We start from the raw sequence: 491,667 nt of genomic DNA, 5'->3' as shown, positions 1-491,667 counted from the left end.
ATAAGTCACAGCTGCAAAATACTAACATGAATTCTTTACAGATGAATGGAAAAACTAGTAGAAGCCAACCTCAGGGAAGATCAGTTTGGATTCCGTAGAAATGTTGGAACATGTGAGGCAATACTGATCCTACGACTTACCTTAGAAGCTAGATTAAGGAAGGGCAAACCTACATTTCTAGCATTTGTAGACTTAGAGAAAGCTTTTGACAATGTTGACTGGAATACTCTCTTTCAAATTCTGGTGGTGGCAGGGGTAAAATATAGGGAACGAAAGGCTATTTACAATTTGTACAGAAACCAGATGGCAGTTATAAGAGTCGAGGGACATGAAAGGGAAGCAGTGGTTGGGAAGGGAGTGAGACACGGATGTAGTCTCTCCCTGATGTTATTCAATCTGTATATTGAGCAAGCAGTAAAGGAAACAAAAGAAAAATTTGGAGTAGGTATTAAAATCCATGGAGAAGAAATAAAAAGTTTGAGGTTCGCCGATGACATCGTAATTCTGTCAGGGACAGCAAAGGACTTGGAAGAGCAGTTGAATGGAATGGATAGTGTCTTTAAAGGAGGATATAAGATGAACATCAACAAAAGCAAAACGAGGATAATGGAATGTAGTCGAATTAAGTCGGGTGAGGGTGATGCTCAGGGAATTAGATTAGGAAATGAGACACTTAAAGTAGTAAAGGAGTTTTGCTATTTGGGGAGCAAAATAACTGATGATGGTCGAAGAAGAGAGGATATAAAATGTAGACTGGCAATGGTAAGGAAAGCGTTTCTGAAGAAGAGAAATTTGTTAACATCAAGTATAGATTTAAGTGTCAGGAAGTCATTTCTGAATGTATTTGTATGGAGTGTAGCCATGTATGGAAGTGAAACATGGACGATAAATAGTTTGGACAAGAAGAGATTAGAAGCTTTTGAAATGTGGTGCTACAGAAGAATGCTGAAGATTAGATGGGTAGATCACATAACTAATGAGGAAGTATTGAATAGGATTGGGGAGAAGAGAAGTTTGTGGCACAACTTGACCAGAAGAAGGGATCGGTTGGTAGGACATGTTCTGAGGCATCAAGGGATCACCAATTTAGTATTGGAGGCCAGCGTAGAGGGTAAAAATCGTAGAGGGAGACCAAGAGATGACTACGCTAAGGAGATTCAGAAGGATGTGGGTTGCAGTGGGTTCTGGGAGATGAAGAAGCTTGCACAGGATAGAGTAGCATGGAGAGCTGCATCAAACCAGTCTCAGGACTGAAGACCACAACAACAACAATAGGATTTATTTAAATATAATGTCAGTTTTTTCAGAGATATACACTCATTGCTCTGTAATAGTGTATAAGCACGATTATTACTGAAATTTGAATTAGCTTTTTACGAAATTACCTTGGGTGTTTATGTTTTGTTTCTTTTTTCAAAGCCAAAAAATGTGTCAGGCTTATTGAGTTTCTCAGAGCGTCGAGTTATCGAGTGTCCAGTTTTCGGGGTTCTAATGTTGATCATATGACTCTAAAATGCATAAAAAACTTAAAAACTCATTATTTTTCATCTAAAATTTAGAAAATTACCTGAGCAAGACCCCCCCCCCCCCCCCCCCGTATGAGCCCCCCCCCCCTCCTTAATATTTTTATAAGTCAGCGCCCCTGTTAATGTTCATCGGTGACTGTTGGACTAAATGTAATATATCTATATTTAATTCTTAATTTGTAGATGTAGCATTTGCTGCCATTGTAAGGAAGCAACTATTCTATTTGATAGTCAACTATTTCAGTTTTTCTTTTTTGCTGCCATAGGAAGCTCTCCCACATTTACCTAACAATCTTCATTTGTTTCTTGTTAGATAATGTTTCTATTGTTTTTGCTGTATTCTCATTAAGTTTTGCTTTCTTCTCATTTTACAAGTGTTTAATTTTTTCATAGAAGAATGGTGAGTTTTATTATAACAGTAATCTTTCAACTCTCAATTAGAGTCTGTACTCTGAGTTGAGTAAAGCTCGCTCTTCATTGCAAGATATAATTTAATCCCAGGTGCTACCTATCTCTTACCCCTGGTTTGATTAATAAATGTTATGCTTTGTCATCTTCTAATGTAACCCATACTTTATATAGGAGTAGACGTGGTTTTGGAATATCAGGAACAATAATAATAATCATAGTAGTAATAATAATAATAACAACACAGAGTACATATTTTACAAGAGAATTAATAAGTCTAGAATTAAGAGTCCTTTGCATCTATTCTTAATTAAGTGGCCCTCAAGGATATGGAATAATTCAAGAAAATTAAAATATTTTAATTTATAAATAATGTAATAGTTGTCAGAAACATCTGTAGACATTTTATACTAAACTACATATAATGGTGTTATAGCCAAACATCATCAAATGAAGTCAAAATTATGAAGGTTTGCTGTAGTTATCATATTACTGCACTTACAATCCATAGAAGTTGAATAATATATAACACTCATGTCATGTGATTTAATAATTATATTTGCTGTAGTTACATTACTACACTTAAGATCCACAGAAGTTCAATATTACATAACATTCACGTCATGTGATAAATTATTAATATATACATCAATAAGTTCTGTTAATAAACTTGTTGGGAGAGAAGAAGTTGACTGTCAATGATACCAGCAGCTCTTCTTAAACTATGCTTTATTAGTTTCTAAACTTTTTTATCGTTGCTGGCAAATTCTATAAAATGTATGTTCCTGAATAATGGACCCCATTTTGGATCAATGTAAGTGTTTTTGAGTCTTTATGCAAGTTGTTCTAGTCCATACCATTTAATTACTGAACATATTTTTGGGTTGAAAAGGATATCTATTAAGTACAACAAATTTCACCAAAGAATAAATGTCCAAAAAGTATATGTTAGTATGCCCAATTCTTTGAACAGGTTTCTGCAGGATGTTATTGAGTTCACAGCACAAATAATTCATATCGCATACAGTACATTTGGACCCATAAAAGTGTTGGGTGACTTGAAAAGTTACCCCAAACTATAATTCAATTAAACATGATGTAATGAAAATAAGTAAAATATAACAGCTACTTTATTTTCATGTCATCTGTATCTTACAAGTTATGACTTTTTTAGGCATTTTAGCAGTTATGTGGTATGCTCCCCTTAACCATTTTTATATACCCATGTTTATAATCCCAAGAGTTTAGTGCCAACTTATTTACCTTCATATTGGATGAATAAGCCAGTAGCATATAAACTAGGTGGAAATTCGTGACCAGTAGCATATAAATGTGTCTTTTCAAAGTTTAATGACAGTGAGTTGGGACAAATTAACTATAAATATCTATGCAAATTTAATTAAGAGCCATTTATGAAACTGGGTATTTATAGTATTATAATCCAGAAACAAAACAAACTACACATCTGTTAATGTAACTAACGAAGGGTCATATCCTGGAACCTTGAGAGAGACCAGAACAATTGCTCCCATGTCTATAATTTTTCAGATTGCTACGTAAAGTTATTCTCTTGGATAACATTAACTTTAATATATTTCAACCGAATAAGAAATTTTGAAATGGTGGAATGATTGATTAAATAAATACTAACTTAAGATGTTACCAAACTCACAAGAGCACTTCTTCATTGCCACGGTTGATGTTTTGTCATAATCACTGTCATGTTTCAACAAATGAAATTCTGTGGTGAAACAATACAAAAAAATGAGAGAAGGCAAAGACCTATCTGCACCTGATTGACACCTAGAAACCTGTAAAAGCAAGTTTACGTAATTAGCGTGAGAAGCATCACACAGTTAACTTATCATCTAATGCAGCCAATTTTCTGACAAGAATAATATATGGAAGAATGGAAAAGAAAATTGAAGGTGTGCTAGATGATGTTTAGTTTGGCTTTAGGAAATGTAAAGCCACCAGAGAGGTAGTTGTGACTTTGTGCTTGATAATGGAAGCAAGAATTAAGAAAAATCAAAAACACTTTCATAAAAATGGTTGACTTAGAAATAACACTTGAGATTGTAAAATGGTGTCAGATGTCTCATACTCTCAACAATAATAATAATAATAATAATAATAATAATAATAATAATAATAATAATAATCCCCGTAGAGGCCCGGCAAAAGAATAGGCCTCCGGTATGTTCTGCCAGTCGTAAAAGGCGATGAAAAGAACAAACCACTAAAAGGGCTAACCCCCTTTTAATGTGATTAGTTGGTTCAGGACACAACTAAAGAAGCCTTGGACAAGCGCCGTCATGGTTGGGGACGACGCTTGAACCCTATGCCCGCCCACAATGGTAACGACACTGCTAGCCAACTGGAAAATGATTTAAATCCAAATAGAGGTGTTTTGCAGGATATGCTTCCTGCAACCACCCTAGAAGGAAAACAAAGACAGAGGATGACATGGTCAGATGAAGTTAATCGACACCTCATGTTCTGTTATTACCAAGCAACAAACCTAGGAACCAACACAACTGGATACAGATCACAAGTATACACAACATTTATTACCAGATACCCAGAATTAAAATTTTTAACAGAACAACGACTAGCTGATCAGATCCGTGTAATAATAAAAAAATAACAGGATACCCCAGTCAGAATTAGAAAACATCAAACAACAAGTACAACAAATACTGGAACAAAATAATGTGCAATCAGAAGAAGAAGAAAATACAGTAATGGACTCACACATTCCAGAGCAAACAAACAAAGAACAACACGCATCAATTAAACAATCAGAGGAAAACGAAATCTTAAGACTGCCACCAGGACAAGTACAAATAGAACACGAAGTGACACACATGTTAGATATAGAAGAAAAATTTCAGCTGACATATATAGAATACAAAGACACAAATGCAGACATTAGACCATTCTTGCATAGACCGCCAAATAACCCACAAGTCGAAACAACAATAAAAACTATCAACACAATCATATACAACAAAATAAATGAAAACACAACTAGGAAGAGTTACAACTACTGGTTTATATAGGAGCACTCACTACACTAAATATACACACTAGGCAGAGATCAGAACCAACCAACACACAGAAGAAACCCACAAAACCAGCGTGGCAACACAGGCTACAGATCAGAATAGAGAAACTGAGAAAAGACATTGGACAGCTAACACAATATATAAGAAAAGAAATATCAGACAAAAAATGAAAAAGGTTAGGTAAAATCTCACAACAAGAAGCGATAGAGCTATTAGATGAAAAGAAGCAGAAATTACAAGCATTGGCCAAATGACTTAGAAGATACAAAAAAAGTGAAAATAGAAGGAAACAAAACCAAACATTCAACACAAACCAAAAGAAATTTTACCAGACAATAGATAACACACACATTAAAATCCACGAAACATAACAGACATGGAACACTTGTGGAGCAACATATAGTCAAACCCGGTACAACATAACAGACATGCACGGTGGATAGAAGCAGAAACAGACACATACAAGATGATACCACAAATGCCTGAAGTGATAATTTTGCAACATGAAGTCACAAAAGCAATTAATTCTACTTACAACTGGAAAGCCCCTGGAAAAGATAAAATAGCAAATTTCTGGCTAAAGAAGTTCACCTCAACACATTCACATCTAACTAAATTATTTAACAGTCACATTGCAGACCCATACACATTCCCTGATATACTTACACATGGAATAACTTATATGAAACCTAAAGATCAAGCAGACACAGCAAACCCAGCTGAATACTGCCCCATAACATGCCTACCAACAATATACAAAATATTAACTTCAGTTATTACACAGAAATTAATGACACATACAACAAGAACAAAATTATAAATGAAGAACAAAAAGGCTGTTGCAAAGGAGCACGAGGATGTAAAGAGCAACTGATAATAGATGCAGAGGTAACATATCAAGCTAAAACTAAACAAAGGTCGCTACACTACGCATACATTGATTACCGAAAAGCTTTTGATAGTGTACCCCACTCATGATTACTACAAATATTGGAAATACACAAAGTAGATCCTAAATTGATACAGTTACTAAACATAGTAATGAAAAATTGGAAAACCACACTTAATATCCAAACAAATTCAAATAATATCACATCACAGCCAATACAGATTAAGCGTGGAATATACCAAGGAGACTCTTTAAGTCCTTTCTGGTTCTGCCTTGCTCTGAACCCACTATCCAACATGCTAAATAATACAAATTATGGATACAATATTACTGGAACATACCCACACAAAATCACACATTTGCTATACATGGATGATCTAAAACTACTGGCAGCAACAAATCAACAACTCAACCAATTACTAAAGATAACAGAAGTATTCAGCAATGATATAAATATGGCTTTTGGAACAGACAAATGTAAGAAAAATAGCGTAGTCAAGGGAAAACACACTAAACAAGAAGATTACATATTGGATAACCACAGCGACTGCATAGAAGCCATGGAAAAAAACAGATGCCTATAAATATCTAGGATACAGACAAAAAATAGGAATAGATAATACAAATATTAAAGAAAAACTAAAAGAAAAATATAGACAAAGACTAACAACAATACTGAAAACAGAATTGACAGCAAGAAACAAAACAAAAAGCTATAAATACTTATGCTATACCAATATTGACCTACTCATTTGGAGTAGTGAAATGGAGTAACACAGACCTAGAAGCACTCAATACACTTACACGATCACAATGCCACAAATATAGAATACATCACATACATTCAGCATCAGAAAGATTCACATTAAGCAGAAAGGAAGGAGGAAGCGGATTTACCGACATAAAAAACCTACATTATGGACAGGTAGACAATTTAAGAAAATTCTTTCTAGAATGAGCAGAAACTAGCAAAATACACAAAGCAATCACTCATATAAATACATCGGCTACACCACTGCAATTTCATAACTACTTCTACAATCCTTTAGATCACATAACATCAACAGGTACGAAAAAAGTAAATTGGAAAAGGAAAACACTACATGGCAAGCACCCGTATCATATAACACAGCCACACATCGATCAAGACGCATCCAACACAGGGCTAAGAAAAGGCAATATATACAGTGAGATGGAAGGATTCAAACAGGATCAAACAATAAACACCAGATGTTACAGCAAGCATATTATTAAAGATCCCAATACCACAACAGATAAATGCAGACTTTGCAAACAACAAATAGAAACAGTAGATCACATCACAAGTGGATGTACAATACTAGCAAATACAGAATACCCCAGAAGACATGACAATGTAGCAAAAATAATACATCAACAGCTTGCCTTACAACATAAACTTATAAAACAACACGTTCCCACATACAAGTATACACCACAAAATGTACTGGAGAATGATGAATACAAATTATACTGGAACAGAACCATTATAACAGATAAAACAACACCACATAACAAACCTGAGATCATACTCACCAATAAAAAGAAGAAATTAACACAACTAATCGAAATATCCATACCCAATACAACAAATATACAAACGAAAACAGGAGAAAAAATTGAAAAATACATCCAACTGGCTGAGGAAGTCAAGGATATGTGGCATCAGGATAAAGTTGACATTATACCAATTATACTATCGACTACAGGAGTCATACCACACAATATCCACCAGTACATCAATGCAATACAGCTACATCCAAACTTATATATACAACTACAGAAATCCATAATTATTGATACATGTTCAATTACCCGAAAGTTCCTAAATGCAATATAACATATACCATAGTTAAAAGGAAGTCACACTTGATCAAGGTCTGCGTCACTTTCTACTTTTGACCAGACATAACGTCTGAGATAAGAAAGAAATAATAATAATAGGAGTAAGCTACAGGAAAAGCAAATAAGGGAACAAGGCTCAAGAGGAAACAATTTGAATGGAAGAAAGAATAAAGAGGTTGGATTGAAAAGAGTGTAAGACAGGGATCCAGTCTTTGTCCTCTTCTGTTCAAAATAAACAGAAGCAGCCATAATGGAAACAAAAACAAAATAAAGGAGCAGGAGTGGGATTAAAATTCAGGTTGAAAGGATATCAATGATAAGATTGCCTGATGACATTCCTATCCTCAGGGAAGTCAAGAACTGCAGGACCTGTTGAGCAGAATGAACAGTCTTTGGCCTTGTGTTTCAGTCTCATTAATAACAGTACGTCATTCTCGAAAGCACAGAATTATTTTCATTACCAACTGTGAAAGTTACAAATCAATGAGAATAAAGGAAACTAGAGATCAACACACAGAACTCATAGTGAAGTGGCACAGATCACAACACACAACATGTCAGAGATATTATTTTCCTAACCTGCTATTCTTACAATGCACAGGTACATGAAAAAGTGTCACTGCCACACAGACCCAACATCTTGGTATTTAAGCTTGATCTGCTGACCAGCTCTTGTACAAGTCAGATGTCGAGGTGCAGTGACATTATCAGATGCAGCGCTTGTATGTCCATTAGCTGTGGAGATGGGTCAGCTGCCATGTGAGAAGCATAATTTGTGTGCTCTGGACTGGTTGTGGCAGGCATTCTGGCAAGGCATCTGAGGTTATTGTGGGCAATATCCTTACTGGTTCGATACATTCAGTTGATACTTTCAATGGTGTGCCTTTTCTTAATGTCTGTGGTATATACACTTTCAATTATTTAGTGTACAAGAACCAAACATTGTACAGATGTCATACATATGTCATTTTGAAGAAAAACACTGAAAGTTTTTCTTCATGTATACCACCACAGCATAGTTTGATAATTTGCCGATAGTCAGCACTAGCTGAACATGGAGCTGCCACATCGATGGATTGGCCATACAGAAGGGAACAGCTGTTTCATGAAATGGCCTAATGGCCTCCACAATCATCAGATCTCATTCCAGGTGACTTGTTTCTGTGGGGACACATTAAAGATCTGGTGTATGTACTGTCTCTACCACGTGATGTAGCAGAGCTCTGGGACAGAATAAGGGAAGCGACTGCCACAGTTGCCGACACCATGCTGGGACAGGTATGGCAAGAATTTGATTACTGTATTTATGTCTGCCGGTTCACTCATGGTTCGCATATTGAATGTTTGTAAAAAAAACTTTCAGAGTTTCCCTTCAAAATGCAATATTTATGACATCTATACAATGTTTAGTTCTTGTGCAATAAATAATTGAATGTGTTCCCAGACTCTATGTACATGCTGTGTTGATCAGCCATAACGTTATGATCACTGACCTACTATCAATATAAACCCATCCAATCAATAGCAAGATGAAACCATGTCCAGAAGTTATATGGCTGGGCAGCCACCCCTCATTACAGATGTTGGATGCCACAGGCTGGGCAGGCTGGTAAAACAGGACAGGTAGCGAATTGTAGCAGAACTAACATCAGACTTTAATGCTGGGCAGCATTTAAGTGTGTCTGAAAACATAGTGCACTGAACACTTCTAATGATGGGTGTCTGCAGCTGATGACCCATGTACTGGGTGTTTCAAAAACGACTGGTATATTTGAAACGGCAATAAAAACGAGCAGCAATAGAAATACACCGTTTGTTGCAATATGCTTGGGACAACAGTACATTTTCAGGCGGACAAACTTTCGAAATTACAGTAGTTACAATTTTCAACAACAGATGGGACTGTAAGTGACGTGAAAGATATAGAAGACAACGCAGTCTGTGGGTGCGCCATTCTGTACGTCGTCTTTCTGCTGTAAGCGTGTGCTGTTCACAACGTGCAAGTGTGCTGTGGACAACATGGTTTATTCCTTAGAACAGAGGATTTTTCTGGTGTTGGAATTCCACCGCCTAGAACACAGTGTTGTTGCAACAAGACGAAGTTTCCAACGCAGGTTTAATGTAACCAAAGGACCGAAAAGCGATACAATAAAGAATCTGTTTGAAAAATTTCAACGGACTGGGAACGTGACGGATGAACGTGTTGGAAAGGTAGGGCGACCGCGTACGGCAACCACAGAGGGCAACGCGCAGCTAGTGCGCAGGTGATCCAACAGTGGCCTCGGGTTTCCGTTCGCTGTGTTGCAGCTGCAGTCCAAATGACGCCAACGTCCACGTATCGTCTCATGCGCCAGAGTTTACACCTCTATCTATACAAAATTCAAACGCGGCAACCCCTCAGCGCCGCTACCATTGCTGCACGAGAGGCATTCGCTAACAATATAGTGCACAGGATTGATGACGGCGATACGCATGTGGGCAGCATTTGGTTTACTGACGAAGCTTATTTTTACCTGGACGGCTTCGTCAATAAACAGAACTGGCGCATATGGGGAACTGAAAAGCCCCATGTTGCAGTCCCATCGTCACTGCATCCTCAAAAAGTACTGGTTTGGGCCGCCATTTCTTCCAAAGGAATCATTGGCCCATTTTTCAGATCCGAAACGATTACTGCATCACGCTATCTGTACATTCTTTGTGAATTTGTGGCGGTACAAACTGCCTTAGACGACACTGCGAACACCTCGTGGTTTATGCAAGATGGTACCCGGCCACATCGCACGGCCGACGTCTTTAATTTCCTGAATGAATATTTTGATGATCGTGTGATTGCTTTGGGCTATCCGAAACATACAGGAGGCAGCGTTGATTGGCTTCCCTATTCGCCAGACATGAACACCTGTGACTTCTTTCTGTGGGGACACTTGAAAGATCAAGTGTACCGCCAGAATCCAGAAACAATTGAACAGCTGAAGCAGTACATCTCGTCTGCATGTGAAGCCATTCCGCCAGACACGTTGTCAAAGGTTTTGGGTAATTTCATTCAGAGACTACGCCATATTGCTACGCATGGTGGATATGTGGAAAATATCGTACTATAGAGTTTCCCAGACTGCAGCGCCATCTGTTGTTGACAATTGTAACTACTGTAATTTCAAAAGTTTGTCTGCCTGAAAATGTACTGTTGTCCCAAGCATATTGCAACAAACGGTGTATTTCTATCGCTGCTTGTTTAGTTTGTATTGCTGTTTCAAATATACCGGTCATTTTTGAAACACCCTGTATGTGCCAATGTTAAAACCACGACATACTGATGACTGGAAATGGGCACATAGCCATCAGCTCTGGATGTTGGCACAGTGGCAGAGTGTTGCATGGTCTGATGAATCCCAATACCTTCTTCATTATGCTGATTGTGTAATTGGGGGGGGGGGGGGGGGGAGGTGGGCGTGAATTCGTCATCTTTCAGGGGAACAGCTCCTTAACACCTGTACTGCGAGACGGAGACAAGGTGTCAGAGGCTCCTTTATGATCTGGGGAACATTCGCAAGGGCATCCATGGGTGCAGTGGAGCTCATGCAAGACACCATGATGACCAAGGAGTACCGTTCACTGGTTGCAGGCCACGTACACCCCTTCATATTGATCATTTTTCTTGAAGGCAGTGGCATTTTTCAACAAGATAATGCACTGTTACAAGGCCAGGGGTGTGATGGAGTGGTTTGAGAAACACAGTGGTGAGTTCCAACTGATGTGCTGCTCCCCCAACTCCCCAGGTCGGAAGCTGATCGAACATATCTGGGATGTGACTGAATGTGGCATCAGAGCTCATTACCCACATCCACTGAATTCACGAGAATTAGATGACTTGTATGTGGAGATGTGGTGCCAGCTTCCTCCAGCGACCTACCAAGGACTCATTGCTTCCATGCGATGAAGTGTCACCACTGTTACCCGTGTCAAAGGTGGACATACCAACTATTATGTGAGTGGACATAATATTCTAGCTGTTCAATGCAAATGCCTCTGCTCGACACTGAAAAGGGTGTTGTGGCTGTAGTGGTAACTTGATTGAGTCTGTAGGTAGCATCACATGTGAGCAGCTCTGCATGTCTTTGTGTACAAACACCTGATGGTTGCTATGGCAAGAAGGAAGCAGGCAATGTATACTGGTGTGGCAGTGCTTTAACTACTGCATCAGCTATGCAAGTTTCTCTGTTTCTGGCACTGACACTGGCACTAAATACTCAGCTGGGATCCACAGAGTTTTCTCCATAAACCATTTCTGCTGTGAGTGCCCTAATGTCGGGTTTATATGCTGTTTGAAGGCCTACAGCATTAACCATAGTGCGTGTGTCCATTTCTCTTGGTAACCCATTACTGACGCTATCAATGTTCTGTGGCAACATTGTACCTTACTATTACTGCCAGGGTGGTAGCTGGTTGTGTGGTGTCATTGGAAACCACACAGTCTGACTAACTCCAGAAACAGCGTGGATTCAAACTGGCATTTTTGATCAGTCATAACATAGAGCAGATGGCCGAAGCATGCAATTATTGAACACATGAGCGTTTTAGCTGCAGTTTCAGCTAATATTAGTGTTGCTTCCACCCAATTTGCACACCTGTCTATGGCTGTGAATAAGTATCTGTTTCATGAACGTGAGCATATGCACTTTGAAAGTTGCTGATATCAAGATGTATCCAATACCCCACTTTACTTTGTCGGCACAGGAAGCAGGCACCAGCCCATATGCATACGCCTCTCTTCACAGAAATCTATACAATATGGTCTGTAAGTAATTTGATTGTAGTACTGGCTCCAGGATGAGAAAGGCTGTGGAAATGGTAAAAGTCTGTCTTTCAGAACTTCGAAATTTATGGTCATGGTTGCCTCGAGGAACACTGCATTACAGCTTCAACTTAAAGAGTTGGGTACTGTAATTTCTTTGATTTTTAATCCTGTAGATGAGTCATTTAACAGTTGTTGCAGCTATGGGTCCTTAGCTTGATCCACAGGAAGTTCTCTAATGTCTATAATCTCTAACACTGTAAAAATGATCAGCCACTAAATTATCTGCCCCTTTTGCGAGCTGAATGTCTATTATAAACTGTTTAAGAATTCAGTGCCTGAGAAATGTCTTGCTAAGCATTTGTTGCTGATATTCTAGAACAATGGGCTTATGAGCTGTAAAAATAGTCACCAGTTGAGTTTCTATCTGTGGTTGGAAGTATCTGACTGCCTCATAACTCACCAAATGTTCACTATCAAATGCACTCCACTTCTGTTGGGCTGGTTGTAACTTGTTAGAGGAAAACCGTGGTTGCCAGTGTTTATCTAGTTGTTAGTGGGGCGTTGCACTGATTGCTGACTGCCTTGCTTCTACAACAATAGCCACTTGGGTGTAGGGAACCGTATGAGTGAATAGCACTGCCTGACTTAAACGCGCTTGGAGGTAGCTCAATGCCTTGCTTGTCTCTGGTGTCCACTTAGCAGGTCAGCATCCCGTGGAGTTATATCCCCTGAGTATATCCGTGTGTGGTGTGTGACCTCTGCTGCTGCTGCTGGAAGATGACATCAGTCAAAATTTACTATTCCCAGGAAATGCCTCAATTCCAGGAAATTTATTGTTTTTGGCAGAGACTGTGGTGGTGTAACTTTTATCTGCCAAAGAAGAGAGGATGCCTTCAGCAGAAATGGTATGAACAAAGAAGTTGACTTGAGTATAGCCCAAGATGTGTTTGTTTTCATTTAACACCACCCCATAGACAACCAACCATTTGCGTATTTGACACATATGTTCATGCATTTGAGTGTTAGGAAGGAACATTCAAATACCATCTAAGGAAGTGAAACAAAATGGAAGTCCCTTGAGTACCTCATCAACGAATGTTGCCATGTCTGGGTGGTCAAATAAACATCGCTAGTTGTTACTGGTATCTGATTATAGGTTTCCCCCCACCCAGTCGAGAATGCTAAAAACCTTTGTGCTCACCAGTGCACACACGGAAGTCCTGTATGTTGGGCACTGGGTACCTGTCTAGAATTTTTCTCACAATTAAGGCCTGATAATTTGCACAAGGTCCCCACCATCTTTCTTGCAGACTAAATGTAAGGGGAAAGACTAACTTGTGCGGCTGGTGAATATCTTTTGATTGTGACATTTCCTCAAACATTTTCCCTGTCTCTGTCAGCATTTTGGGTGTGATTCTGTGCACACGCAGCAAGATGGGCTGTTCTGGAGTTATGTAGCACACTGTATTGTGTACGATTTCATTGTCTGGCCTTGCTCTTGTGACACATTTGCTAATTCTCTTGAGCATTTGTCAAGACTTCCATGTTTCAGCTGCATTATTTCACGCTCAGTCTTATACATAATTGTAAAATAATTTCAGAAAAAGATAAAACAAAAATCTTTCTTAAAATTACTATGTCCATTCTGACTTCAAAAGTAGATAAGAGATCTTGCAAGAGCATGGAGGACCTAAGATCATCATCATTTCTGCAGCAAGAAGATTAAGTTAGACTCGTGCACACAAAAGAACAGACCGATAGTGATTGCATTTTAATCAATGCTTCTTGTGGAATTTCATTGTTGGTGCCTCCACTGTGTGTCTCAACTTCTTGATCTTGTCTGCTCAATGGATATTGCAGCCTGATGCCTACACAGTCTGGAGATCTAGTTTGAGTTGGATTTGGCTGACAGTGATCGATTTCTTTCGAAAGGTCCAATGATATCATTACAATTGTTGCAGTTGACTTAAGTTTTACATAGACCCTACCTGAAGCCTGCACTAATCTGTTCGGTAATCTCTCCTCATATATCGCCAATTCTGTTCATACCTGAGCTGGAAATTGTTGCTGCTAAATGTGTAACAACAAATTGTCAGACATTGCTGAGCTGTCTGTTAACTTCTCCAGGTGCCGTCAAAGCTCCCACGTTGTCCTGTCACCTTTCTACTTCTGCCTGCTCATAGGCCCAACCACAAAGAGTATGTTATCCAGGCAGTCAAATGAGAGTCAGGTATCAGTGCAGGACAGGCAGCCCTGGCATGTGGTACATCTCCAAGTTTAGAATGGAGGATACTTTACAAGCATCTCACGTATCTGTCGTTTTCAATATGTGCAGGGCCTTTCACCTACTGGTCACCTGACATGGAAGAATTCTGCTGATGGTTTGCAGCACAAATGACCAATTTGGTGTTTGTATCTTTAGTTTTGTTTACGAATGAGGTAACATTTACAAGAAAGAGGACAATAAATTTCCACAATCCACACATATGGGCTGATCGCATTCCCCATCCTACAGTACAGACTAGACATCAGCATCAGTTTAAGATTAATGTATGGGCTGGAACTGTAGATAACTGACTGGTAGAGCCATATGTACCACCAGCACGTCTTATAGGCGCCATCTGCAGGGCCTTTATTCAAAACACCCTCAAACACCTAATAGAAGATGTGTCCCTCCAAATAAGAAGGAACATGTGGTTTACGCATAATGATGCACCAGCCCATTCCAGTGTTCAAGAGGCAAGGGCTGCTATCTACCATGATGGATAGATAGAGTAAGACTAATTCCCTGGCCTGCACATTCACTGGCCTACAATCTTTTGAACTGTCACCTCTGAGGGCACAATAAATAATTGGACTGTGCAGCATATCACTTGGATGCAGAAACTCTTCTTCGACATGTCACGAAAGCCTTGGGAGTATTTGAAAGGGTGCAACTGTCTACAATTCAATGAATGCATGTGTGTTTAGAATCGAGAGGAGAACATTTTGAGCATTTCTTGAGTTCATGTATTGATGATCTACAATCATCTAATTTATAAAATTTCTTTAATAACTCAAAAATGGATTTCCATACACATTTTAATATTCACTTTTTCTTTGTTTTTGTGTAAGGAACCTGTTTGCAAAGTTTGAAAAGTTTTTTGAAACACCTTGTGTTTCAATGTCTTAAATGCTGGTCAATTTCAATTATTATACTGCATAATTATAAGCCAAATACAATTGTCCTCACAGGCAAAATAATTCTAACGTGATGGGCTAGTATGACTCGCCGCCGCCGCCCCCCCCCCCCCCACCCCCCCAAAAAAAATCATGTATTTTCCAGTACATGGGAAAACAACTCAATAAATGTCTTACTCTCTCAGCTCTTACTTCAAAACAGATCAAATCTACAAGTCAGTAACAGTGAGTGATTGAAGCTTGACTAAATGGATAAACGAGAAATGCATAGAAGTATGTTTTGTCTTAATTTAATTCTTCAAAACTGTAGTTGCATAAAGTACATGAACTGCTCCATCCTGGTCATCATCAACCATTCTGGAGTAAAAATAATAGTCAGATGATTTATGCTGGATGAGAGCAGTCAGCAATGGCATCCTGCTTACTTCAATGCTGATCACAGAGTGAAGAAGCCAATAACATTACTCATTGACATCAGACAAAAAGTGAACAAGATTAGATGAGTGATACAATAATTAAGTGTTTAAATCCATATTTTTCTTATATTGTGTGTAAAGAAAGATTTACAATGTCTGTATGCAAGCACAATAAAACTGAACCAATTTTAATAAAAAAACACATGGATTTTGACATACAGTTCACCAAGTTTGACATACAAATTTGAAAACTGACAACAGTGTTCTGACACTGGCAGAATGACAGGCAAGCAGGGACATAGTAACAATAACAACTACTGTTGCAATTTAGTTGTGCTGAAGAAGACTACTGCAGAGACAGTAGAAACACTGGTTGTACAATGACCTCCTCCAGCTAACCTAGGAGGCATGTGAAAATTGATCAATAGTTGGCTCAGTATGTGTCAGATTACATAAATGAAAACACCTGTCATGCACATGACCCACTGAAATTGGTATAAACACGCCGGGTACAAGCTTTTCCTCTTTTCGCATCTGTGATGTTCGCCGTGATTGTCTCCAGGCAGGATTGTGCTCTGCTTGTAAAGCTGTATTACAAGAATGATGACTGTGCACACGTCGCTCTGCGGACGTTCCGGTGACTGCCGTGGGTCTAGAGAAAACGAATTCGAAAAGACTGGTTCTTTTGGTGAGCAACCTGGTAGAGGGAGGAAATGAATTGATTCGAAGCCAGTGGAAGCAGTAGCCACAGCAATGCAGGAGGAGACAAGTGGTGGTGTGCAAATGTGTAGTGCATAGAGAATTGCCCGAACATTGGACATACATATTAGCACAGTGCATAAAACCATACGAAACATCCTTCTTTGCTATCCATTCAAAATTACGCATATGCACGAGTTGCTTCCTGCTGACCTGCCGGCAAGAGAGACCTTTGCTTTAGAATTTCTTGCTGGCATGGAAGTGGACAATGATTGTCCATGGAAGATTTTGTGGACAGACGAAGCCGCTTCCACCTGACGGGATATGTCAATACACAGAACTGTCGAATATGGGCCACAGAAAATCCACACACAAATCAACCAGTACCACTTCATCTTGAAAAGGTCACGCTACGGTGCGCGTTTACAGCATCATTTATCATAGGGCTGTATTTTTTTCAAAGAGACAGGTGCTTCTGGTCCTGTTACCTGTACCATCACTGGTAAGCGCTGTGAGTCTTTTGCGCAACCACGTCATTCCAGCTCTCCAACAGCGTGGATAGGAACATTTTTATGCAAGATGGTGCACCTTCGCACATTGCAAATCCAGTTAAGCAGCTGCTGAACCCCATTTCTGAAATGCTAGAATTATCAACCATTTATCTGCAGCCTTGCTGCCCTGATCACCTGATCTTTTTCCCTGTGACTTCTGGCTGTGGGGCTATCTTAAAGATGTTGTGTTCGAACTTAGCTGCATTGAAGGCATGCATTGTGCAACACATTCTGAACGTTACCCTGGAAACACTTCGATCAGTTGTGGAACATGCTGTTTCTCAATTTCAACTTGTAGAAAATGTTGGCAGCATATTGAACACATTTTGCACCAGTCACACAGAAATTAATCATCCGATTTGATTTTGATTGATGCACTTTGTGTGGTTCTTGGCCTCAGAACAATTAAAAGCCTATTTTTCCCATCTGATGTGATATGACCTTGCCGTGGTGGATGGGCTTACGTAACCAACAGTATCACACCTGTACATCCATGCACACTGAGTATTACAGTTTGTGTAACGCCAAAATACACCTTATAGGCATTGTTGTACGATTTGTCATTTGTAGTTGACTACTGTTAAATTATGATGCTTACAGCACCAACTATTGCTACATTTTGTAACTATATTTTTCTTCTGCTATACGATTCCCCCTTCTCCGATAATATTCTGTTGCAACTTGACATCGTTCTGACCACTGATGTTATTTCTACAGCGTTTTGAAAGTTTAACTTCAGTTATAATCAGCCTGTATTTTGTTGACTTTGAAACTTGCTGTGGAAGCCTATGAACTTTCATACTTCATTTTGTTCTGTCAAACAAAATAAATACATAAGCCAATAAATTTGGGTGTAATGTCACAAAATTATTGACATTAGCATTCATACTCCCACCCCTTGTGTAATCATGTGTAATGTACAATTTGACTGTGTTTTGTTTAATACAGTGGTTCCAAACCTCGAGGTAATTATCCTCTGAAGGGCAAAAAGAAATTTTCTGTGGGGTAAAAATTAAAAGATTTGATCCTGTTTCAGTCATGAAACTAAATTATTTTCAAAAGATGACTATGATTATCATCACAATTTTGTACAACTCTAATATTGGTTAGCAATAATTATCTTTTCTCAATTAGTAACATTAATCCGGTGGAGGTTACAGGTTCCTCAGTCGACCCACTAGACACATATGTTGCTTTTTATCCCGTACATCACAGATGATGAAAGTGAGACATACGCGTAACAAATACTAAATACCTCAAAACAATGACTTCTCAAAATTGTAGATAGTACCTGTAGTAGTCCAGAAACTGTTTCTTTACTCATTTCAAGTCAGATAAATGAATTAATTGACAGCAGACTCAGTAGTAACTACATTAGGGCTACTATAGTGATGTGCACAGTGTTTATGTTTATTATTATTGTTACTATTAGAGGCTGTGGTCAGACACAAAAGCATTAACAGCCTGAAGCCTTCCAATTTCTGCTCGTTCAGAAGTAAGAAGTGCAGCAATCAAGTGATTTATAAACAGTAAGTATATCTTGGTTGATTGGGGCTGCAGTGAGCAGGTCAAGCAAGTGCTGCATTGAAGAGCAGTACTGCAGCGAAAGTATGTTCTGTAACAAGTGTGTACCATCACGGAGGATAGTTACTTTCGTATCTGAGGAGGAGTTGTGGGTAGCACTTGCAATGCACCACGAATTCTTTCGTCATTCATTCTAACAACCCTGCCGCCACCCCCCCCCCCCCCCCCCCCACACACACACACTGTTGGCACTAAAGTGGAGTGGGAGGGGGGGGTACTAGCTAATGCCTGATTGCATTTCAAATGTGAGTATGTAATTTTTGTCGGGGAGACTGAAATACGACAAAATTAATCAATGAAGGATTATCTGACTAAACAGAGAATTTGTAAAGTTTGTTGTTATACTTGTATTTCAATGACATCAAGAATGTGAGAATGGGGTATCTGTTATTGATCACTCTGGCCTCCACTACTTAAAGATAACTTTGAGACACATACATATGTTTACTGCTAGAACAGTTTCCAGACATTACACTTTAGTAATTAGTTCTGCAGCCACACAAAGTTTAGTTCACTGCTTATACATACCTTAATTTGGTGTAACTCTGAGTACTAGATACAACCTTGAATGATCTGCAAAACAAGACAGAAAATCTAAAGGAACTGAAAGACAAGAAAATAAGGTTTAAACCAAAAGTAGATAAAGGACACACAATGAAAGGGTATTTACAGATGAGAAAAGATCAGAACAAAAGAAAATATACTGGGCAGTTAAGAAAGAATGAAACATGATGATGATGATGATGATGATGATGATGATGATGATGATAATGATGATAATAATAATAATATGAAATCACTTATTAGATACAATTGGAATTACAAAACTTTCAATGATTGCCTCTTTGGACAGAATTTCATTAGGGTGTTGAAAATGGAAAATAAAACAAGGGGTTGCTTTATTTCAAGTAGTATGCAGGTAACTTGTGAGGAGAATGGTAGAGGGTTGGTGGGAAAGGCGTGTGTGTGTGTGTGTGTGTGTGTGTGTGTGTGTGTGTGTGTGTGTGTGTGTGTGTGTGTGCGCGCGCGCGCGCGCGCGCGCCACTTCACAACTTGTGTCGCAGCAGTATGTCAGTCGCAAGGTGGCTTTGGAACATGCAGCACCGTGTTACCTGTCTTCACAGTCATTACAAAACATGGAAGTGCAGTATGTCTATTGATGACAGTTCAACAGTGGTCATCACGGTCATGAACTGTCTCTCAGTACCATATTGACACGAGTGAAGAAATCTGAATAAATTGGTAGCTAGCTAGATATGAAGCACGAAGCTCCATGAACAGTGCAGATTCCAGAGCATCTGCAGACAGTGACAAAAGCTTTTGAATGCAGCCCTTGCCATTCACCATGTCTGCAATCTCACATTTTAGGCATCAGTAGTAGTAGTAGTAGTAGTAGTAGTAGTAGTTTATACATTATATCTTAGCAAAAGTAACTATTACAGATGCAACTACAGAAAGATTTGTTCGTTCACCTCCGTGTTAAAATGATTTAGGAGGAGGAAGAATGGTATGCATTTTATTTGAATTTCTGTAGTGTTATGATTATTTCATTGATTTTGAGAGAACTGTTTTACTCTGTGCTGTACATTAGGAAAAGAATACAGTATTTTCTGTCTTGGTGGGAATTATAATAGTTGATTTATCAGTCTTTTCTTCATGGCAATGATAATAACTATGTATCCAAAATTTGTTTTGCAATACTAGCTTTAATTTTCTGCACAATAGTTTGTAAGAGTGTCACAGTACCTATTTTTTGTGAAATCAGTGCTCCGTATTCTGTCTGTAAATGTTTCTCTTAAAAATCTGTGACAGTTTTGTAGTTTTAACACTAGATATGCACTAAATTCTAGTAGTCACAGGTAAATATTTTATTTAGTTTCATATTACGGACTAGGATGTGACATATAAGCCATGAAGCTTGTTCACTGTGTCACTGATCAAAGTTAACACCTAACATCGCAATTTTGACTTTATCCAGTAGAAATTTTTCATTGGTGGAAATAAAATAAATTCAAGATAAGACAGCCTCAGCAGAACAATAATATGTCTTGATATCTGAGGGTTATGGACAAACAAACAAGAAGAAAAACTGACTGACTTTTCTGTAAACTTACATTAACTCAGCATGGAGCTCATCAAAATTAATGTCCTGACTCATGGTGACTTTATTCTATCTCTGAAACACCTTAACATATAAATCAGTCCATGAAGAAATGGAACCCCAAAACAAGAACTGCACGGAAGAAGAACTTGGTAGTATTATTACATGTTGGGGAATAAAAAAATTAAAAATAATTAACCCAAAATGTTTTGACAGTATTTTGCAACAATCTATAAAACAGATTATTAGGAATCAGGACAGACAACTGAATACAAGAGCAGGAAGGTGTTATATTCAGCACTTGTTTGCTTGTTAGTTAGAGTAACTTTCCTGAAGTCACCTTGCAAATGCATTTTACTTATTGGATAACTGGTCATACAATGATCTTTCCAAAAATTAAGTATATAAGCCTATTAATGGACCACTAAAATTCTGCAGAAGCAGAGCAAGAGGAGCTAGAAACAAAATATAAAAAGTATATTTATAACACCTTTATTTACATTTATACATAATTTAGTATGCAAGTACAGGAAAAAAAACAGTTCAAAGTTTTATATAAATTGAAAAATAAAATGCTATGCTTAAAATTCATTTTTGCCTCATTGGTCTGTACTAATTATTTACAGTTTTCGGTGATTATAAATGTCCATAAATTATCTATATAAACATGATTCACTACGTCATGGTATAATAACTGCTATATGAAGTAATAAAATACAAAAGATAAATACAAAATAAAAAATACAAAAGGTAATATATTACAATGTATACTTGTTATACAAATTTCTTCAGATCAGCTACTTCGAAGTAGACATGTCCTCTTTGCCTGAGTTATTGTTTCAGGCAGTGTTTTTGACCTGAAACATTAAATTTACAATGAAAATATTTTAGTAATTTGATATTGCACAAATAAGAGAAAATATCTGCATAAATATATACACATAAAAAATAAAACTACATTAAGTGTGCAACTGAACCAAGACACTATTATACAGAGCATCTTAAGAAAATGTGATTGATTCAAATAATTTTTGATTTACAGCACCCAGTAAGCTATACTGCAAACTGGATTTTTTAGAAGTTGAAGTAACATTGTGTGTGTCACACAGAAGCATTACAGGATTGCTGATATCCTCAATATACATAAATAATTTACCATGTATGGTCATTAATTAATGATATTGTCTTCAGAAAAGCATCTTCAATTAATGGCCATTAGTTAATGTAGAATGATTTAGACAGTATTTCCACTTTATGTACTGAATGAAAAATCAATGTGTACAATGAAAGATACCGCTCATAACAAAAATGCGGAACCCAATAATGTCCGATTAAAAATTAGGGGTCAATTTCTGAAGCTGACTTCATTTAAATATTTAGCGATTCTTCTAAACAAAGTCTGTGGTGCTCCCAGCCAGTTGCAACTATTTTGATTTGACACCACTTCAACAGCTGGCTTGCAGTTGCACTCAGAATACTGCAACCTCTCCACTTCAGAAAAATCAATATGTTTCTGGCAATATAACACGGGCTGCCTCCATGATCTAGTGTTTAGTACTCTCAACTATAGAGATCAGACATGCAATAGTACAAACACACAAAATATGTAATACAAAGTGAATAGAATATTTAAACTTGTTGGTAGGACAGTAGAAAAAAATCACACATGTCAACCCATAGAATACTGCTTCAGAATTTGAGTCATCAAGTAGGCACGACAGCAGACATCAAACTTCAGAAATGTTCACCTAAAATTTTAATAATTCAGCACTGCCTTGGAAAAGGAGAATGGACACTTCAGGTAATATTTTAAGGGAAATCTTTAATCTCACAAAACACTGCTGCATGAATTTCATAAAGTGGCATTTTAAGAAGGCTGCAAGCAATCCTGATTTCTCCTTCGCATAAAATGATCTACATCCTCTTAGACTGTGAAAATAAGACAAGTAACTGCAACGAAACAAGGCATACAGAAAGTCTTTCTCTCTCTCTCTATAAATGCAATTGAACAGGACTAAATTGATAATACTGGTACACAATAACGTCACATGTACTGTGCTGTGGCATTCTGAGTATATGTTGATATGAAGAAAACCTTTGATTTTTTTCTACACAAGTTAAAAGGAAGATGTAGGCACAGATTTAAATAATACTGGAAAAGTGTGAGAGATTCGAGTTTAGTCGAAGTAGGCATCTTCATGGTTGGCAAACCATTTCTCAAAATAAACTTGGGACAGTCTTTTACAAAGTTATTCTTCTATTAGCTACAAACATTTGGGGAAAAAATACACCTCATAAAAACACATTACCATGTGATAAGGCATAACAGTTTTCACACTGCTTTCTATGTAACTGATTATAGGTGTGAAGACCTAAAAAACATCTCAAAATGATTTTGTGTGTATTTATTAAACAAGTTTGTGTCACAATATTATGTGAAACACATTGTCAACTGTTTTATTTCTGTTTTATGACTAGCGCATGAAGCAACATTCCAAAAGCAGCTTCTTCATTACAGCAGGCATATATGTCTTACTAGAAATCACCACACTTATGTCATGACAAGTGACCACACAGCATTGCAGACCTCTGACTCCACTGAGTTAATTAAAATTTAACTGTAAGGAACAATGAATAATAAAAAAACTAAGTATCATGTCACATGTCAAACTGAAGTTTTTTACTTCTGTATCAGTCTTTCTCAATAACAGATGAGAATATTTACTGGTGACGGAATTCATATCATATATGAAGACGTTAATGGATTTATTGAGAATTTAAATTCAAACCATGGCAATAAATGCTTAAATCTTTATAGAAGCAAATAATGATATTTAATTTCATTAGGACAACTTACCAGCACAAGTGTCTCAAAGGTTCAAAGAAAACCTCTAAATATAAGTTCCACATATGTAACAATGAATACATCTTTATTCTTCATGTGGCTACAATGAACCTGCAAGATGGTTTAACTACTATGTAACAATGGGGGAGGCAGATGCAAACACCACACAAATTCAGTCAGTGTCTGCCTGCCTGCCAGCCAGCTCATCCAAGCTCTGATCTGCCTAGCAACTTTCATTGCCTTAAATTTACTTCAAAATTTACACTGCACAATTCATTACTGTGCTCTCAGTCACTGAATTCAATGGTATCACTGAAAGAGCATCTGTACATTTTCTTCAGGTAAAGACAACATCACCACCTCATCGGAAGGTAAGTGCCACCACTCAAAGCAACACCAGAGAGCAATATCAACACCTATTACTTACGGAAAACCTTAAACTGATTAACAGAGGTTTACAGCGTAATGGACTTTCAACCACAGTACAAATCAGCTACGAAATTACATGCCAAACTTCACACAGTTAGAATTAAATCAAAACAAAAACAGCTACAGTTCAAAATGGAATAGGGTAACTTTTCTAGTTTGAAAACTTTGTCATTCTCTTACAAAATGGGCAAAACTGGTTATTTTAGTTCTGTGGAATGTCATATCGGCATTCTTATTACATTAATGAGATATATCCGAAAAATAATCTCCATTAGACTATAAATAAAATACCACAACAGTTGAATTTATTAAAAGGTATCTTCACTACATAGTCACAATTTAGATTTATCCTTTTATAACAGCTATTATGCGGTCGACAAATTCCCTGGCACAAAGTTCTGCTGCCTGAGACTGTATCCAGATAAATCACTGGGAGCCAAGAAATCACTGAAGTCATGACTGCAGGGTGAATTTTCATTATCTCCTGGGCAGTGTGCGTATGAGCGACAGTCTAACATACACTTGTGGCAGAACACGCACATAAAAGGTTATAATTAGGCAAGCTTTCAGAGCCAGTGACTCCATCTTAGGCAGAAGGGTTGAAGGGGAAGGGGTGGAAGGAAAGGGCTGGAGAGGTCTAGGAAGAGGGGTAGATTTTGGGAACACTGAGCACCACAGGTCAGGGAGGACATTCTGAACAAGATAAGAAGGAAAAACCAATTGTTGAGGACTGGATCAGACGAGATTTGAAAACCTGAGAGCTTAAAGGGAGACAGGAGAATATGCAAGACAGAGATAAGTGCTTAAACATCGTGTATGAGTTAAGAATGAAAAGCTAAGTCCATTGTACATAACAGATTTTTCCTTTCATCCAATCTTTTTTTCGCTTATCATACAGATCACTCACTCATTACCTCTTATTAACCATTGTCTGTTCTCACGATTTCCATAAGAATTTTTCTGATTCCCCCTTGTTTTTCTTCCTTTTTTCATCTTTTATCCTCTCTCTGTTCTGTTTACCTTTTTTGCCACTTCCACAATTCCTAACACTCCAAACTGTCCTCTCTTATCATGATTAATCCCATCTCCTATTACATCTGTTCTTTCCGAAAGCATGCCTTTGCATTACCAATACTAAGGTCCTACATTCTATTTCTTGAAACTCCAAAAGGCAGTGAAAGTCTCCGTTTCCAAATGTAATCCTACTCTACACAGGCTCTTTTACAGTTTCAGATACAGCAATCCCCTGCTCTTACAGGGATAATCTGTGACCTATATGCCTCACCATGCAACACCTGTATTATCTAAGATTCTCACTTTCAGTCCTAAACCTGCATTTGATCATGCTGCTTTGCTGAAGGACCTACTTTCCTTCACACATAATGTCAACTGGAAATATCACTTTGCAACCCATTCCCAAAATCTTTCCAACAGCAAACCTGACGTTAAACCCTGCCCTGAACAGTTCCAGCCATGATCCCAACTTGATCCACCATCACAACCTCAAAATCACCCCTTACAAGCCTTCAAAGAATTCCTCACATCCACTATTGCTTCACAACCCTTTCTCAACTCCCTAAAACATGACCATAACCTGTCCTCTGCAGACCTCCAGGATCTAAGTTCCCTAGAAGCTAATGACTCCATCGTTATCCTCCCAGCAGCCAAAAGATTTATCACTACGGTAGTTGGCCGAAAAGAGTATGTTAGTGAAGGTCTATGCCAGCTGTCTGACCCCTCTACATACAGTGTCTGCCATCAAAGTCACAAATCCTTTTAATTCGAACTGACCTTCAGTTCCTCTGTAAAACCTCAGCCTCCTCCACAAAGACTAACACCTCAATCCGTAGAACTTCTCGCCCCACCCAAACCACACACCCTCACCTCATAAGATTTACAAACCCACTCAGCCTGGCTGTGCTATGGCTGCTATTTTCAACACACCCACTGAACATACATCTGCCTTAGTTGATGAACACTTGCAACACACAGTACAAAAACTTCCCTCCTATATCAACAATACCAATCATTTCCTAGATTGTCTGAAATCTGTGCCCTTGCTTGTCACCACTGATGCCACCACCTTCTACACCAACATCCCCATGCACATGGTTGATCTGCTTCTGAATATTCCCTCAGTCAGCGCCACATGATTCCAGAACTATGACATCCTTCCTATTCACCTTAATCAACATTATACTCTCCAACAACTACTTCATCATTAAAAAGCTGCCATACAAAGAGATAAGGGGTACTGCCTTGTGAACGAGGATGGCTCCTTCCTACACCAAACTTTCCGTGGGTTGCTTGGAGGGGGCTTTCCTGGGATATATAAGTCTTCACCCCTAGTTTGGTTTAGATACATTAATGACATTTTTACTTTATGGACTCAAGGTGAGGCTGACTTCTCCTGGAATCTCTGAATACCTTCTCCCAATTAAATTTCACATGATCCTCTTCTGAATCCTGTGCCACTTTCCTTTATGTTGATCTCTTCCTCGCTGAAGGCCAGCCCCACACTTCTGTCAACACAAAACCCACCAACAAACAACAGTAGTTACATTTCGACAGTTGCTATCCTTTTCATTTCAAACGTTCCCTCCCATACAGCCATGGCATTCTAAGCAAATGTATTTGTTCGAATGCAGACACTGTACAGCAATATACCACTATTCTCACCCCAGCCTTCACCTGACATAATTACCCCCCTCCCCTCCCAGCCTCATTTGAAAGCAGATATCCCAAGCCATCACATACAATCCTGGTACTGTGGATCCCTCCAAAAAACAGCTTCGGAGCACACTACTGTTCACTCAGTATTTTCCTGGTCTGGAATATATTATTCAGCTACTTCGACAATGCCACAACTTTCTAAAATCATGCCCTGACATGAAATTAAATTACTCAGATTTTTCCCTCCCAATCTCTACAATATTCTGGTCAGACCATATGCTCCTTCTGCACCTTTCTTCTTACCCTAGGGCTCCTTTCCCTGTGACCATACCCGATTCAAGACCTGCCCTATGCATCCTCCTACTACCACCTATTCTAGCCTAGTAACTGGCAAAACATATACTATCAAAGAGAGACTCACCTGTGAAACAACACGTAATATACCAGCTGTTATGTATACATTGTTCAGCCTTTTACATTGGCGTGACTACCACCAAATGTGTGTGCCTTTTCTGCCTGCATGTAAATCAGCAACCAACCAAGTCACTAGTGTGTGTAGGACGTCACTGATCTATGGACTGTACTGAGTGTGGCTTTCTAAATCTGCAAGTATGCTGCACACTGCACATGCGCAGAAATGGGCGCCTGCTAACATTAGAAATTACCCTATTCTGGCCGAGCTTGCTCCTATTATAGAAATGGATTTTATGCTTTCATGTCTTCTTAATGTTTATTCTGCTGTTTGCTTTGTTTTCATGACACAATGAAAAGCTACACAAGGTCTGGCATTTCTTCCTACTACTGGTCTCCTACAAGAGATGAAATATCTGAAAGTGAACAGGGATTTATGTTTTACGGAGAAAAAAGCCTATGCTATGGATAAATAAGAAAGTAAATTGACAGCTGTGTTTTAATTAAAATTATTTCAACAGTGAAAAATTAAGAATTATTTGACGAGAAAAATCATTTTCTACGTTATTTGGCACTCAGCAAGAAGATACAAAGGACAAAGCAAAAAAATGCTATTTACTAATTTCTAGGTATTCTTTGGCACATTTATAGGTGTATATTTTCTAAAGCAAATAAATGCATCTGATATGAAATGTTTGGAGGACAGTTTTCCTATTCTTTCAGTTCTCAGGAGTGTAACGAATTTACCAAAATACCTTTGACAAGAACTTCTACTACGAATTCTGCATTGGTCATTAATAAACACTATTGTCATTGTTTGTTCGTACATTTGTTACTATATTTTAATTTTTTTCATACAAAGGATAATTTCTAAGAACTTCACTTTCACTCTTCAGATGTCAAACCACCAGCAGACAGCCCTCAACACCGGTAATTTTGGCACTGGCTTGTAAATGAAAATGACCACTCAAAAGGATTGAAACGGCTGGGGCGCTGCTGTGGACTCATTTTTCTCGAGTAGGCTACTGGGACAAGATAACCAGCTGTGTAAAAGGGGATTTAGTTGATGGAAACAAGATGAAAGTTGTTAAGAACAAAATCAGCCGCACCAAATGTTGGGAGAAAGTGCTGCACCACATTTGTAAATGAAATTTTGCAGTATACTGACATCAACTAAGCAAAGCTGACTTATATCGAGACTCCAACCACGTGCGGCCAGCGCATTGTGTACATGTGAAGTTTTCCACACTGACTGATCCTGTCATAGAATTTTTTGCACCATGAAACACGAATCTTCAAATTTTTTGGAACAGCTTGTTGCTCATTACTCCTCAAACATCTATTTTATCGGAAAAGCAAAGTGAATTTGCAGGTCAAAGCAGCAAGAATGGCATATGGTACAGGTCAAGTGATGTAAGCATTCCAACATTAGTAAAACAAGTTTCCACATGACTTTCATTAAATTCACTATGCACTGCTATGGCATTCATATTGGTAAAGCTATCCATTAGAATAATGTCCCTAATTTTTTTTTATCTCTCTTAAGTTGACTTTGTAGGGATCCAAAACAATGGATGAGTATTTAAGAATAAGTCACGAGGGGGTTCTAAATACTGCAGTTGCAGACACTATACATTTTCTCAGACTGCATCAAGCAAACCAAACTTTTCTATTTAACCTTCCTGTGCCTTTCTTGCATAGCTCACACTGATTCAAAAAATTAGTCTGAGATATGATCAACTCCAAAATATCGCTAACATAGTAATAATAATGGAGTTTTTCTTGAATTAGTAACAATAACTACACAATACTACTTTTGTACAAAAATTACTTTGCTGGCAAACAAAATACTGATTATTCTCTCTAGAAGAACTTCTCATGTTCTATACAAGAGTGTTCAGAGTGCCCGTAAATATCCTCCATCCTTTTCTTCTGAGTAACACATTTTCACCCAAGGTAATAATAGGGCTTCAGCAACAATGTGAAAACTTGGAGTAACATATATACACTGCTCAAGAGAAATAGGGGAATAGGAGTTCAGATGTGCCATATTTCACTGAGCAATAACTGAGGACTGATTATACCTTTATCTCCACAGATTAAGTATGCAATGAATCATTGTTACGTTCTTGACCATTTACATAAAAAAAATTGAAATGTTAACCGATGTCAAAAACAAGGTGGAAACTATCATTCATCTCATCATCCTGGATGCGGCTCATTGGATTTTGAGAGCTTGAATAATGTGTGTGCCGTCCACGAGCAACGCCTGTCAACTATGTGGCCTGCTCCATGTAAGTCTACGGAGACCACACTGCAGGATCCATTCTCATTCTACAATGGGAGCCCATGGGAGTTCTTTACGAGTCTGTAGTGAAACAGGATGACCACGAAACAAATCTGCCAAGCATGACCCACACAGCACAATGGTGTTTAGATCGGGACTCACCGTCAGTCATTCCATTACTTAAATGTCCAGGCTTTGCATGTGAACCTTGCTGACACCTGTCACATGGGCAGTGGCATTAGAAAGAATTAGAGGCCATCATTATGTGCAACAGCCACCACATGGCCCAACAGGACCTGTTCAGTGTACTGCCTGGTAGTAACGTGACTAGAGACTGACAAGATCCATATAGCTATCAACAATGAAGCCTCTCCACAATATAAAAAAAACTAACATTTGACTGTCTCCGCACACAGAAATGACTATCATCTTGTATCAGAGGATATCTGGACTTGTTGGTGAGTAACATATTTTGCCAGTGACAAATTTTAAAGTTGACATATGAATGGCAGAACTATGGCGAGCTTCAAGATGATGCGTCAAGTGGGGGTATGCTAACAGGAGTCTGGGTCATATGGTCCATCTCTTAACCTGTTCATTATATTCTGATCAGACATGGCAGCTCCAGTGACCTCCTTAGATTGTTTTGAAGTGCTCTGGCAGTATCCGTATGATGTTGCAACATAGAGATCATCAGATATCTGTCTTCACATGGTGTTTGTAATGTCTCTGTGGCCTTGACCTGTCTCCATGTAGTGTTTCCACAACCTATTGATGACATGGAGAGGCATTATCATCTGCAGCAACACAGCCAAAAGTCCATCCTTTTTGGATAAACAGATTGTCCTTGCAACTTTCACCACATTAAGGTGGCACACTGCATTTGCTCGGTTGACAACAATGTCTTCACAGGGTGACTGCCACCTGAGTACCTCACTGGGAAACATTGGGACACCGGTGCTCACTTTCTTCTATGGAGTCACCTGACACTAACGCATAACAAAGCCAACATATGACAATAGATCTCACACAGTGGATGTTGGTACACGTGTTCCCCTAATTCTTTTGAACAATGTACTATGAACATATTCTACAGATGTGGCACACTACTAAAAATCAGTTCGTAAGCTAACAAGATTACACTCATTTATCCACTCCTACAATTTTTTGTATACCTTCCAAATAGAGAGGAACTCCGTGTAACAGAAATTGGGGTTTTCTAAATGTGTGCTAAAAGTGACAGAGGAACTAATGATGCACCAGCCGATGAACTGTAAGTGATGAAATATAATCTCGTGAAGCGTTACAAATCAAAAAACCTACATAAATTGTGAAATTTTCTTACTCTGCTTCTTAGAAATTTGAACAGCAAAATAAGGTGTGATGAGGGGTAAGACATGATTTACATAGTTTAAAGTACACTGTGCTACTGTCTACATATCAGTGGTTATTCCATATCATAAATCTGGATTACTATATTATTATGTCCTGAATGAAATTGCAAATATAGTTTGATCAAATACTGCAGACCTTAGTAAGGCATTACTGAATAATGACTAGAGGCTACAGCAAAGAAATTTAATAGGGCTAAGAAAGTGAGAGCAATCCCAAAAGGCACTCCCAACACAAAAGTGCTACAGAAAAATAAAAATCAATGTAATGTGCGCTGCCTCTCACAAACGAGCAAGTTTACATATAATAAAGGCATTAAAGACAGATATTAAAGCACATGTTTACTCATTGCATTGTAAGTATAAATTCATATTCCCCACTTCTTATTGGACTTCTGATCCTCTTACTCTTCGTCACAACCTTTGTATTTATACCACGTTTTACAAAACCTGGATTCAGGCTAAGAGCTAAAGTAACTACTATACATAACAAAAATTACCCATAAATGCAGTTTGGCGGCACACTGACGATATTTCTGTGTCTGCTAGCTGCAGGTTTTACCACTTGCTGGTGATTGGCAATGCCTAAAACACAAATATTTTTCTTTTATTATTCAGTTTTCTTTACTTTCCAGAATAAAGTATTATCAGTTTCAGAATAACCTTACTGCATTAATTTATCATCAGTAACAAAGACTAATTGGTTTTGGCAATAAGATATGAAATAATACAATAATCAAAAATTAAAGAAACTGAAATTCAGTGAACAGAGTTATGCATGCATTGTACTTAAGCAAACGTAAAAATTGTGGTTCCAGTAGTGGCGGTGGTGGTATGACTAAAAATAAGAAGCCAAAAAAGATTTTCTGTTATTAGCTCTCTCTTAATAGACTTCACGATGTTCACTTGGTTTCAGAAAATTTTTGAAACGAGGTACACTAATGACTAGTTTTATTTCTATTAATTCCCCATATGTCAAGTTAATAAATGGAATTAAAAAAAACTAACTTTGTCTATCTAGTGCATTCTACAAGTAACTCAGCTGCAACACTGAAGGCTTTAAGAGTAACTACAAATAAACTGGGTGTAACCAAGAAATATTTCATTTCACTTACTTTAAAAGGAAGTATAAAACAAGTTCACGTGAAAACAAAAATGAATACAGCAGTTTAAATCACGAAAAGAGACAGAGTTCTTTGCAAAGACAGATCCATCATAAAGGTAGGCAAACTAAATTATGTGAGTTTTAGAGGAAAAGTGTGAACATGAAGTTTGCGAAACTAATCATACTATTAATACATAGGAGAAAGCCAATAGCTGTAAAGTGGAAAATTAGATGCTTCCACCAAGGGTAAGAACTGTCAGCTAACTTGACAAAAGAAGAAATGGATGCTGAACTAGAAGACATAGTGGATCCAGTATTAGAGGCAAAGTTTGGCAGAACTTTGAAAGACTTGTGATCATACAATACTGAAACAACATAAAATTCATTCTGAATGTGGAAGAATTGGAGAACCTGTAAAGGAATGAACAGCTACTGTGCATAAAGTACAAACCAAGCAAACCACAGAAAGACTGAAGTACTGAAGAGCAACAGCAATGAGATTACCAACAATCTTATAAAAACTGAGGTGCACAAACTGAAAGATTTCTGCTACATTGGAAGTAAAATAAGAAATCACGGATGAAGTGAAGAGGTTTTACGAGAACTAGAATGCCACTGGAGAACACATCATACTTCACCACAAAAAATACTGAACATAAGCATTAAGTTGAGACAGAAATTTCTAAGTCATTAAGACATCCATAGGCTTTGCAAGAGAAGATGTGTATAGAAAAGATTAACTATGAGTAAACGAATGGACAGGATGACAGAAAATGTGTCATAACATTGGGAAATAACTGATACTAGAGGGAACAGTAAAAGGCAAAATTTGGAGGACGAAGACAGACTGGAATAAATACAACAAATTACTGATCATGTAGGATTCATGTGCTACTCTGATGAAGAGATTGGCAGAGAAGAGGAAATCGTAGCAGACCACAACAAACCGTACAGAATAAGTGTTTAGTTATGCAGTGTAAAAAGTGAATTAGAAAATCTCATTTTCCCTGTATTAGGACATATTGAGGGACAGAACTGGATATTGGGTCATGATCTTCTGCTAATGAAAATGAAAATACTCGTTCAAGAAACTGTGAAAACAAGAACAACAGGCTCAGCGAAAGATTCAATTGTTAGAAAGCATATCGAAAACATTATACAAGGATAATCCCAAACGTAAGTTCTCGCATTTTTTTATATAAGTACATAGACCTGTTTATTTCCACAACGGTTTACATCAGTTTACAGCTTGAACATTTAGCTATTTTTCGACATAATCACCATTTCTGTCAATGCACTTTTGTAGATGCTGTGGGAGTTTTTGTACGCCCATGTCATACCAGCTCGCTGCCATGCTGTTCAGGAAGTTATGAACCTCTTCCTTCATCTCGTTGGCAGCGCTGAATTGCTTTCCAGCCAAATGTTCCTTTAACTTAGGGAACATGTGATAGTCACTGGGTGCCAAGTCAGGACTATAGGTTGGGTGGGTGATTATGTTCCACTGAAACTGTTGCAGGAGAGCAATGGTTTGCCAAGCTATGTATGGACAAGCGTTGTCATGGAGAATGTGTAGGCCCTTGCTCAACATTTCTCTTCTCCAGTTCTGAATTGCCCGTTTGACAGGTAGTGTGAGACTCTGAAAAAACTCGGAGTTAATTGTGGTCCCAGTGGGCATAAAGTTTGCCAACAATACCTCTTATCGATCCCAAAAAACGGTTGTCATGACTTTACCGGCAGACTGTGTTTGAATTTCCGCAGTTTTGGCGAAGAAGGATGTCACTACTGGTGTGATTGTTGCTTGGTCTCAGGTGTAAAATGGTATGCCCAGGTTTTGTCACCCGTGACAATTGAGTCCGGAAAGTTGTCCTGTTCGGCTGCAACGCGGTGAAGAAATGCGCAGGAAGCATCAACTCGTTGCCTTATGTGGTCCTCAGTCAGCATACATAGCACCCATCTTGCGCACGCCTTCCGGTAGTTCAATGTTTCTGCTAAAACCGAGTGGTGCTTCGGGAAACCTCAGGAAGCAACGTGCAGAGATCATCCAGGGTGATACGCTGATCTTCACACATGGTTTGCTCAACCCTCAACACTGTCTCCTCAGAAATTGACGGTCTCTCGCTCCTTTGCTCATCGTAAATTTTCGGTCTCACCACCTGCGAACTCTCTACATCACTTACGAACATTTTTGACATCCATGCACGACTCACCATACACTTCTGTCAATTAACAATGGATTTCAATCGGCACAGTGCCCTTTGCATTCAAAAACCGAATAACTGCGTGCAATTCGCACTTGTCAGTAACATCTAACAGGAGCTTCATTATCAATGGCTACCAAGCCAAGACTGAGTGCCTCAGTGTGGTTTGCGTGAAGCACTCTTCATAATAGTGTGACCAACTGCCACACAGAGTTCTGTACTTAAAGAAAAAGAGAGAGAGAGAGAGAGAGAGAGAGAGAGAGAGAGAGAGAGAGAGAGAGAGAGAGAGAGACCTTACTTTTGGTATTACCCTCGTAGCTTGTTAAAGACGTGAAGAAACATGGAACACTGGTTCTGTGATACTATCAACACACACACACACACACACACACACACACACACACACACACACACACACAGTAAGCCTGTTGAACACAAAACGCATGTCGATTACTAAACACTTATACAATTAGTTAAGTGGTGTCCTTTACTTCTAAATTATTTAGATTCTGCCAGAACTTACCTTACTGCATTCACTGCAGGGCTAAACTTTAGATCACACTGTTACCACACATGTCATTCATAAAATACTATCTCTATACCTAAATACATACTCTGCAAACCAATTAAGTACATGGCAGATAATACTTAGAATTCTCTCTCATGATAAAAGTTTCTTCCTACCATAACTACATAAGGAGCATTGGGAGAATGAATGCTTCTTTGTATGTGTGCACACTGTAACTAGCCTAGTCTCACCTTTGCAATATCTGCAGGAGTAATACGCAAGGAGCTGAAACAGAATTTTACACTCTTCACGTAATACTGGTTCTTGAAGCTTCAAAATAGGCTTGCATGGGATAATTTATGTTACATCTATCTTCAACCTCCTGCCGATTCAAACTTTTTAACTGTCCCATGACACTCGTGTCAAAAAACCTTGATTACCTTGCTCTATGTTGCTGCACCCAAAGGATATGTCCCGTTGGTAGCCAGGGCGTCTAAAACATTTTTCGAGAAATGATCTGTCTTACTGTTCGTTTGAGGCAGTTGGTTAACAATGTTTTCAGTATTGTCCTAAGATTGTTCTGTCTTACCACAAGTTGGTATGAGGGGTGTCCGTAAAATAAGGTACCTTTCTTTTCCACAGTGTAAAAGATGTTTATTTCATGAATGCATACTTTTTTGGAAAGTCCATATCTAAACTATTTTTTCTACATCATCGCAACCGAGGTTAATATATTTTTGCATACGATGTATGAGCTTTTGAATGCCCAAGTCAAAAAAAATCAGACACCAAGCCACACAGATACCTGAGAACCGCTTTTTCCAGCTCTTCTCTGTCGCCGAAATGCATTCAACCGAGGTGTTTCTTATGTCGGGGAAGACATCGTAGTAACTTGGGGGCTAAGTCCAGGCTGTAAGGTGGTTGTTTGACAATACCCCATCCAAATTTTGCGATGAGCTCATTGCTGGCTTTAGTGATGTGCGTCGAGTGTTATCCTGATGCAAATGCACCCCCTTTGACAGCATACCCCCTACTCTTGTTCTGAATTGCACGGCACAATTTTTGCCGTGTCCCACAGTACCCAGCAGCGTTGATTGTTGTTTTAAATATTACTGAGGATAGTTATGAACTACTTTTATCTGTGCTGGGCTTAAGTGAATGGGATCAACTATGGCTAACAGTACAAAGAAAAATGACTGTATTTGTATTCAGAGCCATAAGAAAATGCAGAAAATTTTGAAAGTAGTCAAATTAGTGAAAACAATACTGTAAAATTGGCCACAACAATGCCAGTTATCCAACCCATAATTATGTGTGAAATCATTAATAGAGGCACAGATTCAGGCACTAACAATTTCCAAGTTTAAATAAGAATATCAATGCAGGAAATATACCCAGGGTGCTGAAACATGTCACTTCACGGACACTCCCAAAGTGCTGTAAAGTCGGCTATATTACTGAAACAAGTGAGGAAAGTGAGGTGCTGCATCTTCTGAACCAGTAACAGCACCGAACAAAATGGTTCTAGTGTCAACACTACCACATTGCAAGCTAAAGTGTAAACATTGTATGTTACTGTGCAAACACCTTCTGTTGTGTTGTGTTACCACCTCAATTACAGTTTCTGTTTATTAAACAATGTCTCTAAAACTATGTTGTTCACCAAGCGACGATCCATTGCACTGTGGATTGCCATTAAATAGTCAAGGTTTCGAATGGTTATGAAGGACGCGCGAGTTTTGCGAGCAAGAAAAAGAATTTGTTTCTGTTAATGGGCATGTGCCGATACCTGCCGATCAAGTTTCAGAGCATACCTCGAAAACTCTAGAACTCAGTCAAAGAACAGTTATAACGGAAGGGGTGCTACTTCAAGACTTACAAGACACTGAAGTAAACAGCGTGGAAGAAAGCCCCTGTGAGGAAAAAACTGTAACAGGATGAGGCTACTTTCTTTCCTTTCCAGGAGTACATAAACAGATATTGATTCTTTCCAATCTGATGCAATTCACCGGCACATATACAGATACGGAAAGAATACCCCACAATCGCCAAGTTGCTAATTTCTTTAAAAGATAGTGAACTTTTTCAGGGACAAAATCAGCACTTAAGATAGTATTAAAAAGTATGGGATTTCGTTTTAAGAAGTTAGATGGATGAAAACTATTACTTGAGAAAGCTCCTCAAGTCATTGCAGCTTGTACCATTTTCTTAAACAAAATTGTAGGAAAGGACATAAACTCAGTCAAATGGTTAGATAAAACCTGGGTCAACACTGGAGAATCAGTTGAGAAATGCTGGACAGATGACACTGAATAGCAGTACTCATCAGCCAACAGGAAGGGGATCCTGATTAATTGTGGCCCATGCAGGATCTTCAAACAACTTTGTGCCTGAAGAACTTAATTTTTTGATTGATAAAAACCATTGACTATCACGAGGATATGAACTACCCACAATTTCTATAGTGATTTAAAAATCTGTTGTTCCAGTTTAGTGTTCTGACAGTGTTTGTGATGGACAATGCACTGTAACATTCCCTGATTTTAGATAAAACTCCCACCACTAGTGACCGTAAAGAAACTATGGCGCAGATGTTAGAGGCAAGAGACATTGCTGTGGACATGAGCACGACAAAGCTGTTGTTATACTCACTCATTAAACAAAATAAGACTGTGATGCCTAAACACCTTGCAGATGAAATTGCAAGTGAACAGGGTCACTTGGTAATTAGGCTACCGCATTAACACTGCCATTTTAATCCAATTGAATTGGTTTGGAGTGAAGTCGGGGTATACATTAGAAGTAACAACAAGACTTTTACTATAACGGAATTGGAAAGACTGCTATGTGAAAGGCTTTCTACTGTAGACACTATCTCATGGAGGAAGAAAGTAGACCATGTTGATAAATTCTTAAGAGAAGCAGATACTATAGATGGCATTATAAATGAAAACTAACAATGATTTCTCTCAATGATAATGATGACAATGGTTTTGGCACTGATTCCAATGATAGTGAAAGAGAACTTGTTGGAGCTGCACCATTGACATCACAAATTGGTGAGTGTACTGAATACAGAATTAATTCTTTCCCTCTGCAATCAAGTAGGCTATGCATGTTTTGCTTTATTTCTTTCTACGAGTGTGAGTAGCATATTATTCGGTATGCTTAGGTTTACATTATTATAAGACTTTTACATGCAGCTATTACAGTAACCTTTTGGAACGAGTTTTCATACATATTGTCGTTAACTTTGGGTGTTTATTTCCCAGTTTCATACTATCAAATGCTTAGTATATGTTGTCATTATCTCCACTGATAGAAAAACGTAATTTGTTGCACTCACATTTAAATGTTGATTGTAACTTACATTTACAAAACATACTTCGGAGTTGTGGGCGTATGCGGTGGCAACTATTGCAACCCCGCAATTTCAGTATAGCCAACTACACGCAAGCTATCAAGTGACGTTTTTCACTGGTCTGGGTATAACCTCCTTCATAAAGTATGGGATGAATTGAAACATACAAAAAATGAACTCTTTACTTAATTTTGCAATAGCGTGGAGTGCTCAAGGCAGAATTTCATGGTAATTGCTATAATTTCGGGGTAAAATCATCAGTATTAAAACACAGTTCAAAGAACAAAAGGTTGAGTGTAAAAAAAAAAATAATAAATGCAGCTGGAGTGTCTGGTTTGATAAGGGAGTAGAAATAAGGACTTGCTAATATATAAGCAATAGGCACTGAGAATGCAAATGCTTTGTATTTTTGACACTGTGCAATGAGTTTGTACACCACAAGTTACTAACACCAGCACAGTGGCACAATAGTGTTAACAATATGGCAAAATTTAATTGCAATATTTGGAGAATGAGATTAATACAGTAGTCAATGAATGAAAGAGTGAACTTGTTATCACAGCTGGATTCATCATGTGTCACAGTTTAAAACAGGACTTCAGGAATTCAAGCCAGTTCATGAGATATACCCAATGATATACATCAAAACGTTTTGAAAGATTTTACCTGAAATATGTTCAGAAAATCAGAAAACAGAAAAACCATTTAAAAGATGGAGCTCATATATGGGACAATACAGCATTGGAAAAATGTAAAACTTTTAATGAATTTCAAACAGCTTTTGGGAACTAATACTGGTGACAAAAATGTCTGTGGACCATGAAAGCATCATTTTTTTTTTTCATTGTAATGACAAGCTTGATGCCATAATAGGCCATATGCTGCAATACAATGACTCAGCAATGACTCATGGAGTGCACCATGTGTCACCCTCCACCTTACCATAACCAGGGAGACGACATGTGGTACTTATAACTTCTGTAGCCGCTACACCACAAGTCTCGTTTTAGAACGAATAAATACTGGCCGTGTGGGCACTAGTTGAAGCAACAAGTTTCAAGAAGTCAATCGTTACAGTGGCCTCTGCCATACAACCACAGGCACTCTGCCTTCTCTGATAGGATCAGCTCTCTGGAAGGGGGATCCAGTCACTGACTGATGGGCAGAGGGTCGCACAGAAATCCTTCTACCCATTAAGCCACTGTGTCTTGTCAATGGCCGTTACTGCTAGCCAGGTGTCTGTGTCGCATTCACTGCCTGGATGTCAGCACATTTCACTTTTGATGTCCTTGTGGGCTCAGCATCCCACACTCAGCAGGTAGTGCAACCTGCCACATGAAACGTGACATTGGTATGCCACAGGACTGACTATACAATGACACATCAAGCCTGGCCACACTAAGCTGCTGGTGCCTTTGCGTTGAGGACTAACTTCCAACACTGCCTGATGTGGCTCCAAAATGTACTATGAACTACTATCTATAACAGAAGATTATAGAGCCTTCTGGCGGTTCCCGACTCTCCACCACCCTCCACTAAGGCATTCCCACAGATTCTACAGCAAGACAAAATTCAGGGAGTACCTGTTATGAAACATCCTGGGAGATTAAAACTATGTTTTGGACTGAGACTCAGGACCTCTGTCTTTCACTGGCAAGTGCTCTACTGAATAAGGTACCCAAGAATGATTCAATCTGTCCTCAGAGTTTGAGTCTCAGTACAGGGTACAGTTTTAATCTGCCAGGAAGTTTCATATCAGCACACCTTGACTGAAGAGTGAAAATTTCATTCTGGAGTGTGTGTCATATTGGATAACATGAAGAATATTTATCAAGAAAGGAGCCAACATGATTGAGGGAAATTTGGCAGGAAAAATTGCAAGGCACATCTTTTATCACATGAAGATAAATTTCAGAGAAATTATGGACCACAAATCGTTCTGATAGAAGAGAAGATGATCCTCACAGAAACACAGATTACAGATCCTAGTGTTCCACACCAAAAGTTATCCTGCATCATATGCAATGCATGTTGCTGTAGATTTTGAAACTAAATGAGTGCAATGATAGAATATTACTGAAATGTCAAGACAGCACAAGTGGTTAATAAACACGACAGATCTATCAGATTGGCATCAGATGCAAGTACAGTCAATAAAATTATTCTACCACAAAGGGGGAAAACAAAGTTTAAAGGAATAGTTATGTTTTAAAAGTGCCAAAAATTGTACCAGCTTCGATGTCATGAGCACTTTTTGCCAAGCAGAGCTAGAGGATGAAAGAAGGAAATAAACCACCCTTTTGTATAATTGAATATTTAGCGGTTTAAATTAATGTCATATGGATTGAACGCATTTACGGGACAAATTATTAAAGAAAATCATCACCTACATGGACGATTTATTAATCAGTTCTGAGTCAGACAGATTCGGATATAATTAATGAAGTCCTGCAAGCTTCCAGAAAACAGGAGTAACTGTCGATTTGGAGAAGAAGTAATCTGTGAAGAATTAATAATCAAAGTTTTTAGGATACATAATCACAAACAAGGAATCGAGCCAGATTCTGACAAAATGGATGCAGGAAAATAATTTTCCTGATATACAGATTGGTTCATGAAATTTCATGTGAAATGCTAGATACCAATAAATTACTGCCACAATATTTTGACACAGTGTCTCCTGGACATAAAACACTCTCTCTCTCTCTCTCTCTCTCTCTCTCTCTCTCTCTCTCTCTCTCTCTCTCTCTCTCTCCCCCCTTTCTTTCTTGGTCTACCCTACTCCTTTTATCCAACATAGTTCTGCAACCAATTATATTACTTTACACTATATCAGCTACATTGTCACCAGTTTTCAATACATCCTCCTACTACTAGTTAGTGCTATAAATGCTAACTACCTGCATATGCATCACTTCACCAGTAGAAGTAGCAAATGGTTTCAAAGGTTATTAAATTCTGTTACTATTTTTATCATCACCACATTGTAATGACTACATTCCATCAGTCTCTTAGGAGTATTGAGCAACAATTGAGATCACTTTGAGCATCTGCTCTAAGGCTGTGTGTGTTTTGTGAAAGGTGTCCAGTCACACACATTGGTAATTTTAGTAGTTATTTCTGTCCTATGGGAGGCAATTATTAGTAGTCATGAATATTTTTGACACATCTGACGAACAACTGTTATGTTCAACTTTAAGAAAACTGTAGTTATAGGATGTAAATTGTTAAAGAAAGTATATCTACAGCACTACTGGGTAGTTCTAAATTAAGAAAATGCATCTAGACCCAAATCAAACGCTCAAACTCAATTATTGTTCTGCAAAATTCTATCCATTGCACTAATTTGGGTACCATAGTTCAACTGTATTGAATGTGCACATGTCATACATGTGATTATTTGCTGCTATACTGTCTTCCTTAGACACACAGTTTCTATCAAAAATATGTATAGGATGAAATTATGTTAGACTTTTTTTTTACTGTTAGTACACAAGGAATTGCACTGTGGCATACAAGTGTGAATTTTGCTTCACCCAGAAAATGTTGATCATCTTTATGCAGAAGATTTCAATAAAAATATTACACTATTTGTATACTTACCACTACACGTAACAGGTGGTGAGACTCTCCTGGAGGGAAACATACTTTCTTGATTCTTTTTCACAGGTAATTTCATACTGTCATTTCTTTTTATTTTCCTTTTTGTGATATTGGGTGTATAAATGTTTTCCTTATTTAAAGTGTTGTTTTGCACTGATGGTGCTTTAAGTGAATTTTTCATTTTTCCCGTATTATTCAAATGCTTGGCATCAGAGTGACCAACAATGTCTGTAAACAAAGAATGTAGTGTAAGTATTTTTCAGAAATTTCAAACTATCTGTTAGTATTTTCTAAGTGTTTTATTTCAGATTATTACTACAACAAATTCATGTCTTAACAGTTTTAAATGTGTATAAATAAAATAAAAACAACTATTTCCACAAATAAATATTTTATAACTTGTCAGAGCTACGCAGTAAACAGCACACAGCTGTTATGGTTATGACTAAAACGATATTACAGTAAACTCTCGATTTTATTATTATTTATTATTGTTTTTGCTGCTAAAATTGTTCTTTTATGTGAGAGTGGTCACCACTGAACGTAATTTAATGTTACAACACGATTGTGGTAAACAATGTGCTGCTCAAACATCTCAAGTGCTAGACTGTATTGTAACAGTGGATACTGTATTCATTTGGTTTCTGTTACTGTACGTGTTGTACTGATGATACACCAGAAACTGGAAATAACACACAAACTCAAAGATGACAGTACTGATTATAGGGAAAAGTAGTGAAGAGTCAAAGTGAATGAATAATCAAAATAAACACTCAGACTAAGTCAACAAAGTAAAGTGAATAGCAGTGCCTCTAAGAAACAAAGGGCAATGGTGGAAGTGGTACAGGAGTTACAGACATCTGCTACTTTTAGTGTCATTTTCTAATCTAATTCTATGGGTATCAGAAGACTGATTTCAATTACATTTCATAACCACTGTTTTACTTTTGATGGTTTTCATCTTATCTCTTTTCAAGACACTCAACTATTAATCCATTGCTGCCTCTTTACAGAATTACGTTATTGGCAAACCTGTATTTCTATTGCCTCTCCAACAAATTTTAATTCTGTTTCCAAATTTACCCTTTGTTTCCTTTATAGTTTCCTCAATTTACAGATCGAGTACAGGCCACAACACTGCCTCACAACAGTCTCAATTTCTGCTTTCAGTTCTTACGTGCAGTCTAGCATAGCCCACTCTATGTTATTAGCAGCTTTCTCTCAATCTACAAATACTATGAATTTACATTTGCCTTCCTTCAACTTTTCTTCTAGGATAAGTCATAGGTCAGTATTGACTCCTGTTCTTGCATTTCTCTAAAGCCTAGACCAATCTTACGCGAGATCAGTACCTACCAGGTTTTCCATTCTCCTGTAAATAATTATGTCAACCCCATCTTCTTAAACTATGGTTCAGTATTATTCACACCTATCATTAACTGCCTTCTTTGGAAAAGGAATTATTGCATTATTCTGTAAGTCCAAGAGTGTTTCACCCATTTGATGTAACTTGCAAACCATGTGGAATAATTTTGTAATGGCTTGCTCTCCCAAGGGTCTCCATAATTCAGAGGGACTGATGTCTATACTATGGGAGCCTAGTTTACACTTAGGTCCCCCAGTGCTCTGCCGAATTCTTCTTGTGGTACCTGATCTTCCTCTTCTCGTTATATACTTATCCCCTCTTTCTGTAACATTAACTTCAACTTCGTTTCCCTAATATAGACACGCTACATGTTCCTTCAACCTTTTCCTTCTTTCTTTAGTAACAGCTTTCCATCTGAGCTCTAAATATTTTCCTCTCTCCAAACATCTCTAATTTTCTTTCCCTAGTTATGCAAGTATATAATCCTGTGTATTTGTCCTACAGCCTTTCCTAGCTATCATTTTCTACTTTCTGCCAATTTCATTTTTTAGAGATCTGTATTCCTTTCATTTGTTTCATTTTTATATTTTCTCCTGTCATCAATTAAATTCAATATCACCTTTGTTATGTAGTGATTTCTACAATGACTTGTATGTTTACTTAAGTGATTCTCTTCTGTCTTCCCTACTTCATCTCTCAAAGCTACAATTTGTATTCTATTGTAAAACATTTCTAGAGGCAGATGTGGGCTCTGACCACAATCTATTGGTTGTGAACTGTGGACTAAAATTTAAGAAACTGCAAAAAGGTAGGAATTTAAGGAGATGGGACCTGGATAAACTGAAAAAACCAGAGGCTGCAGAGAGTTTCAGGGAGAGCATTAGGGAATGATAGACAAAAACAACAAAAAGAGACAGAAGAAGATACAGTAGAAGAAGAATGGGTAGCTTAGAGATGAAATAGGGAAGGCAGCAGAGGATCAAGTAGGTGAAAAGACGAGGGCTAGTAGAAATCCATCGGTAACAGAAGATATATTGAACTTAACTGATGAAAGGAGAAAATATAAAAATGCAGTAAACACAGCAGGCGAAAAGGAATACAAACGCCTCAAACATGGGTCAACAGGAAGTGCAAAATGGCTAAGAATGGGCGGCTCGAGAACAAACGTAAGAATGTAGATGCATGTATCACTAGGAGCCAAGATGGATACTGCCTACAGGAAAATTAAAGAGATCTTTGGAGAAAAGAGAACCACCTGTATGAATATCAAGAGCTCAGATGGAAAACCAGTCCTAAACAAAGAAGGGAAAGCAGAAAGCTGGAAGGAGTATATAGAGGGTCTATACAAGCATGATGTCCTTGAGAGCAATATTATGGAAGTAGAAGAGGTCATAGATGAAGATGAAATGGAAGATATGATACTGCTTGAAGAATTTGATAGAGCACTGAAAGATTTACGTCGAAACAAGGCCCCGGGAGTAGACAACATTCCATTATAACTACTGATAATCTTGGGAGAGCCAGCCATCACAAAACTCTTCCATCTGGTTAGCAAGATGTATGAGACAGACTAAATACCCTCTGACTATAATAATTCCAATCCCAATCCCAAAGAAAGCAGGTGCTGACAAGTGTGAAAATTGCTAAACTACCTGTTCAGAAAGTTACAGTTGCAAATTAGTAACACGAATTCTTTACAGACGAATGTGAAAACTGGTAGAAGCTGACCTCGGGGAAGATTAGTTTGGATTCCATAGACATGTTGGAAGACGCGAAGCAATACTGACTGCATGACTTACCTTAGAAGACTGGTTAAGGAAAGGCAAATCTATGTTTCAAGGATTTGTAGATTTAGAGAAAGCTACTGACAATGTTGACTGGAATACTCTCTTTCAAATTGTGAAGGTGGTATGGATAAAATACAGGGAGAGAAACACTATTTACAATTTGTATAGAAACCAGATGGCAGTTATAAGAGTCAAGGGGCAAGAAAGGGAAGCAGTGGTTGAGAAGGGAGTGAGACAGGGTTGTAGCCTATCCCCAATGTTATTCAATCTGTATACTGAGCAAGCAGTGAAGAAAACTGAAGAAAAATTTGGAGTAGGAATTAAAATCCTTGGAGAAGAAATAAATAACTGAGGTTTCCCGATGACATTGCAACTCTGTCAGAGACAGCAAAGGACCTGGAAGAGCAGAACATAAGATGAATATAAAAAAAGCAAAATGAGGATAATGGAATGTAGTCGAATTAAATATGGTGATGCTGAGGGAATTACATTAGGAAATGAGAAAGTAGCAGATGAGTTTTGCTATTTGGGGAGCAAAATAACTGATAATGGTCGAAGTGGAGAGGATATAAAATGTAGACTGGAAATGTCTAGGAAAGCATTTCTAAAAAGAGAAATTTGTTAGCATCAAGTATAGATTTAAGTGCCAGGAAGTCTTTTCTCAAAGTATTTGTATGGATTGTAGCCATGAATGGGAGTGAAACATGGATGAGAAAAAGTTTAGACAAGAAGAGAATAGAAGCTTTCAAAATGTGGTGCTACAGAAGAATGCTGAAGACTAGATGGGTATATCACGTAACTAATGAGAAGGCACTGAATAGAATTGGGGAGAAGAGGAATAAGTGGCACAACTTGTCTAGAAGAAGGGATCGGTTGGTAGGACGCATTCTGAGGCATCAAGGGAGCACCACTTTAGTACTGGAGGGCAGCACGGACAGTAAAAATCGTAGAGGGAGACAAAGAGATGAATACACTAAGCAGATTCAGAACAACGTAGGCTGCAGTAATTATTTGGAAAGGAAGAGGCTTGCACAGGATGGAGTAGCATCGAGAGCTGCATCAAACCAGTCTTTGGACTGAAGACGATGCCAACGACAACACGAAACCTTCCTGTCTCCTGCATGCATACAAGCATCTTGCACAATCCTTAAATCAAGTGTTAGCAATAATTAACTTGCGCTCTGTGCAGAATTCTACCAGCTGGCTTCCTCTTTCGTTCCTTTGTCTCACTCAGTCCATGTTCTCCGACTTCTTTTCCTCTTCTTCTTCTTTCTACTGCCAAGTCACAGTCCCCAATCACAATTAAATTTTCTTCTGCTTTATTTATCTTATTTCTTTCATCTCATCATGCATTCTTCCAGTCTCTTCATACGCAGAGCTAGGTGGCGGCTGTGGGTGTTGGTTTTGTCAGTAACTTGGCTACAGTAACGCATTTGCTGTGGTATTCATAGTAGCTTACCCACATTCTTATCTTCTTATTCATTATCAACCTAGTGCTGCATCACACCTATTTGACTGTGTGTTAATAACCATGTACTGTCCTGGCCAGATGTATTTTTCTGCCTGTTGCTACACTTCACTACATTAATTCCCATTACATCTAATTCAACCGGCCCATTTCTCTTTTTAAATTCTCTAACCTACCTACCAAATTGAAGGATCTAACATTTCAAACCCAAATCCAAATAATGCAATTTTTGTTTTTACTTATGACCACATCCCCCTTAGTGGTTCCCACTTTGTGATCCATATAAGGAACTCTTTCTTTAGAATATTTTACCCCAAGAGGATGCCATCATAACTTAATATTGAACATAGAGAAGGAGCTGAATTTTCTCATGAAAAATAATGGCAGTAGTTTTCAGCCATTCACAATACTAGCCCCATAAGGTTAGGCTACAAGGCCAGAGCAGTCAATCACCCAAACTATTGACCCTGCAACTGACAAAGGCTGCTGCCACTCTTCAGGCACCATATGTAGGTCTCTCCACAGATACCGCTCCATTGTGGTTGCACTATCCTTATTGCTGAGGCGTGCAGGCCTCCCAACTCAACAAGGCCCATGGTTCATTGGGGGCAATTTAGTGCAAAACTGAACTTGAACTAGGTGATTTGCAAACTAGTAGAAAACTTACAATCTCCCGTAAAAAGCAAAGAAAAATGATTATATGGGGTTTTGGGAACATGTAGGGATACATATCAGCCACCATCATTGTCACTTATTACTACAATAGTCGCCAATCTTGTCACTATTTTGACATTTCCTTGCCAAAAACAAAAATGATACACTATTGCTGACAGCTGCCATCAACAAGGATGTTTGTACCTGTCAGTTTCACAACAGCTAATTAATCTTTTTGTAATACCTAATGACACAAACTGTCTGCAAAGTAAATTCTCACATTCAATCATCTCAAATTACTCACTAATGCCATTTTGTTTGACCTAATTTCCATTTGAATCAGCACAGGTATATGGATCTGCAACCTGTCCTCCCTAACAACCATCTATGCTTTTAGGTCATTACTAATACTGACTATGACAGTATCAATAATGAACATTAATACTATGGTGTAACAAACTACACCGATACAATGATTTGTAACCCTACTCCTACCTAGCCAACAAATGATGCTCGAGATCACTGAAGCCATGTAATGGTTTAGTAGTTAAGAATGGAAAGCTAGCTGTGAATTCTTGTTATCTGTGTTGTATAGAAAGCTTGAACAGATGGGCGCCATGTCTTCTAGTTAGGACAGCAACTGCAGTATTACCACAAGTTTCAGTATATGCATGGGGTTTGTGTAACCTTTGTGAGTTGGCATCCTTGTTTGGAGTAGTGCAGTGCACCATGGAGAAAATGCACATACACTGTGACAGTGCTGAGTGATAACATGGCAGAACAGAAGAGGTAGAGAGAAATGTCAAAATGTCATTAACTGGAAGAACTATCTCACACTGTAGGTATGAGCAATGTTTTAATACAATAAGTGATCGTGCAATGGGGTGCAATACAAGCATTTATTAAAAGAACAACATTGTACACCTTAAAAAAATTTAGAAGAATGGTGAAGTTCACCACATTCTAGCATAGGCACAATTGCAGCAGTACCAAGGCCCAGCAAAGCTGCTCTGGCACAGTTTGAGAAGAAAGTTTAAATTACGAAAACATCAAATCTGAATCTAAACACCAACATAATGGGAATGCTGCAATACCAAAACTACCCATTGAGTTATGGCAATCCCTCTTCCACTTCTATTAGATAAAGATACTTCAGTTACTAACCTTTTATTATTTAACAGAAAATAACTTACCTTTTTGTAATGTATCTGTGGTGTTTCGATTAGAGAGAATATTTCTTTTCCCTGGAGTTGCAGGTGACAGAACCTTCTTGTGTTGTAGGAAAGTTTTGTTAATAACATCTTTACACTTTCCTGTAGTTCTTTTTATTACAAAAGATGAATCCGGAGATAATTTCTGTACAGATGGTTTTCTCGTAGTGTCAACATCCCTAAGCAGGCGGAAGGTAGAGTCTAAAGTTGAAATATGACTTGTAGGTTGCACTTTCCTAACACATTTAACACCAACTGGTCTCACGAAACAAAATTCTTTTTCTTCTTTCTTAGATGTCAAAGGGCCAGCACAGGTGGCTGGATTACTAGATGTAACCTGACTTCGTGTCTCACATGAGAATGTATTGTTAAGATCTGACTCAGGGACACGTTGCAATATGTGGCCCTCAGGTTGTTGTCCTTTAGAGTCATGTGGTGAAGGGAATGCAGCATCACCAGTTATTGAATCACCACAGTCAATCTTAATTTCTATTTTGTGTGAAAACGTTGCATTAAGATCTGGCTCTGAGGCAACCTGTAAGATACGGCTCTCGGCATGCGCTTCCTCAGAATCACATTTAAAAACTGGTGTCAACAAATTCATCTTCCTTTCTTGTGTCTGGTGTGCTTCATCCCGAGTTTTACAAAGTGCTGAATTCGTTATTTTAGTAGTTCTCATCTCACATGAGAATGTATTGTTAAGATCTGATTCAGAGAGACATTGCAATATGCGGCTCTCAGGTTGTTGTCCTTCAGAGTCATGTGGTGAAGTGAATGCAGCATCACCAGTTACTGAATCACCACAGTCAATCTTAGTTTCTATTTTGTGTGAAAACGTTGCATTAAGATCTGGCTCTGAGGGAACCTGTAAGATGTGGCTCTTGGCATGCATTTCCTCAGGATCACATTTAAAAACTGGTGTCAAATTCCTCTCCCTTTCTTGTGTCTGATGCTCTTCATCCTGAGTTTTACTGACTGCTGAATTAGTTACGTTAGTAGTCCTTGTCTTGCATGAGAATGTATTATTAAGATCTTTTTCTGAGAGAACCTTGGGACTATGGCACTCTGATTCAGTTTCTAGTAATGCAGAGCATATCTTTTCAGCTTCACATTTCAAAACTGCCTCTTCTGCCTCGTAAGAATGTGTTCCAGTTTCCTCTGTGTCATCACAGCATAGAATTCTCCTTGTGTCTTTGGAAAATTTTGTTCTTACTGTAATTCCCATCTCATCTGTGTAGTACAGAGAGCATTCTGGTGAGCCATTTTTAAGTGAAAAAATTTCGTCATTAAAAGGAGAAGTTGTGGTACAGCCTTCTTCCATTGGCCTTTCTGAACTTACTTCATTACAATTTAATGACAAATTAAATCTTCTTGACTGTTGTTCTGAGTCTTCAGAAATTAAACCAGATGAATCCTTCCTGTTCACATCCCGGAGTAAACTTCTTTCACTGACTACAGGTGCGTTAACACAAGCAATTCCTTCTTGTAAAGCTGCAGAAAGCCTCATAATTTCCTTTAAATCCATTAGGTGATCATTTTGTGAATCTTCCCATGTTATACCCTTAATTCCTACCATCATGCGGACAGCTTGCTGCAACACACAAATCATTTTATTAATTCAGAGATAAAACATAAGTTGAATCACAGAAAGACACAACAAAAGGACTGCGTAACAAGTAAGGTTTTGGCTGTCTGCCTCCTGAATTATACAAAACACACACACACACACACACACACACACACACACACACAGTCTGGCCTTGGCAGGTGTGTTGTGTGCGAGTTCCATTTGTGTGAATGCATGTGTGTATATGTGGTCTAATTCAGAGGAAGGCTGAAACCTTACTTGTTTAGAAGTCCTTTATTTGTGCCTGTCTGCAATTCACCTTTCCACTACATGAAGGGTAGCAATCTTTTTTTATACACTGTAGCTAAACTTAACTTAGCAGAGTAAAACAGAATGCCTGTATTACATTGGAATTTAAAGTATACTGTAACTGATGGCATTAAAGAAGTAGTGTGGGCACATGCAAATGAAATTCTCACCAACGAGTTAAATATGCTAGCTTCAAATTAAAACCCATAAGAGTAAGTTAGATACTGTAACACTTAGTTAAAAGTAAATGTAAATCAAACAATTATTAACTTTTATTTCATTGTCCAAATTAAATACTTTTAGTACACAGAACTGACTACACTCATTTTACTTTTTGTGTTTCTTGTAATTTAACACAGTAAAGGTTTTTTTTTAGACGCAATGCGTTATTCTTTTCTAGAAAAAAAAATAAATGGGAGAAAGATTTTTTGGACAGTTAACATTGGGCATGGTATTGTCATGCTCATGACTTAACATAACCGTTAAAATTGGAGAATTTAAAAAGAGAAATGGGCAGGGTGAATTAGATGTAGTTTTCAAAAGCTTAAGAGTTTTCACTGCATTTAATATTATTTTGAAGCAAAATTCTTAATTTCTTTCACGCATTTAGGGATAAGCAGAAAGGTTATATTTCCTAAGAGATGCCTATATAAGCAATTTTAACTACGCTTGTCTGTGCGTATTTATGTTTATTTTGCAAGAAAATGTTTTTGCTTACTTATTTTATCATTAGGGTTCCATGGCTCAATCTGTAAAATCTGAACTCAGAGGATTGCTTAGTTGTCTGCTTGTCTGTCTAACCCTTTTTCTAAGAACAGGTAGGCATATCGAATTCAAATTTATGTCACATATTAAGGCCCATGGTCCCTTGAAGGTGTAAAAATTTTAAGCTTCAAAGTCACTTAAGGATATGGACATTTATGTCATATTTTGATACTTGCAAACTCTTTTATTGAAACCACTACATTCACTATACGTAGAAAGCATAATACACTAACACTACTAAGCACACATATAAAACTTAAGTTTTAGTTAAATTTTAGTTAATAAATAAAAAAATATTTTATTAAAGTTTCTCTCTCTGCACACATATACACTAAACTGCCCTACTTGTTTCTTTTTGCATGTACAGGCTAACCTGAGGACCTACAGTAGAGAAAATCGAACAATGGAAAGCTGGGGATAGACTAAAGACATTTTTATGGAAAGGACAGACTGCTGTTCGCCATACAGTGCTAAGCAAGCAAAATTTTGGCCAAATGACCTTATTTTGAAGGAAGGAAGGAAAGACACACACACACACACACACACACACACACACACACACACACGGAAGGAGAGAAGTAAAACGACTGTGGATGTGTTGGTAGAATGAAGGCTGTGTCATGCTAGAGTAGGAACAGGAAAGGGTATAAGTAGTTTAAGGACAGCGACTAAGATTGAGCCCCAGGGGGCGGCGGGGGGGGGGATTACGGGAATGTAGGATATATTGCAGGGAGAGTTCCCACCAGCGCAATTCAGAAAGCCTGATGTTGGTAGGAAGAATCATCCAGATGACACAGGATGTGAAGCAGTCAATGAAATGAAAAATGTTTTGTTGGGTCATGTGCTCAGCAACTGGAAGGCCCAGCTGTTTCTTGGCTACAGTTTGTCATTGGCCACTCACGTCGACACATAGCTTGTCAGTTGTCATGCCCACATAGAATACAGCACGCACACTGGTTGCAGCTTAGCTTTCAGATCACAGATGCCTTTGATGGCATACGCGATGCGTGTGACTGGATTGGAGTATGCAGTGGTAATGGGTGTATGGGGCAGGTCTTGCATCATCGCTCGTTTCCCTTCAATAGACCTAGGTGCAAGTGGTTCACAGTAGGGACAGAGTAGGGATGGAAGATGATAATGTATTGGTTTGGTGGGCAGTGGAATACTACTGTGGAAGAGGTTAGAATGATGGTGGGTAGGAGATTCCTCATTTCACGGCATGGCAAGAGGCAGTCAAAATCCTGGTGGAGGATGTTACTCATTTGCTCCAGTTGTGGGTGGTACTGAGCCACAAAGGAAATTCTACTTTGTGGCAGGATGTTCAGTCTTTAAAAGGTGTTAATGATTGTAGAAATAAGGCAAGAGAGATCAGAAATTACCCTCCCAACCGTATACAGAAATAATCTGTGAAGGCCTCCGAGACCCTTCGTATGTTTCAAGAGGGACTGCTCTTCACTAAAGGTGTGACAGCTGCAGGTGGCTAGTGTGTATGATGTGGAATGTGCGGCAACTGTTGAAGTGGATGTATTGTTGGTAACTGGTAGTTCTGATGTGAACAGAGGTACTGATGTAGACATTTTAAAGTGGAGGTCAACATCAAAGAAGGCGGCTTGTTGGGTTGAGGATGACCAGGTGAAGTGAATAGGGGAGAATGTGTTGAGGTCTTGGAGGATTGTGGATATGGTGTCCTCACTCTTAATCCAGATCACAAAGATATCATCCATGAATCTGAACCAGGTGAAGTATTTGGGATTCTGGGTGATTAGGAAGAATTCCTCTAGATGCTCATGGGGTTACTACTGTTCAGTTTTACCTTTCCCAACCCCCAACAGATTCCAAACCTACAACTTCCTCCTGATCACCATGACCAATTATATCCTCACCAGTAATTACTTCACCTTTGAAGGAATCACCTACAAACCAATCCATGGCATGGCAATGGGCACCCACATGGCACATAGAGGAAGTTCAAAGTAAGACAGCACGCTTTGTATTATTACAAAATAGGATAGGAAGCATCACTGAAATGATACAGGATTTGGGGTGGACATAGAACAAAGGCTTTTTCTCTGTGGCAGAAATGTCTCATGAAACTTCAAACACCAATTTTCTCCTCTGAAAGGGAAAATATTTTGTTGATGTCAACCTACATAAGGAAAAATGATCATCATCATAAAATAAGGGAAATTGGAGATCACATGGAAAGATAGAGGTGTTAATTTTTTTCTGCATGTTGTACAAGATTGGAATAATAGAGAATTATTGTGAAGGTGATTCGATGAACCCTCTGCCAGGCATTTTAATGTGATTTGCAGAGTATCCATGTAGATGCAGATGGCCCAATCTTATGTCAACCTATTCACAGGCCATCTAGAGGAATCCTTCCTACACACCCAGGTTCCCAAACCCCTCACCTGGTTCAGATTCACTGATGGTATCTTCAAATCCTGGATCGAGTCCTCCAGGACCTCAACACATTCTCCCCCATTCACTTCATCTGGTCCTCCTGAACCTGACAAGCCACCTTCTTCATTGATGACCTCTAACTCAAAGATGGCTAGATCAGTATCCCCATCCATATCAAACCTACCAATTACCAGAAACACCTCCACTTCGACAGCTGCCACTCTTTCAATACCATACAGCCTAGCCACTTGTGGCCATCGCATCTGTAGTGACGAGCTGTCCCTCTCGAAACATATAAAGGGTCTCACTGAGGCCTTCACAGATTGAAATCACTGACCCAACTTCGTACAGAAAGACTTCTCATGCCTTATTTCTACAGTCACTAACACCTCTGAAAGACTGAACATCCAGCCACAAAGGAGAATTTCCTTTGTGACTCAGTACCACCCACAACTGGAGCAAATGAATCACATCTGCCACCAGGGTTTCGACTACCTCTCATGCCCTAAAATGAAGAGAGTCCTTCTCACCCCTCCCCCAGTGGTATTCCATCACCCACCAAATCTACACAATATCCTCATCCATCCCTACTCTACCCCTGCTCCGAACTCCTTGCCTCGTAGCCCGTAAACCTTCAATAGACCTGTATGCAAGACCTGTCTCATACAACCACCACCACCACCACCACCACCACCACCACCACCACCACATACTCTACTCCTGTCACAAGCATCAGCTATGCCAGTAAAGGCAGCGCTACCTCAAAGCAGTTGTGGTCTACAAGCTAAGCTGCAACCAGTGTGCTGTATTTTATGAGAGCATGACAACCAACAAGCTGTGTGTCAGTGTGAATAGATTGTAGCCAAGAAACAGCTGGACCACCCAGATGCTCAGAACATGACCCAACACAACATTCTTCACTTCAATGACTGCTTCACAGCCTGTGACATCTGGATCCTTCCTACAGACATAAGTCTTTCTGAATTGCGCAGGTGGGAATTCTCCCTGCAATATATCCTTCCTACACTTTTGTACCCCCCCCCCCCCCCCCCTCAATCTTCATTAGTCACTGTTCTTCATCCAGTGACACCCCTTCCCTTTCTCACTTCAGCAGGACACAGCCATCATTAAACCGAAGGACCCACAGTCTTCACTCCTCTCCTTTTCTGCCCCCCTCCATCTAACCTGCCATCCGCACGTGCCTGTAATATCCGCTCCCTACATCTCTGTATGCTCCCACAAGCAGCAATTCACCACCTCCCACCCCTACCCCACTATCTAATTCTTACCATACCTGCCCCAGCATGGCATCGTTGACTGTGGCAGTCGCTTCCTGTATTCTCTCCCAGAGCTCTGCTACATCAAGTGGTAGAGGGGGTGCATACACCAGACCTTAAATGTGTCCTCACAGAAAAATGTCACACTGAGTGAGATCTGGTGATTGGGGAGGCCATTAGGCCATTTCATGAAACAGCTGTTCCCTTTTGCAGCACGGCCGATCCGTTGATGTCGCAGCTCCGTGTCCAGGTACCCACGAACTTCACGACTGCAGGACTTTCCACACTGTCATTGGAGCCATTTTGAGTTCATGGGATGCATGACGCACTGATTTCTTTGTACTTCTTATGAATATGTCTCGTATGCGCTCCACATTCACTTCGTTCCCACTTTGACATCTGCTTCTCTTTGACGGGCACAAGCAACCTGTCTTAACGAATTTGTGTCAATGGCAAATGGCCTTCCTTATTGGTGGCTTCTTACGGTACTTGCCTCTAAACATACATTGAACATCTGTAGCACACTTGCTTTTGTCAAATTCCAACACACAGTAAGCTCACTATGCCGATAGTCAGCGCTAGTCACAAACAGGTGCAAATTACCAAACTATGCTGTGACAGTATACATGAAAAAGAACTTTATGTTTGGTTCTTAAATAACTGAAAGTGTTTCCGGACTTTATGTAAACCCTGTATCTTCAATACAATGAAGCACGAAAACACACATATCTACTGATGAAATGCCCGATGCATCAGGGCAGTGCTTGTGTAATGCTGCACCTGGTCCAATGAAATCAGAGAGCAGATAATTTCTTCTGTATATATAAATACTGTGTTGAGTAAATCACTCCACTCTCACCAAATTTTCCAGTAACTTGTTAGCTTTCCTGTGACCAGAAGGGGTACGGTATGACAGTTATTTCTCAGTGATTCTGCTCCATGTATCATTAAAGCAGGAACTGGATTAAAAGGCCTTTACTCTAAATTAGTTCTCCACATCTACCTTGTTCATGGGTTACATTGTGTTGTTAAAACTGTCAGAACTCAGTATAACAACATGGATCATCTTGTTTCTAGTGTGAAGAAAGTTTTTGTCAAGTCTCCAATTATAATTCACAAATTTTGTGAACTCTGACTGTGGAGATAAAGCCAAATTTGAACAGTTTTAACTACGTGGGGAATGTGGTTACAGGATACATCATAGTATGACGAACATTTAAGTGCAGTGAAAAATGTTTTTACTACCCTAAATGCAGAAGAGGCAGTCAGTATTGCCACAGTCCACAAACGTTTTACTAAAATAGTAATACAAGGATAGGTACAGTACATCCATAATAATGTTCTCCAAAATACCTGATATTTTACAGCAGCTGGAAGCTTTAACTAATTCCCCGGAACATTCATCTTCTCTGATAGACAAAATTTTATTGACATTGTCGTCAGAAACTCGTGGGATTGAAAAACTTGTGTTTGGGAAGCTGTGTCAAATTTTTAAATATCTTTCTGATGACCAAGCAAATAATGAAGAAGAATTCACCAAAGAAGAGCTCTCGCACTTTCCACATGCACCCGAGATGACATGCGACATCTAAAGAACGTGTTCACTGCACAAGCTATTCTTCACTGAGATGCAACAGTTTTGTTTTTACACATTAAAATCTCTGGAGGATTTCTTTGTGTACTGCAACAGCTTTCAATAAGGTGAGAGGGCTATGAAACTTTCTTAACTGCGTGTATTCACTTTTGCTTATTTTGAAGCTTTTTTTGCCATTGTTCTGCTGATTTGCTTGCTTACTTTACTTTTTTATTGTGAATAGAATTCCAGGCTTTAATTATGATAACTCAAGACCTAATTTAATGGAAATATTCTTTTACAGTTTAGTGGTTTATGGATTTTCATCATACACATCACCCCCCTCCACGTGCACACACACATCATTTTCTACAGACAGTGGTAATTATTATTCTACCTGATAGCTTTCTTTCATTGCATTGGTTTCTTTCCCAAAACCTTTAAGCATGAGGTAGTAGTCTTTCATCATGCAGCAGATAGTCTTAAACATTATATAATGCCCTTCCATTTCATTCTGCTGCAGAGTGATCAACTTCTTCAGATGTCGTGACTTTATCTCTGCATTCTCTCTCTCAATCTGAAAAAAAGGAGTGATTAGGAAACACAGCCAAGCACTTCGTTATTTAGTAATTATAGCTTTCCAACATGGTTAAGTGCTCATCTACCTGCTTTGTAAGTATAACGTCTTCCTAACATTCTTACCAAGGAAAATTAATGGTTGGAGTTAATAAGGTGAAGAGACTAATGCTACAAAAACATCAACCGATTCACTGTGTTTTATTATTTTTATATGAATGAAGGAAGAACGGGCAGAAGGAAAAATTTGAGGCAACAAGTATCACCAACTATACAACAGATTGGACTAGAAAAATCTGCACTAGATGTAAGAATTAACAAAATGAAAAGTGCATATTGTCTGACCAAAAATACTTACAAGAAATGTATATCTAGAAAAATTAAACTAAAACACTACACCACAGTGGTATGACCAGAATGTTTATATGGATCTGAATGCCTAACAATGAACTGTAAGATAGACAAATTAAAGATACTGGAAGGAAAGATTTAAGAAAAATGTCGTCGTCTTTTTCTTCTTCTTCAGTCCTGAGAATGGTTTCACGCAGCTCCCCATGCTACCCTATCCTGTGCAAGCTTCCTCATATCAGAGTACCTACTGCAACCTACATCCTTCTGAATCTTCTTAGCATATTCATCTCTTTGTCTTCCTCTACGATTTTTGCCCTCCATGCTGCCCTCCAATGCTAAATTTGTGATCCCTTGATGCCTCAGAACATGTCCTACTAATCGGTCCCTTCTTTTTGTCAAGTTGTGTCACAAACTGCTCTTCTCCCCAATTCTATTCAATACCTCCTCTTTAGTTATGTGATCTACCCATCTAATCTTCAGCATTCTTCTGTAGCACCACATTTCAAAAGCTTCTATTCTCTTCTTGTCTAAACTATTTATTGTCCACGTTTCACTTCCATACATGGCTATCCTCCATACAAATACTTTCAAAAACAGCTTCCTGACATTCAACTCTATACTCGATGTTAACAAATTTCTCTTCTTCAGAAATGCTTTCCTTGCCATTGCCAGTCTACATTTTATATCCTCTCTACTTTGACCATCATCCGTTACTTTGCTCCCCAAATAGCAAAACTCCTTTACTACTTTACGTGTCTCATTTCCTTATCTAATTCCCTCAGCATCACCCGATTTAATTCACCTACATTCCATTATCCTTGTTTTGCTTTTGTTGATGTTCATCTTATATCCTCCTTTCAAGACACTGCCCATTCTGTTGAACTGCTCTTCCAAGCCCTTTGCTGTCTGTGACAGAATTACAATGTCATTGGCAAACCTCATTTTTTTTTATCTTCTCCATGGATTTCAATACGTACTCCAAATTTTTCTCCTGTTTCCTTTACTGCTTGCTCAATATACAGATAGAACAACATCAGGTAGAGGCTACAACCCTGTCTCACTCCCTTCCCAACCACTGCTTCCTTTTCATGGCCCTCAACACACTGCCATCTGGTTTCTGTACATATGGTAAATAGCCTTTTGCTCCCTGTATTTTACCCCTGCCACATTTAGAATTTGAAAGAGTATTCCAATCAACATTGTCAAAAGCTTTCTCTAAGTCTACAAATGCTAGAAACGTAGGTTTGCCTTTCCTTAATCTTTCTTCTAAGGTAAGTCATAAGGTCAGTATTGCCTCACGTGTTCCAATATTTCTACGGAATCCAAACTGATCTTCCCCAAGGTCGGCTTCTACCAGTTTTTCCATTCACCTGTAAAGAATTCACGTTAGTATTTTGCAGCTATGACTTATTGAACTGATAGTTCGGTAATTTTCACATCTGTCAACACCTGCTTTCTTTGGGATTGGAATTATTATATTCTTCTTGAAGTCTGAGGGAATTTCACCTGTCTCATACATCTTGCTCACTAGATGGTAAAGTTTTGTCATGACCGGCTCTCCCAAGGCCATCAGTAGTTCTAATGGAATGCTGTCTACTCCCGGAGCTTTGTTGCGACTCAGGTCTTTCAGTGCTCTGTCAAACTCTTCACGCAGTATCGTATCTCCCATTTCATCTTCATCTAAATCCTCTTCTATTTCCATAATATTGTCCTCGAGTACGTTGCCCTTGTATAGACCCTCTATGTACTCCTTCCACCTTTCTGCTTTCCCTTCTTTGTTTAGAACTGGGTTTCCATCTGAGCTCTTTATGTTCATACAAGTGGTTCTCTTTTCTGCAAAGGTCTCTTTAATTTTCCTGTAGGCTGTACCTACCTTACCCCCAGTGAGATAAGCCTCTACATCCTTACATTTGTCCTCTAGCCATCCCTGCTTAGCCATTTTGCACTTTCTGTCTATCTCATTTTTGAGACATTTTTATTCCTTTTTGCTTGCTTCATTTAATGCATTTTTATATTTTCTCCTTTCCTCAAATTCAGTATTTCTTTTGTTACCCAATGATTCCTACTAGCTTTCATCTTTTTACCTACCTGATCCTCTGCTGTCTTCACAACTTCATCCCTCAGAGCTACCCAGTCTTCTTCTACTGTACTACTTTCTCCCATTCCTGTCAATTGTTCCCTTATGCTCTCCCTGAAACTCGGTGTATCCTCTGGTTCTTTCAGTTTATCCAGGTCCCATCTCCTTAAATTCCTTTAGAAAAATAATGGGTACAATAAAAACTGCAGATGGTTGCAAAATAAGAAGCAATGAGAAGATCTACAAAAATATGGAGAAAGTATCTGAAGTAATGGCTAAACGAATATTAAGCTTTTTCGGACACCTCTACCGAACAAATGGAAATAGACTAACAAAACAAATACTCCTATATTTCTGGAAGAAGAAATCTACAATGGCATGGATTACAGAAGTAAGGAAAGATCTAGAGAGAAACAACTTCAAAGAACCAGAAATAGCAGAAAGAAACAACTTTGAAAATAGTAAATTTGGAAGCCTTTCAAAGCAGAAGAAATAAATTGGAAACAACATGGACAGATGAAAGGAAGAGACTTCATGGGGAGAAAAATGAGGGAATACTGGAAAAATAGGAAACAACAACATTAAAGGAAGAAGATGAACTGAAGTTGTCAACATGATCCCAGTTGGTCAATGCAATTGTAAAAAAAAAAAAAAATCAACACGTCTGATCTATGTGCTTTTTTATAAGTGGGGGGGAGGACACTTCCTAGGATTTTACTACTGCACTGTCATCATATATCTATGTTGTTACAGTGGAAAGTTTCTGTGATCAATAAACTAGTTTAGTTTTAAAGAATATATAATAGAGTCATTCCATGTCAAACCAACACACTTTAAATAAAAATTTTACCTCACCCTCTTAGATTTTGTTGAAAGTTGGTATACTGCTGAAACTAAGAAAAATACCTAATTTCAATTTTTTACCTCAAGCCATTCCTGAAATATGGTCATGTAAACTTTTTGAAAACTGACCATAAATGTGTGAACGGACTTTTTTTAAAAAAAAATTGCCCTAGGATCTGAGCTAGATAACTGGGAAAGGTGTCATTTTGCAGCATTTTTGATGCTCTCTCCAGTGATAGACAAAAACATAGCTTCTAATTAATAACCTTTTCTAAATGGTAATTAATATTTTGATTTAATTTTTTTACAAAAAGAACATAATTAAACATTTTCAAAATATTTCCATAACTACTTCATACTGTTGTAAATCACATGGCAAAATATAAATGTGGGATGATGATGGGTTCATCGTTAAAAAAAATTATTCCAGACTCTTGTTTTTCACCAACGGCCCTAGTTCGACCAAACTGACCTTTAAGATAGTACGTCAGTGTTTTGCAACCCATCATCAGTTGATTGCAACATGGGAAACTGAATACTGCAAAGGAGAATCTGTAATACGTAAAATTTTAAAAAGACTCTTTTCATGAAAACGTAATTGAAGAAGTTGAGTTCCAACAGTGGATGTCAGTTGACCAATGTAATCTGGAAATTGTTCAGAAAACTTCCGAAGAATTCATAGATTTATTTTGTAGTAAGATGTCGACTTTGATTCGGCATGAATTCATTGCCAAGCAACAACGAACATTCCTTAACTCCACAAGAGAAAACCTTATGGAATCTGAATTTGTTGTCATATGTGATTTTTCAGAAAATTATAGTATAGTTCTAGAAGATGAAGCTCAGAGTTTCCACTGGACAAGACAACAGATTACCATTCATCCTTTTGTTATGTATTACAAACAGGAAAACAAAATTTAGCATATGAGCTATTTCATTGTTTCTGATTGCCTGGAGCACAATACAACTGCGGTTTACATCTTTCTAAAGATTCCAAGAAAGATATACTATTATTCTGACAGTTCTGCCACTCAGTACAAAAATAAGAAAAACTTCCTGAACCTTTGCCTTCATGAGGAATACTTCAACATAAAAGCTGAGTGGCCCTTTTCAGCCACGTCATGTGGGAAAGGGCCTTGTGATGGTGTAGGGGGTTCAGTAAATAGACTGGCAGCTCGTGCGAGTTTGCAAAGGCCATACCAAAATCAGATCCAACCACACAAGATCTATTTGAGTGGCAGTAGATAATATCACAAATGTTGATTTTGCATATTCCACTCAAGCAATTTCACACTTTCATTCCCAACACTACATCAAAATTAATAGTCAAATACTTCTCAGGTGATATGCAGAGTTGGGAGAGGGAAGTAACTACATCACCAGACAAACTGAAGTTACAAGGTGTAGGGGGTACACCACTGTGTATGGCAGAAACTGGTGACTTGGGTACATTTCAGAAAAAAAAGAACTTGATGAAGTGAAAATAACTTTTCTTCATCCATGTGGACCAGCTAAGTCATTCTTTTATCCTGCACATGCAGATGTCCTGTGGGTGTCAGTTGTGGATGTTCTCACAAAAGTGAATCCATTTACTCTGAAAGGGAGAACATACATTCTTATTGAAAGTGACGTAAACCAAACCCACTCAGCTTTATTAAAATGTAATCAGTGAAGTTCCAAGACAATTTATTGGGAAACTGCTTTCAACTCAAAACTTAATTTTTGTCTCAGGTTAGTGTTAATGTATATTTTACAGGAAGTTGTTCCAAAATTATTGTTAGTACCTATTGTGTTAAATTCAGCTATGTACAGATACCTGTTACTCAAAAACAACCATTACGTATTTAATTTGTTTAATAGTTCCATTCCAAACATCATGGACCACAGCTGTTATGTAAATACTTTTACTTATTTATATTTTATTTCAGTTTGTAGTTAAATGCTCAATTTCTTGTTTTTGTTATATCGGTTAATGTACTGTTAGTGAAGTTTTATGAAATTAAAGTAAGCAATCAATTTAATTATAAAATATGCTAATTGGTTTTGGTTTAATAAGGTCAGGTTTTGATATTTCTAATACTTTTTTACTTGCCTTTCAGTATATTTTAAAGAAATTCCTGTTTGTTAAAGGCCAATTTGTTTTTCACCAACAGCCGTAATTTGACCAAAGAGTCTGGAATAATTTTTTTAAACAATGAACCCATCATCATCCCACATTTATATTTTGCCATGTGATTTACAACAGTATGAAGTAGTTATGGAAATATTTTAAAAATGTTCAATTATGTTCTTTTTGTAAAAAAAAGAAAATCAAAATATTAGTTACCATTTTGAAAAAGGTTATTAATTAGAAGCTATGTTTTTGTCTATCACTGGAAAGAGCATCAAAAATGCTGCAAAATGACACCTTTCCCAGTTCTCTAGCTCAATTAGGGCAGCTCCTAGGACAATTTTGAAAAAGTCCGTTCACACATTTTTGGCTAGTTTTTGAACAGTTTACATAGCCATATTTTAGGAATGGTTTGAGATAAAAAAAATTGAAAATTCGTATTTTTCTTAGTCTCAGTGCCCACTATAAGTACACCAACTTTCAGCAAAATCGGAGAGGGCGAGGTAAAATAGATGTTGATTTGACATGGAATGACTCAACGGTGCTACATGTCCAAAAATAAATTTGTTAGATGGCTAGTAGAAAACAGCAGTTTCCCTACCATTAAGTCATTTACTAGTATTTCCTCCTTTAAAAATTCAGAAAAACCAGCTTCCTCTATTAACTTCATTGTTGAATCAATTTCTCCTCTGTGTTTTTTTTCCTGATTTTGAACAGTTTGGAGAACGGACGCATAACTTTCTTCTCTTGCTCTGTACTGCTTCTGCGACATTTCAATCCGGTCCACAATCTGCAATTAAATATGACATTTAGTAATGTATAATAGTAAGTGAAGAGTAGATGTCCTTATGGCAATTTTAATTGTAATACACTATATGGCATGTTTACAGCAACAGAACAATAAATCCCAATTTTTTTGTTGAATTATTTTCACAATATACAGCTTTGTTTAGGTACAAATGTTGGGGCACACAGTGAACTGGATTACCAAGAATTAAAGATAACATTCTTGAATTTCAATTTTGCAAATGTTCTACATGCTATAAATTCATAATTAACTACTGAAATCAAACAAGAATGGAGATTAAAATAGTATTACGGCACCCTCAGGTGATCTTACACTTGTGATTTTACACAGAATGAGTGCACAGATCTAATATAATTGTTTCCAGAAGAATTTTGTATCCTTTACTGTGTTGGCATTTCAATGATTTAAGACGAAATTTGCACAAGATTCTGTCTTAAAACAATCCAGGAATACTTGATAATGTTCAAGGAATACTGTGGAGCAGAACAGAATGAGCATTGGAGCTAATCCACACTTTTCAGACACCAACCTTGAACACAGAAAATTGCATGACAGGAACATCCATCCAGGAAGACAGGATTCATATGAACAGTTATTTGTATAAAATGATGAAATTTTATGACTCAATGCAAGACTGTCAAATGTTTCTTTGATAATAACTACAAATTTAGTGGAGCACCATTTAATCATGGCCTACATCATCATAAAAACTGCACCACTACTAACAGGCATCCAATGTCTAAGCTTCTTTGGATGCCCATTACACATAAATTTAAGGTAAAGTGCACTTCAACTTATTACACCCTTAAAATTACTGCTGGAAAATTTTGCTACTTGCATTCTGTTGCCATATTCCTTGAAATGATAATAGATAAAGGGAGTGTGAGTTGACCACAGATTTTTATGGTATGCACAGATCTGACTTCTTGTATAATTACACTTTTAAATATGCTCATCAAATTTTGATACTGTAGGCAACTGCTGACCATAAAAAAATTGAAAAGTGAAAATGCAAGTAGTACATCATTTATGGTCTATTTTAAGTGAAATTTATCCAGTAGCCATTGCCCTCACATCAAATATGTTTGTGAAAATTTAGCGTAAGAAATTACATAATGAAAGTGTGTTAATAACACTTCCAGATTGTTTTGATTCAAACTACTGTTAGGAGGCAATTTAGAAATTTGTGTCATTTTCAAAAGCCGGCATTGAGACAATGTGACACAAGTTCGCAACCTTAGTAACATTTTTATTTATGAATAAGTTTTATTCAGTTTGGTGTCACTGAAGAGCTGAAGGGATTAGATACAATATATTTATTAAAAAAATAAAATGGTGGAATTATGCTTACAAATATTTACAAATCATAGTGCAAGTCATTTCTAAATACTTATGGATATTTTACAATTTCTTTCCCACCAAAATTACAAGTTTCATCACCTTAATTTTTGTAATTCTAGCACCTGTAGAAGACAGCGAGGCATGATGTTGAAATATCATGCAAGAACGACGCGAATATCCAGCTGGATTCCCGAATACCCAAGATGTCACCTTAATTCTTGTTTAACATAATGCCTACTATCATACTCTTCAACAGAAGAATGTTAAAGAGTGTTTTTTTCTTTCTAGGCATATCTCATACTTTTTTAAAAATAAAGCTCTAACAATTGTTGCTTCAAATGGCTAAACAACAATACATGGAACAACGATGAACTTGACAGGTCTTTAATTTTTTTTTTTACTCTGGGCATGCTACACGGATATGTCTATTACTCCATATTTTAATTTTATTATTTCCCTAACCTAAAGGTTAGACCTCACATAAAGCTGTCATTAACTTTTTCTTGTTTCCCTTACAAAATCTTCATAATCTACATTTGCCTGATTTGAATGCGAGAAAAAAGATTTTACAGTCCTTTTCTGCAACACACACACACACACACACACACACACACACACACACACACACACACACACACACACACACACACACTATCCTCCCCATGAACCGTGGACCTTGCCATTGGTGAGTAGGCTTGCGTGCCTCAAGATACAGATAGCCGTACCGTAGGTGCAACCACAACGGAGGGGTATCTGTTGAGAGGCCAGACAAACGAGTGGTTCCTGAAGAGGGGCAGCAGTTGCAGGGGCAACAGTCTGGATGATTGATCTGGCCCTGTAACACTAACCAAAATGGTCTTGCTGTTCTGGTACTGCGAACGGCTGAAAGCAAGGGGAAACTACAGCCATAATTTTTCCTGAGGGCATGCAGCTTTACTGTATGATCAAATGATGATTGCGTCCTCTTGGGTAAAATATTCCAGAGGTAAAATAGTCCCCCATTCAGATCTTCAGGTGGGGACTACTCAAGAGGATGTCGTTATCAGGAGAAAGAAAACTGGTGTTCTACGGATCGGAGTGTGGAATGTCAGATCCCTAAATTGGGCAGGTAGGTTAGAAAATTTAAAAAGGGAAATGGATAGGTTAAAGCTAGGTATAGTGGGAATTAGTGAAGTTCGGTGGCAGGAGGAACAAGACTTCTGGTCAGGTGAATACAGGGTTATAAACACAAAATCAAATAGGGGTAATGCAAGAGTAGGTTTAATAATGAATAGGAAAATAGGAATGCAGGTAAGCTACTGCAAACAGCATAGTGATTTAGGAACCAGGTTTTAAACTGTAAGATATTTCCAGGGGCAGATGTGGACTCTGACCACAATCTATTGGTTATGACCTGTAGATTAAAACTGAAGAAACGGCAAAATGGTGGGAATTTAAGGAGATGGGACCTGGATAAACTGAAAGAACCAGAGGTTGTACAGAGTTTCAGAGAGAGCATAAAGGAACAATTGAGAGGACTTGGGGGAAGAAATACAGTAGAAGAAGAATGGGTAGCTTTGAGGGATGAAATAGTAAGGCAGCAGAGGACCAAATAGGTAAAAAGACGAGGGCTGCTAGAAATCCTTGGGTAACAGAAGAAATATTGAATTTAATTGATGAAAGGAGAAAATATAAAAATGCAGTAAATGAAGCAGGCAAAAAGGAATACAAAGGTCTCAAAAATGAGATCGACAGGAAGTGCAAAATGGCTAAGCAGGGATGGCTAGAGGACAAGTGTAAGGATGTAGAGGCTTATCTCACTAGGGTTAAGACAGATACTGCTTACAGGAAAATTTAAGACACCTTTGGAGAAAGGAGAACCACTTGCACGAATATCGAGAGCTTTGATGGAAACCGAGTTCTAAGCAAAGATGGGAAAGCAGAAAGGTGGAAGAAGTATATAGAGGGTCTATACAAGGGCGACACACTTGAGGACAATATTATAGAAATGGAAGAGGATGTAGATGAAGACGAAATGGGAGATAAGATACTGCGTGAAGAGTTTGACAGAGCACTGAAAGACCTGAGTCGAAACAAGGCCCCCGGAGTAGACAACATTCCATTGGAACTACTGACGGCCTTCGGAGAGCCATTCCTGACGAAACTCTACCATCTGGTGAGCAAGATGTATGTGCAGGCGAAATACCCTCAGACTTCAAGAAGAATATAATAATTCCAATCCCAAAGAAATCAGGTGTTGACAAATGTGAAAATTACCGGACCATCGGTTTAATAAGCCACAGCTGCAAAATACTAACGCGAATTCTTTACAGACGAATGGAAAAACTGATAAAAGCCGACCTCCAGGAAGATCAGTTTGGATTCCGCAGAAATGTTGGAACACGTGAGCATTTGTAGACTTGGAGAAAGCTTTTGACAATGTTGACTGGAATACTCTATCAAATTTTGAAGGTGGCAGGGGTAAAATACAGGGAGTGAAAGGCTATTTACAAATTGTACAGAAACCAGATGGCAGTTATAAGAGTCGAGGGACATGAAAGGGAAGCAGTGGTTGGGAAGCAAGTGGGACAGGGTTGTAGCCTCTCCCCAATGTCATTCAATCTGCATATTGAGCAAGCAATAAAAGAAACAAAAGAAAAGTTCGGAGTAGGTATTAAAATGGAAAAGAAGTAAAAACTTTTAGGTTCGCCGATGTCATCGTAATTCTGTCAGAGACAGCAAAGGACTTGGAAGAGCAGTTGAATGGAATGGACAATGTCTTGAGAGGAGGATATAAGATGAACATCAACAAAAGCAAAACGAGGATAATGGAATGTAGTCGAATTAAGTCGGGTGATGCTCAGGGAATTAGATTAGGAAATGAGACACTTAAAGTAGTGAAGGAGTTTTGCTATTTGGGGACCAAAATAACTGATGATGGTCGAAGTAGAGAGGATATAAAATGTAGACTGGCAATGGCAAGGAAAGAGTTTCTGAAGAAGAGAAATTTGTTAACATCGAGTATAGATTTGAATGTCAGGAAGCTGTTTTTGAAAGTATTTGTATGGAGGATAGCCATGTATGGAAGTGAAACGTGGACAATAAATAGTTTAGACAAGAAGAGAATAGAAGCTTTTGAAATGTGGTGCTACAGAAGAATGCTGAAGATTAGATGGGTAGATCGCATAACTAATGAGGAGGTATTGAATAGAATTGGGGAGAAGAGGAGTTTGTGGCACAACTTGACTAGAAGAATGGATCAGTTGGTAGGACATGTCCTGAGGCATCAAGGGATCACAAATTTAGCATTGGAGAGCAGCGTGGAGGGTAAAAATCTTAGAGGGAGACCAAGAGATGAATACACTAATCAGATTCAGAAGGTACTGGGAGATGAAGAACCTTGCACAGGATGCAATAGCATGGAGAGCTGCATCAAACCAGTCTCAGGACTGAAGACCACAACAACAACAACAATCATTATTTTCAGGGTTGCCACGACTATCCCCAAGTGAAATTCCCTAATATTTCCCAGTATTCCAAACAAGTTTTACCATTTTTCACTGACAAATTTTGATATCTTAAGGCTAAGTGAAGACATAAGTTGACAAAAATTTTAACAACTTCTGTATCTCATCCCCATTTTGTTTTACAGCGGAAAAACAACTAGGGTCATACACACCCATGTCAAAACTGTGAAACGCGAAGACAAAGAGAAGAATTAAAAACGACTACAAGTCAATCTCCAACGATGGAAGAGAAGACAGCTAAAAACAGGGATGTAGAGAAAGGTCTATAAAATACGCAGTACAGAAATGGGTTTATAGAACTAAACATTAAATAGCCTTCACCATGTTGTTACGACTGATGAAACATAAAACATGGTCGACAGCCCAGGTTTATTCACTAGGACGGCCAATAACTCAGACGGCAAACCCAAATGGGGATGTAAAAAAAGGGGGGCATTCCATCAGGAAATGGTTGACAGTTAATAGTTGGGCGCAATGTGCACAAAGTGATGGGGAGCACCACTTACATGATGATGGCTAAAAAAAGTGCCTAATACGTAACCTAGTTAAAATGACCTCCTCACGATGGGAGAGCCGAGAGGAGGTTATCCAAGCTGCTGGGAGAGGCTTAATAACCCAGAGCTTATTCCCACGATGGGAGGGCCAGTAGTGATGCCAAAGTGACACTACTTCCTGACAGACGGCAACACAGAGCCCATCAGAGGGAATGTAAGAACTAGCGGGCTGAAGTACAAGGACTGCAGCCTTGGCAGCAGCATCAGTAGCCTTGTTTCCTGTCAGACTGACATGGCCAGGAACCAACATAAATATCACAGTGGTTCCATCAAGGGTGAGTAAGTGAAAGCTTTCCTGGACCCACTGCACTAAGTGACGGACGGCGTACAGCGCACAGAGGCTTTGAAGGGTGCTGAGAGAGAGAAAGTGAGCAGATGACAATGGAAAAGCCTGTGTCGCCAGGTGTACTCTGTCGCCTGACACAGCATGAAGAGCTCTGCTGTAAATACTGAGCAATACTGGAAACCAAAACTGAAAAATGTCAGAGCCAACGAAGAAGGCACACCTGGCACCAAGGTCTGTCCAAGAGCCATCAGAGTACACAAAGGTACTATCACGAAATTCCATGCGAAGGTCGTGAAACTGAAGGCGATAGAACGAGGCTGGTGTAGTGTCCTTAGGTAGCAAATGAAGGCCAAGGTGAACACGGGACGCCACATGAAGCCAAGGTGGTGAAGGGTTCCCACACACCGGGAAAGTCACGGGGAGCATGAATTTAATATGCTGGAGCAAGAGCTGGAAGCAAACCCCAGGAGGTAACAGAGAGAAGAGGGATGTACCCCATACCGATGATCAAAGGAGTCATCAAAAGAGGCTGCATAGGATGGGTGGCCACACATAGCAGACAAACTGCATGCACCCCTGCTGGTGAGAAAGTCACGGTGATATGACAGCAGTAGTTCAGCAGCTTCTGCATACAGAATCTCAACTGGGCTAGTGTAAAGAGACACTAGTGGCCAAATGTAGGCCACAGTGGTGGATACTAGAGAAACGGCTAAGAGGGATGGACGTGAAGATGCGTACCAAAGCACATATAGTGTATTTTCAAACAGACAAGGGATCAATAAAAACAGAGGAGGGTGGATCGATCTTCACCCCATTAAGTACCAGTGAGGACATGTGGGACATTGAGCGACCGCTTACAGTGGCTGCCAGGTAAGACATATGGAAGGACCAAGAGTGTTTCCTATTGAACAGGTGCCCCAGCAATTTTGTAGTTTCAGTGAATGGAAGAGCAACAGGCCCAAGATGCATGAATGATGGGAAAAACGAATTGCGCTGGTTTAGTCAGTAGAAAAACGAAAGCCATTATCAATGTTCGATGAGTAAAGAAGCTTGAGACATCACTGAAGATGTTGCTCAATGCAATAAGCCCATGAAGAACTACAATACATGGCAAAATCATCAATGAAATGGGGTCCGGAGATGCCCAATGGGAGACAGGCCATTATAGGGTTAATGGCGATATCCAAGAGGACGACTATCAGGACGGAACTGCGAGGCACAATGTTTTCTTGGATAAAGGTGTCCAACAAGGCAGAACCCATACATACATTGAAAACTCTGTCCTTTACAATTCCTATAGGGAACAGGGCAGGCATCCACGGAAGCCCCACGGGTAGAGTGTATGGAAGGTACCAGTTCCTCAGCAGGTGTCTTAGGCTTTCTCCACATCAAAAATCACGGATACAGTCTGTGATTTCTGTAGAAAACCATTCATGCCACAGGTAGACAAACTCACGAGATGGTCAAGTGCAAAACAGCGCACTCTAAATCCACACTGTGAAGTGGTTAGTGAACTATAAAATTTGAGCCACCATACCAGTCAGGCACAAGTCATACGGTGGTGGTGGTGGTTGTTGTTGGGATGTTTAAGGGAGACTAAACAGCTAAGGTCATCAGTCCCCCTCGAGTCATACGTTCCATCACCTTCCAACACAGCTGGTGAGAGAGGTATGGGGGTTGCTAGAAGGAAGGTGTTTGTCCTTACCAGACTTAGATAAGGGTACGACAATGGCTTCGTGCCAGCATCTGGAAACGTGCCCTCTGCCCAGATGAGATGGTACACATTAAGCAGAAAGTGCTTGCCCACACGAGAAAAGTGCAACATCTGAATGCAAACAGCGTCTGGCCCTGGGCAGAGGATCAGGATGAAGTGAGAGCATGATCTAGCACCCTCATAGTGAAGGCACCAATGTAGCACTCAGATTCTGAGAAGAGAAGGGTAACGCCTGAGCCACCTCCACTCGTTTGCAATGGAGAAAAGCAGGGTGATAGTGGAAGGATCTCAATATTTCCACAAAATGGCAGCCCAAGGTGTTGGGAGACAGCAATAGGGTCATCGATGACACTGTCTGCTACTATCAGGCCGGAAATTGGGGAATGGATCTTGATTCCAGAGAGTTGTTGGGAGAGGAGGAGGGGAGGAACTGTTAAAAGAACTAGTGAATGAAATCCAGCTGCCGTATTTGTAATCCCGAAGAATGCGACTACACTGTTCACGCATCTGTTTATAATGAATGCATTTTGCCATTGTAGGATGACAGTTAAAAATACAGAGAGCACTTCTCTGTGCAGGAATTGCATCGTGCACTACTCAGTCCACCAAGGAACAGGGACTAGGCGTGATAAAGAGGAAGGGCAATGAATGGAACGTTCGGCAGTGGTAAGGATAACATTTGTACGATATTCCACCTGGCCATCACAACTGGGGAAATCATGTTCGTCAAAGTTCGCTAGCGAGAGGTAAAGCCTCCATTCGGCCTTAGTACGCTGCCATTTGGGTGTGCATGGAGGTGGGGTAAAGTCAGCAAATGGATAGGACATGGGAAATGGTCGCTCGAGTGTCGGGAAGAATGGACGATGTAAGACAATGGGCAAGATGTGCAGTGCATAAGGATAGGTCCAAATAGGAATAGGTGTGCAAGGAGTCTGAAAGGAATGTGGGTGCTCCTATGTTAAGGCAGGAAAGGTTGAGTTGATTGAAAAAGTCAGCCACGAGAGCGACTCTCCAACAGGTTCTGGGAGAACCCCAAATGGGATGATGAGCATTAAAGTCACTGAGCAGCAGAAATGGTTGAGGTAGCTGCCCAGTAAGCTGGAGGAAGGTGGTCCTGGTGACATCGAATAATGGAGGGATGTAAATGGTACAAAGGGAAAAGATCAAATGAGGAAGGAAAAGGCGAGCTGCAACAGCTTGAAGACGGGTATCAGGGAAATGGGTTGACTATTTACATCATCCCGTTTGAATAGCATGACTCCCCATGTGATGGAATGCCGGTCTCGGGCGGAAAGTCAAAATGGACCAGGAAGAAATTCAAAAGCTGAAAGTGGTGGTAAGGATGCAACTTTGTCTCCTGAAGGCAGATTACAAGTTGACACTGCAATTCTAAAAGAAGCCATAAATCATCTTTGTTGGATCGAAGGCCGCAAATGTTCTATTGGAGGAGACTCATGACAAGGAAAAAATGAAGGTTTGTCATCTCTTCAGCTGCCGAGTGACAGTCTGCAAAGACTCGCTGCTACAGGCAACAGAGACAGGAGGATCCTGCTCCATGAGGTCCACAGAAGTGTTCTGCTGTAGGGGTACAGAGTCCAATACAGAAAAATGGTCAGTGGTGTGCACCAGCAACACAAAGGCCGGCCAGGCGAAGGTGTCATGTGACGACACCGTCAAAGAGGATTTTCAAGTCGGCGAAGGAGAAGACTGTTTGCCTTGGTTAGACTTCTTCGAGCCTTTCAGATTAGTGGAGGAGGACTCCGGTGTTGGTCGGCTGGAGGGACGTAGGCATTATTCCTTCAGTCCTTTCCAGCCTACCGGTTGTGTAGCTAGTGACTTTGCCCTGTGAGGCGAGATAGTGATGGCTTGTTGCACAGCTGGATGTGGTGACTGTGATGCTACAACAACACTGGGCGATTTCCCAACCTTAGAGCTGAATTTGAGGTCGCGTGTCTATGTGGTCTTGTCCATCACAGAGAGAGATGTAACAAGAACAGTACTTCAAGAGCCAGATGGTAGAATGCACGGTTTGCGACTAGCCAATACCTCGCGAATGAGTGAGTAAGGAAATTTTTCCTTTATCTGGATCACATGGACTTCCCACTCATCGATATACACAGAACAATCTCAAAAGGAGGTGGCACGGTCGCCATTACAGTTCATACAGGAGGAAGGAGGCGGACAAGTATACCCCTACCACAGGTTACACATCTCGCCGGGTGTCGACAAGACATTTGAGTGTGGTTTAAACCATGAAATTTGTAGCAGCACATAGTGTTTAGAATGTACAGTCAGACGGTGAGAACCCCACAGCCTGCTTTGATCTAGGAAGGAAGAACCTCTCTATCAGAAGAGAGAAAAGGAGAGTGTGTGGGCACTACGGAGGCACCTACCTTTTTCATCACCCGATGGACGAAAATGACACCCTGATCAGAGAGGTGTGTTTGGATTTTGGCCTCAGTCAGACCATCCAGCAACCCCCACGGGAAGAATTCAGAGTTCTGTGGGTCTTGACACGAACAGGATAGCTATAGACAAGTCAATTGGCAAGCAGTTGCTGTACTTGAGAATCAGAAGTAGATTCCAAAAGCAAGGTGCCATTCCATAAACAAGAGCAGGATTTCACAGGGCCAACAACTGCATCAACACCTTTCTGAATAATAAACAGATTTACCGTTGCAAAGTACTGACTGTCTTCAGTACGTGAAACCACGAGGAACCGTGAGGCAGCAGGGAGGGTCTGAATCGTTAGCCTCATTCTGTTTACGTTTTGTAAACAGCTGATTGTGAAGACGATTGGCTGATTATGAGAAAGTCTCCAATGATTGCCAGCGTCTGTGATGGTGCACTCCCTCCAACTGGGGGGCCCCTTGACAAGGGGATGGACCCCTTGTATCACAGTTAACACCTCAGGTTACACCTCCCGAACACTTGACACAGTAACCAATCAGCAATTTGGAGAGGAAGCAGCTCAGGCAATCACCCCTCCCTGGGCCTGACCTGGCCTGTACCTAGGGGGTACACGCGAACCCTATCTGTCAACCTGTGGCTGGGAATTATGTATTACCCAGTCACCTGTTACATGTCAGACGCTTGGACCAGCCTTCAGGAGCACACACGGAGGAAGAAGAAAAAGAGGAGCCTCAAACACCAAAGCAAAGGAAAGATAGGAGAAGGTGAATGGAGACAGGAATGAAAAGCAGAGGTGTGACTGTTCTTATGTCAGATACAAATAGTGTGGAACATTCAAAAAACACCCCAGACATGTTCTCCAAGGGAGGGGAAAAAGAATAGCAAGAGGATAGACATGCAACACAGAAAGGAAAAGACGTTGCTATGGCTGGGGTCACATAGTAGATTTCACCCTCATGTGAGCATAAATATTAAGTACTAACCTCAACATCTTTTGTAATTAACTGTTTTTAGATGGAGAAAGCAAGAAAAACAGTATGTGCGTTCCATTAAGGCCACTGTTATTTTATTTCAATAAAACTAAATGCATTTGTGACAAAAATACGCATTTCCTTTGAGTCTGAAAACAGATTTAAAATACCTTCACTGATTTCAGAAATAACATCAGAAAAAAGTAGGCCTCTTGAAAGAAGTGTATAAGGCAGGGAAGAGCTGTGCAAACCAACACTATATGTGACCACCAATAAAATGTTGTTCTACAATGTTCGTCATTGTCACGTATGTTATTAGTCACTGTGTTATATCTATTTTTACAGTTTTAGTGCGATTTTTCTTTTCAGACACATCAGTACATGGTGTACAGGCCGCCAGTGACTGACACACAGTTATCTTCTTACCGTCGATACTTTCTAATGTATAAATTATGGTCCAAGTGCCAAAATGTACTAGAATAAATAAAATGTCTACAAAACGCCAAACTCTACAATGTACTTGCTGCGAGACAATTGCAGTTCCTGAAACTCGTCAACCATGGCCTCTGGCCTGCCAAGGAGCACTGCAGTCTTGGTTCCTTGAAGAAACCACAAAAATCCCCCAATTTGAGGTAGTTTCCCGAATTGATAGACCACAAGTGTCCCATATCAAACTGTTAGTCTCAACCTGCTACCTCAAATGACCTACAAAAACTATGTAAGCTACAGCGCATGCGTAACGAGTGAGTTTTTCCAACATTCTTGTGCTCTCTTCACACAAACCATTAGATCTAGAGAAAAAATGAATACGGCCTTTTTTGTAGAAAATTTAATATAGTTTAATTTTGTACTGTAACACATTTTTGCTGGAGGGTACGGTTTTCTAGTTATTCAAGAAAAATGTACAAAAGTGATACGTTAATGTGGAGTTTAGTGACAGCCATAGTACAGTCTGGCGCACTTAAAAGGTAATTTCAAGTATTTAGTTTAGATCAAAAGATTCTGTGATGAACTGTAATGTACAACAAGCTCATATAGGACTTAGAACATTTGGTGCTCGGTGTTTGCTGTAGAACCTGCTTCAATAGCACAGTCAAAAAGAGAAAGTTTTCTCTGCTAAAACAAACTCATTTCACTTGCAGACAATAATCAAATGACCAAATGCAAACGGCAGTATCCCAATTCAAGAAGAACCTACAGAAGTTTTCTTTCTCTTACATTTCAAGCATTTTACAGGCAACTGCCAGAGTCGGCTGCTGCTGCTTCTACACCATGAGAGTAAGTTGTCTACATGTATGAAATTGCGTATGCTGTGGGAGTAGTCAATGCCACTATGGAAATTGGTATTGTCCTTCATACACAAACAGACACTACACGCACTAGTTCAATAACGAGTTTAATATTACCATCTTAAGAGCATTAATTTCTTCTTTTGAGCCACAATATTATAAAAATGGCTAAAACATGACAGGACCTAGGAGGAGTGAAACAGACGCTGTCCAGTATTTCATGACCAAAACCAGATTAATACACGATCATTCAGTTATATGTATTTATTGTACATACTGCGATTTGTTGTGATAAATGTGTATTTTATGTTATGTATATGTACTGACATTGTGCCTCATGTAATTTCATGTACGACTGATGGAATCATTTTATGTGAGCTACATCTGACATCAGACAGCCATGACAATACAGGTCCATCACATATGAACTTCATGAGGTTCTACTCTGCAGTTAAGGCAAGCACAAAGATGACATGCTAACTCATTGCACACATTAATCGGGTCTTTGTTGATAATGACTGGGTTAGGAATATTTGTATATTTAGTTATCATACGTTTTAGTATATGCAGAGTGATTTGTGTTTTTTTGTTGATTGGTAGCCATAGCTACAGAACAGGCAAATGTAGTGGCTAAAGTAACAAATCTGACCAGCACTGAGCAATTTAGATACAGAACAGGCAGAGTTAACTGAGAAAGTAAAAGGTATAACCAATAAAGTGAACGAACTGCCCATAAGGGAAGATTCTGTTAAAGTATTAGCCGATGTGAGTACTTTGACAAATGAAGAGACAAACCAAGAAAAAAAATAAACAACATGAAGCAAACCCACAAACAATTCCTGATCAAAATAAACAAGTAACATTGAAACCATGCAGGGGGAGAACAAATGGTAGGAGTAGAGGTACAAAACCTGGCCTGAAGAAAAGCATCTGGATGTGAAGAATGAATGGAACAAAAGTTCCAAGAAAAACCCAGCAGTTTAATCTATGATTAGACTACTGTGTGGTGACTAAGGAACAGCAAGTGATATTGTCTGTTAATAAAGGTATCAAGGAGGTGGTAGAGAATATAGTGAGTGAAGGCCTACCTCTACCTCGCCAAACAGATCAAAAGTTAAAGGAAGTTCGCAAGCACATAGGAACCGAGTTCCAAAGATGGAATGGAGAAGTTACGCAGACTTTTAAAACACGCAGTCAAAGGATAGAAGAACTGCGGGCGGTGGCTACAGCAGAAAGGAAGCCAGCCCAGAGTGGAGATCTAGAGGTAGAAATCAGGGCTCGATGTATAATTATGAGGTTGATGTGTAGTGCCCAGATACAAGCCCAAAAGAACAGATGTATGGAAGTATGTCACCCACTAGTGATTATACCAAATCTATCATGGAAGAAAAAATGTTAAAGCATAGGCAACCCCAAATATTTTTTCCAGAAAAGAAGACATTAAATCCCATCACATTTATCGAACGATTCAGAGGAGTGTTACCACAAGCTCGGTCTGATTGACAGAAAATCAAATATTTATCAGGTTACATCCAAGGTGATGGTAGCCTGTGGTGACTGATGTAATAGACAAGTGTCACACCTACAAAGAATTTGAGAAGGCATTCCTCAATAGATATTGGTCAAGAGGCATTCAGGAGAGATTGAAGAAAGAAGTACATAACACAGAACCTTCTCTTACCAAAAAGGAAACTTAAGGAGATAATTTGAAAAATATTTGACTAAAGCAAGATACCGGTATTAACTAATAGATCACATTGTGATGATAATCATCAGAGCTCAGCTTCCAATGGAGATCAGGAGAAAACTGCTGCATGTTTCAGAAGATAATCTGGAAGGAGGGAAAGAAAAAGGCCAACTCTGGTTTTTTCAGAGAATTATACGAAAGCATAGCTCCCCTGTAAAGAAGACCGCATATGTAACACTAGTGCGACCCATTTTTGAGTACTGCTCGAGTGTTTGGGATGCCCACCAGGTCAGACTTACGGAAGGCATTGAAAAAATTCAGAGACTTGCTGCTAGATTTGTTACCAGTGGATTTTATCAACATGTGAGTTTTATGGAGATGCTTTGTGAACACTGATGGGAATTTCTGAACAAAATACAGATTTTTTTTCTGCAAAAGACTACTGAGAAAATTTGGGGAACTGATATTTGCATCTGACTGATACATTTCACATAAGAACCACAAGACAAGTTCATATAAATTAGGGCTTGTTGGAGGCATATAGGCAGTTTTTCCCCTCTCTCTATTTGCAAGTGGCACAGGACCAGTAGTGGCGCACTGTATCCTCCAATACGCACTATATGGTGGTTAGTAGAGAACGTATGTACATTTAGTTTATAGCATGTAGGCATTTGTCTTCCGCTTAAAAGGGAACAACGACTTTGTGCGCACCATACATCCCCCATGGAAGAAAACCCTCATACAAATCTTTCGCAGTATGTTCATTCTATGCTAAGATTAGCCACCATTATCCAGTTAGTGGTTATCACACTTAATATACACAGTTGGCCATTATTTTTTGCAACATTAAAGTGGGATGGGAGAGGGGTGGGGGAGAACCACGTTACTAAATGCTTGGATATGGAAATGATTAGCTTTTCAGTGCAACTGCACAATGTAGGTATGAGTAACAGTACTGTACCTCTGAGGAGGTCTCCCGCTGTCAGAGATGAAACGTCAGGGGAGAGTTTTATACATCGACCACGGCCTATCAGCCCGGAAGTTTTAAGTGAAGACAATACGGGCCGTGAAAGCTTACCTATTCTGTTTGGAAGGACAGATTATACAGCGGGTTTCTTATTCAGAAATCATTTTTTTATTTTGACTGGTTATGAGAAGATCAGATAACATGTCTTATAAAAAAGTGAAGTGTGTCACCGTTTGCTGAAATTCAACAGCATCAATATCCTGGAATCGAGATTGTAGTTATATCATTCCATACTACTGCTGCTTGTATTGGTCAGGATCCCACAACCGTCATGACAATATGAAAACGATGGGTTCATGAAGGCCACACACAATGTGATGTAGCTCAGCAGGACCACATGCCTAGCACCCAAAAGGACAGACACAGTTTGTCCAACAATGCAAGACTGTAAAGCCACAACACATACCTGTATATTGAATCAGGAAACTGTACTGCTTGGAGCAATAAAGTGTCCACACCGACAGTGCAATGATGTCTAGCACCACAGGCTGTCAGCAGTGTGACCATTGTTGTACACACAACTGACTAAAGGAAATCTACATCATGAGGACAGTTCCCTGTATAGAGGCTCCAAAAGATACCCAACACTGCCTTACTGCAGGGCTGCTGCTGTTCGTGGTGGTGGTGGTGGTGGTGGTGGTGGTAATGCCTTTGCCACCGTGTTCTCCAGATCTCCCTACCACTGAAAACATATGGCCGTAGGTTGCTAGTAGAACAGATGTCAATAATCACCAGCGATGTCCGCCCCTGGTAGCTGAGTGGTCAGCACGACGGAATGTCGTGCCTAACGGTCCGTATTCAATTCCCGGCTGGGTAGGAGATTTTCTCCGCTCAGGGACTGGGTGTTGTGTTATCCTTATCATCATTTCATCCCCATTGACACGCACATCGCCGAAGTGGCGTCAACTCAAAGACTTACACAGGCAAATGGTCTACCCGACGGAAGGCCCTAGCCACACGACATTTCCATTTTATCACCAGCAATCACAACTCATAAATTCTGCCAAAAGTTGCAGCATGGAATAACGTCATTCAAGCTCAATCTGACTTTAAATTCTGCTGGGTTAAACCCGTAGTTGGTGATGCCAGAGATTCCAGCTCTAAGTACTAAATTTCATATGATGTACACACCCAAATTGCCTACAAGTCATGTTTTCTTACTCATACTGTGCATGCATAATAAATAAAATTTCATTATTTTTTATTTCTCTTGGAATTTCAATTTTAATTGCCAACTCTAATCATTATGAGTTACTTTTATGACTAATTTGATACAGTTCTTTTGTTGCTGAATTTCAGGTACATCTATTATGCTACATATATTTTTATAGAGGTCCGAAGAGGCTTCTTGTGATGGCATAGAGTGCAAGAGAGATCAAACAAATGTTAGATGATCTAAACACAAAATTAGAAGAGTATGGAATGAAGATTAACAAGAAGAAAATGAAAAGCATGATAATTGGAGGAAAGAGAAGAAAATAGATCAAGTGAATAACTTCAATTACTTGGGAAGTGTAATAATGGATGATATGTACTGCTAAACAGAAATTAGGAAAAGAATTGCAATGGCAAAAGAAAGATTCAAGAGGAAACACATCTGAGCATCTTTTCCATACAGATTTTTTAGTGTGTTAAATAGTGTGCCATTACATAGTATAGTATAGTATAGTATAGTGTAGTGTAGTGTAGTGTAATGTAACGTTATGATTTATAATCCGTTTTCCTCCTGCTTATGTCGTCTATATGGAAGCTTTCTTCTATTTTAAATTTATAATAGAGGCTTTGGCTGGATATTAGTACTTTTAAATCTGTTTCAATTTTAGTTGGGCGATACTTTTAAGCTATTAAGTAATTACCTAATGTGCTATGGGAGCTGTTACTTTTTACAGCTCTGAGGTGTTTAGAATATCTTGTTTTAAGCTTCCTGCATGTTTGCTCTGGACATACCGAATTGTCTGAGTCAGATATTCAGAGAAATAGTACGACACAAGGGCCAATGGTTGGAGCAGAATGAGTATTTCTGGTGTAGCTCAATGATCGCTGCAATGAAATACCCATAACTTGCACAATCTGCAACATCATTTCACTATGTTGCAAGTATGTGTCTCAGTCGTTAGTGGTAAAACACTGTAGGCATGAAGGGACGACTCTGATCTGCAGTGAGGCACGACCGGAGGTGCAGATTCCACAGAAATGTTAACCATTGATGAATCACGACAACTCTGTCTGAGGCCTGTCCTGGGGCAGTGAGCCTTGAGCAGCCGCTGGTGAAATATCAGTGCATTAGCGAGTTGCATATTTAGCTTTCATATTTGTTTTGTAGTTCGATTCTGTATTTCTTTCAGAGCGTTTGTGAGCTTGCATATTTAATTACATAAAATCCTTGTGTATTCTCGTATTTGAGAGGAGTAATATTGCCGACTGATAGCCATAGAGTATAAATTTGCGGAGTTGTTAGATTTAGCAGTAGGATGGATAGGTTGTGTGCGTGCTGTGTGCGGGCACAGGAGGAACTGGCCCGGTCAATCGCCTTCAGGCTGCTGCCTCGAGGTGCAGTGACAGCGGAGGGTCTGGTGTGTCGCTTGAGGCACCCCAGGTATCGCTTGCTGCGTCCGCTAACTCAGCCGCGGAGACATCTTCTAGTCTACCTCAGGGTGAGTGGCGGACTGCAATGGGTTCGCGTCTCTCGGGGCGGAGGGTAATGTGGAGGCTGTCCGGCTGGCCTCGGCCATTCGTCCTGTCAGTGGGCAGGTGGCCACTTCTTCAGCAGGGCCCGAGCAGGTACGCAGGGGCAAAGGCTTGCTGGTTATTGGGAGCTCCAACGTTAGGCGGGTGATGGAGCCTCTTAGAGAAATAGCGTACAGGGCTGGAAAGAATTCCAACGTGCACTCAGTTTGTCTGCCGGGGGTCTCATCCAAGACGTGGAGGCTGTTGTGCCTGCAGCTATCGAGCGTACAGGGTGCAATCGTCAGCAAGTAGCTGCTTACGTCGGCACCAATGATACCTGTCACGGGTTCTGAGGCGATCCTCAGTTCGTACAGGCGGCTGGCGGATTTGGTGAAGACCGCTGGCCTCGCACGTGGGGTGCAAGCAGAGCTCTCTATTTGCAGCATCATTCCAAGAGTGGATCGGGGTCCTTTGGTTTGGAGCCAAGTGGAGGGTCTCAACCAGAGGCTTCGTCAACTCTGACTGTCTTGGCTGCAGATTTCTAGACTTGCCCTATTGGGTGGGGAATTGTAGGACGCCCCTAGATAGGACAGGGGTACACTACACAAAGTAAGCGACTTCTCGGGTAGCAGAATACTTGTGTCGTGCAAATGGTTTTTTTTTTTTTTAGGCTAGGCAGTAGTGCAAGGTGTCCTGATGAACACTCACCAGCTGATATGCTCAGTGTAAAGACACTTCAGCTATCAAGATATTAGCAGTAACTTTCCAGAGTGTTCTGAATAAAGTTCCAGAATTTACTGCCCTCCAGGAAGCGTGTGGTGCGCAAATTATTCTCAGGACTGAGATCTGGCTGAACCCTGAGATAGGAAGTCCTGAAATATTTAGTGAGGGTTGGAACGTGTATCAGAAAGACAGATTAGACCCTGTAGGTGGTGGTGGTGTCTTCATTGCACTTGACAAAAATATTGTATCTACTGAGGTTGAAGTAGAGTGTAATTGTGAAGTTATCTGAACACATTTAACAGGGCTAGGGGAAATAAACTTAATTGTTGAGTGTTATTACCGGCCACCAGGTTCCACCGTGACAATTCTAGAATCATTCAAAGGGAGTCTACATTCTGTATCGCAGACGTACCCAGATCATGCCGTATTAGTCGGAGGGGACTTCAACCTACCTAGTATAGACTGGGATGTCTATGGGTTCAGTAAGGTAGTACAGACAAACCGTCGTGTGAATTATTTTTGAACACATTATCCAAAAAGTGTCTTGAGCAGCTAAATTGACAGCCAACGCGTAATGGAAATATTTTAGATCTGGTAGCCACAAACAGACCAGACCTTATCGACAGTGTCAGTGTTGAGACTGGGATTAGTGATCGTGATGTCATTACGACTATGGTTATGAAAGTTAAAAAGTCGGTGAAGAAGGCTAGGAGAGAGTTCTTACTATAAAGAGCAGATAAGCAGTTGTTAGCATCCCACTTAGTAAATGAATCAACTTAATTTACTTCCGGTATGATGGAAGTGGAAAAATAATGGGCAAATTTTAAACACATAGTAAATCACACATTCGACAAGTATGTGCTGAAAGTGGGTTACGGACGGAAAAGACCCACTGTGGTTTAACAGTGCAATTCGGAGAATGCTCAGGAAGCAAAGGCAGTTGCACTTGCGCTAAAAGAAAGATCGGGAGAATGAGGACAGGCAAAAGTTAGTAGTGATTCGTGCTGCTGTAAAAAGAGCGATGCGCAAAGCATGCAACCATTACCACCGACGTACCTTAGCAAAAGATCTTTCTGAAAACCCAAGGAAATTCTGATCTTACATAAAATCGGTAAGCGGGTCAAAGGCTTATATCCAGTCACTCACTGATCAGTCTGGCCTGGCAACGGAAGATAGCAAAACGAAAGCTGAAATTTTAAATTTAGCATTCGAGAAATCTTTCGCGCAGGGGGATCATACAAACATACTGCTATTTGAGTCTTGTACAAATTCCCATATGGAGGACATAGTGATAGACATCCCTGGGGTTGTGAAGCAGCTGAATGGGTTGAAAATAAATAAATTTTCAGTCCTGATGGGATTCCAATTCGGTTTTACACGGAGTACTCTACTGCACTGGCTCCTTACTTAGCTTGCATTTATCGCGAATCTCTTGCCCAACGTAAGCCCTGAGTGACTGGAAAAAAGTGCAGGTGACGCCTGTGTATAAGACGGGTAGAAGGACTGATCCTCAAAATTACAGACCAATATCCTTAACATCGGTTTGTTGCAGGATTCTCGAACATATTGTCAGTTTGAATACAATGAATTTCCATGAGACAGAGAAGTTGCTGGCCATGCATCAGCACGCCTTTAGAAAGCATCACTCCTGCGAACCACAACTTGGCCTTTTTTCACATGATATCTTGCGAACCATGGATGAAGGGCATCAGATGGATGCCATGTTCCTTGACTTCCGGAAAGCATTTGCCTCAGTGCCCCACTGCAGACTCCTAACTAAGGTACGAGCATATGGGATTGGTTCCCAAGTACGTGAGTGGCTCCAAGACTTCTTGAGTAATAGATCCCAGTACATTGTCCTCAATGGTGAGTGTTCATGGGAGGTGAGGGTATCATCTGGAGTGCCCCAGGGAAGTGTGGTAGGTACACTGTTTTTTTCTATCTATATAAATGACCTTTTGAATAGAGCGGATAGCAATGTGCGGCTGTTTGCAGATGATGCTGTGGTGTACGGGAAGGTGTTGTTGCTGAGTGACTGTAAGAGAATACAAGATGACTGACAGGATTTGCGATTGGTGTAAAGAATGGTAGCTAACTCTAAATATAGATAAATGTAAATTAATGCAGATGACTAGGAAAAAGAATCATGTAATGTTTGAACACTTCATTAGTAGTGTATCGCTTGACACAGTCACATCAATAAAAATATTTGGGCGTAACATTGCAGAGCGATATGAAAAGGGACAAGCATGTAATGGCAGTTGTGGGGGAAGGTGGATAGTTTTCTTCAGTTCATTGGTAGAATTTTGGGAAAATGTGGTTATCTGTGAAGTAGATCACTTATAAAACACCAATACGACCTATTCTTGAGTACTGCTAGAGCCTTTGGGATCCCTGTCAGGTCGGATTGAGAGAGGACATAAAAGCAATTCAGAGGCGGGCTGCTAGATTTGTTACTGGTAGGTTTGATCATCACATGAGTGTTACGGAAATGCTTCAGGAACTCGGGTGGGAGTCTCTAGAGGAAAGGAGGCATTCTTTTCGCTAATCGCTACTGAGGAAATCTAGAGAACCAGCATTTGAGGCTGACTGCAGTACAGTTTTAATGCCACCAACTTACATTCCATGGAAAGACCACAAAGATAAGATAAGAGAGATTAGGGCTCGTACAGAGGCATATAGGCAGTCATTTTTCCCTCTTTCTGTTTGGGAGTGGAACAGGGAGAGAAGATGCTAGTTGTGGTATGAGGTACCCTCCGCCACGCACCTTATGGTGGGTTGCGGAGTATGTATGTAGATGTAGATGATAATTTTTTTTTTTTTTTCACATTTGTAATCTTATCTGTAACTTCCAATTGAATCTCAACGTTGAAATTTATACTGAAGTTTGGTATCATAAAGATGTATTAACTGTGAAATTTTCTGATTTTTATCTGGTCCCCCAAAGATATTGCAGGCCACAAAATTGAAAAATAATTTTTTTTAAAATAGTGTATTTTTTTAAGTGTAAGCTGCTCACCATTGATACTCTATAAAAAGTAACTATAATATACAGAGTAATAGCAGTAAAAATATTAAAGCTGAGAAATTAATCTTTCTTTGAAAAACTTCTGTTCAAAAATTGAGTTTTTTTAAATTTGTGTCTGATAACTTTGAACAATTAAAAATATATTAAAGAATACATTCAGCTAAGTGATGATGATGTTAATTTGAAGCCCAGATTGTGCTCAACTAAATGCATTTTATCTGAAAGGCATTCATGCTGACAGCTTGTTTGTTTCCATGTCTATGTAGAAGGCAGTACACTGGTTGCAGCTCAGCTTTTAGATCACATGACTGGTTTTGCAGGCAGCCCTGTCTTTAATGGGAATTGGTGATGTTTGTGAATGGACTGGCAAAGGTGATGGTAGAGCTGCAACAGATCTCGCATGCAAGTCTATTACAGGGAAATGAGCCATGATGCAAGGGGGTTGGGAGCATGGGTTGTGTAGGGATGATTGATTGACTGATTAATTGAGATGGGTTATGGGACCAAACGGCAATGTCGTCAGTCCTGCAATTCCAAAGTGAGTCACATAAGAAAGAGGGCCTGCTAAAAGTGGATGGATCCAGTGAAAGGAGTCAAATTATAAAATAATGATCATTAAACACACACAGTAAAGGCATAAGAGGTGGGGGTGGGGGTTGCGGTCATGGTGTCACAGACCGAGAAGACTGTAAAAGAAGTCCAAACCACAACCACCCTGCCCCTGCACCCCTGCTCCAAGACTAAAGCACAACCTTATATCTGAAAACGAAAACCACTTTCACAGAGGAAACCAAGGGCCAGTTCAACCATCTGTGGATCGTCTGCTAATACAAATTTAAGGAATCAGCAAGATTATACTCAACACAAAGGACCAAAAGAAGGGAACATTCCACCAATGTGAGATATCGTCAGTCTGGTTCCCAACCACATTTGGAGGTGGGACATTATGTACGAGGAAACAACGGGTGAGCCAGGTATGACTAATGTGTAAACGGCATAAAACAGTTTACTCCTTCCGAGGGGAGTGGAAGGGAAAGCGCCAAACTGCAGTAGAATCCTTGATTGTGCAGAGTTTACTACTATGAGCAGTAGTGCACCAGATGGCATTCCACATTTGAGCAAAGAGAGATTTGACACATATCTACAGCTGGAATCAGGAAAGAAAATGGGGGTTATGTATCTGCTTCTCTAACTAAACAGTCAGCCAGTTCATTCCCTGGGGTGTAGGGATGGAAAAGGATATTGTGTAGGTTTGGCAGGCAGCAGAATACCACTGTGGGAGGAGCGAGAAGTATAGTGGGTAGGATCTAGATGCAAGACCTGTCCCACACATCCTCCCATCACCACCAACTCCTGCCCAGTTACAACCATCACCTATGCCATCGAAGGCAGGGCACATGTGAAATCAGTCCTGTGGTCTACAGACTAAGCTGCAACTACTGTGCTGCATTCTATGTGAACATGACAACCAACAAGCTGTCTGTCCGCATGAATGGCCACTGACAAACTATGGCCGAGAAACAACTGGAGCACCCTGTTGTGGAGCATGCCACCCAACAAAATGTCCTTCGTTTCAATGACTGCTTCACAGGCTGTGCCATCTGGATACTTCCCACCAACACCAGCTTTTCTGAAATGCGCACAAGGGAACTCGCCCTGCAATATATCCTACATTCCTGTAATCCTCCTGCCCTGAACATTTGCTAATTATTGTCCTCACCCACCTAACCCATCCATGTTCTCATCCCAGCAGTACACAGTCCTATATTGCACCAATGCACCCAGTCTTTTTACTTCTCTCCTTTTCCACCAACCCCTCTCCCCCACCTTCCCGCTAACCTCCTGACTGCATGCTCCCAGCAGCAATTTACTGTCCCCACCTCTACCCTACTATCCAACCCCCTCCCCACCCTCATCCATTGCGACTCAACATCTTGCAATGGTTATTTTGACACTAGCAAACTTGTGCATTAAGCTAAACACCCCATCTGGCTTCAGAGCTAACAGTAATGACCTGAAGCTTGTTTCCCACAGAAAAGAACGTAGAAAATTTGCAGACAGTAAATAACAAGCAAAATAAATCATTTTTCCACTTTTTATTGTTTTCAACTTTTCCACAACAGTACTTGTGCAGCAAACTTAGCAAAATATGATGCAGAGCAGAGTGCAGCAACATATTTTCACAGCCTTATAGTGAACAAATCTGCAGAGCAATTTATTTCCACAGCCCTATAGTCAAGAAATCCTATCAGTGCATTTTTAATCATCATATATGAGCAGAAGCAAAAATATACACCACACAAAAAATAATATTAAACTGCAGCTTCATGATGATAAAATTCGAAAGTATGTGACATCACAATCTAGTATCTAGGATGACAATTTTGCAATTATGATACTATATTGAATTGAAGACTAGGAATGCTACAGAAACAGATCCTCTTTATTCATAAATTAATAAACTTTGAAATAGCAATTTTTATAATGCTGACTACTTGTAGTGAGGATGTGACAGTTTACATTGTCCCACAAATGATGTACACTCGTGGCATCCAATATTTACAGAGTCGCACTGAGTTCTGTAGTACTAACGAGACAGATGGTTATTTCTCAAGAAATTACTGACTGTAGACTAAGGCTGCAGAGTCAGTTTTAAACACTGAAATCTTCTCAGATTACCTTTGTGGAGATTACAAATCAATACGCTCTAATTCCATTTTTTTAATTACAAATTGAAGATATTTGCATTTATAATACAAAAATGAATGTCTCGTTTCCAGTTCAACAAATCTGCATCAGTTATTTCTAATACAAACAGGAAAAAGCATAAAAGTCAAATCTTATAAGTATGCATAAAAATATAACTCAGAAGAAATCTACTGAGAAAACACTCATAATAAAATATGTCTCAAATACTAGCTTATGATAACTCACCTGTTTAAGCTGTTCACTGTCATAACAAAGAACTTCGACACGAGTAGCAGCTTGTTCTTTAATGTATGCTCTCCATTTAAGTATTTTTCTCTTCATTTCTGCTAAGAGGATTTCACTATTGAGCTTCTTTTTAATTTTATACATTTCTCTTAATTTTTTCCTCCAGTGATGTATCTCATCACTCTCAGTTTTCTCTGTAGACCTTCTTTCACTTACTACATTTGATTTCAATTGTTCTTTTAGTTTACTAATTTCGTCGTTCTGTGCAGCTACTTTGCGATTTAACTCTTCCACAAGCCTTGCATACTGTGACACATGCATTTCACAGTTAACAATATTGCTTTTTACCTGAAACCAAAACCACATTTTTAATTTAATTCTGATATCTTATTTTCAGATACATAAATTTCCTGCACATTTAACAATTAGAGTAAATTTAGCAAACTACAGAAATGTTAGGATACTGACATTACTCAATTTACATTTAAATAAACCATAAATATTCAGCCAATAAAATCCAGGGACGTAAGTCTGACAGGAAGGAAATCATGTATGGGGTTCTCAAGGCTCAATCTTAGGTTCATTACTGTTTCTCAAATACGTAAATGATCTACTGTCTAATGTAGAACAAGCAGGATTAGTTCTTTTTGCAGATGACATCAGTATTTTTATTACTCCCAATATACATACAGAAATGGAAGAAACGATGAACAAAGTTCTCAAAAGTATCATTGACTTGTTTTCTGTGAATGGTCTCACCCTGAATTACACAAACACACATCATATTCAGTTCTGCATCTCTAGGAGTATTGCACCATTGGTAAGTGGGGGTGATGACAATGACGATGTATAGTTTGTGGGGCGCTCAACAGCACGGTCATCAGCGACCGTACAAATGTCCAACCTTTGCTCAGTCCAATCTCCCCACTTTCATGAATGATGACGAAATGAGGAGGACAACACAAACACCCAGTCATCTGGAGGCAGATGAAAATCCCTGACACCGCTGGGACCACTGATAAGTGTAACACATGGTGATGAAATAATACATAAGGGGGAACTTCAAAAAATTCTTAGGTGTCCATATTGATGAGAATTTAAATTGGAAAAAAAAAACATTTTGTAACTCCTAAAACAACTTAGTTCGTCACATTTGCAGTTAGAATAATAGAAAATTTTGTGGTGACGGAAATCAGTAAGTTGACATTCTGCTTCTTTTCATTTAGTAATGTCATGTGGAATAATGTTCGGGGGTAACTCATCTTTAAGAAAGAAGGTCTTCATTGCCCAAAAATGTCCTGCAAGAATAATATGTCGTGCTCACCCATGATCATTTTGTAACCATCTGTTTAAGAAGTTTGGTATTCTGACTAATGCTTCACAGCACATTACATAATTATTATACCAGAAAAAAAATGACATTCATTACTCAACATTAAAGGCTGTCTTTAGCACAGAAAGGAGTGCACAATGCTGAATCACAAATTTTTGACCTTTTACCCATTGGTTTCAAACATCTGTTAGACAGCAAGGTAAAATTGTAAAATAAATTGAAAAACTTCGACACTGTTTAAGAATTTCTAAATTTGTAATGTGTAAAAGTTGGTGAGTAGGAATTGTTAACTCAATCTGTGTATCTTGTTTTCATGTTGGGGGGGGGGGGGGGGGGTAATTATATGGTGATGTTTAGAGTACAAATTACTTTGCAATATTTATGTAAAATGACTCGTTCCACATCATGATGATTTATCGTACAAAATGATCCATGGAACATTAAAGTAAATAACTAGCTAGCTTTATAAAGCAGTGTGAAAAACACACACACACACACACACACACACACACACACACACACACACACACACCACACGGGAATAATCAGACATTTTCAAATTTCCCATCAAAATCACCTCAACACACTATAGCTCATATCAACTGAATTGACAATAAGAACTCTCTCTCTATAATGTACATGCCATTTTAAAAAAGAATCGAACTCCAGAGAGTTTTACTACAGCACTTAATAGCTTTGTCAAAACAGCAGATGTTTAAAACTGTACAACAGAGGGTGGCCGGTGTGCGATTTGGAAGCAGGTAATGTAGTGGAGAAGAAAATATAGACATATGAAGTAATAAAGAAAAGACGAATGAGTTTTAAATAACTACAGAAAGACGATAGCAAAGGAAAATGGGTACGAAATGGAAGACACTTCAACCACGCTAGACTTTTAAAGGAATTTCTTCCCTTCACTCGGTCTCTCAATGGAAATGTTTTTTGCCACGCACTCCACTGACAAAACCCAACCAAAATCTCATGCAGAACCTTGTTTAAAACAGTTGCAATCGCCTTCCAACCACAATCCTCCTCCCTTTCCATCCAGTTATCCCCTGGTAAATTTTCAGGAATTCCTTGTTTCTAACCAGGCACCATCTTCCTTTCCTAAATCCCTCCCCAGTGAGTCCAACATCATTCCCAAAGAGCACAAAAACCACATAGCTGCCAACATTGAAAAGAAGCTGTTAGTAATCACACGATACAGAGGGGCCCACCTCACATGTTTGCTACTGGTCATCTCACTGAGGCTAGGAACAAGGCACTCTCAGAACAACCCTCAGCCTTTGTTGACCAACACCTCTGTACTATTGTCCATAACTTCCCATCCTACATTTAAGACACTGGCTTTCAAGAGTTCCTGCCAAGTTACCAATAGATTCCTTATCAGTCACTGTGGATGCAACATACTATGCCCCAACGTCCCCCATGCCCACAGCCTTGTAACCATGGAACACACACTTTCCCAACAACGTCCTGGTACCAAACCCACCATCTCTTTCCTAATCCTTTTGGTCAACCACAACCTAACCTTTAATTATTTCACTTTTGAAGACCAAATCTGTGGTGTCACCGCCAGACACCACACTTGCTAGGTGGTAGCCTTTAAATCGGCCGCAGTCCGGTAGTATACATCAGACCCTCGTGTCGCCACTATCAGTGATTGCAGGCCAAGCGTCTGCCACACGGCAGGTCTAGAGACTTCCTAGCACTCGCCCCAGTTGTACAGCCGACTTTGCTAGCGACGGTTCACTGACTGCTACGCTCTCATTTGCTGAGACGATAGTTAGCATAGCCTTCAGCTACGTTATTTGCTACGACCTAGCAAGGCGCCAGTATCCGTACTATTGATATTGTGAATCATGTACCATAAAGAGCGACGTTCATCATTAATGGATTAAAATTAAGTATTCCACCAGCTACATCCTTTTTTCTCAATTCTAATTCCCTTGCCACGTTCCAGACCTCTTGCCAGCCTGCGTGAGCTAAAACACGTGCATTTCTGCCTCCTTTAGTAACCCAGTGTCGGCTCTCCTGCCAACCTCAATATTGGCGACGAGAGTAAAAGTGTTCTTATCTAAATTGCCCTGATTTACTTGTGTAATGGCTTCGCCACAATCTGCAGATGTACTGTCCGAATTTTGTCGCTTACAGAATCAGCGGACGCAGGCCTTACTGGATGCCCTTGGACAGCTAGTCCAGGGTCAACGTGCGATGCGAAACGATGCGGCAGCAGCCGCTTCACCGCTAACGCAGCCACAACACGCCGTTGCACCCACTTTTCGACCTTTTGATGCTGCACTGGAAAGCTGGACGGAGTGGTCACGCCAATTTGGATTCCATCTCACCGCCTACAGAATTCAAGGTAATGAGCGGCAGCCTTTTCTCCTTTCGTCCATTGGGGTGCAAACGTACCGTGTGATAGTCAAATGATTGCCCCGACGCGACGTAGCAACTCTGTCCTACGAAGAAATTTTGTCTGCATTAGATGCATATTTCAAAGTATCAGTCAATGTAGTTGTGAAAAGGTATACCTAATTTCGTACAAAACGTACGGCAGGTTAGACTAATCGGGAGTGGTTTGCAACCTTGCAAGGCCTTACTAGGGATTGTGCTTTTGAGTGTCAATGTGGACTCCCTTATTCAGATACTATGATATGTGATGCAATTGCACAGAATGTTTCTGATGTTCGTATAAGGGAACAGATTTTGAAACTAGTCAATCACTCCCTTCAACAAGTGATGGACATATTGGATCGGCAGGACACACTTGACTTTGCTCAGGAATCATTTGAAACTTCGCCAGAAGTGTATCAGGTTAACCAGCCCGCTGGGCGAGCTGCACGGAGCAGTAAACAGCCGTCGTGCCCAGCCCCGCTGCTGCCGCCAGGCTCCCAGCCACATGTGCCGCGCCGGCAGGCTAATGCAGTGATCAAATCATGCCCGTGATGTGCTACTAAACATTCGCGAGAGAATTGCCCATCACGCCAAGCTATTTTGCTTTTATTGTAATAAAAAAGGACATGTTCACAGTGTTTGCCAGAAAAAGCTCAGATCGGAAGCTCAAAACCATTCCAGGCCCTTTGCTTCGCGCCACAATCGGAATCGAACCAAGGATACTCGGGCTCGTGAAACTTCGCCCATGGAAATTCATGTAGTTCATTCCACTCTGCCCAGTGCCACTCTCTCTAACAGTGACTGTGTTTGCCCCAAAAATATTGTGCGTCAACATCATCGGGACTCCCGTCAAGTCGCAAGTGATTATGTACCAGTGTCAGTTCACGTTGCACGAGACAGTCGCTCTTGTCGTCAGCAGGACAATAAACTTTTTGTAGACTTGGACATTAACGGCAAAGTGATACCATTCCAGCTCGATACCGGAGCTGCAGTTTCACTCATCAATCAAGACACTTACAAACTGCTGGGCACACCTCCGTTGCGTGCCGCAAATGTTAAGTTAAGTAGTTATTCGGGTCAAGGTATCCCTGTGTTAGGACAGTGCAGCCTTCTTGCAACATACAAAGGACAAACAAAACTTGTGTCGTTTTACGTCCTTCATTCTTCTTCTGCAGTGAACTTGTTTGGTTTCAATTTATTTCAGTTGTTTAACTTGTCTATAGTAAATCAGGTCCTCTCAGTGAACCACACTGTGCCTTCAGACAGTGTTTCTTGCCTGTGTGAAGAATTTGCAGACATTTTTGCGCAGGGCCTCGATTGCGCTAAGAACTATAAAGCACATTTGGAACTGAAAGTAAACGCGCAACCGAAATTTTTCAGAGCGTGCAATGTTCCCCACGCATTGCGTGATGAGGTCGCAAAAACATTAGACGATTTGGAATCACAAGGTATAATTGAATGTGTGGTGCAGGCTTCTCTCTGGGCATCACTCTTAGTAATTTTGCCAAAACCTTCCGGAAAGTTGAGACTTTGTGTGTACTTCAAGGCTACAGTGAATCCACAACTAGTGATTGCAACTTTTCCTTTACCCCGCCCGGAATATCTTTTTGACAAACTGTGCCCAGGTAAATATTTTTCGAAGTTGGACCTCGCTGATGCGTACTTGCAAATACCGGTGGACAAAGAATCCCAGCGCATTTTGGCAGTTGACACGCATCTTGGTTTGTATTGATTCAAACAACTGCCATTCGGGTGTGCATCCGCCCGTGCATTGTTTCAGCAATATCTACAAACTGTTTGTCCGTCAGTCCCTACTGCAGCACATTATCTGGACGATACTGTGATCTCTGAAAAGACGGAAGAAGAACATTTGGCCAATCTCTGAACATTATTTCAGGTCTTGCGACAAAATGGCCTTCGCTTGCGGAAGGACAAATGTGTGTATTTTGCCCGGGACTTGCCATACTTGGGACATGTACTCAATACCCAAGGTATACATCCCTGTTCCACACACCTTCGTGCCATACAAGACTTGCCATCACCGCAGAATTTGAAGCAGCTATAGAGTGTGCTGGGAAAAATTAATTATTATCACCGTCATATACCGCATGCCTCTTCCATTTCAGCTTCGCTTCATCACTTACGCCGTAAGGGTGTTCCGTTCGTCTGGACGACGGAATGTGACCGCGCCTTTAGCCAGTTGACATCAGCGTTGCTTTCCAATACTTCCTTTACACCATTTGATCCCCAGAAGCCCCTTTTGTTGCTGGTGGATGCATCGGATTTCGGGATTGGTGCTGTGCTTGCGCACAAAGATGAACCGCACGATCGCCCTATTGCCTTTGCGTCCCAATTGCTCTTGTCTGCTCAAAGAAATTATTCATAGATCGAGAAAGAAGCATTAGCTCTCGTATTTGGTGTTACGAAGTTTCACGATTTCTTGTATGGTCGTAACTTTACCATAATCACAGACCACAAACCTTTGACATCGCTTTTTTACGACCAAGCCTGTACCTCCACGTACAGCGCAGAAATTCATTCGCTGGTCTATTTTCCTCTCGCAGTACCGCTACGAAATCTTTCATCGGTCCACTGCTAAGCATGTAAATGCCGATTCATTGTCCCGCTTGCCTGTTGCTGAGGATAGGGCATTCGATTCCTCCGAACTTGCTTGCATGTTCATGGATGCGGAAACCGATGACGTGGTCAAATTGTTTCCGATTGATTTTCGTCGTGTAGCTATAGCCACAGCTGCCGACCCTGTCCTTGCTCCCATTCTGCGTTTTGTTGCTACACAACGGCCCTTGTCAAAGTCACGGATCGGGGACCCGTTGGTTCGCCGATTTTTTTTGCTGTCAAGGAGAGACTTTTTGTATGACGTGGTGTTTTGCTGTTGCGTTCTGATAATGATCAGTCCAGGGTCGTGGTACCATGTTCGTTACAGTCCTCTGTCTTACAGCTTCTTCACCAAGGACATTGGGGTGTAGTAGAACGAAAGAACCTGCTCGTCAGCACTGTACTTGGTTCGGAATCGATGCCGCAATTACGAATATGTGTTGTTCTTGCATGGTGTGTGCCGAGCAACAATCAGCACCACCGTGGAAATTCTTTGCATGGTCAAAAGCCACTTCCCCTTGGCAACGCTCACACATAGATTTTGCTGGTCCATTCTGGAATGTTCGATGGTTGGTTGTGGTAGATTCATTCAGTAATTTTCCTTTTGTTGTTTGGATGTGTTCCACGACGTCATCTGCCACCGTCCGCTATCTTTTGCATTGAAGGTCTTCCACAGACAATTATTTCCGACAATGGCCCACAATTCATGTCCGCAGAATTTCAGTCTTTCTGCAAGGCCAATGGTATTCAACATTGGATGTTTCGCCACAGTCAAACGCTGCCGCTGAACGATTGGTCAGGACTTTCAAGTCACAGATGTTGAAGTTGAAAGAGTCACATTCTCGGGAGGACGCGTTATTGTTCTTTTTGTCCTTTTATCGCTCCCAGCCCCGAGATGGTCGCTCGCCGGCCGAGTTGCTCCACGTTCGTCATCATCGAACCTTGATGTCTTTGCTACATCCGCCGGATCAAGTTCCTGTGCCACAGCAGACACCTGCTTTTGGTCCAGGCGATGTTGTCTACTATCGCCACTATCGAGGTTCACGGAGTTGGCTCGAAGGGCGCATTCTTCGCTGCCTCGGACGCGCTATGTATCTGGTTTTGGGGGCCTCTGGTGAGGTGCGCCGCCATCTCAACCAGCTGCACCTCTGTCGTCGCACGGGATCTGCCGCTCGCCGTCTGCTTTCAGCGACGGTGCCGTCCGTTCAGCGCCCCGGGGACCCATCTACTGGCTCGCCTCAGCCCCAGGTGTTACCGACGCTGCCTTCCATTTTGCCCCATGGCGACGTGCCGCCGCCTGTTCTCCCGCCGCCGACGCCCGCAGTAGACGCGTCGCTGCAACCGCCGGGCACCTCCCTGGGTCAGGGGCCGCCGATCGCTTCCTGTGACCAGTTCTCCTCCGACATGGAACTCTTGCCCGCTCCGGACCATATGTCGTCTTCGCCCGTTGTGTACCCCGGCCCGATGGAGGTCGCCCCTTTGGCCCCTCCTGTCTCTCTACGCATACACCGCATGTTGGCGTGCACCCTGGAGCAGGTTTTCAGGCGTTTCCTAGCTCCCCGCACTCCAAATGGCAGGGTGCGGGTGGCACAGCCTCGCCTGTTGTTAGGCTCCCCACCTCGTCGCATACGTCAACATGGAGTCCTCCCCACGGCGGGCGGTAGCCTTATGCCACAACCGTACACCGATTTGCACAGGAGGAATGTGGTGTCACCGCCAGACACCACACTTGCTAGGTGGTAGCCTTCAAATCGGCCGCGATCCGGTAGTATACGCCAGACCCGCGTTTCGCCACTATCAGTGATTGCAGGCCGAGCGCCGCCACACGGCAGGTCTAGAGAGACTTCCTAGCACTCACCCCAGTTGTACAGCCGACTTTGTTAGCGATGGTTCACTGATTGCTACGCTCTCATTTGCCGATACTATAGTTAGCATAGCCTTCAGCTACGTTATTTGCTACGACCTAGCAAGGCGCCATTATCAGTACTATTGATATTGTAAACCATGTATCGTCAAGAGCGACATTCGTCATTAATAGATTAAAGTTAAGTATTCCACCAGCTACATCCGTTTTTCTCAATTCTAATTCCCTTGTCATGTTCCAAACCTCACGCCAGCCTGCGCGAGCTAAAACGCGTGCATTTAAGGCCTCCTTTAGTAACCCTGTGTTGGCTCTCCTGCCAACCACAACAGAATCTATAAACAATTCTGTGGTACTGCCGTGGGCACTTGTATGGCATCACCCTCCAACAACATCCTTATGCGCCATGTGGAGGAATCATCCAGTTGACACTTAAAGCCCCTCATCTGCTTCAAATTCATTGACAACATTTTCACAATCCAGACTCATGGCAAGGACAACCTCTGCTTTTTTACTCAATAACCTTTACATCTACTTCCAAATCCACTTCATCTGTTACTTCTCAACTCAATGAACCACATTCCCAGATGTCCCTCTCTACCTCTAAGCTGGCCACATAAGGACATCTGTTCATATCAAGTGCACCAACCAACAGTATCTCCACTATGACAGCTGTCACCCACTCCATGTCAAAAACTGTGTTCCTTACAACTTTGTCAGGGCACTGCATCTCCAGTGACTAGCTGTTGTCAAAATATACTGATAACCTTACTGGAGCCTTTATTGACGAACAATAACCAATCCAGGTCACCCATAAACAAGTTTCCCATGTCATCCCCTCACCTGACAACAGTAAATTTGTTAACTATCAACAAACCAGCCAGTCTTAAAAAGCTCGATCACGTCCTTCAACTGAGTACTTCTCTTCATGCCCTGATATGTGGGATATGCTACCCAAAATCCTATTCACCTCACCAAAATAAGTGTCCCACAAACACCCAATCTATAGAATATCCTTGTCTATCCTCATTCAAATCCTGCACTCCATGGATCACATTTGCTCATGGTCAACATAGGTGCAAGACCTATCCCACACACACTCTCATCACCACCTAGCATCATCCACTCACAGACATTTCTTATGCTACAAAAGAGGGCCACATGTGAAAGCAGCCTTGTTATATGAGGAGCAATCAAATGAAAACCCAACACCCATCACAAAGAGATCATGAAATACGTCCATTCAAAAGTAATCGCCACACATCTTACAGATTCAGGTTACTCATAAAAGGTGGAAAAAAAACGAAATTTTTTTTATGACTTATTTCCTGATTACATTGATATACACATTATAAGGTTTCAAATTAAAAATGACCTATATATTCCAAACTTTAAAGTTTGGGTCATGTATGGCACCATGCCCCCTTTATTTCTGTTACAGAAAGCAGTTTTATTTCAAAAAGAACTGAACTTTGTTTCCAGTGATTATACGTATGATACATTGTATAAGTTGGTAACAGTGCAGGTTTCTAGTGTCTGTGAATGATTATATGCACCAGTATTTACTTTTGTTTTGCTGAAGCAGTTTGCTCACGTGTTACTGAATGTTTGTTGCCCAAGTGCTACATATATTTGTGGAAGTACATATCCTTCAGTGTGCAATAAATACAAACTATGCCACACATCAAGAAATTCAATAAAAGGAAATTCCATGGTAACCGGTCCACAAACAAAGCAAGCCACACTGTTGAAAGTAACCTATGTATCAGTTCTCCAGGGAAGAAACTCCCACATGGCACACCTCCTTGTGATGGAAATTTGTGTGTTCACAATGACGCTGTTTGAAGTGGATTTTTTTGTTGTTGATGTGGGCATCTTATCTTCTTTGATAAAGGAAGTGGCAAAATGTAAATAATGTGATGGTGTAGGCTGACTGGAAATAAATGAACAACGAAGTAGTAGGAAGGGTTTAGTGTCAAAATTAGTTGTTCCGAGTAGATCCTGCAATAAATCTACCTCAAAACTGACTTCGAACATTGTGCATAATTCATATAATAATTTGATGTTAGTGTATTCAGTGCGTGCGATAGGAAAAGGAACAAAGGCTGCTCAAACATTATGTGGCTTGAGGGACCTTCCTTCTCCTTCCAGTATGTTCAGCAAGTACATAAAAATACTTTTTGGTGCCTGGTCGGTTGTGTCTAAAGAATCTATTAAACATGCAGTAGAAGAAACTGTAAATATTAATGGAACCAGGGACATTGCTGTTGCACCTGATGGGACATGGCAATGTCTAGGACATAGTTCCTTGAATGGTGGTGTAAGTGCTACTTCTCTGGAGAACGGAAAAATTGTTGATGTTGAGTGCTTATCTAAGTACTGCCACAACTGCCATGGTAACACTGAAGGACATATTGAACATCAGTGTTCTAAGAATTATGATGGTTACAGTGGATGTATGAAATGCGATGGAGCTCTAAAAAATTTTCAGAGGTCAGTGCCTGTTTATAGCATTAGATATGCAAAGTACCTAGGTGAGGGGAACTCTAAAGCTTTCAATAAAATTAATGAGCTCAATGTTTATGGTGATACCTTGGTAACAAAATGGGAGTGTTGTGGACATGTGCAGAAGAGGATGGGTGTTAGATTGAGGAAGCCATGAAGATAAATTAAAGGAGAGTTGCCATATGATGGAAAATCTCTGCCTTGCCGAGGCAGATTGACAAAAACAGAGACCTCCTACAGAGTTATTATGGACTGGCCATTAGATGAACTGCACCTCTGAATGATGTTACAGCAATGAGAAAAGCTGTAAGGGCCACCTACTTTCTTAAGTTGTCCACAGATGACCTTCCTGTTCATGGCCTTTGCCCCTAAATGAGCAGATTCTTGGTGTGGTTACCAAAAACCAAAAGAAAGTGGTCAAATATACCATCATAAGCATTCTCTTTCTGAGCCTGTTATGAATGAAATAAAATCAATTTTTAGAGACCTGAATGACCCTGTTTTGCTAAGTAAATGTCTTCATGGGGGCACTCAGAATACAAATGAAAGTTTCAACCATTACATGAGGGGAAGATTACCCAAGAATATTTTTGTACAACTAAATACATTAAAAGTTGGTGCACTAGATGTAGTGATATGTATCAATGCTGGAGGGATAAAATGTGGCTCTAATATGGAAGATCAATTGCTTGTGTATGACAGGCAATGTGTGCATGAAGCTGAAATATTCACTCTTCAAGTTACCAAAGGAGCAAGGAGTGCTAAAAGGAATACAGAGAGGAAGCTTGAAGATGATGAAATGCTGCAGGATGAAGACTGTGCTTCATGTATATTCTGAGGCACAGCTTAATTGGACTCATATCTTCATTCACAATTTCCTCCAAGTTGTTTTTTCAGAATTCAAGTACAAATATTTTCTAAAGTTTATAAATCATTGCTCTAATTTTTTTCTGTAACTTGCAATAGTCCATACTTATGTAGTAGACCTAAGCTTTATTGCAGAATCAACTAAATTATAAAAAAGTAACATTTTTATTGGGAAAATAATTATAAAAATTAAAATGTAAGATGTGTTATTTTTTATCCTTTTAATAGGTGGAATTCAATGAGTCCAGTACCTCAGCCATCATGTCATGCATATCTGGCAAAAATTTGGTCTCCTTCAAATGTATAACATTGGGTTAAATGATACCTCAATTTAAGGAAGCATTTTGGACAAATTGCATCAATTTCATTGTAATTTTTTTAATAATCCTAAGTAGGTTCAAAAATATTCAAAATACTTCTAATTAGTTTATAAAGTGTGCTGCATTACCTAAAATCAACAAAAAATCTGTAAAACATACTTTATGAACAGTGCCTGAAAGATACAGGCACTGATTTTTACATAACATTGAGCTGGAAAAGTACCCTGTATCCTTAAAGACATTTTTCCCACTGGGAGACTAGACGATCCAATTCTCGTTTCAGAGAACATGGTCGCTCGCTGAATGATTCAAAACTGCACCCACTCTTGCACTTCCTTGTCTGCCAAACCAAAATCACTTTGTGAACGATCTGGGCTGTACAGAGGATGTTACAGTGTTTCCAATCAAATCGCTAACGCGTAGCCTTCGTCCAATCTCCAGTGTGCGGGTGGGCATTATCATGCAACTTCGACTGCAAGGGGCCCCTCTGCTTGTCGATTTCCTTGAAAGTGGAAGAACACTCGATGCACAGCACTATGAAGACACTTTGCAACGAGGGTGACATGCCATAAAGCCAAAATACCCAGGAATACTGTCTGACAATCATCCTGTTGCATGATAACTTCCCCCACACTAACAACTGGATGACTGCTAAGCTTCTTTGATTCAGTTGGGAAACATTGCAACACCCCCTTTACAGCAATGACGATTCACCACAATTTTCATAATGTTGGAAACTAGAATACAGACATGCACGGATGTTGGTTACAGTCAGACAAGGAGGTGCAAGAGCTGGTGCTGTTGTGGATCAATCAGAGGCCAACCGTGTTCTACAAGGCAGGAATTGATCATTCCGTCTCTCAGTAGGATAAATGTTAACATGTGATTTCTTCTGAAAAGAACCATTCGATGGTCTCATTGTGCCAGATATTTGGTTTCCATTGTACTGCTCCTTATGTACGAGATTCACTGCAATTACTATACAACATTCTCTGTGGCCATGCCAAGTAACCAACTATCTACTCACATGAATGGCTACCACGAAACTGTGGCAAATTGTAAACTCTCCCATTCAGTTGCTGAGCACACTGCACCCCACAACAAAAATAACTTCAGCAGCTTCCCTATGTGTGCCATTTAGATACTCCTTTCCAGCAGAAGTTTCTTTTTCTGAACTACAGAAGTAGGAATTGTCTCCCCAGCATATTCTGCAGTTTTGCAAACCCCCTAGCCTAAAACCTCCACTAACAGGTTTGTCACAACCCTTACTGCACCCTCTCTCTTCTGTCACTGTTCACACCACTCCTCTCCCCACCCACATTATGTGCACAGGGTTAAGTAAATGTAATGCTGAGGGCACTTCTGAACCATGAACCACACTCCCGTAATCAATTCGGGATTGGACAAGGGCTCTGCAGCAGTGTAGAGCCATGTGCAACCAAATTGGTGTTGCTAAAGCAATGGAAGGCATTGAGGTGCTCTCAGTACTTTTGCTTAAGGTGACAAAGATGAGGAAGCCAAGTCAATCAAGCGTCTAAAACCAGTCCTAGGAATCGATATGGCTACACTACAGTGAGTGGATCATCATGAAGGGAAAGTTCTAAGTCTGGACGAACGGTACGCCGTCGACAGGAGTGCACGACACATGACTGGAAGCTGTGGGCTAGAGCCCCTGACTGTGCCTTGTGGATGGCTCCCTGTAGGCATTGCTCAGCAACACCAGTACTGGAGCAGCAGTACAAAATGCAGAAGTCGTCTGCATACAGAGAAGGTAAGACGGAGGGCCCGACAGCTGCTGCTAGACCATTAATGGCCACTAAAAATAGAGATATATTCAATACATAGCCCTGCGAGACTCCAATCTCCTGGATATGGATGGAACTAAGGGAGGTACCAACTTGGACACGTGAAGTACAGAGTGACAGAAGTTTCGCTTAAAAATCTGGAGTGGGCCCCGGAGACCCCTATCATACAATGTTGCAAGGATATGATGTCACCAGGTCATGTCGTATGCTTTATATAAGTCAAAACAGACAGCAACCAGGTGTTGGCATCTGGAAAAGGCTGTTTGGATGGCAGACTTGAAGGACATAAGATCATCAGTGATATAGCAACCCTGACGGAAGCCACACTGACATGGAGCCACTAAACCACATGATTCCAGGACCCAACCCAACTGCCGACACAGCATACGCTCCAGCAGCTTACAAACAACGTTGGTGAGGTTGATGAGCCATTAGCTATCCACATCAAGCGGGTTTTTACCGGGTTCGAGCACCGAAGTGCTGGTGCTCTCCCGCCATTGCAATGGAAAGATGCCATCGCACCAGATCCGGCTGAAGATGACAATGGTATGTCGCTAGTAGTCAGATGAGAGCTGTTTAATCATCTGTCTTTGGATCCGATCAGTCCCAGGAGCTGTGTCGGGGCAATGTGCAAGGGCACTGAGGAGCTCCCACTCTAAATGGGGCTTATAGGATTCGCTGTCACATGTATTGAATAAGAGGACTTTCCCTTCCAGCCACCGTTTGAGAGTGCAAAAGGCTGGGGGGGGGGGCTAATTCTCCAATGCAGATGCTCAAGGAAAGTGCTCGGCAATCGCGTTTGGGTAGGTAGATAACACGCCATTTATGCTAACACCGAGAACACCTGTTGGGATCTGGTACCCAAAAAGACGTTTGATGTGATGTATGGCACTCAATGGTTGAGACTTATCTCGACCAACACTCCTGCTTCCATAGTTTGATATGTTGGCAAATGCGGGCACGGAAATGTTTAAAGGCTATGAGGTACTCCAGGGAAAGGTGCCGCTTATGCTGCTGTAGCGCTCACCGACGCTCCTTAATTGCTTCAGCAACTTCTGGCGAGCACCAAGGGACTGCCTTACGCTGGGGGCACCCTAAAGAACGAGAGATCGCGTTTTCTACTGCAGAAACAATTGTGGTAGTCACCTGCTCACTCAACCATCACATTGATGTTACCATGTGGGAGAGATTCAACAGTGACAGCAGAGGTGAAAGTTCCCCAGTCCACCTTTAAAGCCATGCTGGGGCAGTGACAGGAAGATGGGGGGAAATGGTCACTACCACACAGATCATTGTGTGCTCTCCAGTGGATAGATGGGAGAATTCCTGAGCTGCAAATTGATAAATCAATGGCCGAGTAACTACCATGAGCCACAATGAAATGTGTGGCGGCCCCAGTATTTAAGAGGCAGAGGTCAAACTGAGACAGTGAAGTTTTGACATATTTGCCTCGGGCAGTAAGCACGGTGCCACCCCACAAGGGGTTATGGGCGTTAAAATATCCTAAAAGTAGGAAAGGTTTAGGGAGTCGATCAATCAGTGCAGCTAATACATTCAGAGATACTGCACCATCTGAAGGAAGATATACATTGCAGACAGTTCTTTCCTGCGTCGTCCTTATTCTGACAGCCACAGCTTCAAGACGGGTTTGAAGGGGCACAGTGTCACTGCAGACAAAGTTCAGGACAAACACAAACTCCACCCAACACTATTATAGTCGCTACGGTTCCTGTAATATCCCTTATAGCTGCAGAGGGCAAGGGTCCGCATTTCCGGGAGCCAGGTTTTCAGGAGGGCAATGCAGATAGCAGGTGTAAAGCTCAGCAGTTGAGGTAGCTCAGCCAGGCACGTGGAAAACAATGCCGCAATTCCACTGGAGAATGTTGTCATCGTGAGGCTGGGAAGGCATGGAACATTCAATGAGGCAGTTTATGCCTCAGTCACCTGCTGCCACCAACTTATTGCCTGAGCAGTCTATATCCATTGTGTCTGGGGGTCTGGCAAGATCTAGGTCCTAGGTAGACACCCCACCCTCAGAGGCAGAGCTTGTAGGTAGCAGTGGTGTGGGATCCACAGCTATTTCCTTGGTCTTGGGGAGCTTCTTTTTGGATTTCTCTCTCTGCTGCTTGGGTTTCCCTGGCTGGGAGGATTTCACTGGCTCAGTCTCCAAGACTGAGGATGAGCGTGAAGCCCTACAATCAGCTGCTTTTGACCTCTTCAGACACTGGTGGGTGTCTTCTTTCTCACAAGCAGAAACCTGGGAAAGGAGTGACCCAAGGGACACTTTCCTGGTGGGAGATGCTGAAGAAGACTTACACTTCTCCAGCTTGGAAATGGGGACAGATGTACCCAATGGTTGTGGGGGAGGGGGAGGGAAGGGGGGGAGGGAGTGTTGCACCCAAAGTAGGTGGTGCAGGAGCAACAGGGAGGGAAATGCCCCCATCATGAAAGGGCAGGTGTCTTCTGGCTCTGAAAGGTGACTGGGGATGGCGGAGCTGATGGTTCCAGAACCGTAGTAGCAGCAGTGTAAGCTGTCATACATACAGGATGCAGGCTTTCAAATTTTCTCTTAGCCTCAGTGTAGGTCAGCCAGTCCAGGGTCTTTTACTCCATGATTTTCATTTCGTTCTGGAGAACCTTGCAGTCTGTCGAGCAAGGCGAAATGTGCTCTCCTCAGTTAACGCAGATGGGAGGCAGGGCACGTTGAATATTGGGATGTGACGGGCATCCGCAATCTCGGCATGTGACGCTGGAAGTACAGCGGCAAGACATATGGCTGAACTTCCAGCACTTAAAGAAACACATTGGGTGAGGGATGTAGGGCTTTACATCACAGCGGTAGATCACCTTGACCTTCTCGGGGAATGTATTACCCTCGATGGCCGAGATAAAGGCACTGGTGGCAACCTGATTATCCCTCAGACCCTAGTGGACACACTGGACGAAATGGACACCTCGCCGCTCTACATTGGCGAGCAGCTCATTGTCAGGCTGCAAAATAAAGTCCCTGTGAAATATGATACCCTGGACCATATGTAAGATCTTATGGGGCATGATGGTTACAGGAACATCCACCAGCTTGTCACAAGCGAGTTATGTCTGTGACTGGGCAGAGGATGCTGCTTTAATCAAGACTGACCCATATCATTTTGGACATCCCTCCACCTCCCCAAACTTATCCTCTAAATACTCAACAAAAAACAGAGGTTTATTCTTCATGAAAGATTTCCCATCAGCTCTCTAACATACAAGGTACCGAGGCGTCCGCTGCCATCCTTAGCCTAACGTTCCTCTCATGGTGTGGCCAGGGAGGGGAAGGATTTGGGGTCATACTTATGTGCGTTGAATTTAGCTCGTGTTTCACCACCAGCAAGAGATGATGGACTGCACTTCATCGTGTCACATCCGCCCCGATAACCCACTTCGACTAAGGGCCCTCCCCACAGGCACCACCCAGCCACAGCAAAGGCCAGCTGGCAGGATGGCCATTGCCGAGAGTCCCGGTGCCCCAGAGGGATTGTCATCTATCCCTTGGCATACTTGGCAAGTTAATAGCGCAGGTATCAGCAGAGCGATCCTTGTGTGGTCAGGGAATTACAACCAACAGGGTACATGGCGGCCCCACCACAACAGACTGGCTACCGTGCTGGATATCAGGTGCAAAGAATTCCACAATCATCATCAACACAAAGCGACACTGCATAGTGCATGGTGGAAAATGCACCCAGAAAGGTGTCTTCGCCCAAGAGATGGAGGATGAGCGGGACTGAAATGTGACGACGAGAAAGTGGGCTAAAGATCTCGATGCACGATGGACACAATGCACCACGTGATGTGCTCTTCCCAATTCGCTTTCTCTTCAGGAAAATTTTGAAGAATGGAGCTCTACGGGGAGTATTTCAAAGGCTGAAACGTGTTAAGTCCTTTTGGTCACTTCTTATGACAGGCAGGAATACCTTGGACCTATTCTTACCCTGGACCTGCTGGGGAGGGGAGAGGGCGTAATATTTTACCTACGAGGATGTAATCAACCTGCAACTATTGAAAAAGACTGTTGCCCCTCTTTAGGAACCACACTTTTGTCTGACCTCTCAACAAATACCCCTACATTGTGGTTGCTCCTACTGGCTATCTCTATCACTGCGGTGCGCAAGCCACCTCACTGACAGCAATGTAAACGTGTGTTTACAGTATTTCGTTGACAAGTTACATAGTATATATATATGACGGAAGAATAATCTGCCAAGAGTAATGAGTATGACGGGCAAATAATCTATTAGGCGCACTACGAATGTAGTGGTGTGGACATGTTGGGAATGTGGATCTCACAGGGAATGTCCAAGGGATAAGTCCTCTGTGCCCTCAGTGGCTCAGATGGATAGAGTGTCTGCCACGTAAGCAGGAGATCCCAGGTTTGAGTCCCGGTCGGGGCACACATTTTCAACATGTCCACAATGAAGTACATCAACACCTGTTTGCAGCTAGGATACCCATTTAATTATCATTTCAAGTTACATAGTAACTTATTAAAGTGCATATAGGAAAATTGGTTCGAGTTTATTATAATTTAGTTTCTTAGTATTTTACTGTTCTCTTTTTCCTTCCTTTTCCCAACAGATCTGATAGTGACTTTCTAAGAAGTCAAAACCAGGTATGATACATTTTGTGAGCCACAAGATGGAAAAACCCAATAACAGAATTTGTTTACTGGAGTGTCAATGTGTTATCCTGCAGGAGTATGCCTATTGTGTTGGTATTTTGTAGTTCTTTGCACCCAGTTTTAAAGGTTTATGTTGAAACATCATCTGCCAAAACAATTTTCTTCATTTTTCTAATGTCTCTACACAAAGTCCATGCACATTAATGCAACCAGCATCTATGTTCGATGTCAACATACAATAACCACTCACAATGGCAGGTAGAAGCATTAGAAGTGGAGGGTATATAAAATGTGTCAGGGATGCGGAAAACAGTGCCGTCATTGTCCTAATGCGGAAATGAAGTGATTTATCTGACATCCAAGTGGACATGATGATTGGATTTTGGGCCGAGGGTGGAAGCATCTACCAACAGCTTAGTTTCATATAATGTTCGCATGCCGCTTTGGTTAAAAAGTATACGATGCATAGTAAAAATGTGCTATCCAAAATCAGTGCCTTGGCAACTGTGGTGCACCACAGGCCACAAATGACAGGTTGAATGATGGCTGTGGAGATGTGTACATGCAACTGTTTAACAACTGACTACCCAGATGAATGAAGGGGCTAACAACAGGGTCTCCTCAACGACCATACAGCGAACGTTGCTGCATATAAACCTCCACAACAGATGCCTAGTTCATACACCCATGCTGAGTACTGTTCCATCAGCGACAAAGGATGGAATTTGCACCCTAATACCACACCTGGATGTCCACTGAATGGTGAAAAATGGCCTCTTCAGATGTATCACTTTATGCTCCATCGGACAAAAACATCTGAAAACAAACATCCTGCAACAATCTTCGTTAAGGCCCAAGCTGGAGGGGGGAGCATTATGGTCTAGGGAATATTTTTGGCATTCTCTGGCTGATCTCATCATTCTGGAAGACACACTGGATCAAAAGAAATATGTATCTAGCATTGGGGACCATATCCTCCCATACATGCAGTTTGTTTTTCCTTGGCACGAAGACATCTATTGGCAGTACAATCCAACATGTCGCACAGCTCACAGTATTTGTGGTTTGAAGAGCAGCACAATGAGTTTACGGTAGTACCCTGGCCACCAAACTCCCAGAATCTGTGGGACAACCTGGATCAGGCTTTATGCGTCATTGATCCTCGAACAAGAAACTTGGAGCCGACAGTCACAACACTGGAGTCGGCATGGCTCCACATCCCTGTCTGTACCTTCTACATCCTCACTGACTGAAGCATTCAAATATAACAATGGTGCAGCATTCTTTGATTGGCAGTAACTGAAGTGGCTGAGAAGAAGAAAAGTAACAGCAAATATCAGTCTAAGGATTGCTGATAAATTTTTGGAGGTATATCTGTGCCACAAGCCAGAATGCACATTTTCTACAGTTTATGAAAGAATTCACTGAATCTGGTGTGTTTCGGTAACAGCAAATAGCATGAAAGTCTATTTTGGACTATTATTCTAGTCATGGAACAGTTTGAATACATTTACTTAATCATATAACTATAAGGGTTATTGTTTTGTTTTATAATCCAGGTATTATCTCAGGTGTGAAAGCAATGAGTGAAACAGGATGTTTTTCAGTACAGTAATAGCTGAACAAAAATGTTATGGCCCACCTAACTGCCAGGTACTTATCTGACCTAAGGTATCTGGGCATCCGTTAGTGAAAATTAATGCGGGATGTATCCACCCTTCGCATTTATGTCAGCTTGAACTCTGCTGGTGACACTTCCAAAGAGATGTCAAGGTCTGTAGGAATGGCAGCCCATTCTTCCTCAGCTGAAACCAGAGAAGGCAGTGATGATGGATACTGGTGTCAAGTCAATGTTCTAACTCATCCCAAAGCTGTTCCATTGGGTTCAGGTTAAGGGCCTGGATAGGCAAATCCATTTTAGGAATGTTATTGTCCACAAACAGCTGCCTTGCAGACACTGCTTTAACACATTGTGCATTCTCAGGCTGATACAATCATCATTTCCAGACCGTACCCCTACTGTATGCAGGACACGATGCTGTAAAAATTTGTTTATACCCTTTTGGATTTAGTTTCTTGTTAAATGCAATAAGGGGGCCACACCCTAACCATGAAAAACACCACCACACAGTAACACACTTTCATCAGACTGCTACAGGGCACAGGGTGATTCATCACTCCACGTAATTTGTTTCCAGTCATCTACAGTCCAGTGGTGTAGGTCCATATGCAAGCATCACTTAGCAGTGACTACTGAAATGTGTGGATTGTGTGTGTCTCAACCAATGCACCACATTCTTTTTCACTCCTTATTCTCAGTCATTGTGCTAGCACTTTGAAACTCATGATTGAATCTTTCCACTAATTGCATGCAGTTTGTTACAACCATCCACTGCAGTTGACAAAAGTCTGTGGCTGTCAGTAAAAAGAGGTCTCCCTGGCCTTCGTTTAGCTGTAGTTGTTTCTTCCTGTTTCCACTTCACAATCACATCACCAATAGTTGACATGGGCAGCTTTAGTAGAATTGAAATGTCCCCAACACATTTGTTAACTCAGGTGGCACCAATGACTAGTCCACATTCAAAATCACTGAGTTCTCCTAACCACTCATTCTGCTGTTACTGCTTCTCTACTGACAACAATACTCCCACCCTCTTTTATACCTGTGGTCCACGTCTCGTTCACCTAACGCTCAATTCTGGATTACATTGGGGGGGGGGGGGGGGGGTGCCTGGATACTTTTGATTAGTGTAGTGTATGTACTAATATTACCCTACGAGACCATTAATAAAAGACGTAGTAGTGTTTTTATTGCACTACTTGACATTTTGAAGCAGGAAATGAACAATAGCTAATTTTGTTTAGTGCGCTCACGCAATATTGTATGCCCTATGAGAATATAATATTTGAAACTTCCTGGCAGATTAAAACTGTGTGCCGGTCTGAGACTAACTCAGGACCTTTGCCTTTCGCAGGCAAGTGCTCTACCAACTGAGCTACCCAAGCACAACTCACGCCCTGCCCTCACAGCTTTACTTCTGCCAGTACCTCGTCTCCTACCTTCCAAACTTGGCAGAAGCTCTCCTGCGAACCTTGCAGAGTGAAAATCTCATTCTGGAAACATCCCCAGGATGTGGCTAAGCCATGTCTCCGCAATATCCTTTCTTTCAGGAGTGCTAATTCTGTAAGGTTCGCAGGAGAACTTCTGTAAAGTTTGGAAGGTAGGAGACGAGGTACTAGCTCAGATAAAGCTGTGAGGACGGGGCGTGAGTCGTGCTCGGGTAGCTCAGTTGGTAGAGCACTTGCCCGCGAAAGGCAAACGTCCTGAGTTCGAGTCTCAGACCGGCACACAGTTTTAATCTGTCAGGAAGTTTAATATCAGCGCACACTCCACTGCAGAGTGAAAATTTCATTCTGGAATATAATATTTGGTCTGACATTGCACAGTCAATAATAAGCTATGCTAGGTCTATGAACAAATGTGTGAACTATTTAATATCAATTACTGGAGGTCACTTTAGCCGTGTTCATCAATGGCGAGCACCCAAGTTTGATCCACTTGCCATCATTTTTCTAAAAGAACTTATTAAAAAGTGTTTGTGATCTTCTGCTTGAATAGCACAATATAGAACATGAAAAGAGAAAGCATATGTACCTGTAGTTTCTGAAGAAGAATGGAAGATATTTTAAGATTTTTACTGTTCCAGTATTGACACAAAGAAACTCTTCCTTTCCACAGCCAATTAAATGGCAACTGTTTTTAAGACAATATGACATTCTACTTCAATGATGCTATACAGAGGACATCAAATGAGTGATGTCAGTGAATATGTCAATTCATTCTGTAATGAAAAATTCAATTCTTGAGGAGGTTATGTTCATAAAACAATATACCAATAATCTGAGTAATACAACTGTATGGGTGTTCGTCCCTTACAAACTAATGACCAAACATGGAAGACTGCTAGAAGAGAAAGAACCAAGTATGAATATTAACTGCAAGCCTTTTAATTTAGGTAGAGGTGCACAATGCAAGCTACTTTCCTCAGTCAATTAAGATGACATACACATTCGGAAACTGCTCATTTCCCACACTGATTGAACTGAAAATAGTAAGCGACACATTTAAGGTAAAAATGACACATTCAAGTTCCAACCACAAGCAAACAGCCCCAAATGACAGAGGCCCTCAAGTGCCACACAAGGCAGAGTTCGAGAGTTCCAGAGTACAGCAATCAGATGTTCCGGCCTCTAATTATCGAAAGCCCACAGTGGAGCCCATGTGAGTAAGCATTACCTGCAGTTAATCTCGTACACTAAGAAACACATGCAAAAAGTTTCTCCTGTACGTATCTCTGGTCTAGGATTATTGGATTCCACTGCACATTTGTCTATGCGTACTTAAGAGGGCTGTTCAGAAAGTAAGGTAACTTTTCAAATTGCGCGGGCAACGTACATTCGATCATCGATCTTTTTCTTGTTATGATGGTACACATGTATCAAACATATGTTCGGAGATTCAAGTGTACAACACAATTTGTTTTTGACAGATAGAAAGGTTAGACGTACTTTAGTGTGCACTGCGATTTTGAATTATTATAAAATATGGAGCAAAGAATTTGCATCAAATTATGTTTGAGAAACGGAATCAAGTGCTCTAAAACACCTGAAATTTTTATAGTGGCATACAGTGAGTCTGCTCTAAGTAACAAAAATGTTTACAAGTGATACAAGATCTTCCAAGATGGCTGAGATGATGCCAATGGTGAACCTTGCTCACTGTTTTTTTTCCAATTATCGCGGCATAGTGTATCACGAATTTTTGTCTCGAGGTGGTACAGTCAATAAGGAGTATTATCTTGATGATATGCGCCATTTGTGAGAAGCAATATTCAAAAAACATCCGCAATTGTGGAAAAACAATTCATGGCTTTTGCACGATGACAATGCACCTGCTCATTCATTGTTTCTTGAGAGAGACTTATTGGCACGACAATCACGCCTCAGCCAACATATTCACTGGATTTGACCCCCACACAACTTTTTTCTGTTCCCCAAACTGAAGAGACCTATGAAAGGGCAAAGACTTTCAACAATTGAGGAAATAAAAGCTACATCACTGAAAGTACTCGAGGACGTACCAAAAAGTGCTTATGAGAAGTGCTTCAAGGATTGGAAGAAGCATTGACAACTGTATTGTGATGAGCACTTCAACCAAAGGGTTTTTTAGAGAAATGGAATTGGGTACTTCCATAGTTCATTTTCAGTAGTAGCAGACATTACTGTGTATACCTGAATCCTAGTTACAAAGATTCCAAGACTTACCAAGCGGGAAAGCGCCGGCAGACAGGCACAATGAACAAAACACACAAACACACACAGAATTACTAGCTTTCGCAACCGATGGTTGCTTCTTCAGGAAGGAGAGGGAAAGACGAAAGGATGTGGGTTTTAAGGGAGAGGGTAAGGAGTCATTCCAATCCCGGGAGCGGAAAGACTCCCCTTAGGGGGAAAAAAAGGACAGGTGTACACACACACACACACACACACACACACACACACACACACACACACACACACACACAAGCTGCTTGTGTCTGTGTATGTGCGGATGGATATGTGCGTGCGCGTCTGTGTATGTGCGGATGGATATGTGCGTGCGCGTCTGTGTATGTGCGGATGGATATGTGCGTGCGCGTCTGTGTATGTGCGGATGGATATGTGCGTGCGCGTCTGTGTATGTGCGGATGGATATGTGCGTGCGCGTCTGTGTATGTGCGGATGGATATGTGCGTGCGCGTCTGTGTATGTGCGGATGGATATGTGCGTGCGCGTCTGTGTATGTGCGGATGGATATGTGCGTGCGCGTCTGTGTATGTGCGGATGGATATGTGCGTGCGCGTCTGTGTATGTGCGGATGGATATGTGCGTGCGCGTCTGTGTATGTGCGGATGGATATGTGCGTGCGCGTCTGTGTATGTGCGGATGGATATGTGCGTGCGCGTCTGTGTATGTGCGGATGGATATGTGCGTGCGCGTCTGTGTATGTGCGGATGGATATGTGCGTGCGCGTCTGTGTATGTGCGGATGGATATGTGCGTGCGCGTCTGTGTATGTGCGGATGGATATGTGCGTGCGCGTCTGTGTATGTGCGGATGGATATGTGCGTGCGCGTCTGTGTATGTGCGGATGGATATGTGCGTGCGCGTCTGTGTATGTGCGGATGGATATGTGCGTGCGCGTCTGTGTATGTGCGGATGGATATGTGCGTGCGCGTCTGTGTATGTGCGGATGGATATGTGCGTGCGCGTCTGTGTATGTGCGGATGGATATGTGCGTGCGCGTCTGTGTATGTGCGGATGGATATGTGCGTGCGCGTCTGTGTATGTGCGGATGGATGTGCGTGCGCGTCTGTGTATGTGCGGATGGATGTGCGTGCGCGTCTGTGTATGTGCGGATGGATGTGCGTGCGTGTCTGTGTATGTGCGGATGGATGTGCGTGCGTGTCTGTGTATGTGCGGATGGATGTGTGTGCGGATGGATGTGTCTGTATGTGCGTGCGAGTATACACCTGTCCTTTTTTTCCCCCTAAGGGAAGTCTTTCCGCTCCCAGGATTGGAATGACTCCTTACCCTCTCCCTTAAAACCCACATCCTTTCGTCTTTCCCTCTCCTTCCTGAAGAAGCAACCATCGGTTGCGAAAGCTAGTAATTCTGTGTATGTGTTTTTGTGCGTTTTGTTCATTGTGCCTGTCTGCCAGCACTTTCCCGCTTGGTAAGTCTTGGAATCTTTGTTTTTAATATATTTTTCCCATGTGGAAGTTTCTTTCTATTTTATTTGAATCCTAGTTACGTTTTACGTCACGGTACCTTTTTGTTCCATTAATTTAATGGAGAATCTAGTAAGCCTCCCGTATGTTTTCATGAACTAGTATTTCTGCTCTTTTGCATGTTCACTGCAAACAAGCGAAGAAGCAATAAAATTCAGACTAGTAAACCAACCCAGAGTCTCATTTCCGCTATCATCTCCACAGCTACCTCCTCAGCCTAACATCTAAGGATTTCTGTACTGTCTCCAACCACAAAGACCTGATAGTCTCAGCCCTGACCCACTGCCATTTCACTCCTGTATGCAGCTGCTTGTGTACAAAAAAAACAAATGACCTTAAATCCCACATCACAGCTGGTTTGAGTGTGTGAGCTACCAAGTATGTAACCCACATCAGGTTACTACATAAAACTGGCGCCATGTGTTGCGGTTCAAGTTCCAGTTCTTGGCCGAGTACCTATACTAAGTTGCCTTAGAGTAAGCGTGCTAGGATTTTCTCTTAGGAGAACCAGCAAGCTCCCTCTCAGGATGAAACCAGTCTGAGCTTTCAAGGTAGATCAATCGAGTACAGTGCACAGACAGAGCAGTCCTTTATAGTGTACAGCACAAGAGAAGCAAAAACAAAGGTAAAATTACCATCCCATGTTGCAGAATTATGAGACTGCAGTGAGCAGGCTAAAGCAGTAAACGAGATCACGCCTTTCACAGCAGGGCCAGCGACAGGTGATCAGCGCCCCACTTGTGCAACTGCATCAAAATTTCAACCTTATGCCTGCATGGGACATCAACATGGCACCATCAACTCCCACCCGACAAATGCGATGAGTGAAACAACATAGTATGGAAAGAATGTCTACGAACTTCAAAAAATGACAAAGAACATCTAATATGAATCTGGAAGATAATGAGATCCCCACTCAGCATATAGGATTGTCTGACATATTTAAGTTAATTTCAAGAGGTTTTCTTGTAAATAAATGTGAATTTGGAGAATTCAGACAAGTGCGACTTAGCATTCGAACTAATGCCAAGCCATAGTTACAGTATGCTATTAAAATTTGTTAAAACCAGAACTGTGTATGCAGATCAAAGTAAACTACTTGTATGCAATTTGACAGCAAATTGAGCAGATGTGAAGGGAATTTATTGTGGAACTACAAGTCAAAATGGAAACTGGATCATCATGTGTGTTCATAATTCCATAGCATACAGACAGTGTAGACAGTACAGCTGATTGGTGCTGCAATATATCAATGTGACTAGCCCAATTTCGAGAAGCTGTCCAAGGATGACAAAGGAAACAGACGTCATGGGTAGCCATGCTCTAACTGGGAAGCTGGTGCGAGCAGCATTCATACTGGGAATCAAAGATGAGAGGATTGCAACAGTCCTGAGAGCAAGAGAAGAGTATTTAATGTTGGCACAAACAGAAGATTTGGCATTAACAGAAGCACTGTCTATTGCATGTTGTAAAGAAAAGTTCCATAAATCCAGTCACCTGAGACTAGTGTTTCAGACATAAGAGAGGAGGCCATCACGAAAGGCAATGCATTATGGAAAGAGATGTCAGGAAAACAGATTTCATGCGGCTGAGTTTTAGTGAAGCAGAGAAACAGACAACATCCTCTGTCACCAACAAGATGATCCAATGAAAAACGGTGCGTTTCGTCAAAAGATTGTTCATTTGGCACAAGAGGGTTACCAAGATGCACAACAAACTCCACTGGCAAAAACAGGACTGTTCTACATCATCAAGATGCTGGGTACTTAAGTAGAACTCCAGGTCAAGTTGGATTCTGATACGACAACAGAAATGCATGACCCGCATTTTTTGTAGGAGCTAACTGGAAGCCATGGGAAACATCCCATGCACAGGCTTGCCGGATGGCACCTTGGAGCTGGCACTCAGCAAAGGTGACCGAGTGGGAGTTATACCAAATGCATAAATTGTCAACATACAATGCAGGAGAGACCAGTGGCCCAACAGAGATCACTAGCTCATAAATGGCAATAAGAATAACACACAACATAGAGCCATGTGGGACGCCATTCTCTTGGACCCATGGGGAGACGAGTGAAGTGCCGACTAACCCGCAACACACAGTGGGATAAAACCTGATGATAAAAATCAGTAGGGGGCCCCGAAAGATCATGGATGGAGAGCAGACTGATGACGCCAAATGCTGTCATACGCCTTATGCAGGGAAAAAAAGGACTACACCAAAGTGTTGGTATCAAGAAAACGCCTCTCAATTGCAGTTTCCAACCTAAGAAAGTAGTCAGCTGTGTATCAGCCATCTCTGAAACAACACTGATAAAGGCATAAAAGGCCCTGAGATTCAAGAATCCAGCATAATCTGCAGGCAACCATTCTTTCAAGCAGCTTACAGAGTCTGTTGGTCAGGCTAATAGGCTGATAACCACTATGTGACATCAGGTTCTTGCTTGGCTTACATATTAGGACAATCATGCTAGCTCGTCATTGCGTGGAGAAACATCTTGGAACCAAAGATGGTTAAAGACTTTGAGGAGATGTTTCCTTTGAGGACCATTCAAATACTGGATCATTTGACTGAATTTAATCAGGGCCTGGAGATGTTTTGTGAGGTGAGGCAAGAGCCTGAAGTAGTTCCCAACTGAAGTATTCATTATAGGACTCAGCTTTGTGGGGAATGAAACATAAGGGAAGGGCTCCAACTCATCGCTTTTGTAGTAGAAAGGGAGTCGAGTAGAAAGATGACACCAATGCTGTATCAGAGGCCTTCAGAAGGGGAATAGCTGTTCCAGCAGCATGGATGATCACATAAGAGATGTCCTGCACAACATCAATAGGATCTGACGGAGATGGAAAACAGCAGCAGACGCATGAAAAACTCCGTTGACTCTGAAGTACCCAATGTCTTAGTTAGTCCGTCTAGCAGTGGCAATGAAACAGGATCACCTGACAGCAGTCACTGCAGCAAATATCATCATATTGTGATCAATGCAGCAAAGCTACTACATTAGGGGAAAAAAAGAGACAGAGATCAACAGCTGAAAAGGTGCTATGGGCAATGGGCAGCACTCAAGTTGACATGAGATCCATCATTGAGGAGGCACTGGTCACGGTCTGTGGAAAGCAATTAGGAGGCACCTACCAGATTCAACTTCCCCAAATTTGTCTTGCGATGAAAGCATTCCTATCAGTCCAAGTACTGACCAAGTATTGGGCGACGTATTTCACTTTACACGCAAATCTTCCGACATGGTACCAACTACTATGTACAGGGTCTCCCCCCCCATGGGTGTCACCCAGCCACAGCAACAGCTACAGGGCCAGTAAATGATTTTGTAATTGTAACACACACACACACACACACACACACACACACACACACACACACACACAACGCACACACGCACACACACACGCACGCACGCAAGCACGCTTTATTGTGGGAATCAACACTGAAAGATACAATGAGCAGTAATTCCAAATGAAGGATAAAACTTACATGGTTCACTAATGAGTAACAGACACACACATGGAACTGTGGTAACACTGAGGATATATAACAATGAGCCTGTGGACACAAGTTTCATATAGTAGAGGACAAGTCATGTGTCCCGTATGAAGGAACTTTGGGCAGGGACTTATGCAAGATCTTAAAAGTAATAATAGATTGGGCAGCAAAGACACTGTGGGTCAAGAACAGACCAGTATGATTACAGACAAAACAGGAGCCAAACAGTCTAAGCTTGTGAACCAAGAGAGAACTCTGACGAGAACAGCAGTGTCCCACAGAATGGACAGTTGAGAGAAATGGGCAAGGGCAATTGCACGGCCAGATGCATTAGTAGGATGTCAGGTAGGATCAGGCAGAGTTGAGAGAGAGAATAGAGACAACCAAAGCAAGGAACCAGAAGAGATAAAAAGCAATAGGATGGCGTGTCTAAGGGAAATGAGGAACAAAAATGAGCAGCAGTTGGAAAAGAAAGAGTCCCTTGATGTTGTATGAATAGGCTCAAGAGAAGGAAAGGTTTTAAGGATTTAAGTGCACAATACAGCTCTGACAGACACAATAACGGAAGCAGCAGTTGCAAATGGCAGTACACTTGCCAGCAATATTGGTGAACATGCAGAGGTATATGCGTTATGAGTGTTGAAAATGCTATGGAAGAGGACATTATGTTAGTGAAGGCAAGGAACACTGCACACAGTTTCCGTGGACTAAGAGACAAGGTCGTAGATTAGCAGATCAAAGGAATTTGTTAGAGTGGATAACTTAAAGAAGAAAGGACTTTGATTATTGATTTGTGTATTGCATATCATGACTAATTTCACTTGCACAGAGGTAGATTAATCTAAGATGGTGAAGAATGAGATCAGAGGTGCAAAAGGAAATCCTCTGAAATGAAATATGTGCAACATTAAGAGAAGGTATCATCATGCTGAGCACAGGTTGGTGAAATTTTCCTTTAATATGATCCCACAGAAGATCGACACATCCAGAATGTGAATGTGGAGAATAGTCGTGGGCTTGCAGGGGACTAAATGACAGCTGTATTAGTACTGTATTTCCACTACCCGATATTATTGAGATTTTAGATAGCTTAGGGAAAGCAATTTGCTTCATAACTTTTAACTGTAAGAAGAGTTATCACTTCATACTGTTGAATGAGGATGAAAGAGAGAAAACAACCTTCTCTATTTCAGAAGAGATGTTACGAATACAAAAGATTACTGGTGGGCATAACAGATAGTGGAGCCACTTTTCAGTGACTGATGAACACATTACTAATCGCACTACAGAAACACATAATTCTCGTGTATTTAGATGACATGGTCATGCTTGGGACTACATTAGAATAGCATAATGCCAGATCTGGAAAAGCATTTGGGAGGCTCTGATTACAGAACTTAAAATTGCAGGCTGAGAAGAGCGAGTGTGTGCAATAAACAGTCACTCACTCAGGTCGCATAGTTACCACAGACGGATTAAAACCCGACCCACAGAAGGCAAGTACAATAAAAGAGTATCCAAGACCCAGAACCACAAAGCAGTTACGGAGCTTATTAGGTATTGTATCACTTTATCAAGAACTTCAGTTGGACAGTGAAGCCTTTGCATGAATTACTGAAGAAAGAAGCAAACTACTAGTGGCCAACTCAGCAGGAATTTAAGGAGAAAATAATTAGCCCCAATCTTACATTACACTTATTTTATGAAGAGTTCATAAATACAACTAACACTAGCAAGCGGTCTATTGCCTCCTTATTGAGTCAAGGTGAATTACACCAGGATTTACCTGCGCCTTCGCATCCAACACTAAACTGCGCTGAGAGAGAATATAGTATGACTGAGTGACAGCTCTTAGCCACAGCGTGAGCGGAGAAGCACAATCAAACTTATTTGTATGGAAGAAAATTCATTTTACTCTTAAAATAGTTAGTGCATAAGTGATCCGTCATCAAGATTAACAAAAATCAATATTATATTAACTGCATATGACACTATAAAAAAGTGATCACAAAACAGAAACAGATGGATTGTCATGCACACCAGAAGATCCAACTGCACCCACTAGGAATGCGGAAGTGGTTAACACAGTAGAACAAGAAGACCAGCAACCAGTAATTAGCAAAGATGAGAAATGAGGCATTCTGAAGCAATTTCATGATTCATCAACAGGTGGGCAAAAAGGAATCATCTGCATACATTACTGTATTTGAAGTATGGATCATGGAGAGGTACGAAAAAGGACAGACTACATTCAAAAATGCAAGAAGTGTGACAAGAACAAGATTACACAGAATAAGGTGAAGATGCCGTTACTGCTCACCAAAATACCTAACCAAGTATTCGCTTGTGATATCGACATAGTTTCAGGATGCTCTTGCAAAATTCGTTGCAACAAGAGCCTATAACCCAACAGGATGCTGATACAGCAAAGTGAGTCAGTACACAGAGTAATTTGCAACTACAGAATACTGTCAGTATTATTGAGTGACCAAGGAACAAACTTTCTATGTGACATCTTAAAGAGAACTTTTCATTTACTGAATGATCAACAAGATTTTGTCTCGCAGATACAACCCACAAATGAACTCAGGACTCAAGAGAATGCATCAAATGCTTAAAGAGTGTCTAGAATATTTATGTCATTATGTGAAATGTGTTTTATTCATCTCATAATGTACACAGTTACAGAACATTTGTCTGATGTACAAGAAACATGTCAAGGTTTCAATTTGCTTATTTAAAATTTTGTCACACTTACAATAATACTTTGTGGAGCGTTTACTTACTTGCAATTTGTCAAACTTAACAATATTTACACCTACTATAACTATCAAATTTTTATTCGATTTTAGGGATCCAGCTCAAAGTATCACTTTGTCCTTCACGAAATCTTCACAGAGTAGTAGCATCATTCAATTAGAAAATCATGTAATTTGCTTTTTAAAATATTTATCTTCATGTTCATTATGTCACATCCTTTTATTGTGTTGTGAATTTTCATGGCTATATACTGAGGAGTGTGAGCCCACATTTTTAAGCGATGAGAGGTGAGCATAAAGTTCTCTTTATGTCTTGTCATTTGCATGTTCAAAATGATTTTTTTAAATAGATCAGCTGTGCTGCATAGGAAAAGAACCACATCAAAGATGTATAAAGAGGGGACAGTTAATATTTCTAGGTCTTTAAATAATGGTCAACATGATGCCCTTGGCTGTGCAGAGCACATGTTGCGAATGATTCTTTCTTGCAACTTTAAAATTTGTGTAACATTTCTCGAGTTCCCCAAAAAATTATTCCATATCGAATAACCAATTCAAAGTAGCTATAATATGCTATTTTCCTGGTTGCCATATCATTGTTACAGGCTAAAATTTCCACTGCAATTTTGACTGAACTATGTTTCCGAGTTACTTAACGTGTTCATGACACAATGTAGTATATTGTCAGAATTTTCATTTTCAATTAGGGCAGAAGTGCCATCTGCAAACAAAGTTAAATGATTATGTATATTGAGAGGCAAGTCATTTACATAGAACAGTAATAAAATGGGTCCGATCTTGAGGAACACCTTGTGACACATTTAAACGTGCTGCACCCTACATTATTGTGCACTGGGTTTCGGCTGCCTGGAAACACACCAAAACCAGAGATTGTAAAATCATTCAAGAAATGTTGTATTTCAAATACCCCAGATGCAAGTGAAGATTATGTGCTCTGGAACGACACCTAGGATGGTGGGATAGGAGGAAATGAATCTTATTTCTGATGTACGCTCTTCTGAAGATTACAGTAATGACTATATTAATGAACAATGATTAGTAACGCCTGTAATTTATAAAATGTTTCTTTGTATGTCATGTAGGTAATCAAGTTCGGCTTTTATTTTAATAATGATAATGTCACTTATTACAGTAATGAGTAACTTAAAAATAAATTATTGTTTTTATAGTTCATGTATACATTCACCATTGTTTGAAATAAAGTTATAATTGTAAAATAAATTTCAACAATACAAAAATACCCTACCAACGATGTGCCAAAATTCCTCCATTTTATTAATTAAATTTTTCAAATTGGGGTGCACATTACATTCAATGGCGCATTAGAGTCTCTTAAATACAGTAATTTAATCATTTCAAAATCATGTACCAAGGATGTATATGTGGAGGAGACCAGGTGGGTTTAGGTTGCTCATAACAGTACGGCGGATTTCAAAACTGTAAGGCATTTCCAGGATCAGATGTGATCTGATCACAATTTATCAGTTATGAACCGTAAGCCAAACATTAAAAAATTGCAAGAAGGTAGGAAATGGAGTTGGATAAGTTGAAAGAACCAGAGATTACTGTCATTTAAAGGAAGCATTCGAAACAGAAGAAAACATAGATGACTAATGGATAGCTCAGAGAAAACAGCTAAAGCAGCAGATGATGAAATAGGTAAAAAGTCTCAAGGCCTCTTAGATATCCTTGGCTGTTAAATTCCATTGACAAATGGAGAAAATATAACAACGCAGCAAATGAAGCAGGCTGAAGAGAATACAGATATATATAACAAATGAAATTGACAAAGTCCAAGACAACTAGGGCTGGGTAGAGGACGAATGCGTAGAAGCACGCATAACTAGGGATAAGAGAGGTTAGTACAGGACAGTTAGAGACTTTTGGAGAAAAGAGAAGCAACTGTGTGAGTGTCAAGACCTCAGATGCAAGCCACTACTAAGCAAAGAAGGGAAAGGCGTGATATGGAAGGAACCAACAGAGGGTCTATTATTGAGATCCTCGGGAGAGTGACCAATGTCAAAATTACTTTACATAGTATGCAAGATATACCAGACAGGTGACATATACACAGGTGACATATACTCAGATGTCAGAAAGAATGAAATAATTCCATTGTGAATACTACTGAACAAGAGTTTAATAAGTTATGGTTGCAAAAAACTTTCACAAATTATTTACAGAAGAATAGTAAAACTGACAGAAGCTGACCATGGGAAAGATCTGTTTGGGTTCCAAAGAAATGTAGGAACATGCAAGGCAATAATAAGCCTATGACTTATCTTACAAGCTATATTTATAGGATCTGTAGACTTTGAGAAAGCTTCTGACAGTGTCAACTGGAATATACTCTTTGAAATTCTGAGGGTAGCAGCATGGTAAAATACATGGAATGAAACATTATAAACTCTTACAGAAACCAGACACCAGTTATACAAGTCGAGGGGCATGAAAGAGAAGCAGTGGTTGAAAAGTGAGTGAGACATCCTTGATGTTATTCAGCTTGTACAATGGGCAAGCTGTGAAAAAAACCAAAAAGGAGAAATGTGAAAGGGAATTTAAGTTCATAGAGAAGAAATAAAAACTTCAAGGTTTGACAATCACACTGTAATTCTGTCAGAGACAGCAATGGACATGGAAGAGCAGATGAACAGAAGAAAAAAGGAGGACGAGCATCAATAAAAGTAAAAGAAGAATAATGAACTGTAGTATAACTATATAATGTAATAATCAGGTAATTATATTAGGAAATGAGACAATGTAAATACTGGATGAGCTTTGTTATTTGGGCAGCAAAATAACTGACAGTGGCTTAGAGAGGATATAAAATGCAGACTGCCAACAGCACTAAAATCACTTCTGAAAAATAGGTCCTTGTTAATATCAAATACCAATTTAAGTGTAGGAAGCCTTTTCAGTAGGTATTTGTGTAGAATGTAGCCATGTACAGAAATCGAACAAGGACGATAAGTAGTTCAGACAGGAAGGTAATAGAATTTTTCTCAGACTTTATTGCTTTTTGAATCGACAGCAAAGATTTGTTAATGTGAAAAATGCCAAGATACACCATGATTTTAATGCGTGCGCACACAAACACACACACACACACACACACACACACACACACACACACACACTTTTTCCTGCTTGTGTCTGTATTTGCGGATGGGAGAGAGAGAGAGAGAGAGAGAGAGAGAGAGAGAGAGAGAGAGAGAGTGTGTGTGTTTACCCTCTCCCTTAAAACCCACATCCTTTCATCTTTCCCTCTCCTTCCCTCTTTCCTGAAGAAGCAACCGTTGGTTGCTAAAGCTTGAATTTTGTGTACGTTTGTGTGTCTATCGACCTGCCAGCGCTTTTGTTAAGTCACATCATCTTTGTTTTTAGATATATTTTTCCCACGTGGAATGTTTCCCTCTATTATATTCATGTTAAATAATTCAGTTAGATGTGAATGTGTTGAGGTGAACTACTTTAGCCAGAAATTTGCTATTTTATCTCTTCCAGGGGCTTTCCAATGGTGAGTAGAATTAATTGCTCGGATGACTTCATGTTGCAAAATTATCACTTCCGGCATTTGAGGTATCATCTTGTACGTGTGTTTCTGATTGTATTCACCGTGCTTGCCTGTTATGTTGTACCAGGTTTGACCATATGGTGCTCCACAAGTGTTCCATGTCTCTTATGTTTGGTGGATTTTAATGTGTGTGTTATCTATTGTCTGGTAAAATTTCTTTTGGTCTGTGTTAAAGGTTTGGTTTTGTTTCCTTCTATTTTCACTTTTTTGTATCTTCTAAGTCGTTTGGCCAATGCTTGTAACTTCTGCTTCTTTTCATCTAATTGCTCTATCACTTCTTGTGAGATTTTACCTAACCTTTTTCGTTTTTTATCTGATATATTTCTTATAAATTGTGTTAGCTGTCCAATGTCTCCACAGTTTTTTCTATCCTGATCTGTAGCCTGTGTTGCCATGCTGATTTTGTGGGTTTCTTCTGTGTGTTGGTTGGTTCTGATCTCTGCCTAGTGTGTATATTTGGTGTAGTGACTGCTCCTATATAAACCAGTAGTTGTAACTCTTCCATAGTTGTATTTTCATTTACTTTGTTGTGTATGATTCTGTTGATAGTTGTTGTTGTTGTTGTTGTTGTTGTTGTTGTTGTTGTTGTTTCGACATGTGGGTTATTTGGTGGTCTATGCAAGAATGGTCTAATGTCTGTATTTGTGTCTTTGTATTCTATATATGTCAGCTGAAATTTTTCTTCTATATCTAACATGTGTCACTTCATGTTCTATTTGTGCTTGTTCTGGTGGCTGTCTTATGGTTTTGTTTTCCTCTTTTTAATTGTTGCGTGGTGTTCTTCGTTGGTTTACTCTGGGATGTTTGCACATTATATTGTCCCAGTATTTGTTGTACTTGTTGTTTGATGTTTTCTAATTCTGACTGGGGTATCCTGTTATTTTTGATTATTACACGGATCTGACCATCTAGTCGTTGTTCAGTTAAAATTTTTAATTCTGGGTATCTGGTAATAAATGTTGTGTATACTTGTGATCTGTATCCAGTTGTGTTGGTTCCTAGGTTTGTTGCTTGGTAATAACAGAACATGAGGTGTCGATTAATTTCATCTGACCATGTCATCCTCTGTCTGTTTTCCTTCTAGGGTGGTTGCAGGAAGCATATCCTGCAAAACACCTCTATTTGGATTTAAATCATTTTCCGTGTGGCTAGCAGTGTTGTTACCACTGTGGACGGACTTATCTGAGGCTTCATTAGTTCTGTCCTGAACCAACCAATCACACTAAAAGGGGGGGGGGGGTTAGCCCTATTAGTGGTTTGTTCTTTTCGTCGCGTTTTACGACTGGCAGACTTTTTGTTATTCAATTGCTTTTGTCTTATTAAATTTACTTATATCTTTCCCATCACCAGCGGATTCTCCATTTCACCTAATATACAGGGTGATTCAAAAAGAATACCACAACTTTAAAAATGTGTATTTAATGAAAGAAACATAATATAACCTTCTGTTATACATCATTACAGAGAGTATTTAAAAAGGTTTCTCTTCACTCAAAAACAAGTTCAGAGATGTTCAATATGGCCCCCTCCAGACACTCCAGCAATATCAACCCGATATTCCAACTCGTTCCACACTCACTGTAGAATATCAGGCGGAACAGTTTGGATAGCTCATGTTATTTCTCGTTTCAAATCATCAATGGTGGCTGGGAGAGGTGGCCGAAACACCATATCCTTAACATACCCCCTTAAGACAAAAAAAAATCGCAGTGGGTAAGATCAGGGCTTCTTGGAGGCCAGTGGTGAAGTGCTCTGTCACGGGCTGCCTGGCGGCCGATCCATCGCCTCGGGTAGTTGATGTTCAGGTAGTTACGGACAGATAAGTGCCAATGTGGTGGCGCTCCATCCTGCTGAAATATGAATTATTGTGCTTCTTGTTCGAGCTGAGGGAACAGCCAATTCTCTAACATCTCCAGATACTGTAGTCCAGTTACAGTAGCACCTTCGAAGAAAAAGGGACCAAAAACTTTATTGGCTGAAATGGCACAGAAAACGTTCACCTTTGGCGAGTCACGTCCATACTGAGTTGTTTCCCGCAGATTCTCAGTGCCCCATATACAGACATTGTGACTGTTGACTTTCCCGTTTGTGTGGAAAGTTGCTTCATCACTAAACACAATCTTTGAAACGAAAGATTCGTCTGTTTCCATTTGAGCAAGGATAAAATCACAGAAATCTATTCTTTTAATCTTATCAGCTGCAGACAGTGCTTGAACCAATTTCAGACGATAAGGTTTCATAACTAACCTTTTTCGTAGGACTCTCCATACAGTTGATTGTGGAATTTTGTTGAGCGGTCGCTATCTTAGCGTCAACTGACGCTGACGCCTAGTCAACAGCGCCTCAAGCAAACAAATGTGCAACTAAATGAAACTTTATAGCTCCCTTAATTCGCCGACAGATAGTGATTAGCTCTGCCTTTTGTCGTTGCAGAGTTTTAAATTCCTAAAGTTATGGTATTCTTTTTGAATCACCCTGTATTTCCACACAGCAGTGCAGTGAGTCTTTCCTTTGACACTTTTCCTCAAATGCACTTTTCACCTCTAATTGCTAGCGATTTTAGAAGAAGCACGCGATAAAACAGTCCCGTTTCATCGACACTGAACACTTCTTTCAGATCATAAATCACAATTACGTTTGACAGTATTGTCTTCCATTCTGCTGCTACACTTTCTTACACATGCTTAGCTTCCCACACACTTCATTCCACAAAATGTTGTGCCTGTCCAGCCATCCTGTGCATTCCTTAAACTATGTAATTCCAAGCTCTTGATTTTCAGAGCCCCAGTCTGCAACATGGGTCCAGATAAAGGTAAGTTATTTGCCCACGCACTTACAAACCATTCCCACACTATTTGTTAATTTCTTTATTTCTGGTTTTTCTTTGACTCTTTTCATCAGCCCGTTCACTCTCATCCATTTGTCCCGAATCTTACCTTTGTTTCTTAAAGTCTCATAAATCTGTGTGTGACTGCATTCGAAATGCAACATAATTTCGCACTCGCCTTGATTACATTAATCTTCTTGTTAAATGTTAACGACACAGATCGTTTGTTCAACATCATGTTATTGTATCTTTTAAAGTGCCACAAGTCAACTAAAACTGGCAGAAAATAATGACCTTGCCGGGTAAAACCCTTGTTTAATGAAACAATACCCACCTCTTTCACTGCGCACGTTGCAGAAGTGTTGGTAAACACGCAACAATGTTCCTGTATGAGCCGGCGTGCGTCAATGAGGAACACTAGAAAGCAGACAGAGCACTGACGAAGAAACTTTTGTTAGATGTAGTGTATTTACACTGCGTGTAACTTAATCGTTGTTGCACAGAGCCTCGCGGTTTTAGATCCACACAGCAGCACCACGCTGCGATGGACCTCTTCTAGGTTTTGTGGTGCTTAACAGAGGTGTTAAAAGTAATGTCTTTGTAGAGTCGTGAATAATTAATGAACTGTAATCGAGTAGCAGTGTATAGGCTCTTTTCCGCATTATACGTGAGTCACTCCAAAAGAAATGCACACTATTTTTTTTTAAATCCATCCAGGTGCCACTCACAGGAACAGGTTGAACTAAGTTTGAAAACAAGCGGGAAGGATGTATCTACACACTGTGAAACTTCCACATATGCAGAGTGAAAACTGCATTTTTACAAAAATAGTGTGCATTTCTTTTGGAGTGACCTTTGTACAATGACTTGTTAAGTATGTTCTAAGATTTACTTTCTGTTTCTTCATCAGGCACGTTCCGGTTCATACAAAAATGAGTATATAAAATTGCACTGAATGCATCTGGACTGAAATACTTGTATGGTTTGGGCAGATTTCCAAATTATACATGTGCCAATTTGAGCAAGTTTTAGTGTATGAACTATAATTTTTTTACAAAGTTCACAGGCAAGAACCAATGACTAATTTTTCTTGACAGTTTACAGTAGCATTATAAACAAGCTAACTAACCTGCCTCATTTATGAGTGTGTGAAGTTTGTAGCTAGCCACAATGCTGTACTCCACAATTTTAAAAGAGAGAGAGAGAGAGAGAGAGAGAGGGAGAGAGAGAGATTGAGATTGAGATTTTAATTTACTCACTGTGGACTTTATTTTCATCGCTCTTGTAGCATATTTTAAAGTATTCTGAGTATCTTCATACGATTTGCTTGATGGTGATATATTCGCTATCATTACAGTGTAACAATTGCCTCCAAGTGAATCTTTTAGCAGGCGTGTTAGCTTTGAATCACGGTACGGAATATGCTTCAAGCCATCAGCCAGATTTGTAATGCAGTTGCCTGGGAAAAGACAAAGTAAATATATTATATTTGCTAGTACACTTAATACAAGAGCAACTTTTTTTTTTTTATCAAAGAATGAACACTTAACTACAAAGGACTGTTTTCTATTGCTCTGAAGTTATATTTAATTTAGAAGGAATAATAAATGTGATGCAAAATGTTAGGTTCTATTTTTTTTTAAACAAAGTAACTCTTGCTATTCAGATTGTGGTGACAGCGGGATTTCTAATTATATAGAAGGTGTGATCAAAAAGCGATGGGGATTATTTTTAATTTCGCAAGCTTTCTAAATTAGATTCTCCTTTTTTTTTTAATTAAATCTTGTTGGTACATATGTTCCTGATGTACGTTTAAGTTTTCAGCTGTTTTAAATACTCAATTTATTGTTGACAGTTGAAAACACTACATGTGTGAGTGCTCAGCTAATTTTTACTTTTGAAAGATTGATCAAAGAACCTGCATTTAATTTTGCTTGAAAATTGAAATTAAGTGCAGCATCACATTGAAAATGTTGACTGCAGCGTTTGGCGAGTCTTATGAATAAGACAAGTGTTTACAACTGGTACAAACATTTCAAAGAGTTCTGACTGGTTGGTGTTAGTGGGAAGTATCCAGATAACTGACAGTGTAACACTGTGCCAAGATGTGGTGGCCATGCACCAAGGCACGTTTAGCCACAGTGTGATGCTCATTACCAACAAACACTGTCTGCCTGTGTCCATTCATGCGAATGGACAGTTTGTTGCTGGTCATTCCCACATAGAAGGCTTCACAGTGTAGGCAGGTCAGTTGGTAAATCACGTGGGTGCTTTCACACGTGGCTCTGCCTTCGATCGTGTACACCTTCCGGGTTACAGGACTAGAGTAGGTGGTGGTGGTAGGGTGCATAGGACAGGTTTTACACCGGGGGCGCTTACAAGGGTAGGAGCCAGAGGGTAGGGAAGGTGGTTTGGGGATTTCATAGGGATGAACCAAGAGGTTATGAAGGTTAGGTGGACGGTGGAAAGACACTCTTGGTGGAGTGGGGAGGATTTCATGAAGGATGGATCTCATTTCGGGGCAGGATTTTAGGAAGTCGTATCCCTGCTGCAGAGCCACATTCAGAGTCCGATCCAGTCCCGGGAAGTATCTTGTCACAAGTGGGGCACTTTTGGGGTTCTTCTGTGAGAGGTTCTGGGTTTGAGGGGATGAGGAAGTGGCTCTGTACCAGGTCGAGAGGGTAGTCGCGGGATGCGAAAGCTGTTTTCAGGTTGTTGCTGTAATGGTCCAGGGATTCAGGACTGGAGCAGATTCGTTTGCCACGAGGGCCTAGGCTGTAGGGAAGGGACCCTTTGATATGGAATGGGTGGCAGCTGTCATAATGGAGGTACTGTTGCTTGTTGGTGGGTTTGATGTGGACAGATGTGTGAAGCTGGCCATTGGACAGATGGAGGTCAACATCAAGGAAAGTGGCATGGGATTCGGAGTAGGACCAGGTGAATCTGATGGAACCAAAGGAGTTGAGGTTGGAGAGGAAATTCTGGAGTTGTTCTTCACTGTGAGTCCAGATCATGAAGATGTCATCAATAAATCTGTACCAAACTTTGGGTTGGCAGGCTTGGGTAACCAAGAAGGCTTCCTCTAAGCGACCCATAAATAGGTTGGCATACGAGGGGGCCATCCTGGTACTCATAGCTGTTCCCTTTAATTGTTGGTACATCTGGCCTTCAAAAGTGAAGAAGTTGTGGGTCAGGATGAAGCTGGCTAAAGTAATGAGGAAAGAGATTTTAGGTAGGGTGGCAGGTGATCGGTGTGAAAGGAAATGCTCCATTGCAGCGAGGCCCTGGACGTGCGGGATATTTGTGTATAGGAAGTGGCATCAATGGTTACAAGGATGGTTTCTGGGGTTAACAGACTGGGTAAGGATTCCAGGCGTTCGAGAAAGTGGTTGGTGTCTTTGATGAAGGATGGGAGACTGCATGTAATGGGTTCAAGGTGTTTATCTACGTAGGCAGAGGTACATTCTGTGGGGGCTTGGTAACCAGCTACAATGGGGCGGCCGGGATGTTTGAGTTTGTGAATTTTAGGAAGTAGGTAGAAGGTATGAGTGCGAGGTCAGGAGTTTGATGGAGTCAGGTGAAAGATTTTGTAGGGGGCCTAAGGTTCTGAGGATTCCTTGAAGCTCCGCCTGGACATCAGGAATGGGATTACCTTGGCAAACTTTGTATGTAGAGTTGTCTGAAAGCTGACAGTCCCTCAGCCACATACTCCCGACGATCATGTACCACGGTCGTGGAATCCTTGTCAGCCGGAAGAATGATGATGGATCGGTCAACTTTCAGATCACGGATAGCCTAGGGTTTGGCTGTGGTGATGTTGGGAGTAGGATTAAGGTTTTTCCAAAAAGATTGAGAGGCAAGGCTGGAAGTGAGAAATTCCTGGAAGGTTTGGAGAGTGTGATTTTGAGGAAGAGGAGGTGGGTCCCGCTGTGATGGAGGACGGAACAGTTCCAGGCAGGGTTCAATTTGGATAGTGTCCTGGGGAGTTGGATCATTAGGAGTGGGATCAGGATTATTTTTCTTCGTGGCAAAGTGATATTTCCAGCATAGACTACGAGTGTAGGACAGTAAATCTTTGACAAGGGCAGTTCCATCAGATTCACCTAGTCCTACTCCAAATCCCATGCCACTTTCCTTGACGTTGACAATCTGTCTAATGGCCAGTTCACACATCCGTCTACATCACACCCACCAACAAGCAACAGTACCTCCATTATGACAGCTGCCACCCATTCCATATCAAACAGTCCCTTCCCTTCAGCCTAGGCCTTCGTGGCAAACGAATCTACTCCAGTCCTGAATCCTTGGACCATTACACCAACAACCTGAAAACAGCTTTCGCATCCCGCAACTACCCTCCCGACCTGGTACAGAAGCAAATAACCAGAGCCACTTCCTCATCCCCTCAAAAACCAGAACCTCTCACAGAAGGATCCCAAAAGTGCCCCACTTGTGACAGGATACTTCCGGGGACTGGATCAGACTCTGAATGTGGCTCTCCAGCAGGGATACGACTTCCTAAAATCCTGCCCCGAAATAAGATCCATCCTTCATGAAATCCTCCCCACTCCACCAAGAGTGTTTTTCCGCCGTCCACCTAACCTTCGTAACCTCTTGGTTCATCCCGATGAAATCCCCAAACCACCTTCCCTACCCTCTGGCTCCTATCCTTGTAACCGCCCCCGGTGTAAAACCTGTCCTATGCCACGTGTGAAAGCACCCACATAATTTACCAACTGACCTGCCTACACTGCGACACTTTCTATGTGGGAATGACCAGCAACAAACTGTCCATTCGCATGAATGGACACAGGCAGACAGTGTTTGTTGGTAATGAGGATCACCCTGTGGCTAAACATGCCTTGGTGCACGGCCAGCACATCTCGGCACAGTGTTACACCGTCCGAGTTATCTGGATACTTCCCACTAACACCAACCTGTCAGAACTCCGGAGATGGGAACTTGCCCTTCAGTATATCCTCTCTTCTCGATATCCTCCAGGCCTCAACCTCTGCTAATTTCAAGTTGCCGCCGCTCATACCTCACCTGTCTTTCAACAACTTTGCCTCTGTACTCCTGCCTCGACTGACATCTCTGCCCGAACTCTTTGCCTTTACAAATGTCTGCTTGTGTCTGTATGTGCGGATGGATATGTGCGTGTGCGAGTGTACACCTGTCCTTTTCCCCCCAAGGTAAGTCTTTCCGCTTCCGAGATTGGAATGACTCCTTACCCTCTCCCTTAAAACCCACATCCTTTCGTCTTTCCGTCTCCTTCCCTCTTTCCTGAAGAAGCAACCGTCGGTTGTGAAAGCTAGAAATTTTGTGCGTGTGTTTTATTTATTGTGCCTGTCTACTGGCACTTTCCCGCTTGGTATATATCTCTGAATTGTAGTAACATTACTGTTACACTTCTGTTTGAACTAATAGTGTGTATAATTTTTGAGATCAGTAGTTTCCTAAATTCTTACCAGTTATTTATTGAGAGACCTTTTGTTACTATGTGTTTAATAGCCTGAAATGGATTCTATTGATGGTGGTACTAGAATTCCTTCAATTATAGTAGACCGATATTTTAATTAATTTCATGTTGTAATTTTTTGAGGTGTGGTAGTTTTTTCATAAGTGACTGTTTTATTTGTCAAGTTTTCATGTTTAAAGGTATCAAATAAAATGTTCGGTGCAAGTCGATGGCGATTGCCTGATGTGTTACTTTGGTCCATCCTACAGCCTATTGTGCCGAGTATGTGTCGTTGCGTGAAAGGTGGAATTACATGTTGTCCCGACACTTCAGTCCTCTGCTGCTAACTTAAAACTATTTTGTCACATTTGCCTACATTAACTAAAAGTAATTTTAAAAAATTTAGGTCCTTTGCTACATAACCTACACATTTTCTCCTTCGTTGTCCTGGAGCTCTTCAAACATCCGGGTATTATTCTACATTGATATTTGTAACTGTCTTCTTGCTGTCATTGCAAGAAACTACTTAAACAGGTAAGGTTAGAGAACTGCATAGGGCAGCCAACAACGGGTATCAGTTTTCTTAAAATGACGTTCGATATCACCCTGCATAATCACAATAAATTAGTTTGTATTGGTGAGCTAGTGCCAGCTTTAATATCTGCAAGTTTTCCCCCATCCTGTTTATTTCATTACAATACAGAATTCAATTTCTACAAATTCTAAAAGAGTTCACTAATCAGGTCAAATTTTTGTGTAGCATTATCTTTCACAGCCCAACACTGATGAAGTGCATCAGCAACTTTACAGAACAAAGGAGTGTGGCACTAAAATCTAATTTCACTTCATAATCTTTCAGTTTCCCTTTAATAGAGTAAAGAAAGACCAGATGACGTGATATTCTACGTGTTTTCAGCATCCACACAGATTTCCACACCAACCCTGTTCAGTCTGCAGGTAAGTAATCACACTTAAATAAGAGGATACCATAGGCAAAAAGAAGCCATGCCACAAACAAGCAGTGCTGGAGAGAAATTGTAAATACAACACACATAAACTCGGTAAAATAAAATTAAAAAAAAAATAGGTGTCATATCTCAATGAGCAACTTGAAACTTTCAGCACAGGACATGTAGAGGAACTACAGCCCAAGTTTAAAAGAACAGTTGACCAGGCACTGGTTAGACATGTACCCAGTAGGACAGTTCATAACGGGAGGGACCCTACATAGTATACAGTCACTGAAAAGAAACTTCTAAAGGAACAGATATTACTGCATAATAGGTGTAAAACAAAGCATGCTATACATATTGAGATATTGAATGAAAGATGTTGGCTGTCAAGAGAGCAATGTGTGATGCCTTCAATGACTAGCATAGCAGAAAAATGTCAAATAATATTTCACAATACCCAAAGAAATTCTGATCTGGTACCAAGTTAGTGCCAGCTCCTAGCAAACAAGATGGGAAGTGAAAGGGCAGCAAAGCAAAAGCTGAAATGCTTAATTGTTTTCAAATGCTCATTTACAAAGAAAGCCCCAGAAGAATTGCCACAATGTAATCCTCATACCACTGAAAAGATGAATGAAGTAAGTATTGGTGTAAGTGGTGCTGAGAAACAGCTGAAGTCATTGAAAATGAAGAAACTTCAGGGCCTGATGGAATCTCTATCAGATTCTACATCAAATTTGTGGCAGAGTTAGTCCCTCTTGTAACTATAATCTATTATAGATTCCTTAAAACACCATGCCCAGTTCTTGGAAAAGCACAGGTTGCACCCGTTTACAAGAAGGGTAGTAGAAGTGATGCACAAAACTACAGCCCAAAATCCTTGTAGAATCTTAGAACATATTCTGATCTCAAACATAATGAAGTATCTTATCAGTGACCTTCTCAAAGCTCAATAGCATGCATTTCAAAAACATCGATCATGTGAAACGCAACTCTCACTTCTCACATGACATATTGAAAGCTTTGGATCAAGGCAATTCGACAGATGATGTATTTCTTGATTAGCGAAAATCATTTGACTCAGTACCACACCTATGCTTATTGTCGAAAGTACGATCATATGGGGGTATCAAGTGAAATTTGTGACTAGATTGAGGACTCTTTGGAAGGGAGAATGCAGTGTGTTATCCTAAATGGAGAGTCATTGTCAGATGTAGAAGTAACTTCAGGTGTGACCCAGGGAAGTGTTTTGGGACCGTTGCTGTTCATGATCTATATCCATTACCTTACAGACAATATTAATAGTAACCTCAGACTTTTTGCAGGTGATGCAGTTAGGTATAATGAAGTACTATCTGAAGGAAGCTGCATAAATATACGGTCAGATGCTGGTAGCTTTGAAAGTGGTGCAAGAATTGGCAGCTTACTTTAAATGTTCAGAAATGTAAAATTGTGCACTTCACAAAACAAAAAATCATAGTATCCTATGACTATAATAAAAAAGTCACTGTTGGAATTTGCTAACTCATACAAATACTTGGGTTTAACACTGTGGGGACACGAAATAGAATGATCACATAGGCTTAGTTGTGGGTAAAGTAGGTGGTAGACTGTTTATTGGTGGAATACTGGGGAAGTGCTATCAGTCTACAAAGGAGATTGTTTACAAATCACTCGTGCAACTGGTTTTAGAATATTGCTCAGATGTGTGGGACTCATTCCAAACTGGTCTACCAGGGGATAGTGAATGTATACAGAGGTCAGCACAAATGTCACAGGTTAGTTTGATTCGTGGGAGAGCATCACAGAGATATTCAAGAAACTGACATTGATGACTTTTGAAAACAGGTGTAAATTTTACCGAGAAAGTCTATCACCAAACTTTCAAGAAGCAGCTTTAAATGATGGCTCTAGAAGTATACTATAATCCTCAATGTATTGCTCACAAAGGGATCATGAAAATAAGATTAGAATAATTACTGCAGGCACAGAGACGTTCAAACAATCATTCTTCTAGCACTCCATACTTGAATGGGACGGGAAGAAACCCTTATAAATGGTACAAAGGGACATACTCTTTGCCATGCTCTCTCAGTATTTTACAGAGTGTAGATATAGATAGTGCAATCCCAAATACCAGAAGTGACAAAGGCCATTAAAGAAACGGTTTGTAGAAAATTTATACCCGTGTTAAACTAATAAACTGACTGAAAATTTTAGAGGGTGCAGATGCTATTGTACCTAAATCCAATGTGTCTTAGAGATTCAAGAAAGTACGTTTGTCAACTTTTCTATAATGCAACAATGTAGGGAAAGATATATTGCTACTTACCATAAACAAGGTAAGTCAAGTTGCACAGGCACGATTAAAGGACACACATATAGCTTCTGGCCACAGTCTACATCAGGAGAGAGAGAGAGAGAGAGAGAGAGAGAGAGAGAGAGAGAGAGAGAGAGAGAGAGAACTGGCAGCTCCAGCATATTGGGCCAGAGATGAAGGTGGCGGCAGTTGTGTGTGCATGTTTACTGATGGAGCCTGTGGCTGAAGGCTATATGAGTCTTAATTGTTCCTGTCTGCAATTTGAAGTGTCTTCTTTAGAGAAAGTAGCAATCTATTGTTTCCTACATTGTTTGATTTCTATCATGCAAGTCAGACAAGCTCCAAATTCTTGGATGAGCCATGAAAGTGCAGTGCTTGGATGAGCCATGAAAGTGCAGTGCTTATTGCCCAGTCATTGCAACTTTCTACATATGACACTGATAGCACAGAAACAGCCAATAAGCCTCACTCAACCATAGTCCTCAGTGTAAGGTTATAATCTCGACTTTTTCTAAAATCTCATCAATAAATGGCTTCCTTCTTTCCTTTGGGAGAAAGATGATTTTTTCCATTTACTATTGCTGTGTGGTTGGTTGGTTGATTGGGGTTGAAGGGACCAAACAGCAAGGTCATCAGTCCCTTGTTACAAAGACGGTCAGTTCCGACAGAGGGACAGCTCAGAAGAGTCAAAAACGATAAAGGTAAAAGGTAAAAGGCTAAAAAAAAGTGCAGTTGTGTCGTCAATGATAAAAACACAAGGAGGGAAGTCAGTAAATGGGCAAACTCAAGAGAGGAAATATCCCACCTGTGAAGCAGTACAAGCAAGACCACATGCTATTTAAAAGCGTTCAACTGCCAGAGTGTACAAGGGCGGATTGTAAAAGGGATTAAACAAACCTAAAAGGCGATAAAAACAGTAAAAGGGAAAAAAGAAGGAACATGGCCAGGGAGGGGAGACAGGAATCTCCAAGCACAGCCTACAGTGGGAGACATCCCAACCCTCACCGCCCTGCCCCTACTCCAGAGGGAGATGAAAATCCTTAAAACTGAGAATAAAAACCACTTTCACGGAGGAAACTGAGAACCAGTTCAACCATCCGGGAATCGTCTGCTAATATTAAGGGTAAAGTGCAGGGAAGTCTGTACTTAGTACGCAGAGCTAAAAGAAGGGGGCATTCCACCAAAATGTGTGGCCACTGACTGGAAAGCTCCACAACCACAAAGTGGGGGTGGCTCACCACGCAAAAGAAAACCATGGGTCAGCCTGGTATGGCCGATGCGAAGACGACAGAGGGTGGTTGAGTCCTTTCGCGAGAGGCGTAAGGAAGAACGCCATGGGACAGGTGTCACCTTAATCGTACGAAGTTTATTAGACAAGGAGGTAGCCTCCCAGGATGTGGCCCATGATTGCGCAAAGTGGGATTTGAGATGAAGCCGTAAATCCGCCACAGGAGGGGTGACAGGGAATGGGGGGTAAGTGACTGCTCCCCCAGCCAAACGATCAGCAAGCTCATTTCCTCGGATGCCCACATGGCCAGGGACCCAAAGGAAGCTAACAGAACAAGCAGCACGGTGGAGATCAGCGAGATGGTCATGGATGGAGGAGACCAAGGGGTGACGGGAGAAACACCGGTCAAGTGCCTGAAGGCCACTCATTGAGTCTGTACATAACAAAACGCGATTGAGCTTGGACTGTTTAATAAAGGCCAGGGCCCGGGAGACCGCCATCAATTCCGCAGTGAACACCCCACATGCATTTGGCAGGAGATGATTTTCCATGCCTACAGAGGAGGTGAAGGCATAGCCCACACGATCAGCAGATTTAGAGCCATCAGTGTAAAAAACAACAGCATCCCGAAACTCAGATAAAATGCGGCGGAAAAAACAACGGAACACCATCGGGGGAACGGAATCTTTCGGACCTCGGCAGAGATCCATCCGAACTCGGGGCCGAGGAACTAACCAAGGAGGTGTGTTGGGGAGGGAACGTGGGATACAGGAAAAGGAAGGAAGCTGAAAATCACGGCGAAGAGACGCTAGGCGGAGCCCAACCGGTAAACCCGCCCGAGGGCGGGAGTCAGGTGGGCGACTTCCTTGGGCAGGGAACAGGATAGAATAGGAAGGATGAGTGGGAGAGGAACGGACAGCGATTGCATACGAAACCAGAAGCTGGGAGCGCCGAACGGAAAGGGGGGGGATCCCAGCCTCAACCAGGAGACTATCTACAGGGCTAGTCGGGAAGGCACCGATGGCCAAACGGATACCACGATGGTGGACCGGATCCAAGAGGCGCAATGTAGAAGGGGCAGCTGAACCGTAAACTTGGCAACCATAGTCCAAGCGAGACAACACTAAGGCCCGATAAAGGTGGAGGAGAGTGGAACGGTCAGCACCCCAAGAGGTGTGGGCAAGGAAGCGAAGGACGTTTAGTTTACGGAAACATCCTATCTTCAGGCGTCTGATATGAGGCAGCCAAGTGAGCTTGTTGTCGAAAAGAAGGCCAAGGAAACGAAACTGTGGGACCACAGGTAAACGTTGTGCATTGAGATAGAGCTCTGGATCGGGGTGGACTGTCACACGGCGACAAAAGTGGACCACTCGCGATTTTAAAGGAGAAAACTGAAATCCGTGTGAGATGGTCCATGCAGAGGCACGCCGTATAGCACCCTGGAGCTGACGCTCTGCAGCGGCCATCGAAGAGGAACTAACCCAAATGCAGAAATCATCCACATACAGAGCAGGAGTGACCAAAGGACCGACGGAGGCCACAAGTCCATCTATAGCAATGAGGAACAGAAGTACACTCAATACGGAACCCTGAGGGATGCCATTCTCCTGGGTTCGCGGAGAACTTAAAACTGTACCAACCCTAACCCTAAACGAACGATGAAACAAGAACTGGCGGATAAAAATCGGGAGTGGGCCCCGAAGACCCCACTCATGAAGTGTAAGTAGGATATGATGGCGCCAAGCCGTATCATAGGCCTTGCGAAGGTCGAAAAATACAGCAACCAAATGGCGGCGCTGGGAAAAGGCCTGCCGAACTGCGGATTCCAAGCGAAGTAAATGGTCGATCGGAGACCGTCCCTCTCGGAAGCCACACTGGTAAGGGGACAACAGACGCCGAGATTCGAGGACCCAAGTGAGCCGACGGGCTACCATCCGTTCAAGTAACTTACAAACAACGTTCGTCAGACTAATTGGCCGATAGCTGTCGACGAACAGGGGGTTCTTACCGGGCTTAATGACGGGAACCACGATGCTATCCCTCCATTGAGAAGGGAAGTCACCCTGGAGCCAAATACGGTTAAATACCCGGAGAAGATGTCGCTGTTGTGGAGCACTGAGATGTTGAAGCAGTTGGTTATGAATGGAGTCTGGGCCAGGGGCCGTATCATGAGAAGAGGAGAGTGCGGAAAGAAGTTCCCATTCAGTAAAAGCGTCGTTGTATGATTCTGACTGGCTGGGGGTAAAACATAAGGCGGAAGCTTCGGCCCGCTGTTTCTGGGGAAGGAAAGCAGCCGGATAGGAGGCTGATGCCGACGCTGTTGCAAAATGGGTCGCAAGGTGTTCCGCGAGAATCAACGGGTCCATGCAAAGGCCATCCGGGAGGTGAAGACCCGGGAGGGTAGACTGCCGATGGCAACCTTGGAGAGAGCGAAGTGTAGCCCATACCCGCGACAGAGGGACAGCAGAACCGAGGGAAGAAACAAAGCGTTCCCAACACATCCGTTTGCTCCGTTTGATTAAGTAACGGGCCCTTGCGCGAAGGCGTTTAAAGGTAATAAGATTGGCAACGGATGGATGCCTCTTAAGGTGTTGCAAAGCTCGACGGCGATCACGGATGGCAACGGCAATGTCCGAACTCCACCAAGGGACCTGCTAGCGGCGAAATGGTCCAGATGAGCGCGGGATAGCAAGGCTAGCAGCGTGAACAATCGCGTCAGACATGTCACGTATGACATCATCAATACCATCCGACAATGAGGGAGAAAAAACGACCTGTGCAGTATACAGAGGCCAATTGGCACGTTGGAAGGACCAACGAGGTGATCTGTCCATGGGGGAGCGGGAAGGGAGCGAGAGAATCAACGGGAAGTGGTCACTATCGCAAAGGTCGTCGTGCGGTGACCATTTTAGGGAAGGGAGGAGGGAGGGTGAAGAGAGAGAAAGATCAATGGCAGAAAAGCTACCATGACCGGCACTGAAATGGGTAGGTGAGCCATCGTTAAGAAGGCACAAGTCGTGGTCGGTAATAAACTGGTCAATGAGATGACCCCGACTAGATGGAAATGCACTGCCCCACAAGGGATGATGTGCATTAAAATCGCCAAGTATAAGGAAGGGAGGAGGAAGTTGCTGAAGGAGGGCACTTAAGGAGGCAGGTGTAGGAGTTCTGTCAGGAGGGAGATACAGATTGCAAATTGTGACTCCAGAGTCCAGGTGGATCCTAACAGCAACTGCTTCCAATGTAGTTTGGAGAGGAATCCACGTGCTGGCAATGTCCGTTCGGACCAACGTGCAAACTCCGCCAGACGCCCGTAGGGGGCCGACCCGATTTCGACAGAAAGCACGGAAGCCACGGAGGGTTGGTGAGTGACCACCAGTAAAATGAGTTTCTTGTAGAACCACACAAGCCGCAGAGTAAAACGAAAGAAGGGATTGCAACTCCGGTAGGTGACGGTAATAGCCATTACAGTTCCATTGGATAGCCAAAGAACGATGAGTCAATTGGGGGGTGAACAGGCTAATGTCAGTCATGCCGGTGGGTCACCACCCGTCACCGACAAGGAGGGGGCGACATCCATGAATAACAGGTCAGAGTTAGGTTGTGAAGATGGGGACGAGACCTCTGGCGATACCAGAGACTCCTTGTCCCGGGACTTGTGCTTCTTCTTTCTTTCTGTTTGGGATCGTGGAGGGCTGTGCAACAAAATGGAGCCAGCCACAGCAAGATCGGGAACAGAAAGTGAGCGGGCGATCTGAGGGCCCGCAGACCGTGGTTCTCGTGGTGGCCGCGTGGCAGCAGACCTTTGGCCTGGAAGGTGCCGGGAAGGGGGATCCCGCGAGGGGCGCCCATGACCGGCAGACGCCGAAGGAGCAGGACACTTCTCCAGCCGGGGAGAGGAAGCGGTGCCCGGGGGGGATGGTGTGGGAACCGCAGGGGGAGGGGGGAGGAAAGGGGTTCGGGACTGGGGTAAGGAATGATGAGGAGGGGGTGAAGATACTGCTGAAGCATAACTAGTTGTCAGGGTCACTGGATGAAGGCGTGTATACTTTTTACGGGCCTCGGTATAGGTGAGACGATCAAGAGTCTTATACTCCTGTATCTTTTTCTCTTTCTGATACACTGGGCAATCCAGTGACCGTGAAGAATGATTTCCACGACAATTTACGCACACAGGAGGGGAAACACAGGAACTTCCCTCATGGAACGGATGTCCACAGTCACCACAGAGGGGGACCTGCGAACAGCGCGAAGACATGTGGCCAAAACGCAAACACTTGAAACATCGCATAGGTGGTGGGATGTATGGCTTCACGTCACACCGATAGACCATAATCTTGACCTTCTCAGGGAGGGTGTCCCCTTCAAAGGCCAAGATAAAGGCACCAGTGTCAACGCGGTTGTCCTTCGGACCCCTCTGAACCCGCCGAACAAAGTGAACCCCCCGCCGGCTTAGATTGTCCCGAAGTTCCTCATCAGATTGAAGGAGGAGGTCTCTATGGAAAATTACACCTTGCACCATGTTCAAGGACTGGTGTGGGGTAATTGACACAGGAATCGTACCAAGATGGGTAGAGGCACGGAGAGCTGCAGACTGGGTAGCTGAAGCGGTTTTAATCAACAGCGACCCAGACCGCATCTTGCTGATAGAGTCCACCTCGCCAAACTTGTCTTCGATGTGTTCAACAAAAAACATAGGTTTCGTATGAGTAAAAGTATCCCCATCAGTTCTGGCGCAAACCAGATAGCGAGGGAAAGGTTTCGCTCCCAGCCGACGAGCCTGGCCCTCCTCCCAGGGGGTACCCACGGAAGGGGCAGAGGAAGCAGCACGTGAAGAATCTTTTCCAGTCAAAGAGACGGCCGGAGAACGGCCAGAGTTGTGGACTCTTATGCGTTTCATGAGCATAGTGTCCACCCTGATACCACCCACTCCGATCAGGGGCTCTCCTCATGGGCGCCACCCAGCCACAGCAAGGGCCGTCTGGCACGGCGGCCATTGCTGGGAGTTCCGATGCTCCAGGACGACAAGCAACCACTCCTAGGCTTACATGAGGAGGTCACAGCTCAGGTATCAGACGTGTGATCCCTGTGTTTTCAGGGGGCTCAACCAAAAGGGTACATAGCGACCCCACCACACGGGCTGGCTACCGTGCTGGCTATGGACCCTAGCGTCAAACAACGACGTAAAGGAAACGATGGAATCAATGATGATGGCACACGCCGGAGACACTAGGTAAGGTGCTCTTCCCCAAATGGCTCACACTACGGAAGAAAATTTAGTGATGGAGGTCAAACCCCAGAGGGGACCAGAGAATACCAAAAGGATGAAGGAATTACAGAACAAGGCCGAATTGCAAGGTCAACAGAACCAGGAGAATAGCAGGGCCAACATAAGGAGGGACACCAAGAGAGGGAGAGGAGAGGTCGGAGGGAAGGATGAAGGACAGGAAAGGAGGGGAAGGGAAAGGAAATGCAGCCCGGAAAAAGAAGGAAGGCTGCAATAGCTCGGGGCCCCGTGCTCGCCACGCACGTACTCACGAAAGGACCGCGAGCCCCCTGGGGGGTATTGCTGTGTGAGATCTAACTTCCAAAATACAGTGATGGTCATAATTTTTTGTTTAAACAACTTTTCTCAAAAATCTGTTCGCATTTTACACAATGTGTGATTTTTTTTTTTGATCGGCACCTTTGGTTCAAGATAAACAAAACCAATTTCATTATATGTTATAGTAAACAAGTAAACAACAAGAAAAGCAACCTAGCTACCTGAAATATTAACTACTGTAAAGTTATTTACAAACAATTGAAAATTATTACCTAGAGCTAGGAGAGATTTGTTAATATTAGCTCCTTCTGTAAAGCGTGCTCCAGTGCAACCAGTCGCACTACCTCTTTCAGAGCCTGCTAAGTCCACCATTGACAGTTTCACCAAACTAATCTGACTACTAAGCCTATGAGTCATTCGAATGTGAACCTGCAAATACAAGAAAACATTATCAGTCCACCTTAATAAAAAAGTAATTTTACTTCCACATTTTTCCATCAGATTAAGAAGAAAACAGACACACAAGAATATCTATATTCATAAACTTTTTAGTTTAAAGTCATGGATGAAGTGTACCATCAAAACCTTTGTGCAAACCGATATTTTGTTTAAAGTATTTAATGTTCAAAGAAATTTAGCATGAAATTTTATTTACAGATGGTAAGATTAGCTGTATATTTAAAGTAAGGAAGTGTTTTTCTTGTGTGGCACACAGTATTCTAAAGGACTTACTTTTAACTGGAATCTTGGGCTGTCACCCATCCAACAGCAAAAACCTTCACCTTTCCCAATTCCATTAGTCCCTCATCCTCAACAATATGGTCCTTCATAATCACATTATCCTAGCGCAAACCATTTCTTGACAGTCTCTGCTTCTATCACAAAATCCTACTCTGTGACCGTAACTTCCCGAATGCTCACTACTATAGAAACACTTGTCTTTCACCTGTTGGAACTGCTTTCCCATCCTGGATGGGATTGCTTCAAGCCAATAAAGAGCTTACCACTGACACCAATGGGTCATCCCATTGTGGTTGGTTACAATCAACAGAACAAATCTCTAACTTTGTTGACCAATTTATTGACCATAACCTCCCATCAGACATTCAAGACACCTCACAACCTTCACCACTTTTCCACAGTCCTACTTGTCGGACTGCGGATGCGTTATCATTTTACACCGACATCTCCCATGCCTTTGGCCTTCCCAGTGTCCTGACACGAAGCCCACCATGTCTTTTCTAACACTCCTGGCCAACCAGTCTAATCCACAATTACTTTGCTTTTGAAGATGTAATCTATAAAAAAATCCCTGGTATTGCCATGGACACTTGCATGGTATTATCCTATGCCAACCTATTTATGGGCAATCTAAAAGAATCCTTCATATCAAGTTAATACCTTAAACACTGTCTTTTCAGATTCAGTGATTAAATTTTAACTATCTTAACTCATGGTGAGGAAAGCCTTGCCACCCACAGAAACGGCATCTGCTGTGGTGAGCAGTTGTTGAAATATACCAATGGCCTTACCACAGCCTCTACTGACACAGTAGCCTATCCAACTCATCCATAAACAGAACACTTGTTAATTAGCCACCGACCAGCACTCCTCCAATCACCAAGTATTACCCTGGCCTCAAAAGGCTTAACCACGCCTTTCACCAGGACTTTGCCTCTCAGTATGCCAGTGTGCTCTGAGATGAAGGATATCTTACACAAAATCCTACCCACATCACCCAAAGTAATGTTCTGCCACCCATACATCCTACAAAATATCCTTGTCCCTCCCTATTCCAATCCTGCAACCCACGAGTCGTCCCCTAGTGGAGAACCAAGGTGCAAAATCTGTACACTCATCCCCCCCCCCCCCCCATTCCAGTCACATTCGTTTCCTACCCTATGAGAGGCACAGCAACATGTGAGATCAGCTTTGTTATGTATCAGCCATGCTTCAATTACTGTGCAACATTAATTGTTTGACTGACAGGTAACCATGACCTCTGCTAAACTGTGACCAATTACAGCTTCACCATCCAGTTGAAGATGCTATGCACCACAAAACAAATGACAGAAACAACTGCTTCACTATGCATGCCATTTGGATATTCCTTTCCAATGTAAGTTACTCTAAACTAGGCAGGTGGATGTATAAATCTCAGAATCCTGTCTTCCCTCTATCTACATTTTCCTCTCTTGCTTCTTTATACATCTCTTGTATGCTCTACCCGTAAGAAGCCTTTGGCCTTGTTGAGGGGCCACTTAGACATCTGTCTAAAGACCTGCTTCATAATCCCCTCCCCATATCGGTTTGCTCACGCAACTGTTCTCAGTGATCAACAATCAGTGTCACCACACACACACACACACACACACACACACACACACACACACACACACACACACACACACACCAGTTGATTAACAAAGAAGCTTTCAGAAAATGCTCTTCAGATCACCACCAAGCAATCGCGAAACATTATACATGGCAGTAAATAAAATAAAGCAGTGTATGCCATTTACATTATGTTTAGGCAACAGCATTAATTTTCTGTGATGTGGTACAAAACGCTTTGCACAGACCAACATCACATTTGCAGCACATTGTTCTTGGAATTTCTTTACAGTTTTCTGAAGTGCAGCCTCTTTTTGTGCGGTACCGTAGTTACCAGACAATTTTTTTTTTTTCTCCACTGGATCTTATATGGATTACCTGCAGGTCAACCAGACCTGTAGGGACTGTTGCATTGAAAGTCAAGAAACATTTCACCATTGTAGCACCAAAATTATAGTTGTGGCATATTCATAGCTGTCTTTATGAAGAGGAGGGTGTTACAAAAAGGTACAGCCAAACTTTCAGGAAACATTCCTCACACACAAAGAAAGAAAATATGTTATGTGGACATGCGTCCGGAAACGCTTACTTTCCATGTTAGAGCTCATTTTATTACTTCTCTTCAAATCACATTAATCATGGGATGGAAGCACACAGCAAGAGAACGTACCAGCGTGACTTCAAACACTGTTACAGGAAATGTTCAAAATGTCCTCCGTTAGCGAGGATACATGCATCCACCCTTGGTCGCATGGAATCCCTGATGCGCTGATGCAGCCCTGGAGAATGGCGTATCACAGCCGTCCACAATACGAGCACGAAGAGTCTCCACATTTGGTACCAGGGTTGCGTAGACAAGAGCTTTCAAATGCCCCATAAATGAAAGTCAAGAGGGTTGAGGTCAGGAGAGCGTGGAGGCCATGGAATTGGTCCACCTCTATCAATCCATCAGTCACCGAATCTGTTGTTGAGAAGTGTATGAACACTTCGACTGAAATGTGCACAAGCTCCATCGTGCATGAACCACATATTGTGTCGTACTTGTAAAGGTACATGTTCTAGCAGCACAGGTACAGTACCCCGTATGAAATCATGATAACATGCTCCATTGAGCGTAGGTGGAAGAAACTAAAATGAGCTCTAACATGGAAATTAATAATTTCCGGACACATGTCCACATAACATCTTTTCTGTATTTGTGTGTGAGAAATGTTTCCTGAAAATTTGGCCGTACCTTTTTGTAACACCCTGTATACAGACACATCTAGTAGCCACGTACAGATCAGACACCATCAATTCTTTCCCCTGATGCTATACAACACTATTTTTGTCTACTCAGTCAGTTCTGCATGCCCCCTTATTTTTCTTGTATTCTCCAACAACACAAGGTCGCAGTACAAGCATTCTTGTATTGGCTTGTATATTTGCTCACAGAACTCACTGGACTGATCCCATGGGTGGTTGAAGCAATTGTTACTGCAGAATTATCTCGCCATCTGCTAATAATCATTCCACTTTCCTTGCTGCTCTTGCAATCAATATTTCCTCATTCCTATCCGACATTGTTTTAAGGGTTGTAAGTTGTCATTCTTTAGGCAGACGAATCTCATGAACAGTGCCAGTTGCACCATAACCTCGTTCTTTCAGGTGAACCAACAGTATTGGCAATGTAAACAGACTGTCAAAATAAAACCTGTAGGGCAGATTTTTACTTTTATCAGTAAGTGTATCAACCATTTGAACGAGAGATGCAGCATAATTTCCAAACAGTTTCTCATACACTTCATTCCTCTGTGGATCAGTTCCTTGCTGTATTTGAAAATCCACTACATAACATATGTTTGTGTTTAGGCACTATGTATTACATGCCAAATCTACTGGCTTTACCTTTCAGAAATTGTTTGCAACCATGCCTGCCAAAATACATCATCATGCAGTGATAATCCAAATTTTGCTCGGTTTAAAGTGGAGAGAAAACACTTCTTAACATTTCTGTTAATGTAAGAAGTTTCCACATTTTATTGTTTACACTGATTTGTGTTACCACCTGAGTGACAATCTCATAATTGTTTCATATCTGTCTCTTATGTTGCGCACCACTTTATTTCTCATGTCTAACCCCGAATCCCAGTAACATCTTCCACTAGATATAGGATTATAGTCCAAGAGAATTGGAAGTTCTAGAAAATGTTTTGTCTCTTCATATGTTATTTTGGAATCTGGGCAATTCTTGAAAGAAGTGTATTTTGTAGATGCAGTACAGAGAAATTTAACTGTTTCATCATTCCAAAACAGTTTAAAGCACTGAACTGGAGATAAGCTTCTGTATTTACTGTGAATACTATCAGGAAATAACATGTTATCACTTTGCTGATCCTCCCTTCTTCAATCTCTTATTACAGTTTTTGAAATCTGTAGCTTTTCTGTTTCATGTGAAATGATATTTCCTGGTTTATCAAGATTAGAGCAGTCAGTTTGAGGTTTACCACCTAATCATTTTTTGTTGGTCAATAGTGCTTGTGCACCAGCATAAAGTTGCCACAGTCAAAGGTTATCTTCATCCGACTCTACATTAGCTTCAGGAGGCTCAATAAATACATCCATTTCTTCTTCTTCGTACTACTACTACTACTACTACTACTACTAGAATAACCAGTATTGCATGCACAGACAGGCCTCCAAGACAGAAGGAAACATTATATTGACTGTTCTGCATATATGTGAAACACACAAAAATTGGATTTGGAACCATAATAATGAATTGCATTTTGTGGCTAACCTATAATATATATTTCAGCACCTTTAACATTATAATTAAGCAAAAGTTTTAAAAATTGTACAGTGTATTGCTTCAGAAAATATAGCTCACTTCTTATTCCAAGAAGTAATCTTATTCAAAACAAGACTTAAGTAAATGACAACCAGACACACTTCTCTTCCTGCTTCCTGCTGGCACAAACCTGCTTCAATATCAGCAATAGAGCTTCCTTAACTGAGAGATACAACAACAGGCATTTCAAATGCATGCATTGTTGCCAACAGGAGAAAACAATGGTAGAATGTTATGTGACATGTCACACTAGACAGAAAACTGTTAATGATTTTGGTGGGCATATCTTTGTTTTCAGTGGTTCCCTTCTGTCATTGACAAGAAAGAATGTGAAAGGTCTATGGACGTATTTTAATTGACTTTTCATACGAAGGAGAGGCACAGGCCATGTTCTTTGTGCTTCATACTGCATCTTCTATGATAACGTCTGCACCTCCACAGATACAAATTTCTAAGAATGTGAAGTATAAATAGTATGTCTTTCCAGGACTCCATATGCAACTACCCAAGCAGTGGGGACTGTACTGGAAAAATAATAAAGAGCCATTCACCATATTCCAGCATTTTTGAAGTAGTATGCACTTTTTTTTAATAAGAAATAAAAGTCACCCTTTTTTATAAGGAATAAAAATCTCAGTGACCCCAGTCTAGCCTTTATTTGTTTTAACCCTTGGGAGGACTGATTCCCTTGTAACAGCCTCAGGTGGTCCTACACCACATTGAGCAGGTGTTCACAACACTTTGTGTAACTTTGTATTTCTACACTATTAAAATTTGTTTGTGTCTACTGGCAACAAATTTACTCCCATAAATGTTTGGAAAGCATACACCAGAAATTGCAAAAAAACAAAAAAGGTAAATTTACTTGAGAAAATAAGTAGCCATAGTTGTCTGGGGTAGACAGCAGAGGCTAAGATCACTATCCCAGAGGACCAAAAGGTCCCTTCAAGGAATTTACATTACATCCATACTGTGCAAACCACTGAAGTGCATGGTAGAGGGTACTTCCCACTTTACAAGTTACAGCTTCCTGTTTCACACAGGTATGGAGCACAGGGAAAAGACTCTTCCCATTGCCACTGTGCACAATGTAAATTATCCAATCTTCTCACAATCCCCACAGATGTGATTCACTGGGGATTGTTCGAGGATGGTTTGATAAGTTTGCAAATTTCCATGAAAGAATGGAACATTTTTGAGCATCTCCATGGATGCTAAGCTTGGTCATCCCAAGAATTGTATAAAGAATTTAAACAGTGTACAGTTCATTGCTGACAGCCACCTGAATTCATCAGTGGGTCAACAGATCGAAAATGGAGAAAAAGTTTAAAGTTGTTATTAAACATTTTCATTTGAAGAACTGGATTGCCGCACAAAAAAAAAACCGTGCTGGATGAAGTTCATGCAAACTGTACACAATCACTGAAGACCATTTACTTTTGTATTAATGAATTTAAACATGTTTGGAGAAGCACCAAAGACTAAGTGTGTTTTGCATATCCACTTGAGTCAACACAAAGGAAACCTTTGCCAAAATCCATAATATGGTAGCAAAAGGTCACCGAATAAAAATTTGCGAGACTGCTGAGACTGCAGGCACTTCCACTGAGCGAATACATAATATCTCTCAAGGAGAATTGCTATGAAGAAGCTTTGTGCGAGGTGGATGCCCCAACTGCTCAGTCAACGAAAAGCACATCTGGTACAACTTTCAGCACAATGTCTGCCAATGTTTAATCTCAATCTGCAGAACTTTATGTGCCGATTTGTGACTGCTGATGAAACCTGGGTCCATCATTACACGTCAGAGTCAAAACAGCAGTCGAAACAATGGATAATGGCTTGTGAAATGCACCAAAGAAGGCGTAGACCATTTAGTCAGCTGGTGACCGCCACTTTTTTGGGATTCCCAAGGAATAATCCTTTTAGATTACATGGAAAAACACAAAACCATTAGTGGGATCCTAATATGCTTCATTGTTTGGTAGTTTGAAACTTGCATTGGCTGGAAAAAAATTAAGGTTGTCATGTAAAAAAGCTCTTTTTCACAAAGATGGTGTACAATCCCTTATACAAGCAACAACAATGGTAAAAGTGCAGGAATTGGGCTTTGAATTGGTTCCTCATCCACCCTATTCACCAGACTTAGCCCCCAAGTGACACATTAACTTTGGCTTGCTGCGAAGAAATGTGTTCATCAAATGAGAATGATAGAAACTATTTTTCTGATGGGTCGAAAAGATGGATTGTGGGACCAAATATATATATATATATATATATATAAAGCAGACTTTTTTGAGAAGTATGACGAGTTGTTTACAAAATTTTATCTTGCTGTTTTACCACACTTATAAACGCACCCCTTCAGTACATATTCATAGTCATCACTTGAAACCAGATCTTGAAAATTTGAAAGTAGGATTTCTCGGAATGATTTGCATCTCTCTTCAAGTGTCTGCCATTTACATTTCTTCAACATATCTCTGGCACTTTCTCAGAGGTCAAAAACCTGTGACCATCAATGCCACCATTTCACATTAGTCCTATTTGGCTGGCATCCCATACACTTGAATAATACTGTAGGTGGTTTGTAAGTGTGTTTTGTAAGCAATCTCCTTTGCAGACTGATTGCATTTCTCTAGTATTCCACCAATAAATCAAAGTATATAATTGAAGTTAAATAGTGCATGTGCTTGTGTTTTGTAAGCAATCTCCTTTGCAGACTGATTGCATTTCTCTAGTATTCCACCAATAAATCAAAGTATATAATTGAAGTTAAATAGTGCATGTGCTTGTAATAAGTGTTGCCATGTTACAGATATGCCTGTTGTCACATGTATTTTGCTGTCACTAACACTGGCTAGTGGCAAAGATTATTTACCTTATAACAAGTTTTATTGCCTGAACCAGATAGACACTGACGTAATGGAATGACAGGTAACAATATACTGTTTAACGATGTTAAAGGTATATTACTCAACTTCACTGCTTCATTGTATGCATCTCATGAGAAGCTTTTTTTAAAAAGCAATCAAGGCAAGTGCATAAACATTAAAACTGAAAACTCTTGTAGTTTTAATTTTGTGAAGTGCACAATTTTAAATTTTTGCACTCAAATCTAGATAAAAAGAGAAACAGGTAGATATGCAAAAAACTGTATCATGATTTTAAAAAATATTTCAAAAACACTTTTTTTTGCAGGCTCCATTACCTGAAATACGGCATGTGATCGCGACGACTCTGAATTTGCATCAGTTGGATGTTGTGTCCTGTTTTTGTTTCCTTGTGCTAACATTGCAAGTAATTTATCTGCACTGTCAATTGTCTCCATTCTGAGGCCCGCAACAGAAACTCCTGCTCTACTGTCTTCTCGCACATGGAGAGGACCAGAAGGCTGCAAGAGATCTCTAACATTTTCATTGTATACCTGCAATAAATTTGTCAAAGATAATCAATAACAAACAATGGAAAGTCCAGGATGGAACAACAACAATATTATGAAAAGGATACAGTGCTACTTACCATATAGAGGAGATTTTGATTTGCAGATAGACACAATGTGAAGACTTACTCATTTAAGCTTTCGGCCAAAAAGCCTTCTTCTGAAGTAGAAAACACACAGGCACAACTCAAAACACACAGCATATGGTTGCTAGGTGCAGTCTGGCAGGGGAGATGAGAGGGTGGTGGTGGTGGTGGGGGGGGGGGGGGGGGGGGGAATGAGGAGGGGGGGATGAGGAGAGGGGGAAACAAAAAGATCCCCTCCCTGCAACCTCCAGACTGCACCTAGCAGCCCTACCCAGTCAACCATGTCCCTCAACACTCCCGTAAATAGCATTACACCTTTCCCCACCCCAAATGCCATCCCTGCTCCCCACAATTCCCACCACCTCATAATCCCCACCAACACGGGATTGATGCTCCCCTCAGGTACAGTTATGACTCCATCCAGCCACAGTGGCCAGACAGACAAAAACAGAGTTTATTTTACTGGAGAAAAGGGCCTTCTGGCCAGAAGCTAAAACGTATAACAGTCTTTTCATGTGCCTATCTGTGACTCAACACCTCGTCTGTATGATGAGTAGCAATCTTCCTTTTCATAGCGTTGTAATTAACAGCAAAAGTGACATTATACAGGACAACACGCTAAATTACCTTTAATGTTTTTACTTATAAAGAAAATGTATAGTGTTCATAGTGAAGTTCACTTCTCCAAGGCTAATTTCCAACATACAAGCTGCAAATTCAAAATACATGATATAGTCACAATCAAGATGATAAAAACATATTGTAGCACTTATTATCCACAATAAGTTTACTACTAAGTGGTAATCTTATGCTTTAAAAGACAGAAATGAAAAAATAATTTTTTTCCTGGTATATGCTGCATATTTTACTTTACATGAGGTTTGTCACTCACTACTGATGTATAATTTGATCATAGAACGCTCTTGTATATCCCCAATTCCATATAGGGGAATAAAACATTACATACTAATTCAGAATTACAGTAGAAATTCTAGTCCCTACACTCAGTGTATAAAGCTCAATTGACACCATCTGATACAACAGATTTTTTAAAAAGATCATCAATGCAGGAAGACTAATTACAATGGGAGATACAAGGTCTTAACAGTACTCCACAAGATAAGACAGCACAGTTTTGCTTTTCATTTCTTAACAGTTGCACAAAATTTTAGTTGGTTTTACCAATTGCAACGACTTCATTTGACATAACATTTTTTCTCTACGTACAATACTAGCACTTTACATTATGCTCACCTCCAAATAAGAAACACACAGATCAAAAGTTTTCTCATCCTTCAAGTTCTCCATCTCAGAATAAAGCTCAACCATAGTAAGGTAAGTAATTCCTGGACTGTCTGCACTTCCAAGCATTGTATATGTTTTCCCAGCTCCTGTGGCTCCATAAACAAACACTGTGGATCCAAAAAGAGAAAGCAGTGATTAGCCTCTGCAAAGAAACTAAAGGCATGTTGAGCACATTAACACTTCAAGTGGTATGTACTTACTACCAATAAATATGGTAAAATAACATCCTAATGGAAGCAATGTCATGAAGTGAAACATAAGTTTATAAATCACAGATAATACTAGGGAACGACAGGATTGGAAACTTAACAACTTACTGAACTTATTTGATACTGGAATAAGTTGAGAGACTTGAGGTTTGGCTCACTTTTGCGAGATTCAGCTCAACTCACGTATCTTGCTAAACTTTATAGGATTTGGTAGGACAGATTCGTTTGATGCCTTAATGCTATGAGAGAGTTTGCAAACATCAGCAGTCAGACACAGGATTAAAAAAACAATGGGCGTAAGCATTGACAGAATTCTGGCAACGGCATCAGGTCACTTCCAACTACTGCGTCTGAGCCTTGCTCAATCACGTTTAAAGAAATAGAGAACAACACAGACCTCAACTACATCTATTACTTTTTACCTAGCGACACATTGTAGAGCCTGGGATTGAACTATAAATTAGTATAATTGATAGTTAAAATCAAATTGCAACAACATCACACATACTGATAGAAACTGACAAAAAACACCACTGGTTTAAAAATAAAAGGTGGTTGTTGTTGTGCTCTTCAGTCCTGAGACTGGTTGGATGCAGCTCTCCATGCTACTCTATCCTGTGCAAGCTTCTTTATCTCCCAGTACCTGCTGCAACCTATATCCTTCTGAATCTGTTTAGTGTATTCATCTCTTTGTCTCCCTCTATGATTTTTACCCTCCAGTACTAAACTGGTGATCCTCGATGTCTCAGAACATGTCCTGCCAAGCGATCCCTTCTTTTAGTCAAGTTGTGCCACAAACTCCTCTTCTCCCCAATCCTATTCAATACCTCCTCATTAGTTATGTGATCTACCCATCTAATCTTCAGCATTCTTCTGTAGCACCACATTTCGAAAGCTTCTATTCTCTTCTTGTCTAAGCTATTTATCATCCACGTTTCACTTCCATACATGGCTACACTCCATACAAATACTTTCAGAAATGACTTCCTGATACTTAAATCTATACTTGATGTTAACAAATTTCTCTTCTTCAGAAACTTTTTCCTTGCCATTGCCAGTCTACATTTTATATCCTCTCTACTTCGACCATCATCAGTTATTTTGCTCCCCAAATAGCAAAATTCCTTTACTACTTTAAGTGTCTCATTTCCTAATCTAATTCCCTCAGCCTCACCCGACTTAATTCGACTACATTCCATTATCCTCGTTTTGTTTTTGTTGATCTTCATCTTATATACTCCTTTCAAGACACTATCCATTCCATTCAACTGCTCTTCCAAGCCCTTTGCTGTCTCCGACAGAATTACAATGTCATCGGTGTACCTCAAAGTTTTTATTTCTTCTCCATGGATTTTAATGCCTGCTCCGAATTTTTCTTTTGTTTCCTTCACTGCTTGCTCAATATGCAGATTGAATGACATTGGGGAGAGGCTACAACCCTGTCTCACTCTCTTCCCAACCACTGCTTCCCTTTCATGTCCCTCGACCCTTATAACTGCCATCTGCTTTCTGTACAAATTGTAAATAGCTTTTCGCTCCCTGTATTTTACCCCTGCCACCTTCAGAATTTGAAAGAGTATTCCAATCAACATCGTCAAAAGCTTTCTCTAAGTCTACAAATGCTAGAAATGTAGGTTTGCCTTTCCTTAATCTTTCTTCTAAGATAAAGGTATTCCTTGGGAAACAGTTCAGGATATGCACCAATATGCTCACATTCTGTGCAGCGGGTAGGAAATCTCTATGAAGAAGTACAGACACTATTTAATAACCACAAATCCTACACAGCAACATTACAATGTGTAATCTGAAGCAGAAGACCATAAATTACGTAAAGATTCTTCAGTTCGACATCAGAAATAAGGGAGCTCCTATGTTGGAGGAAATTGCCGTGCAGAGCTATTACTTTGTTGTAAATCCTTTATGCTGGGGGGGGGGGGGGGGGGGGGAAAAAAAAAAAAAAAAAAACCATGTAGCCTGAGAAAAAAGCACAAAAATAAAATTGTAGACATTTCATCAAACAAAAAAGAAACTGTATAGGATGTAATGGTTCTAACAAACTTTCAAATTTTAATTTGCTGTAGGACTGCAATGCAGAGCAAAAACAGATACAGAAATAGACAGTCTCTTCTGGGCAGGATATTAGAAATGTGATTTATAATAACTTATCTATAAATAAGGAGGTATATGGGTTTAAATTAAGCTAAACAATTAGTATCTTAAAAAAAGGCAGACTGCAGATAATAGTTTTAGGCCGCACCTCCAAATCGAAACAAAGTTGGTCCATTGTAATATGAGAAACAATTTAGGTCGAATGAATGACAATACAGCTACAGTAGTTTGGTGCGAGTTGTAAGCTTAGCAGTTAAGCTTTACCAGGTAGCCATTGCCATGCGTCAGGCGCTCCGTCCGTATTTATACGGTTACCCTTCCTTTAATACGTGCTGCTTCTGGTATGAATAGATTGCTTATTTTGCTTTGATCTGATAAGTGCCGTTTTCTTTGTTATAGGTCTTTACGTTACTCTAGGTTGAAAATGGATTACTGTACTGTGTCATGCATGGTTTGTTGCATTCGGATAGTGCATGTTTACGGCCTGTCGCTGCATGGCTTGATACCGCCGCTTACACAGTTAGAGAGAGCGAGTGAGAGTGAGAGTGTGAGAGAGCGAGAGCGAGAGAGAGAGAGAGAGAGAGAGAGAGAGAGAGAGAGAGAGAGAGAGAGAGAGAGAGAGAGGGGGGGGGGGGGGGGGGGAAATCTCCTCATTAGCGAAACAATGGCAAGAGACTGCTATTTGTTGTTACTTACACTGCTGCTTTCTTTGATAATGATCAACAAGAACCAAATAATAGACTGTGTATGATAGAACATGTTCTGAACGAGAGTTAGGCGAAAATTTTTCTCCGTTTGAAAATCTTTGTGGCCGCTTCTTTAGTACATCAAATTCTGCACAGAAATTAGAGTCATCTTGGATTTAAAAATCTAGTCAGTTGCCGTGCTTCATTTCTGACTGTATCACTATTAGGCATATGAATAATACGAATATAAACATGACACGATACGTATATTCTTCCGCGTTTGCTGTTGTCTCACACTAGTTTCGTAGTTTATTAGGCAGACAGGATTTAAATGAGAACAGCAAACACGAAAGAATACATGGCAAAATGTTTATATTTGTATTATTCTTATGGTGAAGAGAATACTGTATGTGATTCACATTTCATCAGGTTCCTACTAGCAACCATCTCTTCTCACAGGTAGGAAATTCAAAACGTAGAGTTGGCCATATTGACAAACATCCCAAACAGCCTGGCCAGTTGGATTTTCGTCGTACATTGAAATTCTGCTATATTCGAAGATGAACAATATGGAATTGGCATTTACTTCATTGGATAATTTATGAAAATGCAGTGGTTGAAACTCGGGGCAGAGAAAAAAAAGCTCGTCTTCCACCCTTTTTTTTTGCGCGAGTATTTATCTTTGCGCCTACAAAGCATGCCTGTGTAGCACTACATATATTTGTTGCCAGAAGTTAATTGTGGCAGCACCTACCAACATTTTTCAGAATCTCCACTTGCTTTGCACTCGATTCTAAGCCGCAGGCGGTTTTTTAGATTACAAAAACCGGAAAAAAGTGCGGCTTAGATTCGGGTAAATACGGTACACCAGCAGCTCTATACCACGAGCGCCCTCCGCTGCCACAATGGAGGCTGGTTCGCCACGATAGAGGCTGGTTTGCGGCAGCAGACTCACCCTTGCCACCGCCTCGTTAAGCCACGTTATGCAGATGGTTGTCTAGTCACGGTCCCAACACCATTTCTTTAGTTCAGAGAACCACTTTCAGAGAACACTTCCTTGTTGACACAGAGCTGGACTATTTCTCATTGCATTATGTGTAACGAGTCTTCGTATGCTTGGAGAAATAAAATTTAAGTAAATCTTCTGTTTACTATATTAACTCTTTGCTAATCATTTCTGCTCCCACCCAGCTTTCTTATGACAACAGTTGCCACAACTCTGTAGCCCACCTCTCTCACCATTGTGTACGAAGATATGCACAGTAAAACCAAAGGCAAAATCCCATCACGGCAAAGGCTATCTGGCATAGTAGATATCGCCCAGAATCCTGGGGCTCTAGAGTGTACAGGCACCTACGCTTTGGCACATTTGAGGACGCTCAGTATCACCAGTGTGATCCCTGCTACAACCATAAGGGTAAATGATGCCACCCCATCCAACTGTCCAAAAATGGAGAATTGGTTACCACACTAGATTCCAGATGAAAACATAAATCCACCCTAATAGTTGGTGCAGAAGATCACAGTGCATGATGGATAGATTATGCACCTTCCCCTAATGGCCCACACTTGTGTGACATTTAGAGAAGTGGTAGCAAAACCTAAAAGAGGACTGTAAGTAATTAAGCCAAAAAACTAAGGAAAAGACTGTAAAATGAGTTAAGAGAGATGGGTGTCCTAATAATGACCAACTTACCAATGTAAAAGGTTCACTAGGTACAAGATTCCTTTTAGTCACATTTTATGACAGGCAAAGCATAACTGTGGGTCCATTCAAGTTCTTGACACAGCAGGTAGCAGAGATGGCAGCAACACAAACACAGCATATCAGAAATGTAGTTTATCAATCTGCAATATGGCTAGTCACATTATTCAGGATCCCATAACAGTCTCGCAAATATGGAATCAACAAGTTCAGGAAGCCATACACAATAATATCTAGAATTTCAGTGTGTCTGCACGACTAACCCTCGTAGTGTACCGATAATGTATTCCACTCAACCACGCAGGATCAGCCTTATCAAATACCTCAAAACAGGAAATCTTGCCTGTTTTCAACAATAATATGCATATGGACAGTGTGATTATGTCTGAAGCATCAGGGCAGTCAGTACAGTGACCCTTGTTGTAGCAGTGGTGTGACCAATGACAGCACTACACACAGAAGCGGTACCACATTGTCTTTTCAGACAAGTCTTTATTCTGTGTTCAGCATCAAGATGGACATAACCATGTGTGGAGGTTCCAAGGATAATTAACTTTTCCAGATTTTAATTGCCGCCGCCGCCGCCGCCGCCGCCGCCGCCGCCGCCACCACCACCACCACCACCACCACATGTTGGTAAGGGCAGACATTGTGTACATAGTACAATCACCCTTGGTTCACATAAAACAATTTGGGCAGCAGCCGTGAAATTCTTATGATGTGAGTAAGCCCATTGGCTGTACCCTATCTTCAAAGCTCTCCACGACACTGTATTTCACCAAGATAATGCACGTAAGGATGTAGAGGCTTATCTCGCTAGGGGTAAGGTAGATACTGCCTACAGGAAAATTAAAGAGGCCTTTGGAGATAAGAGAACCACTTGTATGAACATCAAGAGCTCAGATGGAAACCCAGTTCTAAGTAAAGAAGGGAAAGCAGGAAGGTGGAAGGAGTATATAGAGGGCGATGTACTTGAGGACAATATTATGGAAATGGAAGACGATGTAGATGAAGACGAAATGGGAGATAAGATACTGCGTGAAGAGTTTGACAGAGCACTGAAAGACCTGAGTCGAAACAAGGCCCCCGGAGTAGACAACATTCCATTGGAACTACTGACTGCCTTGGAAGAGCCAGTCCTGACAAAACTGTACCATCTGGTAAGCAAGATGTATGAGACAGGTGAAATACCCTCAGACTTCAAGAAGAATATAATAATTCCAATCCCAAATAAAGCAGGTGTTGACAGATGTGAGAATTATCGAACTATCAGTTTAATAAGTCACAGCTACAAAATACTAACGCGAATTCTTTACAGACGAACGGAAAAACTAGTAGAAGCCGAGCTCGGGGAAGAACAGTTTGGATTTCTTAGAAATGTTGGAACACGTGAGGCAATACTGACCCTACTACTTATCTTAGAAGCTAGATTAAGGAAGGGCAAACCTACGTTTCTAGCATTTGTAGACTTAGAGAAAGCTTTTGACAATGTTGATTGGCATACTCTCTTTCAATTCTGAAGGTAGCAGGGGTAAAATACAGGGAGCGAAAAGCTATTTACAATTTGTACAGAAAGCAGATGGCAGTTATAAGGGTCGAGGGACATGAAAGGGAAGCAGTGGTTGGGAAGAGAGTGAGACAGGGTTGTAGCCTCTCCCCAATGTCATTCAATCTGCATATTGAGCAAGCAGTGAAGGAAACAAAAGAAAAATTCGTAGCAGGCATTAAAATCCATGGAGAAGAAATAAAAACTTTGAGGTATGCCGATGACATTGTAATTCTGTCAGAGACAGCAAAGGACTTGGAAGAGCAGTTGAACAGAATGGACAGTGTCTTGAAAGGAGGATATAAGATGAATATCAACAAAAGTAAAACGAGGATAATGGAATGTAGTCGAATTAAATCGGGTGAAGCTGAGGGAATTAGATTAGGAAATGAGACACTTAAAGTAGTAAAGGCGTTTTGCTACTTGGGGAGCAAGACAGCTGTTGATGGTCGAAGTAGAGAGGATATAAAATTTAGACTGGCAATGGCAAGGAAAGCGTTTATGAAGAAGAGAAATTTGTTAACATCGAATATAGATTTATGTATCAGGAAGTCGTTTCTGAAAGTATTTGTATGGAGTGTAGCCATGTATGGAAGTGAAACATGGATGATAAATAGCTTAGACAAGAAGAGAATAGAAGCTTTCGAAATGTGGTGCTACAGAAGAATGGTGAAGATTAGATGGGTAGATCACATAACTAATGAGGAGGTATTGAATAGGATTGGGGAGAAGAGGAGTTTGTGGCACAACTTGACTAAAAGAAGGGATCGCTTGGCAGGACATGTTCTGAGACATCGAGGATCACCAATTTAGTATTGGAGGGCTGCATGGAGGGTAAAAATCATTGAGGGAGACCAAGAGATGGATACACTAAGCAGATTCAGAAGGATGTAGGTACTGGGAGATGATGAAGCTTACACAGGATAGTCGCATGGAGAGCTGCATCAAACCAGTCTCAGGACTGCAGACCACAACAACAACAATGCACAACCACACACTGCCCATGCTCCCGTGACCTAATTCAGTGCTGATGTTTGACAGTAACCCTGTCCACTACTTTCTTCAAACCTCTCACTCATTTAAAACACGTAGTCACACACTGCTGAGAGGCTGGCAAAACCATTTGGCAGCCACTATGATTGGACTCTGACAAAGAGCTGATGCAGTGTGAATTGACGTAAGTATGTGTTATTCAAGATTAATTAGATTATGCCTAGCCAGGCTGAGCCATTGCTGCTGTCGCCAGAGGAGCTAGCTCTGTACTACATTTCATACAACTTATAGCACCAAATCATCTACAAATTCATCATGTAGCCTTCCTGCTATAGTACATATGAACAGTAAGCAACATTTTTCATTATTTACTATCCTTTCCAGTGTTGCAGTTCTAATGGTCAGTAGTGTATGTAGCAGGAACAAAGAAAAGACTGGAACTAAGCAACTGTTAATGGAAAGATAAGAGTTTCATACAAACAATAAGAACATGATAGAATACATTGAATTAAGGTCTAATTCTATATTTCTTAGAAAGAGTGTAAGAAGACACAATGAAAAAGTAACATGAGCACACAAACAAAACACATATGTTGGGTAGACGTCATATTTCATCAGTTTTAGTGCCAGATGGCACAATAACACAAAATTGTACAAGCACTCTAAGATTCCTTCGAATATTTGTACAGTTCAAAAAAATGAATCGTATACAATATCAATGATGGTAGATAACGTGTAAGTTACTCAAGATATGAAGAAAGAACAGGTTCGTGCAGACGGTGTTTCAGTGAAAATTGCTAAAGCTGGATGAAAAGTAACACACAGAAATTGCACAGCTCTTTCCGAAAGTCCATAATCTGGGACTGAACGAAGAGACACATGGAGTCGAGATACCACCAAAACTATTATCCACAAGAGAGGGCATTCTCAGATCTGGAAACAAGGAAAACAAAGGAGAATGTGATAATGGAACATACCTTGCACCACATTCATTTCCCTGACAACACTGTAGGAGGAACTCATTGCTTGCCTCTAGTACAGATGAAGTTTAACAACAAAAGGAAGAAGTTGATACAGTAAGTTTACAAGCAGGCCTGAAAATTTTAGTAACACTAAAATAACATATACAGCGCACTGAAAAATTGTGCAAATTAATAATGAAGTTAAATCAGCAGTTTATTATTTCCAGCATTTGGGTCAATTCAAGATAAGTGGACAGGCAGCAAAAGAACACAGCAAATGAGTAACAATGTGAGCAAGTGGTAGACTAATAGGGTTTTGAAAGCTATGTATTTGATTAGTGTGGAATGAAAAGCTTACTTTGGTCTCTGTACCATGTCTCTGCTGGATTCTGAAAAAGTGGCAGTGGTAATGATTCAATGGAGGAAGGTAAATGACATTTAAAAAGTGCATGATAGCCATGTTTGTGTATTGCTGAAGACCACACAAGCATGGAACAGTCCAGATGAAATAATTATCCAGCAGTGCATGTCAAATAGCTGACACAGACCAAATTTAAGCTCCTTTGTAACTAAAGAGTGTATTAGAACAATATTCACCAGAGGATTTATGACTTTTCCAGCAGTTACATACCATAAGGTAAGGAACTAAGACAAACCATCTGTCGAAACATAATAAATACAAACTAATCTGTTGCATAACTTATAATACTAAAAATTTATATGTAACAAAACTGCAACATACACTTATGGATTAGTATTACATTTAACATTTTCTAAAGGACCAAGATATTGTTTCATGAAATTTTTTACGCTGAATATGATTTTAACTATTAATCTAAGACACGTTCAAGAGTGGGTTACTAAAATACTTCTTGAATATTCAAGCTTTGTAAGAAACATTCCACAAGTTAATAAGAGCAGTAATGCTACCTTAACTGCGGAAACTTTCACATATTCATACCTGAGCAATTATAACCACTCAACAAAGTCTTTATCATTTCTTTCGTGCTGCCTTCAAATACTTCTTTATTTGTTGATGTGAAACCAAAGACTTTATCAAAAATGTAGGTAGTGTCTTTATTTTGTTTCTTTAACAGATCCCTGCAGTTTTGTTTGACGCCATGGTAAAAGAATGAAGGTTCGTCAATTTTAGGGTCAAAAACAAGCATCTTGTCATCAACTATCTGGATGATGGATCTGTAAAGTGAAAGATTTTGCAAATGAAATAATAGAATAACAAAGACTGTATACCAAGAGACAAATGTCCTACTTTCACTTCACTAAAAGAGTGCTATTTACTTGCCGTAAAAGAAGAGTATACAACAAAGAAGCAAAGTTATTTAAGCTCCCAAATTTTTACATTTAATTGTAAAAGTTACATTAGTAACCATAGAAGATAAATAAAAAAGTACTGTATGTAGAATCAGCATGGCAAAATATTTATGGTTTTAGCCTTTATCCATAGCACTAAATTTATTTACAAATTGGAAAAACCTGCCTGCATATGGCACTAGGAACAAGTCATTAACAACACAGTTCAATACTGAAATCTGAGGAATTATCAAATTTTATGACTACCATATCCCACAATTCACGATTACAAATGACAATGACAACTTGAGTTCAAACACTGACACTCAAGACTATCCAATTAGCAACATTTCATTAAAACCACATACATTATTCCAAACGGTCTGACTGTTACGCAAAGTCAAAAGCATAATATTTACAACATGTGTACTAATAGAAAATAATAAAGGTACAAAGGGAGATAAAGTCAATGGAAAGTAGGGGAGAGGTGAACAGGAAACAGATACAAGTACAAACATTATTGGCTGGAGGAGGCCTTTAACCAGGAATCTATATAAAATGGTTGATGGCAGAAAGTATCTGAAGGTTCAGTCCATAACAGATCAGAATGATATTTGGACCTTATACTGTTTGAATTTGTTTCATTGTATGATAAGCACCAATACAGTAAACAAAAAACTACTCTTTCAATGCATAGATCATATGTTGTACAAATATTAAGAAATAATAATTGCTTGCTATGCTGAGATTATCACATAACTTCAAAACACCCATTTTGTTTCATTTCTAAAACAAAAAAAGCTTTCATCTTTATGTTCACAAACAGTGGTTTACATTTCAAGACTGAGAAAGGATGAATTCCTGAGAAAATGAAGGCCATACTATGAAAGAGCTACGAGAGTTTAACAGCAAACCATAATATTACTTTCCTTCAAAAACAAGCTGAGGTATTAGGCTTACTATTATTTGAATTAGGTTAACACTATACACCCAAACCTAGTAGACATTTCAATAATAAAAGCTACCTGTACCACAAATTTAATGAGAATGATTTCAATGAACATTTGCATTTTTGTTAGAAGATTTCAAGGTATGGATAAAGATACAACAATGAAGGAGCTAGTCCCTGGGGAAGAATGTAAACTTTGCATTTGCTACTCTAGTTGTCCTTTTCAAGAATGAAGTCAGAACAGGCACTATTGGTTAAGGCAACCACACCATGTCCAAATTCAATAATTCTCAAATCTAAGCAATTATACTGTCGAGAAATGTTTGCATACATTATCATTCCACCAGTATCCAGCAAAACGTGAGTCATTTAAGATAAAACCAAAGTTTACAAGAACTTCTTCCTTTCGAAGTAGTTCTGTAGTTCTATAATATTGCTGATCCACAATGAAGCCACATGTATTCAAGCTAAAAGAACATAACAAAATATTCATCAATGATATCATTAGTGTTCTTACTCATACTGCCTGGAGTACATATGTATACTTTAGTGCACTTTCTACAGGTCACCACACCAATTACTTATGAAATTAATTTGTTACTATAATGCCTCCATCTCTTTTATCCCTGGACACTGTATGCTCATTCATGTGTCACAATACTGTTATAGGAATTGCAGATAATTTAAATTAGATGCCAATGGTGGTAAACCAATTGTTCAGTATGACTTCAACTAAATTTTGCTTACCAGCACCATTTATTAACTTAAAGTTTTGGTGTACCAGACACTACAAAAAGCATGCGTCCCGACCTTCCTGGTTAAATAGTTTATCTCAGTTCACAGCACAGGCAGAGCCCTACATTGTGTGATAGTTAAGTCTGGGAATGATTATAAACATCTGAGGTTGGCTGATATTGGTGCAGTTTTTCTTCTCACAACAGGAACAACTTAAAACAAGGCAGGAGCCTTTGTATGAGGAAAACATTTGCCAGATTATATCTAGATCTAAAATATAATAGGCCAATATGTGTACGTACTGAGACTTTTCTCCATGACCCCAACCCCACAATCAACCACTTGTGGGTGGGGTGGTAGATAGCCTTTGGTTTCATGCTGTTAGTAAGGGAGTTTGGTTAGGGTGTGTGTGTGTGTGTGTGTGTGTGTGTGTGTGTGTGTGTGTGTGTGTGTGTTTTGAGCAAAATCCACAAAACATGGAGCAATGTATACTTCTAGGAAAAGCTATAAGCTCTCCAACTGACAAGCCCTAATGCACAAGTGAAATTTGTTTATTCTTACATTCTTCCCACATAATACGATGCCTTGGCAGTTTCGACATTCAGACTTTAATAACAACATATAATAGCAAATGGATCAGTTTTTTAATCTCTCGGCATGTTTTCAGCAATTAAATTTTACTGGCAATCAACAGAGGCCAAGAAAAAATACCAGATAGAGTCAAGGATAAAAACTAACAAATGAATAACTGAACAGTACACTACAGTGATTTCAGATACATATTTCACTTATTCTTCTAAGTGTAATCTTTTCATACTTTACTGCATTTTCGTCAATCACTTCACTTTTTTCTTTTATTGCATTATTCTTTCCAAGTATAAACTGTATCATACTCTTATTAGTTACTGTGGATGATTTAATATTACTGCCAGTCCTTTCCAGAATCATTTAAACACTATTTTGTTAAGACAATATTACCGAACAAACATTGGCCCCATGGTGATACCCAGAGTTAAATACAGCTGCATAATGTAATGTTAATGCCAGTATGGCTGGAACAGTGCGAGGCATGCTTAATCAAATATATTCACTAATACAATAGCATAATCACTTCCTTCCACACACAACAGCATGGGTGAAACGTGCATCATGAACGAAAAAGATACAAATATTTTCACATATTCTGCAACATTGAGAAGTCATGTATTATTTAGACTTACCTAACAGTAGTGCCTACTTATTGTCCTATATTTCATGGAATTTTGCCCATCACACTCACCCACTGCCATGGACTGCAACCAAATTGCTAACAGGATAACTGCATTCATATTATACTTAATAAGGTCTACATCCTTATACATCTCTTATCTCTAATGCTACACAAGGCTTCTCCCATGCCACATATTCTGACCCTGGCAAGGCCAGGTTACTCAGCTAGTTAATCTTACAAAAGTGTTGTGTTACAGACTACATAAATTGGCAGCTCATGACAGTCAACTCAATAACTTCAACAGTTTTGGAGTTACACTCCAATTCATTCTTCAAAATGTTTGACGAGAAACACATGTACAGAAATTGTTAGCATTTTCAATATTTCAATTGTTAACTGCTGTAGTACCGTTAAATATTTTTAAAATAATTCAGATACACATGGTACATCAAGGTCAAAACATTAACCAAATATTATTGCACATGGAGTGAAGGAATTTATCACAATTGTGTTTTGCCAAATCCATGAGTAATCTCGTCACAGCTACTTTAATTACAAACAGAATACCAGCACACTATTTTAGAGCTACTCTTATTGTGCATAATTTCAGAGAGAGTAAAAGGGAATAATTGACGGGGAGGGGTGGGGGGGGAGAAATACAGTAAAAGAAGAATGGGTAGCTTTGAGGGATGAAGTAGTGAAGGCAGCAGAGGATCAAGTAGGTAAAAAGATGAGGGCTAGTAGAAGTCCTTGGGTAACAGAAGAAATATCGAATTTAATTGAAGAAAGGAGAAAATGTAAAAATGCAGTAAATGAAGCAGGCTAAAAGGAATACAAACGTCTCAAAAATGAGATCAACAGGAAGTGCAAAATGGCTAAGCAGGGATTGCTAGAGGACAAATTAAAGGATGTAGAGGCTTATCTCACAAGGTGTAAGATAGATACTGCCTACAGGAAAATTAAAGAGACCTTTGGAGATAAGAGAACCAGTTGCATGAACATCAAGAGCTCAGATGGAAACCCAGTTCTAAGCAAAGAAGGGAAAGCAGAAAGGTGGAAGGAGTATATAGAGGGTCTATAGAAGGGTGATGTACTCGAGGACAATATTATGGAAATGGAAGAGGATTTAGATGAAGATGAAATGGGAGATATGATACTGTGTGAAGAGTTTGACAGAGCACTGAAAGACCTGAGTCGCAACAAAGCTCCGGGAGTAGACAACATTCCACTAGAACTACTGACAGCCTTGGGAGAGCCAATCCTGACAAAACTCTACCATCTGGTAAGCAAGATGTACGAGACAGGTGAAATACCATCAGACTTCAAGAAGAATATAATAATCCCAATCCCAAAGAAAGCAGGTCTTAACAGATGTGAAAATTACCGAACTATCACTTTAATAAGTCACAGCTGCAAAATACTAACACGAATTCTTTACAGACGAATGAAAAAACTGGTAGATGCCGAACTCGCGGAAGATCAGTTTGGATTCCGTATAAATATTGGAACACGTGAGGCAATACTAACCTTACAACTTATCTTAGAAGAAATATTAAGGAACGGCAGACCTACATTCCAAGTATTTGTAGACTTAGAGAAACCTTTTGAAAATGTTGACTGGAACACTCTCCTTCAAGTTCTGAAGATGAGTAGAGAAGATATAAAATGTAACGGCACGGACAGTGTCTTGAAAGGAGGGTATAAGGTGAACATCAACAAAAGCAAAACGAGGATAATGGAATGTAGTCGAGTTAAATCAGGTGATTCTGAGGAAATTAGATTAGGAAATGAGACAATTAAAGTAGTAAAGGAGTTTTGCTATTTGGGGAGCAAAATAACTGATGATGGTCGAAGTAGAGAGGATATAAAATGTAGGCTGGCAATGGCAAGGAAAGCGTTTCTGAAGAAGAGAAATTTGTTAACATCAAGTACAGATTTAAGTATCAGGAAGTCATTTCTGAAAGTATTTGTATGGAGTGTAGCCATGTATGGAAGTGAAACATGGACGATAAATAGTTTGAACAAGAAGTGAATAGAAGCTTCTAAAATGTGGTGCTACAGAAGAATGCTGAAGATTAGATGGGTAGATCACATAACTAATGATGAAGCATTGAATAGAATTGGGGAGAAGAGGAGTTTGTGGCGCAACTTGACAAGAAGCAGGGATCGGTTGGTAGGGCATGTTCTGAGGCATCAAGCAATCACCAATTTAGTATTGGAGGGCAGCGTGTAGGGTAAAAAATCGTAGAGGGAGACCAAGAGATGAATACACTAAGCAGATTCAGAGATGATGAAGCTTGCGCAGGATAGAGTAGCATGAAGAGCTGCATCAAGCCAGTCTCCGGACTGAAGACCACAACAACAACCCTTATTCCCTTTTAAATATGTACAATTTAGATCCAAGGCTCCAGTCTTCAATCCTTCTCAGGAGGAAAGAACTCATAAAATAAACCATGCCTCTTACTTTATATTTGCTGAATGTAATACAATATTTTATGCGTGCATGTACTATTTACTTAGTAAAGTATGATAGTCACAAAAGAGAAACAAACCTGTAATTTTCTCCCGACTCTCTTTCATTTGTAGGGCGCACTCTCACAACTACTTTCACATTTGACTGGCGTTTAGCGTTCTCCTTTAACTTTCTTGCTGAACCTGGAGAATACTGCACAGACTTTCGCACATGAACTGACTTCCTCTTCACTTTACTCATAGGAGAGAAGGATCTTTCCAATGATCTTCGATTCAGCACCATCTTCACAGGAGGTGGTAACTGGAACAAAATTATGGAAACGCAAGTAGATTATCCAACAAACAACGTAACTGACCACAATTATCCTAATATACTATTAATCACAGCAGATTCCCCAATTCCCTACAATGGGCGCATGCATTTCACCACTATCTTCCGACCTCTTTTTAAACACGGTGGCATTTCTGACTCCCTTTTTCAACTAACTACATTGTTATATGTCCAGGGGAAACAACAACTTTCACTACTTAGGGGGAAAAAGGTAGCAGGCCTTCTATTTCCTGACCAAATAATAAGATACTACTGTACTTACACGTAAGCGAAAACAGAGAAATTTTGATGCATTTGTGTTTACGATCTAAGGAATAGGAAGAGGTGCACTCCACAGCTCAATAATAAACATCCACTACATTAAATTTTCAATAGCGTAATGGAGCACAAACCAAACTTCAAACGTTTGTTTACAAAACAAATAAGACAAAAAATTCTTGATTTATGAAGCCCTTTGCTGATCAACCATATGCCGTCCGCTTTAACAAATGTGACAGTGAAACAAAAAATTTAACTCTGTTATCGCCACAACAAAAACTGCGAAATAAGTAAACAGTCCGAAATTTAACTGAAACTTCAACCCCCTCCCATATGAATTCGTCAATTCCAGCACTCCACAGCAGAAATATACCACGTACGTTCTTGTGAGAAACAGTTCTGTATGCGTTGTTATCCCAAGCTGAAAATCTTCTTGAAATCAGCCACCAAACTAATTACTTTAGCAGTCTCAAACATTGAAACCGCAACTTCCAGTTTGAATATAAGAGCCATACAAAGATTCTATAACGAGACACTACCAATCTTTGAACAACATAATATAACCACGACGAGCAGAAAAATTTCTTCCTTGGCAACCTTTATCACATAGGTCTCATCAGTTATTAGATGGTATTTGAATAGCATTTTTAAAATTTTGTTACTTTGACAATTTATTTAGGTAACGAGCAAGATAATACATAATAGAAAATTAAAAATTACATAAGTACTGAGCAATAATAATAATGCAGTTATGATCTGATTACTTTAGACAAGCCTAATGACAAAATAAATATATAATTTGAGAACATATGAAATGATTTTACATTACAGAAATCCCCTTCTTTGTGGAGGAATTTATTTATAGAGAAAAAACAGTGGTCTATCAGAAATAGCTCCAGCTCATTTTTGAACAGGCTAAATTTCCTTACGAACGTGGCTGTTTGTTTTGTAGATGGCTGTAAATGTGTAAATGTTGTTATAGTTACTGCATACTGGTGCTATGACAACACATAAAGCTGTATTGCTGATAAACATTGTCTACGAAAGAATATTCTGGGACAGCGGGGATTTCTAGCACAGGGCACAACAGAATGATGAGACTTTGCCTACTTCACATTTGATTTGGACAGATGATTTAGAGTTACGAATGTAATTTGAATAATGGATGTGTTCCCCATGGACAAAAACGTGCACAATATGCCTGCCGTATTGCTTTTCCGTTACACCTTGTGTTCAGTACATGTAATATATTGTATATACGGGAAGTTCCCCGTAAGATATGTCAGGGTCATTTTCTCTAATGTTTCAGTAGATATTTGCAAATTATATTCTTGCTATGGTACCAGGAGTCAACCCTAAACATGTTGCTCATCACGTCTTTAATGCGACGTCCAGTGTCGAGGAAAACCGCTGGTTTGTTCCCGATTACAAAGAAAATTAATTAGGAAGCGGAATTTCATGTGCGCAGTCTAAAGAGCAGTGTCAAACTAGTTCAGTGCCAAATTTGTTTTATAAATACCTATTAACAGGGACAGTAAAACACGAAGAGTAACTTGTACTGCAGCATTGACTGAGAAGTACTACTGCTTGGCGGTAGCAGTCAGTATGGTCTAGGACGGTGCTGTCGCTGCTGGAGTAGTGCTCACTCTTCGTTTTTTGTGCTTGTTAATAAATATCGGTAAAACACATATCGCACCAGACTAATTTGAGACCACTGTATCGAATGGGCACATAAAATTCCTCTTTAAAAAACAAGGGGGAAAAACCGACATTGAGCATCACATGAAAGGCGTGGTGGGCTAAGACTCTTTTGGTACGTCGTATTAGACTAAAGCTTTGTCTGATAAGTCTGTCTCTGTTCTTATGATGTATGTTATGATGTATGTTGTGTCTTGTGGGAAATAACGTATTCTGTAATCCATTCATACCCCACATTCCCTTTCTTTCTAATTTATCCAGTAGAGTAACATGATCTATGATGTAAATTGCTTTAGAAATGTCAAAAAATATGCCACTAACAAGTTTTCTCCCGATCTACAGTTCTTAGGACAGCAAGTGATAACTTGTAGTGACCTGTGGTTGTGGGTCAGTATTGACTGAAGACGTTCTGATAATTTGATGACCAGCTTTTATTCATAAAATCTTGGCGCCTGTTATAAAAGAGCTTTTCAAAGATATTTTAGAATCTGTGCCAAATGCCTCTAATTCTTAATGTTGTTTGTGGCCCCCTTTTTGGGCAATGGTGTGACTTAACAACCTTTACAGGATTTAGAAATGTACATGTGGAAAAGAGGGGTGAAATCAGTGGGATATGAAATTTTCTGAACATGGTTCTCTCATTAACAATAGAGTCTCCTGATCACTATAGCGCACATTTTATGCCTACTGTTTCAAGCGGAGAATGTCTCTTGATAAAAGAATTTGTGTAACGATTTAGTACTATTTCCCTAGAGACCATGCTGGTGTATTTACTCTGGAGTAAACTGAAACTGTTTTTCATGCACAGTAATTCATTTCTCTTATATTCACTACATGTTATTTTTATTTGTCTTATTCTAAAATACTTAATAACCTTTTAAATTTGACCTATTTGGTCCCAGAGTGGCGTACACACAACGCCAAGTTTAACTTCACAAAATGCAGTCCAATTGAACTTATACAAAACTCAACATGCATGTGTCAAAAGGTATTCAAAAGTTCTCTGTTAATGTTTAGTTTTATTTGACAAATAGTCTAACACTTTGTGAAAAAAATGAATTACTGAGATCTTCATGTTGTGTGTACACAACAATGGAAAGAAATAGATTAAACACGAATTCTTCAGAATTACCATCAGGGGGTCTGTATTAGGATGCAATAACTAAGTGCATATCATCAAGTTCCGTTCCAGTAGCTGTCATTTCAATTTTTTTTCCTTTCTCAGATAGATAAGGCTGGTTGGTTTCGTGGGAGAGGACCAAACAGCGAGATTATTGGTCCCATCGATTTATGGAAGGATGGGGAAGGAAATCGACTGCGCCCCTTTCAAATAAAGATGTCTTTGACTTGCCCATATTTAATACATACTTTTCAAATGTAGTTTTCCTTTTACGTTTACAATGATATCTGTAGATCGACCTATGTTGGAGAAGAACAGGAACATTCACTATATCTGTATGATCTATATACTGTTTTCCTAACCAGTGCTGTCATGTACATCAGAATCCGACATTAATAATTGTAATTTACTGGTCAGAGATTGAACATGCTGGTGTATTAGTTCAAATGGGGCAGAGATTGTTCTACTTTGTCACTGTTGGCACTAAATTTACTTATTTCTAACGAACCATTAACTGCAGGCAAGGCCTTATCCCTGTTTATCCTTTGAGCTTCTTCTTTGTTCTGTTTCCGACTAAACATCATTTAGACGACACTTTTTCCATCTGCTTGCAATATTTCACACTGCTTTTTCACAGTAGCTGTCTCCATTTCTTGATGATATTAGTGTTGGTTCTGCTGTTGATGATGATACTGCTATTAGCTCTGGTGCTGGATCTCCTACTATAGCAGATGTTGGTTCTGCTACTGCTACTCCTTATACATTCATTCATTCATTCTCTATTGATCAATCGAATCATTTGTATACAGAGAGTACTACATGATATGGTACAATTCATTACAGTAGTTAAACATTTAAAAATGCATAATACCAAATTCAATACACCTAGACTTACACAAATGTATGATAATTAAATATTGCAACATCTAGTGTTAGTATACTCACAAGTTGTTCCAAAATCAAGATCAACTAGACCTAATTATAATTATAATTTCAGGAGGGGTTGCAAAAAGAGTCTTTTAATAATGTCGGTTTTAGCATTCTTTTAAAATGTGCTGGATTGTTGTTTTTTATGTTTGGTGGTAGATGATTATAATGTGTAATCCCCAAGCATTTTACCCTATCAGCAAATAATTTGTGGAATGAGGAAATTGTGTCAGCAAGTACTTCCCTCTACTGTCTACATCTACATCTACATGACTACTCTGCAATTCACATTTAAGTGCTTGGCAGAGGGTTCATCGAACCACAATCATACTATCTCTCTACTATTCCACTCCCTAACAGCGCACGTGAAAAACGAACACCTAAACCTTTCTGTTCAAGTTCTGATTTCTCTTATTTTATTTTGATGATCATGCCTACCTATGTAGGTTGGTCTCAACAAAATATTTTTGCATTAATGCTGGTGATAGTCCAGATTATGCTTCAGACTGCCAATATGTAGGTTGGTAAAACCTATTATCTCCAATATTGTACTGGCATGGTAGTGGAAGAATACCTACTTTTCTAAATAGCTGTTTACACAAGTCTCTTTGCTTTTTAAATTACATTATCCTGACAGCTTTCTTTGGAGCTTATATTTTAGCTGACTCAGAACTGAGGCCCCATAATATGACGCTATATGTTAGGATTGAGTGCAAAAGAGCGTGGTACACTGATGCTAGGATTTTTATACTTTCTGACGGATCGAAGCATACAACATTTTTTAATTAGCTTTGTAGCTGAGCTGTCAGTGTGCCTTTTCCTGCTTGGCGTTTCAGAGCTAAATATTCCATCGAATGTAGTTACATTTTCCTGTTCAATACTGTTTCCACCTATTTGTATAGTTGGGATGGCGGGATTTCTGTTCTGGACAGTATGAAATTTTAGGCATACAGTCTTTTTCGATTAAGAAGTAGCCTATTAGCTGTAAGCCATGAATCCAGTGGAAGTGTACGTTGGTTGACTCCAGCTTCGATATGCTCATCTGAGTCAGATATCAGAATGTTGGTGTCATCGGCAAAAGGAAGGTATTACAAGTCGTAGGTGAAGAGGAAAATCATCAATGAACAGGATAAATAGAATTGGACATAAAACTGATCCTTGAGGGTCATCATGTGTTACGGTTTGCATATCAGAACATGAAAATGTGGGTTTTCCTGGAGGGGTGACCTCACAGAACTGCACATATTGTTTTCTGTTTAGTAGGTAGCTTGGAAACCAATTGTAGGAAATGCCCTGTATACCATAGTTGTATAGTTTTTGTAATAGTATTCTGTTGTTTAGAGTATCGAAGAACTTTGTAAGATTAAGGAACAACCACACAGCTGGCTGTTTCATATCTACCAGAGTTGTATCTAGAAATTTATAGTCAACATGTATTGTTGTTTTCCCCTCCTGAAATCCATATTGAGCTGGAGAAAGAATAGCGAACATTTTCAGAAATGATTTTGGTCTGTCAGTAACTACATACTCAAATGTATTACTAAACACAGAGAACACTGCTACTGGCCGATAATTAATGGGATTTTATTAGAATCTTTTTTGTGCATCGGTATAATTTTTGTTATGGTAAGTAATTTAGGCAATATGCTTTCCAAAAATGAACAATTAATTATATGTGATAGAGGCTAATTTATTTACTTCAACATCTGTGAACAACTAAATCATTTAGATACATCCCGTGATTTGTAAAGATAAATCTTTCAAGGCTGTGGAGTCTTAGAAAAGAGATATTTGTGTAGAATTTAGCAACTCTTTCAAGTTCTTAGTTAGTTTTCTCTATTTAGATGCAAAAAACATGTTTCAAATGGCTCTGAGCACTATGGGACTTAACTGCTGTGGTCATAAGTCCCCTAGAGAACTTAGAACTACTTAAACCTAACTATCCTAAGGACATCACACACATTCATGCCAGAGGCAGGGTTCGAACCTGCGACCGTAGTGGACGCGCAGTACCAGACTGTAGTGCCTAGAACCTTTCGGCCACTCTGGCCGGCCTATTTAATTGTATTTTCGATTTCTGCTTCTGAGGTTGCTGATAAGAATAGTGAATAAATAGGATTGCTCGGAAGAGAGGTCAGCATTGGGCTATTCTTTAAGTGACTAGTAAGGGTTTCAACAGAAGAAGAAGTTACATTCATGAACCATTTCTTTTTTGTTAGTAATGAATCTTCCATTTGATATTATTGGTTATCTGTCTTGAAGTGACTGCACTGTGATTAAAAGGAATTACACCAGACGCATTTCTTTTTTATTTACAAAGAACCTTCTGCGGTATTCTGTAAATTGGATACACACATTTGTACATTTTTTATCCATTTATGTTAAAAACAGCGTTTTCTTTATGAAGTTGGTCCGCAAGCTACTTAAGGTGTTTCTTTACATAGTATGCACCTTCCCCTCCTGCTAGCAGTGGTTAGTGTAGACAGGCTTCATTTCATATCTGCAGTTTTTGGCATTTTGCGATATATCATGCTCTGCACTATTTATAATTGACTTTCTTAACTGTTTTTCATTCATCACTTCCACAGTGTTTATGCCTATTCATTTGTTTTCTTTCACATTGCGAGTGTTGCCAACCTGTGAAACGATTTGTGTGTGTGTGTGTGTGTGTGTGTGTGTGTGTGTGTGAGAGAGAGAGAGAGAGAGAGAGAGAGAGAGAGAGAGAGAGAGAGAGAGAGAGAGAGAGAGAGAGAGTTACTGAAATTGTTTTGTATGTAGGTAGAGGCTTGAGAGGAGTGGTGGATTTTTTTTTCGAGCGATGGGGGGTGGGGGGAGGAGCTACAGGAATGGCCTGGACAGTGATTATGGGACAGGCCTGCGAGCAAAATGGTAGTGGTAAATGGAGCTTGTGGTTATATTTGTACTTTTAATGTTATGTTAAGTGGTCAATCAGTTAAAGAGCGTGTTGTCTTGCCAAGTTGATCTAATCATTTATGAGTTGTTTCTTTTCTGTTATGGTTTTTTGGATGTGGTAGTTTTCTTGTTTATCCTTATCATTTCCATGTCTGTGTCTCTGGTTGTAATTTTATGTTGGTGCTGGTGTAAGTGCTCTGCAAAAGTTGAATGATCCATCCTGTACTTCCATGCTCTTATACGTACTTTGTATCTGGTGTCAAGTGTTCTCCTGGTTTGACCTATGTATCTTCCATCACATCTATTGCATTTCAGTTGGTATATTCCTCATTTCTGAGACAGACCACTTTTTCCAATTGTTTTTGGGAAGTATTTCTGAATTCAGTTGTTAGTTTGTTGTGCTATTTTATGCCTTTTTTTTGAAAATATTGGATATTCTTTGTGTCCAGTTTACAGAATACCACAGAAGATGATTTTTAAATAAAAGCGAAATGTGTCTGGTATAATTCCTTTTAATTACATTGCAGTCAGCTCAAGACAGATAACCTAAATATCAAATGGAAGATTCATTACCAAAAAAAGGAAATGACTATGCACTCTTCAATTAAATTACACAAATGATGTTTTCCTAATTCATTTAGATGCATCCCGTGATTTGTAAAGATAAATCTTTTAAAGTTGCGGAGTCTTAGAAAAGAGATATTTGTGTAGACATAACGACTCTTTCAAGTTCCCAGTTAGTTTTCTGTATCATTATGTTTGCACAGGAGTCAGGAGCCAGGTCATTCCTGGGTGGGATGGCTAGTAGCATGATGTCTGTATTAGCTAAGAGTTTTAGCACTTCATTGGATGAGTTGATCACTTGCACTTTATGAGAATGTTTAATGTCATTTGTTCCTCCTGGTCATTCTTTGTCAAATTCTGGGCTAACATATTTACGATCTCTTAGTATTACACACATTGAGACACCTGGTGTAACCCAACATGTGGCTTTTATGTTGTGTCTTCTTAATTTATCCGTTAATTTTCAGGCCATAGCTATCTGTGTGAATAGAAATATTTTGGTTTATCTTGTCATGGGGCTAAATGCCTTTTTCCTTAGTGTTCCATTCGTGGTGGTATACCCTTTGCATGTAGTGAGATAAGCTACTGAGCACAGATTTTAAAGTTTTAAGCTCTATTTGTGTCTGAATATGATGTACACAAATTGTACAAGTTCATCTTTTTAGGCCCTCTCTTTCGGTAACATTTGCGCAGGAGAAATGAAGCTTTTTACTGCACTTTGAACAACAAACACCCTTTGATACTCTTTTCTTACAGGTACACATTCATTAGATATGATGATTATGTCGTTTACAGTCACTAAGAAATATAAGTTACGAACAAATGTAAACACAGGGCACTATTTTTGACTTCTACAAGGCCCAAATATACAAGAAGACATTTACTATTTCTGTTTACAGCCACAAAAACACCACAATAATTACGGAATTGTGTTTACAAAGCCAGTCAGATAATGGTAACTATTAAAAACTTTAAAAATAATTTCAAAACACACAACAAAATAATTTCAGGAACTAGCCATCTGCCATATTGTCGCCAACTTACCATGACAGGCAACAGAAAACTTGTTCTGCTTCAGATACTGAGGTTCTCCTGCTGTTGCTATTGATTGTTCTGTTTCTGCTAATGATGTTGACCCTACTGCTACTATTGAAGTTGGTGTTATTGTTAGCCATATGATACGTTTTGTGTATGTTGAAAAAGACTGATCAAGCTATTTTTATTGATGTGTTTTGAGGGATATGTCATTACATCAAAGTTGTACACTTGTACAGCATATGTTACAACAAGAGAACTAAAGCTGGGTTTCCAAAGGCAATGAAAACTTGCAAATACATTCCCACAAGTAAAATAATAAATAAATTTTATTTTCAGTCAACTATTAGAACAACAGACAATGTCAAATTACAAATGTGCATAAATATTCAGTATACACAGAAAAAAGATTAGTTTCTATGGGCTAACATTGTAATAAGTTACAACAAATTTTCAATGAAGTATAATGTTTAAGCAAAAGCAATGTGAACAAGATATCTACATCTACATCTACATTTATAGTCCGCAAGCCAGCCAACGGTGTGTGGCGGAGGGCACTTAATGTGCCACTGTCATTACCTCCCTTTCCTGTTCCAGTCACATATGGTTCGCGGGAAGAACGACTGTCTGAAAGCCTCTGTGCGCACTCTAATCTCTCTAATTTTACATTCGTGATCTCCTCGGGAGGTATAAGTAGGGGGAAGCAATATATTCGATACCTCATCCAGAAACGCACCCTCTCAACACCTGGCGAGCAAGCTACACCGCGATTCAGAGCGCCTCTCTTGCAGAGTTTGCCACTTGAGTTTGTTAAACATGTCCGTAACGCTATCACGGTTCCCACGGATCCCGCACTGATGAGCAATACTCAAGTATAGGTCGAACGAGTGTTTTGTAAGCCACCTCCTTTGTTGATGGACTACATTTTCTAAGGACTCTCCCAATGAATCTCAACCTGGTACCCGTCTTACCAACAATTAATTTTATATGATCATTCCACTTCAAACCGCTCTGCACGCATACTCCCAGATATTTTACAGAAGTAACTGCTACCAGTGTTTGTTCTGCTATCATATAATCATACAATAAAGGATCCTTCTTTCTATATATTCGCAATACATTGCATTTGTCTATGTTAAGGGTCAGTTGCCTCTCCCTGCACCAAGTGCCTATCAACTGCAGATCTTCCTGAATTTCGCTACAATTTTTTAATGCTGCAACTTCTCTGTATACTACAGCATCATCTGCGAAAAGCCACATGGAACTTCCGACACTATCTACTAGGTCATTTACATATATTGTGAAAAGCAATGATCCCATAACACTCCCCTGTGGCACGCCAGTGGTTACTTTAACGTCTGTAGACGTCTCTCCATTGATAACAACATGCTGTGTTCTGTTTGCTAAAAACTCTTCAATCCAACCACACAGCTGGTCTGATATTCCGTAGACTCTTACTTTGTTTATCAGGCGACAGTGCAGAACTGTATCGAACGCCTTCCGGAAGTCAAGGAAAATAGCATCTACCTGGGAGCCTGTATCTAATATTTTCTGGGTCTCATGAACAAATAAAGAGAGTTGGGTCTCACACGATCGTTGTTTCTGGAATCCATGCTGATTCCTACAGTGTAGATTCCGGGTCTCCAAAAACGACATGATATTCGAGCAAAAAAACATCTTCTAAAATCTTACAACAGATCGACGTCAGAGATATAGGTCTATAGTTTTGCGCATCTGTTCGACGACCCTCCTTGAAGACTGGGACTACATGTGCTCTTTTCCAATCATTTGGAACCTTCCGTTCCTCTAGAGACTTGCGGTACACAGCTGTTCGTAGGGGGGCAAGTTCTTTCGCGTACATTAATGACATAAAATACATTACAGGACACTCCCCAAAGAACTGCCACTGGGCAGTCGTAATTTTCACAGTCAGAAAATTCATTCACTGAGTAGAAAGGATTGAAGGATGATGAACTGTACAGTCTGTGCATAAACAAGTCGAATGGAGCTTCCATCCATTCTAGAAGAGGTTTGTTGAACACTTTTATACCCACCACTTCATGGATGTTCAATTATTTAGATCGTCTATAGCAAGGTATCTCAACATGCCTCTTATTTTTAGTACCTTGAGAGTATAAATCCTGTCTTCACCAATATTCTGACGTGTTGTTATTTGTATACAAGAGAACAGTAAAAATATGCAAGCTTATTACAGTTAATATTTTAGGTCATCAAACAAGGGAATGCAGTGGGTAAGTTTTTCTGAGTCTCTAATAAGCTGACAAGATATAATACTGTAAAAAAAGCCAAAACAGCCTGATCTTACATAAATAAAGGGTACACGATTTTTCAAATGTCTTGACGAATACAATACCCTATTAACATATTTAATGTGTGGATCTCAAGACAATTTACTATCAATACGATAACGTGGCAGATCTCTTAAACTAAGTATAGTTTGTTGAGGTTTACTCTCATTGATCAAAAATCCATTAACTCAAAAACAGATTAAAACTTGTGACAGGATGTCTTTAATCATAGTCTGGAGGTTATCAGCCTAAGCTGGCATTGAAAAAAGTGATATCATCAGCATGGAGAATGGAATGAATATATATATATATATATATATATATATATATATATATATATATATATATATATATATAATTGCAAATCATTTATCATTAGAATAAGAAACAGAGGACGCAAACCTGAGCAATATGGCACACCACACTTAATTTCAGTTGTCTGCGATCTCGCCTTTTCAGTACACACAATTTCAATTTTTTTTATGGTTATTAAGAAATGATTCAAAAAGATTACCGACTTTGTTTTAATGATTCCATAATAAAGTAATTTCTTAGGAAACGAAACTTGCTCAACACAATCAACAGTCTTGCTAAAATCCTAAAAAGTAGCCTGAGCAGCATTCTTCTCGTCATAAGAACTAAGCACCTATTTTAGAGTCAATAGTATGAACAATACATTTTAGGATCTTTGAGCTCTTTAGATTTCATTATAGGCCTACTACCCACAATGAATCATGACCTGAGAAAGCAAATACAGCTACATAAAAACATTTTAAATCTCTGTTTACATTTGTCAGTATATTGACAAGACATGCAATCTCTCTTGAAGGTCTATAGCATGTGAAATTAAAATAAAATTGTCTTAAAATCTCTAAGGTCGTATACATTGTGTGTATCTTTTGTTACATCAAATGCAGTATTTATTTCGTCAACCGTCGCTATATTATACTTTCGACATTGAGGACTATGAAAAAAATTTAATAATATCTCATATTTTTTTAAAAATATTAGTGTATCACCATCGCTTCACACACCAATAGTAAATGTATGGGAGATGACATACCAGCTCATGGTTAGTTACAAGTAACACAAAGGCATCTAGCAACACAAGACACTCTTATAGAGGTTGGATTCCATTTGGAATTGTTGTGTTCAGCGAGATGACTAGGGATGAACACAGATATCAATTGTGTATCAATCTGTGTTTTTTTGCAGGACAAGTTAGATTTCAGCTCAAGGATAGCCATCATTAGAATGTTTAGTAGTGAGTCGTATAGTCCCAGAAAACTTGTTTAATCACATGTTTTTAAAACGATTTTAAACTATCCATAGCTCAATTCACACTCAATCGAACTACAGACAGTTTAAGTTTATTTTAACAATATTTGTTTATACAACTGTCCATAGCTCAGTTGAGTGTGGATTGAGCTACAGAAAGTCTAAGGCCATTTTAACAGCATGTGCTTATACAAATTTCCTGAGTCAATATGACTTGCTACTATACATGCTGATGATGACTGAACTGTTGTTGAAATTTACCAAGATCTGCTATGAAACACAGACTAATATGTGATTTACTGCTATGTTCATCCATAGTTACGAGACACTCCTATCATCACTACAGTATGCTTACTGCAATACTAAAACACAATTCCTAAATTTTTATTTGAAATCCTGGCTGCCATTTTCTAATTCTTAAATTTTGAAACTACATTTTGTACTATTGGGCATAACTAGTCACCATTCGCTCATTATGTCTATTAGAACACTATTATGTTTACATTATATTTTATTTTAGATCAGCTTCATATCTCTAGAGGCATATATAAAATATCTCTTTCCACTTCACTGTAATATGTACACTCTATGACTAAGACAAAAATAATTATGATCTTACAGAAATCATAATACATCTACAGTGTTGATAGTTATGTATCAATGTAAACCTCACCAAGACCATAACATCAGTTACAGTACCTCAGGAACATACACCATTAGCACAAATTATTCTATGTTACTAATCAGCGATTGAAAGGATTTGCTACATATTAGAATCAATTTCCTATCATGAGATTTACAAACATCTTAACTGTATACAAACTGTTTATTTTCATTGTTGACGTCAAAGCCCATTTTTCGCCATAACACTTTCTATTCATGTACTTTACAAACACAAGAAGACAGAATTATCAAAGCTGAAATCGTGCATGATTGGTTCTGGACATCCAATCTAGTGTGAGACATTTTGCTGTGCTGGATGTCCAAATCCGATCATGCACGATTCTAGTGAAAACTAATATCAGTGGCTCTTCTAGTCCTGCACTGAAATTACATAACATTGGCATTAACAGCACCCTTCCACACCATAAAGCTTCCAAAATGTGGAATTCTACATTAAATTTAATTGAATTTCTTAAATATATGTAGCCTGAAATGCGATGTTAGAAAATATTGTGAGATAATGCTGCATAAAAACCTAAGGCCCTTGCGTCTCCCATCTGGGAGCCCATATAAGATGAAAATGACAAGCATTTCACTACGTAGCTGCCCCTAGCAGGGCTAAGACTTAGCAACACATTGACAAAAATTTGACAACCCTGTGACAGTATATTTACTTCTGCATATAGTTCCACTATATTCACCTGACATTTCTTTATAAATTCGATGACTCATGCCACATAATCCTCATGTAATGTGAGACACTAAGCAACAAAATTTAATGTTTGACTTCCAGGAATGCCATACTTCATGTAAGACTCAACTATCCTTGTGCTTACATTGTGTTTGAAGCTCCATGACCAATATTACGATAAGAGAGACCAGTTCCCAGCAGTGTCTTGTTAGCTCACTAGTTCCACACATGTCTTCTGATGCAAGGGAGAAGGGAGTTCTTGGTTCTAATTGCAGTGCAGACCAGGGCACTCTATGTTCCAGTTTTCCGTTTTATTTAATGGAGCTAGAAATAACTGTAAGCAGTTCTTTAACAAACTCTGAAGTAAACTTTTCCACATTAATTCTTCTCCCAGGGTCGACTCAAGTAAGATGTGTTAATGGTCATAGATGTTTGCTTGTGAATATTAAAATTCTTCATTATACAAACATCTCTGAAGAACTTCGACTCGACCGTCAACGACACGATGTTGAGTTTTGTTTGTCACATAGGATCCATCTGTCAATGGAGTAGTTATTAAACAAATATAGTTCTTATGTGTGTAATTGCTTGAGGCAACCATGTAGTCATTTACTGACTCTGGCGTTAATAACTTATTACCACTCTTGGTAGCTTCAAAACTGGGCTATTGTGTTGATTTAAATCTTACTCAGTGCCTTAAATATCACTTTCGATCCGCAAAATGATCAGTGTGCCTGGATTGCTATAGAGCATGCAGTGCAAGGTATTCACTCAGTTTAGTGAATACATCTAACGTAAGAAATCAAACAAAGGTGGTAAAACCCATTACACCACAGTCACTCAGTGTGACTTGAAGAGAACAAGCAAATTCTTGAAAAAAAATTACGTGATGAATCGCTTCTAAAAGGAAAAGAAACGAGATATAAAGCACTAATAAAAACAGTAAACAATAGAGTGAGGTACTCTGATTGGTTTACAAACTATAAAATTAATTTTGAGCCATACTCACGTCTTGCATATCAGCGTAATGTCAGACTCATCATACAAAAACGGGTCGTCTGCTTGCATTGTCATCGCGCGTGAAATGGAAATCATAGACATTTCGTGCAGAGCATCGCTCAACAACGGTAAGACATTTTGTGCTCTCCAAAGTAATGAGCAGTAGCTGACGGTTTCGACACAGGGAGGGGGCGCACAGCTCTTTTGTGACAGCCACTGCGGGTACCTGCAGACGTGTCCTGGAGAAGTTTGACGTGCGCAGCATTCAAAGAGAGATAGTCTGCCAAGAAATCTGTCATAGAAATGTTACTGGACGGAACTGTTGTTACCTGTGTGTCAAAATGCGAAATGCGTTAGAGGTGTGCTACCATCACACTCAGGACTTCAGCATTCAGACGAAAGGTGCTATAAACAATTAGACAATAGGCTGTTTTGATTGTGAGACACTGAATTCAGACGAGGCACTGTTTACCACTAGCCCACAGGTGTAGATGTAGGGTAACAACTCAAACAGAAGACAACACTTCATCCAAAAAAACGTTGCAGCCTACATTGTAGCCAGATTGATGAGATATCTGGACTTAAGAGTATTAGCAATGTGGTCATGTCATTTATCCTATGTCACGATTGGCACAGATTTACATACTGTGGCAGCCAGCTGACAACCACGTTTTAAGTGAAAAATGTACATTTCAGTGAAATATAAGAAACAGAAAGAGTTAAGTTTTTAGGACAATTGGCAGATCAAAACCATGCATGTGAAACCCAAATCCGTCGTTCAGTTATATTTGTAGTACACTTGAGGTCTCCTGCAGGTAATTTAAAATAGAAGTTTATGTTTATTTATTAATTTTTGCAAAACTCTGTGTACATGTTTGATGCCATTAGGAAGTAGAAGTGTGTTATAATGATTCTATCTGGCATTAGTTTTAAATTCTACAGAGACTTCTGCAAAAACTGAAATTGTGACATTTGTCACAATACATTATCTTTGTTAAGGTCTGTCATTGTTATTAATATTTCTCTTGCTCAAAAAATGCAAAGCATGAATGTAGTATCAGGTCAGAACCATATCCATAAAGACTTCATGGGCTTAATATTAGAATAAAAAGGACACATATGCAATCAAAAATTTAATTTGTTAAGAGTAATGTGGCAGAGTTTAAGATTGAATTACAGATCTTGCTGCTGGACAATCCATATATTCCATTCAAAAATGTCTTTGTGCTGAAATCTCAAATCCCACTCTGATGATATAAATCTTTCCATTAATTCCAAGGTTTGGAACCACATACTTTCGTATGTAATTCACTCACATCTTTTTTCTACTCTAAAATGGAATTGGAAATTATGTGGTAAAATGCTGGACACTAAATATGATGAATACACTGGTGTGCAAAACTTAAGATTAAAAATAACTTACACATGATGTGTCACTGCCTAGTAACATCGTACAATGAAACTTGGACCATACATAGAAAGAACTGCAACACTACAATACACTAAGTGAAATAAATATACACTCCTGGAAATGGAAAAAAGAACACATTGACACCGGTGTGTCAGACCGCACCGCCACTTCGCAGCAAATTAGGGACACTGTTGCTCCTGGGGTATCGGCGAGGACCATTCGCAACCGTCTCCATGAAGCTGGGCTACGGTCCCGCACACCGTTAGGCCGTCTTCCGCTCACGCTCCAACATCGTGCAGCCCGCCTCCAGTGGTGTCGCGACAGGCGTGAATGGAGGGACGAATGGAGACGTGTCGTCTTCAGCGATGAGAGTCGCTTCTGCCTTGGTGCCAATGATGGTCGTATGCGTGTTTGGCGCCGTGCAGGTGAGCGCCACAATCAGGACTGCATACGACCGAGGCACACAGGGCCAACACCTGGCATCATGGTGTGGGGAGCGATCTCCTACACTGGCCGTACACCTCTGGTGATCGTCGAGGGGACACTGAATAGTGCACGGTACATCCAAACCGTCATCAAACCCATCGTTCTACCATTCTTAGACAGGCAAGGGAACTTGCTGTTCCAACAGGACAACGCACGTCCTCATGTATCCCGTGCCACCCAACGTGCTCTAGAAGGTGTAAGTCAACTACCCTGGCCAGCTAGATCTCCGGATCTGTCCCCCATTGAGCATGTTTGGGACTGGATGAAGCGTCGTCTCACGCGGTCTGCACGTCCAGCACGAACGCTGGTCCAACTGAGGCGCCAGGTGGAAATGGCATGGCAAGCCGTTCCACAGGACTACATCCAGCATCTCTACGATCGTCTCCATGGGAGAATAGCAGCCTGCATTGCTGCGAAAGGTAGATATACACTGTATTAGTGCCGACATTGTGCATGCTCTGTTGCCTGTGACTATGTGCCTGTGGTTCTGTCAGTGTGATCATGTGATGTATCTGACCCCAGGAATGTGTCAATAAAGTTTCCCCTTCCTGGGACAATGAATTCACGGTGTTCTTATTTCAATTTCCAGGAGTGTATAATGACACGAACAGAAATAAAACTTTTATTCAAAGACAATAATTATTCTGAAGTCACCGTGCTTCATGATGGTCCACTGGACATTACAAAAGCCACGACATGTTTCTTAATAGGGTGAATGATCACCACAAATGACAACACACGCTCTGGAACGTGTTCCCATGCTGGCCACAAGATTGGTAAAGAGTTCTTGTAGTAGGGCGTTCCATTCTTCTACCAGAATGGTTGACGACTGCTGAATGGTTGTTGGTGCATGTAGGTGGGTTGAAATATGTTTGCAATGCATCCCACTTGTGTTTGATGGGATTTAAGTTGGTGGACAGGCATGCCATTCTTCAAATATTCCCTCATTCCAAGAGGTCCTGAACCTATGCTTTTCCATGCGGTCGTGCATTGTAATATATAAAAATGAAGTCAGGGCCAAATGCAGAACTGAAGATATGAAGAGAAGAAGGAGTACAGTGTCAAAATAACATTGACCAGTGAGTGTACTGTGTCAAAGATTTGGAGGTCATTAACCCTATATAACGTTATGCCTCCCCACATCATAACACCTGGATGACCAAAACATCATGTTTGACAATTCTGGACACACCTTGATATGACAAGAAGTGGGAACACATAATGCACCCAGGAACATTGTCAATACAGCTTTATTGTATTAGCCAGAGCAGACACTCTCCAGCTTCCAGTGCACAAGCAGTGTCTAGTGCCTGCAGTAATTAGGCTAAACAGTTGGCACCCAAGTTATATATGAAGGTAGGGATCACACTGTGGCAACCCTATTGAATGTTTATATAGCTGTACAAATATCAGGTCAACAGAAAGACCATCCAACATAAAATGGAAACTGAGGGTGATTGAAACCTGCGTAGAAAAGAGGCTCACATGGATCCAGAATGCAAAGACAAAAACAGCGAAACTGCATGTGAATCGCTCAACATGGCGTCACACGAGAATCCCGCATAAGATCTACAGGACAAGTCTCAGAATGAACATGAAAGCCATCACTTGAATGCTATGATGCTAGACTGCTCTCTAAGTGCCTCAGAAAGCATCTGTTCGGCAGTTTTGTTCTTCCTTCCCCAATCTTGGACTTCAGGGTTCTGAATGTCCCACTTTATAGCCTTTCCTTTCATGGACTCAGTTTACAAAGTCACACATTGTATGATAGATATTGGGTAACTCCATCACGTAGGTGTTGGTCCAGGGTGCCAACATTTTCGATCTCACTTCAAAACGTCCCTGGACGGTGGCCAGCGCATTGCAAATGAATTCAGGTGGTGTTTACACGCCATTTACAGCCTCGGTGTCAGCGGTAGGCTTACTGGACTCACCTGAGAAATACCTATGAGCATGTTCAAGTGTTTCTCTGCATTCTTAAGTCGCCAAGTAGGTTGTAGCTTAACAGCAGGTCCATTGGTTTGATGAAGATGGCGGCGCATATGGATGTAGTGGCAAATCTCACCGTGAATATCGGTAAATTACCATCATTTAATTGTATGATATGTGCAAATAAAGTGATAAAAGGTGTTAAAATATATGTAGTGGCACATAAATGGAATCATTATTGTTGTTTCGTGGAAGAAAATCTCGGTCAACATAGGCCTACATGTGACTGTGGAACTGAGTGCAACAGTGTTGAAGCTGCGCTTGAAACTGGTCTCGAAATAAATGTGAGGGAAGAACTGCAAAGTTTCTTAAGTAAAGCTAGACAATACGCAGAAATGCTGAAAAGTTTGATTGACTATATGGACCTTCCCACAGATACGCAAACCGGCAAACGAGAGTGTGTATATATTAGGCCTAAGAAAATCTCTAGACCTGTTTTAAATACCAATGTTTTTCGTGTTCCACTAATGAATAAATACGATGTTCTAAATGCAGACAGTTCAGAATCATGGACAAAAAATCACAGAAAGATCTGTTAAACAAAAAAGTGCCAGCAGAAACACCTTCCCATCAAATACTATTAAACGAAAAAATCGTGTGAGAGCAACTTGAAATAAAATTGAATACGAGACAAAAAAAGGAAACAGTGAAGAAGAAGAAAGAAATGTACATACTTTCGACGAGTCATGGTAAGGGACTGGCTACAATCATGTCTGATATGCAGTCCGAATATAAAGTGACTGGAATTTCGAAACCTGGTGCTCCTCTATGGGAAGTGCTGTAAAACTGTGAAAGTGCCGTGAAAAGCGACGTCAACTGTGTCATAATTCGAGGAGGAAACGATGTCTATAAAAACGAAAGCAGCCTGAAACACTGAAAGAATCGCTAGGAAAAATTTCACTGCCGAAGGTATTTGTTGTAAACATTCCCTACAGACACGACTTAACAGAAGACTCGTGTGTAAACGGTGAAATTATCGCAACAAATCGGAAATTCAGGAAGATTTGTAGCGGTTTTGTGCACACAGCTTTCATTGAAGCAACGAGTTCAGTAAGAGAGCATTTTACTAGACATGGACTGCACAGATACAACCTAGGCAAGAAAGTGCTGGCCAAAGAAATTCTCCAGGTGATAAAGACAGCAGGAGTGGGTGCCTATGTAAAAATAGCACTACCTGCAACAGGTTTTCTGCCAATGACAACAGAAAAGAAAAGTGCACCAACAGCACATAAGGGAGAAACATCTGCAGATACACTCTATGATGAAAAAATTACATCTATGCAAACATGTAAAGCGTCACAGTCACCAGTGGAATTATCAGTAGCAGCAGTGGAAAAGGAAGTAACAATAGCAGTAACAGCAGAAGTTTCACCAGCAACAGTAACTACAGTGCCTCTAAAAGGAAAAAAGAGAACTGCAGCAGGAGAAGCAGCATCAAGTGTTACGGGTAGACGGAAAACAGCACCTCCTGTCCGTCTAAATGAGTTTTTAGTGGAAGGTAGCAAGATGAAGAAGCCAACAAGATAAGTAGTGTAACAAATTTCATAACACCTCACCAAAACGTTCAATCTAAAATAAACAACAGTTATGATCTTAAATTTTCCTATCTGAATGTTCAAGGTCTAAATGAAGAATTTATTGTAAACAGTTTTGGACTAGTTAACAAATTTGATATTTTCTGTCTGAGTGAACATTGGGTTACTGAGAGTGTACTTCCAGTTGTCAAACTTGATAACTATGAGTTAGTAATAGTATCCCTTCGCAGGTCACCTAAGGGTATCATCAATGTATTTCTATAAAAATTGGACACGCTGTTAGATGTACTAAGAGGGGCCAGATGGCTGCATTATGGTGGAGATCTGAATGCAGATTTTGACATAACAACACATAAACATACAGTGACTGAGTTGAAAACCCTTCAAAGACAGTGCAATTTGAACTCAATCAATAACAGGCCCTCAAGAGACATAGCATGTCTTGACAATATTTTTGTCAACTTTAAAACTACAGGAGAATCATGTGATGTTACAGCGTTTTCGTTTTCAGATCAAGACTCTGTATCTTTAGACTATACAAGTAGGTTCTGTATTGATAAGAGTAATATTCCTAAGCCTGCCCCAAAAGTTATAATCACAGATGAAAAAATTGTTCAGCTCCGTAAGTCCACTGCTGAGAGAGACTGGTTCCACCAATATGGTGACACAAGTTATAGTCTTAGTGCTGATTTGTCAGGGGAACTATTATTTGACAGATCTTTTAAAACATTTCTGACGTAATTTAATGACAACTTCCCCATAAAGAAATGCTAATTAACTGACAAAGGCTTTACAAACAGGGCTACAAACAGACAAAATCCATGGTACACTAAACGATTATAAAATATGAAAAACCAAGTTATGGTGTTGCACAATATATGTAGCAATCAGAAAACAGAACATACCAGATTGACCTATATAAAATGCAGGAATGAGTGTAACAAAGCCATTGTGGAAGCCAAAAAAGCATATAATTTCAATACCATTGATAATTCCACAAGTAAGTGCAAAGCTGCATGAAAATTAAAATGGTGTTGCTAAAGATGTAAGAAGGAAAAATATTAATATAAGTCCCCAAAAATTCAATGATTTCATTATTAAAGCTGTTAAAGATATAAGAAATACTACAATCAAACCTGATATCAGTTCATCAGAGTTACTTTCTGAAAATTTTTGCAGAACACCAACAGACACAGGTACGTTTATGTTCTCCGAGGTCTCACCTAGTCTTGTCTTAAGCATTGTAAGACTGTTGAAATCTTCAGACAGTGTAGATATATATGACATATCCTGTAATATACTAAAGAAAATAATAGACTATATTGTGTACTCCTTAACATTCTGTATAAATAAAAGTATATTTGATGGATATTTTCCCAAAGAACTCAAAGTGCCTAGGGTAGTTCCAATATATAAAAAGGGAGATATAGACTCACCTCCTAGTTACAGACCAATCTCCATAGTCCCAGCGTTTTCTAAAATACTGGAATGTGTAATTTACCAACAGGTATCTGTTTATTTTGAAAAATTAAGAGTAATTAGCGAATCCCAATATGGTTTTAGGAAAAAGTTGTCTACTGTGGATGCTATAGACTTTGTAGTCAACTACTTACATCAAGTGTTTGACGATAAGGGCTATGCTCAACTCACATTTTGTGATCTAAGCAAAGCTTTGGACTGTGTAAAGCATAAGCCACTCCTAGAAAAACTGGAATTATATGGCATTAGACATAACAGCCTTAAATTAATAAAATTATATCTTCAGAATCGAAACCAAGTTGTTTGTGTAGGAAAGAAATGTCGAGTTTGGAACATGTCAAGGTAGGTGTTCTGCAGGGATCTGTACTGGGCCCCTTTTTGTTCCTAATAATGATAAATGATCTGCCATCATTTATCAAGTCCACCACTGTGTTGTATGCAGATGATACAACATTTCTTCGTCCTAGTGATGATTTCAATAGCCTAAAACTTGTGCAGAAAAGTCAATAGACCAAGCATCCTATTGGTTCAAGCCAATGGGTTCCTGCTGAATGAAAACAAAACACAGTGGATGGTTTGTAGTCTTAGAGATAAGCTTCTGTCAGATGATCCAAGTTATGTCAAATTTTGGGGGGTATACATAGATGATAAATTATCTTGGGTTCAAATTGTACAATATATTAGTGATAAGTTGTCAAGAGCTATTTACCTGTTAAGGCGACTTATGGGTTGTGTTCCTGAAAAATATGTTAGAATTTCCTATTTCTCATTCTTTCAAAGTATAATAACATATGGAATTATTTTGTGTGGTAACTCTAGCTGTGTACTTTACATATTAATACCGCAAAAAAAGCTATTAGGATAATAACTGGTTCTGCAAATAAGGCACACTGTAAACCATTGTTCTGTGAACAAAAAATCATGACTGTTATAAACTTGTACATATACTATGTTCTAATTTATACGAAGAAGAAATTACCAGAAACAAAAAACAGACAAAAAGTACACAGCCACAATACAAGAAGGAATAGGTGCCTCTATATTCTTTACCACAGATTGTCAAAGTGACTCAACAGCTATGAAATCATGGGGAACAAATTATTTAATAATCATCCACAATTTGTTCAAGAATTACCTTAACAATTATTCAAACAAACAATTCATGACTGGCTAGTCCTCCACCCATTCTATGATATAAGAGAATTTATCAACTGCAATATAACACTACAATGTTAACAAGAAACCTGTTGTTTCTTTCAAATTATTAATTGTATTTTAGCATGTATATGACATTGTCTATTGCTGTAATGGCCGAATGACAATAAAATTATTATTATTATTATTGTTAGTGGATAGACCTATAAGTGCTCTGCACAAACATCATAGGTCCTTTGGAATCCAGTGGAGTCCCTCAAAGGGAAACTCCACATCGCACCATCCTCACATTTAGCGGTAAGGGGGCCCAGTTGACAGCCCATTAAACACTGAACACAGATCAAGCATGAGAACTGGAAGAAGGTGGACTGGACTGGGAAGAAAAGCAAAATAGAAACAGTGAATAGTTCATGAACAAGAAGTGGAATTCAGAGCCACCAGGAAGAGAAATCGTGTGTTGTTAAGTGGTTAGGGTATTTTACTGTCAGGTTGGGGAGCTATGTTGAACCCTTACTAATAACCTTTTTATCTGCTGTTAACTTTATTAAAATGTGTGTCTGCGTCGTGGTATACCGTCCGGTTGCAACAGCGAAGTGTAAGGTATGGACTTATAATGACAGTTCATTCTGCGCAACTACTCTATTAGCAGCCGAAAGGAAGTGGCTTTCGAATGGCAATTGCAAACGTTTCAATGACAAGGCGACAAGTCAACCGAAACCACCACCGAAAAAGACATCTGGTGTGTCGTACACGGCATTACTGACAGCAAATAAATCATATGACAGGAATCTCTTACTGACGCACATAATTTGAACGCCTGGTACGTGAGTGAGATATGCCTCCTTGCCCGTTGTAGGTGTTCGTGTGAGCGTGAATGTGATCACTCCAAATGAAATGATGAAAACATGACAGTTTGTCACATAATCAGCAACAAATGAACACACAGTTTCACATCACACAGTTTCTCTGTGATCTGTCGAAAATTATGTTTTTAACGTTTTGGGACTTGAATTAAGTTTTGGAAGTCTGGACTCTTGAATCCCTTTGTTGTAACATGGTTCATACTCGTTTATTTGTTGTTTTCATTTCTGTGAGATGTCTTTGTGGTATGTCGCCTCCTCTCACTATTCATCACATTTACTTGCGATGGTAATGTATTCTTACTACATGACTCATGCTCTATAACCAATGTATAATATGACAACTTCCAAGGCTACCGAATGTGAACAAGCATTTCAATGAGAGGGACAGTTCATAATGTTCGGAAAAAAATTAATGGCACCACGAAGTTTCGAACATGGCTCGCGCCCTTGGACGTGCAACATCATGACCACTTACCCAAGACGCCGTTGCTGATTTAGGCTGCACTTCTCGTTCTTGAACCGTTCACTGCTTTTGCTTTTTTTCACAGTTCATAAACTTTCTTCTTGTTTTCATGCTTGATCTGTGTTGAGCTTTTAATGGGCTATTCACTAGGCCATCTTACCACTGAATATGAGGGAGATGCAATTGAAAGCTTCCCTTCTCAGCTGCAAGTCACCTTTCAGAGCAAAGCACTGTATTTGTGATCTGCACCTATCTATCTTCTGTGGCTTTCAGGGAAGTCTGACCACAACAAGTTGTCGCTTAAGCAGAAGTCTTTTACATAGAGCATTGACTGCGAAGTATTACCTTGCTCCTTGGCATGACCCCTACGCTTTTGGACACAAGGTTGAGAATCATGGTAACATGGCCTATCTATTGCTCATTAGATCTGTGGGGCACACATCTTATGCATAAACAATGTTCACTTCCAAATAAAAAATAGCTACACATTACTCTCAAGCTCAATAGGGTTTGCGGAGGCGTGATTTTGTTTTTAATTTTGTACAAAGAGTGTCAAGCCATTATGCAGTTAACACAAAGAATGCCTATAATATGTCACAACCACCCATGATATTTCTTGCATAAAGGAAAACAACACAAGGAAGAGTAACGTGCAAATAACAAACAACAAACATAAATTACAATAAACAGATTCATCAGGTGACAAAACAAAAACGCAGTGAATAAAGTTCAGATGGCGTATGAAACCTTTAATATTACGAGATTACGTTATCTGTTGATGACTTCACATAAACAGTAGGTCTGATATAAATGATATTCATTAATACTTGATGAATACACGTAACCAAATGGACACTTTGCATGGTGCACTTTTTACATGAGGTACATGCAAAGACAGTCCTATCGCCAGCGATCGTTCCTTTGTGCTATGTGTGACTTTGCAATCAGCAATATAATATAAAACATCATGCAACAACGATATTTGTCATGATGCAAAACAGAATATGTGATGGTGACGATCAACATCAATAACACGAAGTGTGTGCTAACCCAAACACCTGATTACACAGAAAAGCAAATATTGTTGTTACACCTGCTAAGTCAGAGAGGATGGGGTGCTGTGCAGCAGAAGCTACTTAGGTACCACTGACTAGCCTAAGAATGATTATTGGTAAGCCTATTTGTTGGCTCTAATTTCTGAAATTTTATTGTGTGGTCATTACTCAAAAGACATCTGGGAAGGAAGGGGGGGAGGGGAAGTAATATGTTGTCTGACTCTTCCAGAAAAGCGCTCTCTCAAAATTTCGACAGTAAACCTTTCCGTGATCCACAACACTTCTCTTGTAACGTCTGCCAATGGAATTTGTTGAACATCTCGGTAGTAACGCTCTTGCACCGACTAAACAATCTCGTGGCGAAACGCGCCAGTCTTTGTTATATCTTCTCTCTCTCTCTTCTATCAGTCCTACCTGGTAAGGATGACATATCGACGAACAATACTCAAGGTTCGTCCAAACAAGCTCCTTATAAGCCATTTCGTAGGTTGATGAGCTACATTTCTTAAGATTCTTCGTATGAATTTCAGTCTGGCACCTGCTTTTCCTGCTGCTTGTGTTATGGGGTCACTCTTTTTAAGGTCGCTTGGATGGCTTCCCCCAGATATTTTATGGTAGAAGAAATGTGTGCACCAATTCTCCTCCTTAACTAAGCAAACTGCCCATTTGCACTAGCCTAATTTTATGGCCCTTCATTTGGGCACATGTTTCAATTATTAATCCATAATTAATGGTCAATATCTTTCAAGATGATGATCATAATTAATGGGCAACATGATGACTTAGTGGGCTCATGTACACTCAGGTGTTCGATGCTTTTAGTGTACAGTGATAAATATCATTTTTTAATCATGGTAATTCATGACCCAAAAGAATGACATCCTCTGTGCTGATACTGGTCATTTCCTCACCACCACCATCCCCCTCTCATCCATCCCTAATGCCCCTAACATTGTCATTCTTAACGTGGACTTGACTCAGCTGATGCAAATTTCTGACCCATTATAGCACTCAGCGGTTTTGGCTTAGTTTTTGCAAATGTTCTGCACGTGCGAACCCATGCTGTTTTCTGCAACGTATAACGCTATTTACGGTTTCGTGGCTAATTTACGCCGATTTTTTTAAGGAGTCGGACATTTCATTGCTATTTTCTGATTCTCCTGCACATTTTTAAGAAAATCCACGTAAATACGGGCTCGTTGCTATTTTCCAACACTTTTTAAGTAAGTTTTCGTAAATATTCGTTTCGTGACTAATTTAACTGATTTTTAAGACAACATACATAAATACGGATTTCGCTAGTATTTCATCGTTTTTCAGGAAACACACGTAAAATGCATAGCTTTAAATGTTTAACTACTTTTTTTCAGGAAGACACACGTAAAAATCACCATATCCTAATAACCTAACAAGTTACACGGACATTCAGCGTTAATCATTTTTATTTAACAACAAAATATGCACCAGATCAAGTTTTGCTTAAACGATTTTATCTCCCACCCGCTCAGATCCCCTTACACACACAATAACTTTATACTTGACTTGTAAAAATTACGATAGAAACGTGACTCAGAGAAATATAAATCAACTTGTGAAGGCCGTACTAGGCCAGACGACCACACCTGCATGCGCGCGCGTGCGTGCGTGCGTGTGTGTGTGTGTGTATGTGTGTGTGTGTGTGTGTGTTCGCATTCGCCCAGCATATAGACGTCATTTCCAGCCTGAAACTGCACTTTGGGGACGCAAAATGTCGAGATAGTGCGCAATTAATTACAACGTGTATATTTCAACAAATACTGTACAGTGCAGTAGCTCCTTAAAAACATGTAAAACAGTAAATTTTCACACCCTACACAGCGATCGCTTTCGTACTGTGCATTACACTATAGGAAATACTGAAACCAACCACAAGTTTTCTTGAAATGATTTCATTATAACATTACTAGTTTCAGGCCTGAATCCCTTGTCACATGGTGGTATTGACTTCTTTTACATTTGTGTCATCCTGAAGAGCCGTCCTCTCCATACGCACAGTGTCTGCACTGCACCATTCATACCAGAGCACTTGCATGTACTGAGACAATGCCACTCACAGGAGCAATGGTAATTCACAGGAGCAAGTGCATATCTTATTATCTATGACATGGTGTTCAGAATGAATTTATTGGATCGCAGAGACTTTCTTCGCCAAACTATTTATTTTAGTAGAGGTAAAATGTAATAAATAGTTTTCTGTTACAGAGTATGCGACTCCCGATGAAGCCCAAATAGATCAAAATGTTTTTAAAAGTGCTACGTCAATAAAGAACTAGACAGGGTGTTCTTGACATTGTTGACTGTGAGCAGCAGACTAGTCACTCGATCAGTAACATGATTTGCAGTCAAATGAACCATTATGGCTTACAGTTTTCAGAGAGGCGTATCTAGGGTTATGACAACAGGTCCTATATGAGTGGTGTCTATCAGATAACTCAAAAGCTTACATTAAAAGAAAATACTATATAAATTTTTCCTCCTTGTAGTACTCATTCATTAACTCTTTGCAGTTTTCCATGCTGAGTAGAGTTGTGCAGATGTAGTCACTTTTTCGGTAATGCCTCGAAACCATACAATTTTTTCATTGTAGTTCCCAATGGTGGAAAATTATAAAAGAAAATATTAGATCAATCCTCCATGGGCTATCAAAAACAAAATGGTCAGTGTGAGTAGATGTGGTGTGTCCATTTGCTGAGTATTTTTCAAGATCACAAAGGGCAGTTCAAATTGCTTCTAACTTTAATTTGACTGTAGAGACATATACTGAACCAAAGGACATTCAGAAGTGTTTCATATCTTTTCAATGTGTCTTGCAGTCTTCAATATGGTACTAAGTATTATCTCCAACAAGCATACATAATATTGTGCTTCAATCAAGGAAACCCACAACAGATGCTTAAAGTGGCAATGTTATGTGTCTTTTACAAAACATGACATCTTTGTACAGCATAGATATTAATAAGCAGGACCTGAAAGAAAAAAAATTTGCAGTTAAAAAGATTCATGCGGCTAATTTTCAGCCTGAGCTACTGACCCCCCTCTGCCCCCTCTCAATGCACTTCAGAAGTGGAGTTTTAATAATATATTTCAAACATAATGGTAGTCTTATGCACTTTCTGCACTTTGCCATGTATTGTTGCCCAAACACAGTGTAATTTAGATTTTTTTTAAATAATTAAGTGTTGCCTGAAAACTATGATATGGCAAGAGCTGCTTGTTTGATTAGCTGTTAGTGTGGTAGAGTCACAGTTGTAAAAGAGTTTGCATCTAAAAGAGCCAGAAAGAAAGTACTGTTTTGTAAATTATTGAATTGATATAAACTGTGGGAATTAAAAAGTTTCTTAAATATAGGAGTTTTCAGACTTTTTGCATGAAAATGAACTGAGTTTATCATAAAAACAAAGTTAAAAATTTAAAAAATTGGCAGAGTGGCCTAAGGATTCTTATCAAAGGCCCAGAAAGTGCTGAAGTCATCAACAGGTCTCATAACAATTGATCTGTTTTGGGTGATTGAGTTAACTGCTGGATCTTGCACCACACCAGTGCATGAAACCCCAAACACTGAAATGTTCAAGCATACTACCTTTTAAGAATTCCATTGAGCTGTTCCACAAATGTTTCTAAGGTGAAAAACGAGGAGTGGTAACGTTTTTGCATTAGATTCATGAAATAAATATTGTAAAATTCCTTACCAAAGTGTGTTTGTAAATGACTTGAAAACCTATCACTTCCTCTCTACATTTTTCTGAGCTCATTTGTGACCTCAATACAAGTTTTAACTTTAGAGCAGCAACCCATGCGCATTTGGAGTACGCCTAAATTACTGTTAGTAACCTGTAATCTGGATTGTGTTTGGAATGTGCAGTCAGGTCAGCTAAATCAGCCTGAAGAATTTCATCAATTCCTTTCGCAATAACCATTCTCCATGGATACACTTTGTGTGCTGAGAAATGCTGTTTATTGCAGCTAGTTCAGCTTGCATGTTGATTACAGTGATAGCAACAGGAAGAACAAAATTCGTTGGAATGATGCGACAATAAAACATTTCTTTATATGTCATAGGGGGGGGGGGGGGGGGGGGAGAGGGAAAATGTCCAAACGAACAAAAATACTCTAAATATAAATTTTAATAGTATCAAAAACATTACAAATCTACCATTGATCAGCAACAGGTCCCATTCTGCTCTCTAGCGTCAAATGGGAAAACTCACAAGTGATAATTACGCCCTCACTGAATCAAAACTTCACGTTTAACTTAGGAGTCACTGGTTTGTATTTGACAATAGACATTTTTATTCTGAGCTCAGCCCTTCCCGTTAATATTTTTGATTCATATTCTAGCAACACGTCTTTAATTTAAGTCAATTTCTCCAATCATTTCATGAAGAGTTTTGACTGTGGTAGTATAGCAGAGACGACATTATTCAGTGCCGTCTACAATGTTGCACCAGTTGATTCAGTACCGTGATGGCGGCGATTTTGCACTAACCATTTTCCTGAAGCTATATCTAACACACAGTTGGCTGTCATGCATTGCAGAATGCAATCGTCAGAAGCAACTACTTACTGTGAGTGCCACCCAACGTTAGAAGAACATAGTAATAAGCAGTCTCACCTAAAATCAAAATTCCATTCTGAAGTATGAGAGAAGCTTCCCTTAGCTTTAGTAAGGTGTCTGCCTTTTGCAGTGTGCACACAACTGCGTTGAGGAAAGAGTAAAGTCACAATGTACAATAGTTTCCAGATGCCTCTGCACTCGAGAAACTGAGAAGTACACTATCAGCATCCATGACTATCACTGCATTCCTCCTTAAAGCTTGAGAAAGAAAATCAAGCCTTGAACGTTTCTTTACTGCCACCCATTTAAACCATCAGCTCCAGATGTACAATGTTTCTTACAGCATTAAATCTCCAATATTCGGCTATGCTTTGTTACCCAGTTGGCTGAAGGCGTCATTTCTATGACAAAATAATTAATAATCTGTAGACTACAGAATTTTTTGACAATGGTATTTTTGTTTGTCATTTCAATTCTCACATCAATGAGAGACGATTTCAGTGTTTATTCGTCTTGATACGAACAGCTGATCAAACAAATGGGACACTTTTGAAACTCTGTACAACTCAGCAGCGAAATTCTATTTAGTCCTGTCTCTGCATAATACAGCAGTTGAAAACTGCTGTACATTTCGTTTGCTTGTGCAGCAGATCCTGTGCTATAATCAACTGAGGAGTTCTCTTCAGGATATTGCAACAAATTCAGCTGTACATTCAGATCTGTTATGGGTATTGCATCCAGTATACTGCAATTTTTGGAAATCGGGTCCTATTGCCTGAAAACCCAAAATTACTTATCTTGCTATTTCGAGTGCTGTATTGAATCGTGGCGGCGTAACATCCCTGACTCGCAAAAGGAACATCCCTGCCTCGTGATGCAAAGGGAATTACTAATCGTGCAAACTAAGTTGACTCTTGGCGCAGTGGCTGATCGAAGCGACAGTAAGTGCATTTCCCATTTACAGTCGCTCCCAACACCAGGTGTCAACTTGGTTAGCGAAAATAATAGTTAGTTCTGTACACTTGTAACAGTTAAATGGTCTATGTATACTGAGATTAGCGATAAACAGAGTGGAAATCATCATCTATGATGTGTCACTAATGTTATATCACACCTCCGGTCAACTTAGTTTGCGAAAATAGTGGTTGGTTCTGTACACTTGTAACAGTTACACGAGTTAAGTATATTGTGCTTAGCAAATAACTAGAGTGGAAATCGTAATCTACGATGTATCACTATTCTGGTATCACGCCTCTGGTACCCCATTTCCCACAGAATTTAACTCGCTACTTCCATATTCTAATTTCTGGGCAAAATATTCAGACAGGCGTTTGGAGCCAACATAGTTTATAGACCCTCAGCTAACGAGCAAACCGATAGATGTCGCTATGATCACGCTATCATGATCCTATGCGAGTCGACGGTGCCCAAACGCATTCTTTGGTCGTTCAGTGATCCTTGATAATAATCTGCATTTTTACATGAAAGCTAAATCTGTATCTGTCTCCTAGAAGTCTTTTTTCCAGCATTCTGTTACATACAACGAATACGTTTATTATTAAATATCACAAATGTGGCAGATACTATTGTTTAAATTGTCAACAACAATAGAACTACAGACTTAGATTATGAATTACAGGATTATTATCACATTGTTGTACACATATCAAAAAAGTTTTGCATCATCTGGGTTCCGAGAGTTGAGGAACCTGCAGAGAAAATTGGATTAGAGATCAACATAAACATCATTTCCGCACTTTTTATTGCTCATGGAAACCACACATGGCATGTTGTACCACCATACAGCGACCCTTTCAGAGATGGTGGTCCAGATTGCTGTGCACACCAGTACTTCTAATACCCAGAAGCGCGTCTTCTTGCATTGATGCTTGCCTGTTTTCGTCGTCGCATGCTATCCACAAGTTCATCAAAGCACTGCTGGTCCGGATTGTCCCACTCTTCTACGGCGATTCGGCGTAGATGCCTCAAAGTGGTTGGTGACTCACATCGTTCATAAACAAATCGTTTCAGTCTATCTCAGGCATGTTGGATAGGGTACATGCCTGGAGAACATGCTGGCCACTCTAGTCGAGCGATGTCGTTATCCTGAAGGATTTTATTCACACGATATGCCTGATGGTTCTGCGAAGAAAATGCCTCGGAAATATGCTGCCGATACAATTGCACTATTTGTCGTAGGATGGCATTCATGTATCGTTCAGCCGTTATGGCTCCTCCATGAGCAGCAGCGGTGTAAATATTGGCCCCATATAAAGCCACCCCAAAACGTGGGGAACCTCCACCTTGCCGCACTCGCTGGACCGTGTGTCTAAGTCGTTCAGGCTGATTGGGTTGCCTCCTAACACGTCTCCGACTATTGTCTGGTTGAAGGCATATCCGACACTCATCGGTGAACAGAAAGTGATGCCAATTGAAAGGTGGCTTTTATTGGTGACGTTAATTTCACATATTATTCTGCATGTTTGAAGTAAATAAACCCATATAATCGTTAATTAGTCTTATTAGGTGGATTAGAAAGAGAGATATGTGATGATGAAACACATGTCTGAAATAATATGGGCTTTGGTAATGATAATATTTAGTTGCATGCTGTAGGTGTAAGCAAAGTAAATTTGCCAGTGGAGTCGAGGAGTGGACAGGCTCAGCTGGGGAGGCGAAGGCAGGCGAGCGCCAGAAGAGCATTCTGTACGGGCCGGGGGTCCCAGGGGATGGGGCCACTGACCGGCAAGTATCAAAAAGGAACACCGCCAGGTGCCAGGTGAGAGAGAGACGGGAAATGTCGAGCTGGCGCCGCCCAGTCGTGCGCTGTTTTAGTGGCAAATGGGCTGAGCTCTGATTGGGCAGTTCATAAGAAAGTGCGGGTAACACTGAGGCTCAACGCCCGCTGTTTGAACAGAGAAATTTTTGGATAGGTGGAGAAATTGTATGGCTCCTCGAGGGAAATGTGGGAGGCCTTGGCAGTGTCGGGATTGGCTGATTAGAGTTTGGCGGCAAGATTGTTGCAAGAGCAGAGCGAGGCTGAGAGAGGAGAGCATCTGGTGCCGTGAAAGCTGACAGTCGCAAAGTTCGGTAGCTCTGAGATAGGGACTTAGATTCTGAATACTGTGCTGTGTATGATATAGAGTCTGCAGCTACAGTAGGACATGAGCGTCCACGATAGGCATTGCATTTACTACTAGTATAATTGCAGTTGATTCCGCCTTATAGGCTAGTAGACACCATTGAACGTAGTCAACCAGTGCACAGAGCTGTCATACTGGTATTGCATATTAGTACAAGACACACTAGGTTGCACCTTAAAGGTTGTTGAGCCAGTCTTGAAAGGGTGTATACCATTTCGAGGAAATATAGGGCTTGTGGTAATAGTAGTTTCTGAGTAGCACTGAGAGCCCTTGCCCGCAAAAGGCAAAGGTCCCGAGTTCGCGTCTCGGTCGGGCACAGTTTTAATCTGCCAGGAAGTTTCATATCAGCGCACACTCCGCTGCAGAGTGAAAATCTCATTCTGGAAACATCCCCCAGGCTGTGGCTAAGCCATGTCTCTGCAATATCCTTTCTTTCAGGAGTGCTAGTTCTGCAAGGTTCGCAGGAGAGCTTCTGTAAAGTTTGGAAGGTAGGAAACGGATACTGGCAGAAGTAAAGCTGTGAGTACCGGGCGTGAGTGCTGCTTCGGTAGCTCAGATGGTAGAGCAATTGCCCGCGAAAGGCAAAGGTCCCGAGTTCGAGTCTCGGTCGGGCACACAGTTTTAATCTGCCAGGAAGTTTCATATCAGCGCACACTCCGCTGCAGAGTGAAAATCTCATTCTGGAAACATCCCCCAGGCTGCGGCTAAGCCATGTCTCCGCAATATCCTTTCTTTCAGGAGTGCTAGTTCTGCAAGGTTCGCAGGAGAGCTTCTGTAAAGTTTGGAAGGTAGGAGACGGATACTGGCAGAAGTAAAGCTGTGAGTACCAGGCGTGAGTCGTGCTTCGGTAGCTCAGATGGTAGAGCACTTGCCCGCGAAAGGCAAAGGTCCCGAGTTCGAGTCTCGGTCGGGCACACAGTTTTAATCTGCCAGGAAGTTTCAGTTTCTGAGTAGTTTATTCTGCTCAAGATATTTCAGAGACTGATCTTAATTCAGCGACTTCGCCCCAGCAGTATCGACGGAGCCAGCACGCTGGTAGATGGTATTGTAAAACTTGCAGCAGCGGCAGTAAAGTTCAGAAGTAGTTGTTGGATCGTGTTCTTGCCATCCACTGAGCATCCGTGCAGTTTTACTTACGATTTGTTATTGGTTATTTGTCTTTTTGGATGTTGTTTGGTTTGTTTCTTGGTTGTGGTGTCCCAAGTACGTATTATTTCAGACACAAAAGAGATTGCAGAAACGCAGTCAGATCATTTACCATTTGTTTATCCAGGGGCATAATTAAAATTAACTTCGCATCAACTTAACATTAAGAGCTGAGAGCCAATCTTACCAGTGTAGTATATCTAAGAACAGTGTACAATTTGTTTAATTTGTTTTCGTTAATGATTTGTTCAATATGATCTAATTTCTATTGTGAGATAATTTACAATAAATGCAAGTTATTTACAATATCGCTTTTGATTCAGTAGTAGGTGGTAGTTAGCCATCACTGTAACATTAATATATTTTATTCATGTTTAATAACGGCCACTACCTCAATGAGAAGTCCTCCACAAAGCCTAGAGGTCCATTCAGCATGTTGTTGGGCCTATCTGTACCACACTGCATGGTGTCGTGGTTGCAAAGATTTACGTCGTCATGGACGTCGGGAGTGAAGTTGCGCATCATGCAGCCTATTGCGCACAGTTTGAGTCGTAACACGACGTCCTGTGGCTGCACGAAAAGCATTATTCAATATGGTGGCGTTGCTGCCAGGGTTCCTCGGAGCCATTATCCGTAGGTATCCACTGCAGTAGTAGCTCTTGGACGGCCTGAGCAATGCATGTCATCGACAGTTTCTGTCTCTCTGTATCTCCTCCATATCCGAACAACATCGCTTTTGTTCACTCCAAGGCTCCTGGACACTTCCCTTGTTGAGAGCCCTTCTGACACAAAGTAACGATGCGGACGCGACCGAAACGCGGTATTAATCGTCAAGTCGTGGTTGAACTACAGTCAACATGAGCCGTGTACCTCCTTCCTGGTGGAGTAATTGGAACTGATCAGCTGTCGCACACCCTCCGTCTAATAGGCGCTGCTCATACAGTGTTGCTTACATCTTTGGGTGGGTGTAGTGACATCTCTGAACAGTCAAAGGGACTGTGTCTTTGATACAATATCCACAGTCAACGTCTATCTTCAGGTGTTCTGTGAACTGGGCTGATGCAAAACTTTTTTTGATGTGCGTATTTGCATTTTATATACTTGCTCTGATGTAGTTCAGTTGTGGTTTGTGGCGTATGTGTGCAAACAGAATACAGACATAAGTTTTGAGTCATTATTATTTTTTGCTTATAGGTTTTGGCAGAGATATATGTGGAGTAGCTTGAAGTCATACATATACAGGTGATAGTTTGAGAGTGCGTTCATGAAGTCAACAAATGTGTTGTCATGAGAATAACTGTAATTATTGTAATGGTTACTCATTTTGCGTTCGAAAAATCATTTAAGTCCGCTATTTTGATGATGGTGGTGTCAGATAGCATCTAACCTGTGAAAATTACAGTGCCACAATTGTTCAAGTTGCACCTGTAAGGCATCATTACAGAATATAACACATTACATTAGATTATATTAATACTTGTTCCATAGATTATGAATGTGGCATTTCATAATGATGTGAAATGTGTCATTTTACCTACGTTTTCGATATATAATATAATTTTTTTCAGTTACTGTTTCATACCTAAAAATTCATCTATTGAATAGAAGGAGGGGTCATTCAGAAATTGTTTTAATTTATTTTTAAATTTTGGCTGGATACCTGTCAGACTTTTAGCTCTATTTTCAAAATGACTTAAGATTTTTATGGCAGAATAATTCGCCCATTTCTGTGCCGAGGTCAGATTTACCCCAGAATAGTGAAGATATCCTTTCTTCTACTGTTGTAGCTATGAACTTCTCTATTATTTTTGAGTTGGTGTGTGTTATTAATAAAATACTTCGTAAGTGAATATATGTATTGCAAAGGTAATGTGAATCTTCCATGTTCCTTAAATAAATGTCTGCAAGGTATTTTTTTTCTCAGGAGGAAGAATTTTCAACAGTGCAGTACACTGCCACCAGTTACGTCGGATTTTAAGGGGGCAAGTAACGGAAAATGTAAACATTTATAAAAAAATCATTACAGCCATATTTATTAAAATACAAATCTGAAACTTTGTATGTGTAAAACAAAAAGAGCAGTGTTTTAACGGAAAAATATAATAAAATGTTCAGGATTAATATTTTTCCAGAAATTTCAATTTTTAATATTTTATTGTCTTTTTTATAAAAAGCCAGAACTCATATTCTAATCACACAATTCATCTGAAAAAAATATTGTAGTGTTCTGAGAAGTTTTTAAGACCACTGAACTACAGTTATTAATTTATGGTACAGATTGCATCATTAACAGAGTCTTAAATTTTTCACATCCAAAGTTAACTTTTTTTTCACATACACTCATATGAAAATCAGAATCTAATTACAGGATATCGTATTTTTTAGTTCCAAGGAGACAGCAACACATTGCGAACACTTCCTGAAAATTTCACAGTATTAGCGCATATATTTTTTGAGAAACACTTCCAATAATGTAAAAAATGTAAAACCGAGAAAATGAGGTTCAAAGATTTTCTTCTTATACTTCTACATGTAATAAGCTTACCTCAATTTTAAAATCCTCCATACTGATACTTCTCATCCTCCAGGTTTCTCTTCTGTCCCCTTCTAATTTGCCTGGCCTGTATTTGCTGGTAAGACACTGATCTGTTAACTTTCTTGACCTAAAATGTTTTTTGTTGTAAACACACCAGGATCTATACCAACACTCTTCAGCACTTCAATACTGCCATTATTTCCGTCATTGTAACATAAAACTGCATCATAGAACCTATTTTGAGTACTTCAAGTCCACGGAATGTCCTTCTTGAGCATCTAATCCAAATTATATTACTGAGGCTTTCATTTCCATTTTGTGTCTTTCTGTGAAGACACTTCCTCAATAAATCAGGGTTTGCAAGAAATCGAATGTGGGCTTAATTGCGTTCATAATAGGTTCTGGTAATGAGTGTTTATATGAATATGTCTCATTTCTGTTGTTGAACTTAACCAATCGTCTTTCGGAAACAGTTTGTGCATTGGTGTTTGCTCAGTGGATGATTTGTTGGAAAAAATTGCCCACATAGCATGCCTCATTGCCTCTAAACTATGTGTGTTTTTCCTGATAGCTCTCCCATAAAATAACTGAAGAGAATCAATTCTTTTCAGAGTACGACTGCCTTTGCTCCTACTGGTTTTCCATCCTCAAGTACTTCAGCCTTCTTCTCTTTCAGCAAGCGACGAAACCTACCACCAAGCCTCTTTTGGACATGGCCAAAGCATTCCAACTTTACTGTTGTTGTATTGTACGGATTTTTATATGCTACAGCTTTGAACGAAGAGGAGACTCCATCACCAAGATATTTGGTATCTCTAACATCATACTGGTTCTCAGATCTGGAGAACATCCTCACAACTGCAGCAGCCTCCATAGCCCCACTTGAGTCACAATAATTTTTAGAGCATGCTACTGCATGGTTTTCTTGCCACTGTTTCTCACTGTCTTCATTATTGGACATTTACCTTGTTTCACACTGGTGGCAATATTTAGACATAATTTCTACATCTAGAATTTTACCTGAGTCAATACCAATAACAGATGCAACTCCATACAGAGATGTGTGACCCTTTTCATGCAGGTCCCATCTTCAGACACTCACAGGTCAGTAACATTTGTAGGAGATTCTCTGTCATGAATATCTACCCCAGGAACTAATTCTTTTTGTTTTACTTCCACTAGTTCCTCCACTACTTTCTTCATAGAAACTTTGGCAGTATCACATACAGCATGAGACATTTCTTTATTTTTGCGAATCCTGTACAAGGTGGAGGCATGTTCAGAAAATCACACATTACCTCCTTCCATGCCCTGTCCAAGGCAACTCCGAGCATATGATAACCTAAAATTGCTTTCATAAGTACCAGTGTCAGTTTTTTAGAGGAGGAAAATGAGAATTCATAGTTACAAATTAATTTAAAATCAGAAGCTATTCTCACTCTTCTTTCTTCAACAACAGTCATGTATTCCTTATTTTTGCAGCTAACACATGGACATGAAAACTTTATAGCCTGGCAGAGATGCTCTAAATCAACAAGTCTGATTCCAGTGGAATCCACAGCAATATCATTCAAGCATCTGTATAATTCCCCTGTCCCAAGTTTCGATGCCGAAGCTGAGAGATTATTTTCTTCATTTCGAGCTGCTTCCTCTTTTTTGTTGGTAAATTGATTTCTATGAAACCTCCATTTCCTAAACACAGTTTTACACCACCCACTATGGATAAATCTTGACTTCCACGACAAGGTTTTCGAATTCAACCTTCCACCTGCTACTATGTGTTAGTATTTTCAAAACATAAATAAACCACATGCAAGAAAGTTTTCAAGCACAGATATAGATGTCAGCCAGAGATATAGATGTCAGTCTAAGATATCGAAAGAAAATAGCCTTCACACTGACAAAAATTCCGCTGAAGCAAGCAATTTCAAAATGTCGGAAAAGGTGGGAGTGGCCGCCAGTGCAGAGTTAATCAGTTTAACAATTTAAAGGCATTTCTAAAGCTGCTATCACGATAAAACTCATACACAACATAGAATAAATTTCGTAGGCCAAGAAAATAATATTTTTGGAAAATCATTTTTTGGACTAAAGTCCATTACATTCACCCTTAAAGTAGATGTACACACAGAAAACATCATAGAGGAGTTTGGATTAGAAATGAATTGGAATTATTTTCAGCCAGAAATTCATTTACAGATGCTCACATATAGATCTCAAAGAAATTAAAAGATACCTTCTCAAACCTTGCTCCTTATTATAAATTCCAAAATACATGAATATTTCCATCTACAGTACATTTAAGCGCTTTAATAAATTTCCTTTAAGGCAAAAGTCATGTTATCCCCCCTCCCTTGCATTTTTCATAGTTCATGTGATATTCATCAAAATACTCACCTGAAACATGTCCATGATATGATACAGATTTACTGAATATATGCTGCAATTTTATTTTTTGTCCAAAACTTCGTTTAATTGACAGAATACTCGTCTATAGTATGAACATAAATGTTAGACAATGCTACAGGTCACTCTGTTACCAAAAGCTCTATTTAGCATTCAAATTCATTGGCTTCACCAACTCACTACCAAAAGTATCACCTCCATACCTATCCTAAAATTTAATTGGTCATTTCAAAAACGTTATGAGTCACAAAAGCAAAATTTTATAGGAGAAGGCAAAAACTTCCTACAGCATAAACCATTTGTATATTTACTATTATTTCAGTGTCTACAAGTATTATGTAGCAGTGTGTATTTTTGTTTTGTTTAATTTATGGTTTAGCATAGAAGTAAATTTAGAAAAAGCTGACACATTACATTTTCCCAATTGACAATTAACTGTTAAAATAAATGACAGCTACATTTCTAACTAATGTAGATTTTATTACGAAACTAGTAAAAATGGTGAACTGTAAACTCAAAGTAGACTATTACATTTTATTCACATTTTGAGCTGTAACTGCACCAACACTTCCTACAACAATGCAAAAGCAAAACACAATAAAACAAGTTAATCATCGTCATTATCAGAGTGTGTTCCCCAAGCTATTGGCCATTCTTGCAACTACTCACAAAATTCCATATACTGAGAAGAAATATACCTTTTCACTTTCAATGTATCTTTTATATTTTTGGCATTGATGAGCACCCATTTTCCAGAATATGGTAACTCATTGGGAAGATCAGGATTCTTTATCAAGCTGTAAAGGAGCAGAAATATTTCTGAGACAGCGCCATCAATGAACTGCTCTGTTTTCACTTGCCCAGGATAAGGTGCATATTACTCAAAACCAATGAATTTAAAATGGGAAAAAGAAATTTTATGTTCCTTAGGAAACTTTTCCACACTAGATTCCAAGAGACAAGTTTTTTTAAAATAGACAGGCCATCAATTTTTAAATATAGCAACATCATCAACAAGTTCCACTGAGAATTTACTTGATGTCTTTTTGATCATTGTAGCATACTCCTCAAGTATGTAGGATCTGTAATGATGGCTCACCAACTTCTTTATAGTTCCATCTTTATCATTACATAGAAAATTATGCCCATGTATAGGGAAGTAATGTTTCATCTTCTTCTATGTCGCAGTTGACACAAATGTTAAAGAAATGAGAATCATTGTGGAGTTCTTATTCTAATCAGCACACCCACTGGGGAACTGATGGCGCTCATTCACATCTTTTTGGCTATGTTTCTGGATGTAATGGTACAGTAAATTAGGGTAGCTTTTTACCAGTCTGGGTATCTTTGCACAACTTACTACTTTCGTTTCAAATGGTTGCTGCTCCATTATTTGGATTATTTTGTAGCAAAAAGTAACAGTTTTATTACCTCTATTGTTTCTAATTAGCATTCAGTTGTCTTTCCACTTTCTTATAATCTCTCATGCTTGTGATGACCCTTTAAGTACATTAGCTGTGAAAAGAGCTTCTAGCAAAAGTGATTTTAGTTGAACAATGCTACAGCTACAAAAAATATCTTGATATTTCATAGTAAGTCAGCGATACTGAATTAACATTGTTGGTTTTACTTGTTATAAACATGTGATTTCCTTCTGGAGTGATCTAAATTTACCAATAGAGTTCAGTGTAGGAAAAGTACTATGATTTTTAAGACTGGTCTACAGTTATCCTAAATGCCAATGTAACTTTGTACAAGTATTAAAATTGTGGTATTGGTAGCTATGCTGCCACAACATAAGTGTGTTCTCCTAGACTGGCACTACAAGAGCAGACGAAAAACGCCGACCACTGTGCCCTCTAGCCGACGCTGTGATAATCATTTTTTTAAGTAGTGGTTTTGACTTTGTACACATGTGCTGTTTGGATTTCCTTTTCTTTTTCGTTTATAAATGTATAGCTATGGTGTTCTTTTAATCACTGAGAAAGGTTTTCTTAGGCACTTGTGGGTTTTATTGTTGTTCTGAAGAAGGTGTAGTTATCTATGCGGAAACCTGGGTTAACACTTAACACTAGGTGCGTTTTTCGCAATTGAGGCAGGTTTTTAGTTTTTTAATATTCTGTAATTCAATTACATCACTTGGCCTACGAGAGGTACAGTGTGCCTATATACTTTCATTCCTGGATTGTGCACATGGTTAATAGTTTGATCATTCAACAGATACTGAATTTTCGAAAGATGAGAGGCGCGCAATTTTTGTTTATGTCAGTGTCATTAGCTACCTGCTCTCCTGATTCATCAAGAAGTCTTCCTTCAATATACAGACAACTAACGAATGTCAGTAGGTAAATGTTTTCATTTTGTATATCACAATGGTATAGAATCGTTGTGAGTGAAAACTCGTTGAGCAGTGGTTTACATTTATAATATTCGAAGTCAGTAATAGAGTCGTCATCGAGATTTTTCTTATACATTTAGTATGTAATTCATCAAGATCTTCTTCTTCCTACTCTTTGCTGTTGAATGAAAGTTCGCAGAGAATTGTGCTATTATTTATGGTACTGTGTATCCTGATAATGACAGTGTATATCCATTGTGAAGAATGAATATTCTTTTTCAGTTTCTTGTTCTTCTTTGTCTCCATGACTTTCTTTTGGGACATAGCGTGCTGATTGTCCATTGATGCCCATTATTTTCCTTTAAGTGTAATCACACAATTCCTTCTTCACCATCAATGACCACAAGATTTCCATCTCGATCTCTACTTGATGTACTTAACTGTGGAACGCATCTTACCACAACCAGCATGTACATGGGAAAATTTAGTGATTCCACAATGTTATATCCAATTGGAACTGCAGGCCAGAATTGATGTAATCTGTGTGCAGGAGCAGCATTATTAAATGAACCTACAGAAACGTTACAGTCAATGTATAGGTTGCTTTACATTCTGACTGTCTAATGGAGATTCTCCTGTCTTTAAGGTTTTTTTTTTCAATTACATCTTCTTCGAAACCAATACCTGACCCTGTTTTATTTTCTGTCTTAAATGCAACAAAGCCCATACATTACTTATCTCACATGGTTTGACAGTTTTGTTGTAACGAATGTCCAGTTTGAGACTGATTTTTGTTTTCTTCTGCATCATCTTTGTAGTCTTTCTTGATGTTGATGACTCTTTCCCTCAACAAGGTGGAATTAATGTAATAAGGTTCATCAGATCCCTGTTTTAAATTAACTCTGGCCAGAGGTTACTGATCGCCTATCTGATTGTAGAAGCAGATGTTATTGTTTCTTGATGCAATATTCGGTATGGAATTCTTGGTAAATAAGCTGAGTGAGGCAATTTCTTATTTATGGCTAGACATATTTAATGTGTGGTTAAATACAGCAGGTATAGCCAAGTTTTTAGTTGAGAGGCTAAACGTTACACTATGTTCGAAGGCATCCACTAGGATACCCGCAGTATGTTTTAGAAGACTTGCCAATTTATCTAAAGTTCAGGAACATTACAGCTATATCTACATGGATAGTCTGAAAATCACACCTAAATTCCTAGCAGACCGTTCATCAAACGACCTTTACAATAATTCTCTGTTATTCCACCATTGAACAGCAAGGAAGAAACGAACACCTATATTTTTCCATACAAACTCTGCTTTCAATTAGTTTATTATCGTGATCGTTTCTACCCTATGTAGGTCGGCGTCAACAAAATATTTTCACAATTGGAGGAGAAATGTGGTGATTGAAATTTCATGAAAAGATCCCGCCACAACGAGAAACGCCTTTGTTTTAACTATGCCCACTCCAAATCCTGTGTCATGTCTGTGACACACTCTTCACTATTTCTCGATTTAAAAAAATGTGCTGCTATTCTTTGAACTTTCTCGATGTACTCTGTTAACACTGTCTGGTAAGGATTACACGTCATGCAGTACTCCAGAAGGAGACAGACAAGCGTAAGGTAGGCACTCTCGTAAGTAGATATGTTACATCTTATAAGTGTCCTGCCAGTAAAATGCAGTCTTTGGTTCACCTTCCCCAGAACATTTTCTCTGTGCTCTTTCCAGTTTAAGTTATTACTAATTTTAATTTCTAGGTATTTAGTTGAAGTTACAGCCTTTAGATTAGACTGGTTTATCGCGTAACCGAAATTTAACAGACTCATGCAAATGACTTCACAATTTTCATTATTCAGGGTAAATTTTCAATTTTCGCACCAGACATATATCTTTTCTAAATTGTTGTGCAATTTGTTTTGATCTTCTGATTACTTTACTAGACTATAAACAGCAGCTTCATCTGCAAACAACCTAAGGCAGCTGCTCAAATTGTCTCCTAAATCGTTTATATAGATAAGGAACAGCAGAGGGTCTGTAGCACTAACTTTTGGAATACCAGAAATCACTTCTGTTTTACTCGATGACTCTCTGTCAGTTACTATGAGCTGTGACTTCTTTGACAGGAAATCACAAATCCAGTCACATAACGAAGATGATATTCCATAAGCACTCATTTCAATTACAATCCACTTGTGAGATATCGTGTCAAAAACCTTCTGGAAATCTATAAATATGGAATCAATTTGAAATCCCTTGTCCATATGAGTCAACACTTTTTTGTAGGTAAAGAGCTGGTTGTGTTTCACAAGGACGATGTTTTCTAAATCCATATTGACTATGTGTCAATAGACCACTCTATTCAAAGTAATTCATAATGCTCAAACAATATATATGTTCCAAAATACTGCTGCATACTAATGTTAATGAAATGGACCCAAAATTTAGGGGATTACTGCTATTGTCTTTCTTGAATATTGGTGGGACCTGTGCAACTTTCCAGTCTTTGGGTATGTATCTTTCGTCAAGTGAGTGGTTGTATGTGATAGTTAAGTATGTAGCTATTGCATCAGCATGCACTGAAAGGAACTTTATTGGTATATATTTTTGACCGGAAGACTTGCTTTTATAAAGTAATTTAAGTTACTTCACTACTCAGAGGATATCTACTTCTAAGTTATTCATGTTGGCAGCTGTTCTTGATTCTAAATCTGGAATATTTACTTTGTCTTCTTGGGTGTATTTAGTAACTCTGCTTTAGTGGCACAGTCATCAGTAACATCAAGATTGTTATCATGTAGTGAAGGTGTTGAGTGTGTCTTTCCGTTAGTGTACTTTACATATGACCAGAATATTTTTGGATTTTCTGCCAGCATTGTCATCGACAGTAATTTATATTTCTACAGCGCGACACACGCATCTACTTTGGCGCTACAGGTTGTGGCTTGCTGTAATCGCATCGTGAGCTACCGTTCACGCAGGATGTCACAGATTCTGCATAGATGCACAACTTTCAATAAGGCATCAATTGAAGTCATATGGACTGGTATGAAAGTGCGAGTTATAGCCTCTGAACTGTGACAAGAGTCAAATACAAAGAAGACGAAACATAAATGTTGGATTTAAAAATAGATTTGACACAGGGATAAATGAGGGGAAACAAACTCGTTTATAAAAGAAATAGCATTCAGAGATGAAAATCCTGTCTGCAATGGAAAACTATCCAGCAGCTGGCATGTCAGTATCATCTGCAGACATGCCACTCTTCCTATGTTTAAGAATCTTATTGTTTTTGTTGATATAGGCATCCTGGGTAACTAATGATTTGTTTAACAGCTGCCAAATCACACTCTACACACACTACACATAATTCACAATTTATACAAAGCTTGGGCTGACAAATTATGAGGTTTGTGTGACTGGCTTTTTTGGTTACATAGATTAAGTTTATTTATTTAATCATTTAAAAATCTTTTAAGACTGTCATTGATTTATAATTATTGCCCCTCCACACACACACAAACACACACACAATCGCATGCACATGCTCTCTCTCTCTCTCTCTCTCTCTCTCTCTCTTTCACACACACACACACACACACACACACACACACACACACACACACACACACACACACATTGAGATAGAAACACCCTGCAATCGGATGGAGTAAAGCAGCAATTACTCTTCAATAACTGCGACAGAATGTTCATTTTACGAAACACTGCCACCAGGGAGCAGTGGTGGTAGGAATGTGGCACACCAAAGTACAAACAAGCTGTAGTTTTTGTGGTGTGACAAAAGTTGAGTCGCTTGAGTTGCGCCACTAAAAACTGTGAGTTTACACATTCAACTGCATTGTGCCACTAGCTGTGGCGAAAGTTTTGTTGCATGTGTGAACCCGACATAACATATGAGTGACGAATATCCCAAAGATTTTCTGCAACCTCACTACTACAACGTTGCGAAACGGCTAGCCTATATAAACATAGCATACTCTGAAACGATTGTGTATGAGTCTATAGAGGGGACAAGAGTATTCAAAATGCGGTCGTATTTTGTAGCTTATTGAGGATCTATAAATTGTATCGCCAATCAAAAATATAATCTGGAAATATACCTTTTTCGATTTCCAAAGGCTGATGAGATACAAGTTAACAATGTTACAAATGACATAGGCTCACTTCAGGATGGCTAGTTATACTTTTGGGTATGCGAGAAAATGTTTAAGATTTACGAGGGTTACCCGGAAACTACGACTACGAAGCATGTGGCTTTAACATAGAATGTCCATGGGGGAAGTTGGTACCATTGCCGTGTAGTGGGTAGCCAGCAGAACGAACGAGCATTCCTAACAATTAACTACTCGTCGATTAATGTTGTGGTGACTGTTAGAAATATGCGTTCTCATTCCGGCTTCCACCAAGTCCGAAGTTCAGGCTGTAATTCGCTACCAAAATGCTAAAGGCATGAACGTCACTGCGATTCATCGTAACATTGTTTCAGTTTATGGAGGAAACGTAATGTCAAGGCAGCATGAAACGAAATGCCTACCGGTAAGAAATTTCAATTTTGGAGCGATGGAAATTCACGACAAAACAGGAGCAGAAGGGCGACTGTTGTGACTGACGACGTGGTGCAGAAAACTGAAGAACATCTTCTCTCTGATCGCCGTTCGACAATTGACGGCCAACATGCTGTTTATTCAAATATGTCACGAAATGTTGTTCATAACAACGTAACTGATCGACTAAATTATCGGAAGCTGCATGTGCGATGGGTGCCCAAGGTACTTACCAAAGCAAACAAAATGAACAGATTCAGTGCCGCTCGAGAATTTCATGACCATTTTGAGACTAAAGGCGAGGACAGGAAATGACACTGGAGCTTAACACCATACTCCAGAGAGCAAACAACAATCAGTGCAGTGGCGCCATACGCATTCTCCTTCAGTCAAAAATTCAAAACTAAACAAACAGCAAGGAAAATTAGGGTGTCAGTGTTTCGGAACAGAAAAGGGGATCTGCTCGTTGATTTTTTGGAAAGAGGTGAAACAATAAATGCTGCAAGATATTCTGAGACCATGATGACACTTTTCAGAGCCACACAAAACAAACATCGTGAGATACCCGCTCACTATGAGAATCTCTCTCCTTCATGACAACGCGCGTCCGTACACTGCTTATGCAACATGAGCGTTGTTGACTTTGTTTCTTTGGGATGTGACACCCCTCTCACAGCCCCGATCTCGCACCTAGTGACTATCATCTGTTCACTAATTTGAAGGAACACCTTGTGGAAAAAGCTCTTCCGACGATGACGAGTTGAAAATCGAAGTGAGGCACTGGGTGACAAAGGTGGCAGAAGATGTCTATAACACAGGAATAAAAAAACTCGCCCCACAAATGACGAAATGTATTGAGGTAAACGGCTGATTATGTGGAAAAATAATGCAAGACATATACTGTGAGGCATGTAAATTTTATTAAAATAAATGCATTTTTTGTGCTTAAAAAATTCTTGTAGCCTTACTTTCTGGATTAGCCACGTTCGTTCACTTGTAGTGTATTCAAAATTTCGGATCTTAATGAGAATCACAAAATCTTAACCACAAATTCATAACGTTACTGTTGTATAAAAACGTCTGGACGTTTTCCCGACTGCAGTTGAGCAATCGACAGCTTTTCAATGGCGCCTAATTAAGGTGGGTTCCCACACAGACATCTAATATGGCGCCATAGCTTGTGGCTTCTGTAGTGGCATCGTGAGCTAACCATTCACACAGGACGCCACAAATTCTACATAGTTGCACAGCTTTCAATTGGTGTCAATTGAAATCATATACGTGGGTGTGAATGTTACAGTGCCGGTTATGGCCTTAGAGCTGTGACAAGAGTTAAATACAAGTAAGTAGAAACCCAAATGCTGGATCTGAAAACTGAGTTTGCACAGGGATAAATCAAGGGAAACAAACACATTTATAAAATAAATAACACTTGGAGACGAATATATATATATATATATATATAAAAGTTTATTTATTCCTTCGTGGGGTATGTCATTGGTTTGCAAATATTGCATGTTCAACCCTCCCCCCCCCCCCCCCCCCACCCACACACTACTTCAAAAATTCAAGCATAGGTTGCTTACTGTTTTTGTAGTTCTAGAAGCAGTGAAAGTATACCTGCCGACCACTTCTTTCACTCTTTTCAGAAATTAAATAAAAACATGCTGAAATCGGATGGTGTACAGCAGCAATCACTGCGCAATAACTGTGACAGAATGCTCACGTTCCTCAGTACTGCTGCCACGAAGCAGTGGTGGTAGCAAAGTGGCACAACAGAGTATAACCAAGTTGAACTTTATGTTGCGCGACAATAGTTGCGTCTCTTAAATTGCACCACTAAACACTGGGAGTTCACATATGCAACTGCAGTACGCCACAATCTGTGGCGGCATTTTAGTTGTGTGTGCGAACCTGGCCTTAGTTTCGTACTTCAGTTACAAGAAAACATACACTGAAGCGCCAAACAAACTTGTATAGGCATGCATATTAAAATACAGATTATGCAAACAGGAAGAATACGGCGGTGCGGTTGGCAATGCCTATATAGCACAACAATTGTCTGGCGCAGTTGTTAGGCTGACTCGTCTATTATAAAACTACAGACGGACCAAAACAAGGCACTTACATTAGCGCTACACCTACCACGAGACTTTAGCACCGGAGAACTCCACAAAATGGCAGGAATCCCGTTGCTAAAAGAGAGATTCCGGCAAGCCGCGCAACGTCTTTACGCGGACGTCGAAGAACGCTCTCATCCGCGACTTGGGCCATCAAGTCCACTGGCGCCCGACCACAAGATGGTCAGTAATGGAACGCCTCAACTCGAGCAAAGAAAACCTCTCAGTAGCCACGCAACCAAGATGAAGATCCCAAGCGAGAAGACCACGTAATACCTCCCAAGGGAGAAGTAGGAAAGGCGTTATTCGCCCACCCTACAACGCACCGGAGCATGAAGTTCCGAGAAATTTGCGATGCGTTGCGCAGTTGTTAGATCGTTTACTGCTGCTACAATGGTAGGTTATCAATATTTAAATAAGTTTGAATGTGGCGTTATAGTAGATGCACAAGCAATGGGACACAGCGTCTCCTAGGTAATGATGACGTGGATATTTTCCTGTACAACCATTAAAACATCAAATCCCTGATGTTATTGGGTCTGGAAAAAGATCCTGGAAGAACGGGCCCATTGATGACTGTAGAGAATTGTTCAACGTGACGAAAGTGCAAACCCTCTGTAAATTGCTGCAGATTTCAATGCTGGGCCATCAACAAGTGTCAGTATGGGAACAAAACGTCATCAATATGAGCTTTCAGAGCAAAAGGCCACCCGTGCACACTTGATGACTGCACGACTGCAAGATTTACACCTACCTTGGCCCATCAACACCGACAATGGAGTGCTAATGGTTGGAAACATGTTGCCTGATTGGGCTAGTCCTGTTTCAAATGGTTTTGAGCAAATGGGCGAGTATGGGTATGGAGACAATCTCATGGACCAATGTACCCTGTATATCAGCAGGAGACTGCTCAAGCTGGTGGAGGCTCTGTAATGGTGTGGGGCATGTGGATTTTGAGTGATATGGGACCCCTGATACGCCTAGACACGATACTAACAGGTGACACGTATGTAAGCACGCTGTCTGATCACCTGCATCCATACCTGTACATTCTGCATTCCGATGGACTTGGGCAATTCCAGCAGGAGAATGTGATTCCCCGCACGTCCAGAATTGCTACAGAATGGCTCCAGGAACACTCTTCTGTGTATAACACTTCCGCTGGTCGGACATGAACAGTATTGAGCATATCTGGGATGCCTGGCAACACGCTCTCCAAAAGAGGTCTCAACTCCCTCGTACTGTTATGGATTTATGGATAGCCCTGCAGGATTCATGGTGTTAGTTCCCTCCAGCAATGCTTCAGACTTTAGTCGAGTCCATGCTATGTCCTGTTATGGCATTTCTACATGCTCTGGAGGGCTCTACACAATATTAGGCAGGTGTACCAGTTTCTTTAACTCTTCGGTGTACATACCAGTATATTATTGGGGTTGCCTACTAATGTGAGTAATGAAATGCGTAGTTGCAAGTAATTACTATGGTCGTGTATAAACAGCCAAGAAATTGTTAACATTAGCATGTCATAAGTAGTTCATGAAAGCAGGGAAACGTTCCGGTCTGCATTAGGCTACCTTATGCAGATATAAATGAAGAGAAAATATTTTATGGATAGTGTAAAAATGATTGGCCATCCAAAATGCATGCCTCTTTTCATAGATTAATCATTCATTTTCACTGCCCAGGATGAGCAACAAATGGCTTATAAATATGAAAAAGGCCGACCTTATAAAGAAGATATGCGGTACCTGTACACGAATATTATGATTTGTGCTCTCCATTTTGAGGCATGCCAGTTCATGAAGGAAGACAGAAGAAATTAAAGTGAAATGCAGTACCAACTCTGCTTTACAGTCCAAATAAACCCCAGCCACAAAAAAGACAAAAAAAGTGCTCCGTAGTTGTGGCTGATGGAGGTTAATTGAATTCATCAGAGAGTGCCCTCAATGCAGACTCCAATACAGAGGGTGCACTAGTTGGTTCAGGTGCCTCTGAGTTCCTGCAAGAAAGAGAGAATTAAATTAAATGGAACAACTGATCACCTGAAGAAGCAATTGAAATATAATACTGCCAGAATTGTTCATTTGCACAAGAGGTGCAGACAGTTTTAAAGGTTCATGTACCACCAAGAATTACAAGAAGAAAGCTGAATGCAGAAAATATGGCTAAAGACAAGACCAAACAGTGTCAGTATTTTAGAAAGAAAGATTTACATCCTATTTTGAGCCAAGTTGGAATATCTATTAAGAGGAAATGTGGCATTTGATTTGATGATAAAATAAATGTGTTTACTTTGGATATGTTACATTCGCAGTACCCATGCATATAAATATTCATCATACTATTTGCAACGTCCATCAGTTAGAACTTTACAGCAATATGTGCATATATTATAAAACTAGTATAAAACTAAAATGTGGCATTAATGAAAAAATTTCATCTGATAAAAGAGTATGTGAAGCACTGTTCTGAAAGTGAAAAATTTATCAACCTTTGTATGGACAAATGATAACGTGAGATTTATCATATGATGTTTCGTCAGATATCACTGTGTTTGAAAACTTTGGTGACACTTGAACGCCAAAAAATTGGCACCACTGTTCCAGTAGTGATGATACATGGTTTGTTTTCAATATTTGGGCAGCCATTATCATATTTTTTAAAACGAATGTGAGCCTGCTGACGTATTCAATAAACTATTTTTTTCAGTAGTTGAGAGAGGTTGGTATTAGTGCTAAAAGTTGTGTAACTGACAAACTGTCAAATTTCATTAAGTGGAGGAAATGTTTATGTTTGTGTGAGAAGAGATCTTTTGTGACATTAGAGGAAAAAAAAAGATTTATTTCTTTTTGACACTCAACACCTCTTCAACAGAGTCAGAAATGATTTATTTGCGTACAATATTTTATATAAAATGGGAAGTGATGGCTTTGGTACTGCTTCCTGGAAAGTGTTGCTGTATGAGAGTGATAGTTAACGCAGTATCTTGTAATCTTATGCCTGCAACTGCTTATCGCACTGCAGATTTAAAAAAAAAAATTAATTCTCTGTTTGTTACTTTTAACAGTTACAGTTTCAGAAGACCTGTAACTCTGAAAATGGTATCACAAGTCATTATGCGTGTTTAACAGTTAATTGAGAATGCAATCTTGCATTTAACCATGGAAATTTGTAGACAGCAGTGGTAAAGATTGTGCTGGAAGAATGGTTGATTACTTCATAGCAGGATGTGATAAATATCTGTTAATGAATAAGGTAAGCCAAGAAGGGTTGGAGACTTTTTTCCAGCTATCAGACATAAAGAAGGGTTCTGTAGCAATTCTTTCCCAAAGCAATTCACTGTTTTGTTTAGTACTGCTGCACCGGGTAAGTTGATGACATGCCCATTAGCAGTTGTGATGGGCAGATTGGAGGAAAGCAATTGTAATTTTTCCTCCTATCTATGTAATTATGTAGTTCTCAATTTGTTCGAGCAATCAATCATTCATAATATGAAACACAGTCATAACTCAGTCACTCAAAATGATTCAGAAATTTTACTTGTTAGAATGAAATCAGGCGATGATTCTTCTTCTTTGCAGGCTCGAGCTTTGCAGCAGTCTGCTAATCTGTACATATAAAATGTCTCGTATTTTTGGGAGCGTTGTATAATCAGTCGGGAAACCTCAGATCAAGTGGATATTTGGCTTTGATGAAGTTTAACCTTCCGAAGAAGTAATGGAGCTCTTGGATTATTAAATGCAGGTTCGTATCCAGTCTTTTGGAAGTTCCCTTCTGATTAACAACTACACAAAATATCGATGAATATCATTAATTCTCAAATGTCAAATAATGTAAATTGTTATACACATTTTGTATGAAGGACCAATATATATATATATCCCATTTAATCATACAATTTCGTGTCAGTTATATTTTGTCATAAATCTCAATATTCAGATTACAATTCTTCAAACAATGCTCAGGCTAATCGGCATGAAGACAATCTCGGAAGCTTTTTTCTAACAACCACCAGAGAGAGTACTACAAAGAATAATTATGTGCTTGTGGCATAGCTATTTTGCACATGGATTCTGTGAGTATGGAGATAGAAAATTAGTAAACGTCATTCAAGGGTAGAATTGTATCGGAATAATTAATCGAAAATAAAGAGATATTACACAATTTTAGATGTTAAACTGTCCAAAGTATTAAATCTCCTTTGTGCCACATTTATGTGAAACCCAGCAATTCAGTACTGTCTTTCGTAGCCAAAGTAGTAGACCTGGGAGAAGAAAACAATTTGAGACATGTTTGTGGTTATGTTGTGAGAAGAATATTATCGTTTCATAAACGTGAAGTTCTGCCTTTATAACTGATGCTAGCAATGTGTTAGATGTTTGTAACAAGTTATACATCTATTTCAGAAACTACGAAGATGATAGTAATTTTGGTAGTTTAACCATTTGCAGTAAAGAGATGTTCATTCTTTTGCTAAAACGTGAAACTGCACTGACTAGCAACTTTGAGAGGTATGCTCATGATCATCAGTGTGGCACTATGACTGTAAGAAGTTAACGAAAGTTGAAGGTTCTCCTCAAGGCTGTCGTGAAAAAACTGAATTTATGATTGTAAAATACTTTATAAGATTAAGGCTCTGTTTCATTCTCAAATTCAGTAATGACAAACTCTTACAAAACACGAGAAAGAACATGAAATACTTGCAATTTAGGCGTTTAGGACATCCATTATTTCTTGGAATAGAAATTAAATCTGTTTGCTCTGCCAGTTACTGTAGTCATTTATTTGCACCCAGATACCCTTTACCTATCATTTTAGTGCTAATGACTATAAGACTTTTTAATTAATGGCACTGAAGTAAGCAAATTTTGTAAAGATGAATGTAAATAGATGCTAAAGTTTTAAATGTTGTTGCAGATGAAATGGGCTCTGTATTAAATGTCTCTGAAATATAATGAATGACATCAGTTGAAGAACATCATTTACACATATTACAACAATTTTATATCATATAAATTACTTGAAATATAAAGCACTGGTATGACTGCATAAAATGTATGTTATTAATTGCATCTATTTATTAGATTAGATTAGATTAGGTTTACTTTCATTCCAATTGATCCATAGTGAGGAGGTCATCCAGGATGTGGAACAAGTCAGAAAAACAACAATACATGACAAACATTTACAACTAAAACAAGTAAGCTAAGGTACCATTCCAGAGGTCCCAAGTGGAATGATCATAATTTTTTAATGAACACTATATGAAAGTCATTTTACAAATACTAATGCACTGAATTTAAAATAAAGAATATTTTTATTTATTTATAAAGCAATAAACATGTAATACAACTACTATAAAACTTATTTACAATGAACACATTACTGCACTGATATGATGCAGAAGTTAGATTGTACTTACACACACACACACACACACACACACACACACACACAACACATTTACAATGAACACATTACTGCACTGAAATTGGGCAGAAGTTATATTCTACTTGTTGGTTTTACTGAGAAATTCATCAATGGAGTAGAAGGAGCTGGCCACCAATAAATCCTCTAGGCTTCTCTTAAACTGAGTTTCATTGGTTGTTAAGCTTTTTATGGCTGCTGGCAAGTTATTGAAAATGTGTGTTCCTGAATAATGCACACCTTTTTGTACAGGAATAAGTGACTTTAAATCCTTGTGAAGATTATTCTTATTTCTAGTATTGATTCCATGAATTGAGCAGTTGGTTTGAAAAAGTGATATATTTTTAATGTCAAATTTCATTAAGGAATAAATATATTGGGGAGCAGTAGTTAGTATCTCTAGTTCCCTAAACAGGCTTCTGCAGGATGTTCTTGAGTTCACACCACATACAACTCTTACTGCACATTTTTGTGCCTGGAAAACTTCAGCTTGGCTTGATGAATTACCCCAAAAAATAATCCCATTTGACATTATGGAATGAAAGTAAGCATAGTATGCCAGCTTTTTCATTTTTATATCCTCTAAGTCTGACAAAATTCGGATTCCTAACAGAGATTTGTTAAGACGCTTCAGCAGTTCTATGGTGTGCTCCTCCCAGTTGAATTTATTATCAAGCTGTAATCCCAAGAATTTAACACTGTCCACTTCTTCTATCTTCTTGCCAACATATGTTAGTGGGACACCCCTTACAAGTTCTGAACTGCAAGTAGTGTGTTTGTTCAAAGTTTAGTGACAAAGAATTGGCTAGGAACCAGTGATTAATGTCCACAAATATTTTATTAGCTGATCTTTCTAAGACTACGCTTGATTTGCTATTTATTGCAATGCTTGTGTATCATCGGCAAACAAAACGAACTTGGCATCTGGTAATGTTACTGATGATGGTTGCAATAATCTAGAGATGGGTCGTTCGCAAACTAACGGGTATAAAGAAACGGTTCGCCAAGGTGAACGGAAGGAGAGAGGAAAGAATTCTAACGAACGGTCTTTCATTGTTCACTTCGGTAGCGGCTTTCTATTTGTAGTTCCCGGGAACAGGAAAGGGTCGATCTCGTTCCCGCAGCGGCACGTCGGCCGGTCTCGTTGCAGCCTCGATCCCGTTCCCGTCTCTGTCTGGGTCTCGTTCTTCCTCGCATGGCCACTCGTCTCAGTTCCACTGCCGAGTGCTCCTAGTTAGTTCAGTATCGCGTTGTTGTTCGTTTCGTTCGCTGCACATGCCCATTCTAGATCTGTTTCAAACCTTCCTTGAACTATGTACTTCTGGTTCTTTTCGTATTCTATTCAGCGTCCACGACCGGTAATTAAAATTTATTTTATAATTACATAAGTTACATAAAAATTACGTTGTATGTAATATATACATCTTTTCAGGTAACAAAAGGGCATATCAGCTTACTTCAATATTTCGATAAACAGCAGAAGACATACTTAAAAAAAAGGCGTCTTTTTGTTATTATACATGCAAAGGAAGTCGGCACATCACACACGAGTGGACATTTCCCATCTTTTTTTGTCCAAGGTAAAACAGCATATTCATTGTTGTGGCGGGCAGACCGACTTACAAACGAATGAAGCCCGCGGTCCATAAAATCGAGTGACTAGCTACATATTTTGTTAAAAGAATATGATAACTTCTACAATATTATTTCAGTGGGACAGAGTGCGCCCGAAAAATCGGCTCTGAATACTAGACCGCTCACTGTCGCCCACCAATCGTCATCTATTGTTTCGAAGTAGTTGTTTGCATTAGCTTATTCGTTATTTCTTTACGCCTATTTATTAGATGTTTATCTACTCTGCTCGTAGCGGTCAACAAATCGTACATAATTGGCGAGCACTCTACTCGGGGCCGGTTTTTCGTACGCCACCTTCTATTGTTTCACTGCGACCAGCCACATAACGCTACACTTGGCTTAACGAGAGGTTTTACACGGTAATAACTTCTACAAGAGTGTGAGAAATCTGTAATGAATAAAAACTCTGTACTCCAGGAAGAAGGCAAGTGCCCGCTCTTGGCGCCTTCCATCTTTCAGTCACCTATGACACTAATTTTCAATTTTTCATAAGAACTATATACCATGCACAAATGAACGATGAACGAGTAAAAATGAACGGTTCCCAAAAAAGAGCGATCATCGGTGAACTAGTTTCAAAGGATGAACGAGTTTCCCCAGCTCTAGAATAATCTTTAAATTCATAGATCTCACATGATGTCACTTAAACTTATTCTAATTTCCATTTGGTGCATATATTTTTACTGCATTTATGAGTATGTTGTGTATCTGGTTTCTATAGATAAATGCCTAGACAGTTTTAAGGACAGAATGATGATCATGTTTTATTTGAGACCACAAAATAGAACATCATGGTGTTTTCATCAAAACCATTGCTCCTGGAATTGAGAGCTCTTAATGATTTTCAGTTACAAGGGTGACAATTATAATATAGAATGTGTACCAAAATTCAATTTTATTGGAGACAGACAGAAGGGGGTGGGGGAGGCGCTCCAGATATAGTTTTACCACAATGGAGATGTATATTATTTTCGTAACTATGGACGTGTGTTTTACAGTGTAGAATGAAATAAACTGTTCTTCCATTTATAGGCAGTGTGGTATCGATAACAGAGAGAGATGGATAACTAAGTTACACTCTTTCTTCAAAGTGACTTTTAATAGTATGTACTCACAGATTAGTATAAGAAGTCATAAACAATACAGAAAGGGTTTAACACAAGGATGTTCACTGTCACCACTGATTTTTTATTTCGGACTTTGTAAAACGGAATGAGGGCAAATAAAGGACTATTATTGCTTATTAGGGACAGAGAGTTAGCACAATACAATTAATTCATGAAGCAGCAGAAGAAGCCTAAAGTGAACAGAAACTGGGTTTTGTGCTAAATGTAATGGAACATGTGCTAGCTGTAGTTTCATAAGATATGCACATAAATAAGGAAAAAGTTTCACAGGTGAACTTGCTGCAGGACTAGGTCTTACAACTGGGAAAGAGATTCTTGACGAGACAGACACATTCTGATTCCTGGGAAGCAGGAAATATAGACATGACAGGTACATGGGATGCATAAAAGCAAGGACAAAACGGTAAGGGCATTTATAAGGAAAAGTAGCAATTAATCTCCAAGAATGTAAACTGAGTGTGTAGCTTTAATGTATTAAAATGAAACGCACTACAACTGGCGCAAAGCATCAGAACGTTCTCACCAAGCACACGGATATAATCATAATCATTTTTTTTAACTTAAACATATGTGGCTACATTTAATGTCTTGTCTTACGCGATTTTCAACAATACATTTACGACTCCGCTATTGTAAACAGTATTAGAAATTGACATAAACAGGAGATGGGATATTACTTTAATTACATTTTCGTATTCGTACTGGAAATTCAACACCACGTTTAGTGACTAGGAAATGTGGAAGTAACAGCATTAAAGATAGCAAGTTCTCCGTTTGCATTATGCCATTCTTCTGTTACTAAAGGCTTGCCACTTGGAGCGCTAGCATTCCTTTAACTGTGAAAAGGTTGCACTTTTTTCCCTAAGGAGTTCGCGATTGTTCATCTTCTATCTTATGGGCCTCAAATACGAGTGACGGTTCACACTGATATGCGATATCGCTTGCGATTGGTCGCTCTTCACAACACCCCACACACGAGATTTGACAAGCCATTTGCAATTATTATTATGAATGTCTCTATGTCCAGAAGTTCTGAAATGGAAAATGAACTGTTATCTGTAGTAGCAGTTGCTGCTGATTTCTGTATCTCTACGAATACTTGCAAAACATAATTTTAAAATAGACTAGAATTATAAGTTATTAAAACTTGTTTTGAAATGCTTTTCTTGGAAACTGCAGGTTAATTTGCAGAATGTATTACATCTCCACTGACGCTAAATGGGTTGTGTGAACCAATACAATTCGTTTCATGTACATTAGTCATCAGATCCTATTTTATTCATTAGGCTTATTGTTTTATTGCAGTCTTTAGACCTACGCAATTTACTCAATGTTTCTAAAGAGATGGTGTCAATAGCAGCACTACTAATTACTACAACTTTTGTTGTAGATTGTATGAGGGAGAATTAGATTACATACTGAAGCGTCAAAGAAACTGGTATAGGCATGCGCATTCAAATACAGAGATATGCAAACAGACGGAAAAAGGTTGCGGTCGGCAGCACCTACATAAGACAACAAGTGTCTGGCACAGTTTTCAGATCGTTTACTGCAGCTACAATGGCGGGTTATCGAAATTTAAGTGAGTTTGAATGTGGTGTTACAGTCAGCACACGAGTGATGGGACACAGCATCTCTGAGGTAGCGACGAAGAGGGGACTTTCCCACATGACCAATTCATGATTGTACCATGAATATCAGGAATCCGGTAAAACATCAAATCTCTGACATCACTGTGACCAGAAAAAGATTCTGCAAGAATGGGACGAATGACGACTGAAGAGAATTGTTCACTTTGACAGAAGTGCAACCCTTCTGCAAATTGCTGCGGATTTCAATACTGGACCATCAGTAAGTGTCAGCGTGTGAAACATCCAACGAAACATGATCTATATGTGCTTTTGGATCAAAAGGCCTATTAATGTACCCTTTATGACTGCAGGGCACAAAGCTATATGTGTCGCCTGGACCTGTCAACACCAACACTGGACTGTTGATGAATGTAAATGTGTTGCCTGGTTGGACGAGTACCGTTTCAAATGGAATCGAGTGGATAGACGTCTATGGGTATGAAGACAACCTCATGAATCCATGGACCCTGCACGTCAGCAGGGAACTGTTCAAGCTGTTGGGGTCTCTGTAATGGTGTGGGGAGTGTTCAGTTGGAGTGAGACGGGATTCCTGATATGTCTAGATACGACTCTGACAGGTGACTTGTACGTAAGCATCCTGCCTGACCATCCAACAGGACAATGCTACACCCAATCCATCCAAAATTTCTAGAGAGTGGCTCCAAGGACACTCTTCTGAGTTTAAACGCTTCCACTAGCCACCAAACTCCCCAGAGACGAACATTATTGAGCATATCTGGGATGCCTTGCAACATACTGTGCAGAAGAGATCTCCATCCCCTCACACTCTTAAGGATTTATGGACAGCTCTGCTGGATTCGTGGTATCAGTTCCCTCCAGCACTACTTCAGACATTAGTCGAGTCCATGCCAGGTCGTGATGCTGCTCATCTGTTTTCTCATGGGGGCCCTACACGATATTAGGCAGGTGTACAAGTTTCTTTGGCTCTTCAATGTATGTAATGACAAGGGACTTTAGTTCAAATGGTTAACAAATTTGCACTGAACATTTAAATTAAAATGTCCTCTTAACATTACATCAGGTACGTATGTCATTATGTTTAGAAGTCAAAAACTTTAATAATGTGTGTAACTATTTCATAAATAACACAAAGTCATAAGATGCAGTCCACTGTAATGCGACTATACCCCATTCATCAAAAGAATAAAACACATGTAAACATTACACTATGTATTTTTCCGCATTCGCTGGAACCTCATTGGATTTCGTTTCATGTGGAGCAGAAGCCAAACTGTCTTGAGTCTGCAGTGACGTATAATTTGCAGAAAAGACGTAAAATGAGACGAGCAGAGAACAATATTGCCTTGAACGTCATCAGCGCACTGCTGATTTCCCATAAATACTGAAGCCACTGCTGGTATTACAGTCACTCATATGGTACTCTCTTGAAGTTCTTTCTGAAGCCACTGCTGGTATTACAGTCAGTCATATGGCAATATCTTGAAGTCCTTCCATATTGGACTCTGAGGAATGCATTTTAATACTGCAACGTTTATAACGAGGCAATCACAAACACAATCCCAAGCCACCGAAAAATCCACGTTTCCTCCTCCTCTGCATTTCGGCATCATCCGTCTGTAATGTGTCATAAAGCTTTGTGCATTACTTCCAGCACATTTGGCAGCTTAAATTTCCTATTATTTCTTGGATTAGATCCCTTAACTCTGCTCTAGATCAACTCTATTTGGTTTAGATAGCAGTGGTTCGTCGACTACTGTAAAAATGCAGCAATTTGTACAGTGTGCTCGATGACATGATAATTATTGTTCTCCATGTTTCTAGGACGCTTGTAATTCTGGCTCATGTGAGACCACATGTGTCCTACAAAATAATGGGCATACTCAAATAATTTGCCACACGGGATCAGCTGAGCGGTCTACAGCACTGCAGTCATGGACTGTGTGACTGGTCCCAGTGAAGGTTCGGATCCTCCCTTGGGCATGAATGTGTGTGTTTGTCCTTAGGATAATTTATGATAAGTAGTGTGTAAGCTTAGGGACTGAAGACCTTAGCAGTTAAGTCCCCTAAGATTTCACACACATTTGAACATTTTGAAGTCAAATAATTTCACTTTTCTCAAAAAAATTGATTGTGTAATGTTTTCTTAATTTCAGCAATCTTTAACAATCTCTTACAGAATATCGATACTTATGAATTTATATTTTCAATGAAATCACAATTTTGCATGCAGTAAGTAATTAGAAACTAGAAGACGTGAATTTTTCTTGAAAAATGACGCTTAAGTATGAGTTAATGAACGTATATTTGATAAATTTCGTATTTAAATTATCTCCGCATTCAAACCAAAAAAATATTGATGACAAGGAGATCTGAACTGACGCCCATAGCATATATGACCGCCATTCTACAACGCAACCAGTTATGCTACACATATACTCAGAATATGTGTGAAACATACTATTTATTAGGTAGTGTTTCCCGAAAAACGTTAAAAACGTGAGAGATGACTTTTCTCTGTAAGGTGCGAAAAATCATTAAGAACAACTAGTTTCTCATGATTAAAGGTATTCCACGTGCATGTTCCACTATGAAGCAGGAAGCAGTATCATCCATTTACATAATACATATTAACAGCAAGACAATCAGAGCACAAGTAGCGTTTACAGAGACTATGACTATACATTATATCTGAAATAAAAATTACATAGCTACAGTACAATTAAGAAAAAACGTTGATAGCTGTTAATGCATTAGGAAATCTTAAAGTTTCATTTAGAATAACATAGTAATAAGAATTACAAAAAGAATAACAGGAAGAAAAATAATAGCGAATAAAAGTCAACACAATGATGAAAATGATGCAACAAAAGATTAAAAATAAAAATTATAGAGAAACCAATTGACTGAAAATAATAATAGTCATCTCGCTCAATATTTAAAAAAGAAAAAAAAAATATTTACACCTGGCAACATTTGAACCAACGCCCTTCAAATGTGACATTGAGCGCTCTGACTGGAAAAAGACACATACAACACGTGAAGTGTCAACTATCAAATAATTTTAATCAGACCATATGAACATGTCCGCAGGTCGTGGTCGTGCGGTAGTGGTCTCGCTTCCTGCGCCTGGGTTCGATTCCCGCCGGGGTCAGGGATTTTCTCTGCCTCGTGATGACTGGGTGTTGTGTGCTGTCCTTAGATTAGTTAGGTTTAAGTAGTTCTAAGTTCTAGGGCACTGATGACCATAGATGTTAACTCCCATAGTGCTCAGAGCCATTTGAACCATATGAACATCTCATCAGCTCTACTACTACAGCACGAGCTCCAAAATGCTAATCACTGCAAAATCGGAGGGTTTGTTTTATACGACTTCTAAATACCAATGGTACCTGCAGCTTCAACTTCACTTCTCAGAGTATTTCTTGGTCCCTCTATTTCTTGCTTAACGTGGGGAAAGTGAAACGAAGCAAAACTGCACAACCACACTTGATTTCAGCTATACCCGGTATTGCAAGCAATCCTTCAGATTGCCTGGGATTTCCATGGGGCCATCGATCGGTAGCTACGATTCACCCACATACGTACAATCTACCAAGCGATTGGTCACCCATGCCGCTTGCATGCTTTACATACGATCAGAATCTCTTTGGATTTTCTGCCAGTTTTCGAGACAACGTTTTGTTGTGGAAATTATTACAAGCATCTCGCATTGAAGTCCGTGCTTAATTTTGAGCTTCTGTAAAAGATCGTCAATCATAGGGATTTTTCGTTTTTTCTACAAGTGTTCTGACCTGTTTGGCTGTCGATACTATTTTTTTGAATTCAAGCCACATCTGGTCGAACTTATATTGTTAATTTGGAGGTGGTGGAGATTGTCTCTCAGTAAGGTGTCAAGTGAATTTTTATCTGCTTTTTTGAATAGGTATATTTTTCGTTTATTTTTGTATAATTTGGGAGGTACAGTATTCAGTCTCGCAGGCAAACGAGCCAATTTGCAGACCCATGTAAGATCGTAAAAGGAAAACAGGTTTGATCCATATTTGGAGAGAAAAAAAAGTTATCCCTAAACAGCCTTCCCACACGAGCGCTTACGAATATTGACATAGAATATTACGCTAAAAAACCAGAAATACCAATTATGAGAGATACTTTACCCAAAAACTAAACAAAGGTGGCCACGCCTCGGACAATTAGATGACTTGAAAATATGTTGTAGTTGTACGTCACAGTACAGTTTTTAAAACATCTCACTATTTCTGGAGGATGTAGTAAGCTGCCGGATCTCGTAAAGTAAGAGGGTGGTTTGAAAAGTTCCCATAACGGAATAGAAAAAAAGTACTTACATCTCTGAACCTTTTTCTATTTTTCAGTGTAATCTCATTGTAGATTACTGCACTTGGTCCAACGGTGTTCCAGTGCCTTGATCCCATCTCGAAAATGAGTTTCCTCCAGGCCTGCAAAATAGTTGTCAACTCCGGCTATCAGTTCTTCGTTTAAAGTGGATCTTCGTCCACCAAGAAACATTTTCAGTTCTGGGAAGAGAGGGAAGTCTGGCGGACCCATATTAGGCGAATAAAGCGGGTGTAACATCGATTCACATTCGAGTAATTTTGCCATGGCGACGGCACATGTTTTTGTTACAGCGTCAAGAGTCGTGGCACCCATGTTGCAGATAATTTTTTTCATGACTAATTCTTAGTTAAAATGTGGTATAGCCTTTCAGATGACATCTGGCAAGCGTGAGCAATTTCACGCGCTTAGCAATCGGCGATCCTCCATTACCATTTTGTGCACTTTTGCAATGATTTCTGGAGTAGTGACAAATCTTGGCCGATCACTGCGCGGATCATCATTTAAACTCTCCTGTCCAAATTTAAATTTATTTGTCCACTTAGCTTCAGTTTAATATGAAGGAGCAGAGTTCCCCAGTGTACTCTGGAAATTGGCATGAATGTCCTTCGCTTTCATATCTTCCTTTAAGAAGTACTTAATCACTGCTCGAATTTTGATTTTTTACATCTTCGCAAATTACTAAACGGGAACAACAACAGAGCCAAGTCACCCCCACAGCTCTCTTCCAAGACAAGGCCAAGAGCACTGACGTGGCATGTGTTTACAGGCAAGAGTCCAGTGAAAATGAATGTAACGTGAGCAACTCGTTGCGCTAGCACTGACCTCTCGTGGTGGTTCCGAGAACCTTTCAAACAACCCTCGTAATAAGCATTACCCTCCTCCTAGTAAGATACCAATGTGAACCAGGTTCATTTTGCATTTGGATGTTTGGGTAAAATATCTGGAATAAACACACCCTGAAAATGTGGTACTTCTGACTTTGTAGCTTAATACTCTAAGTCAATATTAGTAAGTGCTCTCATTGGTAGATTGTTTAGAGAGAACTTTTTTTTTTTTCAGCTAGAGACAAGCGCATTTTTCCTCATATGGTCCTACACAGGGGTTTCTGGGTTTACAAATTGGCCAGTTTGCATGCTCATACTAGCTCCAGCCCACCGGGATCGGACACAGGTTGCCCGAATACGAATGATCGAAGCGGGCAGACTGGTTGAACGAGACTTCGCTGGGACAGGGCAGAGGCCGCCCGACCTGGCCCACTCGCTGCGCTGGTTGCAACCGTGTTAACAGCAGCTGATGTCACCAGACATATGCCCACCAGCTGATGGAGCTACACTCAGATCAGTTTGTCTACGTCGTAGACGTATATTTCTGGATGGCAGTGTCTGCTATGTTGACATCATTGTAATCCATAAAGGATGCAATAACGAAACTTTGGAAACAGTATCGAGTTTCATGGGAAAACTATATCTACCCAGTTCTGTAATGATAGTTGGTCTCGTAATGAAAAATCACTATCTTCTTCATCGATTCAAATCTATATATCGTTGATGAAGAAACAATACCGCGTAAGTAGCAAAATAAGAATTTTACACGAGAAACAGAAAACTGTCAAAATCTCTCATACATTTCACAGCGGTGCTAAATTTGCTTCGTTGCAGTACAAGGAAATATTGGATCAAATAAAAACGTGAAACAAAAAAATACGCTTTAGAAATCGTAATTACGGCACATACGCGGAATTGTCTCGGTATTTATGTCATGATCTGTTACTTATGTGGTATTTGTTTGTCAGTCTCCCGGCACGACTTGACACATTTACGTTGGTATTTGGTGCTGAAAAAGGCAGTAAGAACACGTTTTGGAGCATTTATCATTTTTTGTTGAAAGATTTCATAGAAACATTTTAAATAAATATGCTGTTTACATAGTTCCGATAATGTGTGCACATTTCTTCAAGAAAAATTCTAAACGTCACTCAAAGCAGCAACAGAGAATCACACTGCACTGATACTCGTCACATGTTACATCCGCGGAGATTTTCATTCATAAGGAATGTTGTCATAATAACTATGACAATCTTTGGGAAGAACAGATTTAAGTTGTTGTAAATGATCGCATTTGGATTTCTTGGTTTTCAGTCTTTCCTTGTATAGTTTTGAGAAGCAAACATCTCCAAGAATTTTCTTCGGATGCCTCGGTAATTCTTGCCACACCTCGTTGAAGGAGCACTTGTAGTAAATAATATCATTTGGGCGGTTCTGTAGCGCCCTCAGATCGGAATATGTAGGCTCATTTTTTTACAGCTCTTTCAGGCCTGAGTCGTACAGCCAAAAAACTCTTCTCTGCGTAGTTGATGAAAAAGCAATAGTCTAGATAATGGGCTTCGTATGGCTGTGGCTTTTTTCTCGCTTCTTTAGATATCATAGCATATTGACTAGGAAGTGAAACTTTACGTCCTTTAAGCTTGCACTCAATGGAACTATGAACTGAGTCACATTCCATCTGAGTAGGACCTTTCCACCAAAACTTTTGTGTAATCAATACTCCAATATCAATTGCTAATCTTCAAAGAGCATTCGATAATATCACATTTCTGTTCTGGTATGTGCAATCGTCAGAATACAGAATGACTTCAAATGGATTTTACTTAATTGTTATGGATAGGGTGTCCACGATGCGTGAGACAAAACATGATGCAAGCAAATCACCTTGAGTTTTACCGGTAACATACTGCATCACGACTTTCTAAACTATACATTGCAAAGTTATGAACAGCCAAATTCGTTTTGTAATAAACTGCACTTACACTTAAAAGTGGAGCTACTTTCACGGCCTGTAAGTCCATGGTGTACACTGAGCAGAGCTTTTGCTGAGCTTCTTTCTTGTCAGCATCTTTTTGGATCCCTGCCTCCTCTTTCCGTTCTGTGTGTTGCTTCCACACATCTTCACTCAAGTTACCAAGCTTGTTAGCTAAAACACAAGTCGCACTGGTCTTTGTTGGGGGGAAAATAGGCTAATATTACTATCTTCTAAAATCAAGTTAAAGGAAGCGCGAAGGTGCAACCTTCTCCACATGACATTTTTCCACATAAGAGTCCATACAGCTGTTGTTTGGATTGTAGAATAGGCTCAAGGTACAACTTCGAAGAGGATTTCCTGCAGTAACGCGACGGAAGTTTCGGAAGAGAGTCCAGGAATTCTTTCATGAATGTTCTCATCTTTCTTCTTCGTGTGTTTCATTCAAGGTCGTGGCGATTCTGTATCAGGACTCACCCCATGTGTGGAATTACCCGGCCAACATCGGACAGTCCATTCTTTAATCCCAAGAATATCTTTTTGCATACTTTATGTTTCCCCAACTCATTTTTCAAATGATAAATGAGCGTCCCTTTTCTCTTGGATTCGCCAGTTTCTTTCCTGGACGTTTGGTTGGAATTACGTCCATAAGGTTGATAACGTAAACCTTCCTCTGATCCAATGATATTGTTTCCCAAAATGTGTTAAATACTGCCTGCCTCTTATCAGCAGAAAACTGATGACACTTCCTTTGAACGGATTTCTGGCACATCTCCGAAGTACATATTGGACCAAATTTTCGTGCCACTCTTAGAGCATCATGAGTGATTTTACCAATTCGACTTCTTTTTTATCCAATATATGCCTGTCCATGCATTCTCAGAATTTTATTGGATTTTTACTTCCATTCTTCAAAAATGGTTCAAATGGCTGTAAGCACTATGGGACTTAACTTCTGAGGCCATCAGTTCCCTAGAACTTACAACTACTTAAACCTAACTAACCTAAGGACATCACACACATCCACGCCCGAGGCAGGATTCAAGCCTGCGACTGTAGCGGTCGCGTGGTTCCAGACTGTAGCGCCTATAACCGCTCGGCCACTTCGGCCGGCTCTTCCATTCTTGGGGACGTGGTTTAGACTTCCTTTTCCTGTCACTGCTTACGTCACCATAAAATTCTTGGCCTTCACTGTTAGCATCATTATTGCTCCCGTGATCTTCCGATAATTTATCTAGTGTGTTTGGCAAACAATAAGCACCATCGCATAGCAATGAGTGTGAAGTACTGTCGTCTCTAGTGGAAACTGTGACTGTGGTTTCATTTTGAGTATTGTTGGATACAGCCACTGAAATTTCTAGATGAAAAAATATTTATAAGACAAAGATGAAGCTCAAATTCATGTATTTATGAGAACGACGGCGTCAGTAAAACTATTAACAATAATCCCAAGAAAGTTAACCTGCGTCATTAGAACCCTATATACGAAATTAATTCTTCTGAGGTAAATGTAACTTCTGCGTTACGACTTTTCTTGCCTGTTGTTTGTTCTGCAATTACGGTAGACCCTACAAGAAAGTGGACAGTCTAGAAATCTTTGGCTGAAATGAATAAAGCACAGAACGAGTGAAGTGGGGGCGTTCTGATTTATATCACAATAAGACACTTGCAGTGCTACTAACATTCAAAGGTGAATAATAAAACAATTTTCTTACAGCTGTCAGTCACTATTAGGAAAGATTCTCCGCTTTCATAAGCTGATTTCAGCTGAGAAACAATTTCTTCTTCAGGAAAAAGATCGTCATCTATATCGCTGCCCATTATTACAAACATGGAACCACTTTCGAGCACTGTTAAATACGTATTAAGGCAGTAACAATGTGCTGTGGCTGCGCACGCTTTTGTATTTACCCGGTATTGTTTACAGTATCCATGGATTGTAGATACGCGGTATTTAATTCTCTACAGTTCCACGGAATTGCCATCTATTTATTTGCTGTGTCACATATACGTTATTGTTGTAGATTATTTTTTCATAGTAAATAATTAAAAATTCGGCATTATGACGTTAAGAGCAGATGCGCTTACGGTCAACATCATCTGACTGAAAAACGGAAAATCGGCAATTTGTCAGTTTCGCGGTATTGTTTCTTCATCGACGATATGTGAGTTTGACCCCCTAAGAAATTATGATCAAAAGAGGAGAAAAATTGTCTTCAGTTTCTTACCTGTTGGCTTAATTACAATGAATCTACTCGTTTCATATCAAGTTTGGTTAGTCCATTCTATGTAAGGTTCCATGCCACTCTAAAATTTCTTTTGCCAGTCACGTTTGAGGCACGAACACAAGAAATTCTTCTCACCAAATGATAGCTTGGGGAAGTGACTACAGTTACGCTTTCACTCTCATGTGAATCATAGTTGTCACCAGTGTCCATTCAGATTAAATACAAGTCAACCTCACCGGTAGACTGAATATGGCAAGAAGCATGTGCTTCAATTACCATCAGTCCTATTACTGACAAAATTGTATTATACCTGCTAGGAACTTCAGTGTACAAAACATAAATATATTTATTTATTACTTAACTAAAGAGACACAGGACATACACAACTGTACCAACGCGAATGAAATGTTTGATAAATTCTTACATACCTTCCAGCATTTTTTTGCGCTATACTTCCCACTCAAAAATGAAAATCATGACAAATAATAGAAAAAGTAGTTGGACCTCTCCGGAAACATAAATTTCACTAAAGGGAAATGTATTTACCTAATAGATAGATAGCCAAGCAAACCAAAACGACTCCAGAATTTGATGCTTATTTTAACAGATACAAACAGATCTTAAATAAAATTATCAGGAGCTAAGAAAAAAAACAATAAGTGAGAACTACATGAAAAAAGACACAAATAAAATGAGGTGCTAGTAGAGACATTGGCAAAACACATGAAAAACACTTCATATTAATCTGCTTGGAAATGGAGACAAATTCACTCTTATCATGCAGAGTAGCTGATTGTGTCATGTGTATTTTAAAAGGAACTGCAAGCAGTCTGATAGAAAAAAATGGCTTCTGAAAACAGAAATGAGCAAAAAGCCTATTTAAATGAAATAACATTCTTTTGTATCAAACAGGAGAAAAGAAAATGCAAATATTATAAAGGAATTGAAATCAAAATTCTCTTCAGGCTTAGACAATGACCCTGATTATGTAAACATGGCAACAGTATTGACTAAGCTCCTACCTTATCTTTGCAACTCCCCATGTGTATTGCTATTTCTCCTGAAAAACTAAAAATGTTGAAGGTAGTAAGACCTGTGTTCAAGAAGGCAGGAAAGACAAATGAAAAACACTACTGACCAAAATACTGGAGACAGTATTTTACCCAGCAGCCTTATTATCTTCATAGAGAAAAATAATTTTGTATGAAGTTCCCAACATGCATTCAGAAAACATAAATCAACAGAAACTTCCAGCTTTGATTTTGTTAATGAACCTTATGCAGTAGTCCACAAGGAACAAGCATCAGCAATATATCTGGACCTCACACAAGCTTTTGACGTGACAGACTACACCTTACTGTTTCAAAACTTGGACTGTATTGAAGTTAGGGGGCTGGCACACCAGTAGGTGATGACATACCTGAAAAGCAGGAGCGAGGAGCACATAGTGTTATGGAAACCACGCATCGGGATGAAAACATATATTCTCTCTCTCTCTCTCTCTCTCTCTCTCTCTCTCTCACACACACACACACACACACACACACACACACAGTGTGCCCCAAGGTTCTTTTTTAGACCGAGTTTTATTCTTGATAATTATTATCAATGGACTAGAGTCATCAAGAAACTTCCAGAAATATCAAGAATTCATGGACGACATAAATGTATTGATATAAGGCAAAATTGTCCCAGAACTACAATATGACATACAAAATTACACGTAACACATTGCTGGATGTTTGCCCACTAACAATCTTGCTGTTACAGTGAAAACTGTCGCAATGCACATTCACACCACACAAAATAACCATCCATTAACCCCCACTATAAGTCTATTTAATGAACAATTATACATTGTAAATTCAACTAAATTTCTAGGAATATGTATTCAGGAAAACATGAGGTGGGGCACGCAGATCAATTATGTCAGCAAAAAGCTAAGCACTATATGGTATAACATGAAACTACTGGCGAAATGTACAACAAAAGAAACATTAAAAAAAGTATGTTACGTTCAAGGAGAATCACTGCTGTGATATGGTATAATTTTTTAGGGCAGCTCGCCAATAACCAAAAGGTGTTTCACAGCACAAAAGAGGATTGTACGACAACTGAAAATACAACAACCAGAAAGTCTTGCAAACCCATTTTTAAAGCACTCCAGATGCTACCATTACCATTCCTATACATTTTTAAGGTAGTTACCAACATAAAGAAAATTTCAGAGGCTAAAAACAACTTAAGATGTACAAATCAAGCTGACCACAAATATGACACAAAGCAAAAATTGCACTTTCACAGTTAGAAAACAAACACACAAAATGGAACACTGCAAACTGGAAAAAATCTTTGGAGTAAACTTCACAATCACATCAAGACAATAAAAGAAACACAAAAATTCAATGTGGCTCTAAAAACAGATTTATAAGCTAGATGGTATTACACTATAAGTGAATAACTTTTAACATAATTTAAATGATTTACCTCTATCATTAAAAGGACAGATGGCTGCTCACTGTAAACATGACACATTGAGTTGCAGACAGGCATGATGTACAGATTTTTGCAAATAAGCTTTTGGTCAAAGCCTTCTTCAGAAAAGAGAAAGACACGCTCATTCGCACAAGCGTGCACATCTCACACACACACAACCACTACCTCTGAGAACAGGAATGCGTTGAATGGGAGCAACAGTCCAGAGCAGGGTGGGGAAGGGGGAGGGATAACAGGGTACAGGTGTGGAAGAGGAATCAGCAATGACTGGTGGAGCATGCTGGGACTAGATGCGGCAGGACAGGGCTGGTGGTGCAGTATCATCAGAAGGCTGTGGAGGAAGGAGAGCAAGGGGGGGGGGGGGCGACAGGGAGTTGGAGAGAGGAGCAGAGAAGGACAAAAGATCAGTGGATGTGCCTGCAGAGAGCAGCACACAATAAGGGTGAGGGGAAGTGAATTGTCAGGAGGTGACAGAACACAGGGGTGGAAACAGTGGGGTGGAGAGTGTGGGGACAGTAGGTTACCATAGGTTAATGCCACGATGATTTCAGAACTGCAGAATGTGCTGTAAGGATAATTCCCATCTATGTAGCTCAGAACAGCTGGTGGTAGAGGGGAGAGTCCAGAGGGCCCAGTCTGTAAAGCACCTATTGAAATCGAGTATGTTATGTACAGGTGCCTGTGGTGACACAGAGTAGTCCATTTTTCTCTTGACCACAGTTTGGCAGTGGCCATTCATCCTCAGGAATGATTGGTTGGTAATCATACCAATACAAAAAGCTAAACAATGACTCCAGCTGAGCTGGTATATAACCTAGCTACTTTCACAGAGTCTGAGAGGGGTAGATTTTCCTGTGACAGAACTGATATAGAAAGTGCAGAGTGGGTGAACTGGGCAGGTCTTAAATCTGGATCTTCCACAGGGCTGTGATCCCTGTGGCATGGGATTAGTATTAGCGGTGGTATAGGGATGGGTTAGGATGTTAATCCCTGGTGTGGTGCAGGTTTGCTGATGATAACTTCATGATCTGGACCCACCACCAGAACACCCTACCCTCATTCCTTCACAATCTATACAGCTTCTCTCCAACCCCTTCAATAGGTCACCCTCAACACAGCATTCCACTTTCTTGGATGTTGGAATCCTCCTCTCTGATGGTTCCATACACACCTCTGTCCACATTAAACCCACCAACGACCAACACTACCTGCATTAGACAGCTGTCATCACTTCCACACGAAAAAATCCCTCCTATACAGTCCGGCCAAATGTGTAACTGCAGTGACCGGACCTCCCTTGCCCAATATGTTAACTGTCTTAGAAAGCCCTTCACAGACAGGCACTATCCCACAGACCTAGTCTGCAAACAGATTTACCTCGCCATATCAACAAATTCCCCCAATTCTCCCAGCACCCCCAAGAGTCATATGCAAAAGTGTGCACCATTCATCACCCAATACCACCCTGGACTGGAACAACTGAGCCATATCCTTTTTAAGGGTTATGATTATCCATCATCATGTCCTGAAATTAGGGACATCCTACCTAAGATCCTTTCCACCCCTCCTGAAGTGGAGCTCTGTCACTCATCCTAACCTCCATAAAATCCTAGTCCATCCCTATGCCACTCCAACCCCAACCCCTTGCTAGAGGGATTGTACCCTGTGGGGCACCCAAGTGCAAGACCTGCCCAGTCCACCCAACCAGAACATCCTATTCCAATCCTTTCATGGGCTTATCCTACTCCATAAGAGGCTGGGCTACGTCTGAAAGTACATATGTTATATATGAGATCTGCTGCAATGATGGTTCATCTTTTTATATTGGTATGACTACCAACCATGAGGGTGACTGGCCACCGCCAAAATGTGTTCGAGAGCAAAGCGGACCATCCTCTGGCACAACATACAACTGTATGAAACATCTGGATCCTTCCCTTCACAGCCAGTTTTCCTGAACTACACAGATGGGAGTTATCCTTATAGCACATTCTCCACTCCCAGACTCATCCTGACTTCAACCTATGGTAACCTACTGTCCCCACCCCCTTCTAACAATTCACCTCCCCTCTCCCTTATTGTGGGCTGCTCTCTGCCAATGCATCCACCGATCCTTTCTCCTTCTCTGCTCCTTTCCACTCCCCGTTTTTTTCCCCCTGCTCTCCCTCCCCCATAGCCTTCTTCTCATGCTGCAGCCTTGCACTGTATATCTAGAGCCCACATACTCTACCAGGCAACACTGATTCCTCTTCTCTACCAGTACCCTGCTATCCTTCCCCTTTCCCCATCTTGCTCCAGATTGTTGTTCCCAGTCAACACATCCCATCCCTTCTGCTGTCTGGCAGGAGGTAGCAGTAGAGAAAGAGAGAGAGAGAGAGAGAGAGAGAGAGAGAGAGAGAGAGAGAGAGAGAGAGTGTGTGTGTGTGTGTGTGTTTAATTATTTCCCTCTTTCTGTTGTATGAGGGTGAAGTAACAGATGTTTCGAAATAAAAAATGAACAATTTGGGAAAATCTAATTTTATTATGTACGTTATTTCTCTGCACAATTGCCATCCAAACTGAGGCACTTATCATACCATAGCACTTGTTTTTCACTATCATTTCTAAGAGATCTGCTGCCTGTGATTTCAACCACTGGTTCGTATCAGCCTGCAGTCCAGCATCAATATCAAAGCAGTGTGTAGCGAGCCATGTCTTCATTGCTGAGAGGTGGCAGTTGCTTGATGCCAAATCTGTGCTCTATGCCCCCATGAACCATGGATCTTCCCATTGGTGGGCTGCTTGGGTGCCTCAGCGATACAGATAGCCATACCATAGGTGCAACAACAAGGAAGGGGTATCTATTGGGAGACCAGACAAACGTATGGTGTGTGCTCCCTGCCACCGTTGGATAAGCAGCTGTCAGCAGAAAGTCGTATACTCCTAGCTCACTCATTTGTTACATAGTTTAATTCTGAATTTCTTTGCGTGTTTTTGGTACTTGCATTGTTTAATTCATAAATTTCGGGCGTATTATAGTATTTGAGAGTTGTAGCATCGTGTTTTAGTACCTGAATAGTGTAAAATCGCGTAGTCTCCTTCCGCCGTCAAGCAGTGTGTCAGCACTGCGCAAGTAGCAGCATTACTGCATTTACTAGGCAATCTTGTATTTTAATAACCATTTAAATTTTGTGTCTATTTCTTTGCGCTCTCTGTAGATTAGTTAAGACGTTCTTTGCACAACAGTTTTTAGCATGGGTAGGGACTGCAACTGCTGTGTTCGGATGCAGGCTGAGTTGGCATCCCTTCGCTCCCAGCTTCAGGCAGTGTTGGCTTCGGTCACACTGCTTGAGGCTGTTGACAATGGGCACCACTGTGGGGTTCCGAATGGGGGTTTGTCAGGGACCCCCAGCTCGTCCCACACATCCCCCAATCGGACTACGACTGTGGCTGCCCAGGATACTGCCCACATTGAGGCTGATCCCTCACCTGTGGTAGAGTGGGAGGTCGTCTCGAGGTGTGGCAGGGGGTGAAAGACATTCTGGAGGGCCGAACGGAAGGCCTCTATAGCTTGTCTGACGAACCGATTTCAGGCTCTGTCTCAGGCTGATACTGATCTTCGGCCGGACACGGCTGCTCGTGCTGTTCCAGAGGTTGCCCCTCAGTCTGCAAGATCCGAGTGGTCGCAGAGGATGGGCTTACTGGTAGTTGGGAGCTCCAATGCCAGGCGCGTAATGGGGCCTCTTAGGGATATGGCAGCAAGAGAGGGGAAGAAAATCAAAGAGCACTCCGTGTGCATACTGGGGGGGGGGGGTCATTCCAGATGTGGAAAGGGTCCTTCCGGATGCCATGAAGGGCACAGGGTTCACCCATCTGCAGGTGGTCGCTCATGTCGGCACCAATGATGTGTGTCGCTATGAATCGGAGGAAATCCTCTCTGGCTTCCGGCGGCTATCTGATTTGGTGAAGACTGCCAGTCTCGCTAGCGGGATGAAAGCAGAGCTCGCCATCTGCAGCATCGTCGACAGGACTGACTGCGGATCTTTGGTACACAGCCGAGTGGAGGGTCTGAATCAGAGGCTGAGACGGTTCTGCGACCGTGTGGGCTGTAGATTCCTCGACTTGCGCCATAGGGTGGTGGGGTTTCAGGTTCCGCTGGACAGGTCAGGAGTCCACTACACGCAGCAAGCGGCTACATGGGTAGCAGGGGTTGTGTGGCGTGTACTGGGCGGTTTTTTTAGGTTAGATGGCCTCGGGCAAGTACAGAAAGGGCTGCAGCCTAAAAGGGTGCGGGGCAGTCAGGACATGTAGGGACCAAGCAGCAATTGGTATTTTAATTGTAAACTGTCGAAGCTGCATTGGAAAGTACCGGAACTTCAAGTGCTGATAGAAAGCACCGAAGCTGAAATCGTTATAAGTATAGAAAGCTGGCTGAAGCCAGAGATAAATTCTGCCGAAATTTTTACAAAGTGTTTAGAAAGGATAGATTGCATGCAACCGGTGGTGGCGCGTTTGTCGCTGTTAGTAGTAGTTTATCCTGTAGCGAAGTAGAAGTGGATAGTTCCTGTGAATTATTATGGGTGGAGGTTACACTCAACAACTGAGCTAGGTTAATAATTGGCTCCTTTTACCAACCTCCCGACTCAGCAGCATTAGTGGCAGAACAACTGAGAGAAAATTTGGAACAAATTTCACATAAATTTTCTCAGCATGTTATAGTCTTATGTGGAGATTTCAATTTACCAGAGATAGACTGGGACACTCAGATGTTTAGGACGGGTGGTAGGGACAGAGCATCGAGTGACATTATACTGAGTGCACTATCGGAAAATTACCTCGAGCAATTAAACAGAGAACCGACTCGTGGAGATAACATCTTGGACCTGCTGATAACAAACAGACCGGAACTTTTCGACTCTGTAAGTGCAGAACAGGGAATCAGTGATCATAAGGCCATTGCAACATACCTGAATATGGAAGTTAATAGGAATATATAAAAAAAGGGAGAAAGGTTTATCTGTTTAGCAGATGTGGCTTTTCGCGGATGATGCTGTAGTATACAGAGAAGTTGCATCATTAGAAAATTGTAGCGAAATGCAGGAAGATCTGCAGCGGATAGGAATTTTGGTGCAGTGAATGGCAACTGACCCTTAACATAGCAAATGTAATGTATTGCGAATACATAGAAAGAAGGATCCTCTTTATTGTATGATTATATGATAGCGGGACAAACACTGGTAGCAGTTACTTCTGTAAAATATCTGGGAGTATGCGTGCGGAATGATTTGAAGTGAAATGATCATATACAATTAATTGTTGGTAAGGCAGGTGCCAGGTTGAGATTCATTGGGAGAGTCCTTAGAAAATGTAGTCCATCAACAAAGGAGGTGGCTTACAAAACACTCGTTCGACCTATACTTGAGTATTGCTCGTCAGTGTGGGATCTGTACCAGTCGGGATGACGGAGGAGATAGAGAAGATCCAAAGAAGAGCAGCGCGTTTCATTACAGGGTTATTTGGTAACCGTGATAGCGTTACGTAGATGTTTAGCAAACTCAAGTGGCAGACTCTGCAAGAGAGGCGCTCTGCATCGCGGTGTAGCTTGCTCGCCAGGATTCGAGAGGGTGTGTTTCTGGATGAGGTATCGAATATATTGCTTCCCCCTACTTATACCTCCCGAGGAAATCACGAACGAAAATTAGAGAGATTCGTGCAAGCACGGAGGCTTTCAGACAGGTGTTCTTCCCGCGAACCATACACGACTGGAACAGAAAAGGGAGATAATGACAGTGGCACGTAAAGTGCCCTCCGCCACACACCGTTGGGTGGCTTGCGGAGTATAAATGTAGATGTAGATGGTTCCTGAAGAGGGGCAGCATACTTTTCAGTAGTTGAAGGGCAACAGTCTGGATGATTGACTGATTTGGCCTTGTAACATTACCCAAAACGGCCTTGCTGAGGTGGTACTGTGAACGGCTGAAAGCAAGGGGAAACTACAGGCATAATTTTTCCCGAGGGCTTGCAGCTTTACTGTGTGGTTAAATGAAGATGGCGTCCTCTTGGATAAAATATTCCGCAGGTAAAATAGTCCCCCATTTGGTTCTCTGGATGGGGACTACTCAGGAGGACGTCGTTATCTAGAGAAACAAAATTGGCATTCTACAGATTGGAGCATGGAATGTCAAGATTCATTAATCAGGCAGATAGGTTAGAAAATTTAAAAAGGGAAATGGATAGGTTAAAGTTAGATATAGTGGAAATTAGTGATGTTCGGTGGCAAAAGGAACAAGACTTTTGGTCAGGCGAATACAGGGTTATAAATACAAAATCAAATAGGGGTATGCAGGAGTAGATTTAATAATGAATAAAAAATAGGAGCATGGGTAAGCTACTATGAACAGTACAGTGAATGCAGTATTGTAGCCAAGATAGACACAAAGCACACGTCTACCACAGTAGTACAAGCTTATATGAATACTAGCTCTGCAGATGACGAAGAGATTAAAGAAATGTACGATGAGATAAAAGAAATAATTCAGATAGTGAGGAGAGACGAAAATTTAATAGTCATGGGGGACTGGGAAGGTTGTATACATGGAAGAGGCCTGGAGACAGTGGAAAATTTCAGATAGATTATATAATGGTCAGAAAGAGATTTAGGAACCAGGTTTTAAATTGTAAGACATTTCCAGGGGCAGATGTGGACTCTTGACTACAATTTATTGGTTATGAACTGTAGACTAAAACTGAAAAAACTGCAAAAAGATAGGAATTTTGGATATGAGGTACTAGAGGTTGTACAGAGTTTCAGAGAGAGCATTTGGGAATGACTGACAAAAACGGGGGAAAGAAATAGGGCAGAAGAAGAATGGGTAGCTGTGAGAGATGAAGTAGTGAAGGCAGCAGAGGAGTATGTAAAAAGACAAGGGCTAGTAGAAATCCTTGGGTTTGAATTTAATTGATGAAAGGGGAAATATAAAAAATGCAGTAAACGAAGCAGGTAAAAAGGAATACAAACGTCTCAAAAATGAGATCAACAGGAAGTGGAAAATGGCTAAGCAGGGATGGCTAGAGGACAAATGTTAGGATGTAGAGGCTTATCTCACTAGGGGTAAGATAGATTCTGCCTACAGGAAAATTAGAGACCTTTGAAGAAAAGAGAACCACTCGTATGAATATAAAGAGCTCAGGTGGAAAACCAGTCCTAAACAAAGAAGGGAAAGAGCAGAAAGCTGGAAGTAGTATACAGAGGGTCTACAAAAGGGTGATGTACTTGAGGGCAATATTATGGAAATGGAAGAGGATGTAGATGAAGATGAAATGGGAGATATGATACTGCGTGAAGAGTTTGACAGAGCACTGAAAGATCTAAGTTGAAATAAGGTCCCGGGAGTAGACAACATTCCATTAGAACTACTGATAGCCTTTGTAGAGCCAGCCCTGGCAAAACTCTACCATCTGGTGAGCAAGATGTATGAGACAGGCGGAATACCCTCAGACTTCAAAAAGAATATAATAATTCCAATCTCAAAGAAAGCAGGTGTTGACAGGTGTGAAAATTACCAAACTATCAGTGTAATAAGTCACGGTTGCAAAATACTAACACAGATTCTTTACAGACATATGAAAAAACTGGTAGAAGCTGACCTTGGGGAAAATCAGTTTGGATTTCACAGAAATGTTGGAACATGCGAGGCAATACTGACCCTTTGACTCATCTTAGAAGATAGATTAAGGAAAGGCAAACCTACGTTTCTAGCATTTCTAGACTTACACACACACACACACACACACACACACACACACACACACACACGCACACACACACGAGGAATTCCCCAGGGAGGGGCCACGTGCGGTGGCCTGCCGTAATTAACTGATGACGCAGAGGTGTTGCCGCCGAGCTCTGAAACCACGCGTTTTCACCGCTAACTGTGACTAATGACTTGCGCCACTGAGAGGAAGAAAAGCTTTTGGTGGTGGTGGTGGTTAGTGTTTAACATCCCATCGACAACGAGGTCATTAGAGACGGAGCGCAAGCTCGGGTTAGGGAAGCATTGGGAAGGAAATCAGCCGTGCCCTTTCAAAGGAACCATCCCGGCATTTGCCTGAAACGACTTAGGGAAATCACAGAAAACCTAAATCAGAATGGCTGGAGACGGGATTGAACCGTCGTCATCCCGAATGCGAGTCCAGTGTGCTAACCACTGCTCCACCTCGCTTGGTGGAAAGCTTTTGACAATGTTGACTGAAATACTCTCTTTCAAACTCTGAAGGCGGCAGGGGTAAAATACAGGGAACAAAAGGCTATTTACAATTTGTACAGAAACCAGATGCAGTTATCAAAGTTGAGGGGCATGAATGGGAAGCAGTGGTTGGGAAGGGAGTGAGACAGGGTTGTAGCCTACCCCCCGACGTTATTCAATCTTATATTGAGCAAACAGTATAGGAAACAAAAGAAAAATTTGGAGTAGGAATTAAAATCACTGGAGAAGAAATAAAAACTTTGAGGTTCGTCGATGACATTGTAATTCTGTCAGAGACAGCAAAGAACTTGGAAGAGCAGTTGAACGGAATGGATAGTGTCTTGAAAGGAGGATATACGATGAACACCAACAAAAGCAAAACGAGGATAATGGAATGTAGTCGAATTTAGTCGGGTGATGCTGAGGGAATCAGATTAGGAAATGAGACACTAAAAGTATTAGATGAGTTTTGCTATTTCGGGGGCAAAATAACTGATTATGGTCAAAGTAGAGAGGATATAAAATGCAGATTGGCAATGGCAAGGAAAGCGTTTCTGAAGAAGATAAATTTGTTAACATCGAGTATAGATTTAAGTGTCGGGAAGTCTTTTCTTAAAAGAGTTGTGTGGAGTGTAGCATATGTAGGAGTGTAGCTATGTATGGAAGTGAAACATGGACGATAAATAGTTTGGACAAGAAGAGAATAGAAGCTTTCGAAATCTGTTGCTACAGAAGAATGCAGAAGATTAGATTGGTAGATCACATAACTAATGAGGAGGTATTGAATAGAATTGGGGAGAAGAGTAGTTTGTGGCACAACTTGACAAGAAGAAGGGACCGGTTGGTAGGACATGTTCCGAGGCATCAAGGATCATGAAGTTAGTATTGGAGGGCAGTGAGGAGGTTAAAAATCGCAGAGGGAGACTGAGAGGTGAATACACTAAGCAGATTCGGAAGGATGTAGGTTGCAGTAGGTACATCAAGATGAAGAAGCTTGCAGAGTATAGGGTAGCATGGAGAGCTGCATCAAACTAATATCTTTACTGAAGACCAGAACAACAACATGGCAGATGATCAAACACCTCTCTTCCTAAACTACGTAGGAGCTCTCAGGTATTGCTGGCTGTGTGTATACATGCATTTGTCAGGAAAAAATGACTTGTGCATTTTCCCCGAAACTTGTTTTGTATGGCCCACCTTAACTTTCTTGGTGTCTGACAGTATCCCTCTGAGTTAATTATTATGTTATGTTCAAGAAAGTCAATGAGAATCACTCGCTTAGAGTCCCAAGACACAGTAGCCATGATCTTCCTAGCTAACAATGTTTGCTCTAACTTCCCTCGTTTCTTGGGAGAATGTGTGTGTCTCCATTTCATTGACTGCTTTTTTATTTCACAATTGACATTCTTCACCTGAGTCTCATGGCCAGTTATGACACGAATGCACCACTGCCTCAGTCAGCTTTCACTCACTATTTCTTTACCGTACACATCACAAAGGTTGTGATAAATTTCAGTCGGTTTGCAGTTTTTTGCCAACAAAAACCCTAATTGCAGAATGCACCTCACAAGTGGCAGGATTTTCTATTGCAGCACACATTTTAAAACATCACAGAAACCAAAGCAGCAGAGACACAGAACACATACTACCACCCTGGATGTGCACTGCATGTAGGAATGTTATGGTACCAAGATAACAGCTTAGCCCCGCCCTGCCCTGCAATAAACCGAACATCTGTTATTGTCTGGTTAGCCCTCATACATCTAAAATGACTTTTGTTATGTATTGTACTATATTTTAGATTGTACTGTTATTTTAATGTATTATATTATAATGCTATACTGCACTGTTAACAGTGCAGTTAACATCGTGTACAGATTTAAGTGGCAGGAAGTCGTTTCTGAAAGTATTTGTATGGAGTTGTAGCCATGTATGGAAGTGAAACATGGATGATAAATAGTTTGGACAAGAAGAGAATAGAAGCTTTCAAAATGTGGTGCTACAGAAGAATCCTGAAGGTTAGATGGGTAGATCACCTAACTAATGAGGAGGTATTGAATAGAATTGAGGAGAGGAGAAGTTTGGACAAGAAGAGGATAGAAGCTTTCGAAATCTGTTGCTACAGAAGAATGCAGAAGATTAGATTGGTAGATCACATAACTAATGAGGAGATATTGAATAGAATTGGGGAGAAGAGGAGTTTGTGGCACAACTTGACAAGAAGAAGGGACATGTTCGGTTGGTAGGACATGTTCTGAGGCATCAAGGGATCACTAATTTAGTATTGTATACACTAAGTAGATTCAGAAGGATGTAGGTTGCAGTAGGTACTGGGACATGATGGAGCTTGCACAGGATAGAGTAGCATGGAGAGCTGCATCAAACCAGTCTCAGGACTGCAGACCACAACAACAACTGCACTGTATTACATGCCTAAAATCATTTATGATATTGGATCAGTTTTACTGTAAAGTACCATTTCTCAACTTCTGAGAAGCATTTAACTTAGGACAACCTCTACACTTATTATCAAAAGTATGATTGTAGCAGTATAAGCAAAATTTGTGATAGGATTGAGGATTTTGTGGTATGGTGGGCAAGTGTATTATCTTGGATGGAGAGTCATTGTCAGATGCAGATCTAACTTCATAAGCACGTCAGGGAAGCTTCTTGGGGCCTTTGTTATTCATGTTGTATATTAATTACCTTGAGGACAATATTAATACGAACAACAGACTTTTTGCAAATAATGCAGTTATCTATAATCAAAAACAGCATGAAAGAATAAATATTCAGTCAAATATTGATAAGATTTCAAAGTGACAAAGTTTTGTAACTTCCTTTAAATGTTCAGAAATGTAGAAATGTGGTCACAGAATGAGGAAACATTAGGTACCCTGTGACTATATTACAAATGAGTCACTGTTGTAATCAGCAAACTCATTCAAACACCTGGGTGTACCAGTTTGTAGGGATATGAAATGATCACGTAGGCTCAGTCAAGGGTTAAGCAGGTGGCAGACTTCAGTTTATTGGTAGAATGCTGGGGAAATCCAATCAGTCTCAAGAGGAGATTGCATAAAAATTACTAGTGTCACTAATTCTACAATACTGCTCAAGTGTGTGGGACCTTTACCATATAGGACTAACAGAAGATATTGAACTTATACAGCGGAAGGCAGCACAAATGGTCACAGGTTAAACTGTACTGGCAGACTTCTGAAGAGGGATATAAATGATTCTGAGAAAGCCTATGTACAAAGGTTCATGAACTGACTTTAAATGTTGTCTCTAGGAATACCCTACAGCCCACTACCTATTGCTCCCACAGGTGTCATGAAGACAAGAAGAGATTACTGCCCTCCAAATGCAAATGGAATAGGAAGAAAGCCTAAAAAGTGGTACAATGGGATGTACCCTCTGCCATGCATTTCACAGTTGTTTGCAGAGGACAGATGTAAATGTAGATGTAGGAGCAGAATGTACAAATAAACCCCATCACGTATCAATGATTTGATGAAATAGAGTTTAATAATAATAATAATTTTAAAAAAAGAAAAACACAGAACTGAAAACATGGCAATGTGTTTCCACATACAATTAGATGTATTATACCTGGTTCTTATAACTGTGGAAATACAAATCTGATTATTAACCTTTCCCTTCATGAAAATGACCTCAAATTTAAGTGTGTGTGTGTGTGTGTGTGTGTGTGTGTGTGTGTGTGTGTGTGTGTGTGTCCCTCTCTTTGTAGTGTTTCGAGAATTTCTGCATAAATTCTTGAACCACTCGGCCTTCCACCATCTCGAACACATGATATTTTAGATGTGAGAGTGAGATGATAGAATCCTACCTACTGTGTGTCACATGTTTGTGTGTGAAGGTTTGAAGTTTGTTGTGAGAAGACTAGACATGGCGGTCGAATGGTATTTGTTGGTCGATCCATGGAAGTCGTAATGAAAGAGCAAGGAAGAACTATGGAACTTCTGGGTTATTCTGTACTGTTTTGTAATTGTGACTATCGTTAGTGACAAAGAACAGTGAGTTGAGGAAGACTTTTAAGTAACTCATATTTTGGACCTGCTGGAGGCAAGACGTATTTTACAATTTGTTTGTAGTAGAGTTGTGGTTGTTAAGCCAACTCTTTTCTAAATGTTCTTAAATCTATTTGTAATGTGAGATGATATGAGTGACTTACAAGAAGTCAAATGTTTGAATGTGAAGTGTGAATTTTGTTCATTATGAAGCTCAGATACACCGATAGTTGTTGAAAAGTATTCTTCGAGTACGTAATTATTTCACAAGCAGAGACAGAGTGTATAAGGATCCTGTAACTAGCACCATTCTTTGGAAAAGTAGTTTACAGAGATTCCAGAAGACGGCTATTCAGAGAAGAAGATCGGCTGTGTACACCAAATAAGTTGACTCGTATAAGAGAAGTGGGCAGTTTGCACATACACTTCACAAACTCTTAGTCATCAAATCATTAGAACTTGGCAACCAGTGAGAAAGGACTGAAGAAAACAAGAATTTAGAGACAAGAACAAGAGAAAAAGCTATCAAGTGTAGACCTAGCAACCAAGCATAACAAGGCAAGAGAACCATTGCATGGAATTGGATTCTGCCCAAATATCTGATGAGAAAGTTTGTAAATGCAAATAAGGGTGAAGACGTGAGAAAGTCACAAAATGAAAAACCGGAGAGAAGATCTTGACATATTAGACTAATAAGAGATACGCCTAGGACGATACAACTAAGACGATCTGGTGTGGGGAGTATAGAGCTCTCACACCCATCGTGGGGACACAGACGTGAAAACCAACGTACGATGTCACTGGCACCAGTTGCTGTTCACTGGTGCTGACATGCTTCCACTTTCACTCACTGACGCCACACGGAAACAAACAAGCAATGCCACTGGCACCAGTGTGTGTTCACCAGTGGTGATTACACAACCACTCATCGATGCAGCCCAAATTTTATGCCGGGTGATCGAAAAAAAAAGAACTTTATTGTTTTAATACAACGTGGTATAAACTGTTGAATGAACTTTATTAGTGTATGTTATCATACTTAAAGTTAATTTTTAGATGCTCACAAGTTCTAAAGCTTCTAAAAATATGGATAAGGAACAGCAAGTTGGGGAAACTTCAGAACCAGCCATGGCTATGAAAATCACCTAAGAAGGACCTGACTGGTCAGAGTTAGTAAATCTAATTAAAGCTCAGAGTATACAATTACGCTTAATGAATTCTCTATGAGATGATCAAAACAAAACTTTAAATGACAAATTAGATGCACAGAGTGAAGTTCTTAATAACAAGAGAGAAACTTTGAATAGTCAACAAGCAATCTAGGTTTACTGAGTGCCAAGGTTAACACACAGAGTAGAAAATTTTGTAATCTATGCGAACGCATGGATGCTTTAAAGACTGAATTTGACACCCTAAATAGTAAAGCTGAAAATCTGAAATTAGATTTAAAGAATCTCCTAACTAATTCTTTAAGCATTCATGTAAATCTACTGACTTCATTCGAAAACAGAAGGGTAATTTTCAGAATCTGACAAAAAGATTAGAATTGAATATTGAGGAGAAATGTAATAGTGTAGAATCAGAGATTAATGAAAAGTTAGGATCATTGCAGGATGTATGTAATGCTAAGTTTAATGCTGTAAAGCAGGGACAGCATTCTTTGAAAGAGAACGTTGATAAGCGTAGTGAATTAATGCCTGTCATTTAATCACAAAATACAGGTTTAAGTACACGAGTGGACAGTGTAGAAAGAAGCTTCAAAGAGAAGATAGCAAGTTCTGATATCATAAATGTAAGTTATCTGGAGGAACAGGCAGAAGAAATTATAGATCGGAAAGTCACCGAGAGAATAACATCTGAGAATGCATCGCCTATAGCTTCTTCCAAACTTACTGATACCACAAAGGGCATAGACGAACTCTGGAGAGAAGTCAAACTTATTCAGAAACAAGTAGAAAAACCGAGCATCTTCACCAAATGTTGCGTTGACTAGTGAGGTAGTTACGGATTTGCAATGGAGAGCGAATTCAGGGTTATCGAGACAATTCCCTAAGTTTAAGCCAGATGGGATGTACATATGACTCAGTTTTTGAAAAGATTCAACCAAGCCTTGCCAAAGAACTGGGAAGATTCTAAAAAGATTGAATTTGCTGTGGAGTACCTTCAGGGGAAGTCTTAGAATGGAGTACTGTAAATACTGAGAACTTTTCTTCATGGGGAGACTTCCAGAAGAAATTTAAAGGGAAATATTGGTCCGCTAGTGAGCAGGAGAAACTAATATTAGATTTGTGGGACCCGAAATACTACAATAACACTTGGAGTACCATGAGGAAATATTTTGACTGGCCCCTAGTATTTAGATAAGCTTATGGAGGAAGAGGGGTTGGTTCGAATTTTAATTAGACGATTACCTATCTATGCAAGAAAAGATATCTTGTGTAGTGACTGGAAAATGGTTGAATAATTGTTTTTCTTCATTGACACACTAGGTGCCCTAAATAAAGAACATAATGAAACTTTACATCAGGGGGAAAATTCAAATTTTAAAAGGAACAGTGGGAATAATTTCAAAAGGCATGAAGTCAACATCGCAAAAGTATACCAGTATAATAAGCAGAATTGCAATGACAATTATCAAAAGAAGCATCCACATTCAAATTTAGATCTAGTAACCTCATAGGAATTTATACCAAGTAACTCTAGAACCCATAATGGTAATGTAATATCCCAATTTGGTAACCAACCAGTAATTAGTAATAATGACGAAAACGTGGTGCAATCTGAATCCAGGGCTGGGGCCCAAGTCAGAGAGATACACTAGGAGGCCTGGTTCATAGTAAGTATGTTAATTCATGCACAGAATACCTACAAAAGAACGGTTACTGCTAGAAGAATCAGACCTAGTTATCAACAATCCACAACCTGTAATAGTAGGGACCATGGAGACTTCTGAAGTTAACATATTTATTGACTCAGGGAGTGAAGTATCACTCATATCTAGTGCATTCTTTAACTCATTACAGATTAAACAGCACTTACTGTTATTGTCAGTAACTGGAGTTTATATAGTTGGAATAACAGGAACAAACAGTAAGATTGCAAAGTTCGAAACTCAAGTGAACTGCAGCATTGGAAATATTTCATTTTGTCAAACACTGTTAATAGTAGAGAATATCAATAGAGATATATTATTTGGTTTAGCTTGGTTATTAGAATTTAAAGTCATCTTAAACTTTGACAAAAATCTTCTATGTTTTGAAAAAGGGGGCAGTAGATATTGGACATCATTTGTGACAGATAGCTATATTGGAAAGCAAACAACTGAGTGTCAGTGTCTGCAATTAACAGCTACAGCACAACTGTCACCCCTGATCGATAATGTAGATCAAGTAACACATTGAATTGACATGCAAGACAAGGTTAACGAATCCCTAATATTAACTGGTGAACAAAAATGAGATCTATATCAAATTCTAATGGAATATGAAGTATTATTTTCTGATCATCCAGGTAATATCAGCGACTACATAATCAAAAATGACACTCCATTCTTCCGTAAGTGTGAAAGAAGCAGTTAAGGAGGAAATTAACAAAATGATTGATAACAATATAATAGAACGTACTTCTAGCGTAGTGAATAACCTTTTGGTACTGGTGAAAAAAGCTACAGGTGGGGTACAATTAGTGTTAGATGCGCGTGCATTGAATAAGCATATTGAGACAGACCGATTAACATCGACGAATTGTTATCCAAATTTGAGAAACCGAGGTTATTTAGAATGATGGATGTGACTTAAGGATATTGGCAAATTAGGTTACATACAGAATCAAAAAAGTATACAGCATTTATGTGTGATGGTAAATCATTTCATTTCAATGTACTGCCATTCGGACTTAATATTTCTTTACTGGATTTATACATGCACTGGGTGAAGCATTAGGCAGATATTTATTGAAGGATTTCATAATAAATGTAGATGATATTCTGATATCAGCTACTTTGGAAGAACACTGTCTAACCTTGAGTAAGATCGTGAAGAACTTTAAAGAGAAAGGTATTATGGTGAAACTGTCTAAATCGTACTTTGCTCGCCAAGAGCTTAAGTTTTTAGCTCATATTGTAGGGATGCAGGGAATTAGATCAGACCATGAATGCATCAAAGATATTAAAGAATGTCCACTCCCTAGAAATATAAGGCAATTGAAGAAATTTATAGGAATGGCCAGATACTATCGACGGTACATGTGAGGTCAAGAACTGAATGACCCGAAAATTTTACATATATTAAGGAAGGGAGTTCCGTGGATTTGGGATCAAGAAGCAAATGATGTGTTTGAAAACGTCAAAAGTGCACTTGTCGAATCACCCATATTACATCGTCCGGTTATGGGCGAACCATTTAAAATTTCAACAGATGCGTGTGATTACAGTATGCTGCAGAACTTTTCCAAGGAGAGTGGGATCTACATAATGTAGAACACCGAACGATAGCTCTTGCTAGCCGCAGTCTAAATAAGAACGAATTGAATTACATGTCTACTGAAAAAGAACTACTAACGATTGTATGGAGTATCCAAAAATTTAAAACACTAGTATAGGGGTCAGAAATCCATGTTTATACAAATCATCAAGCTCTATCCTTTCTAATGAGTAGTTGATTGTTACAAAGTAGATTAATGTGATGGATGCTTTTCCTATGGGAATATGATATTAGGATACAATATGTAAAAGGTTCCGAGAATATTGTACCAGATGCTTTGTCTAGATTACCCATAGGAATGGAAGAATAAAAACACATGTAAGGACTCAGCATTATTTTTGCACTTAGTTTTATGTTAGTAGAATATCTGAACATCAGGGTACAAGAGACGGCTCAAAGAATAACAGAAAATATCCATCATGATCCCTATTTTACAGAAATGTCTTCTATGTGTATTCAGAATTCCTTATCTCCTAATCAAGTAGGAAAATGGAAAATTATGGGTCATAATTTGTTTTGGAGAGTCAGTGTAACATCACAACATTGGCACTATTGCATTCCGAAGATAATGGAAGACGTACTTGTACGGTATGTTCACACAGGGTATGGACAAAGACAAACCCTTTGTAGGAGAACCTTTAATTAGATATCTTAGTTGGTCTGAAGAACCGAGTGTCAATTACGAAATGAATCAGGAAATAGTTTCTAAGAATTTAGTTGAAAAGGCACAACAAAGAATAAGTAAACATAATGAAAAAGCTGTTGAAGGTCAGTACAAAGCAAATGACCTAGTTCTGGTAAAACATCTTCAGTGCTCTGCCCTGAAGAAAGAGACACACAACTTTTTCCAAAAATATGAAGGACCATACTGATTACAAATGGTAATCCATACCAAGATATTATTTTTAGTGGATCCTACAACTGGATCAGAAAAGGGAAAGTACAACATAAAGGATGTAAAGTTGTATATCCCCCAGGGATGGTAACACTCCGAGTTAAAGGGCAGTGAGACGACTGTCAGATCCCAAGTTGCTTTCGGTGTTTCTTCCAAAACAGTTTTCCCACACCAAAGTGTGCAAGTGTACACCTGTCCTTTTTCCCCCCTACGGTAAGTCTTTCTGATTCCGGGATTGGAATGACTCCTTACCCTCTCCCTTAAAACCCACATCCTTTCGTCTTTCCCTCTCCTTCCCTCTTTCCTGAAGAAGAAACCGTTGGTTGCGAAAGTTAGAAATCTTGTGTGTGTGTGTGTTTGTGTGTTATTTTATTGTGCCTGTCTACAGGCGCTTTCCCACTTGGTAAGTCTTGGAATCTTTGTTTTTAATATATTTTTCCCATGTGGAAGTTTCTTTCTATTATATTTTATACTTTTTATGAGATGTGACGTAGATGGGAGGGTTTGTATCAGTTTTGAAAGGGGTGGGTACTGTGGATGAAAGCATGGTTAGTGAGAACACACAAATCATGAGTAACACAAAACACACACCACACATTTCAAACAACCCTTGCAAACAAGTGTGACTGATTCTTAACCATTAGCCGTTTCCAAAGGGTTGCTAAGATTTTCTTCGGGGACCTCAAGGGTGAAGGTGGGAATGTCCGTTCTGTAGGAGCCGATTTAACACCAAACCACCTCCGGCACCTCACTCAAGTACCTGCAAGGTAGGGATCCTGGAGAAGGGGGGGGGGGGGGGGACAGGTTTCCGGTCTTTGGGGCTATCTTCTTCCTCTTCTTCGATCTTAGCAACTATTTCTATTTATTTCCTTTTTTACTTCTCATTTGAGGACCTATCTATTTTTTTCCTCTTTCCATATTCATCTACTTCTATCACAAAAGTCCTTCTTGGTTTCCGTGGTTTCCAATAACTTACATCTTGTCTTCAGATAAGAAGGCTGAAGAATCAGACTACACAAACACACATCCGCATACACACAAAATTACATTTATTCACAAACATTAAAATTACAGACTAGAAATCTGTCGTGATGTGAGTACCACCATGTATTGTAGGGGGGAAAATGTGTGTACAATGTAGGATAGTGAGACTTGAATTATAGGTAGACATAGTATATGCTAAGGGTATAGGAGTCGAGAAGTAGAGGAGGACTCAATGGATTAAATGATGTATTATAAAAGTGAATGTGAAGTGTAAAATAGATTTGTAGCTTTACCAGAAAATACTTAATTGTTGTATACATTGAAATGTACACTAGGGTAATGAACCATGAGGCCTACTCAGAAAGGATAACGGGGGTGTACCTGGCATTTGCTAAGTGTATAGGGCAGGCGTATCAACATGGAGATAGAATGACCTGTGGTCTGAAAAATAGGAATGTTTTATAAAGGGACATACCTACCAGAACAGAAAGAGAAAGTGCTCTTGAAGGTCAACGCTCTTGCAAGGTATAGGTACCGATCCTAGGAGAAGGGGGCAGTATTGTGACAGAAGTCACATTTTATAGGGATTATTCTGGTAAGTTTGAATTTATGCACATCTAGCATTACTCTGTTTTATGGGAAGTTTACGAGTGCAAAAAGAACACTTTCATTTCGCCCAGAGTTCCTCCAAACTATAAGCTGCAAACTAGTACAAAGAATGAGAACAGAAAATAGAACACTCAAGTTTCATGAGCACCCTCAATACTAGACAAGTTTACTAAATCACGAATGAATACTCAGGTCTTGATATCAAAGTAAAGTGAGATTAAATTAAAGAAATGCTTAGCTAAAGATTGTTCTAGAGAAAACAAAGGGTTGTTATTGAAGTGGAAGATGTATATATATATAAACTTGTGTAAGAAATGTATACCGCTAAAATGTAAAATGATGTTATGTGTGATATTATGTACACAATGATAATGTATAATAAAATATCGGGTGTTCAATCTGAGGGGGGGGGGGGGGGGGGGGGCGATATGTAGTGTTTCAAGAATTTCTGCGTAAATTCTAGAACCACTCTGCCTTCTACCATCTCGAACACACAATATTTTCGATGTGAGAGTGGGATGATAGAATCCTACCTACTGTGCATCACTTGTTTGTGTGGGCAGGTTTTGAAGTTTGTTGTGAGACGACTGTAGACACGGTGGTCGAACAGCAATGACAAGTATGGGTTATTTTGTGCTGTTTTGTAATTGTGACTATTGTTAGTGACAAAAAAACAGTGAGTTGACGAAGACTTTTATGTAACTCTTATCTTGGCTTGCTGCAGGCAAGATGTATTTTACGATTTGTTTGTAATAGAGTTATGGTTGTTAAGCCATTCTAAAATGTACTTTCTAATGTGGCGATACGAGTGACTTACAAGAAATCAAATGTGAATTTTGTTCTTTACGAAGCTCAAACACACCGACAGTTGTTGAAGAGTATTCTCTGAGTACCTAATTATTTCGGAAGTTCCTGTAACTAGCATCATTCTTCGAAGTAGTTTACAGAGATTCCAGAAGCCGGCTATTCAGAGAAGAAGATCGGCTGTGCACCCCAAGTAAGTCGACTCGTATAAGAGAAGTGGGAAGTTTGCACACACACTTCACACTCTCTTAGTCGTCTAATTGTTAGAGCTTCAGCAATATAACTATAAATTTCTAGGACAGATATTTTAAAACTTGAATGATACTGGATATTTCACACTTTCAAGTAAAGAGGATGTAATATCACCTGATAAAGCGCTACTGTTTTCAATTTTCTTTTACCAATGACATTGCTTGTAATTAGCAACATTATATTAAGAAATACTTCTGTGGCAACCTGGCAGCATTTACATCAGCTGACATAGAAAACTCTATGAGCTGGCATTATGGCGAAGACAGCTTTTACCCATGTCAAACATACAGCAAAATTCCATAACAATTAATTAGAGACAACACTAATGTAATTATTCTTTACAAATAAGACGAACATATTTTGAGGCTTGTAATCAGCAATCATGTTAATCCTGATATGAATGTTAATGCATTTGTCAAAACATTTAAATGGACATTAGTGAAAATGCAGTTTTCTAATTATAAGCAAAGATGATGATTTATATAAAGAATGCTATCCTATTAAATTTGGTAATGATATTTGTATTTGACATTGTCTGATACATGTGAGCAGTTTCTGTATTTTCATAAATTGAGATGTTTGCTTGTAAGCAGTTCAGATTCAGATCCTCAGCTTAAGCTGCTGTTGTCAACATGCATCTCAGTTCCTTGGTTGAAAGATTAAGTCTTAAAAGTAAGGTGCTGAAATCTCAACAAAATATCTGCATAAAAGTGTCGTTGCGGCACAAAAGGCAATTTAAGGCTCAGTCTGTACTGAAAAAGGTACTTAAATGCACTTAATACTAAAGGGACTGATTCAAGAAGAGCAGCTATTTTGAAAAGAGAAGACCAACCAAGATGAAGAAGATAAAGCCAAGGAAAAAATGTATTTATGAATGGTGGTGATGGTGATGATGATGGTGATGAGGAGGAGGAGGAGGAGGAGGAGGAGGAGGAGGAGAAGATTTAATAATTCACAGTGTAACATATCCAGGAATGAAAGGATTGTATGAATTATTATTTACAACCAAACCCAATAAACAGTTTTATAACACAAGATCTTCAAAATTATGGTAAAGTTCTTGAGCCTATCAATTTTTATAAACAGAACTTTGTCCCCTGTAAACTACCAAATTACAACAGAGGCTATAAATATAGCCATAACATTAAGCCTTCATTAAATAAAAGAGGTGGATCGGTATGGGAGAGAATGAAAATGCACTTGATGTTCACTCTTGGAATACAGTCTCCAATGAACCATCAGCACATATCGATTTTGTTCACTGGAATAATTCAAACGAATTGGTAGAGTGATCAGTCTTCTTGCGAGCTTTAAAAGCAGCAGGCAATAATCAACATGATAGTGAAATAATATCAACTGACGAGGAACTTGTAATGCCAATACTACAAGCTGACCATCACAAAATGTTGGAGGTTAAGAGAATGGACACGTAAGTTGGTGTCCATCAGCCTTGCCAAGTATATATCTTATTGCACCTTCTGGGACAGTGGCCACTCAAAGCTGGCTGTATTAACACCTGAGGTAGCTCGACTTATGACACACACACACACATCAGGCACCAATAGTTAATTTCCACCATGAAATTTTAGTTATTGCTATGTGAAGTCTGTCAGTGAAACCATTTTCATTTGTTATGTAGCTTATGAAAAAGTGGCTCCTGTATTTGAAATTGAATCACCAGTTCCTTGAATGTGCTTGTTCTGTGGACCACACTTGCATTCATGATTATGTCTCCTGTCCCTTGAATGAGTAAGTGTTGGGAGTACATGTGCATATGAGTCAGCTCAGTGCAATATGATGATTGCTTCAATGCAGATGTTTGTCAAAACAGGACTTGTCCTGACAAGTCACAACTTGCTGACTAGTCGATTTTGCTTGTTGGAGCAGATTTCTCTTGTCAGAACTATTCTGAGTTAGTTGAAACTAGTTTGAACTTGCTGACTCAGCAGGAAGGTGGGTTATGAAACCAAAGCATAATGAGTAGCATGTTATTCATGCTTGACCATCATAGACATCATTGTTATCATCATCACTGTTCAAAAATTTGTTTGTCACTTATTAGTTTCATTCCAGCCTATTTGTTTATTATCAAAGTTGACAATAACTCAAACTCTATCCAAGCTAGGGCAAAATTCACTGCACTTGTGGAAAGAGCAATTACTTTTACATAAGGATGATGTGACACACTTATTGTAAATTATTAATTAATGAAAGTATGCAATCATAGTGTTTAAATGGTTCAAATGGCTCTGAGCGCTACAGGACTTAACTGTAGTGGTCATCTGTCCCCTAGAACTTAGAACTACTTAAACCTAACTAACCTAAGGACATCACACACATCCATGCCCAAGGCAGGATTCGAATCTGCGACCGTAGCGGTCGCGCGGTTCCAGACTGTAGCGCCTAGAACCGCTTGGCCACTCCAGCTGGCCACAGTGATTAGTTTCTTGGTAATTGTAAACTATTCACCATACAATCTGCTGCAACAACTCTTTCTACGCAGCTCAAAAGTTTGAAACTGCATATGTAATTTGTTTTGTTCTAGATATATGCATACGGAATATGGAAAATTTTACTGGTGTATAGTTTAAGACTAACAACTGTCATTATGGGAGGTTCATCTCACAGCTATATAAATGTGACCAGAGGCTGGAGTGTGACTTTCATTTTGGGACCACAACTGACGAAGGAGCTACATTGGTTTGTGCAGGGATTCAGTCGTATATGTAAAATGGAACATAATTTTACATTTGTGCTTTCTCAGCACCTGTAAATTTTTCAGAGTTGACTTTTAGTCCAGACTCTGAAAGTATTTTGTTGTTTCTGAACTTTTTCTTGATTCAGTTAGTGGACTTTAACTTTTACAGTGGGTGTAGAACTTTAATAGTAGTGGCAGAATCGTTTCAGCTTAATCTCACTTTATGTGCCACGTATATATTAATATCTGAACGTATTAAAAACAAAGATTCCAAGACTTACCAAGCGGGAAAGCGCCGGCAGACAGGCACATGAACAAAACACACAAACACACACACAGAATTACTAGCTTTCGCAACCGATGGTTGCTTCTTCAGGAAGGAGAGGGAAAGACGAAAGGATGTGGGTTTTAAGGGAGAGGGTAAGGAGTCATTCCAATCCCGGGAGCGGAAAGACTTCCCTTAGGGGAAAAAAAGGACAGGTGTACACTCGCACACACACACATATCCATCCGCACATACACAGACACAAGCAGACTTGCTTGTGTCTGTGTATGTGGGGATGGATATGTGTGTGCGTGTGCGAGTGTACACCTGTCCTTTTTTTCCCCTAAGGGAAGTCTTTCCGCTCCCGGGATTGGAATGACTCCTTACCCTCTCCCTTAAAACCCACATCCTTTCGTCTTTCCCTCTCCTTCCTGAAGAAGCAACCATCGCTTGCGAAAGCTAGTAATTCTGTGTGTGTGTTTGTGTGTTTTGTTCATGTGCCTGTCTGCCGGCGCTTTCCCGCTTGGTAAGTCTTGGAATCTTTGTTTTTAATATATTTTTCCCATGTGGAAGTTTCTTTCTATTTTATTTACATCATCATTAATATCTGAACGTTTACATAAATAAAATTCAATGGTGTTAACAATTTTGTCTTGGCTGCAGTGGTTTGTATAAGCATACCCATGACCAACCTAATGTTATATTGTGCGCTTACAGCTGTTTTTAGGTACAGCTTATATGTCACTTCAACTGACAGCTACGATGCAGCCACTTCCTAGAAAACAAATAACCAGGAATGTAGGGCATTTAGAATTCAACACTCAACATAACAGTAAATTTTAAAATAAAATAAATTAAGTTAATCACTGTTTTTGAGGCTGAATTAGAATGATTATGTCACAAGCAGCAAAACAAGATAAGCAAGCATGTCTCATCCTTGATGGGATGTTAAACCATAATTTTCATTTGTTTGTTCCTTACAAAAAAATAGGAATCTTCTGAAATTCATTCACAAATGTCAGGAAATATTTTTATAAGGAATGAAAAATGACAGGACTTAACATTGACAATGCTGTTACCAAACATGGGTATGATGTCACATGGAACAACTGTAAGTAAGAAAATTAGCTGTGTTCTTTTCCAATGAACCCTCCCCCACTATTCATGCAAATGCATTTAAGCAAGCTGTGGAATGCATAAATTTAAGATGTGGACAGGCATCTGAATGGCAATCCTTACATAACAGTCCAGAGCTTTAATCATTCTGCCATCTGACTCTTTCTTTCTTTCTTTCTCATAATTTTGGAATATGATGGGCAAGAAAATAACCCAATATACTCATGTAGTTTCATTACAAATGTTAATGGAAAGTTCTTGGTAGAATGTGTGCCATGGAAGGAATAAAAGTAACAACTCACTGTGTAGTTGAGTCTCTAGTTGTTACATAACTGAGACTGCAGATATTGTTAAGATTCCAGGTTTATCCTTCTTCAGAGCTACAAAAATATTTACATACAGCTGCAAAACTACTTTGTGCCAGCTTATTACATTGTTGCCTGCAATGGTCAACAAATGTTTAAATGTTTCACGAAGTTGAGTTGCATGACTGAGGGGAAAAAAGTCAAATAAATGATTTAGATTGTTTATCAAATAGAAATGAATCAGACAATGATATCAGTATGCTTGTCAATGGTCAATGTAATTAACATGTGTTTTTCTCTTTTATTGAAGTATATATTTAAAACAGTCTATATACCACGAAATACTAATCATCATCTATTCTGCATTGGGAAGAAAAATTAGGCCTTTATAATTATATTTCCAACAATAACAACAAAGGTTACATCAATTTACATACACAAAAATATGTTCCACAATACACAGTTTTGCTATATTTTGGTATGATAACTGCAATCTAGTTTTTAAAACTTAACACTTTCGAAATATAGCATGTGAAACTGATAACATAACATTTTACTTCAGTGGTCCCAACAATAATACTGAATAAAACTTGCTTTTATAACTAAAGCATTAAATGAAATTATATGTATGAGAGCTATTTCACCACAGAAATTTTCATTATTGTATTGTTCAAGTTCTGTAGCTTCCAAACAGTAACAGTTCATGACAGAAAAGCACTTAAGGTCATATTGAGGTACACAGTGTAGAGACAATAGCGAATAACTAATTTTGAGAAGCTGAAGAACTTGAGAGAATGATATAACTCATCAAGAATCTGTCTTATTTTTACTAATAACAGCTAACCAGAACATGAAACTATGTTATCATTTTAGCTAAGGAGTTACAACAAATTTTAACGTAGTATTAATTATTTAAAAATATCTACTTCTCTGTTTTTTCCATATCTCTAATATATACTTGAACCTACTGAGCAATTAATAATATCAAATATACGATAAAACAATTATGCATGGGAGGATTCAATTTGGATGGTAAAATATAGTTTATACAATGTTCATTTCTTTTTCCTGTTTCCTTCATTCATTTACAAATTATCTGTAGTTTTGACACACACACACACACACACACACACACACACACACACACACACACACACACACACACCTTTGATAATCAAGCAGACACTTTGGTAAAAAATAAATATACTGAGGAATAAGACACACTAAGTTATGTTCCTACAAATCCAAATTTTATAGTGCTACATTTATCAAAATATTAAACATTTTGAATATGGAAATATTTCTGATTCAACAATTAACTCCACTGATAAAAGCAAGGAATCTCAAGAAGATATTTTATCTTTCAGCATTAAATATCATAACCTGAGCATATGAAACTTCATTTCTATAATTTTTGATCTAACTTTAGGTTCAAGTTTAAAAGTCTTATTCATATGATAACAAGAGTAATTTCTACTTTACACTCCTTGCTGAGCTTGGAAAAAATAAGGCTCTTGTACTCCACAAGAAATGCGAAAATTGTTTCAGCTTTTTTTGATAAAGATATTCTTTTAAATAAGCTATACTGCCATGAATTACCTCAATGGGGACAGTATCTACACTAATTAATTACATCACTAAGTACATTCTAGGACATTCATTACAAAATTTGAGACAATTATTATTTTATTTACTACTACAGTACTTATCATGCACTAACATTTTTCGTATTAAAGTACTGCTGCTAACCCTTGTTTTGTCAAAACAGGCATAACATGGAATGCTACACAGAATATAATGATGATGCAGTCAAATAGATGACTAGTTTGAAAACAATATCAACTTTTCTGTATTTTTAACGCCAGAGTATCAACATTTGATAAAGGTCAATGCCAACAAATGTTATACATGTTTAAATAACAACATTTAACTGGGGAATTATGTAACACTTTGCATGTCATATTCTCAATTCAAATTTATGCGACAGTAGGTTTCTTAGGAAAAAAGTTTCTTTAATGTCTTCTCAAATATAAAGGGCTCAACTGTAAATATCATGCTCCATTCAACACTAAGTGACTTTAAAACTCTCTACAGAATGTAACTGTATAAAAATCAGAATTCCTATCTAAAAACTATTTTTAAAAGGCCAATAGTTTAAATTTCATTTCACTATTTCCTCTAACTGGGCTTCAAATATAATTTTACTGTCAAGTGTATTGATAAGCAGTTGTTATAGTAAAATTTTCATGTTTCTAGTTGCTGCCTCTCTCTCTCTCTAGCAAAGGGTATCAGACAAAAAAGCTAGTAGGCACCTCATGTTAAGGCCTGTGCTGATGTGTTGTGTCAAACAAGTACACAAACATTCCTCTCTTAGCACAAAGAGACAGATGTGACTATGATGATGATGATGAAAAAAGATGAAAATATCTCATAACCATTTACAGAAAATTAAAGAGATGCTTTCATGGTTAGTTACAGATCACAAGAGAAAGAAGAACTATTCATGTCCAACCACACTATTTCTATTGCATGTGCTGTGCCAATTAAACCTAATTGTGCAGACACTGATTGAATAGTTTGAGGTACTTTGATACATTAAGTTTGTTGAATCATGAAACTACTGGAGTGAAAACTATGGATTAAGTGTGGCAATAGTATTCTCCCTTTTGTCTATTCATGGTATGATATCTGCATGCTGTCAAAGATACTAATGAATCCCTTTTGTAAGCAATCTTGTACGTAACTGATAACTGCTACTCAACTTAAAATTTTACACATTTTGAATTAAAATTGAAGTCATCTTCAGAATCTATATAGGCAGGTTTTAACGGTGCATTTAACACATGAAATCTTCTCATGTTGTCACCGGAGTTGTGGCGTTGTGTTGCCAAAGTATTTCAATAACAATTTTATTTGTCTTCAGTATCTGTCAGATAAAAGAACTATTGTGATGATGAAATATCACACAATGTCATAAAACAAGTGTCAAATGCACATTAGTTGTAAGATGTGGCTCATCTGGCCACAACTCTGGAGTCAACACCCCAAGTAAACAGGATGGCGACAAGATGGTGACAACACAAATGTACATTTAATTTTAATGCACTCGTTACATATTTTTGTTACTATGTCACATGATCCTTATTTTAAATACATTTAATATTTAAATACTTTTAAAAAGGATCTATGCTTCTTCTATAATACTATATCATATATTAAAATGGTTCCACCAGCAGACTAGTCCACAGAAAATTTTGTTATATTTATAGATTTTATGTAACATAAAATGACTGTATGAGTAATACTCAGAACTATAGATGCTATATTTGAAAGTCTGACAGCATTAACACCACCTAATAGCCACAGCATGTTTTACTTGAGGCACTCGGTGTCACTGAATGGTAGCAATTGTCCCTGGTACTTTTATATGCTGGATTTTTTGGTGAGATACTATGTATTGATATTCTCTTAATATGTAACATCTCACTTTTTGTTAAATTTCTCAAATTTGTCCTTTTATCTGACAGATTCTGAAGATTGTTTAAAGGTGAAACAAGTAGAATTGTTCAGTTTGTACAATAGAAAAGATACCAAGAGAGAATATTACAGAGTCTAATCCAGCTACAATTGTTGACTCTTTTAATGACTATGTTATTCTTTGACAAGAATGATTTTGAATTTATTAGTAGCTGTTAATACTAAAATTTAATTTTTTTAACATAGAAAATACAAATTTAGAGCATTCTACACCATTAGAACAGGAATGGAACTTGAATATTAAACTACTTTCAAAAGCAGAGTAGCTTAATATTAGCATGAAGTAAGGATGAATATAGTTATTGCTACTCTGAAACACACGCATCAGTCAAAGAATACCCTCATCAGATTTTTCAGTATGACTAAATAAATTCTGACATAAAAATCATAATCTAACTGCTGATAGCAGCAATTCATGGTGCTAATAGGCTCTTAAAAATAGGACTGTTCTTAAAAATTTTCTGTTTCTTGTGAATGATCAGAGCTCATAAACCACTTTCACATGAGGAAAATAGTGCAGCAGTCTGATACAATCACTTTTCTTTTAGTCCTCCTCCTTTTCACAACACAAAAGCTCAAACAGCTGTTAAATAGTAAAAGAAAGGTTTTGAATATCATCCCATTCACTTCGTGTCTTAAATTATATAAGGTTTGAACATGAATGACAGGAGAAACTTTCATTCTCTATCAAGGATTGAAACAACTGTTGCTTTGTCCTCATAATGAAAAACAGATCACGTCTCTTCTTTTTATGCCAGCAAATGAAATACAGATGCAAGGAGGTAATTCTTTCTTCCAAAAATGCACAATTCACCTGATTATCAGGTGTAAGTCTATCATTTCAAGTTCTTTACAACCGCCCACCTCATACGTCGCTGAGCAACATCAGCGACACTGCTTCTGTAAATTAAAAATTGTAAATCTATAACATGTGTTTAAAAAAGGGAGGATATCTGCAACAGTTATAGTAAAAGAAAACTATTATGATTTGTACTTATCTCTGTGTCTATAAATATTATCACCGCATCATATCTTAACATAAATAATGAACAATATTCCATACTTGTAGTAACACCAAGTATACTCAATCAAAATCTGTGGTTATTTACACATATTATACGGGCAATATAATTATGCAAAACACATGCATACTGTACAGGGACTTGTCATTATAAATGATATTACTTTCTGTGCTGATATTACAGACACCATACAAAGTATATCGATTTCTTAACAAATTCTGTTATGAAATTAACCAATGCTGGCATGATTCCTTGAAACTCCAAGACAGGTAATATTTAAAGTATTATAATTTTATTTAAAAGTTACTCTTATTTAAAAGATATTCCTGAAACTCCTCACAATTAACTTGGAGTTGGTTGTTAAAAGCAAAACTCACCTTCTTGCTGTGTTCCTTGATATCAAGAAATTCCATATTGTCCATGCTACTAATGATGACAGACCAACAGCCCACAAAGCAGCTATATGCCTACAAATAGAACAAAGGAGACATCACAATTACAATTAATTATATTATTCTAATTTAATCCCAACAGAATAGAAATTTACAACTGATGCAAAAATTACTTGCATTTATTTGGATTAGCAATTTGTTCTGGTCTTCACTCCAGAGACTGGTTTGATGTAGCTCTCCATCTCTATCCTGTGCAAGCTTCTTCATCTCCCAGTACCTGCTGCAGCCTACATCCTTCTGAATCTATTTAGTGTATTCATCTCTTGGTCTTCCTCCACGTTGCCCTGACCTCCAATACTAAATTGGTGATCCATTGGTGCCTCAGAACATGTCCTACCAACTGATTCCTTCTTCTAGTCAAGTTGTGCCACAAATTCCTCTTCTCCCCAATTCTGTCCAGTACCTCCTCATTACTTACAAGGTCTATCCATCTAATCTATAGCATTCTTCTGTAGCACCACATTTTAAAAGCCTCTATTCTCTTCTTGTCTAAACTATTTATCGTCCATGTTTCACTTCCATAGATGGCTACACTCCATACAAATACTTTCAGAAAAGACTTCCTGACATTTAAATCTACACTCGATGTTAACAAATTTCTCTTCTTCAAAAACACTTTCCTTGCCATTGCCAGTCTACATTTTATATCCTCTCTACTTTGACCATTATCAGTTATTTTGCTCCCCAAATAGCAAAACTCATCTACTACTTTTAAGTGTCTCATTTCCTAATCTAATTCCCTCAGCAACGCGCCCAATTTAAGTCGACTACATTCCATTATCCTCGTTTTGCTTTTGTTGATGTTCATCTTACATCCTCCTTTCAAAACACTGTCCATTCCATTCAACTGCTCTTCCAGGTCCTTTGCTGTCTCTGACAGAATTACAATGTCATCGGCGAACCTTAAAGTTTTTATTCCATCTCCATGGATTTTATTACCTACTCTGAATTTTTCTTTTGTTTCCTTTACTGCTTGTTCAATATGCAGATTGAATGACATTGGGGAGAGGCTACAACCCTGTCTCACTTGCTTCCCAACCACTGCTTCCCTTTCATGTCCCTCGACTCTTATAACTGCCTACTGGTTTCGGTACAAATTGTAAATAGCCTTTCACTCGCTGTATTTTGCCCCCGTCACCTTCAGAATTTGAAAGAGTATTCCAGTCAACATTGTCAAAAGCTTTCTCTAAGTCTACAAACACTAGACTAGAAACGTAGGTTTGCCTTTCCTTAATCTATCTTCTAAGATGAGTCATAGGGTCAGTATAGCCTCACGTGTTCCAACATTTCTACAGAATCTGAACTGATCTTCCCCAAGGTCGGCTTATACCAGTTTTTCCATTCATCTGTAAAGAATTCGCGTTAGCATTTTGCAGCTGTGATTTATTAAACTGATAGTTCATTAACTTCACATCTGTCAACACCTGCTTACTTTGGCATTGGAATTATTATATTCTTCTTGAAGTCTGAGGGTTATGCTTACTTCCAACAGGATGGGGCATTATGCCACAGATGAATGTATGTTTTTGAATGATGTGTTTTGTTTAAGATGTATTGTGCATGCAGAAATTGCATTATCTGCATAGTGCATTCTCCCAGATTCACACCCATGGACTTCTTTGTATGGGAATTTACCAAGCAATATGTGTTTTGCTGACAATGTATTAAGTCACTGGTGGAGCTCCAAGATCAACTTGGAAAAGCTGCTGCAGCTGTAACACCACAAACGCTCTGGAATGTCCATTATGTCACAGCCAGCAGCTGGGAGTTGTCTGGGGATGTGAATGGTGCTCATGTTGAATGTAGGATGTGATAAAAATATGCCATTATACATACTTAGAATTCAGTCATTATTTCAACAAAATTGACACTTAATTTATGGACACCCTGTATTTAATGTCTCCCCTCTGTGAATTTTATTGTAAGAACAATGTTTAGGAAATAATAAACTTATCATTTACTTTGTGCTTTAGGTAATTTTCTTTCTGAAGTCAGTCTGGTAAATTCTCTCTGAACAGTATGACACTTGCTCCCCACAGATTTACTTGCAAATGCATTTCACACATTTACTGAACACATCTCCTCCTCCCTCTCTGTACCCACCTCTTCCTCTCCCATCTCTCTGCTCCTCTCATCCTCCCACCTCTGTCTATCTCTTGCTTCCCCCTCACTTTGTCCATTTCGTCCCCCTCCCTCCTCTCCAGCCATATCTTCCTACCTCCTCCCTCTGTCCATCTCCTCCTCCCTCTGTCCATCTCCTCCTCCCACTGTCCATCTCCTCCTCCCACTGTCCATCTCCTCCTCTCTCCTCTTCCTCCTGCCCACTACCACTTTACACCTTCCACCTGCCTCCCGCATCTTCCCCTCCTTCCCCTTCTCTCTGTCCATTTCCTCTTCCCCAATCTCTGTGTTCATCTCAACCTTCACCACTGTCTGTCTACTTCCTCTTGACCCCTCTTTATCTCTCTATCTCCTCCTCCCCTCTTCTCTTTCCGTCCATCTCCTCCTTCCCCCTCTCTTAACTATTCATCTCCTAACAGCCCCCTTTGCTTAGCAGTGCCCATCCACAAGTATAGCCCCTGCAAACTAATTCACGAGAGAGAATGAAGAAACAAAACAAAGACACTAGCAGCAAAATGATTCAATTTATATAATAATTTGTAAACATATTACCAAAATACTTATGTAAACAGTAGTCTGATGCTTCCAGTGTTTTGTTTATGTATACACGATTTTGAGCATGAGCACTGCAATTTGACACTGACAGCATGGAAGAAGGTTGCCTAGTTTAGTAATTTGCAGTAAACATTGGCAAATGCTGATGGCGGTACACAAGTATGTTGAAAACCATGTACAGCGCTGCATTCCAGTTAGCAACAAATTTAGTATTCTGGCAGGTGATGGAGGTATTTTTGCTTGTGGATGTCTCTATGTGAACGAAAACATGAGGCAAATAGGATGTATTCTGTTTATTACCTGTGCATGGATAATAAACAGAATACAGTCTACTTGGATCATGTTTTCATTCTAAAAAACATGTTGGGGCTGTGGATCTCAAAAAATTTAAGAATGTTTCTACAGGGTGAAATGGTGCCCCTGCGCACCTACCATTGTGTCTCACCAGTTAATGATTCAGGGACCAACTGTAAAATCGAGTATATCCACTTTTTCACCTGAGTGCACTGTATCATGGGTATTAGAATACATGGTAGGTATCATGTGCAGAAGTGCTGTGTGCAATGATGTCACTGTTATCCCTCTCATTTCATCACACTAAACAGAACCTTATAGCCACACATTTTTAACAGATGCACAAATGTGAATACAAATGGTGCTTTTCATTTTATAGAGTATTATTGTTATAATTATTATTCATTTATTATTATTATTATTATTTAAAAGCACAAACATTTACCTTTATTTAAAAACATAATGCTTTATAAGATAAACAATATGAACTCGTAGCCTCTGCTATATCTTCAGATGAACAGTCAGCACAGCAGCCTCATAACCACTCATTGTTACTACACAGAAAAATAATCCTCAAGTATTTTGTTTCAAGTAACTCAGTGTTACACAGAGAGAGATTAAGCTTTGGCACAAATGGGTGTTGTCGCATTTACAGCACTGTTTGTTTTCATAATTACAGTTTTCTCTACTAGTAGTTTCTTAATTGGTTGGTAATATATGCACCTATAAAATGTCTTGCATTTCTGTATGGGAGCTTCATTTTTGTGCCTAAAATTTTCTCTCATTATTAGGTTCATTATTACCTCCTAAATTAAATGTGGAGAATACGTGAATCACAGTTGGAACAGCATTGTGCTTCAACTTGTGTTTCAGAGGAAGAGTCAACAGGTCACTTTTCAAACCTATTTCATAATCGAAATCAGCAAAATGTATTGAACACACACCAGCAACTGAAAAGAAGTTGACATATTTATAAGCACTTATCCTTTTTTGTTTCCTCACTTGTTCCTAGGAAATATGTGAAATCCCTACCTTCTTTTGTTACTTGCAGCGGTTAGTACAACTAAGAATCACATAAAATCATTGTATTTCACTGAAAACAATTCAAAACATACTCTCAGAACCACTCAGTACACTGCACTTAATCATCAGTCACTGATACGAACTCTTACTCAAGTAAACCACCTCATATTCATGTTCATGTTCATCTGCATCTGTATGTACATTGCTGCTCTGCAAATCACATTTATGTACTTAGCAGAGCATTCATCAAACCACCTTCACAATAATTCTCTATTACTCTGCCCTTGAAGAACATGTGGAGAAAACGAACACCTGTGTGTTTCCCCGTGAGCTCTGATTTCCTTCATTTTATTATGATGATCATTTCTCCCTATGTAGGTTGATGTCACCAAAATGTTTTTGTATTCAGAGGAGAAAGTAGGTGATTGAAATTTCCTAAGAAGATCCTTCTGCAATGAGAAATGTCTGTTTTAATGATGCCCACTGCAAATCCTGTATCACATCTGTAACACTCTCTCCCCCATTTCTCTTTAATACAAAATGTGCTGCTCTTCTTTGAACTTTCTTGGTGTACTCTGTAAATCTTATCAGGTAAGGACCCCACACCATGCAGCAGTACTCCAAAAGAGGATGGACAAGCATAGTATAAGCAGTCGCTCACATAGATCTCTAGAATCTTCTAAGTGTTTTGCTAATAAAATGCAGTCTTTCATTTGCCTCGTTTTCTATGTGTCCTTTCCAATTTAAGTTGTTTGTGATAGTAATTCCAAGGTATTCAGTTGAATTTACAACCTTTAGATTTGATTGATTTATTGTGTACCAAAGTTTAACGAATTCCTTTTAGCACTTGTGGATGACCTCACACTTTTCATTATTTGGTATAAACTGCCAATTTTTGAACCATACAGATATCTTTTCTAAATTGTTTTGCAGTTTCTTTTTATCTTCCAATTACTTTACTAGAAGATAAATGACAGCATCATCTACAAACAACCTAAGACAGCTGCTTGTAATATCTTCTAAATTGTTTATATGGATAAGGAACAGCAGAGGGCCTATAGCACAACCCTGAAGAATGCCTTTCCATCAATGACCTCTCTGAAAGAAAATCATGAATCCTGTCACATAACTAAGACGATATTCCAACTCACTTGGGGGGGTATGGTGACAAAAGCCTTCTGCAAATGTAGAAATATGGAATAAATTTGAAATCTCTTGTAAATATGACTCAACACTTTGTGTGAGTTAAGAGCTAGTTGTGTTCCACGAGAATGGTATTTTCTAAATCCTTATTGACTATGTGTAAATAGATCTCTTCAAGATAATTCATAATGCTCGAACACTATATATGTTCCAAAATTCTGCTGCATATGCAACTTTCCAGTCTTTGGATATGGGTCTTTTGTCAAGTGAGCAGTTGTATATGATTGTTAAGTATGAAGATATTGCATCAGCATGCACTAAAAGGAACCTAATTGGCATATATTCTGGAATGGAAGACTTGCTTTTATTAAGTGACTGAAGTTTCTTCACTGAGGATATCTGCTTCTAAGTTACTCATGTTAGCAGCTGCTCGATTCTAATTTTGGAATTTATTTCATCTTCTTTTGTGAAGGAATTTCAGAAGCCTGTGTTTATTAACTCTAATTTTGCAACACTGTCATCAATAGTATTACCACTGTTACCCTCCATACTCCCCTACCAAATCCAGCTTGCCTAAACAGCATATTAACATGCCACAGATACCTAAAATTATAATGATAACAAGAAAATATATTAATGTAATAATAACTCCTTTACATCTACATCTACATCTACATCCGTACTCCGCAAGCCACCTGACGGTGTGTGGCGGAGGGTACCCTGAGTACCTCTATCGGTTCTCCCTTCTATTCCAGTCTCGTATTGTACGTGGAAAGAAGGATTGTCGGTATGCTTCTGTGTGGGCTCTAATCTCTCTGATTTTATCCTCATGGTCTCTTCGCGAGATATACGTAGGAGGGAGCAATATACTGCTTGACTCTTCGGTGAAGGTATGTTCTCGAAACTTCAACAAAAGCCCGTACCGAGCTACTGAGCGTCTCTCCTGCAGAGTCTTCCACTGGAGTTTATCTATCATCTCCGTAACGCTTTCGCAATTACTAAATGATCCTGTAACGAAGCGCGCTGCTCTCCGTTGGATCTTCTCTATCTCTTCTATCAACCCTACCTGGTGCGGATCCCACACTGCTGAGCAGTATTCAAGCATTGGGCGAACAAGCGTACTGTAACCTACTTCCTTTGTTGTCGGATTGCATTTCCTTAGGATTCTTCCAATGAATCTCAGTCTGGCATCTGCTTTACCGACGATCAACTTTATATGATCATTCCATTTTAAATCACTCCTAATGCGTACTCCCAGATAATTTATGGAATTAACTGCTTCCAGTTGCTGACCTGCTATTTTGTAGCTAAATGATAAGGGACCTATCTTTCTATGTATTCGCATCACATTACACTTCGCTACATTGAGATTCAATTGCCATTCCGTGCACCATGCGTCAATTCGCTGCAGATCCTCCTGCATTTCAGTACAATTTTCCATTGTTGCAACCTCTCGATACACCACAGCATCATCTGCAAAAAGCCTCAGTGAACTTCCGATGTCATCCACCAGGTCATTTACGTATATTGTGAATAGCAACGGTCCTATGACACTCCCCTGCGGCACACCTGAAATCACTCTTACTTCGGAAGACTTCTCTCCATTGAGAATGACGTGCTGCGTTCTGTTATCTAGGAACTCCTCAATCCAATCACACAATTGATCTGATAGTCCGTATGCTCTTACTTTGTTCATTAAACGACTATGGGGAACTGTGTCAAACGCCTTGCGGAAGTCAAGAAACACGGCATCTACCTGTGAACTCGTGTCTAAGGCCCTCTGAGTCTCGTGGACGAATAGCGCGAGCTGGGTTTCACACGATCGTCTTTTTCGAAACCCATGCTGATTCCTACAGAGTAGATTTCTAGTCTCCAGAAAAGACATTATACTCGAACATAATACGTGTTCCAAAATTCTACAACTGATCGACGTTAGAGATATAGGTCTATAGTTCTGCACATCTGTTCGACGTCCCTTCTTGAGAACGGGGATGACCTGTGCCCTTTTCCAATCCTTTGGAACGCTTCGCTCTTCTAGAGACCTACGGTACACCGCTGCAAGAAGGGGGGCAAGTTCCTTCGCGTACTCTGTGTAAAATCGAACTGGTATCCCATCAGGACCAGCGGCCTTTCCTCTTTTGAGCGATTTTAATTGTTTCTCTATCCCTCTGTCATCTACTTCGATATCTACCATTTTGTCAACTGTGCGACAATCTAGAGAAGGAAGCACAGTGCAGTCTTCCTTTGTGAAACAGCTTTGGAAGAAGACATTTAGTAATTCGGCCTTTAGTCTGTCACCCTCTGTTTCAGTACCATTTTGGTCACAGAGTGTCTGGACATTTTGTTTTGATCCACCTACCGCTTTGACATAGGACCAAAATTTCTTAGGATTTTCTGCCAAGTCAGTACATAGAACGTTACTTTCGAATTCATTGAAAGCCTCTCGCATAGCCCTCCTCACACTACATTTCGCTTCGCGTAATTTTTGTTTGTCTGCAAGGCTTTGGCTATGTTTATGTTTGCTGTGAAGTTCCCTTTGCTTCCGCAGCAGTTTTCTAACTCGGTTGTTGTACCACAGTGGCTCTTTTCCATCTCTTACGATCTTGCTTGGCACATACTCATCTAACGCATATTGTACCATGGTTTTGAACTTTGTCCACTGATCCTCAACACTATCTGCACTTGAGACAAAACTTTTGTGTTGAGCCGTCAGGTACTCTGTAATCTGCTTTTTGTCACTTTTGCTAAACAGAAAAATCTTCCTACCTTTTTTAATATTTCTATTTACGGCTGAAATCATCGACGCAGTAACCGCTTTATGATCGCTGATTCCCTGTTCTGCATTAACTGATTCAAATAGTTCGGGTCTGTTTGTCACCAGAAGGTCTAATATATTATCGCCACGAGTCGGTTTTCTGTTTAACTGCTCAAGGTAGTTTTCAGATAAAGCACTTAAAAATATTTCACTGGATTCTTTGTCCCTGCCACCCGTTATGAACGTTTGAGTCTCCCAGTCTATATCCGGCAAATTAAAATCTCCACCCAGAACTATAACATGGTGGGGAAATCTACTCGAAATATTTTCCAAATTATTCTTCAGGTGCTGAGCCACAACAGCTGCTGAGCCCGGGGGCCTATAGAGACATCCAATTACCATGTCTGAGCCTGCTTTAACCGTGACCTTCACCCTTTACATGTGACATCAAACCTATTTAACATACACTCCTGGAAATTAAAATAAGAACACCGTGAATTCATTGTCCCAGGAAGGGGAAACTTTATTGACACATTCCTGGGGTCAGATACATCACATGATCACACTGATAGAACCACAGGCAATAGACACAGGCAACAGAGCATGCACAATGTCGGCATTAGTACAGTGTATATCCACCTTTCGCAGCAATTCAGGCTGCTATTCTCCCATGGAGACGATTGTAGAGATGCTGGATGTAGTCCTGTGGAACGGCTTGCCATGCCATTTCCACCTGGCGCCTCAGTTGGACCAGCGTTCGTGCTGGACGTGCAGACCGCGTGAGACGACGCTTCATCCAGTCCCAAACATGCTCAATGGGGGACAGATCTGGAGATCTTGCTGGCCAGGGTAGTTGACTTACATCTTCTAGAGCACGTTGGGTGCCACGGGATACATGCAGACGTGCATTGTCCTGTTGGAACAGCAAGTTCCCTTGCCGGTCTAGGAATGGTAGAACAATGGGTTCGATGACGGTTTGGATGTACCGTGCACTATTCAGTGTCTCCTCAACGATCACCAGAGGTGTACGGCCAGTGTAGGAGATCGCTCCCCACACCATGATGCCGGGTGTTGGCCCTGTGTGCCTCGGTCGTATGCAGTCCTGATTGTGGCGCTCACCTGCACGGCGCCAAACACGCATACGACCATCATTGGCACCAAGGCAGAAGCGACTCTCATCGCTGAAGACGACACGTCTTAATTCGTCCTTCCATTCACGCCTGTCGTGACGTCACTGGAGGCGGGCTGCACGATGTTGGGGCGCGAGCGGAAGACGGCCTAACGGTGTGCGGGACCGTAGCCCAGCTTCATGGAGACGGTTGCGAATGGTCCTCGCCGATACCCCAGGAGCAACAGTGTCCCTAATTTGCTGGGAAGTGGCGGTGTGGTCCCCTACGGCACTGCGTAGGATCCTACGGTCTTGGCGTGCATCCGTGCGTCACTGCGGTCCGGTCCGGTCCCAGGTCGACGGGCACGTGCACCTTCCGCCGACCACTGGCGACAACATCGATGTACTGTGGAGACCTCAAGCCCCACGTGTTGAGCAATTCGGCAGTGCGTCCACCCGGCCTCCCGCATGCCCACTATACGCCCTCGCTCAAAGTCCGTCAGCTGCACATACGGTTCACGTCCACGCTGTCGCGGCATGCTACCAGTGTTAAAGACTGCGATGGAGCTCCGTATGCCACGGCAAACTGGCTGACACTGACGGCGGCAGTGCACAAATGCTGCGCAGCTAGCGCCATTCGACGGCCAACACCACGGTTCCTGGTGTGTCCGCTGTGCCATGCGTATGATCATTGCTTGTACAGCCCTCTCGCAGTGCCAGGTACAAGTATGGTGGGTCTGACACACCGGTGTCAATGTGTTCTTTTTTCCATTTCCAGGAGTGTATTTGGGACTTCTTTGACAAAATGTGCACATCTTGGACTCAGCTCTGACCAGTCTCCAAGAGTTGCAGCTGGTGGATGAGTAACTGAGGATCAGGGTGTCTTCCAATATTTTTAATATCTTGTGTAATTCAGGTCTGAATACATCAAATGCATTTATCAGGGAAGAAGGGAATGCACGTGCATTTAACACTGAAGAAGGCAACATAACCCATTTCTCAGTAGGTATGACTAATTAAATTGCTGATGAGTGTAGTTATGTTTGATAGTTCTTCAAGCAGTAGAATTAACCACACTCACTTTATATGATACAAAGTGAAATTCTGTTCTGTTTGGGCAGTAATCTTATACATTGTGCACCACAGCTAATGAAAACTTAACCTTCAGCACTTGCGAACAACAAGCACAAAGTCTCTCCTGTTTACTCCAATAATGATAATCTGCCAGGAAAAATTAATCAGTTCACCTCCAACTGTCAGTGTATCATTTGTATCTCAGACTAATGTAACAGACTTGGAGTGAAATAAGATTCATAATCTTTATACGTAAAGCATCTCATCCTAGACCTGGACAAAATATGACACAAGATTTTGCTTCATTAGAAGATTAGAAAAATGAGGTACATAATGTTAAAACAGGTATGGCGACTACTGGAGAGTAGACGCCTTGATGTACAATAAAAATTAAACTAAAATAATGTTAATCAGCTTGGATTCAAGATGAAAGAAGTCAACACTAACCACAGCTGATAATATTAATATCAGTGTAGAAGTAATTCTTACAGACACTGCTAACAAAAGGGTTGTGAGCACGTAAGGTAATCTATGTTATCTGTATCCTCGTTCTAAAAGGTTGTTATATTTTTCATACCCCTGGCCCTCCTCTCCCAGAGAAAGAGAGAGAGAGAGAGAGAGAGAGAGAGAGAGAGAGAGAGAGAGAGAGAGAGAGAGAGAGGGCGAGGGCGGGGGCAAGAGCGGGGGCGAGGGCGGAGGCGGGGGAGGGGCTGGGGGAGGGGGCATGGGAGGGAGGGAAGGAGGGAGGGAAGGAGGGAAGGAGGGAGGGAGGGAGGGAGGGAGCGGGGATGGAGGGGGAGAGGGGGAGGGGGGGAGGGGGGAGGGAAGGAGGGAGGGAGGGAGGGGGGAGAGGGGGAGAGGGGGAGGGGGGGAGGGAGGGAGGGGGAGAGAGAGGGAGGGAGGTGGAGAGAGAGGGAGGGAGGGGGAGAGAGAGAGGGAGGGAGGGAGGGAGGGAGGGGGGGGAGAGAGAGGGAGAGAGAGAGGGAGGGAGGGGGGGAGAGAGAGGGAGAGAGAGAGGGAGGGAGGGGGGAGAGAGAGGGAGAGAGAGAGGGACGGAGGGAGGGAGGGAGGGGGAGAGAGAGAGGGAGGGAGAGGGGGAGAGAGAGAGGGAGGGAGAGGGGGAGAGAGAGGGAGGGAGAGGGGGAGAGAGAGGGAGGGAGTGAGTGAGTGAGTGAGTGAGTGAGTGAGTGAGTGAGTGAGTGAGGGAGGGAGGGAGGGAGGGAGGGAGGGGGGAGGGAGGGAGGGGGAGGTAGGGGGAGGGAGGGAGGGGGAGGGAGGCGGAGGGAGGGAGGGGGAGGTAGGGGGAGGGAGGGAGGCGGAGGTAGGGGGAGGGAAGGAGGGAGGGGGTGGTAGGGGGAGGGAGGGAGGGAGGGGGAGGTAGGGGGAGGGAGGGAGGGTGGGAGGGGGAGGTGGGAGGGAGGGGGGAGGGAGGGGGAGGGAGGGGGAGGGAGGGGAGGGAGGGAGAGAGGGAGGGGTGGAGGGAGGGAGTGGGGAGGGCGGGGGGAGGGAGGGAGAGGGAGGGAGGGAGGGGGAGAGAAGGGGGAGGGCGGGGGGAGGGAGGGAGAGGGAGGGAGGGAGGGGGAGAGAGGGGGGAGGGAGGGAGGGGGGAGAGAGGGGGAGGGAGGGAGGGGAGAGAGAGAGAGAAGGAGGGAGGGAGGGAGGAGAGAGAGAGAGAGGGAGGGAGGGAGGAGAGAGAGAGAGAGGGAGGGAGGGAGGAGAGAGAGAGAGAGAGAGAGGGAGGGAGGGGGGGAGAGAGAGAGAGATATGACTCACCCCCCCCTCCCTCCCTCTCTCTCTCCCTCTCTCTCTCTCTCTCTCTCTCTCTCTCTCTCTCTCTCTATCTCTCTCAAGGTTTGCCCATGTAGTCAGTTCACTTCTCCATTTATTGCAATGACACTAGATCGCGTGTTAAATAGTTATAAACACAAAATAGCCAGCAATGTATTGCTACTAAACACTTACCTTGGAATGGGTATGGTAATAGTGTCCCAATCAAATCTGGCAACCAGTAAGGAATTCTGTTGACACAATAGCCAATGTTATCCACGACTGCCTCCCAATCTTAGTACAATCACTGAAAAATAAAATTTTAAAATTTCTATTAGAAAATGTCTATGATAATTATAAGCTATGGATGGTCAAATTAATTGTTTACTGATGCCTTCAACATCATCATGACAATGTCATCACCAGATAACTTCAGATTATTTCTTTATAAAATTATTTTGCTTTGTGATGAGCACAAAGAAGGGCTAAAATTCCATATTAGACAGCTTAATCTGTATGACATGGTCCACCTCTATTTAATTTGCTTTGCAAAGCACACCATCTTGGCAGAAATGTCAGTCCAATATTTATTCTAAATAAAGCAATATAAGACATATTTTTAAGTAACAGATAGTCATCAGGACCAATGGTGGAATTAAATTGAATTAACAAGCTATTGTGGGATATGAGAAACTACAATTTTAAAAGATTATCAGAGCTAATAAATAGTGTAATGGTAGAATGCTATGAAATAATGACATAAACAGTAAACATCGCTCAAGAATTAGGCCTCAGGCCTGACTATTGCCTACAAGGCTTGCAGATTCATGCAGTTCCTCATTTGGCCTCGCAAGGGCTGAATGGACCCTGTACCAAACTGCCTTGCCTTAGAAAAAAAATCTGTTGTGATACCACGAATCAAACTTAGGTACTTCCCACACTACAGACCGCAACACTAAGCATTTGGTTACGGAGGGGGTCAAATAAGGAAGTAACCAATTATCATCATCTGTTATTTTTGTTTTAAGCATTGGTCACACCTGACAACTCTCTGAAGCTAAATGTATCTGAGGGCTGCAAGGAGGATAATCATAAGTAAGTATTATTTACATGTATTATAGAAATTTCATTTAATTATTTTATCTCCATCAAGGTAAGAACATAGGAGGTAACTACTACTGAATTTGTTGACATTAATGTAATTGCTGCTTCACTTCATCACTTTCACGAACATTTGCCAGAAACTGTTTTGATTTAAAGAATATTGATATTAATAAATTTTGCTCAGAGCAGCACTTGAGACACTTATGCAACAGAAGTAGTATTTCACAGTAAGTCCTTTATAACAGTAAGTATATACATATCACCTTCACAAAATGTTAACCTCTTCATTAAAAATCTGGAAGCTCTGTGTTTGTGTAATCAGTTTCTTATCAGTGGAACATTTCCAGACTGGCTAAAATATGCTGAAGATAAGCCTCTTACAAGAAGGGGGATAAAGAGATACCACCAATTTCACTTTTGCTGGCCTTTTCAAAAATATATGAGAAGGTCATGATCAAGTGTCTCCTTAAGCATCTGACTGCAAATAATACATTATACAAACAGATCTCCCGAGCAATACATTTCTCCCCGTCCAACAACAATATTCTTACCCTCAGACCACACAGAAGCATCCCCCTTGTCACCCAATTTTATCCTGGCCTCGAATACATCAATAAATTACTCCGCCAGGGATATGACTTTATCAAGTGAACCCCTGAAATGAGATCATCCCTTGACAAAATTCTCCCCACACCACCCAGAGTTGCCTTTCGTCATCCCCCTAACCTCCGTAACATCCTTGTTAAACCCTACAATATTCCCAGACTGCCTTCTCTACCCAGCGGTTCCTACCCCTGTAACCGACCCCGCTGCAAAACCTGCCCCATGCATCCCCCCACAACCACCTACTCCAGCCCCGATACTGGTACAACATACACAATTCAAGGCAGGGCCACATGTGAAACTACACATGTCATTTATCAGCTGACATGCCTGCACTGCACAGCCTTTTACATTGGTATGACAACAACTAAACTGGCTGAGCGCATGAACGGACACAGACGAACTGTCCGCCTAGGAGATGTCCAATACCCAGTAGCAGAGCATGCCCTCCAGCATAATTCTAGGGACCTAGGAACCTGCTACACCGTATGTGCCATTTGGCTTCTCCCACCCAACAACAGTCCCTCTGAACTGCGGAGATGGGAACTTGCACTCCAGCACATCCTTTCATCCCACCATCCCCCTGGACTGAACCTACGTTAAACAACCTCACTCCCATTTACTTTTCAGTCTTCTCCTCTTTCCCTTTCCTCTTTAGCCATTCATGCATCTTTTCATCCTACATCTTTATAATATACACCTCTTTATTTCTGTATGCATCCTCTTTGGTTTGAAGCTGGCACAGTACCTACAGTAGAATGTCTTTGGCTTCCCTCTGACAACCATGCCTCCATCCTTGCGACTTTCCCTGTTTTCCTTTCCCTGTTGCTTCATAACCTGGGTTGTGAGTAACTAAATCCACTTTCCCTTCTTCCCTTTCTTTCCCCTCTCTCCTCCCTGATGAAGGAACATTTATTCTGAAAGCTAGGAACTTAAATTTTCGGTTGTTTTTTGTGTTTCTATCGGCTGCACTGAGCTGAGGAATGTACTTAATTTATTAGATAATAAATTAGAGGCTAAGGCTACTGTCATTTTCTATGTTCTGTCAAAAGCATTTGACTTGTGAACCACAGCATTCTCTTAAGTAAATTAGAATATTACGATGTCACTGGCAATGCTGCAAAATGGTTTGAGTCTTATCTAACTGACAGGAAACATAGGGTGTCATTGCAAATTACCTGTCCAGTAAGCAGTCAGTCTTCATCTAATGGGCATTAATTGCATTCGGTATTCCTTAAGGTTCCATCTTGGATCTCTTTTTTTTTCTTATGTACATTAATGACCTCTTGTGTTTTACATTCTGAGATGTTAAGTATGTTTTGTTTGTAGCTGATACGAACATTGCAAAAAGTAGCAAGTCAAGTACAGATTTAGAAATAGCTACTAATCAAATTTTAACTGACATTGACAAATGGTTTACAGCTAATTCACCATCATTCAACTTTGAAAAGACTAATTATATGCAGTTCAGAACCTGTAAGAGATTTCCTTGCAGCATATGTATAACATATGAAGACATGCAGATCGAAGAGGTTGACAGTGTTAAATGTCTGTGATTACAGCTTGATAATAAATTCGGGTGGGAAGGACATATCAAAGAATTGCTGTGGCACCTAAACAAGTGGGTATTTTCAGTGAGAATTATGCCAAATGTAGAAGATATAAATATAAAAAACTTGCATATTTTGCTTACATTCATTCTATTATGTTATGTGAGATCATATTCTGGGGTAACTCATCAAACCGAGCAAAAGTTTTTTGCGTGCAAAGGCACGTAATAATAATAATCATTTGTGGTGTAAATTCAAAATCGTCATGTAGAAACCTGTTTAAGGAAATTTGTATTCTAACTGTTGCTTCTCAGTATATTTATTCCTTAACGAAATTTGTTGCATGTAATATACCTCTATTTCCAACCAATAGCTCAATGCACAGTATCAATACTAGGAACAAGAATAGTCAGCATAAAAACCTAAAATCACTCACCTTGGCCCAAAAAGGGGTCCAATATTCAGGAATACACATTTACAATAAATTGCCAGTAACTTTTAAGAACTTGGGTTCAGATAAAACAAGGTATAAATAGAGTTTGAAAGATCGTTCGGACTGCAACTCCTCCTCTTTCTATAGACAAATATCTTAGCAGAGACTGTTAGACCAGCTTAAGTAAAGATGTCTGTTAGATTTCAGTTCCAACAGCTTTTGGTCATAACAGTCAAGATTAGGTATTTTTTGCGCGATAAATTTATTAAAAGTACATAACTACATTTCATTCTGACAATGTATTAATTCTGTAAATATTAGTAATTCCAGTTTACTGTTATGTATGTACATATTTTGACAATATCATGACAAATGATCAGGGTAGTATCGTTTTTTATGTAATATTTTCTGACAAGTTCCACACCCACGAGAATCATCTCATTTTCTGGGTTGATGAAACGAAAACTGAATCTAATCTAATCTTCAAACATATGGGGATGGGGATGTGTATGAGTGAGTGCTCTAGCACAGCTGTGGCGTGCTAGGAGAAATTCTAGCCAAACTTGAAATGTACAGAGGAATACTATGGGTATGAGACATTCCTAGCAACCACCTCATGAGACATCAGTAGTAATTTCACTAAACAATATTCATAACATACAAGAGTAAATGATACACAGGTGACAGATGTGTGCAATGTTGCTGAAATTTTCAATAATCACTTCATAACTGTTACGACAAGATGGGGTTGTCATGTTCAGTATATGCTGCCATGGAATGTCCTAGACCAGTCACTACAAATAACTACAATAATATGAGTATGACCCTCACACCACCACTAAAAGTAATGTCCACCGTAAAATCCTTAAAATATATATAAAAAATGTAGTATCTATGATAATATAACTGATTAACCAGTGTGCTTGAGTTTAGTGACATTTTAAGTTATTTGTGAAACCGGTCTTTTATCAGAGGAACATTTCCTGAATGGTTGACATATGCGAAGTTAAGCCTTTGTACAAGAAAGGAGATAAAGGAATACCATCAAACTTCTGTCCAATTTCACTTTTGGCCCCATTCTCAACAATTTCAGAAAAGATAATATACAGTCATCTTTTTAACCATCTGACCACAAATAAAATATTAGTCAAGTCACAATTTGGATTTCTAAAAGTTTCTGATATTGACAAGCCTATCTACACGTACAGTGAGAATGTATTTAATTCATTAGACAATAAATTACAGGCTACTGGTATATTTTGTGATTTGTCAAAAGCATTTAACTGAGTAAATCATAATATACTTTTAAGTAACTTAGAATATTATGGTGTAAGAGGAAATGCTGCAAAATTGTTCAAATCCTGTATCTCTGACAGAAAACAAAGGGTGCCAACAGGAAAGAGTCGTGTATTAAACTATCAGGCATCATCAAACTGGGACCCACCAACATGTGGTTTCCCCCAAGTTCCATCTTAGGGCTCTCACTTTTTCCAGTGTACTAAAATGATCTTTCATCTTTAAAATTGCCAGATTGAAAGTTTATTTTGTATGCAGATGATATAAACATTGCAATAAATAAAAAATCATGTATGGCCTTAAAAAGATCACCTAATGAAATTTTCATTGGTCAGTTCTGTCACTAAACATTGAAAAAATGTACTATATGCAGTTCAGAACTTTGTAAAAGGTGTCCTACTAGTATATGCCTAAAATATGATGATTAGCAAATAGAAGAAGTTGACAGTGTTGTTATATTCTTGGGATTAAAGCTTGATAATAAATTTAACTGGAAGGAACATTCCACAGAACTGCTGAAGCACCTAAACAAATCTCTATGTGCTAGGCGAATGCTGTCAGACGTGATATAAAAATAAAAAAGCTACCATACTATGCTTACTTTCATTCCAGAATGTGATATGGGATTATTTTCTGGGGTAACTCATCAAGCCAAGCTAAAGTTTTACAAACCCAAAAATGCGAAATATGAATTATTTGTGGCGTGAAATCAAGAATTTTCTCCAGAGGTTGTTTGAGGGACTGGAGATACTAACTGCTGCTTTATAATATATTTATTCCTTAACCCTTTCCAGCCTAGTGATGCCATATGGCATCATCATATTTAACTTTTTCCCAAGGCCAAACTATTTGTCCAAAGATTATAAACAAGTGTGCAGGGCTTTCTAAAGTTCATATAAATATAAATATAAATTAAGGCAGGGAAAAAAACTAACTTGAGCATTAGTGTCATGCAATATTTTGTGTAATGTAATATCTTGTACAGACATCTTTCATTAACCTGACACAGTCCACATCATTACGAAGTGTCGTATTCATGATCTATGGAACAAGTATTAACCTAATCTAATCATTATTCTTAGGTTGGCTACCATGAATTTGCTAAAACAGAGAGCACCAGGTTACAATGCCTTGACAAATGTATTGTTGCATGGTACCTACGGTACAGTGCACCCAGCTGGACTTTCAAAATATTATATCAAGGTAAAGGAAGCAAACTAATATAAAAGTTGCACTAATAAATTATTGTTGAAAGTGTAAATTAACTAGTAAACACTTTGAAAATAATGCTAGTTACGGAAATTTTCTGCTTGGAAGTCACAAACGTGTGATTCCATTTGGCATCATTGGGCATTTGTCATGTTACCAAATGTAGTACATGGAATAACTTCGACTAAAGTTTACCAAAATGTGTAACTCTAATATTTTCAAGTTTCTTTTAAAGCTTTATTATACTAACTAATATCAATATGTTAAAATTGTTATTGATATAATTTGCCAGTTTTTTTGCTGCTCTAGTAAAAAATTCCTGGTTAGTTTACCAGATGATTCACAATTATAAATCTTTATCAGAAGAAGAAATATTGCTGCTTCCCGAAGGTGATTGGACCTTGATATGTCTGATGTGGAGGAAGAGATTGAAAATGCTCGGCAGCAGGACCCTACTACACTGGATATACAGTATCTTCAAGGCATGGACCTTGATGTGGTTGAAATTCTGGACCCTCAAGCCGATGATGATGATGATGATGATGATGATGATGTTCCCTTAGCTTCAAGATAATTTGCACCAAGTCATTCAGCTCAGAAAATTCAGTGTGGTACACACCAGGATCTTCGGTGGAGAATGAGGGACATTGAAGAAGTGGACACATCATGTAATGCAATTTTTTTTCTGACCCTCCAGGAGATGAACTGACACCTTTGCAGTATTTCAGAACAATGTGTAGTGATGACATTATCCAGAACCTAGTCGAGCAATCTAATCTATACTGCACACAGAAAACAGGTGTATCTTTAGATACAAATGTTCGTGAAATAGAAAAGTATATAGGGATAAACATTCTAGCAGGTGTTGTGAAAATGCCTAGTTACAGAATGTACTGGGCAGAGGCTACAAGATTTTCTCCAATAGCTGACTCAATGCCCAGAAATAGGTTTGATAAGCTAAGAAATTATTTACATGTGAATGACAACACTAAAACGAAACAAAGAGAGGACCCTGATTGTGACAAGCTGTTCAAGGTGAGACCATTTGTTTACAAAATCAAACAAGGTTTTTCAGTTATTGAACCTGAGGAATATCATTCAGTGGATGAACTAATCATTCCTTTCAAAGGTCATTCATCCCTGAAACAGTATGTAAAAAGCAAACCAAAGAAGTGGAGTATAAAAGATTTTCCCTGTGCTGGTTCTAGTGGAATTGTGTACGATTTTGAAATATACCGAGGGAAAGGAACTGTACATAATGATACTGGTCTTGGTGTAAGTGGTGATATTGTAGTAAGGCTTGTGGAAGGACTGCCAAAATATAAAAAATTTAAAGTGTTTACAGACAATTGGTTCAACTCTTACAATCTTATTTCTGCCCTGAATAACTATGGCATTTTGGCAGTTGGAACTGTTAGACCCACAAGACTTCAAGGCTGCAATCTAAAAGCAGACACTGAGCTGAAAAAGTAGGGACGAGGATCATACAGAAAGGAACATCATAGCGCTGAAGTGGTATGATAACAAGTCTGTCGTTCTTGCATCATCATACAAAGGAGTAAGTCCAGTGCAGCCAGTGAAACGTTGGTCAGCGGGAGAACGAAAATATATTGATGTTCCAAGGCCAGACATTGTTAGAGAATATAACCGTTCGATGGGAGGAGTTGACCTGCACTACATGCTGGTTGCTTTGTATAGGAGTAATATTGGTGTGAGAAGATTTTATCTAAGGGTCGTATTCCACCTCCTTGACATGTGTGTTGTGAATGCGTGGCTCCTATACCGCCGACATTGCAGACAAAGAGGAATAACCAAACACATGTCTCTGTTCATTTGTAGGTCTGATGTAGCTCATGGACTACTAAAAGGAGGAGACATTTTGGTAAGAAGAGGAGGACGGCCATCAGATGACAGTCCATCGCCTCCAGTTGTGAAGAAACGAGCCCCGTTGGTTAAACATAAAATTGTCCTGAAATGCAAGTTTCATTATTGTATGTACTAATTTTTCTTTAATAAACTGCATCGAATTGTGTAATAAAATATTCATTCAAGCTGCATTACCAAGCACTGTGATATCCCAACCACCTGACTGAAGGAAACAAATACTGCCCAATGATGCCATATGGAGTCATCCCAAATTTCCCTCCAAAAACAAAAAATAACAAAATTTCCTATAAATATATATTATTCCAATCATTATGTATTGAAATACGCGAAAAAATATTTTTTCCCCACAAGTAAATAAAAGTTGGGCTGGAAAGGATTAAGGAAACTTGCAACTTTCCTACCACCTCCCCCCCCCCCCCCCCCCCCCTCCAAACCAACAGGTCAGTTTGCGCATTATTACTAGAAATAAGAATAACTTTCACTAAGATTTAAAGTCACTTACTGTAGTTCAGAGAGGTGTCCACTATTCAGCAACACACATTTTCAATAACATGCCAGAAGCCATAAAGAGTCTAGCTGATAATAACATCCAGTTTGAGAAGAGTTTAAAGGATTTATTGGTGGTCAACTCCTCCTATTCCATTAATGAACTTCTTAGCAGAACCAGTTGATGTGTGTATGGTATTAATAATATCACATAATATGAGTATTACATACACTCTGACTGATGTACAAATTTTGTATAGTAATGTGACCACTGTAAATAAGTGCTGTAAAATGTTCTTTATTTTGTTTTACTTTATTTTTTAAATTAATGAAGCGTGGCTACAATAGCCAAAGAATTATCATATGCATCTAAGCGCATCAAAAATTTAATGTTTGGCAACAAGTTTTATAACCTTTTAAATGGAAATATGCTTAAGATTTTGGGTTTTTTGACCGACTTCACATCCACAAGGGCAATTTCATTTGTAATCTGTGACAGATACATTAGCATATTTGTTGTTATTCTGTAAAGACACACACACACACACACACACACACACACACACACACACACACACACACACACACACACAACTACATTGTCATGGCCAACCACCATGTCCCAGCATTTACACATGAGTGTGGTGAGCGGTTGTGTCGGGTACAGTAGCTGAGAGAGGCAATGAGATAGAGTGATCGTGGGAAGGCAGTGGCGGAGAGCAAGAAGAGGCTGAGGAAAGGGAGGCTGACAGCTGGAAGGGAGAGACACCAAGTGAATGGGATAGGAACGAGGCTCCAGTAAGTCCATGCTGGTGCAGGTAAAGGAAATCGAGTGTAGTCCACAATGAAGCGAAGGAGATAACTGGAAAGGGAGGGGTAAAAGTAAAACAACAGAGAATGAAGTCGACTACACAGAGGTAAAAAGGGTCATTATTGATTAATGGAGTGATGTGGAGACTGCAGTAAGGGTGGGTGTGGGACAGGGGTTGGCGAATATTAAAACCGGGAGGATGTCAGAATCGAAGGCTGTGTTGTAATGACAAAATGATGATGTGCATCGTCATAATCACAGAAGGTAGTATATGAGAGGAGAGGGGGTGGGGGATGGGGAATCCAGAAGACAGAGCAACAGGTTCCACCATTGGTTAGTCAACTCTTCTCTTGGCAACAGTTTAGCACTGACCATTGATTTCGGAGGATAACTGGTAGGTCATACCTAGCACTCACAAACACAGACTGAAGCGTGAAAGTCCCAATGATGTCTTACATCTAGCTGCAATAGTGGGTGGGCAAGAAAATGGAAAAAAATGAACACAAATTAGTGTCAAATCCACACTTTTTGGGGTCAATGGTCTAACTAATGATAGCCTTGACGACATATGTGTCAAATTATTTTTATAGTGAATATGAAAGTGTTTTTCCTTCTTAATTTATATACTGTATGTCTACTGCTGAAATATCAAACAATGGAAAACCCAGGACGAACTGTAACAATATTATGAAAAGGGAATTTTCTACTCACCATATGGTGGAGATGCTAAGTCACAGATAGGCACTACAAAAAGACTGTCACAATAAGCTTTCGGCAAGCAAGGCCTTCGTCGGAAATAGACACACACACACACACACACACACACACACACACACACACACACACACACACACACACACACACACACACAGGCGCACGCGTGCAAACGCAACTCTCATGCATGACCGCAGTCTCTGGCAACTGAAGCCACAGTTTGAGCAGCAGCATCAGTGCATGATGGGAGTGATAACAGGGTGGCGGTAAGGAGGAGGATGGGGCGGAGAGTGGGAAGGATAATAGAGTAGGGGTGGGGGACATTGAAGTGCTGTTGGGGAGCGCGCAGGGACAAAGAGGGTGCAAGGTAGGGCAGGTACGTGCAGTAGGGAGGTTAGACGGATAGGTGCAATGTTGGAATGATGGCTGTGTAGTGCTGCATTTGGAACAGCAAAGGGGCTGGATGGGCGAAGACAATGACTAGTGAAGGTTGAGGCCCGGAGGGTTATGGGAACATAGGCTATATTGCAGGGAAAGTTCCCACCTGTGCAATTCAGGAAAGCTGGTGTTGCTGGGAAGGATTCATATGGCACAAGCTGTGAAGCAATCATTGAAATGAAGGATGTCATGTTGGTCAGCATGCTCAGCAACAGGGTGGTCTACTTGTTTCTTGGCGACAGTTTGTTGGTGGCCATTCATGCGGACAGACACTTTGATGGCTGTCATTCCCACATAGAGTGCAGCACAGTGAGCCCTACGTTTGATGGGATAGGTGATGTTTGTGACCGGACTGGAGTCAGTGATGTTGGGAAGATGTATGGGACAAGTTGCGAGTTCACAAGCATTTCACTCTCATTTAAGTATATGGCCGAAAGAGTCGGCCTTCAGGAATTGTGAAACGAACCCTGTCGTCCAGGGGCGGATGCCACAAAGAGCGCAGAGTCACCAAGAGAGGGGAAACTCACAGGCGTCTGTTGTCTATCGACGCCCAAGTGCTGTAGTGTGCGAGTGAGACAGACAAGAACCTCCGTCATAGGGAAACCTAGTAGAAGGCTTTTGTGGCCAAGGAGACGTAGCAGTGTTAAATATGGTGGACCTAAGATCGGCCATAAAGTGAAACATTTATAAAAAATATTTAATTCTGTAGTAGTGCAGGGAATCAAACCACAGTAATTTTAATCTGCCATCCACCATAAAATTTTATGGTGATCCCAATAAAACTTGAATATTAATCATATCTATAATAGTTTAGGATTTACTGTTCAAGTGAAATTAGCAAGTTGTGTAACAAAGACCTGAATGCTGAATTCTGAACATTTTGGTCGATCTTAATGATCGACATTTAATATAGAAGCACCTCATTGTTGTAAATATCAATTCTGTAACTTTATTTGTTTAAAAGATATAGAAAATTTAAACTATCAGTATTTTCAGTTAAGCATCAGATCATAATTTCCTCCACACAAAACACAATGAACGATGACAGCATAACACCTTGTTGAATCATTGGGTAATAGAATATTTGTTGTAAAGTTTAGTGCATAATAGTTACTTTTGTTCTTTATTTATTTATTTATCAGAAAGCACATTGGTGCAAGGCTACTGGCTGTGACATTCAAAGTTAAGAAGGAAACTGTATTGGTTTTATGTAAAAGAATTTAACATTTATTATGTAATAGATATTATTGTTACTTTATTTAGAATGTGAAAGTGGTAAAGCTTCTATTATTTAAACACGTTAAAATGTAAAGTAATGTAGGACAAGCTGTAGCCAATCAGATGGACGACTTCAGGAAAGGGAACTGCACTAGTCAGTTGAGCTAAGATGTTTGGTGTGCAGGAAACATGGTGGGAGACAGGCAGAGGGCAGTACTGATCAAGACACCAAAGGGGACAGTTTGGATAGAGACACAAAAACGGTCAGTTCGGCTGGAGACACCAAAGGGTACATTTCGGATTGAGACGTGAAAGCGTACAGCCAGTCTTTAGGCAACTAGGAAGTGGAAAGACTTCAAAAATTTCACATTGTGTGGTATCGCAGGACTTAGTCTCTGAGCAGTGAGCACCCGCATGCCTGGTGTGAATTCTAACTTTTCATGTAAATATCAAGGTGGAGCATTGGACTTGTTCTGTGATGAGAATGTGAATGATAAAATTGTGTCAAATGGATATGCACTCGAGTGTAATAGTAATTCTAAATACGACCACTTTCGCTATTAGTTTTCTTTCTGAATAAACATTATTCTAACCAAATTGGAACTGTGTGGTCTACATCATTTATGGGTTGTTAATTTAGTTCCCAATATTATTATTACAGTTATTATATGTTATATTAACTGTGTATTTCACAAACTTGCCATCAGCCAGACAATTTAACCAAAGGATCACAAGTGTCTAATTTATGGCAACATGTGTGGTTCAACCCCTAGAAGAGTGTGAGCCAAGACATTCTGATGAAGAGGAAAAGATGCGAGCTCGAACATCTATGGGAGCTAAGATGTCTTGCATCTAGGTCTATTACAGGGATATGAGCCATGAGATAAGGGGTTGGGAGCAGGGGTTGTGTAAGGGTGGATGAGTATATTGTGTAGGTTTGGTGGATGGCGGAATGTCGCTGTGGGAGAGGTGGGAAGGAAAGTGGGCAGGGCATTTCTCATTTCGGGGCACGACGAGAGGTAGTCGAAGCCCTGGCGGAGAATGTAATTCAGTTGTCCCAGTCCAGGGAGGTACTAAGTTATGAAGAGAATGTTTCTCAGAAACTGGACAGGAGACTTTGGGAGGTTGTGGGAGAGGGATAGATAAGGTTCATGAGATTTGTTTTAGTATATGGTTGCAAGGATAATTATGGTCTGTGACGGCTTCAGTGGAATCCTCGATGTAGTTCGAGAGGGACTGCTCGTCACTGCAGATGTGGTGACCACAGGTGGCTACGCTGTATGGAAGGCACTTCTTGGAATGGAATGGTTGGTAACTAACGAAGTGGAGGTATTGCTGATGGTTTGTGGGTTTGATATGGATGGATGTATTAATATAGCCATCTTTGAGGTGGAGGTCAACATCTAGGAAGGTGGCTTGTTGGATTAAGCAGAACCAGGTGAAGCAAATGGGTGAGAAACTGTTGCGGTTCTGGAGGAACATGGATAGGATGTCCTCACCCTCAATCCAGATCGCAAAGATGTCATCAATGAACCTGAACCAGGTGAGGCTCACCTGAGCACCTTGCTGGCCAAAAGCTTATTTGTGACAGTCTTTTTTTTGTGTGCTTATCTGTGACTCAGCATCTCTGAGTAACAACTTTCCTTTTCATAATACTGTTACTCTGAAATATTTATTACTTTGATGTTGAACAATAAATAAATAAATAAATAGCCATGTAACACATGGAAATAAGTTAGTACTCAATAAATAAAGAAGAGCTGTTTTTACAAAGATGGGGGCGGGTTGATGCTGATTCCTCTAATCCTTCCATACTGCTTTTCCTTTCAAATTAACAAACATTAAATCAATAACATTTAAATCAAAGCTCTGGATTAAAACAAGCATTAAAATTCCCTACAGAAGGAAAATATTTGTGATAAGGTACATGAAATATATTTCCCCTTCCCTCTCCCAGGATAAGTACATAAAAATAAGTCAAAATCTACAAGGAACTTAAAACACCTGTCCAGTGAATAGGTAATAATGATTAAGTAGCAAAATAAATAAATAAAAAGCAGAGTGAAACATTATACAAAATGGAACAGGCTGTCAGCTGAAAATGACAATTCTGATTTACAACAGTTCCAAGGTCGAACAAATACAAGAAGATGCAAAAATATGCTCCTACATCTACATTTATGCTCTGGAAGACTCTTTGCAATTTTGTGGCATTTTGACAGCTGATTTATTCCATTCGACTATAGGATGGTGTCAGGTAGTGTAGAGGGCAGCTAGGAAGGGCTCACTTAAAGCTAGTCCTTTCATGAGATAATCTCCATCTACCTAGATGTGTCTGATAGCTTAGTTCTTTCATCATCATCTAGATGCTCTCCATGGGTCAGACAAATCTCTCAGCATTCAAACTGCTATTCTTTGTATATCTTTGATAGCCCCATTATTCCTATTTGTTACAGGTCACACACAGCTGAGAATATTCTTGGATTGGTCACATGAGTGTTTTCAAAGCTATCTCTTTCATGGACTGATTGCATTTTCCAAGTATTGTACTAATGAACTAAAGCCTGCCAACTACTTTGCTTACAGCTGAGCCTATGAGATCATTCCAGTCCAAAATCCTTCAAATTTTTATACTCAATTATTTGTGTGAGTTGACAGATTCCAGTTGGGACTCAATGATATTGTATTCAAAGGGTACTATATTTTTTCATTTTGTGAAGTGCACAATTTTATACTTCTGAAAATTTAAAACACTCTGTCAATATCTGCATCATTTTGAAATAATACCAAGGTTTTTCAAACAGTAATTCATCAAGACAACTGCATCATCTGCAAAAAATTTGCTGTTACAATTAATAATCACTGCTGTGTCATTAATATTCAACATGTACAGCAAGGGTCGTGACAAACTTCACCTGAAGTTACTGCTATCTATGTTGATGACTGTCCATCCAAGGTAACAACATTGTGTCCTTGGCAATGAGAAACCCTCAACCCAGCCACAAATTTCTCTTGATATCCCACACAACTGTACTTTTGATAACAAGCATAGGTGTGGTCCTGTGTCGAGGTTTTTGGAAATTAAGAAATCTGCATCTACTTCAATATCTTGAAGAAATGTCATATGAGAAAAGCGAGACACTGAATAGAAAACTAGAATATGGGTGAGCTCCTGGAAAAGCATAGTGAACACATTATAGTGGAAAAGACACACACACAGCCAATGCCCATTACAGTAGTAAAAGTTTATATTCCAAATTGTTCAACAGATGAAGAAGGGATTGAAAAAGTATGGCAAAAAAAAAAAAAAAAAAAACTGATTCAGACAGTTAAGGGAGGTGAAAACTTAATTGTGATAGGGGACTAGTATTTGACAATAGGAAAAGCAACAGACAGAAAAAAAACCACAGACATGACAAAAGTCATGGGATACCTCCTATATCGTGTTGGACTTCTTTTTGCCTGGCACAGTGCGGTAAATTGATGTGCCATGAACTCTAACAATGGCTGGAAGTCCCCTGCAGAAATACCAAGCCGTGCTGCTTCTACAGCCATCCATATTTATGAAATTGTTGTGAGTGGAGGATTTTGTGCATGAACTGATCTCTCGATTATGTTCCATAAATGTTTGATGGGATTCATGTCAGGCAATTTGGGAGGCCAAATCATTCACCTGAATTGTTCAGAATGTTCTTCAAACCAGCTGCAAACAATTGTGGCCTAATGGCATGGCACTCTGTCATCCGTAAAAATGCCATCATTGTCTGGGAACATGAAAAGTCCATGAATGGTTGCAAGTTGTCTCCAAGTAGACGAAGATAACCATTTACAGTCAATGACCAGTTCAGTTGGACTAGAGGATCCAATCCATTCCATGCGAGGACAGTCCACATCATTATGAAGCTGCCACCAGCTTGCACTGTGTCACGGTGTCTTATTGACATGGCTTTGTGGGGCTGCACCACACTCAAACCCTACCACAGCTCTTACCAACTGAAATCATGACTCTGACCTGGTCATGGTTTTACAGTCATTTAGGGTCCAACTGATATGCTCATGAGTCCAGGGGAGGCCCTGCAGGTGATGATGTGCTGTTAGCAAAGACACTCGCATCAGCTGTCTTCTACCATAACCCATTAACGCCACATTGCACTACACTGTCCTAATGGATATGGTTGTCATATAACCTACACTAATTACTGCAGTTATTTAATGTAGTATTGCTTCTCTGTTAGCACTGACAACTCTACACAAACACCACTGATTTCGTTAAGTGAAGGCAGTTGGCCACTGTGCCACCAGTGGTGGAAGTTAATGCCTGAAATTTGGTATTCTTGGGACAGTCTTGACACCGTGGATCTTTGAATATTGAAATCCCTAATGATTTCCATAATTGAATGTCCCATGCCCCAAGTTCCAACTACCATTTACACATTCAAAGTCTGTTAACTCCCGTCATCAGGCCATAACCACTTCGAAAACCTTTCACATGATTCACCTCAGTACAAATGACAGTTCTGTCGATGCACTGCCCTTTTATACCTTGTATACACAATACCACCATCATCTTTAAATGTATATATCACTATCCCATGAGTTTTGTCACCTCAGTGTAGTAGCAGAATATGGAGAAATTAATTAGCAGGTGTACCAGTATGAAATGAGCATTAAGATACAAAGTGTCGATAGGGAACATTTGTTGTGAACGAGCCTTAATTTTTTTTGTTTGGTTGGTATGACATCTGTCAAAGATATTTAGTATACATCAAGTCATGGAACAAACAACATCCTATGTTTCCATCGTGTTAACAATGTCGAATTTTGTACCAGAAAGTGATGATTTGTGGAAAGCATTAATTTTTTGTTTTCATTTGAAAAAAAAAAGGGCTGTAGAGTCGCATCGAATGCTTGTCGAGGCATATGGTGATCATGCTCTATCAGGAGCAACATGCAAAAGATGGTTTCAACGGTTCAGAAATAATGATTTTGATGTAAGAAATGATTAACGTGGAAGACCACCATAAAAGTTCGAGGACGGCACATTGCGAGCAATACTGGATGAAGACGTTACTTTGAGTCAGAAGCAAATGGCAGCAAAAGTTGCACAACAAACAATTTCTGACCGTTTGAAAGCTATGGGAAAGATCCAAAAGTGTGGAAAATGGGTGTCACATGAATTGAATGAAAGACAGATGGAAAACCGAAAAACCATTTGTCAAATTTTGCTTCAAAGGCATGAAAGAAAATCAATTTTGCATCAAACTGTTACTGGCGATGAAAAATGGATATATTTTAAGAATCCTAAATGGGATAAATCATCGGCTAATCCGGGACAACCATCAACATCGACTGCAAAACCAGATCGATTCGGCAAGAAGAAAATGCTCCTTTACTACTTTAAGTGCCTCATTTCCTTATCTAATTCCCTCAGCATCACCCGACTTAATTCGACTACATTCCATTATCTTCGTTTTGCTTTTGTTGATGTTCATCTTATATCCTACTTTCAAGACGCTGTCCATTCCGTTCAACTGCTCTTCCAAGTCATTTGCTGTCTCTGACAGAATTACAATGTCATTGGCGATCCTCAACATTTTTATTTCTTCTCCATGGACTTTAATACCTAATCCGAATTTTTCTTTTGTTTCCTTTACTGCTTGCTCAACATACAGATTGAATAACATCAGGGACAGGATACAACCCTGTCTCACTCCCTTCCCAACTGCTGCTTCTCTTTCATGTCGCTCGACTCTTATAACTGCCATCTGGTTTCCGGACAAATTGTAAATAGCCTTTCGCTCCCTGCATTTAACCCCTTCCACCTTTAGAATTTGAGAGTATTCCAGTCAACATTGTCAAAAACTTTCTCTAAGTCTACAAATGCTAGAAATGTAGGTTTGCCTTTCCTTACTCTATTTTCTAAGATAAGTCGTATGGTCAGTATTGCCTCAACATTTCTGTGGACTCCAAACTGATCTTCCCCAAGGTCGGCTTCTACCAGTTTTTCCATTCGCCTGTAAAGAATTCACGTTAGTATTTTGCAGCTGTGACTTATTAAACTGATAGTTCGGTAATTTTCACATCTGTCAACACCTGCTTTCTTTGGGATTGGAATTATTATATTCTTCTTGAAGTCTGAGGGTATTATGCCTGTCTCATACATTTTGCTCACCAGATGGTAGAGTTTTGTTAGGACTGGCTCTCCCGAGGCCATCAGTAGTTCTAATGGAATGTTGTCTACTCCTGGGGCCTTGTTTCGACTCAGGTCTTTCAGTGCTCTGTCAAACTATTCACGCAGTATCGTATCTCCCATTTCATCTTCATTTACATCCTCTTCCATTTCCATTATATTGTCCTCAAGTACATCGCCCTTGTATAGACCCTCTATATACTCCTTCCACCTTTCTGCTTTCCCTTCTTTGCTTAGAACTGGGTTTCCATCTGAGCTCTTGATATTCATACAAGAGGTTCTCTTTTCTCCAAAGGTCTCTTTAATTTTCCTGCAGACAGTATCTATCTTACCCCTAGTGAGATAAGCCTCTATATCCTTACATTTGTCCTCTAGCCATCCCTGCTTAGCCATTTTGTACTTCCTGTTGATCTCATTTTTGAGACGTTTGTATTCCTTTTTGCCTGCTTCATTTACTGCGTTTTTATATTTTCTCCTTTCATCAATTAAATTCAATATTTCTTCTGTTGCCCAAGGATTTCTACTAGCCCTCGACCTTTTACCTACTTGATCCTCTGCTGCCTTCACTACTTCATCCCTCAGAGCTACCCATTCTTCTTCTACTGTATTTCTTTCCCCCATTCTGATCAATTGTTCCCTTATGCTCTCCCTGAAACTCTGTACAACCTCTAGTTTAGTCAGTTTATACATGTCCCATCTCCTTAAATTCCCACCTTTTTGCTGTTTCTTCAGTTTTAATCTATAGTTCATAACCAAAATATTGTGGTCAGAGTCCACATCTGCACCTGGAGGTAAAATAGCCCCCATTCGGATCTCCGGGCAGGGACTACTCAAGAGGACGCCGTTATCAGGAGAAAGAAAACTGGCGACTGGCGTTCTACATATCGGAGGGTGGAATGTCAGATTCCTTAATTGGGGAGGTAGGTTAGAAAATTTAAAAAGGGTAATGGATAGGTTGAAGTTAGATATAGTGGGAATTAGTGAAGTTCCATGGCAGGATGAACAAGACTTTTGGTCAGGTGAATACAGGGTTATAAACACACTTGCTATAGCAATTATGAAATAAGTGCATATTAATGGAAGAGACCTGGAGAAACCAAAATGTTTCAGATGGATTATATGCAAATAGGGGCAGATGGGGCCATTGACCATTATGTATGTGTGATAATTTGCTGATTAAAACTAAAGATATTCCAGAAATGTAAGAAGATTGGGTTTGGATAAGTTACAAGAACCAGAGTTTATAAAGAGTTTCAAATTGAGCACCAGACAACAACTCTCTGAAATTATGTCCAGGAATACAACAGAAGAGACAAGGCCCATTAGAGGTCCTTGGACAGCATGAAAGAATTTGAACTTAACTGATGAAAGGATAAAAATGAAGAGAAGAAATTACACAGACAAATATCTGAAAATGAGATTGGCATGAAGACACTATGTGAATATTAAGAAGTCAGATGGCAAGCCAGTGTTAGCAAATGTGGGAATGCTGAAAGGTCGAAGGAACATATAGAAAGCCTATACAAGCAAACCACACTATGTTGCACAACAGAAATAATAATGTACTGGACGAATGTAAACATTTTAAAGTTTTCACAAGACAAGACAAGACAAGACAAGACAAGACAGACTCTAGTGGCGAGCCGCAACCAAAATGGCAAACAAGCAGGAAAGTCGATACTGCAAATGTCGTGGCACACAATAGACAAGGTCGTTGCCAAACATCACTTGAGCTAGATGACTTAATCACCAATTCAGCAATATGATCTCACTTTGAAGGGAAGATATCATCATTCTGACAGCACTGCATGGAGCCATAACATGCACATCTTGCACAAGAATGCCTTTCAGCCCACTGACCCTGCAGAAAATGCCAAGCTGAAGACCTGAAAGCTGCATTGAGACACTGAGGTGCAGTGAAGAATTGCCTCTGACAAACAGCTACAAATACTCGGGCTCACAAAACCTCCTCTGTTCCAACTGCAGTGAGCCAGATTCGATGTAGTACCTGTGGTGTGCTGACTAGCATTCGGCAGATGCTTACTACCTTTGAGACTGCACTGTTAGCCTGTCACTGTACCAGGGATACAAGCTATCTGCTGCTACCCCCCCCCCCCCCTTCCCCTTCTATGGGTGAGTGGATACTGGTGTCCACGGCCTTCCTTTGGTGGAGCGGTCATGATGTGACCCTGGACCATCAACATTGTCCTGTGCAGAACAGTTGGAGGTTCAGTGGAGTATATCAATGAGTGTGCCCTAAAGAAGTCAACAAGCTGTTGGGCAACACTGCCAGATGAGTAATACATGCTGCCAGTTGGCCTAGCTACCCTGCATGATGCTTCTCTGGTTGTGTTAGCTACTGTTACCTTACCAACGGCCTCAAGGGACTGCCAAGGTAGATGCTTCAGCACATTTCAGTTCTATGTGCTGCAATTCAATTGTAAAACCAAAACTAATAAATGTCTACATGGCTAATGATGTCTCATTAGTGGCCAGGTCACCTGACACACTCTCACCACTGTGCTCCATGCTACATCACCCTGCATCCATAAGGGTCACAGCCTACTGACCCTTACAATATTGTGGAAATGGGAGAGGAATTGAGCTATGATACTGTAAGAAGAATTTGACAGGCCACTGAAGGATGTAAGTCGTAACAAGGCCCCACGAGTAGCTGACATTCTCTTAGAATTATTGAGACCTTGGGACAACATACATCAACAGACCTCTTCTACCTAGTAAACAAGATATATGAGACAAGTTAAATATCCTCAGACACACAGGAAATGTAATAAGTCCTGACCCAAAGAAGACAGGTGCTAAAAAAAGCACGAATATTACTGAACTATCAGCTTACTAAGTCATGGTTGCAAAATACTGACAAGAATTATTTATAGAACACTGGAAAAACTGATAACCTACAACTTATCTTAGAAGATACATTGACAACAGATGAACCTATGTTTACACAGTTTGCAGTTTTTGTGGAAGTTTTTGAGAATGTTGACTGGAATACACTCTCTGAAAATCTGAATACAGCAGGGATAAAATACACGTCTATTACAAATGGTTCATTCACTTTCAAAGATCGATATGTTCCAAAGTATTACATGTACAATACATTTGATGTACGAATAGAACCATAAACTCATAAAATTTGGATTCTGCACTCCACAAATGTTGTGTGAGTACGCCTCTGTTCACACAACATATAATTCGTTCCATACCTTATGTAGAAACAACCTGTTAATGGGTCATCACAGCAGCACTGATGCGTTCTCTGAGCTGTTCCAGTGTTCTTGGCAGTGGGGTACGCAAACATGGTCCTTAATGTACCCTCAAGGAAAAAATTGGTGACCTGGGATACCAAGGGAACAGAGAAACAACGTTCCCACCTCTATGTCCAGTCCAGTGAAGCAGAAGTTAGTCGTTTAGGTAGCAACTATCATTGCTCCATTGAGGGAGCGCCTCATCTCATTGGAAGATGAAATTCTCAGAATCAGTAATCAGTTGTGGAGACAGTCACAACTGCAACTTATCAAGGTACGAGGTACCCATCATGATCTTCTCATAAAAGAAAAATGGCCCATACAACTTTGTCTGTGACAGCGCACAGAAACCATTAACCTTCAGCAAATATCATTTGTCCGTCCCAATTTAATGAGGATTTTCAGTGACCCATATTCTAATTGTGGTGATTAATCTTTCCAGAGAAATTAAAGGCGGCTTCATCATTCAATGTCTACTTGTGGGCAAAATCATTTAAATTATTTAAAACTTTCCCTAATCCTCTGTTGCATCTGCACACTTGGTTGACTGGTGCTTTTCTGTTAACAGAGACAACCAATGTTCCTAAATTGTCACTGCCAATACAAAATGGCAGTTCTTTTCCTTAATTCTTTCTGAATGCATACTGCACTGTCATAACAGATAATAATGTTGCATATTCCAAAACACACAAACTCTTTTATTGCTTTGTCACCATTTTGTCAGTGCACTACACTCAACACCAGTTGGTGGACACAATGCAAACTTGGTGATTTTACCATTCTATTCATGCAGCAATTTATAATACTTTGGAAAATGTAGAAATTTTAAAATGAATTAATCATTCATAATAGCCTTGTGTGAGAAGCAAAATGTCATCTACAACTTTTGTATAAACTAAAATGTAATTGTACGAGTCAAAAGACATAAAAGGGAAGCACTAATCGACAGTGGAAGCCTTGATGTTATTCAATCTGCACAGTTGCAAGGTGTGAAGAAAACTAAGCAGAAATTTGAATGGGAATTAAAGTTCTGGGAGAAGAAATAAAAACTTTGAGGTCTGCAAAATTACATTGTAATTATGACAGAAACAGTAAAGAACTTAGAAGATCAGAATGAGTAGTGACTTGAAAAGAGGTTGTAAGATGAATATCAACAATAGTAAATTGAAGGTAATGGAATACAGTTCAGTGGAGTCAGCTAATAATGAGAGACTCAGATTAGGAAATGAGACACAAATAGTAGTAGAGAGTTTTAATATCTGAGCAGCAAAACAGCTGATGATAGCTGAAGCAGAGGTCAAAATAACAAAGCATTTGACATTTGAGTGTGGGAGTTAGCAATGTCAGTTCACGATTGTCTAAGCACACAATACAGCAGCAGCAGTAAGAACAACTGGGAATTTCCATTCTGGATACATTCAAATTCCACACATTAATAGACTGCGCAAGCTGGTAACAGTCTTGATCACTTTTCTGTACATTTTCACAACTCTTAAGACAATGTGTCATGTAAAATAAAAAGACCTCACAAATAAATAACAAAAACAAATCAGATTAGATTAGATTAGCTTTTCGTTCCATAGATCCATGTTGAGGAGATCCTCGTGGATGTGGAACATGTCATTTTTTTCTTTTTTAAAGCTGAAATAACAATACTAATAGTATGAATATATACAATACATCATTTGTTTCTATTTAAAAATTCGTCAATGGAGTAGAAGGAGTTGGCCACTACTAAGTCTTTCAGGCTCCTTTTAAACTGATCTTTATTTGTAACTAATTTTTTTATGTTTGCTGGCAAATTATTGAAGATGAGTGTTCCTGAGTAGTGGACCCCTTTTTGAACTAAAGTAAGTGCTTTTAAGTCCTTGTGCAGATCATTTTTGTTCCTGGTATTGTATGTATGAACTGAGCTGTTTGTTGGAAAAAAAGAGATATATTATTTAGGACTGTTACATCACTGAACACAAGTGTCGTCTGCAACTGGCTGTGGCATCTGGTACCTGAGGCAGCAAGGTGATATGACAAAAATAAACAGAAGGTGTGACTAAGCTCATCCTCTGATAAGTAGTTGTTATGCCAAATGTTGTGTAAACAACTATCTGTGTCATTTTATTATTATAATTAAGGAATGTATGGCAGTATTAATTGTAGAGCTGCATGACAAATAATAATGTATTTGCAAACAGTACTCAGTTTTCACAGAAACAGTTAAGTATTTTATTTGAAAATAAAAATACAACCAAATCATTGCTAAATTACCAACAGGAGATAAACGCAGCTATTTAATATAACTAAGGAAGCAGCAACTTTGTTTCTACATTACTTTATTACATTTAGCTTGCATAAACATATGAAATATATCATTAATCAGTGTAGTACACAAACTTCTTGATGTGTTCTGTCTTATATAGCCCTCCTCAGTTCGAAACAAATAACCAATACAAGGACCTACACAAAACGAGGTGAAGCATGCTGGTGTTGAGGTTTTCAATTCACTCCCAAATTATATCAAATGGACAAGAAATAATAGACCTTTATTTAAAATTAATTTAATGAAGTACTTGCCTGACACCCCATTTCACATCATGGAAGAATTCTTTAACAGTAGTAAATAAAACACTTTACATTAAGCTTTTGTATTACACACAGAATTAAAAATTTCTGTTGCTTGTCTGTGACAACACGAATTTTAATCTAAGGTGGGAAAAAGGAGTACTGCAGAATGCACACTGTTTGTAAACTTATTCCACATCCATGTAACATGGCCATCTGTACAGTTCTATGAAACCAATGGGAACTAGAGGGCATGATGGATGGATGGTCTGTGGCAAGATAAGCCAAAGTACTTGTCAAATCTATTCTCCCATTGGAGACCAGTACAAAAACCTCATATTGGAGCACAAAAAAGGCAAATATGTCCCTGATTAAAAGACTAACTGTAAAGTGAGGTACCAGCTATCTCGTTATATCTTTCTCAGCATCTTTAAAAAATTTCCTGAAAATTTTAGCATGTCAACATATTCATGCTCTTTTTAACATACAACACACCTCTCACTTCTGCAAGCTGCCCTAATTGTATGTACATCAGTACAGCCACTAGCCCATCACCGTAAGACTTTCATGCCCATCCACTCTTAATTGCCCATTTTCAATCATTCGGACCAACTCATTGTCATTGTCTCTGTGGCTTTCAAACTGTCACTGTCTCCTGTTGCAGCCACAGTCACCTTTGTTCTGTCCTACTAGTACAGTCTCCTCTCGCTGTCACTGTCTCCCTCCTGTCCTTTTTTACTGTTACTATCCCATTCATTCATTCCCACTGCTTCTCTCTCTCTCCCTTGTTGTCATTGCCATAGAGACTGCTTCTCATTATCACTGGCTCTCACCCACTTCCATTTTCTCCCTTTCTTTATTCTGCCTCCCACTGGTGCTGTCTCCTTCATTCTTTTCCTAGCAATGTTACACTGTCTACTATGTTCCACCGCCATTGTGTACCTCTCTTTCTCTCACAATACCATTGTCTCCTTCACGCTTTCTAAATCATAACCCCTGCCTACTCTCTACCAGCATATATTACTTATCTGCCTCTTTCCCACTGCTACTGTCTCCTTTTTAATCCAGGTTGGTCTGCTCCAGTTTGGCTAGAATATGAAAGGCAGTGATGGATTTTTATTTTACATTTGAGTGACTTGGCGTTAAATTAAACAAAATGTCGCAATCCAGTCACAGTAATGTTGTCGATCTACAAACTGTTATTAATGAACAACAAGAAGCGATTCGGCAGTTAAAAGCAGAAAGAAGCGAGCGTAACATTCCGAGAGACTTGTCAAATGATAGTTCATGCAGTACAAGTACAACTACAACTACAATAAAGAATTTTTCATTATTGCCATCAGTACCAGTGTTTAGCGGGAAACCCGAAGATGATGTGAAAGCGTTTTTTTGTAAACTTGAAGGTGCCACCCTCTTAGGATCATGGACAGAGTCCGATAACTTAGTGGTTGCCAAATTAAGAATTCAGGGAGCAGCACAAGATTTCATTAGTGCGGAGGCTACTTGCGTGAAAACAGAAGATTTGCAATGAGTTTAGAATGATTGTTATTCAGAGATTTAAACATAAAAACACGATCAGATTTGACAGAGAGCAACTTCACAGTTTGCGAATGCGATGAGACAAATATATCGAGCAGTTTGCCGACAGAATTCAAAACATTAACGCTCAAAAGTATGAGTTAGTAGAAGATGAAAATGAAAATCGAATTCAGTTGTTCGAAGCCAACCAGAGAGCCTTGGAAACATTCATTCATGGCTTGCACAGAGAGGAAGTAAGAAAAACTGTTAGATTGGCGCGATGTAAAATGTTTCAGGAAGCAGTAGAATCAGCTGTTGGTTTCGTTGAATCACTAAGACGACTAAATGAGATGCAGAAACAAGAGCGTAGAGTTTTCAATACAACAGTACAATGCTACAGATGCAATAAGTTGGGTCACAAGTGTAAGGATAGTAGAGAGACTCGCATCTGCTATCATTGCAGGATGCAGGGTCATGTTTCGAGAGATTGTTGCAACAAGAAGAAAGGTAATGCAAACAACAGACAATCTGCCAGATCTTTAAATGAGTACAGGGACGTATGGGCCACCACTCCATCCGCCCCTCGCCAGAGACAGTGATTCCTGTTAGTTCCAGCGAAAATCAGATCAAAAATGACTTCGTGATAGGTGCTGTATAATGCGGGAGAAACATCAAGCTAATTATTAACACAGGAGCACAGACCTCATTAATGTGGTGTTGCATAGATAAACGGGACAAACTGAAACTGCCGCTATTAAAAGTGCGAGGGTTAAATGGAGGAAAGCTACATAACTATGGAGAAGTTGACGTAGAATTTATTCTTGGCGAAGGCTAAGATGAATACACATCAAGGGTGCAAGTAGTTTCAAATAAAGAAACGCATTGTGACAGTGTACTTGGATTTGATTTCTTGTCTGCTAACGAGGCAGAGAGATCTGTCGCAGAAAGAAAGATCAGACTACGCCGTAGTAACTACAACCTAGGAAATTGTTCTTCAGATCGTACTCATAGGAGCAGCAATACTGACGTCGTGCGAATGGACCGCCCAAACGATGCATCACTTCAAACCGTCCGAGTTGATGATCAAATTGATCAGCCTCAGCAAATTTCCACGGGAGCAAGAAAGACAATCTACGTTGAATTTAAGTCACTCCAAAGCAAGGAAGGAACTTTGTTATTAATTGAGTGATCTGAGAAAAGTGAGTTATTGTACACAATGCATTGTTATGTTGCTAGAAGTATAGGTGTCGCTACAATAGTGTGAGAGAATGTTGCAAAAGTCCCGGTTACAATAACGAATATGAGCAATGAGGATGTTGTTTTGCCATGAGGAATGAAAGTTGCTGAAATGTCGAGAATAAGTAAAAATGATGTAATACAGATTCCACATGAGGTAGCAAATGCTCCAGTTATAAACACAGATTTTTGTAACAGTACCACAAAATTGAAACAAAGAGATGAAGTTAATAATGAACTGAAGTACAAGATTTGGGAAAAGATAGAACGTTTGACAGTTGATGAACAGATGGTTTTAGTGCCTGTTTTGCTGGAGTATGCAGATTTATTCCAAGAACGTGCAAACTTACCTTTCACTCATTTAGTTCAGCATTGTATTCATACAGGGAATGCTGCCCCAATCACACAGAAACCCTACCGAATACCATTTAGTCAAAGAGAGTTAAAGAACAATTAGAAGCCAGAATCATAAAACTAAGAGATCCTTCAGACCCACTATGGTGTTTGCCTGTTGTCAGGAGAACCACAGTTCCATTTTTGTGTTGATTACCGATCTTTGAATGCTGTGACCACACCCGACATTTACCCCTTACCAAATTTAGTGGAAACCTTGGATTACTTGGGCAGATGTCGAATTTTTTCAGTATGTAATTTAACAAGTAGGTTATCACCAGTTAACAGTGCATTCAGATGATCAAGCAAAAACTTCATTTGTAACAGCAACAGGACTATACAAGTATCTTCATATGCCGTTTGGACTTCGTAATGCTCCAGCTACATTTCAATGTCTGATGGATTCAGTTTTACGAGGGCTCATCCCAACAAAAGCACTTGTTTACCTTAATGATGTAATAATTTTTGGTGAAAATATGAAGCAGCATACTGAGAGACTACAAGCTGTTTTTGAGCATATAAGAAGTGCACACCTGTCTTTATCAATAGACAAATATCAGTTTGCACAAAGTAAAGTTAACTACTTTGGTCATGTTATAACCAGTGAAGGTGTTCAACCTGATACAAAATTAGTAGAATATGTAAAGAATTTTCCTGAACCACAGAATCTGAAAGAACTACAATCATTCTTGGGATTGTCAAATTCCTACAAAAGATTCATAACCAGTTATGCGAATATAGCACATCCAATCAATGACACAGCTACTGAAGAAAGGAGCCACATTTAATTGATCAACAGAATGCAAAAAGGCAATGGAAGAGCCAATTTTGCCATAGCTGCAATCTTGTCTCAAGAAGTTGATGATCATGAACATCCAATCTCATTTGCTTCCAGACAATTAAAGCAGAATGTAATTATACTACAACTGAGAAGGAGCTTTGTGCTTTGGTTTTTTGTATAACACGTAACAGATGTTTCTTAACAGGAAGAGAATTTATAGTTATTACAGATCGTGCCATACTTAAATGGTTATTGAGCTTAAAGGATCCAAGTTCCAGATTAACAAGATGGACATTAAGACTGAGTGAGTACCAATTTAAGGTTATTCACCCACCTGGTAAACAACATGTGAATGCTGATGCAATCAGTCGAAAAGTCAATTTTTGTGTTATAGTAAGTCGAGAAGAAGAGTGAAAGGCAGCTCATGAAGAAGATCCACAATGCAAATTATGGAAAAATGATAAACGTTTTGTCGAAATAGATGGATCATTGTACAAAATCACTAGTAAAGGAGACCACCTAGTTATCCTAGGAAGCACGAAAGAGTAAATCATGAAAGAGCAACACAATTCTTTATTACCAGGACATTGCGGTAAAAAAGCAACAAACATTACAATAGCTCAAATGTTTTGGTGGCCGAGTCGCAAAGCTGACATTTTCGAGTTTGTTTCACAATGTGATTCCTGCAACAGACGGAACAATGTAGGAAAAAGTAGAGTGCCATTGCAAGAACTGGCAGAATCAAGTGAACCATTTGCACGAGTAGGACTAGCAGTCGTAGGACCGTTGCCTAAGACTAAAGATGGAAACAAATACATATTGACAAAGTTAGATCATTTCTCTAGATATCTTCTCATGAAACCAATACCTGATCAGGGCATTGAGACTATAGCTTAAGTTTTTGTAAAAGAATGGATTCTGAAGTTTGGATCACCATTAAGTATAATTAGAGATCAAGGAATGAATTTTATGAATGAATTACTTAAACAGACTTGTAAGCTCATGCAAATAACTCAGTTAAGGACTACACCAGCACACCCAGAAGGAAATGGAAGAGTCGAGCAAGTCCACAGAACAATTATTAAAATGGTTAGCCATTATGTGAGAGCAAACATGACAATTGGGATGTCTGTTTACCGTACTTGGTAAGTTGTTACAATGCCAAAATGCATAGCTCAACTGGCCCAAGTCCATATGAGATCGTTTACGGAAGAAGAATGCATTCACCCTTGGACTTTGCACGATCGACTGCTGGAATCAGCAATGAACACGTAAGGCATCTAGCACGCAAGCTAAAGGAAGCATGGAGGGGAGTGAAACAGCTGAATCATCAATCCTTTCTTCAGCAAGCAAGACAACACGACCGCCAAGTAGCAGTGTCACAGTATCGAGTTGGAGATCTTGTGTATCTGAGCAATGTGGTGTTAAAGAAGAATCAAGTCAAAAATTTTAAGAAGTTTTGGAAAGGACCATATCCAATATTGGAGGCATTGTCGCCAGTCACTCTTAAGCTCCAACTGCCCCTTCGTTCGATTGTCGTTCATGTCAATCGTGTAAAGCCATTTATGGGTAGATTTCCAGTAGTATCGCAAGACAATGAGGACCGACCAAGAGGCAGACCTGCTGTTCTCAAACCCAGGAAGCAAGAATCGCAAGGTCGCAGTCTGGACTTCGAGGCCGAGACATTGTCACGTTCCAAGCAATCTTGTACCAGATACCCCTACAATCTGCGTATACATGTGTAGTGTAAGAGTGCAATGCGTGTGTTTATTTCAGCCATGTGCTTATGTGAATGTGTTGTGAAGATTTGATATTGAAGCTATTGCACGAGTTCACAAGTGAAACTAAACCTTTTTTCCACAGGTTACGCCAAGAAACTCATTATTTCATGTTCATTGTTAACTCTAGTATTTAGAACTAATTAACAGTGTTCATTTTTATTCTGCTTGCTACGGTAGTGTATTCTACTAATGCTGTAGTAATAGTACCACAGAGTACAGGTGTTTCGTTTGAACCTCGATCAGACATGGTAGTTTCAACAAGTAATACAAAACATGTTCTCAAGTACAATCCAGCAACAGTTCAATTCTGTAAAGAAGCAAATTGACCTAATTCGTTCTGTTAAGGATAATGATACAATTTTGGAAATGGGCACATCTTGGTATAATAACTGGATCACAGCCAAAATGCAGGTAGAGTCTACATTTGCTAATTACGAACAAGAGATTTACTGTTTTTTTAAAGCTTCTGCCACATAAAACTTTAATCAGGCATATATGAGCCTGGTTTGATTTTGGAGGGAGTATCCTTTATACTGTGTTTGGGACTTTAACTAGCCGAGATCTACTGGAAGTTAAAGGCAAAATATTAGCTCTTGAACAACAGTCCAGATTCAATTAACCCCTCTAATGAAATTATCGTATTAAAGAATATGCAAAGAAACATTACTAACCACACAGTTTTCATTGAACAGATTGTAAAGCAATTTATCTCACATTTCCAAGTACTTCGTAATGAAATGAACGCAAATATCCAAGAACTATTCCAAGGGTTAAATGCTGGGAGTGCATGCTTAGATTTAAACTCTCTTTTGTTAAGGATTACTGATTTTTTATCAAATGCTATAATTGATGCCCTTAACTTAAGAACTGCCTTAGAAAGTAGTTCAAATGATTGTCTGAGCAGCATACTACTACAAAACGGTTCAATTGGATCTGAGCACTATGGGACTCAACTGCTGTGGTCATAAGTCCCCTAGAACTTTGAACTAATTAAACGTAACTAACCTAAGGACATCACACACATCCATGCCTGAGGCAGGAGTCGAACCTGCAACCGTAGCAGTCGCGCCGTTCCAGACTGAGCGCCTGACCCGCTAGACCACCGCGGCCGGCACATACTACTACATCCAGAACAATTTTTACACATTCTACTATCAATTGAATGAAAGCTAGATGCAACATATACTATGATTTACCCTGTTAACTCTTACAATTTATATGCTTACTATAAGTTAACCACCACACACTCCTTAATGATTGAAAATGAATTAACTGTTATTGTTTCTATTCCCATTGCTAGATCAAGGCATAATTTTGAAATGTATAAGATTTATACTTACCCTGTGAAATGGAGACAGGCAGGTATTCATGTAAAATCACTTAATGATTATCTACTGATAAGCAAGGATCGAAGATATTTTGTGTCCAAAAATGAAAATGATTTGCATATGTGTAAACATAGTCATAAGCTAATTTGTCCTGAATTGGCAGTATTCTTAGACAGTAGAGTGTACAGCTGTGAGAAAGAATTGTTTATGAATCATCCCCCAACAAATGATTGCCCTAGAATTTTAATGCATCTTTATCATCCATTTCTCAAACAATGTTCTGAAGGTATAATTTTCTCATTTAACTCCACCCTTGATGTCACAAATACATGTAAAAACTATGATACGCCTGAGCTACCCTTTACACTAAAATTGAACAATAGTGGATTAATCTTGAATTCCACACATTGTGATTTATCATGCGAACTATTTGATATGCCTAGTGTGTTGCCAACTACATTTCATGCAACTGGACATTTGGCATTAACTAGAATGTTATCTGTTTATTACAATGATTCACATATATTAACATATGGAAAGCATTCATTATCAAGTTTTTCTGAAGACAATAATTTGATTAAAGACATCCCTGAAAATGTAATCTCTTCAAATAATGAGTTAAATTTCATTGAAGCAGCAAATTGAATTAAGTCCTTCGATTCCTCCAGTAATGTTAATGCATACTTGATTGTCAGTTTTATGTTTTTATTGCTTTTATTAATTTGTCTTTTGTCAACAGCATTTGTTATGTTGAAATTGTCATCTTGGAGGTATGCTTCTCTGTACTGAACGTTACTGTGTCTGCAAATGAAATACATGTTGCAATGCCTTCTGATGCCACAAATGGCAGAATAGATTCATAATGCCCAGGAGGTCGTTTTGAGCCACCTGTGGTTGCTCTTTTTCTCTGGAGAGAGTGATGTAAAGATCTACAGATTGCGCACAGACATACGGTGCGTTAACACGCACTCGCCAGCTGACCTGTCTGAAATGATGACAATTTGCTTAGTCAGTAGACGCAAGTCTGGCTGCACTGCGATGGGGAGTACTGACTGGCCTCCATCTACAGCGGGCAATATTAACTAGCGTGGCCTCAGGCGCGAATATGTCTCTTTTCTTAGATCACCATGGAGCCTTTCAATACAACCGTAATTAGCCCATTTAGGACATCAGACACAGTGATGATGGGTGCGTGTAGGGTACATGTTTTATAATCTGCCTTTGTTAATAAAACTGTTTAAACTTACTTCTTGTGTTTGCATACTGCTGTACCTGAAGGACCCACCACTTACAAATCCTGACAAAATAGTCGTGTAATCATCATCCGGCACAACAAACAGACTAACCCCCTTATACATGTTATCAACAAAAATCCCTACATCATGTGAAAGTACATTGAATTTCCTACAAGAGACATCTGTAACATTCTATATTCTCAAACGAGGGGAGGTAACAAAACAGCAATTATGAAAAATGCCATTGTGCTGTCTCCCATAGGTGCTTTAATTTCTGTGTATTATGCTTTAAAGAGGTTGTTCTAAATGCATTGAGGAGAAGTATTTAAAATTTTGTATTTGTTGGGATCCACAGCCTCCAGATGCTTAATAAATGTAAACATGCTCTCTAATAGGCTGTAATGTGATGTTTATTTAATCATGCAATTAGCTGATTTTGATTAAGCGTCTTGCTAAGTACATTTTTAATATATGTATTTCATGTCATTTCAAATCAATCTTAATTACAAGTAACAAGCAGTAATATTCCATCATTTTAAAAAAGGATCCATACTACAGTGACACCTTTTAAGATTGTATTCTGAACTTTACTCAACTTTGTATCATGTTGCACATAGAACAAAGTAGAGAATATGATCTTAAAAGGTGTCACTGTAGTGTGGATCCTTTTGTAAAATGATGGAATATGGGCCACTTGTTAATTGTAATCAAGAATGATTTGGAAATGACATGAAATACAGATGACACAAATGTGTTTGACAATAATGCTCAGTCGAAATTAACTAGTCGTACAATTAAATAAACATTGCATTATAGCTTACTATGGACCATGTTTAGATTTATTGAAGGGAAGTATGTTTGAAAAAACATTAACAAATTATATCTGTGACATATTAGGTACCTAACACCTAACAGAAAGATGAATATGAAATCAGTATGTTGTAATGTCATGAAAGAGTGAATGTCAGGTCCAAGATTGAGTCATCACTTTGGGTAGGTTCTCCATCTGGGAAAGAAAGAAACCATTTAGTGACAGAATACGGATGAAAGGCATAAGTGAACTATCGCATGAAGAAATGCCTGCACTGATATCAAGCAGCAGATCTTTTACTTGTCTCTGTTTGGCTGTTGGTGACCCAGGCAATGTTTCTTGAGCACCAGAACGTCCAGGTGAAGGGCCTTGTGAAATGGACGGTCTATACAAATTCTCAGGAGCTGCAGAAGATCCAGGATGAACAGTGAGTTGTTGCTGTCCTTCAGCTGCAAAAATAGCAACTCAATGATACAGAAACATGGTTAAGATGCATAATGCTGAAAAATACTGCAACAATTAACCCCTTCTGCACCTCAACTGCTGCAGACAGTGGTCCTGCAAGGGCTTGTCCAAGTTGTCTTCATATCCTGTATCAAAATTGATGTTGATGTTGGAACAAGAACTTTCACATTGCTGGCACAACTTCGGTGGACCAGTCCTGACTGCCTACATCCACATCAACCTTATTTTTAGGATATAAGCTGAAGAAGCATCTGGGGAGGTGGGAGTTTCAATGCGGTGATGAAAGCCAATCCATTTGTTGTCAGTTTCCACCTCTCATTGCTCTGGATCCAAGTAGCACAATATATGTGACTGACAAGGACTGTTTGTTGCATAGATTTGTATGGTTGAGTGGGTATACTTTCAAACAAATTTATGACTCAGATATCCATTATGTACGAAGCAAGTACAATTAAAGTGTGACAGTTGTGTTTTATGGGACAGACAAAAGCAGTTCACAGAGATACAATTAAGCAGCACCACGACAGCAGCTATTTCATACATAACATTGTGAATAACAATGATAGACTAACCATCAAGCTGATGACAAAAGACAATTAAAGTGGAATCGTGTCCAAGCTCCAAGCAGGCAGCTAATGATACAGACACACCAAATGCTCACCTTCTGGTCATAATGGTAAGCCTCCAAAACCCTCTCCCCCCCTTTTCCCCTGTATATTTCCTCATCACCAGGTGAAGTGCAGACCCTCAGCTCCTCTACAATCTGGGAAGTACAGCAGGGAAAAGTGCTCCTAACAACACACACTGCTTCCACACTATGAGTGGTTGCAGCTCTGTGTCTGTGTTATTCAACAAAGTCAAGGTTTAATTTCTCAAGAACCTTCCCAAAAATCCGGATCTTGAGTCATAAATTACTAAATTCCCTGCTCCTTCAGACCATCCAAAGGAAATAATAACTTCTAACAAGAAATTTTTGACTGCCCTTTATGGTGGCAACTGTAACGTGGGCAGTTTCTGCCAAAACTGTCCACTAACATATTTCAGAGGTTGGTATACAAATTCCCTGGGTTAAGTAATCATTCAGACACTGCTCTGTAATTGCAGACACAGATTAACATTCACAGTGGCTGTTTTTTTTTCTTCATCACTTTTGCCTTCCTTATGTAGTTGGTGGTGCTTCCGAAGACTGGAAATCTCAAAAGACAGATGCACGAGAAAAAGAGTCTCTGTTACGAGAAGAAATTTGCTGCCACAAAACTGTAACACTTTGGTCAATGGCCAGTCAGCAGGTAGTGAGTCCAGCGTTATCATAGCCCTACATATTCTCCAGAAGGGATGGAGGAGATCATATCACTCTATCAAAGGAAACACTGAATTTTCTGCTGAAGCCCTTTAAGCCATGTAAGAGACCTCTAAGCAGGTGTGCTTCTCTATGGACATCTTATAATGTTCCATGTGCCTTGGAGTAGCGTCCTGTTTAAACTTTTATAATACAGCTTCCTGATTGTCTCACACTGTCATTTTGGCAGTGCCCACATTTTTTTGCTGTGCTTACATACAGAGTTTCTCATTTGTACATTTCAGAATCCCAGCATGGGGTGGGCGAACTCTCCTGGCTCTAGTGGCTCACCTATGAGCAATTATACTGTATGATGTGATTGAAGAGAGTAGGAGATTGTTTAATGCTATTTCGTATTTTTCATTTGCCGAAACTCAGAATATCTCTGACACTTCTGGTTCGGTTGTTGTAGAATAAGCACTTTGCTTTAGGCCTTCATTCAGTGATGAACTTGTTTTAGGCTTCTGTAAAGTTCATTTCTGCTCAAGCTCTTGTAGAATATAAACACCCCAGGTTGGCACAGGAATATGTTGGATGAAATTAGTCTTACAACCATTGGAAAGATTAAGTATTAAGTGCAAAAGAAGGGCTGAAATCATGTACTCCAGCCACCACTGCCGCCAGCTTCTTTTATCATGCACTGCTTGACTAGTAAGATGGCACATCATCATGACCACTGAAGCACTTAGAAATTAATCGAACTTCCTGCCTTCAAGAGCTGAGCTTGTGGTCTTAAGGTCACACATCCAGCTTGTGGCTTCCAATGCGCATTATAGGCAACCTGATGGGGTTTGTTCCTATCTTTCCATTTACTCTCTACATCTAATTAACAACTTACACAGTCAGTGACTGTGTCTGTGAAATACTAACATAACAGTGTTTCATACTCCTTACCCACCTGTGCCACAGTTATTCTTTAAGTTGTATTCACTTGTCCAATTATTAACGTTTCTTTCTAAGATGTCACTGGGAAACTTTCATGTACAAAGTCAATAAACATATTTGTTAAAGTGTCCATTTGTCTCCATTCATAGCTAGAAGATCCCTCCTCCCATTAGTATATCTATGAGAGTCATATCCACTTGTTTCATGCTTATTTTAGACACTCATATTAATACTGTATTCATTTAAATAAGATGTTTCCATTGTGCAACAGTAGCCATATTTTCAATTAATCGGCACAATCATTCCGTTGGACATCAAATCTACTTTTGTGCATCCTAGGGGTCTGCTTTGACCACAACCAACACCTCACATAACCACCCAACCACAACACTCAACAAGCTGAGGTATAACCAATACGTGACATCAGCCTACAAGCCCTCATCAAACACAGCTACTACACCCCCACTGTACCTGGAGCCCAACAACACATCTTCAGAGTTTTCCACCAGGTGTAGCAGTGTATCAGAAATTACTTCAATCCAGAGCAGTGTAAGTGAAAGTTGACACAAAAATAGGTTGGCTCCCACAGCAACACTGAAACCCGGGGTCCCCTAGAGGATCTTTCAACTTAAATCTTGCAACTGCAAGAGACAGATTGCCAAGGTCATTGTGGGTGTAAGTGAGCAGGACTGTTCTGCATAAAGCTGTGCCAGCAATGTGAAGATTAATGTTCCAACATCAATCACAATTTTGATACAGAAGACGGTCTGGATGAGCCCCTTGCAACAACATTGTGTGAAGAAGTCGAGGTGCAGAAGGTATTAATTCGTGTAATACTTCACAGCATTATACATCTTTCCTACTCACTTTTTCTCTATCACAACATTAATCATTCAAATACAATTTTTTCAACTGAAGAACAGCAACCATTCATTGTCCTGCCTGGATCTTCCACAGCCCCTGATGATCTGCCTGAACCTTCCTTTGTCCAAATGGAGATGAGTAAAAGAATTGTGCATGGCATCAGTACTCGTATTTCTTCACACACTGATAGTTAACTTACCTGTGTTTTGTATCCATAATCCGCCACTAAATGTCCTCTTTGTTTTACAGATGGAGAAACTGTTCAAAATGATGATGTAATCCTATGCTCATATGCCTAATTTTATGTCCCATGTAAATCAGTACATATATATTTGATGTTAATCTTTCTGTTCAGTACCATGTATCTAATTAGTTGAAATATAATTTTTAATGTTTCATCAAACATACTTTCTCTCAACTATTCAAAACAACCTCTTTTAAACATAATACATCAAAAGTGTATCACCAATGACAGACAGAGAAGTGAGAGAGGTCATTTGGCTGTAATACACAGAAGACATTTTTCATAATTTCCACTTTGTTTCCTCCTCTCTCTTGAGAAAAGTGAATGTTACAGGCCTCTCTTGTAGGAAATTTAATATAATTTCACACGGGGAAGAGTTGTTGTTGGTGACATGAAATTTTTTATAGTTGTATGGGATGAGAGTGGCTACTTTTCAGTGCACCCTAGTGCCAATATAACTCAGTAAATCAAACCTGGCAACTGGATTTAGTAGAAAATTTTGTCTCCTATAATGTCATACAGAGTGGTCATCTCTAAAATATACATAGTTTTTTTGAGATATAAGCCGACTTCCTCTTAGGCAGAAAACATGAAATTCAGATTTAGCACTCCAAAAAACATATAGAACCACTGATAAAATAACTTCTGCAATTTGGTTACAAAAAAGCTTGTTTCAAACAACAATTAACTGGACTAAAGAAAAAAAGACACTACATTCCACATTCCACAGTCACAATAAAAGAGTTACACTTGAGAGGCTTTCAGATGTGTGAGTTTGAAATGAGGAAGTCACAGTTCGGCTAAAAATGCTTTTGCCATGGGACTTCACATACGCATGTAATTACAGAACGATTACATTATTTACAAGTAGTAGTTGATACTTGAAACAGCTGATTTGTCTCTCAGAAAGTAACAAACTTGTGAAAAAAAGTTTTAATAATTCACTAGTTGCATGCAATTTTCCATGTAAAACTTCTCCATCACGTAAAAAATTAGAAGTAATATAATGATCATCCTGAAGGAAAAGGGGGCCCACTTTGCAAATTTATCAGTTTATTTACTGACTTTTTGACATATACCCATGTAGGACCAAATGTAAGGTCTTACCACATGAAAAACAGTAAATTTTATAATCACCTGAAAAGAACAGATTGTGACATAGTCAAGCATAACTTAAAACAATGAAAAACTCAATCTCCTGGAATAACAGATTCCTTCTTTCAGAACTAGAGAGAACCATAATAATGGAAAAATGGGCTGCTAACATCGCTTTTCCAGCACTACCCGCTAGACTGAAATAAAAGCAGATGATCAAGCTATAAATACAAAGACAATGAAGAGGAGAAGGTTTTTTATTTTAAAATTTCCCCTCTTAAGTTGCACTTGTTATCTCATGGGATCCAACTACCATTTTTAGGACCTATCAGTTGATCTCTCTCTGTTTTCCCCAGCTAGTTTACCACTCTTCACACAAATTGAAGTTTCTTTTGACGATTCAACTGAATTTCTAAGTATATGTGATTAACAGAGATAAAATTGACTGGTGGCTTACAATATATCATTACCAGAAGAGCTTTGTTCTCAAGAGTGTGGGATCATAACAACTCGGCTGAGTCATCTTCACCTGTATATTGATTGTGTATCATATATACTGTTTTTTCCACTGTTCATGCTCCACATGAACTCCTGTCTGATTGGTAGGTTTTGCTGAATTCCATTCCCCACTCATCCCCTACTGCTCTGTGGCTCTATTTGAAGAGACCTTTGCATCTTTTCATTCCTTCTTTCTTCTCTCTAGTTCAGAGGAAAGGAATCAGTAATCCTGAATTTGCAAGATACATGGATACTGTATACTTTGAAATGTGCGTACCAATATCACCATCAAGTTCTCCACTTTTACCCTTTGACTTCTATTATATGCGAGTTTTTATTGTCTTTGTGCTCATCTTATATAAATTAAATGCTATCTTTGGAAAAACTCTTAAAAGTTAGACATTTAGATTACTGTTCCACATGAATAACATTTAACCTTATATTTCTTCGCAACTATAACCTCTAATCCAATAAACTCTGAGTTTACATATTTGCAGTCAATAAACCAATTTTATTTTTCATATTCGACATAATTATGTTGTTGGTTTCTACTCAAATTTTTAACAAGTGCATATTACATCAGATACATTTGATTCCATAGGAATATCTGAATGGTTTCTCAAAGAAGCAGAATGTTATGTTACACAGATTTATTGTCTGTTACAAACCATGTAACTTACCCCAGGTTGTCAATTTCTGTGCAACGGGTCGATTTTAAACCTGCAGGTGGATGGGATGGCTTCATGTGAGATCAGAGTGGTTTCCTGTTTAAAGAGGCAGCCTCATATTGGTACTGCATGTATTTATTTAGAACAAGAGATAATTCAACACCAAAGCTTCACACTGTGAAAAGTTGCGAAATTGAGAAACAGAATCACTGATGAATTAATGAGTGAGAGAATGAATAAAATCTGTAAGTGATTATACATCCTAGACGCAGAACCATGACCAAAGCATTTCAGCATGCAGAAGATAACATGCTTGGCTGGTATTGGCACGTTAGTACTGATACTGCAGTTGAAAATAAACCAACCGTGCCAGTAAAGTTAGGATCTAGACAGAAGCATATAAGTGAATTAAGGTTCTATTGAGAGCAATACCCCACTGAATTATCTTAAAGAGAGAGAAAGCACAGAATGAAAGATGACATGCACAAGGCAAATACAGAGGCTACTTGTAGAATAAATGCAGATAATATCAACAAGGTATCCTTTGCTGTTCCTCTGCTGGCGACCAGCACCTACACCATATACCACTCTGTTCACAGATTTTCTCACCTCTTAAGAACTGCTATTTCCTTTTTTTCTACCATGATATGGCTGTTATGATGGTTAAAAAACAGTAAAACTATACTGCCTGACAAAAAAAAAAAAAAGCATCCAAAAGCGAAGGAGGAAACTAAATAAAACTTCACAGGTTCAGAGGTATGTGATGTTATTTCAGGGGTTATGAAATCAAATCAGATTTGCAAAGAACTTGGCAGTAAGAGCTCATTTATTAGTATGACGTTACACAGCCTCTGGCCTTGATGCTTGCATTGATTCAGATGAGAAGGGTGTCATAAAGCCATTACATGTTCTTCTGCGGCACACCTATTTTACAACCCAGATGTTAGCATTAGGATGGAGATGATGTCCACGCTGGTCCCATACAAGATCTATCAGGAAAGATCTGGAGATCTTGCTGGTGTGACGTTACTATCTCAACATCATGCAGGTCATAGAGACATGTGCCCTGCGTGGATGGGCATTGCCTGTTGAAAAATGGCATGATACTGTTACATGAGAGGTAATACATGAGGATGCAGGATGTTCACATCTCAGTGTTATGCTATAATAGTTCTCTAGTCACTACTAGCCATGACGTGAAGTCATATCCGATGGCTTCCCACACCGTGACGCAAGGAGTAAAACTGCTGTGCTTCTCCAAAACATTGGAAGAATATGATTTCTCCTCAGATTGCTGCCTTGCTCACCAATGATGTCCCCTACAGTAAATCAGAATCATGATTCATGATGCACACAATGCAATGCCAATCATCGGCAATCCATGCTTCCTGGTCACAGCACTGCTCCAAATACAGCATTAACAGCAGCCTACACATGGGACAATGATTCCCTAGTTTGGTTGCTGTTGATCTCTGACCAATGGTGCATATGAGAGTGCAGATGCAAAGGGGTGAGAATGCTCTTGCTGCACAACACAGCAATACTCCCTTATGCATTCAAACATTGGACCACTGTCACATCCGAATGCCCACAAATCTGGATATTGCACAATTTGAGCAGCTGAGTTTAAGGAAATCCACAATGAGGCCTCTTTGAAACTCTGGCAGGTGCTGATAAACCTGTATCATATGGTTATTCAGCATCTCCGTGTCCCTCACAGTAACCACTCAACATGACACTGTTCTTGTCCCTTATACACCCTACCAGGCCTGATAACAACACTAAACATGAACAACACTAAACATGAACAACACTAAACATGAACAACACTAAACATAAACAACACTAAAGCATTCATTTCCCTGACATCTGACCATGTCTTCTCTGTGCTTCACTTTTTTTGTCAGGCAGTGTTTTAAAAATTAAAATTCTTTGACATACTTGTTTTAGCTCAGAATACTAGGTATTTGTTTTGAAATAATTCAGATTGTTCTGCTTTTTCCTCCTCCAGTAGACTTTTCAAAATATCTCTTTTAGTTTAATCGCCTAGTATTACAAGATACAGTTATTTTTTGAAAAAAAAAAAAAAGAACTATTCTACCATAATTTAATATCCTTCTACATATTGCTATTAATGCAACTACCAGTTCGCTCACTGTTGCTATACAAATTATATTATTTCCATAAACATACTTTTGCTATAATCTCAAAAGTTATTTCTTGTTCAAAATTCTTATGATTATTTTTGTCATGCCTCAATCAGTCAAGTTCCCTTTTGAGAAATGAGTTTATAGGTGGACTTTCATGTCTGATGGGAGTCAAAAAACTAAAATCTAAACATACACAGGTGAATGGATTTCTTGTCACACGTACAGGGAAAAAACTGCAAATTCAAAGGCTTCCTTTCATTTGCTGATAGCACATTCTCCTACTGTACAGTCTTAATTCCTTCTACTGATAACTTAAAGTGGTCTATGAATCCTAAAGTGTAAGTTTATCAGTACTGGTGTTGCTGGACCACTTAGAATTGTGTATTAATTTTAACAACACAGGGAGAAAAAAAAAGAAGAAAAGAAAAACATGCTATTGCAATTCTACCCATTTATATGAGCTTCTACATTCATTTCATCTCCTTTCACATCATTTGTCTGTCATTACAACACTGTTCGTGATACGATAATTCTAATGAATGTTTATGTTCCTTGTCTGATTATATTTCATACTCTGTGACCAGTTATGTCGTCAATGGACAGGGAAGTTTTGCTAAAGAAGGGATCATGCATGTCGTTATGTATGGTAAAACTGGAAAAGTGATTTAAAAGTCTAACGAAATATAAATCAAATCAAATACTATAAACCACTATGCTTTTAAATACTGAAATTCAAGAGTGTAAAAACAATAAATTAATACTCTTTCCACCACATTGGCTTTATCTTAATTTTAGTTTTCTTTAACAGGTTTCTATCCCCAAGTCTCAGTTACAGGGGGGTTCACTATATCCTGTTGGCTGAAATCACTGACTTTATGCTTCTACTCTGTAAATCCTTAGTTAATATACACATACCAAATATCTATTTTCCATGTGTGTGTTCATTACTTTATCTACTTTACTGCTGCATTAAATATACAGGGAGGTCCATTTGAAGTTTCGGATGAGATTATCTCGAAAACTGTACATTGGGTAAAAAGTGGGTAAGACAAGTTCATAAGTTCAAAGGGGACATCTAATGGTACTACATGTGACCCCCAGCCCCACCCTGTTGGGTGGGGCAGTGGGCAACTTTTAAATCTTAAATGGAAACCCCCATTTATAATTGCAGATTTGGTTTCTCCATAAAAAAAAGTAATCAAGTTTTGTCTGAAATATTTTTTTAAACCATTGGCAGATGGTGCTGAAATCGAGAAAAATTAAAATTGAGGATGAACTCTGATTTATTTAGACTGATCTGAGAAGGATGCATCAAATCGATACAAAATGTGCACCAGTTCTTTCATTACATCAAATTAAGCTATTTTTTTTTTTTTTACAAAATGTATCCTACCCACCACAGTTTTTGATGGAGGGACATGTAATGATATTAAAACCTCGTTAGGGAACTCTTCACAATTGCATTAATCACCTCACTGTGGCACTACCATGGCCAAACTGCAAACTATGGCTCAGTATAAAGGTCGGTGCAATGCGATCAGACGTCACCTCACTTTCAGATTGTGAACCATAAACAATCAACTGACGAAAGAAAATTATTCTTTAGCAAAACATGGCTCTCTATCCTCCTACAGAGATTGTTGATAAGATGTTTTACGTGAATGCCATAACAAATACACTGCAGCGGCACAACTGTATGCAGATCGTTTCCCAAACAGACGACATCCAAGTAAAAACATTCAAAATTACATTCAATGAGCTCAAAATGGATACATGCACTGTCAATCTTAGTCATCGCGAATACAATGAAAATGGCGCTTGTACCCTTACTGTTCTCGCCTGTGTTCAACTGGGTCTCGAAATTAGTAGTCGTGCGATTCAGAGAGAAACTGGAATACCGAAATCAACTGTTTTGAGTATTTTGAAGACACATAAATATCATGTGTATCATATCACATTGACACATGCATTAACACCAAAAGATATGCAAATACGCATGCATTTCTGCCAATGAGCCTTGAAAACGATAACAGGTGACAATGATTTTTTTTTTAGATACGTTATGTTCACAGATTGTCACTATTGGTCCCCTGTCAATCTACACTGGCACAAACCCATTGGCAATCAACACAAAATGGTCATTAATGGTCTGGTATGGAATTTTAAATGGTTACTTGATAGGACGGTATTTTTTTGACTGAAATGTGACTGGGGAATCTTATTTACAACTTCTCTGCGATGATTTGTTGGAGCTAATGGAAGATGTTAATTTAGAAACTAGGCAATGAATGTGGTTCCAACATGACAGAGCAGCTCCCTATTATGCTAAAAATGTGGGGAATGTTTTAAATTTATGGTACCCTGGTCGGTGAATAGGACGTGGCGGACCAATTCAGTGGCCTCCACATTCACATGACCTAACATCTCCTGATTTTTTCTTGTGGGGTTATTTAAAAAATATTATTTATGAAAGACAGTCTACAATCTGAAACGATATGGAGCAACACATTCAAAGAGTGTGTGCAGCCATACCACAGAATGTGCTGCTCAAAACTGTGGACAACTTTCGCAGACGATTGACTTTATGCATCGAAGCAAATGGGGATAGTTTTGAACAATTTCTTTGTGGCTAATTTCATTAATTAAGCACTCCAAATTGTGAGAGACAAGGAGACACACACTAATGCAGCACCCCAACACGTGAGAGGCAAGGGGGACTCTCACTAATGAAGCAATCCATGGGAGCATCATTCTACTACATCCATGTCGTCTTTCCTGGGTAACGCTAAAAGTAGGATACAGTAATTTTGTACAAAAATAGATTAATTTGGCATAATGAAAGAATTGGTGCACATTTTTTATCCATTTGATGCGTCTTTTTCAGATAATTCTAAATAAATCAGAGTTCTTCCCCAATTTTACTTTTTCTCGATTTCAATGTCATTTGTCACTGGTTTAAAAACATGTTTCAGATAAACCTTGATTACTTTTTTATTGAGAATCCAAATCTGCAATAAAAAATGGTCATTTCCATTTAAGATTTAAAAGTTGCTCACCCCCGCCCCCCCCTCCCCGCACAAGGGGGCAGGGGTGGGGGCTGGAGGTCACATGTAGTAGCAGGTTATCATAAAATGAATTCTACATATGCAGAGTAGGATATAAAATATGGTGCTGCTCAGGATTGTAAAGGAGGATTAAAACAGATTTTTTCCAGGAGTTTGTTTAGCATTTTTAGTGTGTTGCTACAATATGATATAGTGAGTTTTGTTGCGAATTTGTGACTTGCTGTGTGCTGCAGACTGCATGAAATCCACATTCAGAAAGAGAGGTTGAAAACTTCATTAAACAAAGGTCCAGTCAACAAACCTTTGAGGTGGCAGAAAGCTGGATCCTGTCTTGTGGTAACAGTGATTCAAGTTAGACATGCTCTGTCACAGCCTGGGCAATATCTCCGTTGCTAGCCTTGAGAAATCCATTACTCATTGCTGCATTAATAAGGTACTTGGCACTTTTTCTTAAAATCCTACAGTTGGTCTCTCTAAAATTACAGAATTTAATGGAACAACATGTAGAATTCTAGGACATCTGTGGCATTCTTCTCACTACATTTTATTATACAGCGGCATTTTGCCCTCACCATGTAGAAGTTTGCAAGTTTTTGTTCAACCTCCAGAGAGCCAAACACATCATAGATTGCAAAGTAGCACTCATCTTTCTACAAGGGAACAGGATGGATTTTAGGGTATCCACAATATCTGGGCATGGATGAATTTGTTGCATTGTGGATTGTGCTTATGATGTGATTTACTCATTCTCTGTCACTGTCTTTACTCAGCACCGTACCAAAAATCATTAATTAAAAGTGCTATCATATGGGATATCAACCAAAATTTGTGACTATCTAAAGATTTCTTGAAAGGGAGGATGCAACACGTTATATTAAATGGAGAGTCATCAATATACGTGGAAGAAAATTCAAGTGTGCCATACAAAATTCTGTTTTGATTCTTACTGTTCAGTACAGCAATGATGTAGCAGCCAATAATAATAGTAACCACAGACTTTCTGGAGATGATGCAGATATCTATAAAGAAATACTAAACCCCCCACCCCCCAGAAAAGTTACAGTCAGAGCTTGATAAGATTTTAAAGTGGTGCAACCTGCTTTAAATGTTCAAAAGTGTAAAATTATGCACTTCACAATAAGTACAAATGTATTATTCTATGACTTATAACTACAATATCAATGGGTCACAACTGTGATCATCTATTCATATAAACTTGGTGTACCAGAGTGCAGGAATATGAAGTGCATTAATCCCACATACTTAATTTTATGTAAATCTGGTGAAAGATATTGGTTCATTGGTAGGGTACTGGGAAAATTCAGCCAGTTAATTCACCACACAGTGGAACTGTTGAATTGTAGACAGACCCAGTCTGACCTCGGCAGCCACAGACAGTGGTCACGTGTGTGAGAATTGCATTTGCGTGCGCGCGCGTGCTCTTCCAAATTACATACCTGAACTGGCAGATGCTTGAAGATAGACCTCAACTATTCTATTAAAGCCTAATTAGAATGTTTCATGAAACAGTTTTAAGTGAGGAATCAAATAACTTTTGCCCCCTAGATATCATCTCACAGGCACTGAGAACACAATATTAGACTTATGACAGCACATACCTACCGCACTACATACATGAAAGGAATGGGGAAAAAAATCTTAGCACTTGGTACAACAGGAATTATCTCCTGCCATGCACTTCACAGTGGTTTCCAAGATTACGAAATAGGTCCAAACAGAGGCAGTTGGTTGCACAGCTTTCAGTTTCTCTTGCTGATTATCAATATGGACAATTTACTTTTGGGCACTGCTGACTAGTGAAGTGTGTCCAGATTGGGAAAAGGTCTTGAATTGTTGAATTGTGCCACTCCCAGTTGATCAGAGTGAGAGTGAGAGTGAGAGAGAGAGAGAGAGAGAGAGAGAGAGAGAGAGAGAGAGTGAGAGAGAGGCACACACAGCCAAAGGTAAATGGTAACAGGTGTGTTCCTAACAACGTTGAAGTTATGTTTCTATCCCATACACAGAAAATGCACCTTTTCTAACACAAGGCTCACATCATTTTGATCACTGATGCAGGTTGTAGAAGTTGCCCCATTGCAATTGTGTGTATTAGAACCACTAACGAGGATTATATATATATATATATATATATATATATATATATATATATATATATATATATATATATATATATATTAAAAACAAAGATTCCAAGACTTACCAAGCGGGAAAGCGCCGGCAGACAGGCACATGAACAAAACACACAAACACACACACAGAATTACGAGCTTTCGCAACTGGCAGTTGCTTCGTCAGGAAAGAGGGAAGGAGAGGGAAAAATGAAAGGATGTGGGTTTTAAGGGAGAGGGTAAGGAGTCATTCCAATCCCGGGAGCGGAAAGACTTCCCTTAGGGGAAAAAAAGGACAGGTGTACACTCGCACACACACACACATATCCATCCGCACATACACAGACACAAGCAGACATATTTAAAGGCAAAGAGTTAAGGGCAGAGATGTCAGTCGAGGCGGAAGTACAGAGGCAAAGAAGTTGTTGAAAGACAGGTGAGGTATGAGCGGCGGCAACTTGAAATTAGCGGAGGTTGAGGCCTGGCGGATATCGAGAAGAGAGGATATACTGAAGGGCGAGTTCCCATCTCCGGAGTTCGGATAGGTTGGTGTTGGTGGGAAGTATCCAGATAACTCGGACGGTGTAACACTGTGCCAAGATGTGCTGGCCGTGCATCAAGGCATGTTTAGCCACAGGGTGATCCTCATTACCAACAAACACTGTCTGCCTGTGTCCATTCATGCGAATGGACAGTTTGTTGCTGGTCATTCCCACATAGAAAGCATCACAGTGCAGGCAGGTCAGTTGGTAAATCACGTGGGTGCTTTCACATGTGGCTCTCCCTTTGATCGTGTACACCTTCCGGGTTCACACCTTTATCTCTCCCTATATAAATCTCTCTTTACTTTCACTTTAACCTCATATTACCCTTTCCACCTACCAATACCATGTCAACCTCACAACATCCCTACAACGACCCCATTAAATTTTATTTACATTCCCTCCGCAAACATGCCTTCACCCTAGCCAGATTACGCTCCCATATTTTATTTACTCAGGCTTGTCTGACATTTGGCATTACTCCCAAAGGCCTCACACTTAAAGTTCCCATCTCTGGCTGCAATCCTTCTTTCCATCAGTCCTTAGACCAGTTCCAAACAGCACAATCCATAGCCCTCACCCGCCTAATCCTTCACCTATACATCGACTCGGCCAATGAACACACCCGTCAACTCCTATCCCAAATCAAAGTCCTCAATCTTTCCTCTCCCACATCCACACCGGCTGTACATAGCATCCTCCTACAGGCCAACCGCAAATTAGAACAACATGCCACCCTCCACCTCAAAAAACTATCCAATCTCCTGGTTTCCCACCTCCGGAAAGGCAACTCACTCACCCTCCACAACCTTTCCAACAAACCTCAACCTCCTCTCATTGCACACAGACCCAGTCTCTCCCATCTACTCAATCTCCCACTTCCAGCTCCACTCCCCCCAACACCTCAAAATTCTAGTCAACACAATCTGGAACCACAACACCCCAATTCAGTAGTTAACCTTTCCTCCAAACCCCTCTCCCAATCCGAAACCTCTGTCCTATCCAAAGGCCTCACCTTCAGCCCCACTCCCAGGTTCAACCAAACTGCCCTTGTCAAGGATTTACTGTCCTACACTCGTAGTCTCTGCTGGAAATATCACTTTGCCACGAAGAAAAACAATCCTGATCCCACTCCTAATGATCCAACTCCCCAAGACACTATCCAAATTGAACCCTGCCTGCAACAGTTCCGTCCTCCATCACAGCGGGACCCACCTCCTCTTCCTCAAAATCACCCTCTCCAAACCTTCCAGGAATTTCTCACTTCCAGCCTTGCCTCTCAATCTTTCTTGAAAAACCTTAATCCTACTCCCAACATCACCACAGCCGAATCCCAGGCTATCCGTGATCTGAAAGCTGACCGATCCATCATCATTCTTCCGGCTGACAAGGGTTCCACGACTGTGGTACTTGATCATCGGGAGTATGTGGCTGAGGGGCTGCGTCAGCTTTCAGACAACTCTACATACAAAGTTTGCCGAAGTAATCCCATTCCTGATGTCCAGGCGGAGCTTCAAGGAATCCTCAGAACCTTAGGCCCCCTACAAAACCTTTCACCTGACTCCATCAAACTCCTCACCCCACCGTCACCTCGCACTCCTACCTTCTACCTACTTCCTAAAATTCACAAACCCAAACATCCTGGCCGCCCCATTGTAGCTGGTTACCAAGCCCCCACAGAACGTATCTCTGCCTACGTAGATCAACACCTTCAACCCATTACATGCAGTCTCCCATCCTTCATCAAAGACACCAACCACTTTCTCGAACGCCTGGAATCCGTACCCAGTCTGTTACCCCCAGAAACCATCCTGGTAACCATTGATGCCACTTCCCTATACACAAATATCCCGCACGTCCAGGGCCTCGCTGCAATGGAGCACTTCCTTTCACGCCGATCACCTGCCACCCTACCTAAAACCTCTTTCCTCGTCACCTTAGCCAGCTTCATCCTGACCCACAACTTCTTCACTTTTGAAGGCCAGACATACCAACAATTAAAGGGAACAGCCATGGGTACCAGGATGGCCCCCTCGTATGCCAACCTATTTATGGGTCGCTTAGAGGAAGCCTTCTTGGTTACCCAAGCCTGCCAACCCAAAGTTTGGTACAGATTTATTGATGACATCTTCATGATCTGGACTCACAGTGAAGAACAACTCCAGAATTTCCTCTCCAACCTCAACTCCTTTGGTTCCATCAGATTCACCTGGTCCTACTCCAAATCCCAGGCCACTTTCCTAGATGTTGACCTCCATCTGTCCAATGGCCAGCTGCACACATCCGTCCACATCAAACCCACCAACAAGCAACAGTACCTCCATTATGACAGCTGCCACCCATTCCATATCAAACGGTCCCTGCCCTACAGCCTAGGCCTTCGTGGCAAACGAATCTGCTCCAGTCCTGAATCCCTCGACCATTACACCAACAACCTGAAAACAGCTTTCGCATCCCGCAACTACCCTCCCAACCTGGTACAGAAGCAGATAACCAGAGCCACTTCCTCATCCCCTCAAACCCAGAACCTCTCACAGAAGAACCCCAAAAGTGCCCCACTTGTAACAGAATACTTCCCGGGACTGGATCAGACCCTGAATGTGGCTCTCCAGCAGGGATACGACTTCCTAAAATCCTGCCCCGAAATGAGATCCATCCTTCATGAAATCCTCCCCACTCCACCAAGAGTGTCTTTCCGCCGTCCACCTAACCTTCGTAACCTCTTGGTTCATCCCTATGAAATCCCCAAACCACCTCCCCTACCCTCTGGCTCCTACCCTTGCAACCGCCCCCGGTGTAAAACCTGTCCTATGCACCCTCCCACCACCACCTACTCCAGTCCTGTAACCCGGAAGGTGTACACGATCAAAGGGAGAGCCACATGTGAAAGCACCCACGTGATTTACCAACTGACCTGCCTGCACTGTGATGCTTTCTATGTGGGAATGACCAGCAACAAACTGTCCATTCGCATGAATGGACACAGGCAGACAGTGTTTGTTGGTAATGAGGATCACCCTGTGGCTAAACATGCCTTGATGCACGGCCAGCACATCTTGGCACAGTGTTACACCGTCCGAGTTATCTGGATACTTCCCACCAACACCAACCTATCCGAACTCCGGAGATGGGAACTCGCCCTTCAGTATATCCTCTCTTCTCGATATCCGCCAGGCCTCAACCTCCGCTAATTTCAAGTTGCCGCCGCTCATACCTCACCTGTCTTTCAACAACTTCTTTGCCTCTGTACTTCCGCCTCGACTGACATCTCTGCCCTTAACTCTTTGCCTTTAAATATGTCTGCTTGTGTCTGTGTACGTGCGGATGGATATGTGTGTGTGTGTGCGAGTGTACACCTGTCCTTTTTTTCCCCTAAGGGAAGTCTTTCCGCTCCCGGGATTGGAATGACTCCTTACCCTCTCCCTTAAAACCCACATCCTTTCATTTTTCCCTCTCCTTCCCTCTTTCCTGACGAAGCAACTGCCAGTTGCGAAAGCTCGTAATTCTGTGTGTGTGTTTGTGTGTTTTGTTCATGTGCCTGTCTGCCGGCGCTTTCCCGCTTGGTAAGTCTTGGAATCTTTGTTTTTAATATATTTTTCCCATGTGGAAGTTTCTTTCTGTTTTATTTACATCGTCATATATATATATATATATTGTGATGAGGTTAGTCTGAGCACATTTGTCAACAGATTCTTGAGGCAACAGAAAGACACAGCTTGCAATCAATCTGCCAAGTTACAGGTATCATTTAGTAGTGAATAGCCAAAAAGTCTGTTTTTGAGCTAAACGATTCAAACATAGAATAAGAATGAGAACACTCCTAAACTACGATACATTCATTTAACAGTATTATGAAAGTAAATGCCCTTAAGCAAGGAATCACTACAACTCCCAACACAAAGGGCTTTTAGTGATGAAATCTTAAACATGGCAATCTATATATCCATAAAACTGACTTCCTGCTGCATCTATCATCCTACACATACACCAACGAAGGTATTGTTCAACTCATTCTCTGTTAGTATGTTATCAAACAAAAATTAGACTAAATTTAAACAAATTTTATAAATGGGCAGAGAATTACAAAATGAATAAAATGATGCAGATATTCAGTACTTCATACCATGATTTCAGTTTTACAAAACTATAACCTGAAAAATAACAACTTCAATTGTGTTCACTGACGCAGCCACTATGGAAGGAAAAAAAAAAATCTAACATATGTCAAACACACACAAAATGCACATGTGAGACTAAAAATACTGCTTAAATAACAACGTCAATCAATAAATTTCATAATGCTTTTGTATGCCAAAAGTTAAGAAATTGATAATCTCATCAGCAGAATATACAGAAATGCACAGAAATATAATTTCTGTACAGACTGACTGACACAAATATCAGCAGTGACAATATTGCAACAGAATGCTAGTACAAGGTGAAGCTATGAACCAAGACCACTAGGATGGATGACCTTTGCTTCATGTAACTTGGGTATCTAGTAAGATATTATCCTACATGTTCTTATACCACCCCCGAGACCTATATTATATTTTTTTAATTTTCTTATTTTTGTTAATAGTACATATGTGATAGTTGTATGAAAAAACTTACATCTCTTTCAAGAGTGAGTAATTAGATTTCATTATTTGCTGTATAATTTAATGATTGCTGATGACAACAGTATGTTTGGTCGAAATAAAAACATTTTATTTCAAGAAATATTTCTGATATGGTATACCTGCCAACCATGAGAATGTAAAAATTCTATGGTGCTAATTTCTTTTTTACTTTAAAGATTCACATAGTTCATTTAAAAGCCTTCAATCTCCTCTTGCAACAAATGCCTTACTTTTCCAGAAAATGTAATACTTCAAAAGTCAATCATATTTAAAATTTTTGTGTTCCAGAATGTTTCAGTCTTAAAATGATATTCTTTCCAAAATCCAATACCACAGTTCTGGAGCCTTGACTTTTCTGTTTCCAAAAATATATGCTTTTATTTAATTAACTTATTAGTTTGTTAATTTCTCCAGTCACAAAATTTCACTTTATAGAAACATTGTGGCGAATTTTGGGGATCCCTCTCCACATTAAATTGCTCTCCTATAAAATAGTACTGATAATTTTGCCATTTTTCTAATCATACAGCTATTAGTTAAACAAACTAATTTCTCAGCCTACTGCATCACTGTCCCTTTTAATTCTCCTGCCTTTTGAGTAAATGCATAACATGTAATAACATTATATTTTACCAATTTTTAATTTCTGTAATATTACAATAGACAACATTCCATGAGAACTACTGATAACCTTAGGAGTGCCAGTCATGACAAAACTCTACCATCTAGTGAGCAAGATGTATGAGAGAGGCAAAATACCCTCAGACTTCAAGAAGAATATAGTAATTCCAATCCCAAAGAAAGCAGGTGTTGGCAGGTGTTGACAGATGTGAAAATTACTGAACTATCAGTTTAATAGGTCATGGCTATAAATACTAATACGAATTATTTACACACCAATAGAAAAATTGGTAGAAGCCGACCTCGGAGAGGATCAATTTGGATTCCTTAGAAATTTTGAAACAAGTGATCCAATTCTGACCCTAAGACTTATCTTAGAAGATAGAGTAAGGGGAGGCAAACCTGCATTTCTAGCATTTGTAGACTTAGTGAAGCCTTTTTACAATGTTGACTGGAACACTCTCTTTCAAATTCTGAAGGTGGCAGGCGTCAAATACAGGGAATGAAAGGCTATTTACAATTTGTACAGAAACTAGATGAAAGTTATAAAAAGTCGATGGGCATGAAAGGGATGCAGTGGTTCGGAAGGGAGTGAGACAGGGTTGTAGCCTATCCCTGATGAAGGGAGTGAGACAGAGTTGTAGCCTATCCCTGATGTTATTCAATCTGTATATTGAGCAAGCAGTAAAGGAAACAAAAGAAAAATTTGGAGTAGGAATTAAAATGCATGGAATCATAATAAAAACTCTGTGGTTTGCTGATGAAAGTATAATTACGTCAGAGACAGCAAAGGACCTGAAAGATCAGTTGACCAGAATGCACAGTGTCTTGAAAGGAGGATATAAGATGAACATCAACACAAGAAAAACAAGGATAATGGAATGTAATCAAATTAAATTAGGTGATGTTGAGGGAATTGGGTTAGGAAATGAGACACTTAAAGTAGTAAAGGAGTTTTGATATTTGGGGAGCAAAGTAACTGATGACAGTTGAAGTAGAGAGGATATATAATGTAGGCTGCCAATGGCAAGGAAAGTGTTTGTGAAGAAGATAAATTTTTTAACATTAAGTGTCAGAAAGTCTTTTCTTAATGTATTTGTATGGAGTTGGGCCATGTATGGAGTGAAACATGAATGATAACTAGTTTAAACAAGAAGAGAATAGAAGCTTTCAAAATGTGGTGTTACAGAAGAATGCTGAAGATTAGATGGGTAGATCACATAACTAATATGGAGGTACTGAATAGAATCAGGGAGAAGAGGAATTTGTGGCACAACTTGACTAGAAGAAGGGATCGGTTGGTAGGATATGTGCTGAGGCATCAAGAGATCATCAATTTAGTATTGGAGGGCAGCATGGAGGGTAAAAATAGTGGAGGGAGACCAAGAGATTAATACACTAAGCAATTACTTGGAGATGAAGAAGTTTGCACAGGACAGAGTAGCACAGAGGGTTACATCAAACCAGTCTCTGGACTGAATACAACAATAATAATATGCGTGTCCATAAATAGGCATCACACATAAAGCCTGAGTCAATGACAGGCATTCTAGTTCATGGCTGCTAGTAAAATGATGAATAGACGTGTAATTCATATTTAACACATTGCCAGACTAGAGGCTGGTGGTGGACACAGAACAGGTTCACACCTGTTGTCAGCTGCCTGTCAGCAGCCACATGTTCCACACTGTATATGTTTGGCTGATTTATAGCTGCAGAAAACAAAGTTTAACACTATAGTGACCAGTATGGATCAAGTTTGGGAACAACTTCAGAACCAGTGGTGGCTGGCTGAGAGTGCTGACTGCAAGTCACCATAGAACAACAGATGCACAACATGAAAGAACTACAGACAATACAGACATCATGCTGAATAACAAGTCCAATGGGCAAACAAGATTGTATACTAAGATGCAGCAAATTCAACACCAAGACAATGACTTGTAATGAGCTTTATATGGTAATGCAGAGAAATCACAATTAACGGACAGAATGGATGTGCTTTCATCCTTGCTTGCTGTGCCCACAACTGCGGCCATCATTGACATCCATATCATCTGGAAGATATTCATACATGCTGGCCCCAACACCCGAAAAATGTTGAATAAAATATTGTACATGATATGCTGTAAATACGCATCAGCTCAATCACGAAATACAAATTAATGCACCACTTTGAACTACACATGAGCATACAGCATCAAATGTGAACCTCTGTTGTGTCTGCGTGAGGCCTCAGGCCAATCAACTTTTTAAACGTATAGTTACTGTGTATCTGTCTGTAAAAGTTAATACTAAATCTCTAACATGTACAGTTAATTTATTAATCATTGCCACACAAACCTTTTAGAAATTGTTCTAGTACAGAGGACTTAATGACCTGTTCTCTGATATAGATGTCCTGTAGCTTGCAAAGCTGATCAACGAAATAAGCTATGTGTTAATAAACATGAAAATAAATTAAGACTAAATTCCACAGCTGTGTGCACCACGTAACAGCAGATCGCCATCATCAATAACAAGAGAATGAGCATTAAAGCACAAAATCCATGACACGTATGAGTTAGAGGCTTATGAGCCAGGTTGCTAAGTTACAGTTGGTTGGTTGGTTGGTTGGTTGGTTGAGGATTAAAGGGACCAAACTACATTGGTCATCGGTCCCTTGTTTCATAATCACACAGAGCACAGTGTAACCATCCATTTGTCATTCGAGGCACAAGATAAAAATTCCAAAGGAAGAAAATCCCCACAGTCGATAATAAAGAAACATGGAAATCGGAGCACAGCAACAAAAACAACATAGAGAAGAAAGGCAGAAAGAATTAAAACTGTACAGCAGAGGATTGTGGCTGGCTGATCACGAAAATAATAGGATGAGCCAGCCACTCCGCAACACGTTAAAACCTCTACCTAAAAGATTAGGATGGAGTCGAATTACAACACAAAACTAATTAAAAATACAGTTCAAAAGAGGGTGATGTAATAAAATTAAATGGAGCTATAAAAGCTGCTTGTGCGAATAAAACATAAAACCCGATCTGCCATAGAGACATTGTCACCTAAAAGAGAGGATAAATCACCCTGCAGATTAAAAGCACACCTTAGAGCGGTTAAAAGAGGACATTCCAACAACAGATGCGCCACCGTCATGGTTGCACCACAGCGACAATGAGGGGGGTCCTCTCGACGCAGCAGATGACCATGCGTCAGCCAAGAGTGACCAATGCGGAGCCTACACAGAACAACAGAATCCCTGCGAGAGGCCCGCATGGAGGAACCCCACACAGTCATGGTCTCCTTTACTTGCCGCAGCTTATTAACTGCGGACAGAGTGCGCCATTCGTCTCCGCACATCCCAAAGACTCGACGGTGCAAAATCTTTCGGAGATCAATTGCCGGTAGGCCGATCTCCAGCATCTGTTTGCGGGTTGCTCTTTGGCTAACTCGTCGGCAAGTTTGTTTCCCGCAATTCCAACGTGGCCCGGAGTCCATATGAACACCACCGAACGACCAAGCTGTTCAAGAGTGTGAATGGACCCCTGGATGGCACCAACAATGGGATGGCATGGGTAGCACTGGTCAAGAGCCTGCAGACTACTGAGTGAGTCACTGCAAATGACGAATGACTCTCCAGTGCTGGTACGAATATGCTCAAGGGCACGAAAAATGGCTGTCAGTTCTGCGGTGTAAACACTGCAGCCTTCCGGCAAGGAGCGCTGGTCGACATAGTCCGCATGAGCATAATCGTACCCCACACGGCCATCAACCATCGAGCCATCGGTATAAATAACCTCCGAGTCATGGTACGCGCCGAGGAGAGCAAGGAAACGGCGGAGCAAGACTGCAGGAGGAACCGAATCCTTAGGCCATCGGGAAAGTTCCAGCCGAAGCTGCGGCTGACGAATACACCAAGGTGGTGTATGTGGGCGGACCTGGTAAGCAGACGGAAGAGGCAAACACTCGAGTTCACAAAGGAGCGACCAAACACAGATCCCAATTGTATGGCCTGATCGTGGCCGCTGGTGTGGGATATGGACTGCCGCATTAGCGAGAAGGAGACGGTAGTTAGGGTGACGGGGAAAACAACGGACATGGGCAGCATAGTTCGCTAACAGTTGTTGACGAATACGAAGCGGAGGAACCCCAACCTCAGCAAGGAGGCTCTGAACAGGGCTGGTGCGGAATGCTCCTGTCGCCTGTCGAACCCCACAATGGTGAACGGGGTCCAGCAGTTGCAATGCTGAGGGCGACGCTGAGCCATATGCCACACTCCCATAATCCAGTTGGGACAGCACGAGGGCTTTGTAGAGCTGCAGCAGAGTATTACGATCTGCACCCCAAGTTGTGTTGCTGAGGCAGCGGAGGGCATTCAGATGCTGCCAGCACTGACGCTTGAGCTGTCAAATATGTGGAAGCCAAGTAAGCCGGGCATCGAAGAGCAATCCCAGAAAACGGTAAGTGTCAACAACCCTGAGCATGGCACCCTGAAGATAGAGCTCACGGTGGGGATGGGCAGTTCGACACCAACAAAAGTGCATGACACAAGTCTTCGCAGCAGAAAATTGAAACCCATGGGCTAGGGCCCATGCCTGCACCTTGCGTATGGCTCCCTGCAACCTACGTTCTGCAACACCAATGGTGGAGAAGCTGAAAAAGATGCAGAAATCGTCAGCATATAACGTGGGTGAGACAGACGACCCTACTGCTGCTGCAAGGCCGTTAATGGCCACAAGAAAAAGGGGCACGCTCAATACAGAGCTCTGTGGAACGCCGTTCTCCTGGATATGAAGTGAACTATGGGATGTGCCAATTAAAATGCGGAATGTCCAAACAGATAAAAAATTCTGAATAAAAATGGGGAGAGAGCCCCAGAGACCCCATCCGTGCAACGTGGCAAGAATATGGTGCCGCCACGTCGTGTCATATGCTCTGGAGAGGTCGAAAAAGACGGAGACAAGGTGTTGGGGCCTGGAAAAGCAGTGCGGATTGCAGACTCAAGGAAGAACAAAGTATCGGCGGTGGAACGGCCCTGACGGAAGCTGCTCTGGCACGGAGCCAGAAGACCCCGAGACTCGAGCAGCCAACACAGCCGTCGACTCACCAGACGTTCCAGGAGCTTGCACAGAGTATTTGTCAAGCTGATGGGCCGATAGCTATCCACATTAAGCGGGTCCTTACCAGGCTTCAGCACCGGAATGATGGTACTTTCTCGCCACTGCGACGGAAAGACACCATCGCCCCATATGCGGTTGAAGATGGCAAGAACACATCGCTGACAGTCCAGGGACAGGTGTTTGAGCATCTGATTGTGGACGCCGTCTGGCCCAGAGGCTGTATCGCGGCACTGTGCCAGGGCGCTTTGGAGTTCCCACAAACTAAACAGGGTGTTATACGACTCAGGGTGGCGAGAAGCAAAAGAAAGCTGTTTGCATTCCTCCCGGCATTTTAGCGCGCGGAACGCGGGTGGGCAATTTCCTGATGCAGAGGCCTGAACATAGTGCTGCGCGAAATGCTCGGCAATTGCATCAGCATTGGTGGATAGTGCCCCATTGATGGTAAGCCCTGGGACACCTGTAGAGTGCTGCAATCCAAAGATGTGACGAATTTTCGTCCACACCTGGGAGGGTGACGTACGGGAACCAATGGTGGAAACGTACCTCCCCCAGCACTCCTGTTTCTACCTCTGGATGAGCCGCCGTGGCTGAGCATGTAGACGTTTGAAGAAAATGAGGTTCTCCAAAGATGGGTGCCACTTATGTACCTGAAGGGCCCGCCAACGTTCTTTAATGGCTTCAGCGACCTCCGGGGACCACCAAGGCACTGACTTTCGCCGGGGGCACCCTAACAAAAGAGGAATGGTGCGTTCCACAGCGGAAACAATAGCTGCAGTCAGTGTCTCAACCGCCACATCGATGGTATCATGGGGGAGAGAGTCAACAGTGACAGCAGAGGGGAACATTTCCCAGTTTGCCTTGCTAAATGCCCATCTAGGCAAGCGGGCATGGGAGCGACGCTGGGGTAGTGAAAGGAAGATGGGAAAATAGTCACTACCACACAAGTCGTTATGGACTCTCCAGTGGACCGATGGTACAAGCCCTGTGCTGCACAACGACAGATCTACGGCCGAGAACGTGCCATGCGCGACACTGAAATGTGTGGTGGCGCCAGTGTTTAAGGGACAGAGGTTGAGTTGGGAGATGAGATTCTCGACATCTCTGCCTCGGCCAGTAATTTTCGTTCCACCCCACAGGGGATTGTGAGCGTTAAAATCCCCTAGGAGAAGGAAAGGCGTGGGAAGTTGGGTGACAAGTGTAGCCAATTCGGTCAGGGAGACTGTACCACCTGGAGGGAGATAGACACTGCAGACGGTTATATCCTGAGTAGTCCTTACTCTGACAGCCACAGCTTCCAATGATGTTTGAAGGGGCACAGGAGCACTGTATACAGAGGTAATGACATACACGCAGGCTCCACCTGACACACAATTGTAAGTGCTACGGTTGCAGTAATAACCCCTGTATCCCCGAAGGACGGGTCCGCATTGCCGGGAACCAGGTTTCCAGGAGGGCAATGCACAAAGCAGGTGTCGTGCTTAGAAGCTGACGCAACTCAGATAGATGGCTAAAATAACCGCCACAATTCCACCGGAGGATTGTACAAAGCGTGTCCTGTAGGGGCATGCAGGCACGGAAAAGGCAAATTACTTCGCAGGGTCACATGCTGCCATTGACTGAGTGACAGATGTCGCTACGGGCATAGTTTCCGAGGAGACGGCAAGATCGAGGTCATCAGGGGACGCAAAGAGCTCGACCTCATCCTCAGAGGCTCAGCTGTCAGGAAGCGGTGGTGCAGGAACCACTGAGTCCTTATCCTTCTTAGAGAGCTTCCTCTTCTCTCTCGTCTTTCGGAGGAGGGTTTGCATGCCGGGAGGGCTTTCCTGAGGCATCATCAGGAACAGACGAAGAGCGGGAAGCCCTTCGACCAGCAGCTGGTGCCTTCTTCAACCACTGGCTAGTGTCTTGTGAGACACTGGGGAAGTCCTTGGGAGGGACACCCCCAAGGGATCCCTTCCGAACAAGTGAGGCCGGAGGAGGCTGCTGCGTCCACGGCAGAGCAGCCGGAGAGGGCTGCGCCCCTCCAGCTGAGAGGTGGGGACTGATGTCCCCGGTTGTTTGGGGTGCACTGCTCCCAAACTGAGTGTTTTGGGGTGCACTGCTCCCAAACTGAGTGTTTTGGGAGCAGTGGAAGAGAGAGTGGCCTGTCCCAGATGTGGGGCAGGCATTACTTGATTTCTCTGTGGGCCAACGGAGAAGGGAGTTGTTGCAGGAGCTGGTGGCGGCAGTGTGACGGTAGCATAACTCCTCAACATAGGTGTGGGGTTGAGTCGATCTAGCTTCTTCTTTGCCTCTTGGTAAGTTAAACGGTCCAGGGTCTTAATTTCTTGTATCTTCCGCTCTCTTTGGTAGACTGCACAGTCTGGCGAGCAGGGAAAATGATGCTCCCCACAGTTAACGCAGGTGGGAGGCGGAGCACATGGAGCATTAGGATGTGAAGGTCGTCCACAATCACGACACGTGGGGTTGGCAATGCAACTGGAGGACATGTGTCCGAATTTCCAGCACTGGAAGCATCGCATAGGGGGCGGGACATAGGGCTTGACCTCGCACCGGTAGATCATGACCTTGACCTACTCAGGCAAGCAGTCTCCCTCATAGGCCAGGATGAAGGCACCGGTAGCGACCATATTATCCTTGGGCCCCCTAAAGACACGACGGACAAAGTGCACACCTCGTCGTGCCAGGTTCTCCCGTAGCTCATCATCAGACTGGAGTAGAATATCTTTATGAAAAATAATCCCCTAGACCAAATTTAAAGACTTATGAGGAGTGACGGTAACGGGGATGTCACCGAGCTTCTCACAGGCGAGTAATGCCCGGGACTGTGCAGATGAAGCTGCTTGTATCAGAATGGCCCCGCTCCTCATTTTGGAAAGACACACCACCTCCCCAAACTTATCTTTGAGATTGTGCACGAAGAAAAGAGGCTTAGTTCCCAAAAACGAATCCCCATCAGTTCTGCTGCACACAAGGTATCGCGGTGAATACGACTCCTGTCTGTCTGCAGCCCTACGTTCCTCCCATGGTGTGGCTAGGGAAGGGAATGATATCGGGCTATATATGTCACAGTGTTAAATTCCACCTTACCACGCTTAGAGACATTGGCGGTCGGGCGAACACCAGAGTGAGATTTCACCCGCTTCATTGCGGGGCATCCGCCCTGATGCCACACACTCCGACCAGGGCCTCTCCCCACGGGCGGCACCCAGCCACAGCAAAGGCCACCTGGCAGGATGGCCGTTGCCAGGAGTCCCGATGGCCCAGAGAGACAGGCATCTACTCCTTGGCTTACGTGGGGAGGTGTCAGCTCAGGCATCGACAGTACGATCCCTGTGTTGTCAGGGGGCTACAACCTAGAGGGTACATGACGACCCCACCACAACGGGCTGGCTACCGTGCTGGATTTTGGGTGCCATGGGTAGTCCATAGTGATCGTGGGTGCAGATGGTGACGCACTAATGATATAACTTACACAATCCATCGGGGGTGTATGCCCAAAATAATGGATGGAAGGTGTAGTTACGACACCAAGACGATAAAGAGTGCCAAGGTCTTAGGGCACAGAGGACTGATGGTGCACCATGTAAGGTGTCCTTCCCCAAAAGGCTCGTACTTCTGTTGCATTTGGAAAAATGGAGGTCAAATCCGAATGGGGCCATCACATTAAAGGACAAAACAGTTGAGACTCCTTTTAGTCGCCTCTTACGACACGCAGGAATACTGCGGGCCTATTCTTACCCCGGACCCGCAGGGTGAGCTAAGTTACAGCCTGTATGTCTGAGGGCCCTAAATCATGCTGTCACTTGCAGCAAACTCTTCTCTGAAAGTTAAGTACATCTACTTAAAAACAGAGTCAAGAAAACATATTGCCATTCATACTTATTAACACGATGACTGACATGGAGCCGGCAGTGGATGCAATAAAGGTTCATGCCAGATTCTATATGCCTTCTAGTGGTACAAGCTCCACTACATTTGGTGCAATACATAGTTCAGTACTCTGCATTGATTTAATTTTGGCTGAGGGGAGGCTGGTGTGCAGGAAATCAGTTACAATATCTTTCTCAACATTTTGAATGTGGTTTTTTGCAACTTTACCTTCAACAGCCTTTTTATTACTAATTCTTATAAAATTTCAACATCACTCTACATCCATCATAAAGTTGACTTCTAATTTATACTTTGGTACAAACAGTACAATTTGCTTTGTCATATATCACAAGCATAAATGGTTTTAACTCAAATGGGTCCCTTACCCTCAACTAGCAAGATGGCACAACACTGTATAATGTGAGCATAAATGATTTTAGCCCAAATGGATGCTCTACCATCAACCTGTGTATGGTATGATGTTGTAAATGTCAAAAAATGACTGGCTTCACTGATGAAGAATTACTGAAGATATTGAAAGACTCGGCTTTTAGTGTCCGTTATCCAACTCTGTCAAAATTTTGTAATGAAGAAGATGGGTTTCTGTGCACAACTTATAGAGACAGCAGTGATGACGATTATTACATTGGTCATGGTGAGGGCAATTCACAGCAAGTAGATCTGTAGACCACAACTGCAACCAAGGCTACACTGATGATACTTCACCAACACAAGATTGCATTTACAGGCAACATTCATCTATAGTACGTGTTTCATCAGCAAGCAGCATGTGACTCTGATTGTATTACAAACACACCATTTAGAAATATGATGTATTAAACAGAGTGAAGTGTGTGGTCACTGGCAGGCACACAGCATCAGGTGTAAAACTTTGCTGTGTCTGCCTGTTACCTCGTGGCAGCCGACATGTTTAATAACAATTTCTCAAAATTACATGACAATAATTTTCACAGATCATACAAAGGAGAAATTTTAAAATATCAATTCTATATCATATTACTTCCTGTTATTCAACATGCAAACAAACAAATTTTAAATATAGAGGTGTACCTCTGGTTTCACACCCTGTGTGCTCCCTATGATCTGAATTCACATAATCTGAGAATTGTAAACAAACAGTTGACTGTTTAAGAGAACGAACATGTCAGTATTGGTTGGTTGGTTATTTTGGGGAAGGAGACTAGACAGCGAGGTCATTGGTCTCATCGGATTAGGGAAGGATGGGGAAGGAAGTCGGCCGTGCCCTTTGAAAGGAACCATCCCAGCAGTTGCCTGGAGTGATTTAGGGAAATCACGGAAAACCTAAATCTGGATGGCCGGATGCGGGATTGAACCGTCGTCCTCCCAAATGCGAGTCAAGTGTCGTCAGTATTGGCATATCATAAAAGATTATACACTGTTATGAGATATGTCTAATATATCACCCACAAAACATCTATATCTAAATTTAACAAAAATGAAAAGAAATTTGCTTTTTCACTGCCAAAGGTACTAGCATTTCCTCTGATATCTGCAAAACACACCAAAATTCACTACACATCAGTGGAGACACTGCGGCGCTTAAAAAATGAGTTGAAAATGAACATACTCTCCTAAATCTTGGCAAATGTTAAGCAACTACTGTATCTTATTTTTTGAGTGTAGAATAAGGAGTATTTACTGGAATTCACTGACAATTTAGTCCACAAAATATTTAAGAAAATGTTAATCATTCAGAAGTTAACATAACCACTTGCCATACAGTCACAGTGGTGAGTCATGGACATGAAGATGAACAAGACTAAAAACTTTGTTATCTTTTGACTGATTCTGTTGTCAAGGTAGAGCATGCACGCACACATTCTCCAGGCATTCACCAGACTGAAACACTTTCATTAGATTACATACATCTACGTCTACATACTCATCAAGCCACCATACAGTGCGTGGCGGAGGATACCCTGTACCACAACTAGTCCTTTCCTGTCCTCTTCCACTCGCAGGTAGAGCGAGGGAAAAATGGCTGTCTATATGCCTCAATATGAGCCCTAATTTCTTGTATCTTATGTTCATGGTCCCTATGCAAAAGGTATGTTGGCGGCAGTAGGATAATTCTGCAGTCAGCTTCAAATGTCAGTTCTCTAAACTTTCTCAGCACTGTTCTTTGAAATGAATGTCTTCTTCCCTTCAAAGATTCCCACTCGAGCTCCTGAAGCATACCCTTAACACTTGCATTCTGATCAAGCCTACTGGTAAAAAATCTAGCAGTTCACCTCTGAATTGCTTTGATATCTTCTTTCAATCTGACCAGGTTGCACTACAGTCCTATATGCCGTCTCCTTTACAGATTAACCACACTTTCCGAAAATTCTCCCAATAAACTGAAACTGACCCTTCACTTTCCCTACCACAATCCTCACAGGCTTGTTTCATTTCACATCGCTTTGCAACATTACGCCCAGCTATTTAAATGATGTGACTGTGTCGAGCAGGACACTACTAATGCTGTATCCGAACATTACAGGATCGTTTTTCCTACTCACCCACTTTAACTTACATTGCTCTACATTAAGAGCCAGCTGTAATTCACCACACCAATTAGAAATTTTGTCTAAGTCATCTTATATCAACATACAGCCACCTACCTTCGACAACCACCTGCACACCACAGCATCATCAGCAAACAACCGCAGGTTGCTTCCCACCCTGTCTGCCAGATCATTTATGTATTTAGAAAATAGCGACAGTCCTATTGCACTTCCCCTGAAGCTCTCCTGATGTTACCCCTGACTCCGATGAACATCCTTTGTTGAGGACAACATATTGGGTTCTATTACTTAAGAAGTCTTTGAGCCAGTCACATATCTGGGAGCCTATTCTGTATACACATACCTTCATTAACAGTCTGCAATGGGGTACCATGTCAAATGCTTCACGGAAATCTAGCAATATGGAATCAGTCTGTTGTCCTCCATCCATAGTTCGCAGTACAAGGTCTGTTCAAAAATTTCTGGAACATTCATAATTTCGCGTCAATGGCATGTTGGAGCAGAATGCTGTTGGTATCTCTGCACATGCCTGTGTTTAATGTGTAACTTCCAGAAGTTTCGCTGTTGTATGTCTGTTAGTTATTGTTCAGTGCTGTATTGAGTAGAACATTGTGTTGTACAGTTTGTGAATTTTGAAATGGCAGAGTTAGAGGAGAAACACGTTTGCATTAAACTTTGCATGAAACTCAAGAAAACCATTACAGAAACGTACCAAATGATGCAGGAAGGCTATAGTGATGAGCACTTAAGCCATACTGGGTGTTAAAAATGGTTCACATGGTTTAAAAATGGCAAGACAGAAGTTAAAGACGATGCTTGTTGAGGGCCCCCTTTGACATCTATCAATGATGCTCATGTCAGGATTGTCAATGAAACTATGCATGCCAATCGAAAACTGACTGTCCAAGAGACTGCATAAGAATGTAACATTTCAGTTGGATAATGTCATGAAATCCTGACACAGCATTTGGAATGCACTTTGTTGCTGTCAAGTTTCTCCTTATCTTTACTATCTGTGAAGAGTTTTTGGATCACACAAATGAGAACGAGATGTTCCTTAAGAGAAACATAACTAGTGATGAGATGTGGGTCTATGGTTATGATGTTGAGACCAGGGTTCAATCTTCACAATGAATCAGGAAAGGTTGTCCAATACCAAAAAAGCTCATCAGGTCAGGTCAAACGTCAAAGCCATGCCGATAGTTTTCTTTGACTTTGAAGGATTAGTTTATAATGAATTTGTGCCATAGGGACAGATTGTTAATCAATGGTACTATCAGGACATGTTGCAATGACTAGGAAAATGTGAGAAGGAAACAGATTGAAATGTGTCGAGAAAATTCATGGCTCTTGGAGCACGATAATGCAACCACACATTTATCCCTGTTGGTGCGTGACTATTGCACAAAAAAATGGATCACTGTGGTGTCTCATCCTCTCTACTCCCCAGACCTGGCCCCAGTGGACTTTTCTTTTCATTTCCAAAGTTGACAACCCCGTTGAAAGAATGAAGAGTTGCAACAATAGACAAGATAAAAGAAAATTTTCAGATGGCACTTAGCATGATCCCATGAGAGGCATACCAAGACTGCTTCTGCAAGTGGAAACAATCTTGGCAGCAGTGTATCAATTGTAGAGGAAAGTATCTGGAAGAAGACCATGCACAATAAGTAAAAGGTAAGTGTAGAAAAAATTTATGGAAAAAGTTCTAGAATTTTTGGAAGAGACCTCATACATCATGTGAGGAAAGAACAAACTAGGTTTCACACGAGCGATGCTTTCTAAATCCTTGCTGATTCATGGACATGAGATTTTCAGTCTCTAGGAATTTTTTAGAATATGCTCTAGAGCTCTGCAGCACACTGATGTTAAGGATATTGGTCTGTAATTTTGTGGGTCTGTTCTTTTATCCTTCTTATATACAGGAGTCACTTGTGCATTTCTCCATTTGCTTGGCACTTTGCGCTGATCAAGAGATTCTCGATAATGCAAACTAGGAGTCAGTGACATAGAGTACTCTTCGTAAAACTGAACTGGGATTCCATATGGACCTGGCAACTTATTTGTTTTCAACTTTTTCAGTTGCTTCGCTATGCCATGCATCTTATTACTATGTCATCCATAGAAGAGTTTGTGTGATGGTCAAATAACATGATGTTTGTACAGTTCTCCTGCTTGAATGATTTCTTAAATGTGGAATTTAAAATTTTCACCTTCCTTTTGTTATCTCCTACTCCAAACCGGACTGGTCAACGAGTGACTGAATGGAAGCCTTAGACCTGCTAAGTAATTTTACATAGGACCAGAATTTTTCCAGGTTCTTTGCCACATCTTCAGCCAAGGTTGTATGCTTAGAGTATAGATCATTTCACAGATGCACGAATCTCCACTAATCTTTGCCAGTAGTCATTTGCACATTCTCTTCTGAACTGAGAGTGCAACAGCCTTTGATTCCTCAGCATTTTCCGAATTTTGTTATTAAACCAAGGTGGGTCTTTTCCATCCTTAATACACTTATTAGGCATGTATTTGTCCAGAGTACAATTTACAATCCATTTAAACTTCGCCAATAATTACTCTATGGTCATCATTCTGGAACTAAATGACTACAAATCATTGTCTAAGTGTGATGCAAACAACTTCTTATCTGCTCTTTCTAGCAGAAACACTGTCCTAGCCCTCTTGACTGATTCATTAACTTTCATAACTATAGTTGCTATGATGACATCATGATCACTAATAGCGGTCTCTATACTGATGCCATCGATAAGGTCCAGCCTGTTTGTAGCTTCAAGGTCCAAGATACTACCACTGCATGTTGGCTGCTGAACTAGTTGCTCAAGACAGTTTTCGGAAAGTGTGTTCAAAAGTACTTCACAAGACTGACTCGACTGTATCCTCCGCAATGAATCCATACATGCTGCAGTCTATGCCCAGAAGGTTAAAGTCACCACCAACTAGTATTGCATGATACTGATATTTCTGCACAACTGACCACAGACTTTCTTTCAATGACTCTAGAACTGTCAGAGTGGAGGCACATGGTTGATAAAAACATCCAACAATTAACTTGGTTTCACCTAGACCTGTTATGCGCAACCAGATAACTTCACTATCATGCTCAATTTCAACCTCAGTAGAGACAATATTTTTGTCAACTGCAATGAACACTCCCCCTCCTACAGCCTCTAATCTGGTTTTCAATAAACTCACTAAATATCTCAGAGCTTTTAACTTCAGTTCTAGCCAGCTCTCAGTCTCCGTGATAATTTGAGGTTAAGAACTTTCCTAGATGGCAGTAAATTCGGGAATTTTATTATGAATACTTTGACAATTTACTGATAAAATTTTTACAGTTGAACTGCCTTTCCTCTGAATGTGGTCTGATTTCTCTACATGTGTATCAATTGGCAAGTGTTAATGAGAGTACCTCAACTACTGCCTAACCTAATAAAACTCCCACGTGTAGTCCACAAGTACTTTGCTACCAGAGTAGCTGCTTCCTTAGTGTAGTGCACCTTTGTGTAGTGAACTCTCAAGGGGAGTCCTACAAATCCCCATCTGACAACGCAGGTTCAGAAATTTGCAGCCACGCATCTGGTTGAGATCCTTCACTCAGCTACAAACCAAAGGACCTCTATCAACTCTGGGAACGATGCTGCAAATAGTGAGCTCTGCTTGCACCCCATGTGTACGGCCAGCAGTCTTCAGCACCTCTGTCAGCTACCTGTGAGAACTGAGGGCGGCCTCAGAACCCATGCAACAGGCATTGTTGGTGCCAACATGGACCTCAACTTGCAGACCCCTGCACCCTGCAAGCTTGAAAGCCGCAAACAAGGCCATCTCCACATCTCGGATGAGGTCCTCCCGCCGACAAACATACTGAGTGCATATTGGCTTTCTTTCCAGCCCTGAACGCTATCTTCCTAAGGGGCTCCATAACACACCTAATGCTAGAGTTCCCAATAACTAGCAAAACCCCTGCCCACATGTTCCTGCTCAGACCCTTTCAAAAGAATGGCCACCTGTCGACTCATAGGGTGCATAGGCGAGGCCATACTACCAGACTCCACATTAGCTCTCTGTCTCAAGTAACGTGAATGCTTTAACCACACGTCACTACCCTGCGGGTCCACCACATCAGGTACCCTAGAAAGTGTCTCAGAAGTAGAGACCTTGGACAAAACAAGAGACACCTGAGGCATCCCATGTGATGCTCCAGAATCTCCAACACCACTATACCCTGAGGTGATAGGCTGAAGGCGACAGATTACAGCCAAAAACCACATTCAACAGTTTGCGAACTGTTGCCAGCTCCTCCTGCGTCTGCACGCAGCACACACACATCATACCCTTTCTAGCAAGACTGACTGAAGAGTAAACAGTAAAAACTGGCAGAAACTTAGGTAAACAACTTGTTACCCTCCTGACATGTAACCAAGGGGTGCTGATACCTCAAACTCCGTAGCTGGCTGTTCAGAAGAAATGATAACTGAGTAACACACTGCCTGAATTTGCACTTAGAAGGGAGATTAAATGTCATAAATACCAAAACATGCAAGCAATTGAGCAAATGTGTATTATTAAGAAAACACACGGAAAGCTAAATACATAACTTGATACCCTGGAGATGAGTCACAGGCAACAGATGGCTTTTGACTTAGTGGCTAATTAGATTGATTACAATGGTCACTAGTAAAAAAGAAAAAAAAAAGAAAGAAAAGAAAAACCACGGATGAGTAACTACTACGCTACCAATCTATTGAACATACACTTGCAAAATGCGAGATTAAACTCTGAGGCTAGAGGTCTACTGAATATTTACTATTCACAAGGATCATGGAATCAAGTAAATAAAGTGGCACTAGTGACTTTGGCAGTGGAGAGCTATACTAGGAAGACAAAAGATCAAGAAACACGCAATTCTTGCAACAAAGATATATAGCAGTACCAAAAACTTCTAAATAATCAGCTACTGTCCACTTCTGCTCAGAAATAAGTTAGAATAGCACTAAGTAAATGATATAAACAAACTTTGTACAACCAATAAGCTGCTGTTGCTGCTCTGTGCTCTGAGGCCGGAGGTCTTCTCCATAGGGGATAGCATGAATCATCAATGCAAATAACTTGTTTCCTTTCCTACACTGTCCAGTGGCATCACTCTTTACACTATCCTGAGCATCACTTAAACTGACTAGCGATATCTGTGACTTATGAGGATCTACTCAACCATGTACCCCATTTTTTTAAACTCCCTATGCACAGTCACTGTGTTAGCTGCACTGCTGGAGCACTTTGGAACTCATGAGTATTTGTTTTTGCTGATTTCATGTGCTTTTTTACAGCCACCCTCTGCAAAGCTTGACACTCTCAAGCCTGTCAGTACATGAGATACACCTTGTGTTGATTTAGCTGTGATTGTTACTTCATGTTTCCATCTCAAAACATGTTACAAAAAGTTGACTCAGGCAGCTTTAGAAAGATTGACACGCCAAAATCGCTGACCCACTTGTCTATTGACAACACAGTACTCCATGTCTCCTTTTATAGTGGTGGGTCTGCCTTTCATGACATCCGGTTGTGAATTCCGCAATACGTAGGGGTGTCTGGATACTTTTGATCCGATAATGTATCTGCCCTCTATTGACACCCATGGCCTTTCTATGATCCATTTTGTACAGGGTTTACCCAAAGGACACCATATGATGTCTATGTGCTCCAGAACATGCCTGTTCCCTTGTCCCTGGGCTATGTTGCTGCAGTTGGAGCTTATATCATGACCATATAAATTCCTCAGCATTATTGTTGCCATCTTTTGCCACACCTGCCACTCGAAGGGATGCTTGCTTCATTTCCAGAATATCAAACCACATTTGCTGCATGTGTGGGTAGACACAATTGTTCCTTCAAATACTTCACTACGAATTCTCAAGCTCAGCTGAACTGGTGGCCAGCATCTCTCCTGATAATGTGTTCCATTCACTTGATTTGAGTTTTTTCACATAATGACACTGTCTCATAGCCTAGGAATATAAGTTGTGGTTCTGTCTCATCATAATTCATGGCATGTTTGTACTATAGACAGTGCTCAGCTGCTGCAAGTCCTATCTTCCTTATGCATAAATTATCCTATACACAGTGAGCCTGGCAAACCACTTGGCTTGATCATGGACACGCAGTGGCCATCTCTGTACAGATCATCTGTCTCTGTAAAAATCATCCTCAAGAAACACACTGTCAAATGTGTGGCATATCCATTGACTAAACAAGTGTCCTAGATAGCAGTGTAAAGGACCATTCAGGCTAATAAAGGCCAGGTATTTACAGTGCTTATGCAAGTGTGATATGTCATATATTGTTCAAATCAATGGAAGTTTGATACATGGACAACCTTAGTAAATCTGCAGTGGGAGAGCTCAATCTAGTGTACAAACACTCCAAAATTATGATGAGACAGCATCTTGGTTTGGACTCCCAGGTTGCAGGGCAGTGTCGAACAACTATTGTGGAATGTTTGCACTTCCGGCTTCTTGCTACATTCTATCCAAAGCTCTTTTCTACCAAGCAGAGGCACAACCAGAGTCTCAACTCAGCCAACATACAGGTGAATTCAGAAAAGGGCAACAATGCACAGAACACACAATTAATTTGACAATTCAATGAAATATTCCTGTATTACACCAAATAAAGGTGAATCCATTACATTTGTCATTTTGATAAAGCATTTGACAGCATGGATCGAGAATCTCTTTTTGGAATACTAGCTGAATTTGGTTTAAAGACTACATAAATCATAAAGAAAACACACAAATGGACAAAATTGAAGTAAAATTTATGAGAAAACTGAGCAGAGAATTTAAAATAGAAACAGGAATGTAACAAGGGGATGGTCTATCCTCGTGTAACAAGGTGATGACCTATCCTAATTTCTATTCAACTGTGCCCATGAACAATTTAATAATATAATGGAGAAGAGTGCAGATGACATACTACTAATTTCCAAAGACATCACTAATGCACAAAAACAACTTAAATATTGCACAAATACGCCGAGAAAATTGAACACATAATTTCGTCCTGAGAGAGGGGAGGGGAGGGGCAGAAGTCACCAGTTCAAACTCAACACCAGAAACTATTTGCTATTTCGTATTTATCACTTCTGCAAGATTAAAAATTTCTTGTGTTTATATATTTTGGAATATCTGGTATGGCCTTGAAGCTTTCCATCATGGCATTCTTGTACAAAACCTTCTCAACATTCAGACTGTATCAAGTCTTGAACTTTCAAATATTAACGCTGTCTCCTTTGTTAGGAGATGACTGACTGCCGGGAGTGAAGACTGCTTTCTTTATAGTGGTGTTCTATCATGTCATTGGTCAGGTGATGTTACATGGAATTGTAACTTCTATTGATGACAACATCATCTGTAGGGCAGGAGTCACATGAACAAATCCAGGAAATCATTAGTGTAGAGTTAATCTATGAAAACTCGAGTTTTAGCTTCATAAAAATCTCTCAGTAGTCTCCATCCGGGATTTCAGTTCCATTCTGTTCTGGCTATACGTTGGTGCTCATAATAAATATGGTATCAGTGGTAAGTATTGTCCTTGATTAATCACCCTGCTTTCAGATTTGTACTTGATTATGGTTATGATGTAACCCTATTTAGGTGGAAGTCACAGGTTCTTCAAAACAACTACATCACTGTGGCTCTAATTAGGCAACATAAAAGTCATCACCAACACGGACAGGAAATTGAATACAAGCAGAACATCATTCGCACAGTCCTTATTTTCAGGAGACCAATGGATTCTAAAACTGCTGTAAGTTAGTTGCACATCAGACACCCACCAATGCTTTCTGGAGATGCTGGTCAGGATCCAATGAAAATGGCTCAGAGAATCTGACCATGTCATTTAGATACAAATAATGGGATGGGATGACATGGTTTGAGTACTTTTACTTGGACAGGGCAGAGTAGTAACGATGCAAAAAAACACATTTGGGGACTATCAGCAGCAAGTTTACTTAGTGAAAGAACAACTGAATGAAAGACGTATGAAAGTCACCTCTCTCACATATGCCAGGTTGTAAGAGATAAGAGATAGCATTTTAAGCCACACAGACTGACAGACTGGTAAGAAATAGGTAGGAGCCACAAGTGTCAACACCATGCATCAAAAAGTCATAAGGAATATGGAAGATGAGGTGTATTGATCTTTAGCACCATTCTCCGCCATCAGTTGAACACAATAGGAAGAATGGACTCATTCAACTCTGACTTATCAGGCACCTGTCAAACTATAAACCAGCACACAACCTATGCAGGTAAAACCAACTCCTCCACCATGTATAACACCCCACAGATACCAGACATTTGGAGAACAGAGGACAACATGCTGGTATGTAAGTCTACAGGCTTTCGTGGCCATTGTCACTGAAGTTAAAATCTTCTGGGTTATTAGGCCGCATCAATTTCCTCTAAAATAGACTAAATATGATGCAGCCTAATAACCCAGAAGATTTTAACTTCAACATGCTGGTATGTTTCCACTGTGGATGCTTTAGAAAGATTTCACACTACCTCGGAGAAGGAAGATAAGATTTGATAACTAACACACCACCAAACATCAACCATCACAACAGCTCTATTCACCCAGCCAATGTCAGATGATTAAAGTCAGCTTGTGGGAGGAAACCAATCACTGTACCCAGGACAAGGTCACTCCCCACATGCTATAGCCATTTCCTGTCATAAGAAAATCTTACTGACGCCAACATTAATGGCCAACCTGCACTAGTCCTATTCAGGGCTTCCTTTTCCTTTGCTAGCTAAAGAAGGCTATGTTCCATGAGAAAAAAGCAACTGTGCTCACAGTCACAAATGGGGAGTCTGTCCACCCTACAGGAACATGTATTCCAAGAATAACTATCAATGACAGAACAGAGGCCTTCGAATTTGTCATTCTAGCAGAAAGTATTCATGTTATTCCTGGACGGGGCTTCTTGCAGACACAACAAGCAGTCAGACTGTGGTAGATCAAAGCTCCAGACTGACGAAGTTATTTCAACAAGACCAATAATAATGATTGCCCTGGGAAGCTGTTTGCCACAAAAGATATTATCCCACCAGCACCTAAGAGATGAGTATCCCACCGTCATTTAAGAGATGAGTTCCAGTGTCAATCTAGATGCTCAGTTGAACTTAGAAGCAATTGCAAAAAGCTATGCAGGCTCACAAAAGGATTTGGAACATTAATTTTCACTACAGCCACAATTTATCCCGAAAGCCAAATCAGTCCACAAAGAGCAACTCAGTGCCACTGACAAAGAACTGTGCACTGCTATCACAACATAGCGGAGGAAGTTACTACTGAACTGCCAATAGGACCTGGCCTAACCAAGCAACAATGTTGGCGAATATTAGCCATTCTGCAGCAATTTTTGGATGCTTTCAAATCTGGAGAGGAGTAAAGACAGATCAATAGGTCCATGGCAAAACACTGTACCAGTACTGTTGATCATTTACCAAGTAACCACTTCCTGTGTAGGGTATCTCTGGCTGAATAATGCACAATTCAGGAGAAAGTGGATGCAAGACGGTAAACTTGCAGAGTGCCCTTGTGAAAAAAAAGAGGACAGCACATGGGATTTATGCATGCACTACTGATTACAGAAGCAAATGATGAAAAAAAATGCCAGCTCTTTGTCATGCACTGATGACTCCCTAGACTGTCTGATAGGATCAATGAATTTCTCAACTGTGGACATTCAGAGAGGCTATTGGCAAAATCAGGGCTGACAAGGCTGTCCAGGAAAATACGGTCTTCACAACTCCTGATGCCTCTATGGGTTCAAAGTTGTGTCCAGCCACCTTCGAGCATACAACAGCATTCCTTTGCCACCTTAAATGGATTACATGTCTTTGTTATCTGGATGACATTCTTGTTTTTTAAAAAGACATCTGAAGAACATCTAAGCTACCTGACAATCATGTTCAGAGTGCATTTCTCTGCCTGGATATGAAATAATGCCTCCCACCCAATAAATAAAAATCTTGAAGCATATAATGGATGATGATGGGGTCCATACTAATACAAAGACTATAAGAGCAGTCACAAAGTTTCCAACTCCTCAGCACATTTGTGAAGTGAAAACCTTTCCTGGAAGTTGCTCTTAATACCAACGATTTATAAAGATCTTCTGTGGCGAGGCATGTCCCTAGCAAGAACTGTTTCAGGCACATGGCACAGTTTCCTGGAATTATGTGCAAGAAAGGTAGTTCCTTGTCCTTAAGGAGGTACTGTCATCATCTCCAGACTGAATGCTAAGACAGAACTTCACACTGACTCTAGCAATTATGGGATAGGTGCAGATCTAGTGAAAATTAAGGAAGACACCGGAAAGGTGATGGCTTATGTCTTCAGAGTACTTTCCAAGTCTAAAATGAGCTACTCTTCAACTGAGAGAGAGTATCTTAGAGTGTTATGGCCAGCAACACATTCCACCCATACCTATTTGGCAACTCACTTACTATCGTGACAAACTGCCATCCCCTATACTGGCAGATATTCCTGAAGAATTCATCAGATCAACTGGTGAGATGGCTATTAAGGCTTCAGGAATTTGTTAAAGTGTACATAAAAATGGATGCAAACACAATGATGTGAACCGCCTACCCAGAAATCCAGTGGGGGGAACACAGCAGCATGGGAAAAATGGCAGTCTTCAATGCATTAAATGACATTGCTATTGAACAGAGGAAAGATCCAACATGGCTGAAAACCATAGCACCCGTGAACAATCAGGAACCAAGCAAAGGAGAATTCCAATTAACAAATGGAACAATTAGCAATTAAAAACATTGTTGTTGTGGTCTTCAGTCCTGAGACTGGTTTGATGCAGCTCTCCATGCTACTTTATCTTGTGCAAGCTGCTTCATCTCCCAATACCTACTGCAACCTACATCCTTCTGAATCTGCTTAGTGTAGTCATCTCTTGGTCTCCCTCTACGATTTTTACCCTCCATGCTGCCCTCCAGTACTAAATTGGTGATCCCTTGATGCCTCAGAACATGTCCTACCAACCAATCCCTTCTTCTGGTCAAGTTGTGCCACAAACTTCTCTTCTCCCCAATCCTATTCAATTCCTCCTCATTATTTATGTGATGTACTCATCTAATCTTCAGCATTCTTCTGTAGCACCACATTTCGAAAGCTTCTATTCTCTTCTTGTCTGAACTATTTATCATCCATGTTTCACTTTCGTACATGGCTACACTCCATACAAATACTTTCAGAAATGACTTCCTGACACTTAACTCTATACTCGATGTTAACAAATTTCTCTTCTTCATAAACACTTTCCTTGCCATTGCCAGTCTACATTTTATATCCTCTCTACTTTGACCATCATCAGTTATTTTGCTCCCCAAATAGCAAAACTCCTTTACTACTTTAATTGTCTCATTTCCTAATCTAATTTCCTCAGTATCACCTGATTTAACTCGACTACATTCCATTATCATCGATTTGATTTAGTTGATGCTCATCTTATATCCTCCTTTCAAGACACTGTCCATTCCGTTCAGTTGCTCTTCCAGGTCCTTTGCTGTCTCTGACAGAATGCAATGTCATCGGCGAACCTCCAAGTATTTATTTCTTCTCCATGGATTTTAATTCCTACTCAAAATTTTTCTTTTGTTTCCTTTACTGCTTGTTTAGTAAACAGATTGAATGACATCGAGGATAGACTACAACCCTATCTCACTCCCTTCCCAACCACTGCTTCTCTTTCATGTCGCTCGACTCTTATAACTGCCATCTGGTTTCTGTTTATATAGTAAATAGCCTTTCACTCCCTGTATTTTAACCCTGCCACCTTCAAAATTTGAAAGAGAGTATTCCAGTCAACATTGTCAAAAGCTTTCTCTAAGTCTACAAATGCTAGAAACACAGGTTTGCTTTTCCTTAATCCATCTTCTAAGATGAGTCATAGGGTCAGTATAGCCTCACATGTTCCAATATTTCCACGGAATCCAAACTGATCATCCCCGAGGTCGGCTTCTACCAGTTTTTCCATTCGACTGTAAAGAATTCGCGTTAATATTTTTTTAGCTGTGATTTATTAAACTGATAGTTCAGTAATTTTTACACCTGTCAACACCTGCTTTCTTTGGGATTGGACTTATTACATTCTCCATGAAGTATGAGGGTATTCCACCTGTCTCATACATCTTGCTCACCAGATGGTAGAGTTTTGTCAGGGCTGGCTCTCTCAAAGCTATGAATAGTTCTAATGGAATGTTATCTACTCCCGGGGTCTTATTTCAACTTAGATCTTTCAGTGCTCTGTCAAACTCTTCATGCAATATCATATCTCCCATTTCATCTACATCCTCATGAATTTCCATAATATTGTCCTCAAGTACATCACCCTTGTATAGACCCTCTAATACTCCTTCCACCTTTCTGCTTTCCCTTCTTTGCTTAGAACTGGGTTTCCATCTGAGCTCTTGATATTCATGCAAGTGGTTCTCTCTTCTCCAAAGGTTTCTTTCATTTTCCCCATAGCCAGTATCTATCTTACCCCTAGCTATTATGCCTCTACATTCTTACATTTGTCCTCTTAGCCACTCCTGCTTAGCCATTTTGCACTTCATATCGATCTCATTTTTGAGACGTTTGTATTCCTTTTTGCCTGCTTCATTTATTGCACATTAATATTTTTTCTCCTTTCACCAATTAAATTCAATATTTCTTCTGTTACCCAAGGATTTCTATTAGCACTCCTCTTTTTACCTACTCGAGCTTCTGCTGCCTTCACTATTTTATCTCTCAAAGCTACCTATTCTTCTTCTACTGTATTGCTTTCCCCCATACTTCTCAAACATTCCCTAATGCTCTCTCTGAAACTCTCTACAACCTCTGGTTCTTTCAGTTTATCCAGGTCCCTCCTTAAATTCCCACCTTTTTTCAGTTTCTTCAGTTTTTATCATTGTTCATAACCAATAGATTGTGGTCAGAGTCCACATCTGACCCTGGAAATGTCTTACAATTTAAAACCTGGTTCCTAAGTCTCTGTGTTACCATTATATAATCCACCTGAAACCTTACAGTATCTCAAGGTCTTTTTCATGTATACAACCTTCTTTGATGGTTGTGGAAAAAAGTGTTAGCTATGATTAAGTTATGCTCTCTGCAAAATTCTGCCAGGCAGCTTCCTCTTCCATTCCTTACCCCCATTCCATATTCACCTACTACGTTTCCTTCTGTCCCTTTTCCTACTATCGAATTACAGCCCCTCCATGACTATGAATTTTCGCCTCCCTTCACTACCTGAATAATAATATTTTTTTTTTTTATCTCATCAGACGTTTCATCAATTTCTTCATCATCTGTGGAGCTAGTACTATTGAAGTAGGCATGGGCTTCATTTCTATCTTGGCCACAATAATGTGTTCACTATACTGTTTGTAGTAACTTACCCGTGCTCCTTTTTTTTAAAATTAATTATTAAATCTACTCCTGCATTACCCCTATTTTATTTTGTATTTATAACCCTGTAGTCACCTGACCAGAAGTCTTGTTTCTCCTGCCACCGAACTTCACTAATTCCCACTATATCTACCTTTAACCTACCCATTTCCCTTTTTAAATGTTCTAACCTACCTGCCCGATTAAGGGTTCTGATATTCCATGCTCCGATCCGTAGAACGCCACTTTTATTTCTCCTGATAATGGCATCCTCCTGAGTAGTCCCCGCCTGGAGATCCAAATGGGGGACTATTTTACCTCCGGAATATTTTACCCATGAGGACGCCATCATCATTTAACCATAGAGTAAAGAAGTTTTATTAAAAACAAACAAAAAATAAAATGACTGCTTACTATACAAACAATGATTTTAAAATTTGTCTTTCAATGCTTTTTTTTACAGTAAAAATGTTTATGATCCCACCATTGTTTACAGAAGCATCTCATTTGTGCTCTGTGGACATTATAGACTGTAGTAAGGTTGGGATACCCCTCTACTAATTTACTTTTATAAATTAATCTTTATGTGGATAATGTAGAGGCACCGTGCAAACCGCTCTGCTGCCAAAACATAAAAAATAAATTTTCTAGTTAAGATCATTTACATTGGTACCTGTTTAATATATTATTATTGATTAGTTAATTAAAATATTTTTTATTTATTTATTTATTATTGTAAATAAATATTCTTTATGTGTGGTTTTATTTTGATTATTGGTTTAGTTATTGGTTTTAGTTGGTTTAGTATCGTTCCTTATTTCCTTTTATCGATATACTCTCCTGAAAACCTGGAAAATATAAATATTTCAAATACCACAGGAGAATGACAGACATATTCTGCAGTGGTGATCTCATGGAAAATCCTTGCTGTTATTTGCCCCATTTGCAATCTCTAAAACCTTTACTCGCTATACAGATCATTCGGCACAACTGTGTGCTATGTTGTTTGATGAGTCAGGATGACAGGACTAACAATTTATCAAGTTAAAGTTTATTAATTCACAGATAATCTCTCGATGAATTCTGACCATGGAAAATGCAGGTTTGCAGTATTGTTCCAAACTTCACCTGTGAGTGATCTATGTTTCGTAATATCTGTACCATGATAATTAACTAATTTCAGTATGGAGATATACGTACCTTGAATACTTGAAGTTAGTTATTGGATATTATTTTGTGCAAAAAACTATTTGAACATTTACTGTATACCTTAATGCTGTCTCACAACAATACAATGTGTCTCATCCTCTCAGATGCCCGATCTATCCATTTCCTTCACAAAGAGTTCCAAAAACAAATCTTTTGTTCGGTATGACACAGAGATGCGTTCGTAGCATGGAACGTCCAATTCTCGCAATTGGTATATGCCGTTCACCACAGTATCAATTCGTTGCACTGAAATTAGAGTTTTGCGTTCATTAGTATACCATACATGCCATTTCTGCTACTATGGCCTTTAAGTGCTCCACTTCCATTTCTTTAGTTTGGGCATCACACAAAAAACTAAACTTTGCACTAATTTTCTACAGTGCCTTAAAACTGGTACTCAGCTCCTTCATCACTCTGCAAAATTATTACTAGCAGGGACGTCCTGAACAAACCTTCCTGTGAATGTTAGGTACTTCAGCATCAAAAAGATTGTTGGCCATTTTTTTCCTTTCCTCTAATCTGTCTTTTTGAAAATTTCATTGCTATCTCATTATCTTCTGCTAATACTTTGGCCTAAGAAGTAGCTTTGGAGGTACAGGAGTATTTAAAGCTTTAAGAAAGATCAAAAAGTTTAGTATATTTTGAGCAGCTTTATCAGTCGTAAGGTCTTCTCTTTGCACAAACTAATTAACATAATCTATTTCTTTTAATACTGCTTACCATAAACTAGTTGAAGCAATGAATTTGAATTTTTTTCACATTCATTAAAATAAATTTTGCATCAGTTTGTGTTTCTGGTGTTGACAAGTTATAACTTTAAACTTCTTGAGCCTTTACCAGTTTATAAAAATGATTGTACACAGCTTCGATACCTTGTACTCTTCCAGACCACCTAAGCCATTACAAATTACATTCATATTATATAAGCCGTACTTGCTTTGTGAAAAGCAAATCCTATTTTCATGTTTGAGACAACACCTCACTTACTTCATTCCTCTTTTTTTTTTTTCTGCTCCTTGCCTGTATGTTGCTTCTCCACTTTGTTTTCGACCATCCACTATTACAAAAGTTATTAAACAAATTTAAATACACAACTATTAACAAAACAGAAGAAATAAATAAAACAGCACTAACAATTAGCATAGAATGGAATCTCATGTGACAGGAGAAGGTAGGTTGCACATCCAGCCATTTCCCTGCCAACTTGGAGGAACTTTAATGTTATTGAATCGCATGGCTCTTTTATTGTACTTGTTTTCAGCTGTATAATCCATGGTGATTACTTTTATTAAAATTAACAGAAAAAAATATTTTATACTTTACCTAAAACAAAATGTCGAATGTTGCCCATGATTTGCCACCTACTACATTCTACCGCCTGGGGCAAGCGACGGACCGCCCCCACCCCAATCAGATTATGATGGATGTCCAGGAGAGAGACTAAGAGTATTATGAAACCAAGAGAGTACAGGCCATGAGACTTGTTATGGATTTTTGCACCTGTGTGGAAAGTAGGACTATTGCAAAAGTTACTAAGTGCTACTCTGGGTAGTATCGTATCCTTCATCATTTGTTATATGTCACATGTCACATAAGAAGTCAAGGATGAAGGCCCTTCACTCAAAAGACAAAAGAACAGAGACATCATACATGTCCTCTGTATAAAGCCCAACTACCATCCTGAGGTGAATATTGACAATTGAGGGCTTCTTGTTCAAGGAAATCGAAGACGCTCTCGACGATCATGAAGCTTCGATGGGAGGGGCTCCTTCTAGTGCTTGTCATAGTGAGTAGAATGTGACAACATGTCCACAATGGGAGGATGTGCCAGTGCTGCCATACAGAGGACCACTGACAAGATCTACATCCAACGTGCTGAAGTCAGCTCAATGACATCTTCTGAAACAGCAGGTCACTGTTTCTCCAGGAGAGGGAGTAATTCCGCGAGACATGCGGCATGCTGTGTGGTGTAGTGGTTAGTGATGCTGGCTGACATGATTGGAGGTCACCATTTCACACCCAACTAACAGCAATTATTTGTCACTTCATATTTATAATTTCTGGAAGGTTCTCGAATTACATGTTTTTACAGGGTGTGGCAGAACCAGTTAAGCAGTTTTGAGGAGTTATACAAAAGAAATCAGTGCATAAACAGAAAAAAGTTTTCATTTTTGAAGTTAGTGGTTCATACCATTTTATATTCATTCACTGTTGAAAATGATGCTCTCAAGGTGGTTGTCGTTAGCAGCAATAGACTTCTGGAGAACATTTCTGAAGTTTTGAACAGCTCATTTGTACTTATCATGGGGTATGGTATTCACTTCTTCAATAATCTGCTCCCTTAGCTTTGTTAGGGTGTGAGAGTGATGTTTACACACCTTTTCCTTCACATGCCACCAATGAAAGGAGTCACATTATGTTCAAATCTGGTGACTATGTAGGCAAATCTGCTGACTGTGTAAGCCACCTCACATCACTCCTCAAAGAGACCAGACATCCAGGAAACATTTTACTCACAAAATTAAATTAATTTTGGGCTCTGTGAGCTATAGCACTATCGTCTTGAAGTCTCCAATCCCTCATCTTCAGTAATATCTTCCATTCTGGGATACAGAAAATTTTGCAATATTGAAACAAAGTACAGAATTCATGGTCATACCTTCCTCCACAAACTGTTATAAGGCACACCACACCACAAGTTTACAGGAATGTTGTGGTCTTTCATGAATAATTCTTGAGTTATTTTCAGCCCAGTAGTGAAAATTTTATTTATTCACACTCCCACTGAGACACTGAAGAAAGCTGTTTCCAGAGGGATGCACAAGCATTTGCTCACATAGATCTGGCAGTTGGCATTGTTTGCTGGGCTCAATTCATGAACCATCATTATTTTGAAGGGCTGGAAATTCAAGTTGAAATGCAGAATTCTCCTCAGATTGTGGACTGAAATCCCCAATGCAACAGCATGCCTTTGAGCAGTATGTCTTGGTGATTGCTCAAGTTGTGTACTGATGGATCTGTGTCAGCCATGTTTCTATCTTATTTTCCTCCAACTGCTGAATCTAGGACCAAATTGTGTTCACATTAGGAACGGCATTGTTGTGCGTAATGTTGAACCACCACTGAAAAACTCTTACAGATCAGTTGCTTTCAAAATATGCAGACGTGGCAAAGCCCTAACATGCTCTGGTCCACACCATGTTGGCTACTGAAATGAGTCACTGAAGATTTGGGGAGACCATGTGCAACTTTCTGCCACCATCACTGCCTGGGCAGTTATCTCTTGAAATTGTTTAGTCGTTCTTGCTACACCCTGTACATTGTGAAACATTCAACTTTTGTATAAGAAGCAACACTACCCATCCAGGAGTTCATTTCTGTTCTGGCTGCACATAAGTGTTTATAAAAAACCATGCTTTTAGTGCTAAGTGTTGCACTTCATTGTTGACATTGCTTTGGATATGGATATGAATCTGGTTTTGACATGATGTTGTTGTGATCTTCAGTCCTGAGACTGGTTTGATACAGCTCTCCAGGCTACCCTATCCTGTGCAAGCTTCTTCATCTCCCAGTACCTACTGCAGCCTACATCCTTCTGAATCTGCTTAGTGTATTCATCTCTTGGTCTCCCTCTACGATTTTTACCCTCCACACTTCCCTCCAGTACCAAATTGGTGATCCCTTGATGCCTCAGAACATGTCCTACCAACCGATCCCTTCTTTTAGTCAAGTTGTGCCACAAACTCCTCTTCTCCCCAATTTTGAGATGAGAGTATCAAAACAGCACTGTGCGTTCTCAAAATCAGTGATAACAAAGTATTCATTGTTAAATAATTTAAAAATTTACAAGAGAGAACCACTGAAAATTATAATGAAAACTAGTAAAAAGGCCACAATTCAGTTACAAAAAATGCCTTTCCTGGAGTTGCAAAATCAAACACCATATAACAGTGATCAAACCAGAAACACACTACACATCAGGCACACTTACTCTCACACACAAAACATTAAATAACTATTAGAAGTTAAAAAAATATACAATTTTGAAAAAAAAGGTCTTGAGGCCAAGAATAGAACCTGGTACACGCCATCCAAAACTCAAATGCAGAAATCTACAGGTAAAACCCTAAAATGCAGTTACTTTGTGTGTGTGTGTGTGTGTGTGTGTGTGTGTGTGTGTGTGTGTGTGTGTGTGTGTGTACAGTAGTTTGCAGTGTGTACATGTAGAGGTAGACAAAGAAGTGCCCGAGGAAGTGTGATATGACTGTTACTTTTTCTATACACATAAGTGATCTAGCAGACAGGCTGTGCAGCAACCTGAATTTGTTTGCTGATGATGCTGTGGTGTACAGGAAGATGTCAAAGATAAGTGACCTTAAATTGATGCAAGTTGATCTAGACAAAATTTCTAGCTGGTGAGATGAATGGCAGCTGGATCTTAATGTAGAAAAATGAAAGTTTAAGTGGATGAGTAGAAGAAAAAATCCGTAATGTTTGGGTACAGAATTAGCAGTTTCATGCTTGACAGAGTCACATCATTTAAACAAATGGGCATAACATAGTGAAGAGCTATGAAATGCAGTGAGAATATGAGGACTGTGATAGGGCAGGCAAATGGTCAACTTTGGTTCATTGGGAGAATTGTAGGAAAATGTGGTTCATCTGTGAAGGAGATTGCATATAGGATGCTAGTGTGACATGTGCTTGAGTACTGCTCGAGTGTTTGGAATTCACACCAGGTCAGACTGAAAGAAGACATACAATCAATTCAGAGGCCGAACTGCTAGATTTGTTATCGGTAGGTTCGATCAGCATGCAAGTGTTACAGATATACTTCAAGAGCACAAGTGGAAATCCCTAGAGAAAAGAAGAGATTAATTCTGAAGACCACTAAAACTGAGAAAGTTTAGAGAACTGGCATTTGCAGCTGACTATAGAATAATCCTACTGCCACAAACATACATTTCATGTAAGGAACGTGAAGCAAGAAATTAGGGTTCATGTGGAGACATACAGACAGTCATTTTTCGCTTGCTGTATCTGTGAGTGGAACAGGGTACCATGCACCATATGGTGTCTTGCAGAGTGTGTATGTATGTAGATGTATAACTAAAATCCAGCTCATGGGGCACACAGAAATAATTGACTAAAGAAAGGAATAGACATTACGGTCTCATTTCCTGTCAGTAACAGGGTTATCATGTGAAGTACCATCTTCCACAATATAAATCATGTCTTACCACCACACCACCTCACTCAGTAAGAAATGGATAGAAACAAGATAACCCGTCAGATTCACTCACTCTTGAGAAACAATACTACTAGACCCACATTGTACTGACAAACACTAAAATACCTTAAAGAATAATGATCACTGAATTTAGAAGACCAAGATGCAATGAACAAAGTCATACAAACACGGGATTTTGAGGAGTAAGGGAAAAGGTCTACATAAACTGTCATGGGCAGAGCAATGGAAACATATTCACTTCATACACACATCAACCCAGTGTCAGGACTGAAGACAACAACAACACATGTAAAAACTCTGGGTTAAAATGAAGGGCAACAAATGTTAATTTTGCACAGTCTGAAGTGATACATTTGTGACAGAAAAGAAGGAGAAGAAGATATCACAAGGAGAGGAAAGTGAAAGAAATATGTAAGAAAGAACAACAAATGCCAAATAAACAGAGTGAAGGGAGCATTCTCAATGTGTGTGTGGTGGTGGTGGTGGTGGTGGTGGTGGTGGTGGTGGTGGTGTTATTGGGAGGAAGTAACAAAACTGCTTACAATGCATGCTCTGATGAAGGAAATAGCATCAATGATGGAAATCTCCATCAGCCACAGATATCCACTTAAAAATGAATTTATAAGAAGGCTGCTTATCGATCTTCTTCATGCAGATCTGTGCAATGTTTCTTGATGTATAGCACATGAAAGTAGCCCAAATAATAAACTTGCTGAGCAATCAGATATTTTTGTATGTGTGTCCAAATAAAAAATAAAGTAATTTGCCGTATTCCCAAAATAATACTAATGCATAATGTTAGTTTGTGTGACACACACACATTACCACCATCTCTGGGAAGAAAAGGATGAGCTGAACACAAAAATGGTATTCTACAACCGACTACACTAATGGCTGCAAGGTCCACAGCAAAATATGACAGTACAAGTTAGGGCTTCACTTCTAAGCAGTTGTGTATTATAATATTGAAAAGGAAAACACTTCAGGTGACACATGAAGATGGCCTAAGAAGCTGAAAGCCGGTTCGTGATTAAATAAATATAATATTAAAAAGGAAAAAAAAACTTCCTAATGTGGTGCAAAATTAAATTTATTTGGTCATGAACTGGATTGTGGCTTCTCAGGCCACCTTCAGGTGACAACTGAATGTCGCAAGCACAGATAAATGTGATGTGTGACTTACACTGATAATATTTGTACAGAAGATACAAAAATGACAAAGCGTTTACATAGGAAAACATTACAATGATTATGTTAACTAAAAAAGGGTGCAAACAAAATTTTTATGTGAGGATACATTTAACAAATGATGAGAAATGTGATGAATTTACACTTTTAATTTAGTATTTGTAATGAAAACTTAATAAAGAGGAACATGGAAACTGAGTCTGCCCATTTAGGCTGGCATTCTGTGTCATGTGTTTGTTGATTTTCATTATTTCCAGTAGAGTCAGCTCTATGGTTTTCTCGACAGAATGTAAAACTTCACATTCTACCACATACAAATGATTTTCTACAGAAAGATGGTCATCAAAGGTCAAATCTTTCTTCCTTAATTGCCAGCTTGTCTGGTGTTAACATACCATAGTCTAATTGTCAAAGATCTGCCTGACTGACCAATACACACTTTTTCACAATGCTTGCAAGTGATTTTACAGGTTGGCAATCATTGAACTATATGAAATACAATTGTCATAACTTCTGAATGGTTTGTGTTAGACCATTCAAACTACATGGTTGGCCACAGGCCAAGTCGGAAATTAGTGTGAGCATGTATGGTCTGGTTTAGTGATGTAGCCTACTTTCATTTGGATGGATTCATCAATAAACAAAACTGGCACATTTAGGGGACTGAGAATCTGAATTACACGATCGAGAAGTCTCCTCACCCTCAATGGGTGGCTGTGTGGTGTGCAATGTCCAGTCATGGAATGATCGGTGTGATATTTGGTTTTGGAAGATGACTTTATCCTCATTATCCAAAGTTGCCCTAATTTTGTCAAGATGTGGTTCATGCAAGGCCGAGCTCAACCCCATCAAAGCAGGAGAGTGTTTGACGTCTTGGAGGAGCACTTTAGGGACCACATTCTGCCTTTACAGGACCCAGAGGCCACTGGTATAGACCTCTATTGGCCACCATATTCTCTGGGTCTGAACACCTGTTACTCCTTTTTGTGGGGATATACTAAAGAGACTAGGTGTACAGCAATAGCCCCAAAACCATTGCCGAGTTGAAAACAGCCACTCAGCAGGTCATTAACAGCATTGACGTTCCGATACTTCAGCGGGTCATGCGGAATTTCGCTATTCATCTGCACCACACCACCACCAATGATGGCGGGCTTATTGAACACATCATATCATAAATCCGGAATTACGCTATTCATCTGCGCCACATCACCGCCAATGATGGCGGGCTTATTGAACACATCATATCATAAATCCGAACATCTGTAGTGATGTTTACATGTTGAACACTGTGTGTGCTCATCATAGTTTGTTACTAATTTATAAATTTTTTTCATATAACTCAATAATTGTCACCATGTACATACACTACTCTGTGCCAAGGGTTGCAATTTGTCTTTACTATTGCATAAATTTTTTGTGATGTTATTGGTACTATAAAATACTGAACTATACTTGTAAGACTTTAACTTTCTTGCAAGATTGTCTCAAATGTTGCCAATGTACGGAATTTTGCACGAGTCTTTGAAACTATGGAGTGACTGCAGTTGGGCTGCGTACAGAAGCGGTGTAATTTTATAATTTTCTTTATTCGTAGAATACTGTCAACCAGAACAAAGCTATAGCCATTGCTGGAAGCTATTTGTTTGACAGTTAGTAGTCTTGTCAGGAAGACTGATTTGGGTAATGGGACAGATATGAGGCGATGCACCATTGAATGGCTGTGTGGACGCTGGGAGCTTGCAGGGATCATCATATCAGTAGTTATGTTTCTTCTGTAAATGCGAGATACTTGTTTTGTTGCACTAATCCCTATATCAAGGTCCAAGAAATTTATAGAAGAATCTCCAAGCTCCATTGTAAACTGAATTGTGAGTTTAAATGCTGTAGTAATGTATCTACTAACTGTCTAGTGATACTGCTACACACACACACACACACACACACACACACACACAGCAATTCATCGACATATCTGAACCAGTACTTAATTTATTTGAAATTGTCCACAAAAATTTCAGAAAGTATAGGACTAAGACGTTAACCCATAGCTAGGCCATCAGACTGACTTAAGACGTGAACCCATAGCTAGGCCATCAGACTGACTATAATACTTCCTTTGTTCAAAAGAACTAAACAGCTCGATTTATTCGCTTGACAATTACATTGCTGAAGATTATATTCCTTTTAAACTTGCTTAATTTACTGATTTCATTGCGTAAGAGTTTGTCACTAGAAGCAGCAGTAGCTTTTAAATCATGGGCTACTAAATGTGTTTTTAGAAGCATCATCACCTATCATGAGCTCAAGATCCAGTTTTAGCACATCTAGCTGTTTTTCAGAAAGCATGCATGACGGAGCATATTTAACACCTTTATTTAACACTTTGAGCTAATCCTCAGTAACTGGTACATTTGATAAGTTTGTTATCTGATGAGCAAACAGTTGTTTGCGGGCAGGCATTCTCAGTGGTTTATATTTTGTTAACTGCAACAGTTTTTCTTCTTGGCAGAGATACATTTGGTGAACAGTTGCATTTACATCTTCATGCATATCATGATTGAAGCTGCTCAAATTGCATGGCTGTGTGATGGCCGTAATAAGCAAGTGACAAACTTTTAAATGTGAACTTATGTTATCACAGATTCTGTACCAGCTTCATATTGTCCACATTCACTCACTGATGTGGATAGCTCTCATTGGAGCTGATGAATTACACTTTGATTTAATGCTGACATTAACACAGAATGATGTATATAAAATCAGTTGCAAGTCATGTGAAAAAGTGCATACTGGCCAATCAGACAGAGCTGTGGGAATTGGGCTATGTGAACATGAGAGAAGCTGGTGGTTAAGGAACAAAGATTTGACTTTTGATGATATCTTATAGCAGAAAACCAACTGTTCATATGATGTAGAAAGTGATGTTTTACAATTTGTCAAGAAAAATAGAAAGATGACCCTACTGAAAACCAACAAACACATGATACAGAATGCCCACCCTAGTATTAAATAATCAGATTGAATTTCCATTTTTTTCCTTTGGTAAATTAAGTTTTCGTTACAAATACTGGATTCAAACTGTAAATTTATAATATTTCTCAACATTTATTAAATGTATCTCCACACAAAAACTTTTTTGCCTCTATTTTTTAGTTAATGTAATTACTGTAATGTTTTCCTATGTAAACACCATCATTTTTCTATCTTCTGTGCAAATAGTATCTGTGTTGTACACTATGTTTATCTATGTTTGTAACATTCAGTTGTCACCTGAAAATGGTCTGAGAAGTCAAAAGCTGGTTTGTAATCAAATAAATATAATTTTGCGCAGCATTATGAAGTTTTTTCCTTTTTAATATTATCATCATGTTCCACTATGCACAAATGAAATAAATATAATGTTGCAGAACATTAGGAAGTCCTCTTTTTTTCCAATTTTATCATCATGTTCTGCCAAGCACTGACAGAAAATTCAACTAAAATTACTTTAATAGACTCTAATGAATCACAACACCTAATAGGCACCAGTGTAAAAAATGTACATAATATACAACTGTACATAAAATAAGAAAAATCCAACCACTCCCCTATAGCAGACTGACATGTGGCACATAGATACACACAACAGAAAACAGTATTCACACTAGCTTTTAGGCTCTTACTCTTTTTGTAGCAAAATAAGAGAAAAACACACACACACACACACACACACACACACACACACACACAACTCACAAGTGGTGATTTCAGTTGCCTGAGACTGCAGTTGTGTGTGTTTGCGTTTGTTGTGCCTATCTGCAACTCAGCATCTCCGCTATATGGTGAGTAGCAACATTCCTTCTCATAATATTGGTACATTCCATCCTGGTTTTTCCATTGTTTAATTTCAAGTATGTCAACTGGAGATCTAGACACAAGGGCCTTCCAGTGCCCCATTACTATTTCACTGCTTTACTGCTGTCACCAGAGAACAATCTATTGAAATTATTTCCCTGTTGGATATCTGGAAAACCATCCTATCACCACATTTTCATCCTGCATTGGCTGGACAGAAATCTAAAAGTTGACATTACTTACCTGTTCCATATGGAGTACTTTGGATGTTATGTTTTGTTTTGTTTTGTTTGGTGCACTAAAATTGAAATGTAAGGATATCACTGGCTACCAATATTTTATTTCCTTTCATTCACTGATCTGTTGTGGAATACTAATGAAAGCATTTAAAGATATAAATACTGCACATTCAATCAGCATTCAGGCAACATTCTGCTACGATAAACAAATGTACAGTGTCCCTAGCACATAACACGTAGATCTGGCTATGAAAGCTGGAAAAAATGCCTTTTCACAAACCTATTACATACTTTGTATTACTTAGAAGGAAAATATTCATTAGGATTCTACTTGTATGGCGACGCATCTCTGTTATACAGACAAGTCATTCCAAAGTAGAAGAGCAAAACTAGCCTTCAGTTTTTACTCAATGAGAGTCCTCCAACTATTTTTCAATGTCAAAACTGTTTAGCCTAATAAGGCATATGCCATGTGAGCCACAAGCTTCATGAGAAAATTTTTTTGTTTTGTTTTAGCTGATGACATCATTTTGTACTCTAAAATAGAGATTTGCAGTCATACTGATGTACATCATTTTCTGGTTAACTTCAGATGAGTGCAGTATGAGCTAAACTGCAAGGGGGGGGGGGGGGGGGCTTAGTTAGTTAGTTAGTTGGATGCGTGTTCCATTGATCAATTGCACCATACGGTAGCCGTTATGAGGAGGAACGTGTCGAGAGCACAAGAAATGCACATATGAAAGAAACTTCCACATGGGAAAAATATATTAAAAACAAAGATTCCAAGACTTACCAAGCGGGAAAGTGCCGGCAGACAGGCACAATGAACAAAACACACACACAGAATTACTAGCTTTCGCAAAGATGATGTTGAATGACAGGTGAGGTATGAGTGGCGGCAACTTGAAATTAGCGGAGATTGAGGCCTGGTGGATAACGAGAAGAGAGGATATATTGAAGGGCAAGTTCCCATCTCTGGAGTTCGGATAGGTTGGTGTTGGTGAGAAGTATCCAGATAACCCAGACGGTGTAACACTGTGCCCAGATGTGCTGGCCGTGCACCAAGGCATGATTAGCCACAGGGTGATCCTCATTACCAACAAACATTGTCTGCCTGTGTCCATTCATGCGAATGGACAGTTTGTTGCTGGTCATTCCCACATAGAAAGCATCACAGTGTAGGCAGGTCAGTTGGTAAATCACGTGGGTGCTTTCACACGTGGCTCTGCCTTTGATTGTGTACACCTTCCGGGTTACAGGACTGGAGTAGGTGGTGGTGGGAGGGTGCATAGGACAGGTTTTACACTGGGGGCGGTTACAAGGGTAGGAGCCAGAGGGTAGGGAAGGTGGTTTGGGGATTTCATAGGGATGAACCAAGAGGTTACGAAGGTTAGGTGGACGGCGGAAAGACACTCTTGGTGGAGTGGGGAGGATTTCATGAAGGATGGATCTCATTTCGGGGCAGGATTTTAGGAAGTCGTATCCCTGCTGGAGAGCCACATTCAGTGTCTGATCCAGTCCCGGGAAGTATCCTGTAACAAGTGGGGCACTTTTGGGGTTCTTCTGTGAGAGGTTCTGGGTTTGAGGGGATGAGGAAGTGGTTCTGGTTATTTGCTTTTGTACCAGGTCGGGAGGGTAGTTGCGGGATGCGAAAGCTGTTTTCAGGTTGTTGGTGTAATGGTCCAGGGATTCAGGACTGGAGTAGATTCGTTTGCCACAAAGGCCTAGGCTGTAGAGAAGGGACCCTTTGATATGGAATGGGTGGCAGCTGTCATAATGGAGGTACTGTTGCTTGTTGGTGGGTTTGATGTGGATGGATGTGTGAAGCTGGCCATTGGACAGATGAAGGTCAACGTCAAGGAAAGTGGCATGGGATTTGGAGTAGGACCAGGTGAATCTAATGGAACCAAAGGAGTTGAGGTTGGAGAGGAAATTCTGGAGTTGTTCTTCACTGTGAGTCCAGATCATGAAGATGTCATCAATAAATCTGTACCAAACTTTGGGTTGGCAGGCTTGGGTAACCAAGAAGGCTTTCTCTAAGCGACCCATAAATAGGTTGGCATACGAGGGGGCCATACTGGTACCCATGGCTGTTCCCTTTAATTGTTAGTATGTCTGGCCTTCAAAAGTGAAGAAGTTGTGGGTCAGGATGAAGCTGGCTAAGGTGATGTGGAAAGAGGTTTTAGGTAGGGTGGCAAGTGATCGGCGTGAAAGGAAGTGCTCCATAGCAGCGAGGCCCTGGACGTGTGGATATTTGTGTATAGGGAAGTGGCATCAATGGTTACAAGGATGGTTTCCGGGGGTAACAGACTGGGTAAGGATTCCAAGCGTTCGAGAAAGTGGTTGGTGTCTTTGATGAAGGATGGGAGACTGCATATAATGGGTTGAAGGTGTTGATCTACGTAGGCAGAGGTACGTTCTGTGGGGGCTTGGTAACCAGCTACAACGAGGCGGCTGGGATGTTTGCGTTTGTGAATTTTAGGAAGTAGGTAGAAGGTAGGAGTGCGAGGTGTCAGTGGGGTCAGGAGTTTGATGGAGTCAGGTGAAAGGTTTTGTAGGGGGCCTAAGGTTCTGAGGATTCCTTGAAGCTCCGCCTGGACATCAGGAATGGGATTACCTTGGCAAACTTTGTATGTAGAGTTGTCTGAAAGCTGACGCAGTCCCTCAGCCACATACTCCCGATGATCAAGTACCACGGTCGTGGAACCCTTGTCAGCCGGAAGAATGATGATGGATCGGTCAGCTTTCAGATCACGGATAGCCTGGGCTTCGGCTGTGGTGATGTTGGGAGTAGGATTAAGGTTTTTCAAGAAAGACAAGAAAGACTGAGAGGCAAGGCTGGAAGTGAGAAATTCCTGGAAGGTTTGGAGAGAGTGTTTTGAGGAAGAGGAGGTGGGTCCCGCTGTGATGGAGGACGGAACTGTTCCAGGCAGGGTTGAATTTGAATAGTGTCTTGGGGAGTTGGATCATTAGGAGTGGGATCAGGATTATTTTTCTCCGTGGCAAAGTGATATTTCCAGCAGAGACTACAAGTGTAGGACAGTAAATCTTTGACAAGGGTAGTTTGGTTGAATCTGGGAGTGGGGCTGAAGGTGAGGCCTTTGGATAGGACAGAGGTTTCGGATTGGGAGAGAGGTTTGGAGGAAAGGTTAACTACTGAATTGGGGTGTTGTGGTTCCAGATTGTGTTGACTAGAATTTTGAGGTGTTGGGGGGAGTGGAGCTGGAAGTGGGAGATTGAGTAGATGGGAGAGACTGGGTCTGTGTGCAATGGGAGGAGGTTGAGGTTTGTTGGAAAGGTTGTGGAGGGTGAGTGAGTTGCTTTTCCGGAAGTGGGAAACCAGGAGATTGGATAGTTTTTTGAGGTGGATGGTGGCATGCTGTTCTAATTAGCGGTTGGCCAGTAGGAGGATGCTATGAACAGCCGGTTTGGATGTGGGAGAGGTAAGATTGAGGACTTTGATTTGGGATAGGAGTTGACGGGTGTGTTCATTGGCCAAGTCGATGTATAGGTGAAGGATTAGGCGGGTGAGGGCTATGGATTGTGCAGTTTGAAACTGGTATAAGGACTGATGCAAAGAAGGATTGCAGCCAGAGATAGGAACTTTAGGTGTGAGGCCTTTGGGGGTAATGCCAAATGTCAGACAAGCCCGAATAAATAAAATATGGGAGCGTAATCTGGCTAGGGTGAAGGCATGTTTGCGGAGGGAATGTAAATAAAATTTAATAGGGTCGTTGTAGGAATGTTGGGATGTTGTGAGGTTGACAGGGTATTAGAAGGTGGAAAGGGTGACATGAGGTTAAAGTGAAAAAATATATATATATATAATGATGATGTAAATAAAATAGAAAGAACTTCCACATGGGAAAAATATGTTAAAAACAAAGATTCCAAGACTTACCAAGCGGGAAAGCGCCGGCAGACAGGCACATGAACGAAACACACAAACACACACACAGAATTACAAGCTTTCGCAACTGGCAGTTGCTTCGTCAGGAAAGAGGGAAGGAGAGGGAAAAATGAAAGGATGTGGGTTTTAAGGGAGAGGGTAAGGAGTCATTCCAATCCCGGGAGCGGAAAGACTTCCCTTAGGGGAAAAAAAGGACAGGTGTACACTCGCACACACACACACATATCCATCCGCACATACACAGACACAAGCAGACATATTTAAAGGCAAAGAGTTAAGGGCAGAGATGTCATTCGAGGCGGAAGTACAGAGGCAAAGAAGTTGTTGAAAGACAGGTGAGGTATGAGCGGCGGCAACTTGAAATTAGCGGAGGTTGAGGCCTGGCGGATATCGAGAAGAGAGGATATACTGAAGGGCGAGTTCCCATCTCCGGAGTTCGGATAGGTTGGTGTTGGTGGGAAGTATCCAGATAACTCGGACGGTGTAACACTGTGCCAAGATGTGCTGGCCGTGCATCAAGGCATGTAAGGCGGTGTAAAACCTGTCCTATGCACCCTCCCACCACCACCTACTCCAGTCCTGTAACCCGGAAGGTGTACACGATCAAAGGGAGAGCCACATGTGAAAGCACCCACGTGATTTACCAACTGACCTGCCTGCACTGTGATGCTTTCTATGTGGGAATGACCAGCAACAAACTGTCCATTCGCATGAATGGACACAGACAGACAGTGTTTGTTGGTAATGAGGATCACCCTGTGGCTAAACATGCCTTGATGCACGGCCAGCACATCTTGGCACAGTGTTACACCATCCGAGTTATCTGGATACTTCCCACCAACACCAACCTATCCGAACTCCGGAGATGGGAACTCGCCCTTCAGTATATCCTCTCTTCTCGATATCCGCCAGGCCTCAACCTCCGCTAATTTCAAGTTGCCGCCGCTCATACCTCACCTGTCTTTCAACAACTTCTTTGCCTCTGTACTTCCGCCTCGAATGACATCTCTGCCCTTAACTCTTTGCCTTTAAATATGTCTGCTTGTGTCTGTGTATGTGCGGATGGATATGTGTGTGTGTGTGCGAGTGTACACCTGTCCTTTTTTTCCCCTAAGGGAAGTCTTTCCGCTCCCGGGATTGGAATGACTCCTTACCCTCTCCCTTAAAACCCACATCCTTTCATTTTTCCCTCTCCTTCCCTCTTTCCTGACGAAGCAACTGCCAGTTGCGAAAGCTTGTAATTCTGTGTGTGTGTGTTTGTGTGTTTCGTTCATGTGCCTGTCTGCCGGCGCTTTCCCGCTTGGTAAGTCTTGGAATCTTTGTTTTTAATATATTTTTCCCATGTGGAAGTTTCTTTCTGTTTTATTTATATATATATATATATATATATATATATATATATATATATATATATATATATATATATAATGCATGTACTGTATTTATAGATTTATTTATTCCTATTCAAGAATTCATCTATGGTATAGAAGGAGTCTTCAAGGAGACATGCTTTCAATTTATTTTTGAAGCTATTACTGCTGTCTGTCAGACATTTTATTTCACCTGGTAATTTGTCAAAAATTTTTATAGCAGCATATTTTACCCCTTTATGTGCTAAAGATAGGTTGAGTGAAGGATAGTGTAAGTAGAATGATATTTTCGCTCTACAGCGGAGTGTGCACTGAGATTAAACTTCCTGGCAGATTAAAACTGTGTGTCGGACCGAGACTCGAACTCGGGACCTGTGCCTATCGCGGGCAAGTGCTCTACCAACTGAGCTATCCAAGCACAACTCACGCCCTGTCCTCGCAGCTTTAATTCCGCCAGTACCTCATCTCCTACATTCCAAACTTCACAGAAGCTCTCCTGCATTTGAGTCTCAGTCTGGCACACAGTTTTAATCTGCCAGAAAGTTTGATAGAATAAGTTTCTTTTTTCTTGTATTATAATCATGAATATCACTGTTGTTTTTAAACTAGTCCATGTTGTTGAAAACAAATTTCATTAGTGAGTAAATGTACTGTGAGGCTGTTGTAAGTTGATTAGTGATCACAAGGTTGTTGTAGCTAGGTTCAATACAGTTTCTTCCAAATCCATCAGAAACAAACGCAAAATAATTTTATTTAAAAAAGAGGATAAAGTGTCGCTAGAAGCCTTCCTAAAAGACAATTTCCATTCCTTCCGAACTGACTATGCAAATGTAGACGAGATGTGGCTCAAATTCAAAGATATAGTAGCAACAGCAATTGAGAGATTCATACCTCACATAAATTGGTAAGAGATGGAACGGATCCCCTGTGGTACACAAAAAAGGTCCGAACGCTGTTGCAGAGGCAACGGAAAAAGCATGCGAAGTTCAGAAGAACGCAAAATCCCGAAGATAGCCTAAAATTTACAGACGCGCGAAATTTGGCACAGACTTCGATGTGAGATGCCTTTAATAGGTTCCACAATGAAACATTGTCTCGAAATTTGGTAGAAAATCCGAAGAAATTCTGGTCGTATGTAAAGTACACAAGCGGCAAGACGCAGTCAATACCTTCGCTGCGCAGTGCCGATGGTAGTGTTACCGACGACTGTGCCGCTAAAGCGGAGTTATTGAACGCAGTTTTCCGAAATTCCTTCACCAGGGAAGACGAATGGAATATTCCAGAATTTGAAACACGAACAGCTGCTAGCTTAAGTTTCTTAGAAGTAGATACCTTAGGAGTTGCGAAGCAACTCAAATCGCTTGATACGGGCAAGTCTTCAGGTCCAGATAGTATACCGATTACGTTCCTTTCATATTACGCTGATACAATAGCTCCCTACTTAGCAATCATATACAACCGCTCGCTCACCGATAGATCTGTACCTACAGATTGGAAAATTGCGCAGGTCGCACCAGTGTTTAAGAAGGGTAGTAGGAGTAATCCATTTAACTACAGACCTATATCATTGACAACGGTTTGCAGTAGGGTTTTGGAGCATATACTGTATTCAAACATTATGAATCACCTCGAAGGGAACGATCTATTGACACGTAATCAGCACGGCTTCAGAAAACATCGCTCTTGTGCAACTCAGCTAGCTCTTTATTCGCACGAAGTAATGGCCGCTATCGACAGGGGATCTCAAGTTGATTCCGTATTTCTAGATTTCCGGAAAGCTTTTGACACCGTTCCTCACAAGCGACTTCTAATCAAGCTGCGGAGCTATGGGGTATCGTCTCAGTTGTGCGACTGGATTCGTGATTTCCTGTCAGGAAGGTCGCAGTTTGTAGTAATAGACGGCAAATCATAGAGTAAAACTGAAGTGATATCAGGTGTTCCCCAGGGAAGCGTCCTGGGACCTCTGCTGTTCCTGATCTATATAAATGACCTGGGTGACAATCTGAGCAGTTCTCTTAGATTGTTCGCAGATGATGCTGTAATTTACCGTCTAGTAAGGTCATCCGAAGACCAGTATCAGTTGCAAAGCGATTTAGAAAAGATTGATGTATGGTGTGTCAGGTGGCAGTTGACGCTAAATAACGAAAAGTGTGAGATGATCCACATGAGTTCCAAAAGAAATCCGTTGGAATTCAATTACTCGATAAATAGTACAATTCTCAAGGCTGTCAATTCAACTAACTACCTGGGTGTTAAAATTACGAACAACTTCAGTTGGAAGGACCACATAGATAATATTGTGGGGAAGGCGAGCCAAAGGTTGCGTTTCATTGGCAGGACACTTAGAAGATGCAACAAGTCCACTAAAGAGACAGCTTACACTACACTCGTTCTTCCTCTGTTAGAATATTGCTGCGTGGTGTGGGATCCTTACCAGGTGGGATTGACGGAGGACATCGAAAGGGTGCAAAAAAGGGCAGCTCGTTTTGTATTATCACGTAAAAGGGGAGAGAGTGTGGCAGATATGATACACGAGTTGGGATGGAAGTCATTACAGCAAAGACGTTGTTCGTCGCGGCGAGACCTTTTCACGAAATTTCAGTCACCAACTTTCTCTTCCGAATGCGAAAATATTTTGTTGAGCCCAACCTACATAGGTAGGAATGATCATCAAAATAAAATAAGAGAAATCAGAGCTTGAACAGAAAGGTTTAGGTGTTCGTTTTTTCCGCGCGCTGTTCGGGAGTGGAACAGTAGAGACATAGTATGATTGTGGTTCGATGAACCCTCTGCCAAGCACTTAAATGTGAATTGCAGAGTAGTCATGTAGATGTAGATGTAGATGTAGATGTAAGAATTCCCAATCTTTTAAAAAGATGTCTACATGATGTACGACTATGAATCCCACACATTATTCTAACCACTTTCTTTTGAGCAGTGAATGCTTTTTGTCTAAATGTTGAGTTACCCCCAAAATATTATTCCGTATGACAATATAGTGTGAAAGTATGCAAAGTATGTTAGCTTAGTAATTTCCATATCCTCAAAATTGGCAATTATTCTGATTGCAAAAGTTGCTGAACCTAGTTGCTTTAGAAGATTCAAAACATAATTTTCCAATTAAGATTCTCATTTATATGTACATCCAAAAACTTAATATGCTCTACCCTGTCTACTGACTTCTGTTGATGTGTTATATTTATTGAAGGGACTGTACTTTTTGCAGCAGAAAATTGGATGTACTATGTTTTTTCAAAGTTTAGAGCAAGCCCATTTGCAGAAAACCAATTAATGACTTTTCCATTGACCTTATTTGTATCATTTTCAGTCAGTCAGTTCAGCTTCCTGTTTCAGATAGGATGGGAGGTCGTTCAGACATATCAAGAACAGAAGGGGACCCATGATTGAACCCTGTGGAACACCTAATGTAATTTCACCCCAGTTAGATGAAGTGGCAAACTTATTTAAATCACTTGACCCATTTAAGGAAACTTTTTGCTTCCCGTTCTGTAGGTATGACTTAAACCACTCATATGCTATTCCATTTATACCATAGAATTGCAATTTATGTAACATAATGTCACGGTTCACACAATCAAATGCTTTGGGCTAGACACAGAAAATTCCTATTGGTGACATTTTAATATTTAAAGACTCTATTATGTGGACAGTGAAATTGTATATTGCTGTCTCAGTGGAACAGCGTTTTTGAAATCCAAACTGTGATTTACTAAGTATCCCATTACTGTTGAGATGGCAAACCACTCGAGTACATTACTTTCGCGAAGATTTTTGAAGATGCTGTAAGCAAGGATACTAGCCAATAATTATTCACATCTGTGGTGTCCCCCTTTTTGTAGAATGGCCTGACAATGGCATATTTTAACCTGTCTAGGAAAATACCTTGAGTTAGTGATGCATTACATATGTGACTCAGAACATCAGCCGTAATTGCTCCACATGGTTTTAATATCTTATTAGAGATGTCATCTACTCCAACAGAACATTTATTTTTTCAAAGATTTGATAATTTTATGTATTTCACAATATGTTGTTAGGTGAAACTTTAACTGACGAAATTTTTTCCAAACAGACTCTTCCATGTACTGCCTGGCTTTTTCTTTTGAACTGTCCTCACTGATTTTGTTTCTCCTACACTTAAGAAATGGTTGTTAAATACATTAGCTACTTGTGTACTGTTGTTTAGGATGGTCTCGTTCTCTTTAATAGTAACACTACCAACCCCAGTGGTTACTTTTCCTGTCTCCCTTATAACAACATTCCATATTGATTTGATTTTATTGCCGGAGTTGTTAATTTCTGCTCTAACATACATATTTCGTGATTTCCTTACAACTTTTTCAGTATGTTACAATAATTTTTATAGTTAAAACTACTTCTGGATCTTTACTAGTTCTTGCTGCCTTATACAGTTTTCTTTTTCTTTCTGAAGATACTTTAATACTTGTAGTAATTCAAAGTTTCTTTGAAAAGTGTGTGGTGTTACATTTAGTAAATTTCTTTGGGAAACAATGTTCAAAAAGGGATATAAATTTATCAAGAAATATGTTGCATTTACCATTACCATTTGACCCATTATATACATCTCCCCAATTAACATTTCTTAAGCTTTCTCTGAAGAGCTCTATAGATACCGGGTTGAGTGACCTCACACGTTTACTTAATTGTTTCCGAACTGTGCACCCTGTTAGGTTTTGCAAGTTAATCAGTTGTGCATCATGGTCTAACAATCCATTTACCACAGGGAAAGCATCCTCTTTCTGTACAAATACATTATCTATTAGTGTGCTACTGTCTTGAGCTATACGTGCAGGGAAATTGATCACTGATTCTAAGTTATATGTTGTTAATAACACTTCTAGTTCACTGTTCCTATTAGAGTTACTTAGAAAGTTCACATTGAAATCACCACAGATTAATAACTTCTTCTTTTTGTCTGACAGACAGCATAACAGGGAGTCAACTTTTTTTATGAACAGCTCTCAGTCTCCTAATGGAAACCTGTACACTGTTGCTAATATCAATACTACATTATCTAGTTGAAGTTCACATGCAGAAACCTTAAAGTGTTGATCAACACAAAATTTGCTTACTTTTGCAATTTTGCATTAATACCCTTGTTTTATGAAATGGCAACTCCTCCTTTATCCATCCTAGATCTAGAAGTGTAAGATGCTAAATTAAACCCACTTATACTACACTATCCATGCCCACAGTTGCATCGTGTTCAGACAGACAGAGTGTATCGATCTCATTCTTATTTTTGAGATCATCTAAACACACTAATAGCTCATCTACTTTATTTTTTATTCCCTGATATGTTGATGAAGAAAGTTGATACTCCCCTTAGCTTTACCCCTATTTACTGAACACGAAGTTTCTTTTATTCTGTTTAGCTTGATTTTCATGTGTCTGGCCTTCGGATTAAATCTAAAAAAAAAAAAAAAAAAAAAAAAAAAAACCTGTCTGCCTGGAACCATTAACCACAGGGATAATCCCTTTGAGACTCTGGACTCCCCTACAATTTCTGCAAATAGAGAAGCTAACTTATTTTTCCCCATCCCTTTCAGGTGCAGACCATGTGTAGCGTATCCCCATCTACCAATAGCATTTACTGGAACTACACTTATGTGAGATTTTGCTGGTGTCTGGAGCATCCTGTTCAGCTCAGTGTTAACAGGCCTTACAGCAGTGTTTACCCAGGGCTGATCATGGTGCTGAAAGACCTCCACAAACCCCACATCTGTGTGTTCAGTTTCTGCTCCTATCTTATCCAGGTCATGCCTAATACTGTATCTTGGATTCATAGCCAGGCTGTTTCCTGCTCCCCCCCCCCCCCCCCCCAACTATAATTACCTGATGTTCCTTCTCAAAGTCCCTGCATAGCTGACCTAAGTTTTCTGTCACCTGGCTAAGGTTAGCACTTGGTTTCACAAAACTTGTGACCTAGTACACTGCACCTAATTTCTCCTGAAGCTGCTGGCCCACGCCCCTCCCTTGGTTGCTGCCTATAAGCAGAATTCTTCTTTTCCTATTCTGGTTTGATCCCGATCTGTCTTTTTTCTTTAAGCTAATATTCTGCTTCAACCTACTCTCAACTACATCTGAATGAGGCACTTCCTCCACTACAGATAGCAAGCCAAACTGATTTACTAATTGAATTTCTGGAGTTTTTTCAAGCGTTCCCCTTTTTCGCCCTTTGCTTGCTACCTTTTCCCAGTTCCCAGTCTCTTTTTCCTCCCTTTGTTCTCCTCTTAAAATCAGTGACTATATGTACACAAGTTCCACAGAGAAGAAACTGTCGTGAAATATTCCATGATTCAATAATGAAATACATTTATGCCACAAACTACTTCACTATAAACAAACAGAAAACAGATCACAAACCAAATAATCTAATGATCTAAGTGTGATACTGAATACACTGTTTCTTTGCAAGGACCAAGAGAGGACCAATACATAGAGATCTTGGAAAGGGTCATATACAGAGCGTCAGAATCAAGAGAATGAACTCACAAACCATGTAGCCAGTAGTGAGAGATCAAACTGATTAAAATTTACAATACAATACAATCAAATCTCTTCCACTCTACTAGAAGGAGAAGACAACACACAGAACATTTATGACAAAGTAGCAATGAGAAACAAAGCACCAAACTTGTAGAATAAACATCAGTACCGTAGCAGATGAACGAGGGTGATGAATAGGATTGGGGTCATGTGACTAGATGCACAACATAAGCCACCTCATATCCATACGGTGTTCTTCATATCATTCTGACATAATTTGACTGTGTTAGTTTAGCATCCTCTCTTGTTAAAAATGCATGTCACATACAGGGTGCTGTAAATAACCACACAGAGCCAAATGTGCAGACAGTATGTCCACTACCAATTACTGGCAAAAGACGATGGCAGATGTGTCAAGGGGGATGGACCCATTTCATTCCATGAAATCATATGAGGTAGAAGAGTACCTCCACCACCTGCCTGAAAGATAATCTGTTGGCAGGATTCATCACTATATGTGGTTTCCAATACAGTCATACCCCATCACCAGTGAGTATCAATATGACCACAACTTATCAGTCCAGGTAAACTTCAAGTGTCCAATGGCAGTGCTTCTGCACCCATGCTAATCTCTGTGCCTTATGAGACGTGGCAAGCAAATCTAGATACATAGGGGTGGTCAGTTCAGTATCACATAGTGGGGTCTTGGTTCTGGATGATCTGGCTGATCACAGGCAGCTGTCGGCATCAGTGCAAGTGTCCAGCATTGTAATGGGGAGTGATACTTCACTGTAGCCAGTCTATCTGTCATTGCCATATGCAATACTTGATGATGACCTCTTTTATCAATATGTTAGATAATATAAGATACTTTATTGTCACATAACATGTTTTTATACAATCATTTGATTGAGAACATTGGTGACTCGTCAGTCTTCAACCTAAGTTGTTACAGTATTTTATATACTAAAGGAAATACGTCATACATACATTGCTTATTAAAATAAAAATACAACATTATATTTGAAATCTTTTCGTAACTCATCGAATCATTACTGTAGCCTTCACACACCTATATGAAGTATGGATGTACTGAACGGGATACAAACTGTCATATAATTCTATATATAAACATGAATATACAGTGAACATGTATACTTTGCATCTATATGCTGTTTGGCTACAGCAGCTGACACTCTTAGTGATGGTTTCCCCCAAATGATGGTTCTTCTGATACATTTTTGACACAGTAGCACATGACAAGCCCTGTGCCTGCATCTCTGAATTTCTCTAGAAATGCATGATCTGCCCGTAATGAAATACACATATATTGCACATACTGTTTATCGTGTGCCTGACTGCACACAAATTGGTAATACAATTTCTGATGTTATCCCAGTCAAGTGACATGCTGAACTAACCCATTATGCCATGGCAACAGGAGCAAAGCATTCTCTTTACTCCTGCTTCTGCTGCTGCTCCCCCTCTCCCTACCCCTGTCCACAAACAACGGCAGTTGGTTCTGTCTCAATAGGTCAGTATTTTATACACCACCTTATGGAGAAGATGCAGCATACTACTAGTATGCTGCAGAAACAGTTGTTTGAAAATAATGGAACCACCATAATGCTGGGCACATACATTTACAATGAAGAACACAATGTGTTTATACACAGTTAGGTTTATGTTGAACTGGTGGTACTGCACACAAGGACTAGAATTTCTATGTACAAACTGTTTGTATACAACTGACAAGGCATAATAAAGTGCTATAACAGAGACATAATGAAAGATACTAGAAACAATTTTAAAGCTTGACCGTCCTCACCATCTTCCATAGCATTAACTTCTGCACTCTATTGTTTTAGTCAGTCAACCTGATAGTACAACTTTGTCATTTCTTCACCGTCTGTGCACAAAAATCTGTAGAGATTTCTGTCTCTTAAGCTATGTTTCTCTTGTTATTTCTGGCTACATGTTCACATTGTTGTTGCAGAAAATATACATACAATCATGCCAAGATCAAATGCTAATAATTTGTCTATAACATGCATTTACTAATAACTGAAAATGCAGAAATTAACACAATTAAATTATTGTGATGGCAATGATGGTTGTAGTAGTGATGATGCAATCATAACATTGGTAAATGATAATTCTAAATAATGTAGATTTTTCAGAATCTGAAGTAGTGAAGATTCATGGAATAAATATAACATCTTATTTGGACTGATGGCACAGACTACAAACAAATTCAATACCATGGATAACAGATAAACATACAAATCTTTGTAAAGAAATCTATAAGGTTCCTACAATGTGATATTTGTAGAGTCAATCCATCACATATGTTACATAAACATTACAGAAAGACTTTGAAAGTAAGTAGTTTAGTGAAAGAGATCACTCACCGAATAGCTTAAGCATTGAGTCATCGACAGGCAGGCACAAAAACGAAGGAAAACTTGCTAGCTTTCAGAATGAATACTTTGATGAGCCAGATTAAAATTCACACACATGTACACACAGTGAAGCCCTACTTTTATACGTATCAAGAGACTTTTAAAAAAATGGTGAAATTAGCAGTAAAATGTAAAATGTGGGAAATAACTTTTTAAGTGGTAGTAGTTATGTATTGGATCTGCCCTCGCATTGTCATAATTTATTTTGATATAGGTACATAATAGACATCAAAATACTTGTTAGAGACTTGTTTATTATCCAATAAAGGTTTCCTGAATTTCCTACTGTGTTTACCCGCTGATGTAAATGGAACTAGTTAACTGTCTGGGAAGTAGAAACACTTTACTTAATCTCGTTCACTACAATCGATGTTTTGGAAAGGTCTGCAGTTGTGTCATTCATTATCTAACTAATGAAATGCTGCATCACTTATGTATTTTTTGATGCTTAGAAAGATGTTTTCCTTGAATTTATTCCTATTGTCAAGTGCAAATATTTACATAAGTATTTTGTGTGATGGTTGCATATATGATTGTCTGCATCTCTTGCTATCTAGGTACCATACAAATAGGTACTGCGAGAGCGCGCACATGTGCACACAAGGTTTTTGTGCGAAACATCACAAAAATATTTATGTAAATATTTGTACTTCACAATTAGAATAAATTCTCAAAACACATTTTGCTAAGCATGAAAAAATACTTAACTGGTGCAGTGTTCCATTATTTACACCAGAAACATTTAAGCAATACACAGGTGATTTTCAGCCATCATAACGAGAGCAACAGTCATGAAGTTGCACATGTACAGTAAAGACTAAAAACTTGTCATTGGTTATTACTCGAATGAATGTAGTTACTCCCATCAGTCACTATGCCAATTAGGGATTGGCAGCAGAAGGAAATAACGTACGAATTGTACCAACTCTTACCAATTCATATCTTTTGAGTAGAGTGTCATAGCTTCAAGAAACTTAAATGTATAACGATTGTAAACACCGCTTAAAGACCAACGCCATGCCTGTGCGGTTTATATCAATTATGCCAGTTTTCTCTCCATGAACACTGTTTCATAAAACATAAATTCTGCGAAAATTATAAGTATGTTAACATAAAATTGGATGCGAATTAACAGTGTGAACATAGAAAATTTGCCAGGAGTGAAAGAACTGTTGTAAACGGAGGAAAAACGTCAATTCCAGGAACATAAAAGCGATGTTATATTGTATGTCCAACTAGCATAATGTATGGACAGAGGTGTGTGTGTGTGTGTGTGTGTGTGTGTGTACATTAATGTGTTTTATTTTGTATGTGTATTTTACTCTAGCTCATCAAAGGATTTATTCCGAAAGTTAGAAGTTTTCTTTCTCTTTTCTGTGTGTTTGTTGCCAACTCAATGCTTTTGATATTCAGTGAAAGGTCCCCTTCACTCCTAAATTATTTACATTCTGTCAGAACTTTCCTTATGGTATCAGTAGTTTAAGAGATTTAGAACTACAATAACCAAATTCTGAAATTGAAGACACAAAGGGATTAAAAGAGAAGGCACTGATAGTTTTGGACGTATGAAAACAGACATTTGTCTAACACACACATAATCCTCAGGTATGCTGTGTTTGTTTACTCTCTGCTTTGTGTCCTATTACTCTGACCACCATTTTAATTAAAGCTAACTTATCAGCTATGATGTACACTAACTTCTTTATCCCCCTCTCTTGACACTTTGTAAAGAGTGACCAAAACCTTTTATATCTCCTTTCACAGCTCTTAGTGCTCCTCAGTTTTCATTGTCAGTCATTACCACCACCAGGGGAATAGAAAGAAACTTCCACATGGGAAAAATATATTAAAAACAAAGATTCCAAGACTTACCAAGCGGCAAAGTGCCGGTAGACAGGCACAATAAAATAACACACAAACACACACACAAAATTTCGAGCTTTCCCAACCGGCGGCTGCTTCGTCAGGAAAGAGGGAAGGAAAAGGAAAGATGAAAGGATGTGGGTTGTAAGGGAGAGGGTAAGGAGGCATTCCAATCCCAGGAGCGGAAAGACTTACCTTAGGGGGAAAAAAGGATAGGTATATACACGCGCGCCCACACACACACACACACACACACACACACACACACACACACACACACACACATCCATCCATACATACATACATACATACACAGACACAAGCAGACATATTTAAAGGCAAAGAGTTTGGGAAGAGATGTCAGTCGAGGCGGAAGTGTGGAGTCAAAGATGATGTTGAATGACAGGTGAGGTATGAGTGGCGGCAACTTGAAATTAGCGGAGATTGAGGCCTGGTGGATAACGAGAAGAGAGGATATATTGAAGGGCAAGTTACCATCTCCGGAGTTCGGATAGGTTGGTGTTGGTGGGAAGTATCCAGATAACCCAGACGGTGTAATACTGTGCCAAGATGTGCTGGCCGTGCCCCAAGGCATGATTAGCCACAGGGTGATCCTCATTACCAACAAACACTGTCTGCCTGTGTCCATCATGTGAATGGACAGTTTGTTGCTGGTCATTCCCACATAGAAAGCGTCACAGTGTAGGCAGGTCAGTTGGTAAATCACGTGGGTGCTTTCACACGTGGCTCTGCTTTTGATCGTGTACACCTTCCGGGTTACAGGACTGGAGTAGGTGGTGGTGGAAGGGTGCATAGGACAGGTTTTACACCAGGGGCGGTTACAAGGGTAGGAGCCAGAGGGTAGGGAAGGTGGTTTGGGGATTTCATGGGGATGAACCAAGAGGTTACGTAGGTTAGGTGGACGGTGGAAAGACACTCTTGGTGGAGTGGGGAGGATTTCATGAAGGATGGATCTCATTTCGGGGCAGGATTTTAGGAAGTCGTATCCCTGCTGGAGAGCCACATTCAGAGTCTGATCCAGTCCCCGGAAGTATCCTGTCACAAGTGGGGCACTTTTGGGATCCTTCTGTGAGAGGTTCTGGTTTCTGAGGGGATGAGGAAGTGGCTCTGGTTATTTGCTTCTGTACCAGGTCGGGAGGGTAGTTGCGGGATGCGAAAGCTGTTTTCAGGTTGTTGGTGTAATGGTCCAAGGATTCAGGACTGGAGTAGATTCGTTTGCCACAAAGGCCTAGGCTGTAGGGAAGGGACCGTTTGATATGGAATGGGTGGCAGCTGTCATAATTGAGGTACTGCTGCTTGTTGGTGGGTTTGATGTGGATGGATGTGTGGTGCTGGCCATTGGACAGATGGAGGTCAACGTCAAGGAAAGTGGCATGGGATTTGGAGTAGGACCAGGTGAATCTGATGGAACCAAAGGAGTTGAGGTTGGAGAGGAAATTCTGGAGTTGTTCTTCACTGTGAGTCCAGATCATGAAGATGTCATCAATAAATCTGTACCAAACTTTGGGTTGGCAGGCTTGGGTAACCAAGAAGGCTTCCTCTAAGCGATCCATAAATAGGTAGTCTCTGCTGGAAATATCACTTTGCCACGAATAAAAATAATCCTGATCCCACTCCTAATGATCCAACTCCCCAAGACACTATTCAAATTGAACCCTGCCTGGAACAGTTCCGTCCTCCATCAAAGCGGGACCCACCTCATCTTCCTCAAAATCACCCTCTCCAAACCTTCCAGGAATTTCTCACTTCCAGCCTTGCCTCTCAATCTTTCTTGAAAAACCTTAATCCTACTCCCAACATCACCACAGCCGAAGCCCAGGCTATCCGTGATCTGAAAGTTGACCGATCCATCATCATTCTTCCGGCTGACAAGGATTCCACGACTGTGGTACTTGATCATCTGGAGTATGTGGCTGAGGGACTGCGTCAGCTTTCAGACAACTCTACATACAAAGTTTGCCAAGATAATCCCATTCCTAATGTCCAGGTGGAGCTTCAAGGAATCCTCAGAACCTTAGGCCCCCTACAAAACCTTTCACCTGACTCCATCAAACTCCTGACCCCACCGACACTTCACACTCCTACCTTCCACCTACTTCCTAAAATTCACAAACTCAAACATCCTGGCCGCCCCATTGTAGCTGGTTACCAAGCCCCCACAGAATGTATCTCTGCCTACCTTCAACCCATTACATGCAGTCTCCCATCCTTCATCAAAGACACCAACCACTTTCTCGAACGCCTGAAATCCTTACCCCCGGAAACCATCCTTGTAACCATTGATGCCACTTCCTATACACAAATATCCCGCACGTCCAGGGCCTCGCTGCAATGGAGCATTTCCTTTCACACCGATCACCTACTACCCTACCTAAAACCTCTTTCCTCATCACCTTAGCCAGCTTCAGCCTGACCCACAACTTCTTCACTTTTGAAGGCCAGACATACCAACAATTAAAGGGAACAGCCATGGGCACCAGGATGGCCCCCTCATATGCCAACCTATTTATGGGTCGCTTAGAGGAAGCCTTCTTGGTTACCCAAGCCTGCCAACCCAAAATTTGGTACAGATTTATTGATGACATCTTCATGATCTCTGTGTGTGTGTGTGTGTGTGTGTGTGTGTGTGTGTGTGTGTGCATATACCTATCCTTTTTTCCCCCTAAGGTAAGTCTTTCCGCTCCCGGGATTGGAATGACTCCTTACCCTCTCCCTTAAAACCCACATCCGTTCGTCTTTCCGTCTCCTTCCCTCTTTCCTGAAGAAGCAACCGTCGGTTGCGAAAGCTAGAAATTCTGTGTGTGTGTTTTATTTATTGTGCCTATCTACCGGCGCTTTCCCGCTTGGTAAGTCTTGGAATATTTGTTTTTAATGTTTTTACTGAATGTACAGCATACTTATTGACACTTGCAGAGTCTAACCAACTAAAAATGAACAAAAATGGAAGAAAGCAGCTGTTGCATCACCTTATGACGACATTCCACAACCTTTTTTTTTTTTTTTTAGCCCACATGAAATTTCGCACATTGCAACATGCAAGAGAAGGAGAAGAGGATGGAACTGGATCTGATCATAGAGTAATAACACATAATAACATTTCTGTAAGGTTACCACATGCCGTTCTTTCTCAGAAGGATATACAACTCAAGCTTATAATCATTCTTCAGAAGTCAGAAGTTTCTACTGACATATGCAAGTGTCTAATACTAACAAGAAATCATTTTACATTATGAAGAGATTCTTTGGTGTTCACTTGCAGAAAATCATTGATATATTATTTATAAAAATCAACTGGCCATGTTGAACTCTACTATTCAATGCTCATTTTGAAAAGAAAAAAAAAGAAAGAAAGAAAGAAAACATTAGTGTAATAAAATCAGATGTTCATTAATTATTTTTTACAATAAAGAATACTGAAATCTTAATGAGCATTAGTTTTGCAAGACAAATTTGTTAATGGTGTTCTGTTTGCTACGTGTTTTGACTGCCAATCTTTTTGATGTTATCTTTCTTCCATTAATCAACCAATTTTCTTCTCTTAACTCATTTTTTATTTAATCACTCAACCACCTTGTGTTGTTTCCTAATACCGCCAGCTGAGCTATGTCTTCTGTATGTCCTTGTCTGACCAACATTCCCACCTTAAATATGTAATTACTGCTTTTGTTTTTACCTGACAACCTTCCAAAATATTTAATGGCTTACTCCTGCTTTATCGATTTATAGTAACATGTATTCTTTATTTTTTTAGAACCACTTACTATGTTCCAGTTCTGATGTTGTGCATGCCTACTACACGCCTGTGTACCTTACTCTAGCAACAGGGTATAGTCTTACAGCACAGCATTTCTGATACACTCAGTGAGTATAAAGGAATACATCCTAAAATAGTGCTGTCCCAGGTGATGCTTATTTAGTATGCATTTTTCTTGTTACGGGTGTATTGTGCACTTCTTGTAGATTCAATACTGCCTCTTGTCTCACTGCAACTGTTTTACACTCTTCTTTTTTTATTTTACAACAGCAGGTGTGAGTGAACTAAATGCAGCTGTGAAATTCTGCCTCATCCTCAAGAAAAAGTCACAAAACTGTTGTGATGTTGAAGCCAGCTTAGAGGGATGATAATATGAAAAAAAATTAACCCCGTGGTGCATGAATTTCACTGCAGTGGACAGCTTTCAATGGTTACTTTTCTGGTATTTTCAATCAGTCATGAGGCTGCAAATGCATGTAGGGCACAACATTAGCAGGAAGTGCCCACTGCAGTTGACTGTGTGCATTTGCCTGATAGAAAACACTGAAGAAGCAACCATTACCAACTGTGCACTATAGTGGACGCCATGTGCCAGAGGGTTAATCTTACAAAAATAGCAACTTGACAAGCCTCGTTCTGGACACTATTAATTTCTAAGACAGACAAAAAGTCTACAAAATTTGTGGAGTATGCTTGAAGCCCAACAACTGATTATGAACACATGACAGAGTTAACTGGCTTGCCTTCACATTTATTTCAGCAAATTTTAATCAAAGATCTGGGAATGAGAAGGGTCATTGCTAAATCTGTGGCTTGGCTTCTAACTCATCTACGAACATAAAGTTGAGTACAAGCAAGCTGTACTTTGAAAGAACAGCTCCAAATTGAGCCAGAATTTTTCCAGAAGTTCATTAGTGGTGACCACTCACGGCAGTTATGATTCTGAAACCAAACAACAATCAAAATAGACAACACCATTGTCACCTAACAAAAAAAGGGCTTGCTAAATGTCAGGAGAATGTTCATTTGGTTTTGTGAAGTCACACTATGTAAAGTTATTAGTGCTTCATACCTGTACCATTAATAGTGTCTCAAGAAACTCATATCTTTTAACTGTGCGCTCAAAAATCACAATACAAACACTGTCCACTTCTTGCAAGTAATATAATGTACCAAATACTTTTTCTCAGTATTCAAACATAAGCTACAAATTAATTAAATGTGTCTTGACGATAGCAAGTATGTATTTTGTTTAGGTTTTGCATCGGATGATAACAAAATAGATCTTTGGTTATAAAAATGTTCTTTCAGTATCACTGAATCACTCTGCAGTACATGACCACAAGTGCATTAGCCAACCTCTTACATTATTAAGCAGCTAAAAGGAGTATAATGCAGTTGGACCAAATAATATGAATACCTCATTTCTGAAGCATGATTTCTGTCATATCTAGAATGGAATGGTAATGAGGGCTTTTGAAATAATTTTGAAAGACTATATTCAATGGTGCAGGTGTCGCTCATCCACTTACATGAGTGAAAGAAATCCTGTTTCAATACTATGCTTCACATTATGTTCTTTACACAGGGTGATTATAATTAAACTTTTGCTACTTGAAAAGGGCCCCCATGAAAAACGAGTGATCATAAATCAATGAAACACTTTAGAAACCCTATAAGAACACACAGAAGAGAAATAATGAATAAACAATTGAAAAAGAGACATTTTAATTTCCACATGAGAAGGTAACATTTGTTGATTGTGTATCATATTACTTTCCAGGTTACAAATGTTGCTCAATGTGATGACTATCTGCATCCATGAAACCCTGTAACTGCACTGGACACACCATTTCACAATTCTTTGCACCACTTTTTGCACGGTGACTTTGGAAAGTTCATCTGTCATGACACAGCTCGAGCACTGCTTGAAGATCGCACACTGTGTCCAGCATTCTCAGCTATGTCAAAAATAACTTCAACAATTTGTGGTGTAATAGGCCATTGCCCTCTGCCAGGAGCAATTCACAAATCACCTGTTAATTTGAATTTCAAGTCACGTTCTTCAACCCTGTGCAGAAAGAGGGCCACTAAAACTTTATGAGTGAAACCATGCTTACCTTCCCCAGACCTACGTTGACTGTGTAGAACTGTAATGCACACTGATGCTTATATTTCAATCCTACACTGCTGTTCCAGTACCAGCTCATGACAAGTAATGACATGAACACTACCAACAACACAACCCCTGGAGCGCACAGCGTGAATATCGTTCCTATAAAGTTGGTATCCATATGGTAAATAATTAACCATCTACACTGGCTCAAGCAATGAAAGTTTCATTATAACCAGCCTGAACATTGACACATTCTCCAGTAGGGATCAGCAAAAAGTAGAATACATTGACCAAAAGTTTCATTGCTCTGCAGCCCAGATGCTGTATTCTTTGCGTTAGTGAATCCTATTCTTTGAAATCACCTGATTTACAAGAAGTGTGGCAAAAGCCCTTCAACCACAAATCCTTTGTTTGTGCAGCTGCTGCCACTCTTGTGTTATTTACAGATCTGCTATTATTGTTAACGAGAGAGAGAGAGAGAGAGAGAGAGAGAGAGAGAGAGAGAGAGAGAGAGAGAGAGAGAGATTGATTGATTTAAGCTCAGCAATCACATTTCTATTCCTCTTTAATTCCCCATTGTCTGTATTATTACATCTACCTTCTTGACCACTGTCATGTTTAGCAAGTAAAAGTTTTGCTAGAAACTCTGTATGCTCACATAAAACTAAATACATTGGCTCTAAATACTGCTGACAAACACAAGTACAGTGCTAAAAATATATTAACTCATTACACCTCATTTGGGCAATGGGAGCACCAACTGCATCACCATACAAGGACATGCCCATCATAGCAGTTTAGCTGGAAACAAACTCCTTTGCTTTCATGCTTTCACAGAACTATCAAAAGTCAAAACAGATTTGGAATATCAGAGGCAAAAACAACCTATTTCAACGTAAAAACAACAAACTACAATAACAATGAAGAGGAATGGGTTGGTTTCTGACTGGAGGCATATTTTGCTTTTGTGAAATCTACAGATTATGTAGTGAACTCTGATTGGGATCTACTATTACTATTAACTAGAGAGAGAGAGAGAGAGAGAGAGAGAGAGACTCTGTGTGTGTGTGTGTGTGTGTGTGTGTGTGTGTGTGTGTGTGTGTGTGTGGATAACTGGATATCTTGTCTTTGTATTTACTTCAGGCTTTCTGTGCCTATGTCCAAGTTCTTCTAATTTAATGGCATACATACTTGTTGCAGAATTCCATGCATATCCACTACAAACTTAAATGAGGCTGTAAACCACAAACTAATCTCAAATTATACATTTTCAGCACAGCATACAGCCTATCCATTTTCAACAAAAGGTTTACACAGAAATGAACTCATGGGAAAAAAATATTTGTCACACAAGTACATGTAACTGCAGTTAGAAACTGCTTTAAAAAAATGTAACAGCTCTATGTACTCACGGATCATCCAAATACTGGAAGACTTCCCGCATTGATACAGCACCCCACAGTAATATGAAAAACAAGCGTACAAGGTTAAAGTAGTGTTCTGGTGGAATCCACATCACAAATTTCAAGTAAAACGTATTGAGTTCTGCAACGAGGAACTGAAAAAGATGAAAAAAGATTAAATGTTAGTTAAATTTGCAGTATTCGTTTTAAATCATAATAAAGGAAAGTCTATACTAAGTTTATTTACAGGAGTAAGTAGTGGATGGAATTCTCATGTGAAACACCAATTTTCAATTTTATGCTACTTCTGTGACTTTCATGTCACTTTGCAGCTTTGTACTTCAAATGTCTTCGCAAACCTGACTTGACTTAGAGAAAAAAAATAGGTTCTCACTAGAAAAAAAAACCTTATGTCAGTGAGCTTTATTAGCCATTGATCCACACAGGCAGTCCTGAAAAATGATGCCAACAAAAAAGAGAACTTTCAGCTATATACAAACAGTACACACACTCTCTCAAAATAAACAACACAAGGTACAAGTATTAAAATACTTAACAATCTACTTAAACCAATGGTGTTAATAAAAAGCTAAGTACACACAGAAAAACCTAAGAAATATACTAGAAGATAATCAGACTGACTGCCATTTTTTAAATTGCTGTCTTTAAGACAATGAAGGCCTGCTGGAATGTTATGCGACAATCGTCCTGTGAGGTCATCTACATATTGCTAGCACAGTAGTAATGACATCACGCTACATTAAGCTCCCTACTGTATGATCCCAGACAAAGAAATGTATGAAGTGAAGCATATTTTGCAAGACAGAAATGAGTGAATAAGTGACAGATCTCATAAATGTTTTCTGCACTGTGTATAAACTGAACAGAAAACATGCATATTTTTCTCTACCCACATGTTATTGCCAGTTTATGCAACACACAATATCTTTACTCAGAAAAGAGGGGTCAGACTGTAATGTAACAAACATATCACAAACATATACAACTTACATTGTCCTCTTATTCTTAGATTAGTGTCTTCAGAATTTTGATTGTGTTGAAAACATTAACAACAGCATCCATACAAACATTCATTAACAGAAGAATGTCTGATTTTCATATGTAGCTAACAGTAAATTCCTTGTATTGTGTCAGGGAATAGTGTTATGTAACAACATTACTGTCCAACAGTCCTATAATGTTAGCACTGGGTGACAAACATACAGATTTTGTATAAAAAGTACATGGAAAAGTTTTGGAAAAATGGATTTATTCGAGACACTGCTACAATGACTTAATATTCTTCGAAGTACAGCCCTTGAGTGTTGACAGACTTTTGCCAGCAGCTTTTCCACAACTTGAAGGCTACCTGGTAGGTGGATTTTGAAAGGATCTTAAGAGTATGGGTGCAAGATTCCGTGATGGCACTCAGGGTCCCCATAGTGATGTGTAGTCAGCTGGTGCCAAGTTGGGACTGTAAGGGGATTGGGGAATCACCGCAATGCTGTTTATTATCAGGCAGTTGGTCACCTTGGAGCAGACGTGGCTGGGTGCATTGTTGTGATGCAGTTTCCAATTTCTGGCAATGGCTGGCCTCACCCGGTTGACACTTCTCTTGTCTTCTTAGCACTTCTAGGTAAAAAGCACCATCCACAGTCTGCCCTTCACGTACAAATTTGTAGTGGATCACTCACGTGGCATCAGAGAAAACAACGGCATTGCTTCCACTCTGGATCTGCTCATTCAAGCCCTTTTCAGATGAGGCGATGGAGCAGTGTGCCATTCGGAAGTTTGCTGCTTTGTTTCCAGATCGTATTTCAACATCCAAGTTTTGTCTCCCAAGATTATGTTGTCCAAAAAGCCTGGGGTCTTCAACAAATTACGAAAGATCTTCACAAGCATACACGGGCCTCTGTTTATGGCCGTATGTCAAGACCGTTGGGACAAGTTTAGCACAGATTTTTCGCATCACCAAATCTTCAGTGATAATGGTGTGTACTATCTTATCAATGCCAACTGCATCCGCAACGATACACACACTTAACTGATAGTATGAATTCAGTTCTTCAACCACACCGAGCACATTGCTGTCAGTTCTAGATGTCAATGTCTGTCCGGCACGGGGCTCGTACTCCACACTCCCTCGGCTGTCTTTGAAGGGCTTGTTGTTGTTGTTGTTGTTGTTGTTGTTGTGGTCTTCAGTCCTGAGACTGGTTTGATGCAGCTCTCCATGCTACTCTATCCTGTGCAAGCTTCATCATCTCCCAGTACCTACTGCAATCTACATCCTTCTGAATCTGCTTGGTGTATTTGTCTCTTGGTCTCCCTCTATAACAATTAAAAAATTTCAGTTTGTGAGATGCTTTCATAGTTGAACACTTGTCGAATCATGGCTGATGTCTCCATATCTGATTTCCCAGACCAACACAAAATTTGATGGTGTACTGCCGTTTGATCGTTCACTGCATTTTGCACTTGCACCAATTCACTTGACAAGGTTCCACTAAAAACACCATCTCTCCTCAATGAACCCTTGCATGTGACTGGTGGTTGGTGTGTTTTGAAGGCCATACCTCTCCCATCACTGAACATGAATGGTTATAGTGCAGTGCAATGAACAGTCAGGTCAGGAAAAAATTGTTCCCGATACTTTTTATGCAGACCCTGTGTGTTCTGAAAGAAGGCTTATTTTGTAATACAAAAGTCAGGTCTAGTGGTATAGTGTGTGTCACCGAGCGAGGTGGCGCAGTGGCTAGCACACTGGACTCGCGTTTGGGAGGATGACGGTTCAATCCCGCATCTGGCCATCCTGATTTAGGTTTTCTGTAATTTCCCCAAATCGCTCCAGGCAAATGCCGGGATGGATCCTTTGAAAGGGCATGGCCGACTTCCTTCCCTAATCCCATGAGACCGATGACCTCGCTGTTTGGTCTCTTCCCCCAAACAACCCAACACCAACCCTTGAAGACAGAATATAGTGTGTGTCTGAAAACTGAGCAGTTGTGGGATCAAATCCCAGTCATATGACAGAAACTTTTCTGTCTGCCTTTTAAGCAACCTTTTACTCCTCAATAAAATTAACTGTGCATATTTGCCATGAACAACATGTTATTTGAATTGCATCATAAACTGTAAGTCCAATTTCCCTGGTAGGTTTACTGGGATAGGTTCAGGACATGTAACTCGCCAAATTCAATTGAAAGGAATGCCACACAAAATTGTGTAAGACAAAAACAGTAATATGTTTTCCTTCACAGATACGATTGTTAACTAACCACTCCATTAGGAAAGTAGTTTAGAAACTTTTAATGTGATCACAACAGTAAGAGGAACAAACATATTCGGTTAGTCCATTATAAGCTGACATGTAAATAGCCATTATACTGAAGTGACACTTCAAAGCAAAAGTTTATGGCCTGCAAAGTGAGAAGTTACCACATGAAAAGGGAAGCTTTTGTTATTATTACTTTGAGTAATTATTACCAAGTAACTAGGAGCCAAATATAGGATTCATTGATGTAACCTGTGATTGAGGCTTTTTAGGGAAAGACCACAGTCCAGTACACCATATATTACCTGGGGTTGCAGACAACAGTCTGAACTGTAATCCCAATATACATCTCAATATGACACCAGAAACATTTCTGAGAATACTTCTCATACTAATGTGAAGATTGTGTCACACTTTCTGTGCTGTAATAAGTGTTGATTGTTCTTTGGGAAATATTAACACAGAGCTGGAGAGTTGCTCAGGAGAATGGGCCTTTTTGCTCAGGAGAATGGGTCTTTCACTTGATAGCATAAAAAGTGATATAGTCTGCATCTGTGTATTCTTGTACGACAATACTTACATGCCTCACTGCTACATCCAGTCTTACAATAATAGTATCAATAATATTGAAGCAGTTTTCCATATTTTCACTACACCTGTTTTAAGGTAAATTCTTCCGACAGACAGAGCTGCAGAGTAAGTGTAGCTACAGTTGAAACCTAACAGCAAAGCATAAAACTGGAAGTTGGACAAAATCTTGGATCTCAAAGAATTCTCATTTAGTATGTTCAGTAAACATATATAAAAGCTGAAAGAAAATGTATGAACTGCTAACATGAAATGGAAGAACATATGCAATGTCAGCTGATACATTGTGCTTATAAGAATATCATGTGTAAATCACTGATGTTAACACACACATCGAAATGGACACGAGGTAATGTCACATTACAGCAGAAGTACTGAAGAAAATGGGGAAACACCTGTATACACGAAACCCTTACATGGGGTCCAAGCCCAGAAAAATAATATACACAGAGTTTAGAAGCTCTTTTATAGCTGTGTCAGTATAGCCGATCTGGAAACACACAAGTTATTAACAGTGACTGTTTACAGGTCTCCATCAGGAAATATCCAGCTCTGCATTATTTCTCACACTAATGTTTGCAGCAACATGAATTGAAGGTCATGGTGCAATGGGCACTGTTTTTAGGACCAAAAACCTTTGTGATTTAAACGTGTAGGCTACAATAAGTAGTTTATCTGACAATTATGGTCACATGGAAATGTAGAATATCATGTGTAAATTCCCCAACCATGCCATAGTCATGGGGGATTGCTGTAGTTGGGAGAGAAATGTACTTACAACAAGAAGCAGGGACAAAGAATCTTACGATGCTAATTAAATGTTTTTCTTGAAATTTATTTAAATCACTGATTAATAATGAATAAAAAGTTAAGCAAGGTACAAACACACAGGGCTATTCTAAATGATTCATTTGTTTTCAGAGTTCTATATTTTACAAAGTATTATATTACTGATGCATGAATAGAACCATAAACTCACTGAGTTTGCATTGTATACACCAGTGTAATAGCACAGTGTCTTCACAAAGTGGTGAGAAAGCAAGAAGAGAGTTTTTGTGTGTTCAGTGATGAAGCAACCTGCCATTTATCTGGAAAAGGTAAATCAGCACAATGTAGAGTGTGGGCCACTGTAAAACCTCACAAAATTTTGGCACATGAACAAGATTCACCGAAGGTTAATTTTTTCTGTGTAATGTCACAGGTGAAGCTGTACTGCTTGTTTTTCTTCTGTGAGAGGCACTTCTCATCTTGATATGTTGAACTTTCCAACAAGATGGGGCACCCCCTCATCGCAGCAACAATGTATCCCTACCTATACAATGAACATTCACAGCATTGGATTGGCATAGTAGTGAAGGTGGTGTGGCTCTATTCCTTGGCCCCCAAGGTCTCCTGACCTAACATCTTGTGACTTTTTCCTATTGGGGGGGGGGGGGGGGGGGAGGGGTCCTTCAAGGACCATGTTTACGTACCTCCACTGCCAAGAACACTGGAACAGCTATGAGAACACATTAATGGTGCTCTGACGGCCACTGACATGATGATCTTACGTAAGGTATGGAATGAACTTCACTATCACTTACACGTGTGTTGTGTGACCAGAGGGGCACTCTGAGTCATTTGTAGAGAGCAAAATGCAAACTTGGTGGGTTTACAGTTTTATTCATGCATCAATTTGTACACGTAATCCTTTGGAAAATATAGAGCTTTTAAAAATAAATTAATCATTTAGAGTAGCCCTGGGTTCCTACTTAACAAGTGTTATGGGAAAATCATTAGAAACTTCCTGAGCAGTCAGCAGCAAACATTCACTCTGTGGAAGATGTCTGGCAGATATTCAATCATATTACACACAATGTACTTATTAGTAGATGCCCTAAAAGGTAGTGTGAGACTGGTATGAGCCACCAGGGTTCAGTGTTAATAAAATGTTGGGAAAATGTTTTGTATCAGCTACATATCTGCAAATATGTGTGGGATTAGATTCAATGGCAGAAGGAAATGAAAGAATAAGCTCCTTTTTGGGCAGGGGGTGGGGGTGGTGGGTTGTACAATTACCCTGATATAAAAATAAAACAACTAAAAGAAAGGCAATCAGTTAGAAAGTACACATCTTTACACATTTGTGAACTAAAAAGCAGTTGCTGGGAACATTCAAAACAGTGTTGCTTCACCCCATGCATTGTAACACAATTGGATCTACCTTGCATACCATTCATTTGGTCGAGATGTTGCTGCTCAAGCTGGTCCAGATCTTTTACAGTGATCTTCCTGAAGTCATCCAGACTGTGAGAAATATTCCTGTAAAGATGTAGTGCCAGTTTCAGCCAGCATGACGCATGCTCAACTGGGTCACACCAGGAGCTACAGTAGTCTTCTAATAATTTCCAGGTATGCAGCCGGATCCCGTCGACATTCTGCCACAATATTTTGGCCCAGAGACGTCCGGTCATCATCAGGTGAGTACACAACTACTGAAGAGCCCAGGTGCAGTCGCGGTATTTATGTCGAATCTCACACATGCGAAATGTACTCACATCCAACAGCACACGTGTCAGGTGTTGACATGCACGGCATAGCCGAGTTGTACGTGCTGCCCTCAGTGGTGAAAGTAAAAGATCATCTAGTAATTGAGTATCGAATGACGCTGTCGATTCCGCTGTGATTGTATAATTTTAATAACAGGATTCCAGTTTTTATCCAGCTGAAAGCCGTTATCACGATTTATAAGATTATCGGCAAGACATATTTCCACTGATTCTTTGATTACGGAATCCCAAAATCCCGAAGCTGGAGCTAAATGCAGAATTGAAAAGGAACCAACAAGCTGAATATAAAGGAAAACTGCTACTCTTTTGAATGACTGTTCTCTACCTGAACAACTTATCAAGAGATTGAGATCACACAATGCAGTATCACCAAGACACTATGGTCTTCCCAAGATACACAAGGATGGTGCCCCACTACGATTAATAGTGAGTAATATTGGTGCTGTGACCTATTCTACAGCAAAATATCTAGCCTCACTAGTAAAGCCGCATGTGGGTAAGTGTTGCCACCATATACGCAATTCTGAGGATTTTGTCAGTCGCTTGAAGGAAGTTAAGCTTAGCAGCTCGGATTTATTAGTTAGCTTTGATGTGGTCTCATTTTTTACCAAAATGCCTTTAATGGAATCGTTACATCTTATTGGTAACTTATTCAGTGCAGAAATGACGGCCTTGTTTGAACACATACTTTCCTCAATGTACTTTTTATTCAATGACGAATTCTTTGAACAAACAGACAGCGTCGCTATGGGGAGCCCTTTGTCCCCTGTGGTAGCTAATCTCTTTATGGAGGACTTTGAGGAGAAAGCACTTGAGTTTGCTGTTATAAAGCCTACGGTCTTCTGGCGGTACGTAGATGATACTTTTATTGTATGGCCTCATGGCAGACAGGAACTGGAGAAATTCCTTCATCAGAAACTCATTACACGAGAATATCAAATTCATGACAGAGATTGAAAAAGATGGCACTTTACCATTTCTAGACATGCTAGTATGCCGTAAAAATGATGGGTCATTAGGACATTCTGTGTACAGAAAACCAACTTACACAGATCTGTATCCCCAGGCATCAAGCTGCCATCACCCAATGCAAACAGTCGGTGTTCTCAGTACCTTACTGCATCGAGCGCATGTAATATCGGATGATGGAAACCTCCATGCAGAATTAGAATGCTTGGAGAAGGTTTTTAAAGAGAATGGCTACACTTCACGCGAAATAAGGAAGGCCACGCGCAACTGTCATAACAAGAAGCAACACACTGAGCACGATGATGACGAATACTAAATCAACTGCATTCCTTCCATACGCCGGGAATGTGTCGTCGAAAATAGGGCGATTACTGAAGAAAAATAAAATCGAGGTTATCTTCTGTCCACCAGCAAAGAACCGGGTCCTGGTTGGATCCGTGAAAGATGATTTACAACTGAAGAAAGCAGGCATCTACAAAATTCCCTGTGATGTAGCTCTGCATATATTGGCCAGACGACAAGAACTGTCCATGAATGATGTACAGAACATGAAAGATACACCCGTCTGTGGCAACCGTCAAAATTGGCAGTAGCAGAGCACTGTATTTCTTTGGGACTTTCAATGGAACACAATGAAACAAAAATTTTAGCTCCGGTTGACAGATTTTGGGATTCCGTAATCAAAGAATCAGTGGAAATATGTCTTGCCGATAATCTTATAAATCGTGACAACGGCTTTCAGCTGGATAAAAACTGGAATCCTGTTATTAAAATTATATAATCACAGCAAAATCGACAGCGTCATTCAATACTCAATGACTAGATGATCTTTTACTTTCACCACTGAGGGCAGCACGGACAACTCGGCTATGCCGTGCATGTCAACACCTGGCGCATGCGCTGTAGGATGCCAGTACATTTCGCATGCGTGAGATTCGACATAAATACCGCGACTGCACCTGGGCTCTTCAGTAGTTGTGTACTCACCTGATGATGGTCAGACGTCTCTGGGCTGAAATATTGTGGCAGAATGTCGACGGGATCCGGCTGCATAGCTGGAAATTATTAGAAGAAGAAATACGCCAGGAAAATTTCAGAAGTCACAGCTACAGTAGTGTTCACTTTTTCCTTCAGGAGGTGAACAATGTGTGCATTGCTTTAGTGTCTTTGAAGGCACATGCATTGCCACAATGTTGACTGTAGGGATGGACAATAGATTGGAGGATCCTGGCCCAATACTGCACAGTCCTCATATTACCCTCAATAGCAATGAAGGCATCTGACAACCATGCATGACAGTAGCCCAAAACATGACTGATCCACTTTCCTACTGCATCAGTCACACTGGATGCTCAAGACATGTATTGGTACCTGCCTGCCTTCACAATCTTCCATTACAGAGGTGACTGTACTTTGTGAGGAAGAGATTTGACTTTTTTTAAATCAGAAAGAAAAAAGAAGAGCGTGTTTAAGCGATTACGGTGAACTGTTTTAAGAAGCTAACATGAAAGCAGACAGAGCCATAGCAAATTCAAACAAATCTAAACCTTGGTCAACAAACAAAACTGAAGGGAGTCAAAATGGGTGTAAAGGACGTTATTCAGAAAGCATTCAATGAATCTGAAAGCAAAATCTCAATTGTCAGAAAATACTAAACAGTTTTGGGCTTGCATAATATCAGTCAACAACACACAATTACAACAATCTGCCCAAAGGTTTGCTGACCATGATGCCACTAAAATGTAAGATGATAAAATGAAGGCCAAAATACTAAACTCTGTCTTTGAAACTGTTCCACCTAAGAAGATTACAACACATATTGTGTGTTCACCTACCACATGGATGCAGAAATGACAGATGTAGAAATAAGGGGGAACAGAACAGAAAATCAGCTCAAATCACTTGATAGTGAAAAGAAGAGAAAAAAGCCATAGGACCCAGTGAAGTGCCCATAAGATCTATATTGAATATGCAGAGGAATCAATCCCTCTATTAATGTAAGTTAACTGTACATCAATGGAATAACGGTGCATGCCATATGATTGAAAAAAGATGCACATAGTTGCAGTCCATACAAAAGGTTTCAATATCTACTCGCAAAACAGTAGACTTATCTCACTGATGTGAGGGGAGAGTGATAATGGTACAATATGTACTCTCCACTACACCCAATATAGTGGCTTGTGGGGTACTGATGTAAACGTAGATGTTGATGACACAACTCAGTTAAGATTGTAAAATGAAAATAGTGTATAACTGGGACTCAATCAATGACTCTGTCACATTACTATTATAGGAAAAACTTTGGGAAGAAATTTACAAAGCACAATGGTGTTGAGAAATATCTTTATTTTATAAAAATACTTCTACAACACTCTGAATTCTGTTCCCTGTTGAAACATCTGAGAGGCAAACAGAGTAGAAGCCAGGATATATACTGATGATCGCCAACATTATAACCACCTGCTTAATGGCATTTTGGACTATCTTTGGAACAAAATACACCAATGATTCTGTGTTGTATAGATTTTACATGTTCTTGGTACGTTTCTGGAGGTAAGTGACACCAGATGTCTATAGCTGGAGTCACAAACGATGGTGTTTGAGGTTAGGGTCAGTCTACAGACCTACACCACGTGTTCTCTGACAGCCAGTGAGCGTTCAGTGGTATCCTGAACACTCTGCTGTGAACAGCATACCTAGTGTGAGCATTAAACATGATTGTAGAGTGTTTTTTAGTGAATTTTTATTCCATTTGCTGCAAGTTGTCACAGCTGATGGTGAACAACAAATTCTACACAAGCACTGAGAGACATAATATGCAGCCTACACGCTTTCTCCAAGTGCAAAGCACATGTGTGCACATACCACAACTATCGCTTGCAACAAGAAATCACTGTATAAAGCCCTACCTGCAAAGGCCACCATAGTTTATGAATCAGACTATATGCACAGGTCATGCAATTGACTTGTTGGTAGTATGGATGGAGCTGATAGCATCCCAGATGTGTTCCATTTATGTACAGGTCATACAAGTAATGTAAATTATGAGTCAGTTGTTTCTAGGCACAGAGTCAGTAAAGTCCCAGATGTGTTACACTGGGTTCAGATCACGTGAATTTGGTGGCCAAGACATAGAAGTGAGTTCACTATCACGCTCTTCACACCATGATTCGGGTTTTGTAAAATGGATTTCTCTTGCACTGCAGAGCATATTTCCCAATGTACCAGCTGGTGCTGCTGCTTCTCATTTCATCCACATATGGAGCATGGGTAGAATGATTGCTTGCTTGATCACCTCTGTGTGGGCTGTAATTAGTCTAACCTTGTCATCGTGGCCCTATGTGAGAAACATAGTATATACTTAGATCACTCACTTAAAGCTGTTTCTTGAAACTTTGCAATTAGGCTGTCTGGGATAGACTGCAACTATCTCCAGTATCTGCCAGTCTAGGTTTTTCACCTTATGGGCCCACAAACCTGTGACCATATGTACTGCTTTAATATCCCCTGTTAGTCCTACTAGTTATTGGTCCCATGTACTTGAACAGTATTATAGCATAGGTCACAAGAGTAACAAGTAGGGGTCACCTGCTGTGGTGGCCCATCATCAACAATGTACACTGAATTGTTTGTTCTGAACAATGTTTTATGAAGCACTTGCACCTATGACAGCATTGTGCTATGCCACATATCACTGACCATTCTGCTTTACAGAGTAGGCAAGCCTCCGATTTCACCATTTTTGGATGGGACATGAATGTCAAATACATTGTCGCCCATTTGTGGCATCACCAGCCCTCGACTACTTCCTGCAAATGCTCGTGACAGCAGAATTTAACCAGCTTTGCCATTTCTGAGATGTCAGGCCATAACAATCTGCCATTTGTCAAAGTTGCATGTGTCAGTGGATTTTTCATTTACAGCCTGTATCATTACTGGAATGACGCGCCACTCATCTATACTATGCTTAACAATTGGACTGCTGTTGATGAGTTTACTCGTCATGCTGTGTGCCACTCCCTGGGTGCTAATGACAAGTATAGTCGTGGCCGCCAGTTTTCCTCTGAGCACTTTTGACGAGTTAAGTCACACCCGCTTGCCGGCCCCTGAGCGCTGATGACAAGTGTCGGCGTGCCACTACCCGAGTGCTGATGATGAGATAACTCGGACAGTGGACTTCCCGTCCCATGTCTCAGTAGCCTTTCACAGTTCTGGCCCCTAGCTTGTGAGCCTAGGCTTCGCACTACAGTTCACTGTTCATCGGAATTTACATCATTGTTCTTCGCGTTCTGTATTTTACAAGGAAAATGGTGAGATGTCGTGATTGCACTGAGGAAGAAATCATAGAGATTCTTACGAGGAGGAACTACTTGATTTTGACAAAAGTGATAGCTCTTCCACAGAGTCCGAAAGCTCTATTCATAAGCCGTCCACGATAGCAGGAGTGTCAAAGCAGTCTCATGTTTCAACAAGAGATGTTAGTTGTTCTGAATCTGAAGAATCAGAAAGTGATAGTGAAACGTCTACGAAGAAAGCACATCTTAGCGATATATTTAATTGGAAAGAAAATGACTTTCAGTCAATTAATCACGCATTTGGTGATACGCTGTCGGGACTTGTGTGTCAAATAGGGAAAAAGTCAAGTATTTTGTCAGTTTTCATGTTATATAGCTATAGCTGTATATATAGCTAACGAAACCAAGAATAATACTCCCGAATCAGTGCATTCTCGAATCTCAAAGTGGAAAGATACTGGATATGAAGAAATGTATTGTTTTATAGATGTTTGTCTTCTGATGCCTCGAATGAAAAAACTGAAAATTAGTGAATACTGGACCAGAGATGTTGTTCTAAATACCCCAATTTTTAGTGAACTTATGTCAAGAGATCGCTTTTTGTTACTTATGAGTATGTTACATTTCAGTGACAACTCTGCCAATACTGGAGGAGACAAATTATTCAAAATTAGGAACATTGTCAATAAAGTTCGTACAGCTTTCTGTTGTGCATTTAATCCACATCAGAAACTCTGCATTGATGAAAGTTTGTTATTATTCAAAGGACGCTTATCTTTCAGACAATTCATTCCATCGAAACGGAGTAGATTCAGTATAAAAACATTTGTGTTATGTGATTGTAAGACTGGCTATGTCTCCGATTTCATTGTTTATACAGGGGCACCAACAGAAACTGAGTTCCACAATTTGGGGAAAAGTGGTGACATAGTGGCTATACTTACGAAGCCCTATTTAGAACGTGGACATACCCTCTACATTGATGACTGGTACTCAAGCCCAGACTTGTTTGCCTGGTTTCACAGTCATGAGACGAACGCGTGTGGTACTATCCGTAAGAACAGACACAACATGCCGAAACTTCATAAGAAACTGGAACGTGGAGATATTCAATTTATGTGTATTGATACAATGCTTGCTATAAAGTGGTGTGACAAAAGGGAAGTGTGGATGTTGACCACATATAACACCACAGAAATGGTTGACACAGGAAAGATTGACAGGAATACTGGAGAAAAAAGTAAGAAACTACAAAGCATTGTAAATTATAACTTGAATATGGGAACAGCTGATCGTTCTGATATGCTGTTTAGCTCTGTCGGACGTATACGGAAAACAATGAAGTGGTATAAAAAGTTCTTTTTTCACGTTCTAGATCTGTGTGTTTTAAACGCTCATGTCCTACACAGATCACTAACAGATTGTAAAAAGACGATAGCAGAGTTTCATCTGTCACTGGTAAGAGAACTTAAGAAACGTATGCATTAGAGTGCAGAAAAGCTGGCAGAGGAAGGTGTTCTGATGATAATCCTCTAAGATTTGTGGGAAGGCATATTCCAGATATTATAACAAGTGAGCAATCCAAGAAAAGGGCGCTAACATGTAGATGCATTGTTTGCTGGAAACAAAATGTGCAGCGAGAAAGCACGTATGGATGTAAAACTTGCAAGGTACCATTGTGTGTCGCACCCTGATTAGAAAAATACCACACAAAACAGAATACTAAAGGCAGCATAGAACAATAATGCTATTAGAAAAAAACTTTGAAAAAAATTATAAAAAGGGAAAAACAATGATTTTAACTTCGCCAATGCCAGTCCAAAGCCCAGATCAAAAAGAAGGATGGGAAACATATTACAAAGTGTAAAAGTAACGCCTAATTTTACAGTTCATGACTTTGAATTTTCTCTGTAAGTGAATTTAATGTGCTAACAAAAGACAGAGATTTCACAGCTTTCAAATGTTGGAAAATCTGTTGAATACTTATGTGCAACAATCACAAGTATTGTACAAATTTTGTCAAAGAAACAAAATTACGCATAATCGGATAATTACATAGCACAACAAATATTCAGGCAATTCAGCGATACAAACAGTAGGCCATGTGAAATTTCTTATCACACCAGAATACGAATTTAACGACGTGAAGTCAAAGTGTTCTTACTGTTGCTCACAGTAAATTCCGATGTTGTAGTGCGATATGAAAGATGATCTGTATGTCGCTTTCTCCTATAAACGACATAATATGATGTTCTGAACAACAAAAATAACGTACAGTAATCTATAATCTATGGCTTATTTTATTTGTTCTTGAGTCAGTACGGTGAGGAACGCAGAGATAAATGCAGACATTATAAACAGGTATCCAAGAAAGAACAATAAACTATTGATGCAAAGCTAACGAATCATGTCGCTTTCGGCATAATCTACAAAAATAGTGCAAAACTACAAGCAAGATATCATTCTTGGTGATGGAAAGTAGTTTTACCAGACAGCTTGATTCTGTAGTAATTCACTTGCAGGGGAACTACGTAGTGAGAGCATTTACGAGTATTCTGTATCAGCCGTGAGAGGACACAATATTTCGCGTGGAGTCACAGTCACTGCAGAATTATTCAGCACAGGGCAGGTGGTGCAGCGAGGGGTGCTCCGCCCCAGGTGGCAGCTCGAGGGTCAGGTACATTAGTGCAGGTATACGGATGACAGTGCAGGCCACAGCACCTTAGTGTGCCAAGTGGATCGTGCGCCTCCAGCAATTAACATACTTTCCTTAGCTTGTTATGTGCCTCCAACTCCATCAGAAGACAATCGACCTTCTTGGGGGCAATGATCACATTGGTTTGTCTCATTAGTTTATGATGGATAACACTTTAGATGAAAGTATCTTCAAAAAGAATGAAATGTCTACATATCCAGTAAGCAAGCTGTAGTCAAGATTTAATGCTCCTTTGCCAACATTGTAGTAAAATTACTAAATACAAAAACTCTTGAAATCAAGACAACAAAAGTAAATGTGATGTGAATGAAACTGCCTTCCCAAACAATAGTAGCATAATGGCACAGTGCAACCAGTTGCTACCAAATTTAATACTTACTTACTTGCTGTGTCTACTAATATACAACTAAATGAATATGCCTTAATTTTATCCACTGTGGTTCTCCATTGGGTTTATTCCACAAACACTGAACATAGCACTTACAAGAATTAATTACAAAAATTAAAAAAAATCTAATTCATTGCTCGGCATAACGTTTAAAACTCACCCAACATGTTGATTGCTGCATAACATTTATGGAATATTGTTGGATGTTCATATGTAGCATCCAGCTATTTTGGTTCAGAGTATTTTGGCCATCTTCAGGTGCAAAGTGACAGAAGCGCTCCAAGCTCCTCTATTTACGTCAATGTCGACTCACAGTATATAAGCTTCTGCACATGGATTACTTGAGAGTATACCCTTTTACTGTAAGCCGACAGGTTAATCAAAGTGTGCTGAGTGGTGAAGGCTTGCTTTTTTGGCAACGGATCAATGTGCTCTGCTTGTTGTACTGAGCAGAGAACTATTAATCATGCAGAGAGAATGGAGTTACCAAAAGGCAACACTTCATGCAGTAACCAAATGGAAACGCCATCTCAATTGATGAGATCTTTAAACTGTCTTATTTCCGCCAACTCCTCAATGATATTATTCCCTAACTTGGAATTTGCTGGCTCTGAGCACTATGGGACTTAACATCTGTGGTCATCAGTCCCCTAGAACTTAGACCTACTTAAACCTAACTAACCTAAGGACATCACACACATCCATGCCCGAGGCAGGATTCGAACCTGCAACCATAGCAGTCACGCGGTTCCGGACTGCGCGCCTACAACTGCGAGACCACCGCGGCCGGCGGAGATTTGCTCTACAATTTTTGTTATATTATATTTCATCAAAATATCACTAGAAATGCAATATTCTGCAATAGAAGATTTGCTGACTTGAGAGCAGTGAGTATGCTGCTCGTTTTCCTTAACATGCTATTGAACTGTGTGTGGTAAGCTTGTCACATTCATACAGAATCCTGTAAATTCATGCCTTTGATGACACTATATTGTCAGGGGTTAAATAGAGGAGTTTAGGATACATTCACCAGTTTACATCTAAAGAGTATCAGAAGGCTCTACACAAAAATGCTGGGACAGGAAGTTACAGAGACCTGGCAGCTTTCCCAAAATTTTGTGGAACAACTGGTAGGGGATTGCAAAAATCATTAGACTGTCAGCGAGAGCAGCACCTCTAGTTCCTGCAACTAATAAGATGAGTACACTGTTCACTTGTTACACATCTTTATGAGCTTCAAACAGGAGTGACTTATTTTCAGTTATCTGGGTAGTTACTAGTTTATTTTTGTAATTTCTTACATATTTGAGTGCTTACTAAGCACAACCTTTTATTTCAATAACACTGTAACGTACAGTACCGCCATTGTTATCGACACTTGTATTGACCCTCGTATCGTACAGGCTTTTGTTTGTTTGGTTAGAACAGCTCGGTGTCGGTTAGAACGTCTGCGAGAGCAACACCACTAGTTCCTGCTACTAATAAGGTGAGTACACCGTTCACTTGTTACATATTTTTACAAGCTTCCAACAGGAGCAAAGGCAGTAATGGATAGGAACTATGATTGTTGTGTACACATGTCAGCTAAGTTGGTGACCCTTCGATCACAGCTCCAGGCTGCTTTGTCTTCTGTCACAGAGCTTGAGGCTGCTGCCAAAGGGCGTCACTGTGGGGGATTGAACGCGGGGATGCGAGAGATGTAAAGCACGTCCCACGTGTCCTCCAATCGGTCCACTGCTGTAGCTGCCCTGGGTACTGCCAGCACTGAGGTTGATCCCTCACCTGTGGTCGAGTGGGAGATCACTCCAAAGTCTGGCAGGCAGCAAAAAACTTTCCGAGGGGCTGATCGTAGGGCCTCCCCGATTCGTTAGAAGAACAGATTTGGGGCCTGGGTATTCACAGAGGGTGGGTTTGCTGATACCTGGGAGCTCCAACGTTTGGCACATAATGGGGCCCCTTAGGAACCTGGCTGCCAAGGAGGAGAAGGAAGCCAGTGTGCACTTTGTGTGCATTCCGGGGGGGGGGGGGGGGGGGGGGGGGGGGGGTGGAGGGGGGAGGCATTCTGGATGTGAAAAGGGTGCTTCCAGATGCCATGGAGAGTACAGGGTGCAGCCAACTGCAGGTGGTGGCTCATGTTGGTACCAATGACATGTGTCCCTTTGGATCGGAACAGATTCTGTTTGGTTTCATGCGGCTAGCAGAAATGGTAAAGACTGTCAGTCTTGCTTCCGAGATTAAGGCGGAGCTCACCATCTGCAGCATCATTGATAGAACCGACTGTGATCCTTTGGTGCAGAGCCAAGTGGGGGTCTGAATCAGAAGCTCCAGTTCTGTGAGCGTGTGGGCTGCACATTCCTTGACTTGCGCCATCGGGTGGTGGGTTTCTGGGTTCCACTTAATAGGTAAGGAGTCCACTACACAGGTATCGGGGGCTGTGTGGAAGGGACTGGGCAGTTTTTTAGGTTAGAGGGTCTCAGGGAACCACAGAAGGGGCGTCCGTCTAAAAGTGGGCAGGTAAAAAGCAGTAAGGTAGTTGTAGAAACGATTGGTATTGTAGTTGTAAAATGTCATAGCTGTGTTGGGAAAGAACCAGAGCTCCAAGCCCTAATAGAAAGCACTGAAGCTCAAATAGTTGTAGGTAAAGAGAGCTGGCTAAAGCTGGAAATAAGTTCAGCGGAAATTTTTTCAAACACTCTAACAGTGTTCAGAAAGGATAGATTAAATACAGTTGGTGGTGGGGTATTTATTGCTGTCAGAGGTAGTTTGCCTTGTTGTGAAATTGAAGTAGATTGTTCATGTGAAATAGTATGGGCAGAGGTTATACCTTAAAATCGGACTAAACTATTAATTGGATCATTTTACCAACCTCTCGACTCAGAAGATATAGTTGCTGAACATTTCAAAGAAAATTTGAGTCTCATTTCAAATAAGTGCCCCACTCATACAATTATAGTCAGTGGTGACTTCAATCTACCCTCGATATGCTGGAAAAATTACACGTTTAAAGCTGGCGGCAGGCATAAAATGTCATCCAAAATTGTACTGAATGCTTTCTCAGAAAATTATTTTGAACAATTAGTTCATGAGCCCTCTCGAAGCGTAAATGGTTGCGAAGGCATACTTGACCTTTTAGCAACAAATAATCCTTGACAAATAGTGAGTATTGTGACAAATACAGGAATTAGTGACCGCAAGGCAGTTGCTGCTAGGCTGAATACCATAACACCTACAACCATCAAAAAGAAACACAAAGGATATCTATTTAAAAAGGCTGATAAAAATGCTCTTAATGACTTTTTAAGAGACAGTCTTCACTCCTTCCGATCTGATCATGTAAGGGTATAAAAGTTGTGGAATGTTTTCAAAGAGATAGTATCGACAGCAAATGAGAGATATATACCACATAAATTAATAACTGATCCCCCATGGTACACAAAATGGGTCAGACTGTTGCAGAAGCAACAAGAAAAGCATGCCAAATTTAAAAGAACACAAAATCCTCAAGATTGGCAAAGTTTTACAGAAGTTCAAAATATGGCGCGTACTTCAATGCGAGATGCTTTTAATAATTTCCACAATGAAATTAAACCCGAAGAGATTCTGGTCATATATAAAGCACACCAGTGGCAAGACGCAATCAATACCTTCACTGCGCGATAACAACAGTGAAGTCACTGATGACAATGCCACTAAAGCAGAATTGTGTCCTACACCAATAATTAGTTTATCTAATGCTTCTTTATTAACTACTTATAAACTACAACCACTAGCTTTTACTTACCACCAGTATTATTCCCAACATTGCAATCCAACGACCAAGACTAGATGTGGCTTTCCAGTCAAAATCAATCCAACTATATGGCCCAAACTGAGCTACAACTCGCATCAGTTTCCCCCTGAAAAGCAAATTTCAAAGGTTGTATTAATACCCAGACTATGATACATAATGAAATAAAATAAGAAACACCTTAGACCCTTAAAAATTACATAAATGAAACCTTGAAAAATTGAAAATACATAAAAAAAGACAGAGCACATAAAATTCAATTCTAGGAAAAACAGAGAACACATATCTCAGTGAAAGTATGAGGTAAATTAACTACCATACCTGTTCAGTATGATATACAAGTGATCAACACCCCTTTATAGGAACTGGTAAGTTATTTGTTTCAATTATTTAGAATAAAAATACATAACATATGGAATACAAAACCTCTTTTACAAGGATCAGCTATAATGGACACAATTTACAACAAAGTCTACTAAGAAGAGAATTTCAGAAAAACTGGCAATGTATTTTGATAATTTGTATGTGAAACATAAATCATACACTGGATTATGAAAATGTATGAAAATATTATAATATTCTATCAGATCACAAACAAACAAAACTACTATTTTCGCTACAACTATATTTACTTAATGTTTTCTGGCAGCAGGTTATAAAGGACTAAATGGGATCAATCATCCATATTTTGTGAACACTTGACTTAAAAACTTTGAATGTGCTTTTTTTCCCCCAAATGACATTTGATTGATATGAATTTTATTTCTGCCCAGAAATATAAAGGCTAAAGAACTGTTACAGAGAAAAAGGCCAGGCAATCACCACATAACAATTAATTCTTTCTTTCTTTCTTTTGCTTGTGCCTTTATCCTGCAGTTTTGCAGAGTCGGCATGTTTAGGTTCGGATTTGGTTAATTTAAGGGGTGGCTGGATGAAATTCCTGCCGCCACCCTGAATCCCCGGGATGGAATTAGCGTACCCTAGTTGTCTGCGGCTAGTGTAATTCGTGGAACAGTGTGACAGTGCTCAGATGTCTGCGAGTTGCGTAAGTCGCGTAACTGAGGCAGGACATGGTGACCAGCCCAGTATTCACCAAGGAGGATGTGGAAAACTGCTTAAAAACCACATCCAGGCTGGCCGGCACACTGGCCCTCACCATTAATCCACCGTGCACATTCGATCGGGGACAAGCGTGCCTACCCGAGTCCAGGAAGTAGCGCATTAGCGCTCTTGGTGGGTCACCACACAACAAGGAATAATTAAACAAATTTGAGATTGTTTATTCCTGGTGACAAACATGCAAATAAGAGGGGTCACTCATAGTTTTGGGAGCGTAACATAAATTTCTGTTTTCCAGACTTTCCCATCATATATTCTCAACCCTCTCTCCTTTAAGTTCTATGTACAAGCTGAAATATAACTGACTCAGCTCAGGACTATGTAGTGTATGATGGCTTAGACTAGTGAAGCACAAAATACTTGTGTATTTCCTAATCAGATGCCTGTCTCTTTGGAAGTTTGGTATTTTAATGTGCTTTTGGATAGTGACATGACATTTTTTGAGATAAAAGAGAGGATGTTAGCTTTACATAAATGTCCAAATTAATAATGTAGGGTAAAAATATGTTGGTAGTGGATACTTTATTGTTGAATCATACATAAATGAACAATTAACGTATGAAAACAAGATTTTATGAAGAAGACTAGGTTGTACACAACTGAATGCAATAAAAAATTAATGAATACGTGCACATGGCAAATGTAGCAATACCAATACAGATAAAGCCAAACATACAGATAAAGCCAAACATAATTTAGCAGATATCATCTTCAATTATTCACCAAAATACAAAGTATATTTTCTTCTGCAGCAGCTGCCATTGGGTGAATGAACTAACTTCCACCTTCAATAGAATTTTTTCTGACCCTGTCTTGAAAGATCTAATTTAATACCATGGCCGCAGAGGAAGACGATATCCCAAATACCAGCTGCTCAAGCAGGGTGCATATGTGCCAAGAGAAAAGAATTCTCTGATCTTTCCCAGATTTCCTGGTTAAAAAGACACTTTTTCCGGGGTGAAAAAGACACTTTTCTCGGGTGAAAGTGCATTTTTCCTGTGTTAGTTGACAATATACTTTACCTCAGAGCTGCAAAACATATCAGTCCTCTGAACAACTTGTGCACTGGCAGAGAGATTCCCGGTACTACAGGAAATAAAGCCCAGCATAAAACTATGCATTGTGAAAAGATCTTTTGCATGACGAAAGTATAAATATGAATTCCATGCAATACAGCACTGTAGTTTCCAAAGCACTGAAATTGAGATTGTGCTATATGATGTGCCTTTGTCAAATAATCATAGCTCACATCACATGATCCCACAAGCCAATGACAGCAGAGATTCAGAGCGTAGGACATGTGATGTAGTCAGCCAACAGCAACATCAATATCAATATTAAGTAGTGTGAACACACAAATAGGAAAAGTTAATAGTTCAAATTAATACACATGTATTATTAATATACATACAGTATAGGTGCCCCCCACCTACCTACCTCCCCCCCCCCCCCCCCTCCACCAAGAACTATGGATCTTGCCATTGATGAGGAAGCTTGCTTGTCTCAGCGATGCAGAAGATAGCAGAGCCATAGATGCAACTACAATAGAGGGGTACCTCTTGAGAGCCAGAGAAACGTGTGGCTCCTGAAGAGGGGCAGCAGCCTTTTCAATAGTTGCAGGGGCAACAATCTAGATGATTGAGTGATATGCTCTTGTAACATCAACCAAAATGGCCTTGCTGTGCTCAATGCAATGGGAAACTACAGTCATAATTTTTCCCAAGGACATGCCGCTCTACTGTATGGTTAAATGATGATGGCATCCTCTTGGATAAAGTATTCCGGAGGTAAAACAGTCCCCCATTTGGAGCTCTGGGTGGGGACTACTAAGGAGGATGTTCGTATTAGGAGAAACAAAACTGGCTTTCTACGGATAGGAGTGTGGAATGTCAGATCCCTTAATCAGGCAATAGGCCAGAAAATTTAAAAAGGGAAATGGATAGGTTATAGCATAATTTAGTCACAGCTAACACTTGGTTTAGGAATCTTGAAAGAAGGTTGTAAATGTGGAAGAAACCTGAGAGACCAGAAGGTTTCAGAAAGATTATATAATGGCAAGACATATTTCAGAACCAGGTTTTAAATTGTCCAGGAGCAGACGTGGACTCTGACCACAATTTATTGGTTATAAACTGCAGATTAAAACTGGAGAAACTGAAAAATGAAGGAACTGAAGGTGATCGGAGCTGGATAGACTGAAAGAACCAGAGGTTGTAGAGTGTTTCAGAGGGAGCATTAGGGAACGACTGACTAGAACAGGGGAAAGGAATACAGTAGAAGAAGAATGGGTAGTTTTGAGAGATAAAATAATGAAGGCAGCAGGGGATCAAGTGTACAAAAAGATGAGGGCTAGTAGAAATCATCAGGCAACACAAGAGATATTGAATTTAATTGATAAAAGGATAAAATATAGAAATGCAATAAATGAAGGAGGCGAAAGGCATTACACATGTTTAAAAAATGAGACCGACAGGAAGCGCAAAATGCTTAAGCAGGAATGGCTAGAGGACAAATGTAAAGATGTAGAAGCATGTGTCACTAGGCGTAAGATAGATGTTGCCTACAGGAAAATTAACGAGACTTTTGGAGAAAAGAGAACCACTTGTATGAATACCCAGACCTAAGATGGTAAAGCAGTCCTAAGCAAAGAAGGGAAGGTCAAAAGGTGGAAGGAGTATATACAGAGTCTATAGAAGGGAGAAGTACTTGAGGGCAATAATATGGAAATAGAAGACAACTTAGATGAAGATTAGAAGGGAGATATGATACTGTGTGAAACATTTGACAAAGCACTGGAAGACTTAAGTCAAAACAAGACCCCAGGAGTTGACAACATTCCATTAGAAATACTGACAGCCATGGGAGATCCAGCCCTGACAAAACTCTATCATCTGGTGAGCAAGACATATGAGACAGGCGAAATACCCTCAGACTTCAAGAAGAATATAATTACTCCAATCCCAAAGAAAGCAGGTGTTGACAGTTGTAAAAATTACCAAACTATCAGTTTAATAAGTCACGGTTGAAAAATACTAACACGAATTCTTTACAGAAGAATGGAAAAGTTGGTAGAAGCCAACCTCGGGGAAAATCAGTTTGGATTCCGGAGGAATATAGATACACACAAGGCAATGCTGACCCTATGACTTCTCCAGAATATAGGTTAAGGAAGGTGAACTTGCATTTATAGCCTTTGTAGACTTAGAGAAGGCTTTTGGCAATGTTGACTAGAATACTCTCTTTCAAATTCTAAAGGCGGCAGAGGTAAAATACAGGGAGAGAAAGGCTGTTTGCAATTTGTACAGAAACCAAATGACAGTTATAAGAGTCATCCCCAATGTGATTCAACCTGGATACTGAGCAAGCAGTAAAGGAAACAAAAGAAAAATTTGGAGTAGGAATTAAAGCTCAGGGAGAAGAAATAAAAAACTTGAGGTTTGCAGATAACATTGTACTTCTGTCAGAGAAAGTAAACAACACGGAAGAGCAGTTGAACAGATTGGACAGTGTCTTGAAAGGTGGACATAAGATGAACATCAACAAGAGCAAAATGTGGATAATGGAATTTAGTCAAATTAAATCAGTTGATGCTGGGGGAATTAGATTAGGAAATGAGAGATTTGAAGCAGTAGACGAGTTTTGCTATTTGTGAAGCAAAATAACTGACGGTGGTTGAATTAGGGAGGGTGTAAAATATAGATTGGCAATGGGAAGAAAAGTGCTCCTCAACAAGAGAAATTTGTTAACATCAAGTATAGATTTAAGTGTCAGTAAGTCATTTCTGAAAGTGATTGTATGGTGTGTAGCCATGTATGGAAGTGAAACATGGACAAAAACACAGTTTAGACAAGAAGAAAAAAGAAGCATTTGAAATGTGGTGCTACAGAAGAATGCTGAAGATCAGATGGGTAGATCATATAACTAATGAGGGGATACTGACTAGAACTGGGGGGAGAAGAAATTTGTAGCACTACCTGACCAGAAGAAGGGGTCGGTTGGTAGAACACATTCTGAGGCCTCAAGAGATCACTAATTTAGTACTGGAGGGGTGTGTGGGGGCTAAAAACTGTAGAGGTAGATCAAGAGATGAATAGATTAAGCAGATTCAGGTGGATGTAGGTTGCAGTTAGTTACTTGGAGACTAGCATGGAGAGCTGCATCAAACCGGTCTTTGGACTGAAGACCACAACAACAACACAGTATAACTACAAGGAAAACTAATCTTTCACATATATTATTCATCTTTTTTAGCATGTATTATCCTTTACAACATGTCAAATACAAATGTGTCAGTAAAAGTTTAAATAATGGCATAAATGACTAGGCTTCTGGGCCCAAAATTTTTCTTAGTAGTTGGTCCTCAAAGTGGTAAGTTTCAGCATAGGAATCACACAGCCAACTGGTTACAAATTACTGTCTGGTACAATGACCTAGGTTTCGACACCTCAAAGGATGTCTTCATCAGAATGAAATTTTAAGAAACCTTATAAAATAATGAATAGAAAATTAAGTTTGACACTATTACTAGGGTCATTCACAAAGTAAGTTCTGTTTCTATTTCTTTCTGCGGAAGTGCTACGATCGCAGTTACGAGCATGTGCAGCAGTTACTCTGACTCAAGAAGACATGTATGCCATTTTCAGATCGCTGCTGCTGACATGTGCTTTGTAGTGCTTCTTTATAATGTCAGCCGTAATTGAAAATGCCGCCACGTGTGAAATCAGATCTGTGTTTCATTTTCTAAATGCAAAGAAAGTTAAACCAAAGGAAATTCACTGGCAAATCTGTGAGGATTACGGACAAAATGAGACTGTTCAATGAAGGATATGATCAAGTGCATGATGAAGAACAAAGTGGATGCCCATCTTTGATTACTGATGAACTGGGACACATTTGATCATCCTCCATACAGCCCGGACCTCGCTCCTAGCAACTTTCGTCTCTTCTTACACCTAAAATCTGTCCTTCAAACAATGGAAAATCCAGGATGGAATGTGACAAAAGCTATGATTGTGTGAATCTTTTTATTGTGCCTATTGCGGCTCAGCATCTCCCCTATATGGTGAGTAGCAACTTTCCTTCTCACATAAAATCTGTCCTTGGTGGTCAACATTTCAATGATGATGAAGAGCTGTAAGAACTTGTTACCACATTGTTGAATACACAGGTGGCAACCTTCTATGAGGAAGGCATACAAAAACTTGTGCCACACTATGACAATTGCCTACAAAATTTCGGAAGCTTTGTGAAAAGCAGTTTAACAGTTGTAGACTTTTGTACAATAAATATTTTTTCTGTATCTGTACACATTTGTTTTATATAACCAAATGGAACTTACTTTGCGGACATACCTCATATTAACCAAGATGACAATTTTCATGCCATACAAAAGTTACTTACATAAAATTACAACACGTGAAAGCAGTGGCCAAAGTTTTGAGTGCATATGCTCGAGTCAAAGATAAAAACTAAATGCGTTCAAGTCTTTGGCATATATGCCTTGCTAGGAACATCAGACTGATCAGCCCAATGGCTTACAGTGCTCTCACAAAAGCAATACAATTTGCACTGCCTATCTGGTGTTGACAGTGAAATGTGCCCATTTGAGACATTGTAATAGAAGTCATTGAATTAAGCAACACTTAATTATAAAAACAAACTACAAAGTAAGAGAGCTTAAAGTACTTTTGAAAATACAAAGGAGTCAAGTAAATTAAGTATAACAGAGCCATATGTTAGGCTATACAGAAATTACCATTATGTAAAACACAGGACATTAAAGAATATTTGTACAAACTGCTGCACAATCCAAGAAATATCTGCATGAAGTTAACTTTAGTAGCATAGATCTACGAGATTTGAAGAAAAAGATGTTTTGGAATTATAGGTGGGAAGCCACAGTAAAAAATAAAGAAATCAAAATTCCGCAAGTAGTGTATTAAAGCCATGGAAAAAATATACCGAGGGTCTCACTGAATCCTCCACTGATTGTAATTATCATCCCAACCAACAAAAAAAAACTCCCATGCCTTATGTTTAAACTCTCCCACTAACACAACCCCCCCCCCCCCCCCCCCCGAAGTCCTACTGTCCGGACATAGAGGAGCATTCCCATTGTAACTCCATACCACCCAGGACTGGAGCAACTGAATTACATTCTCCACCAGGGTTTCAATTTTCTCTCGTCATGCCCTGAAATGAGTAATGTCTTGCCCACTATCCTTCCTACCCCTCCCACAGTGGTATTCTGCTGTCCACCGAAACCATCCATACATAACCCCTGCTCCCAATCCTTAGCTCATGTCTCATACCCCTGTTAATAGACCTAGATGCAAGACCTGTCCCACACATCCTCCCATCACCACCTACTGCAGTCCAGCCACTAACATCACCTATCCCATCAAAGGCAGGGATACCTGTGAAATCAGTCATGAAAATTAGTGAACTTTGGTGGTTAGAGGATAAGGTTTACTGGTCAGGTGAATACATTGCTATAAATACTAAGTTAAATAGGGGTACAGCAGGAGTACGATCAATAATGAATAAATAGAAACATGGATAAGCTACTATGGACAGCATGGTAACCTAATGATTGTAGGCAAGATAGACACAAAGCCCACACTCACCACAATTGTACAAGTTTATATGCCAACTAGTTCCGAAGATAAGGAGGAGATTGAGGAAATGTATGATGAGATAAAAGAAATTATTCAGAAAGTAAAGGGAGATAAAAATTTAGTAGTCATGGAGGGCTGGAATTTGATAGTAGGAAAAGCAAGAGAAGGAAACTTAGTAGGTGAACATGGAATGGCGGTAAGGATTGAAAGAGGAAGCTGCCTGGTAGAATTTTGCACACAGCATAACTTAGTCACAGCTAAAACTTGGTTTAAGAATCATGAAAGATGGTTGCATACTGGAAGAGGCCTGGAGACACTGAAAGATTTCAGATAGATTATATAATGCTCAAAGACAGAGGCTTAGGAACCAGGTTTTGAATTGTAGGACATTTCAAAAGGCAGAAGTGGACTCAGACCACAATTTATTGGTTATGAACTGTAGATTAAAACTGAAGAAACTGCAAAAAGGTGGGACTTTATGGAGATGGGACCTGAATAAAATGAAAGAACCAGAGGTTGTAGAGAGTTTCAGAGAGAGCATTAAGGAATGACTGACAAGAATGGGGGAAAGAAATACAGTAGAAGAAGAATGGGTTGCTTTGAGAGATGAACTAGTGAAGGCAGCATAGGCTCAAGTACGTAAAAAGATGAGGGCTAATAGAAATCCTTGGGTAACAGAAGAAATATTGAATTTAATTGATGAAAGGAGAAAATGTCAAAATGCAGTATATGAAGCAGGCAGAATAGAATACGAACGTCTCAAAAATGAGATCGACACGAAGTTCAAAATTGCTAAGCACAGATGGCTAGAGGACAAATGTAAGAATGTAGAAGCACATATCACTAGGGGAAAGATAGATACAGCCTACAGGAAAATTAAAGAGACCTTTGGAGAAAAGAGAACCACTTTTATGAATGTCAGGAGCTCAGAAGGAAGGCCAGTTCTAAGCAAAGAAAGGGAAGCAGAAAGATAGGAGGAGTATAAAGGAGGGTCTATACAAGGGTGATATATTTGAGGGCAATATTATGGAAATGGAAGAGGATGTAAGTGAAGATGAAATGGGAGATATGATACTAGGTGAAGAATTTGACAGAGCACTGAAAGACCTAAGTCGAAACAAAACTCTGCCATCTGGTGTGCAAGATGTATGAGACAAGTGAAATACTCTCAGACTTCAAGAAGAATATTTTAATTCCAAGCCCAAAGAAAGCAGGTGTTGACAGGTGTGAAAATAACCAAGCTATCACCTTAAGTTACGGCTGCATTATACTGACATGAATTCTTTACAGACAAATAGCAAAACTGGTAGAAGCCGACTTCGGGGAAGATCAGTTCGGATTCAGTAGAAATGTGGGAACACATGAGGCAATACTGACCCTACAACTTATCTTAAAAGATAGATTAAGGAAAGGCAAATCTACGTTTCTAGCATTTGTAAACTTAGAGAAAGCTTTTGACAATGTCGACTGGAATACTCTCTTTCAAATTTTGAAGGTGGCAGGGGTCAAATACAGGGAGTGAAAGGCTATTTACAATTTGTACAGAAACCAGATGGCAGTTGTAAGAGTCGAGGGGCATGAAAAGGAAGCAGTGGTTGGGAAGGGAGTGAGACAGGGTTGTAGCCTACCCCCCGACGTTATTCAATCTGTATATTGAGCAAGCAGTAAGGGAAACAAAAGAATAATTTGGAGCACGACTTGAATTCCATAGAAAAGAAATAAGAACTTTGAGGTTTGCCGATGACACTGTAATTCTGTCAGAGACGGCAAAGGACCTGGAAGAGCAGTTGAACAGAATGGACGGTGTCTTGAAAGGAGGATAGATGACAAACATAAACAAACGCAAAACGAGGATAATAGAATGTAGTCTAATTAAATCATGTGATGCTGAGGGAATCAGATTAGGAAATGCGACACTTAAAAGTAGTAGATAAGTTTTGCTATTCAGAGAGCAAAATAAGTGATGATTGTCGAAGTAGAGAGGATATAAAATGTAGACTGGCAATGACAAGAAAAGCATTTCGGAGGAAGAGAAATTTGTTAACTTTGAGTATAGATTTAAGTGTCAAGAAGCCTTTTCTGAAAGTTTTTGTATGGTGTGTACCCACGTATGGAAGTGAAACATGTATGTTAAATAGATTAGACAGGAAGAGAATAGAAGCCTTCGAAATGTGGTGCTGCAGAAGAGTCCGGGCAATCGCAGAGGGTGGGCTTACTGGTAGTTGGGAGCTCCAATGTTAGGCGCGTAATAGGGCCCCTTAGGGATATGGCGGCTAAGGAGGGGAAGAAATCCAGTGTGCACTCCGTGTGCATTCCGGGAGGAGTCATTCCTGATGTGGAAAGGGTCCTTCCGGATGCCATGAAGAGCACAGGGTGCAGCCAGCTGCAGGTGGTGGCACATGTCGGCACTAATGACGTGTGTCGCTTTGGATCTGAGGAAATTCTCTCTGGATTCCAGCGGCTATCTGATTTGGTGAAGGCTGCCGGTCTTGCTTACGAGATGAAGGCAGAGCTCACCATCTGCAGCATCGTTGACAGAACCGACTGCGGACCTTTGGTGCAGAGCCGGGTGGAGGGTCTGAATCAGAGGCTCAGACGGTTTTGCGACCGTATTGGCTGCAGATTCCTTGACTTGCGCCATAGGGTGGTGGGGTTTCGGGTTCCGCTGAATAGGTCAGGAGTTCACTACACTCAGCTGGCGGCTACACGGGTAGCGGAGGCTGTGTGGCGTGGACTGGGCGGTTTTTTAGGTAAGAAGGCCTCGGGAAAGTGCGGGATGGGCTGCAATGTCAAAGGGTGCTTGGCAATTACAGGACGTGCTTGGATCAAGGAACAGTCGGAATTATAGTTGTAAATTGTTGTAGTTGCGCTGGAAAAGTCCCTGAGCTTCAAGCGCTAATAGAAAGCACAGAAGCTGATATCGTTATAGGTACAGAAAGCTGGCTAAAGCCTGAAATAAGTTCTGCAGAAATTTTTACGAAGTCTCAGACGGTGTTCAGGAAAGATAGATTAGGCAGAATTGGTGGTGGAGTGTTGGTGTCTGTCAGTAGTGGTTTATCTTGTAGTGAAGTCGAAGTAGATACTCCGTGCGAATTGGTGTGGGTGGAGGTTATACTTAACAGCCGAATTAAGTTAATAATTGGCTCCTTCTACCGACCCCCAGACTCCGATGATACAGTTGCGGAACAGTTCAGAGAAAGTTTGAGTCTCGTAACAAATAAATACCCCACTCATACGGTTATAGTTGGTGGGGACTTCAACCTACCCTCGGTATGTTGGCAAAAATACTTGTTCAAAACCGGTGGTAGGCAGAAAACGTCTTCCGAGATTGTCCTAAATGCATTCTCCGAAAATTATTTAGAGCAGTTAGTCCACGAACCCACGCGAATTGTAAATGGTTGCGAAAACACACTTGACCTCTTGGCCACAAACAATCCAGAGCTGATAGAGAGCATCATGACTGATACAGGGATTAGTGATCACAAGGTCATTGTAGCTAGGCTCAATACCATTTCTTCCAAATCCATCAGAAACAAACACAAAATAATTTTATTTAAAAAAGCGGATAAAGTGCCACTAGAAGCCTTCCTAAAAGACAATTTCCATTCCTTCCGAACTGACTATGCGAATGTAGACGAGATGTGGCTCAAATTCAAAGATATAGTAGCAACAGCAATTGAGATATTCATACCTCATAAATTGGTAAGAGATGGAACGGATCCCCCGTGGTACACAAAAAAGGTCCGAACGCTGTTGCAGAGGCAACAGAAAAAGCATGCGAAGTTCAGAAGAATGCGAAATCCTGAAGATGGGCTAAAATTTACAGACGCGCGAAATTTGGCACGTACTTCGATGCGAGATGCCTTTAATAGGTTCCACAACGAAACATTGTCTCGAAATTTGGTAGAAAATCCGAAGAAATTCTGGTCGTATGTAAAGTACACAAGCGGCAAGACGCAGTCAATACCTACGCTGCGCAGTGCCGATGGTACTGTTATCGACGAATGTGCCGCTAAAGCGGAGTTATTGAACGCAGTTTTCCGAAATTCCTTCACCAGGGAAGACGAATGGAATATTCCAGAATTTGAAACACGAACATCTGCTAGCATGAGTTTCTTAGAAGTAGATACCTTAGGGGTTGCGAAGCAACTCAAATCGCTTGATACGGGCAAGTCTTCAGGTCCTGATTGTATACTGATTAGGTTCCTTTCAGATTACGCTGATACTATAGCTCCCTACTTAGCACTCATATACAACCGCTCGCTCACCGATAGATCTGTACCTACAGATTGGAAAATTGCGCAGGTCGCACCAGTGTTCAAGAAGGGTAGTAGGAGTAATCCATTTAACTACAGACCTATATCATTGACGTCGGTTTGCAGTAGGGTTTTGGAGCATATACTGTATTCAAACATTATGAATCACCTCGAAGAGAACGATCTATTGACACGTAATCAGCATGGCTTCAGAAAACATCGCTCTTGTGCAACGCAGCTAGCTCTTTATTCGCACGAAGTAATGGCCGCTATCGACAGGGGATCTCAAGTTGATTCCGTATTTCTAGATTTCCGGAAAGCTTTTGACACCGTTCCTCACAAGCGACTTCTAATCAAGCTGCGGAGCTATGGGGTATCGTCTCAGTTGTGCGACTGGATTCGTGATTTCCTGTCAGGAAGGTCGCAGTTCGTAGTAATAGACGGCAAATCATCGAGTAAAACTGAAGTGATATCAGGTGTTCCCCAGGGAAGCGTCCTGGGACCTCTACTGTTCCTGATCTATATAAATGACCTGGGTGACAATCTGAGCAGTTCTCTTAGGTTGTTCGCAGATGATGCTGTAATTTACCGTCTAGTAAGGTCATCCGAAGACCAGTATCAGCTGCAAAGCGATTTAGAAAAGATTGCTGTATGGTGTGTCAGGTGGCAGTTGACGCTAAATAACGAAAAGTGTGAGATGATCCACATGAGTTCCAAAAGAACTCCGTTGGAATTCGATTACTCGATAAATAGTACAATTCTCAAGGCTGTCAATTCAACTAAGTACCTGGGTGTTAAAATTACGAACAACTTCAGTTGGAAGGACCACATAGATAATATTGTCGGGAAGGCGAGCCAAAGGTTGCGTTTCATTGGCAGGACACTTAGAAGATGCAACAAGTCCACTAAAGAGACAGCTTACACTACACTCGTTCGTCCTCTGTTAGAATATTGCTGCGCGGTGTGGGATCCTTACCAGGTGGGATTGACGGAGGACATCGAGAGGGTGCAAAGAAGGGCAGCTCGTTTTGTATTATCGCGTTATAGAGGAGAGAGTGTGGCAGATATGATACATGAGTTGGGATGGAAGTCATTACAGCATAGACGTTTTTCGTCGCGGCGAGAGCTTTTTACGAAATTTCAGTCACCAACTTTCTCTTCCGAATGCGAAAATATTTTGTTGAGCCCAACCTACATAGGTAGGAATGATCATCAAAATAAAATAAGAGAAATCAGAGCTCGAACAGAAAGGTTTAGGTATTCGTTTTTCCCGCTCGCTGTTCGGGAGTGGAATAGTAGAGAGATAGTATGATTGTGGTTCGATGAACCCTCTGCCAAGCACTTAAATGTGAATTGCAGAGTAGTCATGTAGATTAGATGGATAGATCATGTAACTAATGAGGTGGTACTGAATAGAATTGGGGACAACAGGAATTCGTGGCACAACTTGACTAAGAGAAGGGATCGGTCAGTAGGACTTGTTCTGAGGCATCGAGGGGTCACCAATTTGGTATTGGAGCACAGCGTGGAGGGTAAAAATTGTAGAGGAAGGCCAACAGATTCAAAAGGATGTAGGGTGCAGTAGTTACTTGGAGATGAAGAAGTTTGCACAGGATAGAGTAGCACCGAGAGCTACATCAAACCAGTCTCTGGACTTAAGACCACCAGACATGAACTTATTTCCGTACTCAAAACTCAAAGTCACATTTAATGAACATTATTTTCGAAGCATATATAACATCTATTAACGTCTGAAGAGGGCATTGTGTCATCTCAAATAATGCATAACAAGCAGCATTCAAACAAGAACAAGTGCCTCGAACTGTATGTCACCAGATAAGGGCAGCATTTTAAAGGGATCATGCTTAAAAATCTGTAAGATAAAATTTGTACATGCCAGTTTGTCTTTTTCTGACAAATCTCATGCAAATTAAATAGTTCTCATGTCAAATTAAAAAGTTGTTTATTATTTTCTCATATGCAGTGTTGTTCTCCCTACAACTATTTCATTTTCAATTTCTTCATACCCTTTTCTACAAAGTTCTTCAATAATTTTATATGGTTTGTTCATTCACTAATAAAATTATGCCTTACTAATTAGCACAAGCCTCTTCCAATCTAACACTGAGCAGCATATAAATACCCACACTCATTTATTTCTTACCAGAGTGTCACATCTTACATTACACAGCCTACTGGAACTGATGAATTCTGGTGCATGAAACACCAACAGTACACGCTACTGCTGCATGCTGATAATCATTGAACGCTGCCTCAAGCATGGGCATACTATAAATTATGTATTATCAAGCAAAGTGAACTGGTAAAATGGCCACAGTGGCAGCATTGTCATGTTTACACTCAATAAGCAGGGAGAGGGGGCAGTAACAGTACACACTCAATTAGTCTTTCAAGTGGCATACTGTCACACACTACACATCTGTACATGCCATTGAATGAAGTGCCCATTTAGAACAAGAACAGAAATGGGACATACAATACAGCACTTCTTTGCTGCTCACAATACTTCACTGGCATCATAAGAAGAATTGATAGCCAGATTTAACAACTATTTTGCAGGCCTGGAGGAAACTCATTCTCGAGATGGGATCAAGGTACTGGAACATCATTGGATGAAGTGTATTAACCTACAAGGAGACTACGCAGAAAAATAAAAAAAAGTTTCAGTGATGTAAGTATTTTTTTCTATTCAATTCCAAGAACTTTTACTCTCATATAATCACATCTTTCTCATTCTCATTATCGATAAAATTAATTATGTTAACTGCAAGTTGTTACAGTCTTCTAAAAAGATATTTTCTGCAGTTACTTTAGATGACCACGCCGTAAGGTGACAGTGTGCACTAATTTGAACTGGAACGTGACTGTACCTCACCAGAAGACCAAGTCAATTCATGGTACAGCCAGATAATCACTTAGCCTTGTCAAGCAATACAAAGTAAGGTTATGGCATATGCTGACTAACTGTCTGCACGAAATAAGGACAAAACAACAATGAAGAACATGAATTCAGAACAGACTAACATTGCGATCTACAGAACTCTTGATGATGGAAGTTGGATAAAATTAAATTTCTCAGTTTATTTTCATTTTCTGGTGGTCGAAAAGTCATAATTACCATTCAAGGAGGAAGGAGATAAATAAGACACATGGAACAGGGCTGGTCTGAAAATCTTAAGTTTTTAAAGTTTCTTCACAAGAAGAAATGCAAGAAACAGCAAAAACAAAGAATAAAATATAAAGGTGGCAATATGACACAGAGTCAAAAATTAAATGAAAACTAAGATGTATATTCCATGCAACTAGTAATGATGAGTCATTCGGAATAGAGAGGTCAAAGACAAGTGATTAATTCATCATGAGGTACAGAATAACAACTTAAGTGATGTTGTCTCAGAATACATTTTACTTTTCTTAAAAATGTTTTGTTTTAATCTGTTATGTTCCAAATAGGTTCATCTTATTAAGCTTTACTTTGTTCTACAGCCACTCCATTACCTCGGTCAGAAAAGGAGGAGATTGGTGTTCAATGTTCCGGTGACAACCAAGTCATTAGAGACAGAGAACAATCTCAGATTAGGGGATGATGGGGAAGGAAACAGGCTGGGACCTTTCAAAGGAACCACCCTGGCATTTGCCTGAAGTGATTACGGGGAATCACAGAAAACCTAAATCAGGATGTCCAGATGTGTGTTTGAAACGTCATGCTCCCAGATGCGAGTACAGCTAACCACTCTGCCACCTTTCTCGATTTTGGTCAGAAAATACGCTCATTGCTTCATTATACTTAACTTTTTTTACACTAGTGTCTATAGGTTATGAAATAATTTGTACACAATGCCTTACAAGCACTTATTCTGATGGCAATGGTTTTATCAAGAATTTATTACCATTTGTGAAAATTCATAAAACAAAGTCAAAAAATAATAATAAGATGACTCCATAAAAGTCTGTCATGTTCTAGAACTCTACAATATTTTGATTTTATTTTTTGTGACAGTAGCCTCTGTGGTCATGTAACTACTGCAACATACTGCCTTCTATGTGAACACAATATAAATTCTGTAAGAAATAATAAGAGATATAAGGAAAACTTTAGAAAGGTGTACTCCAGTCTATACATCATTTTAAAAGTATACACAGAAACGGGGGCCTTGTGTCTCTAACATATGTCACTTGTGCATTAAAATAAATAGCTCCATTGCAAAGCTATACTTTGAAGATTTAAATGTATAATCTTTTCTGCTAAATACCTGTATGTTGGGATGCCCCATAAACCTCGCCAATGGTATGTCTTCATGGAAAAGTAGTTTAATGTTTTTATTCCAAGATAGATGCCAAGTCCATTACAAACCAGGGCATCTAATATCCACTGTTAAAATAAACAAAAAAATACATGGACATAAAGAAATATCTAACAAACATTAAAAAAATTAAGCTGAGCTTAGAGTTACAATCATTACTTCATATTAACAAACTATAATAACAGTACAGCCTTTAAATTAACATTACAGCATTTAAATTATGATGATAATGATTGAGGGACAAAATTAATTTAGAATCTCCTAGCAGTAATGTCTGAAAAGCCAGAAATAAAATAAAGACAAAAGACTTTCAGTTATTCCAGATAAAAAACACTGAAAGGCAACAAAACAGAAATTCCACACACACCATTAGAGATTTGCCAGTATTTTTCATCTTTGCTAGTAAGTGAAGTAAATGCACTTGAGCAATATTCTAGGATGAGTTGCACCAGTGTTTTGTAAGCATCTTTTTTGTGACATGATTGCATTTTCCTAATGTTCTACCAATGAAGCAAAGCCTGCTATCTACTTTACCTGTGACTGAGCCTATGTGATCAATGGATTTCATATGCCTAAAATTTTTACACCTAGGTATCTGTATGAACTGACTTATTCTAACTGTGAGTTATTGATATTGCCATACTATAGAATGTTTTGTTTTGTTTTGTGAAGCACACAAATTTACATTTCTGAACATAGTAAAAAGTTGCCAATCTCTGCATCATTTTGTCATCTTAACAATATCTGAGTGAATATTTGTGCACCTTTTTATCAGACAGTATTTCACCACAGATACATGCATCATCTGCAAAAAAACTAATACTGTCTGCAAGGTTATCAACATACAGCATGAACAGCAAGTGTCCCAACATATTTCCAAGATAACATGCTGTGTCCTCCCTATCAAGAAATGAAGAAATGTTCAATTCAGTCACAAATTAATATAAACTATCCTTTTCTTACAAAGCACTGGTTCTAAGGAGCCTAAATTCGAAGGTTAAGAAATGCTGTATATACTTGACTGTCTAGATCTATGGCTGCAAAGACATAATGTGAGGAAAGGCGAGTTGCATTTTGCTTGACTGATGTTTATGGAATCTGAGTTGGTTGGCAAGGAGGAAATTATTCTGTTTTCAATATCTCACTATGTTTAAACTCAGAATCTGTTCTAGGATTCTATAACAGACGGATGTGAATGAGAAAGGACAGTAGTTTTGTGGATCACATCTGCTACTCTTCTTACAGGGCTAACTCAGCTGACGTGATTCGTTTAGTTTCAGTGACTTTAGCTGTTTCTCTGTGCTGCTGGCACAACACATCACTCATCTTTGAAGTGCTGCACGAATTAAACTGGGGTAGTACTGGATTTCCCTTTCGTCAAGGAACATTTTAAAACCTCTGCTTTGGATTTCCTACTATCAATTTGAGATCCTCTGTCATCCATGAATGTCTGGACACTAACTTCAGTGCCTCATACAATCAAAATTTATCTGGGTTTTGTGAGTGTTTTAGAGGCCCCATCATGCATGCTGGTCATAATGGAAGGGTGCGTCTGCTTTTATAACGCGAAATGAATTTCTGGTTTGTTCTAGATGCTTATCAAAGCTTCTTTAAAATGGCTTTATGTTCAGTTATTTGCTTTTCATGTGTGACAATTATTTCATTACTCTCATTTCATTTTTCAAAACCTAATTTACTGCACTAATATTTATAGAAATTGTAGTCTCAAAAAGGTCGTGTATCTGAAATGAAAGTTATACCACAAATTAGATATGTGACAACTTACAAATGATTAAGATTATGTAACAGTATGTGATCCTTATGAAAGCCCAACAAATATCAACAAAGGTTGCTGTATGATTATTGCAAAAATTAATTTATTCACCCATTGTGTTCTCTAAATCCTTTTATGAAGGGAAGTCTTCACTGCTGTGGCAAGAACCAAATTATACACTAACTGGTAGAAGCAGCCATCACAGGCAAATTCTGTAAAAGATTCTATCAATCAGTTATGACATTAATAATTGTGGGAATTACTGTACTTCTAGATTACTTTACCACTGCACAGGGTAAAGCAGCTAAGGCAGATCCCCCAAATAATGACATTAATAATTGTGGGAATTACTGTACTTCTAGATTACTTTACCACTGCACAGGGTAAAGCAGCTAAGGCAGATCCCCCAAATAAAGATTAAAAAAACTAAAACCTGGATCCCAATTGCCCTCGGAAGACCCAGTGGTACTGACTGATCACCATGTTACCCTCAACTGGTGGTTGTCACGGGATGTGGATAAGGAGGAGCATGAGGTCAGCACACTGATCTCCTGGCCATTGTCAGCTTTCATGACTGGAGCTGTTAATACGCAATCAAGTAGCTTCTCAATAGGCATCACAAGGGCTGAGTGCCTCCAATGGCCAACAGTACTCAGTAACCCAAATGGTAGCCCACCAAACTGCTGCCAAGCCTGACAGCGCATAACTTCAGCGATCTGATGGGAACTGGTGTTACCACTGTGACAAGGCTATTGGCTCCAAATATAATCTGAATGACTAAATTTTTATGTAAAATTTTTACTAAGTTATGGGAGACAATGCAGCAAATTTTCTGATGTAGAGAAGCAATTTTTAACATCGATAGCTGCCATATTATAAAACTGCATTTTTCAGTATGGAATTGAATACGTCTTCTGTGGAATTGGAAAGAGACTACAAAGAGGTTTCAACAAAATAATCTGTGGAACCTGATGAAATAGTAACAAGACAACAGCATGGGAAAGCAATGTCCTCCCATCATGAGAAGTCCCACAAATGTCTGCCCTTCTACATCAAATGTAAGCAAACACATAATTCAGGAATGTGTTTCTCTGTGTGCTTCAAGGTGGGGAAAAAATCAAGAATCTCATAAAATAAAGAATAAAATACACTAATGAAAAGGAACAGCAACTGATACGAGAGATGCGAAAAATATTTTAGCAGCAGCAACACGCAATATAAATGGCAGTATGCGGTAGTTTGAATGTGTAGATGGGATCAGCCACAAGATGTTCTGTAAATATTAAAATCCGAAACATTTCATCTTTTCCACATTTCACTACATTAACAAGTTGGTGGTGAACGGCTTTCAAAATCAGTTCCAGTTCTCTGAACGATGTCTATGAAAACTGCAAAGTGATGGAGTGTTTCTATGCAAGATTTTGTTTACAAATGAAAATCATTCAAAAACTGCAGGCAAACAAATCCTCATAAAATGAAATGTTGGTCAAATGAGTCTATGCTGATTGACAGAAGTGAGTAGACAAAAATCTTGGTGTCTCAATGTGTGGTGCAGACTTTTCAAGAATTGCATGAGTGGTCAGTGTTTTACTGATGGGACTCTAAATAGTTAAAAGTATCTGCAGTTCCTAACAGATATGGTGCTGCATGTATGGGAAGACATCTCACTGAGCATACTGGTACCAATATGATGGATGTGCCCTGGTCATTCTGTACAAATAAATAGTTGTGCAGGTCATGTGTTTGGGATACACTACATGGACTGCATGCTCACTAGACTTACTACCTCTGAAATTTTGTCTGTGGAGAAGATTAAAACAAGAAGTCTACTAGGAAACATCACAACATTCAGTGATCACTTTATAGCGATAGCTTTATAGCACAAGGTCAACATTTTGAACACTTGGTATGATACTCATATATACAGAGTTGGCCAAATTATTATGGTAAAGCTGTAGGATCAACATATGATTTGAGTGTGTGTAATGTGTATTTCACACAATCAGGCTAAATAAAACTGCTTGGAGGTGAATGTGGAGTATCTGGAGCCGAGTCTGAGTATTTTCAGAGCATTCAGAGTTGTTTAGGTGCACTAAAATGACTGGAAGATGCTGACAGCTGAAAATCGGATATATTTTTGCAGGCCTACATACATTCTCTGATGAGAATTTGTTAAGTTTATGTTGATTACTGGGAATATTAGTGATCTTCAGTTGTTTAATCAGTGATTAACAACTTCAGTGAAAAACTGGAATTAATTCTGTGTAATACATCAGTGGCCAAGAGGGTGGTTTAATTCATTCCATTTTGAGACAGGTAATTTCAGTTTGTCGACAGCAAGAAAGACATTTCACCCATGACAGTTGCTACTGTTAGGACACTTGGCAGAAGGGCACTACACACAGCATCAAATTGCTTCCAGACTCAGATCTCACAACAGACAGTGAGTAATTTAAAAACTTTGTTGATTGGCAGCAAGACACACATGTGGAAGAAAACCAAGACTGAGCCTTAAAATTCAGCAGAAATTGAAAAATATGGTCAAATTCAAGCTATAAGTATGCAACTCTCTATATGCAGATGGACAATCATGGAGTGACTGTCTCAGCTAAAACTGTAAGGAGAGTGGTGTCCAATGCAGGCCTGTGAGTGTGTTGACCATTGACCATGACCTAAGCACAAGATCATCACAGAAATAGCCTTAAAGTGGTTAAACTGGGGAAAATCCATACAGAACTAGACTGCTGATGACTGGAGAAAGGTAATTACTAAAAATTTATGCATAATTACACAGTTCATTAAATGAACTCATTTCCAAATCATGATCTTGAACAATTCTGGATGTCATCAAAATGACTAGCAAAACTTGCCTATGAATATAACTAACAAACTTCAGTAATGTGAAGTGTGGTAGTAATAAAAAGATATTTTCTTGTGGGTGTCTTTCACCAATGAATCAACGTTCTGCATCACAGAGGAAAACAACCAGTACGTGAGGAGGAGGGAATTGGAGGAGTTTCATTAGGTCTGAGTATGCAAAACTTTGATGCACCAAACTTCGGTTATGATCTGGAGTGTTTTTTCATGGAATGGTACAGGAAACCTGAACATTGTTGAAGGTTCAGTGAACCAAGGACAATATCTCAGTGTTAAAAGAGAATTCTGCCCCAGACTATGGAATGGTTTAATGGTGAAGATTATGTTTTTATGCATAATGGAGCACAAGGCCATAAAGCAAAAGTGTGGAAAGTTTTTGGATGAAAATGATGTTACTGTGATCCTGTGCCCTGAAATTAACACATCCATGAAACCAATTGAAAATCTTTGGGCAATAGTTAAGAAGTAAATAAGAATACACAAGGCCACAATAAAGAATGGTCTGATTGAATTGCTGACACAAACATGGTTGCATGACCCAGCTATTCAAAACACCAGTAAAAACTAGCAGAATGTATGCCTAAAAGAGCAGGGATGGTAATAATTTTGGCCACCTCTGCATACTATGTTATTTTATTACATTGCAACCAGTTTCGGTGATCCAATTCACCATCTTCAGATCTTAAATGATGCTGAGGAGGTGAACTCCAATTGCATAGATAATCCCATCAGTGGCCAACATCTTTGAAGTGGCTTCAATAAAATATTGTAAAAGTGACGTTGTTTTTGCAACCATCAACTGAAACTGACTGTTGGTAATTAGTAGCTGATTCGCAAAGATGGACATAAAAAAAAAAAGAAAAAAAAAGTTTGAATGGAGACAGCTTATAACCTGAATTAATACATAGGCTACCTTATACCTACCCACCTATCAAAGGGGTGGGGGTGAAAAAGAAGTGTGGTGCACTACACGCGAATACCCATACCTTACTCATCCAATATTTGAGAAGGAGAGCACTTTGTGACTTGTAAAGAACTTTACACTTAATATCAAACCTTTATGAAACTACCACTTGCTGACAAGCCTCATAAAATGATGAGAGGAAAAAAGTTTATTGCATACTATATTTTCCCCCTCTATGCACCAACAAAACTGCCACTTTTGGTGTTTTGTATTAAAAAGGCGGGGGGCGGGGGGGGGGGGGGGGGGAGGAACTAAACTGCAAGGTCCCAACACTACTATGGACAAAAGAGGGAAAAAAACACAGAGAGAAGCAAGAAACAGGTACAAGGGGTAAAAACAAGAGAGCAGATAACGGTGGCTGACCGACCACGAGAATAAAAAGGAAAAGCTGGCCACTCTGCAACACATTAAAACATCTACATCAGAGAGCAGAGCACAAAGGGACAAAAGGCATGTGCTAAAACTTATATAGAATGATCAAACCCACTGTCATGTATAAAATGTAAAACTAAATTAGCCAATCACCTAGGTATGAGCCACTGTCAGGCGGGTGCCGCACCGACACGGAGGTGAGTGATCACGGCGCAGGAGGTAGCCTTGTGTCACCCAAGCCAGGCCAATGCGGAGCCGCAGGGAACCACAGAGTCCCTGCGAGAGGCCCACATGGAGGACTGCCACGCATTCGTAGTCTCCTTAATGGCATGCAGTTTGTTGTGCATGCTGAGGTTATGCCATTTAGTCTCCCAAAGCCAAGAAACCTTGCAGCATACTACTGAACGCAGGTCAGTTGCAGAGAAGCCGATCCCCATAAGCAGTTTCCGCATAGCCTGTTTGGCCAGTATGTCGGCAAGTTCGTGGCCTGAGATTCCGACGTGACCTGAGGTCCAGACAAACACCACTCAACAAATGGATCATTCCAGGGCATAGATGGACTCCTGGATGGTCGCTCCCAAAGGATGATGAGGGTAGCACTGGTCGATAGCATGTAGGCTGCACAAGGAGTCAGTACACAGAAGAAACGACTCTCCAGAGCACGAACAGATGTGCTCAAGAGCACGAGATATAGCCACCAGCTTGGCCACGAAAACACTGCAGCCACTGGGCTAGGAATGCTATTCAATGGACATACGTGAAGCCGATGAGAGCATCAGCCATCGAGCCATTGGTGTAAACCAATTCATGGCCTTGGTACATGTCAAGAATCGAAAGGAAGTGGCAGCACAGAGCTGCGGGGTTAACTGAGTCCTTAGGGCCATGTGAAAGGTTCAGGCAAAGACGTGGTCTACGTGTAAACCATGGAGGTGTACATGAATGGACCTCAAGTATAGGTAATAAAGGCAAACACTCCAGTTCAGAAAGAAGGGATCAGACATAAACTGCAACTGGAAGTCCTGACCTGGGCCGTCGATGCAGAAGATGAACCGCCGTGGGTGGAAAAAGGAGACGGTGACTTGGATGCGCAGGAGAACTACGAACATGTGCAGTGTAACTGGCCAGCAGTTGTGCACGCCTAACCTACAATGGAGGGACTCCGGTATCCACAAGGATGCTGGTCACCAGACTCGTCCTAAAAGATCCAGTCGCTAAACGAATGCCACAATGGTGCACTGGGTCAAGTAAACGCAACACTGAGGGTGACACCGAACCATAAACCACACCTCCATAGTCAAGGCATGATTGAACAAGGGCTCTGTAGAGCTGCAGCAGTATAGAGCGATCTGCACCCCAGTTGGTGTCCCTCATGCAGAGGAGGGCATTGAGGTGCTGCTGGCACTTCCGCTAAAGCCTACAAAGGTGAGGAAGCCAAGTCAATCGGGTGTCGAAAACCAGTCTTAAGAATCGATTCCACTATGGTGAGTGGATCATCATTAAGGTACAGTTCTGGTTCTGGATGAATGGTATGACACCGACAGAAGTGCATAACACATGACTCTGCGGCTGAAAACTAGAAACCGTGGGCTAGGGCCCATGAGTATGCCTTGTGGTTGGCTCCCTGAAGGTGCCGCTCAGCAACACCAGTACTGGTGGAGCAGTATGAAATGTAGACGTCATCTGCATATAGGGAAGATGAAACGTATGGCCCTACAGCTACTGCTAGACCATTAATGGCCACTCAATACAGAGCCTTGCGGGGCCCCATTCTCCAGGATATGGGGGGAAGTATTGGAGCCACCAACTTGGATACAGAAAGTATGAAGTGACAGGAAATTTTAAATAAAAATCGGGAGCAGGCCTCGGAGACAGCACTCGTATAATGTGGCAAGGATATGATGTCGCCAGGTGGTGTCATGCACTTTTTGTAAATAAAAAGAAATGGCAACCAGGTGTTGGAGTCTGGAAAAGGCTGTGTTCAGATGGTAGACTCGAGGGACACAAGATTATCAGTGGTAGAGCGACCGTGGTGGTAGCTGCCCTGACATGGAGCCAGTACGCCACATGATTACAGGACCCAACCCAACTGCCAACACACCATACATTCCAGCAGCTTACAAAGAACGTTGGTGAGGCTGATGGGCCGATTGCTATCCACATGGGTTTTTACCGGGTTTGAGCAGCAGAATGATGGTGCTCTCCCGCCATTGTGATGGAAAAACGCCATTGCACCAGATCCAGTTGAAGATTACGAGGAGATGTAACCATCTGACTGTGGATATGATCTGGTCCAGGAGCTGTGTGAGGGCAATGTGCAAGGGCACTGAGGAGCCCCCACTCTGTAAATGGGACGTTATAGTATTCACTATGGCATTTAGTAAACAAGAGGACTTTCCCTTCCAGCCTCAGTTTGATAGTGTGAAAGGCTGGGGGAGGGGGGGGGGGGGGGGTAATTCTCCGATGCAGAGGCTCAAGCAGAGTGCTCAGCAAAGTGATCAGCAATCGTTTTTTGCGTCAGTAGATAACACGCCATTTATGTTAACACTGGGAACACCTGTTGGGGTCTGATACCCCACAACACATCTGATCTTTGCCCATACTTGGGTAGGTTACGAATGGCATCCAATGGTCAAGACATATCTATCCCAACACTTCTGCTTCGTCAAATGCAAGCACAGAGCCGTTCAAAGGCTATGAGGTGCTCCAGGGAAGGATGCCACTTATGCTGCTGTAGAGCTCGCCGTCATTCCTTAACCTGGACTGCAAACTGATAAATCAGTGGTCGAGTAGCTACCATGAGCCACACTGAAATGTGTGGCAGCCCCAGTATTTAAGAGGCAGAGTTTGAACTGAGACAGTAAAGCTTCAACATCTCTGCCTTGGCCAGTAAGCACGGAACCACCCCACAAGGGGTTATGGGTGTTACAATCTCCGAAAAATAGGAAAGGTTTAGGGAGTTGATCAATAAGTGCAGTTAATACATTCAGGGATACTGCACCATCTGGAGGAAGATATACATTGCAGACAGTTATTTCCTGTGTCGTCCTTATTCTGGTAGCCATAGCTTCAAGAGGAGTTTGAAGGGGCACAGTTTCACTACAGGCTGAGTTTAGGACATAAATGCAAACTCCACCTGACACTCGATTATGGTCGCTACGGTTCCTGTAGTATCCCTTATAGCCGTGGAGGGCAGGGTCCGCATTGCTGGGAACCATGTTTCGTGGAGGGTAATGCAGAAAACAGGTGTAAAGCTTAACACTTGCTGTAGCACAGCAAGGCAGTGGAAAAAACTGCCGCAATTCCCAGTGGAGGATGACGTCATCCTGAGACAGGAAAGGCATGGAACATTCAATGAGGCAGTTTACGCCTCAGGTCACCTGCTGCCAATGACTTATTGCCTAAGCAGCCTATATTCATTGTGCCCAAGGGTCCGGCAAGATCTAGGTACTCGGTGAATGCCAGAATCTCTACCTCATCCGCAGATGCAGAGCTTGTAGGTAGTGGTGGTGTGGGTGGCACTGCAATTCCCTTCGTCTTGGGGGATCTTCTTTTTGGGTTTCTCTCACAGCTCCTTGGGTTTCCCTGGCTGGGAGGATTTCACTGATTCAGTCTCCGGGACTGACGATGAGAGTGAAGCCCTATGACCAGCTGCTGTTGGGCTCTTCAGCCATTGGCGGGTGTCAACTTTCCCACTATCAGAAAACTGGGAAAGGGAGTGACCCAAGGGACCCCTTCCTAGTGAGAGGAGTTGACGAAGATTCATGCTTCTCCAGATCAGAAGTGGGGGCTGATATCTCCAATGTTTGGATGGGGGATGGGGGAGGGGGGGTTGTTGCTCCCGAAGCAGGTGGTGTAGGAGAAACAGGGACGTAAGTGCCCCCCACCATCAAGGGGGCAGGTGTAGTTCAGGTTTTGAGAGGCAACAGGAATGTGAGTAACTGATGGGGTGACAACTGTTCTCGTAGCGGCAGTGTAAGATGAGGTGATAGCCACAGGATGTAGGTGCTTAAATTTCCTCTTAGCCTCAGTGTATGTCAGTTGGTACAGCATCTTATATTCCATGATTTTCCTCTCTTTCTGTAAAATCCTGCAGTCTGACAAGCAAGGTGAATGATGCTCTCTACAGTTGACACGGATGAGAGGTGGGGCACATGGAGTACTGAGATGTGATGGATGTCCACAATCTCGACATGCAACACTGGAAGTACAGAGGGAAGACATATGGCCGAACTTCCAGCACTTTAAAGCACCACATTGGGGGAGGGATGTATGGCTTGACGTCGCAGCGGTACACCATCACCTTGACCTTCTCGGGCAATGTGTCACCCTCGAAGGCCAAGGTAAAGGCACCAGTGGCAACCGAATTATCTCTCTGACACCAACAGTTGTGCTGGACGAAGTAACACCTCGCTGCTCTAAATAGGTGCGCAACTCGTCATCAGACTGCAAAAGAAGGCCTCTGTGGAATTAATACCCTGGACCATATTGAAGCTCTTATGGGGTGTGGTGGTAACAGAAACATTCCCCAACTTGTCACAAGCGAGTAATGCCCGTGACTAGGAAGAGGATGCGGTTTTTATCAAGACTGACCCAGAGTGCATTTCGGACAAGCCATCACCAGCAAGAGATGGCGTGTCATCCACCCTGATGCCACCCACTTTGACCAGGGGGCCCTCCCCATGGGCACCAACCAGCCTCAGCAAGGGCCACCTGGCAGAATGGCCGTGAGTCCTGATGCCCCAGGGAGATGGGCATCTACTCCATAGCATACATGAGGAGTTAACGGCGCAGGCATCAGCAGAGTGATCCCTGTGTTGTCAGGGGGCTACAACCCACAGGGTAAATGGCAGCCTCACCACAACGGACTGGATGAGGTGCAAAGAATTACATGGTCCTCATCAGTGCAGAAAACGACACTGCATAATGGGTGGAGAAGAAAGCACCCAGGAAGGAGTCCGTGCTCAAGGGATGGAGGATGAGTGGTACTGCAATGCCATGATGAGAAATTGGGCTAAAGATCTCAACGCACGATCGACACAATGCACCATGTAAGACACCCTTCCCCAATTGGCTCACTCTTCAGGAAAGTTTTGATAATGGAGGTCAAACCCTACAGGAGGCCATCACATGAAGGCCGAAAGGTGAGAGACTCCTTTTAGTCACCTCTTACGACAGGCAGGAATACCTTAGGCCTATTCTAACCCCAGGCCTGCAGGGGACCACTTGAAGTGTGGTGGTCTAATTTATTACTTCTTTACTACAAACTGTATTCCCACACACATTGCAGACAGTATCCACATATGTTGTTGAATGTAACAACAAAAATATATCATTGCGTGACACGGAGTACAGGAGATATGATGTCATAAAAATTGAGCTGCCTGAAAATGAAACTGCAGGACGAAATTCACTAAAGATACAAGTGAAATGTGTACAAACACATGTGAAATATATTAAATACATGTGAAATATATCTTACATGTGCATATGTGAACAAAGCCATGGGGAAAAAAGCTTATCCTAAATCCTGGAACTATACATATTAGTTACGATCTGGAAAGAAATACTGTGGGTAAGAACCACCATCCTACTACAGGTGTGGGGAGACAATGTGGAGAGAGCAGGGGGAACGAGGAGATGATGCGATGGACAGAGAAAATGGGGAGGAGAAGATGCACTAATATAAGAGTGGAATAAATACACATCTGGGCATTTTTTAAATATAAGACTGTTTAACCATAGATAACACTGTGGGGCACAACTAATTGTAATAATAAACACATGAACAGTACCCAAACCATGTGTTTTTATACATTTGGTAATGGTAGGGTAGATGTTTGTCAGTATTCTCCTAACAGCATGACAGTGGTTTGCTGCATTATTATCTTATTAATGTCAGACCAAGTGCCACACATAATGCTATCGAAATCTAATTCTAAGGCTCTTTCAAATGCCACACAGAAAGTACATAGTTCAATTTCAAAATGAAATAAAAATAACGAAATCACTGTTTCATGATATGGCAGATGTAAACATTAAAATTTTTTTTGTATGTCAGAAGATTTGCCAAATTATGCACCAGAACTTGCCAAAAGCTATATATCAGTACATACACTCATTCAAGATATATTTTGGTTGACTTGTTTTAGCTGCCTCACCCTGTATGTATTAGAAGGATAAAAAAGAGCACTCATGCTACTTTTCCACTGCTCTGCTTGTGATTTTATATAACACTTTATACTTATAAATTTACGTAACTACACACAAACTAACAGCTATATAGCACGAAGTGAAAACCTGTTTAAAATGAACATTAATGCTTACCCAAAATTACGCCCTCTAATGAAAATATTCTGATAAATTATAGGAGTAGTGGCTCTTTTACTTCATTTTTAAATATTTGAGTTTTTCAGTTTCCTGTCAGACAACTCTTACAACCACTTTTGCACAAGAATACAGAAATACACTGAGGGCAGGAGAGAAAAGGAGCAACACCCCCAAGGATAAGGTCATATCACTTACATGTGAGGTAACAGGTGGTTCATCACTGTAGGAGTATATGATAACAAATTCAGACCAAATGAAACACATACGTCAGAGTAAAGGGAGCCTAAAAAGTTGCATGAATGCAGAGTGTACCCATCCCTCTCAGGAATGCATGTGTCTATTCTTGCATGCAAACAATCATATATGTGCTGAATGGCACCTTACAACAGTGTCATAAGGATCTTGCACCTTTTCTTGTAATTTGGTGATGGTTCTTGCAGACCCTGGATAACGAGGAACTTCCCACTTCATCGTGTCCCACAGTTGAGACATCTGGTGATCTTGTTGGATAGGGCAGTTGTTGTTGACCACATAAAGAATGTTAACACTGCTGCAGCCATGTTTGTACATGCATTGACCTGCTGAAAAAGCACATCATCTTCCTGTCAAAGAAATGGCAGTAGCACAGAGACAACAGCCTGTGTAATGTAGTGGGCACTGGTAACTTCAACCAGGAGAAATGCCAAATATGACAGCAAGCTGTAACTGATGGCCTCCCATACCATGATGATTGTGACAGGGTGTGTGTGTTGTGGGCAAATGCACTCTAGAATAGGCAGCTCAACAGGTCTGCACCATACATGTGTATGTCCATTACTTGCATAAAAACAGAATCTACTCTCATCACTACCACTCTCCAGTCAACAGCTCCAGAGTAACCATGCTTAGTCGTGTCGTGATGTCAGTGGTAGCCCAGCCGTAGCCACACATTATCATAACCCTGTTGCAAGCAAACGGTTTCAATGGTCCCTATACCACAGCAGGTGCAATATGTGCCTGGATTTGGTTCCTGGATGATGATCACTCGGCCACCACTGCTCACACAATGTGTTGAGCTTGACGTTTGTCTGCACTACATGGACATCCAGAACATGGTCTACAAGTGTGGGATGTTCCACAGGCCACTGTTGGAAGCAGCAACACACCACCAGTACATTATGCCTGACATGTGGAACAATCTGTTGATATGTCTATCCAGCTTCCTGTTCAAATGGCTGAAGCTGGTCGAAACTTGTACATACTCGTCAGTGGGGCATGGTTGTAACCTAAATTGAATGTTGCACACACTCCATATATCAACTCAGCACAGTTACTGCCTACAGAGTCAAAATGGAGGACACACATGCAGTCCTCCTGAGTGTCATCTGATCACCAATGACCATGACAAATAAATCACTAACAATACTGCCCTTCAGTATGAACATACTATAGCCTGGTGCCACTGAACACAGTCCTTGAGGGTGATGATCCTTTCTCTGGCAGTGTACATCTTAACTCTTGGCAGGGTTGCACACTCCATTCAAAAATTATTTTTACTTCTTGTTGATCCTACATTCACTGTTATTTATCGTATTCTTAGTGCATGCTTCTGCAGATTAAATAATTGCATTGCTCCAAAAATTGCACAAGACAGTACTGAGTGAAAGAAAATTAACACTATCACCCACAGGGCAATGCATTGAGGAAGATTTTGAAATACAGAATGGGCAACACTACGCTTTTTGTTAATTATGCCATGTGCTACTGCCACCTCAGTTTGCTATCCATCTGGAAGCCCAGAAATTTCAAACATGCAGTTTCATTTAGAGGGTGTCCACTTCTCTCTACTTCTGTCGTCCAAGTGTAAGAAGCAATCAACGGGAAACAAAAGAGATGACAAGAAAGTAAGTATACTATTTATTATTTCAAAAATAACTGCCATAAACATTAGTTACATTTATCCCACTGTGAGACAATATCATCAATGCCTTCATGGAAAAAAGTTTGCGATTGCCTATGGATCTATGGTTCTACCCAGGTGTGCACCCCTTCATCTGAAACAAATCAACGGCCATTAACGTCTTTCCTCAGGGCTCCAAAAATATGGAAATCTCATGGTGAGACATTGAGATTGCCTGAAAGCTGTGTAAGGACCTTCCAGCAAGTCATCTGTAGTGTAGTCTAAACAACAGGCACACCAGCTCCAGGAAAGTCATGATTACCTTTTCCTTTGGCTGCAAGGGCCTGCTGCTCACCGAGTTTCTGGAACACAGTGCCACAATTGACACATCGTGATATGTGAAAGCTTTGCAAAAATTGAAGCTCATTATCAAGTACAAATGACCCATCAATGTTGATGGACTGCAACATTTTGTTGTCAAGGTTGTTTCGACTATGCTGCAGAAGTTTTGCTGGGAAGCTCTTACAAACACTCCATACAGCCTTGAGCCATCTGTATGTGACTTCCATACTTTTAGAGCCCTGAAGAAAGACATTCATGACTGTCAATTTGCTTTGGGTGAAGAGGTGCATGCCTGGATGCAATCACAGTTCTACAGAGAACTGCAAATACTTCTCCATGAAGGCACTGATCACCTCGTCTCACAGTGGGACAAATGTATTAACAGTTAAGGTGATTACTTTTGAAATATTGAACAACTTACCTTTTTTCTACCTCCCTCGTTTTTATTTGAGTGCTACTTACAATTTTTATTAGGCTGAAATTGAATAATGTAATAATTTGGGAACAGTTTACCACTGCTGGAAGCATCTGCTTGGAACACAAGCCTGTCCATGTTCTCCAGTCTTCGCAATATCTCCCTGCCATTACTCTGACCCAGTCTTCACCTCTATTTTAAATGTTTCTTACATTTCTTCTGGCCACTTCCCCATCTCCATCGCATCTATTCTCCTAGAAACCGTAGAAGATGAAATGATGACAATTACCTGCTTAATGAAGAGTGAAGTCTGCTTTCTATGACCCAGTTTGAGGCTTGCTGCATTATTCTCCTGGCCACGTGTAGTACTAATGAGTTGTGAACCTTTATTAGTACACTTGTATCATGAGCAAATATGACTTATTATCCTTGACAAATCATTTGTGTAGCTCAAGAACAGTACGATAAAGTACTGAACATTGTGGGATACAATTAATGTATCCCTACTCTGAACGTTTTATTCCTGTTTTATCATTTGTTAAGGTCGCCCTCTGATTTCTGTGGATAAGGTATGACTATTCGTGCAAGGTGATGCATTTAACACCATTAGATTTTAATTCCCTAGATACAATTCCTTAGGTACAATTTCCTCCCCCCATGAACCATGGACCTTGCCGTTGGTGGGGAGGCTTGCGTGCCTCAGCGATACAGATAGCCGTACCGTAGGTGCAATCACAACGGAGGGGTATCTGTTGAGAGGCCAGACAAACGTGTGGTTCCTGAAGAGGGGCAGCAGCCTTTTCAGTAGTTGCAGGGGCAACAGTCTGGATGATTGACTGATCTGGCCTTTTAACAATAACCAAAACGGCCTTGCTGTGCTGGTACTGCGAACGGCTGAAAGCAAGGGAAAACTACAGCTGTAATTTTTCCCGAGGGCATGCAGCTTTACTGTGTGATTAAATGATGACAGCGTCCTCTTGGGTAAAATATTCCGGAGGTAAAATAGTCCCCCTTTCGGATCTCCGGGCGGGGACTACTCAAGAGGACATCATTATCAGGAGAAAGAAAATTGGCATTCTACGGATCGGAGCGAGGAATGTCAGATCCCTTAATCGGGCAGGTAGGTTAGAAAATTTAAAAAGGGAAATGGATAAGTTAAAGTTAGATATAGTGGGAATTAGTGAAGTTCGGTGGCAGGAGGAACAAGACTTTTGGTCAGGTGACTACAGGGTTATAAACACAAAATCAAATAGGGGTAATGCAGGAGTAGGTTTAATAATGAATAGGAAAATAGGAATGCGGGTAAGCTACTACAAACAGCATAGTGAACGCATTATTGTGGTCAAGATAGATATGAAGCCCTCACCTACTACAGTAGTACAAGTTTATATGCCAACTAGCTCTGCAGATGACGAAGAAATTGAAGAAATGTATGATCAAATAAAAGAAATTATTCAGATAGTGAAGGGTGATGAAAATTTAATAGTCATGGGTGACTGGAATTCAGTAGTAGGAAAAGTGAGAGAAGGAAACGTAGTAGGTGAACATGGACTGGGGCAAAGAAATGAAAGAGGAAGTTGTCTGGTAGAATTTTGCACAGAGCACAACTTAATCATAGCCAACACTTGGTTCAAGAATCATAAAAGAAGGTTGTATACATGGAAGAACCATGGAGATACTAAAAGGTATCAGATAGATTATATAATGGTAAGACAGAGATTTAGGAACCAGGTTTTAAACTGTAAGACATTTCCAGGGGCAGATGTGGACTCTGACCACAATCTATTGGTAATGACCTGTGGATTAAAACTGAAGAAACTGCAAAAAAGGTGGAAATTTAAGGGGATGGGACATGGATAAACTAAAAGAACCACAGGTTGTACAGAGTTTCAGGGAGAGCATAAGGGAGCAATTGACATGAATGGGGGAAAGAAATACGGTGGAAGAAGAATGGGTAGCTTTGAGGGATGAAGTAGTGAAGGCAGCAGAGGATCAAGTAGCTAAAAAGACGAGGGCTAGTAGAAATCCTTGGGTAACAGAAGAAATATTTAATTTAATTGATGAAAGGAGAAAATATAAAAATGCAGTAAATGAAGCAGGCAAAAAGGAATACAGACATCTCAAAAATGAGGTCGACAGGAAGTGCAAAATGGCTAAGCAGGGATGGCTAGAGAACAAATGTAAGGATGTAGAGGCTTATCTCACTAGGGGTAAGGTAGATACTGCCTACAGGAAAATTAAAGAGACCTTTGGAGATAAGAGAACCACTTGTATGAACATCAAGAGCTCAGATGGAAACCCAGTTCTAAGCAAAGAAGGGAAAGCAGAAAGGTGGAAGGAGTATATAGAGGGCGATGTACTTGAGGACAATATTATGGAAATGGAAGAAGATGTAGATGAAGACGAAATGGGAGATACGAAACTGCGTGTAGAGTTTGACAGAGCACTGAAAGACCTGAGTCGAAACAAGGCCCCCGGAGTAGACAACATTCCACTGGAACTACTGACTGCCTTGGGAGAGCCAGTCCTGACAAAACTCTACCATCTGGTGAGCAAGATGTATGAGACAGGCGAAATACCCTCAGACTTCAAGAAGAATATAATAATTCCAATCCCAAAGAAAGCAGGTGCTGACAGATGTGAAAATTACCGAACTATCAGTTTAATAAGTCACAGCTGCAAAATACTGACATGAATTCTTTACAGACAAATAGCAAAACTGGTAGAAGCCGACTTCGGGGAAGATCAGTTCGGATTCAGTAGAAATGTGGGAACACGTGAGGCAATACTGACCCTACAACTTATCTTAAAAGATAGATTAAGGAAAGGCAAATCTACGTTTCTAGCATTTGTAGACTTAGAGAAAGCTTTTGACAATGTTGATTGGAATACTCTTTCAAATTCTGAAGGTAGCAGGGGTAAAATACAGAGAGCGAAAGGCTATTTACAATTTGTACAGAAACCAGATGGCAGTTATAAGAGTCGAGGGGCATGAAAGGGGAGCAGTGGTTGGGAAGGGAGTGAGACAGGGTTGTAGCCTACCCCCCGACGTTATTCAATCTTATATTGAGCAAGCAGTATAGGAAACAAAAGAAAAATTTGGAGCACAACTTGAAATCCATAGAAAAGAAATAAGAACTTTGAGGTTTGCCGATGACACTGTAATTCTGTCAGAGATGGCAAAGGACCTGGAAGAGCAGTTGAACAGAATGGACGGTGTCTTGAAAGGAGGATATAAGATGAACATCAACAAAAGCAAAACGAGGATAATGGAATGTAGTCAAATTAAGTCGGGTGATGCTGAGGGAATTAGATTAGTAAATGAGACACTTAAAGTAGTAAAGGAATTTTGCTATTTGGGGAGCAAAATAACTGATGATGGTCGAAGTAGAGAAGATATAAAATGTAGACTGGCAATGGCAAGGAAAGCGTTTCTGAAGAAGAGGAATTTTTTTAACATCGAGTATGGATTTAAGTGTCAGGAAGTCATTTCTGAAAGTATTTGTATGGAGTGTAGTCATGTATGGAAGTGAAACATGGACAATAAATAGTTTGGACAAGAAGAGAATAGAAGCTTTCGAAATGTGGTGCTACAGAAGAATGCTGAAGATTAGATAGGTAGATCACATAACTAATGAGGAACTATTGAACAGGATTGGGGAGAAGAGAAGTTTGTGGCACAACTTGACTAAAAGAAGGGATCGGTTGGTAGGACATGTTCTGAGGCATCAAGGGATCACCAATTTAGCATTGGAGGGCAGTGTGGAGGGTAAAAATCGTAGAGGGAGACCAAGAGATGACTACACTAAGCAGATTCAGAAGGATGTAGGTTGCAGTAGGTACTGGGAGATGAAGAAGCTTGCACAAGATAGAGTAGCATGGAGAGCTGCATCAAATCAGTCTCAGGACTGAAGACCACAACAACAACAACAACAACAACAACAGGTACAATTTTCTGAGCAACACAACTGGAGGCCTTGGCAAGGTCACGGAAATAAATTTCCAAATAACCGTATCATCAACATATTTGTTGTGTATATGTAATGTGGATGTGTAGCCCAGGGATGCAATAGTACCTACCATTCATTGATAGATGTTAACATATTGCTTGTCACATGTGTCGAAGTATTGTCCTTATGAAAATGGTATGTAGAGTTCCCATAATGAATAGCAAAGACTTAGGCTCTATGTTACCCTGGCGCAGTGGTCGCTATTCATTTTATTCACAATTAGTAGGTGATAAAATTGCATGTTGTATTCAGTGAAGTACCATCACAATTGAAATTTATCTGCGATTGCTTGTTGTCAAATGTGCGTTTACAGTAACTACTTGACACTGATTATAATTCACTTTTATCCAATGGCTCTACACATGCACTACTGCTGTGGCAGCATTCTCTGGACAAGATGCACTGTCACAATACAACAAATACAGCTTCTGGCAACCAATGGCCCTTTCTCATTGATATTCATTTAGATACTGATATTGCAGTCTTCTATGTTCATGAAACATGCTAGCACTTGCTTTCACACTTACACTTCCCCTTCTGGTGACTCTTCGGTACCTAGGTTTGCATAACACAGACCTTTATGTTGACAAATTGGAGTGCAATGCTCAGCCTATGTATATAACATCTTTCTGAAATCTTAAGTCACTTATTGGTCATGTGCATCTTCTGAGTTTGGTTTCATCCATGCAGTTCTTTATGGGAGTTAATATTTTCAAAAACATTTGTGTAGTCTTAGCAGATAACAACCTCTATCTTTAATGCCATGTTATCAAGATATTTCTACTTACATGATCCCACCAGCATTCACTGAAGTTTGGCAGTTGGTGTTCCAAAGTGTATTCAAGAAGCTCAAACATGACAGACAAAACGGTACATAGCCACCAATCTCTGAGAACCAATGTCTTCAGCCACCAGCCAATAAAATGAGTAGGAACAAATATATCAAGTTTTTCCTAAAAAGAATAAAACATATTTTATCACTACTTGCACAAACTAAGAAAAAGATAGATAAAATTTTATTAATGTGTTAAAATCAGTGATAATCATGTACACTGTGCAGTACTGTTTGAAATGATTAAATCCTGAGCTATGTTTCACCACTTGGCTAGAAATAAGAAAACTTTCCACTAAGACAAGTCACCTGCACCTTATACACTGAAGTGTCAAAGAAACTGGTATAGGAACGCATATTGAAATACAGAGATGAGAGTATGACTGGGGAACATTCATACTAGCAAACTTAGGATTTCTTGAAAGTTTTCAGCTATGTCTGGGGATGAAGGCTGGTGGTCCACAGAAACATCCAATTACAATATTATGTCCACTCTTGCCCAAAAGCTTAAATTTTTATCTCAGTGGATTATAGCTTCTTTTCTAATGGGCAGAGCCATGTGACATGAATTGCAGCACACCCCAGTGGGCCAGCCCAAGTAGAGTGGGACCCGGCAATACCAGACTGGACAGAGTCTGCATGGGCTACATGAGCTAGCGACTCTAGTACAGGCTAGCAGAGCGTGCTGCATGCCTCTGCTACTGCAACAAATGCATCACCTCCATTTCTGATTAGCCTAGCCTTTCAGTATATACTTAGGTTCACTCCAAAAATCTTGCTTTTCTCAGTTTCTGGTTTTAGCAAGCTTTCTGTACTTAAGATTATAAAATCCCTATGCCTTATTACGTAGTTGTTCCCCAGAAAAGACCCTATAGCTAAGAAATGAGTAGTATGTAACTAAAAGGCACTGGCTATTACATACTGATGACACAACTCTATGTGCACAAAATTCTGGTGAAATTCTGTTTGGAAGTATCTTTGTTTCTTCACACCACTTCAACTGAGAATCAATATTAATACCTCAAAATTGCGTGTGTTATGCAGTCAACATAGGTAACATCTATGTTTAACATAACATTGTCATTTCTCTCTTAGAACTAAAATTCATAGCATTTGTTTTATTTACATTTAACATAGCTTTACTGCACATCGATCTATTGTCAACTTCCTTGAGGATTTCATGTGCTTCCTCTGAATGGAGTTCTCTTGTTTTCAATTCAGTGACTGCAATGCTGCTGTCATCAGCATACAGAATTTTTTCCAATGACTAATACTAAGAGGAAAATCACTGATGTTTATCAGGAACAGTATTGGTCCTAATATGCTACCACAAGGGATTCAAATATTAATTTGTTTAGGTTTGGATAAGAGTATCACTACACATTTGGACTGCACTGCGGTTTGTGTAATCTATACTGTTTGTAGTATGTGGAAATGCTATTCAGTTTCATCTGATATTTGTGTTCATGTAAATTTTTGTTGTTGAGACTGGTGTGTGTGTGTGTGTGTGTGTGTGTGTGTGTGTGTGTGTGTGTGTGTGTGTGTGTGTGTGTGTGTGTGTGTGTGCGTGCGTGCGTGCGCACACACACGCACGCACGCACGCACGCACACACACACACACACACACACACACACACACACAGAGGGAGGGAGTGGGGGGGAGGGGGAGGGGGAGGGGGAGGGGGAGTGGGAGGGGGAGTGGAGGGGGATGGGAGGGGGACGGGAGGGGGAGGGGGGAGGGGGAAGGGGAGGGGGAGGGGGAGGGGGAGGGGGAGGGGGGAGGGGGCGGGGAGGGGGAGGGGAGGGAGGGAGGGTGCTAATTTCTTGTCAATGTCCGAACCTATTCAGTGAGATTAAACATCATTACTTCAATGCTAATGTATCTTATTACCACTAATGTATCTCAACACAGGCCAGAAGTTCCTGTTGTCAACCACCACAGTAGAATGCAATGTGCTACCAATACCAATCCAACATATGTGGGGGAAGCACAATAAGTTGATAAATGAGACACACAGAGGCGCCAAATCTTATTTCAATTATGTAATAAACACAGGAAACAGGGAGATGGAATTAGAATTGATTCTATAAGCACGTAAGAAGATGCAGCAGCATTGGTGTTCACAGGCTATGCCGAAGGCATCCATGGTGCCACAGTCAACACCTCACAGGTCCCTTTTGTTCCTGCTACCCTCGACAGCAGCCTGAAGCTTTTTGACAGTGGCGAACACAGTTTCTACCAATTTGTGGAATGTGGCCAATTGTCTCTTCATTCATACACAACAAGCTGTAAAGCAAAGGAACAGACTGACTTTTAATGAAAGCTACAATTCCTAGCCAACTGAATCATTCGATACCACTTCACAAGTTACATGCGATGTAACCAATCTTAATGAGCACAAGCTGTAATGTTATTAATTGGTTAAACTGAGGAAATTACGGTACTTTGAACACAGTTATGATGAACTATAGTGAAACTGTTATGAAATATAGTTCTTATTCAAACAAGTACTCAATGAATGTAAACACACAGTAAAACTCACACTTATAAAACTGTTATAGAAAAACATATCTGTTATTATTTGACACGTGTATTGATTCTTCTCCACAACTGCAAATCTGGCACAGAGATATTAATTGCAGTCCTGGCCTAGGGGATGGGCAGTGTGGGGAAAAATGGTTGTTCAGGCGATGACTTCAGTTTTGTGTCCACATGGCGTGAAGTCAGAGAGATGGTGTTGTAGTGCAGAACTGAGGGCCCATTATCTGCTGTGACTGGACTGTATATTGGGGAGCAGGAGAGCGATAGTGTGTGTCACTGCTTTGGTCTACAACATGTGGCATGAGATGTGCATGTTATTTTAACACCGAGACTTTCCTCTGACCGTGTGTGACTGGAGTGGAATGAACAGTGAGCAGCTCTTGTGCATTGTCTAGCAGTCCTGTTTTCTGCAAAGCTATCAATTGTGTTCTATGGTGTCAGTGACATTCACCTTATACTCTCCAGGTTTTAATTCCAATGGGTAGAATAAAGTCTGTGCACTGCTTAGCACTGACCTGTAAGCTCAGCTCCTAGTGTAATAATGTGTTGAAGCAAGATGTTTTTCTAGTAGCCCTAGTCAGTCTATGGTAGTTGCTATTGGTGTAAGTGTAAGGTTCAGAGATTATATAAGCTGGATGTGCCTGCCATATGTGTAAACTAATCTGGCTCTCTGTCTGTTTTAGACACCAATTTATTACTTTATTCTCTAGCATTACTAGTGCAGAGTGTAAAGGGGCTGGTGTGTGGCACCAACGACAACCAAAAATTAAATATCAACAATAAGCCAGTGCAACTGAGCCAATGTTGGGACGAGGAATGGTGTCGTGCTCAATCTGTACTTCTGATATTAAATTTTATGCAGCTGTTTTATTAGTGCTGTGTTTTTTTCACAAGTTCTGTTTCTTTACATGAGATTTTCATAAGCTATTCTGATTATAGTTATTTTCTATGAGTTTCTGCCTTGAAGTACTTAAAGAACAGATGCAATTTTGCTGTTGGCCCTCATAGACAAGCTCTGTGTATAAATTTCACTACCTGGTACTATAATCTGGCCAAAGAAATGTAGTATTTCAATTCCTTTAACCTATAACCCTTGTTTATGTTAACTGCTTCAGTGGGCAGAATTTTAAGAATTCCTTTCAACCCTAAGATTAACTTTCACTGATATCCGGGCAGTTCTCTATAAATGGTTCTTAATGTCTGCTAACTTAAATGGTGATTGCTGCTATGAAGTTTTGGTGATCTTTCTCAGAATACTAATTGACTGATCTTACAGGGCTGTAACAGTGTTAATTGTTCATATGGGCAGAAGCACAATGTGTCCAACTGTTTGGCACAGGTGCCAAGTGAAAGTCTTTCAATTTTAATGGTTGTTAAGGTATTAGATGAACTTTATAATTACTGAAAGGATAAGCCCCATCAAAGCTTTCCAATTGCTAACCCAAATGTTTGGAGGCAGAAGCCCAATAACTTCTTGGACAAAAAAAAAAGTTTCATGTTCATCAAATTCTAAATGGGTAGATAGAGCCCTTTGAGATTTTAAAATTTAAATTAGAAAAAAGGGGGGAGAGAATGATTTTTTCCTTCTAACTTTATTGACTAAAGATATTGCAAACAAAGTGTGTGTCTAAATGCCAATTAATAAAAAACTTTTACTGTAACAACAGTTGTTAATAAAAGTGAAAAGCTGTTTTTTAATAAAAATTCTGTGGCTTTTCATTTAGTGGTCTTTGTATCCAAATAAACCGGCTCTATGGTTAATTTTCTATAGTCAGTTTCATTACCAATCAGATTAATGAAAAGACAGGAAACATGCTAGTAACAAAACCAATTCTGAAATTAAAGAGTTACTTAATTTGGTAAATTACGTATTATTGTAAAATTACATTTTCTGTGTTTTAGCAACTTTAATGATATTCTTTCGGTCTGTTTGTCATTCCGGAGTGTTTGCAACCATTTGTTAATCTAAATTCTGTAACTTATTGTCTAACACTGCACAACTTTACTTGAAGTCATCAACATTACAACATTAAACAATGTAATTAGCTATTTTTCCATTGTTTAGATATGTATAAACCTTGGTGCCAACAGCCTGACTCAGTAAGTTTTGTAACACGTTTCAAGTAAGTTTTTTTAGAGCTCAGTTGTGTTTGACATAATCTTGTGATGCAATAAAAGTGTTATAGAACAGGTCCGTGTATTGTGGCTACACTATTTTATAGAAGAAGATTAATCATGACATAAATTACCTGATTATATGGGAAATCCAGAATCTATTTTTGAAGTGGAGCAAACTGATGCGAAGAGATACTACTCATAGACAATAAAAGCTGAGTTGGGTTCCCTAAAAATTAAAGTTATGTTACAAAGCACAGTCCCACTACTAAACTAAGCAATCTATTTAACCTAGAGTACGGAAGCAAACTTTTCACTGCCAGAAAGGGTGAGAGTGAAAGCTGCTACAGAATAATCAGGAATGGGAATCAGTGCAAGGAATGTTAGTATCATTTTGAAGCAGGGTTATGTCCTGCAATACACAAGAGGAGTGATGCCAGTCATTTGAAGTGTTTATTGCAAAAAATACTAAAAAAAGGAGCCACTAACATTAATTTGCCAGAAACACAGAAAAGATTAAAAGAATTGTGAACTGCAGTCAGCAGTAGTAATGTTAGTTTCAGATCAAAAGGCCGGAATGTAGTAGTGGAGTTCGCCAAAACAGTATAAAGGCACAGGAGATGCAGCACTAGCTCATTGTTGGACATCCCCAACAACTTCAGTCCTTTGGAGACTGTGGATAAAAGCATTTACACAACATAACATATTTACAAATAGTGTTACCATATAAGAAGCAACATGTAGGCTATGTCTAGGAAGAAGAGGGTTAAGGACACCAAATGGGTCTCACTGCCAGGTGGTAGTCATGGGAGAGACATGTCAAAATGGTACAAATCTCTGTTGATGATTAACAGTTAATTAGTATTATTAAACCAAGTGCAGGACTCCATGACGTCACCTGTAATTTTGCCTCTTTGGTGAAATATCTTAGAAAAGACAAGTACTGTATTTACCAGGCTGTGAGACTACTCTAAAGATTAAACAACCGCCGCCGTCTTTTTACCCGTGATGCCTTGAGAAATTTTTATTTTAAAAATATTTTGACTATACAAAATTAAAAATTCTCTGCTTAAAAAGTTAATATTACACCCATTCTAAAGTGTACCACTTACTGATTGCCTACATTTTGATAACACAAAGGAAAATAAAATAAACAAAAAGAAATGGTTTACATCAATTTTTTATTTTCACTTTCTTTTTTTACTTTCTGTTTAAGCCAGATATGTGTGGTATCACTATTTTTTATTATGATAATGTTGTTAATAATAATAATAATAATAATAATAATAATAATAATAATAATAATAACAACAACAACAACAACAACCACCCCCACTGGTATCAATGTCTTTGGTTTTAAGCCTACTGCCATTTCTTGCTTCTTGACACTATTCTCACTGTACATCATCCTTAGAGTTACCTACAGTATTGGGTATGTGGCAACTTTTTCAATCCTTTCACAATAGATTCACTTGAAATTCTGCTCCAGGCAGTAAGTATCCTCTGACCCAGGAGGGATATTGAGTGTTTCTCTAACTCCCCAAACCATGGAATGAGGGCAATGTATACTTCAGAGCTTCACAGCAAACATGCTCTGTGAGCAGTGAGCACAGGCCTATAAACAGCAAGTAGTGTACACCTTCCACTGTCAATGGAATAGGGTGGGGAGCCATGTGGAGATTGATGTGAATGAGGAAATCGATCCTGAGGGAAATGTTTGGAGTATTTGGACTATCTTTATATTCACTGTCATATTACAGGCCAATTACTTTTAAGCTGAAACTTCCTGGCAGATTAAAACTGTGTGCCAGACCGAGACTCGAACTTGGGACCTTTGCCTTTCGCGGGCAAGTGCTCTACCAACTGAGCTACCCTACTTTTAAGCTGCTGATCAGCACGGATTGGGTACTGGAAGCATGGAAGCATTTTATTTTTCCCATTCGGATGGACTATGAATTGCGATTTTTTTTTTTTTTTTTTTTTGCCACAGAACATAAAATAACAAATTTCATAACAAACCCATATTTTCTCACTGTCTTCCAAGCAAAGAGTGCTTGACTGGAAGTGAACATAAATGTTCAGCTGCAACTACCAGGTATTCTTTTATTAAATCACCATTCGTGAACATGGGCAAAGACTGTGCAATTTTGTAGCTCATCCAATCAGCATGCTCACTCATTTTTCTTCCTCTTTTCTTTGTCTTCAGGATCTTATCACTTTCTGTTTACGTAGTCTTTGGCATAGTAAGACACGCAGTGCCTTGACTTCCTGAAATTTTTCCTCTGTATGGTATTTGGTTCCCAACAACCTTAAACCAACACAGTATTAGACCATTTGTCATCCAGCCCTTTTCTTGGCATTTAAATTAAGCTCTGCAAGCAGTTTTTCTCTTGATCTGGTTTTCCTGAGATGAATCCTGTGTGGGAGGAGCCACCTTCCACCTGACAGCATCTCTAACATTACTGTTACTCTAGCCTTTTCATTGCCAGAACTTTGTATAGAACACTTTTAACTCCCTTTGCACTGACAGTACCTTTTGTCAGCATATCAAAATAAACAGGCATCTTATTGGCATTGCCCATATTGCCTGCCCAATAGTCATGCAGTTTCCTAAGATTTATTACATGATGCTGATAAACAAGCCACTGCATCAAATACCATGGGAAATCAATAAGATAGTGATGTTCTGCAACATAATGTAAGTGTTGCCCTCATCATCATCCTCACACACCACCCAGGTGAAACCCACAATACATGCTGTTAGAAAATTACTCTTTAATCTCCAGCATCTCCATTTGGTTAATTTCTCGAATCATTTGGAAGTCTCCACTGAATTCCTCTTTCATATGCTGAAAAAACCTACTGCTCCAATTCATAAACTTTTCCTGCTTGGATCTCCTGAAAGTTTGGCATGTAGAACTGTCTTACTCTAATTCATTCCTTATTTGATGCCACTTATGAATATTCACATCTGTGACACCAAATGTTATTCCCCTCCATGAATGACCATTAACTCAAAATTAGTGTCACACTGTCTGCCTCAACCGAATAAGAACTGAAAACTCCGAGAGCTTTCTTTCCAACAGTCACAACTGCATTTCATTAGTCAACATCGTATCGGCATGCATTATCAAATGCAATAACTTACGTCTCTTATGGCACCAATAATGTAAGCAAACTAAATGATGAGAATACAGGATGGTCCAAAAGTCCGGAAACACCCTGATAAAATCCAAATAGGGTAGCAAACGAGGAAACAGAGTCCCTACACACAAGGAACGGGAAGGAGACTTTATAGGCTATGCCAACAACATGGCAGCCATCTTGAAAGCCGCCATCTTGGATTCAACTCCGAAATTTCAAATGGGAATGTGGTCATGTGACATATCAAACAGATAGAGAATTTCACCAGAAAAACAATGCCATTGTTATTTTAAACATAGCTTAATTCATTCTCGGATTATAGCCAATTACTTTCGGCAGCAGTGGGACACTCGGCAGTGTGAGTATTACGTACTGAGAAGTCATAAAATGGAGTCTGAAACGGTGCAAAGTGAGTATTCCATGCCTGATATGTTACATGTGTTTAACTGTTAGGTATCATTTACTAATGCTAAAGTTTTAATCATTGTTCCCTTATTTACAGATTACAAAATGTCTTTAACACATCAAGAATGCATTGAAATCATCTTGATATCAGGAGAAAGAAGCAATGGGTCATTGCTGAGGATTTAAACAGTCGTCAACCAACCAGACAGCCCATCACTCACATAGCAGTTTCCAAGCTTTTGACCAAATTCCGAGCAATAGGTTCTGTTGCAGATAAACCTAAGGCTGGAAGACCAAAATCCGCCACCAATGAAACAACAACAGTGAGCGCGTTGGCATCATTTAGCAGGAGTCCTCAACGGAGTACTCGTCGCCTGTCACAAGAATGTGGGGTTAGTCGTACCTCAATACTGCGAATTTTATCGAAGCACAAATGGCACCCGTACAAAATTCAGCTGCTACAACACCTGAACGAGGATGACCCAGACCGTCGTGTACAGTTTTCAGAATGGGCGACACAGCAGCTGCAGATAAATCCACATTTCCCCTGTTCAGTGATGAAGCCAATTTCTTTATCAATGGGGACGTGAACAAGCAGAATCACAGATACTGGTCCGACACAAATCCGCACCTGATTGATGCTTCCAAAACGGTCGACTCACAAAAAGTCATTGGACCTTTTTCTATTGATGGTACGTTACCAGATATGCTAACATCCAACGGTTATGTGAGGTTATCAGATGAAGGAGTGTTTCCCTAGTTGTTAACGGAGGACAGGACATTTCCGGAATTCTTCCATCATGATGGAGCCCCACCACATTATGGGCACAATGTGCGAGCATACCTGGATGTACAGTTCCCTCAAAAGTGGATTGGTCGTAGGGGGTGCTGTGGAGTGCCGCCACGTTCACCCGATTTGACTCCTTTGGATTTTTATCTTTGGGGGCATGTCAAAGCACTGGCTTATTCTGTGCAAATACGGGATTTGCATCATCTAAAGCAGTGTATTGTTGATGCATGTGGTCAAATACAGCCAGATGTCTCGGTCAAAGTTCATCAGGACTGGGTTCAGAGGATAGCATTGACAATCCAACATAATGGACAACGTATTGAGCGATACCTATGACTGTTGGTGGTCTTTCGGGACTGTGTAACATCGGCGTAATGTCTCTTCGGCACATAACACACGTGCTGCCGAGGGTCCCACTGCTGCCGCAAGTAATTGGCTATAACCCGAGAATGAATTAAGCTACGTTTAAAATAACAACGGCATTGTTTTTCTGGTGAAATTCTCTATCTGTTTGATATGTCACATGACCACATTCCCATTTGAAATTTTGGAGTTTAATCCAAGATGGCGGCTTTCAAGATAGCCACCATGTTGGTCGCATAGCCTATGAAGTCTCCCCCTTCCCGTAACTCTTGTGTTGCGACGCTGTTTCCTTGTTTGCTCCTCTATTTGGATTTTATGAGGGTGTTTCCGGACTTTTGGACCACCCTGTATATTGCTCTCTTGGCTCCCTAGAGCTGAACTGACAGAACTCTTACCATTTCCTATTAACACCGTAGCCAACCTTAGAAATCAACAGTGTTGTAAAACAGTAGCAGCTTTAGTGGCGTTTGATGTGGAAAGTCTCAAGTGTTCTGAGGGAATATATTTTTGTTGGCATTAATTTAGCTCCTGTAGAAATGTAGACTGTTGTTGAGTATTTGTCCAAGTTCAAAGGCAATACAAGTCTGACTACAAATGGATTCAAGCAAACTGCAGCTTAAACATGGTAGTCATTCATAAAAAGCCAAGGTACTTGGTATAGATTCTCATGGTTGGTAGCACAATGAAATTTGTTGCCTGCTCTCCATTCACCTTCCCAAGTTCGTCCTAGTGATCAGCCGAGCTGGTGTTACACATTATAACAGAACGTAATGCAACAAAACTGACAAATCTAAGGGTAATTTCTGTTTGCTTCTTGAGTACCATATTTACTTGAATCTAAGTCGCACTCGAATCTAAGCCGCACCTGAAAAATGAGACTCGAAATCAAGGAAAAAAAATTTCCCGAATCTAAGCCGCACCTGAAATTTGAGACTAGAAATTCAAGGGGAGAGAAAAGTTTTAGGCCGCACCTCCAAATTGAAACAAAGATGGACCATTGTAATATGAGAGACAATTTAGGTCGAATGAATGACGATACACCTACAGTAGTTTGGTTCGAGTGTTAAGTTTAGCAGTTAAGTATTACCAGGTAACCATTGCTATGCGTCAGGCGCTCCGTCTGTATTTTATACGGGTACCCTTCCTTTTTCACGTGCTTCGTTTGGTTGAATTGTTTGCTTGTTTTTCTTTGATCTGATAAGTGCCGTTCTCTTTGTTATAGGTGTTTACGTCACTAAGCTGAAAATGCATTACTGTACTGCGTCATGCATTGTTTGTCGCATTCTGATAATGAGTGTTTACTGCCTGTCGCCGCTCGTGGCATAGCTTGCTTTTGTGCACGCTACCGCCGCTAAAAAAAAAAAAGAAAAAAGAAGAAGATGAAGAAAGAGAGAGAGAGAGAGAGAGAGAGAGAGAGAGAGAGAGAGAGGAATCGTCTCATTAGTGAAACTATGGCAAGAGACTCCTATTTGTTGTTACTTACACGGCTGCTTTCTTTGATAATGATCAACAAGAACCAAATAATAGACTGCATATGACAGAAGATGTTCTGAACGAGAGTTTAGCGAAAATTTTTCTCTGTTTGAAAATCTTTGCAGACACCTGTTTAGTACATAGCATTCTGCGCAGAAATTAGAGTCATCTTAGATTTAAAAATCTAGTCAATTGCTGTGCTACATTTCTGACTGTATCACTATTAGGCATAAGAATAACACGAATATAAACATCCCATGATATGTATATTCTTGCTGTTGTCTCACTCTAGTTTCGAAGTTTATTAGGCAGACAGGATTTAAATGAGATAGCAGCAAACACGAAAGAATAAATGGCAAAATGTTTATATTCCTATTATTCTTATGGTGAACAGAATACTGCATGTGATTCACAATTCATAAAGGTTCCCATTAGCAACCACTTCTTCTCACAGGTAGGAAAAAATTCAGAACGTAGAGTTGGCCGTATTGACAAACATCCCAAACAGTATTGCCAGTCGGATTTTCGTAGTACATTGAAATGCTGCTACATTTGAAGATGAACAATACGGAATTTGTATTAACTTCGTTGGATAATGTATGAAAATGCAGTGGTTGAAACTCGGGAGCAGAGAGAAAAAAGCTCGTCTTCCACCTTTTCTTTAAATTTATTTACTGAAGCAGAAGTTTTGGCGCCAGTATTTATCTTTGTACCTGCAAAGCATGCCTGTGTAGCGCTACATATATTCGACGCTAGAAGTTAGTTGTTGCGGCACCTACCAACATTTTTCAGAACTTCCTCTTACTTTGCACTAGATTCTAAACTGCAGGCGGTGTTTTGGATTACAAAAACTGAAAAAAAAAGTGCAGCTTAGATTCGAGTAAATATGGTACTCTTCATCTATCTGAGATTCTTACTGGTAGGAGTGGTAGAAGAGAGAGAGAAGGGGGAAGAAAAAAAAACACACACACAATGAAGAGGAGCACATTTTGTCAGAGATTATTTAGTCAGCATGCGAGTGTTACAGAGGTGCTCAACAACTCCAATTGCAGACATTACAAGAGAGGCATTGTGCATCACGGACAGATTTACTATTGAAATTTCAAGAGAACACTTTCTGGAAACAGTCAGACAACAAATTACTTGCTTCCAAATACATCTCAAAACGACCACAAGAAAATTCAAGAAATTAGAGCTATTATAAAGGCTTATTGACAATCTTCCCACGCACCATTCGCAAGTGAAACACGGAAGGGGAAGTCAGTGAGTTGATGGTACTGAAAATACCCTCCACCATACAATGTTAGGTGGCTTGTGGGTATGATGGAGATGTTGACCTCAGCAGCACCAGTTCAATGTATTAATGTAACATGGCCCTGTATTGTTCAAGTGACAAATTTGGTAAAAAAAATCTCATCTTGTATTCAGGTAAATGTGGCATATTATAGTTGGGATGCAAGCAGTAGTTTGGACTGCAACCACAATAACACAACTTATGACGAGAACAGGCACACCAATAATAAAAGACCTCACAGAAGCAAGAAGTCAGTTGGGATATTGTTATATGGAAGACGATAATGCCAAATCTGGAATGTTACTCACAGGAGAAGAGCATTTATACACTGATGAGACTGATTTCTTGCCCCTTAAACAGTTGCATCATATGTGCCATGGTCTACATCCAAATACTGCAGGTCAACAGCTACTTGCACATTTAACTGCCGGCAGCATCCAGTGTGACCAAAACAGTAGCCTAATTCAATGTTTTAAATCTGTTCACTACGTTGTTTCTAGAATATTCATTTTGAAAATATTGAGCCATAGAGCAAATGTAATTACAGTCGAAACAAAACAGTGAGGTAAAGATAAACTGAGTTCCCAAATTATAGTTGCACGGGAAATGTTGACACACTCAAGTCACTGGTCAGCAATTTCACTGACTACTTCCTCACACTATTTCTTAGCAACTAACCACATACAAGTGTGTTAAATTTAATTCAGCACACACAGTTTCCAGAGCCAATAACTTAAGACTATAAATGGGACCCCTAGGGGAGTAACAGAAATAATTGTGTATGTAACAAGGAATAATTCTTTAGGTTACAAAAATGTTACTAAGAAAGTAATAAACTCTGGTGGTAGGTTGATAGGACCTCCATGGGGTCAACCAAGCAATCCGTCAATGATTGAAGGCACATTTCCTGGTAAAATGAAATATGTATTGATGATGTCCATGTACAAAAATGGAAATAAATACCTCCTCTAATTACAGACAAATTCACTCCTTCCAGTATTTTCAAAATTGTTTGGCTAAGCGGATAACAATGTTTCCACAACATAACTTGCTAACTGCTTCTGTTTGGATCTTGTCAAAGATTCTTCACAGAAAATGTCATATACAACCTCACAAATGAAGTCCTGGAAGAGCTAAACTAGAATAACTACCCTGTTGTCATCTTCTGTGACTTTGTTACCTAGAAGACAAATAGCAATGTTTATTACAAACTGACATCTGCTACTATGGCACACATACAACTATTGTTTCATGATATACAACCAGTCATGCAGACATTAAGCTACAGAACAGCGATAAACCGCAGTTATTTAATATACCGGTAACTGAGAAAATAGTGGGATTTTTTCCAAACCAGTGGCATTCTTGTTAATTTTAACATGTTGACATTAGCTTCAGCAAACAAATACAAAGCAGTGCCCCTGAAATTGAAAGTCTGGCTTCACATTACAATTTTTATTTTTGTAAAATAAGTAAACAAACTGCCTACAGTAACAAATTGTGAATTTTTTTTCAACATATGATGCATTTTGATCAGATGTTTGATTAGTCTACACCATGTTTTCAATTTAGGTTACTACTGGTTCTGTTAAGAGTTCACAGATATATTACAAGGTGGCACACTGTGACTACAATTTTTACAAAACTAAGACAAAATCCAAAAATTACTTACTGTTTCCAGGTGTAGTCACATAGTTTTTAAGCACAGTGTAAGCAGACATATTTACATACATATACAAAAGTTTTTCATCTCACAGCACTTTCGTAAACAAAATTGAAACAAGCCAAAGAATATCCAAATGTATATTTACCAAACGAAAGTGCTGGCATGTTGATAGACACACAAACAAACACAAACATACACACAAAATTCAAGCTTTCACAACCAATGGTTGCTTCATCAGGAAAGAGGGAAGGAGAGGGAAAGACGATAGGATGTGGGTTTTAAGGGAGAGGGTAAGGAGTCATTCCAATCCCGGGGGTGAAAAAAGGGGGAAAAAAGGACAGGTATACACTCACACAAGCACACATATCCAACCACACATACACAGACACTAGCAGTCATTTGTAAAGGCAAAGAGTTAGCAGCAGTAGTGTTGAAATCAGAAAAAAAAATTATTTTTATTATGGTTTGGAAGTGGGTTAGGTATTATTGAGTATAAGGTAAGTCTTTCTGCTCCCGGGATTGGAATGACTCCTTACCCTCTCCCTTAAAACCTACATCCTTTCGTCTTTCCCTCTCCTTCCCTCTTTCCTGATGAAGCAACCGTTGGTTGCGGAAGCTTGAATTTTGTGTGTATGTTTGTGTGTCTAATGCCAGCGCTTTCATTTGGTAAGTCACATCATCATTGTTTTTAGATATATTTTTCCCACTTGGAATGTTTCCCTCTATTATATTCAAATGAGTATTTATACATACATGCAAAACAAGTATTTGTGCAGATATCAGATTTGATCTTATGTTATGAAATAGCTGCAGCTATTAATGTTCCTTTAGGAAAAAATAAGCTTTAAAATGTGGTGAAAATACTGTGGTTATTAAACTCTGTTCATTTCACATGTTTACATATTTTTTTTGTGTAACAGGACTTATAATTTTTATAGCAAATAGAGTTTTACCATTATTTTCTGTGTGGAAGAATGTTAGGCTGTCATGGATGTCACTTAGTCTGTGTCTATTAAGACACTCATGGTTAGCTACTGAGGATTTACGGAAGTGGAACCAGTAAGTCATTTTTTGGTTCTGTCTCAGCGTTATAAAAATTGTTTTCACAATCTGTCACCTTGTAATATAGCTACATACTCTCAACAGAACCAGTAGTAACCTAAATTCAAAAAATTATGTAGACTGATGAAGCAACTGACGATGAGCCCCCTTGGGCTCAAACTGCATTGTGGGTTGAAATAAAAATCATGATTTGCGACTAAAGGTGATTTGTTTTCTTATTTCATAAAAGTAACACAGTTACAGAAACAACAGAGAGCAAAGGATAAAACTAAGGCATATTTGATTGATGATGATCATACACAAATATGCTAGTCTCATCTGTAACAAGAATCGTTGGCAGATTCTAAATCAATATGACAATGGAAAAAGACTGAATGAAAAATAATAAGTACTTTCAATTTTATTTCAAGTACATCCACAAAATTAAGATTTCCACAACAGATTTTAATCCGAGAAATCTTGAAATTTGCAAGAAAACCACTTTTGTTTACCTCATAGCAAGAGAAATCATGATTTGAGCTAATGAATAACTTACCCAGACATTGTGGAATGGATCTGATGCCTCTGTGTCATATATGCGACAATTTCCACCATAACTTTTTTCTTCCAGTGGTTTCCCAAGAGAAGAATCAATATGGCTCAGGAGACTAATTGCATCTTTCTTGGTCTACAAACAAAAAATTAACTGCACAAAGAACCTCTTATAATTTATTTTTATATAAGAGATACAGTAATCATTCACTTAAAGAATATTTTCAAGGATTGGTTTCACCTGTAACAAACAAGAATCACTTGTTTATTGTCCATATGGACCATTTAAATCAAATGCTTTGTAGTCATCATACTGAATTGGTCAGGTATTTGGTGCTATTACTCTCAAATAAACTGAGGAAGGTAGTGTAGAGGAGGATGGAGCGGAATGGAGTGTAGTATGGGTGAAAGGAGAGCAGCATATTGCAGGGTAGTGAAATGAGAGGAATAGATTGTTATGTGGCAAAAGTAGATGAGGAAATTATAGGTTGGAGATGCGATGGGATGAAAGGAGAGATAGGGAGAGGGGTGAGAGGGAGAGGAGGAGAGAGGGGGAGGGATGAGAGAGGGGGAGGGATGAGAGAGGGGGAGGGATGAGAGAGGGGGAGGGATGAGAGAGGGGGAGGGATGAGAGAGGGGGAGGGATGAGAGAGGGTGAGGGATGAGAGAGGGTGAGGGATGAGAGAGGGTGAGGGATGAGAGAGGGTGAGGGATGAGAGAGGGTGAGGGAGGAGAGAGGGTGAGGGAGGAGAGAGGGTGAGGGATGAGAGAGGGTGAGGGAGGAGAGAGGGTGAGGGATGAGAGAGGGTGAGGGAGGAGAGAGGGTGAGGGAGGAGAGAGGGTGAGGGAGGAGAGAGGGTGAGGGAGGAGAGAGGGTGACGGAGGAGAGAGGGTGAGGGAGGAGAGAGGGGTGAGGGAGGAGAGAGGGGTGAGGGAGGAGAGAGGGGTGAGGGAGGAGAGAGGGGTGAGGGAGGAGAGGGGTGAGGGAGGAGAGGGGTGAGGGAGGAGAGGGGTGAGGGATGGGGAGGGAGGGGGAGGGATGGGGAGAGGGGAGGGGGGAGGGAGGGGGACGGGGGAGGGAGGGGGAAGGGGGAGGGAGGGGGATGGAGGAGGGAGGGGGAGAGGGGGATGGAGAGGGGGAGGTAGAGGGGGAGGGAGGGGGAGGGAGGGAGAGGGGGAGGGAGAGGGTGGAGGGAGAGGGTGGAGGGAGAGGGGGAGGGAGAGGGTGGAGGGAGAGGGGGAGGGGTAGGGAGGTAGGGGGAGGGAGAGGGGTAGGGAGGTAGGGGGAGGGAGAGGGGGAGGTAGGGGGAGGGAGAGGGGGAGGGAGTGGGAGGGAGAGAGGGATGGGTAGGGACGTAGGGGGAGCGAGAGGGGGAGGGAGTGGGAGGGAGAGAGGGAGGAGTAGGGAGGTAGGGGGAGGGAGAGGGGGAGGGAGTGGGAGGGAGAGAGGGAGGGGTAGGAAGGTAGGGGGAGGGAGAGGGGGAGGGGGAGAGGGAGGGGGAAGGGAGAGGGGGAGGGGGAGAGGGAGGGGGAAGGGAGAGGGAGAGAATGCGCACACGTTTACATTTGCAGGTATGGGGGCTTTCTGATAAATGATACATGTGTGAGATGTTTATTTGTAACATTCATTAACATCAAAAAGTCCTCCAGGTTGCCAGGTTATCTATACTATTAGCTTCTCGCCATTTACATCTGTAACACCCACACCTCCTCTTCAATATTTTAAAGGGAACATGAACATGAATTAACAAATAGGTAGCTGGAAGGAAAAAGATTGACAGGTAACAGCGAAAAGTAAAGGAAAAGTACAAAGACATAGAAGTTGCTTGTCAAATTTGTACATTACAGCAATATCATTTCAACAGTCAACCACTGTCTTAAATACAAAACAGTGAAGATTTGCCTCAAAGTAGTTGCTTGCTTGCAGTCAACAACACCAACTGAGAGCAACCTATAAATTATGGTTCACAGATACCCCACAGAGACTGCAACACAACTGTACCATTCTCTTTTGCAGATAATGGGAAGATTGCATTGATCCACAGAGTATGCAGCCATACACACACAATCAATTCAGCCTTTAGGAGCCTTTCATCTATAACAGTACTAATATCCCCACTCCCAATCCCTTCCCATCTCTCAGTATCACTGGGCACAAAGTAGGTAGCCACACAGGAGTGAAAGCTATATGGGCAAAGAGGCAACAAGCCACATAGTTTCATTCCAGACCACTAGAGGCACTAGGGGTCAAACAAAGCTGGAATTGACCAATGAGAGCTGTCTAAACTCCAATGGTGGTTGTTTTGAAATATTCTATCGTCTTGCTCTGCACTGAAGTCTGTGGTCCTCGGTTACAGTCGTCTTTTGTATATGTTTCATATTTACATACTACTCATCTTCATTATAAACAGATTTTTTACTTTAAATTCATAAAGCTCACCACTGAATTGAAGAAATTTCCTACTGAAAAATGTCCACAATTAATTGTAACGTAAGACATTTAATTTTTCATTAAATAATCTCGTAGCTATAAATGAAATGTATTCTCTTCTATCGTGAATTAAGCAGTGTGGTTTCCGTTTGTTTATTTAAATAACTTTGATATGTCTGTAGTAGTTTTATTTAATGAAGCCGTTTATGTTTTTTCAGAATATTCATCACAACAGATTGACGTTGAAATGCTCCTGAAAGTTCCCCGGCTGTTCATCTGGTTATTACATTGGTTCAATGGAGAAAATTTGCAACAAGCATTTCTACAGGTTTCCAAAACAACCTCAAGAGTAGCTTCTAAAGTGGAAGAGTGTTTGTAAACTGTCACTAGATGTGAACTGTGTTTCTTATTTTGTTTGTGAAGATCATTTTTTTGAAGAAGATTTTATGAATAAAAGTAGGCATAGGCTAAACAGGGATGTGTTTCCAAAACATGTGACAGGTGTTCCTGTTGAAATTACCAAAATCGGTAGTGAATCAGGTGACACTGTTGTTAATAGTGAATTGGGCCTACCAAGCACTAGTGGTGCTGGCAACTGTTCATTTTATAGCTGCTAATACCAGAAGTGAAACTGGTGTTAATGAACTACAAAGCCTTAGTTGTGCTGTGGCAAGTAGTTCTCATGTAGGTGTTTGTACCAGAAGTGAATCAGGTGAAACTGGTGTTAATAGTGAATTAGACTTACCAAGCACTAGTGGTACCATGAAAAATCTTTATTACACAGGTGCCAATACCAGAGGTGAAACTGGTGTTAGAGAATTACCTAGCACTAGTTGTAGTTGTGCTGAACAGAGTAATTCATTGAGTGATGCACCTCTTAAATTTTTTATCTCCCCTCAAAATGAATCTGCAGATAGTGAGTACACATTCTTATCTGAAACATTTTGTAATGAGGAAAGTGGGGTTTTAGGTACAGGGGTTTCAAAAGCAGACTTAACTCCAACAAAATTGAAAATGTACAAGATTCATAGGAATGCTCTAACAGGGCTATCAAAACTGAGAGCAAAGTTACATCATGAAAAATCAGAACGGAAAGCACTTAAAGATTTATATGACTCTGTCATAGAATCTAATTTAAACTCTGTTGCCAAAGATTTCATAAACAGCCAATTACGAAATGCTCGTCAAACAGCAAATGCAAGACGATGGACACCCGAGTACAGAGTATTTGCTTTATCCTTATACAAACGGAGTCCCCACCTATACAAATATTTGTCAGTTAATTTTTATCTTCCTTCTGTGAGGTATCTGAAATGTCTGTTGTCTTGTATACCTTTTGAACCAGGATTGAATACTTTGGTCATGAATGTAATGAAAGCAGAAGTTGAAGTAATGAACAACTGTGACAAATATTGTGCTTTGTTGTTTGATGAAATGTCTTTAGAAAGAGGGTTGTATTATAATGCAAGAAAACAAGAAATTTCAGGGTTTTGAGATTTAGGGAATTTGGGGAGGTCAAATGTTCATGCAAATCATGCATTAGTTTTCATGGCTAGAGGCATACATAAAAGCTGGAAGTAGGTTGTTGCTTATTATTTCATTCACAACTCAGTTTCAAGTACCACTTTAAAAAGTCTTATTATCGATGTCATAAGGCAATTGCAAGAAATAGGGCTAAAGGTAGTTTGTACAGTTTGTGACCAGGGTGCAACCAACCAGAGAGCACTGAAGGAACTCTGCTGTGAGAAATCTATTGAGTCCAGTCCATTTCATTTTGTAGTCAGAGATGAACCTATTGCAGTCATTTATGATGTCCCACATCTATTAAAAAATACTAGAAATGCTTTGCTAGGAAATAAAATACAGTTTGGGTTTAAAAAATAGGCCAGTTTTGAATATTTTCACAGGGCTTTTCTTCTGGATCATCAGAAGATGTTTAAAACATTGCCAAAACTACATAGGAATCATTTTGAATTACAGGATTCTTTTACTAAAATGAAAGTCAAAGTAGCTGCAGCCCAGCTTAGTCATACAGTTGCTGCAGTTATTGAAACTTATGTGGCATTTAATATCTTACCTGCTGAGGCAATATACACTGCAGAATTTGTTGAAAAGATGGATTGTTTATTTGATTAACTGAACAGTTCCTATTGTTATCCACAAGATGGCAAGTCTTATAAGTGTGCCCTCTCTGCAGAGTCCCCACATATTGAAATGTGGTACAGTCTGTTAAAGGAAATGGAAAATTGGAAAGTGTTGGAGCTTGGCACAGGGAGAGGTAAGACAAATATGTTCAGTTTCATAAGTGGGTGGCAAACTACAATAAGATCACTGATGTCCATTTGGAATAGATTTTTTTTAAAAAAAAAAAAGCTTTAGTTTTTTAAGCATGAGGGCTTTCAATCAAGACCCAGTGGAGAATGTATTTTGTTGTGTGAGGCAGCATGGTGTTGCAAACACCAACCCAACTTACTTTCAGTTCACAGCAGCATTGAAAACAGTTATAGTCAATAAGATGTCCTTACCTACAAAGTCACTAGGTAATTGTGAGGATGATAGATGCATGCCATTAAGCAATTTAAGGCAATTTTTTGGAGCTAGTGATGACAACTTTCTTGACTCCACAACAGACCATTCCATTATAGATCAAAGTGCTTTATATTGTGCCCTTGCTGATAATGAAGCTGCTGCTGGTAGTGGTGGGGCTGATGAAAGAAATGACAGACAAGCACTAGCATATGTAGCAGGTTACATTTTACGAAAGATTGGTGTAACACCTGAAACCAACTGTAGTAACTGTAAAACAACTCCGTTCTCACCAACACCCACAGAGCATCATTTATTTACAAGTTTCAAAGAATATGATGCTTTAAACCCAAAATTATTGTATGCTAGTGACAGTTTAATGTCCTTTGTAGCAAATGTTCATAGTCAGTTGTAGGCATTCTTAGATAAATGTGGACACCAGGGACAATTGGAGAATACATTCTATTCACTGTTTAAGTTTCCAGAGGAAATAACATTTTGGAAGGCCCATTTTTCTGTACAGTATATTTTAAGACAATGTGTACCTCTATTGATTTACAAGTATGTGAAAGATTGGAAACACACCATCAGTAATATATTGATATTGTTAAAGACAAATTCAGTAAACTGTTTAAAGCTTTATAACAGTTAAAAGAAAATTTTTCTTGTGTGCTTGAGAAATAAAAAGTAAGTTTTGTTTTCATTTCACTGTTTTCATTTCCTGCTTTTGGTACCTGGTGTTGATGTTTTCTTTTTTTGTGTTGAAGCATTTACAGTAGTAAGATGTAGGACCCTTTTTAAGAAATTAATGGTCAGTAGTGCAAGTTTGCTGGGCAGTTACTCAGAACTTATAGTCCTGAAATATATTTGTAACAAATTTTAGAATTCTTCATTAATTAATACTGTGATAAATATTTCTTAATTGAACCTCTTTAACTACTGCTTATTCTCTTAATAATAGGCTCTCTTTCTCCAATGATCCTGCAGCTTGTATGACGTAAAAATTATGACATTATTCAGGAATATTTGTAGACCAGTTTAGCTGATACAACGTTATTTTTCTTTTGCTTCAATTATTTACACTACAAGCTTTCTTTGACTTACTCTCAGTTTCACGTGTTGCATTTGTTTCTTATGAGCCATAAAACATGCTGGAGCTTTTACATGTTGATAGATAACAATATAAGCATGTCAATTTAAAAGTCTATTTTTGAAGTTTGCACCTGACAGTCGCTGCTCCTATCATGTTTTCTTGTCTGTCGGATGCAAACGTCAAAAATAGACTGAAAATATTACTGAATAAGTTTCTCTCTGCTGTAGTACAGTGTGCTATAGCTGTGATTCAATAATTTTATTATGAGGCCAGCCAAAATAATTACATAGCACACCCAGAAAAATAAGGTAATAGAATTAAAACAAAAATAAAAACCTACAACTTAAGTAAACTGGGGGGGGGATGCAAGACGCAATGTTTTCATATTTTAGTTCATCTCCATACCACTTGGAGTGCTGCTGTCGGTCTGTTTCCCACTTTTAACACGGGAGTTGCGTTTATCTTTTTTCTTGTTCTGTGGGTGGCCAGGTGAACAATCTCAGATGCCGCTCATTGTTATTGAGGCTTAACTGAGGGCTCCATAGTATTGGAATGGGATCTTCCAATCTATGTCTAGTACACCAGTCAAAATGTTGGTGATGGGTTCATCTTGCAAGATGATAATGCATGAGCACACTGTTCAGGAATGAAGTGAAGATAGTGCCTGCAATATCTGCCGACATGGATCTAACTAAGCATTCTGGGGTCCAGGTAAAACTTGTATTGTGTTGTTACATGAACCCTTCCCACAACAGGACAACCTCAGGGAATTCACCGCTGAAGAGTGGGATATAGATCTTACAAGCACCATCTTGTATAGACATTTTTTGTTCATAAGGCTTGTTACTTCATTTGCTGCATCCACTGAATCTAAGCACACACCTATTCACAGGTATGAAAGCACTTAAAATTTATTGGAGTTGTTTATTTGATTTGCTTTTCACCTAGACTCACACAATATCTAATTTCAGTTGTCTTGCTTTTCTGTTGAAGATTTATACGGTGTTCCTTGTACGTGCAATCATGCACAAATTGGAACCAGTAAAAGAGGCAGTAACGCATGAGGCAGGCAACACAAATGTAGCTTATCCAGTCAGTACAGATACGTCACTAGTAGCAGATCATCTTTTGTGATCAAAGGACCACCAAATATGATTTTCTGAAATGAAAGTTTTATTCCAGGTCAAGTCATAACTATGTAAGAACACAGAGATGCCATATAAATTGACAAACACAATAACAACTCCAACAAGAAAGATAAAGGATTCAAAGTAGACAAGTGTGGGCCTTGGTGTTACATGAAACAAACAACACTAATTCATGCTCCGAACTCCAGGATGGAAATAATCTTCAACTGCATTTTAATGGGATCATAAAAAGATGACTGTTATATGGATACAATAAACAAATCAACAGTTCTTGCTATTGCTATCTTTAATGTGTTTGCATTTTTTCTTTGCTAAGCAATTAATATTAAATGTCCGCTCCCTCGGCTGTATGGCCCACGCGTTCACTGCCATGCAGCAGGCCCAGGTTTGATTCCTCGCAGGGTCCGACATTTTCTTGACTCAGGGACTGGGTGTTGTGTTGTCCTTACTAAGCACCAGCAATACCCACACTTCGACAGCTGCCACCTATTCCATACCAAGAGGCCCCTTCCATACAGCTTAGCCACCCGTGGATGTCGCATCAGCAGTGACGAGCAGTACCTCTCAAAATATACTGAGGGTCTCACTGAAGCCTTCACTGACTGTAATTATCCTCCCATCCTTCTCCAAAAACAAATCTCCTGTGCCTTCTCTTTCCAGTCTCCCACCACCTCCCAAAGTACCTAAGTCTGGCCACAGAGGAGCTTTCCCCTCGTAGCTCAGTACCATCTGGAACTGGAGCAAATGAATTACATTCTCTGCCACGGTTGCGATTACCTCTCGTTCTGCCCTGAAATGAGAAATGTCCTGCCCACTATCCTTCCCACCCATTCAACTGTGGTATTCCACCGTCCACCAAACTTACACAATATACTCATCCATCCTTACACAACCCCTGCTCCCAATCCCTTACCTTGTAGCTCATGGCTCATACCCCTGTAATAGACCTAGATGCAAGACCTGTCCCAAACATCCTCCCACCACCACCTACTCCAGTCCAGTCACTAACATCACCTATCCCATCAACGAGTCATGTGATTTACAAGCTAAGTTACAAACCACTGTGCTGCATTCTATGTAGGCATGACAACCAACAAGCTGCCTGTCCACATGAACGGCCACCGACAAACTGTGGCCAAAAACCACGTGGGCCACCCTGTTGCTGACCACACTGCCAAACATGATATCCCTCATCTCAATGACTGCTTCACAGCCTGTCCCATATGGATCCTTCCCACCAACACCAGCTTTTCTGAATTGCACAGGTAAGAACTTTCCCTGCAATACATCCTACATTTCCGTAACCCTCCTGGCCGTAACCTTTGTTAGTCACTGTCCTCCCCCATCCAGCCCCCTCCACGTTCCCATTCCAACACTACACAGGCGTCATTTCACCGCCACACCCAGTCTTTTAATTTCTTTTTATTTCTCTCATTTCCACTACTTACCCCCTTCCCTCCTCTGTGCCTTCTCTCCTGCCCTACATGTAAACTGCAACACTTCACTGTCCGCCACTCCCATCATACTATCCCTCCCCCTCCCTGCCCCAGCCTCCTCCTTACCCCCACCCAGTCGCCACTCCCATCATGCACTGGTGGTTTCAGTTCTCTGAGACTGCAAACGTGTGTGCAAGTTGCGTTTGCATGAGTGTGAGTGTGTGTGCATGTGTGTGTGCGTGTGTACTGGTGACAAAGACCTTAACAGCTAAAAGCTATAAATGTGTGAATTTTTGTTGTGCCTATCGCGACTATCCGCTATATGGTGAGTAGCAACTTTCCTTCTCTGGTATTGGTACATTCCATCCTGGATTTTCATTGTTTGATTACAATCATTTCTTCATCATTGACACACATCACCCAATGTAGTGTCAACTGAAAAGACATGCAACTCGGTGGACGAGCTTCCCCTGAGGGGGACTCCCGGCCATCAATGCCATATGATTACCTCCTTTCAATATTAAATAATCAAAATAAACTATCAATGAGTAGATATTCCTTAGCAAGAGACAGTATTCTGTGCAGAAAATTATGCATACAACCATGACCTACATTCCAAAATCTGTATGTCACTAAGGGTACTGCTGTGTTTACAAATCACTTCAGATTTTTTATAAATTAAACAAAAATATTTTAAGTATTATATTTACCAAACAACAAATCATGACAATAATTGATTAAAATAAAATTTAACCCCCCCCCCCCCCCCCCCCCACCAAACACACACACACATGGGGGAGAGCACGTATGCACTCGGGTCCTGAGTGTCACGTTTTTCAGCAATATTAGCATATGTTTTCATAGTTACAGAAGACTGACTGTAATCTAACTGCTCAAGGAAATTAAAGCTAACTGGGTACAAGTATTTAAGTGGATTAGTATTTGCTATTGCTATTGCGGGACACACATATTTTGAGAAAGCTTTTGTTTCTTTTTAATCTAGTCTAACAGCTATCGAAAAAACAAGACATTGATTCAGTCTATGTTAGTATACTGAAGAATGTATATAGCAATGCTACAGCTTCTGTCAGATTTCTTAAGAACAGTGGAAAATTTAGAAGTGAAAGAATAGTCAGACAAGAAAGTCCACATCATTAAAACTATTCTCATCAGCTGTTGCAAATTATTGTTGTTGTTGATTGAGTTCAGTTCAGGTTTTCAATGTCAAGGCTATCAGCATAAGTATAAAATTCTCTCTCTCTCTCTCTCTCTCTCTCTCTCTCTCTCTCACACACACACACACACACACACACACACACACACACACACACACACACACACACAAGTTCTAAAATGATATTTGGACAAAGATTGTAAAATACAGAGTAAAATTAATTATGCATATCAATGTGGCTGATTGACTGTAAAATATATAGGATGAACCAGCCACTCTGTTACACATTAAAATCTCCCATCTAACATCTTAAGTGGTAGTTCCAATTACTGAGAAATGTTTCAAATATGGAGTATGACAATTCTATTGTTATGGATAACTGTGAGCAAATCAGTATTTAAACTAAGGATTGTAATTATATAAAATACAATCAGTTAAAATATGTTTCTTCGCAATCTGATCTGAGTGGAGATTCAGGGAGAATGAATGCAAAGCCAACATAATCTCCTAGCTTAGATATGTGTGTGTGTGTGTGTCCAAAGCTTTAAAATCATACTTAGAGGCACTTTTTCTGATTCATGTGGAGACCTACAGCCTGAACACACTTCAATACAGTTGTCGGATAGCTTAGACAATCTTCAAACACCTTACAAAAAAAAGTGACACTGTCATCCAGATAGCAAAGATACAATATCTATTTAAGGTGTTGAAACAGCTTGTCCATCATACATTCGAAGGTGGCTGCAGCATGACACAGGCCACATGACATAACTATACACTTACAGAGCCCTTTAGGAACTAAGAGGACAGTCTTTTCCCAGTCAGCCTCATAAACCTCAATTTGCCAGTAGCTTCTCTGCACATGCATAATTGAGAAATACTTTGCTCTTTTTAAGTAGTCTAAGGTGTCACCAATGAGCATCAACTGGTAGATGTGTTTCTTTGTGATTTTGTTCTGTCATTGGTTGTCAATACAGAAATGCCTCATGTCATAACTCTTCTCCACAACACCACAGGAGAGGACTTAGGACACTCTTAAGGTTCAATGATGTTATCTTGCAGCATCTTTTCTGCTTCCTCCCAGATTATCTGTCATTTGGCTGCTTACTTCCTTGTGACTGATGGCTAATTGATGGATAATCCCCAGTGTTGGTATGGTGTTACATCACGGACCGCATGGCCTGTTTTTTCTCCACTCCTGATTTCCACGCATCTGAAAATTGATGCAGAATGGCTATCACATGCCACCATCATACCTTGGTCACGCTAGATTATAACAGAAATTCAATAGTGCATGCTGGAAAAAAATGCAACACCATCAAGGAAAAGGTCATTTTACCGACAAGTGTGGTGACAGGTAGTTCATCGTTGTAGTAGCATATGAAAACAAATTCATGTTACAGTAAAGCGTGTCCAAACAATAGCATCAACACACTGAGTAATGCCCTCTGGCAGCAATGCGGGCATGTATTCTTGTATGTAAACGACCATAAAGGTGTTGAATGGCTTCCCAAAGTAGACTGTCCCAGACATCTTGCACATTTTGTTGCAATTTGAAAATAGTTCTTGCAGGCGTTGGAGAATGAGTAAGGTCTTCATTCATAATGTTCCATACATCTTCAATTGCGGAGACATCCAGTGATCTTCCTAAGCAGGGCAGTTGTACACCACAAAGAGCATTGAAAAAAATGGCAATAGCACAGGGATAACAGCCTTTGGAATGCAGCAAGCATTGGTTACTTTACCTGCCAGAACCATCAAATGTGATTGTGATATATAACTAATGGCCCCCGCACTGTGAATCCTGAGATGGGATCTGTGCTTCATGGGCTTATGCACTCTGGAATCAGTAGCTCACCAGGCCTACATCATACACGTGCACGCCCATCACTCACATACAAACAGAACCTATGCTCATCACGGAAGACAACAGAGTGCCATTCCACTCTCCAGCAACTCTTTCACAGCACCATAGCAGCCCTACTTGGCAGTGTTGTAGTGTCATTGGTAACCTGCCCAGAGGCACACATGAACTTAGTTCCACTGCACACAGCCAGTTTCCAATGATCCGTGGCGAAACGGCAGGTGCTACACATCCCCGAATTTTGTCTCTGGATAATATTCAGTCGAACACTACTGTTCACACAATGCATCGATCTTGTGCACAACTGAAGCTGTTTGAGCGGTACATGAACTCATTGGTGGTGTATGGCTATACTCTAGAACGAATGTCGTGAACACTGTTCACCTCTAAACTCAGCACAGTTACTGTCTGCAGAGTCAAAACACACAGTCCACAGACAGATCTCCTGAGCTCCACCTGATCGCCAATGATCATGATAAATGGATCAGTAAGCACTCAGTACTGCACAATAAACCTAGTTTTGGTGCGGGCAGTGGCAGGCCAGACCTAAGCTGTTTTAGCTCTCCTGTTCAAAATCAATCAAAACCCCTCAGTATGCACATATTGTACCCTGATGTTACTGAACACAGTGTTTGAGGCTGTTTCATTTTTTCCTGGCATTGTAGCCCCCTTGCCTTCCCTGCATAGTCCATTGTGATAGCAGAGCACAATTCTTTGTCAATGACACTAAACTGCTCCTCCCAGGTTGTTTTGGTTGTCCCTAAGCACATTTACCTTTAGAAATGATTACTGGCTGCTTGTAACAATGCTTCAAAGTTCTCCTTGACTACCTAAAATTTTTATGATTGTCACTGGCAGGTAGATTTCTTTCATGAAACTGAATAGTGTATGCAATCAACAAAAGCTTCACCATCAGAGCATTTTGATTGATGACTGTAATTCAAGTTACTGATGACAGTGGGCTATCTGGACTTACTGAAATAGCTTCTTCAGTCTAGAGTTCTGATCTTCCACCATCTATGAATGCTTGTGACACCTACAAGAAGTCCCTTCCAAGAACAGCCTTACAAAACTATATTCCAATAAAACAACAAATTCCAAGGGCTAAATTCTGTCATTGATAGTTATCTTACAATACATATTCCTGTTGGTTGGACATATTTTCCATTTGCGATCTTCAGTACAATCTCTTTTGTATCATGGAACACAGTCTTCCATAGCAGACGACAATAAGCATTCACTATTACAGAAAAAGAAGCCACTAAATAGATTAGTGTCCAGACAAGTTGGCTGTCAATGATGACATTGATGAGATTCCCTGACATCTTGGTGACTGTCATCCACAGAGGGTTCTCATCCATGATGGCCTCACCTCCATAGATGGTGCCTGGCTTAATTTTCCTGAATTCAGCAGTTATGTGCGCAGATGGTTCTTTCGTACAGTGACAAAGAATTGGTATACCATGTTGGACAGCAATTTCGTCCACAGTACTGCAACAGGCTTTGTTCCACTATAATTATCTGCAGTCAACTGGTATGAATAGGACTGTTGTGACAGTTGGCATCTTGCAGCATATCACTCATTAAAGAATGCCAGGATGCCACAGTGAAAACATACTGGCATGTTGTTGCCCGTCCTCCAAATGTCTGTGCGTGTTGTACTAAGTGGAGGAGTTGGTTGATCTGTGCTGGTTAGTTACTGTGTTCGTGTTTGAAAGTTGGCAGAGTCCATTCTTCATAATGCAGTCACCTAGAGCTAGAGACTGGTGCCAGAGATTGATACACTTCTTCTCTGAGATTCTCTTTTAGCTCATGGTGTATGGGGTCAACACGCATGGCTGCTTTCTGTTGTGTACTCAGTCTGAAATTTCTGACTGGCAAACACATCATCCCTCTTCTCTTATCATCTGGTGTATGTAAGAGGTGAGATCAGGGTGGTCTTCCAGAACTGGAACAGAGGCAACAGTCGTAAATCAGTCATATCTCTTGCCGCTCTTTCTTTTCTATTGAATTTCCTTGAGTCACTGGAACTACTTGATGAATTCCTCTGTCACAGTGGCGTACTTCACCTAAAGAGATCAAATAATGTCTTCTACAACTCTTTCATCATGTGCGAGATTTGGTCAGCTTCTGTAATATTTGGATTTACAATGAGGCATGGGGCCAAAACACTGTTTATGTGTGTCTGTATCGTTCCCTCACAATGTTGGGCACTATGCTTCAATTTTTTTTCCATTAAGTGAGCTTTCTGCTGATTGTTGTCACATATTTTCTTCATTTCAGCCTGGAATTTGTCCCAACTAATAAGCTTCTCTTCGTTTTTGCTTAATTACTGTTGGAGTGTGCTGTTCCAGTAAACGTATACATGTGCCAAACACATCTTGTCCACTCACCCATTGCACTTGGCAACTTGATCAAATCTCTTCTGCCATTTCATCAGATCCTGACCAGCATCTCCAGGAAACACTGATGGGTGCCTGATGAAAAGCTCACTTACTGCTGTTTCGAAATCCATCTGTCTCCTTAGTAATTTTATCTTAGGAATGTCTTAATTCTTGTATTCTGGGACCTGACAGTGTAAGCAAAGGCTTTTAAACTACATAACTGGAGCCACAGTGAGGTAGAGGTTTTTTAGAATAGCCAGCGTCTCCACCGAACAATATCACACTGAAACCACAATCAAGCCCATACTCAAAGGCAGGACATCAAAGTAGTACCCTTGGACTTGAAAGCATGTTTATCACTGACACCAATCTAAAGTCAAAATGGAACTAGCTCGATGACAATGGTGCAGCTATTTACACGAACATCGAATATTCCAGAAGGCTGGTATTTATACAAACATCAAATATTTCAGAATATATAAACATTAAGATATTTCAAGAACATTTCAGAAACTATAAATACTAACTAACATATAATTGCCAGCAGTTGGGTCTGAACTGGTGACCCAAGTATGCCTACCAGCAATGCCAACCACTACGCCACACTACTTGCATAATAGCCCAAGGCAATATTGAAATACAAAATGATAAGTTCAAGAAAAAATAACATTTAAAACACCATACCTGAAATAACATAAATATCAGGCCCAGTTCATAAACAATACTGCAGCAGAATGTGAACCTCCAGACAGCAGGGTGAGGACGTTGAAACACACCATCCGGGGTAACAGTGACCCCCAGGAGAATGAAAACAAGCACACATGCTAAAATCCCCCTGAAAGAACGTTAGTAATGTGTTAATAAAATCCTTAATTTCAAGTTACTGTTCTTATTGATAGCATTACTAATATTCATTTGCCATGTCATAATGATAAATAAAGGACCACAGTGATATTACTGAGCCATGCAGAAACTACTAGTACTCCTACCACTGCCACAGCCACCACCACTTCACTGTACATGTAGGAGGAAAAAATATAGCATGACAAGAAAAAATATCATCTAAAATCGCTTCTTAGTTAGTTTGTATGTGTAAGGGGTTGGGGGGACTTACAGTTAGTTTGGGGGGTGATTTCTTTCATGCAAGGAATATTTCCTGTAAATTTTCAAAAATTTAGATATTTTTGAAAAACTGAAAAGAAAACTGGGATTGCTAGGGCAATGCATCTATTTTATTTTATTTTGCCTCTTCCATTAGAGTTTGCATTATATGGCAGGGAAATGGTCCCTGAATAGTCCATAATGCTTGAGGAGCATTCACAAATAAGCCACTCCCAAGTAATTTCCATACATGTGGCAGCACACAGACTGACATCACAGGTATAAATTTTTTCGGAGTAAACAAACTAAGAACGTTCTGCCTTTGTGACTGTATTGTAGGTATTTTAATAACAATGATGGACAGTGATCTTCAATGGAGCTGCACCAAGGCACTCTGGATCACATGTAGAAATTTTTATTGTGCGCACTGAAGCTTATGTCAGGTTGTGAACATAAGTTAGCTGTCATGCTTCTTCATCTCCCAGGACCTACTGCAACCTACATCCGTCTGAATCTGCTTAGTGTAGTCTCTCTTGGTCTCCCTCTACGATTTTTACCCTCCACGCTGCCCTCCAATACTAAATTGGTGATCCCTTGATGCCTCAGAACATGTCCTACCAACCGATCCCTTCTTCTGGTCAATTTGTGCCACAAACTTCTCTTCTCCCCGATCCGATTCAATACTTCCTCATTAGTTATGTGATCTACCCATCTAATCTTCAGCATTGTTCTGTAGCAACACATTTTGAAAGCTTCTATTCTCTTCTTGTCCAAACTATTTATCGTCCATGGTTCACTTCCATACATGGCTACACTCCATACAATACATCTGAATATTAAATGTTCAACAGTTGAAAAAGAAATAGTGTCACCCCCACTAAGTACTTAAGTGAGTGACAAATTACTGAAGATTAATAAGATAGGAAAAAGAAAACTGGCCTTCTACGGATCGGAGCATGGAATATCAGATCCCTTAATCAGGCAGGTACGTTAGAAAATTTAAAAAGGGAAATGGATAGGTTAAAGTTAGATATAGTGGGAATTAGTGAAGTTCGGTGGCAGGAGGAACAAGACTTCTGGTCAGGTGACTACAGGGTTATAAATACAAAATAAAATAGGGGTAATGCAGGAGTAGATTTAATAATTAATTTAAAAAAAAAGGAGCACGGGTAAGTTACTACAAACAGTATAGTGAACACATTATTGTGGCCAAGATAGACACAAAGCCCATGCCTACTACAGTAATACAAGTTTATATGCCAACTAGCTCTGCAGATGATGATGAAATTGATGAAATGTATGATGAGATAAAAGAAATTATTCAGGTAGTGAAGGGAGACAAAAATTTAATAGCCATGGGTGACTGGAATTCGAGAGTAGGAAAAGGGAGAGAAGGAAATAGTAGGTGAATATGGATTGCGGCTATGAAATGAAAGAGGAAGCTGCCTGGTAGAGTTTTGCACAGAGCATAACTTAATCATAGCTAACACTTGGTTCAAGAACCATGAAAGAAGGTTGTATACATGGAAGAATCCTGGAGATACTAGAAGGTATCAGATAGATTACATAATGGGTAAGACAGAGGTTTAGGAACCAGGTTTTAAATTGTAAGACATTTCCAGGGGCAGATGTGGACTCTGACCACAATCTATTGGTTATGAACTGTAGATTAAAACTGAAGAAACTGCAAAAAGGTGGGAATTGAAGGAGATGGGACTGGGATAAACTGAAAGAACCACAGGTTGTACAGAGTTTCAGGGAGAGCATAAGGGAACAATTGACAGGAATGGGAGAAAGAAATACAGTAGAAGAAGAATGGGTAGCTCTGAGGGATGAAGTAGTGAAGACAGCAGAGGATCAAGTAGCTAAAAAGACGAGGGCTAGTAGAAATCCTTGGGTAACAGAAGAAATATTTAATTTGATTGATGAAAGGAGAAAATATAAAAATGCAGTAAATGAAGCAGGCAAAAAGGAATACAAAAGTCTCAAAAATGAGATCGACACGAAGCCGCAAAATGGCTAAGCAGGGATGGCTAAGAGGGCAAATGTAAGGATTTACAGTCATATATCACTAGGGGGTACGATAGATACTGCCTACAGGAAAATTAAAGAGACCTTTGGAGAAAAGAGAACCACTTGTATTAATATCAAGAGCTGAGATGGAAACCCAGTTCTAAGCAAAGAAGGGAAAGCAGAAAGGTGGAAGGAGTATATAGAGGGTCTATACAAGGGCGATGTACTTGATGGCAATATAATGGAAATGGATGAGGATGTAGATGAAGATGAAATGGGAGATACAATAGTGCGTGAAGAGTTTGACAGAGCACTGAAAGAAACGAAGGCCCCAGGAGTAGACGACATTCCATTAGAACTACTGATGGCACTGGGAGAGCCAGTCCTGACAAAACTCTACCATCTGGTGAGCAAAATGTATGAGACAGGCGTAATACCCTCGGACTTCAAGAAGAATATAATAATTCCAATCCCAAAGAAAGCAGGTGTTGACAGATGTGAAAATTACCGAACTATCAGTTTAATAAGTCACAGCTGCAAAATACTAACACGAATTCTTTACAGACGAATGGAAAAACTGGTAGAAGCTGATCTCAGGGAAGATCAGTTTGGATTCGGTAGAAATATTGGAACAAGTGAGGCAATACTGACTTTACGAATTGTCTTAGAAGAAAGATTAAGGAAAGACAAACCTACATTTCTAGCATTTGTAGACTCAGAGAAAGCTTTTGACAATGTTGACTGGAATACTGTCTTTCAAATTCTAAAGGTAGCAGGGGTAAAATACATGGAGCGAAAGGCTATTTACAGTTTGTACAGAAACCAGATGGCATGAAAGGAAAGCAGCAGTTGGGAAGGGAGGGTTGTAGCCTCTCCACGATGTTATTCAATCTGTATGTTGAGCAAGCAGTAAAGGAAACAAAAGAAAAAATCGGAGTAGGTATTAAAATCCATGGAGAAGAAATAAAAACTTTGAGGTTCGCCGATGACATTGTAATTTTATCAGAGACAGCAAAGGACTTGGAAGAGCAGTTGAACGGAATGGACAGTGTCTTGAAAGGAGGACATAAGATGAACATCAACAACAGCAAAACGAAGATAATGGAATGTAGTCTAATTAGGTCGGATGATGCTGAGGGAATTAGATTAGGAAATGAGACACTTAAAGTAGTAAAGGAGTTTTGCTATTTGCGGAGCAAATTAACTGATGATGGTCAAAGTAGAGAAGATATAAAATTTAGACTGGCAATGGCAAGGAAAGCGCTTCTGAAGAAGAGAAATTTGTTAACATCGAGTATAGATTTAAGTGTCAGGAAGTCATTTCTGAAAGTATTTGCATGGAGTGTAGCCATGTATGGAAGTGAAACATGGACGATAAATAGTTTGGACAGGAAGAGAATATAATCTTTCAAAATGTGGTGCTACAGAAGAATGCTGAAGATTAGATGGGTAGATCACATAACTAATGAAGAAGTATTGAATAGAATTGGGGAGAATAGGAGTTTGTGGCACAACTTGACTAGAAGAAGGAATCGGTTGGTAGGACATGTTCTGATGCACCAATGGATCACCAACTTAGTATTGGAGGGCAGGGCAACGTGGAGGGAGACCAAGAGATGAATACACTAAATAGATTCAGAAGGATGTAGTCTGCAGTAGGTACTGGGAGATGAAGAAGCGTGCACAGTCTCAGGACTGAAGACCACAACAACAACAACAACAACAACAACTAGGACACATTGCATGCAGCAATTAAAACCTAAACATCAAAATTTTTCATCCATTTTTCTTGTCTTCGTCTTCATTAAATGATGAACCAGTAATTATAAATCAAGAAGCACAGCACCCAAACTAAAGGCAGTTTAAAATTCCATTTGTGATTAATGGTGTGCTTCCAGCTAGTCTGTGAGTAGTTGTTTACATTTTTTGCACAATATTTTGACCACCAACCTAGTCATCTTCAGCAGGTGCTGCAAGTTTTGCTGTTATGTGAAAATGGCTCTGAGCACTATGGGACTTAACGTCTGAGGACATCAGTCGCCTAGAACATAGAACTAATTAAACCTAACTAACCTAAGGACATCACACACATCCATGCCCGAGGCAGGATTCGAACCTGCGACCATAGCGGACGCGCGGTTCCAGACTGTAGCGCCTAGAACCGCTCGGCCATCCCCGCCGGCTGCTGTTATGTGAACTCACTGCCTGGTCTACAACCACACTGTGAACTATTGTTGGTCTTGCATCACTATTTATACTTGAGTTCGATTCATGATGCCCACTATGTCCTATGATGTTTTTTTTTGTTTTCTAGAGCCCACACAGATATTCCACGAAATACAAATTTTCTTAGCGTTTTGCAGCTCTGGCGCATGCAATGGCCAGTGAGATCTTAGTAAATTGAGTGCCTTGTTTAAATTGAAACCTCCATCCTTGTGCATTGAGTTTTTTGAAATCTTTATTCTGGTACACTCCTTAATTATGCTGTCCCAAAAGATTGGCATTTTCACTACAATACTGTTCTCACATTTTGCTTCTTGATTAGATTTGAGGCAGATTTGGCAACAGATAACTTATTTGGCTGTTTTAAGCAGGTGTGTCACTTACGTTCCTTGCATCTTGTAATGGAACTGGTCAATGCACCTCAGTTACAGGAAAATCTGATGCAAGTTAGTTCACATCACAATCCAATGAAATCGAAACTGTAATTCCCCATTTACTACAATTTTGATGTTACAACCAAATTGAACACATATCTTATAAACAAAAATAAAGCATGAAGTTAACATAAGATTAATTATCTTATGAGAAATATAATGGTTTTCTGCATTTTCAGTGTGTTTCTCTTATATCCATATTGAAGTCATGAACAACTAAAATTCGAATTATAATCATACTTATTGTCTCTTGTATAATTATTCTGAAAGATACATTAATAGCACACCATTTATCAATCACACCAAGAAAACCTTAGAGGTTTCATCATTTTTATAATAATTTAACACACCTTTCACTCTCATGTACCTGCAGCAGTAAACTACTTACATCTGACTGCTTATCTAGTATGCTGTTGTACACCAATTTTAGAAAATTCGAAACATAACTAGTGTAGTAACAATTATTATTGTTGAAACAAAGAATTCATAGACTAGTAAGAATATCTTACCTTTTGGTGTTGTATGTTGTATCATTGGAAACAGGCTCAAACACAGCCACATAAACCAATGAGCAGATAAAAATAAAAAGAACAGTAAGTGTATGCGCTCTCCTGTGAACATAAGATAAAGAATAAAACATTCAAGAACATTTATCACTGACACAAATAAATAACACACACACATATATATATATTAAAAACAAAGATTCCAAGACTTACCAAGTGGGAAAGCGCCGGCAGACATCCTTTCGTCTTTCCCTCTCCTTCCTGAAGAAGCAACTGTCGGTTGCGAAAGCTAGTAATTCTGTGTGTGTGTTTGTGTGTTTTGTTCATTGTGCCTGTCTGCCGGCGCTTTCCCGCTTGGTAAGTCTTGGAATCTTTGTTTTTAATATATATATATATATATATATATATATATATATAACAGAAAGAAACTTCCACATGGGAAAAATATATTAAAAACAAAGATTCCAAGACTTACCAAGCAGGAAAGCGCCGGCAGACAGGCACATGAACGAAACACACAAACACACACACACAGAATTACGAGCTTTCGCAACTGGCAGTTGCTTCGTCAGGAAGGAAGGAAGGAGAGGGAAAAATGAAAGGATGTGGGTTTTAAGGGAGAGGGTAAGGAGTCATTCCAATCCCGGGAGCGGAAAGACTTCCCTTAGGAGAAAAAAAGGACAGGTGTACACTCGCGCACACACACACACACTTGGAATCTTTGTTTTTAATATATATATATATAGTCAGAAGATGCCTTTTAATATAAGTTTAGGAATAAAAGATTGTATAAGCTCTCTTAGTGGAAATGTAACTATATAAATATTTAAAAACATTGAGAAATGGTTCAAGGCAAGTGGATTTATCATTAAATTTTGACAAGACTCAGTAGCCTACATGCAATTCAGTACCTCTCATAAACCTGCAGGATCTATAACTAGTTTATTGAAACTATGAAATAAATGAAAAACAGTTTTCAGTTTTTGAGACTACAAATGGATCATAATATGAACTGGAAGTCTCATACAACAGACTTAAAGACAAGCATTATTTCATTTGCGCTATGTATGAGTACAGTTGTTGGTCATTGAAAAATGAAGTATGTTAAGAGTTCCAATTGGTGTTTGTAAGAGGACATCCTGTATACACACAACAAAAATAAATAAACCAGCTATTTTGCCAGATATGTCCAATAATGTAATTCATTGTCAAAACTGTTTCTCTTTTTTCATAACAACATAACAATAAGACCCAAAACAACCTGTGCTAAGTCTCAATACAGATGCATTCAACAACCTGATAAGAGTATATTGGGGGTAAGATAGTTGAGTTTAAAAATGAATTAAGGAACATTCTTATATAAGAACGTAGGTTTCCGCGGCCAGTGTCATAATGATTAAAATTCTTCTGGGTATTATGTCGCGTCATTGCTAAAAAAAACTAACAACAATAATAAACTAAGCCTGACGCTTCGGTCGAATTGCAACGGCCTTCCTCAGGGCATGACTGGTTTTGCATGGGGATAGGTGCTTCAATTTATTACGGATTATCGATGTCTGACGTCGCTGTTGTAAAACTTTTAATTGGACCTCTAATATGATTGGCTAGTCATGACTTAAGGGAAGATGAAAGGAAAGAGGCTATTCATGGATGTTCATGTCATCAACGATTTTAATCATTATGACACCGGCCACGGAAGCCTACGTTCTTATATCAATGACCTGTATGGGCAGGAAATCTACCAACACACACGGAAACTGGAGCTGCTGAGGAAGAGGAATGTGAAATTGCTGAATGATTTGGCGTTCCTTAAAAGGTGCAGAGATCTTCATGTCATCCCGAAATTCATCAGTGTACAGCCTCAAATCGATACGAGAAGAGCAAGAACCATTTACTATCGGGCCAGCCATGCATTATTAAGGGAGAGGATACAACACCTCCAGAGCTTCATAGACTACAACAACAGGCAACTGGACAGCATGTATTTATGACTGTCAACTACGTTATCAGCAAAGGAGTGGGATAACATTGACCGAATAACCCACAACCAGGCCTGCATGGAGGAGGACTTGGTCAGCAGTCGACAGAAAAAGAAATTTGAGGAGCTAATGGGAAACAAACACCACTCACACCTAAGTCTGGATACAGCTCGTACCACGGTTAACATCTTGACACAGACCATCAGTGAGGCAGTGACATCAATTCTGTCCAAATGGTTAAACTTCACAGTTACGCCCACAAAGATTCACGCAGAAGAGATCATTTAATCTGTGGAGGCATCACTCTACCAAGTACCACGTGTTGAAGCAGAAAAGATAAGGCAGGAAACTGTAAGAATTTTACAAACAGCAAAACCACCCAGAGCCAATATCACACGTGAAGAAAGACAGGCCATAAAGGAGCTCAGGAATAACAAGGATATTGTGGTCCTACATGCGGACAAAGGAAACGCTACAGTTCTGATGGACACTTCTGAATATGAAAAGAAGATGGACGAACTACTAAGCAATCCCATTTACAGAGTAGTAAGGAGTGACCCGACGGTGAGGATAGGCAGAAATATGAAGGCCCTCGTAAAGGACTCGAGAATTAATCCTGACACAGCCAAGAGACTAATCACCAAGGTGCCTGTTCCTCCTAGAATCTACGGAGGACCTAAGCTCCATAAGGAGGGTTATCCACTGAGGCCCTTAGTGAATGGAATTGATTCACCTACATATTATGTTGCGAAACATCTGGCACCTAAGTTATGCCGCCTTGTGGGACAAACAGTCTCCTATGTGAAAGACTCTTTCCACTTCATACAACTTATTAGGGAACAGGTAATAAAGCCATCAGACATTATGGTCAGTTTTGCCATCAAGTCTCTCTTCACTAACATACTTACTGAGGAGACTGCGTGCATTCTACAGGATTGGATCCCACCAGATATCTGTGATCTGGTGCACTTATGCCTGTCATCTACGTACTTCACCTGGCGGGGAAAATATTATGAACAGTTAGATGGAGTGGCAATGGGTTCTCCGCTCTCCCCTGTAGCTGCGGACATCTTCATGGAAGCCTTTAAGCAAATGGCCCTGGCTCCTGCTCTGTTACGCCCCAGTTGTTGGCTACGATATGTGGATGACACATTCATTATCTGGCCTCACAGTGAAGAGGAATTGGGATACTTCCTCCAGCACTTAAATAGCCTGCACAAAAATATAAAGTTCACACACAAGATTGAAAACAATGGTACCTTGCCATTGCTGGATGTGGAAGTTTACAGAGCTGCCGAAGGTAAACTGGGACACAAAGTGTACCTGAAACCCATGCACACTAACTGGTACCTGCACGCAAAGAGCCACCACCACTCAGCTCAAAAGTATTCTGTTCTGCATACATTAACTGCCCGAGCCTACCGGATAAATGAGGAAAATAACATCAAAGAAGAATTGAAGGAGCTACTACACACATTTCGTGCTAACGACTATGATGACAACATCATAATAAAGGTAGCTAAAACCAAAGGGAGCAGAACACAAAGGAAGGCAAAGAAGAGAAGCTTCCACTGGTACACTTACCATATGTAAAAGGCATCAGTGAACGGCTAGGCAACATCCTCAGCCGACGAGGTTTCAAATCGATTTTTCGAGGCAGTCACAGGATCCACAAAATGATAGGTTCCACTAAGGATGTAGTCAACAATCTTAACACTGCAGGTGTTTACGAACTATGGTGTGAGTGCGGAGCTACCTACATAGGAGAAACAGGGAGACCTATCAGCTTACGAGTAGGAGAACACGAACGCTATGTACAAGTACAACAACATAATAAATCGGCGATAGCGGAACACCACTGTGACTGTGGACAACCTATCAGGTTCCAGGAAGCCCGAATACTGGCGAAAGAATCGTGGATGTGTGAGAGCAAAATACAGGAGATGATCGAAATTATTAAGCAGCCTGACAACATCAACAGAGAAGATGGCTACAAATACCCGGCGTCCTGGCTGCCGGCCACCCCAGTCCAACGAGCCGCGAGCAGTCGCAGGGCAGAAGCTACATGGGACAAGAACGTATCTGCACAAACAGCTGTAGAGCAACTGTCAGTCCACTTCCGCACACTCCAGGAGGTAAGCTTGCCAACCAGAAGACGAACGCTGATAGGCGGACAGCTACCAATCGTTGATGACACGCACATCCACGAATAACCTCTTTCCTTCCATCTTCCCTTATGTCATGACTAGCCAATCATATTAGAGAGCCAATTAAAAGTTTTATAACAGTGACATCAGACAACGATAGTCTGTAATAAATAGAAGCAACTATCCCCATGCAAAACCAGTTGTGCCCTAAGGAAGGCCATTGCAACTTGGGTGAAACATCGGTTTTAGTTTATTATTGTTGTTGTTAGTTTTTTTAGCAATGACATAGCATAATACGCAGAAGAATTTTAATCATTATATGGAACATTCTGTTGTGCAACTACTTTCAAAATGTCAAAATAGTCATATTAGGTACTAATAAATTAATATCAGCACTGTACTGTTGTAATTTTTCACAAAGTCAGACTATTGTAATGCCCCTAAATAAAATGTGCATTTTTTATTGTTTCTCACATCAAACACATATCCCCCAGTGAGTCCCACGAAATGATTCACAATACCAGGTTGTTATGAAAATGAAGGCCTTAAATAATCAGCACTTAATAACGACAAATTAACTGAACAGTGTTTTATAAGCGTAATGAAAACAATGTGCAAGACAGACAGAAAGGGCAGATGTCATGGGGTAAGCTTGTTATTTGTGTTTCGCAAAAATTGATTATGAAATAGTGGAAGTTGATTACAGAACATCTTACAGCAGTGTCAACATGGACATAGCAATTTTACACTTCTGTGTTAACACATTTATTCACTGATGCTAACTAACAATAGTGAATTTAAAATGAACAGTGAATTTACAATCATAACAGTAAAAGTAATTTCCATACAGATTGTTGCAGCCCCTGTCTAATGTACAGACTAGTTTATATTTTGAAGCTAAGGTACTTATCAGATTACTTGCAGACATCTAACAGGAACTTAAAAATCCTTACACATTCAAACCTGAAGTACACAAGTGACTTATTAGACCCTCATTTTATACCTCATCAGAATTTTTTTGAATTTAGAATTAACATTAAAGCTAATATTCAACAGATTTTAACATATAGATAGTGTATAGTATTCCATGAAAAGTTCAGTTACACAAAAGCTTAGTTGAAGTATTATATCATGGGTAGTTAAATGAAAATGACAAATGGAAAAAGTAAGTAAACTGTTTATTATGTTAAAGTAATTACACAATTGTTAATACGACTATCCCACTGTGAGACAAGATAGTCAATGCCTTCATGGACAAACGTATGTGATTGCCTACAGAACCATGATTGCGCGTAAATGTGCACCTCTTTGGTCAAAGCAAGTCCACGGCCATAAATGCCTTTCTTCAAGGCTCCAAAAATACAGAAATTGCATGGGGAGAGATTGGGACTATATGGAGGACGTGTTACGAGTTTCCCACTGAAATTTCTGCAGTTTAATCGAAATAACCTTGGAAACAAGTGAGTGGAAATTATCCTGCAACAGAATGATGCCATCCATCAGCATCGGTGGGCCTTTGGACTTGATGGAATGCTTCAACTTTTACAAAGAGTCCACATATTACTGTGTGTTAATTTTGCTGCCTTGTTCCAGAGTGTCAATGAGCAGCACGCCTTTGCAATCAAAGAAGAGGTCATCATGATTTTGCTGGAGCTGATGTGCCTGTTGTTTAAGCTACATTACAGAAGTTTTGCTGGGAAGCCCTTACACATCCACCTTACAGTCCTGAGCTCATCCTACGCAATGCCCATATTTTTGGAGGCCTGAAGAAAGACATTCTTGGATGTCAATTTGCTTCAGGTGAAAATGAGCAAGCCTGAGTACAATCATGGATCCATAGGCAACTGAAAATATTTTGTCATCAAGGCATAGACTACCTTGCCTCACAATGGGAAAAGTATATTAACAGCTACAGCAATTACTTCTGTTTAATTACTTTTTCCATTTACCTCATTTTCATTTGACTGGCCCTTATACAAAAAGAAGTAGGTGAGTAGTGCAACAGGAAGTGTGGTGCCTTTTTTCAAATAGCTGTTCTTTTGCATGCATGTTTGGGCAAAGGGGGGGGGGGGGGGAGTGAGGGTGTAATGAGGGAATTCCCATAACTATTAATATAAATAGATTAGCACTTGTTGCGGTTGATTGTTATTATACTTTACAAAAGTAACCAATAGAGACTGCTTCACGAAGACACTTGTGGAACTCTAAGTGCAAATGAAAGAAAAAATAGTGAAGGTGCAACATTCATATATTTTCTAATTGTTGCCAAAAGCCTTTTTAGGCTACATACTCATAACTCTCTCTCTTTTCCACATGAAGAATGGTAGAAATTTAGTACTAGCAAGTAGTGTCAACCTAGTTTCACCATTAGACAAATGTTGAAATTGAACAGTATTTAATAAGCAAAGGTGGCCCCCCAACATAGTATCCCTCAAAAACCCATAAAGCTTATTAAAAAAGGTAAATGAATGTGGAAAATATCTTAGCTCTGCATAAAAAACTGACAATTGTTCCTGCATATATGCCACTTCCCAACAGAATTTTTATTCTTGCTCATAGTCTTCCTGCTTAACACAGTTTTGACTGAGATTTCTAGTTATCAGTGTTTAATCTAGATATGAACTAATTTTATTTATATTTATTGACTTATTGTCCAGTGAGCTCTACAGTCATCCTGTGTTCAGAAACAAAAGAGCCAAATACCTAATAAACACTTCCTTTGTGTCTGTTTAGGAGTTTACAGACACTAGACTATTAAATTTTGCTGGAAGGAAGATGGGTTTCATGTCCTGGCAACAATAAAACAGTAGAAGATGAAATGTAAGTTCAAACTAACAGAAAATGTGGAAGGTACTCAACCATATCCTTTTAAAAGGAACCAATCAGACTTCGCCTTTATAGGCTTGATTTTGGGAAATCAAGGAAAATCTATACCTATATGGCTGTATGATCATTTGAATCAGTCTTCCCCAATGCAAGCCTACTGTCTAAGCTATAGTGTCTTTTCACATAGTGATCTTGCTGGAGTTTGGTTACACGCACTTTTAATGTATCAATGTTTTAATTAAGCCATTAGTCAGTGGACCAACACAGTTATTTATAAGTTCTCTAGTGACATTGTGATGCTCCTGGTGTGGCTCCATGCATGAGAGGATAAGTGTCAACCTACAGACCTAGAAATCAGAGCATTTAGTTTCTGATTAATTCTACTTTTTCTCATTATCAAAAGTTAAATTCACTCGAGAAAACTACAAAATTCTGAAATAATTGCTTGCCAAAACTTATCTTCAAGAGGGCAAATTCTTAATGCAGCTGACATACATATTTAAAAGTATAAGCAACCATTCCAGTTCTTTACTTGGCGAAAAATGAGTGTTGGGAGGGAAGGGTAAAAAAAAGTCTCTCTCAGATCCACAATGATAGCAGCTGACACCAGCAGCCTGGGGTCTCTGTGAGCTGCTCTTCATTCTTAATCTTCCCTACCCTCTTGCTCTCCCTCCAAAAGAAACTAATAACGATGTATGCTAGGATAGTTTCCTGTATTTTTATACGTGTTCCAGCAGTACTAAGAGTCTCTCCTCATCAAAGTAATTACTGGCTAGGATTTTTCCTGGCTCTTCTCACTTCTTTCATCTTGATCAATTACTAATACACATGAAAATTGCAAAATGTACCATAGTTTGGAGTCTTGCTAAATGTCAACTAAGCTCAGTCAGGATCTGTTAGGAGTTGTACTATATGCCAATGGTGTGGGTACTTCGTGTATCCAAATTGTCAGGATTCACAAAAAAGTAATTATAGCAAATTCCTTGGAACCATGCACAAGAAGTAGCTGCAAGGTAGGATAATGAATAAAATTATTAGTACAGGACAAAGGTGGTTCCATTTGCAACTGTGGGTTACAGTGCCACTGTTTGGGCACACAAGCTGTGAGTAAGCAGATTTGCTGCTAATATGAGAAAGAACAGTGAGGAATTAGAGAATCATCAACAGATCTTTTAGTAATAAGGAATTCAGAATTTTTAGAATGTTAGCAGAGGTGTAATTCCTGAGACGCAAGAATGAGAACGTTTCAGTTTCTTGCTGAAGTAAATGAAAGGCTTCATAAAACACATCTCAAGCATAATAGAGGACTGGTTCACTACCTTACTGCATACAAGCCATATCCCACATACATGAACAGAACTGGTCTGAGAGCAATGACCAGCTGTGGAAGAGACAGTCCAAAATGAAAAACTAAATACAGAGTCAAGCAGGTACTGCTGCGTATTTACAGATATTGTGAAACAAGAAAGCGAAACTGGCACACCATATCATGTCTTATGAAAATGTTAGCTGGAAGACATAACAAGGACTACTAAGTAAGCTTTAAGAGGTAAAACTGTTTATGACATAACTGCACTAGAAGAGAACTTTGATACCCTCAATCTTATAGTAGTTGATACAGTCAAGAGAAGTAATTAACCTACACATGACAATACTCTATTTAACTGTCAGCATCCATAAGATTATCATATGTAATCATAGTAGAGGTAATTGTATTACTAATGTGATATTCAGTTGTAGTAGTTGTTGTCATTGTTGTTGTGGAAAGTAACACTAGTACAAAAATCAACTTGCCCTTTTCTCATATTATATCCTATGAATTATGGACGAAGGGCAACAGGCAGAGTCATATTCTCTTGTTCTCTATATATATAAATGATCTGATGGAAGGAACATGCAGCAACTTGTGACCGTTTGCTGCTGATGCTGTAATATAAAGAGGGAGGTATTGGTGACTCTGGAACAATAGAGGATGACTGGAGAGAATTTCTATTTGGTGTAGTGAAAGGCAGCTAGCTCTGAATGTAGAAAAATGCAAGTTAACACAGATGAGTAGGAAAAACAATCCTGTATTGTTCAAATACAGAATTAGTGGTGTGCTGCTTGACACATCGTGCTGATTAAATATCAAGGCATAATGTTGCCAAGTGATATGAAATGAAACACACAGTTAAGACCAGTTGTACAGTAAGCAAATGGTCAACTTCGGTTTCTTTTAGGAATGTGTAACTCGTCTACAAAGGAGAACAGATATAGGACAGTAGTTCAACCATTTCTTGAGTACTGCTTGAGAGTTTGGGATCCTCACCAGAGTGGACTGAAGGAAGACACTGAGCAATTAAGAGGTTGTTATCATTACCAACAGGTCCAATCAGCATGTGAGTATTATGGAGTTGTTTCATGAACTCAAATTGGAATCCCTGGAGGGATTTTGTGTAGGGTCCACAAAGGTAAAGTAACTCGTGCAGGCATATTTAGAGAGTGGTTTTTTCCTTGCTCCATTTGAGAGTCCAACAGGTGGTCCATTGGTGTCATCATGAAAATGGACTATGATGGATGAATAAATAAATAAAACAAACAATAAACTAATAAATAATCCGTATTAAACAGTAGGTCAAAGTAACTGAATTGGCAAATCCACCCACAAGATGAACAAGGGCAATGCGACACCATTTAAAATAAGGCTGTGCCTAGTACAGCTTTGTGGTGTACAAACCAACCTTCAGTAACAACTGCAATGAAAGCACAGTTGAAAGTATGTGGAAAATTCTGACATACATCAAATACTGTATGGTCTTCAGCTGTGGAATAAGTACTTAGTATTACTGACATTTACAACTATTATGCAGTCCATATAGCAGTTTTATCAGCAAGAAAGCTTCAATCAGATTACATTTGTTTGTTTGTTCATCCAGAGCGCATCTTTCAGTGATATTTGATGTGCCGTCATTATACAGCGAAAATAAATAGCTCAATAACTCACTCTCCCTCATGCTTTATGGAGGCTATGAGGTATTCCTAAACGTATTTTTCTGAAATTTTAAGCAAACAAATTCAGGGAACCTTTAAGAGAGTGTCTTCAAAATATAGGAAATAGACTGTATTCAACATAAGATCAGTAGTGTTTCTTGCAAAAGGAATTTACTTTTGGTGCTTTATAAAGCTGAGGCATATGTCATGAAGAATATTTTTCTTCTATAAAGATAGACATTTTATTCAAGAGGTAAAGTGGAATTTTGTTTATGAGTTAAAGCTGCATCTGCCTTAAGTGTACATAGTAATTTTATTAGCCTTCCTTGAGCCAAGTTTTGGGAACATCCGGATATCCACATGAGTAACAAAGGCACGCACCTACCTATCCTGTCATTAAATGTGAATAAGCACAGTCCAACAGACAGAAAGCCCACAGCAATCAACTGTAAAGGTGGTTTTCATTTGACTAGGGGCACATGAGACTTTTCCTTTAAAAAAAGTCTGTCGAGGAAAATGTGCAACTTCATAGTATGTAACCCAATTACAACACCAGGTATGAAGGATCAATAGCAACATTGAGAAAAAGACTACAGCACATAAACATAAGATATTGCCAGCACAAGGCTAATCAGATTGCTGTAAACATTGGATGAACAAATATTGTAGGAGTTGTGGTATTACAGTAGCAAAAGCATTTATTTGCACTTCTAAAAGGTGCATGCCACTCTTCCTTCCCCAAAGCTGGTCATTTTACAAACAGAAGCTATCTGCTGACACACAGTTCAATTTGAGCCCATTACTGCTCCTCATTGTACAAGGGCTGATACAAACACTCAGTTTTGAAGATCCTGAAATTTTCTCACTCTTGCTACACAACGCAAAAAAAGGAGTATCAAGGTTTAATACTGTATTGATAGTGTTCTTAGTCATTTACAAATCCAATACAATTTATCTAAATAATGGAAAAATCCATATTCATATGTGGACGTGTGAATGCCGATGAAGCAGGGATTCTTATGAAAGAAACCTGAATCTACATCTACACTCTGCGACCTACTGTGTGCTGCATAGCAGAGGACACTTCCCATTGCACCTGTTATTAGGGTTTCTTCCTGTTCCACTCACATGTGGAGCGCAGGAAGAATAATTGTTTGAATGCCTCTGTGCGTGCAGTGATTATTCTAATCTTATATTTACAGCTACCATGTGAGCGATATGTATGGGGTTTCAGTATATTCCTTGAGTAATAACTTACAGCTGGTTCTTGAAATTTTGTTGATAAACTTTCTAGCAAGTGCGTTCGTTGTAATAAACGAATAACACCAATGAAAACTTGCTTCGAGTTAAGAAAGTACAATTAGATACCAGTGATGTGGATAGTGGCCGGGAGAGGAGCGGATTAACCTCCACCGTGTTACGTACACAACAAAAGCAGAAAAACGAACTGTGTAATGCAGTATAACACTCATAACAGATAGAATGACACCATAACAAACAACGCTAGGGCGACCCAACTGCCACATTCCACTGAGTCTAAAATTCGTTTAACAGCAGACAGTGATCGAAATACCCCAACAGGGAGGCTAACGCAGTTTATTGTGAAAATGTGAATAGCCACAACCGCTCATTCAGTTTATACTGGTACATTTAAAATGAAAGCACATACCAGAAAAACGTCAATGTGCCATCATCTGAAAATTTCTCTACGGGAGACGTTTGCGAACATTTCAGATTAGAGGAATTAACACCTTTCTCGTATGTTTTAGCAGATAGATGAGCGTCTTGCAAATCATTCGATGTTTTGGAATCCAGTTCTTTCAGTTTCACAGATTTTCTTAGGGTTGCCATTACTTATTCTGTTTGTCTTTCGCAGATTTTCGACTCTTTAACATCTTCCGTCACTCAGACATCGCCGCGCACTTTCCGCATGCCGCAAAAACAAACAACGTAGTTCCTTTGCCGTATGAATTCCAAAGATGTTAAATTCCTTCCACATACATCGACATATTACAAAAACTTTTTAGAGCTGAGGGCTAGGGTGGAGATGTTCTGACAGTGCAAATATGTCTACTTTCTCTGAAAACTAAAGAGCAGAGCGCGGCTCCCCCACGTTTCCCGTTTCATGTTTCTCAAATTCTCAATATGGTATGTTTCACGGCGCAGGAGTCAAACGAATACTCGAATTGCATCTATGGGAAACAGGGCAACCAAGTATGTAAGTATTCTTACTTCAGAGGAAACTAAATTTTCTTTTAACTACCCATTTCGTTGCACAGGTTTTCAGCTTACTGTATTATTTAAACCACCAAATTAGTACCTAATTACTAGTATATAAGATTATCATTGCTATGTACTTATTAAAATCAAATATATACTCATCATATACTTTTTCATCCATGTAAAATTTGGATATACCATACACAATGTGAAACTTGAAGAAAG

At 40.0% G+C, this 491,667-nt stretch overlaps 2 protein-coding genes across 3 annotated transcripts; both read right to left on the bottom strand.

The window, feature by feature from the left end:
- Positions 1-21,556: 21,556 nt before the first annotated feature.
- Positions 21,557-166,602, bottom strand: LOC126266746 (uncharacterized). The gene is made up of 14 exons (XM_049971248.1): positions 166,409-166,602; positions 165,520-165,740; positions 159,724-159,959; positions 150,502-150,659; positions 148,931-149,146; positions 140,828-140,984; positions 126,314-126,513; positions 87,179-87,526; positions 62,833-63,021; positions 56,672-56,851; positions 48,360-49,968; positions 41,892-42,119; positions 31,617-31,701; positions 21,557-21,937 (listed from the first exon to the last, which is right to left on the bottom strand). The coding sequence occupies exons 2-14, from the start codon at positions 165,720-165,722 to the stop codon at positions 21,874-21,876; spliced, it is 3,873 nt and encodes a 1,290-aa protein (XP_049827205.1). The 5' UTR covers positions 165,723-165,740; positions 166,409-166,602; the 3' UTR covers positions 21,557-21,873.
- Positions 166,603-260,544: 93,942 nt separating this feature from the next.
- Positions 260,545-491,374, bottom strand: LOC126266803 (phosphatidylserine synthase 2-like). 2 transcript variants are annotated; one of them, XM_049971345.1, is made up of 11 exons: positions 490,892-491,374; positions 479,304-479,405; positions 473,708-473,858; positions 458,972-459,103; positions 443,539-443,703; positions 423,740-423,858; positions 407,468-407,582; positions 388,917-389,062; positions 276,903-277,014; positions 264,793-264,882; positions 260,545-264,293 (listed from the first exon to the last, which is right to left on the bottom strand). In XM_049971345.1, exons 1-9 carry the CDS (start codon positions 491,071-491,073, stop codon positions 276,933-276,935), a joined length of 1,194 nt encoding a protein of 397 aa, XP_049827302.1. In that variant the 5' UTR covers positions 491,074-491,374; the 3' UTR covers positions 260,545-264,293; positions 264,793-264,882; positions 276,903-276,932. The 2 variants fall into 2 exon arrangements, with proteins under 2 accessions (XP_049827302.1, XP_049827303.1); XM_049971346.1 differs by lacking the exons at positions 260,545-264,293; positions 264,793-264,882 and adding an exon at positions 315,625-315,708 and having other exon boundaries at positions 276,925-277,014; positions 490,892-491,256.
- Between the last annotated feature and the right edge of the window lie 293 nt (positions 491,375-491,667).

The sequence above is a fragment of the Schistocerca gregaria genome, chromosome 4, assembly GCF_023897955.1.
Source record: "Schistocerca gregaria isolate iqSchGreg1 chromosome 4, iqSchGreg1.2, whole genome shotgun sequence".
Taxonomy (NCBI): domain Eukaryota; kingdom Metazoa; phylum Arthropoda; class Insecta; order Orthoptera; family Acrididae; genus Schistocerca; species Schistocerca gregaria.
This window is presented reverse-complemented; position numbering and strand designations above follow the sequence as displayed.

What these genes read in the sequence shown, in the direction of transcription:
- LOC126266746 (XM_049971248.1), bottom strand. Translation starts at nt 165,722, where the DNA reads ATGGTGCTGAATCGAAGATCATTGGAAAGATCCTTCTCTCCTATGAGT. An exon ending in ACAGTGAACAGCTTAAACAG is followed by an intron (nt 63,022 to 87,178) that starts GTGAGTTATCAT and finishes ATTTAATTGCAG; the next exon opens with ATTGTGGACCGGATTGAAAT. An exon ending in CCGCCAAACTGCATTTATGG is followed by an intron (nt 21,938 to 31,616) that starts GTAATTTTTGTT and finishes TTAATGTTTCAG; the next exon opens with GTCAAAAACACTGCCTGAAA.
- LOC126266803 (XM_049971345.1), bottom strand. Translation starts at nt 491,073, where the DNA reads ATGGCAACCCTAAGAAAATCTGTGAAACTGAAAGAACTGGATTCCAAA. An exon ending in ATCCATTCCACAATGTCTGG is followed by an intron (nt 443,704 to 458,971) that starts GTAAGTTATTCA and finishes TATTCTTTTTAG; the next exon opens with GAAAAACTTGATATATTTGT. An exon ending in TGTTGGGAATAATACTGGTG is followed by an intron (nt 389,063 to 407,467) that starts GTAAGTAAAAGC and finishes CATCTTTTTCAG; the next exon opens with TTCCTCGTTGCAGAACTCAA.